Raw genomic sequence first — 463,799 nt, 5'->3', positions numbered from 1 at the left:
TACACTGTACTCTTTAGCTAACTTACAGTACACTGTACTTTTTTTAGCTAATTTACCTGCACTGTACTTTAGCTAATTTACCTACACTGAACTTTTTAGCTAATTTACCTACACTGTACTTTTTAGCTAATTACCTACACTGTGCTTTTTGGCTAATTTACCTACACTGTACTTTTTTAGCTAATTAACATACACTGTACTCTTTAGCTAATTTACAGTACACTGTACTTTTTTTAGCTAATTTACCTGCACTGTACTTTAGCTAATTTACCTACACTGAACTTTTTAGCTAATTTACTTACACTGTACTTTTAGCTAATTTACCTACACTGGACTTTTAGCCAATTTACCCACGCTGTACTTTTTAGCTAATTTACAGTATACTGTACTTTTTAGCTAATTTTCCTACACTGTAATTTTTAGCTAATTTATCATACACTCTACTTATTAGTTAATTTGCCTACACTGTACTTTTTAGCTATTTACCTACACTGTACTTTTTAGCTAATTTTTCGACACTGAACTTTTAGCTAATTACCTACACTGTGCTTTTTTAGCTAATTAACCTACACTGTACTTTTTTAGCTAATTAACATACACTGTACTCTTTAGCTAATTTACAGTACACTGTACTTTTTTTAGCTAATTTACCTGCACTGTACTTTAGCTAATTTACCTACACTGAACTTTTTAGCTAATTTACTTACACTGTACTTTTAGCTAATTTACCTACACTGGACTTTTAGCCAATTTACCCACGCTGTACTTTTTAGCTAATTTACAGTATACTGTACTTTTTAGCTAATTTTCCTACACTGTAATTTTTAGCTAATTTATCATACACTCTACTTATTAGTTAATTTGCCTACACTGTACTTTTAGCTATTTACCTACACTGTACTTTTTAGCTAATTTTTCGACACTGAACTTTTAGCTAATTACCTACACTGTGCTTTTTTAGCTAATTAACCTACACTGTACTTTTTTAGCTAATTAACATACACTGTACTCTTTAGCTAATTTACAGTACACTGTACTTTTTTTAGCTAATTTACCTGCACTGTACTTTAGCTAATTTACCTACACTGAACTTTTTAGCTAATTTACTTACACTGTACTTTTAGCTAATTTACCTACACTGGACTTTTAGCTAATTTACCCACGCTGTACTTCTTAGCTAATTTACAGTATACTGTACTTTTTAGCTAATTTTCCTACACTGTAATTTTTAGCTAATTTATCATACACTCTACTTATTAGTTAATTTGCCTACATTGTACTTTTTAGCTATTTACCTACACTGTACTTTTTAGCTAATTTTTCTACACTGAACTTTAGCTAATTACCCACACTGTGCTTTTTAGCTAATTTACATATACTGTACTTTTTTGCTAATTTACCTACACTGTACTTTTTAGCTAATTTACAGTACACTGAACTTTTTTAGCTAATTTACCTACACTGTACTTTTTAGCTAATTTACTAATACACTGTACTTTTTAGCTAATTTACCTACACTGTACTTTTTAGCTAATTTACTAATACACTGTACTTTTTAGCTAATTTATCTACACTGTACTTTTTAGCTAATTTACATACACTGTACTTTTTAGCTAACTTATCTACACTGTACTTTTTAGCTAATTTACTAATACACTGTACTTTTTAGCTAATTTATCTACACTGTACTGTTAGCTAATTTACATACACTGTACTTTTTAGCTAATTTACCTACACTGTACTTTTAGCTAATTTACTAATACACTGTACTTTTCAGCTAATTTATCTACACTGTACTTTTTAGCTAATTTACAGTACACTGTGCGTTTTAGCTAATTTACCTACACTGTACTTTTAGCTGACTTACCTACACTGTACTTTTAGCTAATTTACTTACACTGTACTTTTAGCAAATTTTCCTACACTGTACTTTTTAGCTAATTTACATACACTGTATTTTTTAGCTATCGGTAGTTTACCTACACTGTACTTTTAGCTAATTTGTCAGCACTGCAGTTTAACTAATTTACCTATGCTGTACTTTTAGCAAATTTACCTATGCTGTACTTTTAGCAAATTTACCAATGCTGTACTTTTAGCAAATTTTTCTACACTGTACTTTTTAGCTAATTTACATACACTGTACTTTTTAGCTATCGGTAGTTTACCTACACTGCACTTTAACTAATTTACCTATGCTGTACTTTTAGCAAATTCACCAACACTGTACTTTTAGCAAATTTACATACACTGTACTTTTTAGCTAATTTACCTACACTTTACTTTTTTGCTAATTTGCCTATGCTGAACTTTCAGTAAATTTGTCTGCACTGCACTTTATCAATTTACCTACACTAATGGTATAGTTTAGGTTTTTTACTTCACATGATACTTTAGCTAATTTACCCACACTGTATTTTATCCAATGGAATGGCTCAATCAATTTTACTTATCATAAATGAAAGCGATGACTGTCAATAGTGTTATAAACTACAGCTCTGGTGGTTCAGGATAATGCATTATTTACTCCCGGCAAGTGGCATGTATTTTTTTTAGTTAAATTTCACTTGTGCCTAATATCATAAATTACAAGGCAAATACATACACGAGATGCCACTATACATGTATTACTGTCCTTACACACATAAAATCCAGAGTTATGGAAACCAGAACTAGAAATTGGTGAAGTTCACTGAAGTAGACATGAATTATTTAATACCTGTTGCTTGTTTTTAAGGGAAGGAAGGATTGTGCCTTGGTGTTTAGGAAGGAGACGATGTGCTTGTGATGGGAGTTATGAAAGAATAGATGGTGATGGCGATTCATTTAACATGAAGTTCAAAGGATCCTCCCATTAAGTGGATGTGTGTGTAGATGTAGGTCCATAGACTTGGCCAAAATATGTCAATGTCACTGCCAACAACACTGGGAAAGTGGCTCACAGTTCACAGTGGGTATGTGGTATTAGCCTTCCCAGATCGTTGAACAATTTGTTTACCACAGCAGTGTCATGTATGCATTGTGGAATACACAAAAACGAGCATGCGTACTGCGCCCTGATACTCTCAGCTGGCGCCCTCTTACTGAATTGACGATTGAACTTTCAAGTCATAAATATATTTCTTGGGCCACGCACTTCTGTGCTGCCGTACAACATGAAATCTCTCTCAAATATATTTTTCTCCTTGAAAACTTCCCAGCAACACCAGCTGACAATGTGTCTGGACACCAAATACACTAAAATTACTCCAAAAATATTTCAATGGCGATAGATACACCGCTAAAACGATGCAGAAATCTTCAGATATGGCGTTTCCAGGTCGATCGCCTGCGTGTGCTCCCTCGTTGTTTTTTTCTAGAAAAACCCCTGCATCTAGTACCAGTGTATTTTACAAATGTTAGGGTGGCTTCAAACATTTCTAAAAAACTGTTTATAGTGTGGTAATGTTTGATACAAGACTAAATATTCTAAGACGATATACATGCAATATGTTTTTATTTTAAAAAAGTGTGCAATGTTACATGCTAGTTAATTTGTCCCACGCAAAACTAATCAAGAATCCCAAGCATCTTGAAATCAGCTGTGAAGAAAGTTTGCCCAGAAATATTGCTTGAATCGTAATATATACCCATATACCATTGTGTCAAGGATATTTTCACCAGCCATATAAAATAGGGGCTAATCTGCACTGGCTCGGAAGGTTGTAAATGATTAGCTAGTTTGAATTTGCATAACAATACTGACAATGAACGTGCATTCAACGCCACAAGTTTTTTTGTTTTTTTAGCCAATCAGAATTCATCTTCCGAGCCAGTGCAGATCAGCCGTAAAATAGACTACTGTAAAATGACTAATTTTACATGCGGGCAGCGGCAGCAATCCTTGTAATGTATAATGTTCAGTCCCACAAGCGTCTGCGCATTAATTAGTAGGACCCCTTCGATGGCTATTGCATACTACAAATTAGCTATGTTCAGATTTTCATTTCCAAATAAACGGTAATACTATTGGGTAACACCGGAACAGAGCAAAATGACTGCTTGGTGTAGTAAAAACATTGTGCAATGCTCATCAACGAAACAATCACATTACTATACACCCACTAACCATCATTGTTGACTATGGTCACTTTGCTCGGGCATTACCAGTTGTAAATGTTAGTTTATTTCTCATTTTAAATGCAGGTTACGATTTTAGTAATAATCATAACGTGTACAGTAGGATCAAATGTTGCCTATTATAAATTGAAGCTCGTGTGCAAATAACCTCCTAGAACAGTAGGAGCAGCTTCAGTCTATGCCCTCAACTCGTAGTTACCTACACTGTTGGATCATGAATACATTGCATGCACCTACCACATTCTCAATGTGCCAACATTGCAGCAAAGGAAACTAATTCTAAAACTTCCACAATTTCACGCATATTCTGCATTCACACATGTGAAAAGCACTAGGACTTTTATAGCATATTCCAATTCTTTGTCTGAGACCTGAACATCTTGGGCAGGATTTTGTATCCCAGAAGAGCATGCATACATATCCTTTATGAAACTAACATGTTACACTTTTTTTATACATTGTGCGAGACCCAGAATGAACAAGACCGACTCTGTAAATTTGTGAAAATGCAACATTCATCTACTCTGGTACATGTAGCGAGCATTCAAACACTGGACTTAATGTAAATCTGATGTCTTTATTATCCATGATGCAATATACAGATAGCAATATGGCCTTAATGATACTTGTCTGACTCCAAGGCACCAATGTATTTATTCATTTATCACAGAATTGGATATTGTGAAACCAACAAAATCTCACTTTTTTCTCAGATGAAAATCTAATCTATTTCTGCCCGTTTAATTCATGCTTATATTTGAATAGACTGCACGCATGCAATGTCAGAGATCCAAAACATTCTATTTAGAGAATTGTGCTTCAGCCAGCACAGAAGCAAATTCTCCAAAATAAGAACATTTAGTACAACAAAGTTGGTGTATACTCTTCACAACTTATAGAAAAGGCTTGTTTACTACGTACCAAATACAATGCTTTACCTTGCCAATACAGGATTCGAGCAATACTCAAAGAGACAGGATATCGAAATCCAAAATTAGAACTTGCCAAACATTCAACTGTTGAAAAATAAATGACGAGGTAATGACAAGACCTTAGAGCAGATACTATGATAGCAACAATGGATTCATTGGAATTGCATACTACTAAAATTAGATTCCAATGAGTCTATAGAAGCTTAAAATTCAAAGGTAAATGCTGATAAGACCCTCAGAATTGAATATATATATATCCCCCCCCCCCCGAAATTGTTATATTCACCTTGTACATACTCAAAAACAATTGATAAAACCATACTGCTGATACTACTGATGTGTTCCATGAAAGCACTGGGTATATTAACGTACACGTAGCTATTCACGATAATTTTACACTACCAAGACAAAATTTTCTGGACAGGAATAAGAAAAAAATACACAATAAACTAGCTTCTTGGAGTTCTGATTTGTTCATTTCTGAACATTGAAACTGTTATATGAAGCACATCATTTGGCAATACATTAAAAGTCAATTAAGCAACACCGCCTCTTGAAACCTTGTCTTTGATATCCTCAAAATCCAGTTCACCATCATCAGTAGCTTGAACTTCACATCCGACACCAACTAACTTTTTACGAAGTGCATCTCTGCTGCTTGCATACAACATTTTCTGCTTGATTTTTGCAGTATCTGGACACCTAAAAAAATAAGCAAGTCAGTAACCAACCAAATTGTATGGCTGCTTTGAAAATTGCGATTCAAATGATGAGTGGCAGTTTTCCTTCCACCTTTCATAAATTAAACCCCCCGACTATGAATCTTAATGAAAACCCTGCACACGTGGTGGCATACAGTGACAAACTGGTGTTAACAGAATGAGTGCATGAATATTTAGAGCCCAGACAGATGTACAGGACTAAATTTTATGTGGCATAGTTTGTCCAAACTGGAACCTCAAAATTAAGTTATATTGTGAATTTGCTGCATAATTGCTAAATTTAAAACTTCACTAGTAAAATAGTAATCTTCGTTACAGAAGCATGTACAAAAATTGTGATTGAAACCTGTCAAATAAAAACAAATATATTATGGAGCCTTGCATACAAAAATGTACTCAATGTACTAGTTTTGATGATTTTTTTTACATTAATTACCACATCACCCCATTCATTTCAGCAATTTGTTTTCAGCAGGTGACGTGTTAAAATTCATTCTAATAAATTTGCAAAGACGTACAGATAGGGTGACCAGAACAGGTAATATGTGCCTTATACAAAGCAAATTCAGTTACTCACTGAGACAAAGATGCAGTGATTTTGACATGCACCGAGGAAAGAAACGGCACATAGAACTGTTACACCTCTAACAGTCCCCATATTCCCAACTAGACTAGCAAGGTAGCCAATAAACTTACCAGACATAGAAAACTAATTTGTTACGTTCACCTCCGTCTGGCAATGTATAATTCATATCATACACTGCATAACGACACTCATCTGCTGGAAGGTTACTTTTGAATGATTCGTACGTGCAATCTTTATCACTTTCTTTATGATGAACAACAATCTCTTTGAGGCTATCAGCAATTTTGAAAATCAAATATTTATATTTGTGGCCGATCTTGATCTTTTGGAATTCTTCAACAACATCATCATGGACAGCGACACCAGAAGCCTGTGGAGAAAACCAAAATGTATCTATAAAATATATGGCATATATGATACCATGGATGCCCTATGGATGCTTCTTAAACACTTTGGAGTTTCATGTTGACAATCTGGTTTGGTGCAGCAGTGACTAAATTGAATCTCAATCCCAAGACGGCCACCACTGTTGAGACTAAAATTGTCTGATATTACAATGAAGTAGTTTTAGTAGTGTTAGCAAATCAAGGAATGGTCAGGTTATCTTAAATAACACTTTTGTAAGTGAGTGGAAGATATCTGAAGGGTTGTTTATGTCTGACAGTGTCTGCTGTTTTGTAGGCCTTCATGCAACTATTTTGCAATTAAATATTAACTTGCCCAGAGTTCAATTTTTGTTGTCTTTTGTGATAAATCTAGAATATAGGTGTGGCCTAAAATTGTCAGAAAAAAGCAAAGAAGCCAGACAACAACAAGACAATGTACACATATTCGACAACATGTCGAGGGCAAGCATTCACATTAAACTTGGTATCGTCAGTATGAGCACACTTTCACAGCAAAAGTCTCCTTTTATATATTCTGAATTTCATGAAAAGGTGACACATAATGGCAATCGAAGATCTAGAGTAGTAAGGCCGAAACTTTCAAAAAACATATTTGAAATCAGTTTTCAACTTTATATTTATAGAGACTGGTAAAAAGATTGAATAGTACATATTTCTTGCCTCTGGAACTTTTTGACTAGAAGTTAAATATCATTGTGACTAGAGGATGGCAATGTAATAGAGTTCAACATGATTAAACAACGCTTTCCACTTTTTCAGCTATTAAAAACCACATTGCCATTGAACTGAGCGATGTTTAATTGTCAATAGATATATGAAATTGTCTAGATTGTTTTATTGTGGGAAGCAGAGAAAGCAACAATTAAGGCAAGTAAGGCATGGACCATTAACTAATCCTCTTAATTCCAACAATAGGTACTGCTTATCCACCATTCTATAGTTAACTTGTGCACAATGTTATGCACTGATATAATATAGACAATGGCATGACAGCATATAACAGTCAAATTAAGTTACTACAAACAAGGTTATGTTAAATATCAAGTTCCACGAGAGTCAATAAAATGTGAAGCATTTTGAAACTCAATTATGTTAAAACAAAGTACATTTATTATTTACATTCATATTTATAATTCCTATTCTATGAACCTGTAAAAACTTTTGAACCCCATGAAGGTCACCTTAAGGTCATACCACACACTTAAGCAGAACGGTTGCTGTTGTGAAAAGATTAACCTGCACAAGAGCTTGATCAACACAAAACTCAGGCTGTCTGCAGTTACCACACTGGAATAATGTTTGGATGGTGACCAAATAAAAGGCAGAACATTTTGGATACAGATCTTGTAATGAATACTTAACAATTAGTTTAAATTGTATTCTTCATTAAGAACAGATTTTCAGTAATCACTATTAAATGCTCTCAGAATCAACTAACGGACAGAAATTTGGTGCAACCCCGCCCCAAGTTTAACACGTTAGGTATCCGCGTAAAATGAACAACTTTATGGTCCAACAAACGAGGCCAGTTATATTGTACGCGTCGAAATGTAGCAGCATTGTTAAAGATGTTCAGTTTAAGATTAATAAACTATTATTATTAAAACAGTTAGTCAGGCCAGTTTTTTGCTGAAAGCGGAAGTAGATTAAAACTGTACATGTGTGTTGAGGAAATGCCGTCACCCGATATTTTATTTAAAAAAAACATTACTCGGCAAAAATAATGATAATACATTTATAGAAAGCCATATGCCGAAATTACTAAGACCTAATATCGTTAAATATTATGCATTTTCGACAAGCTGTCACGCCGCTGCCACTAGCATGAGTACCCACCCTAGATGGGAAGTTCAAATACCTGCCACACGCGATGTGATTTCCAATGCAGCAAGCAGTAGTTTTCCCGCAAAAAAACGTAAAAATCATCAAATTTTATTTAAATCCACTCAAAAAATTAGAGCTTGCATTTACTTACCATAACTACGGATGATTTTGTATACCTTCAACAAAACAACCTTAAACGTCACTGCAATTTTTGAATGACACTGAATCACCTTTACCGACCGACACAAGAAAATATACCCTGTGCCGCATTACCAGCCATACTTTGACGTAGTAATCCGCCAGTCAGTAAGATATTTTCTAACAACGATTTTGATTGGCTATGAACTGAGCTTCGGACCAATAAAACACGTTGTTACATCTGAGGACGAGATTTCCGAGCAAAAATCAAGTACTCAATTAGTTGATCACCAATAGTCGGTTACAAACAATGTTTAGATAATATTATATATAACAGTGAACGACTTAAAATAAATTGTATAATCAAAAAATCGTCAAAGTATAGATTCATTTTTTAATTATATGTATAAAAAAATTCTTCCGTGATTCGCCCAAAGGCATGTTATAGATCACGTGGCTTCTCACCGGCATGATTCACGAGGACAAGGTCATCCAATCATAGTGCCTGTTTATTGGACGACCTCCGGTTTGGGATTGCCCATATTTGGTTCACGAGGAAAAAAAAGGAATCTCCCTTTCCATATATGGTATTGTTATACCTGCCGACGCACAGCATGACTAAGACTCGAATATATACTTTGTTTATCTTTACAGTAGACGGGGGGGGGGGGGGGGGGAATGGCCAATTAATTTTTTTAAGATTATGTAAGCACATTCTCCATATATGGTAATGTTTCACCTGCCGACGCATATTATGAATGGAGTTTGTTTACCTTACATACAAACGAAAAAAAAAGATTGGAATTTTTTGTTCATACTTTTATAACATAAATTTGAGTCAGAAACAGAAAATGTCCCCCTTGTGTAAATGCTCAAATTTAAGATGAAAAGCATTTTCTGTTACCTTTAAAATACTATCAAATAAGAATAACATTTTCCCATAAATATAATTTAATTTCAACCAAGCAAACTTGCAAAGAAAATTTAATAAACGTACTTACAGTTTTAAGTATACATTCATAACTATGTGTGTATTTTGTTCATAGATAGTTTAAAATAAGATAGATCAGCTGCCTTGCGTATTTGCTTATTTTTCATATTATAATTATGATTTTTCTTATCTTTTGTGTGTTGAAATTTTATTATACAATATTCTAATATGTGGTGGATACGATATCAATAAAAATAAAATACAGTTGATTCTAATTTGCAACTGAGAAACTTTGAATTGAATATTTAACATCAAATAAATATTTTTGAAGATGGCCATCACAGGTCCCATGCAAGGTATACGACACCAGTAACAAAATAGTTTGTTTGAATTAAACAAACTGAATTGATTTTATTTATATTTACAATGTGTAAATAAATAAAAATAGTGTAAAAGTGTCTGCCTGTACTAATACTAATGATATTTTAGTAATATGAGGAAAGAAAATAAAACTTTCATTCTATATATGGGAAAATAATAAAACCTTTCATTCCATATATAGGAAAAAAATAAAACCTGTCATTCCACATATAGTAAAATCAAAGAAAGCTTAGAAAGAACTCCAGAAATGTGCTGAGAGTATTAGAGACACATTAAAAATAATTTGATGGAAAAGCTGAAAACTAATTATGCAAATCAGATAATTAACATAAATCAGATTTGAGCGAAAACTGACGAGGTCTGTGCAATGTAACAAATCATCTATGTACCAAGTTTTATTGAAACGTGATTAGAACCACAAAATTATGAATTATAATGCTAATTAGGGAATTGATATCAACAGATTTTAACCCCAAACTAATCAGGTTTATACATTTTCCTAGAGCATCTTTGTACTAAGTTTCATTCCATATATGGGAAAAAAATAAAACCTTCCACATATGGTAGCATCTAAACATCACAGGCAAACTGTCAAACAATAAGAACACTCAAAAAGTTCGAAGTTCAAGTAGCATTTAATTTTGTTTACAGGAAATAAAATGTATGCAATGGCTTTTTCTGCACAATTGTTCCCATCAATATTCTTTGTTTTGAAGGAAGCATAGTATAAACCAGGAGGAAGCAAACTCATTTCAATACTAGCAGTTTTTGCATTATGATTCAATGATCCAGTGGTTGTTCAGGAAAATATTATTTTGCAAAAGTTTCTGCCAGTGAAATTTTCACTGCTAAGATAATTACTGACTCAAATAATTCGGCCCGAATACCAATAATTCACTTCTTTTTAAATTGTGAAAGGAAGAGCTTTCCTATGTGAATTCTATTTATTTTACATTATCTAGTCTGTTCATATTTTGGAAATAACTGATTATAAACTATATTAAGTGAATGAAAACTATTGATCTATGAGAGCCTGCTATGCAATGGATATTAACTTGCATGCTTTGTGGAATTGGGTAATACCAATTTGAGGCATTATTATAACTAAACATAGCTCCTCATTTTTATTTGTATTCATATTTAAAAACTTGAGGTACCATATATTTTCTCTTTTAAAAGTGCATATACACTTGCATTTATTGTACATAACATTTCTATCAATGAAGGCCAATATAACTGGGACATAAATTCAATCAAATAAATGTCAAAATATATATATTGAGAATACAAGCAGCCTCTCGGCTGAGATAACTCTGCTGTTATCAATGCACATTTCAATTAAAGAACTGAAGACATCATTAGAAAATGAACAATATGTATAATATCAAAGCAATCAGACTTACAGTTTTTAACAAGAAGTCGAAAATATCACTTTCTACCAAAAATGACAAAAATATTCACCAAAATTAGAGAATTGAAGATATCAACATGGAATGAACAAATCTGAGAGAGGTCTACCCAAGGTACATATACACCAAGTATCAAAGCATTCAGGCTTGTAGTTTTCAAGAAGAAGTCGAAAAAGTAAAACATTGACACGGACGGACAATCACTCATGATAAGCTCCGCTCGACAAAGTCGACAGCGGAGCTAATAAAAGCAGTATACTGTCACTACAGTTTGGAACCTCACATTTAAACTTATTTATTTTCAGATTGCAGGAAAATTGTCACGATGGGTCAAACGTTAAATCACTTGGATGCTGATGAATATAATTTTGAAATGATCCAAGAGTCGTCCAATCAGTTTAGCACATATAGTGTGGTACAAAAAAGCATCCCCAATAGTTAATCATAACCCATTGTATGTAACCAAGCAATTTATTTAGTATTACAAACTTCTTGGATTAAAATATCTATAGTTTTCACCAGAGTCTCTTTCCAGAAAAATATGAGTGATACAACTCAAGTGTTGAAGTGAGGGAGTTGTCACCTGCGTATGCGTCAGATGGCTATAGCATGTTATTGTTTACTTACAAGCTTCTACCCATGAGCCTTTGCATTCATAGTGTGAGTTGTTATCGTCGATTGGGACTCAATTCCCGCGTGTGCGCAGGTGATGACCCTCCCGCTTTAATTATTATTTACTTTATTCACAATGCAGCTTTAGCAAACATAACAGATATAATACAGTGAAAATTACATTTGAAATATCTCTCATAACGTTTTAATTCACATGTACTCTATGCACCTAAATGGGAAGCCCTACAAATGCACAAACAATGAGATGTTTATAAGAAATATTGAAACAAAAAATATGAGTTGAGTTTTTACAGCTTTGGTCAGCGTCAAGTAAGTTGCATGAGGGCGCTAGCATTGTCAGTGCAAAACTGAACATATGTTAATTTAAATAAATGCATACATACGATGATCCTTCTAATGTCTGTTTTTCCCATTGCAATACCTCGGTCGCTAGAGACTATGCCTGCTGTGGTTGATATTGTGGGTTAAACCCCTTTCTTGGCCAACTTTTTTAATAGTTGAGGAAGAACTTAATTATCACGTCAACTACAAAGGTGGCGCCTAAACTTAAAGCTGCACAGTTTTTATATCCAAAGAGCAAGGTTGGATTTTCAATGTTGATTCACAAGAGGCATCTATGTAGCCAAGACAATGCTGGTTTACAAGCAATGTACAACTATACTTTATAATATATATACAACTGTAAAAATTACACTCTGCATACGAGTATAAAAACATGCTGCATTTCCATAAAAATCTCTGAAGATAATCAACACTTGAATTACAATGTCGAACCAAACACAGGAAAAAGATGTTTGTGGTAAAGTTCAGCAGAATGTGTTTGGTGTCAAAAGAATACCCAGGTACATCTGTTGCCTTCAAAGAAACAGAATTATGGAAAAAAACATGTAATTTCACTGGCCCTTTTAAAACATGATTTATTTTTAATTTTTTATTATTTTAGTTGCAACATCGATTTACAACGCACTAGATGTGGCCAATAACAAGTATCAATTCAATGACCAATCCATTCTTGCACATTTGGTTTTGACCTGTGACAGGTACCAAAATAAACTGATCAGGAAAAGTACTGTAATATTCCTAGAAATATTCATGTTATAATAGTTTGTGCTACAGAACACTTTATCATGTGAACTCTTCCATGTCCACTTCAAAGAGTTTGTGACCTTACTCAAGTATGCCCAAGATAAACTGTTTCCTGAAAAAATGTTGTATGCTAGGTTCTTGAAGTTAGTACTCGATACATAAGAGGAGAATATAAATCTTCCCAACATAAATATTTCTGAAATATAAAATGCAGTTTACTTCAAATTGGCGTTTGAACTAGCGAAAATTGTGTGACAAATTTTGCATACATTGCAAAAAATTAAACTTTATCAAACACCCCTTAACAAATCTGGATATGATATTATAAATGGGTGAACTTAAATGAAATGAGTTGAGCGACAACATTTTTATTAAACTTAAAATACACATTTAAATTCAAAGTTTCTGCAGAAATACTAGATGAAGTCACCAAGCATACTAGTAGTACTGGTCATATGTAAGTTTGAATTCATGATATCTTTCTGATACGATATTTAAAAGAATTGGAATTCAAGAAATCAATTGCATTCTGAAATTGTGCCTTTGAAACATTTCTTCTTTGGCCCACCTTCTCAAGTGTAGCATTTCATTACAAGATATTCTTATGCTAGAAGATATATATTGCCATTATCTGATCCAAGTAGCAAAAGTCTATTCATTGGTAGAGTATTCATGCACACCAAGACACCTTTAAATCCCTCTGAGTGGAGTTTGTTGCAATAGCTTAACTGAAAAAAAAACATAATAACAATTAGAGGCTAATAAAAAGTGGCCAATATTGGACCATAACAGGAGTCTATATTACAGTGTAGTAAAAGTGACCAATATTGAACATAAAGGAAAGCCTGTATTACACTGCAGTAGAAGTGACCAATATTGGACCATAACAAGAGTCTATATTACAGTGTAGTAAAAGTGACCAATACTGAACATAAAGGAAAGCCTGTATTACACTGCAGTAGAAGTGACCAATATTGGACCATAACAAGAGTCTATATTACAGTGTAGTAAAAGTGACCAATACTGAACATAAAGGAAAGCCTGCATCACATTGCAGTAGAAGTGACCAATATTGGACCATAACAGGAGTCTATATTACAGTGTAGTAAAAGTGACCAATACTGAACATAAAGAAAAGCCTGCATCACACTGCAGTAGAAGTGACCAATATTGGACCATAACAGGAGTCTATATCACAGTGTAGTAAAAGTGACCAATACTGAACATAAAAGAAAGTCTGCATCACACTGCAGTAGAAGTGACCAATATTGGACCATAACAGGAGTCTATATTACAGTGTAGTAAAAGTGACCAATACTGAACATAAAGGAAAGCCTGTATTACACTGCAGTAGAAGTGACCAATATTGGACCATAACAAGAGTCTATATTACAGTGTAGTAAAAGTGACCAATACTGAACATAAAGGAAAGCCTGCATCACACTGCAGTAGAAGTGACCAATATTGGACCATAACAAGAGTCTATATCACAGTGTAGTAAAAGTGACCAATACTGAACATAAAGGAACGTCTGCATCACACTGCAGTAGAAGTGACCAATATTGGACCATAACAAGAGTCTATATTACAGTGTAGTAAAAGTGACCAATACTGAACATAAAGGAAAGCCTGCATCACACTGCAGTAGAAGTGACCAATATTGGACCATAACAGGAGTCTATATTACAGTGTAGTAAAAGTGACCAATACTGAACATAAAGGAGTCTATATTACAGTGTAGTAAAAGTGACCAATACTGGACATAAAGGAAAGCCTGCATCACACTGCAGTAGAAGTGACCAATATTGGACCATAACAGGAGTCTATATTACAGTGTAGTAAAAGTGACCAATACTGGACATAAAGGAAAACCTGCATCACACTGCAGTAGAAGTGACCAATATTGGACCATAACAGGAGTCTATATTACAGTGTAGTAAAAGTGACCAATACTGAACATAAAGGAAAGCCTGCATCATACTGCAGTAGAAGTGACCAATATTGGACCATAACAGGAGTCTATATTACAGTGTAGTAAAAGTGACCAATACTGGACATAAAGGAAAAATTGCATCACACTGCAGTAGAAGTGACCAATATTGGACCATAACAGGAGTCTATATTACAGTGTAGTAAAAGTGACCAATACTGAACATAAAGGAAAGCCTGTATTACACTGCAGTAGAAGTGACCAATATTGGACCATAACAAGAGTCTATATTACAGTGTAGTAAAAGTGACCAATACTGAAGATAAAGGAAAGCCTGTATTACACTGCAGTAGAAGTGACCAATATTGGACCATAACAGGAGTCTATATTACAGTGTAGTAAATGTGACCAATACTGAAGATAAAGGAAAGCCTGTATTACACTGCAGTAGAAGTGACCAATATTGGACCATAACAGGAGTCTATATTACAGTGTAGTAAAAGTGACCAATACTGAAGATAAAGGAAAGCCTGTATTACACTGCAGTAGAAGTGACCAATATTGGACCATAACAGAAGTCTATATTACAGTGTAGTAAAAGTGACCAATACTGAACATAAAGGAAAGCCTGTATTACACTGCAGTAGAAGTGACCAATATTGGACCATAACAAGAGTCTATATTACAGTGTAGTAAAAGTGACCAATACTGAAGATAAAGGAAAGCCTGTATTACACTGCAGTAGAAGTGACCAATATTGGACCATAACAAGAGTCTATCAAGAGTATGAATCCAGTAATTAGATCATCACATAAATCTCATGGTTAAGTTTATCACATATCTAACTTACCTGTGCTCCCCCGCTCACATTAGAATGTACAGCCAATTTATTTGCTGTGGTAGCTGATATGATCTGGTCTTCATAAACAGAAATACTATGAACTGGCTCATTTATGCCTACATTTGATGAAAAATATTGAACTTAGTCACAAAACATATAAACATAGATACAGCATTGATAAGATGAAATCTTTGAACAGATTATTTTGTTAAAAAATTGGGTCTCTGTTGGGAACTGTAGCCATGAGAAGATCGCCATTACAAAATTACAAAAGTATGGAAGTAATATTGGTTGAGACTTACCTCGTAATATTGCTCTTTCAGTTCCATCTTCTCCCCAAACAGTTAGATGGTGATCAATTGAGGAAGTGACAAAATGACTGTTCCCAATATTTTTTACCTGTAATAGAAAAAATGTTTCATAAGATGCATATTAATATATGTTTCTCAATTAGAACTATGCTACAGTCAGTCTAGTTCCCACTGAATAAGAAATCAACTCCACAGTAATCAAATTATTCCAAATAGTAAATAGTTTGTTATATCTAGAAGAATCAAATAATATTAATGAAAATAATCTTACAGAGTGGTCAACCTTGGGTTATATCAAAGGAACAGAGTAATAAAGGCATGCAATTTTCTTAACAAGGCATAGTGCATGCAATAAAAATCTCATGTAGATGCACACTTGCAATTTAAATTGTAATGACCATCATGGACACAGTATCAACTTAAATGTTTTATATTGAAAACAGAAATGAGCAAGGTTATCTGAAAAGTAATTTTATTTCAAACCGCAAATTAGTAGACAGATCAAGTTCACCCTGACATTGGCTAAAATATTGTCACTTGTCATTGTTGACAAGCCTCAATGCACACTCATTGATTCCTTCTCCAATCACCCCAAAATAGACCCATAAGAATGCCATTAATTATCAAGCAGTTTTAAATATAACTACCTGTAATATTTCTGCTTCATGTGCTTTCCAGCCGCCAAGTAATAAACCAGTCCTGATATCAACCAATGAGAGAATACCAGACGAAAACCCAACAGCTACAACATTACCACTGTTGCTAACGGACAAACAGCGAACAAGGCCTACAAACAAATAACACTCAAAATTCTATTGTGTACCAGTATTTGTTACAGTAATCAGCAAATGAAGAATTATTAAATGATAAATACAAACAAGTTTGATAATAACAGCATCAAATACGGTAGATCCTGATATAGAATAGATATAATTGCTTCTTTAAATATTAAACAAATAATTAAGCCAAAAAAAAAACGGTTTGCTTCTTGTCCAAGGGAAAATTGAAAAAAATAAGTGGTTTTAATTTTTTTTGTTTTGATAATTCAAGATAATTAGGCTAGTTTTTTGATAATCTAAAATGATCGTAATTTCAGTTTAATTGTTGAATATTGGAGAAATCTTACCTGATGACCCTGACGTGACTTTCAATTCCTGCTGATATTTCCCACTTCTAATATCTAACACACAAAGTGTGGTGTCCACAGTGGCGGCTAATAGTGATGTAGATGGAGCTGATATCGGCGTAATGACACTGACTGGATTCCGTGACATATTGAACTGAAATACACGACTACCAGTGAAAGGATCCCAGATCTGAATAAAAACCATATTGAGACTATTAAAACTATCCTATGACAAACTCAGAACTGTGTCTTCAAAATGAGTAATCAAAAACAGCTTAGAAAAAACTCCTGTGTGCTTATAGAATACAATGACTGAAGGCTGAAATAGACAAAAAAAAATATACAAGAGTTAAGATCAATCTACTAAATAAGAAGCATGTTAGTTAATAAGAGAATGTGAAACAAATCTGATCCACTTGATTAAAGTTGATAATAACAGAAAACTTTATAAATAAACATGATTGTACGCAAGTGGAAAAGCTGGAAATTGGCTAATTATAATGACAATTATGTAATTAATATGCACACCCAAAACTTAGGTCTGTTGATTATCTCAGAACACCTATAGACCAGTTTCACTGAAATCCATAGTAGTTCATCAGATATCAGTGTAACAGCTAAAAATTGGCTAATTATTATACAAAATAGGTAATTAATTCCAACATGTTTCAGATCAAAACTAACGAGGTGTGAGGATTATGCCACAGCACCCGTAAGTTTCATTGAAATCTATTAAGCAATTTATTCAAATTAGCCATTTAAGGTAGAGATGCAGTTTACCTTACAGCTATTTTAATTCGTTAATTAGGAAACCAAGATGACCTCCCTTGTCCACAAAACTATATATTTGCGGAAAGCTTATTGTATGAATTTTAAAATTTTGTTAGTATTTTTTTTATGGTCACTGTAGTTTGAAATATGCACAAAAATGTGCTTTTTTGGTCAAAAGTGATTTAAAAAAAATTAGCTTCTAAATCATGCTTCTGTTTCCTGTCAAAATTGGTTCATGGGTACATCTGTTTACTATTTTGTACAGCCTTGCTAAATCTTGCTAAGCATTCAAAAGAGAGAGTGTTTGCACCTGTCATCTATATGTTAAAATAGTTTTTTGAGTATGTTCCACTATTCACAATAATTTTTATTCTACATAATTTTAACAGTCTATAGCCATGACTGTTAGGATAATAAAAAGCAAAAAAAGTGCATCACTAATATACCTTAATATACATCCCAGAGCACCTACCGGGTACGCAGTTTCATTGAGATCCTTTGATGGCTTCCCAAGATATGAATATAAACAACTTAAAATGATTAATTATTATGCAAATCAGATATTTAATGTCTATGGTCTTATCCAAGAACAAATCAGGTCTGTGGACACTCCTAGAGCACCTACCGGTATATATCAAGTTTTATTGAAATCTTTTGAGTAGTTATGAGAGTAGGCATATGAAAGGAACAGCTGAAAATCTAAGAATTATTCTCAAATTATTAATTATTTATTTTGAATAAATTTCCATCAAGAGCCTAACACATCTGTGCATTATTTCAGAGCATCTATGTACCAAGTTTTATTGAAATCCGATGATTGGTTTTAGAAATGATAGTGGTACAGATTTACATACATCCATACACACACACAGACAGACAGACAGACAGACAGACAGACAGAAAGGGCAACCGCAAAGATTTTACCCAGTAATTATGTGCTTTACACACTGAAGTGAAAATACATATAATGATATAAACATACGGAAAATAAAATTGAGCCAGGCAAGTGTATCTGTATGTATTGAGTATGGTACATTTGTAAGATTATATTTATGGAGCAGCATACAAGTACAATCAACTTGTGAAAAACAAATGCCGCCAAGAACCTTCGTGAAAAAGTTAAAACTGCAGAAAAGTAGACAAAGATAAAATAATTACATGAACGTTACTGTCGCATGAAGCACACAACCGCATAGATTCCAAGAACGTCACATTAAATACAGACTTCTTATGTGAATTGTATGTCCACTGGCATGACATTCGACTGGACCCATCACCACGGTTACGTAATGACCATAACTTTACTGTTTTATCTTTACTGGAGCTCATGAAAGATGTTTCATTGTCTAAGACACATAATGATCGGACTGAACTGGTATGACCTATTGAAAAAAACAAAATATTTAACATGATGGCCAAAATGTACCCCTCCCCCAAGAATTGTTTAACAAGAAATTGGTACAGTTCATAGTTTTGATTGAGTCATTTTGTCAAAGTCATCACCAATAGCTGATTTTCCATTCAACTGTGAGATCTCGCGAGTTGCGTGAAAGAAATGCGCTGAACGTCTGAAACAAAATTGATAGATTTGATTTCGAACTCAAATTTCTTTATTTCATTGCTCACATGCGAAGACCGATCAGTGGAATATTGCGTTTGAATACCCTTACTTCATCGAAATTGACCGTCATCAAATGTGTACAGCACATTATTAAGCATGAAAATATCGCCCAAAATACATTCACATTTGTCAAATCCCACGTGATGTTTGTCGCCACTACAACACTATCACCCTTGTTTGTCCTGTTCTTATTTTCGATTTCACCAATAGCGGGGGATCTTGCAGAGAATGGGAAATGGTCTATTGACTGCTACTACAGTGACCATCAAGCCTTTAAATTGATATGTCGCCCACCACCACTACTCTCAACGAAATGTTAACATTGTCGTCTATGGAGTTGGGCAGGCATACCAAATGCTCTTGAATGATCAACGCGATAAAAATAAGATTTACTTTTACTGAATATCAGCAGACTGGCATGTTTGTATTTGCCGTCATTACAAAAGCAGGCGCCATGCTTTCACCCAGTCACACTACTTTCTGGAAAGTAGTCTCATAAAGGTTTCAAACTGTGACAGCAAAAAAAAGTTGATTGAGGGCGCTCCATGCACGCACAGATTGACATCACCTTGAGACCAGTATCTGCGTATTTGTTCATATTTCGTGAGAATTGGGTGAAATGTGAAAAAATATCAGACATATATGTAATCGCACACATATTTGCCAGGCCTAAACTAAGGGACTGGTCATTTTCTTTGGTTTACTACTACTTGGTTTACCAGAGTTAAAGTTAATGTTTTGTGACTTGTCTCCAGGTTCTTGCTGTCCTTTTTGATCTGGTGATATAGACATCCTGAATGGTGTCAGTTTTTTCATCTTCAGAATTATGACTCCCAATTTCTTAAACAATCAATCTTTGAATCATCCTCTGTAGAACCTGTTGTATATCTATCAAACTGTTATGTTGCATGTATTTGTCAAGCTCAGATATCATCATCTTTTAGTTAACCATTTCAATAATGTCCAACCAGATAAAGTCTCTATATTCTTTCTCCTTCTTTTGTTGAGGTGGTGCAGGAGATATTGACATTTAGGAGTTACAAATAGCTCATATACCAGGTTATGTTATTTACTGTTGTTTTGATATATTTTATTAATAAATTTTATTTCAAATATATCATACAAATTTATTGCTACCTTCTTTGGTATAATACATTCTGATGAGTTGAGTTATTCAAAGAAGAAAACTATTTGAGTGCAAGCATTGTTGTTTGTTTGTTAACAATTAAAAAATACAATCAACTTTACATTTTGTGGGGGAAAAAAGTTTTGAATTTTGAAAGTTCATGAACTTGAATATTGTGTCTGTTTAAACGATGTAATTTTTTTCTGCACTCAATAAAATCGACCCCCCCCCAGAAAAATGGCCAGTCCCTAAAGAGGTCACAGTGATTCAAACATGGTTGTCTCACTATCTTTGCATAGGTTTATTTCAATTACTGGTATTCATTTTTTACCTTGATATAAATGCCAAAGCAGCTGGAAATAAATCTATATATGGAGTAAACCCCCCCCCCTCTTCAAGAAGTGTAGTTATCTGGAAGGGCATATAAAAATACACTGGTGGTGGAGTGTTGGAGTTAGGGCTTAAAGAAGTCTTCCCAATAATAACCATTTTTACCAATCACTATTTTATCCGAATCAATGTTATTTTGGGCCAAATTTAGTTCTTTGATCTAGGTCATGTTCCAACCAAATTTCAGCTAATCACTGATGCACATTTGATAAAAATTGAATGCTTATCTTGCCATCTAATCATCAATGTCAACTCAGTCAAGGTTTCAAATTTATTCACTCAATAACAAAAAGTGTCTATACCTTTACAAGGCATTGGATTTGACCTCTAATTAATTGTATACAGTCTGTACAGTGAATCAGTTTACATAACTGAGAAACATGAGACAATTATGTGAATCAGACCTGTGATGATTTCCAGTAGCAAAGGTCTTCACTGAATCATTATGATTGTTACAATATATAAATTGTACCTCATGTACAAGAGTGGTGCTGAATCAAACTCATTGGCTTTGAGTCAATAATGAATATTCGGTGACTCAATTTTTTATTTTGCACACATGTAGTATTTACAAACAACAACATGACGTCAGCTGCATATTTGTTCATAGCGGAAGCGGAATGCACCTTGTTCTGATTCCACATACAGTCTCCAATGCAAGTGGAAGAGGCTAGGTTGCACTTTGTATAGCTATGCCAAAAATAGGCCCTCATTCATGTGCATTTGTGACCAAGCTACCTACCCCCTTTTTTGACAACTTTTTCTCTTTTTCTTACAATCTTTGTATCCTTTCTGACCATTCACATGTACGACACACTTCAATTTAGTTCAGGAAAAAGCATTATTAAAAGATATGTTCACATACTTAATTAGTAAACAAATGACACATAATTCCTGAGCCTTGTGAATAATTGTTAGTGTCTAGCTACTACAGTACTGGATACTATGTTATATTATGCATGCAAAAACAAAGTGTTTTATACTACACTACAGACTCTGGTGTTCTATTTAGGCTGTGTTTATTTATTCGGTATAATAAAAACACCAAATTATAAATGTAAAATTTGGAATAAAGCTTTTATCTATCGTTAAAAGTTAAAAACAGAAGATTGAGCAAAATGAGTACTGTATGTTACACATACCGATACATATTGCAGTATTTAAATTATGTTAAACATACGTACCACAGTAGGTAGACAGTTTAATCTGATGAATATTAAAATCCCTTGCTCTCTCACTTGTACCTGTAAATAAACACACGGCTATCATAAGATTACTGTCTTTGTTTTGTATAATCACCACACCTGTCGCTTTCCCATCACCCCTCCCACACACACACACACACACACACACACACACACACACACACACACACACACACACACACACGCACACGCACACACACACACACACACACACACACACACACACACACACACACACACACACACACACTGTATGTAGGATATACAATATAGACTTTTGAATTCAATGCTTTGTTTGGGAGTAACGGTACATGTTATAAAAATCATTCGGAATGCTGTAAAATCTTGATGTTTTTTCTCCCCAACACTATGACAAAAGTTGTTTGTAAACATAAATTATGTATTGATAGTTTGGAAATATTTCTGTGTTGTCAATAACAAGTATAACTCTCTGGGCCAGATTTTTAGAATATATATAGATATCAATGTATGATAGAGGAAGAGCCAAAGTCAAAATAGTCAAAAAAAAAATCCTGTACGTAATAGGACCAAGAGCTTGGATCAAATGACACTTGCTGAGATTACAACAAAATAAACTCACACAATCACAGGTAACAAAGATCTGAAGAATAGCTGTAATGTGCTATTTAGTATGGAAATTTTTTCACACTACGGTGACACTACTCACCCAGACAATGTTCCCAATAACTCAGCCAGTTGCCACGCAGGGTTCGTTCACTTTTTCCTAAGTCATCACTGTGAAACACACACAAAGACGTTTAATAGCATTTTCATTACTGTCAAACATAACCACCTAAATATTTGTAAATGCGACAAAAATGTGACTAGAAGAGGTGACTAGAAATGTTTCCCTGAATTAGTGGAGTTCACCACCATTTTGAACATTTTCAAACCAACATAGTTGGTAACTATAAGAGCATAATTCGCTTATAGTCTGTATATTATATTAATGATATTTTCCTCAGATAAACTGGGACTAAAATTCACAAACTTGTAGTTGGACTTGTCTGGGGAAGGGATGTGTGTCAAAGGCACAGTCTGGAAAACTAGTAAATGACGTATGATCAAATAAAAAGAGACGACTGACAACATTGAGATATGCTGAAACCATTGAAATGACTACGATATGTATTATTCAAATTATTTTCCATGTCTCATAATGTCTCAAAACATTAATAAACCCATCTCATCTTTAACAATATCACTCCTTTGTAAAATCTAAAATATATCTGACCATTTAGTTTTGATGCTGTCTTCCATGGGAGTTGCAGCAACCTGATGCTTAGTATACTGTTCATGTTGTAATGATGATATTTGTATTCTATTACCAACCATTGCCACATTACTACCAAACTGACCGCTGACAATGTCTTCAGAGGACTCTCCTTAAAACAATATAGAAAATATACTGTTTTATTGTTGATCATTGTTTATTAAAGATTCTCCTTTGTACTAATGTTCATGTGTCTGCGCTAAGTCCTGAATCGTTTAAACTTTCCCAATCAAGGGTAAGCATGCTGTCATGATCAAATAAATCCTGTCTCAGTTGTTCTGTGAAGTTTAGCCCCGGCAAAAAAAGACAGCAGTAGCAATAATGAGAATCAAAACATTCTTATCTCTCAATGTATATCACATGACTGAGTGCTTCACTGTGATTGGTCAGCTTAAACAAAACATGTGATTTATGAATATACTGAAAAAAAGTGCATAAATATTTCTGCTCTAAAAATGCATGCTTAAACAATCAACGCTCTAAAAATAATATGAGTAATTAATATGGTCATCATGAACACACTTAGACAACAACATCCATGTGTGTATATGTTGTTATGTAAATTACGGAAGCCATATCAAATATAACATGGTATGGAACCCATAGCAAATGTGCCAGTGTCTTTTTAAATAACACTGGTTCTGAAGCAACAATGGAACAATCGAACAATCATGATATTTTTTGACCAAAATATTCTGCCTGTGAAGATTTTTGTTTGTGACAACCACAAATACACAATGTAGTACAGTATTGAGTACTAAGAAAAGGAAAAACACAAAAAGATTTAATGATAAAAACCATGCAAACAGAAAAAGAATATAAAGTACATCTAAATGAAGTGTCGAACGTCTACCTGACTTCTCAATATCAATAAACCAAGATGTCTGCCTTGTTGCACCTGAAAAAATCAAATACAAGTTGACAACCTTCTCTGAAAAAATAAGGTTGATCACGTCCATGCATATGCATCCCCAGTGATTACTGAATGTGCATGTTTGTTTTCTCATATAATGTCATCATTCTACATCCAATCCCAGGCAGTCATTCTAGTTGGCTAACTACCGGAAACATATCCAATCACAGGTGTTGTACCATTCTGGTAAGCTAACTACCTGAAACACATCCAATCACAGGGGTTGTACCACTCTAGTAGGCTAACTACCTGAAACACATCCAATCACAAGTGTTGTACCACTCTAGTAGGCTAACTACCTGAAACATATCCAATCACAGGGGTTGTACCGCTCTAGTTGGCTCACTACATGTACCTGAAACACATCCAATCACAGGGGTTGTACCGCTCTAGTAGGCTCACTATCTGAAACACATCAGGTCACAGGTGTTGTACCACTCTATTAGGCTAATTAACTGAAAAATATCCAATCACAGGTGTTGTACCACTTTAGTAGGCTAACTACCTGAAACCCATCCAATCACAGGTGTTGTACCACTTTAGTATGCCAGCTACCTGAAACCCATCCAATCACAGGTGTTGTACCACTCTAGTAGGCTAACTACCTGAAATATCCAATCACAGGTATTGTATCACTTTAGTAGGCTAACAACCTAAAACACATCTAATCACAGGTGTTGTACCACCCTAGTAGGCTAACTACCTGGAACATATCCAATCACAGGGGTTGTACCGCTCTAGTTGGCTCACTACATGTACCTGACACACATCCAATCACAGGTGTTGTACCACTCTAGTAGGCTAACAACCTAAAACACATCCAATCACAGGTGTTGTACCACCCTAGTAGGCTAACAACCTGGAACATATCCAATCACAGGTGTTGTACCACTCTAGTAGGCTAACAATCTAAAACACATCCAATCACAGGTGTTGTACCACCCTAGTAGGCTAACTACCTGGAACATATCCAATCACAGGTGTTGTACCACTCTAGTAGGCTAACAACCTAAAACACATCCAATCACAGGTGTTGTACCACCCTAGTAGGCTAACTACCTGGAACATATCCAATCACAGGTGTTGTACCACTCTAGTAGGCTAACTACCTGAAACACATCCAATCACAGGTGTTGTACCACTCTAGTAGGCTAATTAACTGAAACACATCCAATCACAGGTGTTGTACCACTCTAGTAGGCTAACTACCTGAAACACATCCAATCACAGGTGTTGTACCACTTTAGTAGGCTAACTACCTGAAACACATCCAATCACAGATGTTGTACCACTTTAGTAGGCTAACTACCTGAAACATATCCAATCACAGGTGTTGTACCACTTTAGTAGGCTAACTACCTGAAACACATCCAATCACAGGTGTTGTACCACTCTAGTAGGCTAACTACCTGAAACATCCAATCACAGATGTTGTACCACTCTAGTAGGCTAATTAACTGAAACACATCCAATCACAGGTGTTGTACCACTCTAGTAGGCTAACTACCTGAAATATCCAATCACAGATGTTGTACCACTCTAGTAGGCTAATTAACTGAAACACATCCAATTACAGGTGTTGTACCACTCTAGTAGGCTAACTACCTGAAATATCCAATCACAGATGTTGTACCACTCTAGTAGGCTAATTAACTGAAACACATTCAATCACAGGTGTTGTACCACTCTAGTAGGCTAACTACCTGAAATATCCAATCACAGATGCTGTATCACTCTAGTAGGCTAAACCCGAGTCATAGAAACCAAAATTGTAGAACTTCGGTGTTCCAAGGGTGTTCAAGGCATGATATAAAAAAAGGAAATAGTTAAAATTAATTAGAAGTGTAAGTATAGACTATTAAACAAGAAACCTCTTAGCTAATATAGCTCTGCTCTTTTTGATGCACAATCAAAAAGCAATCTCATCCACAAAATACTAACTAATACTAATGATATATATAAATATTATAATAAGAAAAATAAATTGAATTGTACATCTGTGGTTTGTGTTTGTTTGTGAAACATCAGTGCAGAAGCCTAAAATTGACTAATTATTATGGAAATTGAATATTTAAGATGCACAAACTAATCACAAACTAATCAAATCCGTGGACTACCGGTACCTCAGAGCACCTACACTAAGTCTCATTGAAATATGTGGAAAAGCAAAACATTGGCTAATTTATGTAAATCAGGTAATTAATATGCACAGATTTAAACCCTAAACTAATCATGTATATGGATTGCTCAAGAGCACAATGAACTAAGTCTCATATTTCTGAAATATGTTGGGTGGTTCTTGATATACCGGTATAAGAGGAATGTACAGCTGAAAATGTGTTAATTATTATGCAAATGATGTGGTTAATATTAATTATTAAGTCAATTGAGGTATCCCGAAAAAATCAAATCTAATTGTTGAGGGATATCACCTACATGTATGAACAACTTTCTCCATCATCTCAGATGTCCATATGATACAAAATACAATGTTTTTGATGATCAATTCCCCAGCACAAAAAAATGTCATCAAAGGAAATATAATTATTGATTCAATAAGAAATAGGAGCATTTCATGTGAGACAATAGTATGATTTATTAAATAATAAACTGCAATAATTGAAAAGTAAGATTGTAAAGATGTAATATAAACCATTCTTCTTAATGTCACAGCACTAGCACTCTAATTACAGACCTATTTTATAGCCATTCAAAGGATCATTTTTCCAGTAAGGTCAAAGTTCATGTAAATTGAGGGCAGACATAGCGATAAAGTTAACTTATATCTATCATTTCCATGATAGCACTTTTATTTTCAATAAACTAGATAATGGGCGACCTTCGTCTGGAAGATGACCTTGCCCATATATAGTCATGATGAGGTAATGCAATGTTTGAAACATGATAGTGACAAGAGAGGCTGGCTTCATAAAACATTCATTAAAACAACGCTTTAACTACTGCTATATATAAAAAAAAAGATATAAAAAGTTAGGTAGGCCATTATGATATTACACTGAAAGTTAAGGGGTGCTATGCTGGTGTTTTGTAAAACTTTTTCCATTATAAAATGGTACCTATATTGGGATAAGTTTCTATAATTCCATTTTGTCAATTTTCAATATGTCTGATAACACTACTATAATTATAAATATAGCAAAAAATGCAGCATATTTGCATGAGTTATCAAGGCTAAGTATCAATTTTCAGAAGGGGACACCAGATACATACTTATGTATCCTGGAAAAAATGAGGATACATTTCTGTTTTGAACAAAACATAGACACCATAGTGTGTATTGAAGAAGTCATAAATCAGTACTTTGTTACTGTACAACATACCATCTGAATCACCCTGCTCTGCTTCTAAGGTTCTTTGACTGTCTGTCAAGTTGTCTTGATTTTGACTGATTTGTGCTGCCATGGAAACTTCATAAGAACTCGATAATTTCCATATAAGATCGTGATTATACAAAATGTGCTCCATATGTATACTGAAATGAGTATAAATAAATCACTCTTATTAATGATAATAATTACTTTATACATATTAAACATGGAATCAGGTATTTTTTTATCAGCATGGCACAGTTGGCTATCATTAATATTATTTCATCTCATGACCTGACCATCACAATACAATACAATGCAAGGTAGTCCGGGAACTAACAAATTTAAAACACCAAGATGTCATAATTATTTAATGCAAGATGTTCAATAGAGGATGTGGTCTTATATGTACTTTGTTAAAGTGCTAATAAAATGCTTGCTATTTGCTTGTCCAAAATCAATTATTAGTGATTGATTATTATAATGGTTTATGGTTTGACTAAATTGACCCACATGTACTTATTCATCAAAGAAGATTGTACTATAATGAACACATATTATCAAGATTGTCAGTATAGGGTTGAGTCAGATGCCATATCTGTCAATTCTAGCATAGCTGGACACTAAGGTCAACAGCCTTACGGGAAAGTTGCGCTGGACCCCATCCACATTCAAAAATGATTCAAAATAAAATGTTTTAAAATTAAAAGCATTGAATTACAATGATCAGTGACATGAAGAAATAATAAATGACCTAATATACTGTATTCACAAGAACAACGTTTGATTCATTAAAATAAATGAGAACAACATATAATTAAACTTCACATTTCTATATTACCAAACACCTGTATGATTAACTAAACATGATTGTCATAGCTGCGACATTGCATTAAAATTACTTAGTCGAAAAACATCTAGTTACTTCAGCTCTTTATGGAGTCCGGATTCTTAGTCTACGAATTATTATACATATAGACCAAAAAAATGAGGGTCATCTAATTATCAAATAATTCAGAAATGTGCAGACAGCAAAATTAAAAACAGTTGGTGGCATGGAAGTGCTGCGTGAATTCTCATTTGACCATCGCTCAGGTGATCTCGTCACTAGGGAAATCCACCGCAACGATGTGCAGGTCCGGAGTCTTGTTCTTTAAAATGTGTGGATACTGAGCTTACAGAACTTTCGTAAATAAAAGAATTTGCAGTATAATTGGCACTGTATATGGTCGTGTTAGGAGAGGCCCATCCCATTCAATCATTTTAAAATATATTTGTTGTGAAAACAACCTTTACTAAAACCCTTTTCCAAAATATATATATTATTAAATGACGAAGTATTGTACAAGTATATCTCATATTTAGGCGTTTGGTGGGGCACTTTTTCAGAGAGAGTCAGAAAATCAGTTGACTGCGCAAGGACAGGGGGCATGGCTACAACACAAAAAATGTCTCAAATTTACTTGAATATGATTTATAATTTTTAAAAACAAAATTTAATAAATGTACATTTCAGAGGAACACAGATCGAAAATGAGAAACGTGTTGTGGGCACTTCATCGGCACTTTAAGGAACACATCTTTCCTTGGCAAGCTTGGCTAATATTGGACAAATATATAAATGTATAACAGAGCAAACAAGGACAAGTTAACCAATTGACCTAATCGTGTATTGGGGTACAGTTGAATTAATGCACAAGAATATACATAATGACCTATACTAAAATATTGGGTTCCCTGATGGGTTTTTAATCACCAGTTTTAATATTAATTGTACATTCTCCATATTTTTCAATTCAAAATGGTTGCCATGTGAAAATTGCAAAATCTTTGTCACTATAGAGACTAACACAAGTACGCCCTCCTTTTATCTGCTTTTTGTCCTAAGCAAGAGGTAACAAAATGCTCTAATTGAAAACAATTATTATAGTACTGCAGTTGTATTTTTCCATTTCTACTTCTTATAATGGTCACCAACTAAGTGTGGTCTACTCACCTGCCAACCAATCTACACAGTGGTATGTATATTGAATAAGCCATTTGTTCTGTAAACACATGCTGCAATTCATCACGGACTGACTCACTGGCAATTCCTGATTCCATGCCTTCAAAGAAATCTCCTACAATTGGCAGAAAGAACTGAACAATTATCAAGTGAACTCAAGACTAGAGATTTAGAAGAGACAAAATTGAAGAATTCCACTCTGAGATCATTCCTATAGAATGAGAAAAATAATTATGCAAATATGAGCAATTGAGGGAAATATTTGTGTATTTATCCAGATTCATCTCCTATTTGGGAGAGAGGCAAATCCCAATCAGATTAAAATTTGATATACAGGTAGAGACAATGATCATTTTGAATATACAATCACTTGTATATGTATAATGCCTCCATTTACATCTGACCACCTACCTATGTGAATCACATTCTAGTTTTGCTGGATCAGCAGCCAATCAAATGTTAGGTAACAAACCAATGTAATCAATACTAGAACAGCATAAACTGTTTTTAATAGTGAAGTGCTTTCTAATTGGTTGACAAATCTTGCCAGAGAAGAGCTGCAAAATGAAATTTGCATACCATGTAGTTGGTCAGATGTAGTTAGAGGCGTGTACATAAAACTATGATTTCAGATTTGAAGCAACCAGAGACTACATCAACATCAGATTTTAATCAAATTGGGTGAATCAGTGCATAGTATGAATATATTAAATGGAAAGTCAAAATGATTGCCAACATTCAGATGCACTGGAAAATGGTTGGTGATATTTAAAATGTGCAACAAGCTCAGCCCAATAGCTGGAGTAATAGCCATGTGTCGGATGACAGCACTAGTCAGGTTCAGACTGGAGTAATAGCCATGTGTCGGATGACAGCAGTAGTCAGGTTCAGACTGGAGTAATAGCCATGTGTCGGATGACAGCCGTAGTCAGGTTCAGACTGGAGTAATAGCCATGTGTCGGATGACAGCCGTAGTCAGGTTCAGACTGGAGTAATAGCCATGCGTCGGATGGCAGTCGTAGTCAGATTTAGACTGGAGCAATAGCCATGTGTCGGATGACAGCCGTAGTCAGGTTCAGACTGGAGTAATAGCCATGTGTCAGATTACACATGTGTGTATGTGACAGCATGACATATGACTGATGATATTCAATGAAGATTGCATTTCATGTGCTTGTCAATAAAGAATGCATTTCTAACCAATATAGCTTCACAGAATGTGGCATAAGTTTGAAAAGATTCCATTGTGTAATCAGAAATGGCGAGATTATCATAGTATTCAAAAACACAAAATGCTTTGCGAATAACTTAGTACACTTGTCTAGCAACACAGACCCATGTGTGTTAGTATAACTGGAAATGCATATCTGTCATATGATCAACTCACAATTCATGCTACTCCTTTCCAATTTTCATGCAAACTTCATCACATATCACATTACTTGCATACCCTCATTATATAAATCCATGATATTGTATGAAATCTCATTGTTTAATGGAATGGGAAAAATTGACTTGTAATGTAAATGTGATGTGATTGCAGTGAGCAGTGTGATATTAAAGATGATGATAACATTAGTATTGATAACTATGATTCTATTGATAGAGATGTTTTACTCATTAACAAAACAGTATGTTTCCTACAGTTGATTGACATGCATCTTTTGAATCTCTGGACATTTTTTATTATCAGTGATTGTACAAGTTTGTATAAAGCAGTAAACAGAAACTAACCTCTGGGTGTACTTGCAAACTGATCATCGTCTCCTTTCATATCTTTTAGTCTGACTGGAATACCAATGGTATATGTATTTGTTGTATTATCCATGTGTATTTCGCAATACATGCTGTCATTGCTCTCAACGCTACTCACGACACTTGACTGTTTTTCTGACTCCGCTATCAAATAAAATACCAAGTTTATAAAGAATTATGTTTCAAACAATGCATCACTCATGTCTCCTAAATTTATTTATCATTAAAATAGTTTACTTACTACGGTAGTCACCATATATTTACCTCTGAACAGGGCCTTATCTTCTCGGACTGACGGACTTCCCGTTTGATCTTTATCGAGGCAGTGTACAATATCAAAACAACAGAAAAATTGCTGGAGTAATGCGGTCATGTTTTCTCGAGCCATCTCTCGTCCTATGCGTACAGCTATCACAGTTATCACATCGACTAGTTTGTAACATAATATCGACCTTGCATGACCGCCACCAGGAAAACTTATACAGAGCGACGACAGTATACATATTACAGGTTGCAGTATATTCTGAGAAAAACTCTGTGGGAGAAAAAAAAAAGGGATGAAACTGAAGTGTTCAATAAATAAAAATGTGGTATGTGGAAATTATAATTTTGCAACAAGCAATTTGTGTGAACTTAAATGTTGCAAAAATGTGTTTTCATTGAAAAATGTGTTTTCATTGAAAAATGTGTTTTCATTGAAAAATGTGTTTTCATTGAAAAATGTGTTTTCATTGAAAAATGTGTTTTCATTGAAAAATGTGTTTTCATTGAAAAATGTGTTTTCATTGAAAAATGTGTTTTTACAAACAACCAACATGCAATGTAATTTATATTGTTTTCAATGATTATGAACAAAACAAATTCTTTTTTACCAAATCATGGTAGAGATGGAGAAATTAAACCAAAGTCATAAGACCCAGGGATACATATACAATTGCCAATCATATCATTATACTGTCAACTCACCTTAAGACAATTCATTAATATAGAGTCTGATAAATAAACCAGCATATATTTCAATAACACCATTGAGGCTATGAGTCCAGCTTCCACTTTAGTATTGACCTTAGATTTCGCAGATAGAACCTAGTAAACCAAGTGTAAATCAGTTATATCGGGTCATAATTTCATTGTATTGACCAAGAAATCTGCATTCTATCTTGATGTATTCATGGCATGGCACATGTCCTACAATACTATAATTATGACAATTGTATGCTCACTTAACAGTATCCATTCCGGGGAAATACTCATTAATTGGAAAACAAATTCTGTACAAAAATACAACATTAAAAATATAGTTTATTTAGTATGATACACATAGAACGAAATACTGAGGGGTAACAAAAATACTCACAATTTGTTTAATGAATGAAATATATTGGTTTAATATAAATGACTGGCCATAGTTAATTGCAATATCAGCAAGGCATTGTAAGACAGGCAAGGTAGTTGTGTCTCCATACACAGCAATACAATTGTATATTTCACCATCTTTTGCCTTACCATTGTCTAGGAGAGTAAAAACATGTGACCAATTATGCAAATTAACTGGGTAAGAGTTTGGCATTATTCCAATTTACCGGTACGTCGTGATATGCCTCCTGAATTTTTGTTTAAATTAATTTTGGTATGTTTGTAGAGACAGGCAATGTGTTATCAAGTTGCTACACTGTTGCCATAGTAACTATACACATTAATAACATTTGAAATTGTCTTAAACAAGAATGATTTAGTTATGCAAATTAATATGAATAAATCAGACTAGAACATAATTCCTCCTTCTATCAGTTCAAGATTTACAAGGCATAATATTGAACAGCACTGAAAAACATGACATGAAAATATCTGTTTGTCATACCTTTGATGGCTATAAGTTGTCCTGGACCCATATAACATAGAGTAAGTACTCGTAGTAGTTGTCTGGATAAATATTTTGCAGTTAATATTGGTCCAAGTTTTTGAGATATCCACCATATGCTATCCATAGCAACTTCCACTATTCCCAGCCCACTGACGAGACTGATGCTGTGCTTCTCAAGTGCTGAAATATTCATTTTGTTGTCAGGAGTTGCCGTTGATGATTCTATCTTTTCATCAATTTTAGGCTTTACTTCTTCATTACCATCATTAGCGACGAGGTCTTCTTTACCATCTTCATCATTGATGTCGTCACTACTGTTGCTATGGTAACCAACTTCTTGTGACTTGATTTCACTTGAATCAGTTCCGATACTATGAAGGCTAGATTTGTCTAAACTTATTTTGTCCACATCACAACTGTTCTGCCCCATCACATCATCAGAGCCTCTCCTTTCATTAGCATCACGAAATGAAAACATTCTGTCTACACAACTGGTTCCATCTTCTTTGGCTTCTTCATCTTCCTTACCGAAACTTTGATCCAGACTACAGCTATCACTTTGTCTCTTATCAGTGTACACATCTTCATCATTATCATTATCATCATTATCATTATCATCATTATCATCATCATTATTATCATCACCATCACTGTCATCAATTTCACCATCATCATCTTTTAAGGCCTCATTCTCCAGATTTTTCAATGCATCCTCTCCTACGGAAATGCTACGGTGAATCGCTGTCATCTCATGTGTTTTCTCAGCTTCAACAAATGTTGGGCACACTTTCCGTCCTGCCACAGCCTCAACAAGAAAATCCAGGATGTGGTTAAGAAATACCCTGAGTCCCATTCTAGCAAGTAACTGAGATAGAAAACTGCGGTGATACAGTCGTAAGTGTATAGGGGATGAATAGTTATCGATATTGTATAAGTCTTTAATCACTGGTAAGAGATGCTCAACTGTCATAGATGGACCTAAACAACGTGACACTTTATTAAACAAATGCAGCACTGTAAGTAGAGCAATGTCTTTATCTCTAAACAGAGCGGTGATGTACGGAAGCAGCAATTCTTTACCCTCCTGGTTCATCTTGACAAACAGTTTGGGTATGTACTGCAATGCCAGGTGTACTTTCAGCAATGGGTCTTCCATCGGTTGATGCATTTTTGAGAGGAATTCGTAGAGCATCGCGAAATATTTGGGAAACGGGAAGATACTGGTGTAAGGATTGAGTAACTGTGATGGAGAAGGCGGTGGCAAGCTGTCATTGTTGGCAGTATTATTAAGTTGTAGTAGTACTTCAATACTATATTGCACTGGTCTGTGAGTGAAAAATGATGATATCTAACTTATAGAAGGACATTTTAATAGATTTAATAATGAATTTTCCACAAAAATGCCATAGTAGATTAGATTTATGCTGTAACAATAATAGTAACTTGAATCTATCATTCCATCAATGTTTAATGTTACTATAAAATAGACAATTATTTTCACACATAAATACCTTGGTAAATTCTGAATACTTGATTGACATTCTTTGCGAATAATGTTGTATCGTTCTTGTAAACCTGCTTGCGGATTCAGCATTCTTAGTTTATTGGCTTGTACAAATTCAACGATCAAACAGCCTAATGTCTGCATATCTCTGGCAATCAACTCAGCAGACTGGTCAACAGCAACATACTAAACAAAGCCAGAAGATAAGAAACCTCAAAAGTTTGTGCACAAATCAATCTGTCAAGTGGGAGATAATTTTACATTTCCTTTTAGCATTTCTTAATATTGCCGCTAGAGGGCATAGATTTGGATAGCAGTATGTGTATGCAGTGGAAGATAGAATAGACTGTTTCTTGTACTTGCCGACTGTGGATTGAAATGTTCGTCATTTGTCATATCAAGCATGCTAATATGCAATGCTTGTTGTTTCAGCGTCAATTGTGGTTGATGGTATGCACAGTAATTACAATGAAACATGTCACCGAGACGAGACATATACTAGTGTATTACGGATACGCATCACCAGACTCACAGCATGAATGAAATGCACACGCTATTCCGTCCTTGGTTGTATGTACTGTACTGACCAGTATCAGTTTCCAGTTCTTACCACTACAGACACATTTTATTTTACAGCTTTCTGCCAGTTTATTAAATAGTTCAATAACACAACTAGCTAAGCATCATACCTCTTTGTCTGGTTGCTTAGGTAACATCTTCATGTTAGTAGAACAAAAATTATACAACATTTCTAGTTGATTTAGTTGCTGTAACGGATCATACCCTTCAGGCAATGTTATGGTCTGTTGTTCAGGTCGGAGCGGAGAAGAGTCAACAACAGTGTCACCACGACCTCGGCTACTAATAAGATAAGGAATACGATACATGTTTTACAAGCAAGCACACCACTTGTATGTATACTGACATAATTGGAATGGGTGTCTATTGCATCTATTCTAGTCATACTTTAATAACACTCATACTTGCTAACTTGTTGAGGTGAATAGGTGTTTCGAAATTAACCAAGTATAAGTTCGGTTTAAAATAAGCCAAGTATGATTTGGTTTGAAACCAACCAACTAAGTGAAGTTTGGTTTAAAATTGATCAAGAATAATTCGGTTAAAAATCTGCCAAGTATAATTTGAATACATAAAGTTGAGTGTACGTTGATTTTGAAATCTATACCAAGTAAAGTTTGGTTTGAAATCAATCAAGAATAGTTTAGTTTGAAATCTACCGAAAGTAGTTTGGTCTGAAATCAAACAATTATAGTTTAGCTTGAAATCAATCAAGCATATTTCAGTTTGAAATCTACCAAGTATAGTTCAGTTTGAAATCAAAATATCGCTTTCTCTCATATGCCAATGTTGAACCATGGCTCCAAAATCCCTATGCAACATAGGAAGTTTAATTTAAATGGCCGACCATCATTTACCATGATGTATTCAAACATGTTACGGAAGGTGGTAATTTTGTGTGCTAACATCTTACATGTCTGACCATACTTAAACAAACTTACATTTAGGAAAATAATATTTCAGTGAATTGATATATAATTACCTGAAAAAGGACAATCTCTTAATAGGGTTCCTCTGTGAAAACGAATCGGATTCCAACGAGCTACTCAAATCTGCCAAGCCCTCCATGTCCTTACTTGTCGCAATGGTTTCTTGTTCACTATCAAACTACAGCAAAATACAATTATTTCTTCAAAATAATTTGCATACTTTGCATGATGTAATTATTTTATTTGAATTAGTCTGTAAATTGCATGGCAAGGTATCCAGATCACTTTAGTTCTGATTTTAGTTCAACAATTTCTATGGATAACTGGTATAGATATGGTATTTTGTTTATTAAAACTACCGGTAACTGGTATAGATGTGGTATTTTGTTTATTAAAACTATCCGTACTGATATGGATATGGTATCTTGTTTATTAAAACTATCGGTAACTGGTATGGATATGGTATCTTGTTTATTAAAACTATCCGTAACTGGTATAGATGTGGTATCCAGTTTATTAAAACTATCCGTAACTGGTATGGATATGGTATCTTGTTTATTAAAACTACCGGTAACTGGTATAGATGTGGTATCCAGTTTATTAAAACTATCCGTAACTGGTATGGATATGGTATCTTGTTTATTAAAACTACCGGTAACTGGTATGGGTATGGTATCTTGTTTATTAAAACTACCGGTAACTGGTATGGATGTGGTATCTTGTTTATTAAAACTACCGGTAACTGGTATGGATATGGTATCTTGTTTATTAAAACTACCAGTAACTGGTATAGATGTGGTATCCAGTTTATTAAAACTATCCGTAATTGGTATGGATATGGTATCTTGTTTATTAAAACTACCGGTAACTGGTATGGATGTGGTATCTTGTTTATTAAAACTACCGGTAACTGGTATGGATATGGTATCTTGTTTATTAAAACTACCAGTAACTGGTATAGATGTGGTATCCAGTTTATTAAAACTATCGGTAACTGGTATGGATATGGTATCTTGTTTATTAAAACTACCGGTAACTGGTATGGATATGGTATCTTGTTTATTAAAACTACCAGTAACTGGTATAGATGTGGTATCCAGTTTATTAAAACTATCGGTAACTGGTATGGATATGGTATCTTGTTTATTAAAACTACTGGTAACTGGTATGGATATGGTGTCTTGTTTATTAAAACTACCGGTAACTGGTATAGGTGTGGTATCCAGTTTATTAAAACTACCGGTAACTGGTATGGATATGGTATCTTTGTTTATTAAAACTATTGGTAACTGGTATAGATATGGTATCCAGATCAATGAAACTAACCTGTGTGGGTGTGGTATCCAGATCATCATGCCATGTTGGTACAACAGTATCTGTATCAAGAATTTCTGTTTCTTCTGTCCCCTATAACCAGAAATCGGACATAGTGTGAGATATACGCTGACCCACACGCTATCAATGACATATGTCTGATACTGATTACGTCAGTAAAGTGCAATCGATTTTGTCATGATTACGAGGTATTACAACAAATGGAGCTGACAATCATGTATCAGATCTTTTAGTTGTTTAGTTGTCAGTCTGAATCAAACATCTTCACACAGTAAAACTTGTTATTTTCACTGACATTTAATTTCACCATTTTGATGCTTTGGGCATATTCACTGTGTTGTAATTTCACAAATTTGTCAAGGAAACAATGAATTTTATTGTTATATTACATGTTCATGTAGATTTTCGGTCTTTACGTATCAGTGAAAATAGTGAAATTAAATCCCAGTGAATAATTAATGCATTTACAGTACGTAATTAATCACATGACATAATTTTTAGTGACATCATTTTAAATGTTATACGAGTACTGGTACACTCACTGGAACCACTTGTTTCTGATTCGCGTAAGATTTCAGATTTAATGTTTGATTGCGTATAGGTCTCATAATGGCAGGAGCTTTGAGAGACCCAGCGTATTCAGACGAGGATAGTCTCTGTGGGTGTGGCTTGTCAAATAACTGTACAACGCCATGATTCAGTGGATACATATGTTGGTCCACCAATTGTAAACAAACGTTCTTGGCATTCACTGCAGCGCTGCCACTCAACTGTGATATAATGGAAATAGAAAACAACACATCACGTTACCACAGTAGGGGATGTAGTAGCAGTTGAGCTGTTACTACAACAAAACACCATTTATACGTAGAGTACGTACGTACGTAGAGTTTAAAGAAAGCACTTGCAAAATTATAATGCTGCAACAACTATTTTTTCTTTATGTTCACTCATTTGTTTGTTTGAATCAAACAATTTTTCTTAGTGCATGACGTCATTTGTGAATTACACTATAGTATATATGCGATTGCAAAATAACACCAATTCAAGATGCCAGATTCATACCTTGTATCCAAATGTTAAATCGATCCAATGATGTAATTGACTTGATACATGATCGCTTTCCAACAACTCTTGATGTTTCACCAAGAATTCATCCACGGACCCACACCACGGTGGAACCTGAAGGTCTGACATGTCATTATGAATAGATTTGAATATACTGGGATCATTATAGAACTCAGGAATACATTCCTCCGGGGACCATTCCTGAATTCTTTGTATGCTGGATGGATATTCATTGGGAACCCAAGACGACCGTACATATTTACATAGAGTAGATTTCTCAGTCTTTCGAGCGAAATACACATGGTAGGTGATATCAGACAGTAAATCAGAAAAGTGATGTGGCACACTTTGTGAACTGGCACTGTACATAAAGTTTAATTGGTGCTCCCCCTTATTGAGTCGAAACTTTGTTTTTGTCAAATCGCGATAATTCCCGCTCTGCGAAACAAAGTCTGTGACCCATGGCAGTATGGGATGATAGTTTGGATTTCCAGTTCGTCTTCCTGATAGCGAATTTAATACCATTAAATATTTGTAACTGGTGATCTTTCCTTGTACCCATTGCTGCACCAGTCCCGGTAAGTCATTATGATCATTTCCTGTATTAACATTTTTATTTGATGCAACTCCAACACTATTCTGAACCTGTCTCCACCTTGGCCCTGTCAACTGCACCCACAATTTCTCATTCATCATGAAGTCCTTTAATCTGACGTCTCCCAACGCCACTCCTTGACGATGACAGTGTAGCATTATATGTATTATTTGATAAATGATAAACAACGGTTTTGCATGTGATTTGGAAATTATAGAGGGACTAAAAGTCACCAAATCGTGCACAGAATATTCAGAATATGGATGTACGATGTAAAAGTAGCGTTGCGATTCCATGATAGTTAATACATTCAGTATATTAGGATGGGTGTTTTTCATCGCATGAGTGGTGTCCAACAACCTCAGGGGAATGACTTTACAACCGTATATCTTCTCAACAATACACTTCAAATCACCCACTGAGTTCTGTGATTCAAACACAAAAATAAAGAAAATGTACAAAATCCAACATAAAAATAGATTAAATTCAAAGGTCACAATAATTTATGCTTTACGTCTCACAGCTGGAAAGGGCATACCTTCTGCCACATGGTCCACACAATTACCTTTTGATGATCTCCCTCATATTTCCGACTCAAATGAAGATATTTTCTCTGTGTTTCAGTCCACATTCTATTGTAGTTTTGTTGAGCTACGGAAACCATTGTAGACAGAAAACCTGATTCTACTTCATTTATGGATGATTGTAACTTTTCACTCGACCACTCATCAATTCTACAACAAATAATATCAATATGTTTACTTCTGACAAACAGTACTGTAGGTTGAATTACTTAACATTCATAATTTAGACGAATCTGTATTGTCAATTCTTTCTATTGAGAAATGGAATGCATGTTTAACATGACAATTCACTGTTGTCATTTTGCATATCAGTGTTACTTTAGTCTATGTTTCTTTTTATATATTTCATCAAAATTTATAATTACCTCTGGCAAAAAAGTTTAGTTTTTCCCAGCATTGGTTTGTTTGTCTATCTGTCATTTAGCATGGTAACCCAAACAGTTCAGGATGAATTCAAATGGGGCATTTTCAGAAAAGGATTCAGATCTGGTTGTCATGGAAACATTAATCCTAGAAAGGATTCTTCATTCCCAGATCATAAGTCAGTTGACCCCTGTGTATTGATAGTGCATGTGTTTTTACTGCTTTGTCTCATTTTTCGTTGGTTGACACATAAAAATATTCATAGTCACATCTTTCCAATTTGGGATTACGTATAACCGAAGAATGATAACAAAAAAACGGCATGACTGGAAATTTGTGAGAGTTATATTTGAAAGAAAATGATTGTTTTTATAATCAAATTGTTATGGAAGATTTGGCTGGCTGTCATGAAAATGGCAATCACAGAAAGGATTCTTATTCGAAAGGGTTGCCCTTGATACAAAGAACAAGATATTTAATACATTTTGGAAAAAATCTGTATCTGGTTCCCATGGAAACAGAAATTTTGGGAATAATTTTTAGTTTAATAACTCAAAAGTTAAGAATGTATTTTCATGACATTTTGATGAATGTATTGATTCAGCCAATTAATAATCAATTTGAGTTTAGAAGAGATTTTGATCTCATTGCCATGGAAACAGGAAGTTTTTCAATAATTACTAAAACGATAAAAAGATAACGGTAACTAAAAAAGTTAGGAATAAATTTTTATAATTTTTTTTTTTGTCACAAAATAACTGGAGGCTATATTACTGGTAATATGATAAAGATGTTGTCATAACATTATAACAATTATAGCTCTTGAAGTACTTCTAGCTTTATATTTATTTGGTTCATGATTATCATTGAAATCAGAGAAAAACATGAACACACTCGTGAATTTGATGGTTAATGTAGAGTACGCTCATAGAGTACAGAATGCTAAATAAACAAACTAAATACCCACCCATGATTATTTTGATAAACACTTAACCATGGTTATTACAGTATTTCCCTCTGTATATTGAATTAACATCACCCCATAGTTATTCCAATATTGCCCTATTTATTGAATAAACACCTACCCATGGTTATTCCAATATTGCCCTATTTATTGAATAAACACCTACCCATGGTTATTCCAATATTGCCCTATTTATTGAATAAACACCTACCCATGGTTATTCCAATATTGCCCTATTTATTGAATAAACACCTACCCATGGTTATTCCAATATTGCCATATTTATTGAGTAAGCACTTAGCCATGGTTATTCCAATATTGCCCTATTTATTGAATAAGTACCTACCTATGGTTATTCCAATATTGCTCTATTTATTGAATAAACACCTACCCATGGTTATTCCAATATTGCCCCATTCATTGAATAAGCACCTACCCATGGTTATTCCAATATTGCCATATTTATTGAATAAACACCTACCCATGGTTATTCCAATATTGCTCTATTTATTGAATAAAAACCTACCCATGTTTATCCCAATATTGCTCTATTTATTAAATAAAAACCTACCCATGTTTATCCCAATATTGCTTTGAGATTACTTGAATATAAACCTTCTTCCTTGGATATTGTTTTACAGGTGGCAATACAACAGGAGTGCCAGATATAACCGTACCATTTAATTTGGGATTCACAGACTTAGTATCTTCAATCTGAAATTGACAACATGCATTGTTTAGCAACCAATGACCCTCTTGACATGAAAGTGTTATGGAAGCAAACTTCAAACTATGTTTGCTGTAATGTTAAGATATAAAAAAACAGTATGTGAAAACTCGTAGTGTATAATCACTAAAATTCTGGAGTCACCTGATGGCTGTTTTGCTTCAATCACATGTATATCCCTGGCATATATGCAGAGAAGTAGCATGAACACCAACAGATACTACAATGGTTATGGTTCCTTAGCTCCATTTGTACATATTTTTGTCATTAATGGCCTTTTTTTCTGCAAAATATTTGGGCATATTTGGTGCCAACGAAATCAAAAATCCTAAACTCATTAATAATAATAAATATTAATATGACAGATCCCCACACCCTCCCTGTGCCTTTCATTGCGTATGGAAGTTATTTTCACGAGAGATGTGGTTTATCCTGTGACCGTACTTTCATGAGTGAAGTGAGTGAAAGTACAGCAGGATGCATGGGTAATAATGCAAATTAGTTTTAGTCAAAAAAAAGTGATTACCTAAAAGTACCATTACAGTTTTTCAAATTTCATTTCACTCGGCAAGTATATTCATGTACCCCAAGGGAAAAATATCGCATTTCTAAATATTGTTTATTTCTGCTATGTTTTGAAAAACACTACTCCTGAAGGCACTACTTTGTTTGCTCTCAGACCTCATTTGCATATAGGGTGTGGAAATACCGATTTTGATTTCAGGATGAATTAAAATAAACTGCAGTACATATGTACAATGTAATAATAATGATTATTGCATCTATGTAAATATAATTTCTATCAGTTGACAGCAGTAACATTGTAGCAATAACAACATCAATCAATAAAATACAATGTCTATTTCATGTTTTCCAATTCAAAAACAAGTTATGAACATAATCGCCAAATGTTTAACAGGGGTCAAAGGCCTGTCCACATGTTCCAGACAAGTGGATTTTAGCTGGGACAGGTAAATGTAGAAAATGTCTGTCAATGTGGACAGGTGAATAAACTTTATTTTATAAAATTTACATTTCAAATGAAGTGTGATAATTTGTCTTGCCGGATACATCACACATTTATTCTACAAGTAGACAGGTAATTTCAAATTTTAATATCAACTCATGTTTAATGATACGGTCTTCACAGTAACTTAATATTTACTTGAACATCTGACAATCATCTGTTTTTGTAGTTGGAAATTACATATTCTACAGTTTGATGTCTATATGGCCGATATTGGGAAATTCATTTTTTTGTGAACATTATTTACATACTCTATTTATATCAGCTTTGGGGTTAGTATGTCTGCACTCTTCTACTGATAGCATGTGATTACGTGTAATATGACGAGACATTGACATTTTTTGTTTCAAATTTATTATTGAATGAATGACAATTTCATTTGGCGGAAATGCATGCTGTTATTGTTATGATTAATGAAATAACAAACGTAGAGATCATCGTTTGGTGTTTTCGAAATGTAGTCATTTCTAATAACATGTAACTCTACCCACCAAGGAACTGACGGATAGACACCCTCCCCTTTAACCCAATCCAGCTAGGCATTCGATTGTGAAATATATAATCAGTATCGGCGACCACTTACCAAAGCCACCGCCAGAATGCAACCTTCCGAACTGTCTGTGATCTCTATGTATTTTCGTTGGATGCATAGCTCCTGACATAAAACTGTTGCCACGTCTTCGCTCATGTTGTGTGGTGATGGTTAGACGTCGTTTTAGCTGTGAAACACGTTTGTTGATAAATCAGTTTTCATAAACTCTTGTTCGATGTGTATCCGCCCACTAGTGACAGTCGCCATATTGAAAATACAATGTCGGCAACGCCATCTACGACATGTTTTGAGAAATATTTTGTTTTTATTCATTTTCGTGGGACACTTCCGAGTCGATGGCGATGGCATAAATTGACCCCAAAAATATTATCAAAGTTTTACTAAATTTAGTGATTAAAATGCCATTTTTATTATGATGACCTCATCTTCATCTGTAGTAATTGTATTGTTGATTTAAATCATCAGCCATCTTATTATTATACACCTCCAGAATCACCATATAAGGACTCGGAAGTGACGATACAAACGTGGCCATGCATTTCTAAGAATAGAATTCCTCACGGCAATTATCAGCCTTTTGTGATCGGATCGATTGTAGTGATACTATTAACGTAGATAAATGGCTTTGGTTGATGACTCACTTTCTTTGGGAGCCATTATTATATAACGATCTATATACGTGAATATCCTGTGTGGCCCAGTCTGTAATACCCCGTAAACAGAGTATCTGACTTAAATTAAAACTAAAATGACTATGTAGTGCAAAAATCTAAATCTAAATGATATAATCGAATTGTTTTGTTAATCATCATATTCTGTTATTCAAAACAAGTTTACAGCGTATTCACAAGACTAGGGGCAGGTATTGCAGTCAAACCATCGCCCTCAACTTGAAAGAGGGACGATTAGTAGACAGAGTAAAAATATCGGGTTGCTAATGAGGAGGTCATCAGATATAAATGACGTCTTATTCACAGCACATATGTCTGTATATAGTTCATTTCATGTTCCTTGACTTTGATTTATGCTGCCGTAAAGTGTGTATCCAACATCTGTTTATATTTATCAATGTCTCTATATCATGATTATACACTAAACCATTCGCTATTTAACGAGGAAAAAGATATGCAATTTTTAAAATATGTCCCAATAAAACAGAATAAAACACAGAACCTGACCCAACTTTGACCACATACAACGATAGCTTTCAAGTGCTGCAACATACTCATTTTCTTCAAAATCGTTTTGAGAGTGTGTTTGAACGAGTTCATTCATAACTAAGCCAGTTTGTAACACCACATCAAACTTGATTTTATAGACGTATTTTGAGGGGAAACAAACTTTTTGTTTTTATTTTTAATTGGTTTGCTTCTTTTTTAAAAAATTATAATTTGTCTGAATTATAGTTTGAGAAATGTTAACAAATCGGACGCGACATTTTTGACCAAATTTATCCTTGAATGCAATTATCATGAAACAACAAAATGCTGAAGTCTGAAGGGTCCTAATTGAAAACTAGAAAATAGGCAGATCTGTATAAAATCGGTTTTGATTTTGCTCTTAGCACAAAATTCGAGTGGAAATCGTTTGACAGTAGTTTGCTTTGAGAAAAGTAGAACAAATCGTGCACTGAGATTGAGTCAACTTCAAGTTGTGAACACGAGTGTGACAATCTATTGCTGACATTTGTATCCGGATAGATATTGTCTAATTAAATAACCTGACTGTTAGATATAGCTCAGATAGTAATCACATACATGCGCACTATATAATTCGTTTACACTCAGATTTGATACCATTGTAAAAAAAAAAACATTACCAAAAGTCACCAGCAAGACACACGTGACCCATCCTTAAGTTGACGAAATGATTACATAAATTACGACACTAGCATCCCGAGAAATCTCATCTTGTTATTAATTCTATATGAAATTGGAGGAGTATGTTTAATTTATTCCAAGAAAGGGTACATCTGATGAGGGGACTACAGTAATGGTTATTATAATAATAATATGATATCTGAGATATACAGTGTATAATCTCATATTGGATGGGATTAAGACCGAATCCGAGCTGAAACAAAACACACTGAAACAGTAATTGATACACCGGCAATTTAGTTGAAATACTCGCTAACTATAACACTAAATATAACAAAACCAGAATATTTATAAGTGAAAAAAGTAAACTACTAAAATGTTAAAATGTGTCACTATTAACGCATATCATATAACATGTTTGTTGAACTTTGAATACATGTAGAAAAAAGTAATATTAATATTTGTACAACTATGTATTTTCTACATAAAACATCAAATATTGTTGCTTGATTTTCTTATATTATGTACATATTGTTTCGTAAATACTGCACTGTGTGGTTTCTTATACCAAACTGTTTGTATACATAACGCTTTGCCATATCATATCACATATAGCTTACATAGGAAATTGTTGTGGTTTTACTAACTCCCAGGCAATGGTGTGTTTTGGCGGGTCTTTCACCTCGATTTGTAAATTATCTTTAATGTTTGAATTTACAAATTTACTTTTTTAGGACTGAATACAGAATCGGAATATAATTAAAGTAATACCACAAAGATTGCATTTAAGAATATATAGAAACACACCCTCGCATGTACCCATCAAGTTGATTTGGCGCGATTAAAGTTCATTGGCACGATGGAAATACTCGACGGAAGTTATGTTCAACCCAACAACAGTCACACCAAACGTCACAAACCCAGCGTGTGATAAGTGATGTGACCTGTCAGTTGTATATGCCAGATATGCCCGACCTCTGCTCCAACACATAAAACACCATATTGAGACAGCGAGCACGTAAACTTCCCGTCCAACCAAGTAAAGCACCCTCTAACCTAATGAAAAATAACTCAATAACTTTATCATCAGTTCTCTGAAATGTTCTTCTTGGTTGAGATACTACTCGATTTGTGTCATATTTATTCTAATTTATCCACGTAGATAACACAATTATCAATACATTGATTAATATGTAGTATTTGACATATTTGTCGTTACTGAAAATACAGCGCACTGTTGTTGTGGATTAATCTTTGCTGAGTTGGAGAGTAAACAACAGACCACCCCGGAAACGACCCAAGACAGCTTTGCGTTGGTGTTGCATATCACGTCTCATCGTGGGTATTGCGGTTTGTGGTGACTTGACGTGTTTGGGTTTCAAGGAAATTGCCATCCGGGTCAAACATGACGGATAAAAGTGGGATCGACACTCTTTGAGTTCATTCAGCGCCGGTCTACCACGAGTATCAGACGTGCCCTTCGCGCACATTACCGTAACAAATATGGGTTTACTTTCAGACAACACGCGATTTTTTATTTTCATTCACTGTCTTATTTCAGTTTTACAAGTACGTAAATTATGCTAAATACTTATTTACTTTATTTATATTTAATTAAGATTTGATTGGGAAAAATATGTGTGAACAGTCTACCGTTATTTGTATGTGCCATGATAAGTTCGGCAGAGCAGCCCTAACTTTGTTTTCTGAACTGGATTTTCGTATTAACATTTATTGATTTTCATTTCTAACGCGAATTTATAACATAAATACTCGTAACAATTTTTCGGAGTTTTTAGTAATGACAAATACTATTTTTTTCTTCTGAACAGTTAGTATCCGGCAATGGCATGCTACAAATACAGCTAGTATCCTACGTCAACCCGCACGGACTTTTAATGGACGGCAACGATTGTGATAACGACGAGACAGAGTGTGACACTTGGATGGAATTCTGCATACGGCAGTCACCCTATCACATCAACTCAACATGTCGATATGGCAATGAAAGCACAGGAATATTAGGGGGCGACGCAATAGATTTTACCTCTGGACAATTTCTAGGGAATGGACTTACGAACCCTATTGCTTTTCCGTTCACTGACGAATGGCCGGTAAGTTCGGACTACTACGAAATACGGGCATCTTGTTTAACAGTATCCGGTGTGTGTTCCGTTGCTGTTTTCCCTTTCAACAGCGTCTGCATTCTTTTTCTATTACGTAAACTATATTAGTATTGAAATAATTGTGTTTTTTGATCTAATTTTACTACTTGTTTAAAAACGTAATGTAGATCATTAATGTATACATCTTGAATAAAATCCAGGAGGAGACACCAGTATGTAAGTAAATATCCTGGTGAATTAACAGTAAAAACTGGTCGAAGAAAAAAAAATATTGCTTTCTGTGAGCTCTCAAAATATTTAATGTTTAATAATAGATGATCATAAATATGTGGAAGTTTCTAAATTGTAAACAGGAGTGTTTGTACACATTGGTGTCATACAAATTCCCTAAAGTCTGATGATATTTTATAATTTTTTTTTTTATTTTTTTATTTTTTTATTTTACATAATAACAAACTGAGTTAAGTAAAATTGTTGATCCCACCCTGATGAATTACAAAATTTGGATAAACTATAGAATGATTAATTTCAGAGTTAGGTCCCAGGATGCACAGCATGAGGATGGACTAATCTGATACTATTACTTATTCACATCATGTTCACCATTCTATTCATATGATCTAAACATATTTGTCTTAACCATATCTAGAACACTGTATAACCGACATGTACCCTTGACATCATTCTGTATTCCAGAAATTTTTTTTGGGGTCAATTTGTTTTTTAAATTGATGCATGCACATGTTTTATTTCATTAAAATTGGGCTTCTATTTCGATTTTTAATGAAAGTAACATTTTTCTTATTACTGAATTTACCGGTAATTTTCCCATTTTTTTTACACATGAAACTTTTTCCGAGCCAAATATGATGTTAAAAATTAAAATTAAATAACCTAAACTAACCACTTTTTTTTTATCTTGTTTCAGAGTCAGTTTGGTTTATTTGTACGGGTGTTTGATGATGACACCACTGGTGATGAATTAATCGATGAATATTATAAGACTATTCAAATTGAGCCCGGCAAAACTGAGCAGAGTGCTTTGTGGAGAACTGAACTTATGTTGGGAGAAAATACACAAATTGAAACGCAGGTCAAGGTAAGAGGTCAAAGCATGAATTTTCTTTGATGTTATGTATTTGTTTTCACATTTTGTAAGTCTGTTTTCTTTTAATTATGATTATGAGTCAAAGTTTGTACTACTGAGCATGTCTTTAGCATACATTCCTGTTAAAAATAATGAGAAAATATTATTTGCATTTGAGAATATAACAATTTGAATGTCAATTTATTAGGATTCCTATCATAACAATAATTAGTAAAATAGATAAATGCAAAATTTTCTATGATATTCCAGTGATGTCCAGTGATTCCTATTTGTTTATCCCAATGGCATATAACCATAATAATGAAGGTATGAAGAAAATGACATCTATGAATTAAATTTCATCCAAAGCTCCTTAACTTAGTCAAAATTCTTCCCAACAATTCAAATCGTACATAATTATAGACTCTTACTGAAGAAATTAGTATTTATGCTTCCCCTTGTAACTTTGGTCAGTCCCTTTTAGCATGCTCTGAAATGTACAGCTGCTTGACATACAACATATACAATAGCCCTTGCATATCTGGTTATTGACCTGTGATGTCCTTTACCTCTTTTAACAGTTAAGTAGGAGGCTATGAATCAAGGTGTGTCTACATTATAAGTATTCATGAGCCTTGGATGCCACTGAGAGTCATCAAAGATGTCACTTCCTCAGAGATCACAAGAATGTTCTCATGAGTGCCTTTGAAAAGTAAACATGTGTCTCTTCATGTTTATTTTTGTTGTTGAATTGATGGCATAGTCTGACAGTTCAGTTAGCGGTGCTATAAATTTGCCTGCCAAACATTTATGCACTTTTGCTCATTTTTTTTATAATATTTTTGTTGAAGTATTGAACAAAACTTTTCATTGGCAAAATTACTCAAGTGATAAAAGTTGACTTCGGTATTCAAAACATTTAGTACCGGTATTCATTGAGTGTTAATGAGAATAAAATAGTGTTTAACCTTGCTGTGCTAGAAACAACATTTTTACTGATTTTCAATACAGAATAGTTACATGAAAGTTTGGAAGGCGACAAAAAGCAGTACATGTTTGCAGCAATTCTATTCTTACTAATACATCCCTTCCTCCAGTAAAAGTACCTGTTATTGTTGTTATCAATATGTAAGGGTTGACTAACACTAAAAAGGTATCACAATAACTCTGACACAGGATGCATTCAAATGAATTGTAAATGAGGTGGTCTCGCTTATTTCCTTCACTGAATCACATCACTTCATTGTGTTTCAGTGTTGAATAACGCATTTGTAAATCCGTAGGTTTTCTGCGAAGCCGATTGGTACGACCGTCACTGCAACACATACTGTAAAGCTGAACCAGAAGATACTTACACATGTGAATATTCCACTGGTACTATAGTTTGCAAATTAGGGTGGGTCGGACCTGATTGTGATATGGGTAAGTAATCATCACTATGATAGAAGAAAGGAATGGGGATGTGTGTTTTTTTCTTCTTCCAGGATGCAATATTGAGGAATGTGAAATTAGATCTGGTTATATTTATCCAAACTTATTGTAAGTCAGCTTAGTAATGTGTTTCATCAGTTGCTTAGCCTTGACAGCTAGATTCTGGTCACAGACCTCAACATTAATCACTATGTCAGAGATTAAATAACATTATAATCACTTTGCTTTTCTCTTGTTTCTCAGCTCTTTGTGCAACTGGATGTCACCCGATTCATGGCAGTTGTACACAGCCCAGAGAATGCATGTAAGTTTTTTCACATTTCCCGTGATTTGAAAATTAAAAATACTCAATTGTACTTGACAAGTTAAAAGTTGCCTCTTGCTTTAAGTTTATTTAAGGTCATTCAACATATTAAATAAGAGCAAAAAATTTAAAAATAGAAGCTTTGAAGCTTATTCACCTAGCTCAGAATATTTTTTATTTTTTTTAAATGTTGAAAAACATGCAGCAAAAATAGATTTCCGTGAAGTGTTACTGATATTTCATAAAAAAAATAAATAGCATTCGTGAAAATGTACCCGAATATATTTATAGAATTTTTACACATGATGAAACCTTTTACCATAGGAACCAATGGTACAATTGACTCATAAATCACCAATTTCATGTGCGTTTGACATATTTTTTGTGCAAAAAGTAGTTCAGTTGTTATTCTTTTTTCTCAAGATGTGTGAGCAGCAGCATCAAATAATGCCATATGTTGAGCTGTATTATCGGGTATATTTTGTTTGTAGCATTTGACATATGAAGTAGTATATGCCATGCAACAATTACGCAAGTTATCTTAGTGGCTGAGTTTACTACATACGTTAAAGACTTCAAATAAGTTTATAACAGATAGTACACTTTATTTACATTAACGCATGAAAGTATTATTGTCTTTAGGCTGTTCGGTCAAACATTGACATTATAAAAAAGAATGTTTAGGCAATGCTGGAAAGTGGGTTTGATAAGGCGAGGGGTGTTTGAATTCTTGGGGGGGGGGCTTAGAGGATCTGAGGGGAAAAACATTTAAAACTAACATTTCTGAAAACAAATCTAGCCACAATGGACTAGCAATTATATTCTTTATGTGTTCAAGTCAATGTAAAATTACATAGGGTTGAATTGATTAGAGTTTAAGTAACATAATTATGAGTGAAAACATTATACTCAATCTTCCATGCCCTCCCCAAAGTTTTATATGGTCAGCCCCTAACTGGAACCAATCCTTTTTTTCTGACAGGATTTCACATTTGGGCTATCATTTCATGCTCACCAAAACGTTTCTACCCATCACTGTACCCTTGTCCTAGAGATCATAGTCTAAATTCAGGAAATAATATCAAGTCAGACAATTATTGAGAATTGTATGCTATCACATATGACACTGTGACTGTCCTTGCTTTTCAAGGCACCCCGGCTGTCACATCCTAGTTTATAGTGTTAAAGTATTGTGTTTATCATTTATAGTTGTGAAGAGTACTGGACGGGTAGACGCTGTGACCAATGCATTCCTAAAGCAGGATGTGGTGAGTACTTTCAACTATTTGTCAAGAGTTTAAACACAGACAATACCGGTTCTATGTTGGAAATAAAATATATATTTTTTTAATTTAATTTTTTTTCAGCAAATGGTTTTTGCACTGTTGGAAATGACTGTATCTGCAATGACGACACCTGGGCAGGGGAACTTTGTAATATTGGTAAGTGCTGTTCAATGAGCTCCAAATACAACTTCTCATCTTTTACAATTGACTCACAAAATCAGTTTTTATCAATACTATTTTTATTCATTATTAGATTTGGATTCTTGTCGGAGCAATCCATGCCTAAATGAGGCACATTGTGAAAGTACAGGACCAGATGCTTACAACTGTCAGTGTACAACTGGTTTCACTGGTATTAACTGCGAGACAGGCAAGTACTACCCTCACCATTCACAAAATGAAACCTACAGAATTTTTTCACATTTTCCCCTAAATTTTGATCAAGAGATGTAGCTAATAAAAAAATTATGTCAATTTGGTCGAAAATTATAAAAACAAATAATAGAGAAATACATAAAACAGGCAAAATCTGGAATGGAAAAATGATGGGACTCAAGGAATAAATTGTGATAAATCAACATCTGAAATTGGGAATCTTTTTAAATAAGAAGTACAAAATAACAAATAAGTAAAATTAGAAATTTATTTCTCAACTCACAGCTGCTGTTATTAAAAATTTGCCCTGCATTACAGTAACTGTGTACATCTGTATATAGGGTTATGTAAGTAACAGTGTGTTTTGTCACTTTTTGTAGAAATTAATGAGTGTGACTCTTCACCATGCCAGAATGGAGGTACTTGCATTGATGGTCCTGGTATCTATGAATGTAACTGTGGACTTTCATATGAAGGAGTAAACTGTGAGAGTGGTAAGCTTATATTGTTATATAATGTCTGTGTTAAAAAGAGTACTGACTGAATATAAATGTTAAATTGTCAAACTTATCATTTATCAATGCTACACCCAATGTGGGAAGTTAAAATAGAATTGCTATATAAATAAAAGTGACTTGAAAAACTGATCGTTAATGGATCGCTTGCCATTTATTATGTCATCAAATATACATTTATGAGATTTTTGTGCTATTTCTTCAGAAATCAATCACTGTTTGGTACCAGGTGTCGGTGGAGAAATGGTTCCATCTGGAGCTTGTGGTGATCATGGCACTTGTATTAGTGAGCCAACTGTTTTTATTTGTGAATGCCACACTGGATTTACCGGAAGATATTGCAAAACCAGTAAGTATATGTTAAATATATTATTAATAATAATTCAGGGGTGTTAACCAAGTGACTTGATATTTCAAGAGTTCCTCAACTATATTACGATTGTTTTTTTGTAGATATTGATGATTGCGTAGTAAATGAGTGTAAACATGGATCGACCTGTGTTGATGATATCAATGCTTACCACTGTGACTGTCTTCCAGGGTGGGAAGGACATCACTGCCAAAGAGGTAAATATAATGACACCACTATCATATTACTATTATTATAATAATAATGAACACATCAATTCATTCATAGCAGTGATAAATAAAATAAATTACTACTTTCATTGTTTTTTTCTCCCAGATATTGATGAATGTAGTTCAATGCCATGTAAAAATGGTGGCACATGCACTGATCTGTTAGCTGATTTTGAGTGTGCGTGTCCTAAAGGGTGGGAAGGCAAAGACTGCACAGCAAGTAAGTCTAACACCAGTCATTTTAACTATATGATCTCTACTGTGATGGGAATTCACTTATTCTCTGTGTGAAACAGATTGTATTACACAAGACCCTGGGCACTGCATGCATGTGCAGACTATTGTTTTATCTGTCTGTAACTCATATCTCATTACTGTAAAACTGTGTCTTACTCAAGGTCTTCAGTCCCTGTTTTAATTCCTGCTGACTTAAAGGGCGGTGGTCGCAGTGTCCTGTTGGAGCCAAGGCAAAAAACAATATACATTGTTTCTAATTTTGAATGATCTCAGCATGAATTAGATGTTTATTACACATGTTAATTGAACATAATGAAAAGAAGACAGTGACTCACTTTATATGATTTATCTCTCAGGAGCTCCAGATGATTGTTTTGTGATGAAAAAAGGTATAATATCTCATGGTGCCGAGTGGGAAGACGACTGTAATGGCTGTCTTTGTGACGATGGAAATATTAAATGCAGTAAGGTAATTATCGGTTATGAACCATTACTACACCATTTTAATTTTGTAAGGACAAATTTTCATGGGCGAAAAAACACAGAATTTTGTAGCAGTTAAAAATTGAGAAATTTAGTCCTCAATTTAGAACAAGGGACACTTGAGCGTTTATGTTTGCATGCAGTACCGGTAAGTGGAAAATCACTCAAGACATGCAGTGATAAAAATATTCTAATGTGTGTCACCATACTCGTTACGAAGCGGTGAAATGTCAGTAGTATCATGTGTGGCATAAAGGTTTAGTGTCTCTTGTTGTACTGTATACATGTGCTGCCAAATAAGGTTTCTTTTTGGACCTGTAGTGTCTGGAGTGATAACCCATGTCAAAAAAGAATTATAGTCTGATAGCTTTGCAAATTTATAGATGGTTAAAATGAATAGAGTTTTTGAGTACCTTACCTAATTATCTCCTCCACCAACTTTCAGTCACACTAAAATCTAAAATCTGAAAGTTGTTTAAACAGTAATATTTTCTCCAAAAATATATCCACAGTGACGAGAATGCAGTGACACATTTTCAAACTAACATTTTTTCTTTCAGATTTGGTGTGGACCTGATAACTGTCTGAACCTCAATCCTGACATAGATGAAACTAATGATCATGTTATCAACACATGTTCACCTGAAGCACCGTGTAGTCTAGTGTCAGATATTGAATGTCTACAAGGAGTTTGTGAGGACTTTGGTAAATGTATTAACGAGAATGACCCAGCACCAAAGGACGCTAAATGTGGGGAATCTTTCTTTGAGGAAAAGGCAACCACATATGCATGCACATATGTAGGAATGAGACTGGATTTCAATATATTGCCAATGGTAAGCTAGCAAGTCTCAGAGTGTATTTTTATTTGATTACTATAGTAATACTGGTGGTAAAGGTTGCAGAAATGTGTGTTGCCCCCTAGAAATCAAAACATTAAAGGCCAGTGGTTGTCACGCCACGCATGTGTGACAGTTGGGTTGATAAACATAGATTTTCCCACAATCCAATGTGCTTTTCTAATGAAATCACAAATACAAGTTTTGCCCTTGGCGCCACTTTCACTAATTACCACTGGCGTGTGATCGATACCTTTCATACATCAAAAAAATTTCGTACCGCCCTTTAAATATATTATATCAATAATTTGAATGGAAGTGAACTTTGTGAGACTATATATTCTTGGTTACATATTACAATTAACATAAAACATTTTTTAATAAATGAAATTACAATATCGTCATTTATTCTGATTTTTGTTTTAGAATACGACCGTAGAACAAGTCTGCGATGCATTGCGGGACATTCAAGATCTACGACCACATGCAATGGAAGACAGATTGATTATTCAATGTGATAAAGATTTGGAGAGTGGAGAAGATAATGTCATCTATGTCTCACAGGTAATACTCCTAGAAAATAAATCAAGTTACTGTTTTCGAATTTTTGAAATATTTTGATTTCAGGGTGTTATTCAACTTCAGTGAAATATCCACAGTTGTGAAGTTTTGTGACCCCCACCCCTAAAGAAATTGTTTCTTGAAAAATTTGTGAGATACATCACCTGGTTCTCAAACCATAATATCAATCATGAAGAGTAAGGTAACAAATTTCTAAATATTATTTCAGGAGAGTGGTGGAGGAATGGAGGTAACGAAAGAAGCTATGGATGAAATGATTGGGTACATCAGGTCATTACCAGAAGACAGTGACAATCTCATATTGAAATCTATATATATATTTTCACCAAAGAAAAGTGAAAAAAGCACTGGATCAGGTAATATGTAGTACCATAGTAGTCTAACATCAAATAATGTCCTACACATGTTTTATTGTGGTACTAGTTGATTGCAGCAGCATATATTCATTTTCATTTCCTCTCTCATTATAGCCATTGGGATCTGGTTACCTATATTGCTCGCAATCCTGGCTTTACTTATCCTCATCGCAGTTATCGCATTTGTTATCTGGTATCGTAGACGTAAACAAAGGGAAGATAAACATGTTGATCATCCTCTCTCCAGACTTACACTGAAAATGAGGGAAAATCCATTTTTTGAGGAAAAGGGTAAAAATAAATTTTCTTTATGACACTAGAGGGCAGTATGACAGTATTTGCAGAGATTGTACATTTGATTGTGAAGCTCCATGATTTGAATACATTTTGATATTGATATAACAGGCAACACCTTTATGAAGTCCCCCCTCCACTTGTTATTTGTAAATATGAAAACAAAAAATAATGAATGTCAATTACCTCAACTAATTAGAGAAGACTGTTTTCAATATTTGATCATTTCCCCCTTTGAATTTATTCTGCAAACATTTTGATGTTTTGTTAAGGGTTAATCTTAATAGCATTTGCGAGGAAACAGTTTTGAGAATATGCTGTGACTCAAAAATGCCTGTGAAACTTTCATGATTTTCACGAACTCACAATAACTTTTCTCTCATAAAATCAAAGCGGTTTATCCTCACTTTGTACATGTATTTAAGGGGTATCATTATTTTATCTCAATAACAGATGAAGTAGAAGATTACAATTGCACAACCTATGTACAGACTCCAGACAATTGCAGCAGCTCACCTGATGCAGGTAACCATACATAATGTAAACTACCGTCTGTAATGTCCTGTAATGTTTGTTAAAATCAAACATGATGCCAAGAACGTCACTTCATTTAATGATTATCAAACGACTTCACAAAGAACACGTGATGATCTTTTACATGCATGATCTTTTACTGGGAAGACACAAGACAAGCTTGGATTCTCCTCCCAAATGCAACCGACAATAATTTTCATACATTTTAGAAAAATTACCCATACACATCAATCAATCATTTGTATTTCTTTTGTTTGTATAGATTATGAGTTGGACGTTATTAGTATACACTCGCAAAGTGATGCAGGCTGCCAAGGTGGAGGCTCAGAGGGCGAAGCAGGCGATGCAGACTATGTTGCAATGGATGACAAAGAACCAAAACCTGAGACATCCACTATTGATGGCTCACCAGATAATGTCTAAACAGATGAACTAAATGTGCAATGTACCCACTGTGGAGAAAAAAAAAGAGACCTTGTCATGCTGGATAGGACGAAATGCCTATTACATTAAAAGTGCAATTCAAATTGTAGTTTAATTTCAAAGAACAGAATCATTGTTAAGTTTTGTGTAAATACAATTACCTTGGGGTGGGTGTGGGGGTGAGAAACTACTTAATTTTTGGGGTAGATGGATAGGGGTGGGGGTGATATTATAATCATAGCTAGCATGTTTCTATGCAAATTATTTCTGTTTTAAATCTGTCCACTAAGTTTTTACAGGGTATAGTATTTTATTTAACACCATATTTATGATAAAAATATAAAAAAAAACAATTCCATTGACTTTATTCCAGTTCTATACAGAATATTTTGGCTGATACTTGGTGCTATGAAACATTTTTCAATGTAAATACCATTTTTTTATAATTTTTAAACATAGTACAATTTCATAGTCTGTTTTTCTTACAAAAATGCATCTGACTTTTTTTCAAATAAAAGCAAAGTTCAGTATTAACCTTGTTTGCCTTCACAGTTTTTTTGATAGTTCTTGACATATGCAACTAATCATGTGTAGAACGGCACCACATACTCGACTTATTCACACCTTGTATATCAGCTATTTTTTTTTCGTGCCCCTTCAGTTAAAAGCCTTGCTTTATATTTCTCATATTCATATTTTCTTTCAAAATGTTTGACCTGTAAAATATAATGAAGACAGAAGTAAGTGCAGGATGTCATGATAGACGTTCTGCATGATTCAAGTGTGTTTGAGTGTGTGTGATGTTTTGCTTGGTGCTTACTTCGTACACAGAATTGCACAAAACAATTACTATTGTTGGCGGATAATACAAATGTTTACACTGCAAGGTGTGGTGTTTAATACTGATTTATTACGTGTATTAATATCTATTTAATATTATTTGTAATCACAAGTTTTGGACTTGATTTTTGGCATTATTTCAAATGTTACACCCAAGGCCTGTAAAATTGAGACACCAGTACTGCATATTACCTCACACAATTGATTTTGCTTTCCAATTTCCATGCGCAACAAAATAAATACCTTTACTAAAATTTTCACATAGGGGTTAAACTGCGATACAACAGCATCAGCACAGTACACAGTTTTATAAGCATGCAAATTGTGAATTAGGCAAAATACATGTATCACGAAAACAACCAGTGACTCTAGCTCAGTCAGCTGGCGTACACGTGGTAATAAAATAAATGCAATCAGCTGAGCTGCTGCATCCATCTCGAATGTGGCTATTCAATGATGTCAATCGAAAAGTAATCAGGGTCTGGATATTATCACAATGCATCTGTGCATCATGTTTCATTGATAACAGTTCTCGACATATTACTGGAATAACTAGGTAATTAATATGCACAGATTTCCACCATATTTCAATCATGTCTGAGCATTACTTGAAGTAAAGTGAACAATTCTTGAGATAGAAATCGAACAGTTAAAAATTGTCCAATTAGTATGCAAATTAGGCACAGATTTACTGGTATACCATAACCTAGCCACGTCTGCATTATTACTATGCATATGTATACATGTACCAAGTTTCATTGAAACATGTTCTTGTTTTTGAGGAATCAGTGGAATAGCTGAAAATTGGCTAATTATTATGTAAATGACAGAATTTATATATTTATAGTGTCAACCCAAAACTAATCAGGTCTGCACATTATTCCAGCGTATCTAAATGCCATAGTTGTCCGGGTAAGCACCCATGCCCGGGTAAGCGCCCATGCCCGGGCATGTCAGGGCATATGCCCAGAGGATCTTTTCTACACTTTTTTTACAAAAATCTATTTTTTGTTTGTTGTACATAAATGTATTAACAGTTGACTTCCTTGCATTCTGTTATGATTCTGATAAAAAGTCTTGAAAAATGTCACTTGCATAAAACAAGGGGTGAACACGAAATAGCCGTGACAGCAAAATAGGTAATTTCGCCTTCTGGCTTCAGGGCACTGCTGTTTACCTAATTTACATTAATGTTTTATGATTTTTATCAGAATCATAACAGTATGTCTATTAAAGCAGAAACAGCAGTTCTCTTCTTGAGAATATCTTAGAGTATCGAGAGCCGCAAAGCAAGTGTCGCACTCATTCGGCTTCAGTGTCATCGACAATGAAACCAATGTTGCAATATTGTAGCATGGTTGTAGCAACATGTACCTGGGAGAGTTGTTAAGCACGTTGTTTTGGCTTTATAAAATATTTGGTAGCAGCTTGCTATTCCAATTTTGCAATGTCATGCCGTTGACTAGACCTCTAACACTAGTATAGTGTATTCCTTGTCTCTTTATTATGATTAGATATGCCAAGCTAACAGACAGCGAAATCCGTGGATTCAAATTGCTGAGTCCAAATTGTGTGCGACAACATCAACGAACTTCAGAACGAAACTGTAGGGATTTTGTTGGACAGCGACAGTGATGCCGACTTAGACTTTGAGGGTTTTAACTTTGAGGAAAATGGCAATGAACGTACAAATAGAAATCTGAGAACAACTATGAACTTTTGTTATTTTTACTGTGTAAAATCGTAAATTAACCCCTCAAATTTTAAATTCATTTTGCGTTCACACGTATTGGGAGTGTTTGCGGCGGGGAAATCCTAACTGTTTCCTCACTGTAGATTTTTATTATTTCTGGTTTGTTTGTCATATTATAAGCAATAAATTATTTTTGTTATACTTCTAATGTTGCATATTGTTCATTTATTTCTATTGCATGTTTTCATTTGCTATTCTATTTCCTGCTGCAGTTCGATCTGCGTGTTGTAAATTTTCGTTTTTTTTACAGGGGTTGTCCAGGCATACGCCCACCCCTATTTTTTGGCAATTTTTCACGTTCAGGTCCTGGGGCGCTTACCGGACAACTACGATACCATACACCATGAACAATAAGTCTAATACTGGTAGACAGACATACAGACAACCGCAAAGACTCCCATTGTTTGCTTCGCACACTGAAGTAAAAAAGCATGGTGTATTTATGATGATAAATAAAATAAATATAAATATAACAGTATACATAAAAGTTAAAAGTAAACATTAAATATTTCATGAATCATGCTTGTTATATAAGGTGAATAAATATGTGGCCAAAAGGTCTGGTGTAAGATCAGCCTTGATAAAATTGATGAAAAGTGGTAAAAAAAAGAAAAACGTCCTTGTTATTATTTGTATGATCATGTCTTGCAACAAGAAAGTGTGCCATTTCCACTGTGCAATTTCTACCTTGCACCGTTTTGGGGACATTATCAGGAACAATTTCTTTGACCATCTTGTTGAAAAGCGACACAAAGCAATTTTGCGAGTTTATTTGCAGCACTGTTCCCATGGGCTCTGGGTGTAACATCCCTAAGTATTGATAATGGGAAAATCACTACTTATTAAGACATTTTGACAAATCCCTTAATAACATGATAGATCAACCAAGAGAACACAGTTATGCAAAGTTTTGGATTACAACATTGGTTGAAGATACAAGAGCTTCATCAATTGATTCTATTTTTAATAATAACATACCCATGTATTGGGACATTTACATTCAAACAGCTTTTTCAGTTCTTGACATTTTGATTGATCTTCGTTGTTGTTAGACAAACAGGTAAAGTAGTTATCCTTTGCTTCCCAGCAACTCTTGCGTTCTTCAGACTTTAAAAAAGTAGACATTCTGCCTCATTCTGTAGAAAATATGAAGACATGTCATAGACAAGACTAAAGCAGGAAATTAGTCATTCATGATACCAGAGTGGTTAGATGGATCATCTAGATGAATGGCTAAGGAAACATAGTGTAGTAAAGCTTCAAAGCATACCCATCAACTATATTATCTGACCAACTACTAAGCAAATCATGCTCAAGTATTGCAGGACCAGCAGCCAAACACAGCATGTGTCACAGGTTGCTTACTCTAACATCTCATCAACTCAGTAATTTGGCAAATTGTATGATGTTTGACAGTATTTTTATTTATTTATTTATTTTATTTAATCATTCAACATCCATTGGAATGGATGATATATACAAAAAAACAAAACATGAAAAATGACATGATAAAACAAATACACATACACAGAAAAAGCAATGAAAGTAAAAAATGAAAGTAGCAGAAACTCCAAAAATTTTGAAGGTCATTAGGTGTTGGAGGTGTTGCTATCTGGATTCAAAACAGATTCGCAAATATTGTTCTAAAGGAATTGACAGGGATTCATTGCTTAAGTTAAATCTAAATTTGTTGTCCTGTTTTTGTTTTCTTTTGCCTCTCCTGATTTTTTTGTATGTAAAGTAGCAAGTGCTAGTACTGACATAGTGCTTTTTAGCCACAGAAGTCATATTTATGTTTGAGACTACATGACAGGGCTGTGCGGCCTTCTCTCTATCAAATGGCAATTTAATGCACTATCCTGGTGTTAACCAGGCTCGGTCGAACACAAGAACCTACGAACCTTAACCAAAGTCACATTCATTAGTGAATGCATCTCGGCCAGTGGAATTGGCCTTCCCATTGAGTCTGTGGCACACTAACCCAGGGTAGGGGTCAACCCGTTTTGGTGTTCAGCCTAAGGTAGGATTTGAACTTGGGTCTACCGATCATGAGTCTGATGCAACAACCACTATGCTACCAGTGACGTGGTTTACTTTATTGAAATTTCCCTTGCTTCCATAAATAGACAGGGCAAACATCACAATGTTGTTCATCTTCTATCTGATTTGTGTTACAGAGAAGATATAATAATAATAATAACTTTATTACTCACCAATTACCATTTGTGGGTAATGTATGGTAAAAAAATACTACAATAAAGAGAAAATAGTTTATCCACTTTCTCCAGGCCAGCTTCGTGTACGGTTTGTACAGAAATAACAAATGGTAATGCGAAAATCACTAATATTTTTCAAGCGAATTAGCAGAGAATCGCTATTACTATAAAACTGGGTTCACAAAAATATCTCCAATATTTTTAAGGTTACGATTTTGTTCATTGCTTTCCTTGTGCATGGAGGTAACCTTCTAAGTTCAATTTCTAATCAGAACTTGACCAATCAACACCCCACACACACAAATACTGCTCCCAGCAATACTTACCAGTAAATATTTTTTGTTTGTAACTTGTCACTAATTTGAAAAAAAAACAAAGTGTTCACAACCACCGCAAATGTGTTTACGACGACTTTCACATTGAATCTCTACTGTATAACAACTTGCTCGATGGTGCGCCCGCTTCAAACCGGAAGTGAACCATCCAACACCATGACAAACATTTTCATTCCAACTTCCGGTAAATAGTTCAGCACAATTGTTTATTTGCTTTAGAAATAAGGGCAGAATACATGTTTAGGATTTACTATAATTTTAATCCAATAACGTCGTAATTGTGTTTGCTAAATAAAATCACATGTTTTGGCGTTATAGTGACTGCGTATTGATGGCACAAATGTAGTTCGCCGGACTGTGTCAAGCAAGATGGCGGACGATTGGAAATGTTGATGTGATGAGAGAGACCGATATCGAGGGAGAATTATTCCGTTATGAAAACAGTTATTCACAATTAACATTTATTCTAGTTTGGTAAATACACCAAGTACATTTCTTTCTAATGAAGATTGTTTTACGATGGCTGAGCTCCCGATATCAAGAAATTCTGAGGGTAATCCAATTTTGAATGAACCCCTCGTCGTCGATAAAATCAATGGAATGGGAACAGAAGCTGCAGTATATAGTTCACCTATGACTTTGAAATCAAAAATGGAATGTTCTACCAAACCTAAAAATGCAAGTAACACATTTATTAACGTCAGTACTGAACACCATGAACAGAGACTTGTGAACGGGTGTGTATTCGAAAAAAAGCATGACCATGAAGTCACAAGTCATAACGAATGTACCAAGGAGAATTGCTATTTCCCTGCTGTTGTTGGTCGTGGGTGCGAGAATCCAAGAGAAACTGTACCAAGTATAGAACTACAGGATATGAAAACAAACAAACTGATACAGCATGATGAAGAAAACCAATTGATACCTAGTATGTCCAGACTTGCTGTGGTCGATGATGTTGCTTCACACGATGGTAGTACACATGATATAAACTATCTGAGATACGAATCTGAACTTCAAATGCCTGATATCATGACGTTGATAACGAAAGACCTTTCAGAACCATATTCAATCTATACCTATAGATATTTTATACATAACTGGCCTGATTTATGTTTCCTGGTAAGTTGTCAAATATTTTTTGTTCACATGTATGGGTCTGTGACATTTAGTTAAAAACTATTCACTGAAATACCATTTACTGGAAAAGAATAACTTATTGTGAGTGTCCAACTACCAAGCATTGCGGTAAAATTGAGGAAATTATTGCTTGAAATTGCCTCTTAGTGTGAAAGGAATGATTTTTAGAAATTAGAAAAACGTTCCTGTATGCAATTTCCTTTATGCCAAAAGTGATAGTGGTTTTTTTTTTTAAATGTTGATCTCTGTCCCCATGTACAGTCAAACCTCATTATAACGAAAAACATTGGACCAATGTGAACAGTTCATTATAACTATAGTTCGTTATAACCAATTATCCCTAGGGGACGTTTTAATACACTGCGAAAGTGTTCACATGCATGTACAAGGTTTATTCACAATTATTTGAAACAGTTACATATTGATTACACAGAACATGAATTTTGAATTAAATTTGGGCATGGCAAAACTAATTCTCACTGGTGGCAAGAATGTTTCAGACAACCTAGAAAAAGTCTGTGATTTTCGCCTGTCGGTGATTACACATTGTAGAAAACAGCATGTCCTTAACAGCTGCAAGCTTACTAAACATTTTAATGTCAACGTTATTATGCGACTGGAGATAGTTTTCTGAGCTTGAAAAGGCAATTTAGTGCTTGTGATGAAGTCGGCACATTGTCTAAAACGGAAGCGGTATTGGCATTTTCAACATTTTCAACATTTTCTTTGCATCTATCAGCGGTCACCAATTCAACAATGTCATCTTCTGTGGAAATTTCACAAACATCAATCTCTTCGTCGACAGTGACAAAATCAGAAGAAGAAATTTTGACGTTGTGTTTGGCGTCAAAAACACAAGTGTGATTGATGTCAGATTGCTGACAACAGGATGGGCGAGACAGTTGTCTACAAACATCAGCACTTTCTGTTTTTTAAGAATGAATTTTCTGCCTTGTTTATGAAGACAGCCTCGAAATAAATCACTGTTCATCCGGGCTTTTCTGTTTGCTGCGTAGTCGACAGGAAGGGTATCCAAGTTCACATTTTTATAAACACCTTTTTGATTTACCGATTTACCGCCAGTTTCATGTTTCATGAGTCGAAAAAACAAACCTTGTTGAGCATATTTTTTCGGGTGGTACGCTTCGAGCAAGTTAGGTAGTGAAGATGTCACCCAGTCATCTTTGAATCATCTTGAACGGGCGCAGCCTAGTCACACACAGGTTTAAATGTGATAGCTTGAATCATTTCAAACTTGCAGTCAAGTGACAAGGCACAGCGTTTAGTGCAAGTGTTCAACATGGTGATGTCAAAACTGAGATTTAGTGCTTCTGTAAAATCAGGCTTTATTTATCGCTCTCCAAACCCCCAATTTTCACACTGTCTGTCTACTCAGACTTTCCCATGATTTGGGTTAATGTGACTTGGTGGTTTGTCGTCTGTCCTGTTGATTACATCAACCATTCTCAACCACGTTGACGTGATATTTTAACACTTTGCTTCCTTGTGTTCGTACAAAAAAAAATAACGCCCATAATCATTGTTCGAGATGTTAAATGTGACTTGACAGGTTAATTGTACGCAAATAGTCTTGTGTTCATTGTTTATTATGCACCACACCGGATCTTTATGGAAATTGTATTAGTAATTACCAGTTTGATAGTAGTATTTTTTAATTATTCCTTCTTATTACAGGCTATGTGTGGTGATATATGTGTCGGTGCTATTGTTTGTAAATTAGATGTGCATAAGAAAATGACTAAAAGAGGATACATTGCAATGTTAGCTGTTGATGAAAATTACAGAAGAAGAAAAATTGGTAATTATTGACTATTTCATGCTGAATTTTTAGTCACAGAAAATAGATATACCCGGTGACACATTGAGCTTCGAAATTTTCTATTTTCATCTTCTTCCTTTATGACAATATTTGCAATGCAGCTTCTCCTGTACTGTGAATCAGATTGCTTTCAGACTATGTATCACAAACAGCAGAGTTATATTATATTATCTACAAAGATGTGTCTGTTGAAAAAGAAACTGGGAATTGTTCCTAAAAGTTACCTAAGAATTAAAGATGTTTATCATCTCACAGATAGATAGTGAAGGGCACAATAAGCAGACTTGTATGTTTTCCATTATATATATATAGAATATGTGATTAATACTGAAAACATGACAAATTCAGTCGTAATCTATTAAAAACAATGATTTAATTGTAGGTTCCAGTCTGGTGAGGAAAGCCATCCATGCCATGTTGGAAGGTCAGTGTGATGAGGTAAGGCGCCCTCTATGTTGGTTATCATACTGTATGTTTGAATTTATTGTTACCTCTGTTTATTATATAACCTCTGTTTACATTTAATTCAGCCATTAATATACTTTTGTGACATAGTTTATGTCAACATACATTTAAAAACACCACAATGGGTGTGGGTTTTTTAGGGGTTGCCAACCCAAGTATTTTCTGTTAATTGAAATTGTTATCAGTCGCATTTTACTTAGGTGAGGTTTGTCCCAACAATTTATCATTTCATGTTGTTTTTTTCAGGTTGTCTTGGAAACAGAAATCACCAATAAATCTGCTCTTCAGTTGTATGAAAACCTTGGCTTTGTCAGAGACAAGCGTTTATTTCGCTATTACTTGAACGGTGTAGATGCACTAAGATTGAAACTCTGGTTGAGATAGAAGCGACCATTCTCCATCGTTGTGTATTTGCGATAGATGAAACCCCACCCCTGCTGTGAATTGTCTTATGGTGTTTAATCTGTCACATTTTTTTAATTATTGAGATGAGTACTTTTAAGGAACTATGCCAATGCTGGCATATGAAATAAGTGAACTTGGAATATTTATAATGTGCATCTCATTTCCATTTAATTAATCAGTACATGACATCAATGTTATGTCACCTTGCTCTGTATAGTTCAGTTTATGATTGTTTTTAAGAAATAGTAAAAACGACAGTCAATATTTAAAATGAAGAAACATTGTCTGCACTTGGGGCAGTGGTATACAGCATAAGTAGACAGTAATGGTCCATCTATATTGTATATAACTGTCAAAATAATTTCATTTTTACTCCTGGAGTGTTTTATGAAGAAATAAAAATTGAATTCTCAGAACTGATGTTAGTCAAAACATCTTTTTGTCACTCACAACAATAAACTGCATCTATTGTTCATAACAAAGTGTGAGCACTGCCATTTTGTAGGGATTCATTAATAATTTAGAAGCGATTACTTTAAATACACTTTAATTTCCCTATATGTTCTCAAACTGTATTTTTTGGGTAAACTTACAAATAAGCAAACAAACAAAATATAAGTATCTGGTAGTTATTATTGTTATACTTTAAAGTAACATTGTATGGTGTGAATAAAATTAATTTCAGATACATATACCCAGTGTTAAGATAAAAAATGCCTTACTAAGATCCCAAATATACTATGTATAGGCAAACTATTAAGTCAGTGAAGAATGGTGTATTGGTCTAAACTGTTCAATAGTTTATCAAATCTTATTCTGGACATGACAGACGACAGCATAACACCCTTAAAGCATAACATGGATGAACACTTGTTAAAAATCCCAGATCAACCAAAAGTCTATTGCAGTCTCATGCTAATTGATACTCAATCCTAGACATGGTCAAATATCCTAGCAGCTGAACATTGCATTTATTTTAAATTGTAGTTGGACCTGAATACTTTGTGTTCAGACTTTATAATATAACATTTAGTTAATTCATTTTGACTCTAGGTGGCGCTATTTGTTTAAATGCATTTCATGCCGTGAATTATTTTATTATACAGGTAGCTGGAATTATAGACTGATATTAACTGGCTGGTCATTACTACCTAAATTTGCATACTTTTTAAAATTCACAACCTAGCTTTCATCCCACAAAAGTGAGGATAAATTAGAAATATTACTAGATGAAAATTACATTTCTTTTTGGTTATTCTGTAGGAGAATCTTTCAAAGAATGACCTTAATTGTGGAATGATTTGATAAAAATAAGTATGTTAAGTCAGTTTTGTGAACTTTTTTAAAAATGAGATTAAGAAACATTAAACCGAAAAGCTTAGGGCAAACCTCAAAACGTCCTGAAAGTGTAATTTTTGGTATAATTTGACGGAACATATTGTTCTGGTAAAAATAACATTGTACATGATTTTAATGCAAAAATTAATATTTTGTTTGGGCAGCTGCATGAGTGGAGAGCCCACAAAAGTGCTCAAAACAACTTCTATAAACATTCTCCAATCTGGTATCCAACATTTGTTTTTGCAGGTCACGTTAAATTATGATTTGTTTTCTCCGGGGTGGAAAAAGAAATTATTTTAATGAGGCATAAGTTGAGTCTAAGTGACCTTTGTGGAAGTAAATGAACATGGATACACTGTTCTGAGAGAGTGTGACACATAGAGGGAAACTGTTAAAAAACACATTGTAGTAACACAGAATAATTAACAAATGTGGGGAAAAATCTCATACAGTCCCACCTAGTAAAGACAAGCAGACTGTTGAGATAGCACTGCTGTTAGCAATGCACATTTCAATTAAAGAACTGAAGCAATTGAGCAAAAATTCGAAAATATAACTTTTTATCAAAATATTCATCAAAATTAGAAAATTGAAGATATCACAAAATGAACAAATCTGAGAGAGGTCTACCTGAGGTACCTATATGTATAACATAAAAGCAATTGGACTTGCGGTTTTCAAGAAGTCGAAAATATCACTTTTTTATCAAAAACGACAAAAATATTCATCAAAATTAGAGAATTAAATATATCATCACGAAATGGACAAATCTGAGAGAGGTCCACATGTAGTACATAGATATGTGATATCAAAGCAATCGGATTTGCGTTTTTTAACAAGAAGTCGAAAATATCACTTTTTACCAAAAATGACAAAATATTCACCAAAAATAGAGAATTTGAGATTTTGATATGAAAGAAAGAACCATCCAAGGTACTTGCATATAAAATTTGAAAACATTCTGACTTACGATTTTGAAGAAGTTGAAATTGTAAAGTTGACGACGACGGACAATCAGTAATATGAACAGCTCTGCTGTGTTGACAGCGTAGAATAAAAGGAAACTTACCCCGTCATTAAAATTAATTGAAAAATGTTTGTGAAGTAGATATGGATATTAGGTTTATGATTTAATGCTGTCTAAAATGAAATGAACTCAACAGTATGAACAAATCACAGTTCCACTATAAAACATAACAAATTCAGTAGATGTTGTACAACAGAGGGGTGGTATTTGTCACCATATTGTGCTGGTAAAATAAATTATTATATTTTAGCACTGTTTCAAACCACAAAGTGAAGTTTTGCACTTGTGTCTTGTACAATTAATAATAATGTTCCTACGACAAGACTATCACACAGCCCTAAGTAACACCAATGTCTATCTAAAATGGTGTCTGTACAGTCTAAACTTCAGCCAGAGACAGCGCCAGCCAGATTCAAAAGCCAACTGTTTTAGTCAAAACCAAAGCAGTTAGTCAATTCACTAGCGAGTTTGCAAATTGGCTACCCCATTACTTCTGAGACTTCTGTAAACCTAATACATGTGACTATCAATCTGTTTTTTTGTTTTCCATTCAGCACTTTAATTAAATTTATCCAACCACTATTATTTTTCTGTGAAACTGCTTATAAACGAGTAAAATTATATTTTGAAATAGTAGCACAGTTTTTACCCTGCCTGTAATGCCTAGCGCCCTCATGCAATTTACTTGACTCTTGGGAACTTTTATATACATGTAGTTCATTTTGTATTCTATGCATTAACACAGTTTATGTAATATTAACAAGAAACAAGCATTTTTAAGCATTTTTTCTGCTTAAATTTTAGCTAGTATTTTTGTCCACCTATGTTTGCTGATATTGCATGTTTTTTTTGGGGGGGGATGGAGTTCTAAGCTAAATAAAGAGCAGTGCTCCCATATGCCTATGTCTACTGGGTAATCATATATTTCTATGTATTCAATTGAACAGTGTTCACAGATGAGTTTGTATGTTGGTATATGTTCAAATAAGTGCCTTGCAATAGGTTAAAACTAGTTTGTAACATTGAACTATTAGCCATCACGGCTAAAAAATTTGCCAAAAAATCCATTTAACAGCTAAATCTGTTTTCAACTGTTTTCAGAGATATAAAACGTAACTCACCTCACTAAGCTGAATTTCTTATACAGGAAAGGCTCAAATAATTTCTCTGTTTTATATGTTGCTATGGCTACGGTGTGCACTTCTCTTGTGCACTTTAATGGTACACCGCCCTCTAGAGCCAAGGTCTGATGGTACATGTAGTTCCTAAAAAGGAATAGCAGGGAATAGCATAGAGATAAAAACAGAGCTCCATTGTAGGAATGAGTATCCGTGGGTCAAAATCACAGTAAAAGATATCCTTACATCTGTTTCTGCAATATTTGTGAATCTTACTATTTTTTATTTTTAGTAACTGACTGCACCGACAGAATGAAACAAAGGTTCATTTGAAACTTGAGAAAAAAGTCACAACAAACACAACGATCAAACACTGTCAAATTCTCTTATTTTATGTAAAACTTTGGATATACTGTTTACTAAAAACAGTTAAAATTCTGATTACAGTTTTACCATTCGTTTGTTTGGGGTTTTATCACTGGTTTTATTTGGGCTACATGTATGTAGTAATATGTGAGATAGAAACTAATATTTCACTCTTTGTTGTTTTTGTTTATTACAAATATTCCATTTTTTTTAACAATAACCCATTGTATTACGTGTAAAAATTAAATGCAGTCCACAGTCCCTCCCCCAGGGACTGTAGCCGATCAATTGATACGTTATGCAGCCCCGCTGCGGTATCCTGTCATTTGAAATCATTCCAACTATGACTGGCACCCCGTTTCATCTGTCATAGGGAACGCTTGCATCAGACGAGACTAGCGAATGTGGAACGCTGCGAGAGCAGACGGAGAGGTCTTGTCAGGCGTACGTTTATTTGTGTGCGGTCGAATAACACAAATTACTGTTGTCGACATTGACAAATTTGGATTAAAGGTGTCACTGGCTGTTACATTTAGGGGACGCGTATATTAAACGGAACAGCGGTAAATAGTTATCGGCTGCACAGAGAGCGAACCTATCGAGCGAGATCGCTAGCTGTGCTGTGGGTAGCTGGAGTACATGTCATTAACGGAGACACCGGACAACTCGCACTTATTTGCGTTCTAACATCTCAATGGATTTCGATCGCCGGTAGTCTGTATGGAAGACATCAAACTGTAATACCGTTCGCAACGAAAGTGTGAACACACGCCACTGTATCATTTAGTTTTTTTAGGGTTAAGTTCTATCGATTCTATCTGTGGGCAACATGGCGAGCGTTGGTGATGATATGGAGCGACAAGATGAGGATGAGGTCTCCTTTCTCCGCACGGTAAGTTAAGAACCGAGGTTGTGCTTTGCTAATAATGAGTGTCCGCCTGCATACACTTGCACTTACATTATATTTAAACACATCACTATTTTCATGTGTATGACGACTGTCTTGATGTCTGTTGATGTCTGATCTCCGTCAATGATGACCTGTTGTTATGTCTATCTCTCTTCGTCGTCGGTTTCAATAAACGTGGCAGTGAATGGGCCTGTACTCACGATAAAATTAGATCTGTGAAACGATTCGCAGCCGTTTTTTTCATTCATTTATTCAGCTAAATACGTAAACATTAGAACATGGATTGGATGTGTGCTGAATACTCGCCAAATATGGCCGACATTCCGAGCATTTTTGTCGACTTTCTCCTCTCTCTCCTTTTCTCTCGAAGATTCCTGATATCATATTAGGTTAGCTCAATTGTTTGTAAAACTTCAACTTCATTTTTTTCTTGAAGCAATGTCAACATCATTTAAATTTGAAAACGTTGACAATATTGACACGCTACATTTGCAGACCAATTAAAATCAGTGTTAATAATAGAGATGTCTTTGATAACTTGCACCGATCCATATTTCCCTTTTCTATATAGGCGTTCGTCATTTTACCCTAACATATCTGCACTGCAGTGAAGTATTAAAAATAAGAACAACGACCGTTCATACATCCATTGAACTTTCCACATGTGCTGTAATAATCATCATGGTCCTTGGCAGATATCTTATAAGGGGCCTTACCTAGGCGTTTCTTTGGTAGTAAAACCCCTCAAAAATGTGTGAAGGTTTATGTAGTGATTATATCTTTTGTCAAAGTCATTAACAAACAATTGGCAGCTACTATAAAAAATCAAACAGTAAACCACTTGGACCCAGAAAAGAATGTCCTTAAAAATGTCATCATTGTTATCTTCAGTTTACATGTAAATCATTTGAATGACTTTGATGGTGAGTAGTGACCAACCGGACAAGCACTTTTATTGCTTTGCTGATAAAATTGAATGATGTTAATAAACTATCTGCATCTATGTTTTTCCTACATACATACATACAGTCAGATAGGAATACCGTATGAATGATTAAAAGTAGAAAAATAGCTGTCACCAGCTGACAAGACATATTGTAAAAGAAGGGGGCTGAAATTACATGATGATGGAAGTGTCTAAATATTCTTATTTACTCAATTCCATTGTACATGTTCTTGGTCAGATTATTAAAAGTCAAGGAGGCATAACCAGTGTAGGTGTCATATTACTATAACTAACTGTATGCTCTAAGCCCCCCCCCCCCCCCCCACTCAACAGCTGTAAGGTAACATGGCATAAAAAAAGTGAAACTGAACTTGCGCCCCCCAGAAAGCAGACTTTTCGGCTGTGGACAGGTTATATAACATACTGATTGAGTTCATGTAGCCATTATTACTAGTTCAGAGTGTTTATTTTCTTCCACTGAGCATGGAATGTTTTTTTGTTTTTATTTTCTGAAATATAGATATGTCATGATTGAAATCCACAAGTTATGAGTATGGTAAATAAAATATATATGCACACAAGTTAAAGTACAAAAAAAACAAAAATTTGATACTTGTGTTGTCATAGCAATCAATGTATCAATTTAGTTCATAAAAAATAAAACTTGATTAAAGAGATAGTGGTGTTGTTTGGAACTTGCAGTATACAGGAGTCAGATTTCCCCCTATTAAATAAAGCTGACTGGGACAATTATTTCCTGTCAGTGTGGAAAGTTATTGAACCTGACAGAGTTGTAAATTGGTTGTCAAGTCTTCAGTTTATATCATGGCCATTGCACAGTAGCAACTATGTACTATCCGTCTCTCCTCAGGATACTAGTATAATGTTGTCTTTTATTAAACTCCTGTTTTTGTTGTTTGATGACAACAAAAGCCCTCCCCCCTCCCCTAATTTAGTGAATAGTAGAAACTGTACTAAAGAAAGAGACATGTTTCCAGATATACTGTGCCCTTATGCAGTGGAGAAACATATTTATATTTTTTTCTGTTAATACTGATAGATATATTAATATAGTAGTTGTAATTATACGTATGGTGCTGGAATTTAATTATAAAGTACATGTACTGACATAGAATGCTACAAGTGGTACAACTGACAAGTTGAAGGTTACAGCTATGTTTATTGAGCTGTTTCCACTGAATTAAATTATCAGTATGATTTCTCACTTGGCAAACTCTTTAAAGTGGAAATAAAAGGGAACGTTTCATGACACAATTATTTCATATCACCCATGTGTTAGCTTGAGGCTAAATAATTATGCTAAAGTATCTTTAAAAGAAAAGAATTTTTTTTTGTGTGTGTGTGAAGAAAATGTGTGTTTTTAACACTCTTTTACTATCCAGAGTTTAAAAAAAATTTTAACATAATCGACAACATTAATGTATTTTGAATCACCACTCTATTACGCTTTTTCAAAAATGTTAATAAATTGTTAGGTTTATTATGACATATCCAAGCAGCACTGACTAGAAAGAAATCAATATAGAATATAGAACTACGCACAGATCATATTTTTTGTAACAAACTGTGACTGTTTTTTTTCTATTGAATTATTTTTTGAGATATCCATGTTTGTATAACAGAGTTGTAAAATGATGAAAAAAAAAAAACACAGAAAAAACTTTGAACAATAAGTCATATTTTGTTACCTGCATAAGTTTTTCAAATATTTTTTTCAGTACATGTAAGACAGAGAGGATATTTCATCAGTGGAGTATTTTTGTTTATTTTGAGCCTTATTTGTTTATTTATTTGCAGCTTCTAAAGGTTGAAAACCAACACAGTGATCATAATTTGTGTATTCAAGACATAGAGTTTTCATGATTTTACAATGAGAGACAAATGAAAAGTAATACACAAGTTTAATAAATTATTGATATTGTGGGGTCACGAATTTGATATTCTGTTTTTTTCATTCATTTTGCTGCATCTAAGGGCTTCTAAAAACTAATACAGTGATCGTAATTTGTGGGTGTGTATTCTCTGGTTCATTTGTATAAAAGATCATTATTTATGAATGCATATTTCATACCAAGTTTACCCTACTGTAAAATACTTTATTTTAGCTGGAATTATCTTCATCAAAAATAGTGAAAACAAATTTCAAGTGAAAACAAAGTATTTTACAGTATTGTGATTAAGAACTGTAGTTGTTTTGGTCCATTACTATATATACAGTTTTGAGTTTGCATTGGTAACAATTTTACTATTTTCTAAAATTATTACACTGTTTTATTACACTGAACTGCCATGATGGTTTTCACTCATTGTCTTGAAATGTTATTATGAAAGTGAAAGTAATTTCAGTGGTGGAGATTACAAAGACTGAAAACATACATGTGTGTTTAATATATATACACATATATATATATATATATTTAAGTATTCATAAATAAATATATGCTTTTGCCACCTACTAGTTTTAGAAAATGAGACTTTTTTTTAAGAAAAGAATTTCATTAAAGGAGCTCTGCTGGAAATTAAGTAATATGATAGGGAAGTGTACATGAACAATTTACCTCAGGGTAAAACGTGGAGACACTAGTAGTCTTTAGAGTACAAGAATAGCAAGTAATTATCTAATCATGTATTTGATAATTGCATACAATGAGTGTGTGAATCAATAGATAAAATTTATAAACTCAATATTTTCTCTATTAGGAGTGCAACTCCAATAGAGATGCACATTAACTCAAAACATGTGCTGCTAATAAAGCCTATACAGTATACTGCTTACAGGTGTTCACATTGCACTGAAAGCAGTTCGCACTTTCATGTTGATGATATACAACTCGGTTGAATGCAGATCTTCCACCAGCTGTACATGGTTTTTGATATTATCCCAACAATTTGCAACAACAAAAATTATAATAATTAAATTTGGTTGAATAATATTATATTTTTGAAAAATAAATATTATAATATTATTGATAAATAACATTTGTTCATACTGCACTTTACTTATTAAACTGTTTTTTTTGATCATCGGCTTTTAATCCTATTAAAGGGGGAGATATCAGTCCCTTGGAGTGCACATTATTAAATTGTATGTTAATAGAAAATGTACTTTTAATCTATCTTTTGTTCCCATTATAATTATTATTCTGTAAGTGATTAGTTGCATTTGCGCTCAACTCCCCAGCACAAGCTAAGAAATCAAAAATGTTAGCCTGTATGTAAAAAAACATGAGTTAAGACTTAGTTGGGCTAGAAAATGGCTAGGACGAGCTAAATTTGTCCCCATCTGGACCCTTAGTTTGGGCTAACAAAGATTGCATGAATGGTTAGCTCTGGCTATCAGCGCCTGCTTAGATGAAATTGTCTATTTGAAAGATTTAATATGTTCAGAACTATGCATTTTGGCATGTCATTTCCAAGCATTGTCAACACATCCACAGACATTGTTCTCAAGGAAAAAATTTGATTGACATATATTCATACATATTGTACTAGAGTGGATCCCAAACACAATTAATGTGCTGTGTGAAATTGGTAATCTGGCTGGTGTGAGAAACTAAATTCCAATCACATGTCATGTCAGTTGTCTGGGCCATTAAGATAATAGGGTCAATGCTGCAAATAAGTATGTCAATGCAGAGAGACATCAGCTGGTTATCACCTAGTTCATATGCTTATTATTCTTCCAATACCGAATGGATACATTATGTCTTCCATGAGTCCAAGCAAAATATAAAGAGTAATTGGATAATGATATGAGTAAACTAGAATCATTTGCCAAAATTTGAGTAGGAAACAGCAGTTTGGCAAACATCAAAGTTCATTTCCCAAAGAAATTTGATATTTGAATTTTTCCATACTTGCATTATGATGTGTTGATTTGCATAACAAAGATCTCGTGTATCTTTATTTTGTTTACATTCTATAATTTAATAGGGCACATGTAATAGAAAATTAACTTTTACAAAACTTATTTGTAGTTGTTTATTAAAACATATGAAACATATTCCCCATTCAAAAACTCACCTTGCAAATGTAAAATGCTGTAAGCCATACATTTTATTTGTGTAATTGCTAAAGCATACTGGCAATTTAGTAAAAGTAGGTATCCAATTGGTTTGAAATTGATCAGAGAATCCTCTCAAAGACAGCTGGTACACCAAGCGGCCATATTGGTTTGGTTCCATTAATTGCTCCATATTACATTACATCACATGGGCATGCATTTTGCTCCAACCGCATTATTATGTATTCATTGCTTACATACCTTAGGGAGTTAGTATGGGAAACATAAATCTCCAATATTTTTAAAAATCAGTTATGACAGATAAATTTTTACTGGAAGCTTATTTTATTGGTATTAGAAAGAAATGAATGACAATCACCTGAAAGAAGAACAAAACAGTTGTGTACAATACAACCATTACAATTTTTGAGTATCTTGTGATTTTTTATGCAGCATGATTTCACAGGTATAGAGGTTTCATGTCAGACTAAACAAAATTAAAACGAAGAGGGATACAACTCAAAAATGAATTCTAGCCTTATTATTCTTACCAGGTATGTGCTTCTCTCAACAATGATAATTAATGAGTACTTACATCTACTTCAAAGCCTTACATTTTGCAATATAACCAAAGAAAAATTTTTTTTCTGTTGCAAATTTCAGGTAATGCATCTTTTCCGGATGTTCTGCAAATTCTGCAAATATTAACTATTACCATATAAATTGTAACTTGTTTATCAAAGAACAACAGAACACTGTAAAAATACACATTTTTTTGTGAATGCATGTCTTTATTGTTATATGAAGGTGTATAGAAAACAACACAAAATATTGCTTTTTCATGACAATTGGGAAATTGAAAATAATTTTTAGCTGTAGCTCCATTTTTTTCTCTGTGTTTTAAAAAATAATGAGTTTATTTAGGTGAACGATCTTTATTGCAGTTACCTAGATATGGTAGGTGAGCTCTCACAAATCACCATGGTGACACCATCCATATATTACCCTATTCATTCTGTCATACTGCTGAGTAACGCTTTCCACACACTGAATTCAAAATAAATATCTGTTGAGAAATCAATGACTCTTTTTGTTTTGTTTTTTGTTCCTTTATTTCACAGACTAACGCGTTATTTGGCTATTTATCTCTATGACATGTGTACATATGAAATGTAACACAGGGTTATGTATCAGATGCATTCTGGGAATGAATATCAAGCATGTTTGGTATTTGATCACAATGTCTTGCAATGCTTATAATAAGATAAGACTGTCCTAGGATCTTCTTTTGAGCAAATCTCAACATAATTAGTGTTGTACACATACTGAAATGCTAGACAGTTGCTAAAAATGATACCATATGATAAAATTGTAGGTAGGTGGCTAATGTGCTGGTAACTAGCATATATGCTTATTCATTTTCTGGGTGGCACAGAATGTTGGTGAGAGGGCCACCCACCCAAAACCCTCTGTGAAAAAAAGACAGTGATATTAATGTCCCCATTAATAATAAATGTAATGATGATCTACATGACAGCAGATCTCCTGTAAATATACACATGCACTCCAATAATTACAATTTATCAATTCAAATTATAATTATCCAGGCTGTATTGCTGTATAGATCATTACATCTGTTCAAATTTCAATGAATGTAGGAATTTGGATGGTGAACTTTGAAAGGCACAGCCTGTTTTTCTGACATTGCAAAAAAAAAAAAAAATTATGAGTATATTATATATCATTGGAATTCAGTATATTTATGGGTTTATGACACATACTGGTAAATGTTTTTGAAATTAATTTTGGTCAGTTTGTAGTGGTGCTCAAGTGAAATTAAAAATGTGCACAGCTGTATGTTTTTTTTTTTGACACCAAAAAATAAAAAAAATGTACATTTCTGTAATGAAGTGAAGAAAAAAAATATGTATATATTGCGTCCGTTAAAAATGTGTAACAAAATTCAATTTTTATGAAAAATCAAAATAAGATCTCAAGTTGAAAATTAAAAAAAAAAGGTGTGTGTGCATTTCGAAAAAAACAAACAAATTGACCAGAAATGTTTTCCTGTTTTATGGCCCTAAAAGTTAAACATATTTTCATGATTGCTTTTTCAATCCATGATTTTTTTACAATGCAGCAAAATTATCAATTTCTAGTTTCGTCACAGGGTGCTCTTTCTGTCAGAGATGTCATAATAGCTTTTAAGAGGCATTAATGTTCAGTATCATGTGACGTTAAATCATGATTTCATCCACATTGTGTATCTGTTGTTTTTGTGGGCTGCCATTTTGAAAATATTACTGATATTTACATCCTCAGATTCAGAACCAGATTTGACTATGTGCAAATTCAAGTTTGAAAATTCATATTCACTTATCATTCTACCTTTTACATATCCTTTTAGCTCTGCTGTCGACTTTGTTGAGTGGAGCTCATCATATGAGTGATTGTCTGTCATCGTTCGTGTCAACTTTTTACTTATTCGAATTCTTCTTGAAAATTACAATTCTTATTGCCCTAATACTTGGTGTATATGTATCTTGGGCAAACCTCACTTAGATTTGCTTTGATACTATACATATAAATACCTCAGGTAGACCTCTCTTAGATTTGTTCATTTTCTAATGATATCTTCAGTTCTTTAATTGAAATGTGCATTGCTAACAGCGGAGCTATCTCAGCCGACAGGCTACTTGTTTATTACTTATTATTGGATTTGACTAAACAAGTATCACATGTCTTTCAACAATTCAAAATATTCATTAATTAGTGTTATTCTATCTTGATAAAATATATTTTCATTTCAAATATCTTCATTTACCATAGTTGGCACTGATCACTGAAATATATTATTATTGTTTTGTAGTCTGTACACGTACTTCTATTCTTTGGAGGCCTGCATCTAGAAAAGGCAACACGCTAATAGAAACTCATGAAAACCCAGGAGGAAGGGAAAAAATAAAACCCAAACAATTAATCAACCCTGAAAAATTACTATCAAGAAGAATTCAGTCAGTCATGTAGCATTTCTTGTTAATTGTAAATAATTACAATGTTTGTGATTGTCTTGGGGTTAATCATGGAAAGCGAATTCATGACCCATCAGATACAATTAATTTGATTCAAGTGTTTATGTACGGCTTCACTCTTAGGCTTTAGTATGTACCGGTAATAAGTTTTGACAATAATTAAAAGGAAACTATTAAATGAAAACCACTGTCAAACTACTAGCATTGCCTATATTCCAAGATATTAGGTCAGGAACAGAAAATATCTAAATATCTTCCCAATTGAGATAGTGAGTAGTAAGTAGCATATGTGCTTATGTAAATTATAGAGGTGATTCAATGGTCGAAATATGTCATATTTTAATGATTGACTCCCATGTGCGAGGCTCGACAATGGAAGTCTTTGCAGTTAAAACGTCGTATGTACTGTGTGTATGAATGTGTGTCTGTTCCACTCTCGAGAAATTGGGATATTGCGCATGACCTGATTAGTTTTCAGTTAAAATCCATGCATATAAATGACTTAATTTGAATATTAATTATCCAATTTTTAAACCTTTTCATGATTTCATGAAATATTTATAATTGTTATACCATACAATGTAGCTTCTTGGAATCACCCTGATCATTGCTTACAGTTATATTTTTAAATGCTGTATTTGCTCGATTAGAAGTCACAAGACATATTTCAATGATTTTGCATGCAATAAATACATTTTTGCTTGATGCATATCGAACATGTGCTTCTAGTATCGCAAATACAGTCTTTCTTATTTGTACTTCATACCTTCAATACCCTCAGCACACAGGAGTTTATTGTAAGCTTTCTTTGATTTTTAGTTTATATGCGATTCTGGTTGAAATGCCCTTCTTATAGAGCAAATACAGTATTATTTAATTTTTTTGAATATTCATTATATAATATTCACTTATACTATATAAAACACCATATGACAATTTAGCGAATTTTACTCATTGCACAAATTAACAGAATCTTTTGAGCTAAATTGCCAACAATCACATTATAAGAATATACTTTCTTTTAAATTAGTGACACCTTTAATTAGCAAAAATTACACATTAGCTAAAAAAACATACCTGTTTCACAGTAATCGAACCCTTCAATGGATTCCTCTAAATATTTAAACTGATACTTATTTTCAATTTTGCAAGTCTGCATTTTGTTTCTTCAGTAATGATTAGTTTCAATTACCATTTGTTGCTCAGCATTTGCCTTAGGATTTGTGGTTTTAAGTTGACGGAAGCTGAGAGAAATGAGTCAAAACAGAAGAATTTATATTAATTTTACTTGACATGGACCAAGGCTCTAATAGAAAATTTGAAATATGGATTTGGTTTTTAATATTCAATTGAAAAATTAACTAATGTTGGCCATCATTTGGTGAAGATGAATTATCTCAGCAAATTGCTGTGTGTACCGGTATATACTCTAAATAAATTATGACTCAGTCGATCCATTTGACAACACTTAGCATAATGAAAATTGTATGTCAGTTTGCTTCCTGCAGGGTATTAATGTAAAGCTAAATTATGTGGTTCCTATACCATGCCCCTTAAAATACGCTACAAAATTGTGTGTTTTATAGCTAGTTCAGAAAACTATAGTTGTACACAACATACTCAATTACTAGTACTACCAGTAGTACAGTATATGCTCAATTCTCCACAAATTTTATAATTTAAAGATTCTTCATGTTTTTTTAAGCATTTTTTTTTTTTACAATATGACTTATAGTAATATATGAATTCTCAGAACCATGTTTTATTGCATGACCTTTTGAAATATTATAGCTATTACATAGATCAGATATGCATTCCATGTATGCAATTTAATATTATAATTTAATATGGTATATTTATCAGTGCTAATTAATGTATTATTTTTTGAGTACAATCATTCATTTCTTTTAATATGTTTTGGTGGTTGTGATAATTCAATGACATTACGCAATTTTTAATTTATTTCGTATTGTTTTGCTTTTATTAATAGGCACAACATTTTGTATGAGTAGGCATATATTTTCCCAATTTGGCAATATGTTACCGCAATATGTAAATAAAAATTACTGAATTATTTATTTATTTAGGAAGAGTGCTATATGAGTAAATATACATGTACTAGTATGTTAATTTAAATAATAATAGTTTGTGTTAAATTTCCATTATGCAACAAATGGCAGAATTCGCCACATGTTATTAACAATCCTTTATTTCATTATTTTTTTTTTCAAATACAGAAGATGATAATAATAATTCATGTTGTTAAATAGTTTTCTTATTCTTTGTTTTCTCTGCAAAATTATGACAACAAATTTAAAGGAAAAATTTAAACCACTTTGCAGATAAACACCTGCTTTTAATAGGTTGAATATATTTATATAACCAGAGATGAACCCAATAGAAACAGGTTGATTTCACTTAATGAGAATTAGAATGCATTATGATTGTTAATGCCACAGTTGTGATTAGCATCTTGTGAATGCAGATGGATGAATGTTTTCACAGTATAGCGTGTTAATGATTACCGATTTATGCTATGACGAAAACAATAAAATTATAAAAGACTCAATTCAATGTACAAAATATACTTTCATTTTTGGGGTACAAAATTTCGTCGCCATGTTGGACACCAGCAGACACAGACTCACGATCGCCCTACTGAAATGATGAAAATTTTCTACAACAACTTTAACTTACATTATAACAATGTAAACTATAAATACTAATTTTAATAAATGCATTGAAATAAAATATAATTCCTTCTGATTTTTTAGCAATTTTCCCAAACTATTATGACAAATGCAGACAAAATTGCTGACTTCGCTAACCTCAACAAAAAAAGTGTTATTTTCTAAAGTTATGATTGAAATAAATTATGATAATCGCAATTCCACATTAAAATACCCAAACATTAATGTCAGGGTTAGACAATAAAGAAAATTCATCACTATCTAATACGGATAGTAACCTGGAAAAATGCTATCCCACCTAAAATCTTACTGGTCCTGCTACTTTTTGCAAGAGTAGTCTCTTTTCGCCATTATTTTGAATTGAAGAAAGAAAACATTTACATAGCAATGCTCTCAAACAGTAAGTCAGCAATGGAGATAATAGGAAAGCTATTACAGGTACAGATTTGTTCATTTCATGATGATATCTTCAATTCTCTAATTTTGATGAATATTTTTGTCATTTTTGGTAAAAAGTGATATTTTCGACCTCTTGTTGAAAACCGCAAGTCCAATTGCTTTGATATTACATATATAGGTACTACATGTGGACCTCTCTCAGATTTGTTCATTTCATGATGATATCTTCAATTCTCTAATTTTGATGAATATTTTTGTCATTTTTGGTAAAAAGTGATATTTTCGACTTCTTGTTAAAAACAGCAAGTCTAATTGCTTTGATATTACATATATAGGTACTACATGTGGACCTCTTTCAGATTTGTTCATTTCGTGATGATATATTTAATTCTCTAATTTTAGTGAATATTTTTGTCATTTTTGGTAAAAAGTGATATTTTCGACTTCTCGTTAAAAACCGCAAGTCCGATTGATTTTATATTACATATATAGGTACTCCATGTGCACCTCTTTCAGACTTGTTAATTTCATGGTGATATCTTTAATTATCTAATTTTGATGATTATTTTTGTCATTTTTGGTGAAAAGTGATATTTTTTAATTCTTGTTGAAAACTGCATATACTATACATATTGTTCATTTTCTAATGATATCTTCTGTTCTTTAATTGAAATGTGCATTGCTAACATCGGAGCTATCTCAGCCGACTGGCTGCTTGTTTTGTAATTTTTGGTAAAATGTGATATTTTTGATTTCTTATTAAAAACGTGATGATTTCTTTAATTTCATTTCGTGATGATATCTTTAATTCTTTAATTTTTATAGTGAATATTTTTGTAATTTCTGGTAAAATGTGATATTTTCTACTTCTTTTAAAAAATCGCAAGTCCAATTGCCCAAACTCACTGCACAGTTGGAGGCGTGGCAAGTTCAGAATATGTCAACAACCATTCATAAGACTGGTTCTGAATCACACCGAGGCTACGACTCGGTTAGCCTTGCTCAACTGGTTCGTAACCAGTTTCTTGATTGGTTCTTGACAAATTCTGAACTTGCCTCGCCTCCAACTGTGCCGTGCGTTTGGGCCAACCGTTAATTATTCATAAATGGAGTCAATTTGTGTAGTTTTCTTGATTTATTCCGCAGATATAGGTAAAATATAGGTAAGGCTTTGGCGAAATTTGAAAGAGCAACTAATATTCTTCAACCTGGTATTTTTTATAGATTTTATTTTTCATTCTGGTCGTCTGTTTTTTCCAGTTTAAAAAGTATGGGCTCATCCCTTGTCTATTTCTTACACTAGATACCTCCCCTCCACCTCGTAAGGCCACTCCCTACAGTTGATTATAGTTCCTGGGCTCCCTAAGATGAAAATATCAGACATACCACTCATTTAAGATAAAGAAGCAATGATGTAATGTCACTTTATCAATCTTCCAGTGCCAACAACTGCATTATTTAACATGAAACAATAGTGTCAAAGATTTCTTGCAAAGACAGCTGCAGATTAATTAGCCATATACTCATACTGACTCATTGGTTGCCTACTTTTCTAAATACTGCATGTGAAAATCTGATAAAAATCTTAGAGTAAACCCTGGGTGTAACATGCCACACAGTCTAACTATAAAATTCCGAAATTGTTTATGATATGTGCAAGTCCAATGCAGGGGAAAAGCTTTCATAGTTTCACTATGTTTTTCGTTTTGATGACCTGTGAGGTATTCATTATAATGTCTTTTATATCCATTGAGATTTACAATATGAGAATATCCTGCAAAAACTACTGATCCCCTAGCACATTAGATTTTTAATGACAAAAATTTATCGTATAAAGCATAGTGAGATTGCATTTAATTGATCTCAGGATTTGTAAGTAGTGACAGACGAGTAGTGATCACGAGAAAGGAGAAATTGTCGCACATATTCCTACTTCATTGTAAATAATTTGACAAATTGAATTTTGGCATTGAAGACATGTCAATGTCATTGATCAATAAAAACATGAAAACAATCCATTATGTATTGTATGTAGTTTCCTAATGTCATAATAATTGCATTTGACAGGTGTTAAATAGAACATTGGAAAGCTAGTAGTTGTTGTCTAGGGTTTTTAGAAAACTGGAAAATTATAAAAGCCTAATCCAGCACTTCTCGTGAATCTCTTGAAATGGACAATGAAATCATGAGACACTGGAATCGGTGGCAATATTAATCTGTGCTTGGTTTTCTGTACATGTACCGGTATATGTTAATGTATTTATATCCCCTGCTGAAAGCCTTTACAGATAGCCAAAATAAATGGGAAATGAACAACATCAACACGCCAAGTGTTGATGACTCAAATCTCACAATTGTTTGCATGTGTTAGGAGATTAGATTTATAGTCATCTTCTAAGATTTAGCAGCTTTTAAAAGCCCATGTCTTCTAGCATGTCTGCAAAATTATCCTGATAGTCTGTCTGTGTGTGTGTGCACTAGAGATTTGTCATTTGTTTTCTATCAAATTTTTAATCCTAAAAGCAGACTAGTATAGATTTAGGAAATTACAAGAGACTTAAAGAATTTAATGCAGCTTGCCAATGAAGAAATTTGAGAAATGTAGACATGTGTTGCAGACTGGAACTTGACGCCACATTTTGACAGTTGAATATGAAACTTGTCATCTTGTGCATTTCCTGTCTTGTCAGTGATGAAATTACATATTATTTTGCTTTTAGAGAAATATATACACAATACTGCTGGACAGTCACCATAACAACAGAAGATCAGTCATTTGTGCAACATCAATATGTTCATCAATATCTCAATGAGAGGTGTAATACTCCAGAAGGGGAAATATTCACTTGGTTTAATTTTTGTGAATTTCATGAGGCCTGGATATTCACTAGATTTTGAATTTACTGGTTTGTGAGCGAAATTATACATTCTGCTGTTAACTTAGCACTGAGTTTTAGTTTAGCACATTCAACTATCTTTGAAAAAAACAAAAATTAAACACAGTGACTGACTAAGCCATATATATATAGTATACTAATAAGCTAATTTGCATAATTTATTGATTAAAAATGATACAATTACCCACATCTGTTGTTAATCTGATTGTGTTATCGTCTCTTGTTTTTGGATTAAAAGGCAGCAAACCATGAATTTCATGAAGCATTTGAAATTTGTATAGACCATATTGTTAGAACTCAAATTGTCATTGAGCGAGAAAAAAGTCACTTTACGATGATGTTATGATGCGTGGATTGAAAAGCCATTGATGTAAGAGCCATCAAATGCCAAGTAGAGTATGGATACTCCAGTAAAATATCATGTGAAAGTACCGGGGGGGGGGGGTAGACATGCATTAAATTATGTGCTGTGCATTACTATTCAGAAAATATATTCACTAAATAAAACGTCAAGATTAAAAAAAAAAGATTAATCGCCTTGCTGTACTTTCTAGGGAATGGTGTGTATGTGAAGGTGTGTATGTGCATGTTTGTGTCACTCCCCCATTTTCAAGCACATTGTATAATACTCCATAGGGTTGTTTTCTTCATTAGATGTGTGTATTATTATCGTGGATGGTCTTATTATAGTCAAACTAATAATAATCCAATGTACAATTAATTTTTTTTGTTTATCTGTGCTTTTTTTGGGTATGTACTTCTAATAGAGTAATTACGATGCGCAATCTTTAAATGCCACTCCAGTATAGCCTCCTGTAAAACATGTTTTTGTTTTTTTGAGAAGTTCACCAAAATTTGAACTGTCACCTGCTATGTTTATAAAGTTTCACTCCAGTACATGCATTTTGAATAGAGCAAATAAAGTAATCACTACGCAAGCATGTGTCAATTGTCTGCTAACACTACTTAAATACACGGAAAGTAACAAAGCTTTTATTATTGTAACAATTGTAAGTAAAGTACATTGTATATTGTTGATTTTTCCTTAACAGGGAAAACATGACTGTTATGATGCAAACAGAAAGTTTCCATGTATAGTATTTTAATACTTAAAAAAGAACCCAAGCTACTAGTTTAATACTTAAAAAATAAATAAATTGAGAATGACTTTTATCTGTTATTATCATGTTATTACAAATTTACTGTAGATGTGTCATTTAATATTCAGAGCTGCAAAGTCTCTTGCATCACTTATACTGTCTCATTCCGGGTGTGGTTTATTATTAGTCACTCCTAGGCAAGAATGCCAAAGGTTGAGACATGTACATTAAGATAATAAATGTCTCATATGAAATATTTTTCGACATGTTACTAGTCTGCATTTTACATGTTTTAAATGACCCAGATTCACAATATACCATGTGAATTATATTGTAACATCAGATCGTACTTTACAGAATAAAATCTTGTATGTTGACAGTACTTGTATATATATTATTTTCTATTTACAGGGAGATCAAGTATGTTTAATGTGCACAACCCAAAGTAAGAGCCAAGAAACCCCACAAAGAGTATGTCTTGCTGCGGAGGGATTCGCCAGCAGATTGGCTTACCTAGAACCTGCATCAGACAAGGTAAAATTACTTTCAGAATATTGAGTAATAATTTTTTAGCATTGGTAGTTTTTCCCCCAAATAATTATGGATATGATTGTCTGTTATGATTGTTGTCAATGCTGTGTTTGACGTGAACTTGTGGTTCTAGTAATAAAAAAAAAAATCTTCAGTTGCGTACAAAAAAACATCTGTTGAATGGTTTGTAGGAGCAGTTTTCAAAATCTCATTTTCTTTGGCTGAAAACGCTTAAGTTGAAGAAAAGATTATATAATAATAAATGCCATCAGCATACAGAGAATTATTGTCATATAAAATTTATTTCCCATATTGCATTGCATATATGCTCACAAGTGCCATTTTTGAATTTAGCTCAAACTGCCTTAAATGCTGTGTTTAATATACAGTTCAATTACAAATAATTAGATAGTGAAAAATTAAACAGCCTCACAGTGTTTTATTGTTACTGTAAAATGACTAATTCTCACTGGGTTTAAATTTTGCTGATTTACCATTTCAGGAATATTCAGTGGGTTTTAAATTCACGGTTTTATCATTTAAATAATTTGTTCTACCCGGTATGCTAAATTTTACATATTCACTGGGTTTTAATTTAGCGCATTTTCCAGTCAGCGAAATAAGCAAAATTAAAACCCAGTGAATAATTAATCCTTTTACAGTAACTTTAATTAATAATGCTGAAATATTAAAAAATTTCTTGATGGATTTGTATCAACAAGTTGAATTATTGTCTGCATTTATAAATAATTGCCCTAGTTTCTACATGTGAATGCAGCCACTATGGCACACTCTGGTCTTCTAATGTATTGTATTTTCTTCTATAGACATTAAAAAAATAATACAACACCATTTACGATCAATAAGCGAGAGGAAAAGAAACATATGCTCCTAAAATATTAATTTTAAATGCACCTTCCCATGATGCAACATTCTGTAAAACACATTCCATTTTAGCAAATTTTGTCCAATGTTTGAATTAAAGCAGAACCCAACAAATTGCCAACAAACAAATTATATCATTTTTCGGAATTAGCTTATCAGTTAATAATTAGCTATATTAAGATACTAACTGAAAAGATAATTTTTTTTATTGAAATTGATCTCACTATTTACATAGAAAGGCAAATGTGCAAGAAAGATGTGAGGGGGAGGGGGACTTTGTGAATTAGATAAATGGCCCATGTGGCTAGTTCCCTCCCAAAATAAACCAAACGGCAGTGAATAGTGTTATTATAAGCCACTCCTGATGAAAGTCATGAGAATAGCTGTTTTATTTATGTACATTGTAGTTGTGGGTAACATAGGTATAGACTGAAGATATTAGCAAGAATCTTAGGCAGATAAGATTTCTAATCCTTATAAATGTACAGACCCCCAATACTGAGGCCAAAAGCTTGGAATTCTTTTGGGATTCATGACTTGCCATTAAGTAAATTGCATATTATTTAGTGTTTTCAAGTCTTAAATTCTTAGGAATATTTTTCTGAATCATAATTTGTCTTCTGAGGTTAAATTGCTTCGCTTTACTTTTTAATACTTTATAATTGAGAACATTTGTAAGGTTATTTAGCAGAATGAACTGTGACTCTCGTGTCTTAATTAAAGACCACAGTGAACAATATTCTTCCTAATTAAAAGAATTCTCGCTTCTGCTCGTAGTTTGGGTATATTTCACTTCTTTAACTCCATGATGGCTATTGTGCTCAGTTGCCATAACAATTTATAAATCATTGAGCACATTTCTGAAGATGTTTTGCCATAAATGAAACTTCTCACAATCAACAATCACCATTAATGACCTACAAGCACACCATTTTTAAACTCTTGAACAGCATTTTAATTTTTTTTTACATTTTCTCCTACATTCATAGAGATCACTTCATGAGCTGTTTTCACATTCTCTCATTGCACTCACTGTCACTTGTAATCATACCTTATATAGTCAATTTTGCCTGCTCAGTTCCTTGGGTGAAAGTAGAGATAGATACTAGTTAAACACTTGGTTATCAGAAATGTTAGTCTTCTCACCATTTCTTGGACTTCATCTTTCACTGAGGTTTACAATAATGATGGATTGTTTCAGAGTATGAGTGCACCTGAGGATCGATTACAGTATTGCATACCTGCAGCCATTGAACAGAAAGTTGCAGTAGATTTTGATTAATAGTGGAATACATATTTTATAATTTATTTTTTCTTAGTTTTCTTAGTTTATGATAAACCCAAGCTGTAGGTTAGTGAGACATCTATCTCCCAGTGTACACTACCAGTATTCTTATTTGAATTGTGTTTACATGAAGGTCTCTTTCATGTCTTTATTTTTGGCAATTTGGAAAACGGAATCTGGAAAGCTTTCAGCAATATTCTTAATGTGTAATGTATAGTTTGTAGACATAACACTCGGAATAAAAGCAAATTTATCACTGTCATTGAGATGCACACTTTATACCATAAAGCATTTTCAATTTTTTGACAGCAAAAATTGAATGATTTTTCAGTATCTGACCTCTGCATACAAAAAGTATGATGAAAACTCCTTTTGAGGGATTAATGTGGAAAACATAATTTATTGTTTTAATCGATCAATATCAGTTGTGGATTCCATTGCTTATAAAGGAGGACATCCCTAGGGAGTTATCTTTAGATCTAGTGCTTGTCTAACTGATAGGTGTAATCAATCTCAGCAAATAGCATTGGAATTTCAAACATTATCTTGGATATAATGATGTTTTGAAGTCTTGGGCTCAGTTTTAAATTCTTGATTTCTTCATTTCTGCTGAGATGATTTTTGTATTCCATTTCAATTGCATGAGTATAGTTTTTATTAATTTTGTATTGAGGAAAAGGTACTAGTATGTGGTTCCTTGATTCAGAGGGAGGGAGGGAGGGAGGGAGTGTGTGTGTGTATGTGTGTGTGGGTGGGTGTGCGTGTGTGTGTGTGTGTGTGTGACTCTGTGATCAATCAGTTGCTCTCATATGTCCAGGAATGTATATGTCGATATGAAGATAACATGGATTCTGTTATTTGTCCTACTATTTATTCAAGTGTGGAGTATGACAACCACATTCTCATGCTTTCAAAATCAAGTTGGTTCATGCATGGTAGCTTGACAAATTAAAGTTGCTCTCTGAGATCTGAGAGGTTTTAAGACAATTAATGTATTTGCTTTATGCAAGTGTATCTCAAATATAAGCACACATAACAAACATTAAAAAATATAAATTATTTCATAGATGCAAAATTTAGCTCCATACCAAATTGCTGCAGTCCTGATGAATCTACAATTAGTGCCTATTCATACCATCAAATATAGTTCTCAAATGAAGCTTTAGGAATGATCTCATTGCACAAATTCAATAACCTGAAATTTGTCTTATTAGATTTTGTGAACTGTAGGATAAGCCTGTAATTTAAAATATTTTAATATAAAACACAGCTTGATAGCTTCTGACTTTTTAGTTGATTAAGGATGGTGACAATAATTTCACTATGTTTGTTTGGGCTGGCTAATGACCATCTCATTAGCTGCATAGGCATACTAATAATGATATACTAGTACATATCATAGTGGTTTGTTACCAGTTTGTCATTCAGTTACAAGTTTCTAACACAATGGCTGATACAAAGCCTTTCTTGGCACCCAAGTTATTGGTTTTTGAGTGCAGAATTATCTTCAATACGGTATTGTCATGCCATGTGATGTATTGTCACAAGTGCATGCAGCTGAATGCCTCACATTTTAATGTCTGCTAATTTTCCAGAATAGAATCTTGGTTTAAAAAAACTGTTAGAGATTACTAACAATGCAATGCACAAAACACAGACACTGTTGGGTTAATACAGTTAACAATTTCTTACTTGATCAAACCCATGTGTTTAAAAAATAAAGTCTTTGTGTTTTTAAATACCATTATTAACTTTTATTGCAGTTTTTCCACACAAATCTACACCACATATGAGTTGTTGTTTTTTGTTGTTTTTTTGAATCATTTTGCCATATATAAGCATAGAAATCAAGTATGATAAATCAATATTTTGTTTTGTAAACAAAATTGTTTGTAGTTAACTATTTAAATTTTGATAAGAGATGTTTGATTGTGATGATTGGTTAATTTAGTAACTGCCAAATTGACCTGGAATATAATAGCAAAGATTACTAAAATATTAACTTGTTTAACTTTCAAGGACCTGTTCATATGAGTGTGATGCATTTCCACTGACCTATCAATGAACTTTCCCCTGCTGAGAGAAACTATCTCATGAATTCTAGACTTGCCAAGTATAGTAAAATTGACTGCAAAACCCACTTGGATGCATTTTGTATCTGTTACTGTTCAAGGTTAACTTGTTTAAAACTTAATAAAAAAAAAGTAAACAAAGTCATGCATAATATCAAATTTGAACTTGTCAAGTTTTTGAAAATAGAAATGTTTAGAAACCATTATATTTCATTCAAGAATACGAAGAGATGAAACACAAGCGACAAGACACATGCTTTTTTTTAATACCACATCTTATTTCCACAGCAAGTTCCACCTTATTTATCAGTATGTGTATTCGTATTGGAACAAGCCTTGTCAGTGCGAGCATTGCAAGAAATGGTCACATCAGAAGGAGTTGAAGCTGTAAGTATTCAGGCAATGTGAATATTGCTTTAATTAGGCTATATTCAGCTTTATAAACATTGCAATGCGTCATTGTAATGTCAGGGTGCACAGCCACTCACCATCAAATGTTGTGTTTTATTCTTAGAATTATTGATGATTGTTATTGATGGGTCTTCACCCAGTATTATATACACAGTGAAAACTAAGGTTTCAGTCATTGATATTGTTAGCCATGTTATGTTTACATTGGTGTGATCACCACCCCAGGCTGCAGGATTGCATAGCACAAAATCCTGATGTTGGGTTTAAGAGTTTATTGATCTTACCTGGGAGGGCATAAATAGTGTGCAATGGGTGTTAGGTGAAGAGTCAGAAACCCTTAAAAGGTTTTTTTGGTACTGACATTTTTGCGTGTGAATTCTTTGACATCTGAAAATGCACACAAATCTATATTGCGTGACTTTTTTCTATCAAATACTCTCTGTAAGCTTCAATCTTCAAGACGTCATTAAGTCTCATTGTGTGAAAATGATGCACAATGACATGTTTTGATGAAGACTGCAGATTGAAGTACCAAATACAAATATACTTAGAACTGTCACAGTGGAATTTGGAAACAATCAAATCAGCTACAGCTCACTGCATGTCGCGTGTTGTTTCCATGCATCACACTGATGCAGTGAATTCGCCTTGAATCGCAACAGATAAGATGAAATTTATATGCTCTCCGGGGCAACTTTTTTGTGAAAGAGAGCATTTGAATTGACTTCTAGGAATGTATTGTACATATTGATTGCAAGGTTTTCAAGGCTTTTTATCATTTCGCTCTCTGTAAACATCACAAAAACTGAAATATTATATAGATTTGTTTTCTTTTGTTATCTACATAATAAATCAAATCTTCCTTTCTCTGTTTTGATTCTTTTACTGTAAAATACTTTATTATAGCTGGAATTATTTTTTGCTGAAAAAATATTTTGCTGTTTTGTATGAAGTTATTTCACTGATTTTTGATGAGTAGAATCACAGTCCCTCTATCCCCGGTCTGGAAACGGTCATTGTATTAGGTGTGAGTTGGCCTCCTTCTCTGGCAAAGGCGCATTGCGGGGTTGGGCAAAGCATTGTCACGTAATCAGTACGCAGTCGGCCACTACTTTTACATCGTCAGTGTTATGTGTTTTTTTTACAACTTAGTTGTTTATTCCAGAATTCATGCTTTTTTACATAATTTTATAATCAGGATATCTGTATAAGGTCATATTTTAGCCGGCGAGTAGTTCTCCAATTCATCTTTTTTTCCAGCAGCGACACATTTTTGCAACAAATTTTCATACTTTTACCCAGATTTTTGTCGTTTTTGATTTTGGGGTGATTGAAATGAACTCTATTTTATTTACCATGCTTCTCGGCGCGAAACCAATATTTGTCTTCGATTTTGACATTTTATGATCGAAAAATATTAAAAATTGGGGGGCTGATTTGTTATTTGTCACACCGCATTTTATTAATGTTAAATTGAGCGACTTTTATGGATGCTTTTTAGATCGTAAATGCAAATGGCGACGTTTTGAAATGACAATGTACTCAATTCTGTGCTAAAAAAATCATTTATATACATGCATTGAAGCATTGTTATATACTTTTGCATAGAATAAAGTCATTAGTTGTTGTATGGTTGACTTGAACTGTTATGAACCCCCAAGAATCAGAAATATCACAGGTTTTTCGATCGATCACGTTAAACATGAACGACGCCATTTTGACAAGATTTGTTTAGCGATGTCAGCATGTTGGCACGCGAAGTTTTTTCCCTATTAAAACTAGAAGATGAATAAAATTCCCGATATTAATCTTTACATTGTAGGAACTGGATGTTTATGAGTTGGTAGGCTGGTTTTGATGGGCATCACCGTTAAAAAAACTCAAATTTCATAGTGATAATTTTGTTTACATGTTTGTTTACGTTGTGGTTGCCCGAATTTGAAATCACAGTGAAGTCAGACAATGAGGTATCGCTTTGCATGACGGTAAATTTTAATGAATATTTTGATGGTATTGTAATCTGTCTGACTTCCTGACTCCCTCGGCCTGGGTGTGAACGGTTTGTTTACCCGCACCGCGGTTCGAGACAAAAGAACGCTAGTCGTTTCCAGACCAGGGATAGAGGGGCTGTGGTTGAATGTAAAATATAGGTAAAAAGGTGTTTTTGCTGTATTTTAGTTTTAACAAAATAGCAAAAATAAATTCCACATGAAAATATTACTTTATAGTATGTCATTTTGATTGTAGTCGTTGCTGAGATAGAATCGTAGTCACCATGATAATGCATATTGTGTAACTTGTTATATGCATCATTGCTACTAAAAAGGCAAATACTGACTCAGGGAATGATCCGAATTACACATTTTAATCATTGTGTAATGCTCTATTCTATTTGTGCATTACCACAGTGAAGCCAACTGTCTCTTATTGGGCATGAAATTCATTGTGGTTTCCTACCTAGGGACTACAGTGTGATTTCCTGTTGCTTTGATATCAATGACCTCAGCACAGGCACACCATGAAATTACTCACCACCAGGGAAAGCGTTTTTATGCAACTTTTCATTGTCTCTACGTCATCAAAGCATGCCACCTCCTATAGACCGTAATAGATTACATAGTTTTACCAGGTTTGTTTTCCCTTGGTGCTGTGAGGCTAACGGAGTCTAGCCAGTTGTTTGTATCTTGTCTGATAAATTTACCAGGGAGAAATCAAATAGTTTGAATATTGAGTACAAACTATTGTTTTCAATTATATGTTAACAACGATAAGTAAGACATGCTACAGTGATGCCTTCCCTGCAGGACAAACACACCATGACATGTCACACTAGAATCCTTTCATTAATGCGTGTAAACCCTCTGTTTGATGCACGTTCTGTGGAAGCTTTCCCAGGCTAGATTCTGTCGTCCCACATTCAAGGTGACCATCCAATGTCACATGTAATATGTCAACGCATATTGATTCAGTGGTTTAACACAAAGTATACAATGTACATCATGTTAAAACTTTGCATCCTCTCCTGCTTCGTATTATTTTATACATGTACATGCTGTCTATATCACTGTAGCAAAAAATGAATTGTCAGCAAGTGAGAAATAATCCCAAACCATGAATTGAATTCTTTGCTATAAATAAAAGAAGGGAATGTACAGCAGTGGATCCAAAGAATTGTTCTGTATAGGTTTTGATCCTTGCTAACAATAGATGAAGTCATGTGTAATGCGGAATCAGTGTGCACATTTTGGAACAAACACTGTTTGTCTAAATATTCAATTGCCGGCCAGGAAATATTTAGACCATCAAAGATGTTAGCTTCTTTGCATTCTTAATTATTCTTTGATTATTAAATTGATTTTCTCAAATAAGTATGTTATCTGAATATTGGATGCATTGATTAACCATGCATGTGCAACAAACTGTATGTTGGCTATTTGATAATAATGTTGATATCAATTGAAATAATTATCATTTCAATGTAGGGCTGTACATGTTAATTTGCACAGGAAATTGATTGAATTATGTTTTCTGTTTCTCATAGGGCGCTGGTGCTGGACACAGAACACTTTTATATGGCCATGCAGTATTATTAAGACATTCACTGAGTAGTATGGTATGCATAATTATGCAAATAAATTTGTCATTGAAAATCTTGGATGAGTTAAGGAGGATGACACCCTGGCTGTCAAATTGTTTTACTGCTTTTTTGGTTCACTGAGTGTAAAGCCAATGTGATCTGTATGGATACATATACACACATTTTTATAGATAATTGTGTCATTCATTATATTGGACATATTTACAATGATTTATTATTAAATAAATTACTCTGATAGAAAATAGGACAGAGAATGATGAATCTCTGATGTTGAAAACTGTGGTTGTACAATTATACTAAATATATGTTCAAGGAGACAAAAATAATACATTGATTCACTAATTGTACAAATTGGCAATTGAAACTATTCTCAAGAAATATCCATAGAATTTGTTGATTGTCCTTAGTATAGAATCTCTAAAGTTTGACCTTATAATGTGTTTCTTTCACAGTATTTAGCTTGTTTATCATCTACTAGTTCATCAAGAGACAAACTTGCCTTTGATGTTGGGCTACAAGAAATGTCACAAGGTAGGAAACTTGATAATTTGCTTTCACCATGCTACATAATTCTAAGAGTTTACAAACAGGGTGCATATGTTGAAGACCTCAGTGAGACTCCATCAGTTTGCCTGCCATCTGGTGAACTCTGTGAAACTGAACAAAACTGGCAATAAGTGATTGTTAAATGTCATTAAAATTTCCTGTAAATTATCAGTATTTGATCTGTAAACTAAATTTATTTTAATATTCAGTATGAAATTAGTGTTTGACTGTTTGAATCAGACTGTGCGTCGCCTTTCATCGAGCCTACTATCATCAGTGAGATCTTCTTCATCTGTCACTCGCATCTGTCTGCAAGAATTCTGGGAAATAGGGAAATTTCTCATTGTATTATTGTCCTATGCTGTTATTGAACATCTTTTATTTGCCCCCGTTTAATCAATAAATGTTTTCAAAATGCAGATAAGATGCGCGAGTACAAAGGCACTCCATTGCTAAATAAAGGTAACTTGGTTTTCTAATGAATGTCAGATCACTTTATTACGCCAAATAAATATGAGTAAAATATTCAAATGTATGGTTTATAAGCAGATAATTACTGAGCGACAAATTGCGTTTTATGTAATTAATTGTGGATGGGAGTTTCTCCCTGTTTATTCCTGTGCCATTGTGACCTATTGAATTAAAGTTAACCTATCTTATTTCAACCTCCATCCTTTATGCAGGGCCAAGAAGAATTAAAATGATAGGTAAAGTTTTATAAATGGCATATTTGGTGAGATATCATGGGGCTTTCTGTAACCTTCTATTGCTGGCAGTGTGTTCCCCAGTACACAAGTTAACAACAGGCCTCCCTATCTATATCATTATTGTGATGCCCTGGCAAATAAAGCTATTTAGCTTACTGTTTATTAGTGCCTGGGGAATACACTGCTCTGTCTTATTACTTATTTAATATGGCAGGATAAATGTCTATCATTCTTTTTTTCTAAAAGTCATCAAAATTGCTGTCGCTTTCTCTTCTCCTTTTTAAAGTCACCTTATTTTGCTGTGAATGACGCTGTATCATGTTTTTGTCTCTCACTCCTGTGTTCTGGCAGGAGTTCATCAAGCTCGTTCTTGACGGCATGTGCTGTTTAATAATCGTCTGTGAATATGAATTCATTAAATATTCAGTCCCAGTGGAGATTGTATTTTTGAATCCCACGATAGAATATTAAGTATTGACTGCCTCATTTATCATTGTTATCAAGATATGTTCTCTCACAGCATACTGCTTTAATGCACCTAAAGCATGTGTCATCTTCTTTTTTTTTTTCGGTCGTCACTTGGCTCGGCTTTCATTCAGTATGCTTTAATGAAGATGAACTGTCTTACCCTACTTTTGTATCACGAAGAAAAAATTAAACAAAATAAACTCTCCAAGCAGCTGAGCACTTCTGTTCAAGACAGCTTCAGTCCCTATATGTATCTCAGCTGTTTGAACTGGTTCCTGCTAAATTAATGATGGAGAAAGATGCTACACAACCAGTTTAGGCGATCTAGAAAGAAATTCGTCTAAATATGAATATCATCAATGTACATACCAAAATCCTCAAAGGAACTGATCATCAGAAATTAATTATTCACTCGAATCAGGTTTCAAATTGTAGAGAAACGCATGGAGGGGGAGGGGGTGCTTGATTAAACACAGGTGTTCAGCTGTTGCAAATGGAGAGGAGCTTTTTTTAGAAGCCTGCTCAAAATTACCATCTGTGAAAATCATGTTACCTGTTCCTATTTATCATTTTGATTGTTGCAAAGATTATTTGTCCAACATTAAAAAAAAATCAGTAAAATTTTATTTATTACCCGGTACAATCAGTTCCATAGACCGGCTATGGAACTGATTGTACGGTGTAATAAATAAAATTTTGAGTTAATTTAAAAACAAAAAAGTGATGATAATAATTGGGTGATGATTGTTGACCCTCTATCCCCATAATTGTCACTATCCATAGCAACCAAAACTAAATACCGTATTTGCTCTATTACAAGCGCATCTCCAATAGAAGTGGATTAAACAAAAAAATTCAAATGTTGTATTACTGAATCAGTGAAATAAGACTTATTTTCACCAAATAAAAACCTCTGTAATTTTGTGTGTGAGTGTATGAGTGTTAATAGAGCAAATAAGGTGTACTAAATTGGATAACTTGGACACTTCTCACTTTTGAAAATTTCCATCTATAATTGGTGTAATGCTGTTCAAAGATCATGATGGAGTATTCACTATTTTGAATAGGCTTCTACTGCTATTATGAATTAATTCATCAGAAAAAGATATCTTTCAACATGTGCAATGATGGTTTTCATCCTGTTGCTATGGTTATTTTCCAATTGTATTTTGCATTACAGGTGAAGCATGTTGGTGGACAATTCATCCTGCTTCTAAACAAAGATCAGAAGGTGAAAAAGTACGAATTGGAGATGATTTGATTCTTGTCAGTGTGTCCTCAGAAAGATATCTGGTAGGTGCTAGCTAGAATTTATTTGACAGTGGTACATTTTTTTAGCAGAATTTGGAAAAAACCCTTGTGCATAAATGTTTCCAGCAAAATTGTGATGTTGCTTTTTCCATTCTTTTGTGTTTTTCTCCAATATCTTGGTCAACATTTTTGTAAAAATGATGACAAAACAATGCTGGTTTATTTTGTAAACGGTCATATTAGGGCTTACAAATGCTGACTTTGACAAGGGGTGAAATCACGACCTACTTAACTATTTGAGGTTAAACTAAACATTGAAAGAGCTTACTTTTTATATAAACAGCTGTTCTAAAAAAATGTCTTTTTTCAACTTCATTTTCTTTTGTAGAGGAGATGATTTATTTGATGTCCAACAATTGCTTATTTAAGATGTACTCTGGAGGCTATGTTAACAATTGCTTTGTTTATTGTTTATTCAAAATGTACACATCTACAGCAGTAACATAAATAACCAGTTGATTCCTGTTTTCAAAAACTGCTTTTCAAATTTCAATACTTACAGGATCTATAAATTTCATGAAAAACTACCGGATTGACATTTTTGCAATCAACCTTTAAGAAATTGGTGGGTTGGTGGTAAAGTAAAGAACAAATATGGGCATACATTCAGATTAATCATGCCTGTATTCAAAATAGCTGCCTGAGAGGGGGGTTTCTATAGAAACCCTATGTGTATGTCTCTCCTCTCTGAAAAGAAACCTATGCCATTAAAAATAAAATAGAACCAAAAATCAATACCCATAACACTTTCTTGCAAATGCATTTTACTAATAGAACAGTTTGTAATATTTTTTCATTTGCAGCATTTAACAGCGTCTATACCGACAGAACCTTCCAGAGTTTTAGCATCATTTCACCAGACATTATGGACAGTTGGACCAGTCAGTACAGGAACACTAAAAACAAAGGCCATGGGTGAGTATAAATTTTGTGGAATTCATATGTTATCCTGTCCCAGTTTTCATCATAGCATAAGTGATAATCATTATATTATATTATAATAGCAATATTTTAGATTTGTTGTTGATTATTGTTATTGCACAGCTTCTGTTAATGACACTTACCATAAAGTGATCGTGTGTTGCTCAGTTGTACTCTATATCAATTTATCAATAAGAAATGTGTAGATTATAACCTTGATACTTCCTTTCTATGATATGACCTACCATGGCGTATTACACATTGTCTCAGTTCACTGTTGTTTCATTTCAGGATATGTAAATGGTTTGGATGTTTTGAGGTTTTTTCGTGGTCACATGGATGAGTGTCTTACTGTGCCTCATTCAGGATGTAAGGATGATGGCAACATTAGGTACTGTTTAAAAATGATATATGATTGAAATTTATGAGAAATGATAAATTTTATATTTTCCGAATTTTAAGAAAAAAATGTTGAGATATTAAATTAAACAAGACTTATTTTATAATCTTTTCTTATTCAAATATCATTATTATATTTGACCTTAATGATTAGTTATTGTTGGTGAAAAAACAAATTACAGTCTATAGCTTATGTTATTTCCGCCTAAAATCTGTGACATACAACAGAAGCCTACATGTGCGCGCCCCCAATAGACTTTCTACCTTCAACTATTTTGAGTTCATGTGACCTTTAATCATATCTCAGCAGTGAGTCATTGAGCGACCTCAAATCACTGCTGGATGGCAAAACGTGTCCCACTATGAATATCACATGGCTTTATCATATATCCAACTGATATAGTCATGATCTGTCACTGCTTAATGGCAAACCATGTCACATTATGATTATAACTCGTAGTTGATATTTTTAATGTGTAAAGTGAATGACCTCTGTATTTATTGAATATTAGTTAATGTTTTTTGTACAGTAACAAAATTCATATGTCTCATCAAGTCTTTCCATTATCCATTCACAGCTTTTATTGTCATGAGTAATACCAAAATCATAAATTATGTGCTCAACCAATTCTTCCTTATTTCCCATTTGTATACTGGAACACAGTTCCTTACCATCAGATCTTGCATAATATATTTAACCTTATCAATATATGTTTTTAGGGACATATTTGTAACATTTTCACTGAATTTCAAATTAGCAAGCAGATTTTACACATCTCATGAGAATTCAGCAGCATATGCATCTGTGAAACAAACATGTGCGCTGCCAGCATCAAAATATCTTTCAAAATGAATAACTTGCAAAACAACTACCCCGGTAGTCTACAACAATATAATAAATATTCTGATTTGCCTTTTCCCATTTATTCAGTGAAGTATCGTATGAAAATGGTGCTGTGTGCTCTCATGCCAGATCCCTCTGGAGGATTGAATTACTGCGGGTCAAGTAAGTATGCCATGTATCTTAAATAATCTCACTGATTGGTTTCAGATTTTAGTAATAAGTTTAAGGGAATAATTATATGGAAATATCCTTATGACCAATCACAGCACACATCTGAACAACTTCTCTAAAACTGCTGAATAATTATATGGGAGTGATTTCCTTATAGCCAATCACTGCACATATCTGTACATCTTATCTAAAACTGCTGAATATTTATGTGGGCGATTTCCTTATTGCCAATCACTGCACATATCTGTACATCTTATCTAGAACTTCTGAATAATTGTTTGGGATGATTTCCTCATGGCCAATCAAAGCACAGAATTGAACATCTTATCGAAAACTGCTGAATAATTATGTGGGGTGATTTCCTTATAGCCAATCATAGCACATATCTGTACATCTTATAAAACTGCTGAATAATTATGTGGGGTGATTTAATAATAATAATAATAATAATAACTCTATTTAATTAAGCGCAACAATTCCAACATATGAAGATCAAAGGCGCTGATACAATAAACAATCAGTCAAATATTAAAAGCACATTTAAATAAGTGCGTTTTCAGTCTGGATTTAAAAATGTCTACTGAAGGACTAGAACGAACAGACAGAGGTAATTCATTAAAAAGTTTAGGACCTAAATTTTCAAAAGCACGGTCTTTGTATAACACCTTGGACTTTTTACTACACATCTGACGAGTTTTAATAAGAAACTTCGATTCAGATCTTAAACTACGACTCGGTACATAAAATTCGATTAATTCACATAGATAATTTGGGGCAAAACCATACAAAGATTTATACACTAGTAAAAGTAATTTGAAATTGATTCTTTGTACAACTGGTAACCAATGAAGTTTAATAAAAATGTCTGTAATGTGGTCATATTTTCGAGCACGAGTGACAAGGCGGGCTGCTGCATTTTGTACACGAATAAGAGGTTTTATCTTAGTTACAGGGAGACCAGACAATAATGAATTACAGCTGTCTAAGCGAGAAGATATGATTTCCTTGTAGCCAATCACTGCACATATCTGTACATCTTATCTAGAACTTCTGAATAATTGTTTGGGATGATTTCCTCATGGCCAATCAAAGCACAGAATTGAACATCTTATCGAAAACTGCTGAATAATTATGTGGGGTGATTTCCTTATAGCCAATCATAGCACATATCTGTACATCTTATAAAACTGCTGAATAATTATGTGGGGTGATTTCCTTATAGCCAATCACTGCACATATCTGTACATCTTATAAAACTGCTGAATAATTATGTGGGGGTGATTTCCTCATGGCCAATCACTGCACATATCTGTACATCTTATCTAAAACTGCTGAATAATTATGTGGGGTGATTTCCTTATAGCCAATCACTGCACATATCTGTACATCTTATAAAACTGCTGAATAATTATGTGGGGGTGATTTCCTTATAGCCAATAACTGCACATATCTGTACATCTTATAAAACTGCTGAATAATTATGTGGGGGTGATTTCCTCATGGCCAATCACTGCACATATCTGTACATCTTATCTAAAACTGCTGAATAATTATGTGGGGGTGATTTCCTTATAGCCAATCACTGCACATATCTGTACATCTTATAAAACTGCTGAATAATTATGTGGGGTGATTTCCTTATAGCCAATCGCTGCACATATCTGTACATCTTATCTAAAACTGCTGAATAAGTATGTGGGGTGATTTCCTCATGGCCAATCATAGCACAGATTTGTAAACTTTGAAACTCTTATTTATGTAGAGGTTCATGTTTAGTATGTGGTGGTTCATATTTCATATGATTCATATAATTGACTATCATTTAGCCAATCACAGCACAGCATTCCTACTTTGCCTGTCTCAGTGACAAACCATCTCAATCATTCTGCAAAGTATTTTTTTCATATAAACATTGACACATTTGCGGTCTTTGTTAATTTGTTATGAAATGCTTAGCAATTGCTCCAGATCTTATCAAATTTTTCGGCAATTTCAAAGACAATCTAGCAATTGTTCTTTCAAGCGTAAATTTTCCATCATCAAAATCACAGTGTTTCAGATTTAATGACGCATTCATTAGCGTGGCACGTTAACACTCACGCAATGTTTACAAGACGAAGTTACCAGTTAATTTTGCAGACAACTTTGATAAGGTCTGGATCATTTGCTAAATATTTTTCAACAAAGTCCATGAGTGTTTACATGAAAAAACTCATTTGAAGAAATGATTAAAAACAGCTGTCTCATCAGGGAATAATACTAACGTTTTTAATATCCTGTATATATTCAGATGGTGTGGAAGTTACTTAGGTTGGGGGCAGCATTGCAGACTCAGGCATTTGACATCAGGTGAGGTTATACAAGTGAAGATTAGGGACCAAGTTGTTATAAGAGAGATTTGCTTTCTAATGAAAGTTTTCAGCTCCTGAAACTTGTAAAAATCTGTTGAAATAAAAAATAGCAGAAATCTATTTAAAACAAAACAAATATCAGTTGCCAAAAAAAAACTGAAAATTCATTGTGTACACTGTGTGTTACAGTTGACTAATAATTCTACTGCTCTGCTTGGTAGCAAGACATTTGCTGAAAAAAACATACAAAAATAACATTTTCCATTAGTGTTTCTTGACTTCTGATATATTGCTGATAAAAATTAAAAGCTGCTTTTTTAATTTATTTCACAGGAAAATACATGGCAGTAATGCCTGATAAAGAAGTTTGTATTGTACCAAGGGCTCGGGCGGAGGGAGATTGTAGTATTTTCACTCTCAGAATATCAAAGGTATGTGTTACCATAGTAACTAGAAACAATGGACACCCTAAGATTCATCAGTTTTGCTAAACTACTGTCATATTTTCATTGCAATTGCAAGTTATTTCTGATTTTTCATTGCAGGATGACAAGTCACAGTATGACAACAAAAAGGATGAAGGCATGGGTAAAGCTGATGTGAAATATGGAGACTCAATCGTATTTGTACAACATGCAAGTTCTGGTCTCTGGCTCTCATATCTGGTAAATATATCACATTATTCAACAAAAACATGTTAGCTCTGTGGTGTTCTTGGTAGAAGAGTTGAAATTCTCCTGATGTGACTAATTATTCAATGTGTGGTAAATTAATAATTCTATCCTTCTGTTATTGCTGATACCACAATTTTTTCTTTCAGTCTGTAGAATCCAATGTAAGAGGACGAGCTACAGAAAGAAGGGTAAGAATAGCTTTATAGATATTTAACATAAAAATAGATAGAGATAAAGGAAGGTGCCTTTCCGACGAGAAACTACCTGTGCAGAAGGGTCACAAGGAAAACATACCATTTTCACTTGGGAATGTACATGTCAGCAAACTGTATAACAAAAAACAATATTATTAATGACATTACAATAATTTACGGTCTTTTTGCTATTAAAAACGATTTACTCTGCTAAATCTCTTTTGAGTAGCCACTGGTCACAGTGATGATTGTATGACCTGGCAAGTTGAAATCTGGCACCAAAATTAAAATGTTATAACATGATGATAAACATGAATCACATGCATACTAAACATGAACTTCTACATAAATGAATAAACATGAACCATTACATGAATAAACATAAAACAACATATACTAAACATGAACCATTATATAGTAAACATGAACTGTTGCATGAATAAACATGAACCATTACACGAATGAACATAAACAACATATAATATACATGAACCATTACATGAATGAACTTGAATCATTACATGAATAAACATAAAACAACATATAATAAACATGAACCATTACACGGATGAACATGAACCATTACATGAATAAACATAAACAACATATAATAAACATGAACTATTGCATGAATAAACATAAAACAACATAATAAACAATGAACCATTACATGAATAAACATAAACAACATATAATAAACATGAACCATTACATGAATAAACATGAACCATTACATGAATAAACATGAACCATTACACGAATAAACATAAAACAACATAATAAACATGAACCATTACATGAATAAACATAAACAACATATAATAAACATGAAACATTACATGAATGAACTTGAATCATTACACGAATAAACATAAAACAACATATAATAAACATGAACCATTACATGGATGAACATGAACCATTACATGAATAAACATAAACGACATATAATAAACATGAACTATTGCATGAATAAACATAAAACAACATAATAAACATGAACCATTACATGAATAAACATAAACAACATATAATAAACATGGACCATTACACGAATGAACATGAACCATTACATGAATAAACATAAACAACATATAATAAACATGAACTATTGCATGAAAAAAACATAAAACAACATAATAAACATAATAAACATGAACCATTACATGAATAAACATAAACAACATATAATTAACATGAACCATCACATGAATAAACATAAAACAACATATAATAAACATGGACCATTACATGAATGAACATGAACCATTACATGAATAAACATAAACAACATATAATAAACATGAACTATTGCATGAATAAACATAAAACAACATATAATAAACATGAACCATTACACGAATAAACATAAACAACATATAATAAACATGAACCATTACATGAATAAACATAAACAACATATAATAAACATGAGTCATTACATGAATAAACATAAAACAACATATAATAAACCTGAGTCATTACATGAATAAACATAAAACAACATATAATATACATGAACCATTACATGAATAAACATAAACAACATACAATAAACATGAACCATTACATGAATAAACATAAAACAACATATAGTAAACATGAACTGTTGCATGAATAAACATGAACCATTACATGAATACACATAAACAACATATAATATACATGAACCATTACATAATCAACCACTATCCAGTACATAAAAATTAACATGAACCACAATGAATATAACGTGTCAATTGAACACTGTCTCATAGTTTGTTTATTTTTCTACTAGGTGGTAATGCATTCAGAAGGTCACATGGATGATGGTTTTTCAGTTGCTAGAGCCAGAGAAGAAGAATCTCGATCAGCAAGAGTTATCAGGAAGACTGCTTCTATATTTCATAGATTTATTGGGTATGGCGTCTATATTTAAATATACATTCACTAAATTATATTGCTGATATTTGTCAAGATGTTTGTTAGTTTAAGACTTATATTATATTACCAAGTTGAGATATATTAAGAATTATCAAATTCATGAAAATTGTATTAATTATCATGAATTATTGGTTCTTATATTATTAAAAATTAATGGGAAATGCATGGGGTGGGATCCTCCATTAACATCATCTTCCAAACCTATCTCTTGAGGGCGTTTAGATTATTCAGTATTTTCACCACTCATGGATCAGTGTGTCGATTTCCCAATTATCTGAATTCACAAGCCCCTTTACATGTAGTTTCACCACTATCTTCTGCCTGTTTCTTTATTTTCATCACCTTTCATTTGATGCATTTCATAATATTGTGAATGTGATTGCTGATGGATCATTATTACTCATTCAAACTGCTTTATAAAATGCACACTCAAAGCCAAGATCATGACAATAATAAATATTCAGTGTTAAATCAGTACTGAAATAAAACTGACTAAATTTAACTCACTTCCTGGAGAATAACAAACATCATCCATTTTGCTAAAAAACCTTCAAAAATAAATCAAGGATTTTGTTGCTAGTTGTCAAGGTACTAATGACCTCACGTATTATTTAGCGAGAATTGATATAAATCTGTGTAATCTTCCACACCTCAGGAGGTCAGTTCTTGCCTAGAATAAATAGTGGGAAACATTTCATTGAAACAGTATTTCAAATGTAAATTTATTACCTTGCGCCGGGGCGATCACACTAAATTCATCTAACGGCATTGCAGGTTAATAGCTTGAAAACAAGATATGTCAGCTCTGTTATTGGTTGTCACTTGTACATTAATTAATTGACTAAATTGTGGGTGGCCTTTGTATCCTGTGCATAATGATGCATGTACACTTATATTAATACTTGTATTTACTCTGAAAAGCATACATAAACCAAACGTTCCATTTAATGTATACTGGATCATTTTTTTTTAATTTAATCAAAGTCATGCTTTTTTCATTTAAAAATCAGATTTTATTGAATTCCTGCAAAACTGTAGTTGTAATCTAAGCAAGTTATTATTGTATTATTTAGGATATGTCTCATTATAATATTTCATTAGTTACACTATGTTTTTAAAAAAACGTCTTATTGCAGAAATCTCACGACTTATAAATTGTAAATGGTGAATTTGTGTTCAAGCATTTATATGTAAGACTTCAAAAACTGATATGTGTATTAATAAAGTGATTTGCTGCTATTTCAGTGCACTTGATGCTCTGAGAACAGAGAGAGACAGCGAGGAGTGGGCTAATTGTTCACTCAGTGAAGTACTGAAATGTTTAGAAGATCTTATTGAATACTTTGCTGAACCACATGAAAACACAGGTTGGTATGTTTTAATTGAGTTGACACAATTCAGATACGTTAATAATGTTAACTGCTTTAAATTCAGCTAAAAACAAGGCAGACAAATTTTGTTAAAATTTCCCTGGGTGTCATGTATGTAAATGTGTCGAAATGGGCGTAGTGCGAGTGGTTAGTGCTAGTAGCACTAATCCGAAAAAGTACTAGATCTAGTGCTAAAATGGCACTAGATCTAGCGCTAAAATGGCACTAGATCTAGTGCTAAAATGTGCACAGTGCGAGTGGCATTGTTATCGCATTGTCAACAACGTCGAATAATAGGAGGGGCATCAACAACCACTTTCATATGCAAACTGCAAACAGTATAAAACATTGGCAATATGCGTGAGATGTCCATAATAATACTTTCTTTATATAATACCGGATTCTGCCGTAAATTCGCCCATCCGAAAAATCGCCCTGGGGATTTCACGGCTGATGTGCGCTTATTTGGGGTTCAAAATTTAAAAAAATAATTATCAAATATTTTGGGGGGACATTTTCATTGTATCCAACTACACAGACTTTCTACGCCGTGAGTTGGGCCACCCAAGACGAAAGAAACTATTGCAGAATTAACAATAATTAATAATTATTGCTGAATTAAAAAGTAGACCACCTGAAATGTCATTAAAGTGTCGCCCAGTGTCATTTTTCAAATACATTTGTTTTTATTTTATTGGTAACAAAAGTATATTTTAAACGACGTTTCTAATAAAAACGAACACAACTGCATTAACAATCCCGGCAAGCGATCACAGATGCTCAATCCGGACATGCTACATTTCACAAACGTTGATTATTAGTCAGTAGTGATTATAATAACGCAAAAAAAAAAAAATTTGATAATTTTTATGAAATTCAAATAAAATTCAACTTAGTTTCATCGTAAGCAAATGATATAAACGCTCGATGCGGTAGGGTATCCGCTATGCGCTTCTCTTGCATGAGTTGAACTAATAGGTCAAATCGCAAATTAACCAATCAAAATGCTGGACGATGCCAACGCGTTCAAATCACCATAGCTCATTTAAATATGTTAATGTTATTGAACGCAACGCGGAAGAGATTTGACGATGTTGTAGTACGCTCTTTTGGCTTGGATTTTGATGGGAAAATGGCATGATTTTTTTTAAAATAAAAAAATAGTTGTTTTTAAAGATGAACTTAGCATAAGAAGAATAATTTCACATTGTTTACAGTGATAACAGCTCTTTGTCCAAACGGAGCTGACGCTAGTCAAAATAAACACGCTCTTGAATAAAAACTTAAATAGACTGATTTAGGCGTCAGGAACGATTGAAATGTCCGATAAATTATGACAAAATATTTTAAAAAATAAATTTAAAAACTGCCGAAAAATCGCCCTGGACGATTTCTTGCTCCCATTTTTTTAACGCGACCATACACTGGGTTTGTTTAGCTGTGAGGGTTAAAATACGTATTTCACAACCGGAAATTCAACAGATGAACTTGTTACTTCACATGTTTTAATTATTAGCAACTGTAACAAGAACAAGATTTCGAGAGTCTACAACAAAAAATCCTAAGGGCTTCTAAAAAATATTATTGCAGAGAAAGTGTCTAGACATACATAATATGATCACGTTAAAAAATTAAAAAATCGGCGAGGTTACATCATATTCCGTTAGTTCCTCCATGATACAATGTAACAACAGGATTGCGTGAAAATCGCAGTACACGCACAACCCACCAAGCTTTACTGGGACCCGGGACTTCCCCACAATACCATTTCATACAGTATATCTATTCAGAATTTGTAAAAATTGCGCAGTTCGACCTGCAGTTTCACTGTTTCAGCTAGTTTCCCGGCCGATCGCGTTGTTCCAAAGGTCTATTAGTATTACGACAAACGTGGACAATGACATTCTCAATTTTCCCACTGTAGCACATTTCCAATGAATGAAAGATACAACAATTTTACGTAAATATTAATTTATTTTCAGAGAATCATGGGATGTCTTGACGTCGTTGACAACGCAATATCAATGCCACTCGCACTATGTACATTTTAGCACTAGATCTAGTGCCGTTTTTGCACTAGATCTAGTGCCATTTTAGCACTAGATCTAGTGCCATTTTAGCACTAGATCTAGTAGTTTTTCGGATTAGTGCTACTAGCACTAACCACTCGCACTATGTCCATTTCGACACATTTACATACCTCTGGGTGTTTATACAGAATGTTACAGTGACTTTCATGAATTAATGAAGTATTTGTGAACTCATTTAAATTTAGTGTCTGTGAACTTTTATTTACTCTCTGTAAATTCACTCAAATTTACTCTCTGTGAATTCACTCAAATTTACTCTCTGTGAATTCATTCAAATTTACTCTCTGTGAATTCACTCAAATTTACTCTCTGTGAATTCACTCAAATTTACTCTCTGTGAATTCACTCAAATTTACTCTCTGTGAATTCACTCAAATTTACTCTCTGTGAATTCACTCAAATTTACTCTCTGTGAATTCACTCAAATTTACTCTCTGTGAATTCATTCAAATTTACTCTTTGTGAATTCACTCAAATTTACTCTCTGTGAATTCACTCAAATTTACTCTCTGTGAATTCATTCGAATTTAGTTTGTGAACTTGCTTATGTTTGTTTTTATGTAAACTGATTCAAATTTCGTCTCTGTGAACTCACTCAATTTAGTGTGTGAACTCACTCTTATTTGTTCTCTGTGAACTGATTCCAATTTAATAGTCTCTGTGAACTCATTCAAATTTACTCCCTGTGACCTTCCCCAAATTCAGTCTGTGACCTCATTCAAATTTAGTCTCTGTGAACTAACTCTTATTTGTTCTATGTAAACTGATTCAAATTTAGTCTCTGAACTCCTTCAAATTTACCTAGTTTGTAATATCACTCAAATTTAATTTCTGTGAAATCAATCAAATTTAATCTCTGAACTCACACAAATTTAAGTTGTGAAAAAAGGTGATGAAATTGTAACAGCTTACTCACAGTATCTCCATCTTATGTCCTTATAAAATGATTGTGGCAGGTTTTACTCTTTCTGAATTAATGAATTACCAAGAGAAATAAAATATGAATTTACTTGACTCATTGTGTTCAGAACATTAACATCTTCCTTGAAATCTTTAAATTTAACAGGGAATTATGAGACACTGTTGTTTTACGTTGTTTACAATATTCACACTACTGTCTCTTGAAAACATTGTAAATTTGCAGTAAGATGTATGTGAGATGAGTTGCCCCTATAAAAGCTCATCACAGTTAAGATGAACCATAGTCTATATATGTTTATATATATCTTCTGTAGAGTCTATGGATAAATATTTTGATACCTTTCATGCATTAGCTCCTCTACCATAATCAAATCTTCCAAAATTCTTGAAATAAACATGTATTTTTAGAAGCGCATCTCTAGTAGAGCTTAGCCAAACAAATGTATTTTATGTACACCACACTCGCTGAACCTAGTTATGCAAACCTTTTAACAGGTAAATTTTGTAATCACATATGCTATTAATATATTACTTTCTAGTTCTATAGTTTATAATTAGTAACTAATCTATACGTGATATAAGGTTTATAATAGTTTATAATAATGGTTTGTTTCTGTTTTTTACTGACTATGTGTTGTCACTTTCAGAACATGAAGAAAAGCAGAAAGCCTTGAGGGCACTACGAAATCGACAAGATCTCTTTAATGAAGAGGTAAATCCAGCACTACTAATTGTCTCTTTTGTTGCCATCGGCATGTACCGTACTCGTACTGTATACTGTAAAATACTTTATTTTAGTTGGACTTTTTTATAAAGTTTATTTTCACTGTTTTTTGATGAGTTATAAATGAAAAATATTGGAAAAACAGTATTTTCACTGGATTTTATTTAAACTTATTCATCACTTAAACAAAAATAGTGGAAATAAATACTAAATGAAAATGTGTATTTATAAGCATGTGTCTAGTGCATCCAATTGTTTATCTGAACTTGTGTGATGATTCATTCTAAAGTAACTGGATCTATTTGTTCAATTCCTGTTTATATACATGTACATTGATTTTAAAAGTGTGCTCATTCCTAAGACAGGATTTTTCCTCAGAGCAATAAAAAGTAAGGAACTTCTACTCTCAAGTTTGAGTTAAACAATAAAGCTTAATATATATAACAAAGAATACATTAGAGATTAACATATTATATTATTATGCTAATTAGCCACAGCACTGCTATTTTTTCTGAGAATACAAAATGTATGTAAAGGAATAGCAATATAGTTACGAATTTGGAAAAGTTTTATTCCTATGAACTTAATGTCTGAAGTGTGTAGGTGGCCTTTAGCAACTGTGAATTGTTTCCATTTCATGAAAGACAAATATTGAGAATATTTCAAGTCAATGACAATTGCAAAACTTTATGGCAGTCATAATTTCACTCGGTTCGTTAACCTTTTCACCATCAGTTACATCTTTTCATTGCAAATTCACAAAATAGTCCTGTTTATAGTCTGCACTTTCCTTTAGAAGATTGGAACAAAAACAGCCAATTTTTTGGAGTAAAAGTGAAAATTGACACGAATTTTGTCTGTTGGCTCTAAAATTAGTGTTCTGAAAATATTGAAAAATATAAGAAAAAATTGCTGAAAAATTTGGACAAGAAAGTCTGGTGGTGAAAATGTTAAGGCACAGAGGCACAGTGTATAAATCTCTTGCAGTAAAAATGAAATGGTTTTAAGGTAGAAGCCTACTCATTAATTAAAATACCCAGAATTTATTCATTTTGCAATAAACTGTACTCCAAGGCAATATAAGGATATTGACTTAAAAAAGTTGGAGGTCACCAGTCTTGTTTCTGAGAAATTGATGGTTGTATTTTAGTGGAAGGCGCCTATTTTCGCACTTTTATAGTGCTTTTACCATAGGTTCTTATAGCAGACATATTATGCAATATCTCAAAATCTAGCCCGGTGACGTAGGCTGAAAAAATCATATATTGTTAATAAAGGAGTACCTTTGTTGTTCTGAATTATTTAAAAAATCTTGGTTTTAAAAAGTGTCAAAAAAATGCAATTTTTCTTTAACATTGTGTTCTATGGAATTGTTCTAAAAATAGTAATTTTCAAGAAATATTAGGACATGTTTCTCAAAAATCTTAACTGTAACACACAAAATAATGCTATTTCATTGTACCATGGGACATTAACTTCATAATTGTACATAATAAACCAATGAATTTTGTCAAAAATTATGATTAGGCTTCTACCTTAAATACAATGTTTATTATAGCACTGTGTTTGCAGTCTTTTTAAGTTGATGAGATTGATCTTCTGGTATTACACAGGGTATGATAGTACTGGTGTTGGAAACTATTGATAAACTGAGTTTCTACAAGAGTGGTCGTGATTTTGCTGCCTGGGCAGGAGAAGAAGCTGGACAAGATTTTGAAAACATTTTAAATTCCCTCTATGTTCTTGTTGGTAAGAACGATTCTTTGTTGTTGGGTCATTCAGTAATATTGACTGTGAATTTTAGTATCATTTGTCATTCATTCAATGAAAAACTTTCTGTAAAATATAAAGAATTATATACATTTTTACAGCTGCTATGATCCGTAAGAACCATGCCAATTGCGCTCAGTTTGCACAGTCTTTAAGACTAGATTGGTTGATTCAAAGACTTGAAAGTCAACAGGCATCCACAGGTGAGTGTACATTTGGCATACAATGTATTTATGCATAACTTTTTCCCCATAATTTTGGATGAAATGGGCATATGTCTTGATCAAAGTACAAAAAAATACAATACAAAAGAATTGGAAAGAATACAAAAACAATTGACAAGTAAATGTGGGTTCTCAAAGCATTATTATTCAAATTCATGTTGTAGCCTACGTTAAAAGCAGTACCTTTCACACAAAACTAATACATGTAAATATTTTGACATCCCTGTCAAAAAGTATGACATTTTTTTCAACACAAGAAAAAATTAATAATATGTCTGTTAATTATATAACCAGATTCATATTAAAATATAGATGCTGTATACTTTTATTAAAAAAAAAAAAAAAAACGCAATTATAAGTGTTCTCGACAAAATTGTGTTGACTATGTACTTTGTTGTTGTTTATTGACAGGTGTATTGGATGTTCTACACTGTGTTCTGACTGACAGTCCAGAAGCACTGAATATGGTGAAGGAACAACACATTAGATCAATGATATCACAATTAGAAAAACATGGTAGAGATCCTAAGGTAGGCAAGAATCATATGGAGGAGCATGCTCTTTGTGCATTCTGATTTTGTCTTTCAGTTTTTCAAAACCTCAAGTAATGTTTGCTATTTAGAGTCTGTTTGAATTGACAGGGACATGTGTGGCACAAGTATTTTTAATGATTTTTGATCATATTTTAAATAACATCTAACCTGTATTATAAAAGAAAAAGGAAAAGCTATTCATGGACAATCTTAGGAAAATATATATGCCTTGCTTGGTGTATCTTCAGTGGAGAAATCCTATCATATGAACACTTTCGAACAAAGATTTAGCCATTGGGAATAAAATAATGTGTATTTCAGAGGCAGGAACAGAAGGTTTCATTAGGCTTATACAAACCAAAATTTAAAGATTTGTATTAATTTCTTTTTCTTTTTACATAGAAACAAACTGGGTTAAATAAACTTATAGATCCACTGTTTTAGATGCATTCAGCTTTCAAATAATGAAATGTTATTGTGATTATGCTCTACAGGTACTTGAAGTGTTGTGTTCACTGTGTGTCGGTAATGGAATTGCCGTGCGTGCCAACCAGAATCTCATCTGTGACAATTTACTACCAAGCAGAGATATCTTACTACAGACGTCTTTAGTAGATGAAATCATTAGGTTGGTCTCATTTCCTGTCTTTAAGCAATCCCTTGAGGGTGGGATATGAGTGGTGTGATTGTTGATCCTGCATCAATCAAACCTCCAAGTAATTTCATTATACAGACAGATTTTAGCCTACTAAGCACATTAGGTTAATGGATGCAGTGATACAACCTGTTTGACAAACCTCTTTATTAGCTCCGCTGTCGACTTTGTCGAGTGGAGCTTATCATATGAGTGATTGTCCGTCAGCATCCGTCGTCCGTGTCAATGTTTTACTTCTTCGACTTCATCTTGAAAACTACAAGCCTAAATGCTTTGATACTTGGTATATATGTACCTTGGGTAGACCTCTCTTAGGTTTGTTCATTTCATGTTGATATCTTCAATTCTCTAATTTTGGTGAATATTTTTGTCATTTTTGGTAAAAAGTGTTATTTTCGACTTTTTGTTAAAAACCGCAAGTCCAATTGCTTTGATATTACATATATAGGTACTACATGTGGATCTTTCTCAGATTTGTTCATTTTGTAATGATATCTTCAATTCTCTAATTTTGGTGAATATTTTTGTCATTTTTGATAAAAAGTGATATTTTCAACTTCTTGTTAAAAACCCCAAGTCCAGTTGCTTTGATATTACATATATAGGTACTACATGTGGATCTCTCTCAGATTTGTTTATTTTGTAATGATATCTTCAATTCTCTAATTTTGGTTTAAATTTTTTTGTCATTTTTGGTAAAAAGTGATATTTTCGACTTCTTGTTAAAAACCACAAGTCCAATTGCTTTTTGATATTACATATGTAGGTACTACATGTAGACCTCTCTCAGATTTGTTCATTTTGTAATGATATCTTTAATTCTCTAATTTTGGTGAATATTTTTGTCATTTTTGGTAAAGAGTGATATTTTCGACTTCTTGTTAAAAACCGCAAGTTCAATTGCTTTGATACTACATATATAGGTACTACATGTGGTCCTCTCTCAGATTTGTTCATTTTGTGATGATATCTTTTATTCTCTAATTTTAGTGAATATTTTTTTAATTTTTGGTAAAAAGTGATATTTTTGACTTTTTATTAAAAACCGCAAGTCCGATTGCTTTTATATTACATATACATGTATAGGTACTACATGTGGACCTCTTTCAGATTTGTTAATTTCGTGGTGATATCTTCAATAAATTATCTAATTTTGATGATTATTTTTGGTGAAAAGTGATATTTTTGAAGTCCTGTTGCTTTGATACTATACATATTGTTCATTTTCTAATGATATCTTCTGTTCTTTGATTGCAATGTGCATTGCTAACAGCGGAGCTATCTCAGCTGACAGGCTGCTTGTTTCATTACATTTTATGCTTTCCACAATGATATTTAGTTCCTGCAGTACTGTAAATACTTCAATTTTTACTACTATGAATTTTTGTGATTTGATTTGAATGGCAGTTATGAGGACAACTTTTTACAGCAGTGAAAATTTGGTTCAAAAGAAAAAGTTTCAGAAAAATTCATGAAAGTATAACAAATCAAAATGTTGGTGAAAAAAATTATGATCTTCAAGCCTTATTTTCAATTTGTGCTGTTTAACATATAATAGTGAGTAGAATAAACAGCTAAGGATGTGCCACACTCTCTACTTATGTAGCAATTAAAATGTGTTCTTTATTTATTTAAGTGTGAGACCAAATGTGTTCATTGGTTTGAGTGAAGGTGCCGCAATGTACAAGAAATGGTATTTTGAAGTAGCTGTTGATGCCTTAGAACACCCAGCACCAAGAGCTGCTTTCTTACGAGTTGGTTGGGCAACAACTGAAGGATTTCGACCCTATCCACGAGGTGGAGAGGGGTGGCATAGTGTATCTGTTGGTGATTGTCTTTACTCTTATGGATTTGATGGTTTACATATGTGGGCTGGTACGTACCTGATTTTTGTAGAATTGAAGAATTTCTATGTAAAACTGATTGATAAAAATGTAAATTTAAATACAGAACTGAAATTGAATGTATGAATTCAAAATCGTACATAATGTGTATGCATTCAAGTAAGTCAATATATACTTCATTAAAATTTAATTGGTGCATTCTAATTTATACATGCTATATTAATTTGTATTGCAATGTATTCAAATGTGAACGTAGATAAAAAAAAAATCATGCAGCATAGCAGATATGATACTACATGTGTGTATATTATGATGTGATCTTTTCAGGTGGAGTTGCCAAATCTGCACCATGGAATGGTTGCCATAAACTAACTAAAGGGGATATCATTGGATGTTGTCTGGATCTTAGTGTACCCAGAATGCTGTTCCATGTTAATGGAAATCCTGTTAAAGCAGCATTTGAGAGTTTCAATTTAGATGGCTTATTCTATCCTGTCATTAGTATGTCAGCAAAAGTCAGGTACGATTATTAAATTATTATAATCATTTATTTAATATGACATGTGACAAATAACTCATCAGGTATGAGATAAAAATGATCCATACTTAAAAAATGATTATTTGAAATAGTCATCTGATCATTTTAGAATAATAAAAGTATTTTCTTATTCTGCCTTTTTTGACAACTGCACTGACAATAGCTACTGTTCATGTACATGTATATTTATTTCAATTTCTCTAGCTGCCGTTTCATTCTTGGGGGAAAACATGGAAGATTTAAGTACACAGCACCAAAGGGATTTGCTTCTGTATTTGAATCTTTGATGCCCAAAGATGATCTACACATACAACAGTGTTTCAATTTTGGTAACTTACAAGACAATTTACTGGCTGGACCTGCTGATTGGAGAGAACACTCAACATTCATCCCTAAACCTGTTGATACAAGTAATGTGAGTATGAGTCATTTCATCTGGTCAATCTTCTCCGATTAGTGAATCTATAAAAACGAGTATGATATATTATCAAAGAGATATTTTAGCACTGCACATGATTGTATAACCGGAGTATAATTTGTCTAATTAAGTGGACATTTTTTTCTTGTTATTGCTCTATTGCTATCTGTGAATTTAAATTGAAAGTGTATAAAACTGACTGGAAGGTACTGAACAGGAGAGGACGACATAATGGGAGATAGGAGAAGCATTTTGTGCTGAGTTTACTTCAACAGTGTGCAATAATTTAAAGGTACATTGTACTTTGCCAACAACGATTGTTTCTTGTCTTCTTTAGATTACAATCCCACATTATATTGAAGGACTTCGTGATAAATTGGCTGAAAATATCCATGAGTTATGGTGTATGAATAAGATTGAAGCTGGGTGGACATATGGCCCTGTAAGTTGATATAGCAAATACTTTGTATTCTGTTTATGGTTTATGATGGCCAGCCAGTGCGGCATTGTGATGGCCAGCCAGTGCGGCATTGTGATGGCCAACCGGTGTGGCATTGTGATGGCCAATCAGTGCGGCATTGTGATGGCCAGCCAATGTGGCATTATGATGACCAACCAGTGTGGCATTGTGATGGCCAACCAGTGTGGCATTGTGATGGCCAACCAGTGTGGCATTGTGATGGCCAACCAGTGTGACATTGTGATGGCCAACCAGTGTGGCATTATGATGGCCAGCCAGTGTGGCATTATGATGACCAACCAGTGTGGCATTGTGATGGCCAACCAGTGTGGTATTGTGATGGCCAACCAGTGTGGCATTGTGATGGCCAACCAGTGTGGCATTGTGATGGCGAGCCAGTGTGGCATTATGATGGCGAGCCAGTGTGGCATTATGATGGCCAACCAGTGTGGCATTATGATGGCCAGCCAGTGTGGCATTATGATGGCCAGCCAGTGTGGCATTATGATGGCCAGCCAGTGTGGCATTATGATGGCCAACCAGTGTGGCATTATGACGACCAACCAGTGTGGCATTGTGACGCCGAGCCAGTGTGGCATTATGATGGCAAGCCAGTGTGGCATTATGATGGCCAACCAGTGTGGCATTATGATGGCCAGCCAGTGTGGCATTATGATGGCCAGCCAGTGTGGCATTATGATGGCCAGCCAGTGTGGCATTATGATGGCCAACCAGTGTGGCATTATGACGGCCAACCAGTGTGGCATTGTGACGCCGAGCCAGTGTAGTGTGGCATTATGATGGCAAGCCAGTGTGGCATTATGATGGCCAACCAGTGTGGCATTATGATGGCCAGCCAGTGTGGCATTATGATGGCCAGCCAGTGTGGCATTGTGATGGCCAACCAGTGTGGCATTGTGATGGCCAGCCAGTGTGGCATTGTGATGGCCAACCAGTGCGGCATTGTGTTGGCCAACCGGTGCGGCATTGTGATGGCCAACCGGTGCGGCATTGTGATGGCCAACCAATGTGGCATTGTGATGGCCAACCAGTGCGGCATTGTGATGGCCAACCGGTGCGGCATTGTGATGGCCAACCAGTGTGGCATTGTGATGGCCAACCAGTGTGGCATTGTGATGGCCAGCCAGTGTGTCATTGTGATGGCCAACCAGTGCAGCATTGTGATGGCCAGCCAGTGTTGCATTGTGATGGCCAACCGATGTGGCATTGTGATGGCCAACCGGTGCGGCATTGTGATGGCCAACCGGTGCGGCATTGTGATGGCCAATCGGTGCGGCATTGTGATGGCCAACCAGTGTGGCATTGTGATGGCCAACCAGTGTGGCATTGTGATGGCCAGCCAGTGTGGCATTGTGATGGCCAACCGGTGCGGCATTGTGATGGCCAACCGGTGCGGCATTGTGATGGCCAACCGGTGCGGCATTGTGATGGCCAACCGATGTGGCATTGTGATGGCCAACCGATGCGGCATTGTGATGGCCAACCGGTGCGGCATTGTGATGGCCAACCGGTGTGGCATTATGATGACCAACCAGTGTGGCATTGTGATGGCCAACCAGTGTGGTATTGTGATGGCCAACCAGTGTGGCATTGTGACGGCCAACCAGTGTGGCATTGTGACGCCGAGCCAGTGTGGCATTATGATGGCAAGCCAGTGTGGCATTATGATGGCCAACCAGTGTGGCATTATGACGGCCAACCAGTGTGGCATTGTGACGCCGAGCCAGTGTGGCATTATGATGGCAAGCCAGTGTGGCATTATGATGGCCAACCAGTGTGGCATTATGATGGCCAGCCAGTGTGGCATTATGATGGCCAGCCAGTGTGGCATTATGATGGCCAGCCAGTGTGGCATTATGATGGCCAGCCAGTGTGGCATTATGATGGCCAACCAGTGTGGCATTATGACGGCCAACCAGTGTGGCATTGTGACGCCGAGCCAGTGTGGCATTATGATGGCAAGCCAGTGTGGCATTGTGATGGCCAACCGGTGTGGCATTATGATGGCCAACCAGTGCGGCATTGTGATGGCCAACCAGTGCGGCATTGTGATGGCCAACCGGTGTGGCATTGTGATGGCCAACCAGTGTGGCATTGTGATGGCCAACCAGTGTGGCATTGTGATGGCCAGCCAGTGTGTCATTGTGATGGCCAACCAGTGCGGCATTGTGATGGCCAGCCAGTGTTGCATTGTGATGGCCAACCGATGCGGCATTGTGATGGCCAACCGGTGCGGCATTGTGATGGCCAACCAGTGTGGCATTGTGATGGCCAACCAGTGTGGCATTGTGATGGCCAACCGGTGTGGCATTGTGATGGCCAGCCGGTGTGGCATTGTGATGGCCAACCGGTGCGGCATTGTGATGGCCAACCGGTGCGGCATTGTGATGGCCAACCGGTGCGGCATTGTGATGGCCAACCGATGCGGCATTGTGATGGCCAACCGATGCGGCATTGTGATGGCCAACCGGTGCGGCATTGTGATGGCCAACCGGTGCGGCATTGTGATGGCCAACCGGTGCGGCATTGTGATGGCCAACCTGTGTGGCATTGTGATGGCCAGCCAGTGCGTTATTGTGATGGCCAACCGGTGCGGCATTGTGATGGCCAACCGGTGCGGCATTGTGATGGCCAACGGATGCGGCATTGTGATGGCCAACCGGTGCGGCATTGTGATGGCCAACCGGTGCGGCATTGTGATGGCCAACCGGTGCGAAATTGTGATGGCCAACCGGTGCGACATTGCGATGGCCAACCGGTGCGGCATTGCGATGGCCAACCGGTGCGGAATTGTGATGGCCAACCGGTATGAAATTGTGATGGCCAACCGGTACGAAATTGTGATGGCCAACCGGTACGAAATTGTGATGGCCAACCGGTGCGAAATTGTGATGGCCAACCGGTGCGGAATTGTGATGGCCAACTGGTGCGAAATTGTGATGACCAACCGGTGCGGCATTGTAAGGGCCAACTGGTGCGGCATTGTGATGGCCAACCGGTGCGACATTGTGATGGCCAACCGGTGCGGCATTGTGATGGCCAACCGGTGCGAAATTGTGATGGCCAACCGGTGCGGCATTGTAAGGGCCAACCGGTGCGGCATTGTGATGGCCAACCGGTGCGACATTGTGATGGCCAACCGGTGCGGCATTGTGATGGCCAACCGGTGCGGAATTGTGATGGCCAACCGGTGCGGCATTGTGATGGCTAACCGGTGCGGCATTGTGATGGCCAACCGGTGCGGCATTGTGATGGCCAACCGGTGCGGCATTGTGATGGCCAACCGGTGCGGCATTGTGATGGCCAACCGGTGCGAAATTGTGAGGGCCAACCGGTGCGGCATTGTGAGGGCCAACCGGTGCGGCATTGTGATGGCCAACCGGTGCGGCATTGTGATGGCCAACCGGTGCGGCATTGTGATGGCCAACCGGTGCGACATTGTGATGGCCAACCGGTGCGGAATTGTGATGGCCAACCGGTGCGAAATTGTGATGACCAACCGGTGCGGCATTGTGAGGGCCAACCGGTGCGGCATTGTGATGGCCAACCGGTGCGGCATTGTGAGGGCCAACCGGTGCGGCATTGTGATGGCCAACCGTTGCGGCATTGTGATGGCCAACCAGTGTGGCATTATGATGGCCAGCCAGTGTGGCATTATGATGACCAACCAGTGTGGCATTGTGATGGCCAACCAGTGTGGTATTGTGATGGCCAACCAGTGTGGCATTGTGATGGCCAACCAGTGTGGCATTGTGATGGCGAGCCAGTGTGGCATTATGATGGCGAGCCAGTGTGGCATTATGATGGCCAACCAGTGTGGCATTATGATGGCCAGCCAGTGTGGCATTATGATGGCCAGCCAGTGTGGCATTATGATGGCCAGCCAGTGTGGCATTATGATGGCCAACCAGTGTGGCATTATGACGACCAACCAGTGTGGCATTGTGACGCCGAGCCAGTGTGGCATTATGATGGCAAGCCAGTGTGGCATTATGATGGCCAACCAGTGTGGCATTATGATGGCCAGCCAGTGTGGCATTATGATGGCCAACCAGTGTGACATTGTGATGGCCAACCAGTGTGGCATTATGATGGCCAGCCAGTGTGGCATTATGATGACCAACAGTGTGGCATTGTGATGGCCAACCAGTGTGGTATTGTGATGGCCAACCAGTGTGGCATTGTGATGGCCAACCAGTGTGGCATTGTGATGGCGAGCCAGTGTGGCATTATGATGGCGAGCCAGTGTGGCATTATGATGGCGAGCCAGTGTGGCATTATGATGGCCAACCAGTGTGGCATTATGATGGCCAGCCAGTGTGGCATTATGATGGCCAGCCAGTGTGGCATTATGATGGCCAACCAGTGTGGCATTATGATGGCCAACCAGTGTGGCATTATGACGACCAACCAGTGTGGCATTGTGACGCCGAGCCAGTGTGGCATTATGATGGCAAGCCAGTGTGGCATTATGATGGCCAACCAGTGTGGCATTATGATGGCCAGCCAGTGTGGCATTATGATGGCCAGCCAGTGTGGCATTATGATGGCCAGCCAGTGTGGCATTATGATGGCCAACCAGTGTGGCATTATGACGGCCAACCAGTGTGGCATTGTGACGCCGAGCCAGTGTAGTGTGGCATTATGATGGCAAGCCAGTGTGGCATTATGATGGCCAACCAGTGTGGCATTATGATGGCCAGCCAGTGTGGCATTATGATGGCCAGCCAGTGTGGCATTGTGATGGCCAACCAGTGTGGCATTGTGATGGCCAGCCAGTGTGGCATTGTGATGGCCAACCAGTGCGGCATTGTGTTGGCCAACCGGTGCGGCATTGTGATGGCCAACCGGTGCGGCATTGTGATGGCCAACCAATGTGGCATTGTGATGGCCAACCAGTGCGGCATTGTGATGGTCAACCGGTGCGGCATTGTGATGGCCAACCAGTGTGGCATTGTGATGGCCAACCAGTGTGGCATTGTGATGGCCAGCCAGTGTGTCATTGTGATGGCCAACCAGTGCAGCATTGTGATGGCCAGCCAGTGTTGCATTGTGATGGCCAACCGATGTGGCATTGTGATGGCCAACCGGTGCGGCATTGTGATGGCCAACCGGTGCGGCATTGTGATGGCCAACCAGTGTGGCATTGTGATGGCCAGCCAGTGTGGCATTGTGATGGCCAACCGGTGCGGCATTGTGATGGCCAACCGGTGCGGCATTGTGATGGCCAACCGGTGCGGCATTGTGATGGCCAACCGATGTGGCATTGTGATGGCCAACCGATGCGGCATTGTGATGGCCAACCGGTGCGGCATTGTGATGGCCAACCGGTGCAGCATTGTGATGGCCAACCTGTGTGGCATTGTGATGGCCAGCCAGTGTGGCATTATGATGACCAACCAGTGTGGCATTGTGATGGCCAACCAGTGTGGTATTGTGATGGCCAACCAGTGTGGCATTGTGACGGCCAACCAGTGTGGCATTGTGACGCCGAGCCAGTGTGGCATTATGATGGCAAGCCAGTGTGGCATTATGATGGCCAACCAGTGTGGCATTATGACGGCCAACCAGTGTGGCATTGTGACGCCGAGCCAGTGTGGCATTATGATGGCAAGCCAGTGTGGCATTATGATGGCCAACCAGTGTGGCATTATGATGGCCAGCCAGTGTGGCATTATGATGGCCAGCCAGTGTGGCATTATGATGGCCAGCCAGTGTGGCATTATGATGGCCAGCCAGTGTGGCATTATGATGGCCAACCAGTGTGGCATTATGACGGCCAACCAGTGTGGCATTGTGACGCCGAGCCAGTGTGGCATTATGATGGCAAGCCAGTGTGGCATTGTGATGGCCAACCGGTGTGGCATTATGATGGCCAACCAGTGCGGCATTGTGATGGCCAACCAGTGCGGCATTGTGATGGCCAACCGGTGTGGCATTGTGATGGCCAACCAGTGTGGCATTGTGATGGCCAACCAGTGTGGCATTGTGATGGCCAGCCAGTGTGTCATTGTGATGGCCAACCAGTGCGGCATTGTGATGGCCAGCCAGTGTTGCATTGTGATGGCCAACCGATGCGGCATTGTGATGGCCAACCGGTGCGGCATTGTGATGGCCAACCAGTGTGGCATTGTGATGGCCAACCAGTGTGGCATTGTGATGGCCAACCGGTGTGGCATTGTGATGGCCAGCCGGTGTGGCATTGTGATGGCCAACCGGTGCGGCATTGTGATGGCCAACCGGTGCGGCATTGTGATGGCCAACCGGTGCGGCATTGTGATGGCCAACCGATGCGGCATTGTGATGGCCAACCGATGCGGCATTGTGATGGCCAACCGGTGCGGCATTGTGATGGCCAACCGGTGCGGCATTGTGATGGCCAACCGGTGCGGCATTGTGATGGCCAACCTGTGTGGCATTGTGATGGCCAGCCAGTGCGTTATTGTGATGGCCAACCGGTGCGGCATTGTGATGGCCAACCGGTGCGGCATTGTGATGGCCAACGGATGCGGCATTGTGATGGCCAACCGGTGCGGCATTGTGATGGCCAACCGGTGCGGCATTGTGATGGCCAACCGGTGCGAAATTGTGATGGCCAACCGGTGCGACATTGCGATGGCCAACCGGTGCGGCATTGCGATGGCCAACCGGTGCGGAATTGTGATGGCCAACCGGTATGAAATTGTGATGGCCAACCGGTACGAAATTGTGATGGCCAACCGGTACGAAATTGTGATGGCCAACCGGTGCGAAATTGTGATGGCCAACCGGTGCGGAATTGTGATGGCCAACTGGTGCGAAATTGTGATGACCAACCGGTGCGGCATTGTAAGGGCCAACTGGTGCGGCATTGTGATGGCCAACCGGTGCGACATTGTGATGGCCAACCGGTGCGGCATTGTGATGGCCAACCGGTGCGAAATTGTGATGGCCAACCGGTGCGGCATTGTAAGGGCCAACCGGTGCGGCATTGTGATGGCCAACCGGTGCGACATTGTGATGGCCAACCGGTGCGGCATTGTGATGGCCAACCGGTGCGGAATTGTGATGGCCAACCGGTGCGGCATTGTGATGGCTAACCGGTGCGGCATTGTGATGGCCAACCGGTGCGGCATTGTGATGGCCAACCGGTGCGGCATTGTGATGGCCAACCGGTGCGGCATTGTGATGGCCAACCGGTGCGGCATTGTGATGGCCAACCGGTGCGAAATTGTGAGGGCCAACCGGTGCGGCATTGTGAGGGCCAACCGGTGCGGCATTGTGATGGCCAACCGGTGCGGCATTGTGATGGCCAACCGGTGCGGCATTGTGATGGCCAACCGGTGCGACATTGTGATGGCCAACCGGTGCGGAATTGTGATGGCCAACCGGTGCGAAATTGTGATGACCAACCGGTGCGGCATTGTGAGGGCCAACCGGTGCGGCATTGTGATGGCCAACCGGTGCGGCATTGTGAGGGCCAACCGGTGCGGCATTGTGATGGCCAACCGTTGCGGCATTGTGATGGCCAACCGTTGCGGCATTGTGATGGCCAACCGTTGCGGCATTGTTATGGCCTACCGGTGCGGCATTGTGAGGGCCAACCGGTGCGGCATTGTGATGGCCAACCGTTGCGGCATTGTGATGGCCAACCGTTGCGGCATTGTTATGGCCAACCGGTGCAGCATTGTGATGGCCAGTCAACGTGATTGAAACTGAATATGTTGTAGCACCATTTTCAGAAGTGAAAATACGCATGATTAATAATTTGTATAATGTATCTCAATTATAAAAATATTTTTGTTCCTTTGTCATATTAAGTCCCATATTTCTTGCAGATGGCCAACCGTTGCGGCATTGTTATGGCCAACCGGTGCGGCATTGTGAGGGCCAACCGGTGCGGCATTGTGATGGCCAACCGTTGCGGCATTGTTATGGCCAACCGGTGCAGCATTGTGATGGCCAGTCAACGTGATTGAAACTGAATATGTTGTAGCACCATTTTCAGAAGTGAAAATACACATGATTAATAATTTGTATAATGTATCTCAATTATAAAAATATTTTTGTTCCTTTGTCATATTAAGTCCCATATTTCTTGCAGGTACGAGATGATATCAAGAAAACACACTCCTGTCTGTGTCCATTTAATGATTTAACAGAAGAAGAAAGAGACTATGATATGACAATGGCATACGAAACATTAAGGTAATTCTTCATATCAAAATATGTTTTGTATCTGTTTGATTATTTTAGGTGGCTGTGAAATGGCATCACATACAAGGCTGTTATTCTTTATGATGGAAGGCAGTTGATCTCTAACCACATCTCTATACCCATTCTGGTCCTGTTTGAACCCCCACTCCCATATATTTTCCATTAAATATAATCAGCATATCAATGACTTGTGTTGTTTTCTTAGAAAATCAAGAATGGCAGTACTACTATGCTTAAAATAGAACTGTGCATGTCACTGCGATTATTCTAGAAAAGTCCTAGATGTCTATTATCCTGACATACAGCACAAATCAAGTTGAGATATTGGTGATCTGTACATTTTTAGTACTACATGTCTATTGATTTCTCATTTTGTCCAGAACTCTGATGGCATTAGGTTATCATATCGGGATTGATGAAGAGATGGGAAAACATACATTAAGGAGACTAAGACTGCCAATGAAGTAAGTTTATCAATGTATTTCTTGCAAGCTGAGGAGTCTCTTTTAACTATACTCCCTAACTTCTTATTTAAAAATACCATCAATGATGAATTTTACCTCTTGTTGATTTAACAATGTAATCACTCAATAAACCTTACTCTTTAAACAAGCGTATTTACAGGATCAATTGTTTGAAATTAGATTTAGGAGCTTTGGATCTAGATGTATTTAATGATTATATCGATGCAACAAATGGTGTGGGAATGGGACTCGGTGGACTATATTTGTCTAATCATCCTCAAGTAACTGTGTGGCTGACCTGCATTTATATCAATATATCCAGTGTTTACTTTTATGATGCAGGGCATGATCTGTGAATAAACATGGAAACAATGTAACATGCAGTCTGAATAATTGTCACTTTATATTTGATTTATTCTTTCAGTTACTTGATGTCTAATGGATACAAACCAGCACCATATAACTTATCATCGATTACATTAACACCTAAGATGGATCGGTTAGTGGATCAACTAGCTGAGAACGCACACAATGTATGGGCTAAAGAAAGGATACAGAAAGGATGGACGTATGGACTGTCAGAGGTATGTCTTCTGCCATCATGTCTAAGGCTAAATATTTCTTTCATTAATAGGTGCCTGAATCAACTCTTGTCACATTTAAAAAAATAAACTTGCAGAAATGTGGATCAAACCTTGTTGCAAATGGGAAATTATGATAGAAAAATGTTGTGGAAAATTTGTTGGTGAATATTTAACTAAGTTAATAATGTAAACATTACTTCATTCTGTGTGTTGTCTTTAAATGTTAGACAGACGAAGATGATTTCCAACTATAAATCACTGCAAATCTTAAAATCTTGATTTTTATTTAGAGATGCTTTCAAAAAAAAATATTTAAGATTGTTAGTGCTATTCACATTCATTTAACATTGCTGATGCTCTTCTCTTTCTTATTTTCACCGACAGGATCCGATGTATAAGAGAAATCCACAACTGGTTCCTTTCAATCAGTTAGATGATCCATCCAAGAAATTAAACCGTGATACTGCCAGTGAGACTGTACGTACTATACTAGGGTTCGCCTATACATTGGAGCCACCAAGTACCGATGTTGCTGAGAACAACAAACTAAAAGGACCGACCAGAGAAGCCACTGTTCAACGACAAGCTACAAGAACTTACAGAGCCGAAAAAAGCTATGTTGTAAAATCTGGAAAATGGTGAGTAATCTAGTACTGCATCATACTTGGTGTGAAACAGATTTATTAAATATGGCTATGGTTTCTCATTACCAAGGATATGGTCAATCATTTTTCTTTCCCGAACAATGATTAATTTCAAGATATTTGCCAAATGCCATAAATTTAACAAAAAATAAACATCATAAATGTCTTTTAAATGATTGTTTTTATTTTTTTGCAGGTATTATGAATTTGAGTGTTTAACTGAAGGCTTCATGAGGGTTGGATGGGCAAGACCGTCAGTGACTGCCGGTGTGGACTTGGGTAATGATAGCCTGTCATACGCGTTTGATGGATTCCTTGTAAGTAACAGTCATGCCATGACACATCAGTGTAGCTTATTTCAAAAGAATGTTGAAATTTCAAGTATTTGATATCAGTTTCAGTTACTGTACTGTGATGTGTACCGGTATAACTGATGATTTTTAACAATTTTTTCCAGAGCATCACATTTGTGAGTAATTCTATTATGGTTTTGTTTTACCTCCAGGCACGTAAATGGCACCAAAGTTCTGAATCATTTGGTAGAACTTGGAAGACAGGTGATGTGATTGGCTGTATGTTGGATTTACATGATAGAACTATTAGTAAGTGTATGATACTTATAATGACTGCTTTATGATAGGCTCAAATTCCTTCATGTTTGGTGAAGAATTCTTCCACCAATTAGTGCAACTTTGAGGTAATGATGATCAATGTCTTGAGTGGCTTGAGTTAAACACAGACAGACAGACGAACAGACGTATGGCACCCAATAACTAATGGCTGTACATGAAACCATGTGCATTAAAATGTTCAGAAAATCATGAATGTATATTGCATGTTTAAGACAAGATGATTCATGATATGCTGTAAATTATTATGTCATTGTTTTTTCAGTGTATACGCAAAATGGAGAACCATTGACCGATGTAAGCGGACTTGAAACAGCTTTTGACGACATTGAAATTGGTGAAGGTGAGAACACTGTTTTTGTGTAGAAGTTGATGTAAAAAGTGATGAGGTAGCATTTAATACAGTTAAAAATGATATATTCAGACATTTGTAAAGATTAGCTCTCATATACATGTAGTCATGTAAAAGATGTATCATTCTTTTTAATGCATTTATTTACATCATATTGATGGCTGATTAACAAGAAAAAACTTGAATTTTTGTAAAATGGCTTTTCTGTCATTTTTTTTTTGTAGGATTCGTACCAGCATGCACTCTGGCTACTGGACAGCAAGCAAGACTGCACTTTGGACAAGTAAGTTGTATAACAGATTGATGTAGATTGATTGATTGGTTGTTAATTGACTCTTATGTTTTTTGTATCACCAGACGTATTTGTATATCTCAAAACATAAAAATACAGCATACATATTATTATCCTCTGTAATTCCCATCATCATGTCAGTTTGAAGTTCTGGTAAAAACTTCACAGCACTGACAAATCATATTTCTTCTTATTGATTCTGTTCTAGGATCTACATGCATTTAAATTTTTCACAGTTTGTGGATTACAAGAGGGATATGAACCATTCTGTGTGTAAGTGGCAGTCTGTTATTAACAGATCTATTGAACAGAGTTACTAACATACAAACATCACAATGCTTAATCACAATGCAATAGATTTTCTGCTAGACACATGTGATATAATATATTGTATACAGTAATCATTCACTGATATGATTGAGTGGTTGATTTCCTTCAATGTCGAAGTGCAGTGTTCTCTCACACACTAAAATAACACCTACTCTTTACCTGCTTATGAAGAAGATACAGTTTAAGACTTCCTGATAAGATTGATACAGCATCAGGAAGCATGACCACAAATATATAAACACTAATGAAAGGAACTTGTTGCGGAATTTCTTTTCTTCTTACTTTTAATAATAACATCTTTGCATATATGCTTTGCACAGTCTTTCTTTTCTGTTTTGCTATCTGCATGCCATCCGTTCGCCTGTCCTTCTTCATATTGTTCACTTCCACCACTACCACTACCGTCACAGCCATTCTCCTGATAAAACTGTAGCACCAGGGTATGTCTCTCTCTCTCTATATATATATCCTTTCTATATAACCTATTAATGTGGAGTTTTAGTTTCTTCTTCAAAACTCACTGTGATCTGTAACTACCAGAAGCTCAGTTTTTCTCTCTTTCAACTTTCTTAGTTGTTATTTGCTCTTAACACCATGCGGTATGTATTAGTCGCTACGTCTGTTTCTACTCACCATGGCAGCCTTTGGGTTAGAGGTCACTGTTCTTAGATATCAAGTTAGCTGTAGATTTGCTTGATGGTAGTGCTAGTAGTGTGTAGATTTTGTCTCTCCTAGTGAAGGTACTATTATAATTGTTTATAAACTGTAATGCTCATTGATTTCCCTTTGCAGAAATATGCAGCGAGCTATTCCAATGTGGTACAGCAAACAGCAAGCAATATTTACTTCTATTGTACATCAACATGAATCTCTGGAAGTCACCAGAATTCCTGCTGGGTAAGTTAATTTTACATACAACCTTTATAATATTTTGAATATATAACAATTATTGTGAATCATTTCAGCTACCTGGGTACTGAACACTGACTTTGGTTTAAGTGTAGTTATTGCAAACATATAGATACTGTTTAACACATTTCTAGTATCTTACTAGATGTAAGTTATATACCCAGATAATTCACCCCACAAACATAATTGACTGAATGGTTTACATAGTCTATTGAATAATATACCACGGAAAATACTATAAATTCAGTTATTGTTTTGTACTTGTTTGCATTGAAGCATTGAAGGCCCACCATGCTTGAAGGTCTCCAATAAAACATTTGGAATGATTGAAAACCCCCCATGTGAGTATCTGAGATTGAGTATGCCAGTTGAAGTAAGAGACTTTCCAACAAGGTGAGTGTTCATTATGTATATATGCATGGAGAAATTTTGAGTACTGTTGGTGTCCAGTTATAGCTATTTTCCACTAAACCTGTTTTTTTCTAATGAACAGATCTTTTTGGTTATACCGCCCTCAATCAGATTTTTTTTAAACACTTTGTTTTTATACAAGGTATTTTTTTGTACATTGTATTGGTAAGAAATCCCCTATTTGGATGAATTATAGAATTACAGTTTATTTATCAGTGTATAGGAAGTTAAGAGTCACAGTGTAGTTTAAATTCTACGCTAGCAGACACATACTTGGCATAGGATTTCAACCAAGGTGAATCCACCAAGACCTGAAAACATTTTTTGTTGAATTTATGTTGACAACTTAGCTATGTGTTATTTTTTGTAGTATGTACTTTTCAGTTTGACAAATATATTAGGTACAGCTATTTAACTCTTGAAATTTAAAAACGTTTGCTTTTTTCTCCCCTGTAAACTGCCATGGATAGACACAGAATGTGGTATGTAAATTCTTGCAGATAAAGTTTTGTACTTGAAGTTCACCATGAATTCATTGTATTTGATCTGTCCTTGGCTCCAATATGCTTGAGCTATTATTACTTCTTTTCAAAACACTGCTCGTTTAAGATAAGGATGTTCCTGTATCATCAATTTAGTTTTTGCATCTTTTAATAGACGTAAATATTTGCTTGATGTGGAATGTACAGAAAGACAATGATGTCTATTTATTTATATATTTATTTATTTATTTATTTATTTATATATTTATTTATTTATTTATTTATTAGATGTTCATTTGGATAAAAATTTTTGATTAGTATCAATTCATCATAGCTATTATTTAAAATTTTAATCACCATAAAGTTTTGGTGTAATTTTTTGATATCATTAACGTATGTTTGAATAAATAAGAAAATGTTGGAATTAGGATGCTCACCTTTATTGCTCTGATGCTCACATGCATCGCTGTGATGCAATGATTAGAATGGTATTGTTAACAGTATACAAACAACAGAGCAGTGATAGTAGTTTATCAGATGCTAATTCAAGTGTTGAAATGTAAAACATATTACATGATAGACAATAATTACTTGTACATACCAACTAACATGTTTGTCTGTTTACAGTGGTGAGTTAGCTCTGTCCATTCCAGTGCCATCAGTACATAAAGACCATACACCAGCATCTTCTAGTGGGAGGCGATTCTTCCATAAAGGTAGTACAAGTTTTGATTACAGCGAGGAAGATTCAAGTGATGTTTATGGAGGAGGAGGTGGTGGGAAAAGAGGTAGGTTGAAATATTCAACAAGCGTGAAAACCGCACCACATTGGAACTAAATCTGATAATAGCTCAGCATGTATCATTCAAGTACGCCTACAAACATTGTGTTTCAACAGTGTTTGCATTCATAGCATTTACATAAGTGTGTTTTACATATTCCCCATACTAAGAAGTTGCATCTACCATACTTCAAACATAACAAATGCATGTTGCAACCAAGCTGCTATGTCCACCAAATATTTATTCTTGAAGCAATTCTTGGACACTTGGTTGAATCTCATCAATACTGCATGAAATAATGATAGACTTTAACCTACATCGCTGTGATGCTCACCTACATTACTGTGATGCGCACCTGCATTGCAGTGATGCAATTATTAGAATGATACTAACTGATTGTTTATTAATTATAACAGTATATAAACAAGGGAGCAGTGATAGTAGTTTATTGGATGCTGACTCTGAGTTTGATGAAGCTCCACCTACTACTTATAGAACAAAAGCTGCTATAATGGGAAGTCTTCACAGGAGAAGTAAATACATTGTATATCCATCGCTCTCTTCTCACTATCCTGCTCTACATACTTCATCCTTGTCACACTTGATTCCTGAATGACCACACTGGTTATTCACTAATTTTGTAGTTTAAAGTAACTGTGAGAATTGTTTCTTTTATGGTTGTAATAATAATGAAATACTTCACTACACAATAAAATAAAATACAACACAGCACTGCGCTTTACATATACTACACATAGTACACCTCACTATACTACACCTCACGACACTACACTACACTACACTACACTACACTACACTACACTACACTACACTACACTACACTACACTACACTACACTACACTACATGTACACTACACTACACTACACTACACTACACTACACTGCACTGCACTACACTACACTACACTACACTACACTACACTACACTACACTACACTACACTACACTACACTACACTACACTACACTACACTACACTACACTACACTACACTACACTGCACTAGTCTGCTCTAATCTTGTCTAGTTAGTTTTGATCAAAGTGATGTTTGATGTTTCGTGGTGTTTATGAGTCTTAATCAAGTCTTCAACCATTCAATACAATGCATACATGTATCCATTTCATTTCTAAAGGACTTCAGCATGGTGGAGACACGCCATATTCAGATTCAGAATCAACAATGAGGATGAATGGTACAGACAGAGATTTTAATAGAACAAAAAATGGTCCCGGATACGACAAAGATAAAAAAAGGTCAACATTGCCACTAGGAAGGTCAATACCAAGAAGCGGCTCCACAGAAACTATGTCACGTATATCAGAGAGTAGTGTGGATGTGAATTCCACCAAGCTAAGACGCAGTAAATTTGCAAAAAGCTCAAGCATGGATTCATCTGTAAGTGAAAGAACTGGTTCAAGTCGGGCACCTGAAGTTTTCCGATCATCATACGTTACAGACTTAGATACTGGCATGGGAAGGAAGTCTCCCTCATCAACAATACAGAAAGACTTATCTGGTCGACTATCACCAGCACCTATACAACCTTTGATAAATATAGACCATGCACCTACATCAAAGCTGTCCAAACTGACTTCTATCGGCGGAGGTGGAAGCTTTGACATGTTCAGATCTGTTGATTTAACCTCTGACATCAGTGAGAATGATTCCATGGATATCAGTCTTTCTTCCAAGTACTACTTTAGCATTAGAGTATTTCCTGGTCAAGATCCAACATGTGTTTATGTAGGATGGGTTACACCCGGTTATCACTTCCATAATGCTACATTTGACATTGACAAGACCAGAGAAGTTGTTATCAATGTACTGAATGAAGGTGGTGCTGTACAAGATAGGTAAAGCATGTTTATTTATTAATTGACAGCTATAACTGTCATCTCTTACACACAACATGACTTTTTAGTTGATGCTAATTGAAAACTATCAGAGAAATTGTACGACGGAAACAACCAAGCTTGTCGTACCGACATGTCGGGCCGACGTGATTTTTGAAAATTATTGCACAACTTGTTCATCAGGTTTCTCATAGCCAAGCAAAGCCAGGCCATACTAGTACTGTAGAATACTTTATTTTCGCTTGGAATTTATTTTCGCTATTTTCGCTGAAGGGATGATTCCGTGAAAATAAAATCCAGCGAATATACTTTTTTTCCTATATTTCACATTAAGCTCATCAAAAATCAGTGAAAATAAATTCCAAGCAAAACGCCCAAAAAGCCTTTTCAGCGAAAATTTATTCCAGCGAAAATAAAGTATTCCACAGTATATAATAATCATGATTAGCAAACTAAGAATTTTGTTTTCCATAGCAATAGCGATGGTTTGGAGTGTAGAATTAATGTTTAACAAGATAGTTGTGAAATATATAATGTACAAGTGTGGCAATATTTTGGGAATTAAGTGCATTTAATATTTCTTGTGGCTTTGATCTCATCCGTGTGACACCATAGCAACTTGTATACCTGAATATATGTCAAATGTTTGCCAGACCTGGTGCTTGATTCAATGCCTCTGTTCTTATTTAAAGTTTGTTTAAATTCAGGTGGAATGTATTCAATACTGAATTCAGTAACATTTCTCTGTTGTAGTGTGAAGAGAAAAGATGCTTTTATGATTTGTGTTGGTGACTACATGGATTTATTGATGAGTCAAGATGGCCGCCGTTTATCATCAGGATTGTGCATTGGTTGTACTGTTGACGTATCTAATGGTGAAGTATCTTTCACCATCAATGGTAAAGACTTACCAACTGTATATAAGGTATTAAATTCAAGTTTTTCACAGTTTATTCAATTGTATCATGACGAATGAATTTGCCCCTTTGACTTTAATAATGTAATATTATTTCCTAGCAATTAATGTGGGAATAATATTCTGTGCATTTTAAATTATTTATTTTATGTATTTCATCACTTTGCAGGCTGAACCATGCACAAGACTTTTCCCAGCAGTTTTCTTGGAGCCAACAAGTCGTGAAATGTTACAATTTGAATTAGGCAGAGTAAAGGTAATCTATAGTCATCCATTCTTGGTGGTAATGTAGATGTACTACTAGTATATTACCCATGATGCATTGTACATCATATAGTGGACATGTATTTATGTTGATGTGTCACTGTTGGCTTAAGTCATTAAACTGTAACTCTCAAGTTGAAATAATTTACATTGTGTGTGGTTGGGGTTTACTGAAAAGCTTTTGAGTGTTATATGGTGAAACCTGTGTTGAAGCTCTACATCAATAAAAATTCTATTTTACCATCAGAATTGTCTTCCACTGTCTGCTGCCTGGTTTAAATGTGAAAGTAATAATCCAACACCACAGTGCCCATCTCGAGTGGAAGTACAAGCCGTCAAGACATGTACCTGGGCTCGGTTGCCCACAGAGACTATGAATATTGACTTCCATAAATATTCTGACAGTGCTGGCTGGATAGTGTCATCTGTTGAAGCAGGTATGTGTGTCATAGCATGTGTAAATTTAGTGAATAGGCAGTCATGAAGTAAATATATGAGCACCACATGAGACCTCCTTGTACATCTTGTTTTTGTAGTTTCTGTCACAAGGAAGATGAAACTTAAATAGAAATGGGAATACTTTTCAGCTATATTTTTATGTTCTGTCTTTATTACAAGAATAGTGAATTCTATGTCTTCCAACTGATAATTATAATATTCTTATTGATGTTTTCAAAATAATAAAAAAAGTATTATGCAAGTGTCTCACATATGCATAATCTAATACAGTTGACAATATATGCTAACCATTGTCCTGAAGTTACTATTCAAAGTAGCCAAACAATGGCTGATATATATCATATTTATTTATTGGGATTCCTTGATTTGTATTCATTGTAGTCATCAAATACTACTATGTCTGTGTAAGTGCCACACACACACACACCTGCTCTAATCACTGGGGTTTATATAATCTAAGGTTTTTATTCTCACTGTATAGTCATCTCAAAGGGGGCAAGACCAGGACCAGCTGTCAATACTATATTTACCAATCGGAAAAAACTTTTTTTCTTCTAATGATTGTTTACTCAATGATGACATCTATATAATGTTAGAATTCTACCTGATATTTAGTGATCTTTTTTTTCAGTCTCATGGATGGCTGTTCATGTACCAGAGGAGTATCGTTGCATTGATATGTTAGAACTTGTAGAGGAAGAACATCTATTACAGTAAGCTAAATTTGGTCTTAACTCCCTCCCTCCCCCATTTCTCTCCACCAAATTTTGTATTTATGTGAAAGACAACAATTGACTTTGCGTTGAAAAGATTAAAGCAATAAAAACATTTGGTTTTGGTATATGTACAATTTCACTTTTAGATTTCATTGATTATATCAAATTTAAGACTTCATTGATTATATCATATTTAAAATTCAATTGATTATACCACATTTTAAATTTCATTGATTATATTACATTTAAAATTTCATAGATTATATCATGTTTACAGTTTCATTGATTATATCACATGTAAGATTATATCACATTCGTTTCATTGATTATATGAGATTCAAGGTTTCATTGATTATGTCACATTATTCAACTACTGGTTATTTATTGGTGACAAGTTCATCATTTATTTCATTCATTATCCCATTTCTCATTGGCTGGTTGGTGCTGATCATTTCTGATTTTCATTTTCATAGCTTTCATTCACACACATTGGATTTATACAGAGCAGTTTGTTCCCATGGTAACCATCGTGTAGCACATGCTTTAACAGAGCATGTTGACCAAGACCAATTGATGTATACGATCCAGTGTGACTGTAAGTGGTTCCTCATTATAATATCACCAACATTGATTATTCTGAGTTGCCAAATGTGTAACAGATTTATGACATTAACTTGTGTTGTTTCTTTATATTTTGCAGACCTTGCTGGGCCATTGAGGTCTGGTTATCATAATATCTTGATTGCGTTACATTTAGCTACCTACGCCAATGGAAGGTAAGCAGTCGACCATTTGAAATTATAAGGGTGGCAGGAAGATTTGTTTAAAAAAAAATGGAAGCTAGACACCAAGAGAAAAAAAAATGCATGCAAGTAGTTGCAAGAAACAATTTTTGCACATTCCAAAAAATGAAAATGTACAAACAAGGCACCGGAAATTTAAATTTTAACAGCAATCCCCTAGCTTTTATAGAATGCTGTGCTGAACACGTGTTGTGGTTTTCTCTGGTCCATCATTAGAGGGCGCTATTGCCTTTTGTTGGTACTCAGTGGTTCAAATTCAGTTGAACTCCCCAAATGTTCTGGAAGGGTGGCGGTGTCACCCTTCACATATGCACTACAAGCAATGTATTACCTTGTCATCTTTTATAATCTGTGTTGCAGTGTTTTCACATTCGGTTTAATCTTTTGCATTGACATTTGTACAGTACTTAGTTTTACAAGCAATCATATATTTCACTAGATTGACAACACAGAATGAGTTCATTATTCCACTGGGAGCTGATAAACTGAGAGCACAGCAAGCAGAAGAAGGTTATAAACCAAGCTATTCATTGAAGAGAGCGCTGAGTCATAATCAGAGTAATTCAGTACGACCAGAGTTAGATTATGCACCTACAGCACATCATGTGACATAGTAAGTCTCAATTTTGGATTATTTACTGCACAAGAAATAATTTGAAATAATTTATTGAAAATTTTTAGATGACACTCCAACTAAAAAAATTTTTTTTTTTCAGCACGGAGCATCACAATGCAGTTGGTATGCCCCGTTTTCCATTGGGTAGACTAAAGAAACATGTCATTGACTCACTGAGCTGTGCTGTGAGTCATGGAAAATCGGCAGGAAGGGACCCAATTGGTGGTAGTTATGAACGACTTTTTGTGTAAGTGACCTCGTTTGGTGTTTCCTCAATGTATGTTCACTTTAAAAGTCAACAATAAGTTTATATTATGATCTAATCTGTTCTAATTACAATAAATCTTGTTTGTTTTCAGTCCATTGTTAAAACTTTGTGACAAGTTACTAGTCATGGGTAAGTTTTGCAATGGCGTGCTATTTTTATTACCTTGCCCGTACCATCAAAGATGGAAGGGAAAGGTATATTAAGGGAAAGATTTTGTCCGGCGTTGTCGTCGTCGTCGTTGTCGTTGTCGTCGTCGTTAATAATTGTTATTGTGTGCATGATAACTTTACTAATTCTATTCCAAACTTCATCAAACTTGGTCACCTTGTTCATCAGTATAAAGTCTTCCCTGAGTTTGAACAACAGATGTCTTGTATGAAAATATCATGCAAAAATTGAGAAAAACTGATAAAATATTTCGACTGTTTCTACTTGACTGATCACTGGTGATACACATCAAATGTCACTGATCTCAGTGGAAATATGCATTGTTGTATGTGTTCAATGAAGCAAATGATTTATCTTGTAATAATATCCTTGGTAATGTATCTCAGAATCCCTTACTGGGTTTCAAAACCAACTCATGGAGAGATTGCACAGTCTGATACACATTTGCAAACCTACCAATAAATCTTTACAGAAAACAAGATGTCAGAAAATCAATATAAGCACTCCTATGAACTGGGTGCCAAACTTTGATCAAGATCTGAAGCTAATAGAAAATCTGTTTAGTTCAAAGTTATCAAATCAAAAACAATACATAAAAAATACATAAAAAGCAAAACATTTCATCCACATTTTAAAAAGAAAATTGTTCTAAAATATATGTATTCTGTATTTGACAAACAGTTCATTCGACAAATGAAAACTCACAGGAATATGTTTCAGCTATTAGAACAGAATGATAGAGTTTTTATAATACTAGTTTAAAAACTCACTTCAAACAAAGATTGCAGTGTTTAAGATGTAGGTTCTCAGGAGGCAACAGTACTGTTGACTTCTCCCTCCACTGGACACCAACTATTTAAAGCAGAGCTTGCAACATGATAGCTATTCATAAAGGGTGTTTTTTTTTTTACTTTTCATATAATACAGTAGTCACACAATGAGGCAGTTCATATTTGTCTCAGTGAATCATTAATTTTTGACAGACACCTGTACAAAATACTTGGACAAAAGCCAGCTAAGATTATCTGTTATCTTGCATGTTTTATGAATCTATTCACGTCTAAATGCAGCACTTTTTTTTTGCAATGAGGCATTTGTTTTTATTCTAAATTATCTGAATTACTTTGAATAAAGCTGGAAATTATGTCCCTTAAAATAATTAAACAAATAAGGCACCAATGTTTTTGTAAGATATTTACATCTTTAAAGGACATTCGGTAGACTGATTCCCCACTGTTAGTTCAACCCCAAAACTTTTTTGTATTCAAAATTAATTATGACAATGTATATTTATATTGAAACAAACTATGTTAAAGGGAATTATATTATATAACAAAGGGCAAGGTCACCAGAGTTCAACTATGTTTAATTCTGTGTTTGCATGTCTGAGTTTCATTAATGACTCAGTTTGTGAATCATGTCTGATATATTTTACAGGTATATTTGATGATGATGATCTTAGACAACTCTTGATCTTGATTGACCCATCAACATTTGACGATGACTACATCAAAGGTAAAATAACTTTGATGATTACGTTATACTTGTCTTCATTTTTTATTTTATGTTCTGTTTTTAAGTTCTTTTCTTGAGCAATATCTTCAATACATTCAAACACTATCCATGCATGCTGCATAAAAGATTCAAGATAATTGACAAATTTTCACTGTTAATGTTACAATTATGAAACATTTCATTTCATTTCTCTATTACAGGCGAGTCCAATAGTATTGGGTTGCTTCAAATGCAACTAGATGAGCCTATCAAGTTACAGATGTGTTACATATTACAGCATTTATGCGATCAACAACTCCGACATCGTGTGGAATCTATTACCACTTTTGCTGATGACTTTGTTGGAGAATGCCAAGCAGTAAGTATTTAGCAATTGATAAAGAATTCCTTTGCTATTAAAAGTTAAAAAGGAAAAATAGTACAAATATCTAGTGCAGTAAATAGGTCATATACGACTTAAATTGTACTACCATGATGAGAAAATCACCGATATTTCTGTTTTTAATCCCATAATGCACTACCGGTACTAGGGCCTTCTCAGTGGCCGTTTATGGGATAGTTTTAACTGGAATTCCCTAATTCAAATGAGTTGTGTTTCCACGCATCAATTTATTACCATGGAAAAATTTCCAGAGACAATTCTGCAACTCAAATTTCTGTTGCTTTTTCCACAGTGAGATTATCGGTACATCATCATTTATAAAATTCTTCAATGCTATTTGCCATCATAATTTTTCATGAAATGAACAATTTGATTTTTTTACAATAATAATTGTTAGTGGCTCTGGTCTCTGCTGTACTGTGCCTGTGACCATATGACTGTGCATGTCTAACTCGAGCAGCTTCCCCTCTGATGGGAGTTGTTAACCAATGAGAGTGCATCTTACTAAAAAGTGGCTTGTAATAGAGTTCTGATTGGTTGCTCTTGCTTGAAGATCTGATGGATATTGTCAACCAATTAGAGTGCATCTTACTAAAAAGTGGCCTGTAATAGAGTTCTGATTGGTTGCTCTTGCTTGAAAATCTGATGGGTTTTGTCAACGAATGAGAGTGCGTCTTACTAAAACGTGGTCTGTAATAGAGTTCTGATTGGTTGCTCTTGCTGCAAGATCTGATGGGTTTTGTCAACCAATTAGAGTGCATCTTACTAAAAAGTGGCCTGTAATAGAGTTCTGATTGGTTGCTCTTGCTTGAAAATCTGATGGGTTTTGTCAACGAATGAGAGTGCATCTTACTAAAAAGTGGCTTGTAATAGAGTTCTGATTGGTTGCTCTTGCTTGAAGATCTGATGGATATTGTCAACCAATTAGAGTGCATCTTACTAAAAAGTGGCTTGTAATAGAGTTCTGATTGGTTGCTCTTGCTTGAAAATCTGATGGGTTTTGTCAACGAATGAGAGTGCATCTTACTAAAAAGTGGCTTGTAATAGAGTTCTGATTAGTTGCTCTTGCTGCAAGATCTGATGGGATTTGTCTCCCAATGAGAGTGCATCTTACTAAAAAGTGGCTTGTATTAGAGTTCTGATTAGTTGCACTTGCTGCATAATCTGATAACATTTGTCAACAAATTAGAGTGCTTCTAGCTACAAAGAGGCCTGTAGCACTAGCTCTGATTGGTAGATGTGACTTGCATACAGTTGAGAGCCTCAACTAACAACGGATTTGAATCTGATTGTGTGATGCCCATGATGTACATACCTATTGGTATCTGTCTTTCTTTTAATAGGATCAGTTCAGAAGATTGTTAGAGGTTAAAGCAAGTGATTTACCTCCAGCTGTGGTTGCCAAGAAAACGAGAGAATTTAGATCAACTCCACAGGAACAGGCAAGTGTTAAATTTTGTTTGCTTCTTATGTTGCAATGGCAACATTCAGTATTAAAAATTGTCATTTTATATTGAAAAATTAGCTCTCGGAATTGGACACTGCTTTTAATTGCTAAAATTAAAATATTGGGAATGTATATATGCGAGTGTTGTTATCATTGTTATTGTCACAATAAGATAAACCTTATCATTGTGTGAAAACAATAGTGGAAGGAACAACCTTTGAAGGGAAAATCATTTTTGAGTTTCTACTTGCAGGGGTATGATTTATTCACCTCCTTCCAGGTTCACCACCTTAGTCCTTTGGTACAGCAAGCCTATATTTACAGCAAGTCTCAGAAGTATTGGGGCAGCCAATTTGCAAACTCGCTAGCGAATTGGCTAACTGCTTGGGTTTTGACTGAATGGTTGGCTTTCGAATTGCGCTGGCGCCGTCCTGTGGTCGGTCGATTTTCTCCCTGATTTATAGGAAACTGTTTCTCAACTTGTCTCTTTATTTAGTTTCAATCAGTGTTCAAGATGGCTACCCCAATATAGTGAATATTGGTGGAGTATTCGCATTTATCATATTATCACTTGTACACCAGCTGACTGTGGCCATTCCCTGGCCTCGCAAAGCAAACCATTCAGGGGAATCCAGACATATTCTAGGCTACGTAAAAGCATACTATGTTCCCTATTAATGCGATATAGACCCGCCCAGAGTGGACGCGGCCACGAGTCGGCGCCAGCGAGATTCGAAAGCCAACTGTTTAGTCAAAAGTTAGCCAATTCTTTAGAAAGTTTGCAAATTGGCTGCCCTAATACTTCTGAGACTTGCTGTAACTTTATTTACTTTAAAGAATTAACAAATGTTGTTTGTATATTTTACTTATCAACTTCAGATGAGAATGTTACTATCATTCAAAGCATTAGAAGATGAACGAGAATGCGCTTGTCGAGAAGATCTCCGAGAAGTGATTCAGAGGTTCCATGACGAGTTGATCAGCCATTGTGGTGTACATATCAGTAACAATGGTGATCAAGAACAACAGAAATCATGGTTTGCTTGGCTACTGGATAAAATAAGACGTAAAAAAGACAATGCTAACAACAGTGACAAGAATGATGGTGCCGGGAATCTTTTCTCAGAGAAATTTGCTGGAGGTAAGTTTTATTTTATGTTTCATTTTCCACCTGTTGTTTGTATAATTGGATTTACTTAGAACAATTGTCATTGAACTGTGCATAGAGGATGCTCATAAAACAACAAATGTCATATTTAAGGTAGAGATGCAGTTTATTTGGCTTGCTTTTTAATTGAGTAATTATACAATGAAGATGGTATTATATGATAAGCATGTTATATATTTTCTGAATTTTCATTATACAAACTTTGTAAAACTTGTCTTTATTTTAAATATCCAGAATGCGTTTTTGATTTTGGGTCAAAAATATGCTTTTTTGGACAAAAGTGGTTTAAAAAAAATTAGCTCAAAAACTTCAAGTCCGTTTGTGGGTAAAATTACATCACTGGATACCTTGGTATACTACTAATTCAAATGCGTCCACTCATCTCTCTAACGGCTTTCAAAGCCGCACAGCATGACCTCAAAGTTCACTCTTTTCTATTTTTGCATAATTTATATATCCATGTTAATTGCGGACTTGTTATTTTTGCTCCACTCGCCGTAATAAACTGTCCGGACGCATTTTGAAGGGGGAACACCTTGTCAATATAGTGTGAAAATTTCGAGGCAAATGGCCAAAGCGTCTATCAGCTATTTTAATTTAAAACCCAAGAATTCACCAAAAATAGAAGACGAGAAAAAGGCTAATTTGCATATTTGCGCGTTAAACCGGGAATTACTGCTTTGTCATACTTTGTCATACTTTCTAGACTATTGAAATTGAAAGTTAACGTATAGACATAGACATTTTATGTAAAATTGTTGGACCAGAACAACTGCTCTTGAATATATAAATCAGAAACACGTCATTCATACCAGTGTTTTGATGGGGTCGGTAAAAACACGTGTCAATGCCCAATAAACATGACGTCATCTCATGAATTATTAAACAGGGGGCGGTCCTAGGAAGGTGACTTTTTATCACGATCAAAACATCATGGCTTCTCTTCGATGTATTTTCAATAAAAAATCTACGAGTATTTCAGAGCCTATGGTTTACCGTGAAGAGTACAAAGTGGGATATTAAATTAATTATCCTTGATGATTTTTATGTAGTATTTAGAACCAACTCCAGGAAGCGAACGCACAATAATGAATAATCGCGTAATCCTAGAATCGAAACGCGAGGCACAGTTTTGTTCGGCGTTTCCAATACCATTTTCCCACTGCAACATATTTGTTAAAAAAATATTTGAATTCTGTTCGTTTTTTAAGGAGGCAATTTTTTATTTTTTCTGATTTTGGTAACGCCTTATTCAGGGATTTTCTAAGACAGTCGCAGACAATCAGCGCACGGATGTACGTACTAGTACAAAACATGCTGTTGTACTACCGGCGACGGTCGCTGCAAGGAGAGAGCTCCAGCTCCTAACGTAAAAATTTTAAAATTTCGGCCGGTTTTAAATAATTTGTGTTGGAAATCTGACATGACATGAGTGCAAAATTAAGGTGCATTTTCGAGCGGTCGAATTTTTCTGAATAGAAATCAGCAAATGAAAAAATAGGAGTGCTAAACAGTGTGCTCGTTAGTTTAAAAAAATGGAATGTCCGTCAAATTGACGTAAACTTCCCCATTTTTCACGGAAAAAGCAAAGGTCGTGGCCGAGTTGCAGGCTAAAAAACTCAAAAATCAAAACAAAATCATCAATCAGTAAGTATTATGACAAGGAAAACAAAACATCAAACGCGGAGAAGCGGTCAGCGCGTCAAAAGAGTTGTTAATGTATCAAGTTACCTCTCTCTGTGATTTATTTTTCATTGAAATTATTTGCTTGTTTTCAATTAATTTTAGCGTACCTCTGCAATATATTTTAGCATTGTCAGTTGTTTGCTTCATTGAATTAAACGGAGTTCGTCCGGTTGCAAACAAAGCTGTCTCGCACCACCTAGCACCTAGCATGGGATAAAAGATACACGAAAGTTTGTATCTCCCCGACCCAGTGCAATATATCCGGTTAGAATCAAAGCTCACGTATCCCTTATTTGAGGGACCAGATTCTGCCGTAAATTCGGGATGGGATTTAGAAAAAAATAAAATAGGACTTTTAAGGTGTATTTTGACTTCATTTTCGGACATTTCAATCATTCCTGACGCCTAAAATAGAGTCTAAGTTTTACCGTAGTTATTGACGCCTATTCAAGAGTATGATGTTTATTGTGACTAGCGTGAATGGGTAAGCTTCGTTTCGACAATGAGCTGTTATCACTGTAAACAATGTTAAATTATTCTTCACATGCTCAGTTTATTTTTTGAGAACAATTATTTAAAAATAAAATCTCTCAGTCAATCAGAAACTCGGATTCACGCCTTCAGGGAAAGTCACGTTTGGACGCTCACATCGATTTTGTTTTTCGTTCGGCGGGCTGATGCCTTCAGTGTAGCTTTTGCCTCTTCCGACATAGAAATCATCTGAATCTTCTTTCTACCTCTCTTTCTTTTCACACCACGCATAATGTAATGATAAAAATTAGGAAAAAACGCTGAGGAAATATAATGTTTGGTTTGCTAGCGAGCGATAACTGATTCAAGAATAATTGCACAGGCGCGTGAATTGAATGAACTATGACCCGTACAATCTCGATATGCATATTGTCAATCAAATGTCCTGTTATTTGCTTACTCATGCAAATTAGGCAATTGGACATAAACATTGCCACGTGTGAGTGTTTTTTATTTTTAACCAGAAAATAAACAGCAATTTTAATGGTGTTCCAATAAGAATTCATTGGTCAAATTTTCACAGAATGTTCTTTAGATAAAAATCTATATAAAAAACGAAAAAAACTATTTTTGATTGAAATTCACAAATAAACTGCATCTCTACCTTAAGCACTATTGTTGAGTAGACACACACAGTGCAAATATATACCATGCCCACCACAAGGTTACTGCATGTACATGTAATACCACAACCATTATCAAATGCTTATTGGCTAATTGAAGACAAAGGTCCATTGTAGAAATGTATATCTTACCATCTTGGGCATCTGAACAAGAACCAGTATGTGCATACAGCTGTCATACAAATGTATATGTTACTTTACTTGGGCATGCTGAACATGCATGTGCTTACAAATGCAGCATTTTCTCTATTAGTAACACAGAGATGTGTATGTCTATGGTAATAAGAAGTCATATTTAATAATCCTGTATACAAAAAATGCAACTGTTGGTTCTATTGAAGATGCATTTCTAATGAAGCAAATACAGTCTATAGTTGTTTATAATATATTAATATTTGTGCTGTTTTCAGATTCTCTGTCCTCCATCATATCTGCTACCATGGTGAAGTGGGCTGAAGAGGTTCAAATGGAGGATTCTAGTCTTGTCAGAGAAATGTTCCTTCTCCTGCATCGCCAGTATGATGGTATTGGAGAGGTACCATCTCACTTTAACTATTTTTATGTTCTTCTTTCTTTCATGTTCTTCTTTCAAATACTTCATGATTGTTATATACATGGTAGATGTAGTATACTTTAAATTTGTCATGTATACCAAACAAATTGGAATTAAGTATTAATTGCAGGTTCATTTTGTTGCAGTTGTGCCGTGCATTGACAAAGACCTACGTTGTAAGTGCAGAGGGACGTCTTGATATTGTGCGGTTCATTGCTTCATTGGGGCAGATCAGGTCACTATTAAGTGTACAGATGGGTGATCTAGAAGAAACAACACTGATAAAACATCTCTGGTAAGCAGTGGTTATCGGTAGATCAGAAATGAACAAATCACAAAGGTTGTAAAATGGGCTGACATATATTGGTGCTAGTTAATGTTGAGGGTAATTGCATCCAAAGTATTCAGTCTAATATCAATGGAAAGTACATTCTTTGTTTTGATGTCTGGTACATGTATGTTGTTTTCACCAGGGAGCTCACGGATAACAAGGGATTCTACCAGCATCCAGATTTAATGAGAGCGTTGAATGTCCATGAAACTGTTATGAATGTAATGGTTAATGTACTCGGTAAAAGCCAGCAGCAGAGTAGTATCCAGGCTGCTTCCACAGCTTTAGAATTGGGTGGCAATAAAAGTTCAGCCAGCTTAGCTATACCATCTATGGCTGTCCAGACACATAAGGTAGGTATTACAAATGAATCATCAAACTGAGATAAATCTTACCATTATTATATTGGCAATGAACATTGTTACTTTGTAGATAAATTATGTACACTTTAACATTATTTTAATAGCTATAATAAAATTGGTATTATACAATTTTTTTTTTAATCAAGGAGACATTTTCCCGAGAATTGGTGTCTGGTTGTTGTAGATTCCTGTGTTACTTTTGTCGTACAAGCCGACATAATCAGAAAGCAATGTTTGAACATCTTGCCTACCTCTTGGACCATGGTTATATGGGGTTGTGTGAGTATTACCAACTGTGGAATGTTACTGTTGCTGCATTTGTCACTACAATCAACAGTAATACTGAAGAAAATGCTTTGAGTCATATTTTTGAAACGTTCACTGTAACATCCTGGAGCATGTTGTTGTTTGCTATTATAATGGAGATGTATATTTTTTTCTGACTTGTAATAATTTGGCCCTTCTCATTCTTTGGCATTTGATCTCAAAAACCAGATACTTCAATAGTGTCGGTATTTAATCTTGAGAAATTTCAACTAGAATATATCAAATATATTGTAAATATGGCAAAAGAATTCATTACAACTGTTTAATTTGTCTACAGCTTATCCATCACTCAGAGGTTCATGTCCATTGGATGTAGCTGCCGCATCATTGATGGATAATAATGAACTTGCATTGGCTTTACGAGAAGAGCACTTAGAGAAGATCATATCTTACCTATCAACCTGTGGTATACAAAACAATTTAAGAATGATGGCATGTGGCAAACCTGATATCGGATGGGATCCTGTCGATGGTGAAAGATATATTGATTTCTTGAAACAAGCAGTCTGGGTGAATGGTAAGTCTGTTTTTTTTTCTTCTATGTAAGAATAAAGGAAATTTAAGATTTCTTAGTGCTTGGTAGAATAAGAAACAATTCAGATCTGTTGATTAAATTTATGATTGAAGATTCAGAAATTTACAAATATAGCTATTGTTGACCATATCACTCAAATATCTTTCTCCTCCAATTCAGTATTGGCTCTGTCATTCAAGCATTGAATATTTTCCTAAATGTTTTTAAATTTCAGGTGAGACAGTAAATGAGAATGCCAATCTTGTAGTAAGGTTGTTAATTCGTCATCCAGAATGTTTAGGTCCAGCACTACGTGGCGAAGGGAAAGGCTTATTATTAGCGATGCAAGATGCAGTACTTATGTCAGCGATGGAAGATGAACGGGGTATGGGTTCTGGTCCTATGTTAGTGATCAAAGAAGAAGGTGGTGACACAGAAGGTCATCTATCACCACAGTAAGTTTGTGTTTTTGTAAGGTTGCTTTGTGTCTTTTCAACTTTTCAAGAGTACATTATTCAATTATCAGTCATCTTTTTAGCTCCGCTGTCGACTTTGTCGAGCGGAGCTTAACATATGAGTGATTGTCCGTCGTCGTCCGTCGTCCGTGTCAATGTTTTACTTTTTCGACTTCTTCTTGAAAACTACAAGCCTGAATGCTTTGATACTTGGTGTATATGTACCTTGGGTAGACCTCTCTTAGGTTTGTTCATTTCATGTTGATATCTTCAATTCTCTAATTTTGGTGAATATTTTTGTCATTTTTGGTAAAAAGTGATATTTTCGACTTCTTGTTAAAAACCACAAGTGCAATTGCTTTGATATTACATATATAGGTACTACATGTGGACCTCTCTCAGATTTGTTCATTTTGTAATGATATCTTTAATTCTCTAATTTTGGTGAATATTTTTGACATTTTTGGTAAAAAGTGATATTTTCGACTTCTTGTTAAAAACCGCGAGTGCAATTGCTTTGATATTGCATATATAGGTACTACATGTGGACCTCTCTCAGATTTGTTCATTTTGTAATGATATCTTTAATTCTCTAATTTTCGTGAATATTTTTGTAATTTTTGGTAAAAAGTGATATTTTCGACTTCTTGTTAAAAACCAATAGTTCAATTGCTTTGATATTACATATTTAGATACTACATGTAGACCTTTCTCAGATTTGTTCATTTCGTGATGATATCTTGGATTCTATAATTTTGGTGAATATTTTTGTCATATTTGGTAAAAAGTGATATTTTCGACTTCTTGTTAAAAACCAAAAGTTCAATTGCTTTGATATTACATATATAGATACTACATGTAGACCTTTCTCAGATTTGTTCATTTCGTGATTATATCTTCAATTCTCTAATTTTGGTGAATATTTTAGTCATTTTTGGTAGAAAGTGATATTTTCGACTTCTTGTTAAAAACTGTAAGTCCGATTGCTTTGATACTATACATATTGTTCATTTTCTGATGATGTCTTCAGTTCTTTAATTGAAATGTGCATTTCTAACAGCGGAGCTATCTCAGCCGATAGGCTGCTTGTTTAGGAACACCATACATGTGTATTTTCTAATAAAAAAACAGTGTTGTTATTTCAACAATGATCTTACATTTCAGCAGTGATTTTTTTCTCAAAATTGTATCTTGCATTAAAAATAATATTTAATATTTTACAACATTATGTAAATCAACTATTGTTTTTAGACTCTCCGATGCTAAGGAAGAAGAAGATGACGAGGATGAGGTGGATATTGGTGGCGCTATTTTAACATTTTACTCTGCATTGATTGATTTACTTGGACGATGTGCTCCAGATCAGCAAGCTTTAAATCAAGGCAAAACAGAACCATATCGTATTAGAGCCATATTAAGAAGTTTGGTTCCTTTAAGTGACTTACGAGGAGTGCTGAGTTTGAAGTTCCTATTACCAACACCAAATAAAGTCTATGAAAAGAAAGATGGTAATAATTATTCTCAGATGTGGTGATAACCTTGCAAGTGCAATGAATTTAAATGATTTCTCATAATGCTAACTTGCGATCAAAGCTGTGTCACTAAACTAATTTGAAAATACTGACATCATTTATTTATTTATTTATTTATTTATTTATTTATTTATTTATTTATTTATTTATTTATTTATTTATTTATTTATTTATTTATTTATTTATTTATTTATTTATTTATTTATTTATTTATTTAATTATTTATTTATTTGTTTATCTGTTTATTTATTTATTTATCTGTTTATTCATCTGTTTATTCATCTGTTTATTTATTTCAGATATCAATCTCATCACATCAACTCACAAGTTGTTCATAGAAAGTTGTTTCATTTCCATCATTCGTTTAAATTTTTTAACAATCCATTGAAGTCTTTATTATTTCAAAATAAAATACAACATTTTAATATAAGATTATTTTGAATTTTGTTTCTTGAGGATATTGATAATAATATATACTATCTAATTAACTAATGGCCATTTCTATGGCAACATGCTGAGTTTGAAGTGGAATTGGATTAACCTGCTAATCCCTAAATGTGTGTTATTCACTTGATTTTAGATTCTGCTGGTAAACCATTAGGTGCAGATCTGCGAGGCTTGACACCCAGCCACAAGGAAGCAATGGTGCTATTTTTAGATCGGGTCTACGCCATTAGTGATAAGCTGATGTTCTATTCAATGCTCGAAGTAGCTTTCTTACCAGATCTTAGAGCTGCTACTGCCATGGATACGGTGAGTCTCAGCAAACTGACTAGGAGGATTCCTATGAATAAAGCATTGATTTCTAAAATATTGTTTTTTACAAGCAATATTTATTCAAATGTTTTGTGTCTGTCTGAATTAGATTATGTGTGATGAATCAATTCAAGTTAACTTATTTAGTTTGATTTATTTTTTTAAACAGCCCAACACTCATGACCATGACATGGCATTGGCATTGAATCGCTACCTGTGTAATTCAGTTCTGCCGTTATTAACAAGAAATGCTGAGATGTTTGAGAATGCTGATGATCACAGTACATTGTTAGATGCTACGTTACATGGGGTGCATAGAATGTCACAGCTAAGGTCATTAACAAGAGGACAACGTGAAGCTGTTGGTGACTTCTTATCTGCTCTTATCATGTAAGTTTCAGTATAAGCGAATAATCAGCACAACTTTGTATATGATCTGTTCTTTAGATGTATTGCAGGGAATACAAATCTGTTCTCATTACACTTATCATCAAAAACAACCTGAGAGCAGTATTATGACCAGATTACTTTGTGTCCAATAGAGGACCATGCAATACATTGTTTACAAAAAATTAAAACTTGTTATTAATTTATTTCATTGATTTATAATAATGATGATTTTTTCTTCTCATTGTACCAGGAAATTACGCCCATCAATGATGACAAAATTATTACGCAAGATGGTCATAGATGTACCACTGCTGGCTGAACATGCTGAAGTTGCTCTCAAGGTAACATTTTTTGCAATCATTGCCAATGATACATGTACTTTTATTTCCAATGATTGATATTTCTATATTAAGACAGAACAATGCTGGATACCTGGGTCTTGGAATGAAATTATGAAAACTGTTGATGAGCTGAAATTTGTATATAGGTCTGGAAATTACTTTTAATTTGCAAAAGGTTGAGTTTACACAAGGTTTGGTAAGGATTTGCGCAGTTTGATTTACAATGGATTTGGTTTACAGAGTTTTTGATTTTCAGAGAGTTAACACAGTGTATGGTTTACTCTGGGTTTGGTTTACACAGGATTTGGTTTTACAGAGCTTAGTTCACACAGGATCTTGTTTACACTGTGTTTAGTTCACACAGGATTTGGTTTACATAAGACTGACTTTATTCATGGTTGAGCTTAAATAGGATTTGAGTTTACAGTGTTTTGGTTAACACTGGATCAAATGTTCACACTGGATTGTATTCATCACAGTTCAGTTGACAGAAGATTTGGGTTTACTGATGACAGGTTTACAGTTTACACTGAATTGTATTCACACTGCATTTACTGTAATCTTATTCTCACTGATTATTGTTTTTTTACTAGGTGCTAACACTACACTATGAGAGGTGTAAGAGTTATTATGGTAGTTATGGAGGATGGGGAACATACGGTGCTGCCAATGAAGAGGAGAAACGACTCACTATGATGCTGTTTACAGGATTATTTGATGCATTAGCTGATAGAGTAAGTGAGATGTAGCAAGTGATATTTATCTTAAGAATGGAATGCGATTAAGGTGCATAAAATTACTAAATATGTGATTTTATTCTTTTTTTTTACAGAATTATGAGCCTGAACTGTTCAACAAAGCATTACCATGCTTGTGTGCTATTGGCACAGCCTTGTCACCTGACTATGCGTATCAATTCTATGATGATACATATATCAAGGAATCTTGTTACGATATTGATGGTATTTACCAACCACGACCCATTGACACATCAGGGTTAGTATAAAGTAGGACCACAAATGAATTTAGGTTTATTCGCCTGTACAAGTACCCGTAAATTATTTTATTTCACTTTTACTACATAATGTTGAGGTTGACTCATTATTTGTTCATATTCAGAGTTATGCTAAGTGAAGACATGTTGGCGTTTGGAGAAAGATTTGCTGAACATTCTCATGATGCCTGGTCTCATGAAAAGGTATGTGTATATTTCAACAATTAATTATTAACAATTAATTAGGAAAAGGGCATGCTTTTTAATTATTTTTTCTACAAATACAAATTTTTTTTAGATGATATTGAGTTTGTTCTATATGGTGTTAGTACAGTGTTTCCTGTTTTTAAAAATAAGTGTTAATCATTTAATCACGTAATATTTCAGCACTTATATGTGGTGTTTTATGAGTAACTGATATACCAGACTTGTACGACTTAGCGCTGGTGCTTGACTAATAGCCCACCTTCAACAATGACCTGTTGAAAGTCGTGCGAGATGTTACAGCGGTTCTGAGAATTATTTGAACAGTTAGTTAGCAAGATTTCTTGCAACTTTGCAAAACTAGACTTGATGGCGAACAATTGAAATCTTAAATTAAATTATCTGCTAAAATATTAGGTGGTGTAATCTTTGGATTGGGTGACATTTTTAAGTTTATAATGTAGTACTAGGTAAATAAATGTTCACTTTCATTGCAGTTTGAGAGTGGTTGGTCACACAGTGATGTTGCTAATACTGCGTCGAAAGTCACTCCCATGTTGAAACCATATCGAATGCTTGTTCCAAAGGTGGGTTTAGTTTTAAAGGAGGTATTGAATGCTTGTTCCAAAAGTGGGTTTATATTTAAATTTGATACCAAATGCTTGTTCCTAACGTGAGTTCAGTTTTAAACGTGCTAACAAATGCTTGTTTGAAAGGTGAGTTTAGATTTAAATTTCGTATTGAATGCTTGTTCATAAGGTGGGTTTAAATTTAAATTTGGTATTGAATGCTTGTTCATAAGGTGGGTTTAAATTTAAATTGGTATTGAATGCTTGTTCATAAGGTGGGTTTAAATTTAAATTTGGTATTGAATGCTTGTTCAAAAGACAGGTTTCAATTAAACTGGTATCAAATGCTTGTTCAAAAGTTGGCTTAATTCACAGGTGAGTTTAATACTTAACAGTACTATTATATGCTTCTTTAAGGAATAGACCTGAATTTATGTTTTAAGAGTTTAAAAGTATCTTTCTTGTTTGCATGACAAACTGTATGCTGGTATTTTTGTTTAAATATGATATTTTCAAATAATTTGGATTAAAAAAGTGAAATGCATCACTCATTTTTTTATCTTCATAATTTGCCTGCTCCCCTTCATCCAACCCCCGTCTCTTTATCTTTATTCCTTATGTTCATTCAACTAGATGGTAGTTCTTTTTGGTTCATTTTGCTTTGCTGTCTCCCTCATTTCACTTGTCAATAGGAGAAAGAAAAGTACAGAGAATCAATCCGAGAGAGCCTGAAAGCAATCTTAGCATGGCAGTGGAACATCGAGCGGGGTAAAATGTTGGACCAACATGCACCAGCACATCGACAAAGAAGACTGTCCAAATCAAGTTTGGTATGTGATCTGATGCTTCCTGTAGTAATTTCTTTGTGTTGTATCAGTGTTGTATCATTACCGTACATTTCTTCCAACATCTCCCCATCTGCCTGCATGCTTCCCTGGACTCTACCAGCAGTATGATCCTTGTTTACCAATGTTTTTAGATGGTTATAATACATCAACGTAATGTGGTAGGTAACTTGTCTCAACCCGTCTTGTTTTAACTGACTACTCCATTCATTTACTCCTAGCCACAAAGCCCTGATTGGCAAACAATCGAGGTGAGTCGATCCTCCTCTGCCATGATAACCTTCCTTCATTTTCTATGTATCATTTGATTCCTACCTCATACTACTACTTTGCAGTCTGACCTGTAATCCATGTGACTTGCGCTACAAACTAATCTCTGTGTTTGTGCTGTTTTAATCTTGTATCTGTTTATAATGGTGTTTTTCCAGTGTTTGCTGGGCTGCTGTAATATATTGTGATACTGTGGTGCTTTGTAACTTGCACATTTTTTAATATTGTTAATAATTTTTTTCACAGGATGTTGGTGTTCTATGTAGTAAATTTTTTATGAGAACAGTTATTAATTATTTTTTATTGATTGTCAGGGAGCGCAAGACTCTCCACATGGTTACAACCCTAGGCCAATTGATATGTCAAATATTACTCTTACTAAAGAGATGCAGGTATTTATATTTTTACACATGTCATTTAAAATCAGAATGCTTTGCTGATGTCAATGTTGCAAAAACATATAACTGTCATGTTTCTTGAAGAAATATTTCCTCAATTGAAAATGCATCATTGGTAGAAAATGCACATAAACCTAAAGCATGCATTTATTGTATGTTGGACTACTGTATGACTTTGCAATACAGTAACTGAAAACATACATAAATTAGATTTATCCAAAATTGTTTTCATCAGAATATGGCAGAACGACTTGCTGAGAATGCTCATGATATCTGGGCCAAAAGAACAAAACAGGAAATTGAAAACATCGGTAAGGAATCGTTTTACAATTTATTTGTCTATCCCGCACCACCATCACAATATCTTGGAATATGCTACATTCAGTTATCTCCTCTTGTTGCATTTCTAAAGGTGGTGGTGTACATCCCCAGATGGTGCCTTATGATATGCTAACTGATAAAGAAAAAAAGACTGATAGAGACACTGCCCAGGCTTTATTGAAATTCTTACAGGTGAATGGCTTCAAACTTCAAAGGTAAGTCACTAATAATTACATACCAACCATCACATCAAATTTCCTTATTGAGAGCTTCTATATAAAATGACTTCAAAATCATACAACAAAAATATATCTATCAAGAGTCATCCTCATTTCAATTTCCTTAATTGTATCCTTGGAATGCGTTACCATAACAACATCATCTTCATTTCATTGTGATATCTTCCAAGCATGTATTGTCTTGTCATATTTTTCTCCTACGTGTATACTTTTTTTTTTTGCACACATCATGTACTTGGCTGTATCCTAGTGTATATGTATCTCATTTGCCAATTTGTGTTTGTGATATTTCCGTTTTAGTCCGGAAGAGCAGATACAGGCGCAAGAGGAAAGGTAAACAATCGTGGCCTTGATCATGCACCAATTTTGTTAATACTAACTTTTATTTATACTGATATGGTTGTTGTTCATAACTTACCTTGTATGGTTTTTAAATACTTCTGCTGTGTTTGGTTATTGTAGTTTAAAAATAGATATTATGGTACCGGTATAAATTTCTTTAGTCGTGTCTTGTCTTAAAACTACAAATACAAAATCTTCCAGATCACTCAATTTTGTAATATCTTCTGCATCATCAAGTTCTGCTGTCAAATGTTTATGTGTATGATGGCTTCTTTAAAAATCACCAGACCTTACTGGAATTATAAAAACAGTCAAGTTAATTCAAGTTTCGGTGATTTTTGTTTTTGAAATTAAGTATCAATATTTTATTTTCAGATTTGTCATTTGTAAGAGGGTTGAATCAATGACTTTCATTTCACTATTTCCATTTAATTATTACCTGGTAACACATATAGCTGTCAACACAATGAATAAAATGGATGCAGATTATATTGTTTTGTATATCTTGTACCGGGAATCATGAAATCGTGCTGATTTATAGATAAGAGCTTCCTCCAATTCAAAGATACAATTATATAGGTGAAGTAACCAACACAACTCGCGACATTTACATCACCTCTATTACTAGTTTATTGCATATTTCACACTTTGCCTTTTCTTGCACTGATTTAATTTTAATTTACCTTAATCCTTCTAGCTCTAGTATATTTATGTCTTTGCAATGTAAATTTTAAAATCGGTGAACGTTTCTAGGACCGATAAATATAATATATAGAAAATGGTAGTTAATAATTTTAGTCCTGTGGAAAGTGAGTGTACCCACCACCATTTCCTATGTATTATTTTGCAATGTGAATGTTACTTTCTCACGTCTTGCAGATTTGCAGTTTACCTTGCTTTTTTGCACTGTTTTTATTACCAAAAAAAACACTGATTTTCTCACCTGAAATGTTCGATAGTGATTATCAAAGTGTGTGGTTTTGTCGTCAATAGGGAAATGCATGTTTTTTCATGTATTATTTTTTTTATGTATCAAGATTGACTTTTCATTTTGTGAAAACAGTCAGCTGATAAGATAATTCTTCATTACCATTGCTTAGAAAAATTATACATTTCTATTTGGGTGCTAGGAAAATTGACATGTATCTTGGATTTTGCATTTTCAATAGAACGAAAGTAACCATGCAAATAACTTTCAATCTGAAATATCTTTTCTTAACAAAATAGAAAAAGTTTTAGTTTATAATTCTCTGAAAAAAAACATATAACACAACAGAGATAAGATGATTTTGACTTCTAAACATATACATTGAGTTCTTAATAGCACACAAGTTGGCAGTCTGTTTTAAACTAATAAAAACAGGAAATCACATTTGGTCTGTCTTGGAAAAATTCAATATTAGCACTCTGTAAGTATTTGTGTTGCAATAACTCACTGTGCAAAAATGAATGTTTCTATAGCAACGTGCATGTAAAGTGTGAGTCTTCTTTCTTTAATATTAGCCCATACCCCACCACCACCACCACCAAATGTTGCTTAGATAGTATGGCTGAAATTATGTTTGCGTATACCCTTTGCTATATTATCATTCAATACAGGACAAAACCAGCTCAATAAATTCCACAAGACCCAGCTCAATATATTTGTCCCCAAAGCTGGCTATCATTGTCACCTTGTTAATTCATAACTGCTATTACACCTTTCAGTTTATTCCTCCTGAACAGTACCTGGTATATCTGTGAACAAGGGCAAGGTTTTAATTGGTGCACTGTGTTTTTAATTATTAATTTTTAATTATTTTTGTGTCGAGTGATGCATTAAATGTCACTGTTGTCTCCTGGTGTCTTACTGATTTACTGATTTATTTATTTTTTGCAGAGGAAAGCAACCTTTAGGTCCTCAAGTTAGCAGCGCCAGTGCCGCTATGGAAAGAAGATTCTCCTTCAACCTTGTTGAAAAGTTACTGCATTATGTGGACAAAGCACACGCTATGAAACCAATACGCCGTGATTGTAAGTCCTATATCAAATACTACATGGATGCAAAAATTATCAACTTAAGTCAATAAGGTGGCATACTACCAAAGTTGAGCAGTTTTGTGAAACTCAGGTTATTTAATTTCACAATTTTTGATTACTCAGTCATTACAAGTTAATCACAGGTGTATGACCTCATCTCCCTACCAAACTGCAGTATGATGAGTTTCATAAACTATCACATTTATGTATACAAATGGGTTACAATAATATATTTTTTAACTTATCTCTTGGTTACAGTGCCAAAAGAAGTTCGCAGAAAAGAAGAAAAAGGCTATAAATTCTTTGCTAAGGTTAGACACAACAATCCTTCATTAATGTTAGCATTTGATTTAACACTACTAGAATAGAATTACAAAATTTTACATCATTTTCATTTCCAGATTATTCTACCACTGATTGAGAATTACTTCAAATCTCATAGTACATACTATGTTACCATGCCCAATGCACCACAAGCATCAAGTGGCTGTGGTGTTGCTGCACATAGAGAAAAAGATATGGTTGCAAGGTAAAAACTCACTCTTACTTTGGTTATCATTTAGGGGATGTATATGTCTCAGTCATTATTATTACTGTTTTATGAATATTGAAATTTTTTTAATTTCAGTCTGTTTTGCAAGTTATCTGCCTTAGTGCGACAGAAGATCAATATGTTTGGTAAGTGTTTGACAATAGAAGATATTACTGAACATCCAACATCGAAAACATTAATTGGAATTTGTTGTTCTGCATCAGCACTCATCCCAAAATGTATCAGCACTCATTCAAACCTTCGCATTGCCCTTTTCAACATTGAAACGTTCAGAGTCATTGATGTCACAATTAAGCACTTTCTCTTGTTCACACTTGAACATAAATTCTAGGTAAAATAAAATATTTACAAACTGTAAAACTGAATGAAAACATTTGAATTGTGTTGTTTGTAGGAAGAGATCTTGGATGTGTTGTAGATTGTTTGCAAATGTTAGCACAAAGCCTAGATGCTGGGTAAGTAAAGAAAACCTGTTCTTCTGTTACTCTGATTCTAATTTGCATTCTCTAGAGCCGAGCATGTTTTTGAGGATTCCATTTGATGGTGTGGTAAATGTAGATGCGAAATCACAAAGATTATATGCAAACACCTGTACAGACTTATGATGAAAATAAGATCAGAAACTAAAATAAAGGAATTCCAAATTTAAAATTATTCACAATATATTATTTACACCAACAAAAACTACATATACAATTAACCCATTAAAGGTATCCTACTCCTACTTTCTGCAAAAGTGAACTAAGAGCTATGGGCATCTCTTCAATGAGTCCCAATACACAGTTGATTTGGAAAGACTTGTTATTTTCTTTGAGTGAATCCTTCAAGTTTAAAGTCAACCCAGCAAATTGTGTATGGTTATTTCTGATTCATGGGAATCGCTGCTCGTGAACTTTATTTGTTTGCTCTCATTTACTGATTTTTCCTAAACTTGGTACATAGTTGTTGATACATGTTGGTATACATATGCTCCAGAATTTTCTTTTTTCAGCTACAAAATGGCCGACAGGTGGCCATATTTTAACTAAAAAACTTAATTTGTGTTAGAATACAATCCAAGATGGTTGACTGGTGGTCATAGACCATATTGCAGTTGCAAATCATAGTTTATTGTAGGGTAGTTATGACCGAATCAAAATACAACTCTGCCTATCATAAAGCATTTCTGCTCTCGTAATCTGACATATTTATCCCACAATGCACTATAATTTTGAACTGTGATACATGTTTTACATTTTGCCAACATAAACATTAAAGACTAATGCATGTTAAATTGTCTGGCAGTTCCAGACATTAATTCAGTGTAGAACCGGTACATGCAGAAGAAAGCATAATTTATAAATGCTGACATTTTATTTCTCATGTATTACCGGTATTGTACAAGAACAGAGAGGGCTGTGACATTCTTAATACAGTGGCCCCTCGCTAAGTCGCGCCTCGGTAAGTCGCGATTCGGCTAAGTCGCGGGTACTTGGATGGCTCCCAAAATTTCTATTGTGTTTTGACAGCAATTTTGAAGTACAAAGACTAATGTTTCGTGGCATAGTGTTTTTAACTAACCGTTAAAGAGACAACTTAACACCCACTGTCCGTCAATTGCTGAGATGCAATGGGTGACGGCGGCCTTACTCAAGGTGTCAACAGGGGTGTCGAGTAGTGACCGTACGTACTTCTTGGCCGGTCCCATTTTGGTATACCTCTACAAAAACTCGCTACAATGAGTTGAATTCATAGAATTCTGATCTCTATTTCTCAATTGAGCAGCATGTCAAAGCGAAAGCTATACAGCCTGTTCGTACGCCATAAACTCACGGCGATCGACCGTGTCAAACCAAGTTAAGGGTTGCACGTGGTTGAGCCCACTATTCGTGGGTGGGTAAAAAATGAAAAGTAAATTTGTTTTCAAAGTTGACCAAGAGGCGGGACTGAACAGAAAAACAAGCGAAAGTGTCCGACAATGATGACACCGATAAAGCTGTTTACGTTTCTTTAAGAACGGTCTCCCGGAACTCCACTATCTGGTCCCATCACCCAATGCAAAGCATACAACTCAGATATGACGACTTTGAATTTGAGGCCAGTTCAGGGTGGTTCTTGCGATGGCAAAGAAGACACGCTATCGACACACGCAGTCTCAATCCAAGGCGAAGCTCGATCTGGGAACATTGACGCTGTCGGAACTTTTCCCGAAAAACTGAGAGAAATTATCTATGAAGGTGGTTATTTTGACGAACATGTTTATAATTGCGATGAAACTGGTTTATGTTGGAAGCTGTTACCGTCGAAGTCGCAAGCAACAGCAAGCGGCCCACATAATATCAGACACAAACAAAATAATCAACGCAATGTTTACAGCAAACATAATCATGATTTTATTCGAATACTGCCTGACACATGTGATGATACATCAATTAACTAAACCGAGGGTTTATATGTGCTTTTTATATGTTTTTCAATGCACGACCTCCCTCTTTCACGACGTCCCTCGGTAAGTCGCGGCCCTCGATAAGTCGCGGTTTTTGCTTGGATCCCAACACCCGCGACTTAGCGAGGGGCCACTGTAGCTTGTTATACATTGAAATCAATATAATTTATCATTCTGTGAAAAGTCAAGTCTGCATTTGTTCCAAAATGTTTCTGCACTCATTCCAATGTTAAAATTTCCTTTTATATTGGGTAAATTACGGTAAGTCACCATCATTGAAACGTACATTTTTGCACGTACCAAGTTATTATGGAAGTAGAATTCTGTCAAAGAACTCACAAATTTCAATCGGCACAAATGTTTTTCATTGGCATTTTTGGCTGTTATTACAAATAAAAGATGTAATATAATAATAAGGTTATCTTGATAATGATGCAAAGTATACATTCAGGCAGATTGCATCATTATAATCACCATCCTGCCTTTATATATACTATGCCAGTATTCTTCTGATATATTATTTAACTTCATGTATTCTTTTGATTTATAGATCTGTTATCAAACATAATCCTGATATAGTTAAGATGGCCATATCACCATTCTTCAGCAATGCAGCGGATGACCTATCAATGACTTTGGAGAATGTCAAGAACACTGGTAGATTCAGTCATGTTAAGACAGTACAAGTTAAACATGGCCATGCTCTAAATTATGTTCCATGTGTATTGCTGCCTGTGCTCACAACAGTCTTTCATCATTTTGGAAAGTACAGCTTTGGAGAGGATATAATCTGTAAGTGTTGTTCAATTATTTCAGGTGTACATATATGTGCAAATAATAGGAAAACTACCATTTATGAGTAAAATGAATATTTTTTTTTTGTAGTGGATCAAGTCCAGGTTTATTGTTATAAAATCTTGAGTACATTGTATTCACTGGGTGCTGAGAAATCGCTCTATGTTAACAGGTTAGTAATTTTATTTGTTTTATTTTAAATGGAAGATTTCAGTTTGATACAGCTCACCCACCAAGAATGGTCTCGCCATGGTTACTGATTTTGTCATGCCCAGCAGACCACTTGCAAATGTTGTCCTGTTCAGCAGACCACTTACAAATGTTGTCCTATTCTGACCACTACTAGTATTATGTCCAGCAGACCACTTGCAAATGTTGTTCTGTCTGGACCACTACTAGTATGATCATGTCCAGCTAACCACTTGCAAATGCAGTCCTGTCCTGACCACTCACTGATTTTGTCATGTCCAGCAGACCACTTGCAAATGTTGTCCTGTCTTGACCACTACTAGTATCATCATGTCCAGCTAACCACTTGCAAATGCAGTCCTGTCCTGACCACTCACTGATTTTGTCATGTCCAGCTAACCACTTGCAAATGCAGTCCTGTCTTGATCACTTACTAATTTTGTCATGTCCACCAGACCACTTGCAAATGTTGTCCTGTCCTGACCACTAACTGATTTTGTCATGTCCAGCAGACCACTTACAAATGTTGTTCTGTCTTGACCATTACTAGTATTGTTATGTCCAGCAGACCACTTGCAAATGTTGTCCTGTCCTGACCACTTACTGATTTTGTCATGTCCAGCAGACCACTTGCAAATGTTGTCCGTTCTGACCACTTGCAAATGTTGTTCTGTCCTGACCACTTACTGATTTTGTCATGTCCAGCAGACCACTTGCAAATGTTGTCCTGTCCAGCAGACCACTAACTGATTTTGTCATGTCCAGCAGACCACTTACAAATGTTGTTCTGTCTTGACCATTACTAGTATTGTTATGTCCAGCAGACCACTTGCAAATGTTGTCCTGTCCTGACCACTTACTGATTTTGTCATGTCCAGCAGACCACTTGCAAATGTTGTCCGTTCTGACCACTTGCAAATGTTGTCCTGTCCTGACCACTTACTGATTTTGTCATGTTCAGCAGACCACTTGCAAATGCTGTTCTGTCCTGACCACTCACTGATTTTGTCCTGCCCAGCAGACCACTTGCAAATGTTGTCCTGTCCAGACCACTTACTAATTTTGTCCTGCCCAGCAGACCACTTGCAAATGCTGTCCTGTCCTGACCACTTACTAATTTTGTCCTGCCCGGCAGACCACTTGCAAGTGCTGTCCTGTCCTGACCACTTACTGATTTTGTCCTGCCCAGCAGATCACTTGCAAATGTTGTCCTGCCCTTACTGACCTTGTCCTGCCCTTACTGACCTTGTCCTGCCCTTACTGACCTTGTCCTGCCCTTACTGACCTTGTCCTGCCTTTACTGACCTTGTCCTGCCCTTACTGACCTTGTCCTGCCCTTACTGACCTTGTCCTGCCTTTACTGACCTTGTCCTGCCCTTACTGACCTTGTCCTGCCTTTACTGACCTTGTCCTGCCCTTACTGACCTTGTCCTGCCTTTACTGACCTTGTCCTGCCCTTACTGACCTTGTCCTGCCTTTACTGACCTTGTCCTGCCTTTACTGACCTTGTCCTGCCTTTACTGACCTTGTCCTGCCTTTACTGACCTTGTCCTGCCCTTACTGACCTTGTCCTGCCCTTACTGACCTTGTCCTGCCTTTACTGACCTTGTCCTGCCTTTACTGACCTTGTCCTGCCCTTACTGACCTTGTCCTGTCCATACTGCTAATGGTGCCATACTCTTAGACTACTGACTTCTGTTGTTCTCACCTATAAGCATTCAGCTATTGTCTACTATAAGCTTTCATTTAAATTACAATTACTCCCTTACTGTATCTGCTGTCATTCCAGTTTCTTATCGCTATTTACTCTTTCCTTCTATTAATCTTGCATATATTTCCTTAAATTCATCCTCTAAATCATCATATAATGTTTGTAATGTCATTGTTTCATTGTTCATAAAATATAATATTGATTCTTGTTCCTACTAGTGGTGAGGCTGTAAAAGAAATTCTTAAAAGGTAACCTATACATTCCTGCAACATCAGCGATATTGTAGCAGGCATGGTGTAAGAATGGAATTGACTCGATTTAACTTTGTTTTTCTCCCTGCTCTTTCCATTTCCCACTGTCACTTTTCCTATTGTTCTTCCTTTACCTGATTTGAGTTTTATAGTCATGATGGTGTGATCTAGCTGAACATTCTATTATATTCCTTGCACTGAATTCTTGTTATGTTAATAAAATCTATGAATTTCCACTGTACTACTAGTATATGTAGTATGTAGATAGGATATTTTTCAAAATTGAAATGTTGCAACACTGATTGCAGTGGATTTCAAAGCAGTGTCAGTGTTGTTAATTATACTGAATAACAGATTGCACTTACTGAGGTGTAACGACCCTGACAATTTGTTACCTTTTACCAAAGCAGACCTGCATATTGTTTTCAAGCATGTTAATTAATCAAGACCTGTTGATGGAAATTTAATGAAAAATTATGCATATTTGCTTTAAAATTATGTATAAAATGCAACATTTCTGTGGGAGAAATTATTTCATTCAATGGTTAAATCACAGTACTAGTGGTCTGATGAAAAAGAAATGTACATGATTTAATTGTGTAATATTAATTCAACTTTTCATTTTTAACTACTGTACAGGCTCAAGCAATTTAGACATCAAATATTTAGTATGTTTCAATGCTTGTTTTTGGAAACGAAAAATAAAAAGTAAACACAACCATATGCAGTTAATTTTGAGTTCTCAATATTTTGTTTAATTAGTGTGCAGGGGGTGTTATTAATTGATTTGAGAGCAATCTGGACACTATTTTGAAATCCACTGTAAACAGTTCAAGTGAATTATAAACAATTTTATATACCATCTTGTCTGAATTGAAATTTGTTAAAAAAATATAAAATGTACCTTTGTTATTATTTGCGCTTTGTCCTACGACTCTTTTATTGTTTGGCAAAATATCAGAATATGTGGTGTATTTTTAGTTTTTTTCATTTCCCTTTCTTATTCTGGTTACTATTTATTATAATACTACCAGAACATTAGAATAGAAGTCCTATAAGTTTTTAGTCTTCTTTCGTTATTTCGGTTCTCTGAATAGACACTGATTCTGTAAACTGAATTTTTGGCAAGAAAAAAGTGAGAAGTAAAATTTGAACTTTTTTTGTATGTATCTTTCTAGACATCGTCCAGCAATTGGAGAATTACTGGCAGCCTTTGCCGCAGCATTTCCTGTTGCATTTTTGGAGCCACATCTCAACAAACATAACAGAAATTCTGTGTTTGGACAGTTAGAGATGCATTCAGCAGATTCGCCGAAAATTGGTAAGTGTAGCAGTTTTGTGATTTTTTTGATAATAATAAAATTACTCTTCATACACTGCTTATGATGACCAGTTCTGGGGGTGACATTGTTTTATATGGATTGACGATTTGTATGTTTTCATACTTTGATCAAATCATCATTTATTTTATATACAAAATATGCAAGTCCATGTATGATAAGATAATCCTTGAATATAATATTGGATTATGTACAATATACTTACTTTTGTACTTATTCATTTTATAGATGAATTAAATCAGATAGTGTCTAATATTCCAACACTAGAAGACACTATTTCTGAAATAGAACAGATGGCTGGATCTGGTGCGAAATATGCAGAATCACCACATGTGATAGAAGTCATATTGCCAATGATATGCAGGTATGGTTGTCCTATTGAATAGTTCTTTGCAGTGGTTAGATGTACACATGATGGGCATGTTGGTCTGAGTTTTGTGTAAAGTATTGACTATAACAGCCAAGTGATTGAGTAGCTAATCAGCAATAGCGTCACAGCTGGTGGTTTCCTGGAGTGATGAGAAACTAGCCATTGTGGTACCAGGCATGATTTCCTGCTGCATACTTTAAAACAGCTGGCCCGAAAATGTCAGTGTTGTTGTTGTGAAGGTTGAGTTATTTTAAGCGGCGAAGTCATAAAGCAGGTGTGATCTTGGCTACTGAGTCATCACTGTCAATAGAAGGTGGAAATTGGATAACTATTTGTTACAATACATAGCAATGCAAAAACAGGGATTGGAATGAAAATAGTTATCAATAGCTGCAACATGAGCATGAATAAATAAATAAATAAATAAATAAATAAATAAATAAATAAATAAATAAATAAATAAATAAATAAATAAATAAATAAATAAATAAATAATAAACAAGTCTATAAATTTACATGTAGCATATACTGTCTCTAGTGTTCGATATAAATGGATTTGAGAAATGTGTTTTTTGGCAATACTAAACCTAATGACATTTAATTGCTTTTCAGTTACCTGCCAACATGGTGGCCACATGGACCAGATAACATCACCAGACGTCAGGGGTGAGTTGAATTATATAATGGCGATCTATCTCGTAGTTGAATGTTTTTCTCTGTTGCAATAAGATGTCTGCTCTATTTGTTCATTATTTGTAAATTAATATGTTTATTGTAGGAATTATTGGACTATGGTTGGATCTCGACACATGAATGCCACACTGGCTAATGTTTTAAAACTGATCAATAACAATCTGGGAAGCGTAGATTCACCTTGGATGAACAGAATTGCTAGTAAGTGTCAACAGATTGATTTATAGATACCATGTGCATTCTCTTGCTGTATTATAAATATTGAATAAAACTAGAATATCAATTTTAGAATAATTCTTAGAATTTGATAATATTTCTCACATGGTATCAATATTTTGTCAAGTGTACATTGTCATCTTTACATAAATCAAAATTTAGGTATATAGGAGTTTGTTGTAAGAGCTACATTTGGCATTGGAAAAAATATTGTATAAGGAAACAAATTTTATTTGAATTTTTGTCATACTTCATATATTTTGCTTAACAATTTTCTCTGAATTGTTCAGTAATTTTTTTTTATATTCTCATTAGCTTGCACATTGCCTATATTGACTGATGCCAGAGCAGATTTATTGAAATCACACTTCCTACCAGTTGTTGAAAAAATCAAGGATAAGTCTTGTAAGACATGGGCCAGTGAAGAACAGATGAAGAGAGACTTTCCCCAAGGAGGTAGTGAAATGGAAGAAGTAGAGTTTCTGATTCTAGAGGTAACAATTTATATAATATTTTATTGATGCAAACACCTGAGTGACTCAAAAGAATATTAGGTATAAAATGATTAAATAATTTGAATAATCAGCTCATAGTCAGAGATATACTGTAGAATACTTTATTTTCGTTTGGAATTTATTTTCGCTATTTTCGCTAAAGGGATGATTCCGTGAAAATAAAATCCAGCGAATATACCTTTTTTCCTATATTTCACATTAAACTCATCAAAAATCAGTGAAAATAAATTCCATACAAAACGTCCAGAAAGCCTTTTCAGCGAAAATAAAGTATTCCACAGTATATGACATACAAGTATTAACCCTGTTTCAGTCTGAAAACTTGTTTGTATTCAATATTAATTATGACAATGCATATTCATATTGAAACAAACTATGATAAAGGAAATAATATCATATAACAAAGGGCAAGGTGACCAGGGTTTAGCTATGTTATATAATTATGATGAATTCATTGTTCTTATCCATTTTTGGCCAGAATTGTTCCCATCTAAATTTTAGCCGAGGCTTTCAGCGTGAAATGTTTATCCATCTGTCCATTAATTATTTAATCTAGATTCTCAATGGACAAGTTTTTCAGTTACCCTGTCTGTGTATATGCTTTATGTATGTGTGTTTATGTCACTGATATCTCAAGAACCATGCATTGGATTTCAATGAAGTTTGGTATGTTTTTAGTGATTAGTTTTTTGTCAAAATCAGTGCATATTAATTATTTTCTTCCTTTTATTTTTCAGGAGTACAATTTAGTTGTTAGAGATCTATATGCATTCTACCCACTTCTGATCAAGTTTATAGATTTACATCGGTAAGTTGGTCTTGCACATTTATAAATTTGTTTCTTTTTGTTTTTTGTACATTACATATAACTTTGTCTTAATTTTATAATTTATTCGTTTGTAGGTCTAGTTGGTTGAAAACACCAAGTCTAGATGCTGAGCAAGTGTTTGATAAAGTCTCTGATGTCTTCTTATCATGGACTAAATCACCTGTAAGTTTCTACTGCTGTACACATGTTTGTTGAAGCTGCGGATTATTTCGCAGTATTGAAATTCCTTTTATAGGAGAGGGTCTGAGCTTCTTTGACAATGCGAGACCGCCCCTTATTCTTGCCATGTAGAATGAGACGTACAACCTTTATTAGAATTTGAGGAACAACGTGATTTTTCCCATACTTTCTGTATATTGTTGTTTGATATGAATTCCAATACTATTCCAAATATTCAAAACATTTTCATATTAAAGTTTCCAGTAATGATATTATTTTTCCATTATTTTCAAGGAAGTTAAATTTGCTCAGGAGCATGAAATTTGAATCTCCCATAATGCATTGCACATATGCTCAGTGATATGCTCAGTTCTGTGAAATTTGAATTTATTTCCCACAATGCATTGTACAAACTCAGTCACATACTCAGTAGTGTGAAATTTTAATTCAGCCCAAATTCCCTTAAATCAAGAAAAAATGCATCGACATTACTTTTACTATGTGTTCTTGATGTGATCTAAAAAATTATTACTTGCACACCAGGTGAATATGTGTTGTCATGGTAATATTCTATTGCTCATTCATCAAAAATCTAGAAATATAAGTTTGACATCAAGTCATTAAATTTCTTTCAATGATTTTCTGTGGTTTGTTTCTCACTTTTAATAAAGAATTACCGGCGTGAGGAACAGAATTTTGTTGCTCAGAATGAGATGGAGGCAGTGATAATGATGTCTAGTGCCAGTAGAAAGATGTCCATGGCACCAGGTGATACTTATAAAGACAAAAAGAAAGATTCCAGGGCCACAGATACTCTGCAGAATAGCTTGCTTGTGGCATGCTTGAAACGCTTAATACCAATTGGTATGAATCTATATGGGGCAAGAGAACAAGAACTTATTCATCAGGCCAAACAAAAGTTTTTAGAAGTAAGTAATATAGAACTTGGTGTTTATAAGATAAACGAGAGCCTCTCTGAGTGCATTTTAACACAATTCAATTACATGTATGTGTTGAAACTAGAATCTATTGACATATTTCTACCAATTATTTTCTAAACAATTTTTACAGACATAAACAAAAAATGACTGTATTTGCTTATGTTAAATGACATAGGTGTATGTATATATGGTGAAAATAAGCCGTATTTTAGTGATACATTAACAATGAATGCAATTTCTGTTTTTGTATGCTGGTGGTAATTTTCAAACCCACCATTTGGGTGTGTTTAGTTGAAAAGCAAAGGAATAATTGATGAAAATGAAAATGAGGATTCACTGAAGAAATGAACAAAACTAATATTGGGGAAAAAACATCTTGTAGATAATAAATAAAAGTTAGTATAATCAGTGTTGAGTATACCAATGTTATATGGAGCTTTATAGTTAATAATTTTTTTTTTTATTTCATTGCAGAAAGAAACAGAGAAAGATGTTTCTGAGTTTTTACAAAGTGCTCTACATCTCGGAGAAGATAAGGTGGTTGATGATACTTCTTCAGATTCTGATCTCCCGATTGCACAGCATGCAAGTTCCTTTCCTTATTTTCTGCCTTTATTCTTTCATCCACCCCACCCCCAACATGACTCCTGAGTCTTTCCTTTACTTCTTGTATGAATTCACATCTATCTCTCTCTTTCTCTTTCCACTCAGTTACCCGGTAGTTAGTGCATGTTGTCCCAATTAAGCACAAGAAATATTATAATTATTCCTGCAGTATATTTTTATATTATCTCAGAGTTTATAGCATCATTGTTGTCAGAACTGACCATATTCATAGGAAGGGTTATGCTTCAACAATCATTGTCATAATTATAGCGTCCAGTTTATAGATATCTGCTAAAAGCCAGCTCAATAGTGCAAGTAAATTCAAACAATAATAGAGCAATAGAATTGGCAGTTCAGATGATGTCAGTTAAATGCAAATTTTTTCACGAACTGGAAACATGACATTATGTAAATGAAACAAGTTAATCAGAGTCATGTGTGTTCAAGTTTGACTTAAGGACATTGAGTTACGAAAACACAAAATTCCAAAAGTGGCCACGCCCATATTTTAGAAACCACACCCACTTTTGCTTAACCATGCCAAAATTATAACTTGATGTTCATTGAACAGTTAGTGAAACTGAGTTACAGGTAACATACATGTTTTTTTAACTAAATGTCCATAACTCAAACAAATCAGCATCTCGTCCAGGTCCAAGATAACTGCTGTGTGTGATCAATATTTGGGTATAGTAATGACTAAATCACTCATTACAAAATGGATCTTAATAGAAGAAATACCCCCACATGCTTGCACAGTGTGTTATACTGGTACAAGTTGTGAGAAATGGTGTAGTTACTGTGGCTGTACATTTGTCATTTCAGTCCCAGAAGGCAAACAACTGGCAGCGACAGCTGTACAGTAAGATGTCCATGAAGCATATGGCTGGCTTAGTGGAATTAACAATGGAGAAATCAGTTGAGAGAATTCTGAAGATGGCTGAAGTCCTCTATCGCTTACATGTGGTATGCTTGCATTTCATATACTTTGATAACAAGTTTGGTTGAAATACTAGCAGATTTGATCTAACCATTTCTAGCTCCTTCAAAATAGAAATAGAATTGTTTTCTTCAATATCACTTGTGGTGACAATAGCCTTGTCATCAAATAAATACTTATGAATATAAAGTTCAAATTTATTTTTCATGGTTTCATGCAGGTTGATCATCCACCAGCTTCTAAGAAGAGTGCATGGCGACGTTTGATGTCTGCGCAGAGGAAGAGAGCAGTCATGGCCTGCTTCAGAATGATACCTTTACATAGTTTACCGAGGTAATGACAATAATTATTTCAGTTTATGATATAAATTCAGTTAAGCAATAATCCATTGGCCCTGTTGTGTAGGTGCAGGTACTTCTATAACACCAATGATGCCACCTTGGTTTGTGTTTCACCACATGCTTAATGGGTCATCAGTTTCGTATAATCTCCTTATTCATTATAATAATCATACATTTGCATTTGACTCTTCATTGTCTTTTATCACCACAGACATCGTGCAATAAATTACTTTTTACGCGCATATCGAGAGAAGTGGCTGTTAACGGAAGAATCAGCTGAGCATACCCTGATTGAAGACCTGACTGTGAGTTTATTTACCACTCATTTAAGTTGGAAAGAGTTTGCACAATACAACAAAATGATACGCTTGGTATGCGAAAGCACTGAAAAATTTATATTATTTATCACTGTTCTCTAAAATTGTCGTGCAAATTTGTTAAAAATAACATACCTCAACTCAAATTTAGTATTAAATAATAGCAATTATGTATAACTAAAATATCTGCCATTTAATGCCTGCAGTTCCTCTGTAAATGATATATATAAATTCAAATTATCAGAACCAGTGCTTGACTCTTCATTTATTTCATTTTCTATAGACTATTAACAGTGGAGTTGAAGGGGAGGAAGATAATACTATAAGATCACCAGATCCTTTGCAACAACTGATAATGGCATTTGGTAGGGGTACAGGATTGGAACAAGAGTAAGTAAACACTCTACCTACTTCCATGATCTAATCACTGATTGATATTCACATAGCTGTAATAATCACCAACTCTTGTGTGTGTTTTTTTCAGTGGATTAACAGCTGATAAGTTATACATGTCCTATGCTGATATTATGAGCAAGGTTGGTCACAGAAATTATTATTGTACTACCCTTGTTAACACATTGGAGGAAACAAAAATTTTTAGCGAAATAGTTGTCAGAGAGCATATTGTACCTCATTACCTACATTTCTCTTATCCAATCTGTCCATTACTGACACTCACTAGGAAACAAATCTATCGATGAATTTTAAATAGCTATCTTTATCATATATATCTATATTCATCTTTGCAGAGTTGCCATGGAGCTGATGATGATGATGACGATGATGACGGGGAAGATCCTGGTGCATCTTTCCAGGTGAAATATAAATTAACACATTTGAGAGAATCGGCATTCATTATTTACAATAGGTGTGAAATGCGTAACATTACAAACATTTCTGTCCTGGTGCCAGTATTGATGTGGGATATTGAGCTTCTGACTTGATTATTAGAATTATGGTATGGACCATGCCCAGATGAACCAGATAACCATTTATAAATGTTGACTTGACTTGATATTACATACTAATATACCACACATGAAGAACTTGATGAAACAAACTCAACATATCTCTTTACAGGCAACAACTTCTTTCTTATTGTTATTCTTTGTATTTTAGGAACAAGAGATGGAGAAACAAAGGTTGTTGCATGAACAAGCTAGATTAGCCAATAGAAATGCAGCCGAAATGGTACTTATGGTAATTAGTGCCAGTAAAGGTACGTCCTTTAAATTAGCTCAACAAATAAAGTTGTCATATGTGCATGTTACAAAACCCCCTTTTTGCAAAACTAGGTTGAAATACTGTAAAATACTTTATTTAGCTGGAATTAATTTTTGATGAAAAGACTTTTGGGTATTTTGTATGGAATTTTTCCCCCCTGATTTCTGGTGAGTTGAATGTAAAATATAGGAAAAAAGGTATATTAGCTGGATTTTATTTTCACTGGGTTGTTCTATTGGGTATTTAATTTTAGGTTTCGCATCACAAATAGAATCGCACTTTCCAATTGTTGCTATTCCTTCTTTGAATACATGTCTGACACATTGGTTGTATGCGTAACTTTGCAGGTAAACGCTCTGATATGGTGATGCATACTCTCAACCTAGGTATATCTTTATTAAAAGGTGGAAATACAGCCGTTCAGAAAGTGAGTTTGGGTTTATTTATATTTTATAAAAATAAATCAGTGTCATTTAATAATTTTGTTATGATTAGATTTGTGTTGAATTGTAATCATGTTTTGAATTGTTATGCTTTATACAGATAACCCCTCGTATATATATATATATATATATATATATATATATATATATATATATATATATAATATATGTGTGTCTCACACCAATATATTACATATGTGTGTCGATGATAGTCTCAAATGTTTTAGCATCAAAATTTAAAATAAATGAATATTAAAAGTATATTTCAACTTTGTATGTTTGTTGGTATAATATCTTTCACTAAGTAAAACTGGAATACAGCTTTTAGTTATTGTATGCCACTAACTGGTTTACCATAATGGTTGATAACTATTGTCGTTTGACTTTTCAGCGCATGCTACATCATCTGCAAGATAAAATGGATGTTGGATTCTTCATTAGTGTAGCTGAACTCATGGAGCAGTGCACGTATGTATCTTAATTCCTGTAATACACTCTGTATATAGGTGGTTTACATGCATTGCTCTTCATGGTATATTGAGTAAGAATTGTAATATTACTTTATGTCGCCAGACCTTTTCTTGATTTTGGTATTATTCAGAGGGAAAACGTCATAACATTTTTCTGAATCTAAAAGTCGGATACTGTAAAACGCTTTTTCACTACCGGGTACTAGGAATTTTCTTTAATTTTTACTGCTATCAAAATTCACAGTATTTTAACCCTATGAGCACTGTAGTCAACTTTCACAACCACAACCATTCACAAAATAAAATGTTACATTTTTGACATTTTTTTCTTCCAAATTTTGATCAAGACTAAACTAATCGAAAATTATGTCTTTTTGGTCACACAAATACATAAAACAGGCAAAATTAAGAATTAAGTGGTCTAAAGCGTTTAAGCAGATAACAGCTCTTGAACTCAAAATACTTTTCTAAGGAATACATACGGAATTAATATATATCATGAGGGTACTGGTAATTCTATATCATTAATTACTTTCTATCTGTATTCAGTGTATTGGATCTAGAGGCATGTGAAAGATACAATAAAGCAGAAGGTCTGGGTGTAGGTTCTGGAGAAGCTGCAGGTAAGTCAAAGTATAAAAAAAAATCAGTGATTCTATTCTATGTTCTTTAGCTACTGTTTGAATGGTTGAGGTGATGTTGGTGGTTGGGATATTTTATTACTAAATTCAGATTGTTTGAATCAGTTGACTTTCTTCTAGTAATGATGTCCAATATCCATGGGGATTTATTCTCAAAACTGCATGAAAAAAATATTTTCGCACAATGATAGTAACAAATTGTATTTATTGTTCATTTTGACCGAAGAGATCTTAACAGTCATTTGTGTCTACGGTCACTTGTATTTTTCTGTGTATAAGCATGACACTTGTATGTTTGTTAAATGCACCATGCATTACACAGTTTCTATTTTTAGTTAAAGTAGATAGTTAGATATCACACGATATTTTTTTCTTCCAAGTAAGCATGGTATACATTTTTATTATTTTTTATGAAGAAAATATTTCTATGAAGGAAATATACCGTGTTTGCTCTCTTAAAAGTGCATGCGAAATGTAAAGGTCTGAGATTTCATATTTTAATGATCCATCATACAATACATGTTCAATAGTGATGCATTTTTTAGAGAGTGTTTTACAGTATAATTATAATATTGTTAATTAATGTTAATTATTGGAGATTTCAAACTGGAAATTGTGTAACAGGAATATAATCCACAGAAACACACATCTCTCTTGTTCATGCATAGAATAGTACATTACTAAACTATAGTCCTTCAGTTATATAGGTCCATTGAACACATACGTAAACAACAATTAATGTCATGCATGTACCAATCCTTTATAGAATCATATAATAATATACCCAACCTAATTCAATAAGCACTGCTAAATAGAAATATTGCTCTGTTATTATTATTATTATTAGTTGTTTTGAGTGAGAGTTAAATCTGTTTTTATATATGCTTAATATTCAGTCGGCTGATGTTTAGTGTTGCGTTGTATCTGTTACTTTGATTTCAGTGGTTTTGTGCGTATTGTTGTTATTTACATTCGCAGTGTTCATAATGTTTCTAACTGCATGTATAAATTTTTTTTGCATGGATGTTTTTCTGTTTTACGAAAAGACGAGTTCCGATATGCAGGTAATTCACAATGATTATGAAGCTATGATTTTTATTTTTGCTTCATGTCAAAGGTCATATTCTGCCAAAAACTCGCAACGAAAAGATAGCCTTCAATCGATTCAAAGCTTCAAAACAGAAAGAATAAATAATCCACATCATTTTCTTCAGTTTGGCTGTGAGACAAAATGACAGAATATGATCATGTCAGTTGCAAATTTTTATTGGCTGCAATTGTCAGCAGGCATGGGTCAGTTTTGCTCCAAATTGTTGGTTAGATAGCTAGAAATGAAGATGATATGCAATTATAGGCAACACTGTAGCAGATGAGTGCACTCGCGTTAACACGGTTGAATGACAACACCCAAAATTCTTACCAGCTTTGTAATGCATGTACTAATAAAACCCACCATGCAGCGACTCATCCACTCACTCACCCACACTTACTTACCAGCTTAATTACCCACAGGATAATTAGTTCCATCCATTTTACTTTCCACCTATGCAAACCTCTGTATGGTGATGGACTAGTTTACTTTTACATAGGGATGATATTGTAAAGGGTGCATGTGAGATCACTGTGGGCATCCTATAATATTTCTTTGATTCATCTCGCATTGCATTGATCAACTGTGTTAATTAAAACAAAATCTGTTGTCATGGTAACCAAGTACAAGTCATGAAATCTATTTTTAACTATACCATTTGATACAAGAAATGACTTAAAGGGCGGTGGCCATCGCGTACCCCATTTTCGAATTGCATGTAAACAATGTATTTTACACGTGTTATGTATGTCGCAATGAGTCCCATATCAAACAGGTTGCAGCACAACGACCATTGCCCTTTAAACCCTTTAAAAGAAGATAATTGTTATTTTTAATTGCTTGTACTAGGTTCATATGAACACATTTCTTGTAGTATGTACATACGTACTCTCTCATAAAAAGTGCAACTTTTCTCAAAGCTGCAGTCCCTATTTTGTATTATATGCAGAACATATTTCATTGAATATTGTGATTACCATGATAAATATAATATAATAGTTTAACAACAAATTCTGAAATATTGGCACACTGAAACTAGCCTGAACTTGACAGAACAATTATAATTGCTGTGTTTACTTTTAGGAGGTCCTTCTAAATTTGATTTCATGATTCTGTCAGATAACATTTCTTCATAGAAAACCAAGACCCCCTAACGATGCTTATCTGATTCAGTGAGAGGTTTTCTACAGATAATACATAGTGGGAGTTCAACTTCACTGTTGTACATGCTATATATGTTTAAATAATGTGACACAACCAAGACTTGTTCTACTGTGTCAACAATTTGAGATCCACAAGCCCATATCTTTGAAGAAAAAGTTTCTCAATTACCCGGCATTCATACACATGTTCTGTTCTCAGAAAGTTATTCTTGTCTGCTTAGTTCCACATCACATGTGCCGCAAGTTGTTCCTTATCCTTCTTTGAATTCATTAATACCCAAAATTAATTCTGGTAAGTTAAGAGATGCTAAAAAAAAAGATTGGCAATGAATCACATGATGTTCATTCAACCAAAGAGTTCTTCACAAAATCAAATGGTTCACGGGCGAGTGAATAATTGTAAAGTGCATCCTGATTAATTTCCTCATTATTGTGTTGGAGATGAGATATTATGTTGTAATTCACATTGTAGGGGAGAAAGCTTTACATGATGCGCCGTTCACCTGTGCGTTATATAGATTTTTACAACTCTTATGTGAAGGCCATAATTTAGGTATGTTGCATTTTACTTTTTTTCATCTGATTTATAAATTACAACGTTAGTGGCGGAAGGGGGTCAGCAGTTTATGTCTGAGATGGTGTTTCATGGCAGTACTATGGTAAAACAAAGTAACTACTATATTTGCTCCATAAGCTTTAAGTTTTTCTATGGTTGTAATAAGTACATGTAATATTTTAATGATTTACTAGCCTATGCAATATTTGGTTTATATGCAAATTTATTGAAGATGTGCTTCTAATGGAAAAAATTCAAAATTGTGTCTTGTTTTTTAATTACTTCACTGATTGTATGTTTCATTTGACATTGCAGATTTTCAGAATTATCTTCGAACACAGACTGGTAATCATACCACAGTAAATATTATTATCTGCACAGTTGATTACTTACTGCGAATGCAGGTTAGTACTCACACTAATTTACAGTTAGCTTTGGCAAATCTTCATCTAACTCAGAAACCAATAAGCAATAGCCTTACAGATGAACGATGGAAAAGTTTGTGATTTTTTTAGGAATCTGAATTTTGTGTTACAGTTTTTTTCAGTGCTGAGTCTGATTCAAGCTGGCAGCATAAATTACAGTAGATTATATTATTATCACTTGTATGATAGATAACTGTCCACTAAATAATCATAGTATACTTGCAAAGAATGTCTCTGCTGTTCTCTTTATACTTCCCTCTAGCAGTTCTGTGATGAAATCTTTTGTTTATAAATATGCCTTTCTTTTGTTGTTTTTTATCTTTTGAACAGTTGATGTAATATACAATGTGCTGTAAATCAGATTTCGTCTTAAAAAAATAATTCTGCAGATATTACCACAAAGATAAAGATTCATAAATTCATAAATATAATGTTTAATGTTTGTTTCAGGAATCCATCAGTGATTTTTACTGGCATTATTCAGGCAAAGATGTCATTGATACCCAGGTATGTTGTTAAAACATCTCACATAAGTAAAGCAGCTAAGAGTTTGTTCAGATGGGGGAAAAAGCATCTCTGTCATTTGTAGATAGGTATTGAGTGACAGCGAAATCTCCTGTAGTTTCTGTGTACTTTATACACACATGTATATAGTGTCATCAGTGGGGGATATTTTATAAATTTAAACTTATCAGTGTTATATCATTTCAAATTCTGTTACTATTGATTTTCAGGGAAGAGAGAATTTCTCCAGAGCCATTAAAGTCACGACACAAGTCTTCCGAACCCTTACAGAATATATTCAGGTATTAAACATAAATTGGTATAACTGATAAATTATAGTAACTCCTGATATTTTTTTCACTTTAGTTTTTGGCTACAAGCCAGACCAAGTAAATAGCAATGTGTCTTCTGATTAATTTGCAGAAAGGTATATCCAACCAATCAGAGATTTTCTTCTAACTCCCCCAGTTGACTAACTTTAAGCTTTTCAATTATGTGTTAGGATTGTTTTTTAAGACTATTCTCTAAAGTCTAAATCTTACCCTTTCATACATTACATTATTGAATGACTGTTCTTAAAGAAACTATTATTAAAAGGAGAATGTTGATCTGATGGTTTTTCTACTCACCTCGATTTTATCAATGAGCTGGTTAGATGCATTTATGGCTTAGCCTTTTCACCACCAGTTCCCTTTTTTCTTCACAAATTCACAAAATAGTCTCATTTATAGTCTGCATTGTCCTTCAGAAGATAAGGACAAAAATAAGTAAAAACTGAATATTAACTCAAATTTTGTCTGTTGGCTCTAAAATTAAAGTTCATTTCCAGAAATATTGAAGAATACAAGAAAAAAAAGTGTAGAATAATTTGGGCGAAAAGTCTGGTGATGAAAAGGCTAAAGAAACCACTGCCACTGATTGGCATGACTTCAAAGCTACCAGTATCACTTACATTATGACATGAGACCAAGTATTTTACTGTCAACTACAAAAAAGTTTCACCATGAAGTATTATTTTTATTTTCTCTGTTTAGGGTCCATGTACTCTGAATCAGTTAGGAATTGCCCACAGTAGATTGTGGGATGCTATAGGAGGTTTTCTTCATGTATTTGCAAATCTACAGAAGAAACTATCTCAAGATATTAGTCAGTTAGAATTATTACGTGAACTACTGAATCTACAGAAAGAAATGGTGATAATGTTACTCAGCTTGCTGGAAGGTAAAATTCTGTAGTCATCATGTATGACCTCTGTAAGGTCACACATCTTGGAACTTTCTGGAGGCATAATTTCACTGTTAATGAGAATTTCTTGATTTATTTCCCACCATAAACAATTCATGTACATTGTATAATAATGAAAAGTATGGCTGTTAGCGCAATACCTCCAAAAGTACCAGGATGTGTGACCTTTAGGAGACACGCATAAGGTATATTGAGACATACTTGGAGCATGATTTTTGCTCACATGGTTCATTGGTTTGGATAAATTTATGCCAATTTTCGTTTGTGATTAACATTGGTGAGTGATTTTTACTTTCCAAAACACTTAAAAATGTTCATGAAAACTAATCAAATATAATTAATGTATTTTGTTTTTTAGGTAATGTAATGAATGGAACAATTGGTAAGCAGATGTTTGATGCATTAGTGGAATCATCGTCTTATTTGGAGGTCAGTACATATTGATGTATTTATTCTTGTTGACATTTGTATAATTCTTACTAGACTAACTGACTCATTGCTTGTCTCTCTGTTCTCCTACAGATGATTCTAAATTTCTTTGATATGTTCCTAAAAGTGAAGGATATCACATGCTCAGATGCATTCCTGGTGAGTCCTCATGCTATAATATTTAACACCAACATTTACGTTTTTATTCACCTTAGGTACTCAAAGAGTTTAGTCTATATCACAATGATTCAAATAGGAATGTTTAATTCATTTTGTTTTAATGAATGCTGTTCCGAATACTGACTTGCTTTGAATACCTAATTGCAGTCAAATTTTACACTCATGTCACACATACTGACACACTTGTTTTAAGTTCAAATTCAAAGTGACTGATTCATTTCAGTTTTAACATTTCAGTATGCAGGTCTGTGTTATGTTCATTGTTTAATTAACATTTGAATGTTATTGTCTTTAGGAGATGGATGTTAACGGTGATGGATGGGTGTCAGCTAAAGAGTTCAGGGACGCCATGGAAGCTCAAAAGATGTATACAACGTAAGTATTTACTCTAGACTATTAGAAGCACATAGAATCGCACATAAACCAACTATCACATTTGTTTGTGTATTAAAGTCATGCGCTATTAATAGAGTAATTATGGTATATTTAAATTTAGGTGCAGTAGAAATAAACTTCAGTCACATTAATAATATTTGATTGCTTATTTAAAAAAATTGAATTCTTATTAATTTAATTAATAGCTAAGATGAGATTATCTTGAATTTTATTCAATTCAGGGAGGAAATTGAATACATGTTGTCATGTGCCGACACCAATCAAGATGGTAAACTAGATTATGCTGAGTTTACAGAAAGATTTCACAACCCTGCAAAAGAAATTGGTAAGTTGATGTTATATTATATAAATTATTAGGTATTTGAAATAGATATATAGTATTGATGGTTGTACTAATAGTTGATAGTATTTATAAGTTATGGTTTAGTACTATTGGTAGTTGGTCAATGGTATTGATAGGTTAATCAGTAATCAATGTTAAATATTATGTGCTGCTGATTTGCATTTGTTTGATCAAGTACTATTTGTTAAGTCATATATGTCCACTACATGGTAATACAAGCGTATTTAACTAAGCACTGACTTTTCTTTTTCTGGTAGGGTTTAATTTAGCTGTACTCTTAACCAACTTATCAGAGCATATGTCCAATGATCCAAGGTATGTTACAATCTTCTATTTCCTACCATTCCACTCTATATTAGATGAACATTCAATATTCACCATTTCAACCGTCTTGATTATACCCAGGAACAATGTGTGTCATATGATTACAGTGTGTCAGTTTTATAAGATGGATCATATTTGGGGAAATGTTATGGTTGTTGTCCATACTGTCCAGTTGCATAAGAAGACAACATAGTATCCAATATTTATATAATGATTTTTCTGTTCACAGGCTTGGCAGACTTATTGGATTAGCTGGCAGTTTCTTGAGTCATTTTGAACCTAATCTTGGACGTATCGAAATAATGGGTATGGAAATTAATATTAGTGTTAAATAAAACTGTAATATATTGTGATTGATAGTTGTCATCATTCAGGTCCTTTCAGCTGAGCACAAAATCCTTCTTCATAATGTTTAATGTAGGTTTCATGAAAAGGTAAAATAGGTGGATCTAGTAATTTGCATACATGTAAGATAAATATCTCGTGACATAGAAATTGCCTCAACCTTTTTTTTTTGTTCATTTTTTTAAAGATATTCATTACACACTTTGTACTCTGTTTATTATCACAGGTAGTGCAAAGAGAATTGAACGTGTATATTTTGAAATCAAGGAGTCAAACATTGAACAATGGGAAAAACCTCAGATCAAGGTAAATTTGTTTAGTAATATGTAGTATTTTGTTTTAGGGTACTGGGTAGAACATGGTATGTTTAACTAAAGGTGGTTCTTTGAGTGGGAAGATTGTTTTTAGGTGTTCTGAAAAATTACATGATAATAGCAATATGCTTTATCCCTCAGCTTCTGCTTCAAATTTTATTCTTATTGAATAATTACATTTTTAAATTACTTTGTTTTGTTTTAACTTGAAAGATTTTCTTTATTTTTGTCTTTGCAGGAGTCTAAGAGACAGTTCTTGCATGACATTGTAAATGAAGGTGGAGAAAAAGAGAAACTGGAGAATTTTGTTAATTTCTGTGAAGATACAATTTTTGAGGTGAACGACTCTTTCATTTGCTGCTTTGTTGTATCACATAAAGCCCTATTTCAGGTAGACTTTGGTAGAGTTTGCCTCTTCATTGCCACCAAATGATTTGAAGTAGACTTTGGTAGAGTTGGTCTCTTCATTGCTACCAAATGATTTGAAGTAGACTTTGGTAGAGTTGGTCTCTCCATTGCCACCAAATGATTTGAAGTAGACTTTGGTAGAGTTGGTCTCTCCCATTTCCACCAGATGATTTGAAGTAGACTTTGGTAGAGTTGGTCTCTTCATTGCCACCAAATGATTTGAAGTAGACTTTGGTAGAGTTGGTCTCTTCATTGCCACCAAATGATTTGAAGTAGACTTTGGTAGAGTTGGTCTCTCCATTGCCACCAAATGATTTGAAGTAAATTTTGAGAGAGTTTGTCTCTCCATTGCCACCAAATGATTTGAAGTAAATTTTGAGAGAGTTTGTCTCTCCATTGCCACCAAATGATTTGAAGTAGACTTGGGTAGATTTGGTCTCTTCATTGCCACCAAATGATTTGAAGTAGACTTTGGTAGAGTTTGTCTCTTCATTGCCACCAAATGATTTGAAGTAGACTTTGGTAGAGTTGGTCTCTCCATTGCCACCAAATGATTTGAAGTAGACTTTGGAAGAGTTGGTCTCTCCATTGCCACCAAATGATTTGAAGTAGACTTTGGAAGAGTTGGTCTCTCCATTGCCACCAAATGATTTGAAGTAGACTTTGATAGAGTTGGTCTCTCCATTGCCACCAAATGATTTGAAGTAGACTTTGGTAGAGTTGGTCTCTCCATTGCCACCAAATGATTTGAAGTAGACTTTGGTAGAGTTGGTCTCTCCATTGCCACCAAATGATTTGAAGTAGACTTTGATAGAGTTGGTCTCTCCATTGCCACCAAATGATTTGAAGTAAACTTTAATAGAGTTTGTCTCTTCATTGCCACCAAATGATTTGAAGTAGACTTTGGTAGAGTTGGTCTCTCCATTGCCACCAAATGATTTGAAGTAGACTTTGGAAGAGTTGGTCTCTCCATTGCCACCAAATGATTTGAAGTAGACTTTGGTAGAGTTGGTCTCTCCATTGCTACCAAATGATTTGAAGTAGACTTTGGTAGAGTTGGTCTCTTCATTGCCACCAAATGATTTGAAGTAGACATTGGTAGAGTTGGTCTCTCCATTGCTACCAAATGATTTGAAGTAGACTTTGGAAGAGTTGGGTTTTCCATTGCCACCAAATGATTTGAAGTAGACTTTGGTAGAGTTGGTCTCTTCATTGCTACCAAATGATTTGAAGTAGACTTTGGAAGAGTTGGTCTCTCCATTGCCACCAAATGATTTGAAGTAGACTTTGGTAGAGTTGGTCTCTTCATTGCTACCAAATGATTTGAAGTAGACTTTGGAAGAGTTGGTCTCTCCATTGCCACCAAATGATTTGAAGTAGACTTTGGTAGAGTTGGTCTCTCCATTGCCACCAAATGATTTGAAGTAGACTTTGGAAGAGTTGGTCTCTCCATTGCCACCAAATGATTTGAAGTAGACTTTGGAAGAGTTGGTCTCTCCATTGCCACCAAATGATTTGAAGTAGACTTTGGTAGAGTTGGTCTCTCCATTGCCACCAAATGATTTGAAGTAGACTTTGATAGAGTTGGTCTCTCCATTGCCACCAAATGATTTGAAGTAGACTTTGGTAGAGTTGGTCTCTCCATTGCCACCAAATGATTTGAAGTAGACTTTGGTAGAGTTGGTCTCTCCATTGCCACCAAATGATTTGAAGTAGACTTTGATAGAGTTGGTCTCTCCATTGCCACCAAATGATTTGAAGTAGACTTTAATAGAGTTTGTCTCTTCATTGCCACCAAATGATTTGAAGTAGACTTTGGTAGAGTTGGTCTCTCCATTGCCACCAAATGATTTGAAGTAGACTTTGGAAGAGTTGGTCTCTCCATTGCCACCAAATGATTTGAAGTAGACTTTGGTAGAGTTGGTCTCTCCATTGCCACCAAATGATTTGAAGTTGACTTTGGTAGAGTTGATCTCTCCATTGCCACCAAATGATTTGAAGTAGACTTTGGTAGAGTTCGTCTCTCCATTGCCACCAAATGATTTGAAGTAGACTTTGGTAGAGTTGGTCTCTCCCATTTCCACCAGATGATTTGAAGTAGACTTTGGTAGAGTTGGTCTCTTCATTGCCACCAAATGATTTGAAGTAGACTTTGGTAGAGTTTGTCTCTTCATTGCCACCAAATGATTTGAAGTAGACTTTGGTAGAGTTGGTCTCTCCATTGCCACCAAATGATTTGAAGTAAATTTTGAGAGAGTTTGTCTCTCCATTGCCACCAAATGATTTGAAGTAAATTTTGAGAGTTTGTCTCTCCATTGCCACCAAATGATTTGAAGTAGACTTGGGTAGATTTGGTCTCTTCATTGCCACCAAATGATTTGAAGTAGACTTTGGTAGAGTTTGTCTCTTCATTGCCACCAAATGATTTGAAGTAGACTTTGGTAGAGTTGGTCTCTCCATTGCCACCAAATGATTTGAAGTAGACTTTGGAAGAGTTGGTCTCTCCATTGCCACCAAATGATTTGAAGTAGACTTTGATAGAGTTTGTCTCTTCATTGCCACCAAATGATTTGAAGTAGACTTTGGTAGAGTTGGTCTCTCCATTGCCACCAAATGATTTGAAGTAGACTTTGGAAGAGTTGGTCTCTCCATTGCCACCAAATGATTTGAAGTAGACTTTGGTAGAGTTGGTCTCTCCATTGCTACCAAATGATTTGAAGTAGACTTTGGTAGAGTTGGTCTCTCCATTGCCACCAAATGATTTGAAGTAGACTTTGGAAGAGTTGGTCTCTCCATTGCCACCAAATGATTTGAAGTAGACTTTGGAAGAGTTGGTCTCTCCATTGCCACCAAATGATTTGAAGTAGACTTTGGTAGAGTTGGTCTCTCCATTGCCACCAAATGATTTGAAGTAGACTTTGGTAGAGTTGGTCTCTCCATTGCCACCAAATGATTTGAAGTAGACTTTAATATAGTTTGTCTCTTCATTGCCACCAAATGATTTGAAGTAGACTTTGGTAGAGTTGGTCTCTCCATTGCCACCAAATGATTTGAAGTAGACTTTGGAAGAGTTGGTCTCTCCATTGCCACCAAATGATTTGAAGTAGACTTTGGTAGAGTTGGTCTCTCCATTGCCACCAAATGATTTGAAGTTGACTTTGGTAGAGTTGATCTCTCCATTGCCACCAAATGATTTGAAGTAGACTTTGGTAGAGTTCGTCTCTCCATTGCCACCAAATGATTTGAAGTAGACTTTGGTAGAGTTGGTCTCTCCCATTTCCACCAGATGATTTGAAGTAGACTTTGGTAGAGTTGGTCTCTTCATTGCCACCAAATGATTTGAAGTAGACTTTGGTAGAGTTTGTCTCTTCATTGCCACCAAATGATTTGAAGTAGACTTTGGTAGAGTTGGTCTCTCCATTGCCACCAAATGATTTGAAGTAGACTTGGGTAGATTTGGTCTCTTCATTGCCACCAAATGATTTGAAGTAGACTTTGGTAGAGTTTGTCTCTTCATTGCCACCAAATGATTTGAAGTAGACTTTGGTAGAGTTGGTCTCTCCATTGCCACCAAATGATTTGAAGTAGACTTTGGAAGAGTTGGTCTCTCCATTGCCACCAAATGATTTGAAGTAGACTTTGATAGAGTTTGTCTCTTCATTGCCACCAAATGATTTGAAGTAGACTTTGGTAGAGTTGGTCTCTCCATTGCCACCAAATGATTTGAAGTAGACTTTGGAAGAGTTGGTCTCTCCATTGCCACCAAATGATTTGAAGTAGACTTTGGTAGAGTTGGTCTCTCCATTGCTACCAAATGATTTGAAGTAGACTTTGGTAGAGTTGGTCTCTTCATTGCCACCAAATGATTTGAAGTAGACTTTGATAGAGTTGGTCTCTCCATTGCCACCAAATGATTTGAAGTAGACTTTGATAGAGTTTGTCTCTTCATTGCCACTAAATGATTTGAAGTAAACTTTAATAGAGTTTGTCTCTTCATTGCCACCAAATGATTTGAAGTAGACTTTGGTAGAGTTGGTCTCTCCATTGCCACCAAATGATTTGAAGTAGACTTTGGAAGAGTTGGTCTCTCCATTGCCACCAAATGATTTGAAGTAGACTTTGGTAGAGTTGGTCTCTCCATTGCTACCAAATGATTTGAAGTAGACTTTGGTAGAGTTGGTCTCTTCATTGCCACCAAATGATTTGAAGTAGACATTGGTAGAGTTGGTCTCTCCATTGCTACCAAATGATTTGAAGTAGGCTTTGGAAGAGTTGGGTTTTCCATTGCCACCAAATGATTTGAAGTAGACTTTGGTAGAGTTGGTCTCTTCATTGCTACCAAATGATTTGAAGTAGACTTTGGAAGAGTTGGGTTTTCCATTGCTACCAAATGATTTGAAGTAGACTTTGGTAGAGTTGGTCTCTTCATTGCCACCAAATGATTTGAAGTAGACTTTGGTAGAGTTGGTCTCTCCATTGCTACCAAATGATTTGAAGTAGACTTTGGAAGAGTTGGGTTTTCCATTGCTACCAAATAATTTGAAGTAGACTTTAATAGAGTTTGTCTCTTCATTGCCACCAAATGATTTGAAGTAGACTTTGGTAGAGTTGGTCTCTCCAATGCCACCAAATGATTTGAAGTAGACTTTGGAAGAGTTGGTCTCTCCATTGCCACCAAATGATTTGAAGTAGACTTTGGTAGAGTTGGTCTCTCCATTGGTACCAAATGATTTGAAGTAGACTTTGGAAGAGTTGGTCTCTCCATTGCCACCAAATGATTTGAAGTAGACTTTGGTAGAGTTGGTCTCTCCATTGCTACCAAATGATTTGAAGTAGACTTTGGTAGAGTTGGACTCTTCATTACCACCAAATGATTTGAAGTAGACTTTGGTAGAGTTGGTCTCTCCATTGCCACCAAATGATTTGAAGTAGACTTTGGAAGAGTTGGTCTCTCCATTGCCACCAAATGATTTGAAGTAGACTTTGGTAGAGTTGGTCTCTCCATTGCTACCAAATGATTTGAAGTAGACTTTGGTAGAGTTGGTCTCTTCATTGCCAACAAATGATTTGAAGTAGACTTTGGTAGAGTTGGTCTCTCCATTGCCACCAAATGATTTGAAGTAGACTTTGGTAGAGTTCGTCTCTCCATTGCCACCAAATGATTTGAAGTAGACTTTGGTAGAGTTGGTCTCTCCCATTTCCACCAGATGATTTGAAGTAGACTTTGGTAGAGTTGGTCTCTTCATTGCCACCAAATGATTTGAAGTAGACTTTGGTAGAGTTTGTCTCTTCATTGCCACCAAATGATTTGAAGTAGACTTTGGTAGAGTTGGTCTCTCCATTGCCACCAAATGATTTGAAGTAAATTTTGAGAGAGTTTGTCTCTCCATTGCCACCAAATGATTTGAAGTAAATTTTGAGAGTTTGTCTCTCCATTGCCACCAAATGATTTGAAGTAGACTTGGGTAGATTTGGTCTCTTCATTGCCACCAAATGATTTGAAGTAGACTTTGGTAGAGTTTGTCTCTTCATTGCCACCAAATGATTTGAAGTAGACTTTGGTAGAGTTGGTCTCTCCATTGCCACCAAATGATTTGAAGTAGACTTTGGAAGAGTTGGTCTCTCCATTGCCACCAAATGATTTGAAGTAGACTTTGATAGAGTTTGTCTCTTCATTGCCACCAAATGATTTGAAGTAGACTTTGGTAGAGTTGGTCTCTCCATTGCCACCAAATGATTTGAAGTAGACTTTGGAAGAGTTGGTCTCTCCATTGCCACCAAATGATTTGAAGTAGACTTTGGTAGAGTTGGTCTCTCCATTGCTACCAAATGATTTGAAGTAGACTTTGGTAGAGTTGGTCTCTCCATTGCCACCAAATGATTTGAAGTAGACTTTGGAAGAGTTGGTCTCTCCATTGCCACCAAATGATTTGAAGTAGACTTTGGAAGAGTTGGTCTCTCCATTGCCACCAAATGATTTGAAGTAGACTTTGGTAGAGTTGGTCTCTCCATTGCCACCAAATGATTTGAAGTAGACTTTGGTAGAGTTGGTCTCTCCATTGCCACCAAATGATTTGAAGTAGACTTTAATATAGTTTGTCTCTTCATTGCCACCAAATGATTTGAAGTAGACTTTGGTAGAGTTGGTCTCTCCATTGCCACCAAATGATTTGAAGTAGACTTTGGAAGAGTTGGTCTCTCCATTGCCACCAAATGATTTGAAGTAGACTTTGGTAGAGTTGGTCTCTCCATTGCCACCAAATGATTTGAAGTTGACTTTGGTAGAGTTGATCTCTCCATTGCCACCAAATGATTTGAAGTAGACTTTGGTAGAGTTCGTCTCTCCATTGCCACCAAATGATTTGAAGTAGACTTTGGTAGAGTTGGTCTCTCCCATTTCCACCAGATGATTTGAAGTAAATTTTGAGAGTTTGTCTCTCCATTGCCACCAAATGATTTGAAGTAGACTTGGGTAGATTTGGTCTCTTCATTGCCACCAAATGATTTGAAGTAGACTTTGGTAGAGTTTGTCTCTTCATTGCCACCAAATGATTTGAAGTAGACTTTGGTAGAGTTGGTCTCTCCATTGCCACCAAATGATTTGAAGTAGACTTTGGAAGAGTTGGTCTCTCCATTGCCACCAAATGATTTGAAGTAGACTTTGATAGAGTTTGTCTCTTCATTGCCACCAAATGATTTGAAGTAGACTTTGGTAGAGTTGGTCTCTCCATTGCCACCAAATGATTTGAAGTAGACTTTGGAAGAGTTGGTCTCTCCATTGCCACCAAATGATTTGAAGTAGACTTTGGTAGAGTTGGTCTCTCCATTGCTACCAAATGATTTGAAGTAGACTTTGGTAGAGTTGGTCTCTCCATTGCCACCAAATGATTTGAAGTAGACTTTGGAAGAGTTGGTCTCTCCATTGCCACCAAATGATTTGAAGTAGACTTTGGAAGAGTTGGTCTCTCCATTGCCACCAAATGATTTGAAGTAGACTTTGGTAGAGTTGGTCTCTCCATTGCCACCAAATGATTTGAAGTAGACTTTGGTAGAGTTGGTCTCTCCATTGCCACCAAATGATTTGAAGTAGACTTTAATATAGTTTGTCTCTTCATTGCCACCAAATGATTTGAAGTAGACTTTGGTAGAGTTGGTCTCTCCATTGCCACCAAATGATTTGAAGTAGACTTTGGAAGAGTTGGTCTCTCCATTGCCACCAAATGATTTGAAGTAGACTTTGGTAGAGTTGGTCTCTCCATTGCCACCAAATGATTTGAAGTTGACTTTGGTAGAGTTGATCTCTCCATTGCCACCAAATGATTTGAAGTAGACTTTGGTAGAGTTCGTCTCTCCATTGCCACCAAATGATTTGAAGTAGACTTTGGTAGAGTTGGTCTCTCCCATTTCCACCAGATGATTTGAAGTAGACTTTGGTAGAGTTGGTCTCTTCATTGCCACCAAATGATTTGAAGTAGACTTTGGTAGAGTTTGTCTCTTCATTGCCACCAAATGATTTGAAGTAGACTTTGGTAGAGTTGGTCTCTCCATTGCCACCAAATGATTTGAAGTAGACTTGGGTAGATTTGGTCTCTTCATTGCCACCAAATGATTTGAAGTAGACTTTGGTAGAGTTTGTCTCTTCATTGCCACCAAATGATTTGAAGTAGACTTTGGTAGAGTTGGTCTCTCCATTGCCACCAAATGATTTGAAGTAGACTTTGGAAGAGTTGGTCTCTCCATTGCCACCAAATGATTTGAAGTAGACTTTGATAGAGTTTGTCTCTTCATTGCCACCAAATGATTTGAAGTAGACTTTGGTAGAGTTGGTCTCTCCATTGCCACCAAATGATTTGAAGTAGACTTTGGAAGAGTTGGTCTCTCCATTGCCACCAAATGATTTGAAGTAGACTTTGGTAGAGTTGGTCTCTCCATTGCTACCAAATGATTTGAAGTAGACTTTGGTAGAGTTGGTCTCTTCATTGCCACCAAATGATTTGAAGTAGACTTTGATAGAGTTGGTCTCTCCATTGCCACCAAATGATTTGAAGTAGACTTTGATAGAGTTTGTCTCTTCATTGCCACTAAATGATTTGAAGTAAACTTTAATAGAGTTTGTCTCTTCATTGCCACCAAATGATTTGAAGTAGACTTTGGTAGAGTTGGTCTCTCCATTGCCACCAAATGATTTGAAGTAGACTTTGGAAGAGTTGGTCTCTCCATTGCCACCAAATGATTTGAAGTAGACTTTGGTAGAGTTGGTCTCTCCATTGCTACCAAATGATTTGAAGTAGACTTTGGTAGAGTTGGTCTCTTCATTGCCACCAAATGATTTGAAGTAGACATTGGTAGAGTTGGTCTCTCCATTGCTACCAAATGATTTGAAGTAGGCTTTGGAAGAGTTGGGTTTTCCATTGCCACCAAATGATTTGAAGTAGACTTTGGTAGAGTTGGTCTCTTCATTGCTACCAAATGATTTGAAGTAGACTTTGGAAGAGTTGGGTTTTCCATTGCTACCAAATGATTTGAAGTAGACTTTGGTAGAGTTGGTCTCTTCATTGCCACCAAATGATTTGAAGTAGACTTTGGTAGAGTTGGTCTCTCCATTGCTACCAAATGATTTGAAGTAGACTTTGGAAGAGTTGGGTTTTCCATTGCTACCAAATAATTTGAAGTAGACTTTAATAGAGTTTGTCTCTTCATTGCCACCAAATGATTTGAAGTAGACTTTGGTAGAGTTGGTCTCTCCAATGCCACCAAATGATTTGAAGTAGACTTTGGAAGAGTTGGTCTCTCCATTGCCACCAAATGATTTGAAGTAGACTTTGGTAGAGTTGGTCTCTCCATTGGTACCAAATGATTTGAAGTAGACTTTGGAAGAGTTGGTCTCTCCATTGCCACCAAATGATTTGAAGTAGACTTTGGTAGAGTTGGTCTCTCCATTGCTACCAAATGATTTGAAGTAGACTTTGGTAGAGTTGGACTCTTCATTACCACCAAATGATTTGAAGTAGACTTTGGTAGAGTTGGTCTCTCCATTGCCACCAAATGATTTGAAGTAGACTTTGGAAGAGTTGGTCTCTCCATTGCCACCAAATGATTTGAAGTAGACTTTGGTAGAGTTGGTCTCTCCATTGCTACCAAATGATTTGAAGTAGACTTTGGTAGAGTTGGTCTCTTCATTGCCAACAAATGATTTGAAGTAGACTTTGGTAGAGTTGGTCTCTCCATTGCCACCAAATGATTTGAAGTAGACTTTGGAAGAGTTGGGTTTTCCATTTCCACCAGATGATTTGAAGTAGACTTTGGTAGAGTTGGTCTCTTCATTGCCACCAAATGATTTGAAGTAGACTTTGGTAGAGTTTGTCTCTTCATTGCCACCAAATGATTTGAAGTAGACTTTGGTAGAGTTGGTCTCTCCATTGCCACCAAATGATTTGAAGTAAATTTTGAGAGAGTTTGTCTCTCCATTGCCACCAAATGATTTGAAGTAAATTTTGAGAGTTTGTCTCTCCATTGCCACCAAATGATTTGAAGTAGACTTGGGTAGATTTGGTCTCTTCATTGCCACCAAATGATTTGAAGTAGACTTTGGTAGAGTTTGTCTCTTCATTGCCACCAAATGATTTGAAGTAGACTTTGATAGAGTTGGTCTCTCCATTGCCACCAAATGATTTGAAGTAGACTTTGGAAGAGTTGGTCTCTCCATTGCCACCAAATGATTTGAAGTAGACTTGGGTAGATTTGGTCTCTTCATTGCCACCAAATGATTTGAAGTAGACTTTGGTAGAGTTTGTCTCTTCATTGCCACCAAATGATTTGAAGTAGACTTTGGTAGAGTTGGTCTCTCCATTGCCACCAAATGATTTGAAGTAGACTTTGGAAGAGTTGGTCTCTCCATTGCCACCAAATGATTTGAAGTAGACTTTGATAGAGTTTGTCTCTTCATTGCCACCAAATGATTTGAAGTAGACTTTGATAGAGTTGGTCTCTCCATTGCCACCAAATGATTTGAAGTAGACTTTGGAAGAGTTGGTCTCTCCATTGCCACCAAATGATTTGAAGTAGACTTTGGTAGAGTTGGTCTCTCCATTGCTACCAAATGATTTGAAGTAGACTTTGGTAGAGTTGGTCTCTTCATTGCCACCAAATGATTTGAAGTAGACTTTGGTAGAGTTGGTCTCTCCATTGCCACCAAATGATTTGAAGTAAATTTTGAGAGAGTTTGTCTCTCCATTGCCACCAAATGATTTGAAGTAAATTTTGAGAGAGTTTGTCTCTCCATTGCCACCAAATGATTTGAAGTAGACTTGGGTAGATTTGGTCTCTTCATTGCCACCAAATGATTTGAAGTAGACTTTGGTAGAGTTTGTCTCTTCATTGCCACCAAATGATTTGAAGTAGACTTTGGTAGAGTTGGTCTCTCCATTGCCACCAAATGATTTGAAGTAGACTTTGGAAGAGTTGGTCTCTCCATTGCCACCAAATGATTTGAAGTAGACTTTGGAAGAGTTGGTCTCTCCATTGCCACCAAATGATTTGAAGTAGACTTTGATAGAGTTGGTCTCTCCATTGCCACCAAATGATTTGAAGTAGACTTTGGTAGAGTTGGTCTCTCCATTGCCACCAAATGATTTGAAGTAGACTTTGGTAGAGTTGGTCTCTCCATTGCCACCAAATGATTTGAAGTAGACTTTGATAGAGTTGGTCTCTCCATTGCCACCAAATGATTTGAAGTAAACTTTAATAGAGTTTGTCTCTTCATTGCCACCAAATGATTTGAAGTAGACTTTGGTAGAGTTGGTCTCTCCATTGCCACCAAATGATTTGAAGTAGACTTTGGAAGAGTTGGTCTCTCCATTGCCACCAAATGATTTGAAGTAGACTTTGGTAGAGTTGGTCTCTCCATTGCTACCAAATGATTTGAAGTAGACTTTGGTAGAGTTGGTCTCTTCATTGCCACCAAATGATTTGAAGTAGACATTGGTAGAGTTGGTCTCTCCATTGCTACCAAATGATTTGAAGTAGACTTTGGAAGAGTTGGGTTTTCCATTGCCACCAAATGATTTGAAGTAGACTTTGGTAGAGTTGGTCTCTTCATTGCTACCAAATGATTTGAAGTAGACTTTGGAAGAGTTGGTCTCTCCATTGCCACCAAATGATTTGAAGTAGACTTTGGTAGAGTTGGTCTCTCCATTGCCACCAAATGATTTGAAGTAGACTTTGGAAGAGTTGGTCTCTCCATTGCCACCAAATGATTTGAAGTAGACTTTGGAAGAGTTGGTCTCTCCATTGCCACCAAATGATTTGAAGTAGACTTTGGTAGAGTTGGTCTCTCCATTGCCACCAAATGATTTGAAGTAGACTTTGATAGAGTTGGTCTCTCCATTGCCACCAAATGATTTGAAGTAGACTTTGGAAGAGTTGGTCTCTCCATTGCCACCAAATGATTTGAAGTAGACTTTGGTAGAGTTGGTCTCTCCATTGCCACCAAATGATTTGAAGTTGACTTTGGTAGAGTTGATCTCTCCATTGCCACCAAATGATTTGAAGTAGACTTTGGTAGAGTTCGTCTCTCCATTGCCACCAAATGATTTGAAGTAGACTTTGGTAGAGTTGGTCTCTCCATTGCCACCAAATGATTTGAAGTAGACTTTGATAGAGTTGGTCTCTCCATTGCCACCAAATGATTTGAAGTAGACTTTGGAAGAGTTGGTCTCTCCATTGCCACCAAATGATTTGAAGTAGACTTTGGTAGAGTTGGTCTCTCCATTGCCACCAAATGATTTGAAGTTGACTTTGGTAGAGTTGATCTCTCCATTGCCACCAAATGATTTGAAGTAGACTTTGGTAGAGTTCGTCTCTCCATTGCCACCAAATGATTTGAAGTAGACTTTGGTAGAGTTGGTCTCTCCCATTTCCACCAGATGATTTGAAGTAGACTTTGGTAGAGTTGGTCTCTTCATTGCCACCAAATGATTTGAAGTAGACTTTGGTAGAGTTTGTCTCTTCATTGCCACCAAATGATTTGAAGTAGACTTTGGTAGAGTTGGTCTCTCCATTGCCACCAAATGATTTGAAGTAAATTTTGAGAGAGTTTGTCTCTCCATTGCCACCAAATGATTTGAAGTAAATTTTGAGAGTTTGTCTCTCCATTGCCACCAAATGATTTGAAGTAGACTTGGGTAGATTTGGTCTCTTCATTGCCACCAAATGATTTGAAGTAGACTTTGGTAGAGTTTGTCTCTTCATTGCCACCAAATGATTTGAAGTAGACTTTGGTAGAGTTGGTCTCTCCATTGCCACCAAATGATTTGAAGTAGACTTTGGAAGAGTTGGTCTCTCCATTGCCACCAAATGATTTGAAGTAGACTTTGATAGAGTTTGTCTCTTCATTGCCACCAAATGATTTGAAGTAGACTTTGGTAGAGTTGGTCTCTCCATTGCCACCAAATGATTTGAAGTAGACTTTGGAAGAGTTGGTCTCTCCATTGCCACCAAATGATTTGAAGTAGACTTTGGTAGAGTTGGTCTCTCCATTGCTACCAAATGATTTGAAGTAGACTTTGGTAGAGTTGGTCTCTCCATTGCCACCAAATGATTTGAAGTAGACTTTGGAAGAGTTGGTCTCTCCATTGCCACCAAATGATTTGAAGTAGACTTTGGAAGAGTTGGTCTCTCCATTGCCACCAAATGATTTGAAGTAGACTTTGGTAGAGTTGGTCTCTCCATTGCCACCAAATGATTTGAAGTAGACTTTGGTAGAGTTGGTCTCTCCATTGCCACCAAATGATTTGAAGTAGACTTTAATAGAGTTTGTCTCTTCATTGCCACCAAATGATTTGAAGTAGACTTTGGTAGAGTTGGTCTCTCCATTGGTACCAAATGATTTGAAGTAGACTTTGGAAGAGTTGGTCTCTCCATTGCCACCAAATGATTTGAAGTAGACTTTGGTAGAGTTGGTCTCTCCATTGCCACCAAATGATTTGAAGTTGACTTTGGTAGAGTTGATCTCTCCATTGCCACCAAATGATTTGAAGTAGACTTTGGTAGAGTTCGTCTCTCCATTGCCACCAAATGATTTGAAGTAGACTTTGGTAGAGTTGGTCTCTCCCATTTCCACCAGATGATTTGAAGTAGACTTTGGTAGAGTTGGTCTCTTCATTGCCACCAAATGATTTGAAGTAGACTTTGGTAGAGTTTGTCTCTTCATTGCCACCAAATGATTTGAAGTAGACTTTGGTAGAGTTGGTCTCTCCATTGCCACCAAATGATTTGAAGTAGACTTGGGTAGATTTGGTCTCTTCATTGCCACCAAATGATTTGAAGTAGACTTTGGTAGAGTTTGTCTCTTCATTGCCACCAAATGATTTGAAGTAGACTTTGGTAGAGTTGGTCTCTCCATTGCCACCAAATGATTTGAAGTAGACTTTGGAAGAGTTGGTCTCTCCATTGCCACCAAATGATTTGAAGTAGACTTTGATAGAGTTTGTCTCTTCATTGCCACCAAATGATTTGAAGTAGACTTTGGTAGAGTTGGTCTCTCCATTGCCACCAAATGATTTGAAGTAGACTTTGGAAGAGTTGGTCTCTCCATTGCCACCAAATGATTTGAAGTAGACTTTGGTAGAGTTGGTCTCTCCATTGCTACCAAATGATTTGAAGTAGACTTTGGTAGAGTTGGTCTCTTCATTGCCACCAAATGATTTGAAGTAGACTTTGATAGAGTTGGTCTCTCCATTGCCACCAAATGATTTGAAGTAGACTTTGATAGAGTTTGTCTCTTCATTGCCACTAAATGATTTGAAGTAAACTTTAATAGAGTTTGTCTCTTCATTGCCACCAAATGATTTGAAGTAGACTTTGGTAGAGTTGGTCTCTCCATTGCCACCAAATGATTTGAAGTAGACTTTGGAAGAGTTGGTCTCTCCATTGCCACCAAATGATTTGAAGTAGACTTTGGTAGAGTTGGTCTCTCCATTGCTACCAAATGATTTGAAGTAGACTTTGGTAGAGTTGGTCTCTTCATTGCCACCAAATGATTTGAAGTAGACATTGGTAGAGTTGGTCTCTCCATTGCTACCAAATGATTTGAAGTAGGCTTTGGAAGAGTTGGGTTTTCCATTGCCACCAAATGATTTGAAGTAGACTTTGGTAGAGTTGGTCTCTTCATTGCTACCAAATGATTTGAAGTAGACTTTGGAAGAGTTGGGTTTTCCATTGCTACCAAATGATTTGAAGTAGACTTTGGTAGAGTTGGTCTCTTCATTGCCACCAAATGATTTGAAGTAGACTTTGGTAGAGTTGGTCTCTCCATTGCTACCAAATGATTTGAAGTAGACTTTGGAAGAGTTGGGTTTTCCATTGCTACCAAATAATTTGAAGTAGACTTTAATAGAGTTTGTCTCTTCATTGCCACCAAATGATTTGAAGTAGACTTTGGTAGAGTTGGTCTCTCCAATGCCACCAAATGATTTGAAGTAGACTTTGGAAGAGTTGGTCTCTCCATTGCCACCAAATGATTTGAAGTAGACTTTGGTAGAGTTGGTCTCTCCATTGGTACCAAATGATTTGAAGTAGACTTTGGAAGAGTTGGTCTCTCCATTGCCACCAAATGATTTGAAGTAGACTTTGGTAGAGTTGGTCTCTCCATTGCTACCAAATGATTTGAAGTAGACTTTGGTAGAGTTGGACTCTTCATTACCACCAAATGATTTGAAGTAGACTTTGGTAGAGTTGGTCTCTCCATTGCCACCAAATGATTTGAAGTAGACTTTGGAAGAGTTGGTCTCTCCATTGCCACCAAATGATTTGAAGTAGACTTTGGTAGAGTTGGTCTCTCCATTGCTACCAAATGATTTGAAGTAGACTTTGGTAGAGTTGGTCTCTTCATTGCCAACAAATGATTTGAAGTAGACTTTGGTAGAGTTGGTCTCTCCATTGCCACCAAATGATTTGAAGTAGACTTTGGAAGAGTTGGGTTTTCCATTTCCACCAGATGATTTGAAGTAGACTTTGGTAGAGTTGGTCTCTTCATTGCCACCAAATGATTTGAAGTAGACTTTGGTAGAGTTTGTCTCTTCATTGCCACCAAATGATTTGAAGTAGACTTTGGTAGAGTTGGTCTCTCCATTGCCACCAAATGATTTGAAGTAAATTTTGAGAGAGTTTGTCTCTCCATTGCCACCAAATGATTTGAAGTAAATTTTGAGAGTTTGTCTCTCCATTGCCACCAAATGATTTGAAGTAGACTTGGGTAGATTTGGTCTCTTCATTGCCACCAAATGATTTGAAGTAGACTTTGGTAGAGTTTGTCTCTTCATTGCCACCAAATGATTTGAAGTAGACTTTGATAGAGTTGGTCTCTCCATTGCCACCAAATGATTTGAAGTAGACTTTGGAAGAGTTGGTCTCTCCATTGCCACCAAATGATTTGAAGTAGACTTGGGTAGATTTGGTCTCTTCATTGCCACCAAATGATTTGAAGTAGACTTTGGTAGAGTTTGTCTCTTCATTGCCACCAAATGATTTGAAGTAGACTTTGGTAGAGTTGGTCTCTCCATTGCCACCAAATGATTTGAAGTAGACTTTGGAAGAGTTGGTCTCTCCATTGCCACCAAATGATTTGAAGTAGACTTTGATAGAGTTTGTCTCTTCATTGCCACCAAATGATTTGAAGTAGACTTTGATAGAGTTGGTCTCTCCATTGCCACCAAATGATTTGAAGTAGACTTTGGAAGAGTTGGTCTCTCCATTGCCACCAAATGATTTGAAGTAGACTTTGGTAGAGTTGGTCTCTCCATTGCTACCAAATGATTTGAAGTAGACTTTGGTAGAGTTGGTCTCTTCATTGCCACCAAATGATTTGAAGTAGACTTTGGTAGAGTTGGTCTCTCCATTGCCACCAAATGATTTGAAGTAAATTTTGAGAGAGTTTGTCTCTCCATTGCCACCAAATGATTTGAAGTAAATTTTGAGAGAGTTTGTCTCTCCATTGCCACCAAATGATTTGAAGTAGACTTGGGTAGATTTGGTCTCTTCATTGCCACCAAATGATTTGAAGTAGACTTTGGTAGAGTTTGTCTCTTCATTGCCACCAAATGATTTGAAGTAGACTTTGGTAGAGTTGGTCTCTCCATTGCCACCAAATGATTTGAAGTAGACTTTGGAAGAGTTGGTCTCTCCATTGCCACCAAATGATTTGAAGTAGACTTTGGAAGAGTTGGTCTCTCCATTGCCACCAAATGATTTGAAGTAGACTTTGATAGAGTTGGTCTCTCCATTGCCACCAAATGATTTGAAGTAGACTTTGGTAGAGTTGGTCTCTCCATTGCCACCAAATGATTTGAAGTAGACTTTGGTAGAGTTGGTCTCTCCATTGCCACCAAATGATTTGAAGTAGACTTTGATAGAGTTGGTCTCTCCATTGCCACCAAATGATTTGAAGTAAACTTTAATAGAGTTTGTCTCTTCATTGCCACCAAATGATTTGAAGTAGACTTTGGTAGAGTTGGTCTCTCCATTGCCACCAAATGATTTGAAGTAGACTTTGGAAGAGTTGGTCTCTCCATTGCCACCAAATGATTTGAAGTAGACTTTGGTAGAGTTGGTCTCTCCATTGCTACCAAATGATTTGAAGTAGACTTTGGTAGAGTTGGTCTCTTCATTGCCACCAAATGATTTGAAGTAGACATTGGTAGAGTTGGTCTCTCCATTGCTACCAAATGATTTGAAGTAGACTTTGGAAGAGTTGGGTTTTCCATTGCCACCAAATGATTTGAAGTAGACTTTGGTAGAGTTGGTCTCTTCATTGCTACCAAATGATTTGAAGTAGACTTTGGAAGAGTTGGTCTCTCCATTGCCACCAAATGATTTGAAGTAGACTTTGGTAGAGTTGGTCTCTCCATTGCCACCAAATGATTTGAAGTAGACTTTGGAAGAGTTGGTCTCTCCATTGCCACCAAATGATTTGAAGTAGACTTTGGAAGAGTTGGTCTCTCCATTGCCACCAAATGATTTGAAGTAGACTTTGGTAGAGTTGGTCTCTCCATTGCCACCAAATGATTTGAAGTAGACTTTGATAGAGTTGGTCTCTCCATTGCCACCAAATGATTTGAAGTAGACTTTAATAGAGTTTGTCTCTTCATTGCCACCAAATGATTTGAAGTAGACTTTGGTAGAGTTGGTCTCTCCATTGCCACCAAATGATTTGAAGTAGACTTTGGAAGAGTTGGTCTCTCCATTGCCACCAAATGATTTGAAGTAGACTTTGGTAGAGTTGGTCTCTCCATTGCCACCAAATGATTTGAAGTTGACTTTGGTAGAGTTGATCTCTCCATTGCCACCAAATGATTTGAAGTAGACTTTGGTAGAGTTCGTCTCTCCATTGCCACCAAATGATTTGAAGTAGACTTTGGTAGAGTTGGTCTCTCCCATTTCCACCAGATGATTTGAAGTAGACTTTGGTAGAGTTGGTCTCTTCATTGCCACCAAATGATTTGAAGTAGACTTTGGTAGAGTTTGTCTCTTCATTGCCACCAAATGATTTGAAGTAGACTTTGGTAGAGTTGGTCTCTCCATTGCCACCAAATGATTTGAAGTAAATTTTGAGAGAGTTTGTCTCTCCATTGCCACCAAATGATTTGAAGTAAATTTTGAGAGTTTGTCTCTCCATTGCCACCAAATGATTTGAAGTAGACTTGGGTAGATTTGGTCTCTTCATTGCCACCAAATGATTTGAAGTAGACTTTGGTAGAGTTTGTCTCTTCATTGCCACCAAATGATTTGAAGTAGACTTTGGTAGAGTTGGTCTCTCCATTGCCACCAAATGATTTGAAGTAGACTTTGGAAGAGTTGGTCTCTCCATTGCCACCAAATGATTTGAAGTAGACTTTGATAGAGTTTGTCTCTTCATTGCCACCAAATGATTTGAAGTAGACTTTGGTAGAGTTGGTCTCTCCATTGCCACCAAATGATTTGAAGTAGACTTTGGAAGAGTTGGTCTCTCCATTGCCACCAAATGATTTGAAGTAGACTTTGGTAGAGTTGGTCTCTCCATTGCTACCAAATGATTTGAAGTAGACTTTGGTAGAGTTGGTCTCTCCATTGCCACCAAATGATTTGAAGTAGACTTTGGAAGAGTTGGTCTCTCCATTGCCACCAAATGATTTGAAGTAGACTTTGGAAGAGTTGGTCTCTCCATTGCCACCAAATGATTTGAAGTAGACTTTGGTAGAGTTGGTCTCTCCATTGCCACCAAATGATTTGAAGTAGACTTTGGTAGAGTTGGTCTCTCCATTGCCACCAAATGATTTGAAGTAGACTTTAATAGAGTTTGTCTCTTCATTGCCACCAAATGATTTGAAGTAGACTTTGGTAGAGTTGGTCTCTCCATTGGTACCAAATGATTTGAAGTAGACTTTGGAAGAGTTGGTCTCTCCATTGCCACCAAATGATTTGAAGTAGACTTTGGTAGAGTTGGTCTCTCCATTGCCACCAAATGATTTGAAGTTGACTTTGGTAGAGTTGATCTCTCCATTGCCACCAAATGATTTGAAGTAGACTTTGGTAGAGTTCGTCTCTCCATTGCCACCAAATGATTTGAAGTAGACTTTGGTAGAGTTGGTCTCTCCCATTTCCACCAGATGATTTGAAGTAGACTTTGGTAGAGTTGGTCTCTTCATTGCCACCAAATGATTTGAAGTAGACTTTGGTAGAGTTTGTCTCTTCATTGCCACCAAATGATTTGAAGTAGACTTTGGTAGAGTTGGTCTCTCCATTGCCACCAAATGATTTGAAGTAGACTTGGGTAGATTTGGTCTCTTCATTGCCACCAAATGATTTGAAGTAGACTTTGGTAGAGTTTGTCTCTTCATTGCCACCAAATGATTTGAAGTAGACTTTGGTAGAGTTGGTCTCTCCATTGCCACCAAATGATTTGAAGTAGACTTTGGAAGAGTTGGTCTCTCCATTGCCACCAAATGATTTGAAGTAGACTTTGATAGAGTTTGTCTCTTCATTGCCACCAAATGATTTGAAGTAGACTTTGGTAGAGTTGGTCTCTCCATTGCCACCAAATGATTTGAAGTAGACTTTGGAAGAGTTGGTCTCTCCATTGCCACCAAATGATTTGAAGTAGACTTTGGTAGAGTTGGTCTCTCCATTGCTACCAAATGATTTGAAGTAGACTTTGGTAGAGTTGGTCTCTTCATTGCCACCAAATGATTTGAAGTAGACTTTGATAGAGTTGGTCTCTCCATTGCCACCAAATGATTTGAAGTAGACTTTGATAGAGTTTGTCTCTTCATTGCCACTAAATGATTTGAAGTAAACTTTAATAGAGTTTGTCTCTTCATTGCCACCAAATGATTTGAAGTAGACTTTGGTAGAGTTGGTCTCTCCATTGCCACCAAATGATTTGAAGTAGACTTTGGAAGAGTTGGTCTCTCCATTGCCACCAAATGATTTGAAGTAGACTTTGGTAGAGTTGGTCTCTCCATTGCTACCAAATGATTTGAAGTAGACTTTGGTAGAGTTGGTCTCTTCATTGCCACCAAATGATTTGAAGTAGACATTGGTAGAGTTGGTCTCTCCATTGCTACCAAATGATTTGAAGTAGGTTTTGGAAGAGTTGGGTTTTCCATTGCCACCAAATGATTTGAAGTAGACTTTGGTAGAGTTGGTCTCTTCATTGCTACCAAATGATTTGAAGTAGACTTTGGAAGAGTTGGGTTTTCCATTGCTACCAAATGATTTGAAGTAGACTTTGGTAGAGTTGGTCTCTTCATTGCCACCAAATGATTTGAAGTAGACTTTGGTAGAGTTGGTCTCTCCATTGCTACCAAATGATTTGAAGTAGACTTTGGAAGAGTTGGTCTCTCCATTGCCACCAAATGATTTGAAGTAGACTTTGGTAGAGTTGGTCTCTCCATTGCTACCAAATGATTTGAAGTAGACTTTGGTAGAGTTGGACTCTTCATTACCACCAAATGATTTGAAGTAGACTTTGGTAGAGTTGGTCTCTCCATTGCCACCAAATGATTTGAAGTAGACTTTGGAAGAGTTGGTCTCTCCATTGCCACCAAATGATTTGAAGTAGACTTTGGTAGAGTTGGTCTCTTCATTGCCACCAAATGATTTGAAGTAGACATTGGTAGAGTTGGTCTCTCCATTGCTACCAAATGATTTGAAGTAGGTTTTGGAAGAGTTGGGTTTTCCATTGCCACCAAATGATTTGAAGTAGACTTTGGTAGAGTTGGTCTCTTCATTGCTACCAAATGATTTGAAGTAGACTTTGGAAGAGTTGGGTTTTCCATTGCTACCAAATGATTTGAAGTAGACTTTGGTAGAGTTGGTCTCTTCATTGCCACCAAATGATTTGAAGTAGACTTTGGTAGAGTTGGTCTCTCCATTGCTACCAAATGATTTGAAGTAGGTTTTGGAAGAGTTGGGTTTTCCATTGCCACCAAATGATTTGAAGTAGACTTTGGTAGAGTTGGTCTCTTCATTGCTACCAAATGATTTGAAGTAGACTTTGGAAGAGTTGGGTTTTCCATTGCTACCAAATGATTTGAAGTAGACTTTGGTAGAGTTGGTCTCTTCATTGCCACCAAATGATTTGAAGTAGACTTTGGTAGAGTTGGTCTCTCCATTGCTACCAAATGATTTGAAGTAGACTTTGGAAGAGTTGGGTTTTCCATTGCTACCAAATAATTTGAAGTAGACTTTAATAGAGTTTGTCTCTTCATTGCCACCAAATGATTTGAAGTAGACTTTGGTAGAGTTGGTCTCTCCAATGCCACCAAATGATTTGAAGTAGACTTTGGAAGAGTTGGTCTCTCCATTGCCACCAAATGATTTGAAGTAGACTTTGGTAGAGTTGGTCTCTCCATTGGTACCAAATGATTTGAAGTAGACTTTGGAAGAGTTGGTCTCTCCATTGCCACCAAATGATTTGAAGTAGACTTTGGTAGAGTTGGTCTCTCCATTGCTACCAAATGATTTGAAGTAGACTTTGGTAGAGTTGGACTCTTCATTACCACCAAATGATTTGAAGTAGACTTTGGTAGAGTTGGTCTCTCCATTGCCACCAAATGATTTGAAGTAGACTTTGGAAGAGTTGGTCTCTCCATTGCCACCAAATGATTTGAAGTAGACTTTGGTAGAGTTGGTCTCTCCATTGCTACCAAATGATTTGAAGTAGACTTTGGTAGAGTTGGTCTCTTCATTGCCAACAAATGATTTGAAGTAGACTTTGGTAGAGTTGGTCTCTCCATTGCCACCAAATGATTTGAAGTAGACTTTGGAAGAGTTGGGTTTTCCATTTCCACCAGATGATTTGAAGTAGACTTTGGTAGAGTTGGTCTCTTCATTGCCACCAAATGATTTGAAGTAGACTTTGGTAGAGTTTGTCTCTTCATTGCCACCAAATGATTTGAAGTAGACTTTGGTAGAGTTGGTCTCTCCATTGCCACCAAATGATTTGAAGTAAATTTTGAGAGAGTTTGTCTCTCCATTGCCACCAAATGATTTGAAGTAAATTTTGAGAGTTTGTCTCTCCATTGCCACCAAATGATTTGAAGTAGACTTGGGTAGATTTGGTCTCTTCATTGCCACCAAATGATTTGAAGTAGACTTTGGTAGAGTTTGTCTCTTCATTGCCACCAAATGATTTGAAGTAGACTTTGGTAGAGTTGGTCTCTCCATTGCCACCAAATGATTTGAAGTAGACTTTGGAAGAGTTGGTCTCTCCATTGCCACCAAATGATTTGAAGTAGACTTTGATAGAGTTTGTCTCTTCATTGCCACCAAATGATTTGAAGTAGACTTTGGTAGAGTTGGTCTCTCCATTGCCACCAAATGATTTGAAGTAGACTTTGGAAGAGTTGGTCTCTCCATTGCCACCAAATGATTTGAAGTAGACTTTGGTAGAGTTGGTCTCTCCATTGCTACCAAATGATTTGAAGTAGACTTTGGTAGAGTTGGTCTCTTCATTGCCACCAAATGATTTGAAGTAGACTTTGATAGAGTTGGTCTCTCCATTGCCACCAAATGATTTGAAGTAGACTTTGATAGAGTTTGTCTCTTCATTGCCACTAAATGATTTGAAGTAAACTTTAATAGAGTTTGTCTCTTCATTGCCACCAAATGATTTGAAGTAGACTTTGGTAGAGTTGGTCTCTCCATTGCCACCAAATGATTTGAAGTAGACTTTGGAAGAGTTGGTCTCTCCATTGCCACCAAATGATTTGAAGTAGACTTTGGTAGAGTTGGTCTCTCCATTGCCACCAAATGATTTGAAGTTGACTTTGGTAGAGTTGGTCTCTCCATTGCTACCAAATGATTTGAAGTAGACTTTGGTAGAGTTGGTCTCTTCATTGCCACCAAATGATTTGAAGTAGACATTGGTAGAGTTGGTCTCTCCATTGCTACCAAATGATTTGAAGTAGACTTTGGAAGAGTTGGGTTTTCCATTGCCACCAAATGATTTGAAGTAGACTTTGGTAGAGTTGGTCTCTTCATTGCTACCAAATGATTTGAAGTAGACTTTGGAAGAGTTGGGTTTTCCATTGCTACCAAATGATTTGAAGTAGACTTTGGTAGAGTTGGTCTCTTCATTGCCACCAAATGATTTGAAGTAGACTTTGGTAGAGTTGGTCTCTCCATTGCTACCAAATGATTTGAAGTAGACTTTGGAAGAGTTGGGTTTTCCATTGCTACCAAATGATTTGAAGTAGACTTTAATAGAGTTTGTCTCTTCATTGCCACCAAATGATTTGAAGTAGACTTTGGTAGAGTTGGTCTCTCCAATGCCACCAAATGATTTGAAGTAGACTTTGGAAGAGTTGGTCTCTCCATTGCCACCAAATGATTTGAAGTAGACTTTGGTAGAGTTGGTCTCTCCATTGGTACCAAATGATTTGAAGTAGACTTTGGAAGAGTTGGTCTCTCCATTGCCACCAAATGATTTGAAGTAGACTTTGGTAGAGTTGGTCTCTCCATTGCTACCAAATGATTTGAAGTAGACTTTGGTAGAGTTGGACTCTTCATTACCACCAAATGATTTGAAGTAGACTTTGGTAGAGTTGGTCTCTCCATTGCCACCAAATGATTTGAAGTAGACTTTGGAAGAGTTGGTCTCTCCATTGCCACCAAATGATTTGAAGTAGACTTTGGTAGAGTTGGTCTCTCCATTGCTACCAAATGATTTGAAGTAGACTTTGGTAGAGTTGGTCTCTTCATTGCCAACAAATGATTTGAAGTAGACTTTGGTAGAGTTGGTCTCTCCATTGCCACCAAATGATTTGAAGTAGACTTTGGAAGAGTTGGGTTTTCCATTTCTGTGTTAAGCAGAGCTATTTCTAGCTTGACAGCCAATTCCCAAAACCCTGCATATTATTTGCCCATTTTAATATATGCATAACTAGAATCACTCTTCCTCTGCCTGCACTTAATTTTATTTTTTCACTTTTTGAAATCTAATTATATTCAATAGATGCAACTTGCCACAAGTATCAGTGGGGAAGAAATGGGACTAGTGGAAGCACTGACTAAAGCAGTATTTCCAGGAGGAACATCAGAATCAAGGTCAGAGTCATGAAATCAATAATGTCAGTCCATGTGTGAAGTTGATCAACCTAAAAATAATTACAATTACAACATTTGTTTTTCCCATAGAAGTTGGTTGATTCATGTGGCCCGTGCCTTCAAGCCTATGAACATCTATAGAAGTATTAAAGATTTCATTACAACCACACAGTGGGGTGTCAAACAGATACGTAGCATGTCCTTAGCACAGCTATTCTTTGCCTTAATCAAGTTGGTTTTCATCATTGGATGGAAGTTTATTGGTCTGTTCTTCCACCTTGCATGGTGAGTTATTTTAATGACATCATTTTGCTTGACATCGGTATTTCATCAGCATTTTAAAAACACATTAAAACACTAAAACACAGAGTGTTGAATAACTGTCATTATCCACATTGAAATCATCCCATGAATGAGGATTCTATTTTATTGATATGTGCCAATACCACCTGTCAGCATCACTTTTAATCTCCAAGTTTAGGATAACATTATGTATTTACCAGTGTTGACAAGTACCAACCACAGAATGAAGTAAATTTAGTAGTGTGAGTAATTGATTTGTAATTGATTGCTTTTTCTTTACAGTAAAATAGTTGGTATGTTGGTTGGTAGTCGTATCATAGAAGATGCCAAAGAATTGTCTGGTAGTATCAGTGAAACATTACATGTACCTTCCATAGCAAGGCAAGCCAATAGAGATCTCAAACCATCGTATTTAGCAGCATTGCCGGGAATTAGAAGGTTTGTCAAGTAGTTACTGATTAGCATTGATCATGAATGCATATTTGAATGAATTGATTCAGAAATCAAAAACTCGAATTTTATAGTGACAGTCATATTTATAACACTTTATAACATTTATAACCATGACCAACGCTATTCTAATCCAAGATGGTGGTTGACTATCGCTATAGTTACAAAATCATATCATTTGTGGATTCAATGACTTGAAGGTGAGATCAAATGCTAAATGTTTTCTGCTTTAATGTTAATAGTGGCCAATCAGTATCGGCATTTGGAATTGATTTCATCAAAAAAGGTGAGGATCATGATGAGGCGGCCAATGCTGGAGCCGATAGTATGCGTATGAGACTGAGACGACGTAGAGGAATGACACCAACATCAAGTATTGACTTGGAAGATGAAGATGAACCACAGACTGAAATACCAACAGTAAATGAATCTAACGGTGGAATTGTGGTAAATATATAAATACAACATTACTTTAAATTAGTAAAATATTACTGTGTAGTCTTAGTAACTTGAAGAGTTGCATTAGAAATTGTGATAATACATGTATGAACATTCTCTTTCAGACTGAGAATGGTGCACCAACTGGGATGACAGGAGAGAGAAGACAGAGTTCGGTATTTCCAAGGTAAGTTTGGTTTGCTTACATTAAATTAAGAAAGCACCCGACAGCCATTACACAAAGTACTTTGTTATGAATAATAAATACTTTTCTACTATTTGTATGTACACACTTTAATTCATGTGAAAATTAGGAAGTTATTATAATTGTAGATGTGTTGTTTTATGATGTGAAAGTGAAAAAACACTATACACTTGAATAAATTGGTTCACTGTGTCATAAGTTTCAATAAAGGTTGATTAATGCAGTTTTATTTAATAGCAAGGTGCATTGATTTGAAATTTACTGTCATATTATATAAAACAAATGATTGATTTGTAATATTCATATTCTTCATTCTATTCCTTTGTAGCTTATTCCTGTTGCCAGACACAGAGAAAGAAAAAAAAGAAGAAGTCAAAGAAGAAGTCGTTGAACATAAGCTGTCTCAGGCTAAACAGGCTTTTGTGGTACAAACAACATTTACTTCTATCGTATGAGAATTGATATAAATATGAAAACCTATTATTATTTAGGGGTAAATCATATTTCATATAATCTCTTGTTATTCTCACCACAGAGTATGTTTGCACGTAATTATTACAACTTGAAGTACATTGCATTGGTGCTGGCCTTTATCATCAACTTTATCCTGCTATTCTTCAAGGTGAGACAGATTTTCAGATTTTACAATGCATTCCAACAGTTTAGTGAAGTTTGACAAAAAGTGTTATGGTTACGATTATTAAAAGGATATTTCATGCAGGTGGTAAATTTCAGTTTTTTGTGGTTACATGATGTGATGTTTTTGAATAAAGTGTTCAAGCTTGGTGCGATTTCAACTATTTGGTTGGGTAAAAGAATGTTGTGTTGGTGTTTGCATTTTACCCACTCTATATAAAACATGTGCTCTAAATGTGAGCCAAATACAGCATAATAATATTTTGTGTGCTCATCATTTTGTGTGCTCATCATTGTGTGTGCTCATCATTGTGTGTGCTCATCATTTTGTGTGCTCATCATTGTGTGTGCTCATCATTTTGTGTGCTCATCATTGTGTGTGCTCATCATTGTGTTATGAATTACCCAGGCCTGATAACCCCTAGAAATAAAATCAGCCTACTATTAAACATATATGAGTTTGTGTCCAAGGCTACATGAAAATTAAAGAAAACCTCCAGAAATATATAAAATGTTAGTCATATACTGACAAAATAACATTTTAAATTTTCTATACAGGCTGGTAGTACTGCTTCTGAATTGTTTGCTGTTGAGCCTGATATTGATGAGATTAACGCAACTAAAAATGGTGATGATGACGACACTTGGGATGAATTGATATCATTAGAGGAGCATGTTGTATCATATTTAGAACCACTCTTGCAGCTATTCGGGTTTTTACATACCTTGTCGGCTTTGTCCATGTTGATAGCGTACTGTGCTTTGAAGGTGAGTCTCAGATATTAGATTGATTTTTGTTGATGGAAGTAATCTAGCTGTTTATTTCACCTCTGTTTGCCAAGACTGACACAAAGTCATAACATTATGGCTCACAAGCGCAATCAAACTTGGCAGCCTGATAGCCATTTTAGTGATAGAAGTGTAAATCCAGAATTTGGATCACAGGAATTAATCCAGATTTATTTAAATACATACATTGTTGTACGTGTAGAACATTATTTGAATTTGATGACCATTGTATGTTACAGGTACCACTTGCTTTGTTCAAGAGGGAGAAGGAAGTTGCTAGGAAGTTAGAATTTGATGGCATGTGGATAACAGACGAACCAGAGAGTGGAGATATCCAAGCTATGTGGGATAGACTAGTTATCAATACAAGGTATGCTATGGCATTTGATCTTCAAATATTTATTGTTTTGTTTGCACAGTTTTTAGTAATAATATATTGTGTGTAGATTGATTGATGCTGCATTTATGTGTCATGTTGATTTGTTGTAGGTCATTTCCTGTGAATTATTGGGATAAATTAATTAAGAGAAAGGTAAGATAGTTTTCTCAGGCAGACGTAATGTAATATGACCTTATTCAAACTTAGCACAGAGACAAGTTGACGCAATAGGGAATAATATACACATTGGTTTGTTTCTAAGACATTACTTTCTTATGATGTAGAGGGGCTCAATACCGAGTACTGAGTTATTTTCAAATTAGGTAAAAGGAACTATGTAATTGACTTGTTTATTACCGAGATTGTCAAATATAAAATCAATATGTGAATATAAGTATACTTTATTTCCTTTATTGGATTTCATGCTGCTTATAATATCAGTGTGATTTTGTCTTCGTCTCTCGAGGTGAACTATGACTTCATGTCTGTATGTTTCAGGATTAGTTTTGTCAAATCCAGGTACCAACTACATCAGGCTACTCTTACTCAAGAAATTAAATTGTACTTGTGTGTATGTCATATTTGCAGGTGAGACAGAAGTACTCTGAAAGTTTGGATGATGATAAACTGTGTGAATTGCTTGGTATGGAAAAACAGGATAATCTATTCAGTGAGTCTAAAGAAGAAGAACATGAAAGTATTCTAACTGCAATGTAAGTGTGAATGTTTTAATCCTTGGTGTTCCCTCATAAGACTTTCATTATATGTTCATTGCATGCTAATTTAACATTAAATATACTGCATTTGTTGTATTAGAAGTCATCATAAATCTATACTGAATTATTGAAATAAACTTGTACAATACAGCACTGTGGGCAAATAATTATATACATGTAGCTCCTATAGAATCAACTTTTCCAATACAGCATTGTGGGGAATTCATTATTTACCTCCCTTAGAATCGACTTTTCCAATACAGCACAGTAAGCAATTCATTATATGGCTTTTATAGAAACAATAATCCAATATGGCACTGGACAATTCATTATATAGCTCCCATTGAATCAACTCATCCAATACGATACTGGCAGATTCATTATTTAGATTCCATAAAATCAACTCATCCAATACGATACTGGCAGATTCATTATTTAGATTCCATAAAATCAACTCATCCAAAACGATACTGGCAGATTCATTATTTAGATTCCATAAAATCAACTCATCCAAAACGATACTGGCAGATTCATTATTTAGATTCCATAAAATCAACTGATCTAATATGTCACTGAACAATTGTAACTTCCATACAATCCACTTCTCATCCAATATGGTGTCACAGACAGTTCATTATACTCCTCCAATATGGCGCTATAGGCAATTCATTAAAGCTCAAATTTAATCAAATTTAACGTTTAATCAAAAGATTTTAGACTGCTGACTATGCATTGGTTTTATTTACTTCTTTTTCAGCTTGAGATCTGTTGATTGGAAATATAATCTTTGGAAATGTGGTGTCATCTGTACTGATAATGTGAGTTAGAAATTATATTATATTTTTTTACAATCCAAATTGTAATATTTCACTGCATTGTGGGAGGCCAGGGATTATGTTTGTTTGCAAGGTGGTCATGTAAAGTTTAGGACATGTATCCATTGTAGTGAATATCAAAATTGTTACAATGCATAATATCACTTTAATTTTCTTTTGCAGTCTTTCCTGTATATTGCGTTGTACTTGACGTTCTCCATCCTGGGTCATGTTAATCCATTTTTCTTTGCTGCTCACTTACTGGATGTAGCTATGGGATTCAAGACATTAAGAACAGTCTTGCAGTCAGTAACACACAATGGTAAACAGGTAAGCAGTCAGTAACACACATTGGTAAACAGGTAAGCAGTCAGTAACACACAATGGTAAACAGGTAAGCAGTCAGTAACACACAATGGTAAACAGGTAAGCAGTCAGTAACACACAATGGTAAACAGGTAAGCAGTCAGTAACACACAATGGTAAACAGGTAAGCAGTCAGTAACACACATTGGTAAACAGGTAAGCAGTCAGTAACACACAATGGTAAACAGGTAAGCAGTCAGTAACACACAATGGTAAACAGGTAAGCAGTCAGTAACACACATTGGTAAACAGGTAAGCAGTCAGTAACACACAATGGTAAACAGGTAAGCAGTCAGTAACACACAATAGTAAACAGGTAAGCAGTCAGTAACACACATTGGTAAACAGGTAAGCAGTCAGTAACACACATTGGTAAACAGGTAAGCAGTCAGTAACACACATTGGTAAACAGGTAAGCAGTCAGTAACACACAATGGTAAACAGGTAAGCAGTCAGTAACACACATTGGTAAACAGGTAAGCAGTCAGTAACACACAATGGTAAACAGGTAAGCAGTCAGTAACACACATTGGTAAACAGGTAAGCAGTCAGTAACACACATTGGTAAACAGGTAAGCAGTCAGTAACACACATTGGTAAACAGGTAAGCAGTCAGTAACACACAATGGTAAACAGGTAAGCAGTCAGTAACACACAATGGTAAACAGGTAAGCAGTCAGTAACACACAATGGTAAACAGGTAAGCAGTCAGTAACACACATTGGTAAACAGGTAAGCAGTCAGTAACACACAATGGTAAACAGGTAAGCAGTCAGTAACACACATTGGTAAACAGGTAAGCAGTCAGTAACACACATTGGTAAACAGGTAAGCAGTCAGTAACACACATTGGTAAACAGGTAAGCAGTCAGTAACACACATTGGTAAACAGGTAAGCAGTCAGTAACACACAATGGTAAACAGGTAAGCAGTCAGTAACACACAATGGTAAACAGGTAAGCAGTCAGTAACACACAATGGTAAACAGGTAAGCAGTCAGTAACACACATTGGTAAACAGGTAAGCAGTCAGTAACACACATTGGTAAACAGGTAAGCAGTCAGTAACACACAATGGTAAACAGGTAAGCAGTCAGTAACACACAATGGTAAACAGGTAAGCAGTCAGTAACACACATTGGTAAACAGGTAAGCAGTCAGTAACACACAATGGTAAACAGGTAAGCAGTCAGTAACACACAATGGTAAACAGGTAAGCAGTCAGTAACACACAATGGTAAACAGGTAAGCAGTCAGTAACACACATTGGTAAACAGGTAAGCAGTCAGTAACACACAATGGTAAACAGGTAAGCAGTCAGTAACACACAATGGTAAACAGGTAAGCAGTCAGTAACACACATTGGTAAACAGGTAAGCAGTCAGTAACACACAATGGTAAACAGGTAAGCAGTCAGTAACACACAATGGTAAACAGGTAAGCAGTCAGTAACACACATTGGTAAACAGGTAAGCAGTCAGTAACACACAATGGTAAACAGGTAAGCAGTCAGTAACACACAATGGTAAACAGGTAAGCAGTCAGTAACACACATTGGTAAACAGGTAAGCAGTCAGTAACACACAATGGTAAACAGGTAAGCAGTCAGTAACACACAATGGTAAACAGGTAAGCAGTCAGTAACACACATTGGTAAACAGGTAAGCAGTCAGTAACACACATTGGTAAACAGGTAAGCAGTCAGTAACACACATTGGTAAACAGGTAAGCAGTCAGTAACACACATTGGTAAACAGGTAAGCAGTCAGTAACACACAATGGTAAACAGGTAAGCAGTCAGTAACACACAATGGTAAACAGGTAAGCAGTCAGTAACACACAATGGTAAACAGGTAAACAACCAAAACAGAGGTTGAGGATGTCAGGGGTGCTTATTTCAACTAGTTATAGAAGTGGATATTATGTTCATGGCACACCCCTACCAATCTTACATCACACCCCTTCAACGTAACAAAACACAAAGTAGAATAATCTTTGATTTTGTACTATTAAAATTAAACACACACCTCAACCAGATATTTGGAATAGATTGTCAAGTTTGATCAGATAATATACAAATACATTTTCCTTTTTATAATACTTCCATAATTGATGTTCTATGTTGTTGTCTTTTCTTATTAGTTGATTTTGACGGTGATGATGACTTGCATAGTGATCTGGTTATACACTGTCATTGCTTTCAATTTCTTCCGCAAGTTTTATCTGAAAGGAGAAGACGATGAAGTAGAATTCAAGTGTCACAATATGCTGACTGTAAGTTTTAGGCTTGAAAACCATGAAAATATTCTTCTTCCAAAAACAATTGCCATCTGTGTAATTTAGCTTTGATCAAAACAAACCACTTAATTTAAAATAAGTCATTAAATGTTTTGGTTGTCAATAAATTTATATTTTTAGTTTAAGGCTAGTATGGCAGTTGACGGATATCAGTTGTGCAACTGACATGTCTTTGACATTAAAATTAAAATAAATTTAACATACACCAAGACACCAAATCATCATTTATTTATCAGTTTAGTGAAGTAATTATATCAGATTTAAAATTAGAAATGTTATATAACAATTGTGCAGTATGTAGCGCACATAGAAATAATTTTCAATTCTAGCATGCCCTTTGGCTGTGTTTTAGATGAATTGACTATAGTGTACAATGTGATGGTAAAAATAAACTTGAATGTGTGCATATTGCTGGTGACAATGCTAGATTTAGTCTTAGATCTTCCATCTATTGGTGATACAACACGGAATGTGCATCTTATATATTACATTGTGATTCACTGACATGGACTGCTTTGTAAGCTCAGTTGAGTTTAATGTTGTGGCAAGAGTGACATCATGGCCTGCATTGTGAACTCATGAGTTTAATAATGTAGCAAGAAATATGTGGGTTATATATAAAGTGATTATATTTTAGTTTGAAGCATGAGTGGCTCATTTTCATTACACAACAAATACATACACCTCTCTCTACCTTCTTGCTGTTAGCCTGCATGTTAAAAATGAAATTTGGTCTGTGTAGAATATGATGCATGGTTTGAATGTGTAGACCACAGTCTTTGTGTAGCGTGTGTTCAAATTTCTTGTTAGCAAACAGGCAGTTTACATGTGCTGAACATGCAATCAGTGTGGTGACTGTGAATTTTTAATGTTTATGAGATTTGAGTGTTAATGCATGTCAGTTTCCCTATTAGTGTCATTGCATTGTATGATCATTTGTAAATGCATGCTGTCTCGTGGATCTTCATCTTCATTTTGTTTTGTTCCTTATTATTTCTCTTCATTACAGTGTTTTGTCTTCCATTTACATACTGGTTTACGAGCTGGTGGTGGGATAGGTATGTATCGGTAGCTATAGATTGCTAATGCCCTACTAAACCCCCATTTGTTTGTATTGCAGTGTTTTATATATCACTTACATAGTGGTTTGAGAGCTGGAGGGGGAATTGGTAAGATCCTTCTTTTACGTGTTTTTTTCATTCTCATAACTGAAGATATACTGCAGGTTTCACGTCTCAAAGGGTCAATTTGTTGAAATTCTAACTTTTAGGAGCTAAACTAAGGGGGTATAGGCTGATCGAAGCACAGTCTCTCTGTAGGCCAGTCTGATAACAGTAGTTGTATGAGGGGTGAATTGCTTGATCTTGCATACAATGCTAGTTATCTCAAAGTGTATAACAGTTGATCCAGAAACTTGCACGGCAAATACAATTCATGATCTAATATTAATAGTGAAATTATTAAAAACAATGTTTTGGATAACTAGAATATGGTAGGTTTAATATTCATCATAAAACGCTTCCTGTTCAAAGTTGTGTGTTATATAATAATATGCATGACTATCATCTAAAATGTGTGAGTTGTTATTTACCAGTGATGCGCACTGTTTACAAGGAATTTGGTCTATTTCCAGATAGGTTTATAAAGGCACTGTAGCAGAAGGCAGATTGCTGAGCAATAGTTAAAATAAGCTGTTGATCCTTGTTTGCAAGTTTCTTTTTCATGTCATCTGATGATTGTAGATTGTAATGATAATAATGTGCTCTCTGTTTTTCAGCTGACGAGATTGAAGCACCTGATGGAGATCCCTATGAATTCTATCGTATTATATTTGATATAACCTTCTTCTTCTTTGTGATTGTTATCTTATTGGCTATCATCCAGGGTAAGTCGGAATATCTCTCTAGCAAGTTTTAGACAGGTTTTCACTTTACATTGATGTTTTTGGTGGAAAATGAGAAAAATACATCTAGTTAGCATTCTGGGATTCTGTTTGGACACATGGACTTATGTGTGTGTCCATGCGTGCAACTCTGTATCTCAGATATGCCTGGTCCAATCATATTCCCACTTCACAAATAGGTAACATATGCTCCGACTGTTTCAAACTTTATATTTTTCTTAAACTTGAGAATTCACTGGGACTATGTAATGCAATTACTTATTATTGGAATAACAGACCTCATAGATCAAATACTTGTATATTTGTAACATTTTATTTCTATGGAATACATTTGATAATACATTAGCTCTTTATTCACCACAAAATATTAAGAAACTTTTTATTGAATTTTCACGCAAACAATTATTTAACTATTGTGACTACTAGTATTAAAAATCTAAAGATATACAAATTACCAAATCTATTCACTGCCATCTCACAGACTTTTTAGTGAGCCCATGATTCTCCCCGAGTTATGGTCTCAAGATCACGTACATGAAATTGAGTGAAAAGTTTGATAGACTGTATCTCCAGAACTAAAAGGCACATACAAATAAATTAATTCAATAATTATTATCTTATAAAACAGATAAAAACAACAAGAAACAGCCAATCTCTAATAAAAATAATTTTCAGAGGTTCACAGAAGATTTTGTTTTCTTTAGCAAATATTAACACAAAAAGTATATCTCCTTATTCTCCTATATTTCAGCTTTCTATATTGCTATAGTTACATGAAAAATGAACTATTACTTTTTTTTACTGTATGACTACCTTGATTGAAAACAGCTCTATTAATTGAGACAGAGTTTAACACAGTTATACTACCCACCTTCACTGTGGGTTAAGTTTATATATTTATTTCATAACAAAGAGGTTTGGCATAAACCATGAGTCATCACACACCTAATGTAATTGAAGGGAGCCCTCACACAACATGCTTCAGGATAAAAACAATATATGATTTTAAAACTATGATAGATGTTTTCTGGTGGGTACAGCCCATATTCTCTTGTTTTGTACTTGAAGCCTGAAGACATCATTTCATATTATTCTTGATATTTTAGGTTTGATTATTGATGCATTTGGTGAATTGAGAGATCAAATTGAGCAAGTGAAAGAGGATATGGAGGTAAGAACTGTAAACTGATGACATTTCATGTCAAGAAAAATTGTGAAACTTTGAGGGTGGGGAAATTTTACCTGAGTATTTAGACAAGAATCTTCTAGAATTGACCAGTGAGTAATATTATTGGCTTGTCATACAAATTATTTACTACTCTACTCTCTACCATTTTCAGAGCAAGTGCTTTATTTGTGGTATTGGTAAAGAGTACTTTGATCGAGAACCACATGGGTTTGAAAAACATGTTATGAAAGAACATGACTTTGCCAATTACATGTAAGTATCCACTGTCTGTATATTACAGTAATATGTAAACTACAATTGCCTTAGCCGTAGTAAAACTCCACTGCTTTGTTTTTAAGCTTATTTGGACATGCTTCCTCTAGTGTGCACAAATCGTACAGTCTTACACATTGAAAACCTTCCTGTATCAAACATGGTCAAATTGACACTGTGACAGTTTTGTAAATAATTAAAAAGGTAAATGTGGTTATAAAATCTGGTCAGTTTTGGAACCAGTATCGTAATGTGCCTTGACATCAGTGACATGAATTTCATTTATTTTCTCAGGTTTTTCCTGATGCACTTGATTAATAAACCAGAAACTGAATATACAGGACAGGTGAGTGTGTCTCTTGATATAAATAGAAAATGCAAAAACAAAGAAAAAATTAAATGATATAAATAATCATGGATGATAATACTAGAGGACAGAATAGTGTGACTGTTTCTTGGATATGCTGACTACAGGATTGCGCTTGTCAAGGGTGTGTGTGTATTGTTGTCAACTTTGTATTAAAAGTATGTGAAGTTAATTTGAAAACACTGCCAATGAAAAAGGACCATGACAGTAATAACAAAACACAGACATTATTGAGTATTAACCGTGTCTCCAAATCCCAGGCAGTGTACATGTAATTGACACACCATTCTCTCCTCTGTTGTAGTAGGGTTGACTTTTAGAGTATGACAATATTGCATTGTCTGGTCATGATTTAAATTAGTGTGTATCTTGCATCCATCAATATTACAACCGGCCAAGATTAGACACAAGTATGTCTGGCCTCAGTGTGTTCGTACTATTGCCACAGTCATGTTACAGTTTCATCATGTGTTTTGGTAGTTTTGGTGATGCCAACAGAACTTGCTTACATGTATAATTGCAAAAGGTCTTGATAATTGTCAAATAGATAGCAGTCAGACATCATGTTAAAAATATCTAAACACTGTTATTTCTGTTTTTAGGAGTCATATGTGTGGCAGCTATACCAGGAAAGATGCTGGGAATTCTTCCCGATTGGAAACTGCTTTAGAAAGCAATATGAAGAAGAATAACTCTGCCCACAACGTGCAGAAGACAACAAATAACATAATTAACCATTGTAATAGAAAGAGAAAAAAAAACTGTGTTTTTTTGGTTTTTTTTCAAATATTCAATCATCTTGCATGGCCTTAAGATCAAAATTATTCATTTTAAAAAGATGTTTGCAATATTTTTTTTATAAAGTCTTTATTCACAAATAATACGCTAAATATAACCATGAGAAACAAAATATGCCAAACTATGCAAATGTGTGCCTGATTAAAGGCTTTTACCAAAATTATACCAACCTAAACCAGTAACTGGGTTTTAGGTAGCAAACAAACATGTCAATTTTTAAAAAAATCTAATTACGGTAAAACTGAATTTGCCAAATTATGACATTACAAGTAAGTAATTCATGTCACTTATCATATGTAAGTTAATATTATAGAATAAGAGAAGAAAAAAACTACTTTACTAATAAATTTTTCCCTCGTCATTTTTATTGATTCAAGGTGCTGAAGCTCAAATTTTTAGAGTGTAAATTGAAAGAATGAGATAAAAAAAAAAATCATGAAGTGCAATTCCCATTTGCTTAAATTCTCTCCATGGCAATTATTTATTGTTAATATATATAGAGGCTGTGTGAAGTGCTTTCAGAATTGGACTTCCTGTATAAAGTTTTCTAGATAGTGTTTTTTTTTTTTGGTATGTGTTTACCTTAGATGCAATATTTCAGTTAGGTTTTGGTGTTTTTTTTGAATGTAAAAACATAGCTAACTGGCATTAGCTCTGGATAGAAGTCAAATTACACAACAGAAAAAACTCTTCCGAGCCATTTGCAATTTACTTTTTCTATGGTCATTCATTGGCTTACCATTTATTATTAAACAATTAACTCTGGCAGTTGATTTTTTTTTTTCAAACTGACAAATTTAATTATTGAATAAATCACACATTTGCTGTTAATCAGTGGTTGTTTATTTGGTTGTATGTATGTGTAAATAAGTGAATGTTTATCATATTATAAACTATTGAAAACTTTGATGCATCATATAACCCCAAAACAATTGTTCTAATAAACAATTCGTTTTTATCAGCTCCTCTAGACACGGTCTGGTGCAATAAAATTAGGGGAGAATGTATGAGTATACCTTCTGTGGGCAAACTCACTGAGGTTTCCAAGGGTGATATGCAGAACCTGAATTCCCTTAATGACTGATTATTATTACAAAAATTGTACACTTTCAAGTTGCTAACCTTATAGTTAATGGCCTGTTTTAGGGTTGAGGTTTTAGTAAACTTTGGTTAACTAAGAAGCGTCAGAATTGCCATAGTACATAGTAATACTGCATGTTTCAAGTTTGCAGCCCTATTGGGGGTGTGTGTTGTCAGTGTGGTTGTGTTACGTAATTCATTTTGTATAGAAGGACAATGTGCCAATGACCTGTAGAAATTGCACCTGATTCATGTACATATCAACTACATGTGCATGTTGCTTTCAACCACCTACTTAGCTCACTTAGTAATGCTACCGTTTTTAAATAGAAGGGGAACATTATACATTGAGTCATATGAAAACAACCTATTTTTGAAAAAACACTCCTAGTAAATTGATATTGTTGAGAGTAAAGAAACTAGTACCGTAAAATCTGTATTAGAAGCCGCATCCCTAATAGAAGTCGCACCCATTCTTTTTGAATAATTGAGAATCTAAAATTCACCATTTCTCATATGTGTAGATGCTCTAATAGAAGCCGCATCCCCTCTGTTGCATTGTACAATTTTAATAGAAGCCGCGGCTTCTAATACAGATTTTACAGTAAACGGGTACTGTTTTGAAACAAGAAAAAGTACTTTCCCAGTAAACGGGCATTGTTGAAAACAACAAAACTAGTTAACAAGTACGGTACTGTTTAATAGGAACTAGGAAGAATGAGCACATTCCCAGTAAATGCTGAACAAAAACCATCCACTATCAAAGGTTAGTGGACTTAAAATAGCAAGTGTTGTGCACACAGATTTTAGTATCACTAGATTAATATGGGTAAATTACAATGTGCTGTCGTGATGTCTGTGCTAATGGATCTGGTGCCTGAATGGTGCTTGATTTTGATATTTATTGTCATTTGAATTTAATATTGAAATAATTGCATGTGTGACATGATGCTAACATGGTCGGCCAAGGCTAGATGGAGGGCTCTAGAACAGTATTTGTTTATAAAAAAAATTGGTTGTTCTGACCTGAAAACAAAGACTTGCATCAGAATCTCATTATGTTCAGTGTACTTATGAATGAGATCATCTCCATCCTCAACCAATGAGAGAAATACTTGATATTAGCACTAAAATGGTCGCCATTCAGCCATTCTCGAGATGTAAGTGTGAATGTGATTGGTCCAGACATATCTAAAATTCAGGCCTGTGCAGACAGGTGGATGGACAGAGATGTGCATGCAGAGGTGAAATAAGTTCCCTTAATCTCGTTGACAATTTAACATTTTACACAATGATATACATATATATATCTCCTGCATAAGCAAATATAATCAGCATCCCTGAAGACAAATTACGCACACATCAATGAAAGCAAATGGGAATTTACAGCAACCGCATATTGAAATAAAAATCTACTTGTCAACTGTGAAGGAAACAAATAATTTGCAAAGCCACTCCACTCCGCAATGGCCACCACTGAACCATCTCTTCCCCAGAGTTACGTTCGAAACAACCCAGACACCGTATTTCATGCGTTATATTTATATGTGGTTGCATCAAAGTCGCCGTCGTCAGATCTATCTATACATAATGAAAACTTACCTGGCTCGCTAGATCCATGCTGTCCACCTTGCATAGTCTGCTGTGTAAATGGCACAGCTAACGTAGTCCTGAGTACAGTCCTGTAGGTTGGCCTTCTTTCGCTGATCATTCGGTCCCCGATTTAATAAACGTTGTTGGTTGGGGACCGAATGATCAGCGGAAGAAAGCCAACCTACAGGACTGTACTCATAACATGGCAACCACATATTCACATATTGGCACGAGTAATACAGTAGAGTTTTAGTAGCGAGAACACGTTGATCTAGAAAATCTCGTGATACCGCTCTACGAGTTTACTTGTAAGGCCGATATCAAGAAGTGGCCAGGGTCAGTAGATTTACTTTATTTCTGAATCGTTTGGCGCTAAATAAAACAGCAGCAGACGACAGTAACCCGTACGTGAGGCACAACAGCTCCAGCTTGCGACGACGATTGACCCTGCCTTTATTTTGTTCTTGGAGGCGTTTTTCTTGTCTGGTCATCCTTGTCGGCAATAGGTAAATAAAATACGACCGGACATGGAGCTATGAATCACAACCAGTTCAGAACTTCTGAAGGTACTGTTGGCTCCAAGGTTTCTATGGGATTTAAAACAAATTATCACCGAGTTTTTCTAACACAATTTACTATATAGCTAGCTAGTGAACAAAAGGGAAGAAGGCTCCCACAATTTCCCTCCACATTTTTGAAGCTGGAAAAAACAGATGAAAGAAAAGCCAACTTTAATTTAAAGGGCAGTGGTCGTTGCGCTGTGTATGTGCGACATTTGCGTTGATAAACATTGATTTCCCCACAATCCAATGCGTTCTTTCTTCCCTTGACTCCTTTGATACCTTCCAATCACCAAAAAATAATATTTAATTGAATCTTGGTAACGTCTGAGTTTATACTGGTTGATCTGCCCAACAGTCAAAGTCGCCATCTTTGTTTGTATGAGATCCATATATACTGCCCTTTAATTTATAAAACATACCAGTTCAGGGAATATTAGTTACTCCTTGAAATTTCACCAACGTCTTACATTTACTTTACCGATATTAACGAATACTGATCGGTGTGTACGGTTTTACCGACACATTTGGAGGCGTGCCAGTGGCGTATTTAAAATTTGTCATGCATCAATCACATTATGAACCACAGCAGGGTCATGGATCAGTTAGTCTCGTACTGGTAAAACCGTACACACCAGCTGAAAACTATCCTACAGGATGGTCGTACAGTTTATTATAGTACAAATGTAATTACTTTGCTATTCAATTTATGAATTGTAGTTTTGACCAGTATTCTTTGGATGATGTCAGCCTTTTATGTTTAACATGTGCACATACATCTTCATTCAGAAAAACATTTTGTGTACCTTCCCTGATCTCATTTTACTTCACAACATCTATCTTTTGAGGTTTATTTATTTATTTCAAGACAATATATTTTTTCTAATTTTGGTGAATTTGTTGTATACATTCTTGATATATGCTTAATTTCACAAGTGAATTTAGTCTGAAATCCACACATTCCAAGTACACTCAAGAATTATTTGTAAATTTATCAAAATCTTACTAGCATTGACGGCATCTAGAGTGAAATCTTGGGACACTTGTTTTATATCAGTAACTAGAATTATTTGTTGACTGTCGAAAAACAAACAAGTTAGTTTGATGGCTTATTATTGAGTCAAAAAGAAGCCATATACCCGGTACAACAAAAATTTGAACATAAAAATAACAAAACAAGCAAAGATGTAGATTATTTCACATCAGCTATCTGAACAAATAATTATGTTCATATTTGGCTGAATTAGTGAACCAGCCTGTTTAATTTGTTTCATCAGAAGCCAACTTGAGTACTTTTCCCAACTCTACATCACAACAGATTCAACTGAACAAGACTAGTACTAGTACAATACAAGTCTGTCTATCATACACATTTACTAATTTATTCACAATACATGTACCTATAATGTAGTTTTTTAATACCGTTACATTTGTTATTTTTATAAGGGGCGTGTTTTCAACGTTGTCACTGAGGCATATTCAAAGATTATGTATGACATTGTATTTATTTCTGATTTTATTATTTTGTACATACTGCATTTAGGGAAACATTTGGTGTTTCTTAAATAAGTACATTTGCAATTGTCCAGCCATTAGTAACTCCATCGTAGAAATAAAGATGTCTATGGGTCTAATAAACAGGTATGTGAAACATGGAAACACAAAGATTCAAAGGTGTAGGTGGTTTATATCTTTCCAGTAATAGATAGAAACACCAACACAGCTATTTCCTGCCTAGTGATCATACGGTTGACTTGCTAGAGGAAAATATAAACTTAAGCAAAAATTAGGTGGTCCAACTACAGTAATAATAATAACTAAATCATCAGAGGATTTAGTAAAGTAAAGAGAATAACAATACATAAATAAACAAATTTAATAAAAACAAACAGTTAAACTGAAAAAATAAAGACTAAAAGAAATATCAAAATAATAACTTCAATATTCTCGCAACTTGTAGATTGATTTATAGATACCGGGGTAGTATGTTTAAGGTATAGTAAAAGGGCTTTTGCATTTTTCATTACCTCAAGAAAAATATCATTCGGTAAATTAGACTTGAGATCTTCAAAGTCTTTTCCTTTCACTTTTAAAGGAAGGGCATTTAAGGATAAAATGCTTCTCATCACCAAGAGTATTTATATTACAGCTTTTATATGTTCTGTCATCTAACAAAACTTTTGGTTTGTTCCTTCTCCCTAGTTCAATCTCTAGATTGTGATCACTAAATTTACTTAACATTTTTTGAAGGTTATTTTTGAGATAATTTTCAAACACAAAACAGTAAGTCCTTAATTTATTCCTTTTATCATCCTTACTATTTGCTTTTGTTAATTGATTTTTCCAAGACAACATGCAATTGTTTGTCAGTTTTAATTTAATTACTTTTGACGATTACTGTTACACTAAATTTTACTTCAATTTTGCTATTATGTTCCCTTAATATGTTATCTACATGCTTAATCCATGTTGACTGCAATTTTAGAGTTTCATTTAAAGCAGCCTTACGGATATGTTACCAGACAAAGTGCCCAGTCAATACCAGTATATAATTTGTGAAACTGAGGCCTTCAATCTAAAAGGAGTTTTGCCTAATTCACCCCTGATGCCTATGGTTAAGTCACTTTATTAACACCTAAAACAAAACGATAGAACTGATTACACACCTGTTCCAAGTTATTGGCATCATTTGATAATTCACAAGCCCAATGTAATGTGTATTGTGTAATGTAATGTGTAGTGTGTAATGTGTAATGTAATGTGTATTGTTATGGAACACACTTTGAAGAAATTTATTTGTAGGTTATTTTGTGTTGTTTAGTTTTTCATTTGACAAATAATATTGTTTGGCAAGAAAATCTGTAAACCGCTTTAATTTTGTGAAAGTCAGTGAAATTCATGAAATTTCATAACAGAGGTCATATGAAACAGAGGTCATATGAAACAGAGTGCAAGTGACTTTCGTAATACATGTACATAAATAAATGCAACAGCTGGTTAACAGGCTCTATTTTTTCGAAAGAGAAGTGGAGAAAACAGATGGAGGCAGCTGGGGTAAAGGACAGTATAAAGTTAATTTAAAACACTTCAGACATAATCTAAAAAATATTTTAATTTCAATCAAATTAAAAGTATTCCATGGAATAGTTTATACACTGATAACATAATCAGATCCTAATGGTTAGTAAAAGACATCAATAGTCTTACAAAAATATATAATATAACAAGTCATTGAGATTTACACAGTCTCTTTCACATAATAATACAGTAATAATAACAAGCAGCCTCTCGGCTGAGATAGCTCCGCTGTTAGCAATGCACATTTCAATTAAAGAACAGAAGATATCATTAGAAAATGAACAATATGCATAGTATCAATGCAATGGGACTTGCTGTTTTCAACAAGAATTCAAAAATATAATTTTTAACCATAAATGATTGTGGTTTTTAACAAGAAGATAATATCACTTTTTACCAAAAATGACAAAAATATTCATCAAAACTAGGGAATTGAAGATATCATCATGAAATGAACAAATTTGAGAGTGGTCCACATGTAGTACCTATATATGTAATATCAACTTAAGCAATTGGACTTGTCGTTTTTAACAAGAAGTCGTAAATATCACTTTTTACCAAAAATGACAAAAATATTTACCAAAATTAGAAAGTTAAAGATATCATCATGAAATGAACAAATTTGAGAGTGGTCCACATGTAGTACCTATATATGTAATATCAAAGCAATTGGACTTGTGTTTTTTAACAAGAAGTCGAAAATATCACTTTTTACCAAAAATGACAAAAATATTCACCAAAATTAGAAAATTAAAGATATCATTACAAAATGAACAAATTTGAGAGTGGTCCACATGTAGTACCTATATATGTAATATCAAAGCAATTGGACTTGTGGTTTTTAACAAGTTGAAAATATCACTTTTTACCAAAAACGACAAAAATATTCACCAAAATTAGAAAATTAAAGATATCATTACAAAATGAACAAATCTGAGAGAGATTCACATGTAGTACCTATATATGTAATATCAAAGCAATTGGACTTGCGGTTTTTAACAAGAAGTCGAAAATATCACTTTTTACCAAAAAGGACAAAAATATTCACCAAAGTTAGAGAATTGAAGATATCATTACAAAATGAACAAATCTGAGAGAGATACACATGAAGTACCTATATATGTAATATCAAAGCAATTGGACTTGTGGTTTTTAACAAGAAGTCGAAAATATCACTTTTTACCAAAAATGACAAAAATATTCACCAAAATTAGAAAATTAAAGATATCATTACAAAATGAACAAATTTGAGAGTGGTCCACATGTAGTACCTATATTTGTAATATCAAAGCAATTGGACTTGCGGTTTTTAACAAGAAGTCGAAAATATCACATTTTACCAAAAATGACAAAAATATTCACCAAAGTTAGAGAATTGAAGATATCATTACAAAATGAACAAATCTGAGAGAGATACACATGAAGTACCTATATTTGTAATATCAAAGCAATTGGACTTGTGGTTTTTAACAAGAAGTCGAAAATATGACTTTTTACCAAAAATGACAAAAATATTCACCAAAGTTAGAAAATTAAAGATATCATTACAAAATGAACAAATTTGAGAGTGGTCCACATGTAGTACCTATATTTGTAATATCAAAGCAATTGGACTTGTGGTTTTTAACAAGAAGTCGAAAATATCACTTTTTACCAAAAATGACAAGAATATTCACCAAAATTAGAGAATTGAAGATATCATTACAAAATGAACAAATCTGAGAGAGATACACATGTAGTACCTAGATACGTAATATCAAAGCAATTGGACTTGCGATTTTTAACAAGAAGTCGAAAATATCACTTTTTACCAAAAATGACAAAAATATTCACCAAAATTACAGAATTGAAGATATGATCATGAAATGAACAAATCTGAGAGAGGTCTACCCAATGTACATATTCACCAAGTATCAAAGCATTCAGGCTTGTAGATTTCAAGAAGAAGTCGAAAAAGTAAAACATTGACACGGACGCCGAACGGCGAACACCGGCCAACGCCGGACAATCACTCATATGATAAGCTCCGCTCGACAAAGTCGACAGCGGAGCTAAAAACATGGATGAAACTATTTTGAATCCGAACTGTGAGAGATTGATGAACATACAAGCGTGGAGAGAAATGCAGATACACAGAGGTTAAACTAAGTCCCTGTTTTCAGCTAACAATAATAAAAGAGAGATGAATGTGTATAATTCTCAATACGGTATATTATTATACGATAATACAGAAGTGTAAAGGAATGCATGTTACATCCTGAGAAGCAAGTCAAATTGCTCTTCGGTTATTGTAACCAATTGTTTCTATTTACATCATTAGTTTTCATGATTTTTGGCCTTATTTGCATAAAACCACATAAATGCAAACTGAAGATTGGGAGGTTTCGGTATGGATTCATCCATGATGAAGTGTTTGGTATCTTTTAATGGGAGTTCTATAACTTCTATCATCTCCCCTTCTTCTGTTAAACCTCCGCCAGCAGCCACCTTCATTTCATCCGTCACTTCCACATAGTATAATGTCTGTAGACTACCAGATGTACCAACATTTCTGTAAATGAATAAAATATGAATAATCAATTTCTATTTACTTTGGATGGTTGGGTGTTTTTACTCATATTCCCACAATGAAATCCATCTCTTTGATTATTTATTGCCATTGAATGAAGTGCATTTTTTTTACTCCAGTGTGCAAAGCACACAACATGAGTGAGCAGTTTTCTTTTCTGTGTGTACATATGTATGTATAAAATGTGGTATATACCACCTATAATATTTGTGTTGATAAACATTGATTTCTTCCCACAATCCAATTTGCTTTTCTGAAAGAAATTGTGAGTATGAGTTTTGACCTGGGCGCAGCATGCACTTATTACCACCAGTGACACCTTCCAATCAATAAAGAAATTACATAGTTAAAGCTTAGTAACGCCTCAGTTTGTACAGTCAAGGGTGTCATCTTTATTCATACAAGTCACATATCTTGTGAAACGACCACCACCCTTTAATTACCTAATTTGCATAATAATTAGTACATTTTCAGTTTTTTCATAGATATCTGAAGACATCATCTATTAATTGGATCTTATTAAATTGAAGCTAATATTAAATTTTGAATTAGTTTTAAATACACCTCCAATAGGGGTTCTTTATGAGCTTTTTTCAATTTTTTTTTGTGTAGTTGGACAACTTCAAATTCCACATACTGTTATACAATATCATAAACCATGTGCGTATTTCTTGCAAATTGTTTTTGCTAATTCAAGAGCATTTACCTGGACAAAAGCGTTCTTCAAACAAACCTGTTTAGACAAGCAAGTAAAAATAAGTGTGTGAAGCTTGCATACAATAGATAGTTTTACTGAAATATTATAGCAAGTAAAATCGATGGACATGATGTTGATAGAGGAAATTTGCAAATAAAGCAGTGGTTTAAATTTAAACTAGCTTTTGCAAAATACAAAAATACCTGGTTGAAGTTATTCTTTCTAAACATTCCACTTTTACATCATATCCACATTCCTCAAGAATTTCTTGTTTTGCCAGCTGTTCTATACTGCCCGATTTATCAACCAGTCCAGCACAGAGTTCAAAGGTCATTCCAAGACTACCTGGAAACTTAGTTGTGTCAATTCTACCATTTTCTACTTCAACCCTAGCAGCATACACAGCTAAGAAGTTGAATAAGTATAATTAGCTTGACATATTGACATTTCAAAAGCGAAAAAAAAAGGCTGTGTAGTCTAAGAAATAGTGCATTATCTAATATACTGACTTTCAAATGTCATCAATATTATGTTATGAGAATGATGTTTGAAAAGAGTTATACATGGGGAGTTATTGCAAAAAGATACAGCTGATAGGGTTTTAAATATTTATTTAATTCGTCTGAAACAGTGCATACATTTAGTCTGATATATTTTTTATGATAAGGTTAACATAATATTGCAATATTTTTATTATTGATGAGTTATTAAATTTATTTTCTCACATATTGTTGAGAATGCATATCATTGACAAATATTTAACTACTATAAAATTTTCATGATTCAGTAAAAGAGAACCTGTTTACAATATGTACCCAAAATCATGTGACATATTTACAATTAAAATGCACAACTGCACATAAAATATTTGTAACAATGTCATAATTTTATTATTACACGCCTTCCGGGTGTCAGATTTTCAAATGTGAACAGTTTCATCTTAATAATGTTAACTTTTGCAAACTTTCATACTTTTATTACATTTTTACATTGAGACTTTGAAGTTGGTAGAATGTAAAGTACAAAAAGGAACAAAAAAACAGCATAGTGTATATAAGCCTTACCTGGTCTAAATTGTTTTACCATTATGAATACTTTTCTTGTAACATTAAATATCAAAATAATAACACTAAAAAAGAAAAACATTGTTCAGGTAATTATTTTCGTCATCCTCATTTTCACTGCTATATATTAAATAATTTATAGTACACAGCAGTATATGCACCAACGTAGTGTAGCCAAAGGAAACATTAAAATGGAAATACAATAAATATTTGTTACAAACCATACTAACCATATCTTTCTGATGCAGGGAGCCATTTTAGCAGTATTTGCCTTCGACTAGGAAATAAGAATGCCCCTATAAATAATCTGGAGTATGTTTACATCACTGCCTTGAGAGCCCTGGGTCGCCTCAAGCCTTCCAAGTTTTCGGTCGACTGCTATGCATTTTCGCAACTGAAACAACTGGGCAGTTTTTACCACCCCTGCTCACATTGCCAGGGAAGCTTCATGATGATTATTAACAAAATTATTTATAGCTAATTTTCTCAAACATAAAATGCAACAGACCAATGCAATCATGTAACACTACTTTCTTCTTCCTTCGAGAGCCCTTTCATTGACATGAGTAACTACGACCACATCACTTGTGTCACCCAAAGGCAGCAACGCAAACGCACTCCTGGAGAATTTAACCAACTTTTTGACTACCTAGGTCACTTTTTCAAAGCCAATGTGGTTGACAGTGTCACAATCTCTTTCACAGTTTAAAATCTTGATCCTTGATTTCGATAACTGGTCCTTTTTGTGGCATATTCATTGCTAATAAATATTCAAAAAAGAGAAACAAACGTGCATTTGCACAAAAAATTCCACTTGTCAGGGAAGCATAAATCAGATCCAAGATGAAAAGCTGCCTTCTCTTTGCTCATCAGTTTTCAATCATACTACTCATTAACAAAAAAAACCACATGGTGCTTTCCTTAGACATGTTGTGGTAATGTCGCATCAGACCAAGATAACAGAAAAAAAAAATTGTTACAAATTTATTTTTAAAAGATTGTATGAAACAATGAAAGATGTCTATTTTGAAAAAAAAGAAACATGGGAAAGCTTAGAATAATGCATAAGGCCTTCACAATTAGAAACTTGGAGGTAAATTTGAAAGAAAAAAATCTGCACAAGGAATTGTACGAAAAAAAAATCTTACAAATGTTTATTTGAAGATCCAGCTCAAAGCTATGTGCAGAAAATAATAACATTCCTTCACCCAAAATTGTTAATGATCAACACTTAATTCAAGTGTATTAATAAATAGTACTCGATAATGGAACAACTTTTACACTCAAAGTACTATTTACAAATCATGTTTATTTTTTTTAGTTTTTGGCACAAGTATGGGTCACAGGTGAGGTTTCATTTTTTACAATGTTACTGTATATCTACAACGAAACTTATGTACGAGTATTGTAAAGTAGTAATATAACAATTTTATACGAGAAACTTTTATATACAGTCTAGGGACTGTGACATTACCGGTAATAAAACTTTGTATCTAATATCACCCCGAGACAAGGGTTACGCACACAAAAGACAATCCATCACACTATAAACCAAGAATATGACTCTCCCCTGGTACTTATCTTGTCTATAAAGCCACTTATGTGGGAGTAACCAGTGACCCATGCCTAAATTGGAATTCTCATATAGAAAAAATTGTGAAAACCATTAGTCCCAAAGTGAGCATTATATCTTGCATTCGTCACTATGTTCCCAGTTCAATTCTCATCCCACTTTACAACACACTTATTCTCCCACACTTAATGTACTGTATTGAAATCTGGGGAAACACATACCCAACACTTCTTGAACCAGTTCTGCTCTTACAAAAAAAAGTTGTACGCCTTATCACATTCTGCTCCTCTTTTTATCCAATTATGCATACTTGATATTCACAAACTTTGTAAATTACAAACCTGTCTATTTATCTTCGACAACAGATATGCACATAGCCTCAATAAGTATGTTAATGATTACCCAGATTGCTATCCCACAAGGTATCTAGCAGTAACTTGTCAATTCCTGTTGCTCAACTTACAGTTTCACAACATAATTTTAAATTTTCTGCAGTAAAACACTGGAATTCACTTCCAGACTCCCTCAAAAACATCAACAACAGAAACAAATTTAAATATGAAATGAAACATTATTTGCTTTGTTAAATTCCTCGATTACGTCCCACTTCCTTTCCTTTACTAGTAAATTGTCAATTTCTACTTGACAGTCTGGGCCATGGACTGGACTAGTCTATAAGGACTATTTCCATGGTCCACACCAGAATTACTACTATTGTATTTTGTTTATAAGTTTTGTAATAATGGTCATTCTGGTGAAATAAATAAATAAACTTCCGTACATGGCATAGTCATCATGGTTGGTTGGATGAATTTCTTTTTACATTTTCTCCAGTCTGTTCTAAAGTAGTATGCGAAATTCTTTAGGATAGTTTCAAGTTCAAATGTCCCGCCTTTTCACATGCGAAAGCTGTTAATATATTTAGAAATAGGGATTCACGTTTGACTCACCTGTTATACACCTTCATATAGTCCCACGTCTTATCGATTCCATCCTGTCGATAAACAAAACAAACGCACAATAAAATAAATGTTTGAATATGTTATAAACAATAAAATCACGTATCCGTCACGAACCTGTTTATAATGAATTCTGAACGGTCTGATATATTTGGAATCTGTACACGGAAGTACACGAACATCAGCAATGTTGTCTGCCATTTCACTGTCGATGACGTAAAAGTTGGTTGGTTGAATATTTTTTGCGACAATATGCAAAAAGAAACACGACTTACGGTAGCCTCGTTCCATAGAGGTTTATGCACTTAACGGAAGAGTAGAGCAGTTATAGAAACTTACATTATTTACTCTGGATATCTAAAAAAATGGTTTTATAAATAGAGTTTTGTTAGGATGTGAAATAATAAAAAGTGCTTATTGTTTTAATTTTCGAGTAGGAAAACATATTTTATATATATATGGGATCGAGGATGAAATGCGGAAGTTGCCCAGCTCGGAGAATATAACCTGTTACTCTGATTTGAGATGTTTGACAAATATCGCGCGTAATTCTTGTTCATACAATCAGAACGGCCAGAACCTGAACCCGAGGTAAGACTGTGTTTTATAAAACTAATTCCACGATAAAAAATACAGGCATCAGCCATAGCTTATGCTCTGATTCCCTGGACGATAGATTTACGCTTGACCCAACAAAACAATGTGTGAAATGGGACGCAGACTACTTTCACGGAACTCACAGCATCTCTCTATCGCTTCAAATATCATTCACAATCGCGAGTCGTGTCGACGCATTCACAAGAAGGAATACAAAATTAAATATATAAATGGAAGTTTCTCAGTCATTTTCTTTTAAAGATATGAATCCTTTTCATGAAAATACTTTATTATCACTGTAAAGTTTGACAATTTTTTTTGATATTATTGTTAAAATACAAAAATTGTCAACAGAAAATTTCAGAAAAATAACAAATCATTATTCCCATTTTAAAATCGTTTCTATACCAATATATGCTTGTGGTAGGAGTTACTCTCAGAGGTCTACTTCCATGTTCTTTGCAGAATATTTATCTCTGAATATTATCAATATATAAACTTTATTATCGTTTCATTTTTCAACAGATCTCAATATCCTGGTACATATCCAATGTTACTATGGTAACCTGCATGTTATTCAACAGCTTGTATTTGTACATCTGCCTTATTCTGATTCTTATTGGTCCGCTGTGTTACGGACAACAGTTAATACATGGCTTTTCTGGCAGGATTGGCGCCGGCAACTATACCTACTATAGATTGGCAAAAGAAGGTGCCATGGCCCTTGTACTAGATACCTTAGAAGGGGATGCTGATATTTATATCTCAAGTTTAACACTGGCTCCATCTTTTGAAGAATATGAACTGCAATCAGCAACATGTGGTCAAGACATAGTGGAAATACCTATGGAAATGTCTCGTCCAATTGGCGTTGCTGTTTATGGCCATGTTTCGTGTATGGAGTCTTCGTATCGGTTAAGTGTATTGGTGGATAAAGTGGATTCTTCTGAACTGTCTAATTCCAAAAATCAGCACTATGAAACAGGAGAAGAGAGTCTCCTTTGGACTATTTTTGTAAATATTCTTAAAATCCTATTTGATGTATTAGTATGAAATGCAAAAGAAAAAAACGTTTTTGAGTAACTGAAATTTGCAATTGAGGTTTAATCATAAATTATTGATTAAGTGATAGTGTTTGATTAGTTATATTTTTTATTAAATACATTATAAATGTTGACAGCATTAAGTGTTCTCACGATGGTGGTGTGATCACAGTGTTATGCGCCACAAAAAGTGTTCACTCTTTGTGATTTTGTGATGATCAATTTAGTTTCTTTGTATGGCAAATTCAACCATAGTCCATCTATTCTGGATTTTGCCAAGTGCCACAGTCATTGTGTAACACACGTGTGAACACACAACACTTTTCACATTGATTGTATATGTTGCATGGTACCCACATTGAACATGACAGGGTATAGGTACAGTGGCACTTCAACTTCTAGACAATCAGAACACATTTTGCAATTTGATTTTGAATTGACAATCGTCAATCCACTACAGCAGGAGAACACCTAACGCATGGAAACATCTTATCAAAATGGTATAACAATTCACATGAGATAGTATGATACGTTTGATTTGCTGAATTTTAGGAGTTGTAATTTTTGGATAACGAATTGTTTCACAGTATTAATTAAGCAAATTGCTAATCTACTCAATTTACACTGTATGTGATTTTCAGTTTTGATTATGACTACCGGTATGTTTATTTTTATAAATGAGTATTAAATGCTTTAGGTGATTGCACCCAAAAATGTAATTGAAAAATATATGAATTTGTCATTAATTTTCTAATGAACCACATTAATATTGTGGGACTCCCATGGTGCATTTCATTAGAGACAACTAAGCTTATGGAATTGTTCAATTGTTAGGTACTAATCAATTTCTGGATATTACATCATGGTGGTTTAGCCAAGTTCCCAAATTAAGGCTCATAGTGCCGTATGCTGCCATAACATATTTGTTTGGCCTCAAAAGTGGCATTAATATTGTAGCATGTATTGTAGTCCAAGTTCAGATGAGTTAAAAAAAAAACAGAACATATTTCACCTCTGTGTGTTGATCCGTCCACACCTGTAATCTCAGACATGCCTGGGCCACTTACATTCAAACTTGACATACACATCTTACATTATATCATATTATGCACATGCGCATTTATTTCATGGTACAATTCAAGATTGCTGAGCAACTGCCATTTTAATGCTAAAAAAATCATCAAAATCAATCATTTGTGCCCTTCTGGAACTTGATCTCATTTAATTCAAACTTAGTATGTCCATTGAACATATTGGGTCATTGATCCATGCCCTTTTTTACCAGATTGAATGTAAAGTGGCTCACTGGTGACAAATGCTGTTCTAGGGCCATATCTAATGTCTTGATCACATTCAAACTTTGCAAGTACATTATACATCAGGTCACACATGTTTCATAATTAAATTCAAGATGACCATTGTTTAGCTAATCTACCTTTTTCTTTTGGATGTCTAGTGTTAGACAACACTTTTAAAAAATATCAATGAAGACTGTATCATTTTCAATAATATATAAGTGAATCCTGTTAAGTGTTGGATGCCAGAATAAATAACACATACCTCTCCTAGTAACCAGTAACTATGCAAAACTATTTGTATGTAACAGTGGTGAAAAATACACAGTTTAATCCATTTCATATACTGTATTTTCTTTAAACAAGTACTGTTAATCCATTTTTTTTGTGAGGAGATAATATGCTGTTACAGTTAAACTCTATGGTAATAATTTGTGCATGGCTCTGAGTAGACTGATATGTGCTGTTAAATTTTGTCATACAAATATACGCTAATTACGATATATTCAAATACTGTTTCTGCAGTTTAGTTTAGAAGAATAAAAGCAATTGTTGCGGTTAATCATATTTTATTTACGCTACAGTATTTGCTTTATTGGTAGTTCATAAGTAAACAACAGAGGTGTGTCTATAATCAAAATAAATACAATATTTGGTCTAATGGTGAATAACAACATGTGTGACATATTTACCACTCAGTCTGAATATGCACAGTATCAATCACTGTTATACAGTACATACATGTCACATACCAGTTCCAAAATCACTGATAAGGGTCTAAAATAGCTAGACTGATTGATCAAAACGAAGAAAATCTATGAATACATAAATTCTTAATTTTATGCTTTATTGTTTTAATGTTATTCTTTAAAAATGAACTGTACTGGGGTAGGTACTCCTGAGTATGATTACACTGATATTATGTCATACTTGGAAATGAATTTTGGGACTACCTTGTATCAATTTGTATCAATTATTTTGGTCTTTTGAAAGTTTTGTAATAACAATGTATCATCGGAAGTATTTTTTATACAGGGTATTAATTGTATGTGTATGTAATTGGGTTACTTAGTTTTACAGTTTTACCTGAAATGCAGTGTATTTGAGTTGACCATTAATTTCATCAAAAAACAATTCAATCCATCAATTCATTAGCACGATGCAGTTATCTGGTTCATCAGGGAGGCTAATTATGTTTGATCTGAACAGCTGTCTGTTCACACTGCAGTATAATTTAAACATTCTTTCTGAACTAGCAAACACTTATAGCAGGGGAGAATGATGTGATATCAGATAGGGACTATAAGGCCTATCCGTTCAATGTGTTGTGTATCCTCTAATTGTTTGCCTGTTGATCTTTGTAAAGAATAAATACAAAGAAACAAAGCAATGGAACAAGAAACTTCCACAGCATAGACTGACTTGTAATATTGGTCACTATATTTTCCTCACATATTGAACTATGTACTTCTGAAAAGTGTATTGATCAACCTTAATTAAGGAAAACCACTATTGAGTCATTCTTTTATAAAAACACTTTATGTAATTTTTAGTTTTCAGTTGACTGTTTCGAAAAATAAATGAAAGGGTATAACCCTTACTTGATTTATAATTCATGTTTTGACTTTTTTAATCCCTGTTTCAGGTGCAGCCATGAGCCTGAAAGGCGGACTATTAATTCTTATATCAATTTTTCGTCTGTGACGTCTCTAACATTTTCTCAGAAATTCTGCAGCAGATATTGTTGAAACTTGGCAGGTTGATGAACAAGTCTCTGCCGAAAATGCAATTTTTTTTTCCAGATCTGAAAATCCTAAGTGGGTCTTTTTCAGGATTTTCATCAAAAACTACCTCTCCCAACATCACTGAGAGAACAACTGAGCATGCTCAGAATAAATAATTAGCTTAGATTGTAATGCTACTAAGGGTTTTTAGTGATGTCATGACCTTGATCTGAATTAATTAGTTGATTGCACAATAATTACAACTTTGTTTTTCTATATCACTCAATAATAGAAAATGTCAACAAACATCTCTGAAGGTTTGTATATCAAATCAGTTTTGAATCACTCATCTCTATGGTGGCTTGTGAAGTGAAAATGTCAGAAATTGACAAAATTATCAATGGCTCTAATAAGCTACCGTACATCTCAATTAATTTGCATTGAATTAGCAATTAATTACACAGGAGCACATTCAGTTTATGTCTTGTGGTGCAGAACTGCAAACTTAATGCTGTCTGACTGTATATGTACAAATATTCAAAACCGGTGATTATATGGTAAGATATATGTTATTGCGCCCTCAATGTCTGATAATGCATCTACGTTTGAACGTTTTTGGTGGCGCTCTCTTTGATAATCTTACACACTGCACAACGTCTGCATGTAACCACATTGATACAAGAGAACTGGTGATGGTTGTAGAACCATAACTACCTCAGCTCAAAGATTGTTATGTAATACATGGGAAAGTGAAGGGAAATGTATTGTAATGTTACCTCTGTGTAATTTACAATATATCTGAATTAACCTTCACTGTGAAGGACAATATGGGAATTGACTTAACTGACTGGTAGAAGCAAGGCTGGTCAAATTTTGCGAAATAGTAGTTAGAATTTCCAGATACCGTGACGCAATCGACACATTGTGGGATATCAAAATAGGGATGATAAACAGCAAGCGATATTTTCAGAAATGTAGTTGGAATTGAAGCAAAGGAGTGGCCTATTAATCCATGAAACATACTCACACATATCCGTACATATCATCCTGTCTTATTGTGTGTGGGTGTCGCATACGACTTATTTACCACTTCCGTGTCACTGAGAATGTTCTAGAACCGTACTGTGTCTGGGTGGAATATTCTAGATTTGTTTAGAAACTGGTTGAATAGGTAATGGAACACTGTAGGAGGCAATAGAAGGTAATGGAACATTCTAGAAATTTGTAGTAAGTTCCAGACTCATTATGTATGCTGATGTAATGGTCTATTTATAGACAGTGTGGGTATATACAGGAGAGTTGTTCAGCACTGAGATCAGATCGGAGATCTCGTTGAATTGTATTGGAGTTTAAGTATCTAGTCATTGGAGTAGTGGAGTTTTACCGCGTTATTGTTGTAACAGCTCCTGCTGTTCGGTTGAGGGTGAATATTGACACGACACAGTTGATTGGATAAAACACAACTTTCAACGCATTGATCACTTTAATCACATCTAGTAGATATACAAGGTCAAGTTACGATAGAATATTGGCAGTGACAATGACAATGGTTTCAACTGTAAAATGAATAAAAAAGAAAATAAATAAAGAAATTACAAAGGTATAAATAATGTACAAGTATAATGTAAATACATAATTTTAGACAATAAAATATGATTCACACATTGGTAATATTCACGGCTTACAGACCAATAATAGCGAACAATAAAAATACAGAAGTAGGTGTTGCGATACAAGTCAATTACATCACACATGGAGATAGCGGTCACGTGATAAGCATCAAGTGAAACAAAATTGCACATAATCGAAATAAGGTTGCGAATCTTGAGACATAACAATAAATCGATGAATCAGATTAACTAGACACGCATAAATCACTAATTAAGGCATTGGTTGCACAATCATCGATCAAAAACAAATACATAAAGTTTCACGGAATTTTCCACATCATGTCGACCTACGACGCCTCGTGTAAAATTGCATTTAGAAACCTCGCTGAATTCACTCATCAAAAAATTAGTAATTCTGAACGATGTCATTATTACAGTAACAGGAAATAAGATCACACTTACGTTTGTGTCTTGACCATGGAATAGCGTGAATTGAATTACAAATTGAGCGTTAGTGACGAGTCAAAATCAAATGCCGCGGTAGCGTGAAAACTTGTGATCTTCAAAAGGTAAAAGTTCAACTTTGAACAAAACGAAAGGGCCACTAGAGGGCGCCACATATCTAACTGTGTTGCAAACCGGCAGCAACACTCCGGCCCCTTAAAGGCGAACAATTGAGCCTTTATAACATTACTATCTAAATTACAAAGCAATGTAAACAATAAATACAAGTATGACTGTCATTAGGGTTAGACTACCCTTCAAGTCGACACTGGGGATTATTCTGCCCCTCTGTAAACAAGAACACAATAACAATCGACATACTGTCAGACACAGATATTGCTACTGTTCAATGTCTAGTCTTTTCCAGAAATTTCAAGGCATACAATCTTCGTAATTGGTCTTACTAGCATCCCAGTTGATGTTCTTAACTTCACTGAGCGAACCATATTATCTGAGGTGGTTCTAAATACTTCCACAACCTGAGCAAGAGGCCATGAACATCTTGGAGCTGATGGATCATGAACCAAAACAACATCGCCCGTCTTGACATTATCTCTTGCTTTGCGCCATTTTTGTCTCTCCTGAAGAGCCGGTAAATACTCTTTTATCCATCGATGCCAAAACACATCAGCAAGATATTGTGCTTGGCGCCAACGCTTTCTCACGTAACAGTCCTCCTTGACAAATACTCCTGGTGGAAGTTTCGGTCCTGCTCTCAGCAAGAGCAGGTGGTTTGGTGTGAGGGTTTCACAATCCTTTGAATCATCTGATAACCTCGTAATAGGTCTCCCATTGACTATCATTTCAACTTCACAGAAAAGTGTGTGAAGGACTTCATCATTGATGGTCTGTTCAGTTGTCAAGGTACTCAACACCTTGCGCACAGTTCTGATGCAACGTTCCCATACACCACCTTGATGTGATGCTGTTGGGGGGTTGAATTTCCACTCAACCTGATTTTGTAGCAAGTATTGGTGAATTTGTTCTTGATTCCATTTACAATTAAGTAAGCACAGTTCTCGAAGCAGAAATTTTGCCTTCAGTATAAATGGAGATACCAATCCCAATGGATCATACACCGAAGCTACCACTGACAAGATACCTCTGCGTGTACTAGGTTTGGTTTTTGGAGAGATAACATAGCCAAGACTGTCTTCCTTGATGAACCACTGGACTCCGAGAGCCCGTTGCAAGTCACCACCTCCCAGAGATGATAGATCCTTTGATTTATCCTGTTGAAGGGCATTCAATAACTTTACGGAATTTGAACTCCACTTGGTCAGGTTGAAACCACCCTTTGCAAGCAGATGCTTAAGATTTAGAGCAGTGCTAATCGCCTCATCTTCACTATCTAAAGACTTGAGACAGTCGTCAACGTAAAAGTTGTTTTCAATAGTATTAGTGATATTCTGCTCATGTTCTCCTGCACGGTCCTTTGCCACATTTCTAAGGGCAAAATTGGCACAACTTGGTGACGATCGTCCACCAAAAAGATGTACCCGCATTTGATATTCTTGTGGAGAATTATTCAGATTACCATTTTCCCACCAAAGGTAAGTTAGGTAGTGGGAGTCAGTTTCAGGCACTCTAACTTGGTAGAACATTTTCTCAACATCAGCCGAGAAGGCAACTTGACTGAGGCGAAACCGCATCAACACACCCATTAGGGAACTGGTTAAGTCCGGCCCCTGTAGAAGAAGGTCATTGAGGCAAACATCTTTGTATTTTGCTGAGCAGTCAAATACTATACGCACCTTCTCCGGCTTTTGAGGATGTATGACTGGGTGATGTGGTAGAAACCACCTTGATTCATGGCCTACAGCGGAACACACCTTTCTAGCATAGCCGTCCTGGACTAAGCCTTCCATGAACTTGGTGTACTTCACCTTTAGAATGTAGTCTTTCTCAAGTCGAACCTTGAGAGAATTCAGCCTTTTCAAGGCCATTGACTTGTTGTTGGGTAGCACTTGAGGATCTGTCTTCCATGGCATAGCTACTTGATAATGACCATCTTCGAAGCAAATTGATCGTTTCATGATGTTGATAGCCTTCATGTCATCACGAGACATCACAGTTTTTCCTATATTAGTGTCATTGAAGTCAATGTTACAAAATGTTTTAAATTGTTCATCAAGAGAAGGATACTCTAGGCATTGCCTATTGGAGTTAATGAAATTACACATGTTCTCTTGTTGGCCTATATATAATGGACCATTGACGACCCAACCACACAATGTTCGTGTAGCATAGGGACCACCATTAGTTGATGTTTTGACCTCAAGGGGTTGATGCAGTTCTGGAATGTTAGTGCCAATCAATAGTCCAACTTCTTCATTAATATTTGTCACCTGAACACCATCAAGATGTGGCCACTTATTGATATCTTCCTGCTTAGCAATTGTGTGGCTGTCCACTGGCAAAGTTGGAATAGTAAATACTTCGGGAGCCATAACGACAATATCCCCATTCAAATTGGAGATTTCAAGTGTTAGTAGTCTCCGTTGATTGGTAGATGTGCGGTCTATTGTCTTCAAGTCAATTTCGGTTTTCTTACCCTGGACGCCTAATTTCTGAGCGAGAGATTCAGTACAGAAACTTATGTTTGATCCATTGTCCAAGAATGCATATGTCTTTACAGTTTTTCTTCCTCCTGAGCACCTAACACTGACAGGCACTGCTGCAAACCCAATGATGCTATTTTTGCAAGTAACAGCTGTAGATGTACCCTGATGCGACTCACTCAGATTTTGAGCTTGAATTGAAGATGATACTGGCGAATTACTAGGTGTGGTTGTTTGATGTGTCGTAACTGGATGAAGAAAACTTGAATGCTTATCAGCACACAGCTTGCAAAAACTTCCCTTTCTGCAAGTACTAACAAAATGACCAGGGTTGAGGCAATTGCGACACAGCTTCTTTTCTTGCACAAACCTCCTACGTTCCCCAACTGACTTCTCCTTGAATTCCCCGCACTGTGACAGCCAATGTGAAGAACTACACAGGGGACAGTTCCTTCTAAATAGTTTTGATTCAGAAATGTGAGGTGACACACTAACTGCAAACGATCTACCACTTTCCTTTTGTTGATTGGAAATTACAGAGAAACTTGGATCATTTCTCATTACTGATTCTTGATGAATGAAATTGTAGAATACTTCAAATGGTGGAAATAAAACGTTGTTGTTTGTCTTGAAACTAGCACCATGCTTCATCCACGAAACTTTCAGGCTTGGAGGTAGTTTTTGTATAACTACATTGAGCCCATGGGCAGAGTCAAGGCTGGCAAGACCAGGATATTTTCCAGACTCCTTCATGTGAAGAACTTCTAGAAGTAGGTGATCTAAATGCTGCAGCTTGATTGATTCCTTAATGGTGAACCTTGGAAATTCTTGTAGACGATTCATCAAATCTTGTTCAATCACCTCTACTGCACCATATGTTTGGTCCAGGAGATTCCATATATGTTTCAGAGCTTCGATTGGTTTGTCTACATAAACACTTTGAAGTGGTGTAACCAGTTCTCGTGAACTGTTTCCCAACCATCGCATAATCAGATTTACCTCTTGTGAGGGGGGTACATTTAACTCGCTTATAGTGCTCATCATTAATGCCTTCCAGGCCCTGTAAGAAGTTGCACTGTCATTGAAAGTTCGAAGACTGGAACTCAATAGCTCTTTTCTGAACATTATGTTGCCCATTTCAGTGATCACATTTGCTGATTGATCAGACTGACTCTTGGTGGACTGTTGGCTGACGTTAACTAACTGCTCCTCCACATGAGCGGATTGTTGTTTGCTCTGAGGAGTGCCTGATTGACCTGTTGTCAAAGGTAGTGCTGGGGATGGCAAAGTCACATCATTCACACCGAGTGGAGAAAGAAGATTCACATTTCCTTGAGGGGGTTGAGCTGACCACCATGGGTCTTCAAACGACAGCACTTGAGATCCCAGCTTCTCCTCTCCCTTTGTGACATCTTCGACTGGGTTTGACTCTAGGGCTTCATATACCCGTTCTTCCGCCTCTGACTCGGCAAGCTGAGTTTCTTGCTCGAAACGTATCCTTTGTTGCTTTAATTTGAGCTCCTCCAGTTCGAGTGCTTCTGTCTGGGCCAGTCTTTGCAGTCTAACTTTCAAAGCTGCACCCTTGGCTGCTGCTCTTGCCTTTGATGATGCCGTACTGGCACTTGAAGATACGGAAATATTGTCTGGTTGATCCATGACATCAAGAAACTTGAAACTGTAACAGCTCCTGCTGTTCGGTTGAGGGTGAATATTGACACGACACAGTTGATTGGATAAAACACAACTTTCAACGCATTGATCACTTTAATCACATCTAGTAGATATACAAGGTCAAGTTACGATAGAATATTGGCAGTGACAATGACAATGGTTTCAACTGTAAAATGAATAAAAAAGAAAATAAATAAAGAAATTACAAAGGTATAAATAATGTACAAGTATAATGTAAATACATAATTTTAGACAATAAAATATGATTCACACATTGGTAATATTCACGGCTTACAGACCAATAATAGCGAACAATAAAAATACAGAAGTAGGTGTTGCGATACAAGTCAATTACATCACACATGGAGATAGCGGTCACGTGATAAGCATCAAGTGAAACAAAATTGCACATAATCGAAATAAGGTTGCGAATCTTGAGACATAACAATAAATCGATGAATCAGATTAACTAGACACGCATAAATCACTAATTAAGGCATTGGTTGCACAATCATCGATCAAAAACAAATACATAAAGTTTCACGGAATTTTCCACATCATGTCGACCTACGACGCCTCGTGTAAAATTGCATTTAGAAACCTCGCTGAATTCACTCATCAAAAAATTAGTAATTCTGAACGATGTCATTATTACAGTAACAGGAAATAAGATCACACTTACGTTTGTGTCTTGACCATGGAATAGCGTGAATTGAATTACAAATTGAGCGTTAGTGACGAGTCAAAATCAAATGCCGCGGTAGCGTGAAAACTTGTGATCTTCAAAAGGTAAAAGTTCAACTTTGAACAAAACGAAAGGGCCACTAGAGGGCGCCACATATCTAACTGTGTTGCAAACCGGCAGCAACAATTGTACTTGATGTTTGCAGAGTATAATAATACCAGTACCAGTTGAACCTCATCTGTTGGCTCCGTGTTCGTATTTTATCATCGCCGCCAGGGAAGTCTTTCTGTTACTGTTGCCATTTTGGTATTTGAACCACCACACCTGTACTATACCAATTACGGTAATATTACGTTGCGTGTGACAGTGGGCAAAGCTGTCATATACACAATCGGAAAAATGTGTTATTACTGTAAATAATTATGAGCAATAAAAACTTAAATTTAGAAAAACTATGAACAATTAATAAGAAAAATATGTGATTTGCTGTACAGTTTCCAGAAAAATATGAAGTGCATACGAGTCGTCAAAACGTACAGTTTGGTGACAGTTTGGAATGATACCAAGATTTAACAATTCCATGAGAACATCGTATTAACCCCTCATTCACATTGTGCAAATACAAACAAGACATTAAACCTTCTTGATAGTAACAAGTAAGTGTTGTATAAATCCGAATGAAAAGTCCGGAGTCACGGCGAATACTTCTAGCGAGTCACCCCTCTAAAAACGTCATAACTGTGTCAGTGGCATTGAACTTTGCTCTTCCATAAAGCAGTAGTTTCCATCTTCAAATAATCAAAATAACCTTGATACCCTGGCGAAGCATGTCTATTGTTACACAACGACTGTCCAAAGCCTTTGAAAGGGATTTTCGTCTTCTCAATTTATCAAGATAAACGTCCCAAGGTTGTTTTGTTTACTAGAAGGACATGTCTTTTGGCAGCATTTCTTGTATTAATTTCCATTACACAAAAAAATAGCAAATTAGCAAAGGATTTTTATGGGGGGGGGGTCCAAACTTTAAAATAAAATATAAACTATATCAATGATTTTTTATATTATACAAAAACAAATTGAATATTTTTTTTCAACGGGGGGGTTCCCCGCACCCCAAAGAAACACCCCCCTAGATCCGCCACTGGAAAATTATATCAACACTACTTGATCAAATATTCAAAATGTGCCATTATACATGGAAATCTTCTATACATGTACACGTAGAGTAATATTCTGGTATTGTTTCGAGAAATGTAAACATTTATCACAGAATAAATGATGTTCTCGTTGTTGTTTTCAATATGTCTTATTTCAGAAGATGTAGTATAACATTTCTTACATTAAAGTCTTACAATAATTCTTTTTTTCTTGGGATTGAGAAATCAAAAATATCGAAAAAAAACGATTGTTTCAACTGGCATGTAATTGTATTTGAAAAACAAATCTCCAATATACAGAAGTGTTGGAGAGAAAACGTTACTGTTACATTTGACATAACTTCACATTTCAATGTCGAGGAATTCAGTCCAGAAAACCCGTAACCCCACATTTGTATGAATTGCACGTGCGAATTATAAGTTCCACACATAGCTAGCTGTACTGCTAAACGATAGAGTTATTCTGCAAAGTGTCGTAACCATGGTGACGCAGCAATGATTCGGATGATATTTGAAGTCATGAAAGTAACATATTTTAATTGATTATCGCCAGTTTATTACAAGTTCTGGACAAGTTATGAAAATGTATTTCAGATTTCTTACGCGATCAAGATAGCTTGGTTATTCGGTGAATATGTGTTTTAATATTTGATCTTGAACTTCTTCAGAATTTCAATTCAGATTGCATAGTTATAATTCAGCTCAATAAATACAATTTAAGTATTCCCCCTTGATAATGACAAGATATGCTATTACAGGTGGTTCCATTACCAATGTTACGTTTTCCATCCTTTAACAACTTAAAAAGTTTCACACATACCCTCTATTACTAGTCTGACACAATATTCACTCCTGGTCCAGTCAACTGTCACGCAATTGTGACATTTACAGAGACTGATTGCACCGATGCGCATCGCGGGTAAATGAACTATAGGTTCGTTCATCTTAGGTTGTACAACACTTGAACCAAATTTGTTAATTTTGCGATAACGGCTGACGGGTCATTAATATTGCAAGGGTGTCCAAGTTATAATCTGACAAATTATTGTTTCATCTGATAAAAATAATGATACATATGTGCTTCCCAAATTGTCTTTGTGGGGGGAACAAATTCTGCCTCGAAGTGGGTGCCAAATATATGCCCTTTCTTCAACATAGATACAGCAAAAAGATAGTCAGACAGGGTTGTGCAGTTTATTCGGGAAAAAGTCGTAACCATAGTGACAAATGTGATTTGAATGATATCTCACAATGAATAGACCCCGGGGATAGACGGAATTTTGTGAAGTTATAGTGACTATGACTGGTAGTTTGAAAGATCCTGAACCGTAAGATAGCGAACCTCGTTTTTGGCATTGTGGTTCTTGATATTTTTCGGGTATCTTGTTTAATTTGCATTTGTTCGTGCTTTTCGCTCCATCTACAATTGAACATATTGTAAATGTGCAGTACGTTTTTACATTGCCTACATGATACACAGGTATTCTCTGCTGTTTTTGGTTTCAGTCAATTATAATATATATTATCAGTTGCATTTAGCGCCCACCAAAAATGCTCGTCCGTCAATTTTTAAATAATGTATGTTAAAACAACAATAGCGTATTTGAATTAAATTGAGGTAGTTATCTGCATGTAAGCTTACTTGGAACTTTTTCGTTTTTGTGAAATTTAATTTTAGTCAGTATACTAAGGGAAACGGGTTCATTAGCGCCACCAACTCGTAAGGGCTCATCCCAGCGAGGAAGGTTCACGAGGCAATTCTAAACATATCGACATCTACAACAATTCAAGCGGATTAATAGTTTAGCAGAATTTCAAGTTAAGGTGACTTTAGTGAAAATTTGGTGGAATTATGTTGTTAATTATAACATGTTTAACTAAGGAGTTAACAAGTCTAACTACGATATAGACTTTCCGTTTTCGACATTGTGAAATTCTTTCGTTTTTATGCAGACAAGTAACGGAAAGAAAACAGAAAGTCTTTATCGCATTGTTGTCGGTGAATTTGATGACGTGGTCGAAAAAATGCCGAGGAAACACTAAAATCCGATTGTATCCATTTGCATAGTAAACGTCAACAATCTACCCAGTTGTCCGGTGGAAATAATTTCCAACTTCTGCGCATGGCCGAGATCGATACCACCGGCCAAAATTTAAGAACATACATTCATCTTACATTCAAGCTGTAGTCGTGCCACTCCTTGGACCTACGTTTGTAAAGAACTTGGTGCGAGCCCTCATTAAATCAGCCTCAAAGAAAGGAAACCAAAGCTCTTTTTATTTTCAGTGTTTTTAGACATTCAGTCACCGTTCAGTGCAATGAACTCTAAATATACACAGGACAGCCTAATGGGCAAGGATACAAACAGAGGTCAACTGGGGTCATTCACAATGCAGTTGTCGCCTTTCGTTCTACTAGCAGTCGGTTGTCAAGATAATAAAGTTATGGGAGCTATACGATTTAAATTAGAGTCTATTCACGATGACCAGTGACCGACTATAATAGGGGTATGTTTTAATCCAGGAAAATATTTCATGCAGCAAACTTACTTTACGAATACTGTGCAAGACAAAACGGGGCTTGAAATGGCGTCGCATCAGCGAAAATATTGAGCACTATTAATAAATAAAGACATAATATAACGACTCCTAACATAAATAATAATAAAGCCAGTAAAGGATTGACGTGATTTGATGTGTTTATTATTGGGTATTATGATTTGGTATGCTCAAATACGTATTAAAATGCTTTGACGTTATGTGTTCATATCTCGGATCATGACATCATCCCATACACAGACGCTTCCGTCGTCTATAAATCTCCGACTCTAACTATCAACTAAACAGTCTCCGTCACCGATAAACTTAGCTTAACTATCAACTAAACAAAACAATCTAGTACAGTGTGTAAAATAAAACTTACAGAAAAACAAAGAGAATTAATAGTCATCATTAGAAGGTCACTGTGAAGATTGTATAATAAATTATATCGACCAACTCAGATCACATAACGATGGAAATACAATCGATTGTAATATGAAAATGAAAACATGAGCTTATTCCAAAATATAACTGTAATAATGAAATCAATATTGCTCAGTTTAATTTAAAATGTTATTCATCATAATTCAGCAGTTGAAATTGTTCAAGTTTTAATCAAATTAAATTTAAATTTACATTGTGTATTTTGACTATTTAAAGAAAAACAGAACACATTTCCAACAGTTCTTCTATTTAATATAGCTACAGTCATGTGCAGCTGTCATCGGGTCACGTGCGCTTATTTACACAATCATGCTAGTGACTCACTATCTGTGGAATGCATATGCCAATCTTTTGAGAGAAATTAGCCACGGTACTATCAATCTGAGGTTTCAGGCCACGCAACCCAATAAAGGCACACCCCCAAATGTTAGACGCCCAGTGTATGTAATTACAGCCCCTTAATTCTTCAAAGACATCATGGTTCGTGTTTTACATGTGATTGTCGAAAAACATTATCCATATTTACGAGCTAGTATGTAAATATTTCTGGTTCACATTTGTTATTAATAAATCATATATCATAGAGTGTATGGTGATCGGACGGACATGGCACAGTAATCATGTCGATACTATCGAGTTTGGTTACACGTTCTTTCATTGAAAACACGTATAGGATTGCGTACAGTGTCATACAAGTACTATGTTCTGAAAGAGACCATTCTACTTGAGAGTGGCTTTTGCCATACCGGCTTACTCTATACGTACCTCGCAGTAACAGATCTAACATCATATATAAGCGCTCTTCGCCTGACTAGAACTTAGGAATGGTCTTTACATTTAAAAGTTTGGCTGTGTATGCTGAGTGCATTTCATTTAGTCGACATTTATGTATATTCGTCACCCGGATTTCTTTACCGGTCTATTGCATTTGACTGCAATAGAACTAGTACTTTTAATGACCCCCGTGTGTTACAATGCATTCTCGAAGCAAGTGCTGTCTCCTTGACAACTGGTAACTATTGAGCTTTGAATCTGTTTAAATAGATGTAAATACACGTAATCGTGGTCATGAATAAAACTGGTGGAATTACAACATCTATTCCAGATATTATCTGGGTAGAGAAAACAGCGGTACATTGTAAACGCGGTGTCGGATCGTAAATCAATAGAGGTTAAAGGTGAACTTAAATAAAGAGTATTCATTAATCATAAATACTTATGTTGCTGTGAGATTAATCACTTTTTACTGGCATGTAGTGCACTACTTGTACGACTGTTGTAATATAATACACCAATATATAAAAACGACGTGAATGACTTACACCTGGTCTTGCACCACTCTGTTGAAGACGTTTCATCATTACCGAGTCTATTAAACGACATCACCTGTCGTGCAGTCAATATACATACTACATGATGTCTAAAAAAGTTTTTTAAATTTGCCTCCTTTCTTTTTCTTCCCCGATTGCTCATCTTCTGCTGTAGGCTGGTTCACGTTCTGCTGCGACGACGCTTTGAGGGCAGCTGTCTTTACCTCCTCCGTTAGTGACTTTATTTTACTTTCAGCGGTAGAAAGTTTGGATTTCATACTAGTTATTTCTTTCTCAAGTTCTTTAATTTTGTTGTCTTTCTCCCCCACTGTAGCTGTTAGTTTGTCATTTTTAATTGAGGCCTCCGATTTTGATGTTGCCGCTTCTTTCTCAAGTTGTTTGATTTTGTCTTCTTTCTCTGATAGAGTCTTTGAGACGGTCTGTGACCGAGTCACTTGCAGTTGCAGATCCGCTTTTTCGCGCTCTAATCGTTTCAATTTCTCATCCTTCGCTGTAACGTCTTTGGCGATTTCTTTGTTTTTAGTAGATTCCAATTTAAGAGCGTTATTCTCTCGTTCCAGTTTCTTGATTGTCTCATCCCTTTCTACCAAACTTTTCGAAATGTCTTCCATTCTCGACAATTTGTCACGAAGAGAGGCGTTTTCGATTTCCATTTCTTTACTTTTATCACCACTTTCTGAAAACTGTTTCATCATATTTTCCATGTCGGCGCGGATATTTTCAGTCATTTTTTCTTGAATCTCAGTAGCGTTTTTCTTGACGGTGTCCATTTTTGTTGACATGTCTTGAACCATTTTACTCAATACACCTTCAATGTTTTGTGTAGCCGATTTGTTATCTAACATAATGCCTTCTAGTTTATCCTCCAATAAAATCATTTTTTCCATGATTTCCAAATCTCTGTTCTCCTGAATTTCTTTATCTTTCTCCCCATTGACCATGGCAGCTGGTGGAGTATCCGGTTGCCTGGTTACCTCTTCTAATATTTTGAAATTCTGCTCTTCTAATTGATTAATACGCTCGTGTAAAGATGTTAGTTTTTCAATCGTGTCCAAACTGGAAAGACTGTTGTCGGTGGCCACGGAGTCCATACGTTCTTCTAAAACTCCAAGTTTGTCCAACACGGAAGAAGACGACGAACGACTGGCATTAAACTGGTCTTCATCATACCTCATCGATGTAATGAGCTCTTCGGACCCGTCACTATCGGGCGTTTTGAGGTCGCGAACCTCTGGACTTCTAATTTTCGGCTCTTTCAGTCGAGTCGAACTTGAATGCGAGGGTGACGATAATGGAGACGATTTAATTTTTCGTTCCGTGAACTGTGCCGACGTCGACGTATATTTGTGCCCTGCTGTTTGTGCTGACGTTTTCTTGGGGGAATGTTTGTTACTGCTTGGCATGGGTATTCCTGAACGCCGCATTACTGGCAATTTACTACCCGGTGATGGCGATGGCTTGCTGTACGCTATCCGGCTGACACTCTCATGACCCCTTGTATTTGACATCATTGTATTGTCATACTGTGGGTATTGGTCAATCTCGTGACCGCCATCGTCGTAGTAATATTCGTCATATCCGTAGTCTTGTGTATCTGCGTTGTAGGCCATTTTCCTGACAGTATATCCAATAAAACGTAGTTGTTGTAGTGGCTACTTCGATTGATTCGGTTCACTGATTTAACGACAGTGTCTAATTCTGACGTATGTATCCAGCAGCGCTAGTGTTTACTGCAAAAAGAACAGCGAGAAATACGTTGATAGCGGCACACATACACACAAAGTTAATATTAATATAGAGTCACACATCCCATGTATAACTAGTCACAACAAGTCCAAGGTCTTGAGCTGATGGACACTTGCAATGTGACAGTAAAAGACTGAATAAACATTCACATTAAACACGAGTAGACACAAGTATCAGATTGAACTTCGTGTTTTGGCGTCAGTGACATATTTACATGTATAACGACACTCTACAATAAATTCAGTAAGTTGGTCATGTACCGCGTGGCAGCAGACAACTGCGTTCAAACCAACACACTGGACGGAAAGCATTTAGTATGCATTGTATATTTTAAACCACTCACTTTGTATTGCTTTTTTTCCACCACAGTAATATGGGTGTGACTGGACGAGTTCGCATTAAATAAGCTGAATGGATGTCAAGTTGTGCATTCTACTAGGTCAAAATATAGCACAGTTTTGTACATAAATCCACAAAATACAGCATAGTCATGGATTGTGTCTGTTAATCACCCGAGGGGATAATATCCCATGTGTGATCGGCGACCTTCTCACGGAATTAATTAAACGTATTCAAGGTATCAGTGTGCTGGACGTTACAAGTACATTGTAGTCCAATCGTGGAGTCCGGCCAAAATCGTATACAATGGGCTCAATTGAAAGCGACGTTTGAAAGCAAACTGACACTGTAACACCGTTGGAGTCGATTGTTGAACCCAAAACTATTTACCTTACTGGCTGAATCCTATATTAGTCATAAAACAAACGAGGGAACTTCTTCAGCGGCGAGTCGACAGAGTCCTGTGCAGGATATTCAAGTTCTCGCCGTTTGATCTTCAAGGGTAGTGCCTCCCACCGGGAGAAAACAACCAACTGAGTTACTTATAATATTTGCGGAATGACATCATTGAAAACAATGACACCGCCACTGATAGGAAACATCCGGGATACTTAGTTGTGGCGTGGAGGACAGCTTGACACATGTGTTACATAGTTCACGAGTTCATATTACACCAAGCCGGTCTGGGCGTAGATTAGAAAATGTTATAATAATGAACACATGCGTTACGTGTTTTCTAGAAAACAATACTTGCATCTAGATATTTTCCTCCTTTAATTAAATTAATTACTAGTAGTTTGTTTAAATTGATTTTAATTTAATGAACGCAGAGATGGAACATGAAACTACTAACAGAATTTGCAAATAATTCAATTAATGTGAAAAATAATTGATGTAATTACAGTTGGTATCACGATGTCTGGACTGACACGTACTTTGTAATGAAAGCAATAGGTCAGTATTTACTGAAAGATGGAAACATAACTCCAAATTATGGACAGGCGGACTCCTTGGCGAGCCACGGTTGGAGGTCATACAGATGTACAAAAAAACACGCCACCTGGTGGCCACATTGATTGATGTTGTCGTCCGTGCCATATTTACGATATTTCTTCACCAACACTTCGGGAGGGGAATAAGATCAATGTTTTTTGCACCAGTGCTCATGCGTGGCCCATCACTGAATGAAAATTTGTATTTTACTGCAGTTATTATGATATAGGTCATACAATATATATACATGCCACAAGGTTGAATGACGTCCATCTGTATTTCAATATTCAAACGACGTACGAATGGTGATGACGTGTTCAATATAAATAGATGGACATATGATCGACAACAACGCAGATGACAATAATAACACTAATTATAATAAAATACCCTCGCCTTATGGATCAGCGCACTTTTTTCAGATGCGAGGACACTTTTAGCCTCAGCTACAAACTCATTGCTGGTTGCCGCGGGATGGCGCTACTAATGCGAGGACGTTGCGCTGTATTCTTACCAGCAACCCCCCTCATGGCTAAAATGGACTGTCCCTCAGTGTTTCGCAAATACATAGTACTCACAGCACTCATACCCGGTACCCCGTCTCCGGAGAAGGGGTGCAAGTGGTAAATTGATCTCAGTTCAATGGCAACGCCGTAAAGTAAACAAACGCAGTCGTCGCACTGTAAAAGAGTCGCTTACAGTCATACATCGTCTTCGTGGTGCAACAACCTGCATTATCGAAATAATTGTATCCTAACATACCGTGATACTGATATATAGTCCAGTTTTCGCATGAAAAGTATTTTGTAAACATTTTTAGCATAAAACGATGCATTTCAGAAAGTTTCAAGTTAAAGAGAAAGTAAATACAAAACAATCATCAATGGCAATGCACATTCCCTGTGTTGTTTTACCAGTAACCGATCTCTGTGTTCAGTACAAGTCACATATATACCAAAATGACTCCATCCATCATCTGTATGTCGATTCAATGCAATATGACTGGGAGTGAATGGACTGATAAAATGTAATATTATTATCGCATATACAGACTGGAAAACTATGCTGGGCATTGGTAACATAAAAATGATCATCGGCTATTTTTATTCTAATGTAATTAAAAAATATGACATGCATACTATCCCAGTATGCATGATCACAATACCCTGTTCATCTACGAGAAATGACTCCAGACAAATTTACAGAATGCGATTTTAGAATTTTAGACAAAATGACCGTCAATTCAACAAATCTTATCAAGTCACACTAAATACTACATAACCTATGTTATAGCTTGTGAGTATAGTACTTATGTATAAACTTTTAACTGACTCAGACGATATATATATTAGGCGAGGAATCGGTATATACATGTATACAAAGAAAATGGCCACCAATCAGCCATTTTTCTCGAATCTGGAAAAAATATGACGTGCACCTGTAACCTAATATGCATGATCCTGGTACAAAGTTTAAATAAAATCGTCTTGTTCATGTTAGAGAAACGATTCCGGAGTCGTTTACAGACTTCGATTTTATAATTTTAGACAAAATGGCCATCAATTCGACAAATTTGATCAATTCATAAAAAAACATTCTTTATTATTATAACCAAATATGTATACAAAGATTGAATTAAATCGCACTATTCACCTGCGAGAAACTGTTGTGAACACGTTTACGTAATTTAACAAAGTTGATGACCGAATGGCCCACATATTTGATCAAAATCGACGTGCATATTTAAGTCAACATACATAGTTTGTGTGTCAAGTTTGAATGTGATCAGTCAAAACATGTTCAAGAAATGGCCTCGAACGAACAGACGGACGAACGGATACCAACGTAACAGTAACGGATTTCATTACTGCTTATACATATGAAAACGGATAACTATAGATATAGATGCTGATAATTACAAGCACGTTGATTGTTACCGAACATTTCGCCTGAGACGTCTGGTATTATTTCGATATTATTTCAAAAATAGATATCTTCATTTACCATTAATTGTACATACATGTAACAAGCTGACCAATGACGTCTTGCCAGAAAAAAATGGACGTGTAAAAGTGTTATTTGCTCTCTGTTACGTTAGTGGGAAAATATTTCTCCGAAATAGTATTGGTGTCTCGCAGTCCGGGTTGTGGAATCTTCTTGTAGAATCAGTTGGACAGTTGGAGTGCATACAATCTGGTTACGATTGCCTAATGATACGTGCTGCATCAATATTCACTGTTACTAACATTGGATATTGTGGGTGCTGTCGTCATTGTAAATCCTTATTTCCTCGCCATACCTGGGACGGTGGCGTTTACTTTCATAGAATATCTACAAATCATTTGCTCTAAATAGACCCTCGCTCTAAACTCAAATCCAAAACAGACGTTTGTAGGATTATCAGTCAGTAGATAGAAGCGCGTTTGAGAATTCTCTCATACCAGCATGAGTAAAAAAAAAAAAAAACAACAAGAAGAGTGATTACATGCAAGAGCAGAGGACATGATGTCAAAATATATTTTCATTTGATGGTATGTGCTTGAAAAAAAATGTAACTATATAGGGTATATAAAAACATTTTGTAAAGAGCAGTGATATGGGTCTCATATAAACAACGATGGCGACTTTGACTGTTGTGCAGATCATGGAGTTAGAAAGGACCTTTTCTAGCTCCAAGCGCAGATCAACGAGACAGTATAAACTGAGACGTTACCAAGCTTTAATTGGTTAATTTACGATGTAATCAGTTAGCCCGAGTAGAAATTTATACTTGTAATTACTTTAGACAAAATGACCAAATCTTATTATCGCATTGGGTTATGGGAAAATCATTGTTTATCAACACAAATGTCGCACATGCGCGGCGCAACGACCAGCGCCCTTTAAATTCAAAATCTCTAGTTTTTTAGGGAGTCTCAGAGTGCTGACTTACTAGACTATGCAGAAAGGAATTCATGATTACAGAAAAAATGAGAACTTCAACCCTATTATATTCTCAAAGGCTAGATCAGGTTGAAAGAAAATTACAGTTGTTTTGTTTTTGTTTTGTTCTGATACAGTAAACCACGGTCCCTCTATAGAGGGACTGTGAGTAAACTAAAATCACGGTAACCGTGCTAAAATCAAGGCACATTGTAGTCTGATAGTTTGACATGGTCGGCAATAGCTATTGCGCCATCACCGACGGATTCATTTGAATGTAAACTACGTCAGGATGACGTCAGGCTTTTGCTGGTTCCCGCCTCAAGTGTCATAGCGTATCAACTTGCCATTCGCAACGGACGCCGGGAACCAGTGAAACGCCAGGCTCTGCATTTGCTGGTTCCCGACGTCCCTTGCGATCGGCAATTTAATAAACACAGAGATTGAACACGAGGCTACTAAATGGTATTTGTCCTTGACGCAATATAATAATACATGTATATGACGAATTCAACGTAGCAAATCCCGAACGTATTGAGACAACATATATATGATCAGAGGTACATTAATTAAATACATAAAAACTGTATATACAACAAGTAAACAATATTATCAATGTTAAACAAAAACTCATGGAAATGTAATATTTTAATTTTTATCTTCAAGTACCAGTAATATTTCTTTACTGTATTTTTATGATAAGTATAGTTTCAATTTTTTAGAATAGTTTGTTATACCTTTATTACATCTGTGTTCAGCTAAATTTATTTGACGCAAAACTTTGTATCTACAATACATTGTCCATGGTCAAGAAACTAAACTATTAACAACACAATAAAAACACGACAACAACAAACAACAACAACAAAGAAAAACAAAGTTTTAGATATAATATATAAATTTTATAATAATATATAAAGTTTGTTATTGTTAACAAGTTTTAAACTATATTGCATTTGAATCAATATTCAAATAATGATACACTAGCAATAAATAGCGTAATATTACAAAGCAATTGTTCACGGCTCTATTTATTCACACTTATATTATAACCAGGAAGTTTTACTGCAGCATAGCGCCATCAAGTTTGGGGCCGCTTAACTTAACCATTATAATTGTCTTCTGCTTTCAATATTTAAATAATTTGGAAGAAATAAGTAATATTGGCGCAACAGCTTGTATAATATAGGTAGGTAAAGATTATTTTAGCTCCCTAGGCATTCTTAACCGTTTTATTTGACAACTTAGCAGTGTGGTAGATGTGTGATGTGGTGCGACGCAGTGTCATTGACGTGTGACCTCTAGTGCGACTTCATATTTACAGAGTGTACGGTCCACACGACTGAGAACGCTGTTTTCATCTTCCATTTTCTAGGATATTGTGATAATTCTTACAAAGAATTCACTGTTCAGGGAAGTACGGATCCAGGAAATAGGTGTGTGATGTCGGACCTCCCTCCGTGTCAGATTTGCGGAGAGTCGTCTTCTGGGTACCACTGTGGTGCCTACACTTGCGAAGCTTGCAAGGTATGTTTGTTAATAATATACATATGTATTTAATTAACGGTGATCGATACAATCATATGTATTGATACGCACCGAGTTGTATTTAGTTGTTAAATGTCTTTTACCTGACAATGAAATGTGATGGTTCCGGCTGAAATAAAAGTTTAAAACACTGTAATGCGTTTACTATAAGTTGAATAGCCGTTCATTTTGAAGCTGACCCTGGGTCAAATTGTGGCGTGTGTTTCAGAACAGATGCGACGAAGTTCACGTGGGGACTTGGTAAATCTTCACACGTTTTTCGTATCTGGTACTGTACCCTCATGTCTGTACTTGCCTGGGATGAAAAAAAAGAGACCATTCAATCACGTGTTGTGAGCCAAAACAACAACAACAACAACAACAACAACAACAACGTTATCAACGTATCTGTTTTCCTCAATGCCTTGCCTTTGAAAGCATAGTCACGCGTGCGGTAGCTGCTTTTATCATTTATATTTTGTTTTCAGAAGTATACGCTCTTGCCCCTGTGTCACAAACTGTACATATAAGAGTTGTTGCTCAACTCAAGGTCAATTTCAACCACTTGGTCGTAGTTATCAGCGAATTTTGTTACCTTAAAATTATCCTTTTGTTGTCAACACTTTGATGATATTACCACACAGATGTATATTTTCACCCACTCATTTATGTGTCAAAAAAAAAAAGAAAGTGGTCTTTTAGAGGGTCTATGATTTAGATGTTATTTTAGTCCATTCACATTGATATCATCACCATTTCAGTTTCTATTCAATTTCACGTGAGGAATCGTGATAGTCGTGGCAAACTTGTACCTAGATGCTCACTGATTGGTGCAATTAATAGTTATAAATTCATCAGTGGACGTTGGTTATATGTTTCCCTTAATTTATCACATGGTTGAAATTGAAAACTGCGAATTGCACTACTTTTATTTATTTATTTATTTGTTTGTTTGTTTGTTTTTATACACTCCAAAACAGATTAAAATAACACAAAATTAAACTACAAGAACTTAATAATAATGGGATATAAATTACAGTTTTACGACACTGACAATATACATTAGTGATTAAAAGCAAACCTGCTTTGCTTTTCTCTTAAAAACTGCTTTTGATATATATACTGTATGGGATCATGTAAACTGAGTGTGCTGACCATTGATAGCTTCACTCTGTGTGCATTAAATGGAATGCCACTCTAGTAACTACATGATACATATACATAGGAAATCCTTACATTACAGGAACTGGTGAGAGGGTGAACTGGATCAATTGGGAGAATGTGAATGAATGTTTGCAATTTGAATTTGGTTGCGAGTAAAATGTACTGATAACAATAAAGTGAATGTGAGAGCAAGAATCTAAATAATCAAAATTAAGGGCAAAATACCAGGCATGGGATGTGCAGATTATTTCATAATTGGTAAATGGTACCATGTATAATAAATATTTTATAATAACATCAATAATATTAAGAATTTATACTGATAATTATTAAAAACATTTATTGTCACAGTTAACAAATACCTTATTGCTATCTTAACCAAACAATCAAAGCAAAAGAAAAACAATAATTAGAAGAAGAAAAAAAGAAACCTAGGGGAATGACATGATTATGAATATTCTTCACAAATATACAAAAATTAGCAGTTAGCTGTAATTTACTATGCTAAGGTATTTGGGTGATCACACATGGTAATACCCATGATAACATTAGATAATTTGCAACAGCACAGTATTAGTAAAACCCAAGGTCAAAGGTTGCATTCATAGTATGCTACAACTTCTCTTTCAGTGTTTTGTGTATTGTGACTATATATAAACCTAGGAAGCCAGGAAATAAAAACTGGCTATAGAAATTTACGTGGTGAGTCATTTAAGGTATTCAATGGAATAACTCCATTCACTTCCCCACAAAATATTTCTATTCTTCTTTTTATATCCAGGAAATTTATTGTCCACAAATAACTTTTTTATGAAACAAAGTTGATATTTTGTTTTCCAGTTTATATTAAAAATTCACTGTAATTAAAGTTAACTGAAATTGGCTCACTACAAATGTATGTGTGTTATTATTATTAAATCCTGAACATATTGCTCCATGCACAATCATCTGGCATACAAGTCGTGAATAAATAAATATAAAACTAATTTATTATATTAGTCCAGTTGATAAAGCACAAATATTGTGCACTTCTGGGTACAAACATTAAACATGGCAAAAATGTACTACTCAGGAAGTTGATAATTTCTTGACATACATGTAGTGCAACTTGACCATTGCCCTCTAGTGGCAGCTAGCTCCCTACAATTATCAGTATTGTCAGTATGACCTGTGACTTCAGACTTGGATGTGAGTGATGAATACATCTACATCATGAGTAACTTTTCTGCAAAAATTAATAATTTTTATGGCTTGAATGAATATTTTTAGTTTAAGTAATACATGCTGAAATTGTAGATTTTATTCCAGACACCATGGCTCAAAAAGGGGACATTTTCTGGCAGCAAATACCTGTATAGCAAATGCCTAAAATGGATCCTAGCTCTGCTGTAAACTTCTTCAAGCGGAGCTAATCATATTACCGATTGTCTGCTGACATTCGTCGTCTGTGTTCATTTGTTACTTTTCCGACTTCTTCCTGAAAACCACAAATCTGATTGCTTAGATACTTGGTGTACATACAATGTATACCTTGGGTAGACCTCTCCTAGATTTGTTCATTTCATGATGATATCTTCAATTTTCTAATTTAAATAGTAAAGAAATACTGCAATAGATTGATAGCTCAATGGGAAACAGAAAAATAAAGTACGAAATTATGCGACAAAAACAGCAAAATAATCAGGTTAAATATGAGTGAAAATATATAGTTTTATAATATCTGTATATTAAGTTCAAGGGTAATTTTATAGGTTGCTATTTAATTGATATTTTTAGTCTCCCTGTCATTTTTACCTATGTGATTGTTTCTAGGGGGACATGATCATATCAGCTGGATTTATAGTAAATATCAGTATTAAAATCATTTGCGTTTATTATGTTTGTACACCAGCTGACTGTGGTACCATATAACTGATTATGATAGTAATTTCATGTGCTGTCACTATATTCTTTATCACAATGCACACAGAAGCTCTTTTGTGTTGCTTTTTATTTACTTTGGGTCAATGTTGTTCCTCCTTTCCTTTCCCATGTCACTCGAGTGATAGTGAAACTTAACGGTTCTAATATTGGCAAAAGTAATACTGGTGGCATATATGGTGGCATGTATTGGCTAAGTTTACAGATGGTTATGTTAATGATTTATTTAATATAAAAATAAAAACTCATTTTATAGAATATTCCTTCTGCACTGTACTTTCCTGCTCAATTTCTGTGCCACATCATTCATCATTTTAATAATCTGTTGAAAGTTGGAAAAATAACGGTTTTAATCACTCATTTAATCCCAGGATAATAGCTCTCTTTCATTGAAATATTCCCTCCAGCATTATTGTTTTTAGATTGATTGATAAAGTTTCATTTTCGCTATCTGTGCAGTCGCTTCAAGTAACCCGCCAATTTCTGTTTAGCTTTTGTTCATAATATATAAGTTCAATGTTGGAATAAAAATTAACTTGTATGCTTGGTAATATCTACAACATTTTAAATCTATATGACAACTCATAAAGAGAAACTGTTCAGGTAATGAAGAGCTTTCAACATTTTGTGTCATCTGCTGGATAAATTATATTGGATGTGCAGCGTTCTCACATGATTATACATTTTACAGCAAGCTATTAAAAATAAATAGGTGACCCTTGATTTTATTTATTTTTAGATGTGGTTCATGGGTCATTAATTTATTAGTTCAAATTCAAATAAAATTAAAATGTTTTATATTTGATTATCTCTTAATTCTCGGTCAATTTTGTATTCATGTTTGACTTTAATTAAATCTTTTCACAAAGTACAAGCAAAATAAGTGCACATATGTTGTACTCAACCAGTGATATGGTCATTACTTTTCAACAATGGTTGTTTTGCATAGCTTCTGTAAAATGTACATGTAATACAAAATTAATTCTAAACTATTTGGATGATGCTGTGGTGGACAATTGCAGTCCATTAGATTGATCCCATGTCCATTCTTGGTTGATTTAACAATTTAACTTTTTGATATGCAGTATGTGTAAGAAGTTGGGTTATATGGGAAATTGATGGGACTATATATGCACCATTATTATGCTTTACTATTTGTCAAAATGTTTAGGTGTCATTATTCTGACTCAAACTGCATTTTTGTTATAAAGTACAAAGTTGAATTTTCAGCAATATTTTAATGAAGGTTTTTTGAAATTATGAGTAACTTGAGCTAAAAAACAAATCAAGAAAGTTACCGCACTCATAAGCTTTCCTGATTAAAACCTGACATATTTTTATAGTTATTGTTGTCTTCATTACATTTAATCACATCTTGAATTGCTCTTTTAAATTCCTCTTTGAATGCAAGCTAAGAGCAACTAACTTAGGAAATATGTGTTGTTCAGTTTTCAACATTAGTAAGGCCTGTACAGTAAACAAGAGAAGATATTGGTGTGCAATCACGTGGAAACTACATTGACTTGGGGACGCTTTAAAAAGGGAAGACTCAATCACACAAGTAACCTGTAGAATGCTGTGTGGGTAATATTTTTATATTGATTTTTGTTGCATTTGCAGCAAATAGTTACCAAACAATGAGAAATCTATAGGATTGAATATACCCCACAGCTGGCTTCACATGCATAGTTCAAGCCTGCCTAACTGGTGCTTACACCAGGATTTAGTTACAGCACCTAGGCGGTATGTGGTTACAGCTTAATGTTCGAGTAATCGCAAGAAATTGACATGACAATAGAAATTCATTAAAGACTGGCACTCCCATGCAATTAACAGCGAGTGAAATTCCTGGGATTGAAACATATATTTTGAAGTCACTGATGTAGGCAACGAATAACTGCAAGTTGATATAAAGACGAGGTAGTTTATTTAATCAGTGCTCAACTAGAGGCTGAAATTATGATTAATTTGTTTATTTCAATTTCTCCTGACGTTAAATAGAATACACTGGTGAAACACGGTACCGTAAAATCTGTAGTAGAAGCCGCATCCCTAATAGAAGTTGCACCCATTCTTTTTAAACAATTGGGAGCCAAAAAATCATCATTTCTCATATGTGTAGATGCTCTAATAGAAGCCGCACCCCCTCTATTGGATTGTACCATTTTAATAGAAGCCGCGGTTTCTAATACAGATTTTACAGTAGTAACTGTGGGTGAAAGGATGTTTTGGGGTGTAGTTTACATTGTATATGGAGTGGTAGGGTCAGGTGTAATTTGTTCATTTCCAACTATTATGAAGACGCGTATAATTTCACTTAATTTATTTTTGCTGACATGTTTTCAAGCATTACATGTGAATCTAATTTTCACTGTGCTGTGTCTCAATAGAGTATGAGGGGAAATGGCATATTCACTGGAATTTATTTCAGGGGAAAAATGTTTTCAGTGATAATGAAGTATTATGACAGATACCCTCCCCGTGGCTTTCATTGCGTATGGAAGTTATTTTCACGAGTGATGTGGTGTATCCTGCTGCCGTACTTTCACGAGCGAAGCCACGGAGAGGGTGTGGGGTTCTGTTATTATACATAGGTCCCATATTTGATTATTTCATATTAAAAAAAGAACGTGCAACAAACCGGGATAGAAATTTAGGTCGGGGAACCCAATTGCCCATTAATATATGCTCCAAGACAGTGCTGCGACCTAGCAACGCTTGTCAGTGTAGAACGCGTGTCGCTGTACGTGTGAAAATAAAATAATCAGACGTCTAATTTGAGTCATTGTCCGAATAAATAACTCGTAGATGTTTAAGCGCGGTGGTCGTCGCGCAGCGCGTGTTCGAATTTCATGTAAATAAACAATGTATTTTACACGCGTTGTATATGTCGCTATGAGTCCCATATCGAACAGGACGCGACACGACGACTGTCGCCCTTTAGTTGGGACCACGACAGAACCAGAACTTAAACTGGGCGACTACGATACACGGTTTATGTTGAAGTTAAAAGTTCCTCCACAGATCTGTGCATTGGCAAACATGCCGTGCAACTGCGGTACTCCACTGACGGAATGACTTTCGTTGACATCGGTCGTCGCTGACTTGTGAGCTGCACACTACAACTTCGTTTGTGATGTTGCTTGCTGGTCGTGGATAGACTGAGTCTTGGTTACCAGTTAAATGTTGCTCATTTGGCGTTGGTAATCTTTATTTGGAACTGAGTAACGCCGCAAAGTCGCCAGCAGAAACCTCATGGTATATCGATGTTGATGGTTGCGGCTGCATATTAATCAGAGATTTTACTGCGGGTCCAGGCTGCGGGTGGATCTTCCGAGAGCCCTTCAAGATTTATAAAACCCAGTTTCCAGGTGGTCAACAAACATCAAGTTCTCCCAATCCTAGTATTCTATGTGATGTACATCTAACATGCCAAAAATGCTGGTGAACAATTTGAACCCGACAAAAATAGCAGACGGAAATGTGTTTACAAAATAAAAATAGTGATAAATTACTTGAAATAGATACCAGGAAGGGGAGGGGGTAAAAGAAAAGTTATATAACATTTTATTATTCAATAATTTATTAAAATACATAAGTTTATCCAATTCCCTGTGATACAACACCTCAGACATAGCTCATTGTACTCGGCTTGAGTGTGGGCAAAAAGTTACTATTTGAATTTTTGATATCTTTTTTCATTAATGAGAAAGTTGACCCCGAAGTTAGAGTAACTGTTCAGCAGGAATGGCTTTTTAACTCTTCTGTGATTTTTTTGGTTTGGCTGATTTTGTTCATACTTGACAGGCAGGTCGTACCATCACTAATTGGAAAAACAATTCTGACCTACCGTTACCATGGCAACAGCCAAAATCTGTTTTTTGAATACTTTCGCCCCAAATTTATTACCTCCTACCAGTCTTGTAATAGCAGTGTCTAAATGATCATGCCTTTTATTCTGGCTACGTTGCGCACTGGTAAGAGATCACCGGCGCCGACATTGTTACCACTGTCAACGTAATCCCAACGCAGCTTTGAACTTTGAATAAAATGTAAATGCTGCCTCCAATCTAGAAAATACTATCGCAAAACGGTTGGAAATAATACAATTAACGGCTGAATACGTCCTAACAATAAAATAAAGTGACTTCTAAAGACTGAATGTTATTTTGCGAACCTCGTATAAGGTGCCCGGTTTTAGTTATAAACAGACGTTAGCTTTTTTTTTACCGGTTTGTTTTCATTGGCAACCGAAGTATTTTTATTTTGTAAACAAATTTTCGTCTAGTATGTTTATCCAGTTCAAATCGTTCAGCAACATTTTTGGCATATTAGGTGTACATCACATGGAATACTACGATTGAGAGAACATGATGTATGTTGACTGATTTTTATCATAGTACGAAGTACCAGAGGGTTACTCAGTTCCAAATAAAGATTACCAACGTCAAATGAGCAACCTTTGACTGGTAATCAAGATTCATTTAATCCATGACTAACAAGCAACATAACAAGCAAAGTTGTAGCATGCAGTACTAGTAAGTCATCCCGTCAGTGAAGTACCGCAGTAGCACGGCATGTTTGCCATCAGCATTGTATTCAAACGAATCACGTGGTGTGCCGTTCTCGTTCAAACCCGGGATTCGATCAATAGGGGAGTTCCAGTAAAAAAAACACATTGCAAATCATGCAAGTTCAACATTTTCAAACCAATATACTAAAGCGATGAAAAAGAAGGATAGATATTACTTTTCACTATACACATCTCTGTTGATACTATCCCTCACATATTCTACTCCCAATTACTTCTGCGTAAAATGGACTAGCCTCTTTTCATGTTGACATTCAGAGTAAAATCATGTGACAGGCTGTTAAAATTGGCTTGAATACCGGCCATTGACTTACATCTCAACGAACTCTGGTGACCTATTGTCATTAATACCTTCATAGTATGGGCGCGTGTTCTGTGGATTGCGTACATAATTCCTAATACCAACAAATTGTCCGAGCCTAACTACGGTTGATATTATATTCTCAGTGATCGTTATAAACACTTTGTATGCTCCATGCCACGTTTTGGAAACTATGATTATCTGAGTACCTCATTTTGAGAGAATGTCACCTCAATGCTAATGTCGGAGTTAAGGACAGTACAATACAAATCAAATCAACATTTTCAAACCAATATACTAAAACAGAAATGCTCAGCGATGAAAAAGGATAGATATTACTTTTCACTATACACATCTCTGTTGATACTATCCCTCACATATTCTACTCCCAATTACTCCTGCGTAAAATGGACTAGCCTCTTTTCATGTAAAATCATGTGACAGGCTGTTAAAATTGGCTGTTGCATACTCTTTCGCCGGTCTGGAAAATGTGTTTAATTAGCTCTCATTCAAGCAACAATGCAGATTTCCCAGTGGGAGTGAAACTATTCGACTCTGCCACTAAAAAATAGGGGTGTTTTCAGCAAAAAATGAATAACCCTGAAATGCACACAACATACTGAATTTCGGAACAAATTGTGCATTACTTACAGCAGCAGAATACCACAGAAATGTCAGACGAAACATGAAAACACTATATATTGTATTTCGGCCTGAACCCTCTATATTGCAATTCAAGGAATTAACCCCTTATGTGCATCCATTTCCCACCTTGGTATCACCCACCCCTGAAAACAAACTCTTAATACCACGCTGAAGCGTTTGGTAAAAAGAATCTATGGAAATGCTCTGTTCTTTGTGATGATTACTTGAGAATACCGTAATTGTACCAGTTGCATTTTATGTCAAAGGTTTCTTAAAAATAAAAGATTAAAGGGTCATACACTGCATTTTAGTATATATTTTTATATTTTTTATTAGACGCATAAAATCCTTAGGAAAGGATAAAAAGGGTCTTACAGAAAGAAATTAAAAAACTACAATCTGAAAAGGAAAACAAAAAATAAAAACTTTTCTAAAAAATATAAAACAAATCAAAAACAATAAAGACAATTTGCAGCCAATGGTGAATACAGAATATAGAATGAACACAAAATGTAGCCTAATACACTGATAGTTGTTGCTGTTTTGTTCCATAGCTGTTTTTTAGGAAGACTGCTAAGGCTGGTGCTAGAGTATGGTTTCCCATAATCAAAATGAATTTATTCTGACTGTTTTCTTTATCAAAATTTGGAACTTTATTTTGTGCAGTCAGGAATAATTTGTCCTTATGGTGACTGTAAGCTGGATATTTCATTACAAAATGTTGCTCATCCTCAATTATATTTTGGCTGCACATATCACATGTTCTTTTATCAAGTGGCACATTATTATGTCTGCCTTTCTCAATTTTAAGGTCATGCTTGCTTGTCCTGAATTTTGCAATTAACCTTCTAAGACCATGGTTCTGCATATTAATTAGGTAATTTTCAATTTTTAAATCTTGTTTGAAAAGTCTGTATGTTCTTAGTTTGTTTTTAGCCAAGGTTTCTTTTCTATTGTCATTATGCATGTCTAAGATCCATTGGTTCTCAAATGATTTGTTTATTTTTTTATGAATAAAGTCTAAATTTTTCTTATTTATTATTTCACTTGAGTTTATAAAGGTGACAACATCAATATCTTGCATGAGGGTTTCTACACTTGTAAACCATTTACTTTTTACATTCTTATTTACTAAGTAGGCTTCTCTTAATAGTGTGTTATCAGAGTTTGTTACCCGGTTGAAATACTTAAGTCGTTGTTTCTTGATAAAACAATATAAGTATATTTGTTAGTATAAGTTTTAATCTATGTAATACTGAAACCAAAATGACCTTTGTTAGTAAATGAGAAAACATGGAGTTATATTTCATGTCATATGCTAAAAGGTTTTATAGTGAAATGATCTTTCACCTCTAGGTGTTTTTATACATATACATTTGTACTTGAGCATAGCCATGTGAATCCTAAAATTTTACTCCATGTATATTTCTTTAGTTATCGCAAAGTTAATTTTAGATCAGTATTACATGCAAAAATAAACTCTAAATGCAAAATCAACGCAAAACAACAATATAAAATACATCTCATGACGATACCTGTATAGAATTTTACTATTGGATGCACATGCATTATTCATATTTGAACATAGAAACAACGCAGTCATTTACATAAGCACATACACTACTAATAGAGTAAATATGTAAGTGTTTTTGCATATTACATATAACTGCTGAGGGCAGGATGTTTCATCTATTACGATGTGTACAGTGGAAGGCTCAGAGCTAGGAATTTACTTGTAAATGTATTCGTAAAAAACGCTTTTCAGCTGTCATTAAAATTCGAATATTTAAAAATGATTGCGTCAAGTGCTAAATTTTGTCTATGCCTATAATGCACGCACATGCGTTTACATGACATAAAAAATGCAGCCGCCCACATTCAAAATCAGGTGGTTGCTGATTGGATAAGTTTGAACTATCATTACTGGTAATAGTAACTAGAATTAAGTTGATGTCACTATACCATTCCCAAATTGGTCAATTTGAATTCTAACATTCATTTTGATTAATAAAAATGTATATTATGAAAGGTTTATAATGACTATTATAGCTTTATGACTTTTACTGTATGTCCTTTATCAGTCTCTTAGATAATTGTGTTTAACTTGCAATATTGAAAAATGTTATTCTGTCAGTTAATTTATGACTAGTAAATCTTAGTTGTCTTACCACTTGCAGATGTGTTGAATATTTTGAACAGTCATTATCCTTTTTGAAACATAATTCAATGCGGCTAATAAATATGAACTGTAGTATTTTATTTTTGATGACAAGTTAACAACAATCTTATGGATTTTATAATTAAAATAGTGACATGAATGATAAAAGATGTGACCTGATAGCAAAGGTCAGTATGTCGCTAACTGAACTGTAAGTGGTTCTAAGGTTTGCCCCGTTTAGAGACCAGCCATGTTTGGTTTTCTACATTATATGTATTAAAGACAAATGGGAAAACTGTTTGCTGAAAAAAGTTGTTATACCTGGTAGATAACTGTTATGCTCTTGTGTGTCACAAATGAATTGGTGCATGTCAAATTAAAGAAATCAATTTTTGTGTTTAATTAGAAGGGAAAATTATTATTATTAGATTATTTTCTTGCTGACATATATATTTTTGTAGGCTCAGATGTTGAATAATTTAGTGGCAATCACTCTACTGGGTGTCTGACAACCAGTATCTTCTTAGTCAGGGAAAAACCAAACATGAAAAGATTAGTTACTCCTTTGTGAATCATGATTGATTTTTTATACGGTTTTATGCTACTATGAGATTATCATGAGAATACAGCAAAGTATACATGGCCGATGCTTAGCAGAGTTTGATAAATAACCATATTGACAGATTGCATGTACTTTGTTCTTGTTACACAGATCAGCTTTCTCGTATAGTAGATTGATCTATACTTGGATTGATTAAAAGAAATAATTATTATATGTATTCTATAATTAATTCATGGTGTTTAATTGTGTTTTAATTAATTTATATTGTTTTTATGCAAAAAATAGCATAAAAATATACCTTGACATTTACTACGTTTACATGGCAGTATTCTATTGGAGCCGAACTACTGATTCATCCAACGATTAACAGGAGATTATATCCAATGCCTTTACATGGTCGGGCCGAACGAGAGCCGAGATCCGCCCAAAGTCCAATCCAGTTCATTCAGAGCCGAACAGAACAGCGTTCTAAATTACTTAGTATGAAAACAACATGGCTGAAAACAATTTGGTGTTGTATTGTGTTGCTGTTTCTTTACATGGCACGATGTATGCATCTGTTGAGCTGAGAGAAAAAGGAAATAGCCACAAGTTTGAGACAATGTACTAGTGTTATGATTCAAATATCTTGCATATAATAGAATATAAGGCAGCTAAAATACATTAAATTTGTTAAAACTATTCACATAAAATATTGTCATGCAAATTTACCGTCTTTAAATTGTTCTACTGTGGTGATATGTGTAATGGTTGTCACCTAAACTTAGTAGGGACACGTCGCCGTACTGTGACCACTTCCACGATTTTTATCTTCGGTGTCTTTAAAAGGGTTCTTCAATTTCCATTGGATCGGTTAGTCATCCTGTTTGGTACACCATTTTTATGTTTCCTGTAGGGCTATAAATGTATTGCAGTATTTCTTTATTCTGCCAAATGGACATTAAGGTGTGTACCTCTTCGTCAAGCCAGAAAGTACGCGATATTGTCTCTGCCATAATTGAAATAAGAGGTTACTTTGATGATTGAGGGTGTGATTTCAGCCTGATAGTTGGGCCCTGATGTGTATACACGATCAGAGCCATGTCTGGCCTAACCCTATCAGAGTTTAACCCCAAGGGGTTATTGCACCCAAACTTGGCTTGAGCTTAAGGCGTATACTTGGTCATTTTTGCTGGCTTGAACGGTTGGGCCCCAATAAAATGCTGTTGTGTTAACGTAGCAATTGAACCTCACCATACACCTACACCTGTACTAGCAACAATTTGTACAAAACATGGACTTTTTTTACTCACGGGATTAAACATAACTACAGGCATGTGGCAAGGAAAATAGTGCTTTAAAGCTACAAAATCTGAGTGACATGTATGACCATGTAAATCGGAAGATTTTATTGGATGGTTACTTGACCCTGTATCCGTGCAAGCTCACCTGATCGATGAGGCTATCAGTTGCGTAATTTTTACCTTGCCCGTACCATCAAAGATGGAAGGGAAAGGTATATTAATAAGGGAAAAATTTTGTCCTGCGTTGTCGTCGTCGTCGTTAATAATTGTTATTGTGTGCATAATAACTTTACTAATTCTATTCCAAACTTCACCAAACTTGGTCACCTTATTCATCAGTATGAAGTCTTCCCTGAGTTTGAACAACAGATGTCCTGTATGAAAATATCATGCAAAAATTGAGAAAATCTGATAAAATATTTTGACTGTTTCTACTTGACTGATCACTGGTGATACACATCAAAGGTCACTGATCTCAGTGGAAATATGCATTGTTGTATGTGTTCAATGAAGCAAATGATTTATCTTGTAATAATATCCTTGGTAATGTATCTCAGAATCCCATACTGGGTTTCAAAACCAACTCATGGAGAGAATGCACAGTCTGATACACATTTGCAAACCTACCAATAAAATCTTTACAGAAAACAAGATGTCAGAAAATCAATATAAGCACTCCTATGAACTGGGTGTCAAACTTTGATCAAGATCTGAAGCTAATAGAAAATCTGTTTAGTTCAAATCAAAAACAATACATAAAAAATACATAAAAAGCAAAACATTTCATCCACATTTTAAAAAGAAAATTGTTCTAAAATATATGTATTCTGTATTTGACAAACAGTTCATTCGACTAATGAAAACTCACAGGAATATGTTTCAGCTATTAGAACAAAATGATACTGGTTTAAAAACGCACTTCAAAGATTGCAGTGTTTGAAGATGTAGTTTCTCAGGAGGCAACAGTACTGTTGACTTCTCCCTCCACTGGACACCAACTATTTAAGTTGATTTGCATACAAAGCAGAGCTTGCAACATGATAGCTATTCATAAAGGGTGTTTTTTTTACTTTTCATATAATACAGTAGTCACACAATGAGGCAGTTCATGTTTGTCAGTGAATCATTAATTTTTGACAGACACCTGTACAAAATACTTGGACAAAAGCCAGCTAAGATTTTCTGTTATCTTGCATGTTTTATGAATCTATTCACGTCTAAATGCAGCACTTTTTTTTTGCCATGAGGCATTTATTTTTATACTAAAATATCTGAATTACTTTGAATAAAGCTGGAAATTATGTCCCTTAAAATAATTAAACAAATGAGGCACCAATGTTTTTGTAAGATATTTACATCATTAAAGGACATTCGGTAGACTGATTCCCCACTGTTGGTTCAACCCCAAAACTTGTTTGTATTCATAATTAATTATGACAATGCATATTTATATTGAAACAAACTATGATAAAGGGAATTATATTATATAACAAAGGGCGAGGTCACCAGAGTTCAACTATGTTTTATTTCTGATTGCTTCTAAAGTATTCTAACAGTGAACTTCCATTATATATTTTTTGTGAAAATATACAAGTACCCAGTTTGTCCATTTTGGGTGTAACTTGGATGTCACAGCATTATATTTTGGCAGAGTTTTGTAATTTCAACAAAGTTCCATCGGAGCATCCTGTTGAATATTTGTATCCTATTAATTCACACTCTTGAAGGAATCAATCATTTTTACTGCTGTGTATTTATTTGTTTTTGCGTCACCAGAAGATTGGCCAAGTGCTTGAAACATCACCCATGGACAATCTTTTTCACGGTGGGGGATGTTTCAGATATATACTAAAAAGTTCATTCCTAGTGAACAAATATTGTTGAGAACAAAGAAATAAGTAAGCTGGTACTATTTCGAACAAAGAAAATGTACTTTCCTACTAAATACTGAACAATTACTGTCGGCTATCAAAGCTAGTTGCTAACTATTTTTAATTTATCTTTGATTTTTCTGTAGAGATTTTTCTTAAGAAGCACAAAAGTGAATTCCAAAGGAGAGGTACCGAAATATATCTGCCCAAAAGTGGGCAATTGTGAGATGACAAGGTCTACAAGAATCCACTGCCAGTATTGTCGACTACAAAAATGTCTAGCTGTAGGCATGGCCCGAAAAGGTAACTAGATATCTGTTTTTAAAGATATACAGTAATTATCATTGTTGTTGGGAAAACTACAAATGTACATAATGGTTTTGTAATCAGGTAGTTTATAAGCTTGTATGTAAAGCACTTTTCTTTTTTGAGCAGAATATAAAAGTAATGACTTGCATATGGCTAGGGTCAGTGAATGCATAATAACACTATCATGGTAACCTTACTGACCCACCCATGTGATTTCATGGATACGGTTGCAGGAAAAGGAAATAGAGAAATATTTCACTTGAAATACAATACCATAGGCTAGAAAGGATTAAAAAAGGAGGAAATACTGTCATGTAACTTATAGATACATAACACTTTTATTGTCTGTGACTGTGACAGTGACCTCCGAGATTGGAAGTCAGTTTGCCACCTCTGATATTCTGTAATTTTAGCAAATATGAAAAACTCAACTCAGATTTCTTGATACTTGGTATATACATGTGCTTGATTGCTTTGATACTTGGTATGAAGGGCCCTTTAGTTGTGCATTATGAGATTTGTAACAAGATTATAACAATTACAATTACCATGCAAAAGCAATATAAGTTAGGTTTGTGATATGGCAAGGATACCATGGTAATCTTGACAAATAGCTAATATTTCGTCACACAGAACATTATCAACTTTGTTTTGATTAGGTTATATTTCTAGGATAGTTAAATATTATTTGCAAATTAATTACTTGGTAATGGGTATATATAGTGGCATTCAATTTAAGGTAGCTACCTTGCTGACGTCATGCTAGCATGTCATTTTATTTGTTTAGTATCTTGTAAGACACAAACAGCATAAAATAACTGAAAAAAAAACTCCTGACAAAGCTGAAAAACACTTGTATAGAACGCTACACATTGCTACCTGCTATACACCGATAAAGTTTGCAATTTCATGCTGGCTCTGTGTTGACGATCTCAATAGCGACACTTGTTCTTATGGAAACTCTCCAAGTTTCCTTGAAAACTGCTTGACACAAATGATTTTATTGTGTGAACTAGTAGCTTCGTGGTAAGTGGTTTTTGCGGTAAGTGGGTTTTGTATTGGGTGGGTCTCGCGGGGAGTAGGGCTTTGTTGCAGTAACTGGTCTATTCATCGTTGTTGAGAATTAAAGTTTTTTTTCTTTAACAACTTGCGCTATTCTGGGAATACCATCCTTAGAAGCTATTAATTTGCCCTGATGATTTGTGCAGTTACTCTAGCAGGAGTTCCAAACTAAGACCCGTGCTTTGATAATGTGCATAGTTTCAAAAACCAAGAAACATTATCATTATGATCTTATTGGTGTTGCAAAGGATAGTTGAATATTGTTTATTAAAATTAATAATCCCCCATAACCGTTTTCCAATATAGATAAATTATAGTACAAATGTATAACTCAGTCTCAACAATGAAATAAATGTATATATATATATATATATATATATATTTACATTATTACTAATGCATTGCAAGAAATTGCAATATAAATATTCCGTCAGTAACACTTCTCAAGGGCGTATGTCAGTGTTATTTACGAAAATATTTGTTTATAATTTTATAAACTGGCTTGGCAATTCCCATCCCAATTAGATATAATGTGTACATATTTTAATAAATAAAATCAAAGATACACTAACAAAAATGAAATATTAATTATTTTATTATATAACCTGCACAAAAGTAATCAATATTTTTCCTTGCTAGAATGATGTGTAACTTCATATGGGAATCCTGATAAAGTTCACAGCTGGCGATTTCGCATACACGTATCAGGGATATAGTCAACTTCTTGTGAATTTGATTACCTAACGTTTTTAGGTTCATGTGCTGCAAGTTACAGAGCACATACCTTAGCGGTCGTCCCTCAGCAAATAATGAAGCAAAGGCATTTTTGATGTCAAAATCGAGAAACTCTCCCTTTTTACGCAAACTGGGAAGTTCAGGATGACAAAGATGAAATATCCAAGAACCAAAACTTACCAAAAATTATATCTCAAAGGTTAATATTCGTGGTGTATTTTAAGTCTAACCGGACCGGAAGTGGGAATTTGTTAGTACTCTAAATATTCAAACATATTTTAGTATAAGGTAGTAACCATTGCTTAATCAAGGCCCACCAAATGCGAGGGAGGGTCCGGGGGACTTCTCAGTTAAAAGTTTTGAAATTTAGATGCCTTTAGATGCAATCTGGGGCGTTTCCCCAGACATAAATCTCGGCAACCTCAAGGCAATTTTTCATCGTAAAATGCACCGGCAATGGAAAAAAATCAATAAGATTTTTTTTATCTTATTTAAACTACAAAAACAAATTAATCACCCTGCCAGTCTATTGCTTACCTAATGCGTTGACTTACGTTAACGCCATGTTAAGATTGTGCTAACATAAGCACCTCATTAACTTTGATAGCTTTGTTGCATGCAAATGTTACGTGATCGCGTGTGCAACAAAGTTGGTCGAATTTTGAATTTGAATTGAATCCCAGTATTTGAATTCGGGCAAACATTTTACATTTTTAATAAAGAATATAACTATGTATTTTTTTATGTCCAATGTCATTTGGATTATATAAAAAATATATAATTACCGGTATAAAAAAAAATAACATAGTCACATTGCAACATAGTTATTTAGAATGATACAGTACGACATACAAAGTATATTTTTTTGCTTACGTTGTCGGCAAATATGTGTGCATTTAGTTCATTTGTGATTCGGTAAAATACTGACTAGTGTAAAGTTGTACAAATTGTACTTCGATTTTTGTACAAATTCGGTAATCATTCGTTTCTTAGATATACCAATTCAGTTTGACAATAACACCTTTGATTTGTGTTAAGTAAAAGAAACCTTTCGCAAACCAAACAGACGTGCTGTGCCATGTCAGACGGGAAGTGACGCTGACATGTCTTATTCTGGCATTTTATGCATGAATTTATCATCAATTCCAAGAGTGAATGTCGTAACTTTCGAAGTATTACGAGTATGACTTGTCAATACATTTCACTTATATTTATTACACTTAAATAAAGTTTAAAATAGTTGAGCCTTCCGGATTCGAGCCTCTTCTTAATTTGACGACGGTAGGTATCATGTTTATTCTTTGTCTGTATCGCATTCCAGACAAAATGTTCAAGAGTGGTAAACAAGAAATGAACAAACTAAAATGTCTTGTGTGTTTCATGTGTGTTGTGTTATTACAGTACCGCCGGATATACCGCTGGTAATAACAATTTTACATGAAAGAAAAAGGTAACGCTCCTGTTCAATGCCTGACTTGGGGTAAAAGTTCGGTCAACACACACTTGATGTCAGCATCGCCCCGTTGCAAGTTTCGCAAAGTACTTGAAGTTCAATTGTGCCCAAAATGATGTCGGCGATTACTAAATTGTTGCAGTCCATGATAACACCCTGTTTCGACTCTGGCTTGCTTTTTCTTCTTAGTGCATGTTCTTGTTCACGTCAAATGCGACCTCTCATTAATGTATTAAAACACTTTGAATTTATACTTATGGAGGATTATATTTGGTCATTTTAGCATGACACTGAAGAATCTTACCCTGGCGACGCGATATTTAGCCTGACGGCGTATGATTTTACCATGGCGGCCCGCCCTACCAAATCAACGCGTTGAGAACACTGCATTCTGCCAATGTACTTGTAATATCAAGAGTCATACATATGTAAACCGAAAGAAACTCGTATCATTTTTTTATTTACCATTTTACTTGAAATTTCTCTTATTCTGAAATACCGTAATAGCGATATGAACAAGTGGTCTATTTTACTAATTGTGTTTATGTAATGTAATAGCAAATTCTTTGTGATTTGTCAACCTTGAAAAGATTTATTCAACTGGAATTAGGTACATGTATGTTGTCATTTTGATTTATAAAGTCACAATTTGGTGATTATTCAAAATTTGGGACTGTGAAAATCTATAATTTATTTTCTTGTTAGAAAACAATACATTTAGTAAGTACAGGAAAAATCGTCAAAATCGGTCTGCAACTACCGGTAGTTTAAGGGCTAAGGTATCTGCTGTCTACCTTAATTGACGAAATAGACATATAGAAAGCATTCAAGCCTGGCAGTTGTTATTTTGTCCCAATTCTCATCTGACAATTTCCTCTGGGTGACTATTCTCTGTCTCCTTAACCATTGTTTTTTTTCATTCTATAGTGAGGTATCTATGGCAACACATGTCTCTAGTCACGACTAGTTGAATAAATCTAAAGATCACACAGAGTGATACAAATATTCAATAGCAAATACTTTCTGTATGACATGTCTTATTACTTTGATCATGTGTTCGATTTTTATTTTGTTTCGCATCATTTGCCAGTATGATCAAAGATGTACACTGATAAATTAGTCTAGCTTGAAAGTTGAAATCAAGTAAATAAACACTTTTATTTTTACATTGCCTTAGCATTAAATGAAGGAGTGTTTTATGGGAGGGAAATGTCTTTTCTTCTTATCGATGTTGTTTTTGTCTAAAACCCTTGTTTTTTTTGGGTTGGAATAACTCAATATTTGTGCAACAATCAAGTGGAACTTCCCATTGTGAATGGTACTGACACTAATCTTTCTATCTTGACTGTAATCTCTGTAATTAGACCTTCAGAATGTAGTCTGAAAGATTACATATGTTTTGGATTCTATGTGAATTTGTGGGTGTCACGCTTCATTTCTTGGACATGCCTGGACAATTTTGTTAAAAGGTGGTACATAATGGGAGCCATATGCATGTCGTCAATTTGTTTTTGTTTTGTTGATGTTACCATCAAAAATCAATATTTGAACAACCATTTTTCAGGGATGCCTAGGCGTCTATCATTCAAACTTACTATGAACATAACACAAAGTTTGTTGTGATTTGATTGAAAATGGGCAACTGGCAGCCATGTTGGTTTTATTATACAATGTACCCCAGATATAGTGGTTACCAGGCTACAGAAATTTAAATTGGCCATTTGTAGGAAGACATAAATGATGATAATGTAATATACTTACTTGTGACCATGGGGGTTGATCTGTTCTGAAGTTTTTGCTTAAACACAGAGTGAAATGAGACAATAGGCAAATTAGCTACTAAATATGCCTGAACATTGCCCTAAAACCACAGCGGGTGAAGCAAGGAGGTAAACCTCCGTGGGTGGTGGTAGGACTTGCATAACAAAGCTCTACAGATGTGTGCAGCCAAAAGAGGAATTCCTTTTTCAGCCACAGTGTCTGCATTGGGGTCCATTTTCTAATCATGTCTGCATATTATCCCAAGGTTCATGTACTTATATGTACTAAATTTGATCAAAATTCGCAAGTTTTTGAGATTTTGCTTACTCAGGCTGAAATTAAATAATTAATATGCTACTTAGTTACTTGATACATGTATGCACAGACATGACCCTAAAATTAATCATGTTTGCACATTATCGTGAGATAACTACATTTGATCATTAAGGCATTCAACCAGGAACCAGTGCTTTATTGAAGACATTGGGCTTGAGATCTGATCAACATATTTAATAACCATACAGGGTCATATGCCCTATTTCAACTTTTATATCTGAAACACAATTGCAGATAGTGCTTAAAGATGCTGAGGATCTGTCATTTCTGATGGCTTTCTTGTTTTCATATTTTATTAACCTTTTCTCAGACATGATGTGAGCAATTACAGAGACAAGACATGGTGAATACATATGTTGATCACATGGTTGGTGGCCATTTTTGTCTTGAAGGCAACATTTAAACATGTCCTACAACTGTTATTGAAATTTGCTTTGAAAATCTCACATTTGATTAAAAAATGACAAATGAATGCGTCTTGAACATGCTTCGACTGATTTTATACAAATAGGTCATTGACCCCATTTTTTTGTCAAATACAATTCCTGACAAACTATTTGTTATATTATCTTTAGCAAAAAACGAGCAGAAAGAAATTTTCTACCATAAAGTACTTTATTTTTGCTAGGTTCGTTGGGATGATCCAGTCAATATAAAATCCAGTGAAAATACATTTTTTAGCTCCGCTGTCGACTTTGTCGAGCGGAGCTTATCATGAGTGATTGTCCGTCGTCGTCCGTCGTCCGTGTCAATGTTTTACTTTTTCGACTTCTTCTTGAAAACTACAAGCCTGAATGCTTTGATACTTGGTGTATATGTACCTTGGGTAGACCTCTCTTAGGTTTGTTCATTTCATGTTGATATCTTCAATTCTCTAATTTTGGTGAATATTTTTGTCATTTTTGGTAAAAAGTGATATTTTCGACTTCTTATTAAAAACCGCAAGTGCAATTGCTTTGATATTACATATATAGGTACTACATGTGGACCTCTCTCAGATTTGTTCATTTTGTAATGATATCTTTAATTCTCTAATTTTGGTGAATATTTTTGTCATTTTTGGTAAAAAGTGATATTTTCGACTTCTTGTTAAAAACCGCAAGTGCAATTGCTTTGATATTACATATATAGGTACTACATGTGGACCTCTCTCAGATTTGTTCATTTCGTGATGATATCTTCAATTCTCTAATTTTCTTGAATATTTTTGTAATTTTTGGTAAAAAGTGATATTTTCGACTTCTTGTTAAAAACCAAAAGTTCAATTGCTTTGATATTACATATATAGATACTACATGTGGATCTTTCTCAGATTTGTTCATTTCATGATGATATCTTCAATTCTCTAATTTTGGTGAATATTTTGGTCATTTTTGGTAGAAAGTGATATTTTCGACTTCTTGTTAAAAACTGTAAGTCCGATTGCTTTGATACTATACATATTGTTCATTTTCTGATGATTTTTTAATTGAAATGTGCATTTCTAACAGCGGAGCTATCTCAGCCGATAGGCTGCTTGTTCCTATATTTTGTTTTCATCTCATGAAAAATAAGTGAAAATAAACTCCTAACAAAACACAGCAAAATTAATTTTGGCTTGTGCTTTACTTTTTTTTCCCTATTATGAAATATTTAAACAATAAATAGGTTACTTTTTCTTGTGTTTGAATCACCAGGAACACCTGAAGCTGATAAACTACCAGATTTGAAGAAACTTCCCAAGGAGCCATGTGCTGTATGTGGAGCACCCTCATCAGGATTTCACTTTGGTGCAACAACATGTGAGGGATGCAAGGTAAGTCATTCATTGTTAGATTATTTGTGAAAGAATATCATGTATTTTGTAGAGTGGTAGTCAATAAATGAATAAGTCAGGGCATGCACATGTGTCTGCCGTGATTTTTATGTCTTATTTAAAAAGAAAATACCGGTAGCTGCATTTGAGCTTATGAGAATAATAAATTTATATAGTGCTATATAGTCTTTAATCAGTGTTATTTTTGAGTGCTGGAATCAAAAGATATTTGTGAACAAGGATTAAGCAAAAAATATAATCTACCGGTACATAAAATGATTTTTAAAATTACTAAAACTGCATTGAGGTTTGTTTACTTTTTTCATCTTACCAATTTTGGTGATTATGTCAGAATCACAATTTCTCACTTATCTTGAAAAAAAAGGTGATTGTTCTCTGAAAATAACAGAAACCACACCAGAGTTGTATGTATTGCCCCCCCCCTCCCCAAGTTCAAGGCTTGTTTGAGGTCTGTTCATTCCAGATTAGCTGACTCATACCATTATGACTGCCTGAACCTATTTGTTGATTCTGATTATACTATCTTGTTTCAAATTTTATTATCGTGGGTTCACTATGACAAGACAAATAGTATTAGTGATATAGGAACCCAAATGACAGATAATGTTTGAGACACAGTCAACTTGTCATGAAATGTTTTAAGGAGGTTCCAACCAACATCTGACCTTTTGAGTTTAAGTACAGTAGAACGTCGATTATCCGTACTGATAGGGGGACATGCTTTTTGTTCGGTTATGCAAATAGTTCGGATATGCGATTTTGTGTGGGCGTGCTCAAATTTACAGGCTCACGTACACACGAATTCTAACGCACATAACTGTAATGAAATCAAACAATAGTACATCATTAAAAACATTTTTATTTAATCAGTAATACATTGTAATAAAAATGTTGCACGCTGGAATGTTAAAAAATGTTTCAAAATGTCCGTAAAATGTAGCGATAATAAAGTTCCTTTGCTTCTTTCTTGGGAAAACCAAGTCCCGGAACCAAGTGAAGACGGACTTCTCTAAACGATCATCAATGGCTGTTTTCATTATCTTTCGTTTCAGTCCTGCACTTGAATCCATTTTACTGGAAAAATCCAGCAGCTTTTGTTTTGCCTTGATATCGGATATCGTTGATTAACCAACACATTACTTGGTAGATAGATAGATTGCTTGCGGTTTCGCCACATTCTAGTCGATGTATAATTGACACCTTCGCGTCCAAATCAAGCACGCAGCATTTGCGTTTCACTGGGGTAGCCATGTCAACGCTAGATAAAAGACGCTGATAAAGTAAACAGGCGAAAGGTCGCTTCGTATACACTGTGTATAGATCGGCTCGATGTTACCAGATTGCTCGTGGATTTTCAAATGGTAAACTGCTACAAGATGTCCCGATTTTATTGGATTCAGCAAAGTTTTTAACACCTAAACGATTGACATAATAAATTGTTGTAAAAATCCAGGTTGGCTACTGTGATCCCCGGACGTAAACACTTCCACGCTGTGAACCATCAAACGACCCGCCGACTGTGGTCATTGGTTGCCGTTGTCTGCTGATAAACCATCAAAGAGGCACACCAAGGTTTTGTCGTTTCGTCACTCTTTTTCACTGCACTATTAAACTGGCGTCGCTTCTGTGGCAAGACATCCCAGAAGTTATTTTCTTTCTTTTTTTATTCCGAAAAGGATGTGACTTCTGATACTGGACATTAAAATTAAAAATCGGGAAAAATATGGGATCGACTCATTGCCGTGTTTCTTTGACGGCAGTGGAACCCCATACAATTTTCCCGTGAAATGTATCCGAACTGCGGTGACTTACAACTTGGTAAAGTTAAGGATCTGACTGTAAACAGTGGAGAAGACATTTGATGAAGTTTGTGTTTTTAGGACATTTGTTATTTACAGTGGAACACTGGTGTTGCATAATAGGCTTGTCTGAATTTAGGAAATTATTGGATACTGTAATTCGTTTCATTGTTTGCGCAGACACTGTAAACAATGAACGTACACGTGAAAGACGTCGGATTACATGTTAATAATAGCTTTATTGAAAGTGTTGCTCCAGGAAATCACACAAGACGACTGTAGTATTTATTGTTCACAGTTGACTTTTGTATTATACGGAACACAGCCAGACCTGCATACAAACTTTGGGGGACACACAGTAGGTTCGGATAACCGAACATTTCGGATAATCGACGTCCGGATAATCGACGTTCTACTGTATGAGTCATAGTACTGCTGTACTTGTTTGACTTAGCACTCAGGATACTCACCACCAAAAATCATTCTTAGGTGTGCACCTTCCTTCAAAACTTATGCAAATGACAATTTTAGTTCACCATGAGAGCAATATTATGGCTCATTGGGGAAATTAAAATTGCGAAATTAGTTACTGCATCATTGATTTTCACAACACACCTTTACAATAAAGAAACAGAAATGGTCACAAAAAATGTGCATATTTTATTACAATATTAATTACATACCGCCAGTATTTATGATGCTAAAATTATAAGTGTCTGTGTGAACACAGTTGAAGTCAAAATCTTCATTATTATCTTTGTCAAATTGTTTTTGATCATATGCAAACTTTTGATACAAAGCAATTCTCATCATGTTTTTTCACTTGATTTGACCTACAACAAAATCCTCTGACCTGATATGTCAAGTCTGTTGTTAACCAATCAGAATTCTGTGTTGTACCTGTGCAATTCTCCAGGAATTCTGGTATCACATTGTGGAACAACACGTAATTATTGATTTCGAAAAAAGAAATAGTAATTATCAATTTTTGATGGCTATTAACAGGTGATTGACGAAGCGTAGTTTATGCATGGTTACCATGGTCTACTCATTCACATATTCATGGTGATTGATATCCACACTGTAATATGTGAATTTGATTATCGGTATTCGGAAAAGTCAAACAATGATCAAAAACTAGGTTTTATGACTAGACAGTCAAATTTGGATGGAATGAGCATCAACAAGTATCGTTTAAGACACTCTTTATACACGTTTTCAATGAAATTGAGCAACCTTCTAAGGAACATTATATTTGCATTTTTAAGAGTTCATTTCTAATTTCTAGAAGTGCACACAAACTAAAAATTATACTTATTGTATGTTGGATTATTGAACTCGCGCAACATGCATGTCATTTACATAAACACACCTGTCTCATTTACATATTAGGTACATGTACTAATAACACAGCAATTGAAATATATTTTCCATGCCACAAAGCATAGGATGAGACATGAGATTTTCACTCCATTAGAAATGTTTTTTTTTTAATAAATTGCTGCATATTAATTAGCTAATTAGTGATTTAATTATCAGAACTATAACTGCCAGCAACATTGCCTTATAACAAGGTCACAGGTCCTTAGCCTTGTTTTAATACTCACTTTTTTATGAGGGTTATACAGGGTATTTTTGTACCAGTTCATTTTGAAATGCCAGAGTGATATATAGCTTCATTTTGGGGACATTAAATACTTCAATTTTGGGACATTAAATACTCTGATTCTGACATTTAGAGTATTCAGTTCATGACTGATCGTCTCTTTGTGTAAAATACAGCTGGTTTTCACAAAATAATCTTTATTAATTGAGTGAGACCTATAGGTCAGTTAACCGAATTAGACACATAGAGCCAGGGACTGGCACTGTATAGGTTTGAAATCTTAGGTATAAAAAGCAAACTGACTTGTTAAATCTAGTGATCAGTTTAAGTTCAATAACAATATCCATGCTGAGAAGATGTAATTCAAGCTCCAGTAGTATTAAATAAAGCAATTTAATGTCTACCTAGCAGTATAAGCTGGTCTGACAACACCGTGTTCTCTAGACCTGAGCAGTTACCAAACAGTCAATTTAGTCAGGGGATTATTGACAATAGAATCAAAATCGATAGTGTATCAAAATCAGAATCGGAATCAGACACCAAAATGTCACAGTGCAAGGCCTGGTTATCGCAATTGAGAGGGCAACCCACAGAACTCACGCTGGACAGGGGGTTCTTTCACTGCTAGAATGGGGTAGAAAAGACAATAGTACTGAAAACACGTACACCAAAATATTGAGTTAAAGCTCCTAGCTTTTTAATACCTCTCAAAATAATTACAAGAAATAAAGCACAGAAAAATACAAATAAATAAAGTCACTAAAATAGGGCATTGGCTAGGGAAGTGTGCATTGGTGATAACTCACAGTTCCAGGATGTAGAAATGGATGACAGTCAATGGTTTCCACAACACAATGACGAAGAAATGCAGGAGACTTGCTTGCAGAGGAACGCTGTTATTCTAGAGGGCACCGCTGAAAGCAGGAGATCGTAGAGCAGTTCATCACAGAGTGATGGTTGTAGCCTGTATCACTTGTCTCACGATATCGTAGCAGCAACACACAGGATACTAAGTTGAAATGATGGACCCCAACTGTCCTCAGTCTGTCCATTTACAGGCATAATTGGTCCAGATCTGGGACACCACCTGGGTTTCTACATGAGCCAATCAGAATGTGATCTTGCTAGCAGCTTTGTCACATAGGCAACTTAATAGATCTTAAACATCTTTTTTTATTATTCAATTAACTGCATACCTGGTAGATTCCAATTGTCCTTTCAAAGTCGTAAACACCCTTTGTTATGTAAATCACATACACACCTGGTAGATTCCAACTGTCCTTTCAGAGTTGAAAACAAGTATGACCTGTCATTCACCTTTATGACAGTTATCACATGGCAATGCACACTGTTTCTTCCCATGATTCCATGCACACTTCTTTTGTTATTCAATTAACAGCACACCTGGTAGATTCCAATTGCCCTTCCAAAGTTGTAAACACCCTTTGTTAGTCCCCGTTCGGTCGCAGTCCGAAAACGGGGACTTATGTTTTGACCTCCCTGTGTCCGTGCGTGCGTGTGTGCATGCGTGCGTGTGTGCGTGCATGTGTGCGTGCGTGTGTCCGGACCTGTATCTTAGAAATGCCTGGACCAACCACAATCAAACTTCACACATACATCATACATGATATCATACATATACACGTCAATTTGTTTTATGATCTGATTCAAGATGACCGAATGGCGGCCATTTTTGTGCTAAAAATCATCAAAATGAAGCATTTCCCGGCTGTTTACAGATGGATTTTGTTCAAACCTTGTATATACGTTGGACATTATAGGACCTTGATGCACATCATTTTGTTTTACGATCTGATTCAAGATGGCCGAATGGCGGCCATTTTTGTGCTAAAAAATCATAAAAATCAAGCATTTCTCGGCTATTTACAGATGGATTTTGTTCAAACTTGATATATACATTAGACATTATGGGACCTTGATGCAAATAATTTTGATTTTCAGATAACATTCAAAATGGCCAACTGGCGGCCATTTTGTTTTGATAAATGGGCTTCTAGACCCATATCTCCGACTTGCTTTGACTGATTATGTTTAAATTTTAAATATTCATTATACATCATGTCATAGATAGGCAGATATATTGGTTCGACGATCCTATTCAAAATGGCCGAATGGTTGTCATTTTTGTGCTAAAAAATCATCAAATATCAAGCATTTCTGGCATTTATGGATGGATTTTGTTCAAACTTGGTACATACATTAAACACTACGGGTTCCTGATGCACGTCATTTTATTTTTCAGATCAGATTCAAAATGGCTGTCTGGCGGCCATTTTGTTTTAATGAATGGGTTTCCAGACCCATATGTCTGACTTGTTTTGACTGATTATGTTAAAATTTTTAATATTCATTATACATCATGTCACAGATATACGGATATATTGGTTTGACGACCCTTTTCAAAGTGGCCAAATGGTGGCTATTTTTGTGCTAAAAAAATCCTCCAATATCAAGAATTTCTTGCATTTATGGATGGATTTTGTTCAAACTTATAACACACATTAGACATTACAGGTCCTGATGCACGTCATTTTATTTTTCAGATTGGATTCAAAATGGCTGACTGGCGGCCATTTTGTTTTAATGATTGGGCTTCTAGAGCCATATCTCTTAAATTCTTTGACTGATTATATTCAAATTTAATATATTCGTTATATATATACATCATGTTATATATATATTTACATGTATTCAAAATGGCTGATTTTGAATGCTGTTCCAGAGCAATATCTCTCAATATGGACAAGTACTTGTTTGACGATCAGATACAAATGTCAATCATCTAAAAAAATCATATTCCTGACATGGTTATATTCCAGCTATATTACTATAAACAAAACTATTTATTCTAAATTTGATAACTAACAGGGACTGTGCCATGCATGGCTTGTTTAATATGTAAATCACATGCACACCAGGTAGATTCCAACTGTCCTTCCAGAGTTGAAAACAAGTATGACCTGTCAATCACCTTTATGACAGTTATCACACGGCAATGCCCACCGTTCTTCCCATGGCTTCATGCACACTTCTATTTGCAGGCTTTGAGGTAATTTTGAGTAATGTAAATTTATTGGCAGTTGATGCTGATTATTGGACTAAAAATGTTCAGTCCTGATGAGGGGGCAATGTCAGCATCCTTTATTCTATGTTTTTGGCATATTTATATATTAAACACATATTTTCCATGAAACGCTTAGGTCAGCTTCCTTAACACCAAGTCACAATCCCTCCTCCTAAAATCACTCTTCAACAGGTATTGAATAATCCTTGTTCACTTCAGTAAACTTTCTTCACCAATTTCTAGTTCTGGTCTCCATAACTCTGGGTATATAAAGTTCAATATTTTGATGTGTTCTTGCATGCATGGCTACCAGCGCCATTTCCAAGACGTATTCCCTCAATACTGCATGTGTAAAGAACAGTGTTGGTTGGATCAGTAAGTTATTTTGGGGTGGGTGTAGCATGGAGCTTTATGTGTGTAGCTCACTGATCCTGCATTGAAAGACATATTTTTTTGTTCATACATGTAGTATTATAATGCTGGACATTGCCTTCAAGGATAAAATGTATCTATACCGCATAGCAACCATGATCACATCCATAGCAACCAATTCAAAGCAGGATATTTCTTTATCCCTTCCTTTCATTTTGACATAAAGCAAATACTTTCTACAGAAATTGTTAATGTTTGATGGTACATCGTAAAAAAGGTATTTTTTTAAGGCAACTAGCATGCATTCTGTCTTATTAGCAGTTTTCTTTCCAGTGCAGTATATTTGACAGATTATACAATGATCTTTAGATGGTACACCACATGTAACATCATCTTTATCTCGATAATGGAAAATACTGCATATTCTTATAAATAAATGCATCTCACCTCAGGCCAGAAGTGTTACCATGGTGATATCACAAAGATGGTATTTTGTCAGTTACAATGTTGCTAACAGCACAACACACTGAATAGCAATTGTCTAATGTTACTTTCAATGTTTTAAACTGTAAAATTTCGCTGATATAAATGTCAATGATTCTATCATAGAAGGTAATTTTCAAGGACAAATGAGTTCTTGTCTTATTGCAAAAACACTAGAGAACACTGGGACAGGACAACTGCAGCATTTTCTTTTATGTACCATCTTTATAGAACATTTAGCCTTCAATGTTACATTAGCATACTCTAAAACAGGATATGCTATTCTGTTGTGAACATATTCACATAAACATCAGTTATATAAACTAAGTAAAAGAGGGCTAGGAGTGCATACAGAAAGAGACAACAGTGAGTTTATGTTGATGCTGTCAATCACTACTACTATTATTAGATATCATCTAAACCAGACAAATATGGGTTTTTGTGATGCAAATCCTATCTACCGGGACTGAGTTTTTCATCGGGCTTCATATGATACCTTCTACTTCCAAATTTGTTTGTCCCCTCTTTGTATTGTGGGAAAATGTCAAATGATGCCTGATTAATTTTAGTATCAGTGGGGGTGGCACAGAGGGGGTTTCGAAAAACTTAAGTGAAACTTAAATGAAGCTGAAACCATTTGTGTCGATAGGACACAGTTGAAGAGGAATGCCTGTCTTGCCCCTCAAAATGCAGGAAATAGCGTTTCAGAGGGCCTAGATTTCAATTGGGATGCTGAGCAGATCTTGCCCCTCCCCCATGCAAAATTGGGTGTCGCCCCCTCTGAGTATTCTACCTTCAGCCCTCTTAAAGCCTGGTACGCTAGGCTAGATTCTTCAACACTATAGCTATGTGCTCTAGCCTGCGTGTCAGTTTGGTGACAAATATTTTGAGCTAGGAAGTATTTTTGCACTGTGTTTTGATGGAGGGAAATCGGAGATCAGCAAGTTAGAAATCACCCCATGTGCTTCAGTTCGTGTTACTTTGCCACTGTTACTTATGTGCCAACTGTCATCATGAGAAATGTCATGCATGCGAATCAATTGCAAATCTGATGTCTGGAAGTTGGATGATAAGAGATGTAGGAGAACTGCCATTGTTGCAGAGGAAGCATCTGCACGTAAATTAGAAAGTTTGTAATACCAAATGTTGTGAAGGTAATTTTTCATCAGGCTTTTCTGCATCTTGTCAATCTTTCATGGATTCGGACTCAAATTGTTCTGTTTCACCATTATGAAATGTTGATCTCATGCTGCGTCACCGCCTTGTGGTGAACCCTCCTTTGGAAATCACCATTGATAATACTTCTGTTCCAAGATTTCTGTGTGTCATTACCTGTCTGAGGTTCAGTACTGCCTACAATTAATTTGGGTTTGCTTGCCATCTCACAGATCTAAAATTGGCTGGTAATTCTGAAAAAAATGATTTACATGTATTTGAAAGGATGAATTGACCACCAATCTGCAAAATATGCTGATTGGTAGCTGAGCCAGCCAGCCCTGCACTCAGCCTTTTGCTACCTTTGCTGTGGCTCTACCCTATCCTCGGGGGCGGAGCTACGTCACAGACGTTCCACGTTGCTAAGACGCGTACCACTGTACCATGCATTTCTATGGGCTCTGTGCGCGCTGCTGTGGAACGCCGGTCGAGCCGGTGAAAATTCGAGAAAACAATACAAACTCAACTTTGAAGTAATCCCGAACAGCCAAATTTATATATGTTACACACGTAGGGCTAATCTTTTTACACTGTTCAGAGGAGTCTCAACAATCATCCCAAAGTACAGTTTTCTGCGAGTTTTGGGTCTTTGTTTTCACCGCCGCGGGTTGCCAGGCGGTGAAAATGCCCGGCTGTCCGCCCCCGAGGATACAGGGAAGTAAAACCTGCATTGGAAGAACACTTCACACTATTACTCAAGTCCGTAATAGAGAACCCGCTACCTGGAGAATTATCTGAGGGAGAAGATGATGCTGGGTCTGTGACTCCACATAAGAAGTGGTCATTTGAAAATGAACACAACAGACTGGCTAATGAACTGCTGCTGGGCAACTCGTTCTGGAGGCACTTGGGGTCCAGACATGCACATTAAACCTGATTACCGTATTAAACCTTGTTTGTATCCTTCACCAATCTGAATGAGCTGTCGATGCAGTTTCCTGCATGTCAAGATCAGACAATGTGCAACACAACTTGCTACACAGTCATCAATAACACTACACCAACTGATGAGCTGGCTGTGAAGAGTCTGTTGCCACATGCAACACTTGGACTCGAGTCAGACCTATTCAGCTACTCCAGTTGGACATAGAAAAGTCCCTGGGAGATCCAATCCCACAGGGTAATCTACCTGGACCTTTTCGTCAGATTACCTGATGAGTGTCGGGTAGCCCTGTGGTGAAGGACCATACCTGACCACCTGTTGATCAGGATGCCCTCCATTCTACCTCATTCAACCATCTCATTTGTGACATACACTTTGGATGCAGGTTTGTGGGAGCACAATTCAACAAACTGTCTCTTACTTCAAGGAGTGGGGAAGGAGAGACAGAGTTTCTGCCTCTCTTTCCTGAGAAAGTCATTGGTCATCCATTCTCATTGCATAATCAATAGCAGATTTTAACGATTGCATGTGTTTTTAAGTCACAGTGTCAAATTGTACCCACACTTGCAAAAATAATGAATTTAAATACTACCGATACTGAGAAAATAGAAAAACTGGTTGAAATGTTTGAAAGCTGGCTGCATTATTGTAATCAACGTGCTGATCATGTTTACATATGAAACGATTGTAACAGCCACCTCTGTTTTTGAGTACCGCCCTCTAATGATGGTAATATGTTGGCTTAAAGTTAGTTACCAGTGTACCGGTAATTACAGAAATGTTCCTAACGATATTGATTTTCATTATGTGGGATATGCTCTGAATTTCTGCCACATCTATGTACTATTAAAATGTATTATGTTCATTTAAGTATAAACATTTTGTAATTATTTGTTTTTGCACATCTGGTTTATTATTTAACCAGCTGTTACTGTTTTATTTCAGTTTTGTTTAAAATTTTATTGCATCTGTGTATATATATGTTTTGGCCATTTGTGGTTCAGTGGTTCATTTATATAATCAGCAGTCCCTGTATTGCTCTACAATGCACTGTTTTATACATACAGTATATATATATTGAGACAACATATGCTATTCCATTTTCATAAAATCTATTGTATTCATATATAGATATCCATGTAGGTTCTTATGTTTAGTAACTAGGCAACCAATAAACAATTCATAATTCTTCAAATTTGTGTATTTGAGTCATAATCAATTAGATTGTGTGTTCTATGGATGTTGTACCAGACTTTATGTACCAGTTTAATAGTGTGTTGTTCTTGAAGCAGTTTGTTTTTACTTCATGTCTGAAATGATTTTGTTGGTGGATCTTACTGACAGTGTTCATCGTTGTATCTCGGACATACCTCATTTAAACGTGGTATTATCTGTATTCATGGAGGTTATTGATGCATGTCATCTATTTTTGTGGTTTGATTCAAAATTTAGGAATAAACCTACCTATTTCAAAAAAGCAAGACATGATATAAATAAAAATATATATATATATATATATATATATATATATATATATATATATATATATATATATATATATATATATATATAAAATATATGTTTTTAAAATTTTATGACAACTATGCTCTGTTCTCAGGGTTTTTTCAGAAGGAGTGTAGAGGAACGTAATTGTGGTGACTACAAATGTAAGAAGTCTAAGTCCTGTATTATTACTAAAGATACCAGAAGTTCTTGCCAATATTGTCGCTTTCAGAAGTGTTTACAGGTGAAAATGGATAAAACAAGTGAGTATTTATATTTTATCTCGGCACTTCTACGTTTTGTTTAATTTTACGTGAACATTCAAAGTCAAAGTACTTGTGTTAGAATTCGAATTGGTTGTCTATATAATGAAGTAACACATTGTGTAAGGCTGAAAAAAAACATTATGATTCTGTTCAGTGTGCGCACAAAAAAAAAAAAGTGTGAACTGTTTTTTTTTTTTGTCACTTATCTCGCTCCAACACAGCGCCCTCTGTTGATGAAGTAATGACACCTTCAGAATTTGTGTACCATAGAATATGTTTGTAAAAAAAAAAGAATTGACCAGAAAGATTTTTTGAATTTGTTATGGTGCCCAAAGTGTATGTCATGGGTTAAGCAGTACCTCCAATCTTCTTGTTGGCTTTTCTAGACTAAGACATACTGGTAATTTTATAATATGCTGTTATCCAGATAAAAAAATTGTGGTCACCAACTTTAACATGTTAATTGTTGAATGTTACAAATGTGTGTGTGTTTTTTTCTTTGCTTTGTTTTAGAAATCCGAATGGGGAGGCAACCAAATCATGTGAAGCATATGATCCTGTCAAAAAAGCAAACTGAAGATGGTAATTACTCATTATATTTTCTTTAAACCATAACTTCTTTTGATAGGTTGTATTTAATGCAATAAACATTTCATAGTCTTTAGTAAACGCACTATAAATTTGTAAGAATATGTCATTTCAAAAATAACAAATTGTGACATTATTCATGTTGTTAGTTTCACTGGTAGTTTTTCTAAGAACAAGGTGTCTAATATAATTTTTTTTTTTAAAAAAAACACATTTTTTTTTTCATTTACATTGAAATTGAAATCACACTTTTAGTGATATCATTCAGCATTATGATTTTGTTGATATCCTCTTTGACCTTTCAGATTGTCAACTCGTGCATCAAACATATCATGGCAGTGGTCAAATTTTGTTCAAGCAACCAAAAACTATTACTTGTGATAAACCTTAATTGAATCATGCTCACTTTACATATTATTACCAACCAAATGGTGATGCTTATTTCAGACCAGGTCAATGAGTTTTGATTTTGGCTCCTTGATACATAAATTAGTACTTAATGGTTATTGTTGTTAATTTATTATATCTAGCTTCTCTTAAAAAAAAAGGGCAGAATTTTACATTGAAGAACAAATTGGAATAATGACAATTGTAAACTGCAGTTAGATACTCATAATTTCCCATTATTATTTCAGGTCCTACATCACCAAGCAACAGCCTTGGATCTCCCCAATCTAACTATTCACCAAGTTTTTCAGAAACTATATCATCGGTATCATCACCACCTTGTACCTTGGATCTTGACAGCACATCAAGTCCACCTGGTGCAGATTCCGCATTTTGCCCTATTTTCCAGCAAAATGTTACTCAGGAGTTATACTTGGTGAAAGCAGAGAACTCTTCCTGGACTCAAAGCCCCTCTAGTCCCAATGATTGTCTGTATGACAGTCATTGTCATCATCAGCATCAATACTCTAACTCCTCGCCATCACCAGTATCTCCACTAGATAAAGATTCTGCACTCTCTTATTCTGATACACTTCTACAAATTGAAGACCTAGCACTCGTTGAAAGCACTCCATATATCGAACAAAATTCACCCATGTTGGCGAATCACATGGCTGGTTTTATTGAAGAAATTGTAGATGCCTACAAGGAACTACATACAATGTATAATGGGGTAAGAAAATCACATTTCATTTTTGACCTCTGTGTGAAGCGCATAATGAGTCTTTGCAGTTACCTTGTCTGTGTGTCTGTGTCAGCTTTTCTATAGACATCTCAAGAACGAATTATTGAATTTCAATAGTTTCCTGCACATTGCTTGAAACCTAATGAGTTTTGGATTGAGATTTATGCATACTTAATATAAAATTTGCATAATTAGCCAGTTTTCAACACGTTGCAGTAAAACTGGGGATAATAAGAAAGACCTACCAGTAATTAAGTTAGTACAGTACCAAAATCTTAGCTAACTTTGTTTCTTCTGTTATTGTTGGGGTCAAAGTCCCTTTGGATCCTTGAACACTGTTACCCACAGATTTCTGAAACTTCGCAAGCATATTGGGGACTATAAGAACTGGGCACATAACTTTCTGAATTGTGATTGGTCAACAGTTTTTATGGCATATACGTGTACTACCATTTATGTACAAAAAATATAAGCAATGTAAACTTTGATGATCACATAACTTTGGTCACCATATTAGTTTTTCAGTGAAAAATAGCAAAAATGCTAAAACTGTTTTTCTACAGAATGGCTGGACTGTTTGACTTGACATAAGACATGTGTATATGTATTATAATAATTTGTTTCCAGCTGGGTAGAGTACAAAAATTATCAGTTGGATGACAATTAAGCTTTTCACCACCAGACTTTCTTGCCCAAACAATTCTGCACTTTTTTCTTATATTCTTCACTATTTTTGGAAATGAACCCTAATTTTAGAGCCAACAGACAAAATTTGAGTCACTTTCAATTTTTTACTCAAAAAAATTGGCTGTTTTTGTCCTAATCTTCTAAAGGAAAGTGCAGACTATAAAAAGGACTATTTTGAAAATTTGTGATGAAAATAAGGAACTGGTGGTGAAAAGGTTAAAAGATATTCTGGGGGATATTCCAGAGAGGTGATTAGTACATATATGTATATGAAAAACATATATATTGAATACTTGTACCAAATTTGCATTAGGCATTTTCTGAAATGATAACACAAAAAAAAATGAGATGTAAAATAAACTTAAATTTGGTTTGGTGTGGTTCTCCATCAAATATCAATATATTCAACTTCCTTGAAACTATTATTTTTGACTTCTTCTCGATTCTGCTTTTTGAGAAGTCTTTGCCCTATACTGACTAAACAGCTGCTTTGTTTATTTATATGGTAGACAGGCTGTCACAATTACCAAGGAAGTGACATTTGTCTTTTTACTCATTCCTTATCTTTTATTTCAGAAACCCAGACTTAAAAAACACATTGATGTTGTGAATGTTTCAAACTTATGGGATAAACTGATGACATCATTCCAGAATAATGTACATTCATTATTGGCTTTTACAAAGAGGATACCAGGTAAGTGTTACATCGCAAAAGGAATTAGTGTGGAGAGTGTTGGAAAATGCTTTTAAGATTCTTGATAAAACTTGTATTATCTTATTTTCCATCTACTATTAATAGTATTACACCATTTAAGAATTTTTTTTATTGAATTCAAGTTTAAATTGAAATTGGTGGAAGAGAGCAAAAAAAATGACCTACAAATGTTGGAGTAATACATACACTAACATGCAATTATCTAACAGATCCTTGATACAATATAACATTTATACGCAACAACATCGCTATTACCGGTAATATACATCATTTGATTGGCTTCTGTAGAAGTGTTTGCCGGCTTCATTTTTTTCTCTCTTGCTGTTCTTTCATTGTAGGCTTTCGTTCCCTGCATGTTGACGATCAGATCATCCTAATCCAATGTTCCATATGTCAAGTGTCTTTGACCGTATTAGCAGAAGACTTAATGAATACTGGTCGTGTATACAGTTGGTCCTTGGAAACAAAAGAAGAACTACAATTGTTAAAGGAGAAATTTGATCCCTTCAACATATTTCCGAGTCGTATTGCCCTAACTGCCGAAGAGTTCAAAGCAGTAGATCTGGATCCGACTGAAATCTCGTTGCTTACTGCATTACATGTAGTGTGTAAAGGTATCAGTCTTATTAACAATAATGTAGAGTTAGGGTGCAAGTATAATCCCAACAACCCTCCACCTGATGGTGATTAAAATAATCAAAGGCTGTTTAAGTTATATGTTTGTCTTTTAAAACATTGTTACTTGCTTGTATAATATATATATGAGGTAGAAATGTCTGACCTGGTTGTTGCTCTTTTTTTTCCTGTGGTTACAATAACTCAAAATGTTTTGTCCAATATTTTTCAATTATTATATGCCAGATTGGAATCGGCCAAGTTCCATTTTTGCATATATTGCCTGTAAAATTGTCTTGATGAAAATACCACAGTGTGGTTATGACAATTCAAATAATTTGTATCTAATCATTATAAACTTGACAATTTTAGCAACCACTGTCAAATATGAAATATCATTTTTGATGTGACTAACCTGTATAATTTTCAAGAATGGCTTGAAATTTGGCTGAAATAAAACATGATAAATAAATGCTGAGAATGAAGCAACATTTTTGGAACTATATATTGTGAAACCATTGTTAGTAAGGCTGTATTGTGGGTCTTAATGACCAAAGTTAAACTATAAGCTGATAAGTCTCCAGTTTCAATTTTTAATTGATTTTGAATATTTCATGCCTGCAAAACCCTCATCACACAGAAGTCCTATCCAATTTTTCTTTGATTGAAGAATATTGAACAATGTGGTTAATATACTAGTATTGCTTTACTATTTGGGAACTTTTTGGGACCAATATTATAATTAATTTTTGGTCAAAATTTTTCCAGCCCAATTTTCATACTGCCTGATATCATTGTCATGTTAAGATCACCTTCCACTACTTATCCGTCACTAGGGTGAAACAAACCTGTCTCACGATGGCCTCAAACTGTGCAATGTAACCTACATCATCATCAACGCCTTGGGTTAAATTTTTACTGTACACATAGTATTTCCTCCCAGTCTGGTTTATTATGTTGCTATCATTTACTTGTCATGGATACTGACATCAGTTTCTCTTTTTATTCCAGACAGGTCAAAATTGAAAGATCCAGAAAGTGTATACAAGATACAAAATCAATTAAACGAAGCATTGGCCATCTATGTTGCAAGTAAGTATTATCTTTCACAACCTTGAATTGATCTGTTTAATGTTGTGTATATATTTGTTGCTGAGCTAATCAGATCTGCATAGTGCTGTGGTATGTCATACTGGGCAGAATAAACTTTTCATAACTCATAACAACAGCTGTTGGTTACTCGCATATCGAGGTGGAAGTGGCACGTGCCATACATTATTTTGTATCGGGTGGAAATGTAAATTTTTCTTGTTTTGATTTGTTTTTACAATTTTTATTTTCTCAAGTTCGTGACATTGGTACGAACAACAATCGATATAAATCTGTTGTAAGCTTATTGAGAAAACTGAAGAATATGGAAGAAAAACATCACAGCTGTGTTATGGTATGGAGGAAGACAATGCCACATCTGCAGTTTCCAGCCCTCTGGACTGAAGTGCATGAAATGGTACTGCACAACGCTGAAGACCTGCAACCAGGGCAAACAGAATTTCAACATTTTAATAAAAAATGAATGAATTATGGTGTTTCATTCGTTAGGATTAAATGATTAGATTCAACGAACCAACAATTCTAATTTTTAAACAGCACTCGATTTAATGAATGATAGAGAGTCCTGCTTCCTTCCTTCTTTTTGTCTTCGTAGATTCAGAGGTTATCACTTTACTCTATTTTACAATGAATGTGTCAGGATGGTTTGTATACTGCCCTCTGTGGCAGGTATGAATTGTTCTACTAATATGGAAGCACAAAGGGTGTATGCTAGGCTTATAGTCAACAAAACCTCTATATGAGCTTGTCAAAATGATATTTTTTAGCTTTTTAATGAAATGAATTCTGTTTAATTAATGTTGTGTGAAGTCATTGTGAGTGATGATATATACGGTATATTTTATAAATAATAAATATAATTCAAAACGCTATCTATCATGGTGTTATTAACTTGTCAGAAATGTTTTCTATTTTTAAGCACTACCTTTTATTCCAATGGAATATTGCTTTTCAACACATGAAATGGAATATTACCAGGTTTCAATATTTGCATACATGTATTATGTGTATTTGTAGCAGTGTTACGACAACCGTGGTCTTATCCAAACGTTATCAAAATGTGCATATCAACTGACTTTTTTTTAATAGCAAGTGTATTAAAAACTGTATTTAAACTGTGATAAAAAAAAATTACACCCAAATATTTTCTGTTTCGTAAAAAAAATTTGCATATATTGTACTATTGTACTATATTTCTTCTTCATTAAATTAAAAGTTTTATGTTTTGTAAGGAGTTTAAAAAGAACTCAATATTGCAGTGATTTTTGTTTGTGCATGTATGAAGGGAATGATTGCACCCTGATAATTTATAATTGTGCTTGAAAAATCCACTGTCCAACCAGGTGTGTGATTGGTCATGCTGTTATAATTTTAACTAATATCATTGCTGAGTGCACCTTTGACCTGTGTCTTCTTAAACTTAACCCAGTAATTGAACAATTATGGGTGAAAACACACTTTGTGTGACATATATGGTTTGGCAGGGAGTTAAATTTTCTTGTAGCATTGTCAATACCAATGAATTTGCCGACACTAAAAAAAACAAGACACTTTGGAGAAAGTCCACAACAGTTACTGGCCCCTGAATCTGATTAATTTAAAACTTCGTATTCACTATCTTGTATGGCAAAAATGTTATAAAATTCACTTCTATTGATAATGCTATAATACAATACTAATGTACTTAGTAGTAATATTTGTTTTTTGAGTAGCCTAGGAAGTAAACAATTTTGTTTGATCTGTGTTCTGCAGCTTACAGTGACTGTGAAATAATTGTTGTATGTGTTTATGGATGGCACCAATTAATAGCATAGTATTCAATTCATCATTGAGAAATAATCCATTGAGTGTCTATAAGATATTTCTAATATATTTGTTCACATTAAGTGATTTTAGTGATTGTTTTATGTTTAGTTTTAATGTGTTTCATATGACTGTGTGTTGCGTATGATTGTACTCAGGCAAACACGCAAATGTAGGAAATACTTATACTCAATTAATTGAAATGCTAAGTGAATGCTTTCACTTATCAAAGTGATCTACCCCATGTTATGTTACTGAGAGTGCTGGCTTATTGTCATGAATTTTTACTGGGTATTAATTTGTGACATTTATTATTTTTGCTGTGCTTTGTAGTTCTATTTCTCTTTGTTTTTATTCCCTTGTTAAATAAACTCATTGTTCACGTGAATAAAGATGTATTTCTTTTATCACATTCTGTGGTCTTATAAATTGTATTGATGCTGGTATAACAAAATTCATATTTATGGCAACTCTTACTCTGCTAGTAGAACAATCATTTTATATTAAAGAGATTTTAATCTATTGTCTTGTGTTTCTGTCGTTATTTGTTGAAGCAAATCCAATTTGATTGATACAGGGTATAAGTATTTAATATAAAAAACTGTGGTAATAAATAATCTAAAATGTGCTGTTTATTATGTTGCAGTAAATATGTGTATTTATTTTTAATTGTCCAGATGAATTCAATTTCTGCTAATATCACTTGTAATGCAAATGTTGGCCCAATCATTTTAATTTAATTTAAATTAGTAAGCAATTCCCCTATCAACAAATAATTTCCAATTATGTGGCATTACGAGATGTTACAGTAGAGTTCTAAAATTATGTTTGTTTAAACAAATTCGGTGTAATACTGCTTTAAGCCTGATGATATCTGAAGCGCCCTCTGCCGACAAGATGAGTCAAAGTGGTTTCAGGGTGACAGCAGGTTAAATAGTTCCCTTGAGACTGAGACAGACTTGTAGACTGCATAAATCTTGTTTTATTTTCCTGATAATTTTTGCAGAATGCTACATTGTGTTACTTGTTCGTTTTGTTCTTGCTGTGCTGTTCTTTTCAAGATGGCTGACACAGCCAAATAGCAGAAAAACTGAGAAAGATGTTTCGTCCACTCCAGTGTACACAGAAAGACAAGAAAGAAGAAGCCTATTCTGAATCCAACACCAAAACCCAAGCAAATTTGTTAACAAGCGTTGCCGTTTATTTCCATGTCGTTTATAAGTCGCCTAGGATCAATTGAAACGTCAATGGTCAACACCGTCAAGAAGCTAATGCTAGCTGTTATTATTGAAGCAGCGCTAAAAAGACAGTAAAGAGAATTGCGATTGATGATATGCATAGGAAATCCCCTTTTCGCAGAAATGCTCTAGTTTGCTCTAGGATTAGTATGTGATCAGTTCAAGATCTGCTTTGTCAGACGCTTTTGTGGAATCTGACATGTCGAAATATGAGGTAAGAAAGACAACTCTCTGATAACCTACAGAATCGATAGTGCAAATTGGTGAGAATGATACCCACCATGTTACATTTTACAACTTAATGAGGAAATTCTGGATTATCATGCCATTGCCATTCAACCACAGTGACCGTTGATTCTGGTGCCGAGAAGGTTATTAAATTAGAGGTCTATGTCATACAGCAAAGTGTGATTATTATTTTCATTCACCCCAGTCAGCAGCAACAACAACAACGCCTGGTTACACTGGCTTTTCCATGCTATAAGGCTGCAATGGATGAGTACTTTGCTACCTGAGCCTGCAGTTGAAGTACTATTGAAAAGATTGGTTGGTTTCTCAACATCAACCACAGAATGTACAGATCGAACGATTAGGCTATTGTGAATTCCGATGTTCTTATAAATTGTCCTAGAACTTGTTGACCAAGAAGGGTGCACTTGCCAAAATTTTGTAAATGGCACGATTTCAAGCTTCCGGACCAAAACAACTCGTTTGTGAGAATAATGACTATAAATTCCAAAAGATCAATGCTCATGTACGAGTGTACTGCATTTGTAAGAATTGTATATCATATTCCATTTGAAAATAGGAGCCTTGGTCTCTTTCCCAGTGCGAAATTTGGGAGTCGAACTATTAACAGTACTCGTTTCAAAAGAAAACGAATTTGCCCTAACTATATATCTTTTCAAGTCCTCGTACTGATTTGAATATAAACCCTGTCTGCTGCCTTGACATTATATTTCGAGGCGAACTTTATATCCCAGAAAGCAAATAGTGCTCAATTCGGGTCAACAAATCACTATGGCACATCCAAACCAGTCGCATTTGCTCAATTCCTCTTGTTTATCATTGATGCAAAAAGATGGAGCGAGGATGCACCCTTGTCTAACACACATTGGGACAAGTAAAACATTCGTCATTCCGTCGCTGCTTAGAACGCAAGATTTAACTTCTGAATAGATTTAGAAACGTAATTTGTTCATTTTGGTCATTTCTCTGACATACTTGACCGACTTTGCTTAAATGGTACAAAGGTAAGACATAGTTGGCCCCATATGCATGATAATCGCCTGTTTCAGGAGACCCGAAGACTTTATAATGATATGTACTCAGTGAGTCAAACCTACGTCTAGGTTTAATAATAGAAGCCCATCTGCCGGGTTATTTAATACATTTAGCATTAATGCATACGTGTGTCTCGTTTTTGTCAATCTATATACATTCATAGCGGAAGTTCTAAATAGTTATGACTATGTCAACGCATAATGTTTCTACCGTGTGTCATAGTCCCTGGTATATCAAAGGAAAAGGGTTGTGTCATTGCCAAGTCCCACCACCGCAATTTGTTCTACCGCTACCTCCAGTGGCACCTTCAGTCGACGATGAGATAACAGCCCTATATGAAGGTATAAGTAAACCGTGCTATGGGTGTGATAACGTGTCCAGTCTATATACTATATATATGTAACTATATACCGCCTTATTGCTGTAATTAATAGTAATATTATTTATTCATTTAATAAATTCATATAATACGGTAAGGTTATTGTAGAAATCAAAATGTCATACAGCTACATTGCCTACATGGCGTTTCAAGACTAATGTTATTCTTATACTGATGTTTACAATGTCATAGACAATGTGGTCGTAACGATAGGACAATTCGAGTCACACACAAGCACCGAATTTTCCGAAGACCCAGATTTAGAGATCATTTACAGTACAAGTAAGTATATGTTCGTATCATGCACTCATTTGTAGATATCGAAGTATTCGCGATCGTTAATTAGTAAAAGCAAGGGAATGAACGTAATGGGTGACAATATGGAATGAAATAAAAAACATAATATATTGCTTATTAACAAATTTGACATTTTTTGGTTTTGATGATCTAAAAATGAAGTCAATATCATCATTGAAATAACTCGGATCAGTAAGGTAATTATAATAAAGTGTTCAATGCAAAATGAATGCAATGTAATGTTCAGTGACTAAAACTTTATTTTATAGTTGTTGAAATGACGAGCGACATAGGGACTGGAGTAATTAACGACACACATGGTAGGTATTTCCACTTTAATTTGGGTATACTTCTCTTTCTGTTACACTTATGGTGCATTGTTATTTTCAATTACTCAAATAATTATTGATATAACTTGTAGCTTCAATTACTCACATGAACGCAAATATCATGAATTAGTGCTTAGTAGCTGATATGTTGTTCCGTAGTTCAGCAAATATCACTAATGTATGTTTGCGAACACACGACTGGCATATTTAATTCCCACATTGTGCATTTCAGATTCTATTTCCTGGATATTTTATATTATCCTTGCATTAATTATAATTGCGGTTGTAGGATTGGTCATCGTTTATATCTTAAAGCGAAGGTAAGTAATTTTCATTTAGTATCTATCACAAAGAGGGCGCTTTAGTATTGTATATTCAATAGATCGTCCTATTGTGTAGATTACGTCATGTCTGCGGCTATTCAATCTACATACTGATACATCTACATTAATATCGTGACAACTTGCATTTATTTCCTCATATGTTTTCAGCGGACGGTAGACAGCCTATTGAAAAAAGCACGATCCCATCGACAATAGGCTTAAAACGTAGCATTTCCGGGGGTAATTCTATACAACTTGGTTTATTTTCGAGAGTGGAACATTATTATATTGGTCCAAAAAATCATTGACGCGATTCCTTATAATAACAGACAGGAAACATTCTACGAAAGTGGCAGACAAGTGAGCATACGCCCTCAACGCTGAACCAAATGTGTCTACCTGCCATGTTCATATAGATGTTACACCTTCATTTTATGTGGGAACTTATTTGAAAAAAACACAAATATTGCGTTATATTTTCCTTCTGCAATTTGAGGTTGAATCATCTTTTTATTATATGTTCGTAATCAGAATGTGCAACGGGAATTATAACATATTTAAGTTCAGAAGAAATACAATCGAGGCGGATGACTGTGGAATTACCGTTACAATGGAGAACATGAATGATACAGCAGATGTTCACCTGGACACAGAGGTCACAGCGCAGAACAGTGTCACAGCATAATGACAGACTTCGGAAATAACTCAATGCAACAAAATATGCACGCCATGTACTCATGGACAAGCGTTAATTTGTTAAACTTGTAATTCGCGTTGCTTTGTACAACTCGCCAATAGCCTGATTATGTAATAAAGTTTAGTCTACAAGAAGTCGGTCATTTAGTTCTCAAATCATCGGGTAGTCATTTGTTCAATAATTAAAATCCCATTCAAATGATACATACATAATTGTCAATAAGATACCAAATTCCACACTATGAATGTTGGTAGATAGCTGGAAATAAGCGAGAATTGAGGAATTACCAATACAAAACACAATACTAGCAACTACGTCACCATTGTCCGAAATAAATACAACATTATAACAAGATAAATAATACAAGAAAACAGACGGATGGGCAGATGAAAGCGAACGTAATGTTCATTTTCCCTTACCGAGAATATATAATGGAACAGACATTAAGATATAAGTATTCGTATGACGAAGAACGTAAGTAATCTCAAACGTGAGATCAGAACACTCACGATCAGTCAGTTGACCAACACGAGATACAAACTCTTATGGGCGAATACGATAACAAGCAAACTGTTATTTTTATTTTCAAATACTGGTATAAGGGAAACTGATATACATGAATACATATCTATGACAAGGGAATTGTGACATACATGGTTCAGAAAAAAAAAATTAAAATATTAATGATATTTTATCCCGCATGGTCAACATGTACTATTCTGGTGACGTCAGTGAACGCCGCGCAATCTGTTTGTTTACAACAATGATTTCCTGTGCAACTCTGAGTAATCATAATCTGCTCAATGAGAATAATAAAGAAACAATTTGATAATATTGCACTTATAAACCATTCCAACTGAATGGGTGTGGCAGCTAACCTCGTACGTCATACTGACTACGTCACAACCTCAGTTGTTACACAGAAGTCTTTGGTACGAGATAAGTCCCCCTCCCAAAAAGGTCGATGCTTCACCTCCCAGGGAAGCTCAAAGTTTAACATTTATTAAATAATGCTTTCAAACACATTAATTGAAAGTTAAGTTTCGATTCTCAAAATATTTGAAACAGAATAAAAATCTACCGTATATGTCGCACATAACCTGGTACGCAAAATTGCAACTCAAGTTTTTTCGCACAAGCGTCCTAGTCGGACTGATATTGCATACCGAATCCTAAACAACAGATACATACTGTTATACAGTTTCAATAAAACATGTACAAAATTCATCACTGTGTTCTTGCCTGGACATCACCGTGACGATAACAATTATACCACAATCAACAAAAATACAAAGTGAGGGATATATCTTTTTTTATCATCATACATTTTAATTTTTTGGAAAAAAATAAAATCGTGTTATCGAAAGTTTACGTCTGTTACGGTTGACACGTCTCATTATATGGCACTTACATAAGCGTGTTTGCGTGAATAACAGGAAATGACGAACTGTTAAAGCTGTTAACCGGTACTTGATCAGTATGTACGTATCTTAGACGGATGCTATTTGTATTTTTTTTATGATAAGCACACATTCTCTTTTAGTAGCAAATGTTGTTTTCCATATTGCGTACGCAGTCACGTGCAACATTTGTCCAAACGGTGTACAAGCAATGCATATGGCTTCTAAAAAAAATATTTTACAGTTAAGTCAAATATTATTATACATCCGCACACACGTGTGACTCAACTCATGACATAACAACGAATACGTGGTCAATTATAAGTGAAATATTGCTGCTTTTGGTCGCCAGTGTTCCCATTAACATTTAGGTGGAAATATTTGAATTTGAAAAGCGCCAGACTTGGTAGAAGCGTATAAATTAAACTACACACACGTCATACATCATGCCCACATTCATGCGCTTCATATTCATGTATAATTAATTAATTCCGCGATATACTAAAATAAATTTTACAATATTTTGCTGAAGGGCAAGAGTTCCTTTTGTACCCCCCATCCCTAACCCTAACTCTAACACTCACTCCAAAGTTACCCAATTCATTGAGTATGCATTCTATAGATAACTACATAATGTATAGATGTCCTTGGGAGAGGCTTGCACATGTACCACACTAGCTATCATTTCCTGTAAAGTCTTAGCAGTGCCATATTTTCTGTTTCATGTGCTACCACTATCAAACGTACACAGTAATATCCTGTAAGGTTTATACCATTACAATTTGGGGACGATAAAGCGATTGTGGTTATTACAACTCGTATTTACAATATGTGTATTACGCAATAATTGCCGGTGGTTTTCAAGTTGATTGGTACGTCATTATCATGCACACCGACATCACAAACTGATTAAGATATGCTTTTTTTTACATGTAATTATTTATTTTCCACATACTAGTATTTTAATTTAATTTTATTATTTATTAAAGTTTTTAAACAGTTTTGGTACGAAGCTCAGAAGGATTTGTATGTGGCGATACAAAATACAAAAACATACAAATTAAATATATAAAATATAAAAAAAATACACGCTGTACAATACATCAAATTGACCTCGGAATGACCGAAGTCACAGACAGCGGCATACACGATTGAGTTAGAATAAAATTTGCATAAATTTGAATGTTATTGTTGTAAACATTCTGGGTCACGTACTGTGTTATTGTACAACTCGAAGGCACACAACGCATAATCAGACAAGTAGAGGGTACGTGCTTTTATCCTTTCTCGAAGTATACATCTAATAATACGATTTTTGAGGGTCGTACGCTTCTTTTGACGAATAATCAAGTGTAAAATCGGCGAGAGTAGAAACAAATGTTGTTACTCACTGGACGAGTTTAACATCGAAGTGGTTGTTTACAACCAAAGTGCATGTACATTTCCGTCGCACTTATTTGTTAAGCTGCATAATGTACCACACATACTCCACGAGTCCGACGTGCGGCAAGGGTTTTTTTCATCTTTTCAAGAAATCGTCGAAAAAAAAGGGAAACCTTATTTATGGAGAGATTGAGGACTCATCGCCGAAAAATTCACCAGACACGAAAACACATCATGGCCCACAATTGATCACAAAGAAGGGGGGTCGTGACGAACATTGCACCAGTAGCTCCCCTTCCACTTCGCCAAAGGTCGGATCATATTTATCGGATGAAGAAAGAGAACTTGCGATGGAGGACATCACCAACTATGACATACCAACCATTATCAGCGAGCCAATACCAGCAAATGTGATCTCGATTCTCAAGAAGCTCCATCATGATGATTCTTGTCAGGCCAAAGACGACGAGAACGAATTGGTCGATATCGAGGAACATATGATCCCCGACCTAATGGCTACCGACTTTGGAGACTTGGAAATAAACCAGGCGTGTTTGAGCGACGGGAAACACGAACACAATGAAGCAGACAATCAAAGAAAAAACAAACTGGGACAGAGACATGTTTGCTGGGACCCAGACGTGAAGGACACGCCAGAAAGGTCATGCTCTTACAGAAAGTACATTGAAGGTTGGCATCGAGAATTCCAGCGTCAGCAACGTGAGAGAAAACATAGATATGAACAAATGCAACGCGAGGTGAGTACTAGTACTCTGCAAGTTACTCGCAGTCAAAACAAATATTTTAGATATAGTAATTCCAATCACTTATATGATTTTATTTTGTGTGTACATGTGTATGTAATAGGAGGTAGTCTCCTTGTTTACACTTCAGTAAATACATAATGCTAAAAACTAGCAACTTGACACACTCACCATATCATTTCTTCTCACTCATGTTGTCCGATTAATGCATGTTAATTTTGCACTTGCATGTTAATATGATAACACTTCATTTTTTTTCTTAATATCTGTTCTATTTCTATAGCACAATCGCCATCAAATGGGTTCTAACAAAAAACAACTTGAATTTTCCTCCAGCAGTCCTATAAGTGTAGGATTACCATTTTTCTAGTATGTTAACAAAACTATCTACTAGTAGGTTAGTATTTCTGGTAATAATGTTATGACTGGATTTGTCTTGGTTAGACAGTATTATACATATACTGTAATAATTTGCTTTATTAAGGAGGGTATATCTGAGCTAAAGATTATACAGTGCTTACAGAAAAAAACATTTACAAAATTTATGATTTATGAACATGAAACATTTATAAAATTTGAAAACTGCCATTTGACCAGTCAGAAAGATTATGTACATCACCATGGATGTGCATGTTCCTGAAAGGGACGACCCAATCTGTGTGTGCGTATCAACCAAAATCTGATTGGCTTTACGAAACATCGTGGAAAACAACGCTAATTATTATAGCCAATGCAGTTGTCTCAAATAAATCTGAATGAAACATTCGGTAAATATGTTATAAGTTATAAAATATGTAAACAGCTTTTCTGAAGGCAAATTTGAATTCTGTTAGGACTGCTTCAAAGCATGTCTCTAATAGAAGCGTATACTATGATAGAAGTAACCATCGAAATACCGCTTGCGTCTTTTATGTAAGAGAATGGGCTGCTAATGGAGCATACTGTAAAGTACTTTATTTTTACAATTTTCACTGAAGGAATGACCTAGTGAAATACAATCCAACGAATATACCTTTTTTCCTATATTTTACATTCAACTTGTCAAATATTAGTGAAAAATAAATTCCATACAAACAACCAAATATTTTTTTTTCAGTGAAAATTAATTCCTGCTAAAATAATGAATTTTGCAGTATATACTTTTGTTCTGATTGAAGGGTTTTGAAAATAATTTTGGCTAGTAATAAGGGTGTGTAAGGCTAATAAGGTATATTTTTTATTAGTAAGCTACGTAGATCAATCAATGTCTAACAGATTACTTCTTTTCCATTGTAGGCATGGAAAGAACCACAAGCGAATCCCTATCATCAAAAAGTACGATGTTCATTTGGACCACTGATTGGCTTTGGTTTCCCATGTGACATGATGATGTGATAATATACCAGCAAACTAATTCTAACAAGAGACAAGTGCTGTTGATTGAGGTATTGATTGCTGTTGATTGAGGTAACAAAAAAAAACTGAATGATCTAAATAATGTTGACACGTAACTAAACATGGCAGTGGTTTGATTGAAGTGGCAAAGTCACCACACAGCACTATGTTTGGGTTCTATATGTGATGCATACAGTTTATGTAAAATTCATTGTTTACATAAAATTCAAGATGGTGCTTGATGACTTGCAATGTACTTTATCCAAGGCTAATTCTTGTGCTCTCCTAGAACCAGCATATGGTTCACTGGAATGGCCTTTGTCAGTGGTATTCAACAAAATCTTAAATTAGATATACATGTAGAACAAAAAAATTATTTAAAATTGAAAATGAATTCTGTGCTTGTAATGAAATGCAGAACCACAATGTCCAAGGTGTCTTCCAATGCCATATAAGAGGTTATGAATGTATTTATTTTTAGAATTCTAAAAAACATTAATATGATATTTTTTTTTTCAGTTATATATTATATAGTCAAGTTTACATAGGTCTTTTATACAAAAGAGTATAAGACTGAAAACATCTTTCAGTTTAGACTGGGTTCATGTTAACACGGAGTTTGGTGAATATGCAGTTTTTACTGTGGACTACTTCCTGTAATCACTACTATTCTGTAAAAACAAACTCTAGTGATGTCCCCAGATAACATAATGAACATATCTTGGTATTCTTAGATAAATATACTGGTTATTGCTTATCTTTTATTCAACTCTTCTAATCATGAGGTCAGAAGGGTCAGCTCAGCTATCCATGTATTTTGAGACATTGTTCAGAAGATTGTCATGTAGTTACAGTCCTTGACCGAAGTTTTCACAGTGAATATTACAAATCCATGTCTGTATTTCAGCAGTCCATTTACATACATGATACCATTTCATGTTTTAACTTAGTACTGAAATGGTTTATGTGGTTTATTGTACATTGAAATAATAATGGTTGATATGTAATGAATATTTATCTTGATGTACTATTGGGGTTATGAAGTCACATGTGTCAGAAGGATGACATATTTTACCTCCAATTAGGTCCGAACACAGACTCTATGGCAATATTGACTTACAATTACTCTTGGTCTGCCATCTGTATTTCGATGTTAACAATTTTTTTTTATTGTTTTGTAGTTTATATCGACCTTACTTCTGTGCTTTTCAAAGTCAGTGTTGTGTGAATAAGTAAATAAATTTATGGATGTATTACAATCATAAAAAAAAATTATAAAATGTAATGCTTCATTTATATGCTTAGTCACATTGCGTTATATTGCAATATGAAGCTTAATATATTGCAATATAGTTCAATGTTATATATACATGTACAAGGTGTTTAAAATATACGCTATATGAATATCCTTTGTGTGCGGTATGTGGTACTTTTAATAAATTCTTTACTGTACCTTGCTCCTTGTTAAATTCCCCATGTTATAATGATATGACCCATGTTATTGTCAGAGTTCTTGAACTTTAGACCCCAGTGGAAATCAAACAATAAATTTGTTGTTGGATTTTGTTGTTTTTCACCACAGCAGAGATGTGGTAGCATATTGTATGTCTGTCATAACTTTTTTTAAGTAATAAAGACTTTAATACGGTCTATGAACAACTGAAGAAATTTATACATGTATATGTGGTGTAATACTGGGTGATGTGTATGACTGTATGGTAATTCTGCTAGGGGAGTACAAAGAAGCAATTCAGCAGGAGTAAATTTATGTATACACTCATAAAGTGAATATAGCACATACTACATATATTCACGTAAATACAAGTACATGTACCTATAGCTTTGTTTGATTCTGTTTTTCATTTACACAAATGTGGTTTACCTGCTTTAACATTCAAGCCCAGTACATGGTGGTGTTTATTTGGAGATAGAAAGTGCGTTTCCAATGGAAACCATTATAATACAATGCAAGACTATTGTCTCGTGGCTCCTTGACCCCACACAATATAGTGTGTTATGAGGCATACATAAACAGATCATTAAAATCAGTTCAGACATGTCTTATAGTGTCAAGGTAAAAATAAACCTACCACAATTATATCTAATATTTTTTATGATGTATTGCTATCTGAGATATGTATTTATGATGACATCTGAATTACGCCAGATCAATAGATAAGTTCTGCTGTGAACAATCATAACAATACTATCCCCTAGTACATAAGAAATATACAACCAGTATTTCTAAGGATTTTGAGACAACAGTGACAGGGATAAAAGCCCACGAGTTCTTGCTATTATGAGCACTATGTCAGTATGTTGTTGGAGGGTGTGTGTAGTATGACTGGTATATACCAATAATATACGGCCTCTGATTTATGCTAATTTAATATATGCATAAAGCTACAAGGCTACAAGGCCTTTTGACTGAAATCAACCTGATCTTAGAGTTTTTCCATGATATTATTGTTTTTTTCAATAGTTACAATAAACAGATTAAGTAGATTATGATGTACAGATACAATTATGCTATTTAATATACACATACTAGTATAATATGAATTTGTTGATGTTTCAAGTGAATCAATCAATATTATAATGCTATTGTGGGACATTGACCATATATCAGTATGAACTTAAATATGCATTACAATGATTCTAACTACGATATTTGTAAAGTGTGCAGATGAAGTTATTCTGTGATTCTTTCAATGTCTACCAAAGCTTGCCAAAATGAATGACAAATAGGCTGCAGTAACATGTACAATGTACCTTGTACACTGTTACTATGGTGATAGTGACAATGTAAATATCCCGGACATATCTCTCAGACAATTCATTTACTGTGTTTCTGATTATATAAAATCAACAATGTGACCACAAACAAATTTGATTGTACATCTGTGATTTGCAGTCTAATTTATTCCAGAACAACTCTACCACAAGTTCAATTTAAATCTGATGTTTTGAGATATCAGAAATTGGCTAATAATTAGATAATCAATATGTATAATCATGTACATAAATTATCCCAGCGCATCTATGTACCAAATTTTCATTAGGTCATTAGTAGGCTTGAATTTCAAAACTAGCATTGTCCCTGGGTACTTATATACCAAGTCTTATTGAAATGCAATAATTGGTTTTTGAGATATAGGTGACAATTGGGTAATTATTATGCATGGATTTCAACTCCAAACTAATCAGGTCTGTGCATTGTATGAAGTTTAGAATATGATGATTAATTCTTAAAAATCACTGGTAGGAAAAAAATGTAGGTGGATGCCAAAAAATAATTTTTTAAACAAATTACTGGTAGGTAAAAAGTATGAATGTATTTAAACACAAAACTAATTGGATTGTTACATTGCCTTAAAGAGTATTTCTGTACAAAGATTAATGAAAATAAAATAAGTAGATGAGATATTAATTGAAAAGCTAAAAACTGATTTATTTATGAACAGATTTTAACACTAAACTGATCAGGTTTGTGCATTGTTCTAGAGCAGCTAGGTACCAAGAATCATCCTGGTTATGCATTCTGTGCCAAACAAATCTTCACTTTTTGCTTTATTTATGGAACAAAAAATTCAAAGGATTTTCTCTTGAAAATTTTTTTGGATCTGACCTTCACATTTATTAATATTAATGCCTGACACAAAAAAGTGCATAATTAGCACTAAAATATATGGCAAATTAGGCTCCTTCTGACGTACGACCACAGTCTAGTAAAGTTATGCAACATTTCTGACATCATTTACAGTCTGTTCAAATCTGAATACAAATAGAAATATACTCAAAACATGCTAATTATTACACAAACAATATTAAGTGATGGCTGCTAAAGTTAGAGCAACAATGGTAATTAACATGCAGAATTTACAGAGAAGGTATAGTACTGGTATTATGATATGTCAAACACAGACTTGAATTTGTAGACAAACTAAACTGTTTATTTGATATATCTGAATAAACAAATGTATACCAGTATATAGTCAACAGTCACCACTATATATATATATACTGTGATGTCATTTGTTTACATTTTTGTAATCCTGTCCAGCATGCAAATATATCTGATAACGAATGTCGTTGCTACCTTGTGACTTGCTGTGACATGGACACACACATATAGGCATTCAACATATTGAGGTCGTTCAACTTATTAAAAGCAAAAAATCATCATGTTTACATAATCCTTGATTTATACACAGGTCATCGACTTTTGAGCCCCCCCCCCTAAAGTATGAAATATTTTTTCTGAAGAGAAAGTGTCTGAAAACATGCAAAATGGAAATATCTTCATAGGAATTCATAAACATTATTTAATAAAAAAATCAATAGCATTGTTTGGTGGCCATACTTTTAATCTAGATATTTTGTTATCTGCAACCAAACAAAATATTATCTACTTGTGTAAGCCATTGTTCATAATGGTACTTGTGATGTTATACTGTAACTCTCCAAGATCTCTTACTTAGAATGTGTTGTTTATTTTTTTTTCTATAAACAAATTTGACCAGTATTACTGTAAAAGGGTTAATTATTCACTGGGTTTTAATTTTGAACACATTATCTAAATGATAAAACCGTGAATTTAAAACCCCCTGAATATGCCTGAAATGATAAATCAGCGAAATTTAAACCCAGTGAAAATCATTTTACAGTATTTGAGTCAGTATTAAATGTTAAAAGATATGAGTGAGTCCACTAAGAAGAAGCTGGATCCCTCAAATGGAATTTCAGTCACATCAAATCTAAACCAATATACTTTAAACAAATTTGGTATGAAAGTGGTCATCTAATATATCTTTATCATTGTGCCATAACTGTTTTGGAACAAACAACATTTTGATACAAAAAGTTTTCTAAATCTTGAATATGTACACAAATACTTTGTACACAAATATTTTAGCAAGTTACTTCAATGATCACATTTTGTTTTACGGCAGCTAAAGTCCCATTTTTCTTGGTTTAATTTCCTTTAATCATACTTATGGTAAGTTATACAGAAATTGAAATGAAATTAATGGTACCTACATTAGTCTGTACATTTATACATGTATCTATATTTTATGTCAAGTTGCATTCCATGAAATAGAATATCTTCCTGCCAAATTGATCAATTTGGGATAAACGAACTGGGTCATTGAACAACAGAGACATTGGAAAACTAGGAATGTGACATGTGACAGACAGTTTTATGCATAAAGATATATTGCACTCAGAAACTAGAGTTTATTATCATCTAATGTGTGTACCTATGTCAGTATGAAGGATTAATAACCTGCTTTATCAAGCTAGTAAATCTCATCACAGCTACTGATATGTTAGAGATCTCGGCACATGCCGAAACATGTGTGAACGGATGGGGCCGAGTTGGCACATACTGAAAAAAACTTGATCTCAGGCTCAATAGATGCTGGGACCGAAACTTTGCACGTGCTGAGATTTGCTGCCTGAATGCTCGGAACCAACCAAAATTATACCCTTGGGTGAATTTAAGAGAACATATACTGATTCATACTAGTACGATATGATGGAGGGAAGTATATATGGTCGGATGCTGTAATAATGAATGAAATGAATGCAAACCGTCACCAGCGACGAAGATTTATGTGCTGCTACCTTTTTTCTTGCAATGCTACATTACCGTGAAAAAATAATTGTTTTTCAGAATCTTCTTTGCCGTTCATGTGCAGAATGACTCGTAATAAACACTATAACAGCAAATGGATATAATTTCAATAAAGAAATTATTATTTATCATCATATGCATATCGTTTTCCATGTTTGGGTCAAATCAATCGTAGAATGAGGGCATGATTTCAGCCTGAGACGAATGGGTCCCAATGGGTCCTGACTAACATGAACGCATCTGCTGTAATCCCTCTGCAAACAAAAAGGATTGAACATTTCGGCACATGCTGAGATCAATATTACATGAACAACACACAGACTGCATGTCTGGGCAGTAAATATGCTAGGATTTGAGAAGGGCTGGGCAGGAAGTTTACCTAGGGTAATGTCCATAGTTTACACAAAATCTAAACACAAGCACTGCATGAGGACCTCTCCTTTTATAGTGAAGCTTGGGACAATGAATTTAAAGGTGGCATATGGCAGAGTGGTGTCCAATAATCATAAATGGTTTATATAGATACCAAGACCATATAATGTCTGCATTTTTTGTGTCCTTGATAGAATTCTTTTTTTACAAAATATAATTAACTGATTGCATTTGCTGATTGCAATAACCACCTGTACAACCTGCAAAATGTGGTTTAAACCATGTTATCAGGCAGACATGCAGGAGGTGGTCAACTAAATTCCTGCTAGTGATAACATTTGCATGACCCCACAATAAACCACAGGTTATGGAGATACCGATAACTTGATAAGATGAATATAGCTTGCAAAAAAAAAACAATGTGCCGGCATATCACATGCTTCATAATCAGATTTAGGTTATCAGGTCCCAGTTTCCAGCATCATAGTCTTTGTACAGCTTATGTTCAAATTTCAAGTAGACATTATGCAGTGTATGTGTTGCATGAGACCTCGGATACCAATTATGACATTTCGTCAAACTTGTTATTGAAACAATAATAAATCCAACACAGGGCCATACCAGATGAGGAGTTGGGTCTATGGCATGATTTGTCAAAGACGAAAGACAAAAAATATTGAACAAAGTGGCTGCCAGTTGGTTAAATTTCTGACTCTTCCTTCCCCTCCAAACAAATTGGTCAAAAAGTGTCAGATTAATTGCTAAGGACTCATGAAATTGAGATCAACATGGCTGCTATTCGATCATTTTGAATCAAATCATAGCAAGTTTGGATGAAACTGGCATGCCCGATAAATGTTTGACAAAAAATGGCCATCAGTTGGTCAAAGGTCGACAAAATGAAAAAAAAATTGACATGCATATGTGTATATGTATATGTCAATGCAAGTTCTGGTTGCTTATGAATATTATTGAGATAATAAAGAATATTAATGAGTTTGGTCACATGTATGAAAAACTTGTTCTTCAAGCCAAATATTGTTTATTTTTTTAGGTATGAAAAGAAGAATTTCAGAATAAGAATATTGAAAGATTGAACAAGCCATGCATAGCACAGTCCCTGTTAGTTATTGAATTTAAGATATATTGTTTTGTTTATAGTAATATAGCTGGAATATGATCAGGAATATGATTTTTTAACATTAAAATGATTGACATTTGTATCTGATCGTCAAACAAGTACTTGTCCATATTGAGAGATATTGCTCTGGAACAACAGTCAAAATCAACCATTTTGAATACATGTATATATATAACATGATGTATAACGAATATATAAAATTTGAATATAATCAGTCAAAGCATTTAAGAGATACATGTATGGCTCTAGAAGCCCAATCATTAAAACAAAATGGCCGCCAGTAAGTCATTTTGAATCTTATCAGAAAAACAAAATTATTTGCATCAAGGTCCTATAATGTCTAATGTATATAGCAAGTTTGAACAAAATCCATCTGTAAACAGCTGAGAAATGCTTGAATTTTAGGATTTTTTAGCACAAAAATGGCCGCCATTCGGCCATCTTGAATCAGATTGTAAAACAAAATGATGTACATCAAGGTCCTACAATGTTCAACGTATATACAAGGTTGGAACAAAATCCATCTATAAACAGCCGGGAAATGCTTGATTTTGATGATTTTTAGGACAAAAATGGCCACCATTCGGCCATCTTGAATCAGATCGTGAAACAAATTGACGTGCATATGTATAATATCATGTATGATGTATGTGTGAAGTTTGATTGTGATTTGTCCTGGCATTTCTAAGATACAGATCCGGATGCTTGCACGCACGGACGGACGAACACACAGAGGTCAAACATAAGTCCCCGTTTTCGGACTGCATCCGAACGGGGACTAAAAAATATACAGGTCATTTATTTTTTTTATTTAATAAATGTAGTATCCTTGTATTTGTCTGTATTACGTGAGTAAGCCAAGATATCCAAGCAATACAAATTACAAAAACAAAATTAGACATTAAATAAAACCAAAATGCCATGAAGAATTTAAAATAGTTAAAAATAAAAAAATATAAAAATGCAAATGCTGGAGACTGAACATCGCTACAATTTTGTTATTGTTGCAATGTCTATTGGAAAAAGTCAAAATAAAACACATTTGAAATGTTGCAGCAAGGAATATACAAAAACACTCTCCTTCAAAAAATCTACCATGTAATTATTTTGCAGATTGTTGTGATTTATTACTCTTACAATAGGCTTTCAAAATGTTTACCGGTACATTTAATGAACAAATATCACTAATACCGGTAAACAATCATCAAAGTTACAACTTGACATATTTGACTTACCGGGGTAGTCATATTGTGAGCAAAAGTTTTTGATCATTTGATCAAACACACAGCCTCTCAACTGAGATAGCTCCGCTGTTAGCAATGCACATTTCAATTAGAGAATTGAAGATATCATTAGAAAATGAACAAATCTGAAAGAGGTCCACCTGTAATATGTATATATATAATATCAAAGCAATCGGACTTGCGGTTTTCAACATGAAGTTGAAAATATAACTTTTTACCAAAAATATTCATCAATATTAGAGAATTGAAGATATTATCACGAAATTAACAAATCTGAGAGTGGTTCGCAAACAAACTAGTGGTTTTCAACAAGAAATCAAAAATATCACTTTTACAAAAAAATATTCACCAAAATTAGAGAAATAAAGATATCATCATGGAATGAACAAATATGAGAGGTCCACATGTAGAACCTATATATTTACCGGTAATATCAAAGCAATCAGACTTGCAGTATTTAACAAGAAGTCGAAAATACCACTTTTTACCAAAAATGTCAAAAATATTAAAATATTCACCAAAATTAGAGAATTGAAGATATCACGAAATGAATAAATCTGAGAGAGGTCTACATGTAGTACCTATATACGTAATATCAAAGCAATTGGACTTTTGGTTTTTAACAAGAAGTCGAAAATATCACTTTTTACTAAAAATGACAAAAATATTCACCAAAATTAGAGAATTGAAGATATCATCACGAAATGAACAAATCTGAAAAAGGTCCACATGTAGTACCTATATATGCAATATCAAAGCAATCAGACTTACAGTTTTTAAAGAGAAGTTGAAAATACATGTATCACTTTTTACCAAAAATGACAAAATATTCACCAAAATCAGAGAATTGAAGATATCACCACAAAATGAACAAATCTGAGAGAGGTCTACATGTAGTACATATATATGTAATATCAAAGAAATCAGACTTTTACAAAAATATTCACCAAAATTAGAGAAATAAAGATATCATAATGGAATGAAAAAATCTGAGAGAGGTCCACATGTAGTACCTATTTGTGTACCGGTAATATCAAAGCAATCAGACTTGCAGTTTTTAACAAGAAGTCGAAGATATCCCTATTTACCAAAAGACAAAATATCAGCAAAAAATTGAGAATTGAAGATATCATCAAGAAATGAACAAATCTAAGAGAGGTCTACCCAAGGTAAATATACACCAAGTATCAAAGCATTCAGACTTGTAGTTTTCAAAAAGAAGTCGAAAAAGTAAAAAGTTGACAAGGATGACGACGGATAATCATTCATATGATAAGCTTTGCTCGACAAAGTCGACAGCGGAGCTAAAAACAGTAAGTGGAGATGTCAGTGGTATTCTGTAGCAAAGTGTCACCACGTGGAGCATCCAGGGATCGGTCACCCGCTGCCTCCAAACCGGAATGCACCGGCGCAATCTGTGTGCGACAGGGATATGTGGCCATGGGTTTGGTGGTTGCATGAGGTGAGTTGTACCGGTAGTCACTAAGTTGTGACCTGGCCCCTTGCTGAACATATGCCCCTCCCCCGCTGCTGAAGTAAGCTCAAACATGCTTACCCCGCCTTCCAGGGTGGACGAACACCGGAGAAGGATGAGGGGCCACCACCTGGTCCCTTCTTCCCTGGGGGCGCGCCACTACTTCTCCCTCCTGCAGAAGGGTATGAGCGCTTGCCTCCTGGCTGACTCTGGCTAGCGGATATCTTCTTAGGGCGTTGTGTTTTCTGTGCGTGGGGCGCCCTCCGTATACCCTTGGCAGCAGCCAACTGGCTAGCGGATTTGACCTGAACCATCTCTGAGACTGCACCCGCCATCTCCTGATAAAAGAGGGTGGGCGATGTCCAGTCTGTGTAACGGTGGTGACGTACCCCCTGACTCAGTTCGCCGGCGAAAACACACGCGTCTAAGACTGCGTTTCGTTGCACAGTAGTTGCCCCAGCCATGAGAGCCAGGTGACACTGGTAGATGTCGCACATAGCTGTGCGGTGACCCACCATTAATTGTGTCGCCTGGTCTAGGAGGCAGATGCGTTCTGCCACCAAGGTCTCAAGTCCTGGGCACGGACAATAATGCGCTCCAGTGTGCGGGCCACATACTCGAGGAAGTTAATGGGTCGCAACTCTGCCCCCAGGGCTTGCTGGATCGTCTCATACTGAGCTGGTGAGAACACCCATGGAACGCGGCCGTGCCCTTTCACTCGGTTTGACAAACAGAAATTCGTGGTACCGGGGTCTGGGGAAGAAGCCTTGGGGTCCGGTTGGGGACGTTTGATCTCATTCCACAATTTGGGGTCTGATTTCAAAACCACACAGACCGGGTAGCATGAGATTACCCCACCAGGGGGCCTTAGGTGTTACCTCCTCTGTGGCTGACCAACGTCCGCCCATCAACATCGTCTGCGCGTCCTCCACCACACTGAGCACTTGCCTGGACCAGGGAAACCGTGCCGACATGGTTACTTTGGATCCCAACACCTGTGATCCCATAAGCGTTGAAGCAACAGTAACAACCCAAGCCAGAAACCTGGACAGGAACAAGCAGGCCTTCCAGGCAGAGCTGCTAAAGTTCATCCCTCTTGGTCACGTGGTTTGTGACGTAAGGGAAACAAAATTTTGGGATCATGGGGCTTCTCTAGATTATATCTCTCCATCATTGGCAGAATCGTTGATATGCCTACAGTTCAAAATAGTCATTTTGACTGACCGGAGTCTATGGTGGGTAATTGAACGTAGTGAATTGAACACCTGTTCCTACATATATTTAGATAGCAACTGTTGAATAATCACAATTAATACAAGCTTTTGATGTTTTAAATCACATTAATGTTTAATACATATTTATCAAAACATCTTGTTAAACAGTCACAAGCAACAACAGTCTGGCAAACATGGACTATGATTCAGCAGTATAATATAATAAATATTATTGTATATAGCTGACATTGGCAGTGTATAGGGCTATTTCTACATGTATTTTCAATAAAATAAAAAAAAAATTACAAAAATCTTTTCGGTCTGGTCAAATTTATATAACAATGATGTATTGTGATTTAGGACCAAACTAATGACAAGCATGATTAAGTATGATCATATCTTGTAACATCAAAATTTCTGATGTTGATATATGGTAACTTCTGCTCATTTGCATGTTAAAATACATTTAAGCAAGTAATCTGTATATACACTAAACTGAGTGGAGAGTACAGAGTTAAACATATACAGGCAAGTTACAGGAAAGATAAGTTTCAACAAAGTCTCACATTGCACAAATACATGTACTTACTAACATTTAATCATGTTCAAGTTTTCTCATTTTTCTGCTAATTACATGTAGCAGTCATTCTCAGAAAATAACCAAGAATGGACTACAGAGGACGCTGCCATTGTTATGAGTGGTCTTTAAGTAATCTACAATTGGATTAGGTTAGACTGGCTACAGTCAGGGAGATACTAGTAACACTTTTCCTGTCTCAAGTGAATTAAAGAAATATCTCCATGAAATACTCCACTCACCATGAAATACCCATCCACCACAAAATCGCCCCGACTGGTCACGTCTGCTGTACGTTCGTTGCTATCAAATAATCATATTCTAATTAGATTTTGCTGTTCACATGCACATTCTGTTTAATGAGGTCGTGTTAAAGGTCATACATAAAATAGCAGAATTTCTCATGATTGTTTCATCATTGTTGAACTTTACGAAAATATAGTTACGTAAACTGTGCTGTCTCCATGAAAAACTACAAAGCTATGCATAATTTGCGACAGAGATATCAATGATATCAAAGGCAGTTGAATGAGGTTTCTTAACAGAGTACCAAAACATTTGTTCTGAAGTTTAATCCGTCCTGTACATCGACATTGAACAACATTTGAACACAGAGACGGCTTGTCGCAACTTGATTCTTGTGCCACATGACCGCAAATCATACTGACCTCTACCCATTACCTCATTAGCATAAAAGTGCATGCTAAAACACCATCTTGTTTTTTTGATTGATTCCGATATAGGGTGCAGTGGACAATGCCAGTCGGGGTGATTTCGCCATGAATGGGGAAAGTAATTATTTTAAAAATTGAAAATTACCCCAATATTTTAAAAAATCATTCTGACTGGAGCCAGTCTAGGATAAGGTACAATTACATGTAGGGTTATAATTAAACCATATTTGCTCTATTAGAAGTGCATATGCAATACAAGTGCATATGACCATAGACACCTCTGTCATTTACAGCACATGCAAATACCTTGTAGATAGTGCAAATACCATATTTGTACTACATGTACTAGATACACATCTCAACAGTTGCATGTATTGTATAATAGATCATCAAGACTAAAGACTGCACACAGTCCAAATTTTGACCAGTCCTATAAAATACCTGGATATTGGATGTTCTGGATACTGGAAGGTTCATAGATTTGTTCTGAGCAATTCAGAATTTGGATCAAAGGAGAATGCTGCTACTGTAGTGCAATACCATTACCAATCAGTGAGAAATGAGAACTCGGCTGGTTCACCAACACTTGTAGCTGGTAGGGTTGCCGCCTTCAATAGTGACAAAAAAAAAAAGAGAAAATAATTCAGTTAATTATAGCAAATATCTGTAGTTCATGTAATATATCAAGATGGTTAGACCATATCTGTTTTTACTTTCTGTTGTAAGTTTAATGCAGTGAGCAACTTAATGGGAGACTAGGCTCAGAGGAACCCCTGATTTAAGCACAACAGCCATGCTTGAATTTCCATGGAAAGAATGATATATATTAAAATAAATGCCCCTCCCCAATTTATATGCAAATTAGTCAGTTTGCTAGGACATACTAGTACATCCAGAGAACAATGATGCAACTCCAATAGCACTATCAGCTATCTTGATACATTATCATTAGTTGGCAAGGCAATACTGAATGGTGCTATTGTAACTACATATTCTAAAATCTCTAAAATCAGCACTCAATCCAGCATATCATGTGCACAGAAAAGAAACTACATGTACAAATGTACAAGCAGATTAAACAATATGTATAGAGTTTGGGTTGACTACTTTATTGACTACTTAATTAACTGAAGAATGACTGATGGACTGACTTTGCTAGTTTATTGGTATCATTGTACAGAGGAACTAGGGTAACTTTAGTATGGATTTAAAAAAACAGGCCTAAGAAGGTACTTGATGGCTATATTAGAATCTGGGAGTATATAGAACTTGAACAGGAGAAAAAGGTTCAATAATTTGTTATTTTTATTTTCAGTAAAATAAGCATTAGTGAGTAGTATTGCAGTTCTTATAGTTTTGCACTGTATGTGTTCTCAGTTGTATCTACAATGGAGCACTCTGCCTGTATCTGTTAGTCCCAAGAATGGATTAAAAGTATATTTTTATCTTTATTAATATAAAATGGAGATAACAAACAATACCTTTAGATCGCTATTGATTGATGATGGTCTATTGAATTGAGCAATGTCCTCATTAATGTAAATCTCATCCTTTACTGATTCTCGACTCTTGGTTTTCTTAACCTGCGAATTTTCCTCTTTCAGTGGTAGGTATCCTTCCCCCTTAGCGTTTTTTACTCTGTGACCTTGGGTAGAACTTCCACTGCTGCTAGAGGTGTCCATAGTCTCTTTGCTGCTTGTTCTGTCTCTCGGTTTGGCTTTGGCTTCTTCAATGAGTCTCTCTCTGCTGGAGGAACTACCTCCACTATCGACAGAGTGTGTTGCACTTACATTGTCATACTCACTACCACCAAATGAGAACTGCAAAGAGGCTTCAGAACTGGCCTTTGTGTTAAAGTCAAAATCAAACGAAAGTCTTCCAAGTGAACGTGGTGTTCCAGTTGCAGAACTTTGACCATATCGAGATGTAGTACATATGCTGTGTTCGCTAGCTCCATCAGTTTCATCATGATCATCACTGGCTCTATATTTCATAAGGTCTTGTTCAGACGGCTTGGGAGTTCTTGGTAGATTAGCAGCCATGTCCTCATCAGGTGTTGGCAATGACACATTCAACTGACTCTGAATAAGAAAAATTTTACATAATGTTACAATGTATCAAGAAAAAGGAAATCCAGCCAAAATGTATAACCAAGGGACAAAACCATAAGCAGTTTCTATTTTTTTTTCAAAACACTCTACAAACACAACATACCCTTGTCTCCCAGCAAAATGGCCCAGAAAACTCATCTTTCCATTTGTATGTCTGAAAAGGGAGTAGAATACACAACATTATATTTTACACAATTGGAAAATCATTTAACAGTACATTATATACCAATTCTAATCCATGACTAGTGTGTCGGTTGGTGTGTAATTTAAAAAAAAATATACATGATATATAGACACTAATTTATCGAGTGTACTGAACTTTTTTGCCTGAGCTCTATCTGAGAAGGGTATTTCTATAACATAACAGAAATTGTCTGAGGACATTGTATAATGCATAAGCATAATTATGATGTATGTGAACATAAATTCTGGGTGTTTTGTTAATCTTATACATTTTCTGCAAAGAAAAATTTGGTTAAACTATCACTTTCAGACGAATGCAAAATTTGTATAATCGAATGTGGCACACGTGCACACTCTTGACTGATGCAAATTCTGACAGTGATTTGACACTGAATTAGTTCTAGAGATACTAGTAGATTACATTCTACAATAGGTTACACACTTTGTTTTGAAATTTACATAAGTTGTAACTAGACATATAAACATCAGCGGCATATCAGAGGAATGATTGACAGATATTGCACATACAAATTCAGATACCCCTAGACTTAGTGACGAGTATGTCTTTCAGTCACTTGTGCCACTAAAAGATTAATCATCAGTTATCGGGTGAACATCCGACACTCATCCAAGCTGATAAAGTTGTGGATTTCTGTATTTTCTTGGATTGTTATTTGCTGAGATTTGACATTGAAGTGGTGTTTCAAAGCAAACAGCTTATAATATCGTCACACAGTTTGTTACCACTGAGAGTAATCTGCCAGGAAAGTGTCCAATCTGCGACTAAAAAACTAACTTACAACGTTATGACGTTATGGAGCAATTGTGGTCGGCAAAAATTATTCTAAGATGGTGCATGTACGGCGGCAATCCTCCCCGGTTCAGAGATGCCTAAACATGACCGGAAAGAAAATATCTAGTGTGCCAGCAGAATTGGGCACCAATGACAAGACAGACAAGTAGATTTTCTGGAGAACGTGTCGAATTATAAACCACGTAGTCTGCTTTAGTTTGATGAAACATCTCTAATAAAAACAACAGATATGGAATGCCATGGTTGGATGCAGTGCGATTAAAGTCCAACGTTATCCCTCAACTGAAACTTTCACAGCTAATTTATTATTGTCGCAATGTTTCGTATCGATCATGTTAATGTAATTGAAGAGCCATCAAGAAATGAATATGAACTCTTAAATTTTTTTTTCATGAAGCCGTTTTTGAAATTAACAAGATGCGAAACCAATGTTTAGCCTGGATGATATTGTTATTATGAACAACTGCCTATTCACCATGCTCATCATGTCAAGCAAAACCTGTGTAATTTATTGAATCAACAAGGCATTAGATTATTTATTTCAACTGCGTTAACCCAGTTTAATGTATGCAAACTATGTTTCAGACAGAGCTGAGAGGAAACCTGAATAATAGATTTGTATACGATTACACATTATTAGCTATTGGACATGCCTTTAGGAAACTCGGTTTACACAACTTATAGTTGTGTACAACCATTTTATAATCTATTCTTACCCTGGTATAAGTTAATTAGACATTTTTACGGCCATGTGTTGTAATATGTTACATTTTCTTTACTTTCGACAAAGGTGGATTATGAAAATGTAATGCAGTTTTCTTTTCTGAACTGCATTTATGAAAAAGCCACCATAGCAGTCCTGTTGAATGGAACGCCATGTGGGCTATTTCAGTTACAATGTTCGGAAAAAAAACTTTGATCAACAATTCTGCCATGATCAGCCAGTCAACTGCAAAATAACTCTAATTAACGTTCTTTGCAGTACCGGCAGTAACAACTTCTGTAAAAGTGAAAACAAAGTGTATAACATATTGTAGTAAGTTGTAAGCATCTAGCATCGGCTAGCCTGTAATACATTGTAATTTAAAGTTTACTTCCGTTTTTTAATCAAACCGGAAGTGTCAGACCTATGTGAATAGTACCTTTGTTTCACTACTCGATCCTTCGTCCGTATATTGTACCTCTCTTTCGCCACCGACGATATTCAACATGGGAAATACGTCTGGTCCGGGTTCTGCAACTCCACAATTCGCTTCGTAGGCTTCTGTGAGTTGTGGGATTACAAAATATTGATCTATCAAGCTATCCTTCTCGGCTTGGTCCAATTTGTTCCAAATTCTTCGATTATTATAGCGACATTTCGCCTGTTCTTCCATAATACGTTTCGACATTGAGTTCATTGAACCAAAATAATTGCCCACCAGTTCTTCAATTGTCGGAGTGGCATGCTTATGCCCTTTTTTCTTCGTCTTTTGCGGTTTCTTCTCGGAGAGCGGTACTTCCATAGTCGCCATTTTTCGATCTTGGGCGAGTTCTCATTCTTAACCTTTGACCCCACAGATCTCGACCATTACGAGACGGGAACAGCTGATCCCGGAAATTAGATTTTAGCTCTGTACATGTGCTGTCTCCGTATATGTAACGTTAAATACGTTGTTATTCATATCATGGAATCGAAAACAAATGATCGTCAGAAGCAGGTAACTTCAGTATCGTGTCATTCTTGACAATTTTATTTTGTAACGACAAAGTATGAAGGAATTTTAAATAGCAAGTCTACATTTTTTTCTCGAATTATTAATAATAGTAACCCAATTCCAAATTCAAATGAACATAGAATTTGCTGTTGGGCTGTTCTGAAAGTACACGGACCTCCTATTTTGGGTGTCAAAAATGTTCCTTAATTTGTCTCATTACCTCGTGATCATCACGATTTGGAGATAATCTTCATGTTGAAGAAAAAGTGTCTTGCTGAAAGTGACAGTAATTAAGTGACATTATGTTGACAGCTTCAGTGGGCAAGGAAAGATAGTTCTTGGTAGTAAGATGAGCATACTAGTAATGTCAGGAGTGAAAATATCGGTTAAAAACAATAGCAGAATGTGAGAAGTGCAGGTGCTTGGTTGCTGGCTTGCACAAACAAGTAAATTGAGAAAATCAGTGAATGGTATACATAGTAGTTATGAAAATATCTGGGTGGCCTTGCATTTATTATGGATTCACAGCTCTCATTTTAAATTACCCATGGATGTTGATGCTAAGGTCATTTAAAAATTATATTCATTTGAACCAGTGAGATATATCTCAATTCAAACTGAAATGGCAGCTTTAATCGGGTGATGGAGTAACACAGGAAATTTTCAAAAGCACCTTGTTCTTGTTGATTGGCTGGATGCATTCAACTGCTGTTGAAATTTATGAATATTCATAAAATAAAAGAAGTGAATTTGCATATAGTAGTATCAAACATGCAAATCAACCCTGGCACTGCATCAGGTAAAAGATGCACAATAGCATGTTGACTCAAACTTGTGTGAAGTGTCCCCTCATCAGGATGAAACAGCATTCCTTTCCTTAGACCTCTGGGACACGTGTGTATCTATAATTCATGTAATTAGTCTTGATATCATTTTGTGGTTCTATTCGTGTAGAGGCAATCCCATTGCACAGACAAGTCTGGTTTAATTGAAGGGCTTGGCACACATGTACATAACTTTATTTTGTAAAAGTGCATACCATGTGACCCAAGTCCTTAAATACTAATAACAACTTTTCCTTTGATAGTTTCAGTTTCTCTCCAGCATAGACGATATGTTAGCTGTGATGGTTGAGTTGCATCACATAAAATGCTGCCCTCGATGTATTCTTAGATTCTGTGGAGAAAAAAACACCCAACCATACAGAAGATCAATTGAGGTATAATTATCTAATTTCTAGCTCAAAATAATCTAGATTAATTTTTTAATATACATTTACACACTTGTAATGAACCAGTATATACCACTAACAACCATTTCTGTAATAGACACGCTCATTTGAAAAGGCTATTTATAGAAATGTACTTTTGTTGCGCAACTTTTCAATTCATGTGACTTCAAATAGAATCTTCATCACATATCGTAACAATTGCCTAACCTATCTTATATATCATTTTGCAAACTACATTTTATTCCAAAAAAATAAATTATTTATACCACATTTGTAATATTATCAGATGATAAACCAAACAGATCATGTCACATATTATACCTGCTGTCTCACATTATTATATGTAAAATAAGCTATGTTTTTTTGAAAAAAAAAAATTTATCTGGTAATAATCGATTTGCTTGATGACAATTTACAATCTGTAGGAAGTGAAACGTATGATTCACACGGCTGAATGCAATACAGAGACATCAAACGTTGTGGGTCCGGGGTCGATAGAAGACAATAACCATGCACTACCATTTACATGTTCCAGTTGTCTAGGAATTCTACAGATCTGTAGTGATGACAAATTTCTGAATGAGGTAAGTGAAGCAATTTTATGATAAAAAAATACCATAAAATGATAATCATGACACCATGATGCCTCAAATCTTGCATTTGACTTGCATTTGCATATTAATTAGATAACTTGCATAATAAATGTAACAATTGAGAAGTTGTTAACGAAAATTGATTAAAATATGTACTAATTACATAATATACTGAAAATATCATTCAAGTTTCAATTTGATATTTAATTGTATTTTATTTTCTGTTTATTTCCTTTTATTCAATACTCATCCTTTAGCACTCAAGTTGTTTCTAAACTTATTTTGATCTTGTAGATTACAGGCCATATTGAAGAAGCAGACTATCAGTTTAGAAATTATGTCTTTGCCATATCACTACCTCTGCAGTTGCTTGTGAGAGAGGTAAGTAGTAATAATGTAACATTATTCATAGTGCCATCATAGAGGAGGTTGATTCCTTTGTAAACCATACCATGACTGCCATTGAAGCAATTCAATGATAGGTGAGCCAAAAATGAATGTTTAATATTTTTGTTGTTGTATGTTTTTTTCCCCTCTTTTGTACAGCATTCCATTTTATTGCATCTGAAGGACAAATTTAGGTAAGAAAATTATGACAAATTTAGTACATGTACAGATAATTTTGAACCAGAAAGAATCTTATCAATTTTTATGTCATAATGTACCATGAAAACAATTTTGAATGTAGTGCATGATAATTGAAAAAAAAAACGGAATCATCCGTTCAGCGAAAATTCGAAGTATTCTACAGTAGTCTACAAAACAGAAAAGTTCATGGATGATCTCTTTCTTTTTTCAGTGGACTATATAAAGTGAAAACAACTGAGAGTATTGCGTCAATAAAAGAAATTTTAAAATGGGTTTTCAGTCCAATGTTAGCAGATGTCTTGCATGTTAATTACACATTTTTGGTAAGTATTCGAGATGAGTGATTATTTCCATGCAATAACTTTAATGACCTTACCCTCTGTCACTATTTATTCTCTCTTTCAATTTTGTTCTGTTTCAGGGACCTTTTGAGATTGCCTTATCATTTACACATCCTGAAACAGCGAGTGAATGCGAATTATTGTAAGTTTTACAAATCCAAATTTCAGTAGATTCATTTGGACGAGAGTTTTTCGTGACTCTCACCTGCCACACATAATAGTAAACTTTTTGGTCACAACATATGGGCATGTTGTATTTGGACATACTCTGATGTATTTATATCTGTGAATAGCAAATCCTGGGACTGTATATTGCACATTGATGATAGGGTAGTCATGCTTCATGTGATTAGAAGTTTGGCTTATTTTTACCGTTGGTCATTCGAAATTATTATCTTTAGTCATTAGGTTAAGGTAACAGACATTCTTTGAAAGTTACAATTCTTAAATTGGCTGTCAGATAATATTCGCCTATATATTCCCTTTTAGAAAAACTGTCATACTCTCAATTTGGAAATGTACAGTTGACGTACATAATTTGATAGCATATGATCAGCTATGTAATTAATATTTGATAATTTTACTTTCAGTGTTGATCGCAAAGAATTCATCGCATTGCATGCAAAGAAAAGACGCAAGGTAATTCTTCACAATAAAGTATATTTTATATCACTTTCAGTATACGTACTTTACATCACTTTCAGTATACTTTGTATTACTATCAGTATACTTTGTATTACTTTCAGTATACTTTACATCACTTTCAGTATATTTTACATCACTTTCAGTATACTTTATATCACTTTCAGTATACTTTACATCACTTTCAGTATACTTTACATCACTTTCAGTATATTTTACATCACTTTCAGTATATTTTACATCACTTTCAGTATACTTTGTATTACTTTCAGTATATTTTACATCACTTTCAGTATATTTTACATCACTTTTAGCATACTTTACATCACTTTCAGTATACTTTACATCACTTTCAGTATACTTTACATCACTTTCAGTATACTTTACATCACTTTCAGTATACTTTACATCACTTTCAGTATACTTTAAATCACTTTCAGTATACTTTACATCACTTTCAGTATACTTTATATCACTTTCAGTATACTTTACATCACTTTCGGTATTCTTCACATCACTTTCATTATACTTAATAGTTATAAATTCAAATTGATGGACCTCTTTCCCATCTTTGCATTCTCATCCTGTATCGTAGCTCTCAGATGTGCGCCATATAACAAAACCATCCGTTTCGACAGCTCTTTCAAAGTTGGGAGATGAAGAAATGAAAAAGTGAGTACAAATTTACCTTAATGACATTTCACACCACTTGTCAGTATGTGATATGAATCACTAACTGAATTTATTTGACAAGCTTTTACTGTATTATTAATAAACTACACATCATTTGCCTTCTATGATATTGCTTTCATACGTCTGTGTCTTTTTATGTCAGAGTTTTTTGTCCCAGTTTTAATCAACACCATTTAGATGTCATAATGCCCATAGTGATGTTGGCCATTAACTTTATGCCCTGTTCTACCGTAGTAAATTGACATCTGTTTAATTTTCAGAAAGTATCCATGTCCTCCACATAGCCCAGTCACTACAGTTAGGTGTGATGTCACTTGTTCCCATACAGCTGTGTTTGTAGCAGGTAAGTATTGGTTATTGGTATTAACATATGTGCCAATGAGATCTGTGAATTAGGGTAAATCTCATGAGTGAGTGACACCCTACCATATTGTTTTTTTTTTTAATCTTGTGTAGTAATTTTCATTTGTTCTGAGCTTTAAATTTGATATCTTTTTCAATCCATATAACTGTTTTACTGCTTCTAGAGACTAAAAACTAACACAGCGTATTTAATTTGTAAACATCACATTCCTGGATTACTGTCAGTAGTTATCCGACTGAGTTTAAAAGATATTTTTATATTTGGAACATCACTATTTTCAGTTTCGGGAATGCATTTATTACTAATTATTAATTTTATATAAATCCATGAAAAATTGCCACTAGTTATGAGTGGAACAAGTTTCTGTGGAGAAGTTGAAATATATGCTGTTTCATATTGCACATGCATTTTAGATCACATCATAAACATATTTCAAGAAATATTATTTAAATTTCACCATAATATTGAGATATTGGTGTATTTTGAAAATGTCAGCCATGATGTCAAAAGCTCAATATGTCACAATCAGATTGCAGGAATGTTTACAAAATTATTACATATTACACCAATTTATTACACTGAACTGTCATGATATATGAGGTAAATTACAAATTATGTTGTCTGTTATGTAATTTGAAATGAAACACTTGCATCAGAGTAAAACTTCCAAAGCATCAATCTAGTCTGTGAGATTCAGGCGTGTTGATGTACATCTCCTGATGAACTACTGTGTATTCTCAGGTCGTTATAACAAGTATTCGCGGTTACTGAGCCAAACACCTTGGATTTTAGAAGGGGAGAGAAAAACGGAGTCATCAGTTGAAGAGCTGATCTGTGAGAAGATTAAAGATGTTTTACAGGCTGATGGTATGTTTCTGCTTACTGTCAATGTTGATGTGTTAACACAACACTGTCAATGTAGATGTGTTGACTCAATGACTACCATATCATCAAAGTACACCAATAATGTATGGAATAATAATTATATAGTCATTGTGTTAACACAACACTGTCAATGTTGATGTGTTAACTCAATGACTACCATATCATCAAAGTACACCAATAATGTATGGAATAATAATTATATAGTCATTGTGTTAACACAACACTGTCAATGTTGATGTGTTAACTCAATGACTACCATATCATCAAAGTACACCAATAATGTATGGAATAATAATTATATAGTCATTGTGTTAACACAACACTGTCAATGTTGATGTGTTAACTCAATGACTACCATATCATCAAAGTACACCAATAATGTATGGAATAATAATTATATAGTCATTGTGTTAACACAACACTGTCAATGTTGATGTGTTAACTCAATGACTACCATATCATCAAAGTACACCAATAATGTATGGAATAATAATTATATAGTCATTGTGTTAACACAACACTGTCAATGTTGATGTGTTAACTCAATGACTACCATATCATCAAAGTACACCAATAATGTATGGAATAATAATTATATAGTCATTGTGTTAACACAACACTGTCAATGTTGATGTGTTAACTCAATGACTACCATATCATCAAAGTACACCAATAATGTATGGAATAATAATTATATAGTCATTGTGTTAACACAACACTGTCAATGTTGATGTGTTAACTCAATGACTACCATATCATCAAAGTACACCAATAATGTATGGAATAATAATTCTATAGTCATTGTGTTAACACAACACTGTCAATGTTGATGTGTTAACTCAATGACTACCATATCATCAAAGTACACCAATAATGTATGGAATAACAATTATATAGTCATTGTGTTAACACAACACTGTCAATGTTGATGTGTTAACTCAATGACTACCATATCATCAAAGTACACCAATAATGTATGGAATAATAATTATGTAGTCATTGTGTTAACACAACACTGTCAATGTTGATGTGTTAACTCAATGACTACCATATCATCAAAGTACACCAATAATGTATGGAATAACAATTCTATAGTCATTGTGTTAACACAACACTGTCAATGTTGATGTGTTAACTCAATGACTACCATATCATCAAAGTACACCAATAATGTATGGAATAATAATTATATGGTCATTGTGTTAACACAACACTGTCAATGTTGATGTGTTAACTCAATGACTACCATATCATCAAAGTACACCAATAATGTATGGAATAATAATTATATAGTCATTGTGTTAACACAACACTGTCAATGTTGATGTGTTAACTCAATGACTACCATATCATCAAAGTACACCAATAATGTATGGAATAATAATTATATAGTCATTGTGTTAACACAACACTGTCAATGTTGATGTGTTGACTCAATGACTACCATATCATCAAAGTACACCAATAATGTATGGAATAATAATTATAAAGTCATTGTGTTAACACAACACTGTCAATGTTGATGTGTTAACTCAATGACTACAATATTATCAAAGTACACCAATAATGTATGGAATAATAATTCTATAGTCATTGTGTTAACACAACACTGTCAATGTTGATGTGTTAACTCAATGACTACCATATCATCAAAGTACACCAATAATGTATGGAATAATAATTCTATAGTCATTGTGTTAACACAACACTGTCAATGTTGATGTGTTGACTCAATGACTACCATATCATCAAAGCATACCAATAATGTATGGAATAATAATTCTATAGTCATTGTGTTAACACAACACTGTCAATGTTGATGTGTTAACTCAATGACTACCATATCATCAAAGTACACCAATAATGTATGGAATAATAATTCTATAGTCATTGTGTTAACACAACACTGTCAATGTTGATGTGTTGACTCAATGACTACCATATCATCAAAGCACACCAATAATGTATGGAATAATAATTCTATAGTCATTGTGTTAACACAACACTGTCAATGTTGATGTGTTAACTCAATGACTACAATATTATCAAAGTACACTAATAATGTATGGAATAACAATTCTATAGTCATTGTGTTAACACAACACTGTCAATGTTGATGTGTTAACTCAATGACTACCATATCATCAAAGTACACCAATAATGTATGGAATAACAATTCTATAGTCATTGTGTTTAACACAACACTGTCAATATTGATGTGTTAACTCAATGACTACCATATCATCAAAGTACACCAATAATGCAACACAACACTGTCAATGTTGATGTGTTGATTCAATGACTACCATATCATCAAAATACACCAATAATGTATGGAATGATAATTCTATAGTCATTGTGTTAACACAACACTGTCAATGTTGATGTGTTAACTCAATGACTACAATATTATCAAAGTACACCAATAATGTATGGAATAATAATTCTATAGTCATTGTGTTAACACAACACTGTCAATGTTGATGTGTTGACTCAATGACTACCATATCATCAAAGTACACCAATAATGTATGGAATAATAATTCTATAGTCATTATGTTAACACAACACTGCCAATGTTGATGTGTTGACTCAATGACTACCATATCATCAAAGTACACTAATAATGTATGGAATAACAATTCTATAGACATTGTGTTAACACAACACTGCCAATGTTGATGTGTTAACTCAATGACTACCATATCATCAAAGTACACCAATAATGTATGGAATAATAATTCTATAGTCATTGTGTTAACACAACACTGTCAATGTTGATGTGTTAACTCAATGACTACCATATCATCAAAGTACACTAATAATATATGGAATAACAATTATATAGTCATTGTGTTAACACAACACTGTCAATGTTGATGTGTTAACTCAATGACTACCATATCATCAAAGTACACCAATAATGTATGGAATAATAATTCTATAGTCATTGTGTTAACACAACACTATCAATGTTGATGTGTTAACTCAATGACTACCATATCATCAAAGTACACCAATAATGTATTGAATAACAATTCTATAGTCATTGTGTTAACACAACACTGTCAATGTTGATGTGTTAACTCAATGACTACCATATCATCAAAGTACACCAATAATGTATGGAATAATAATTCTATAGTCATTGTGTTAACACAACACTGTCAGTGTTAATGTGTTAACTCAATGACTACCATATCATCAAAGTACACCAATAATGTATGGAATAATAATTCTATAGTCATTGTGTTAACACAACACTGTCAATGTTGATGTGTTAACTCAATGACTACCATATCATCAAAGTACACCAATAATGTATGGAATAATAATTCTATAGTCATTGTGTTAACACAACACTGTCAATGTTAATGTGTTAACTCAATGACTACCATATCATCAAAGTACACCAATAATGTATGGAATAATAATTCTATAGTCATTGTGTTAACACAACACTGTCAATGTTGATGTGTTAACTCAATGACTACCATATCATCAAAGTACACCAATAATGTATGGAATAATAATTATATAGTTATTGTGTTAACACAACACTGTCAATGTTGATGTGTTAACTCAATGACTACCATATCATCAAAGTACACCAATAATGTATGGAATAATAATTCTATAGTCATTGTGTTAACACAACACTGTCAATGTTGATGTGTTGACTCAATGACTACCATATCATCAAAGTACACTAATAATGTATGGAATAATAATTCTATAGTCATTGTGTTAACACAACACTGTCAATGTTGATGTGTTAACTCAATGACTACCATATTATCAAAGTACACCAATAATGTATGGAATAACAATTCTATAGTCATTGTGTTAACACAGTCAATGTTGATGTGTTGACTCAATGACTGCCATATCATCAAAGTACACCAATAATGTATTGAATAACAATTCTATAGTCATTGTGTTAACACAACACTGTCAATGTTGATGTGTTAACTCAATGACTACCATATCATCAAAGTACACCAATAATGTATGGAATAACAATTCTATAGTCATTGTGTTTAACACAACACTGTCAATATTGATGTGTTAACTCAATGACTACCATATCATCAAAGTACACCAATAATGCAACACAACACTGTCAATGTTGATGTGTTGACTCAATGACTACCATATCATCAAAGTACACCAATAATGTATGGAATGATAATTCTATAGTCATTGTGTTAACACAACACTGTCAATGTTGACGTGTTAACTCAATGACTACAATATTATCAAAGTACACCAATAATGTATGGAATAATAATTCTATAGTCATTGTGTTAACACAACACTGTCAATGTTGATGTGTTGACTCAATGACTACCATATCATCAAAGTACACCAATAATGTATGGAATAATAATTCTATAGTCATTATGTTAACACAACACTGCCAATGTTGATGTGTTGACTCAATGACTACCATATCATCAAAGTACACTAATAATGTATGGAATAACAATTCTATAGTCATTGTGTTAACACAACACTGCCAATGTTGATGTGTTAACTCAATGACTACCATATCATCAAAGTACACCAATAATGTATGGAATAATAATTCTATAGTCATTGTGTTAACACAACACTGTCAATGTTGATGTGTTAACTCAATGACTACCATATCATCAAAGTACACTAATAATATATGGAATAACAATTATATAGTCATTGTGTTAACACAACACTGTCAATGTTGATGTGTTAACTCAATGACTACCATATCATCAAAGTACACCAATAATGTATGGAATAATAATTCTATAGTCATTGTGTTAACACAACACTGTCAATGTTGATGTGTTAACTCAATGACTACCATATCATCAAAGTACACCAATAATGTATGGAATAATAATTCTATAGTTATTGTGTTAACACAACACTGTCAATGTTAATGTGTTAACTCAATGACTACCATATCATCAAAGTACACCAATAATGTATGGAATAATAATTCTATAGTCATTGTGTTAACACAACACTGTCAATGTTGATGTATTAACTCAATGACTACCATATCATCAAAGTACACCAATAATGTATGGAATAATAATTCTATAGTCATTGTGTTAACACAACACTGTCAATGTTGATGTGTTAACTCAATGACTACCATATCATCAAAGTACACCAATAATGTATGGAATAATAATTCTATAGTCATTGTGTTAACACAACACTGTCAATGTTGATGTGTTGACTCAATGACTACCATATCATCAAAGTACACCAATAATGTATGGAATAATAATTATAAAGTCATTGTGTTAACACAACACTGTCAATGTTGATGTGTTAACTCAATGACTACAATATTATCAAAGTACACCAATAATGTATGGAATAATAATTCTATAGTCATTGTGTTAACACAACACTGTCAATGTTGATGTGTTAACTCAATGACTACCATATCATCAAAGTACACCAATAATGTATGGAATAATAATTCTATAGTCATTGTGTTAACACAACACTGTCAATGTTGATGTGTTGACTCAATGACTACCATATCATCAAAGCATACCAATAATGTATGGAATAATAATTCTATAGTCATTGTGTTAACACAACACTGTCAATGTTGATGTGTTAACTCAATGACTACCATATCATCAAAGTACACCAATAATGTATGGAATAATAATTCTATAGTCATTGTGTTAACACAACACTGTCAATGTTGATGTGTTGACTCAATGACTACCATATCATCAAAGCACACCAATAATGTATGGAATAATAATTCTATAGTCATTGTGTTAACACAACACTGTCAATGTTGATGTGTTAACTCAATGACTACAATATTATCAAAGTACACTAATAATGTATGGAATAACAATTCTATAGTCATTGTGTTAACACAACACTGTCAATGTTGATGTGTTAACTCAATGACTACCATATCATCAAAGTACACCAATAATGTATGGAATAACAATTCTATAGTCATTGTGTTTAACACAACACTGTCAATATTGATGTGTTAACTCAATGACTACCATATCATCAAAGTACACCAATAATGCAACACAACACTGTCAATGTTGATGTGTTGATTCAATGACTACCATATCATCAAAATACACCAATAATGTATGGAATGATAATTCTATAGTCATTGTGTTAACACAACACTGTCAATGTTGATGTGTTAACTCAATGACTACAATATTATCAAAGTACACCAATAATGTATGGAATAATAATTCTATAGTCATTGTGTTAACACAACACTGTCAATGTTGATGTGTTGACTCAATGACTACCATATCATCAAAGTACACCAATAATGTATGGAATAATAATTCTATAGTCATTATGTTAACACAACACTGCCAATGTTGATGTGTTGACTCAATGACTACCATATCATCAAAGTACACTAATAATGTATGGAATAACAATTCTATAGACATTGTGTTAACACAACACTGCCAATGTTGATGTGTTAACTCAATGACTACCATATCATCAAAGTACACCAATAATGTATGGAATAATAATTCTATAGTCATTGTGTTAACACAACACTGTCAATGTTGATGTGTTAACTCAATGACTACCATATCATCAAAGTACACTAATAATATATGGAATAACAATTATATAGTCATTGTGTTAACACAACACTGTCAATGTTGATGTGTTAACTCAATGACTACCATATCATCAAAGTACACCAATAATGTATGGAATAATAATTCTATAGTCATTGTGTTAACACAACACTATCAATGTTGATGTGTTAACTCAATGACTACCATATCATCAAAGTACACCAATAATGTATTGAATAACAATTCTATAGTCATTGTGTTAACACAACACTGTCAATGTTGATGTGTTAACTCAATGACTACCATATCATCAAAGTACACCAATAATGTATGGAATAATAATTCTATAGTCATTGTGTTAACACAACACTGTCAGTGTTAATGTGTTAACTCAATGACTACCATATCATCAAAGTACACCAATAATGTATGGAATAATAATTCTATAGTCATTGTGTTAACACAACACTGTCAATGTTGATGTGTTAACTCAATGACTACCATATCATCAAAGTACACCAATAATGTATGGAATAATAATTCTATAGTCATTGTGTTAACACAACACTGTCAATGTTAATGTGTTAACTCAATGACTACCATATCATCAAAGTACACCAATAATGTATGGAATAATAATTCTATAGTCATTGTGTTAACACAACACTGTCAATGTTGATGTGTTAACTCAATGACTACCATATCATCAAAGTACACCAATAATGTATGGAATAATAATTATATAGTTATTGTGTTAACACAACACTGTCAATGTTGATGTGTTAACTCAATGACTACCATATCATCAAAGTACACCAATAATGTATGGAATAATAATTCTATAGTCATTGTGTTAACACAACACTGTCAATGTTGATGTGTTGACTCAATGACTACCATATCATCAAAGTACACTAATAATGTATGGAATAATAATTCTATAGTCATTGTGTTAACACAACACTGTCAATGTTGATGTGTTAACTCAATGACTACCATATTATCAAAGTACACCAATAATGTATGGAATAACAATTCTATAGTCATTGTGTTAACACAGTCAATGTTGATGTGTTGACTCAATGACTGCCATATCATCAAAGTACACCAATAATGTATTGAATAACAATTCTATAGTCATTGTGTTAACACAACACTGTCAATGTTGATGTGTTAACTCAATGACTACCATATCATCAAAGTACACCAATAATGTATGGAATAACAATTCTATAGTCATTGTGTTTAACACAACACTGTCAATATTGATGTGTTAACTCAATGACTACCATATCATCAAAGTACACCAATAATGCAACACAACACTGTCAATGTTGATGTGTTGACTCAATGGCTACCATATCATCAAAGTACACCAATAATGTATGGAATGATAATTCTATAGTCATTGTGTTAACACAACACTGTCAATGTTGACGTGTTAACTCAATGACTACAATATTATCAAAGTACACCAATAATGTATGGAATAATAATTCTATAGTCATTGTGTTAACACAACACTGTCAATGTTGATGTGTTGACTCAATGACTACCATATCATCAAAGTACACCAATAATGTATGGAATAATAATTCTATAGTCATTATGTTAACACAACACTGCCAATGTTGATGTGTTGACTCAATGACTACCATATCATCAAAGTACACTAATAATGTATGGAATAACAATTCTATAGTCATTGTGTTAACACAACACTGCCAATGTTGATGTGTTAACTCAATGACTACCATATCATCAAAGTACACCAATAATGTATGGAATAATAATTCTATAGTCATTGTGTTAACACAACACTGTCAATGTTGATGTGTTAACTCAATGACTACCATATCATCAAAGTACACTAATAATATATGGAATAACAATTATATAGTCATTGTGTTAACACAACACTGTCAATGTTGATGTGTTAACTCAATGACTACCATATCATCAAAGTACACCAATAATGTATGGAATAATAATTCTATAGTCATTGTGTTAACACAACACTGTCAATGTTGATGTGTTAACTCAATGACTACCATATCATCAAAGTACACCAATAATGTATGGAATAATAATTCTATAGTTATTGTGTTAACACAACACTGTCAATGTTAATGTGTTAACTCAATGACTACCATATCATCAAAGTACACCAATAATGTATGGAATAATAATTCTATAGTCATTGTGTTAACACAACACTGTCAATGTTGATGTATTAACTCAATGACTACCATATCATCAAAGTACACCAATAATGTATGGAATAATAATTCTATAGTCATTGTGTTAACACAACACTGTCAATGTTGATGTGTTAACTCAATGACTACCATATCATCAAAGTACACCAATAATGTATGGAATAATAATTCTATAGTCATTGTGTTAACACAACACTGTCAATGTTGATGTGTTGACTCAATGACTACCATATCATCAAAGTACACTGATAATGTATGGAATAATAATTCTATAGTCATTGTGTTAACACAACACTGTCAATGTTGATGTGTTAACTCAATGACTACCATATTATCAAAGTACACTAATAATGTATGGAATAACAATTCTATAGTCATTGTGTTAACACAGTCAATGTTGATGTGTTGACTCAATGACTACCATATCATCAAAGTACACTAATAATGTATGGAGTAACAATTATATAGTCATTGTGTTAACACAACACTGTCAATGTTGATGTGTTAACTCAATGACTACCATATCATCAAAGTACACCAATAATGTATGGAATAACCATTCCATAGTCATTGTGTTAACACTGTCAATGTTGATGTGTTAACTCAATGACTACCATATCATCAAAGTACACCAATAATGTATGGAATAATAATTATATAGTCATTGTGTTAACACAACACTGTCAATGTTGATGTGTTAACTCAATGACTACCATATCATCAAAGTACACCAATAATGTATGGAATAATAATTCTATAGTCATTGTGTTAACACAACACTGTCAATGTTGATGTGTTAACTCAATGACTACCATATCATCAAAGTACACTAATAATGAATGGAATAACAATTCTATAGTCATTATGTTAACACAACACTGCCAATGTTGATGTGTTAACTCAATGACTACCATATCATCAAAGTACACTAATAATGAATGGAATAACAATTCTATAGTCATTGTGTTAACACAACACTGTCAATGTTGATGTGTTAACTCAATGACTACCATATCATCAAAGTACACTAATAATGTATGAAATAACAATTCTATAGTCATTATGTTAACACAACACTGTCAATGTTGATGTGTTGACTCAATGACTACCATATCATCAAAGTACACTAATAATGTATGAAATAACAATTCTATAGTCATTATGTTAACACAACACTGCCAATGTTGATGTGTTGACTCAATGACTACCATATCATCAAAGTACACTAATAATGTATGGAATAACAATTCTATAGTCATTATGTTAACACAACACTGCCAATGTCGATGTGTTGACTCAATGACTACCATATCATCAAAGTACACTAATAATGTATGGAATAACAATTCTATAGTCATTATGTTAACACAACACTGCCAATGTTGATGTGTTATCTCAATGACTACCATATCATCAAAGTACACTAATAATGTATGGAATAACAATTATATAGTCATTGTGTTAACACAACACTGTCAATGTTGATGTGTTGACTCAATGACTACAATATTATCAAAGTACACTAATAATGTATGAAATAACAATTCTATAGTCATTGTGTTAACACAAAACTGTCAATGTTGATGTGTTGACTCAATGACTACAATATTATCAAAGTACACTAATAATGTATGAAATAACAATTCTGTAGTCTTTGTGTTAACACAACACTGTCAATGTTAATGTGTTGACTCAATGACTACAATATTATCAAAGTACACTAATAATGTATGGAATAACAATTCTATAGTCATTGTGTTAACACAACACTGTCAATGTTGATGTGTTGACTCAATGACTACAATATTATCAAAGTACACTAATAATGTATGAAATAACAATTCTGTAGTCTTTGTGTTAACACAACACTGTCAATGTTAATGTGTTGACTCAATGGCTACCATATCATCAAAGTACACTAATAATGTATGGAATAACAATTCTATACTAGTCATTGTCAATGTTGATGTGTCTCGCAACAAAACACTGCTGTGACATTATGTAGATAGGTGAAAGCAATGACATTGGGTGCAGTTCTTCATTGGAATACATCAGATCTCCATCAGTTATCTAAACAGTAGTGACACTGAACATTACAACTCATTACATCATAATTTATCACTTATTAGAGAGGTATATTTTATATTCACTCTTTATTTATATTTACATTTTCTGAACAATACAGGATACAATTTTTCATCATCAGGAAGAGAAGATGTTGATGTCTGCACATTTGGGAAAGGTGATAATTTATTAAAATATCATAGATAATTTTTACAATTATTAGCTAAATGGTCAGTACGTGCAGTGAGCTAACTTGTCCTACCAGCCATCTGTCACTCATATGTAGACCACGACTTATCAAACATTGCTGTACCTCCAAGGGCGGGCGGTAGGCAGGCAAAGTGCCTGGGTTAATACAATACTAGAGATAATATATGAATAATTTTCTTCTTGGATAAAATAAGTTATTAGTAACATTCTAGTAATGATAAAACAGTACGACGAGCATTACCGTCAGTGGTGACATGTATTGACTCAAACTCGTACATGTATTGGTTTTACGTCTTGCCGTCCGTCTAGCACTTACAAGACATGGTCGTGCGCTTTTTGAAACCGTTTGATGAAGGACGCTTTCACCCCCGCTTTTCATAATAATAGACGGGGTATGACACGACTCAAGCTGACCAATAGGTGATCACCATAAAAAACATGTGACCTGCAATTTTTCATCCAATGCTTGTACCATTGTTTACAAGTATCATGCTCTTCTTCGCATTATTATGCATGTCTGCTTTTTATTGAAAAAGGTACACACCATGTTCAATCATTAAAAAACATAATTCACTAATCTGGTCGGTGGTGTTCAATACTTCTTATGTCGATAATTCATAACTTACGGCTCAAAGGATACAATGCATTTCAAATTGAATGTGGAATTAAATAATATAAGCGAATGGTACAGCCAGAATTGTGTACGTATATAAGGTACATTTAGACAAAGTTATTCAAAGTAAATGCTTTTTATTGTCATTATTCAAATAAATCGTCAACATTTAAAAATTGTCATTAATCTTGACTTATCTGACACTTTTGCCTACCGCCCTTGGTACAACTTGATTTCATGTTTAAGATGTATTTATAGAATGTTGTTGTTTTTAAATAAGATGTCCTAAGTTAACTTACTTTAAATTATTCAAATAACTAATATTCATTTTGGAGTGAATATACAACTGCAGAAGAGACAAGTGTCTGATTTCTCTGTATATAACTTCTATAGCCATTGAATGACTGCCAACATGGCAGTTTTGTACATTTGTAATACATATGATATTTGTGTTGTAGAGATCTATAATGTACGTCTTCTAACATGGCTGGCCCATTTCCACCAATCAGTGTTATAATCAACATATAGGTTGGATTGAAAATTTGTCATTTGGAGCGGACATTGGAATGCTAAGAACTGTCTGGAACAGTATCAGTCGCAAGATCGATAGCGAAATAAACATATGACAAAAATTGCCAGGAATACACTTGACTTTGATAACAGCCATGTTAGAAGCCAGGCTGTTATAGACCTTGCGCTATGTGAATTCAAAATCCTGTGTAGATCACTTGTCATTCTAGAACCTATACGTAACACATTCTACTCCATGGGCAGTATACATGACTATTGGTGTTAACTCATTAATAAAAATTTCACATGTTATTTCTGTAGGACGGCCGTTTGTGGTAGAATATTTAAATCCTCACCGTTCACTCTTGCCTCAGAGGGTGTTGACACAGCTACAAAAGGTCCGTAAGGTCAACCATCCTGACAAGCGTGCATCTCAATTCTCACTTTGTACACTATAACTTATATGATTGTCACTTCAAGCAAATATCTAACTCATTATACATCATGAATTTGTGAAAATAGTTCTGGTTGCTAAGCAAGCTAAAATGTCATGTAATGTGAACGCTGACATTTGCATGGACCTTATGCACTTCATGGTGAAACCAACAGGTCATTAACATAGTCCCTGTTTGTATTTATAGGCATGAAATATCACATGACTATTGTGGTGATAACAATAATAATATCGGCAGTCATGTATGAGATGTGGCTCTGCCAATTTTGATGGTTGCCAGGTCAGCCATTTTGGATTTGATGGTGACAAAAAACATGACTAACTGTGGGTCCATAAATTTGTAGCTCTTCTTGTGTCCGTCTTTAGAGTTTTGCCATAATTATTTTTTTTTTCAATATTTTAGGATATCAATGACAGTACAAAAGATATCGCAGTTAGGGATCTTCAGATTGTTGATAAGTGAGTAATCATTCTATATAATTTCAACATTTATAAAATACTGAAGTATGTCCAAAATAATAGAATTGCTTTGAAGTGTATGCATGTTTTCACCAAAATGAAACCTACCGGTACCCATGGTATGTCAATTTATGTGTTTAGTTCTACAATAAACACTGAAGTTAGAAACTATCACAAAAAGAAAAAAACTTTTCAAAATGTCTGGTTGTCATGTAGCTCCATATCTTCTTTCACAAAATAAATCTGCATAATGTTTTTTTTTCAAAACCTGTGCTAATATGAAATTATATATTTTGACCAAAATTAAAAAAGACATTGCAGAAAAATATATAAAAATGTACAAAATGCTGTATGAAATTATAGCATGCAAGACTCTTTTCACTCCAAATTTCACCCTTTAAATTTAGAGCAAATAGACATAATTTCTCTTGAATTACACGTCTTGAATTTCAAAAACATGGAAATAGACAATAACAGTTGACTTTGCTGTTCAAAGGATTAGGCACCTGTCAGTCACAAACTGGTTATCACATTGATGTTTACCTGGTGAGGTGTCATTTTTTCACTAGTATAGCATTCATACATCCAATACTCCCATTACCTGGTATGGTAATTCAATGAATGATAATAAGAATTATGTTACTTCATGCAGAGAAGAAATTGGAAAGCTAAAAGAAGGAGAATTGAGCAAAACAAAATCTTACAGCGCATTGATATGGATTGACAAAAAAATAACACCAGAAGATATCAGCTTCCTGCAAAACATCAAGGTGAGGCTCTTCTGTTAAATGTCTGCCCCCCCTCTTGATACTTTTAAGCATGTTCATGCAATCCAGTTAAAATAATATTCTTTGTATTTTTTTTAAATTTATTCTTCATTCAATTAAATATGTATTTAATTACTATTTTTTCAAATAATTATTGAATTTATTATTTACTGTTTTTTTGGAAAATCATGAAACCCACAAAGTTACAGTAACACATAGTAAAATAATGTATACAAAATTATAAAATAAGATTTGTTCAGGCTTCTGGGAATTCTCACATATAATAACTACTTGTGTGTAAATTACTGCTATTAACCTTCTGAGGGCGCTATTTCTTGCTTTCAACAAATTGTACATTGTTTCATTTTGTCAAATTATTGAGCTTACATTACTCATACATACACACATACAACTTTAAGCGAATTCCATATGTAAGAGAAAATTACATACTGCCTACTTGCCAAACTTGCAGCATTCAGTGTCGGGAATAGTGTCCAGTCGAAGGGAATGTGAAAAACTGTCGGCCCCGTAAGCTGTTTCTGTCCTCAGTGCTAATAGTGGATTACTGTTGAATGACTGGGCTTACCCCAATTCAGAGCCTGTCAATATGAGTTAGTCCCATAATGTTTATTCTTGAAATAAACAAAAATAAATGAATGAATAAATAAATAAATTCTTTTCAGAATGTTGCCAGCTGTTGCTAGGAGCATTAGTTGCAAAGTGTTAATATTGGCTGTGAAATAATTGTATTAAAGCTTTTTCATGACACTTTCATTCACTGTTGTTTTGAAGATTCATACAGGAATGTCTAGGGTACATATGCCATGGTATGAGATTGAACTAGTTGTATATTACATATGTTTTTATGAACTCTGTACGAGAATGAAATTATTTACTGTTTTCTTGCTAGGATTTGAAGCTAGAACAAAAGACACCCATCAGAGTATTACACAGGAGGCCGTTGGCTGTACGTGTGCGATCTGTCCACACCATGTCTGCCGAGTTCATTGATGAACAGCATTTCAGGTTAAAATTATGCACACAGGCTGGAACGTATCCTTTTACACACTCATTTTGATCAAGATTGGTGATTGTTTGGATTTTTTTTGAATTAAAGTAAAACAGAGGCATGATTTGATTGATTGTGTTGGTTATTTGCATATGAGACTTATGAAAATGAAGAACTTCATAACATGTAGTTAGATAATTCCTCTGTCGCTTGTTTTTTACCGTACACAGTGACTGGTTGACAAGAACCGGTCATTTGCACCCAAAGATAAAATAAAGGCATATTCCACTGCCTCCAGTATTAAATATACATATATGTTTTCATTTATAATAAAACAACTTATGGGAAATGTTATCGCATCAGATCGCGAGCCAGTGTTGATCAGTTAGCGACATACATTTGCATGCTGGTTGGCAAAAATGTAAATATTTGACGTCACAATGTGATATCCTATTTGTGGTATCTGCATTATTAATCTTAACTCACTTATTAAGTTACATTAAAGAGTTTGTCCATGGTGATTTTGGTAGAACACAACCCAGTCTTGGCACTCTGATGAAAGCAAACACAGATATCTTAGAGTTGGATGTGGAGGTCAGTGATATGTGTCTTTCAAACAAACTTAGATATTTAATACTGACCGTGATATTGTAGCAAGTTGATGTAGGACATAATAAAATGGAGGAACCCAAATCATTAAATTTACATTAAGATTATATCTTATAATGTGTTTAATTGGGTTTGAGTGTATCCATTCTTCCAAAGCTGGATCCACGATACAGAATTTTGTGGTTAATACAATAAATTAATTTAATTCCTGTTCGTTTTTGTTTTTCAGTCTGTGAATGTGGATTGGCCAAGACAGCTGGAAACATAAGCAATAAACATATGGCAATTTGTGTATTTTATTTGAACTGTATTTGATTTTATTGCTCATAAAAATAAAATAGTGAGAAACAAATTCTTAAACTGTCGCTTGTATTTTTTTTAGTCAAAGTTCGAAAACCGGGATTTATAATTCGGTCTCCGTCCGTCTGTCCGTTCGCCCGGAGTCATATTTCAGAATCCTTTGGGCCGATTTCGTTCATTCTTTGCATGTGCCTAGTACTTTATGTGGGACAAATGCACATGCAGTGGTTTAGTGATTCGATTCAAAATGGCTGACTGACAGCCATCTTGTTTTTTGAAAATGCTGTATTTTGGACATACTTTGTCAGTTTTCATTCAAACTTGGTACATAGATTATACATGTTAGGATACATGTCCATGACAATTTGTTTCAAAATCGAATCAAGGACAGCCATCTGACGTTTTGGCCTTACTACTATATTTCCAAGATTTATGTACCATTTTCATTCGTATTTGGCACATACATCATACATGTCACTTTGTTTTATAATCAGATCAAAGATGGCCGAATAACAGCTGTTTTTATTTTTGGCCATATTACTATATCTCTGTCACCCATGTATCATTTTCATTGATATTTAGCATGTCATAAATGGATACATGTATATGTCAATTCAATTTGCAATTTGATCAAATTTGGCCGACTGGTGGCCATCTTGTTTGTTTAAACTTGTGATAACTTGGACATGCCTTCACTTGTGATCTATGTTATTCTTTGCTATGTCTTAAATCGAAGGAGTTGCACGCAACACGTATTAGAATTTGATGTAAATAAACAATACGTTGTATACGCTACTTGGGACTCAAGTTTCAAGGACATGCTCGCGACAACCCCTCCACTTTAATATGACTAGCACAAAGAGAACTTTCAAAAATTTAACGAGGACTGTCATTTTCAATGACTTGTTTTTTATAAATCCTGTCATAAAAGATTTGTCAGATGTTGGTTCTAAAATATTGCTACAAATACATCATTTGTAAAGCCCCTTCCCAATCCCCCCCCCCTGATAAGGAAAAATATAACATTGTTATATTCACCATAGAAGGGAGCATGTATTGATTCTTTATTTTGAGTGTGCTCACTGTCATACTTACTGTCTGATTAAGGACTTCCATATCTGACATAATTTTCAGAAATTATATGTAATCAATAAAAATAAATATATGTGGATTTTTCTATGAGCGTATTTCTAGATATGAAAATTTAGTTTATTATTTTTATTATGTTTCTGGAAGAAGTGGATTACAAATCTCAACCTTTTAATATAAAGTATTTGTGACACAAAAATGAGAATACATTTAGAATAACTGAGAAGCACCTGGAGTAATTGAATGTATACTACTACTATATGGTATAATAATTAGCTTGATTCAAAATTTATTTATTAAAACGCAAAATGGAAATGTGTCTTTCAAATATGTTTCCAAAATAACACACTTGGTCATGTAACAAGGTCAAGGCAGATACATCATTCACTGCAATTTGAACTTCAGATCAATTGATTCCATCACCATGGCAGACAAGGTTTTACCACTGCCAAAAAGTGTAAGGTCTGGCAACAAATTTTCATGTAGAAATTTTGTTTAGTCCCTGTTTGGACAAGGTCCTAAAAACAAATACTCGTGGATTGACCTCTGTGTCTGCCTGGAACAAGCACATTTAAATTTACACATACCGTAAAATCTGTATTAGAAGCCGCATTTTTAATAGAAGTCGCACGCATGCTTTTTGAATAATTGAGAATCAAAAATTCATCATTTCTCAGAAGTGTGGATGCTCAAATAGAAGCTGCATCCCCTCTGTTGCATTGTACTATTTTAATAGAAGCTGCGGTTTCTAATACAGATTTTACAGTACTGGTATATCACACATATGGCCAACAAGATGGCTGAATGGCAGGAATTGTTGTGCTGAAAAGCAAGCATTTTTGCCATTCGAAACCAGATCTTCGTTGTGTATTGATTGATTTCATTCTAACTTGGTACATACATTTGGTATTATGGAATCAATCAAACTTACGGTACTTGTGTCTATACTGAGGCATTCTCAACAAAATCAATCCTCATTATCACTAGAGTATTTAATATTATACTGATTATACATAATTATGAAGGCATCTTTTTTTGTAAAAAGAAATCTTTTTTTTTCTGGTATCAATAAATAGTCATCACACCTATTTAAAAAGTTAAATTTGGCTTGCCTCTCTTCAAAAATCAAATTCACACAATTCAAAGTGTTGCGCCACCAGTGTTGGGAATTTAAGTATATTGTCACGTTTTGCGTTTTCAATCAATCTTTATTAAAGGGGTGGTGGACGTTGCGCCGCGTCCTGTTTAATAACAGCGACGTGTATAACGCGTGTAAATACTACAGCCAAAACAAAGTCAGCTTGGACATTCATTTCGCGAATGAAAGAACAAAATAAACGCAATCAAAGGCGCCGACCACGCGCGTTGGAAATAAATAGAACGCGTTGCGACGAGAAATATCACCTGCATCTTTCACTCACGCAAACGCACACACATGCTATTTCCGTGTATTGAATACGTTAGCAACGGAAGGGACAAGTTTAAATCATCTTTGTATTAACACAACTTTAAAACAACAGTCTCACACTGAATATATGTTTATCAATTATTAAACTAAACATTCAATGAAGCAGACTGCGACGGTTAAGACGAAAAGACAAGACTAAGACGAAAAACATGTGACAGTACGATTATGCTCGTCTACTACACGCCCGGGAACTACACGTTCAAGTATCCAACTTCCCAATACAAAACATGATTAGTATCAGCAAAAAATTCTAGTATTGCCTGGATAATTGTGTATTATTAGTTGACATCATCCATATCCCTGTACAGGATTTTTTTTAACAATGTCTCAAATTTCAGAAAGAATATTCAAATAAGTTGGGATGAATATGAATTGAATATCCATCTTTTGAAAAATCAGCTAAACAGTTTACCACCATGATTGTGATGAATTGGCGAGTTATCAACGAAGACGACCGGACGTCTCCGGCCATGAGCTGGCTGGTTCGAATTTAGCCCTGAGTACAGTCCTGTAGGTTGGCCTCCTTCCGCTGATCATTGGGGGCCGAATGATCAGCGGAAGGAGGCCAACCTACAGGACTGTACTCAGGGCTAGTTCGAATTTAGCCACTTTTACAGTGATGAATATTGCGTTCGAGTTGAGTTACTAGTAATTACAAGCCTGATTTACATTTTTCTTGTGGTGTTTTTCGTCAATGTATTAAATATAAGTGCGTTGGGAAATAGCATAATTATATTGCGTGAGTGAAAGACGCTGGTAAGACTGTGTCACAACGCGTTCTATTTATTTCCAACGCGCGTGGTCGGCGCCTCTGATTGCGTTTATTTTGTATTTTTATTTTCGAAATGTATCACTGCATGCGTTTTTTTGTTATGTCTCGCAACTGAACTCCGAGCTGACCTTGTTTTGACTGTAAATACATTGTTTACATGAAATTCGAACACGCGCTGCGTTTGGGTGTTTTCCCCGTGTTTAATTATGCTTACATTGTAAATACTTAGGTACATTATAATTACTGAGTTATTTGTTAGCGAGTTGACGTTAGCCTGACATGATGGCGCGAGTGGCGGTTGCAGCCGTCGATGGAGGGCGCCACAAAGTATGCGAGAAGAAAGTACAGTGGGAGTATCTACCGACAGGAGCTCAGCGAAGTTGTATCCCAGCGCTATGAATTGTGGGTGTCAAAAATTTGCCTGTATAATTTTGTTAATGTAACCATGGAGGTTTTTTTGACCTCCATTCTCTAAGACAAGCCTACGTCACAAACTGGTCAAAATCCCCCAAACATTGCCAACAACCAATCACAGACTAGCTTAACAATAGCTTTTCCTGACGATAATACTTAGCAACGTTATTTTCCCCACGCTAACTTGAAAAATCTTTTGTTTTTGTCTCGTTTCCGGTCTGTCTTAGAGAATGATGTAACTACCGCCCTCCCATTCCATTTATATGGAAGTTATGTATGTGACCCTTCTCCCAAGCCTTGCATGCGCTTACGGCGCCCATACCGTCGGGATCCAGGTCGACACACGCCAACACAAGAACACGGTCGATAGCGCACGGTCATTTCACTGATATATGGATGCTCATTTCGGCGCGTCGCCGCATTGATTGATCGGACGTTCGAAGACATATCACTCCTACATAAATCCGCAGGGGACGGAGTTTTGTTCATTGTACGTATCCATCTGCAACTCGCTTTGAATCTACCACCACATAATTTTGTGTGCATAATTTATATTATCGTATAGTCATATCGAATTCCAGCATTCAATCGTTCAATTACAAACTGTTAGAACAGGTAAATGACGAACCTTTTTATTCAGCGTAGTGGTTTTAGTGCATTCGTGGCGATTTGATGGAATAGAAAATACGTTGGTTGTGACCACGGAGCAAGTGTGTGGAAGTCACTGCGTTTTCTGTGCCGTCTTGTCTTTCAGGTATTTTTTTTTGTTATTGTTTGTTATTAGAATACATCATGTCTCCGTAAACCAATTGTCGTCGGTATAAACTAGATTTATCAAAAATGTAAAAGAATGTGTCTGTATTACACTAATGTCTGTTGACGATGACCGCGAAATGTCGACCATGGAAAGAAAACACCATTTGTTGTTAAATTTTGAAGAACCGTATTTGTAGTTCTGTTCATATTATACAAACATTTTAAAAAGTGTACGTCTTATGATATAATATGTTTGTCCAAGTCTCCAATTTTACAGTTCATGGAACGAAAAATCAGGTTTTTCGTTATAAAAAAAAATATTATGCATATATTGAATATTCTTCGGGTTTGTATTTTTTTACGATTAATATCAAGATATACCATGTTGCATACGATCATTTCGCTAATTTAATATCCCCTACTTCGATGAACTACTGTAAAACAGGTATTTGTTGCTAACATGTTATATTGGCTAATTTAGCAAATCTGGAATTTCACTATTTCAAGATGTAGCTACTAGTAATTTGAAAGAAAGTATATTCTCACAATGAGATGTTGGCAGTTTCAAAATGTTTTACAGTATCACCTAGTAATAAAGAAAGAGTGAACCTTTTTTTGTAAAAGAAAGCTGATAATAAATACTTTATATTATTGTCTTTAGACACAGTCCATTGTGTATTGTAACACTTGTTAACATATTTTCTTTGTCTTATTGTTTACATAGAATGCAGTCAATAGTGTCCAGCAATAGTGAAGTAATTCCATCACCAACAGGTTAGATTTTTTTTAAAACACAGTGGGGGATACTTTCCAACTAATTGTCCTTTCCAGTGTGTTAGTGTGTTACCAATATGCATAGCAAACTGTTTAAAGTTTGTGAATATTAACGTTAACAGGCATTAATATTATTCCTGTCAAGTCAAAATTATTTTGCCGCTCTTCAATGTTACAAGGATGATTCTGTGAGTTTTCATTATTTGATTCGCTAAAATATAGGATCCTTTTACATTAAAAAAATGTTTACTTTATATTATTCTCTGTATATGAACAAGAATATACAGTATATGTAAAGACAGGTGAAATTAAGGGTATGGACCTTACTTTTTTAGATAAACGAGATATTACTGTATGTGGATTCCGGAGTTATTACATGGGAAAATGTACAACAAAACCTGATCTTTGTGACTTTTTTGTAAACTCTAGGTAATAAAACAATGTGTCTAGAACTACATTTTTAGAAAATTTGGACCTGTTTAAGTAATTGCCATATGCTAACACATGGGTAATGGAATGTGGGCATATATTAGTCTGACACTCATTGTGTCACTGTAGATAACAGTATATACAAATTTGAATCAAAGTTGGTATGATGATCATACATATTTGGTTATAGGTGCACGTCATACTTTTTCCGTGATTCAAACAAATATGGCCGACTGGTGGCCATTTTGTTTTTCATGGTACCCATGCTACTTTCTCTTGAATGCCATGAACGTTTCTGTTTAAATTTTGTACAAAGATAGTATACCAAGGGATACATGCGCACCAACATTGTTTTTGTGATTCGATTCAATATGGCCGGCCAATGCCCAATTTTCATGTAAAAGTGCTAAATCGTAATTTTTACATGTCCGGAGCTGTTTCTCAGAGATGACTAGGCCAATTCGGATCGAAGTTGGTATGATGATAAAGCGCCAGTATCCAAAACAAGGTAATGTTCGATGGCGCTGTACATAGAGATGACTAGTTGTTAAAAGCTTTCCTAAAAAGATGAGTCTTAAGTTGAGTCTTGAAACTGTTTAATGTTGGTGACTTGCGTAGTTCAAGTGGTAATGTGTTCCAAAGACGTGGTGCAGCACATGAGAAAGAACGTTTGCCGAATGATTCTGATTCATATCTTGGTTCATGTAAGAGTTCCTTATTTGTTGAACGAAGGTCGCGAGGTGAAGATCTAAAGTGAATTAAGTCTGATATATAACAAGGTGACATGTCATTCAGTGCTTTGTAGGTATTTAGTAGCATCTTGTATTCAATTCTGAGTTTCACTGGTAGCCAATGCAAATCTTGTAGAACCGGTGTAATGTGTTCACGTTTCTTTGTGTGTGTAACAATTCTTGCTGCTGTGTTCTGGGCATGTTATAGTGACTTTGTAGTGTTCTCTAGTAGTCTAAATAGAAGTGAATTGCCGTAGTCAAGTTTTGAAGATATTAATGCATGAATGATTACATGTACATGTACATGTATTTTTGGAGAGGAAGCGTCGTATGTGACCAATTTTACCTAGATGAAAGTATATAGACCGACATGTTGCAAATATGTGCTTCTTGAAGCTGTGATGATGATCAATGATGACCCTGATGTTTCTTGCCATCTCAGTGAGTTGGATAACGCTGGAACCAATGAGAATATCCTCTATTGGGCATCGAATGCGGTTAAACGGTGATCTAATTAGAAGAGCCTCATCATACATATTGTGTTCTAGGTGCACGTCATACTTTTTCCATGATTCAAACAAATATGGCCGTCTGGCGGCCATTTTGTTTTTCATAATACCCATGCTACTTTCTCTTGAATGCAATGAACATTTCTGTTTAAATTTTGTACAAAGACAGTCACAGTATACCAATAGATACATCAACATGAACATTATTTTTGTATTTGATTCAATATGACTGCCCAATGTCCAATTCTCGTGTAAAAGCACTAAATCATAATTTTTTACAAATCCATCCCCTATTAATGGTTTCAATCTAATCTCAATAACTTCGTCAGCATCAAATTGATATGTCAGATCACAAAATTTTGGACGGGGACTGTGTCATTAACAATGACTTGTATTTTCCAGATCAAATTTAAAATGGCCAACTGGCGGCCATTTTGTTTTAATGAATGCAGTTATAGTGCCATATCTCTGCCATGCTATGACTGATTATGATCAAATTTTATATATTCATTATACATCATGACATAGATATAATTGGTTTGACTATCTGATTCAAAATGGCCAAATAGCAGCTGTTTTTGTGCTAAAAAAATCATCAAAAATCAAGCATTTCTGGCATTCCAGAACTGGATCTTGGCATTTATGGATGGATTTTGTTCAAATTTAGTACATACATTAGAGATTATGGGTTCCTGATGCACATCATTTTATTTTACAGATCGGATTCAAAATGGCTGACTGACGGCCATTTTGTGTAAATGAATGCGCTTCTAGAGCCATATCTCTTAGGGACAACGTCAAAAGATCGATATCGGATAAAAAACTTATTTCCTTTAGTTTGGGGGTGGGGGGTTTTGACCTCAAAAAGTTTCCATCCTACAAAAACGATTTTATTTTTTAATGAAGTCAAACAAATCTTGGAGTATTTGTAGTTCTATCCAATCATGGACAGAAATAACCGAAAAGGAAAAAAACCCCAGAAAAATGGTTTGGTTCGAGTGTAAATCTGTGCATCAAATGAGGTGCATTTGTAAACTCTTTTTACACCCACCCGACAACCAACTGCTATGCAATACTACTGTCCGATTATCAATTTGTATTTAATGGTGAATGTAGTCTGACGCCATGACCAATATTTATCAATTAAGTTTCAGTGGGGGGTAGGGGGGTTTGGAAAAAAACTAAAGGAATTAAGTTTTTTATCCGACATCGATCTTCTGACGTCGTCCCTTATATGCTTTGGCTTATTCGTTTTACATCATGTTATAGATATATAGATGTATGCAAAATGGCCGACTGGTGGCCATTTTGTTTTAATTAATGCTGTTCCAGAGCAATATTTCTCAACATGGACAAGTACTTGTTGATGATCAGATACAAGATGTCAATCATTTTAATGTTGAAAAATTATCAAAATCAAGCATCATCTTCTGTTCCAACTATATTACTATAAACAAAACTATAATATATCTTAAATTTGATAACTAACGGGGACTGTGCCATGTATGGCTTGTTATCTTCACTCTGTGTTTCTGCTCATGAGTGATTTTCCACTCACAACATACAAACAAAATAAGAGCTATATAATATTCATAGTTGTACCATCTTTTTTCAGGTGTGAAGCAGCTCATCAGTTTCAACTCAATGATTTCCACAACTTCAGCACCAAACTGTGTTATAGTTGGCATCAAACAGCAACCTATCCTTCCAGTCACTGCTAGGAATAAGCTCCAGAATGACACTTCATGGAGCAAGAAACCAATTCTGTCTCATGAATGTGATCTCTGTAGCAAAGTTTTTACCACACCATCCGGCCTAAGAAAACATTCTGTAATTCACAGCGATAGTCGTCCCTTCTCCTGTGAATATTGTGATAAATGTTTCAAGCGATCTGACCATTTGTAAGTACAGGTACTTTTAAAATCTGATGACATCTAGTTCTTTTGAGCCAGGCTTAGTTTTACTTTCTTTGTTTCAAAAGCAGAAATAGGGCAAAAAAAAGATTATGCATGTAGACCATATTGTCACTGAATGCACACAGATGTTGATCAAAACATTGCATGTACTTAAATATAAGCATTAATGTAATGAATTTCGGAAAGAGATTGATGTGGCTACATTCCCTAGAATCATAATGTGTGAAATCAGAGAGTAGTTTGTGAAAATGAATCTACCGATATCTCTTGTAGGCATGCATTGAAATAAGTCATTGTTGTAGGTTGATATATCATTAAAACTGAGTAGTATTTGTATTTGTTGTGATTTTAGGAGCAGTCATCTATTAGCAATTCACAAGAAGTTCAAGTACACATATACATGTTCTCTGGAAGAATGTAGCAAAGAATTCAAGGATGAGAAAACCTGTCAAGACCATGTTGCTGAGCATCAGAAGGTTTTAGAGGAAACTAAAGGGAAAAAAGCTAGTGATCTAAAGAAACCGACCATCACAGTCCAATTGCCACTAGATGTATGTGACAAAAACGATAGTGTTGCTTCTTCTTGTGAGTCAGACTGTAAAGACCTGAATGACAAAGTTGTACAGACCCAGAACCCTGATGGTTTACTTGAAACCCCAAAGATGGTAGTCACTGTCAGCACACAGTCTGCTCCTGATACCAAACAAAATCCAATCAACATGCCATCTTCTGAAAAATTGTTGAATGCTCTAAGTAATCTAGCAGCGGAAGTGAAAAAAAAGGCTAGCCAAGATAATACAGGAGGCAATCTTGCGTTTCAGGTGTATGAAGATGATGGTTTGTTATCTTTAGGTTCCCCTATGCATCAAAAGAACATCCCTACCACAACACCTGATAAGGCATGTCTGAGAAAGTCTGTTCTGTCTAATACATCTGGAAGTGATATTGTAAAGATGGTAACTGCAAAGTCAGGAAACATTGAACAGACTCTCTCAAACACACCACCCAGTGCCTGCATTCCATCGGCACTGAATTCTACAAGTACGACTTTCAAAGTACAAGTACCTCTGAACAGGTCAACACTTAAAAATATGAGTCAATTTACCACTTCACCAAAGAAAGTACCTATCCTTATCAAGCTTCCTGTGGAACACACTACTTCAAGGCAGCCTGTCAATATCCAGCGCATCATGTCCACTACAAAGTCTGTGATTGTGCAGAATCAGAACTGGATGTCAGTTATTAAACCAATCCAGCCAGCTACAAACAATTCAACACGACCATCTCTGACACTCCTTCCTCTTCAAAGTGGTGCATCAATACCTAAAACTGGGAATCAAATCCAAGAAGACAAGATAAAAAAAGTAGAGGTGACTGAAGATCAAATATCATCTCTCAGTACACTGAAAGGGTAAGTAATATACTACAGAAATATTGAAATACCATACTTCCCTGATCATAAGCCCTGGGCCTGAACATGTAAAATTGGGGAAATTGGGGGCTGGGCTTATACTCGAGGACCACCTCAGAAAAGATAATTTTTTGGGGGGTTTAAATTGTAACCATATTCCCACCCAGAAAAATTATCCAAATTACATTTTTCGTTCACAATGCCGGTCTTGGAGAAATATTACTTCTTTTTGAGGAAAAAATGCAAAACGATCAAGTTGTCATTGATTTCCACAACACTTTTTACAATGAAGAAACAAACATGTTTATAAAAATATGCACATTTTATTACAATACAGTTTACATACCGTCTGAATTTACAGTGCAAAAATGGGTAAGGTCTGTGGGAAAACAGTCGAAGGCACGATCTTTATCATTATCTTCGTCTCAATGGATACAATTATTCGGAAAAGATGCAAACCATGTTCCGCACGTTCGCCCGCCATGCACTCTGAATTTAATGTGAGTTTTCTCGTAAAAGCAGGAACCAAACTACCTTACCAATCACCATTTTTATGCAATGAAATACACTTTTTACATGCATATTTGTAATAAATGTCATCGACGCCTGGTAAAAACACCCTGGGCCTATACTCGAGGATGCCCTCAACTCGTTAAATGTCTAAAAACAGAGGGGTGGGCTTATACTCAGGGAGGGGCTTATACTCAGGGAAGTACAGTATTATGAAAAAGAATAAAACAGTTTATTGGTTCATCAAATATAATTTCTTCTGTGGTTTTTTGTAGGCCAAGCAAAAGTGACCTTACTTGTCACATCTGTCAGCGTGTCTTCCAGTCAGTGCGAGCACGTTGTGGCCATGCTAGAATTCATCAGTCTACCACAGAGATAACCTCTGCAAAGTTAGATGTGAAGACTGTGATTACCAATAACAATTCCACAAACAGTTTACTCAACTTATTGGAACATCATCCTGTTAGTGCTACCAAAGGTAAAATGAAAACACAACTTTCAAACAAACTCTACACTAAGACAATGTTTCTATATTCTTTCATATGTAGTTGACTTGCCACTTCTTGGTGTATTTGCTCTATTATAAGCTGTACAAGTGCACACAACACAAATACTGTAGAATACTTTATTTTCGCTTGGAATTTATTTTCGCTATTTTCGCTGAAGGGATGATTCCGTGAAAATAAAATCCAGCGAATATACATTTTTTCCTATATTTCACATTAAGCTCATCAAAAATCAGTGAAAATAAATTCCATACAAAACGCCTAAAAAGCCTTTTCAGCGAAAATTAATTCCAGCGAAAATAAAGTATTCCACAGTATTGCAATTATTGAGTAACGAATATTATTATTTTTATTAAACTTAAATTCTTTTATTTCAGGATAAGAGTAACTATAAAAATTATAATTTTTAAAAACACTTAAAAAACAAATATGTATCTGACTAATTTTAACTAATTTTACAACTTTGTTCTTACTATTATACAATCACACATGAAATTTATACTTTTATATAAGAATTTATACAAGTTGCACCTGAGAGTCTCAAAATTGGGAATGTTTTTATATACGCACAAACTCACCATTTAACTTGAAATCATTATGTGTTATTGAATATTCCATTCCAATATACCCGTACTTACTGTGGTAAAAAGATATCACAATTACTTTTCTTAGATCCTCAGCCAGTTAATAAAGTCATAGCAGGAACAAATGTAGCTAATTGCATGGTAGGAACTAAAACAGAACCTGGTCTATCGGGTAGTGTTCCGCCAGTCAAAGTAACGGCATCTCCTGCAAAAGAAAAGATCGGTGCTCATACATCTGTTGTTTGCGCAAAACAAACTACCATACCAAGAACCGTTTATATGTTACCAATACCGATACCATCACAGATAAAGTTAGTATTAATTTAAATAGCCTAATGAAACATTTCTCTTGTAATCAATAAAAACTAGTAAGAGCTCATTGAAAATTAATCTAGATGCAGAACACATAATTTATATATTCAAGACTAGAATGACCTTAATTCCTGTTGTAGGCAATTTGAATAAAGTATGACTACTTTAGATGCATCCTTTATAATCAAACAAGGAAGTAAAAGCTAAGTCAATCAATTAATATTTTCTCTGAATTGCTTTCTTGTTAGTTTGATGTGTTACTTTTTTTTATTTGTAGGCCAAGTGCAAATACTGTAGCGCCAACAGGTAATTAAAACTTTCACCAATTACCATATTTGCTCAATTTTAAGTGTACCTCAGATAAGTGTGAACAAATGTTGTGTTAAATAATATCAACATGTACTTTTATGCAAGTTTTAGCTTTGATTAATTTCTCCTTTCAGTGACCCACTATGGTGTACACTCAAGTCCATATGATGGAAAAACTCTACTGCAGCTTAATGAAAAATCAAAGGGTATGAAAATAGATTCGTATGATCTTGTGTATACATGGGCGCATTTGATTTTTGTCTCACTTTCATTTGATTTTATGTCAGAGCTGCCATGTTGAGGTAATCCAGGAAAAATGAAAGAATTCTATTACATTTTGTGTGCATTTCATGCACTGGTACAATTACATGAGAATCTACTCATCCAAATTACAGTCGCTGAACTTGTCATGGGTCACAATTAACTGTGACATCACTCAGCACACTTCAGCATCAAGTCGGATGCGTCTGATATTGCAATTTACATACAGTTATTACAGATGTGACTATATCAGATATATTGATGTCTTGATTTGCTTTTCATTTCAGATTTGAATAAAGATTGTGATACAGACTTTCTCTTTTCGTTCTTGAACCCACAGTATTTTAAGAATAATGGCACTGTAAGTATGTACCAATGGTGGTGATGAAAAACAAAAATATTTCATTATGAAATATTCTATTATTAGACCAAAAAAGGGTTGCTAAAACAAATTTGAAAAATTGTGTGATATTGTTTTTGTTGTGGTATAATTTTATTTGTTGTGCTTCATGCTGTGTAGTATTTTTGTTGACTATGGTTGATGAAGTGTGATATCGTTTTTAATTTGGTTGATGCATTCTAATGTTTTTGATGCGGTTTTTTCAGTGTGATATTTTTCCTGACACACGAGCACCACATTAATTTTCTTTCGCGCTTTAAAATATTGGCTAGCTAGATTTAATTTTTGTTAAATTTCAAAACATATATTTTGCATTGAAACTTACAATTTGTACAAGGTGTTTATTTTACTACATGTGACCGATGAACCTAAGATATGGTCAACTGTGGTCTGGTGTTCTGGCCATGGTCTGCTGTCTAATCCTGGTAAACTACAATATTGATGTTTGATGTTTTATTACATACATGCAAGTTTAATTTGCAATTGACATTCAATTTTTTGAATTTCAACAGAAAACAGCTGAGCAATTAAGAGAGAGTAAAGAAAGTGGAGTAAAAAATGTTCACCAAAATAATCTTTGTAAGCATACACCTTTGTTAAATTTTCTGCACATTTTTTGTAATTTCACAATTGCATACATGTTATGTATTTGATGCATGTTTTCCAAATATATAAATATACATGCAAATAATGATTTTTACTTCAATTTGATTTCATTGTCTTAATGAATTGATTTATTACAGTGTGCAATAACTATTGGCAGCCTGATGAAATTGAGCGATACCAAGTTGGTATGTTAAAATTTGGAAAAGATTTTGAGAATATTGCATCCTGTGTAAGTATGAAATTGAAGCAGCTCCGGCTAATTCAAGTGCATGTTTACGTTAGTACATGTTTACTTTGTAAACTACAAACAAATGCTGTCTAAGTGCTGCATCAACTGAATTCAGCTAGTGTGCACCTCAGATGGACACATGTCAATTGTGTGTGGTGAGGTAGATTTAAGTCACAGTAAATACCACTGTGTTATTCGAACTATAGCAAGAACACATCACAGACTTGTTTTTAACACCGCTTTACACAAAAAAGATCAGTGTTCGTGAGAACCAAATGGCCATTCTTTGATGCATTGTCAATTAAGCTATGGATATGTATACATTTCTCTACTTCTAATATTGCCAAACACATTTGTTTCGTGATCCAATTCAAGGTGGCTGAATGGTGGCAATTTTACTGTTAAAAATTCATCTGTATCTGTATCTAAGAAATGCCTGGACCAATCACAATCAAACTTCACACATACATCATACATCATACATGATATTATACATATGCACGTCAATTTGTTTCTTGATTTGATTCAAGATGGCCGAATGGCGTCCATTTATGTGCTAAAAATCATCAAAATCAAGCATTTCTCGGCTGTTTACAGATGGATTTTGTTCACACTTGGTTTAGACATTATAGGACCTTGATGCACATCATTTTGTTTTACGATCTGATTCAAGATGGCCGAATGGTGGCCATTTTTGTGCTAAAAAATCCTAAAAATCAAGCATTTCTCGACTGTTTACAGATGGATTTTGTTCAAACTTGGTATATACATTAGACAATTATGGGACCTTGATGCAAACAATTTTGTTTTTTGGATAAGATTAAAAATTGCCGACTGGCGGCCATTTTGTTTTAATGAATGTGGTTCTCGTGCCATATCTCTGACTTGCTTTCACTGATTATGTTCAAATTTTAAATATTCATTATACATCATGTCATAGATGTACAGATATATTGGTTCGACGATCCTATTCAAAATGGCCAAATGGTGGCCATTTTTGTGCTAAAAAATCATCAAATATCAAGCATTTATGGATGGATTTCGTTCAAACTTGTTTTTAATGAATGCATCTCAACCAGCGCTTGTAAAAACCCATGCCAGGTGATTTGCTGTCTCTGTTGGCTTTGTTGTTTGATAATGGCAGATGATAGTGTTTTTCTTGGACAAGATTGAGATGGAACATTTCATTTTTTTTCATTATTTATTTTAAATGTCAATGACATTGACAATGATTTGTGCTATTTTGTTATAGGTTGGAACTAGAACTAAAACTCAGTGTGAAAAGTTCTATCATCTTCTCACAAAGCTAAAACCTTGCATGGTTGACAGTTTTAATCCGATCAAAGAACCATGGGTAAGTCTTTAAATAATATGTTTTTAGCTCCGCTGTCGACTTTGTCGAGTGGAGCTTATCATATGAGTGATTGTCTGTCGTCCGCTGTCGTCGTCCGTGTCAATGTTTTACTTTTTCGACTTCTTCTTGAAAACTACTAGCCTGAATGCTTTGGTGTATATGTACCTCGGGTAGACCTCTATTAGGTTTGTTCATTTCATGTTGATATCTTCAGTTCTCTAATTTTGGTGAATATTTTTGTCATTTTTGGTAATAAGTGATATTTTCGACTTCTTGTTAAAAACCGCAAGTGCAATTGCTTTGATATTACATATATAGGTACTACATGTCGACCTCTCTCAGATTTGTTCATTTGTAATGATATCTTTAATTCTCTAATTTTGGTGAATATTTTCGTCATTTTTGGTAAAAAGTGATATTTTCGACTTCTTGTTAAAAACCACAAGTCCAATTGCTTTGATATTACATATATACGTACTACATGTGGACTTCTCTCAGATTTGTTCATTTTGTAATGATATCTTCAATTCTCTAATTTTGGTGAATATTTTCGTCATTTTTAGTAAAAAGTGATATTTTCGACTTCTTGTTAAAAACCACAAGTCCAATTGCTTTGATATTACATATATACGTACTACATGTGAACCTCTCTCAGATTTGTTCAATTTGTAATGATATCTTTAATTCTCTAATTTTGATAAATATTTTTGTCATTTTTGGTAAAAAGTTATATTTTCGACTTCTTGTTAAAAACCGCAAATCCAATTGCGTTGATATTACATATATAGGTACTACATGTGGACCTCTCTCAGATTTGTTCATTTCGTGATGATATCTTCAATTCTCTAATTTTGATGAATATTTTTGTCATTTTTGGTAAAAAGTGATATTTTCGACTTCTTGTTAAAAACCTCAAGTCCAATTGCTTTGATATTACATATATAGGTACTACATGTGAACCTCTTTCAGATTTGTTAATTTCGTGGTGATATTTTCAATTATCTAATTTTGATGATTATTTTTGTCATTGTTGGTGAAAAGTGATATTTTTGACTTCTTGTTGAAAACAGCAAGTCCCATTGCTTTGATACTATACATATTGTTCATTTTCTAGTGGTATCTTCTGTTCTTTAATTGAAATGTGCATTGCTAACAGTGGAGCTATCTCAGCCAACCGGCTGCTTGTTCCTTTCTATTATAATCAAATGTTTATAAAAAAAATATAACCACCAAATAAGAAGCCAAAAATTAACTCAAATATCAACGCCAGAGTATGATACAAATAAGTTACATGTATATGGATTCAAAGTCAATCGCTAGTCAGTAATTTACAAGTTGTGGTGCCCTTGCTGTCAATCAATGTAAGTACTTGAAATAAGTGGATATATGTTACTGCCAGTACCCATCTTTAAGAGAGGAATACTCAAAAAGCAAGATAAAAGTAAATAAGCTCTAAAAATTTCCAGAAAAGTAGATTCAAAAACAGGTGAAGCCCCTTCAGAGAAAAGGAGTCAGCAGCTCAATACCAAGACATTTGATACTCATTCAAATTTGAGAATAAATTGCTGAATAATATTGCTGATTAATACAACTGAATCTATCACTGTGAACAACAAAGTATCAGTGGTATTATTTTGTGCTTCTTTTCTACATATACTATTTTTCTATAAATACATATACTTTAAGCTTATACTGATTTTAACAGCACTGCCGAGTGCGACGCAGTCTGAAAACAGGGACTTATGTTTTGACCTCCATGCATTCGTGCTTCCAGGCTTCCGTGAATCAAACTTCACACATACATCATACATGGTATTATACATATGCACATCAATTTGTTTCACGATCTGATTCAAGATGGCCGAATGGCAGCCATTTTTGTTCTAAAAATCATCAAAATCAAGCATTTCTCAGCTGGATTTTGATTTTGTTCAAACTTGGTATATATGTTGGACATTATAGGTTCTTGATGCACATATTTTCAGATAAGATTCAAAATGGCCGACTGGCGGCCATTTTGTTTTAATAAATGTGGTTCTAGTGCCATATCTCTGACTTGCTGTGACTGATTATGTTCAAATTTCAAATATTCATTATACATCATGTCATAGATATACAGATATATTGGTTTGACGATACTATTAAAAATGGCCGAATGGTGGCCATGTATGTGCTGAAAAAAATCATCAAGCATTTCTGGCATTTATGAATGGATTTTGTTCAAACTTGGTACATACATTAGGCATTACGAGTTCCTGATGCACGTTATTTTATTTTTTAGATCAGATTCAGAATGGCTGACTAGTAGCCATTTTGTTTTAATAAATGGGCTTCCAGAGCCATATCTGACATGCTTTGACTGACTATGTTCAAATTTTATATATTCATTATACATGTATTAAAAATGGCTGATTTTGTTTCAATTAATGCTGTTCCAGAGCAATATCTCTCAATCATATTCCTGACATGTTTATATTTCAGCTATATTACTATAAATAAAACTATATCTTAAATTCGATAACTAACAGGGACTGTGCAATGCATGGCTTGTTAAGAGTTGGTATCCCTGGTGTCTGTCACATTATTTAGGATTGAAATTATATTGTACATGCATGATTTTTTTTGCATATATAGTGCATATTAAGCATAACAATTTTGGCTTTATGAAATGAAACATTTACAGCATTGCTGTATATGCATACTTGCCTAATGTATAATTCCAATGTATGTGTGGATATGTTAGGAAACCTACCAGGTAAATAATTTTGTTCGAAATTTGAATCCATATGATCTTAAACCATTTCAACGTATCAACTATTAGTAGTGTAGTGGTTGTTGAGGAACAACAATTCAATGTTAGACACTTGGCTAAAATGTTTTTAAAAATATTTTTTCAGGACATACCATTACACCAAGAGAGATGTGTTGATGTTGTTGGTGCTAACTGGAATGATCTTGATTCATTGGATGAGCTGACTGATTATTATGGTCAATGTGTTGCTTTAAAGCCCAAGAGATTTAGAACAAAATACCTGTTTCACAAGACTTGTACATATGAAGAGTTAAAAAAACTGAAGGAGGAGGAAAAAGAATACAGACGACGTAGGAGGAGACGTAAACAAAGGCAGTTGAAATCAAGAAAATCAACTAGAATTATTAATTCACGTAAAGCAGGCATGCCACAAATAAAATTATCAGAGAAGAGAATCTCTAGTAATAGTAAGACTATATCTGTTGATAAAGAATCATTAAATCATAAGAAATCTGCTCTCAGAACTGGTACCAGCCAACTGAATAATGTTAAATACCAGAATGCTGTTGTAACAGATATTCAAATAGACAAGTACAACTGTGAGCAGAATGTTCACAAACAAGTAACTGTTGCGAATAATATAAAAAGGTCAAAACGAGAAAAGAGAAAGATATTTTTAAGTGAAGAATTAGATTCTCCAGCCAAGAAGCAAATGAGGATATCCTCCAGTAATGATGTCAGGGATCAACCAATTGACAATTCATTTGAAGAATTAGTTCAGATAAGGAGTTCTGAGAATGCTGCTTAGGAATAGGTGGGTTAAAGTTGTATTGTTGGCCAAATTTTTGTTTAAAGTTTTTGACATGTTAAGTGATAAATAAAATTTGAAAGGTATTTGTCTTGCTAATATCGCAAGATCATCGAGCAGATCCATATGCATAGTTTTGATTGTTTCTTAGAGTGCCATCATGTCACTGCTGCTACCCCATCTGTGTGTTCTTTTGCTTGTCTGTTCCACCAATATGATTTTTTGGTGTTATAAAGTTAGTTCTGAGTCTCTGAATTACTTTAAAAATGAATCATACCTCTGGGGTGTTTATTCCTTTATCATAATTAAGGAAAATTTAGACCGCAATTTATGATGTTTAATGTATATATTATATCTCTAGGAATATAACAAGTATTTGATGAACATGTCAAGGCTTTAATTTTGAAGAAACTTCACCGGGATGTGCAATTCATAATGTCTGAAGATTATATAGTTGCTGGCAACTCAAAATTATGCAAATTGATATACCCCAGAAATAATACAATGATTAGAAACTACAGTAATTTTATTGGAAGAATAAATCGTGCTGCAATATAATATAATGGTTAATAAATGAAGTTTAATAATTTGTTGAGTTTCTTTTTTGCATTGACAAACTTTTGGATAATCGAATGGTGACTGGCATCTAGATGAGGTGTAGGGTACTCGTGGTTCAACGACCATAAACAAATTTGCTGTAGGAGAGAAATTTAAATTCAGGAGCATTATTAGCTGAACGTTTTTTTTTGACGGTACCAATAAAATTGCAAGAATGTCAGATAGTGACAGCCATCAAAAAATAACCATGCACGACAGTTGTGATAAGGTGCTGGCCAATGTTTATCTTGTAGAAAACAAACACTGCTTTGACAAACTTACCATGACCACCAAAATGAATATTCATTGAACTCCTTGTAAGGCGATGTAAACTCGCAAATTCGCAGTATTGATCTCGCAGCCGAGACTGTCAGACGTTAGCGAGGGCCTACTCACTCCTACACGCCTGGCTATACGAGCTGAAATTAATGCAGGGATCACACGTGTGTTGGAGTGGGACTAAGACAAGTGAAACTGAGTTTGCACCCTAATGTGTAGGTTGATGCCATTGTTTCACTGAATAAGCCGAATTCAAAATGTCTGTTAAAGTGGCTTTTCCATTTGATGCAAATCAATATTACCCAGTTAAATGCGTCAAAACTTGAGTCATTTGCATATTAGTTGTGAAAAGCACCGACTGATTTCATACTTTGAAGTACGCTGCATCGAGTTGTGGAACATTACTGTATTGCAGTTTGATTATTTTTATGAATATTATTCTACAATGCATGGGAATTCCACTGTTATATACACAAACACTGAAGTCCAAGGTTCGAATTTCACCGCATAAAACCATACTTGCCATGAACCAACTAATGTAGAGTATCGATTGAACTCTTTGGCAATATGCCTAGACTTGGACCCCAAATTCTGAATAAACTTCCCTTACGAAAATGTGAGCCATTCCCACCCAGTTGCCGAAGATGAGCTGCCCAGGAGTGGCAGCTCTATAATTTTGCATGCAAATTAGCTTAGCCGCTTCCTGGTTGCTGCCACCCACATAATTCTTTTAAAATCACTACTCAAAAAGAATCCACGCTCCAATTTTTCAAGACAGAAAAACTAGTTAATTTGCATTTTCTGAAACGGCTGGTTTAAGCATTACACTTAATTGAATTTTCTTGTATATTGAAACAGTTACGTTTTCGCCACAGTTTATGATGCTTTCATCTTTGTTAAAAATATTAATAACTGCTAATGTGTTTTTTGAACAAAGTTTAGTGTACAACTGACAACAGCAAGTGTTGCATATTTTCAATTTCTTTAATTTCACAAACTACATTTTCTATCAAGATTGGTACATTATTGTACCTTCTCATTGTATTAACAAAATCATTTGAATATAGCAGAATATATTTAATGAAAAATTGAAGAAAACATTTGATTATGTGAACTAGTTTAATCAGTGAAATGGTTTGGTGGTGGTAAATTTAAAGACTGGCTGGAGGTAAAAAAAATCTATTCCATACATTGTGGTGCATCACAACATTCACAACAAATTAGGGCTAATGAAAATTGATATATAAATAAAATTCCTGGTCAGTGAAACTGATTAGAATTAAAATTGAGTTCTGCATTGAATGTACTGCTGCCCAGATAACTTGGGCTGCGCAGCTATTCCGTTTATCCAGAGAGCTATTTCTCGCCGGGGCGACAGCAGTAAACTTTCTCTCAATCCAAAAAATTCTTGCTCTGCTGTTGTGTTCTTCAAAATTACAGAGCAGTGGAAGAGTAACTGCTCATTGTGGTCCCAGTCTTGTAGCCCCAGAAAACCAGAGCCAACGCATTGCCACTTCAGGTGGGGGACAGGCAGGCTCTATTTTGGTTGCATTTAGGGAATCACCAGTTAATCTAGCCTGGGGGTGCCGGGCAATTCTGGGGGGGGGGGGCTTTCCATTTTCTGTATATGAAAAGGAGGGGCTAAAATTTTTTTCCAAGAGTGAAGGAGGGGGGGTTGGGTTATAATTTTCTGGGTTTATTCACATATATTGTATAGACGACGGCTGATGTGATGAACATACTGCAATGAGAAAGAGTTATTGTTTGTTTTATTGCACAACAATAACTTAATCAAATTAGTATAAAACATGAAACTTCATTTGTAAACAGAATAAACCTCTGTAAATAGCATAAAAAAAACTTACTGCACTTTCCACTGTATGAAGAAAAACAAACCTTTTAAACAAGTTTGTGAAAAGCAAACACTAATATAACACAAAATAAAGATAAAATATATTTATATAGTGTAATATTTTGTATGTATGTAAATAAATAAATAAAATATATATAAAAAAAAGTTTTCATATTTTTTAATAAAACAACTTTCTGAGGAACTGTAGATATTGAACCTCAGCATCTATTTTTGATCCTCTCCATTCCCATCAATATCTATCCTCATCGCAAAGAATGTCTGTATCAGCACCATCACCAGGATCATTAGAACCACTTTCACCATCCTCATAACTCTCCACTGGAACTATAGACAGGCACTCGTATTTTAACTTCAGTTCTTCATACAGCTTCATCTGCTGCTTAGCTGCAGCACAGAAGACATTGCGATGAATGAGGTATTGCAAATATACTGCATCCATCTTTGACAACTTCAAATTGGCTTCAGTTTGATCTGAGATTTCAAAATCTACTGAACCATGTATACCATCAGGGAAACATCTTTGTACAACCTCAGTGGATGTTATCCTTTGTAACAAAGCTGTAACTCCTCTTGCAAAACGATCTAGTTTTCGCTTTTTCACTTTTCTGCTGTTTTCTTTTCCCTACTTACATCTGACAGTCCATAAAATACATTTCTTAACCAAGTCAGTGTTTTATCAAGATCTGCCATGAACTCAGTAGATTGAAAATTTTTTAGATCAGATTCAGAATGGCTAACTAGTAGCCATCTGGGCTCTCTCTGGAATTTGCTAGGTAATAGTAAATTTACTAATCAAGAAAAAAAAGTATTAGTAAACTTTGTCTGGAAACTGCAGAGAATTTTCCCGCGACCGAGCACAACGGGGAAGAGAGAAGGAGAGGGAGGTGTCCCCTCTTTCGTCCGCCGAAAACAAAAACAGCATGCTGAAAATGGTGCTTGCTGGTGCAACCTGAGCTCTAATTTTGTGTGTAATTTCATGACATCAAATTAGGCAGTCTGCTCCACAAAATGTACCATTTATGATGGTACAACAAAACATCACAACAAAATATGCAATGTAGACACCAGAACCTTTATTTGAATAACTCAGTATTAATTATACATATTCATGATAAGCTCACATTGTTAACAGTGGAGAAAATAGTCATCATTCAAAAGTTCACTAAGTTCACTGCCTAGAACACAAGTCATCCTGTGAATAAATTTTCACAGGAAATTTCTCAGAAAAAAAACTCTATGCCAATCAATATTATTAAGAAGTAATCTCCCGTGCTCATCATGCAAACCCGCATGTTGACGTTTATGACGACACAAAATGACTATTTTCATCGAAATTTCTGAGTTAAAGTGAAAAAGTAACTAAAGTAACTTTCGGTCTTGTAACTCGATCTCAATGCTAAGATCGATTTTCGATCGATTCGCTAACATTGTCTCACCTTCCATTAGCTGTGGAATCATAGCCCTATGTTGCCGACCGCATTATTTACGCGACAGACACTGGCCGGCCCATGTTTGACATACAACAACAAAAATAAAAACAAGACGTCCGAATGAAAATGGTAGGGCAAAATTAGATTGTATGTCGCACCAAAGAGCTACGGAACCGCAGCTAACCTTCCATTATTTCTGAAATCGTGCTGCAGTACGATCAATTTTCCGTTTCTTGGTGCTGTCAGGGTTAGGACACCCATGGGTTTCTGGTTCTGAACACGATTTAGCGGTTTCTCCATCTCGTCGTGAAAAATACTCGTCGAGCAGTTGTCTGCTCCTTTTTGACGTAGTCTCCATTTTCAATAAATAAACAAATCACGTGTTTGATAAGGGCGACATGAAACCGCCCCATACTGAGAGTAAAGTCGCGGGGTATCTTGAAACACATGTCGACTAAACTACGCATGTGCGATGACACCAAAATAACTTTAGAGTGGAAAAGTACATTCAGTGGCAGTTCCGTGTTGATCGCGATCACCATGTAACAATTGTTGCAATCTTAGAAGTAACGGGACATTGTTAAAATGGCAATCACTCAAACCGTAACACGCGTGATGATCACAGTCGAGTCTTGACAATTAAATGAGGGCGATTTGCGAGGGTATTTTGTACAAAATGTGTTCGTAAATCCTACTAATAGATATTTAATTTGTTCGTAAATCTTGTCCAAATTTCGTAATTTACGACATTTGCGAGCGACAGCACAGGTAGCCATTTTGTTTTAATAAATGGGCTTCCAGAGCCATATCTGACATGCTTTGACTGACTATGTTCAAATTTTATATATTCATTATACATGTATTAAAAATGGCTGATTTTGTTTCAATTAATGCTGTTCCAGAGCAATATCTCTCAATCATATTCCTGACATGTTTATATTTCAGCTATATTACTATAAATAAAACTATATCTTAAATTCGATAACTAACAGGGACTGTGCAATGCATGGCGAGTTAAAGAGTTGGTGTCCCTGGTGTCTGTCACATTATTTAGGATTGAAATTATATTGTACATGCATGATTTTTTTTTGCATATATAGTGCATATTAAGCATAACAATTTTGGCGTTATGAAATGAAACATTTACAGCATTGCTGTATATGCATACTTGCCTAATGTATAGTTCCAATGTATGTGTGGATATGCTAGGAAACCTACCAGGTAAATAATTTTGTTTGAAATTTGAATCCATATGATCTTAAACCATTTCAACGTATCAACTATTAGTAGTGTAGTGGTTGTTGAGGAACAACAATTCAATGTTAGACACTTGGCTAAAATGTTTTTAAAAATATTTTTTCAGGACATACCATTACACCAAGAGAGATGTGTTGATGTTGTTGGTGCTAACTGGAATGATCTTGATTCATTGGATGAGCTGACTGATGATTATGGTCAATGTGTTGCTTTAAAGCCCAAGACATTTAGAACAAAATACCTGTTTCACAAGACTTGTACATATGAAGAGTTAAAAAAACTGAAGGAGGAGGAAAAAGAATACAGACGACGTAGGAGGAGACGTAAACAAAGGCAGTTGAAATCAAGAAAATCAACTAGAATTATTAATTCACGTAAAGCAGGCATGCCACAAATAAAATTATCAGAGAAGAGAATCTCTAGTAATAGTAAGACTATATCTGTTGATAAAGAATCATTAAATCATAAGAAATCTGCTCTCAGAACTGGTACCAGCCAACTGAATAATGTTAAATACCAGAATGCTGTTGTAACAGATATTCAAATAGACAAGTACAACTGTGAGCAGAATGTTCACAAACAAGTAACTGTTGCGAATAATATAAAAAGGTCAAAACGAGAAAAGAGAAAGATATTTTTAGGTGAAGAATTAGATTCTCCAGCCAAGAAGCAAATGAGGATGTCCTCCAGTAATGATGTCAGGGATCAACCAATTGACAATTCATTTGAAGAATTAGTTCAGATAAGGAGTTCTGAGAATGCTGCTTAGGAATAGGTGGGTTAAAGTTGTATTGTTGGCCAAATTTTTGTTTAAAGTTTTTGACATGTTAAGTGATAAATAAAATTTGAAAGGTATTTGTCTTGCTAATATCGCAAGATCATCGAGCAGATCCATATGCATAGTTTTGATTGTTTCTTAGAGTGCCATCATGTCACTGCTGCTACCCCATCTGTGTGTTCTTTTGCTTGTCTGTTCCACCAATATGATTTTTTGGTGTTATAAAGTTAGTTCTGAGTCTCTGAATTACTTTAAAAATGAATCATACCTCTGGGGTGTTTATTCCTTTATCATAATTAAGGAAAATTTAGACCGCAATTTATGATGTTTAATGTATATATTATATCTCTAGGAATATAACAAGTATTTGATGAACATGTCAAGGCTTTAATTTTGAAGAAACTTCACCGGGATGTGCAATTCATAATGTCTGAAGATTATATAGTTGCTGGCAACTCAAAATTATGCAAATTGATATACCCCAGAAATAATACAATGATTAGAAACTACAGTAATTTTATTGGAAGAATAAATCGTGCTGCAATATAATATAATGGTTAATAAATGAAGTTTAATAATTTGTTGAGTTTCTTTTTTGCATTGACAAACTTTTGGATAATCGAATGGTGACTGGCATCTAGATGAGGTGTAGGGTACTCGTGGTTCAACGACCATAAACAAATTTGCTGTAGGAGAGAAATTTAAATTCAGGAGCATTATTAGCTGAACGTTTTTTTTTGACGGTACCAATAAAATTGCAAGAATGTCAGATAGTGACAGCCATCAAAAAATAACCATGCACGACAGTTGTGATAAGGTGCTGGCCAATGTTTATCTTGTAGAAAACAAACACTGCTTTGACAAACTTACCATGACCACCAAAATGAATATTCATTGAACTCCTTGTAAGGCGATGTAAACTCGCAAATTCGCAGTATTGATCTCGCAGCCGAGACTGTCAGACGTTAGCGAGGGCCTACTCACTCCTACACGCCTGGCTATACGAGCTGAAATTAATGCAGGGATCACACGTGTGTTGGAGTGGGACTAAGACAAGTGAAACTGAGTTTGCACCCTAATGTGTAGGTTGATGCCATTGTTTCACTGAATAAGCCGAATTCAAAACGTCTGTTAAAGTGGCTTTTCCATTTGATGCAAATCAATATTACCCAGTTAAATGCGTCAAAACTTGAGTCATTTGCATATTAGTTGTGAAAAGCACCGACTGATTTCATACTTTGAAGTACGCTGCATCGAGTTGTGGAACATTACTGTATTGCAGTTTGATTATTTTTATGAATATTATTCTACAATGCATGGGAATTCCACTGTTATATACACAAACACTGAAGTCCAAGGTTCGAATTTCACCGCATAAAACCATACTTGCCATGAACCAACTAATGTAGAGTATCGATTGAACTCTTTGGCAATATGCCTAGACTTGGACCCCAAATTCTGAATAAACTTCCCTTACGAAAATGTGAGCCATTCCCACCCAGTTGCCGAAGATGAGCTGCCCAGGAGTGGCAGCTCTATAATTTTGCATGCAAATTAGCTTAGCCGCTTCCTGGTTGCTGCCACCCACATAATTCTTTTAAAATCACTACTCAAAAAGAATCCACGCTCCAATTTTTCAAGACAGAAAAACTAGTTAATTTGCATTTTCTGAAACGGCTGGTTTAAGCATTACACTTAATTGAATTTTCTTGTATATTGAAACAGTTACGTTTTCGCCACAGTTTATGATGCTTTCATCTTTGTTAAAAATATTAATAACTGCTAATGTGTTTTTTGAACAAAGTTTAGTGTACAACTGACAACAGCAAGTGTTGCATATTTTCAATTTCTTTAATTTCACAAACTACATTTTCTATCAAGATTGGTACATTATTGTACCTTCTCATTGTATTAACAAAATCATTTGAATATAGCAGAATATATTTAATGAAAAATTGAAGAAAACATTTGATTATGTGAACTAGTTTAATCAGTGAAATGGTTTGGTGGTGGTAAATTTAAAGACTGGCTGGAGGTAAAAAAAATCTATTCCATACATTGTGGTGCATCACAACATTCACAACAAATTAGGGCTAATGAAAATTGATATATAAATAAAATTCCTGGTCAGTGAAACTGATTAGAATTAAAATTGAGTTCTGCATTGAATGTACTGCTGCCCAGATAACTTGGGCTGCGCAGCTATTCCGTTTATCCAGAGAGCTATTTCTCGCCGGGGCGACAGCAGTAAACTTTCTCTCAATCCAAAAAATTCTTGCTCTGCTGTTGTGTTCTTCAAAATTACAGAGCAGTGGAAGAGTAACTGCTCATTGTGGTCCCAGTCTTGTAGCCCCAGAAAACCAGAGCCAACGCATTGCCACTTCAGGTGGGGGACAGGCAGGCTCTATTTTGGTTGCATTTAGGGAATCACCAGTTAATCTAGCCTGGGGGTGCCGGGCAATTCTGGGGGGGGGGCTTTCCATTTTCTGTATATGAAAAGGAGGGGCTAAAAATTTTTTCCAAGAGTGAAGGAGGGGGGGGGGTTGGGTTATAATTTTCTGGGTTTATTCACATATATTGTATAGACGACGGCTGATGTGATGAACATACTGCAATGAGAAAGAGTTATTGTTTGTTTTATTGCACAACAATAACTTAATCAAATTAGTATAAAACATGAAACTTCATTTGTAAACAGAATAAACCTCTGTAAATAGCATAAAAAAAACTTACTGCACTTTCCACTGTATGAAGAAAAACAAACCTTTTAAACAAGTTTGTGAAAAGCAAACACTAATATAACACAAAATAAAGATAAAATATATTTATATAGTGTAATATTTTGTATGTATGTAAATAAATAAATAAAATATATATAAAAAAAAGTTTTCATATTTTTTAATAAAACAACTTTCTGAGGAACTGTAGATATTGAACCTCAGCATCTATTTTTGATCCTCTCCATTCCCATCAATATCTATCCTCATCGCAAAGAATGTCTGTATCAGCACCATCACCAGGATCATTAGAACCACTTTCACCATCCTCATAACTCTCCACTGGAACTATAGACAGGCACTCGTATTTTAACTTCAGTTCTTCATACAGCTTCATCTGCTGCTTAGCTGCAGCACAGAAGACATTGCGATGAATGAGGTATTGCAAATATACTGCATCCATCTTTGACAACTTCAAATTGGCTTCAGTTTGATCTGAGATTTCAAAATCTACTGAACCATGTATACCATCAGGGAAACATCTTTGTACAACCTCAGTGGATGTTATCCTTTGTAACAAAGCTGTAACTCCTCTTGCAAAACGATCTAGTTTTCGCTTTTTCACTTTTCTGCTGTTTTCTTTTCCCTACTTACATCTGACAGTCCATAAAATACATTTCTTAACCAAGTCAGTGTTTTATCAAGATCTGCCATGAACTCAGTAGATTGACTGCAGTTCACTCACCATGCTGTCATTGTAAGCCGTCTGTTCAGTAGCCCACTGTTTTAGGTGTCTTCCATAACAGGTAAATAAGTGAGAGTAACTTTCCCCAACCAGTGCCAAACAGTGAGAGGCCGTACCACTTCTTAAGCGTGCATGAGACCCCATGTGTGAATAGTAATAGTGAAAGAAGACAGCCAGATGATTGGCAGCCACGTTTCAACATCACGCAGAATTTCAAAAATGGGCATTTATCTTTGAAGAATACTGAGAGCATCAAAGAATTTTCCTCTAAGTATACAGTGGAAGAGCAATATGTCATGGACTATTTACAACACCTTACCACACTAAAGCAAATGAAAACCATTAGGGAAAAAGGTAGAAAGAAACAAAAAAAGCAGGAAAAAAGTCATAGTGATTATGACTGGATTTCTTTGGTGTTGAATGGGACACTAAAAACATTGACAGCAGCCGAGTTGGATAAGTACCTGAACCATAATAAGCTACCAAAAAAGGGAACAAACATGACAAAATGAAAGCAATTATCAGTGATGTAATCAGAAAATCATATAAAGATCAAGCAAAAACACATAAAATCACTGAACATTTACAAACAGTAAACACCAGAATGTACAACACTGACGAAACTGACTCGGGGGGGGGACTCGATTGTGATGATCTTGTTGACAATGCAGAGGAAATAGAGACTGATGACTTAATATTTCCTTAAACTGTAGTGACGAGGTTAGGGAGAAGAGCTGGAACCATGCAACGATTCATTAATGTAAATCTTTGTTTAAAAAAAAAAATTCATGGGGGGGGGGTACCATATTTTGTCTTTTTCTAAGGGGGCACAGCCCAATTTTTAATATATACGGGGGGGGGGCTTGTGATTATTTAACAATAACATGTGAAATTCATCGGCACCCCCTCGGTCAACTGGTGATTCCCTTATGCTAGTATTGGCGGAGCCTAGCACGAGGTAGAAAAAATGATAGACATGTCTACCCTAGTAATAATGCGCCCTCTGTAGGTTAAATTGTAGTATTGGAGTTTTGTCCTCTGTCCCAGTTCATATGCAATACAAGTTGAACGCTAGCGCTATGCGAGTTTAGTAATGTTGATATTCGATGCCAGAATATACAAGATTGTAGATAATGAAAGACATAATACGAGAGCATGTTTAATATTTTTATTTGAATACTTTGATAATTGTCATTACTTGTTTGGTAACTAAGTACAAAATCAGTGATGCAGTTCACCCATATATCAAATACAATAAATCCACCAGTGTACGAGATTCAATAATAAAGCCACATGCGTAATCGCAATAATCTGATTGCGGCATGCAAATCAAATATTGTCCGTTCATTTTTTCGGTATGAGCACAGGGTGAATATGGGGTATGACCCCTCCCCGTGAAATAGTCACTTTGCGGAGAAGTTGATCAAGTTCGGTGTCATTTCGCACACCGAGCATTATATGCCTTGGTCCTACAGTTTTCTTCTTGTAGTCCTGAGCAGCATTACCAGCCAACTCCATAATTTCTGCCGTTAAGTATTCCAACACTGCTGCTAGATAAATCCCTGCCGAAACTGCCGTCCTCTGCGAGTACCTTCCTGTAGAGAATATATATAGACAGTTTATGAATCGTTCATCATGCGTAATGGTTGGAGTTATTAAAATAAGTTGCATTGAAGTAAGTCACTGGGACAGGCCTCCTAGGAAAGATTGGTATTTTTGTCCCGATTTGTAGGAATCTGAAAAACGAGTTTCACAACTTGTCTCTTATTTACTAGTAGTTTTATGCGTCATACAAGATGGCGGCCCCCATGTAGTAAATACATTTATTTAATTATCACGTGTGCGCCAGCTGACTGTGATTGATACATCTTCAAACTAATGCCGGACGTTTCGGGCATTTTTTTTAAAAACAGGCGGACGTTTCGGTCGCGGATGTGTTTTTTTTCACACGAATGTAGAAGGTTTCGACCACGGGAAGTTTCGTACGTTACACAATTCGTACTACAAATTTTATATTTATACGATTCGTTAAAAGCACGGCATGCGCATCTGTATCTAGTACGTTATTAGTAAATAAATATGCCGTGTTTGTAACAAATGAGATAACGTTCCAGTTTATTAGTAATGTTTTGAAACTTTCTATAGCCACACGGTGATCATTTTAATTGTCATAGTTATTCAGAAAGTAGAAGACGATGAAAGCCGCGTCTTCAAAATCACATGACAGATGGGTAACTGATATTATCTGAGAAATGGGACTTGAAGTTGAATGTGGACTCATTGTCTAATAGACCTGAAAGAAATAAGGTGGTTATATATAATATTCCAGAAAGAATGGAGGAAAGCTCACGTAATATGGTCGAGTTCATAAATAGCCTTGGTAAACGAACTTGGGATTGCTGAAGCCAAAAGCTGGGAAATTGAACCGAGTCACCAAACTCCAGCTGGTCCTGCAATGGGTAAAAATATACCATCCATATTAAGTTATTGAAATTCCAGGAGGAAGTGTCATTGTTGAAGTTGGTTCCACGTAATTTAATGTCAAAAACAATGTGGAAGGGTCAATGATGACAGTCTCCGATGACGCGACACAATCAGTTCGCCGTGATCGTAAAGTACTTTTTGCGGGGAAAAACAACTTCAAACTGAAATTCCCTGGTAGAAAGGTTATTGTCCCATTACAAGTACCAGCAGTGCTATTTGAAAATGATGAAGGCAAGCTAACGTCTGAAATGTTTGAGAGAAGCTACCATGGTGATTACGTGTAGTAGTCAGATACATATTGACTGTTGCTTGTTCTCGTTGAACTTTTTTTATTTTTCCTCTGTACTATGTGATAAACATTTTATATTATGTTATATTTATAAGGCATTTCTCGCTGACAACAAACTTTAAAAGGTGTAATATACGGATAGGCAAGCATTTGTTTTACCACGAGTACCACCAGTGTCACTATTTGAAGTTGATGAAAAGAAAGTTAACACGTCTGAGTGATGAGAGTGGCCACCATGGTGCATGGTGATAACAAGTATATGAGACAGCTACATAATGACTTATTTGTTCTCTGTGACCTTTAATTTTTTCTCTTTGCAGCTAAAATCTTAATTTAAAACGATATACTTTCAAAGTCGTCGGGATTATTGATTATCTCAGACTCCCTACACGATAATGCAAGATTAGTTGATATCATGCCCTCAATTGCATCTGATTCTGTACTTTTTTTACATTTAAGTAACGACTCTATGGATAAACACGGTACATTGTACTGGAAGTTTAATTATAGTTTGTGTCTCGATCAGGACTTTGTTAATCAACTTGTACAACAATATTAACACGCCATTGGGACATGGGTGTCCATGAAATGCAAGATTTGGAGTTTTACAATTTCCTATGCAAAAAATAAAGCCCAAATAAATTGGAGAAATCAATTAAAGATTTGGAATCAAATTTAGGCGAGAATTATATGGCACTTTACACTGATCTGAAATTACAGGGTGGGTTAATAATCAGGTACAGGTGCAGGTGCAACTATTATGGAAAAGGGGAAAATAGTATTTAAGAATAACAAATAGAACACTGTCAACAGTGAGACGTTTGAATGTTGTTGGTAATGAAATTAGTTAGTGACCATTATAAGATTAATAACTATTAAAGAATTCTATTCTAAACTTTATGCCAATTGATTTCTATAGCAGTAACTCAGAGTCGTTTTTGAAAGGTGATAACATTCCCCAGATGGAGGTGAAACAATAGTGTGAAGGAGAATTAATAACAATAAAGCACCGGGGAACGATGGTCTCTGCTGATTTATAAGACATTTTGGCCAGTAATAGGAAGGCATTTATTTAATAGTATTAATCATTCATATCACAAAGGTTTGTTAGGCGTTTCACAAAGACAGGGTGTCATCACGGCAATTGCCAAGAAAAGGTAAAGGTAAAACATGCATTTCAAATTATCGGCAAATATAATGTAGACGTTATTGCATCCAAAGGTATTTTTAAAAGCGCATGTTTTATGTCTTTTGTAATTCATCCAGACCAATGTGCATTTGTAAAAGGTAGTTATATTGGGGGCGCTATACGAACAGTTCTTGATATGTGGTATTCTAAACAGAATGATATATCAGGTGTTCTAGTGTCTAGACCCCCCCCCCCCCCCAAGGCATTTGATTTGGTCGGCCATACGTTTATTATTGAAGCCCTAAAATTTGATAATCATTTATAAATTGGATGCAAAGGTTTTATAAATGTGTGTCATGAACCATGGTATTACAACAATGGTCTTAATATGATTGAAACTTATAAAATCACAACAAATAAAGCGAGTTTTAAGGGGTTTTGAGAGCAATATTATTTTTTTGGTGCAACATGGAGATTGAAGAGTTAAATAATAAATAAAGATAAACAAAGTCACACTCTTCTATTTTTATATGTTACAAGACTGATAACAAAGTACCCATATAAATGCAGAAACTGTATAGCAAATTGAAAACCAGTTTACTTTGGAATATTACATTTTTAAAGATTTGTAACCATTCAGTGTATTTTAGGGGACTGGCAAACAAAATTATTAATAGTATTGGGGATCTAATTGATACTAATGAAAACTTTCATAATTGGACATTTTGGAATATTTAGGGTATTATAGATGCTATTCCAAGGAAATGGAAAAATATAATTCATAGAAACAGACATACACATGTTGATTATGATGAAATGATTTATTGTAAGCCCTCCTGCATAGATATTCATTCAATTACAAGTAAAAAAAAAGTGGGATATAGTTGAGACTCCAATCATTGTCAGTAGCTTTCATGACTTGTATATATTGACTTTCATGACTTGTTTTCTCTGAAATGAACAATGCGATATTTACACTTCCTTCACGGACAACTATAGCTACAGCAATGAGAGCTTTTCAGTTCCAAATTCTACAGATACATACCAGTCAACGCAAAATTATTTGAATGGAACCTTGTAAATTCCCCATCATTTTCGCCCTGCCAATTGTATAATGAAACAATTGAACATATTTTAGTTGACTGTCATTGTGTTAAAAAAATTATGGAATGCATTTTAGGCAGACTGAAGTATTATTCAACAAATAGATAAAGTAAATATAGTTTAAGGTATTTTAATTTTTAACCACTTCATTTTACTGTTCAAAAAGTATATTTATAGTTGTAGAAGATGTGCTACAGTCCCTTCTGCAAATGTGTTTAAGTCACTAGTCCGTGAAAAAAGCAAACTGAGTTGGAAATAGCCCTATATGAAGGAAATGATCAGTATCGTAAATGGGATCTCTTAAATGATTGGTTGGTTGGTTTAATACAATTGTTTTTGTCTCGCCACCATATACCACTCTGGGTTTGTCATGTACATTTTTGTTGTCATTATCAGTTTGGTTTCTTTTTCTTTATTTGGAAATTAAAAAAAATGTTCACATGGCGAAATTATAACATTGACAAATCTTCACATTATACAAACTGATATTTCATTTTAGCATTGACATACATAAATTAAAAACCTGCATTTGATATTTTTAATTAACGCCATATATATATATATGATATATATATCAATAACAGTAACAGTAACAATAATGCATTAATTATAATAATTTTTTAAATTCCAAAACGTCGGCTATTAAAAAAAAGTCACGGTCGAAACGTCAGTCCACCCGCGTAACAGATTAGGGAAAAACGTTAGCCACGTTTGGCTACACCGTGCCCGTCGGCAACCAACCCCATGCCATGCCATGCCACGCCACTTAACTTGCGTACAAACACTACAAATGACAGTGCAGTTTCTGTCCTTAGACGAATAATGGAAACCTGTATTTTGCAAGTATTTTCCACTTCTACCCACCGTCCCTCAATGTTGAGGGACGGTGCTCTACCTAAAGTAGTGTCAATGTACAGTATAAATTTAACTGCAACTTGGCACAGGAGAGTTATGAATTATAAAGTTATGACACAATTGCCTCACAACGACTAAACTAAAAAGTACATCAATAGAAAAAAATCTCTTTGCAATAACTCACCTTTTTTGAGATACCGTCTCAGTCTTGCTACAGGAAATATCACACCTGCCTTGCTACTGATAGTTGTGCGGGTTTTCTTATTCTCTTTTCGAGTTCCCGCCATCCTTCACTGTTCACTACCACGGCGCGTGCATATTCAGGATACGCGATAAACACGAATCATTGCCGAAGAGCAATTACATTCGATGAAAACGTGCAACTAAAAATGTGTGAAACGTCTATCGTCGAGCAAACATACGGCTCCTGCTAACACATGGTAAGATGAAATGTAATCAATTTCTCGCTGCCAATGAACGATGAATATTCTAACTGGGTTGACCAATAAGACAACCAATCACATTGGACAGGTGGTCGAATATCACAATCGGCTTTCTGATTGGTGCAACACATTAGAAAAGACAGCTATAAATATGAGTGAGATGTGAAGTTTAGTAGAACTCCGTCTGAGACGAATTTATAATCTGCTTCATATTGGCTATTAGAGACTCGACACCCAAACATGAGTGGACGTGGAAAAGGCGGTAAGGGGTTGGGAAAAGGAGGTGCTAAACGTCACCGCAAAGTACTACGTGATAACATCCAAGGTATTACCAAACCAGCTATTCGTCGTCTTGCACGTCGTGGCGGAGTTAAACGTATTTCTGGTCTAATTTATGAGGAGACAAGAGGCGTACTTAAAGTAAGTTCTGATACGGTTAAACGCTATCGTAGTCTAATGTTCACGTCTTGGATATATTGATTAGGACTTGGCGGAATGTTTTTTCTTTGGGTAATTTCAGAAAACCAGTGTCTGTACGTATTATATTCTGCATTTAACTTTACAGTGGTTAGTAATGCCGGCAACACCTGAGCATACTGAAGGGGCTGTTCTACGCTGTTCTACGCAGTTGCAAGTCGTGTTTGCGAGTGTAAAGCAGTAATGATAGTTTCCCTGATGCGCGATCTGGACAATAGTGCATCGATGTTCATTTTATACGGCATACTTTCCCTAACGTGTCATGTACACTTTAACGCCATCACCACCAATGGTCACGTAGTATATTTTAGGCCTTGCGTACAAGTTTATTTCAATGAGTCCCACTTTCTAGTTTTACTAAACCACTTGTACGTGTACCACAATTTACACTACAGAGTACTAGTCGCGTTCCGCACACGCGTTAAATGAGTTACAAATGTATACTTGCTGCTAGCTAGTGATATTTTCAAAATTCGACAGCTGAACTACAGCTATACGTCTAGTTTGTTTCTTCTATAGTGACGCGAATTACCATGCTAGGAAAACTCTCAACTAATTTTATTTCTACCTGTAGATATTTCTAGAGAATGTTGTCCGTGATGCAGTTACATACACCGAACACGCAAAGAGAAAGACGGTCACAGCAATGGACATAGTCTACGCTCTAAAGCGCCAAGGACGTACTCTATATGGTTTTGGTGGTTAGCCAGTCAACTATTCCCGCCCAAACAGACAAGTTGATGAAAATCGACCACCTGTCGAATATTTTAACATTTCAGCCACTTCGCGGTATGTGTGCATACCAACAATTGCATAGAACCAAACAAGAATTTAAAGAATCGATAACATTTGAATAGCGGAATTGTATTTTTGTATTTATCGTCTGTATATTTTTGTGAATAAACTCTCGTTAAAAATAGTTTGCCTTGTGTTCCCAATCAGACTAGACATGGCGAGCCCAAGTGTGTATCCCAAGACCTGCCATACGTCAATAGTCCAATATTGCATTGCATTGCATTGCATTGCATTACATGGCTGGCTGGCTGGCTATGTGATGGAATACCACGTACACAAGAGTTTCTAGTTTCTATCGTGATCTTGGATCACGATATTATTAAAGGTTTTCAAGTTGAACTAATGTGATACTCTTTAGAAAACTACTTTTAATAATATACAAGACATTGTGCGAGGCTAGCCGAACATTGAAATTCTCTTGAATTGATAATATTTTCCATAATTTGACTTGATAATCAATTAACGTAGATATGCAGTTTACCCGATAGTTATTTTAATTAGGAAACCAAAATGAACTCCCTTGTCCACAAAACTATGTTTTCCGAAAGCTTATTGTATGAATTTTCTTTTTGTAGACACTAGTTTGAAATATGCACAAAAATGTGCTTTTTTGGTCAAAAGTGATTTAAAACAAATTAGCTTCTAAACCATGCTTCTGTTTCCTGTAAAAATTGGTACATCTGTTTACTATGAAGAAAGTGCCGGCTTGAAAACTGTCTACCAGTTGTCAATTTTGCAGGGCGGCAGCTCAAATTTCACTAATTCAAGTTTATGCATAAATTAACACCCAGACTAGTTGTCTGTACGATTGTTGTAACACTGTTCAACCAAAAAACAATGCCCTGACGGCGTTTTGAAGATAAACTCATTGTCAATTATTTGTGAAAATTTCAAAACAAAAGGTCAAAGCTTCTAGGAGCTATTTTTTTTTTCTGGGATGTGCACTAAAATAAGCTGAGATAATTGCTAATTTGCATAACAATTCACTCAGTAAGAAGTTTGCTAATGCTCATAATTAAAATAGCTGTAAATTTAAATGTATTATCGTTTTGTAAAACGTTATAGTGCATAATATGGAGATCCCGTCATTTCTTTTTTCACCATGTTTTTTATAATTTATGTACAGCCTTGCTAAATCTTGCTAAGCATTCAAAAGAAAATGAATCGGTCACTGGTAGCACAGTGGTTGTCGCATCAGACTCGTGATCGGTAGACCCGAGTTCAAATCTCCTACCCTGGGTGAGTGTGCCACAGACTCAATGGGAAGGCCAATTCCACTGGCAGAGATTCATTCACTAACGAATGTGACATTCAATGTCCGGAACTGTCGCCTGGCACAAAAACACTTAAAAATAGCCAATACTGTGTTTGGATAATAAAAAGGAAAAAAAATCACTCCCAAGTGCCCACGAACCTGCAATTCTACCTTAAGCCACACCGACTTAATTTTATGGACGACATCCGCGCGCGCATTAGTTTTCGCCTGTTCTCAAAAAAAGAATCTCTGATGACGAGTCTCCACAGATCGGTTTTCTGTCCGGATCTTGCCGACTCATATTGTCGCAAAGCACTGGCTTATCGTAAAACTCGTTTTGGACAACCTCAAAACGTGCCAATTTTGTCGTAAATGATCTTCTGCACATGCGTATTTCGTTGCCAGGAATTCCACCATGGCGACCACGCCACCAAAACACGCGAGCATAAAAGTTTAGAAAAAAATGGAGGGATTGTTGTAGACTAGTACGCAATTGACGTCGGCCAGGGAGATGTAACGTTTATACAGCTATACGAGAGATTGGTAGCGGCAAGCGAGTTTCGTCCAGACAACTTTAAGGACATATTGTCCAGAGTGGCTGTCCCGCGTTTCTTATTATTTTTTTTCATTTTCTGATTCGGATAATTTGCTTGTACTCACAGTCAGCAATATTTTGATCATATGACGAATTTTCATCAAGATACATGTACATAATTTTCTGCATCCAAATTTTTGTTGACTCTGTTTTTTTTTCAATATTGAGCCTCTCATAATTTGTTACATAGTTGAAGTATCACTTTAAAAGTTGTAGTTTGAATGTCAAAGAAGTTAATTTCCAGGTTGCTGTTGACAAACTTATTGTTCATTTTTAATTCATTTTTTTGTTTCAATACAACACAATCAGTTTTTGTTTATTATCAAGTTGATGTGTATACCATTGGCAAAGCTAACATCTGCCTCATTCTATTGCCTTTTCAAAATCAAAGGTGATGATATCTGTGACAGTAATACAGTACGAGATGTGTACATCAACATGTGCCTTCTACAAATAAAGACTTCTTGTTTTTTTTGATACACTGTGTTCTGTGGTTCAATTCGTAATACCAGCTCCGTAGTCCTGTGGTTTTAGCAGGATTTTTTTTTCGCCCTCTCGCATTAGTTTTGGGGTCTCCAGAGGATGTCATCCATAAAATTAAATCAGTGTAGCCTTAATACTTGGGGCCTTCGATTAGGATAATAAGAGTACAATACATTTTATCGCGGGGAGATATGATTAAAAAAATCGTAATAAGAGGGTTTTATCTGACTTTAAAGCCCACCGCTCGAACTATAAATGTACATTTTATTCAATTTTTAAAGATGTCCTGCGAGTCTTCTTAAAATTTCTGTACGAAATTAGTAACAAATGTATAATACGCCCCTATTTTCAATTGGAATATGCTATAAACCTTTGATATTTCTATCGATCCCTCGCTCATGATAAAACAACCATACAGCCAATGGCCGACATCGCGCTCATTGCAACTACCGGTCTGTCGCATCGCTCGTGGTTTCATTGTGTTTCATAGTGCAGTAATAAATTCACGTGATCTGAAAATCTTGAGCCAATTTATGAGAACAAAGGCGTAAAAGCTTGCGCAAGTTTGTATTCATGTGTAGTGTAATTGAGACAGATAACTGTGGCATATTTTAAAAACTACATTGTCTTATCTACATAACTGTCACAGTGGCATATTTTTAAAACTAACATTGTCTTAGCTACATAACTGTCACAGTGGCATATTTTTAAAACTAACATTGTCTTAGCTACATAACTGTGGCATATTTTTAAAACTAGCATTGTCTTATCTACATAACTGTGGCATATTTTTAAAACTAACATTGTCTTAGCTACATAACTGTGGCATATTTTTAAAACTAACATTGTCTTAGCTACATAACTGTGGCATATTTTGTAAATCAGACCTTGGCTAAGCAACATAACTGTGGCATATTTTGTAAATCAGACCTTGGCTAAGCAGTTTCAGTCAAGGTACAAAACCTGGAGTTGACGAGGAGACTTCAACAAATGAAAAAGTTGGCCTGGGTAAGTGTTCGAACCCACAACATAAACGACAGCAGCCAGAGCCTTCAACGACTGAGCCATTGGATTTCTGATGACAGTTTCTGGGTGAAGAAACGGGTATTAGAAAGGTAATTGAAGCGAACAGATTGCCGAATTTTTCAATTTTATCGTTTCCTTCGTGGTACAAGTCGTTAATCGCATCTCGTTGTCGTGCGTTGAATGACTGTAAATGCCATACTAGTAGTTTGTCGCCCTCGTGCGTTTACAAAATTACCCCTGCAGCCATGTAAGATTAAGAATCGGCCAACATTTTGGCGAATTAGAAGTAACTGAATGTCTTAGTATATATCTCAAATAGTTTTTGAATATATAATGAGCAACTTTGAAACGACATTTCTCGCACTTGTGGATTTCAGACATTTTTTTGGGAAGGGCAGCGTTTCGAGCTATTATACCACTTTGTGTGTTAACAGTTTTATTATCGTGTTCAGGACTACCGAAACATGGGATAGCTGGTGTCATATACATGTACATGGTATATCTCTGCTTATCAGCGTGATCCGATTAGCGGTAAATAATGAGGGTGTGTTATTTTTGTCGCGTTCGACTTCATAGTAACGCGATATACGCGTTGTTCGTAACTATCGTCTTCAGATTCGCTAAATTCTTCCGTAAATGTTATTTTCGAATTTCGGCGTGGTCATGGAGGCAATACGACTAACAACTACTGTCGTCTGTGCCACTTCCTGCGTTTATGTCTCGTGATGTATCGCGATAGTTGATTGGAATATGAATAGATCTTGCGTTATTTTATGAGATCCAATGATAATCTTGATGTTCCACAACGTTTACTAGATAAGATAAGAACTGATAATCTAGTGGCACGCCCCGAAAAATAAATGTGTTGTCTTCTCAAATAGAGCAATACATTTCAATGTTATTAACACTTAACACTTTGCAATGCACATTTCACTTACAATGCAAGACAGAAGGCTGTACATTAGTTTCTATGTATACTTATAACAATGTGTATACACCGATCACCAGATTTTATCTCAATTCAAATATTTAATAGTGATTGGTGAGAGAGCTTCATATTGTCTCAGCCCATAATGTGCGAGTGACCCTTCTCGTGACATAGAAACTGCGAGCGCGCACACACATAGTTTTTGATTACAAACCAAAAAAATCGTTGATTGTCACTACGCTTTAAACCGAATCTAAAGAGATGAAGAATTGACATTTAAAGGATTTTGATAATTCGCTCAGCTAGGATTGCCATTGTAATTACTCTTCTGTTATTTTTTTCTTTGGCTCAGCCGATTTCGTTCAAACTTGGCAAATTCTACCCCCACCGTTGCTTAGGCAACAACAGAAACAAAAAAGTGATCGACCTTAAGGTAGAGATGCAGGTTGTAGGGCACTTGGGAGTGATTTTTTTTTATTTTTTGCTTTTTATTATTTAAACAGTCTTGGCTATAGACTGTTAAAATTTTGTACAATTGTGAATAGTGGAACATACTCAAAAAACGATTTAAAAATATAGATAACAGGTGCAAACATTCTCTCTTTTGAATGCTTAGCAAGATTTAGCAAGGCTGTACATAAAAAATAAAAAAGAAACATGGTGAAAAAAGAAATGACGGGATCTCAATATTATGCACTATATTTAACTTTTAACAAAACGATAATACATTTAAATTTTGAACTGTTACAGCCATTTTAATTATGAGCATTAGCAAACTTCTTACTGAGTGAATTGTTATGCAAATTAGCAATTATCTCAGCTTCATTTTAGTGCACATCCCAGAACTTTAAAAATAAATAGCTCACAGACGCTTTGACCTTTTGTTTTGAAATTTTCACAATTGATTGACAATGTGTTTATCTTCAAAACGCCGTCAGGGCATTGTTTTTGGTTGAACAGTGTTACAACAAACGTACAGACAACTAGTCTGGGTGTTAATTTATGCATAAACTTGAATTAGTGAAATTTGAGCTGCCGCCCTGCAAAATTGACAACTGGTAGACAGTTTTCAAGCCGACACTTTTTTCATAGTAAACAGATGTACCAATTTTTACTGGAAACAGAAGCATGGTTTAGAAGCTAATTTTTTAAAATCACTTTTGACCAAAAAAGCACATTTTTGTGCATATTTCAAACTACAGTGTCCATAAAAATAAAATACTAACAAAATGTTAAAATTCATACAATAAGCTTTCCGAAAATATATAGTTTTGTGGACAAGGGAGGTCATCTTTGTTTCATAATTAGCTAATTAAAATACCTGTCAGGTAAACTGCATCTCTACCTTAAATCCGTAGAAAATCTCTCATCTTATTTTTGTCATACTCATTGCTAGTGGCGATATTTGAGTCAACTTTTGGCTTCTCACTTCCTGGTTGTACTCCCAACCAAAATAAATGATCTGCATTGTCAATGAGAACCACACAAGGACAGGGCAATCATTGGGTTATAATGAAAAATACAAACTTAAGGAATAACAAGCGAAACAGGTTTACTAGTCAGTAAATTAATTTACTGATTCGCATCAACTATCACCTACAACGGAGTGATGATGTTAACAAAAATTTCAAACACTCTCCTACTGTTGCCATGACAACGACCAGGTAATAATAATAATATTTGCGGACATATCTCATTCCAATTTGCTTGAGTGTGCAGCTAAAGATACTATTTTGTTTTTGAGTCTGACCTACCATTACCATGGCTACATGATAGAATCCATTATGCAACAAGTTCTGCTCATTGTTTAGTGATGATATACATATGTTAATTTCCTATTTGCTAATGGATAATGAAATAGTAAATTATATTCAACGGACACACATTTTTTTTAAATATGCCCAGTTCATTGTCATTATTTTACAAATAATTCTCATTATAAATATGACAAACACATAACTCCCAAATGTGAGATGAGACACGATGTGTGATGGTTGCTTGGTAACCAACCCTTGTGCAATAATAAACACCTGAGCTGCTTTTACTTAGAGGCTTCAACCAATCATTTGGGAGTTGTGTGTTTGTGTAACGTCAGAGTGGAAAGGTTGTTGTGCGGTAGTCATGTTTCGACAACTGTGTTGGGAATCGGTTGATATTTTGACATTTATTTTAATCTTGATAAGTAAGTGTTTCGAGTGGTCATCAATTTTTGGCGTTTTCGCCAAAATTAGTGTTACCTGACTTGTATTATTTCGTATCTACAGGGGAGTGGCACAATGTCTCGATGTTTGATAAAAGGCGTATTTTTTCATATTGCAAGCGACTGTGTATAATAACACATGTATTTATCTTCATATTATTTATTTATTTATTTATTTATTTATTTATTTATTTATTTATTTATTTATTTATTTATTTATTTATTTATTTATTTATTTATTTATTTATTTATTTATTTATTTATTTATACATTTAATGATAACCCATTTACATCAAAGAAATATGAATAATTACATTAAACTCTGAAAGTAATCTACCATGGGGTCACAAATTTACATGATTTATATGTGAACGTCTATTTTGGATAACTTACTTTGAAGAGAACAGAAAGCTAGGGTTATTATGAACGTTTTATAAAAAAATAATTTCAATAAATCATGGATTAAAATTGACGAATCCAGGAATAGTAATGTGACACCATCGTTCACTTAATTAATATTATTGAGTAAGTTCAACATCCAATCGGCAAGGGCTTAATTTTGAATAATTGGTTAGTCACATCTGTTATGTCACGTGAAGACATGTACGCACATTATGGGCATAGTAATGTTACGCACCCAGGTAATCTTTATTAAATATTTTAATTTGAGTGAAGATAATTGCAAATTGTTATAAAATATGTGTATAGCCTAGTGTTGTGATGAAAGACATATAGCTATTTGTGTTAACATATAAAAACTGAACTGAAACCTATATTTGTTGTAATAAAGTATTGTCTTCCATCAATTAATGAAGACGGTGCATGGAATACGATTTTTCATACCAAATCTAATCCCAAAATATATTTTTTTATTTTATTTATTTTTAATATACAAATAAAACTTGACAATGATCGACAACCGCAGTGCCCAGGCAAACGCGACTATGTGTCATATGAGCATATTCGACCACCGTTTCCCATTTTGGTACTGTGATGAAATCGAATCATAATAATTGTATAACGAATATGGTAAATAATATTCAATTTGACACAAAATCCCTCAATGAAATGTGTGCAAAATAAGAACAAATGACCTAACATTGTTTTCTATAGCCAGTAAAAACGATGTGTGCAAATAAATATAATATTGACTTCCCATAGGCGATACTTCTGTCGGTATCATAATCTCGATATATATTTTTTGTGACGCGATCAAGGCTATGATTCAAATAAATATATGTAAATTAGGACCGTAACCGTAGCTCTCAAGCAGTAATAACTAAGCAAAGAAATAACAAACATATAGTACAACGTTATATATAAACGTTTTATACACACTCCATTATCATGGACAGATAATTGATCTTATAATCTATAAACATATTACAAACGGGGTTCAATCACATTCTACGCATATCTATGATACGAGCATTTCAGTTGGGGCGGCTCTGTATGATTGTATTTCATTAGTATTTGTGATATAACACTATTTGCGGACACTGTGGTCGAATATCAGTTTACCCTAAAAGTTACCATGGAAACCCTCGCCTCGCAAATAAATATCTGCCCATATGCATGATTGAAACGTAAATATTCTATTAAAGGCAATTGTATTATATACGATGGACATATTAATACATCTTTTATTGGGTCACATGACAATGAAAAATATGCAAATTGTATATTTGAATAAACATATACAGCTGAGAGATGGGGTGAACGCTATAATAATAAGGTATTGGAGCACTAAATAACTGATCTTATCTGATATAAACTGATCAATCAAACACATACATTCTACATACATTTGATTTCACCAACTCATACCCTATAATGTAATATCATTATGTACATCCTTGATTTGATTGGCCAATCAAACATGTGACTGATGACATCGCACACGTCAAAGACTAACTCATGGCAGATATATAGTTGGCGGTGTGTGTTCTAGTGGCGACCATTCGTACCTATGGCATTGAGTATTGTAACAGGTTAATTCCAACATGTATTACCTGATTATTGGCATTGTCATTCATATATTTGCTGTACTAGTGGGTATTCCTGGAAATGTTATGGTGTGTTATGTGATTAGCTGTACGAAGAAGCTGCGAACACCAGCCAACTTTCAGCTACTGGCACAAGCGCTTACAGATGGTCTGATGTGTACGGTTGGTCTCCCGATTTATCTATATCAATCAATAAACGCGGCAATATCAGGCGAGGGAGACCCAAATATTGCCAACGAGTATGTCTGCGTAACACGCATATTTTTCAGCAGGACGACGGGATATATATCGTTATTATGCGTCGCAACCCTGAGTGTTACAAGGGCGATGGGCGTCAGTGGGAAATTTTGCCAAACGTCGATGACGAAGATGATCTACTCCTCCATTAGTTTGAGTTACATGCTAGGACTAGTTCTTGGACTATTACGATCGCTTCAAGGACCAGATAATACCTGTCTTACTAGTTATAAGGCAGATGTTGGCGCAACGATCGCAAACAGTGGGGCCTTAATTATCTTAGTCATTAGTCTGTTCGTTACTGTTTCATCTTACTGTTACATTCACCGACACGTATCCCACCACCGTAGAGTGATCCAGCCGCTGAATGGGCATATATTTGTCGGTAACAGACATGGAATTAGAAAAGACATCGCTTCACCGAGAATATGCTTCAAGATAGGCATACTATACGCTATGTGCTGTCTACCGGCACTAGGTTACTCTTTTGCTATACGATATAATCTGTTGGTTGAAAACAGTAATATGGCATTTATGTTCACCTGCCTTACCTCAGCCACTTGCGCCATCAATCCATTTGTTTACACATTCTGTTCGAACAAATTCCGCAACCATCTCCCACTCTTGGGGACTGTAAGCCGGACTAGCCAAGATATGAGTTACCAAGGACGGGGTACCAGTGTGAACACAATATCAATAAAACTGTAGGAAATATCTGTAACAAACTGGTTCAAGTAATATATATTGAAACGTAACAAGTAGAACTGATTTGACTTGCACAAGGAAATGTGTCTGTCAGAAGTTTGTATATTGTTCTATGTTCTTTGACTATTAATTACTTTTCACATATAAATAATGATGTATTGCATAGACTGTGTAAGTTTTTAACTTAATTTATTTCTCTTATCATTTTGACCTCTTTTACTTCATGTGTTGACATTACGTTCCTGTATAACACATAACATCTCTCTCTCTCTATATTATTATATTATATGTATACTTTAATCATGACATTTATAGTCTGTAATAAGATGGTCCTTGTGTCACATACAGTCCCTGTATATAATAATAATAATAATAATAATAATAATAATAATAATAATAATAATAATAATAATAACAATAACCCTTTTCACCACAAATGTTAACTGAAATACTAATATCACTTGAGTTTAACTGTTCTTGTCTATTATGTTCACTCGGTCAATTTGGAAATAAAAAACTTGTTTCAATAGTTCTACTCTTTTTTATCACTTTCTTGCACCACTGATTACATCCTCTATTCCACATGGAACTCATCACTCCTGCCTTAAAATATATATCCTGTGAATAACTATTTTGACATGATAATGCCTTGCGGTGTCCATTATTGAAACGCCGCGTTCTGATTGGTTGATCAGTACCTTCTACAACCATGTTATCAGGCGATAACTATTCAGTGTACGCACATGCGATGTGCGATGTACGCAACCCAACCGTATCCAATGATACCAACATTCCAATTAAACAAGAAACCCTCCATTAGTTTTTCACGTTGCGAAATCCTATTTACTTTTATTCGGAAAACCCCCATTGGCGTGTTTGCACGTACTTGCCAAATTGTATATTTTTTCATCCCCAAGTAATAGTACGTATATTCATTTTTTTGTATTGTCCATCGTTGCGTGACTACAGGGTTCGGACGGGACTGCTCATCTAAATCTTTGACTCGCCTACATCCCCGTCTTTGCCCATGTATTATGTAATAATGTCATTTAAGTTCATGTCATACATACCATAGTCATTTACAAGTACTTTAACGATTGTTTTAATTGTTAAAATTAAATATCATAGGCACTTAGTATGTCATAATAATTCTGAATTACTAAACTACTATAAACATTATATGTAAGGAATATACTCTTAATCTAACTTGTAACACACGTCATTTTTTATAATTAACAAATACTACCTAAAAATTACTATGAGACCTAGTTTATATCAAATGTAGTAATCAAGTCGCATTTATATTGCCATGTAAATATTTTTAATTGTGTAAATACTGTAGCTCATGCTAATTGTAATAAAAACGCTAGGGTTTTCGACAAAATTTAACTCTTGGATAGTTCCTTAAATAATATGACATTTTACGTTAGAATTCTCTAGACTGTATATGTCAGCGATTGTGTTCAATATATAAGCTGCCTTCCAGCCATTCGTTTAATACAACGTACATCTCATGTTTCACTGTCATATAATTCCTATATCAGGCACAGTGAATTTTATCTCTACGACAATAGTCCTTTCTCCTTAAGCCCTTTATATATTACCCATATATATTTCAAATTAACAGAATAGATCGTAAGTCTGTGAACAAATATGGAATTAGGCTATAAAGCGTATCTTGGAAATACATCATGAATTGTGCAAAAGGAGCCATCCCTATTTGCAATAACGATCAACCCTATTCGTATTACCAAACATATTTGTAATAACAATCAACCCTATTTGTAACACCAACCCCATTTTAAAGGGCGATAGTCGTCGCGACACGCATGCGCGAGATATATTCCTTACAAAAGTTTCTTATAGGATTTTTAAAATCCGACTTTTAATGAAATCCTATAGGACATGTATCCCATAGGATTTTAAGTAAATTCCTATAGAAATCAACATGTCCTATAGGACTTTACACTGGTAGTCCCATTGGACTGGTATGTGAGATCAAAAGTCTTATAGAACTATAGAATTTATATAGGACTTTAAACTGCCAGTCCATAGGCTTGGTGTGTGAGATCGTAAGTCCTATAGACTATACAATTATTCCTATAAGATTTTAAACTGCCAGTCCTATAGGACTGGTGTGTGAGATAGTAAGTCCTATAGGACTACACAATTCCTATAGGACTTTGAACTGCTAGTCCTATAGGACTGGTGTGTGAGATCAAAAGTCCTATAGAACTATACAATTCCTATAGGACTTTAAACTGCCAGTCTATAGGACTGGTGTGTGAGATCGTAAGTCCTATAATTCCTATAGGACTTTAAACTGCCACTCCTATATGACTGGTGTATGAGGTCATAAGTCCTATAGGACTACAAAAAAATTCCTATATGATTTTAAAATGCCAGTCCTATAGGACTGGTGTGTGAGATAGTAAGTCCTATATGACTATACAATTTCTATAAGACTTTAAACTGCCAGTTCTATAGGACTGGTGTGTGAGATCGTAAGTCCTATAGGACCATTCAATTCCTATAGGACTTTAAACTGCCAGTCCTAAAGGACTGGTGCGTGAGATCATAAGTCCTATAGGACTTTACAATTATTCCTATATGATTTTAAACTACCAGTCCTATAGGACTGGTGTGTGAGATAGTAAGTCCTATAGGACTATACAATTCCTATAGGACTTTGAACTACCAGTCCTATAGGATTGGTGTGCGAGATCGTAAGTTCTATAGGACTATACAATTCCTATATCACTTTAAACTGCCTGTCCTATTGGACTGGTGTGTGAGATCAAAAGTCCTATAGAACTACACAATTCCTATATGATTTTAAACTGCCACTCCTATAGGACTGGTGTGTGAGATCATAAGTCCTATAGGACTATACATTTATTCCTATATGATTTTAAACTGCCACTCCTATAGGTCTGGTGTGTGAGATCAAAAGTCCTATAGAACTACACAATTCCTATATGATTTTAAACTGCCACTCTTATAGGACTGGTGTGTGAGATAGTAAGTCCTATAGGACTATACAATTCCTATAGGACTTTGAACTACCAGTCCTATAGGACTGGTGTGTGAGAACAAAAGTCCTATAGAACTATACAATTCCTATAGGACTTAAAACTGCCAGTCTATAGGACTGGTGTGTGAGATCGTAAGTCCTATAATTCCTATAGGACTTTAAACTGCCACTCCTATATGACTGGTGTATGATGTCATAAGTCCTATAGAACTTTACAATTATTCCAATATGATTTTAAACTGCCTGTCCTGTAGGATTGGTGTGCGAGATCGTAAGTTCTATAGGACTGTACAATTCCAATATGATTTTAAACTGCCAGTCCTATAGGACTAGTGTGTGAGATAGTAAGTCCTATAGGACTATTCAATTCCTATGAAACTTTAAACTGCCAGTCCTATAGGACTGGTGTGTGAGATCGTAAGTCCTATAGGACTATTCAATTCCTATAGGACTTTAAACTGCCAGTCCTATAGGACTTGTGTGTGAAATAGTAAGTCATATAAGACTATAAATTATTCCTATAGGATTTTAAACTGCCAGTCCTATAGGACTGGTGTGTGAGATAGTAAGTCCTATAGGACTATACAATTTCTATAAGACTTTAAACTGCCTGTTTTATAGGACGGGTGTGTGAGATCATAAGTCCTATAGGACTATACAATTATTTCTATACGATTTTAAACTGCCAGTCTTATAGGACCGGCGTGTGAGATAGTAAGTCCCATAGGACTATACAATTCCTATAGGACTTTGAACTGCCAGTCCTATATGACTGGTGTATGAGGTCATAAGTCCTATAGGACTATAAAATTTATTCCTACATGATTTTAAACTGCCAGTCATATAGGACTGGTGTGTGAGATAGTAAGTCCTATATGACTATACAATTTCTATAAGACTTTAAACAGCCAGTTTTATAGGACTGGTGTGTGAGATCGTAAGTCCTATAGGACCATTCAATTCCTATAGGACTTTAAACTGCCAGTCCTAAAGGACTGGTGTGTGAGATCATAAGTCCTATATGACTTTACAATTATTCCTATATGATTTTAAACTGCCAGTCCTATAGAACTGATGTGTGAGATAGTAAGTCCTATAGGACTATTCAATTCCTATATGACTTTAAACTGCCTGTCCTATAAGATTGGTGTGCGAGATCGTAAGTTCTATAGGACTATACAATTCCTATACGACTTTAAACTGCCTGTCCTATTGGACTGGTGTGTGAGATCAAAAGTCCTATAGAACTATACAATTCCTATAGGATTTTAAACTGCCAGTCTATAGGACTGGTGTGTGAGATCGTAAGTCCTATAATTCCTACAGGACTTTAAACTGCCACTCCTATATGACTGGTGTATGAGGTCATAGGTCCTATAGGACTATAAAATTTATTCCTACATGATTTTAAACTGCCAGTCCTATAGGACTGGTGTGTGCAATCGTAAGTCCTATAGGACTATTCATTTTCTATAAGACTTTAAACTGCCAGTTTTATAGGACTGGTGTGTGAGATCGTATGTCCTATAGGACCATTCAATTCCTATAGGACTTTAAACTGCCAGTCCTAAAGGACTGGTGTGTGAGATCATAAGTCCTATATGACTTTACAATTATTCCTATATGATTTTAAACTGCCAGTCCTATAGGACCGGCGTGTGAGATAGTAAGTCCCATAGGACTATACAATTCCTATAGGACTTTGAACTGCCAGTCCTATATGACTGGTGTATGAGGTCATAAGTCCTATAGGATTATAAAATTTATTCCTACATGATTTTAAACTGCCAGTCCTATTGGACTGGTGTGTGAGATCAAAAGTCCTATAGAACTATACAATTCCTATAGGATTTTAAACTGCCAGTCTTTAGGACTGGTGTGTGAGATCGTAAGTCCTATAATTCCTATAGGACTTTAAACTGCCACTCCTATATGACTGGTGTATGAGGTCATAAGTCCTATAGGACTATACAATTTATTCCTACATGATTTTAAACTGCCAGTCCTATAGGACTGGTGTGTGCAATCGTAAGTCCTATAGGACTATTCATTTTCTATAAGACTTTAAACTGCCAGTTTTATAGGACTGGTGTGTGAGATCGTATGTCCTATAGGACCATTCAATTCCTATAGGACTTTAAACTGCCAGTCCTAAAGGACTGGTGTGTGAGATCATAAGTCCTATATGACTTTACAATTATTCCTATACGATTTTAAACTGCCAGTCCTATAGGACTGGTGTGTGAGATAGTAAGTCCTATAGGACTATTCAATTCCTATATGACTTTAAACAGCCTGTCCTATAAGATTGGTGTGCGAGATCGTAAGTTCTATAGGACTATACAATTCCTATAGGATTTTAAACTGCTAGTCTATAGGACTGGTGTGTGAGATAGTAAGTCCTATAGGACTATTCAATTCCTATATGACTTTAAACAGCCTGTTCTATAAGATTGGTGTGCGAGATCGTAAGTTCTATAGGACTATACAATTCCTATAGGATTTTAAAGTGCCAGTCTATAGGACTGGTGTGTGAGATCGTAAGTCCTGTAATTCCTATAGGACTTTAAACTGCCACTCCTGTAGGACTGGTGTGTGAGATCATAAGTCCTATAGGACTATAAAATATATTCCTATATGATTTTAAACTGCCAGTCCTATAGGACTGGTGTGTGAGATCATAAGTCCTATATGACTTTACAATTATTCCCATATGATTTTAAACTGCCAGTCCTATAGGACTGGTGTGTGAGATAGTAAGTCCTATAGGACTATTCAATTCCTATATGACTTTAAACTGCCTGTCCTATAAGATTGGTGTGCGAGATCGTAAGTTCTATAGGACTATACAATTCCAATATGATTTTAAACTGGCAGTCCTATAGGACTGGTGTGTGAGATAGTAAGTCCTATAGGACTATTCATTTTCTATAAGACTTTAAACTGCCAGTTTTATAGGACTGGTGTGTGAGATAGTAAGTCCTATAGGACTATTCATTTTCTATAAGACTTTAAACTGCCAGTTTTATAGGACTGGTGTGTGAGATCGTAAGTCCTATAGGACTATTCAATTCCTATAGGACTTTAAACTGCCACTCCTATATGACTGGTGTATGATGTCATAAGTCCTATAGAACTTTACAATTATTCCAATATGATTTTAAACTGCCTGTCCTGTAGGATTGGTGTGCGAGATCGTAAGTTCTCTAGGACTGTACAATTCCAATATGATTTTAAACTGCCAGTCCTATAGGACTAGTGTGTGAGATAGTAAGTTCTATAGGACTATTCAATTCCTATGAAACTTTAAACTGCCAGTCCTATAGGACTGGTGTGTGAGATCGTAAGTCCTATAGGACTATTCAATTCCTATGAAACTTTAAACTGCCAGTCCTATAGGACTGGTGTGTGAAATAGTAAGTCATGTAAGACTATAAATTATTCCTATAGGATTTTAAACTGCCAGTCCTATAGGACTGGTGTGTGAGATAGTAAGTCCTATAGGACTATACAATTTCTATAAGACTTTAAACTGCCTGTTTTATAGGACGGGTGTGTGAGATCATAAGTCCTATAGGACTATACAATTATTTCTATACGATTTTAAACTGCCAGTCTTATAGGACCGGCGTGTGAGATAGTAAGTCCCATAGGACTATACAATTCCTATAGGACTTTGAACTGCCAGTCCTATATGACTGGTGTATGAGGTCATAAGTCCTATAGGACTATAAAATTTATTCCTACATGATTTTAAACTGCCAGTCCTATAGGACTGGTGTGTGAGATAGTAAGTCCTATATGACTATACAATTTCTATAAGACTTTAAACTGCCAGTTTTATAGGACTGGTGTGTGAGATCGTAAGCCCTATAGGACCATTCAATTCCTATAGGACTTTAAACTGCCAGTCCTAAAGGACTGGTGTGTGAGATCATAAGTCCTATATGACTTTACAATTATTCCTATATGATTTTAAACTGCCAGTCCTATAGAACTGATGTGTGAGATAGTAAGTCCTATAGGACTATTCAATTCCTATATGACTTTAAACTGCCTGTCCTATAAGATTGGTGTGCGAGATCGTAAGTTCTATAGGACTATACAATTCCTATACGACTTTAAACTGCCTGTCCTATTGGACTGGTGTGTGAGATCAAAAGTCCTATAGAACTATACAATTCATATAGGATTTTAAACTGCCAGTCTATAGGACTGGTGTGTGAGATCGTAAGTCCTATAATTCCTACAGGACTTTAAACTGCCACTCCTATATGACTGGTGTATGAGGTCATAGGTCCTATAGGACTATAAAATTTATTCCTACATGATTTTAAACTGCCAGTCCTATAGGACTGGTGTGTGCAATCGTAAGTCCTATAGGACTATTCATTTTCTATAAGACTTTAAACTGCCAGTTTTATAGGACTGGTGTGTGAGATCGTATGTCCTATAGGACCATTCAATTCCTATAGGACTTTAAACTGCCAGTCCTAAAGGACTGGTGTGTGAGATCATAAGTCCTATATGACTTTACAATTATTCCTATATGATTTTAAACTGCCAGTCCTATAGGACCGGCGTGTGAGATAGTAAGTCCCATAGGACTATACAATTCATATAGGACTTTGAACTGCCAGTCCTATATGACTGGTGTATGAGGTCATAAGTCCTATAGGATTATAAAATTTATTCCTACATGATTTTAAACTGCCAGTCCTATTGGACTGGTGTGTGAGATCAAAAGTCCTATAGAACTATACAATTCCTATAGGATTTTAAACTGCCAGTCTTTAGGACTGGTGTGTGAGATCGTAAGTCCTATAATTCCTATAGGACTTTAAACTGCCACTCCTATATGACTGGTGTATGAGGTCATAAGTCCTATAGGACTATACAATTTATTCCTACATGATTTTAAACTGCCAGTCCTATAGGACTGGTGTGTGCAATCGTAAGTCCTATAGGACTATTCATTTTCTATAAGACTTTAAACTGCCAGTTTTATAGGACTGGTGTGTGAGATCGTATGTCCTATAGGACCATTCAATTCCTATAGGACTTTAAACTGCCAGTCCTAAAGGACTGGTGTGTGAGATCATAAGTCCTATATGACTTTACAATTATTCCTATATGATTTTAAACTGCCAGTCCTATAGGATTGGTGTGTGAGATAGTAAGTCCTATAGGACTATTCAATTCCTATATGACTTTAAACAGCCTGTCCTATAAGATTGGTGTGCGAGATCGTAAGTTCTATAGGACTATACAATTCCTATAGGATTTTAAACTGCCAGTCTATAGGACTGGTGTGTGAGATAGTAAGTCCTATAGGACTATTCAATTCCTATATGACTTTAAACAGCCTGTCCTATAAGATTGGTGTGCGAGATCGTAAGTTCTATAGGACTATACAATTCCTATAGGATTTTAAAGTGCCAGTCTATAGGACTGGTGTGTGAGATCGTAAGTCCTGTAATTTCTATAGGACTTTAAACTGCCACTCCTGTAGGACTGGTGTGTGAGATCATAAGTCCTATAGGACTATAAAATATATTCCTATATGATTTTAAACTGCCAGTCCTATAGGACTGGTGTGTGAGATCATAAGTCCTATATGACTTTACAATTATTCCCATATGATTTTAAACTGCCAGTCCTATAGGACTGGTGTGTGAGATAGTAAGTCCTATAGGACTATTCAATTCCTATATGACTTTAAACTGCCTGTCCTATAAGATTGGTGTGCGAGATCGTAAGTTCTATAGGACTATACAATTCCAATATGATTTTAAACTGGCAGTCCTATAGGACTGGTGTGTGAGATAGTAAGTCCTATAGGACTATTCATTTTCTATAAGACTTTAAACTGCCAGTTTTATAGGACTGGTGTGTGAGATAGTAAGTCCTATAGGACTATTCATTTTCTATAAGACTTTAAACTGCCAGTTTTATAGGACTGGTGTGTGAGATCGTAAGTCCTATAGGACTATTCAATTCCTATAGGACTTTAAACTGCCACTCCTATATGACTGGTGTATGATGTCATAAGTCCTATAGAACTTTACAATTATTCCAATATGATTTTAAACTGCCTGTCCTGTAGGATTGGTGTGCGAGATCGTAAGTTCTATAGGACTGTACAATTCCAATATGATTTTAAACTGCCAGTCCTATAGGACTAGTGTGTGAGATAGTAAGTCCTATAGGACTATTCAATTCCTATGAAACTTTAAACTGCCAGTCCTATAGGACTGGTGTGTGAGATCGTAAGTCCTATAGGACTATTCAATTCCTATAGGACTTTAAACTGCCAGTCCTATAGGACTGGTGTGTGAAATAGTAAGTCATATAAGACTATAAATTATTCCTATAGGATTTTAAACTGCCAGTTCTATATTACTGGTGTGTGAGATAGTAAGTCCTATAGGACTATACAATTTCTATAAGACTTTAAACTGCCAGTTTTATAGGACGGGTGTGTGAGATCATAAGTCCTATAGGACTATACAATTATTTCTATACGATTTTAAACTGCCAGTCTTATAGGACCGGCGTGTGAGATAGTAAGTCCCATAGGACTATACAATTCCTATAGGACTTTGAACTGCCAGTCCTATATGACTGGTGTATGAGGTCATAAGTCCTATAGGACTATAAAATTTATTCCTACATGATTTTAAACTGCCAGTCCTATAGGACTGGTGTGTGCAATCGTAAGTCCTATAGGACTATTCAATTCCAATAGGACTTTAAACTGCCAGTCCTATAGGACTGGTGTGTGAGATAGTAAGTCCTATATTACTATACAATTTCTATAAGACTTTAAACTGCCAGTTTTATAGGACTGGTGTGTGAGATCGTAAGTCCTATAGGACCATTCAATTCCTATAGGACTTTGAACTGCCAGTCCTAAAGGACTGGTGTGTGAGATCATAAGTCCTATATGACTTTACAATTATTCCTATATGATTTTAATTTGCCAGTCCTATAGAACTGATGTGTGAGATAGTAAGTCCTATAGGACTATTCAATTCCTATATGACTTTAAACTGCCTGTCCTATAAGATTGGTGTGCGAGATCGTAAGTTCAATAGGACTATACAATTCCTATACGACTTTAAACTGCCTGTCCTATTGGACTGGTGTGTGAGATCAAAAGTCCTATAGAACTATACAATTCCTATAGGATTTTAAACTGCCAGCCTATAGGACTGGTGTGTGAGATCGTAAGTCCTATAATTCCTACAGGACTTTAAACTGCCACTCCTATATGACTGGTGTATGAGGTCATAGGTCCTATAGGACTATAAAATGTATTCCTACATGATTTTAAACTGCCAGTCCTATAGGACTGGTGTGTGCAATCGTAAGTCCTATAGGACTATTCATTTTCTATAAGACTTTAAACTGCCAGTTTTATAGGACTGGTGTGTGAGATCGTATGTCCTATAGGACCATTCAATTCCTATAGGACTTTAAACTGCCAGTCCTAAAGGACTGGTGTGTGAGATCATAAGTCCTATATGACTTTACAATTATTCCTATATGATTTTAAACTGCCAGTCCTATAGGACCGGCGTGTGAGATAGTAAGTCCCATAGGACTATACAATTCCTATAGGACTTTGAACTGCCAGTCCTATATGACTGGTGTTTGAGGTCATAAGTCCTATAGGATTATAAAATTTATTCCTACATGATTTTAAATTGCCAGTCCTATTGGACTGGTGTGTGAGATCAAAAGTCCTATAGAACTATACAATTCCTATAGGATTTTAAACTGCCAGTCTATAGGACTGGTGTGTGAGATCGTAAGTCCTATAATTCCTATAGGACTTTAAACTGCCACTCCTATATGACTGGTGTATGAGGTCATAAGTCCTATAGGACTATAAAATTTATTCCTACATGATTTTAAACTGCCAGTCCTGTAGGACTGGTGTGTGCAATCGTAAGTCCTATAGGACTATTCATTTTCTATAAGACTTTAAACTGCCAGTTTTATAGGACTGGTGTGTGAGATCGTATGTCCTATAGGACCATTCAATTCCTATAGGACTTTAAACTGCCAGTCCTAAAGGACTGGTGTGTGAGATCATAAGTCCTATATGACTTTACAATTATTCCTATATGATTTTAAACTGCCAGTCCTATAGGACTGGTGTGTGAGATAGTAAGTCCTATAGGACTATTCAATTCCTATATGACTTTAAACAGCCTGTCCTATAAGATTGGTGTGCGAGATCGTAAGTTCTATAGGACTATGCAATTCCTATAGGATTTTAAACTGCCAGTCTATAGGACTGGTGTGTGAGATAGTAAGTCCTATAGGACTATTCAATTCCTATATGACTTTAAACAGCCTGTCCTATAAGATTGGTGTGCGAGATCGTAAGTTCTATAGGACTATACAATTCCTATAGGATTTTAAACTGCCAGTCTATAGGACTGGTGTGTGAGATCGTAAGTCCTGTAATTCCTATAGGACTTTAAACTGCCACTCCTGTAGGACTGGTGTGTGAGATCATAAGTCCTATAGGACTATAAAATATATTCCTATATGATTTTAAACTGCCAGTCCTATAGGACTGGTGTGTGAGATCATAAGTCCTATATGACTTTACAATTATTCCCATATGATTTTAAACTGCCAGTCCTATAGGACTGGTGTGTGAGATAGTAAGTCCTATAGGACTATTCAATTCCTATATGACTTTAAACTGCCTGTCCTATAAGATTGGTGTGCGAGATCGTAAGTTCTATAGGACTATACAATTCCAATATGATTTTAAACTGGCAGTCCTATAGGACTGGTGTGTGAGATAGTAAGTCCTATAGGACTATTCATTTTCTATAAGACTTTAAACTGCCAGTTTTATAGGACTGGTGTGTGAGATCGTAAGTCCTATATGACCATTCAATTCCTATAGGACTTTAAACTGCCAGTCCTAAAGGACTGGTGTGTGAGATCATAAGTCCTATATGACTTTACAATTATTCCTATATGATTTTAAACTGCCAGTCCTATATGACTGGTGTGTGAGATAGTAAGTCCTATAGGACTATTCAATTCCTATATGACTTTAAACTGCCAGTCCTATAGGACTGGTGTGTGAGATCGTAAGTCCTATAGGACTATTCAATTCCTATAGGACTTTAAACTGCCACTCCTATATGACTGGTGTATGATGTCATAAGTCCTATAGAACTTTACAATTATTCCAATATGATTTTAAACTGCCTGTCCTGTAGGATTGGTGTGCGAGATAGTAAGTTCTATAGGACTGTACAATTCCAATATGATTTTAAACTGCCAGTCCTATAGGACTAGTGTGTGAGATAGTAAGTCCTATAGGACTATACAATTTCTATAAGACTTTAAACTGCCAGTTTTATAGGACGGGTGTGTGAGATCATAAGTCCTATAGGACTATACAATTATTTCTATACGATTTTAAACTGCCAGTCTTATAGGACCGGCGTGTGAGATAGTAAGTCCCATAGGACTATACAATTCCTATAGGACTTTGAACTGCCAGTCCTATATGACTGGTGTATGAGGTCATAAGTCCTATAGGACTATAAAATTTATTCCTACATGATTTTAAACTGCCAGTCCTATAGGACTGGTGTGTGCAATCGTAAGTCCTATAGGACTATTCAATTCCAATAGGACTTTAAACTGCCAGTCCTATAGGACTGGTGTGTGAGATAGTAAGTCCTATATTACTATACAATTTCTATAAGACTTTAAACTGCCAGTTTTATAGGACTGGTGTGTGAGATCGTAAGTCCTATAGGACCATTCAATTCCTATAGGACTTTAAACTGCCAGTCCTAAAGGACTGGTGTGTGAGATCATAAGTCCTATATGACTTTACAATTATTCCTATATGATTTTAAACTGCCAGTCCTATAGAACTGATGTGTGAGATAGTAAGTCCTATAGGACTATTCAATTCCTATATGACTTTAAACTGCCTGTCCTATAAGATTGGTGTGCGAGATCGTAAGTTCTATAGGACTATACAATTCCTATACGACTTTAAACTGCCTGTCCTATTGGACTGGTGTGTGAGATCAAAAGTCCTATAGAACTATACAATTCATATAGGATTTTAAACTGCCAGTCTATAGGACTGGTGTGTGAGATCGTAAGTCCTATAATTCCTACAGGACTTTAAACTGCCACTCCTATATGACTGGTGTATGAGGTCATAGGTCCTATAGGACTATAAAATTTATTCCTACATGATTTTAAACTGCCAGTCCTATAGGACTGGTGTGTGCAATCGTAAGTCCTATAGGACTATTCATTTTCTATAAGACTTTAAACTGCCAGTTTTATAGGACTGGTGTGTGAGATCGTATGTCCTATAGGACCATTCAATTCCTATAGGACTTTAAACTGCCAGTCCTAAAGGACTGGTGTGTGAGATCATAAGTCCTATATGACTTTACAATTATTCCTATATGATTTTAAACTGCCAGTCCTATAGGACCGGCGTGTGAGATAGTAAGTCCCATAGGACTATACAATTCATATAGGACTTTGAACTGCCAGTCCTATATGACTGGTGTATGAGGTCATAAGTCCTATAGGATTATAAAATTTATTCCTACATGATTTTAAACTGCCAGTCCTATTGGACTGGTGTGTGAGATCAAAAGTCCTATAGAACTATACAATTCCTATAGGATTTTAAACTGCCAGTCTTTAGGACTGGTGTGTGAGATCGTAAGTCCTATAATTCCTATAGGACTTTAAACTGCCACTCCTATATGACTGGTGTATGAGGTCATAAGTCCTATAGGACTATACAATTTATTCCTACATGATTTTAAACTGCCAGTCCTATAGGACTGGTGTGTGCAATCGTAAGTCCTATAGGACTATTCATTTTCTATAAGACTTTAAACTGCCAGTTTTATAGGACTGGTGTGTGAGATCGTATGTCCTATAGGACCATTCAATTCCTATAGGACTTTAAACTGCCAGTCCTAAAGGACTGGTGTGTGAGATCATAAGTCCTATATGACTTTACAATTATTCCTATATGATTTTAAACTGCCAGTCCTATAGGATTGGTGTGTGAGATAGTAAGTCCTATAGGACTATTCAATTCCTATATGACTTTAAACAGCCTGTCCTATAAGATTGGTGTGCGAGATCGTAAGTTCTATAGGACTATACAATTCCTATAGGATTTTAAACTGCCAGTCTATAGGACTGGTGTGTGAGATAGTAAGTCCTATAGGACTATTCAATTCCTATATGACTTTAAACAGCCTGTCCTATAAGATTGGTGTGCGAGATCGTAAGTTCTATAGGACTATACAATTCCTATAGGATTTTAAAGTGCCAGTCTATAGGACTGGTGTGTGAGATCGTAAGTCCTGTAATTTCTATAGGACTTTAAACTGCCACTCCTGTAGGACTGGTGTGTGAGATCATAAGTCCTATAGGACTATAAAATATATTCCTATATGATTTTAAACTGCCAGTCCTATAGGACTGGTGTGTGAGATCATAAGTCCTATATGACTTTACAATTATTCCCATATGATTTTAAACTGCCAGTCCTATAGGACTGGTGTGTGAGATAGTAAGTCCTATAGGACTATTCAATTCCTATATGACTTTAAACTGCCTGTCCTATAAGATTGGTGTGCGAGATCGTAAGTTCTATAGGACTATACAATTCCAATATGATTTTAAACTGGCAGTCCTATAGGACTGGTGTGTGAGATAGTAAGTCCTATAGGACTATTCATTTTCTATAAGACTTTAAACTGCCAGTTTTATAGGACTGGTGTGTGAGATAGTAAGTCCTATAGGACTATTCATTTTCTATAAGACTTTAAACTGCCAGTTTTATAGGACTGGTGTGTGAGATCGTAAGTCCTATAGGACTATTCAATTCCTATAGGACTTTAAACTGCCACTCCTATATGACTGGTGTATGATGTCATAAGTCCTATAGAACTTTACAATTATTCCAATATGATTTTAAACTGCCTGTCCTGTAGGATTGGTGTGCGAGATCGTAAGTTCTATAGGACTGTACAATTCCAATATGATTTTAAACTGCCAGTCCTATAGGACTAGTGTGTGAGATAGTAAGTCCTATAGGACTATTCAATTCCTATGAAACTTTAAACTGCCAGTCCTATAGGACTGGTGTGTGAGATCGTAAGTCCTATAGGACTATTCAATTCCTATAGGACTTTAAACTGCCAGTCCTATAGGACTGGTGTGTGAAATAGTAAGTCATATAAGACTATAAATTATTCCTATAGGATTTTAAACTGCCAGTTCTATATTACTGGTGTGTGAGATAGTAAGTCCTATAGGACTATACAATTTCTATAAGACTTTAAACTGCCAGTTTTATAGGACGGGTGTGTGAGATCATAAGTCCTATAGGACTATACAATTATTTCTATACGATTTTAAACTGCCAGTCTTATAGGACCGGCGTGTGAGATAGTAAGTCCCATAGGACTATACAATTCCTATAGGACTTTGAACTGCCAGTCCTATATGACTGGTGTATGAGGTCATAAGTCCTATAGGACTATAAAATTTATTCCTACATGATTTTAAACTGCCAGTCCTATAGGACTGGTGTGTGCAATCGTAAGTCCTATAGGACTATTCAATTCCAATAGGACTTTAAACTGCCAGTCCTATAGGACTGGTGTGTGAGATAGTAAGTCCTATATTACTATACAATTTCTATAAGACTTTAAACTGCCAGTTTTATAGGACTGGTGTGTGAGATCGTAAGTCCTATAGGACCATTCAATTCCTATAGGACTTTGAACTGCCAGTCCTAAAGGACTGGTGTGTGAGATCATAAGTCCTATATGACTTTACAATTATTCCTATATGATTTTAATTTGCCAGTCCTATAGAACTGATGTGTGAGATAGTAAGTCCTATAGGACTATTCAATTCCTATATGACTTTAAACTGCCTGTCCTATAAGATTGGTGTGCGAGATCGTAAGTTCAATAGGACTATACAATTCCTATACGACTTTAAACTGCCTGTCCTATTGGACTGGTGTGTGAGATCAAAAGTCCTATAGAACTATACAATTCCTATAGGATTTTAAACTGCCAGCCTATAGGACTGGTGTGTGAGATCGTAAGTCCTATAATTCCTACAGGACTTTAAACTGCCACTCCTATATGACTGGTGTATGAGGTCATAGGTCCTATAGGACTATAAAATGTATTCCTACATGATTTTAAACTGCCAGTCCTATAGGACTGGTGTGTGCAATCGTAAGTCCTATAGGACTATTCATTTTCTATAAGACTTTAAACTGCCAGTTTTATAGGACTGGTGTGTGAGATCGTATGTCCTATAGGACCATTCAATTCCTATAGGACTTTAAACTGCCAGTCCTAAAGGACTGGTGTGTGAGATCATAAGTCCTATATGACTTTACAATTATTCCTATATGATTTTAAACTGCCAGTCCTATAGGACCGGCGTGTGAGATAGTAAGTCCCATAGGACTATACAATTCCTATAGGACTTTGAACTGCCAGTCCTATATGACTGGTGTTTGAGGTCATAAGTCCTATAGGATTATAAAATTTATTCCTACATGATTTTAAATTGCCAGTCCTATTGGACTGGTGTGTGAGATCAAAAGTCCTATAGAACTATACAATTCCTATAGGATTTTAAACTGCCAGTCTATAGGACTGGTGTGTGAGATCGTAAGTCCTATAATTCCTATAGGACTTTAAACTGCCACTCCTATATGACTGGTGTATGAGGTCATAAGTCCTATAGGACTATAAAATTTATTCCTACATGATTTTAAACTGCCAGTCCTGTAGGACTGGTGTGTGCAATCGTAAGTCCTATAGGACTATTCATTTTCTATAAGACTTTAAACTGCCAGTTTTATAGGACTGGTGTGTGAGATCGTATGTCCTATAGGACCATTCAATTCCTATAGGACTTTAAACTGCCAGTCCTAAAGGACTGGTGTGTGAGATCATAAGTCCTATATGACTTTACAATTATTCCTATATGATTTTAAACTGCCAGTCCTATAGGACTGGTGTGTGAGATAGTAAGTCCTATAGGACTATTCAATTCCTATATGACTTTAAACAGCCTGTCCTATAAGATTGGTGTGCGAGATCGTAAGTTCTATAGGACTATGCAATTCCTATAGGATTTTAAACTGCCAGTCTATAGGACTGGTGTGTGAGATAGTAAGTCCTATAGGACTATTCAATTCCTATATGACTTTAAACAGCCTGTCCTATAAGATTGGTGTGCGAGATCGTAAGTTCTATAGGACTATACAATTCCTATAGGATTTTAAACTGCCAGTCTATAGGACTGGTGTGTGAGATCGTAAGTCCTGTAATTCCTATAGGACTTTAAACTGCCACTCCTGTAGGACTGGTGTGTGAGATCATAAGTCCTATAGGACTATAAAATATATTCCTATATGATTTTAAACTGCCAGTCCTATAGGACTGGTGTGTGAGATCATAAGTCCTATATGACTTTACAATTATTCCCATATGATTTTAAACTGCCAGTCCTATAGGACTGGTGTGTGAGATAGTAAGTCCTATAGGACTATTCAATTCCTATATGACTTTAAACTGCCTGTCCTATAAGATTGGTGTGCGAGATCGTAAGTTCTATAGGACTATACAATTCCAATATGATTTTAAACTGGCAGTCCTATAGGACTGGTGTGTGAGATAGTAAGTCCTATAGGACTATTCATTTTCTATAAGACTTTAAACTGCCAGTTTTATAGGACTGGTGTGTGAGATCGTAAGTCCTATATGACCATTCAATTCCTATAGGACTTTAAACTGCCAGTCCTAAAGGACTGGTGTGTGAGATCATAAGTCCTATATGACTTTACAATTATTCCTATATGATTTTAAACTGCCAGTCCTATATGACTGGTGTGTGAGATAGTAAGTCCTATAGGACTATTCAATTCCTATATGACTTTAAACTGCCAGTCCTATAGGACTGGTGTGTGAGATCGTAAGTCCTATAGGACTATTCAATTCCTATAGGACTTTAAACTGCCACTCCTATATGACTGGTGTATGATGTCATAAGTCCTATAGAACTTTACAATTATTCCAATATGATTTTAAACTGCCTGTCCTGTAGGATTGGTGTGCGAGATAGTAAGTTCTATAGGACTGTACAATTCCAATATGATTTTAAACTGCCAGTCCTATAGGACTAGTGTGTGAGATAGTAAGTCCTATAGGACTATACAATTTCTATAAGACTTTAAACTGCCAGTTTTATAGGACGGGTGTGTGAGATCATAAGTCCTATAGGACTATACAATTATTTCTATACGATTTTAAACTGCCAGTCTTATAGGACCGGCGTGTGAGATAGTAAGTCCCATAGGACTATACAATTCCTATAGGACTTTGAACTGCCAGTCCTATATGACTGGTGTATGAGGTCATAAGTCCTATAGGACTATAAAATTTATTCCTACATGATTTTAAACTGCCAGTCCTATAGGACTGGTGTGTGCAATCGTAAGTCCTATAGGACTATTCAATTCCAATAGGACTTTAAACTGCCAGTCCTATAGGACTGGTGTGTGAGATAGTAAGTCCTATATTACTATACAATTTCTATAAGACTTTAAACTGCCAGTTTTATAGGACTGGTGTGTGAGATCGTAAGTCCTATAGGACCATTCAATTCCTATAGGACTTTAAACTGCCAGTCCTAAAGGACTGGTGTGTGAGATCATAAGTCCTATATGACTTTACAATTATTCCTATATGATTTTAAACTGCCAGTCCTATAGAACTGATGTGTGAGATAGTAAGTCCTATAGGACTATTCAATTCCTATATGACTTTAAACTGCCTGTCCTATAAGATTGGTGTGCGAGATCGTAAGTTCTATAGGACTATACAATTCCTATACGACTTTAAACTGCCTGTCCTATTGGACTGGTGTGTGAGATCAAAAGTCCTATAGAACTATACAATTCCTATAGGATTTTAAACTGCCAGTCTATAGGACTGGTGTGTGAGATCGTAAGTCCTATAATTCCTACAGGACTTTAAACTGCCACTCCTATATGACTGGTGTATGAGGTCATAGGTCCTATAGGACTATAAAATTTATTCCTACATGATTTTAAACTGCCAGTCCTATAGGACTGGTGTGTGCAATCGTAAGTCCTATAGGACTATTCATTTTCTATAAGACTTTAAACTGCCAGTTTTATAGGACTGGTGTGTGAGATCGTATGTCCTATAGGACCATTCAATTCCTATAGGACTTTAAACTGCCAGTCCTAAAGGACTGGTGTGTGAGATCATAAGTCCTATATGACTTTACAATTATTCCTATATGATTTTAAACTGCCAGTCCTATAGGACCGGCGTGTGAGATAGTAAGTCCCATAGGACTATACAATTCCTATAGGACTTTGAACTGCCAGTCCTATATGACTGGTGTATGAGGTCATAAGTCCTATAGGATTATAAAATTTATTCCTACATGATTTTAAACTGCCAGTCCTATTGGACTGGTGTGTGAGATCAAAAGTCCTATAGAACTATACAATTCCTATAGGATTTTAAACTGCCAGTCTATAGGACTGGTGTGTGAGATCGTAAGTCCTATAATTCCTATAGGACTTTAAACTGCCACTCCTATATGACTGGTGTATGAGGTCATAAGTCCTATAGGACTATAAAATTTATTCCTACATGATTTTAAACTGCCAGTCCTGTAGGACTGGTGTGTGCAATCGTAAGTCCTATAGGACTATTCATTTTCTATAAGACTTTAAACTGCCAGTTTTATAGGACTGGTGTGTGAGATCGTATGTCCTATAGGACCATTCAATTCCTATAGGACTTTAAACTGCCAGTCCTAAAGGACTGGTGTGTGAGATCATAAGTCCTATATGACTTTACAATTATTCCTATATGATTTTAAACTGCCAGTCCTATAGGACTGGTGTGTGAGATAGTAAGTCCTATAGGACTATTCAATTCCTATATGACTTTAAACAGCCTGTCCTATAAGATTGGTGTGCGAGATCGTAAGTTCTATAGGACTATACAATTCCTATAGGATTTTAAACTGCCAGTCTATAGGACTGGTGTGTGAGATAGTAAGTCCTATAGGACTATTCAATTCCTATATGACTTTAAACAGCCTGTCCTATAAGATTGGTGTGCGAGATCGTAAGTTCTATAGGACTATACAATTCCTATAGGATTTTAAACTGCCAGTCTATAGGACTGGTGTGTGAGATCGTAAGTCCTGTAATTCCTATAGGACTTTAAACTGCCACTCCTGTAGGACTGGTGTGTGAGATCATAAGTCCTATAGGACTATAAAATATATTCCTATATGATTTTAAACTGCCAGTCCTATAGGACTGGTGTGTGAGATCATAAGTCCTATATGACTTTACAATTATTCCCATATGATTTTAAACTGCCAGTCCTATAGGACTGGTGTGTGAGATAGTAAGTCCTATAGGACTATTCAATTCCTATATGACTTTAAACTGCCTGTCCTATAAGATTGGTGTGCGAGATCGTAAGTTCTATAGGACTATACAATTCCAATATGATTTTAAACTGGCAGTCCTATAGGACTGGTGTGTGAGATAGTAAGTCCTATAGGACTATTCATTTTCTATAAGACTTTAAACTGCCAGTTTTATAGGACTGGTGTGTGAGATCGTAAGTCCTATATGACCATTCAATTCCTATAGGACTTTAAACTGCCAGTCCTAAAGGACTGGTGTGTGAGATCATAAGTCCTATATGACTTTACAATTATTCCTATATGATTTTAAACTGCCAGTCCTATATGACTGGTGTGTGAGATAGTAAGTCCTATAGGACTATTCAATTCCTATATGACTTTAAACTGCCAGTCCTATATGACTGGTGTGTGAGATCGTAAGTCCTATAGGACTATTCAATTCCTATAGGACTTTAAACTGCCACTCCTATATGACTGGTGTATGATGTCATAAGTCCTATAGAACTTTACAATTATTCCAATATGATTTTAAACTGCCTGTCCTGTAGGATTGGTGTGCGAGATAGTAAGTTCTATAGGACTGTACAATTCCAATATGATTTTAAACTGCCAGTCCTATAGGACTAGTGTGTGAGATAGTAAGTCCTATAGGACTATTCAATTCCTATGAAACTTTAAACTGCCAGTCCTATAGGACTGGTGTGTGAAATAGTAAGTCATATAAGACTATAAATTATTCCTATAAGACTTTAAACTGCCAGTTTTATAGGACGGGTGTGTGAGATCATAAGTCCTATAGGACTATACAATTATTTCTATACGATTTTAAACTGCCAGTCTTATAGGACTGGTGTGTGAGATCGTAAGTCCTATAGGACTATTCAATTCCTATATGACTTTAAACTGCCAGTCCTATAGGACTGGTGTGTGAGATCGTAAGTCCTATAGGACTGTTCAATTCCTATAGGACTTTAAACTGCCACTCCTATATGACTGGTGTATGATGTCATAAGTCCTATAGAACTTTACAATTATTCCAATATGATTTTAAACTGCCTGTCCTGTAGGATTGGTGTGCGAGATAGTAAGTTCTATAGGACTGTACAATTCCAATATGATTTTAAACTGCCAGTCCTATAGGACTAGTGTGTGAGATAGTAAGTCCTATAGGACTATTCAATTCCTATAGGACTTTAAACTGCCAGTCCTATAGGACTGGTGTGTGAAATAGTAAGTCATATAAGACTATAAATTATTCCTATAAGACTTTAAACTGCCAGTTTTATAGGACGGGTGTGTGAGATCATAAGTCCTATAGGACTATACAATTATTTCTATACGATTTTAAACTGCCAGTCTTATAGGACCGGCGTGTGAGATAGTAAGTCCCATAGGACTATACAATTCCTATAGGACTTTGAACTGCCAGTCCTATATGACTGGTGTATGAGGTCATAAGTCCTATAGGACTATAAAATTTATTCCTACATGATTTTAAACTGCCAGTCCTATAGGACTGGTGTGTGCAATCGTAAGTCCTATAGGACTATTCAATTCCAATAGGACTTTAAACTGCCAGTCCTATAGGACTGGTGTGTGAGATAGTAAGTCCTATATGACTATACAATTTCTATAAGACTTTAAACTGCCAGTTTTATAGGACTGGTGTGTGAGATCGTAAGTCCTATAGGACCATTCAATTCCTATAGGACTTTAAACTGCCAGTTCTAAAGGACTGGTGTGTGAGATCATAAGTCCTATATGACTTTACAATTATTCCTATATGATTTTAAACTGCCAGTCCTATAGGACTGGTGTGTGAGATAGTAAGTCCTATAGGACTATTCAATTCCTATATGACTTTAAACAGCCTGTCCTATAAGATTGGTGTGCGAGATCGTAAGTTCTATAGGACTATACAATTCCTATAGGATTTTAAACTGCCAGTCTATAGGACTGGTGTGTGAGATAGTAAGTCCTATAGGACTATTCAATTCCTATATGACTTTAAACAGCCTGTCCTATAAGATTGGTGTGCGAGATCGTAAGTTCTATAGGACTATACAATTCCTATAGGATTTTAAAGTGCCAGTCTATAGGACTGGTGTGTGAGATCGTAAGTCCTGTAATTCCTATAGGACTTTAAACTGCCACTCCTGTAGGACTGGTGTGTGAGATCATAAGTCCTATAGGACTATAAAATATATTCCTATATGATTTTAAACTGCCAGTCCTATAGGACTGGTGTGTGAGATCATAAGTCCTATATGACTTTACAATTATTCCCATATGATTTTAAACTGCCAGTCCTATAGGACTGGTGTGTGAGATAGTAAGTCCTATAGGACTATTCAATTCCTATATGACTTTAAACTGCCTGTCCTATAAGATTGGTATGCGAGATCGTAAGTTCTATAGGACTATACAATTCCAATATGATTTTAAACTGGCAGTCCTATAGGACTGGTGTGTGAGATAGTAAGTCCTATAGGACTATTCATTTTCTATAAGACTTTAAACTGCCAGTTTTATAGGACTGGTGTGTGAGATCGTAAGTCCTATATGACCATTCAATTCCTATAGGACTTTAAACTGCCAGTCCTAAAGGACTGGTGTGTGAGATCATAAGTCCTATATGACTTTACAATTATTCCTATATGATTTTAAACTGCCAGTCCTATATGACTGGTGTGTGAGATAGTAAGTCATATAGGACTATTCAATTCCTATATGACTTTAAACTGCCAGTCCTATAGGACTGGTGTGTGAGATCGTAAGTCCTATAGGACTATTCAATTCCTATAGGACTTTAAACTGCCACTCCTATATGACTGGTGTATGATGTCATAAGTCCTATAGAACTTTACAATTATTCCAATATGATTTTAAACTGCCTGTCCTGTAGGATTGGTGTGCGAGATAGTAAGTTCTATAGGACTGTACAATTCCAATATGATTTTAAACTGCCAGTCCTATAGGACTAGTGTGTGAGATAGTAAGTCCTATAGGACTATACAATTTCTATAAGACTTTAAACTGCCAGTTTTATAGGACGGGTGTGTGAGATCATAAGTCCTATAGGACTATACAATTATTTCTATACGATTTTAAACTGCCAGTCTTATAGGACTGGCGTGTGAGATAGTAAGTCCCATAGGACTATACAATTCCTATAGGACTTTGAACTGCCAGTCCTATATGACTGGTGTATGAGGTCATAAGTCCTATAGGACTATAAAATTTATTCCTACATGATTTTAAACTGCCATTGTATAGTCCTAAGTTCTATAGGACTATACAATTCCTATACGACTTTAAACTGCCTGTCCTATTGGACTGGTGTGTGAGATCAAAAGTCCTATAGAACTATACAATTCCTATAGGATTTTAAACTGCCAGTCTATAGGACTGGTGTGTGAGATCGTAAGTCCTATAATTCCTACAGGACTTTAAACTGCCACTCCTATATGACTGGTGTATGAGGTCATAGGTCCTATAGGACTATAAAATTTATTCCTACATGATTTTAAACTGCCAGTCCTATAGGACTGGTGTGTGCGATCGTAAGTCCTATAGGACTATTCATTTTCTATAAGACTTTAAACTGCCAGTTTTATAGGACTGGTGTGTGAGATCGTATGTCCTATAGGACCATTCAATTCCTATAGGACTTTAAACTGCCAGTCCTAAAGGACTGGTGTGTGAGATCATAAGTCCTATATGACTTTACAATTATTCCTATATGATTTTAAACTGCCAGTCCTATAGGACCGGCGTGTGAGATAGTAAGTCCCATAGGACTATACAATTCCTATAGGACTTTGAACTGCCAGTCCTATATGACTGGTGTATGAGGTCATAAGTCCTATAGGATTATAAAATTTATTCCTACATGATTTTAAACTGCCAGTCCTATTGGACTGGTGTGTGAGATCAAAAGTCCTATAGAACTATACAATTCCTATAGGATTTTAAACTGCCAGTCTATAGGACTGGTGTGTGAGATCGTAAGTCCTATAATTCCTATAGGACTTTAAACTGCCACTCCTATATGACTGGTGTATGAGGTCATAAGTCCTATAGGACTATAAAATTTATTCCTACATAATTTTAAACTGCCAGTCCTGTAGGACTGGTGTGTGCAATCGTAAGTCCTATAGGACTATTCATTTTCTATAAGACTTTAAACTGCCAGTTTTATAGGACTGGTGTGTGAGATCGTATGTCCTATAGGACCATTCAATTCCTATAGGACTTTAAACTGCCAGTCCTAAAGGACTGGTGTGTGAGATCATAAGTCCTATATGACTTTACAATTATTCCTATATGATTTTAAACTGCCAGTCCTATAGGACTGGTGTGTGAGATAGTAAGTCCTATAGGACTATTCAATTCCTATATGACTTTAAACAGCCTGTCCTATAAGATTGGTGTGCGAGATCGTAAGTTCTATAGGACTATACAATTCCTATAGGATTTTAAACTGCCAGTCTATAGGACTGGTGTGTGAGATAGTAAGTCCTATAGGACTATTCAATTCCTATATGACTTTAAACAGCCTGTCCTATAAGATTGGTGTGCGAGATCGTAAGTTCTATAGGACTATACAATTCCTATAGGATTTTAAAGTGCCAGTCTATAGGACTGGTGTGTGAGATCGTAAGTCCTGTAATTCCTATAGGACTTTAAACTGCCACTCCTGTAGGACTGGTGTGTGAGATCATAAGTCCTATAGGACTATAAAATATATTCCTATATGATTTTAAACTGCCAGTCCTATAGGACTGGTGTGTGAGATCATAAGTCCTATATGACTTTACAATTATTCCCATATGATTTTAAACTGCCAGTCCTATAGGACTGGTGTGTGAGATAGTAAGTCCTATAGGACTATTCAATTCCTATATGACTTTAAACTGCCTGTCCTATAAGATTGGTGTGCGAGATCGTAAGTTCTATAGGACTATACAATTCCAATATGATTTTAAACTGGCAGTCCTATAGGACTGGTGTGTGAGATAGTAAGTCCTATAGGACTATTCAATTCCTATATGACTTTAAACAGCCTGTCCTATAAGATTGGTGTGCGAGATCGTAAGTTCTATAGGACTATACAATTCCTATAGGATTTTAAACTGCCAGTCTATAGGACTGGTGTGTGAGATAGTAAGTCCTATAGGACTATTCAATTCCTATATGACTTTAAACAGCCTGTCCTATAAGATTGGTGTGCGAGATCGTAAGTTCTATAGGACTATACAATTCCTATAGGATTTTAAACTGCCAGTCTATAGGACTGGTGTGTGAGATCGTAAGTCCTGTAATTCCTATAGGACTTTAAACTGCCACTCCTGTAGGACTGGTGTGTGAGATCATAAGTCCTATAGGACTATAAAATATATTCCTATATGATTTTAAACTGCCAGTCCTATAGGACTGGTGTGTGAGATCATAAGTCCTATATGACTTTACAATTATTCCCATATGATTTTAAACTGCCAGTCCTATAGGACTGGTGTGTGAGATAGTAAGTCCTATAGGACTATTCAATTCCTATATGACTTTAAACTGCCTGTCCTATAAGATTGGTATGCGAGATCGTAAGTTCTATAGGACTATACAATTCCAATATGATTTTAAACTGGCAGTCCTATAGGACTGGTGTGTGAGATAGTAAGTCCTATAGGACTATTCATTTTCTATAAGACTTTAAACTGCCAGTTTTATAGGACTGGTGTGTGAGATCGTAAGTCCTATATGACCATTCAATTCCTATAGGACTTTAAACTGCCAGTCCTAAAGGACTGGTGTGTGAGATCATAAGTCCTATATGACTTTACAATTATTCCTATATGATTTTAAACTGCCAGTCCTATATGACTGGTGTGTGAGATAGTAAGTCATATAGGACTATTCAATTCCTATATGACTTTAAACTGCCAGTCCTATAGGACTGGTGTGTGAGATCGTAAGTCCTATAGGACTTTACAATTATTCCAATATGATTTTAAACTGCCTGTCCTGTAGGATTGGTGTGCGAGATAGTAAGTTCTATAGGACTGTACAATTCCAATATGATTTTAAACTGCCAGTCCTATAGGACTAGTGTGTGAGATAGTAAGTCCTATAGGACTATACAATTTCTATAAGACTTTAAACTGCCAGTTTTATAGGACGGGTGTGTGAGATCATAAGTCCTATAGGACTATACAATTATTTCTATACGATTTTAAACTGCCAGTCTTATAGGACTGGCGTGTGAGATAGTAAGTCCCATAGGACTATACAATTCCTATAGGACTTTGAACTGCCAGTCCTATATGACTGGTGTATGAGGTCATAAGTCCTATAGGACTATAAAATTTATTCCTACATGATTTTAAACTGCCATTGTATAGTCCTAAGTTCTATAGGACTATACAATTCCTATACGACTTTAAACTGCCTGTCCTATTGGACTGGTGTGTGAGATCAAAAGTCCTATAGAACTATACAATTCCTATAGGATTTTAAACTGCCAGTCTATAGGACTGGTGTGTGAGATCGTAAGTCCTATAATTCCTACAGGACTTTAAACTGCCACTCCTATATGACTGGTGTATGAGGTCATAGGTCCTATAGGACTATAAAATTTATTCCTACATGATTTTAAACTGCCAGTCCTATAGGACTGGTGTGTGCAATCGTAAGTCCTATAGGACTATTCATTTTCTATAAGACTTTAAACTGCCAGTTTTATAGGACTGGTGTGTGAGATCGTATGTCCTATAGGACCATTCAATTCATATAGGACTTTAAACTGCCAGTCCTAAAGGACTGGTGTGTGAGATCATAAGTCCTATATGACTTTACAATTATTCCTATATGATTTTAAACTGCCAGTCCTATAGGACCGGCGTGTGAGATAGTAAGTCCCATAGGACTATACAATTCCTATAGGACTTTGAACTGCCAGTCCTATATGACTGGTGTATGAGGTCATAAGTCCTATAGGATTATAAAATTTATTCCTACATGATTTTAAACTGCCAGTCCTATTGGACTGGTGTGTGAGATCAAAAGTCCTATAGAACTATACAATTCCTATAGGATTTTAAACTGCCAGTCTATAGGACTGGTGTGTGAGATCGTAAGTCCTATAATTCCTATAGGACTTTAAACTGCCACTCCTATATGACTGGTGTATGAGGTCATAAGTCCTATAGGACTATAAAATTTATTCCTACATAATTTTAAACTGCCAGTCCTGTAGGACTGGTGTGTGCAATCGTAAGTCCTATAGGACTATTCATTTTCTATAAGACTTTAAACTGCCAGTTTTATAGGACTGGTGTGTGAGATCGTATGTCCTATAGGACCATTCAATTCCTATAGGACTTTAAACTGCCAGTCCTAAAGGACTGGTGTGTGAGATCATAAGTCCTATATGACTTTACAATTATTCCTATATGATTTTAAACTGCCAGTCCTATAGGACTGGTGTGTGAGATAGTAAGTCCTATAGGACTATTCAATTCCTATATGACTTTAAACAGCCTGTCCTATAAGATTGGTGTGCGAGATCGTAAGTTCTATAGGACTATACAATTCCTATAGGATTTTAAACTGCCAGTCTATAGGACTGGTGTGTGAGATAGTAAGTCCTATAGGACTATTCAATTCCTATATGACTTTAAACAGCCTGTCCTATAAGATTGGTGTGCGAGATCGTAAGTTCTATAGGACTATACAATTCCTATAGGATTTTAAAGTGCCAGTCTATAGGACTGGTGTGTGAGATCGTAAGTCCTGTAATTCCTATAGGACTTTAAACTGCCACTCCTGTAGGACTGGTGTGTGAGATCATAAGTCCTATAGGACTATAAAATATATTCCTATATGATTTTAAACTGCCAGTCCTATAGGACTGGTGTGTGAGATCATAAGTCCTATATGACTTTACAATTATTCCCATATGATTTTAAACTGCCAGTCCTATAGGACTGGTGTGTGAGATAGTAAGTCCTATAGGACTATTCAATTCCTATATGACTTTAAACTGCCTGTCCTATAAGATTGGTGTGCGAGATCGTAAGTTCTATAGGACTATACAATTCCAATATGATTTTAAACTGGCAGTCCTATAGGACTGGTGTGTGAGATAGTAAGTCCTATAGGACTATTCATTTTCTATAAGACTTTAAACTGCCAGTTTTATAGGACTGGTGTGTGAGATCGTAAGTCCTATATGACCATTCAATTCCTATAGGACTTTAAACTGCCAGTCCTAAATGACTGGTGTGTGAGATCATAAGTCCTATATGACTTTACAATTATTCCTATATGATTTTAAACTGCCAGTCCTATATGACTGGTGTGTGAGATAGTAAGTCCTATAGGACTATTCAATTCCTATATGACTTTAAACTGCCAGTCCTATAGGACTGGTGTGTGAGATCGTAAGTCCTATAGGACTATTCAATTCCTATAGGACTTTAAACTGCCACTCCTATATGACTGGTGTATGATGTCATAAGTCCTATAGAACTTTACAATTATTCCAATATGATTTTAAACTGCCTGTCCTGTAGGATTGGTGTGCGAGATAGTAAGTTCTATAGGACTGTACAATTCCAATATGATTTTAAACTGCCAGTCCTATAGGACTAGTGTGTGAGATAGTAAGTCCTATAGGACTATACAATTTCTATAAGACTTTAAACTGCCAGTTTTATAGGACGGGTGTGTGAGATCATAAGTCCTATAGGACTATACAATTATTTCTATACGATTTTAAACTGCCAGTCTTATAGGACCGGCGTGTGAGATAGTAAGTCCCATAGGACTATACAATTCCTATAGGACTTTGAACTGCCAGTCCTATATGACTGGTGTATGAGGTCATAAGTCCTATAGGACTATAAAATTTATTCCTACATGATTTTAAACTGCCAGTCCTATAGGACTGGTGTGTGCAATCGTAAGTCCTATAGGACTATTCAATTCCAATAGGACTTTAAACTGCCAGTCCTATAGGACTGGTGTGTGAGATAGTAAGTCCTATATTACTATACAATTTCTATAAGACTTTAAACTGCCAGTTTTATAGGACTGGTGTGTGAGATCGTAAGTCCTATAGGACCATTCAATTCCTATAGGACTTTAAACTGCCAGTCCTAAAGGACTGGTGTGTGAGATCATAAGTCCTATATGACTTTACAATTATTCCTATATGATTTTAAACTGCCAGTCCTATAGAACTGATGTGTGAGATAGTAAGTCCTATAGGACTATTCAATTCCTATATGACTTTAAACTGCCTGTCCTATAAGATTGGTGTGCGAGATCGTAAGTTCTATAGGACTATACAATTCCTATACGACTTTAAACTGCCTGTCCTATTGGACTGGTGTGTGAGATCAAAAGTCCTATAGAACTATACAATTCCTATAGGATTTTAAACTGCCAGTCTATAGGACTGGTGTGTGAGATCGTAAGTCCTATAATTCCTACAGGACTTTAAACTGCCACTCCTATATGACTGGTGTATGAGGTCATAGGTTCTATAGGACTATAAAATTTATTCCTACAAGATTTTAAACTGCCAGTCCTATAGGACTGGTGTGTGCAATCGTAAGTCCTATAGGACTATTCATTTTCTATAAGACTTTAAACTGCCAGTTTTATAGGACTGGTGTGTGAGATCGTATGTCCTATAGGACCATTCAATTCCTATAGGACTTTAAACTGCCAGTCCTAAAGGACTGGTGTGTGAGATCATAAGTCCTATATGACTTTACAATTATTCCTATATGATTTTAAACTGCCAGTCCTATAGGACCGGCGTGTGAGATAGTAAGTCCCATAGGACTATACAATTCCTATAGGACTTTGAACTGCCAGTCCTATATGACTGGTGTATGAGGTCATAAGTCCTATAGGATTATAAAATTTATTCCTACATGATTTTAAACTGCCAGTCCTATTGGACTGGTGTGTGAGATCAAAAGTCCTATAGAACTATACAATTCCTATAGGATTTTAAACTGCCAGTCTATAGGACTGGTGTGTGAGATCGTAAGTCCTATAATTCCTATAGGACTTTAAACTGCCACTCCTGTAGGACTGGTGTGTGAGATCATAAGTCCTATAGGACTATAAAATATATTCCTATATGATTTTAAACTGCCAGTCCTATAGGACTGGTGTGTGAGATCATAAGTCCTATATGACTTTACAATTATTCCCATATGATTTTAAACTGCCAGTCCTATAGGACTGGTGTGTGAGATAGTAAGTCCTATAGGACTATTCAATTCCTATATGACTTTAAACTGCCTGTCCTATAAGATTGGTGTGCGAGATCGTAAGTTCTATAGGACTATACAATTCCAATATGATTTTAAACTGGCAGTCCTATAGGACTGGTGTGTGAGATAGTAAGTCCTATAGGACTATTCATTTTCTATAAGACTTTAAACTGCCAGTTTTATAGGACTGGTGTGTGAGATCGTAAGTCCTATATGACCATTCAATTCCTATAGGACTTTAAACTGCCAGTCCTAAATGACTGGTGTGTGAGATCATAAGTCCTATATGACTTTACAATTATTCCTATATGATTTTAAACTGCCAGTCCTATATGACTGGTGTGTGAGATAGTAAGTCCTATAGGACTATTCAATTCCTATATGACTTTAAACTGCCAGTCCTATAGGACTGGTGTGTGAGATCGTAAGTCCTATAGGACTATTCAATTCCTATAGGACTTTAAACTGCCACTCCTATATGACTGGTGTATGATGTCATAAGTCCTATAGAACTTTACAATTATTCCAATATGATTTTAAACTGCCTGTCCTGTAGGATTGGTGTGCGAGATAGTAAGTTCTATAGGACTGTACAATTCCAATATGATTTTAAACTGCCAGTCCTATAGGACTAGTGTGTGAGATAGTAAGTCCTATAGGACTATACAATTTCTATAAGACTTTAAACTGCCAGTTTTATAGGACGGGTGTGTGAGATCATAAGTCCTATAGGACTATACAATTATTTCTATACGATTTTAAACTGCCAGTCTTATAGGACCGGCGTGTGAGATAGTAAGTCCCATAGGACTATACAATTCCTATAGGACTTTGAACTGCCAGTCCTATATGACTGGTGTATGAGGTCATAAGTCCTATAGGACTATAAAATTTATTCCTACATGATTTTAAACTGCCAGTCCTATAGGACTGGTGTGTGCAATCGTAAGTCCTATAGGACTATTCAATTCCAATAGGACTTTAAACTGCCAGTCCTATAGGACTGGTGTGTGAGATAGTAAGTCCTATATTACTATACAATTTCTATAAGACTTTAAACTGCCAGTTTTATAGGACTGGTGTGTGAGATCGTAAGTCCTATAGGACCATTCAATTCCTATAGGACTTTAAACTGCCAGTCCTAAAGGACTGGTGTGTGAGATCATAAGTCCTATATGACTTTACAATTATTCCTATATGATTTTAAACTGCCAGTCCTATAGAACTGATGTGTGAGATAGTAAGTCCTATAGGACTATTCAATTCCTATATGACTTTAAACTGCCTGTCCTATAAGATTGGTGTGCGAGATCGTAAGTTCTATAGGACTATACAATTCCTATACGACTTTAAACTGCCTGTCCTATTGGACTGGTGTGTGAGATCAAAAGTCCTATAGAACTATACAATTCCTATAGGATTTTAAACTGCCAGTCTATAGGACTGGTGTGTGAGATCGTAAGTCCTATAATTCCTACAGGACTTTAAACTGCCACTCCTATATGACTGGTGTATGAGGTCATAGGTTCTATAGGACTATAAAATTTATTCCTACATGATTTTAAACTGCCAGTCCTATAGGACTGGTGTGTGCAATCGTAAGTCCTATAGGACTATTCATTTTCTATAAGACTTTAAACTGCCAGTTTTATAGGAGTGGTGTGTGAGATCGTATGTCCTATAGGACCATTCAATTCCTATAGGACTTTAAACTGCCAGTCCTAAAGGACTGGTGTGTGAGATCATAAGTCCTATATGACTTTACAATTATTCCTATATGATTTTAAACTGCCAGTCCTATAGGACCGGCGTGTGAGATAGTAAGTCCCATAGGACTATACAATTCCTATAGGACTTTGAACTGCCAGTCCTATATGACTGGTGTATGAGGTCATAAGTCCTATAGGATTATAAAATTTATTCCTACATGATTTTAAACTGCCAGTCCTATTGGACTGGTGTGTGAGATCAAAAGTCCTATAGAACTATACAATTCCTATAGGATTTTAAACTGCCAGTCTATAGGACTGGTGTGTGAGATCGTAAGTCCTATAATTCCTATAGGACTTTAAACTGCCACTCCTATATGACTGGTGTATGAGGTCATAAGTCCTATAGGACTATAAAATTTATTCCTACATGATTTTAAACTGCCAGTCCTGTAGGACTGGTGTGTGCAATCGTAAGTCCTATAGGACTATTCATTTTCTATAAGACTTTAAACTGCCAGTTTTATAGGACTGGTGTGTGAGATCGTATGTCCTATAGGACCATTCAATTCCTATAGGACTTTAAACTGCCAGTCCTAAAGGACTGGTGTGTGAGATCATAAGTCCTATATGACTTTACAATTATTCCTATATGATTTTAAACTGCCAGTCCTATAGGACTGGTGTGTGAGATAGTAAGTCCTATAGGACTATTCAATTCCTATATGACTTTAAACAGCCTGTCCTATAAGATTGGTGTGCGAGATCGTAAGTTCTATAGGACTATACAATTCCTATAGGATTTTAAACTGCCAGTCTATAGGACTGGTGTGTGAGATAGTAAGTCCTATAGGACTATTCAATTCCTATATGACTTTAAACAGCCTGTCCTATAAGATTGGTGTGCGAGATCGTAAGTTCTATAGGACTATACAATTCCAATATGATTTTAAACTGGCAGTCCTATAGGACTGGTGTGTGAGATAGTAAGTCCTATAGGACTATTCATTTTCTATAAGACTTTAAACTGCCAGTTTTATAGGACTGGTGTGTGAGATCGTAAGTCCTATATGACCATTCAATTCCTATAGGACTTTAAACTGCCAGTCCTAAATGACTGGTGTGTGAGATCATAAGTCCTATATGACTTTACAATTATTCCTATATGATTTTAAACTGCCAGTCCTATATGACTGGGGTGTGAGATAGTAAGTCCTATAGGACTATTCAATTCCTATATGACTTTAAACTGCCAGTCCTATAGGACTGGTGTGTGAGATCGTAAGTCCTATAGGACTATTCAATTCCTATAGGACTTTAAACTGCCACTCCTATATGACTGGTGTATGATGTCATAAGTCCTATAGAACTTTACAATTATTCCAATATGATTTTAAACTGCCTGTCCTGTAGGATTGGTGTGCGAGATAGTAAGTTCTATAGGACTGTACAATTCCAATATGATTTTAAACTGCCAGTCCTATAGGACTAGTGTGTGAGATAGTAAGTCCTATAGGACTATTCAATTCCTATGAAACTTTAAACTGCCAGTCCTATAGGACTGGTGTGTGAGATCGTAAGTCCTATAGGACTATTCAATTCCTATAGGACTTTAAACTGCCAGTCCTATAGGACTGGTGTGTGAAATAGTAAGTCATATAAGACTATAAATTATTCCTATAAGACTTTAAACTGCCAGTTTTATAGGACGGGTGTGTGAGATCATAAGTCCTATAGGACTATACAATTATTTCTATACGATTTTAAACTGCCAGTCTTATAGGACCGGCGTGTGAGATAGTAAGTCCCATAGGACTATACAATTCCTATAGGACTTTGAACTGCCAGTCCTATATGACTGGTGTATGAGGTCATAAGTCCTATAGGACTATAAAATTTATTCCTACATGATTTTAAACTGCCAGTCCTATAGGACTGGTGTGTGCAATCGTAAGTCCTATAGGACTATTCAATTCCAATAGGACTTTAAACTGCCAGTCCTATAGGACTGGTGTGTGAGATAGTAAGTCCTATATGACTATACAATTTCTATAAGACTTTAAACTGCCAGTTTTATAGGACTGGTGTGTGAGATCGTAAGTCCTATAGGACCATTCAATTCCTATAGGACTTTAAACTGCCAGTCCTAAAGGACTGGTGTGTGAGATCATAAGTCCTATATGACTTTACAATTATTCCTATATGATTTTAAACTGCCAGTCCTATAGGACTGGTGTGTGAGATAGTAAGTCCTATAGGACTATTCAATTCCTATATGACTTTAAACAGCCTGTCCTATAAGATTGGTGTGCGAGATCGTAAGTTCTATAGGACTATACAATTCCTATAGGATTTTAAACTGCCAGTCTATAGGACTGGTGTGTGAGATAGTAAGTCCTATAGGACTATTCAATTCCTATATGACTTTAAACAGCCTGTCCTATAAGATTGGTGTGCGAGATCGTAAGTTCTATAGGACTATACAATTCCTATAGGATTTTAAAGTGCCAGTCTATAGGACTGGTGTGTGAGATCGTAAGTCCTGTAATTCCTATAGGACTTTAAACTGCCACTCCTGTAGGACTGGTGTGTGAGATCATAAGTCCTATAGGACTATAAAATATATTCCTATATGATTTTAAACTGCCAGTCCTATAGGACTGGTGTGTGAGATCATAAGTCCTATATGACTTTACAATTATTCCCATGTGATTTTAAACTGCCAGTCCTATAGGACTGGTGTGTGAGATAGTAAGTCCTATAGGACTATTCAATTCCTATATGACTTTAAACTGCCTGTCCTATAAGATTGGTGTGCGAGATCGTAAGTTCTATAGGACTATACAATTCCAATATGATTTTAAACTGGCAGTCCTATAGGACTGGTGTGTGAGATAGTAAGTCCTATAGGACTATTCATTTTCTATAAGACTTTAAACTGCCAGTTTTATAGGACTGGTGTGTGAGATCGTAAGTCCTATATGACCATTCAATTCCTATAGGACTTTAAACTGCCAGTCCTAAATGACTGGTGTGTGAGATCATAAGTCCTATATGACTTTACAATTATTCCTATATGATTTTAAACTGCCAGTCCTATATGACTGGTGTGTGAGATAGTAAGTCCTATAGGACTATTCAATTCCTATATGACTTTAAACTGCCAGTCCTATAGGACTGGTGTGTGAGATCGTAAGTCCTATAGGACTATTCAATTCCTATAGGACTTTAAACTGCCACTCCTATATGACTGGTGTATGATGTCATAAGTCCTATAGAACTTTACAATTATTCCAATATGATTTTAAACTGCCTGTCCTGTAGGATTGGTGTGCGAGATAGTAAGTTCTATAGGACTGTACAATTCCAATATGATTTTAAACTGCCAGTCCTATAGGACTAGTGTGTGAGATAGTAAGTCCTATAGGACTATACAATTTCTATAAGACTTTAAACTGCCAGTTTTATAGGACGGGTGTGTGAGATCATAAGTCCTATAGGACTATACAATTATTTCTATACGATTTTAAACTGCCAGTCTTATAGGACCGGCGTGTGAGATAGTAAGTCCCATAGGACTATACAATTCCTATAGGACTTTGAACTGCCAGTCCTATATGACTGGTGTATGAGGTCATAAGTCCTATAGGACTATAAAATTTATTCCTACATGATTTTAAACTGCCAGTCCTATAGGACTGGTGTGTGCAATCGTAAGTCCTATAGGACTATTCAATTCCAATAGGACTTTAAACTGCCAGTCCTATAGGACTGGTGTGTGAGATAGTAAGTCCTATATTACTATACAATTTCTATAAGACTTTAAACTGCCAGTTTTATAGGACTGGTGTGTGAGATCGTAAGTCCTATAGGACCATTCAATTGCTATAGGACTTTAAACTGCCAGTCCTAAAGGACTGGTGTGTGAGATCATAAGTCCTATATGACTTTACAATTATTCCTATATGATTTTAAACTGCCAGTCCTATAGAACTGATGTGTGAGATAGTAAGTCCTATAGGACTATTCAATTCCTATATGACTTTAAACTGCCTGTCCTATAAGATTGGTGTGCGAGATCGTAAGTTCTATAGGACTATACAATTCCTATACGACTTTAAACTGCCTGTCCTATTGGACTGGTGTGTGAGATCAAAAGTCCTATAGAACTATACAATTCCTATAGGATTTTAAACTGCCAGTCTATAGGACTGGTGTGTGAGATCGTAAGTCCTATAATTCCTACAGGACTTTAAACTGCCACTCCTATATGACTGGTGTATGAGGTCATAGGTCCTATAGGACTATAAAATTTATTCCTACATGATTTTAAACTGCCAGTCCTATAGGACTGGTGTGTGCAATCGTAAGTCCTATAGGACTATTCATTTTCTATAAGACTTTAAACTGCCAGTTTTATAGGACTGGTGTGTGAGATCGTATGTCCTATAGGACCATTCAATTCCTATAGGACTTTAAACTGCCAGTCCTAAAGGACTGGTGTGTGAGATCATAAGTCCTATATGACTTTACAATTATTCCTATATGATTTTAAACTGCCAGTCCTATAGGACCGGCGTGTGAGATAGTAAGTCCCATAGGACTATACAATTCCTATAGGACTTTGAACTGCCAGTCCTATATGACTGGTGTATGAGGTCATAAGTCCTATAGGATTATGAAATTTATTCCTACATGATTTTAAACTGCCAGTCCTATTGGACTGGTGTGTGAGATCAAAAGTCCTATAGAACTATACAATTCCTATTGGATTTTAAACTGCCAGTCTATAGGACTGGTGTGTGAGATCGTAAGTCCTATAATTCCTATAGGACTTTAAACTGCCACTCCTATATGACTGGTGTATGAGGTCATAAGTCCTATAGGACTATAAAATTTATTCCTACATGATTTTAAACTGCCAGTCCTGTAGGACTGGTGTGTGCAATCGTAAGTCCTATAGGACTATTCATTTTCTATAAGACTTTAAACTGCCAGTTTTATAGGACTGGTGTGTGAGATCGTATGTCCTATAGGACCATTCAATTCCTATAGGACTTTAAACTGCCAGTCCTAAAGGACTGGTGTGTGAGATCATAAGTCCTATATGACTTTACAATTATTCCTATATGATTTTAAACTGCCAGTCCTATAGGACTGGTGTGTGAGATAGTAAGTCCTATAGGACTATTCAATTCCTATATGACTTTAAACAGCCTGTCCTATAAGATTGGTGTGCGAGATCGTAAGTTCTATAGGACTATACAATTCCTATAGGATTTTAAACTGCCAGTCTATAGGACTGGTGTGTGAGATAGTAAGTCCTATAGGACTATTCAATTCCTATATGACTTTAAACAGCCTGTCCTATAAGATTGGTGTGCGAGATCGTAAGTTCTATAGGACTATACAATTCCTATAGGATTTTAAACTGCCAGTCTATAGGACTGGTGTGTGAGATCGTAAGTCCTGTAATTCCTATAGGACTTTAAACTGCTACTCCTGTAGGACTGGTGTGTGAGATCATAAGTCCTATAGGACTATAAAATATATTCCTATATGATTTTAAACTGCCAGTCCTATAGGACTGGTGTGTGAGATCATAAGTCCTATATGACTTTACAATTATTCCCATATGATTTTAAACTGCCAGTCCTATAGGACTGGTGTGTGAGATAGTAAGTCCTATAGGACTATTCAATTCCTATATGACTTTAAACTGCCTGTCCTATAAGATTGGTATGCGAGATCGTAAGTTCTATAGGACTATACAATTCCAATATGATTTTAAACTGGCAGTCCTATAGGACTGGTGTGTGAGATAGTAAGTCCTATAGGACTATTCATTTTCTATAAGACTTTAAACTGCCAGTTTTATAGGACTGGTGTGTGAGATCGTAAGTCCTATATGACCATTCAATTCCTATAGGACTTTAAACTGCCAGTCCTAAAGGACTGGTGTGTGAGATCATAAGTCCTATATGACTTTACAATTATTCCTATATGATTTTAAACTGCCAGTCCTATATGACTGGTGTGTGAGATAGTAAGTCATATAGGACTATTCAATTCCTATATGACTTTAAACTGCCAGTCCTATAGGACTGGTGTGTGAGATCGTAAGTCCTATAGGACTATTCAATTCCTATAAGACTTTAAACTGCCACTCCTATATGACTGGTGTATGATGTCATAAGTCCTATAGAACTTTACAATTATTCCAATATGATTTTAAACTGCCTGTCCTGTAGGATTGGTGTGCGAGATAGTAAGTTCTATAGGACTGTACAATTCCAATATGATTTTAAACTGCCAGTCCTATAGGACTAGTGTGTGAGATAGTAAGTCCTATAGGACTATACAATTTCTATAAGACTTTAAACTGCCAGTTTTATAGGACGGGTGTGTGAGATCATAAGTCCTATAGGACTATACAATTATTTCTATACGATTTTAAACTGCCAGTCTTATAGGACTGGCGTGTGAGATAGTAAGTCCCATAGGACTATACAATTCCTATAGGACTTTGAACTGCCAGTCCTATATGACTGGTGTATGAGGTCATAAGTCCTATAGGACTATAAAATTTATTCCTACATGATTTTAAACTGCCATTGTATAGTCCTAAGTTCTATAGGACTATACAATTCCTATACGACTTTAAACTGCCTGTCCTATTGGACTGGTGTGTGAGATCAAAAGTCCTATAGAACTATACAATTCCTATAGGATTTTAAACTGCCAGTCTATAGGACTGGTGTGTGAGATCGTAAGTCCTATAATTCCTACAGGACTTTAAACTGCCACTCCTATATGACTGGTGTATGAGGTCATAGGTCCTATAGGACTATAAAATTTATTCCTACATGATTTTAAACTGCCAGTCCTATAGGACTGGTGTGTGCAATCGTAAGTCCTATAGGACTATTCATTTTCTATAAGACTTTAAACTGCCAGTTTTATAGGACTGGTGTGTGAGATCGTATGTCCTATAGGACCATTCAATTCCTATAGGACTTTAAACTGCCAGTCCTAAAGGACTGGTGTGTGAGATCATAAGTCCTATATGACTTTACAATTATTCCTATATGATTTTAAACTGCCAGTCCTATAGGACCGGCGTGTGAGATAGTAAGTCCCATAGGACTATACAATTCCTATAGGACTTTGAACTGCCAGTCCTATATGACTGGTGTATGAGGTCATAAGTCCTATAGGATTATAAAATTTATTCCTACATGATTTTAAACTGCCAGTCCTATTGGACTGGTGTGTGAGATCAAAAGTCCTATAGAACTATACAATTCCTATAGGATTTTAAACTGCCAGTCTATAGGACTGGTGTGTGAGATCGTAAGTCCTATAATTCCTATAGGACTTTAAACTGCGACTCCTATATGACTGGTGTATGAGGTCATAAGTCCTATAGGACTATAAAATTTATTCCTACATGATTTTAAACTGCCAGTCCTGTAGGACTGGTGTGTGCAATCGTAAGTCCTATAGGACTATTCATTTTCTATAAGACTTTAAACTGCCAGTTTTATAGGACTGGTGTGTGAGATCGTATGTCCTATAGGACCATTCAATTCCTATAGGACTTTAAACTGCCAGTCCTAAAGGACTGGTGTGTGAGATCATAAGTCCTATATGACTTTACAATTATTCCTATATGATTTTAAACTGCCAGTCCTATAGGACTGGTGTGTGAGATAGTAAGTCCTATAGGACTATTCAATTCCTATATGACTTTAAACAGCCTGTCCTATAAGATTGGTGTGCGAGATCGTAAGTTCTACAGGACTATACAATTCCTATAGGATTTTAAACTGTCAGTCTATAGGACTGGTGTGTGAGATAGTAAGTCCTATAGGACTATTCAATTCCTATATGACTTTAAACAGCCTGTCCTATAAGATTGGTGTGCGAGATCGTAAGTTCTATAGGACTATACAATTCCTATAGGATTTTAAAGTGCCAGTCTATAGGACTGGTGTGTGAGATCGTAAGTCCTGTAATTCCTATAGGACTTTAAACTGCCACTCCTGTAGGACTGGTGTGTGAGATCATAAGTCCTATAGGACTATAAAATATATTCCTATATGATTTTAAACTGCCAGTCCTATAGGACTGGTGTGTGAGATCATAAGTCCTATATGACTTTACAATTATTCCCATATGATTTTAAACTGCCAGTCCTATAGGACTGGTGTGTGAGATAGTAAGTCCTATAGGACTATTCAATTCCTATATGACTTTAAACTGCCTGTCCTATAAGATTGGTGTGCGAGATCGTAAGTTCTATAGGACTATACAATTCCAATATGATTTTAAACTGGCAGTCCTATAGGACTGGTGTGTGAGATAGTAAGTCCTATAGGACTATTCATTTTCTATAAGACTTTAAACTGCCAGTTTTATAGGACTGGTGTGTGAGATCGTAAGTCCTATATGACCATTCAATTCCTATAGGACTTTAAACTGCCAGTCCTAAATGACTGGTGTGTGAGATCATAAGTCCTATATGACTTTACAATTATTCCTATATGATTTTAAACTGCCAGTCCTTTATGACTGGTGTGTGAGATAGTAAGTCCTATAGGACTATTCAATTCCTATATGACTTTAAACTGCCAGTCCTATAGGACTGGTGTGTGAGATCGTAAGTCCTATAGGACTATTCAATTCCTATAGGACTTTAAACTGCCACTCCTATATGACTGGTGTATGATGTCATAAGTCCTATAGAACTTTACAATTATTCCAATATGATTTTAAACTGCCTGTCCTGTAGGATTGGTGTGCGAGATAGTAAGTTCTATAGGACTGTACAATTCCAATATGATTTTAAACTGCCAGTCCTATAGGACTAGTGTGTGAGATAGTAAGTCCTATAGGACTATACAATTTCTATAAGACTTTAAACTGCCAGTTTTATAGGACGGGTGTGTGAGATCATAAGTCCTATAGGACTATACAATTATTTCTATACGATTTTAAACTGCCAGTCTTATAGGACCGGCGTGTGAGATAGTAAGTCCCATAGGACTATACAATTCCTATAGGACTTTGAACTGCCAGTCCTATATGACTGGTGTATGAGGTCATAAGTCCTATAGGACTATAAAATTTATTCCTACATGATTTTAAACTGCCAGTCCTATAGGACTGGTGTGTGCAATCGTAAGTCCTATAGGACTATTCAATTCCAATAGGACTTTAAACTGCCAGTCCTATAGGACTGGTGTGTGAGATAGTAAGTCCTATATTACTATACAATTTCTATAAGACTTTAAACTGCCAGTTTTATAGGACTGGTGTGTGAGATCGTAAGTCCTATAGGACCATTCAATTCCTATAGGACTTTAAACTGCCAGTCCTAAAGGACTGGTGTGTGAGATCATAAGTCCTATATGACTTTACAATTATTCCTATATGATTTTAAACTGCCAGTCCTATAGAACTGATGTGTGAGATCGTAAGTTCTATAGGACTATACAATTCCTATACGACTTTAAACTGCCTGTCCTATTGGACCGGCGTGTGAGATAGTAAGTCCCATAGGACTATACAATTCCTATAGGACTTTGAACTGCCAGTCCTATATGACTGGTGTATGAGGTCATAAGTCCTATAGGATTATAAAATTTATTCCTACATGATTTTAAACTGCCAGTCCTATTGGACTGGTGTGTGAGATCAAAAGTCCTATAGAACTATACAATTCCTATAGGATTTTAAACTGCCAGTCTATAGGACTGGTGTGTGAGATCGTAAGTCCTATAATTCCTATAGGACTTTAAACTGCCACTCCTATATGACTGGTGTATGAGGTCATAAGTCCTATAGGACTATAAAATTTATTCCTACATGATTTTAAACTGCCAGTCCTGTAGGACTGGTGTGTGCAATCGTAAGTCCTATAGGACTATTCATTTTCTATAAGACTTTAAACTGCCAGTTTTATAGGACTGGTGTGTGAGATCGTATGTCCTATAGGACCATTCAATTCCTATAGGACTTTAAACTGCCAGTCCTAAAGGACTGGTGTGTGAGATCATAAGTCCTATATGACTTTACAATTATTCCTATATGATTTTAAACTGCCAGTCCTATAGGACTGGTGTGTGAGATAGTAAGTCCTATAGGACTATTCAATTCCTATATGACTTTAAACAGCCTGTCCTATAAGATTGGTGTGCGAGATCGTAAGTTCTATAGGACTATACAATTCCTATAGGATTTTAAACTGCCAGTCTATAGGACTGGTGTGTGAGATAGTAAGTCCTATAGGACTATTCAATTCCTATATGACTTTAAACAGCCTGTCCTATAAGATTGGTGTGCGAGATCGTAAGTTCTATAGGACTATACAATTCCTATAGGATTTTAAAGTGCCAGTCTATAGGACTGGTGTGTGAGATCGTAAGTCCTGTAATTCCTATAGGACTTTAAACTGCCACTCCTGTAGGACTGGTGTGTGAGATCATAAGTCCTATAGGACTATAAAATATATTCCTATATGATTTTAAACTGCCAGTGCTATAGGACTGGTGTGTGAGATCATAAGTCCTATATGACTTTACAATTATTCCCATATGATTTTAAACTGCCAGTCCTATAGGACTGGTGTGTGAGATAGTAAGTCCTATAGGACTATTCAATTCCTATATGACTTTAAACTGCCTGTCCTATAAGATTGGTGTGCGAGATCGTAAGTTCTATAGGACTATACAATTCCAATATGATTTTAAACTGGCAGTCCTATAGGACTGGTGTGTGAGATAGTAAGTCCTATAGGACTATTCATTTTCTATAAGACTTTAAACTGCCAGTTTTATAGGACTGGTGTGTGAGATCGTAAGTCCTATATGACCATTCAATTCCTATAGGACTTTAAACTGCCAGTCCTAAATGACTGGTGTGTGAGATCATAAGTCCTATATGACTTTACAATTATTCCTATATGATTTTAAACTGCCAGTCCTATAGGACTAGTGTGTGAGATAGTAAGTCCTATAGGACTATACAATTTCTATAAGACTTTAAACTGCCAGTTTTATAGGACGGGTGTGTGAGATCATAAGTCCTATAGGACTATACAATTATTTCTATACGATTTTAAACTGCCAGTCTTATAGGACCGGCGTGTGAGATAGTAAGTCCCATAGGACTATACAATTCCTATAGGACTTTGAACTGCCAGTCCTATATGACTGGTGTATGAGGTCATAAGTCCTATAGGACTATAAAATTTATTCCTACATGATTTTAAACTGCCAGTCCTATAGGACTGGTGTGTGCAATCGTAAGTCCTATAGGACTATTCAATTCCAATAGGACTTTAAACTGCCAGTCCTATAGGACTGGTGTGTGAGATAGTAAGTCCTATATTACTATACAATTTCTATAAGACTTTAAACTGCCAGTTTTATAGGACTGGTGTGTGAGATCGTAAGTCCTATAGGACCATTCAATTCCTATAGGACTTTAAACTGCCAGTCCTAAAGGACTGGTGTGTGAGATCATAAGTCCTATATGACTTTACAATTATTCCTATATGATTTTAAACTGCCAGTCCTATAGAACTGATGTGTGAGATCGTAAGTTCTATAGGACTATACAATTCCTATACGACTTTAAACTGCCTGTCCTATTGGACCGGCGTGTGAGATAGTAAGTCCCATAGGACTATACAATTCCTATAGGACTTTGAACTGCCAGTCCTATATGACTGGTGTATGAGGTCATAAGTCCTATAGGATTATAAAATTTATTCCTACATGATTTTAAACTGCCAGTCCTATTGGACTGGTGTGTGAGATCAAAAGTCCTATAGAACTATACAATTCCTATAGGATTTTAAACTGCCAGTCTATAGGACTGGTGTGTGAGATCGTAAGTCCTATAATTCCTATAGGACTTTAAACTGCCACTCCTATATGACTGGTGTATGAGGTCATAAGTCCTATAGGACTATAAAATTTATTCCTACATGATTTTAAACTGCCAGTCCTGTAGGACTGGTGTGTGCAATCGTAAGTCCTATAGGACTATTCATTTTCTATAAGACTTTAAACTGCCAGTTTTATAGGACTGGTGTGTGAGATCGTATGTCCTATAGGACCATTCAATTCCTATAGGACTTTAAACTGCCAGTCCTAAAGGACTGGTGTGTGAGATCATAAGTCCTATATGACTTTACAATTATTCCTATATGATTTTAAACTGCCAGTCCTATAGGACTGGTGTGTGAGATAGTAAGTCCTATAGGACTATTCAATTCCTATATGACTTTAAACAGCCTGTCCTATAAGATTGGTGTGCGAGATCGTAAGTTCTATAGGACTATACAATTCCTATAGGATTTTAAACTGCCAGTCTATAGGACTGGTGTGTGAGATAGTAAGTCCTATAGGACTATTCAATTCCTATATGACTTTAAACAGCCTGTCCTATAAGATTGGTGTGCGAGATCGTAAGTTCTATAGGACTATACAATTCCTATAGGATTTTAAAGTGCCAGTCTATAGGACTGGTGTGTGAGATCGTAAGTCCTGTAATTCCTATAGGACTTTAAACTGCCACTCCTGTAGGACTGGTGTGTGAGATCATAAGTCCTATAGGACTATAAAATATATTCCTATATGATTTTAAACTGCCAGTGCTATAGGACTGGTGTGTGAGATCATAAGTCCTATATGACTTTACAATTATTCCCATATGATTTTAAACTGCCAGTCCTATAGGACTGGTGTGTGAGATAGTAAGTCCTATAGGACTATTCAATTCCTATATGACTTTAAACTGCCTGTCCTATAAGATTGGTGTGCGAGATCGTAAGTTCTATAGGACTATACAATTCCAATATGATTTTAAACTGGCAGTCCTATAGGACTGGTGTGTGAGATAGTAAGTCCTATAGGACTATTCATTTTCTATAAGACTTTAAACTGCCAGTTTTATAGGACTGGTGTGTGAGATCGTAAGTCCTATATGACCATTCAATTCCTATAGGACTTTAAACTGCCAGTCCTAAATGACTGGTGTGTGAGATCATAAGTCCTATATGACTTTACAATTATTCCTATATGATTTTAAACTGCCAGTCCTATATGACTGGTGTGTGAGATAGTAAGTCCTATAGGACTATTCAATTCCTATATGACTTTAAACTGCCAGTCCTATAGGACTGTTGTGTGAGATCGTAAGTCCTATAGGACTATTCAATTCCTATAGGACTTTAAACTGCCACTCCTATATGACTGGTGTATGATGTCATAAGTCCTATAGAACTTTACAATTATTCCAATATGATTTTAAACTGCCTGTCCTGTAGGATTGGTGTGCGAGATAGTAAGTTCTATAGGACTGTACAATTCCAATATGATTTTAAACTGCCAGTCCTATAGGACTAGTGTGTGAGATAGTAAGTCCTATAGGACTATACAATTTCTATAAGACTTTAAACTGCCAGTTTTATAGGACGGGTGTGTGAGATCATAAGTCCTATAGGACTATACAATTATTTCTATACGATTTTAAACTGCCAGTCTTATAGGACCGGCGTGTGAGATAGTAAGTCCCATAGGACTATACAATTCCTATAGGACTTTGAACTGCCAGTCCTATATGACTGGTGTATGAGGTCATAAGTCCTATAGGACTATAAAATTTATTCCTACATGATTTTAAACTGCCAGTCCTATAGGACTGGTGTGTGCAATCGTAAGTCCTATAGGACTATTCAATTCCAATAGGACTTTAAACTGCCAGTCCTATAGGACTAGTGTGTGAGATAGTAAGTCCTATATTACTATACAATTTCTATAAGACTTTAAACTGCCAGTTTTATAGGACTGGTGTGTGAGATCGTAAGTCCTATAGGACCATTCAATTCCTATAGGACTTTGAACTGCCAGTCCTATATGACTGGTGTATGAGGTCATAAGTCCTATAGGATTATAAAATTTATTCCTACATGATTTTAAACTGCCAGTCCTATTGGACTGGTGTGTGAGATCAAAAGTCCTATAGAACTATACAATTCCTATAGGATTTTAAACTGCCAGTCTATAGGACTGGTGTGTGAGATCGTAAGTCCTATAATTCCTATAGGACTTTAAACTGCCACTCCTATATGACTGGTGTATGAGGTCATAAGTCCTATAGGACTATAAAATTTATTCCTACATGATTTTAAACTGCCAGTCCTGTAGGACTGGTGTGTGCAATCGTAAGTCCTATAGGACTATTCATTTTCTATAAGACTTTAAACTGCCAGTTTTATAGGACTGGTGTGTGAGATCGTATGTCCTATAGGACCATTCAATTCCTATAGGACTTTAAACTGCCAGTCCTAAAGGACTGGTGTGTGAGATCATAAGTCCTATATGACTTTACAATTATTCCTATATGATTTTAAACTGCCAGTCCTATAGGACTGGTGTGTGAGATAGTAAGTCCTATAGGACTATTCAATTCCTATATGACTTTAAACAGCCTGTCCTATAAGATTGGTGTGCGAGATCGTAAGTTCTATAGGACTATACAATTCCTATAGGATTTTAAACTGCCAGTCTATAGGACTGGTGTGTGAGATAGTAAGTCCTATAGGACTATTCAATTCCTATATGACTTTAAACAGCCTGTCCTATAAGATTGGTGTGCGAGATCGTAAGTTCTATAGGACTATACAATTCCTATAGGATTTTAAAGTGCCAGTCTATAGGACTGGTGTGTGAGATCGTAAGTCCTGTAATTCCTATAGGACTTTAAACTGCCACTCCTGTAGGACTGGTGTGTGAGATCATAAGTCCTATAGGACTATAAAATATATTCCTATATGATTTTAAACTGCCAGTCCTATAGGACTGGTGTGTGAGATCATAAGTCCTATATGACTTTACAATTATTCCCATATGATTTTAAACTGCCAGTCCTATAGGACTGGTGTGTGAGATAGTAAGTCCTATAGGACTATTCAATTCCTATATGACTTTAAACTGCCTGTCCTATAAGATTGGTGTGCGAGATCGTAAGTTCTATAGGACTATACAATTCCAATATGATTTTAAACTGGCAGTCCTATAGGACTGGTGTGTGAGATAGTAAGTCCTATAGGACTATTCATTTTCTATAAGACTTTAAACTGCCAGTTTTATAGGACTGGTGTGTGAGATCGTAAGTCCTATATGACCATTCAATTCCTATAGGACTTTAAACTGCCAGTCCTAAAGGACTGGTGTGTGAGATCATAAGTCCTATATGACTTTACAATTATTCCTATATGATTTTAAACTGCCAGTCCTATATGACTGGTGTGTGAGATAGTAAGTCCTATAGGACTATTCAATTCCTATATGACTTTAAACTGCCAGTCCTATAGGACTGGTGTGTGAGATCGTAAGTCCTATAGGACTATTCAATTCCTATAGGACTTTAAACTGCCACTCCTATATGACTGGTGTATGATGTCATAAGTCCTATAGAACTTTACAATTATTCCAATATGATTTTAAACTGCCTGTCCTGTAGGATTGGTGTGCGAGATAGTAAGTTCTATAGGACTGTACAATTCCAATATGATTTTAAACTGCCAGTCCTATAGGACTAGTGTGTGAGATAGTAAGTCCTATAGGACTATTCAATTCCTATGAAACTTTAAACTGCCAGTCCTATAGGACTGGTGTGTGAGATCGTAAGTCCTATAAGACTATTCAATTCCTATAGGACTTTAAACTGCCAGTCCTATAGGACTGGTGTGTGAAATAGTAAGTCATATAAGACTATAAATTATTCCTATAAGACTTTAAACTGCCAGTTTTATAGGACGGGTGTGTGAGATCATAAGTCCTATAGGACTATACAATTATTTCTATACGATTTTAAACTGCCAGTCTTATAGGACCGGCGTGTGAGATAGTAAGTCCCATAGGACTATACAATTCCTATAGGACTTTGAACTGCCAGTCCTATATGACTGGTGTATGAGGTCATAAGTCCTATAGGACTATAAAATTTATTCCTACATGATTTTAAACTGCCAGTCCTATAGGACTGGTGTGTGCAATCGTAAGTCCTATAGGACTATTCAATTCCAATAGGACTTTAAACTGCCAGTCCTATAGGACTGGTGTGTGAGATAGTAAGTCCTATATGACTATACAATTTCTATAAGACTTTAAACTGCCAGTTTTATAGGACTGGTGTGTGAGATCGTAAGTCCTATAGGACCATTCAATTCCTATAGGACTTTAAACTGCCAGTCCTAAAGGACTGGTGTGTGAGATCATAAGTCCTATATGACTTTACAATTATTCCTATATGATTTTAAACTGCCAGTCCTATAGAACTGATGTGTGAGATAGTAAGTCCTATAGGACTATTCAATTCCTATATGACTTTAAACTGCCTGTCCTATAAGATTGGTGTGCGAGATCGTAAGTTCTATAGGACTATACAATTCCTATACGACTTTAAACTGCCTGTCCTATTGGACTGGTGTGTGAGATCAAAAGTCCTATAGAACTATACAATTCCTATAGGATTTTAAACTACCAGTCTATAGGACTGGTGTGTGAGATCGTAAGTCCTATAATTCCTACAGGACTTTAAACTGCCACTCCTATATGACTGGTGTATGAGGTCATAGGTCCTATAGGACTATAAAATTTATTCCTACATGATTTTAAACTGCCAGTCCTATAGGACTGGTGTGTGCAATCGTAAGTCCTATAGGACTATTCATTTTCTATAAGACTTTAAACTGCCAGTTTTATAGGACTGGTGTGTGAGATCGTATGTCCTATAGGACCATTCAATTCCTATAGGACTTTAAACTGCCAGTCCTAAAGGACTGGTGTGTGAGATCATAAGTCCTATATGACTTTACAATTATTCCTATATGATTTTAAACTGCCAGTCCTATAGGACCGGCGTGTGAGATAGTAAGTCCCATAGGACTATACAATTCCTATAGGACTTTGAACTGCCAGTCCTATATGACTGGTGTATGAGGTCATAAGTCCTATAGGACTATAAAATTTATTCCTACATGATTTTAAACTGCCAGTCCTATAGGACTGGTGTGTGCAATCGTAAGTCCTATAGGACTATTCATTTTCTATAAGACTTTAAACTGCCAGTTTTATAGGACTGGTGTGTGAGATCGTATGTCCTATAGGACCATTCAATTCCTATAGGACTTTAAACTGCCAGTCCTAAAGGACTGGTGTGTGAGATCATAAGTCCTATATGACTTTACAATTATTCCTATATGATTTTAAACTGCCAGTCCTATAGGACTGGTGTGTGAGATCATAAGTCCTATATGACTTTACAATTATTCCTATATGATTTTAAACTGCCAGTCCTATAGGACTGGTGTGTGAGATCGTAAGTCCTGTAATTCCTATAGGACTTTAAACTGCCACTCCTGTAGGACTGGTGTGTGAGATCATAAGTCCTATAGGACTATAAAATATATTCCTATATGATTTTAAACTGCCAGTCCTATAGGACTGGTGTGTGAGATCATAAGTCCTATATGACTTTACAATTATTCCCATATGATTTTAAACTGCCAGTCCTATAGGACTGGTGTGTGAGATAGTAAGTCCTATAGGACTATTCAATTCCTATATGACTTTAAACTGCCTGTCCTATAAGATTGGTGTGCGAGATCGTAAGTTCTATAGGACTATACAATTCCAATATGATTTTAAACTGGCAGTCCTATAGGACTGGTGTGTGAGATAGTAAGTCCTATAGGACTATTCATTTTCTATAAGACTTTAAACTGCCAGTTTTATAGGACTGGTGTGTGAGATCGTAAGTCCTATAGGACCATTCAATTCCTATAGGACTTTAAACTGCCAGTCCTAAAGGACTGGTGTGTGAGATCATAAGTCCTATATGACTTTACAATTATTCCTATATGATTTTAAACTGCCAGTCCTATAGGACTGGTGTGTGAGATAGTAAGTCATATAGGACTATTCAATTCCTATATGACTTTAAACTGCCTGTCCTATAAGATTGGTGTGCGAGATCGTAAGTTCTATACGACTATACAATTCCTATACGACTTTAAACTGCCTGTCCTATTGGACTGGTGTGTGAGATCAAAAGTCCTATATAACTATACAATTCCTGTAGGATTTTAAACTGCCAGTCTATAGGACTGGTGTGTGAGATCGTATGTCCCATAATTCCTATAGGACTTTAAACTGTCAGTCCTAAAGGACTGGTGTGTGAGATCACAAGTCCTATAGGACTATACAATTCCAATATGATTTTAAACTGCCAGTCCTATAGGACTGGTGTGTTAGATAGTACGTCCTATAGGAATATTCAATTCCTATATGACTTTGAACTGCCTGTCCTATAAGATTGGTGTGCGAGATCGTAAGTTCTATAGGACTATACAATTCCAATATGATTTTAAACTGGCAGTCCTATAGGGCTTGTGTGTGAGATAGTAAGTCCTATAGGAATATTCAATTCCTATATGACTTTAAACTGCCAGTCCTGTAGGACTGGTGTGTGAGATCGTAAGTCATATAGGACTATTCAATTTCTATATGATTTTAAACTGCCAGTCCTATAGGACTGGTGTGTGAGATAGTAAGTGCTATATGACTATACAATTTCTATAAGACTTTAAACTGCCAGTTCTATAGGACTGGTGTGTGAGATCGGAAGTCCTATAGGACCATTCAATTCCTATAGGACTTTAAACTGTCAGTCCTAAAGGACTGGTGTGTGAGATCATAAGTCCTATAGGACTTTACAATTATTCCTATATGATTTTAAACTGCCAGTCCGATAGGAATGGTGTGTGAGATAGTAAGTCCTATAGAAATATTCAATTCCTATATGACTTTGAACTGCCTGTCCTATAGGATTGGTGTGCGAGATCGTAAGTTCTATAGGACCATACAATTCCAATATGATTTTAAACTGGCAGTCCTATAGGACTGATGCGTGAGATAGTAAGTCCTATAGGAATATTCAATTCCTATATGACTTTAAACTGCCAGTCCTATAGGACTGGTTTGTGAGATAGTAAGTCCTATATGAATATTCAATTCCTATATGACTTTGAACTGCCTGTCCTATGGGATTGGTGTGCGAGATCGTAAGTTCTATAGGACTATACAATTCCAATATGATTTTAAACTGGCAGTCCTATAGGACTGGTGTGTGAGATCGTAAGTCCTATAGGACTATTCAATTCCTATAGGACTTTAAACTGCCAGTCCTATAGGACTTGTGTGAGAAATAGTAAGTCATATAGGACTATACAATTATTCCTATAGGATTTTAAACTGCCAGTCCTATAGGACTGGACTGCCAGTCCTATAGGACTGGTGTGTGAGATAGTAAGTCCTATAGGATTATACAATTTCTATAAGACTTTAAACTGCCAGTCATAAAGGACTGGCGTATGAGATCATAAGTCCTATAGGACTATAAAATTTATTCCTATATGATTTTAAACTGCCAGTCCTATAGTACTGGTGTGTGCGATCGTAAGTCCTATAGGACTATACAATTTCTATAAGACTTTAAACTGCCAGTTCTATAGGACTGGTGTGTGAGATAGTAAGTATATAGGATTATACAATTTCTATAAGACTTTAAACTGCCAGTCATAAAGGACTGGTGTATGAGATCATAAGTCCTATAGGACTATAAAATTTATTCCTATATGATTTTAAACTGCCAGTCCTATAGTCCTGGTGCGTGCGATCGTATGTCCTATAGGACTATACAATTGCTATAAGACTTTAAACTGCCAGTCCTAAAGGACTGGTGTGTGAGATCATAAGTCCTATATGACTTTACAATTATTCCTATATGATTTTAAACTGCCAGTCCTATAGGACTGATGTGCGAGATAGTAAGTCCTATAGGACTATTCAATTCCTATAGGACTTTAAACTGCCAGTCCTATAGGACTGGTGTGTGAAATAGTAAGTTATATAGGACTATACAATTATTCCTATAAGACTTTAAACTGCCAGTTCTATAGGACTGGTGTGTGAGATCGTAAGTCCTATAGGACCATTCAATTCCTATAGGACTTTAAACTGCCAGTCCTAAAGGACTGGTGTGTGAGATCATAAGTCCTATATGACTTTACAATTATTCCTATATGATTTTAAACTGCCAGTCCTATAGGACTGGTGTGTGAGATAGTAAGTCCTATAGGACTATTCAATTCCTATATGACTTTAAACTGCCTGTCCTATAAGATTGGTGTGCGAGATCGTAAGTTCTATAGGACTATACAATTCCTATACGATTTTAAACTGCCAGTCCATAGGACTGGTGTGTGAGATTGTAAGTCATGTAATTCCTATAGGACTTTAAACTGCCACTCCTGTAGGACTGGTGTGTGAGATCATAAGTCCTATATGACTATAAAATATATTCCTATATGATTTTAAACTGCCAGTCCTATAGGACGGGTGTGTGAGATAGTAAGTCCTATATGACTATACAATTTCTATAAGACTTTAAACTGCCAGTTCTATAGGACTGGTGTGTGAGATCGTAAGTCCTATAGGACCATTCAATTCCTATAGGACTTTAAACTGTCAGTCCTAAAGGACTGGTGTGTGAGATCATATGTCCTATAGGACTTTACAATTATTCCTATATGATTTTAAACTGCCAGTCCGATAGGAATGGTGTGTGAGATAGTAAGTCCTGTAGAAATATTCAATTCCTATATGACTTTGAACTGCCTGTCCCATAGGATTGGTGTGCGAGATCGTAAGTTCTATAGGACTATACAATTCCAATATGATTTTAAACTGGCAGTCCTATAGGACTGATACGTGAGATAGTAATTCCTATAGGAATATTCAATTCCTATATGACATTAAACTGCCAGTCCTATAGGACTGGTTTGTGAGATAGTAAGTCCTATAGGAATATTCAATTCCTATATGACTTTGAACTGCCTGTCCTATAGGATTGGTGTGCGAGATCGTAAGTTCTATAGGACTATACAATTCCAATATTATTTTAAACTGGCAGTCCTATAGGACTGGTGTGTGAGATCGTAAGTCCTATAGGACTATTCAATTCATATAGGACTTTAAACTGCCAGTCCTATAGGACTTGTGTGAGAAATAGTAAGTCATATAGGACTATACAATTATTCCTATAGGATTTTAAACTGCCAGTCCTATAGGACTGGACTGCCAGTCCTATAGGACTGGTGTGTGAGATAGTAAGTCCTATAGGATTATACAATTTCTATAAGACTTTAAACTGCCAGTCATAAAGGACTGGCGTATGAGATCATAAGTCCTATAGGACTATAAAATTTATTCCTATATGATTTTAAACTGCCAGTCCTATAGTACTGGTGTGTGCGATCGTAAGTCCTATAGGACTATACAATTTCTATAAGACTTTAAACTGCCAGTTCTATAGGACTGGTGTGTGAGATAGTAAGTATATAGGATTATACAATTTCTATAAGACTTTAAACTGCCAGTCATAAAGGACTGGTGTATGAGATCATAAGTCCTATAGGACTATAAAATTTATTCCTATATGATTTTAAACTGCCAGTCCTATAGTCCTGGTGCGTGCGATCGTATGTCCTATAGGACTATACAATTGCTATAAGACTTTAAACTGCCAGTCCTAAAGGACTGGTGTGTGAGATCATAAGTCCTATATGACTTTACAATTATTCCTATATGACTTTAAACTGCCTGTCCTATAAGATTGGTGTGCGAGATCGTAAGTTCTATAGGACTATAAATTCCTATACGACTTTAAACTGCCTGTCCTATTGGACTGGTGTGTGAGATCAAAAGTCCTATAATTCCTATAGGACTTTAAACTGCCACTCCTATTGGACTGGTGTGTGAGATCATAAGTCCTATAGGACTATACATTTATTCCTATATGATTTTAAACTGCCAGTCCTATAGGACTGGTGTGTGAGATAGTATGTCCTGTAGGACTATTCAATTCCTATGAAACTATAAACTGCCAGTCCTATAGGACTGGTGTGTGAGATCATAAATCCTATAGGACTATTCAATTCCTATAGGACTTTAAACTGCCAGTCATATAGGACTGGTGTGTGAAATAGTAAGTCATATAGGACTATACAATTATTCCTATATGATTTTAAACTGCCAGTCCTATAGGACCGGCGTGTGAGATAGTAAGTCCCATAGGACTATACAATTCCTATAGGACTTTGAACTGCCAGTCCTATATGACTGGTGTATGAGGTCATAAGTCCTATAGGATTATAAAATTTATTCCTACATGATTTTAAACTGCCAGTCCTATTGGACTGGTGTGTGAGATCAAAAGTCCTATAGAACTATACAATTCCTATAGGATTTTAAACTGCCAGTCTATAGGACTGGTGTGTGAGATCGTAAGTCCTATAATTCCTATAGGACTTTAAACTGCCACTCCTATATGACTGGTGTATGAGGTCATAAGTCCTATAGGACTATAAAATTTATTCCTACATGATTTTAAACTGCCAGTCCTGTAGGACTGGTGTGTGCAATCGTAAGTCCTATAGGACTATTCATTTTCTATAAGACTTTAAACTGCCAGTTTTATAGGACTGGTGTGTGAGATCGTATGTCCTATAGGACCATTCAATTCCTATAGGACTTTAAACTGCCAGTCCTAAAGGACTGGTGTGTGAGATCATAAGTCCTATATGACTTTACAATTATTCCTATATGATTTTAAACTGCCAGTCCTATAGGACTGGTGTGTGAGATAGTAAGTCCTATAGGACTATTCAATTCCTATATGACTTTAAACAGCCTGTCCTATAAGATTGGTGTGCGAGATCGTAAGTTCTATAGGACTATACAATTCCTATAGGATTTTAAACTGCCAGTCTATAGGACTGGTGTGTGAGATAGTAAGTCCTATAGGACTATTCAATTCCTATATGACTTTAAACAGCCTGTCCTATAAGATTGGTGTGCGAGATCGTAAGTTCTATAGGACTATACAATTCCTATAGGATTTTAAAGTGCCAGTCTATAGGACTGGTGTGTGAGATCGTAAGTCCTGTAATTCCTATAGGACTTTAAACTGCCACTCCTGTAGGACTGGTGTGTGAGATCATAAGTCCTATAGGACTATAAAATATATTCCTATATGATTTTAAACTGCCAGTCCTATAGGACTGGTGTGTGAGATCATAAGTCCTATATGACTTTACAATTATTCCCATATGATTTTAAACTGCCAGTCCTATAGGACTGGTGTGTGAGATAGTAAGTCCTATAGGACTATTCAATTCCTATATGACTTTAAACTGCCTGTCCTATAAGATTGGTGTGCGAGATCGTAAGTTCTATAGGACTATACAATTCCAATATGATTTTAAACTGGCAGTCCTATAGGACTGGTGTGTGAGATAGTAAGTCCTATAGGACTATTCATTTTCTATAAGACTTTAAACTGCCAGTTTTATAGGACTGGTGTGTGAGATCGTAAGTCCTATATGACCATTCAATTCCCTATAGGACTTTTAAACTGCCAGTCCTAAATGACTGGTGTGTGAGATCATAAGTCCTATATGACTTTACAATTATTCCTATATGATTTTAAACTGCCAGTCCTATATGACTGGTGTGTGAGATAGAGTCCTATAGGACTATTCAATTCCTATATGACTTTAAACTGCCAGTCCTATAGGACTGGTGTGTGAGATCGTAAGTCCTATAGGACTATTCAATTCCTATAGGACTTTAAACTGCCACTCCTATATGACTGGTGTATGATGTCATAAGTCCTATAGAACTTTACAATTATTCCAATATGATTTTAAACTGCCTGTCCTGTAGGATTGGTGTGCGAGATAGTAAGTTCTATAGGACTGTACAATTCCAATATGATTTTAAACTGCCAGTCCTATAGGACTAGTGTGTGAGATAGTAAGTCCTATAGGACTATACAATTTCTATAAGACATTAAACTGCCGGTTTTATAGGACGGGTGTGTGAGATCATAAGTCCTATAGGACTATACAATTATTTCTATACGATTTTAAACTGCCAGTCTTATAGGACCGGCGTGTGAGATAGTAAGTCCCATAGGACTATACAATTCCTATAGGACTTTGAACTGCCAGTCCTATATGACTGGTGTATGAGGTCATAAGTCCTATAGGACTATAAAATTTATTCCTACATGATTTTAAACTGCCAGTCCTATAGGACTGGTAGTGTGTGCAATCGTAAGTCCTCTATAGGACTACTCAATTCCAATAGGACTTTAAACTGCCAGTCCTATAGGACTGGTGTGTGAGATAGTAAGTCCTATATTACTATACAATTTCTATAAGACTTTAAACTGCCAGTTTTATAGGACTGGTGTGTGAGATCGTAAGTCCTATAGGACCATTCAATTCCTATAGGACTTTAAACTGCCAGTCCTAAAGGACTGGTGTGTGAGATCATAAGTCCTATATGACTTTACAATTATTCCTATATGATTTTAAACTGCCAGTCCTATAGAACTGATGTGTGAGATAGTAAGTCCTATAGGACTATTCAATTCCTATATGACTTTAAACTGCCTGTCCTATAGGATTGGTGTGCGAGATTGTAAGTTCTATAGGACTATACAATTCCTATACGACTTTAAACTGCCTGTCCTATTGGACTGGTGTGTGAGATCAAAAGTCCTATAGAACTATACAATTCCTATAGGATTTTAAACTGCCAGTCTATAGGACTGGTGTGTGAGATCGTAAGTCCTATAATTCCTACAGGACTTTAAACTGCCACTCCTATATGACTGGTGTATGAGGTCATAGGTTCTATAGGACTATAAAATTTATTCCTACATGATTTTAAACTGCCAGTCCTATAGGACTGGTGTGTGCAATCGTAAGTCCTATAGGACTATTCATTTTCTATAAGACTTTAAACTGCCAGTTTTATAGGACTGGTGTGTGAGATCGTATGTCCTATAGGACCATTCAATTCCTATAGGACTTTAAACTGCCAGTCCTAAAGGACTGGTGTGTGAGATCATAAGTCCTATATGACTTTACAATTATTCCTATATGATTTTAAACTGCCAGTCCTATAGGACCGGCGTGTGAGATAGTAAGTCCCATAGGACTATACAATTCCTATAGGACTTTGAACTGCCAGTCCTATATGACTGGTGTATGAGGTCATAAGTCCTATAGGATTATAAAATTTATTCCTACATGATTTTAAACTGCCAGTCCTATTGGACTGGTGTGTGAGATCAAAAGTCCTATAGAACTATACAATTCCTATAGGATTTTAAACTGCCAGTCTATAGGACTGGTGTGTGAGATCGTAAGTCCTATAATTCCTATAGGACTTTAAACTGCCACTCCTATATGACTGGTGTATGAGGTCATAAGTCCTATAGGACTATAAAATTTATTCCTACATGATTTTAAACTGCCAGTCCTGTAGGACTGGTGTGTGCAATCGTAAGTCCTATAGGACTATTCATTTTCTATAAGACTTTAAACTGCCAGTTTTATAGGACTGGTGTGTGAGATCGTATGTCCTATAGGACCATTCAATTCCTATAGGACTTTAAACTGCCAGTCCTAAAGGACTGGTGTGTGAGATCATAAGTCCTATATGACTTTACAATTATTCCTATATGATTTTAAACTGCCAGTCCTATAGGACTGGTGTGTGAGATAGTAAGTCCTATAGGACTATTCAATTCCTATATGACTTTAAACAGCCTGTCCTATAAGATTGGTGTGCGAGATCGTAAGTTCTATAGGACTATACAATTCCTATAGGATTTTAAACTGCCAGTCTATAGGACTGGTGTGTGAGATAGTAAGTCCTATAGGACTATTCAATTCCTATATGACTTTAAACAGCCTGTCCTATAAGATTGGTGTGCGAGATCGTAAGTTCTATAGGACTATACAATTCCAATATGATTTTAAACTGGCAGTCCTATAGGACTGGTGTGTGAGATAGTAAGTCCTATAGGACTATTCATTTTCTATAAGACTTTAAACTGCCAGTTTTATAGGACTGGTGTGTGAGATCGTAAGTCCTATATGACCATTCAATTCCTATAGGACTTTAAACTGCCAGTCCTAAATGACTGGTGTGTGAGATCATAAGTCCTATATGACTTTACAATTATTCCTATATGATTTTAAACTGCCAGTCCTATATGACTGGTGTGTGAGATAGTAAGTCCTATAGGACTATTCAATTCCTATATGACTTTAAACTGCCAGTCCTATAGGACTGGTGTGTGAGATCGTAAGTCCTATAGGACTATTCAATTCCTATAGGACTTTAAACTGCCACTCCTATATGACTGGTGTATGATGTCATAAGTCCTATAGAACTTTACAATTATTCCAATATGATTTTAAACTTCCTGTCCTGTAGGATTGGTGTGCGAGATAGTAAGTTCTATAGGACTGTACAATTCCAATATGATTTTAAACTGCCAGTCCTATAGGACTAGTGTGTGAGATAGTAAGTCCTATAGGACTATTCAATTCCTATGAAACTTTAAACTGCCAGTCCTATAGGACTGGTGTGTGAGATCGTAAGTCCTATAGGACTATTCAATTCCTATAGGACTTTAAACTGCCAGTCCTATAGGACTGGTGTGTGAAATAGTAAGTCATATAAGACTATAAATTATTCCTATAAGACTTTAAACTGCCAGTTTTATAGGACGGGTGTGTGAGATCATAAGTCCTATAGGACTATACAATTATTTCTATACGATTTTAAACTGCCAGTCTTATAGGACCGGCGTGTGAGATAGTAAGTCCCATAGGACTATACAATTCCTATAGGACTTTGAACTGCCAGTCCTATATGACTGGTGTATGAGGTCATAAGTCCTATAGGACTATAAAATTTATTCCTACATGATTTTAAACTGCCAGTCCTATAGGACTGGTGTGTGCAATCGTAAGTCCTATAGGACTATTCAATTCCAATAGGACTTTAAACTGCCAGTCCTATAGGACTGGTGTGTGAGATAGTAAGTCCTATATGACTATACAATTTCTATAAGACTTTAAACTGCCAGTTTTATAGGACTGGTGTGTGAGATCGTAAGTCCTATAGGACCATTCAATTCCTATAGGACTTTAAACTGCCAGTCCTAAAGGACTGGTGTGTGAGATCATAAGTCCTATATGACTTTACAATTATTCCTATATGATTTTAAACTGCCAGTCCTATAGGACTGGTGTGTGAGATAGTAAGTCCTATAGGACTATTCAATTCCTATATGACTTTAAACAGCCTGTCCTATAAGATTGGTGTGCGAGATCGTAAGTTCTATAGGACTATACAATTCCTATAGGATTTTAAACTGCCAGTCTATAGGACTGGTGTGTGAGATAGTAAGTCCTATAGGACTATTCAATTCCTATATGACTTTAAACAGCCTGTCCTATAAGATTGGTGTGCGAGATCGTAAGTTCTATAGGACTATACAATTCCTATAGGATTTTAAAGTGCCAGTCTATAGGACTGGTGTGTGAGATCGTAAGTCCTGTAATTCCTATAGGACTTTAAACTGCCACTCCTGTAGGACTGGTGTGTGAGATCATAAGTCCTATAGGACTATAAAATATATTCCTATATGATTTTAAACTGCCAGTCCTATAGGACTGGTGTGTGAGATCATAAGTCCTATATGACTTTACAATTATTCCCATGTGATTTTAAACTGCCAGTCCTATAGGACTGGTGTGTGAGATAGTAAGTCCTATAGGACTATTCAATTCCTATATGACTTTAAACTGCCTGTCCTATAAGATTGGTGTGCGAGATCGTAAGTTCTATAGGACTATACAATTCCAATATGATTTTAAACTGGCAGTCCTATAGGACTGGTGTGTGAGATAGTAAGTCCTATAGGACTATTCATTTTCTATAAGACTTTAAACTGCCAGTTTTATAGGACTGGTGTGTGAGATCGTAAGTCCTATATGACCATTCAATTCCTATAGGACTTTAAACTGCCAGTCCTAAATGACTGGTGTGTGAGATCATAAGTCCTATATGACTTTACAATTATTCCTATATGATTTTAAACTGCCAGTCCTATATGACTGGTGTGTGAGATAGTAAGTCCTATAGGACTATTCAATTCCTATATGACTTTAAACTGCCAGTCCTATAGGACTGGTGTGTGAGATCGTAAGTCCTATAGGACTATTCAATTCCTATAGGACTTTAAACTGCCACTCCTATATGACTGGTGTATGATGTCATAAGTCCTATAGAACTTTACAATTATTCCAATATGATTTTAAACTGCCTGTCCTGTAGGATTGGTGTGCGAGATAGTAAGTTCTATAGGACTGTACAATTCCAATATGATTTTAAACTGCCAGTCCTATAGGACTAGTGTGTGAGATAGTAAGTCCTATAGGACTATACAATTTCTATAAGACTTTAAACTGCCAGTTTTATAGGACGGGTGTGTGAGATCATAAGTCCTATAGGACTATACAATTATTTCTATACGATTTTAAACTGCCAGTCTTATAGGACCGGCGTGTGAGATAGTAAGTCCCATAGGACTATACAATTCCTATAGGACTTTGAACTGCCAGTCCTATATGACTGGTGTATGAGGTCATAAGTCCTATAGGACTATAAAATTTATTCCTACATGATTTTAAACTGCCAGTCCTATAGGACTGGTGTGTGCAATCGTAAGTCCTATAGGACTATTCAATTCCAATAGGACTTTAAACTGCCAGTCCTATAGGACTGGTGTGTGAGATAGTAAGTCCTATATTACTATACAATTTCTATAAGACTTTAAACTGCCAGTTTTATAGGACTGGTGTGTGAGATCGTAAGTCCTATAGGACCATTCAATTCCTATAGGACTTTAAACTGCCAGTCCTAAAGGACTGGTGTGTGAGATCATAAGTCCTATATGACTTTACAATTATTCCTATATGATTTTAAACTGCCAGTCCTATAGAACTGATGTGTGAGATAGTAAGTCCTATAGGACTATTCAATTCCTATATGACTTTAAACTGCCTGTCCAATAAGATTGGTGTGCGAGATCGTAAGTTCTATAGGACTATACAATTCCTATACGACTTTAAACTGCCTGTCCTATTGGACTGGTGTGTGAGATCAAAAGTCCTATAGAACTATACAATTCCTATAGGATTTTAAACTGCCAGTCTATAGGACTGGTGTGTGAGATCGTAAGTCCTATAATTCCTACAGGACTTTAAACTGCCACTCCTATATGACTGGTGTATGAGGTCATAGGTCCTATAGGACTATAAAATTTATTCCTACATGATTTTAAACTGCCAGTCCTATAGGACTGGTGTGTGCAATCGTAAGTCCTATAGGACTATTCATTTTCTATAAGACTTTAAACTGCCAGTTTTATAGGACTGGTGTGTGAGATCGTATGTCCTATAGGACCATTCAATTCCTATAGGACTTTAAACTGCCAGTCCTAAAGGACTGGTGTGTGAGATCATAAGTCCTATATGACTTTACAATTATTCCTATATGATTTTAAACTGCCAGTCCTATAGGACCGGCGTGTGAGATAGTAAGTCCCATAGGACTATACAATTCCTATAGGACTTTGAACTGCCAGTCCTATATGACTGGTGTATGAGGTCATAAGTCCTATAGGATTATGAAATTTATTCCTACATGATTTTAAACTGCCAGTCCTATTGGACTGGTGTGTGAGATCAAAAGTCCTATAGAACTATACAATTCCTATTGGATTTTAAACTGCCAGTCTATAGGACTGGTGTGTGAGATCGTAAGTCCTATAATTCCTATAGGACTTTAAACTGCCACTCCTATATGACTGGTGTATGAGGTCATAAGTCCTATAGGACTATAAAATTTATTCCTACATGATTTTAAACTGCCAGTCCTGTAGGACTGGTGTGTGCAATCGTAAGTCCTATAGGACTATTCATTTTCTATAAGACTTTAAACTGCCAGTTTTATAGGACTGGTGTGTGAGATCGTATGTCCTATAGGACCATTCAATTCCTATAGGACTTTAAACTGCCAGTCCTAAAGGACTGGTGTGTGAGATCATAAGTCCTATATGACTTTACAATTATTCCTATATGATTTTAAACTGCCAGTCCTATAGGACTGGTGTGTGAGATAGTAAGTCCTATAGGACTATTCAATTCCTATATGACTTTAAACAGCCTGTCCTATAAGATTGGTGTGCGAGATCGTAAGTTCTATAGGACTATACAATTCCTATAGGATTTTAAACTGCCAGTCTATAGGACTGGTGTGTGAGATAGTAAGTCCTATAGGACTATTCAATTCCTATATGACTTTAAACAGCCTGTCCTATAAGATTGGTGTGCGAGATCGTAAGTTCTATAGGACTATACAATTCCTATAGGATTTTAAACTGCCAGTCTATAGGACTGGTGTGTGAGATCGTAAGTCCTGTAATTCCTATAGGACTTTAAACTGCTACTTCTGTAGGACTGGTGTGTGAGATCATAAGTCCTATAGGACTATAAAATATATTCCTATATGATTTTAAACTGCCAGTCCTATAGGACTGGTGTGTGAGATCATAAGTCCTATATGACTTTACAATTATTCCCATATGATTTTAAACTGCCAGTCCTATAGGACTGGTGTGTGAGATAGTAAGTCCTATAGGACTATTCAATTCCTATATGACTTTAAACTGCCTGTCCTATAAGATTGGTATGCGAGATCGTAAGTTCTATAGGACTATACAATTCCAATATGATTTTAAACTGGCAGTCCTATAGGACTGGTGTGTGAGATAGTAAGTCCTATAGGACTATTCATTTTCTATAAGACTTTAAACTGCCAGTTTTATAGGACTGGTGTGTGAGATCGTAAGTCCTATATGACCATTCAATTCCTATAGGACTTTAAACTGCCAGTCCTAAAGGACTGGTGTGTGAGATCATAAGTCCTATATGACTTTACAATTATTCCTATATGATTTTAAACTGCCAGTCCTATATGACTGGTGTGTGAGATAGTAAGTCATATAGGACTATTCAATTCCTATATGACTTTAAACTGCCAGTCCTATAGGACTGGTGTGTGAGATCGTAAGTCCTATAGGACTATTCAATTCCTATAAGACTTTAAACTGCCACTCCTATATGACTGGTGTATGATGTCATAAGTCCTATAGAACTTTACAATTATTCCAATATGATTTTAAACTGCCTGTCCTGTAGGATTGGTGTGCGAGATAGTAAGTTCTATAGGACTGTACAATTCCAATATGATTTTAAACTGCCAGTCCTATAGGACTAGTGTGTGAGATAGTAAGTCCTATAGGACTATACAATTTCTATAAGACTTTAAACTGCCAGTTTTATAGGACGGGTGTGTGAGATCATAAGTCCTATAGGACTATACAATTATTTCTATACGATTTTAAACTGCCAGTCTTATAGGACTGGCGTGTGAGATAGTAAGTCCCATAGGACTATACAATTCCTATAGGACTTTGAACTGCCAGTCCTATATGACTGGTGTATGAGGTCATAAGTCCTATAGGACTATAAAATTTATTCCTACATGATTTTAAACTGCCATTGTATAGTCCTAAGTTCTATAGGACTATACAATTCCTATACGACTTTAAACTGCCTGTCCTATTGGACTGGTGTGTGAGATCAAAAGTCCTATAGAACTATACAATTCCTATAGGATTTTAAACTGCCAGTCTATAGGACTGGTGTGTGAGATCGTAAGTCCTATAATTCCTACAGGACTTTAAACTGCCACTCCTATATGACTGGTGTATGAGGTCATAGGTCCTATAGGACTATAAAATTTATTCCTACATGATTTTAAACTGCCAGTCCTATAGGACTGGTGTGTGCAATCGTAAGTCCTATAGGACTATTCATTTTCTATAAGACTTTAAACTGCCAGTTTTATAGGACTGGTGTGTGAGATCGTATGTCCTATAGGACCATTCAATTCCTATAGGACTTTAAACTGCCAGTCCTAAAGGACTGGTGTGTGAGATCATAAGTCCTATATGACTTTACAATTATTCCTATATGATTTTAAACTGCCAGTCCTATAGGACCGGCGTGTGAGATAGTAAGTCCCATAGGACTATACAATTCCTATAGGACTTTGAACTGCCAGTCCTATATGACTGGTGTATGAGGTCATAAGTCCTATAGGATTATAAAATTTATTCCTACATGATTTTAAACTGCCAGTCCTATTGGACTGGTGTGTGAGATCAAAAGTCCTATAGAACTATACAATTCCTATAGGATTTTAAACTGCCAGTCTATAGGACTGGTGTGTGAGATCGTAAGTCCTATAATTCCTATAGGACTTTAAACTGCGACTCCTATATGACTGGTGTATGAGGTCATAAGTCCTATAGGACTATAAAATTTATTCCTACATGATTTTAAACTGCCAGTCCTGTAGGACTGGTGTGTGCAATCGTAAGTCCTATAGGACTATTCATTTTCTATAAGACTTTAAACTGCCAGTTTTATAGGACTGGTGTGTGAGATCGTATGTCCTATAGGACCATTCAATTCCTATAGGACTTTAAACTGCCAGTCCTAAAGGACTGGTGTGTGAGATCATAAGTCCTATATGACTTTACAATTATTCCTATATGATTTTAAACTGCCAGTCCTATAGGACTGGTGTGTGAGATAGTAAGTCCTATAGGACTATTCAATTCCTATATGACTTTAAACAGCCTGTCCTATAAGATTGGTGTGCGAGATCGTAAGTTCTACAGGACTATACAATTCCTATAGGATTTTAAACTGTCAGTCTATAGGACTGGTGTGTGAGATAGTAAGTCCTATAGGACTATTCAATTCCTATATGACTTTAAACAGCCTGTCCTATAAGATTGGTGTGCGAGATCGTAAGTTCTATAGGACTATACAATTCCTATAGGATTTTAAAGTGCCAGTCTATAGGACTGGTGTGTGAGATCGTAAGTCCTGTAATTCCTATAGGACTTTAAACTGCCACTCCTGTAGGACTGGTGTGTGAGATCATAAGTCCTATAGGACTATAAAATATATTCCTATATGATTTTAAACTGCCAGTCCTATAGGACTGGTGTGTGAGATCATAAGTCCTATATGACTTTACAATTATTCCCATATGATTTTAAACTGCCAGTCCTATAGGACTGGTGTGTGAGATAGTAAGTCCTATAGGACTATTCAATTCCTATATGACTTTAAACTGCCTGTCCTATAAGATTGGTGTGCGAGATCGTAAGTTCTATAGGACTATACAATTCCAATATGATTTTAAACTGGCAGTCCTATAGGACTGGTGTGTGAGATAGTAAGTCCTATAGGACTATTCATTTTCTATAAGACTTTAAACTGCCAGTTTTATAGGACTGGTGTGTGAGATCGTAAGTCCTATATGACCATTCAATTCCTATAGGACTTTAAACTGCCAGTCCTAAATGACTGGTGTGTGAGATCATAAGTCCTATATGACTTTACAATTATTCCTATATGATTTTAAACTGCCAGTCCTATATGACTGGTGTGTGAGATAGTAAGTCCTATAGGACTATTCAATTCCTATATGACTTTAAACTGCCAGTCCTATAGGACTGGTGTGTGAGATCGTAAGTCCTATAGGACTATTCAATTCCTATAGGACTTTAAACTGCCACTCCTATATGACTGGTGTATGATGTCATAAGTCCTATAGAACTTTACAATTATTCCAATATGATTTTAAACTGCCTGTCCTGTAGGATTGGTGTGCGAGATAGTAAGTTCTATAGGACTGTACAATTCCAATATGATTTTAAACTGCCAGTCCTATAGGACTAGTGTGTGAGATAGTAAGTCCTATAGGACTATACAATTTCTATAAGACTTTAAACTGCCAGTTTTATAGGACGGGTGTGTGAGATCATAAGTCCTATAGGACTATACAATTATTTCTATACGATTTTAAACTGCCAGTCTTATAGGACCGGCGTGTGAGATAGTAAGTCCCATAGGACTATACAATTCCTATAGGACTTTGAACTGCCAGTCCTATATGACTGGTGTATGAGGTCATAAGTCCTATAGGACTATAAAATTTATTCCTACATGATTTTAAACTGCCAGTCCTATAGGACTGGTGTGTGCAATCGTAAGTCCTATAGGACTATTCAATTCCAATAGGACTTTAAACTGCCAGTCCTATAGGACTGGTGTGTGAGATAGTAAGTCCTATATTACTATACAATTTCTATAAGACTTTAAACTGCCAGTTTTATAGGACTGGTGTGTGAGATCGTAAGTCCTATAGGACCATTCAATTCCTATAGGACTTTAAACTGCCAGTCCTAAAGGACTGGTGTGTGAGATCATAAGTCCTATATGACTTTACAATTATTCCTATATGATTTTAAACTGCCAGTCCTATAGAACTGATGTGTGAGATCGTAAGTTCTATAGGACTATACAATTCCTATACGACTTTAAACTGCCTGTCCTATTGGACCGGCGTGTGAGATAGTAAGTCCCATAGGACTATACAATTCCTATAGGACTTTGAACTGCCAGTCCTATATGACTGGTGTATGAGGTCATAAGTCCTATAGGATTATAAAATTTATTCCTACATGATTTTAAACTGCCAGTCCTATTGGACTGGTGTGTGAGATCAAAAGTCCTATAGAACTATACAATTCCTATAGGATTTTAAACTGCCAGTCTATAGGACTGGTGTGTGAGATCGTAAGTCCTATAATTCCTATAGGACTTTAAACTGCCACTCCTATATGACTGGTGTATGAGGTCATAAGTCCTATAGGACTATAAAATTTATTCCTACATGATTTTAAACTGCCAGTCCTGTAGGACTGGTGTGTGCAATCGTAAGTCCTATAGGACTATTCATTTTCTATAAGACTTTAAACTGCCAGTTTTATAGGACTGGTGTGTGAGATCGTATGTCCTATAGGACCATTCAATTCCTATAGGACTTTAAACTGCCAGTCCTAAAGGACTGGTGTGTGAGATCATAAGTCCTATATGACTTTACAATTATTCCTATATGATTTTAAACTGCCAGTCCTATAGGACTGGTGTGTGAGATAGTAAGTCCTATAGGACTATTCAATTCCTATATGACTTTAAACAGCCTGTCCTATAAGATTGGTGTGCGAGATCGTAAGTTCTATAGGACTATACAATTCCTATAGGATTTTAAACTGCCAGTCTATAGGACTGGTGTGTGAGATAGTAAGTCCTATAGGACTATTCAATTCCTATATGACTTTAAACAGCCTGTCCTATAAGATTGGTGTGCGAGATCGTAAGTTCTATAGGACTATACAATTCCTATAGGATTTTAAAGTGCCAGTCTATAGGACTGGTGTGTGAGATCGTAAGTCCTGTAATTCCTATAGGACTTTAAACTGCCACTCCTGTAGGACTGGTGTGTGAGATCATAAGTCCTATAGGACTATAAAATATATTCCTATATGATTTTAAACTGCCAGTGCTATAGGACTGGTGTGTGAGATCATAAGTCCTATATGACTTTACAATTATTCCCATATGATTTTAAACTGCCAGTCCTATAGGACTGGTGTGTGAGATAGTAAGTCCTATAGGACTATTCAATTCCTATATGACTTTAAACTGCCTGTCCTATAAGATTGGTGTGCGAGATCGTAAGTTCTATAGGACTATACAATTCCAATATGATTTTAAACTGGCAGTCCTATAGGACTGGTGTGTGAGATAGTAAGTCCTATAGGACTATTCATTTTCTATAAGACTTTAAACTGCCAGTTTTATAGGACTGGTGTGTGAGATCGTAAGTCCTATATGACCATTCAATTCCTATAGGACTTTAAACTGCCAGTCCTAAATGACTGGTGTGTGAGATCATAAGTCCTATATGACTTTACAATTATTCCTATATGATTTTAAACTGCCAGTCCTATATGACTGGTGTGTGAGATAGTAAGTCCTATAGGACTATTCAATTCCTATATGACTTTAAACTGCCAGTCCTATAGGACTGGTGTGTGAGATCGTAAGTCCTATAGGACTATTCAATTCCTATAGGACTTTAAACTGCCACTCCTATATGACTGGTGTATGATGTCATAAGTCCTATAGAACTTTACAATTATTCCAATATGATTTTAAACTGCCTGTCCTGTAGGATTGGTGTGCGAGATAGTAAGTTCTATAGGACTGTACAATTCCAATATGATTTTAAACTGCCAGTCCTATAGGACTAGTGTGTGAGATAGTAAGTCCTATAGGACTATACAATTTCTATAAGACTTTAAACTGCCAGTTTTATAGGACGGGTGTGTGAGATCATAAGTCCTATAGGACTATACAATTATTTCTATACGATTTTAAACTGCCAGTCTTATAGGACCGGCGTGTGAGATAGTAAGTCCCATAGGACTATACAATTCCTATAGGACTTTGAACTGCCAGTCCTATATGACTGGTGTATGAGGTCATAAGTCCTATAGGACTATAAAATTTATTCCTACATGATTTTAAACTGCCAGTCCTATAGGACTGGTGTGTGCAATCGTAAGTCCTATAGGACTATTCAATTCCAATAGGACTTTAAACTGCCAGTCCTATAGGACTAGTGTGTGAGATAGTAAGTCCTATATTACTATACAATTTCTATAAGACTTTAAACTGCCAGTTTTATAGGACTGGTGTGTGAGATCGTAAGTCCTATAGGACCATTCAATTCCTATAGGACTTTGAACTGCCAGTCCTATATGACTGGTGTATGAGGTCATAAGTCCTATAGGATTATAAAATTTATTCCTACATGATTTTAAACTGCCAGTCCTATTGGACTGGTGTGTGAGATCAAAAGTCCTATAGAACTATACAATTTCTATAAGACTTTAAACTGCCAGTTTTATAGGACGGGTGTGTGAGATCATAAGTCCTATAGGACTATACAATTATTTCTATACGATTTTAAACTGCCAGTCTTATAGGACCGGCGTGTGAGATAGTAAGTCCCATAGGACTATACAATTCCTATAGGACTTTGAACTGCCAGTCCTATATGACTGGTGTATGAGGTCATAAGTCCTATAGGACTATAAAATTTATTCCTACATGATTTTAAACTGCCAGTCCTATAGGACTGGTGTGTGCAATCGTAAGTCCTATAGGACTATTCAATTCCAATAGGACTTTAAACTGCCAGTCCTATAGGACTAGTGTGTGAGATAGTAAGTCCTATATTACTATACAATTTCTATAAGACTTTAAACTGCCAGTTTTATAGGACTGGTGTGTGAGATCGTAAGTCCTATAGGACCATTCAATTCCTATAGGACTTTGAACTGCCAGTCCTATATGACTGGTGTATGAGGTCATAAGTCCTATAGGATTATAAAATTTATTCCTACATGATTTTAAACTGCCAGTCCTATTGGACTGGTGTGTGAGATCAAAAGTCCTATAGAACTATACAATTCCTATAGGATTTTAAACTGCCAGTCTATAGGACTGGTGTGTGAGATCGTAAGTCCTATAATTCCTATAGGACTTTAAACTGCCACTCCTATATGACTGGTGTATGAGGTCATAAGTCCTATAGGACTATAAAATTTATTCCTACATGATTTTAAACTGCCAGTCCTGTAGGACTGGTGTGTGCAATCGTAAGTCCTATAGGACTATTCATTTTCTATAAGACTTTAAACTGCCAGTTTTATAGGACTGGTGTGTGAGATCGTATGTCCTATAGGACCATTCAATTCCTATAGGACTTTAAACTGCCAGTCCTAAAGGACTGGTGTGTGAGATCATAAGTCCTATATGACTTTACAATTATTCCTATATGATTTTAAACTGCCAGTCCTATAGGACTGGTGTGTGAGATAGTAAGTCCTATAGGACTATTCAATTCCTATATGACTTTAAACAGCCTGTCCTATAAGATTGGTGTGCGAGATCGTAAGTTCTATAGGACTATACAATTCCTATAGGATTTTAAACTGCCAGTCTATAGGACTGGTGTGTGAGATAGTAAGTCCTATAGGACTATTCAATTCCTATATGACTTTAAACAGCCTGTCCTATAAGATTGGTGTGCGAGATCGTAAGTTCTATAGGACTATACAATTCCTATAGGATTTTAAAGTGCCAGTCTATAGGACTGGTGTGTGAGATCGTAAGTCCTGTAATTCTTATAGGACTTTAAACTGCCACTCCTGTAGGACTGGTGTGTGAGATCATAAGTCCTATAGGACTATAAAATATATTCCTATATGATTTTAAACTGCCAGTCCTATAGGACTGGTGTGTGAGATCATAAGTCCTATATGACTTTACAATTATTCCCATATGATTTTAAACTGCCAGTCCTATAGGACTGGTGTGTGAGATAGTAAGTCCTATAGGACTATTCAATTCCTATATGACTTTAAACTGCCTGTCCTATAAGATTGGTGTGCGAGATCGTAAGTTCTATAGGACTATACAATTCCAATATGATTTTAAACTGGCAGTCCTATAGGACTGGTGTGTGAGATAGTAAGTCCTATAGGACTATTCATTTTCTATAAGACTTTAAACTGCCAGTTTTATAGGACTGGTGTGTGAGATCGTAAGTCCTATATGACCATTCAATTCCTATAGGACTTTAAACTGCCAGTCCTAAAGGACTGGTGTGTGAGATCATAAGTCCTATATGACTTTACAATTATTCCTATATGATTTTAAACTGCCAGTCCTATATGACTGGTGTGTGAGATAGTAAGTCCTATAGGACTATTCAATTCCTATATGACTTTAAACTGCCAGTCCTATAGGACTGGTGTGTGAGATCGTAAGTCCTATAGGACTATTCAATTCCTATAGGACTTTAAACTGCCACTCCTATATGACTGGTGTATGATGTCATAAGTCCTATAGAACTTTACAATTATTCCAATATGATTTTAAACTGCCTGTCCTGTAGGATTGGTGTGCGAGATAGTAAGTTCTATAGGACTGTACAATTCCAATATGATTTTAAACTGCCAGTCCTATAGGACTAGTGTGTGAGATAGTAAGTCCTATAGGACTATTCAATTCCTATGAAACTTTAAACTGCCAGTCCTATAGGACTGGTGTGTGAGATCGTAAGTCCTATAAGACTATTCAATTCCTATAGGACTTTAAACTGCCAGTCCTATAGGACTGGTGTGTGAAATAGTAAGTCATATAAGACTATAAATTATTCCTATAAGACTTTAAACTGCCAGTTTTATAGGACGGGTGTGTGAGATCATAAGTCCTATAGGACTATACAATTATTTCTATACGATTTTAAACTGCCAGTCTTATAGGACCGGCGTGTGAGATAGTAAGTCCCATAGGACTATACAATTCCTATAGGACTTTGAACTGCCAGTCCTATATGACTGGTGTATGAGGTCATAAGTCCTATAGGACTATAAAATTTATTCCTACATGATTTTAAACTGCCAGTCCTATAGGACTGGTGTGTGCAATCGTAAGTCCTATAGGACTATTCAATTCCAATAGGACTTTAAACTGCCAGTCCTATAGGAATGGTGTGTGAGATAGTAAGTCCTATATGACTATACAATTTCTATAAGACTTTAAACTGCCAGTTTTATAGGACTGGTGTGTGAGATCGTAAGTCCTATAGGACCATTCAATTCCTATAGGACTTTAAACTGCCAGTCCTAAAGGACTGGTGTGTGAGATCATAAGTCCTATATGACTTTACAATTATTCCTATATGATTTTAAACTGCCAGTCCTATAGAACTGATGTGTGAGATAGTAAGTCCTATAGGACTATTCAATTCCTATATGACTTTAAACTGCCTGTCCTATAAGATTGGTGTGCGAGATCGTAAGTTCTATAGGACTATACAATTCCTATACGACTTTAAACTGCCTGTCCTATTGGACTGGTGTGTGAGATCAAAAGTCCTATAGAACTATACAATTCCTATAGGATTTTAAACTACCAGTCTATAGGACTGGTGTGTGAGATCGTAAGTCCTATAATTCCTACAGGACTTTAAACTGCCACTCCTATATGACTGGTGTATGAGGTCATAGGTCCTATAGGACTATAAAATTTATTCCTACATGATTTTAAACTGCCAGTCCTATAGGACTGGTGTGTGCAATCGTAAGTCCTATAGGACTATTCATTTTCTATAAGACTTTAAACTGCCAGTTTTATAGGACTGGTGTGTGAGATCGTATGTCCTATAGGACCATTCAATTCCTATAGGACTTTAAACTGCCAGTCCTAAAGGACTGGTGTGTGAGATCATAAGTCCTATATGACTTTACAATTATTCCTATATGATTTTAAACTGCCAGTCCTATAGGACCGGCGTGTGAGATAGTAAGTCCCATAGGACTATACAATTCCTATAGGACTTTGAACTGCCAGTCCTATATGACTGGTGTATGAGGTCATAAGTCCTATAGGACTATAAAATTTATTCCTACATGATTTTAAACTGCCAGTCCTATAGGACTGGTGTGTGCAATCGTAAGTCCTATAGGACTATTCATTTTCTATAAGACTTTAAACTGCCAGTTTTATAGGACTGGTGTGTGAGATCGTATGTCCTATAGGACCATTCAATTCCTATAGGACTTTAAACTGCCAGTCCTAAAGGACTGGTGTGTGAGATCATAAGTCCTATATGACTTTACAATTATTCCTATATGATTTTAAACTGCCAGTCCTATAGGACTGGTGTGTGAGATCATAAGTCCTATATGACTTTACAATTATTCCTATATGATTTTAAACTGCCAGTCCTATAGGACTGGTGTGTGAGATCGTAAGTCCTGTAATTCCTATAGGACTTTAAACTGCCACTCCTGTAGGACTGGTGTGTGAGATCATAAGTCCTATAGGACTATAAAATATATTCCTATATGATTTTAAACTGCCAGTCCTATAGGACTGGTGTGTGAGATCATAAGTCCTATATGACTTTACAATTATTCCCATATGATTTTAAACTGCCAGTCCTATAGGACTGGTGTGTGAGATAGTAAGTCCTATAGGACTATTCAATTCCTATATGACTTTAAACTGCCTGTCCTATAAGATTGGTGTGCGAGATCGTAAGTTCTATAGGACTATACAATTCCAATATGATTTTAAACTGGCAGTCCTATAGGACTGGTGTGTGAGATAGTAAGTCCTATAGGACTATTCATTTTCTATAAGACTTTAAACTGCCAGTTTTATAGGACTGGTGTGTGAGATCGTAAGTCCTATAGGACCATTCAATTCCTATAGGACTTTAAACTGCCAGTCCTAAAGGACTGGTGTGTGAGATCATAAGTCCTATATGACTTTACAATTATTCCTATATGATTTTAAACTGCCAGTCCTATAGGACTGGTGTGTGAGATAGTAAGTCATATAGGACTATTCAATTCCTATATGACTTTAAACTGCCTGTCCTATAAGATTGGTGTGCGAGATCGTAAGTTCTATACGACTATACAATTCCTATACGACTTTAAACTGCCTGTCCTATTGGACTGGTGTGTGAGATCAAAAGTCCTATATAACTATACAATTCCTGTAGGATTTTAAACTGCCAGTCTATAGGACTGGTGTGTGAGATCGTATGTCCCATAATTCCTATAGGACTTTAAACTGTCAGTCCTAAAGGACTGGTGTGTGAGATCACAAGTCCTATAGGACTATACAATTCCAATATGATTTTAAACTGCCAGTCCTATAGGACTGGTGTGTTAGATAGTACGTCCTATAGGAATATTCAATTCCTATATGACTTTGAACTGCCTGTCCTATAAGATTGGTGTGCGAGATCGTAAGTTCTATAGGACTATACAATTCCAATATGATTTTAAACTGGCAGTCCTATAGGGCTTGTGTGTGAGATAGTAAGTCCTATAGGAATATTCAATTCCTATATGACTTTAAACTGCCAGTCCTGTAGGACTGGTGTGTGAGATCGTAAGTCATATAGGACTATTCAATTTCTATATGATTTTAAACTGCCAGTCCTATAGGACTGGTGTGTGAGATAGTAAGTGCTATATGACTATACAATTTCTATAAGACTTTAAACTGCCAGTTCTATAGGACTGGTGTGTGAGATCGGAAGTCCTATAGGACCATTCAATTCCTATAGGACTTTAAACTGTCAGTCCTAAAGGACTGGTGTGTGAGATCATAAGTCCTATAGGACTTTACAATTATTCCTATATGATTTTAAACTGCCAGTCCGATAGGAATGGTGTGTGAGATAGTAAGTCCTATAGAAATATTCAATTCCTATATGACTTTGAACTGCCTGTCCTATAGGATTGGTGTGCGAGATCGTAAGTTCTATAGGACCATACAATTCCAATATGATTTTAAACTGGCAGTCCTATAGGACTGATGCGTGAGATAGTAAGTCCTATAGGAATATTCAATTCCTATATGACTTTAAACTGCCAGTCCTATAGGACTGGTTTGTGAGATAGTAAGTCCTATATGAATATTCAATTCCTATATGACTTTGAACTGCCTGTCCTATGGGATTGGTGTGCGAGATCGTAAGTTCTATAGGACTATACAATTCCAATATGATTTTAAACTGGCAGTCCTATAGGACTGGTGTGTGAGATCGTAAGTCCTATAGGACTATTCAATTCCTATAGGACTTTAAACTGCCAGTCCTATAGGACTTGTGTGAGAAATAGTAAGTCATATAGGACTATACAATTATTCCTATAGGATTTTAAACTGCCAGTCCTATAGGACTGGACTGCCAGTCCTATAGGACTGGTGTGTGAGATAGTAAGTCCTATAGGATTATACAATTTCTATAAGACTTTAAACTGCCAGTCATAAAGGACTGGCGTATGAGATCATAAGTCCTATAGGACTATAAAATTTATTCCTATATGATTTTAAACTGCCAGTCCTATAGTACTGGTGTGTGCGATCGTAAGTCCTATAGGACTATACAATTTCTATAAGACTTTAAACTGCCAGTTCTATAGGACTGGTGTGTGAGATAGTAAGTATATAGGATTATACAATTTCTATAAGACTTTAAACTGCCAGTCATAAAGGACTGGTGTATGAGATCATAAGTCCTATAGGACTATAAAATTTATTCCTATATGATTTTAAACTGCCAGTCCTATAGTCCTGGTGCGTGCGATCGTATGTCCTATAGGACTATACAATTGCTATAAGACTTTAAACTGCCAGTCCTAAAGGACTGGTGTGTGAGATCATAAGTCCTATATGACTTTACAATTATTCCTATATGATTTTAAACTGCCAGTCCTATAGGACTGATGTGCGAGATAGTAAGTCCTATAGGACTATTCAATTCCTATAGGACTTTAAACTGCCAGTCCTATAGGACTGGTGTGTGAAATAGTAAGTTATATAGGACTATACAATTATTCCTATAAGACTTTAAACTGCCAGTTCTATAGGACTGGTGTGTGAGATCGTAAGTCCTATAGGACCATTCAATTCCTATAGGACTTTAAACTGCCAGTCCTAAAGGACTGGTGTGTGAGATCATAAGTCCTATATGACTTTACAATTATTCCTATATGATTTTAAACTGCCAGTCCTATAGGACTGGTGTGTGAGATAGTAAGTCCTATAGGACTATTCAATTCCTATATGACTTTAAACTGCCTGTCCTATAAGATTGGTGTGCGAGATCGTAAGTTCTATAGGACTATACAATTCCTATACGATTTTAAACTGCCAGTCCATAGGACTGGTGTGTGAGATTGTAAGTCATGTAATTCCTATAGGACTTTAAACTGCCACTCCTGTAGGACTGGTGTGTGAGATCATAAGTCCTATATGACTATAAAATATATTCCTATATGATTTTAAACTGCCAGTCCTATAGGACGGGTGTGTGAGATAGTAAGTCCTATATGACTATACAATTTCTATAAGACTTTAAACTGCCAGTTCTATAGGACTGGTGTGTGAGATCGTAAGTCCTATAGGACCATTCAATTCCTATAGGACTTTAAACTGTCAGTCCTAAAGGACTGGTGTGTGAGATCATATGTCCTATAGGACTTTACAATTATTCCTATATGATTTTAAACTGCCAGTCCGATAGGAATGGTGTGTGAGATAGTAAGTCCTGTAGAAATATTCAATTCCTATATGACTTTGAACTGCCTGTCCCATAGGATTGGTGTGCGAGATCGTAAGTTCTATAGGACTATACAATTCCAATATGATTTTAAACTGGCAGTCCTATAGGACTGATACGTGAGATAGTAATTCCTATAGGAATATTCAATTCCTATATGACATTAAACTGCCAGTCCTATAGGACTGGTTTGTGAGATAGTAAGTCCTATAGGAATATTCAATTCCTATATGACTTTGAACTGCCTGTCCTATAGGATTGGTGTGCGAGATCGTAAGTTCTATAGGACTATACAATTCCAATATTATTTTAAACTGGCAGTCCTATAGGACTGGTGTGTGAGATCGTAAGTCCTATAGGACTATTCAATTCATATAGGACTTTAAACTGCCAGTCCTATAGGACTTGTGTGAGAAATAGTAAGTCATATAGGACTATACAATTATTCCTATAGGATTTTAAACTGCCAGTCCTATAGGACTGGACTGCCAGTCCTATAGGACTGGTGTGTGAGATAGTAAGTCCTATAGGATTATACAATTTCTATAAGACTTTAAACTGCCAGTCATAAAGGACTGGCGTATGAGATCATAAGTCCTATAGGACTATAAAATTTATTCCTATATGATTTTAAACTGCCAGTCCTATAGTACT

At 35.3% G+C, this 463,799-nt stretch overlaps 17 protein-coding genes across 20 annotated transcripts; 10 read left to right on the top strand and 7 right to left on the bottom strand.

Moving 5' to 3' along the window:
- Positions 1-5,392: 5,392 nt before the first annotated feature.
- LOC100369868 (uncharacterized) lies at positions 5,393-8,872 on the bottom strand. The gene is made up of 3 exons (XM_002735169.4): positions 8,742-8,872; positions 6,470-6,729; positions 5,393-5,753 (listed from the first exon to the last, which is right to left on the bottom strand). The coding sequence occupies exons 1-3, from the start codon at positions 8,742-8,744 to the stop codon at positions 5,588-5,590; spliced, it is 429 nt and encodes a 142-aa protein (XP_002735215.1). The 5' UTR covers positions 8,745-8,872; the 3' UTR covers positions 5,393-5,587.
- A 2,331-nt stretch (positions 8,873-11,203) lies between these two features.
- On the bottom strand, positions 11,204-44,123 carry LOC102801409 (WD repeat-containing protein 81-like). Its single transcript, XM_085505644.1, has 26 exons — positions 43,908-44,123; positions 42,142-42,284; positions 40,225-40,393; positions 39,062-40,084; positions 38,539-38,766; positions 37,988-38,068; positions 37,069-37,950; positions 36,715-36,839; positions 35,843-36,014; positions 35,161-35,339; positions 33,647-34,974; positions 33,143-33,297; positions 32,752-32,871; positions 32,050-32,320; positions 31,765-31,929; positions 30,022-30,145; positions 28,038-28,189; positions 23,745-23,895; positions 23,178-23,245; positions 22,469-22,528; positions 19,306-19,529; positions 17,377-17,566; positions 16,898-17,037; positions 16,242-16,338; positions 15,949-16,055; positions 11,204-13,896 (listed from the first exon to the last, which is right to left on the bottom strand). The coding sequence occupies exons 1-26, from the start codon at positions 44,010-44,012 to the stop codon at positions 13,771-13,773; spliced, it is 6,585 nt and encodes a 2,194-aa protein (XP_085361770.1). The 5' UTR covers positions 44,013-44,123; the 3' UTR covers positions 11,204-13,770.
- Positions 44,124-47,043: 2,920 nt separating this feature from the next.
- On the top strand, positions 47,044-55,500 carry serrate (protein; the record flags this gene model as incomplete). Its single annotated transcript, NM_001164987.1, is given in 16 exon segments — positions 47,044-47,266; positions 47,530-47,811; positions 48,752-48,922; positions 50,194-50,332; positions 50,585-50,645; positions 51,855-51,913; positions 52,013-52,087; positions 52,185-52,301; positions 52,687-52,800; positions 53,027-53,170; positions 53,275-53,388; positions 53,507-53,620; positions 53,994-54,106; positions 54,681-54,956; positions 55,386-55,491; positions 55,493-55,500. Coding segments are annotated over 16 exon segments (1,959 nt in total), but the record flags the coding sequence as incomplete, so codon positions are not given.
- A 1,741-nt stretch (positions 55,501-57,241) lies between these two features.
- On the bottom strand, positions 57,242-62,447 carry LOC102807397 (cytochrome c oxidase assembly factor 6 homolog). The gene is made up of 3 exons (XM_078009596.2): positions 62,284-62,447; positions 60,720-60,877; positions 57,242-57,864 (listed from the first exon to the last, which is right to left on the bottom strand). Exons 2-3 carry the CDS (start codon positions 60,864-60,866, stop codon positions 57,781-57,783), a joined length of 231 nt encoding a protein of 76 aa, XP_077865722.1. The 5' UTR covers positions 60,867-60,877; positions 62,284-62,447; the 3' UTR covers positions 57,242-57,780.
- A 221-nt stretch (positions 62,448-62,668) lies between these two features.
- On the top strand, positions 62,669-66,558 carry LOC100370016 (N-alpha-acetyltransferase 30-like). Its single transcript, XM_002735170.4, has 4 exons — positions 62,669-63,414; positions 65,128-65,251; positions 65,655-65,710; positions 65,984-66,558. Exons 1-4 carry the CDS (start codon positions 62,812-62,814, stop codon positions 66,119-66,121), a joined length of 921 nt encoding a protein of 306 aa, XP_002735216.1. The 5' UTR covers positions 62,669-62,811; the 3' UTR covers positions 66,122-66,558.
- A 4,007-nt stretch (positions 66,559-70,565) lies between these two features.
- LOC100328999 (ryanodine receptor) lies at positions 70,566-216,133 on the top strand. Its single transcript, XM_085494156.1, has 133 exons — positions 70,566-70,886; positions 86,404-86,526; positions 91,054-91,152; positions 94,718-94,789; positions 95,227-95,305; positions 95,741-95,782; positions 96,004-96,027; positions 97,676-97,788; positions 98,610-98,721; positions 99,019-99,118; positions 100,058-100,132; positions 102,432-102,490; positions 102,826-102,923; positions 103,038-103,157; positions 103,313-103,354; positions 105,138-105,259; positions 106,529-106,650; positions 110,312-110,376; positions 112,002-112,137; positions 112,260-112,361; positions 112,794-112,912; positions 113,410-113,543; positions 115,207-115,445; positions 115,742-115,934; positions 116,157-116,367; positions 116,708-116,812; positions 124,935-125,038; positions 125,428-125,511; positions 125,936-126,095; positions 126,480-126,733; positions 126,936-127,056; positions 127,245-127,341; positions 127,634-127,711; positions 127,945-128,003; positions 128,221-128,285; positions 129,135-129,239; positions 129,528-129,644; positions 130,772-130,932; positions 132,081-132,801; positions 133,555-133,726; positions 133,887-133,973; positions 134,229-134,418; positions 135,072-135,153; positions 135,630-135,751; positions 135,857-135,932; positions 136,399-136,572; positions 136,676-136,822; positions 136,935-136,972; positions 138,449-138,526; positions 138,727-138,884; positions 140,252-140,350; positions 141,235-141,496; positions 144,774-144,898; positions 145,063-145,211; positions 145,390-145,600; positions 145,756-145,888; positions 146,214-146,453; positions 146,686-146,905; positions 148,157-148,413; positions 149,018-149,190; positions 149,363-149,583; positions 149,834-149,924; positions 150,518-150,658; positions 150,757-150,920; positions 151,044-151,122; positions 151,620-151,709; positions 152,384-152,521; positions 152,758-152,787; positions 153,121-153,198; positions 153,440-153,515; positions 153,617-153,740; positions 154,065-154,097; positions 155,986-156,119; positions 156,384-156,436; positions 156,527-156,654; positions 156,754-156,803; positions 157,073-157,133; positions 159,654-159,895; positions 159,989-160,070; positions 162,017-162,046; positions 163,228-163,370; positions 163,618-163,753; positions 164,372-164,425; positions 164,538-164,653; positions 164,984-165,162; positions 165,921-165,991; positions 166,087-166,174; positions 166,843-167,100; positions 167,587-167,697; positions 168,544-168,684; positions 168,879-168,991; positions 169,211-169,304; positions 169,600-169,706; positions 169,801-169,852; positions 170,066-170,131; positions 170,436-170,535; positions 170,888-170,967; positions 171,375-171,451; positions 172,003-172,076; positions 173,141-173,158; positions 174,820-174,900; positions 175,219-175,307; positions 175,779-175,835; positions 176,063-176,134; positions 176,867-177,053; positions 177,436-177,506; positions 177,600-177,665; positions 177,982-178,061; positions 178,304-178,407; positions 178,683-178,740; positions 178,979-179,055; positions 179,321-179,400; positions 179,647-179,745; positions 203,308-203,399; positions 203,490-203,684; positions 203,985-204,140; positions 204,395-204,599; positions 204,716-204,777; positions 205,124-205,220; positions 205,331-205,417; positions 205,990-206,199; positions 206,460-206,590; positions 206,710-206,752; positions 207,188-207,312; positions 208,073-208,133; positions 208,314-208,460; positions 210,638-210,769; positions 211,803-211,851; positions 212,571-212,678; positions 213,803-213,867; positions 214,037-214,137; positions 214,432-214,483; positions 215,107-216,133. The coding sequence occupies exons 1-133, from the start codon at positions 70,824-70,826 to the stop codon at positions 215,194-215,196; spliced, it is 15,540 nt and encodes a 5,179-aa protein (XP_085350282.1). The 5' UTR covers positions 70,566-70,823; the 3' UTR covers positions 215,197-216,133.
- A 5,496-nt stretch (positions 216,134-221,629) lies between these two features.
- LOC100370160 (uridine diphosphate glucose pyrophosphatase NUDT14-like) lies at positions 221,630-228,706 on the bottom strand. The gene is made up of 5 exons (XM_002735171.4): positions 228,593-228,706; positions 228,467-228,510; positions 225,944-226,008; positions 225,083-225,284; positions 221,630-224,164 (listed from the first exon to the last, which is right to left on the bottom strand). Exons 1-5 carry the CDS (start codon positions 228,674-228,676, stop codon positions 223,930-223,932), a joined length of 630 nt encoding a protein of 209 aa, XP_002735217.1. The 5' UTR covers positions 228,677-228,706; the 3' UTR covers positions 221,630-223,929.
- A 251-nt stretch (positions 228,707-228,957) lies between these two features.
- Positions 228,958-233,022, top strand: LOC100377726 (UPF0669 protein v1g209471-like). The gene is made up of 2 exons (XM_085494155.1): positions 228,958-229,066; positions 229,598-233,022. Exon 2 carries the CDS (start codon positions 229,631-229,633, stop codon positions 230,123-230,125), a length of 495 nt encoding a protein of 164 aa, XP_085350281.1. The 5' UTR covers positions 228,958-229,066; positions 229,598-229,630; the 3' UTR covers positions 230,126-233,022.
- A 12,501-nt stretch (positions 233,023-245,523) lies between these two features.
- Positions 245,524-248,217, bottom strand: LOC100377873 (uncharacterized). Its single transcript, XM_002735138.4, has 2 exons — positions 248,114-248,217; positions 245,524-247,368 (listed from the first exon to the last, which is right to left on the bottom strand). Exon 2 carries the CDS (start codon positions 247,246-247,248, stop codon positions 245,728-245,730), a length of 1,521 nt encoding a protein of 506 aa, XP_002735184.1. The 5' UTR covers positions 247,249-247,368; positions 248,114-248,217; the 3' UTR covers positions 245,524-245,727.
- A 4,731-nt stretch (positions 248,218-252,948) lies between these two features.
- LOC100378019 (putative nuclear hormone receptor HR3) lies at positions 252,949-293,517 on the top strand. Of its 2 annotated transcripts, XM_085494153.1 has the most exons (11): positions 253,050-253,165; positions 257,698-257,829; positions 267,807-267,963; positions 274,993-275,111; positions 286,194-286,341; positions 286,858-286,926; positions 287,568-288,052; positions 289,328-289,445; positions 289,805-290,080; positions 291,093-291,173; positions 291,428-293,517. In XM_085494153.1, exons 3-11 carry the CDS (start codon positions 267,888-267,890, stop codon positions 291,652-291,654), a joined length of 1,599 nt encoding a protein of 532 aa, XP_085350279.1. In that variant the 5' UTR covers positions 253,050-253,165; positions 257,698-257,829; positions 267,807-267,887; the 3' UTR covers positions 291,655-293,517. The 2 variants fall into 2 exon arrangements, with proteins under 2 accessions (XP_077865727.2, XP_085350279.1); XM_078009601.2 differs by lacking the exon at positions 257,698-257,829 and having other exon boundaries at positions 252,949-253,165.
- A 2,124-nt stretch (positions 293,518-295,641) lies between these two features.
- LOC144352776 (uncharacterized) lies at positions 295,642-297,675 on the top strand. The gene is made up of 5 exons (XM_078009617.2): positions 295,642-295,857; positions 296,088-296,177; positions 296,462-296,512; positions 296,754-296,841; positions 297,376-297,675. Exons 1-5 carry the CDS (start codon positions 295,698-295,700, stop codon positions 297,527-297,529), a joined length of 543 nt encoding a protein of 180 aa, XP_077865743.2. The 5' UTR covers positions 295,642-295,697; the 3' UTR covers positions 297,530-297,675.
- Positions 297,676-300,140: 2,465 nt separating this feature from the next.
- Positions 300,141-304,121, top strand: LOC100378166 (uncharacterized). Of its 3 annotated transcripts, none has more exons than XM_078009597.2 (3): positions 300,141-300,208; positions 300,474-301,082; positions 302,364-304,121. In XM_078009597.2, the coding sequence occupies exons 2-3, from the start codon at positions 300,675-300,677 to the stop codon at positions 302,460-302,462; spliced, it is 507 nt and encodes a 168-aa protein (XP_077865723.1). In that variant the 5' UTR covers positions 300,141-300,208; positions 300,474-300,674; the 3' UTR covers positions 302,463-304,121. The 3 variants fall into 3 exon arrangements, with proteins under 3 accessions (XP_077865723.1, XP_085350277.1, XP_085350276.1); XM_085494151.1 differs by adding an exon at positions 301,372-301,485 and having other exon boundaries at positions 300,143-301,082; XM_085494150.1 differs by having other exon boundaries at positions 300,143-301,082.
- Positions 304,122-313,651: 9,530 nt separating this feature from the next.
- On the bottom strand, positions 313,652-319,418 carry LOC100378318 (uncharacterized). The gene is made up of 4 exons (XM_006816966.3): positions 319,047-319,418; positions 317,011-317,061; positions 316,278-316,877; positions 313,652-315,404 (listed from the first exon to the last, which is right to left on the bottom strand). The coding sequence occupies exons 1-4, from the start codon at positions 319,416-319,418 to the stop codon at positions 315,339-315,341; spliced, it is 1,089 nt and encodes a 362-aa protein (XP_006817029.2). The 3' UTR covers positions 313,652-315,338.
- On the top strand, positions 319,374-340,797 carry LOC100378468 (tRNA pseudouridine synthase Pus10-like). The gene is made up of 18 exons (XM_085494154.1): positions 319,374-319,604; positions 320,689-320,820; positions 321,258-321,416; positions 321,720-321,806; positions 321,972-322,006; positions 322,225-322,336; positions 322,435-322,496; positions 322,945-322,993; positions 323,592-323,668; positions 323,950-324,032; positions 324,795-324,920; positions 335,936-335,992; positions 337,469-337,545; positions 338,005-338,060; positions 338,713-338,830; positions 339,738-339,880; positions 340,331-340,430; positions 340,675-340,797. Exons 1-18 carry the CDS (start codon positions 319,524-319,526, stop codon positions 340,711-340,713), a joined length of 1,593 nt encoding a protein of 530 aa, XP_085350280.1. The 5' UTR covers positions 319,374-319,523; the 3' UTR covers positions 340,714-340,797.
- A 9,468-nt stretch (positions 340,798-350,265) lies between these two features.
- On the top strand, positions 350,266-360,234 carry LOC146748656 (uncharacterized). The gene is made up of 10 exons (XM_085505638.1): positions 350,266-351,014; positions 351,800-352,002; positions 352,703-352,925; positions 353,204-353,232; positions 353,370-353,441; positions 353,784-353,857; positions 354,409-354,475; positions 354,640-354,731; positions 355,984-356,085; positions 358,983-360,234. Exons 1-10 carry the CDS (start codon positions 350,266-350,268, stop codon positions 359,643-359,645), a joined length of 2,274 nt encoding a protein of 757 aa, XP_085361764.1. The 3' UTR covers positions 359,646-360,234.
- A 10,241-nt stretch (positions 360,235-370,475) lies between these two features.
- Positions 370,476-375,646, bottom strand: LOC102808055 (uncharacterized). Its single transcript, XM_006816967.3, has 2 exons — positions 375,367-375,646; positions 370,476-370,916 (listed from the first exon to the last, which is right to left on the bottom strand). Exons 1-2 carry the CDS (start codon positions 375,467-375,469, stop codon positions 370,666-370,668), a joined length of 354 nt encoding a protein of 117 aa, XP_006817030.1. The 5' UTR covers positions 375,470-375,646; the 3' UTR covers positions 370,476-370,665.
- A 142-nt stretch (positions 375,647-375,788) lies between these two features.
- Positions 375,789-377,021, top strand: LOC100370310 (histone H4-like). The gene is made up of 2 exons (XM_006816968.3): positions 375,789-376,045; positions 376,677-377,021. The coding sequence occupies exons 1-2, from the start codon at positions 375,866-375,868 to the stop codon at positions 376,806-376,808; spliced, it is 312 nt and encodes a 103-aa protein (XP_006817031.1). The 5' UTR covers positions 375,789-375,865; the 3' UTR covers positions 376,809-377,021.
- Positions 377,022-463,799: the final 86,778 nt, after the last annotated feature.

Source organism: Saccoglossus kowalevskii, chromosome 2 (genome assembly GCF_978046115.1).
Source record: "Saccoglossus kowalevskii chromosome 2, keSacKowa6.1, whole genome shotgun sequence".
Classification (NCBI taxonomy): domain Eukaryota; kingdom Metazoa; phylum Hemichordata; class Enteropneusta; family Harrimaniidae; genus Saccoglossus; species Saccoglossus kowalevskii.
The sequence above is the reverse complement of the archived record's forward strand: the minus strand, read 5'-3'. Positions and strand labels throughout refer to the sequence as shown.

Coding starts and splice junctions, on each gene's coding strand:
- LOC100369868 (XM_002735169.4), bottom strand. Junction 5,754..6,469: donor AAATTAGTTTTCTATGTCTG/GTAAGTTTATTG, acceptor TTATTTTTTTAG/GTGTCCAGATACTGCAAAAA.
- LOC102801409 (XM_085505644.1), bottom strand. CDS start 44,012: ATGAGCGAAGACGTGGCAACAGTTTTATGTCAGGAGCTATGCATCCAA. Junction 31,930..32,049: donor AGATAAGGCCCTGTTCAGAG/GTAAATATATGG, acceptor TTTATTTGATAG/CGGAGTCAGAAAAACAGTCA. Junction 22,529..23,177: donor TTATTGGGAACATTGTCTGG/GTGAGTAGTGTC, acceptor GTTTATTTACAG/GTACAAGTGAGAGAGCAAGG.
- LOC102807397 (XM_078009596.2), bottom strand. CDS start 60,866: ATGTCTACTTTTTTAAAGTCTGAAGAACGCAAGAGTTGCTGGGAAGCA. Junction 57,865..60,719: donor GTAAATGTCCCAATACATGG/GTATGTTATTAT, acceptor TATATTTTACAG/GTCAAACATTTTGAAAGAAA.
- LOC100370016 (XM_002735170.4), top strand. CDS start 62,812: ATGGCTGAGCTCCCGATATCAAGAAATTCTGAGGGTAATCCAATTTTG. Junction 65,252..65,654: donor TTACAGAAGAAGAAAAATTG/GTAATTATTGAC, acceptor ATTTAATTGTAG/GTTCCAGTCTGGTGAGGAAA. Junction 65,711..65,983: donor TGGAAGGTCAGTGTGATGAG/GTAAGGCGCCCT, acceptor TGTTTTTTTCAG/GTTGTCTTGGAAACAGAAAT.
- LOC100328999 (XM_085494156.1), top strand. CDS start 70,824: ATGGCGAGCGTTGGTGATGATATGGAGCGACAAGATGAGGATGAGGTC. Junction 86,527..91,053: donor TAGAACCTGCATCAGACAAG/GTAAAATTACTT, acceptor TTATTTCCACAG/CAAGTTCCACCTTATTTATC. Junction 153,741..154,064: donor AATGGCTTCAAACTTCAAAG/GTAAGTCACTAA, acceptor TTTCCGTTTTAG/TCCGGAAGAGCAGATACAGG.
- LOC100370160 (XM_002735171.4), bottom strand. CDS start 228,676: ATGGCAGACAACATTGCTGATGTTCGTGTACTTCCGTGTACAGATTCC. Junction 226,009..228,466: donor TATATGAAGGTGTATAACAG/GTGAGTCAAACG, acceptor TTTCTTTTTTAG/TGTTATTATTTTGATATTTA. Junction 224,165..225,082: donor GAAAGAATAACTTCAACCAG/GTATTTTTGTAT, acceptor ATTCATTTACAG/AAATGTTGGTACATCTGGTA.
- LOC100377726 (XM_085494155.1), top strand. CDS start 229,631: ATGGTAACCTGCATGTTATTCAACAGCTTGTATTTGTACATCTGCCTT.
- LOC100377873 (XM_002735138.4), bottom strand. CDS start 247,248: ATGGCCTACAACGCAGATACACAAGACTACGGATATGACGAATATTAC.
- LOC100378019 (XM_078009601.2), top strand. CDS start 253,082: ATGTCGGACCTCCCTCCGTGTCAGATTTGCGGAGAGTCGTCTTCTGGG. Junction 275,112..286,193: donor CAACATGTGAGGGATGCAAG/GTAAGTCATTCA, acceptor CTCTGTTCTCAG/GGTTTTTTCAGAAGGAGTGT. Junction 289,446..289,804: donor TTTTACAAAGAGGATACCAG/GTAAGTGTTACA, acceptor CTTTCATTGTAG/GCTTTCGTTCCCTGCATGTT.
- LOC144352776 (XM_078009617.2), top strand. CDS start 295,698: ATGACTATGTCAACGCATAATGTTTCTACCGTGTGTCATAGTCCCTGG. Junction 296,513..296,753: donor AGTAATTAACGACACACATG/GTAGGTATTTCC, acceptor TGTGCATTTCAG/ATTCTATTTCCTGGATATTT. Junction 296,842..297,375: donor GTTTATATCTTAAAGCGAAG/GTAAGTAATTTT, acceptor GTTCGTAATCAG/AATGTGCAACGGGAATTATA.
- LOC100378166 (XM_085494150.1), top strand. CDS start 300,414: ATGTACCACACATACTCCACGAGTCCGACGTGCGGCAAGGGTTTTTTT. Junction 301,083..302,363: donor ATGAACAAATGCAACGCGAG/GTGAGTACTAGT, acceptor TTTCCATTGTAG/GCATGGAAAGAACCACAAGC.
- LOC100378318 (XM_006816966.3), bottom strand. CDS start 319,418: ATGGCGACTATGGAAGTACCGCTCTCCGAGAAGAAACCGCAAAAGACG. Junction 316,878..317,010: donor CATTTTGCTGGGAGACAAGG/GTATGTTGTGTT, acceptor TTTCTTATTCAG/AGTCAGTTGAATGTGTCATT. Junction 315,405..316,277: donor CAATCAATAGCGATCTAAAG/GTATTGTTTGTT, acceptor TCACTATTGAAG/GCGGCAACCCTACCAGCTAC.
- LOC100378468 (XM_085494154.1), top strand. CDS start 319,524: ATGTGCTGTCTCCGTATATGTAACGTTAAATACGTTGTTATTCATATC. Junction 337,546..338,004: donor TGTTGACACAGCTACAAAAG/GTCCGTAAGGTC, acceptor TCAATATTTTAG/GATATCAATGACAGTACAAA. Junction 339,881..340,330: donor TTATGCACACAGGCTGGAAC/GTATCCTTTTAC, acceptor TCACTTATTAAG/TTACATTAAAGAGTTTGTCC.
- LOC146748656 (XM_085505638.1), top strand. CDS start 350,266: ATGGTAGTCACTGTCAGCACACAGTCTGCTCCTGATACCAAACAAAAT. Junction 353,233..353,369: donor AAATACTGTAGCGCCAACAG/GTAATTAAAACT, acceptor TTCTCCTTTCAG/TGACCCACTATGGTGTACAC. Junction 354,476..354,639: donor TGTTCACCAAAATAATCTTT/GTAAGCATACAC, acceptor GATTTATTACAG/TGTGCAATAACTATTGGCAG.
- LOC102808055 (XM_006816967.3), bottom strand. CDS start 375,469: ATGGCGGGAACTCGAAAAGAGAATAAGAAAACCCGCACAACTATCAGT. Junction 370,917..375,366: donor GAGACGGTATCTCAAAAAAG/GTGAGTTATTGC, acceptor TATTCTCTACAG/GAAGGTACTCGCAGAGGACG.
- LOC100370310 (XM_006816968.3), top strand. CDS start 375,866: ATGAGTGGACGTGGAAAAGGCGGTAAGGGGTTGGGAAAAGGAGGTGCT. Junction 376,046..376,676: donor AGACAAGAGGCGTACTTAAA/GTAAGTTCTGAT, acceptor TTCTACCTGTAG/ATATTTCTAGAGAATGTTGT.